Consider the following 576,716-nt stretch of genomic DNA (forward strand, 5'->3'; position numbering starts at 1 on the left):
TTCTGTGAAACAACATTTAGATTTATTTTCTAGAACAACCTAAGAAACAGGAACAAAAAATCATATGACACTGGCACCTGCTGGGCTGTTCATAAAGATATCTAATTTGAATTTGACTTTGTTCACTTTCTTCCTTGTTCCTTTTGACACACTTCCAGTTTGAAAATCTATCACAGTCTCTGTAACGTTCTTAGAGCATGCCAAAGATCTAAACCTCTTTAAGAAAAGCAGTTCTTTCTCATCCATTTTATTCCGAAAATATCGGTCACTGCCAGGTTTCAGCATCCATTTTTGAATGTTGCAGTCTTACATGGCTCGGAAAGAGCTTTAATTTTGCAAGATCTAATGAGCATTAAAAGCAGCTTGCTCAATGTACTCTTATAAAACTGTCAGTTTGAGCCTTCAAGCTATAAGAACATTCTTTAACATTTATAATGCCTTTTGTCATTCATCTATTTTAGATATATGAACACATAATGCGAAAAGCATTATCAGGGACGCATCTCACCCCAACCATGGACTTTTTACTCTCCTCCCATCCGGTAGGCGCTACAGAAGCCTCCGCTCCTGCACCTGCAGGCATAGGAAGAGCTTCTTCCCTGAGGCTGTGACACTGCTGAACCTCTCATCACAGCGCTAAGCAGTATTGCATCCGTATTGTACTGTCTCAGTACTTCTATATTTGTGTGCTGTAGCACTTTTTTTATTCGCAGTTATTTTGTAAATAACACTATTCTTTGCATTTCTGGTCAGATGCGAAATGCATTTCATTGGCTTTGTATCTGAACTCGGCACAATGACAATAAAGTTGAATCTAATCTAATAATTGGTGGCTATTAACAACAGCAATGCTGCAGATGCTGGAAATTCAAGCAACACACATCAAAGTTGCTGGTGAACGCAGCAAGCCAGGCAGCATCTCTAGGAAGAGGTACAGTCGATGTTTCAGGCCGAGACCCTTCGTCAGGACTAACTGAAGGAAGAGTTAGTAAGAGATTTGAAAGTGGGAGGGGGAGGGGAGATCCAAAATAATAGGAGAAGACAGGAGGGGGAGGGATGGAGCCAAGAGCTGGACAGGTGATTGGCAAAGGGGATATGAGAGGATCATGGGACAGGAGGTCTGAGGAGAAAGACGGTGGGGGGGGGATCCTAGAGGATGGGCAAGGGGTATAGTGAGGGGGACAGAGGGAGAAAAAGGAGAGTGAGAGAAAGAATATGTGTATAAAAATAAGTAACAGATGGGGTACGAGGGGGAGGTGGGGTATTAGCGGAAACTAGAGAAGTCGATGTTCATGCCATCAGGTTGGAGGCTACCCAGACGGAATATAAGGTGTTGTTCCTCCAACCTGAGTGTGGCTTCACTTTACAGTAGAGGAGGCCGTGGATAGACATGTCAGAATGGGTACAGTAGAGGAGGCCATGGATCCTCTCGCTCCCTACGCGACTCCCTTGTCTATTCATCCCCCCCATTCGTCCCCACTGATCTCCCTCCTGGCACTTATCCGTGTAAGCGGAACAAGTGCTACACATGCCCTTACACTTCCTCCCTTACCACCATTCAGGGCCCCAGACAGTCCTTCCAGGTGAGGCGACACTTCACCTGTGAGTCGGCTGGGGTGATATATTGCGTCCGGTGCTCCTGATGTGGCCTTCTATATATTGGCGAGATCCGATGCAGACTGGGAGACCGCTTTGCTGAACATCTACGCTCTGTCCGCCAGAGAAAGCAGGATCTCCCAGTGGCCACACATTTTAATTCCACATCCCATTCCCATTCTGACATGTCTATCCACGGCCTCCTCTACTGTAAAGATGAGGCCACACTCAGGTTGGAGGAACAACACCTTATATTCCATCTGGGTAGCCTCCAACCTGATGTCATGAACATCAACTTCTCTAACTTCCGCTAATGCCCCACCTCCCCCTCGTACCCCATCTGTTATTTATTTTTATACACACATTCTTTCTCTCACTCTCCTTTTTCTCCCTCTGTCCCTCTGACTATACCCCTTGTCCATCCTCTGGGTTCCCCCCCCCTTGTCTTTCTTCCTCGGCCTCCTGTCCCATGATCCTCTCGTATCCCTTTTGCCAATCACCTGTTCAGCTCTTGGCTCCATCCCTCCCCCTCCTGTCTTCTCCTATCATTTTGGATCTCCCTCTCCCTCTCCCACTTTCAAATCTCTTACTAACTCTTCCTTCAGTTAGTCCTGACGAAGGGTCTCGGCCCGAAACGTCGACTGTACCTCTTCCTAGAGATGCTGCCTGGCCTGCTGCGTTCACCAGCAACTTTGATGTGTGTTAATTGGTGGCTATTATTGCCAGGACTACACCTCTCCCCATCTTCTAAAGGCTGCAATGATTCTATTGTTTTTAGTTTTTTTCAGTGCACCCCTCTGATGATTTTTAGCCATTTCAAAAGTTCATTTATCATCAAAGTATGTATCCATACTTTTGTGAAATATTGAAACAGAATGCCCTTTCTGTGGGAAAACTGATTGTAAATCAGACACTAACAGATTAACTTCATGACAAAATATTGGAATATGAGCACTTCATCTCATCAATCAATAACTTTGATTCTAAATGAGCCTAAATGGATTTTTGAAAGTGAAGGGTTCAATTAGACTTGAAACTTCTCTGTGTTTGGCTGGATGCTAATCAGCATAACTAACTAAACTTAAAATGGATATAATCAAATTTCAATTAATGCAGATTTTGGGAGACCTGCAAAAAAGACTTAGACAATACTTGTTTATGCCTACATCCTGAGGATAATCTCTAAGCCACTTTTGATTTATTGACTGTGAGCCTCCACTGAAACAAATGATGATGAAAACTTGGAAAATGTGGACTTTCTCATAAAAGCAGATAGGCACTGCTCAGTAACGATATTATTCTGGGCCTCTTCATGGCAGGGGATTATTAATTGTACAGAGGAAATTATTTAAGAATGTTCTTTGAAAAAGTTATCATCTCTGTTCATCCAAAGAAATCCAAAGAAGGCCACGATAATCCAAAATGGAAAAAAAGGGCATATGGAATGACCATTATAATCTCATGCCAATGTATCTGCAACAACAGGAACTCCACTGGAATTGTAGAAAGCGTGTACCATCTCCCAAACTCCTGCGTAACCTACCCCAGTATCCCTTGCCCACATTCTCTCCTCCAGTGGTCATGGTCTTTTGGTTCCACATTGGCCTCATCAGCCACCTCAGATCCTTAAAATCTGCCTGCAGGATTTTGAACCGAAATTGTTGGTACTGTTGGATCTGGAGGTGTTTGATCCAGAGGTTCTTTGGAAGTTAAGAATAAGGCATTTGGTGGTTATGGCCATTTTATTAAGTGTTATCAGAGCAAAAAGTGAACAAAGAACGAAGAAGCCGTAGTTGTGTTAAGCTAAACACTGATCCATTGATAAGAAACAACCTATGAGACAGGTCCAGTGGTGTGACACAAGCTGTAGAGAAACATCTAGAAAAATAAAGAATGAGCTTTACTACAATCATAGAAAATTCACTGAACAATTACACATAGATGATTATATAAAAATGTAAGAATGCATAAAGTAAGCTATAGTACAAGAAAAATAAGAACAACCAACATGAATAGTAAAATCTGAATGTTCACTTGTTTACTGATCTCTTCAAACTTTGCACCCTATATTATCTTTAGCAACACGGGCAAAATGCTGGAGGAACTCAGCAGGTCAGACTGGATCTATGGAAGAGTAACCAGTCGACGTTTTAGGCTGAGATCTGTGTCTCTGCCTGAAACATCGACTGTTTACTGTTTTCTATAGATGCTGCCTTACTGCTGAGTTCCTCCAGAACTTTGTGTGAGTTGATTTGGACTTCCAGCATCTGCATGTTTTCTCTTGTTTGGAATATATTAAATGGGATTATTTCTGCACCCCTTTAAAACATTTTCTTTACTTTTCTCTTTTCCCTTTGAACCATGTAGCTGGTGTGTCTCTTCTTCCTTTTGCATTGGACTTTGAATGCACCCTTTCCCGCTTGTGAGATCGAATGCCAGGCTTCCTAGGAGCCCGGGGGGAAGAATCTTTTTTTTTGAATAACGCCTTGACATGCAAAGTCCTTGAATCCATTCCTTCTTGCAATTCTACTCCTGTGACTGAATTCAGAAAGTGGTATCTATCCATTATGGGAATTTGGCACCAAGGCATGCAAAATGATGTGTTTACCCAATGAGCCACCTTAGAGTAAACAGGGCCTCAGTGTTGGGCTAGGAAAGGACACTGACATTCCTCACTTACCCTTCCAGTGGATTTGGAAGAATAGGGAGACAACATTGTGGCATCTTTTCTGTGCATTTCAGTGTGTACACTAAAACCATAATCTGACTACCTCAGGATTTTGGTGGTGAAGCACTAGCAGATTTTCTGTTATTGCACAACCATTTTAATTCACATTTTTAAGATGTTATACAGTAGTATATATTTCCCCATGAGCAATGTGAGTTTAAATGGAGAGGAAAGAAGTTACTGGAGACAGTTAGCTAGCCAAACAGTTTCTGTGGAAGGAAGAACAATTGACACTTTGAGTCCAGGGAACTTGGGAAATGGGTCCAGATGTGTTTGAAGTGTATGTGTATAAATAGGGCCCCAGAGAGCCAGATGATGAACCACTGGGGATTTTAAGCAATGCATAATAAATTATTGGAGTTTTATTGTAGTTCAAGCCAAGGAAGCATTTGGCAGGAGAGAGATCACTGCTGCCTGGTAAACCATGAACCTTGTTCCAGGTTTGGGGTCTTCATTTTTGAACTTTATTTCCCTCCATCATCTAAAGGCAAGGTTGTTGTTTGGCAATTTTGTTTGTAACACTTTCCAAAATTCACTTCTAACATTTGAGAAATGGAATATATACATGGCCTGATTTTCAGACCAAGATGTCAAAAAGTTGAACTTCTTAATACCAAGCTTTCATACTCCTATTCCTGAATGAGTAAACTGCAAAGACCCAGAAGGCTGCAAAGTCAACAGACGGAAGATGAAGAGTTGCCCCCAAGCCTCATTATTGTGAGCAGGAAAGCATAGACCAATAGGCGAGAATGAGGAAATCTGCAGATGCTAGAATTTCAAGAAACACACATAAAAGTTGCTGGTGAACGCAGCAGGCCCGAAACGTCCACTGTACCTCTTCCTAGAGATACTGCCTGGCCTGCTGCGTTCACCAGCAACTTTTACCAATAGGTGAGGGTTGGAGTGGGAGTGTGATGGAGAATTACAGTGTAAAGCAACAGGAAGCCCAGGGTGGCCTATGTGGACCCAGTCTGGGTACTTTGCTGAGTAGTCACTCAAATTCCCAAGGTTTTACCAAACCAGAGAGAACCCTTGCAGTTTAACAAACTTCTTTTGTCTTCTTCCAGTTCTCACTTAGTCTTCTATCTGAACCTTAAACCGGCTACTCTTTCCAAAGAGGCAGCTGAGTTGCCAACATTTTGCGCTTTTGTTTCAGTCGCTGAGCGTGTCCAAGACACGGACTTAAATTATTCTAAAAATGGTTAGCAATTCGTTGCAATAAGTGTAAGAAAGAGGCGCTGAGGCAAGAGACCAAAGATCCTACAGAAGGGTGAGCCGACACTGATGGCAGCGACAGGAGTGCTCCTTCTGGCCGCGCCTGAGCTACAGGGCCGAGTCCGTCTCCATGGCAACCCAAGCTCAGCGGCAGGCCGGATAATACCAAAGCAAGCTTTCTTGGGGGTGGGCTCTACTCCCTTAGACGAGCATTCTGCAGAATTTATATACCCTGCACCGCAGAATTCAACAAGTGGTACTCACACTGACAAGAGGCTTCTGTACCGCGGTCGCTGCTGTGAAGCCAGGCTGCGGCGATGGAATTGCAGCTTCGCTCTTAGCTGGGCCTGGCGTGGTCGGCTGGCGGCGGCCGGTAAAATGGCGACGGCGCCTCAGTCCTGGCGGTGCTCGGGGAGCTTAGCCTGCCTGGGCATTCCTCCTCACCCCCAGCGTTACCAGGCGCTGCTCGGTGAGTCGGAGCCGTTTCAGCTCGTGTTGAAGTCGTTGGAGGGGTTGCCATTCAGACCGGTAAGCTTACGATATATAGACGGGAACAGTGAAATACTCACTCATAGTGCATGTACTAGCACACAAACGATAGGCTGAATAGTCCTCTGTGCGAGATGCAAACTCATCACTGGACTCGTGAATGCAGCAGCACGGATTTTTACAGACACAGACGAGTGACAGGAGGTGATTTAGGATGCTAGCCAGCACAATCCTGAACTGAAAAGTGTTGTTCTAGAGTTGAGTTGGCCATCGTTTTTTTTTAAAATCTCTGGGCTTTTGAGTTTTTTCGTAATCGATGTAACAGATTTAAAAAAAATTCCTGCTTTACAATTCGTCTTTTGCCAATTATATTTAAACAGGAGTTTTTGCGTAATTTGAAATTTTGGATATTGGATTTTGGTCTTCAGAAAATATATATTTCAGAAACAGGTTTATCATCAGTCGTGTCGTGAAATGTGTTAACTTAGCAGCAGTTGAATGCAATACGTAATAAAGAAGAGGAAGAAAAAATAATATAATAAGTAAATCAATTACAGTATATGCATATTTAATATATTAAAACAGAATTTTTTTAAAAGTGAGGTAGTGTTCACGGGTTCAATGCCCACTTAGGAATCGGATGGCAGAGGGGAAGAAGTTGTTCCTGAATTGCTGAATGTATGCCTCGGGCTTCTGTATCCCCTACCTGATGGTAACAGTGAGAAAAGGGCATGCCCTGGGTGCTGGGGGTCCTTAATAATGGACACTGCCTTTCTGAAACACCGCTCCTGGAAGGTGTCATGGGTACTTTGTAGGCTAGTATCCAAGATGGAGCTGACTAAATTTACAACCCTCTGCTAATTCTTTCGGTCCTGTGCAGTAGCCCCCCCCTCTATACCAGACAGTGATGCAGCCTGTCAGAATGCTCTCCATGGTATATCTATAGAAGTTTTTGAGTGTATTTGTTGGTATATCAAATCTCTTCAAACTCCTATTGAAGTATAGACGCTGCCTTGCTTTCTTTATAACTGCTTCGATATGTTGGGGCCAGGTTAGATCCTCAGAGAGATTTTGACACCCAGGAACTTGAAACTACTCACTTTCTCTACTTCTGATCCCTCTATGAGGATTGGTATTTGTTCCTTCGTCATACCCTTCCTGAAGTCCACAATCAGCTCTTTCGTCTTACTGATGTTGAGTGCCAGGTTGTTGCTGTGACACCACTGCACTAGTTGGCATATTTCGCTCCTGCATGCCCTCTTGTTTGCATCTGAGATTCTACCAACAATGGTTGTATCATCAGCAAATTTGTAGATGGTATTCGAGCTATGCCTAGCCACATGGTCATGGGTATAGAGAGAGTAGAGCAGTGGGCTAAGCACACATCCCAGAGGTGCACCAGTGTTGATCATCAGTGAGGAAGAAATGTTATCACCAATCCACACAGATTGTGATCTTCTGTTTAGGAAGTTGAATACAGGTTTCCCCCGCCATCCGAAGGCAGAGCGTTCCTATGAAATGGTTCGTAAGCTGGAATGTCGTAAAGTAAAGAAGCAATTACCATTACTGTAATTTATATGGGAAAAATTTGTGATTGTTTGCAGACCCAAAAATAACCTACCAAGTCATGCCAAATAACACATAAGACCTAAAATTAGTCATAGTCATACTTTATTGATCCCGGGGGAAATTGGTTTTCGTTACAGTTGCACTATAAATAATAACTGGTAATAAAACCATAAATAGTTAAATAGTAATATGTAAATTATGCCAGGAAATAAGTCCAGGACCAGCCTATTGGCTCAGGGTGTCTGACCCTCCAAGGGAGGAGTTATAAAGTTTGATGGCCACAGGCAGGAATAACTTCCTATGACGCTCTGTGTTGCATCTCGGTGGAATGAGTCTTTGGCTGAATGTACTCCTGTGCCCAACCAGTACATTATGTAGTGGGTGGGAGACATTGTCCAAGATTGCATGCAACTTGGACAGCATCCTCTTTTCAGACACCACCGTGAGAGAGTCCCGTTCCATCCCCACAACATCACTGGCCTTACGAATGAGTTTGTTGATCCTGTTGGTGTCTGCTACCCTCAGCCTGCTGCCCCAGCACACAACAGCAAACATGATAGCACTGGCCACCACAGACTCGTAGAACATCCTCAGCATCGTCCAGCAGGTGATAAAGGACCTCAGTCTCCTCAGGAAATAGAGACGGCTGTGGCCCTTCTTGTACACAGCCTCCGTGTTCTTTGAGCAGTCCAGTTTATTGTCAGTTCGTATCCCCAGGTATTTGTAATCCTCCACCATGTCCACACTGACCCCCTGGATGGAAACAGGGGTCACCGGTGCCTTAGCCCTCCTCAGGTCTACCACCAGCTCCTTAGTCTTTTTCACATTAAGCTGCAGATAATTCTGTTCACACCATGTGACAAAGTTTCCTACCGTAGCCCTGTACTCAGCCTCATCTCCCTTGCTGATGCATCCAACTATGGCAGAGTCATCAGAAAACTTCTGAAGATGACAAGACTCTGTGAAGTCTTGAGCTGTAAATGGTGAAGAGAAAGGGAGACATGACAGTCCCCTGTGGAGCCCCAGTGCTGCTGATTACTCTGTCGGACACACAGTGTTGCAAGCACACATACTGTGGTCTGCCAGTCAGGTAATCAAGAATCCATGACACCAGGGAAGCATCCACCTGCATCGCTGTCATCTTCTCCCCCAGCAGAGCAGGGCGGATGGTGTTGAACGCACTGGAGAAGTCCAAAAAAACATGACCCTCACAGTGCTCGCTGGCTTGTCCAGGTGGGCGTAGACATGGTTCAGCAGGTAGACAATGGCATCCTCAACTCCTATTCGGGGCTGGTAGACGAACTGGAGGGGATCTAAGTGTGGCCTGACCATAGGCCGGAGCAGTTCCAGAACGAGTCTCTCCAGGGTCTTCATGATGTGGGAGGTCCATGCCACTGAGTCATTGAGGCCGCTGGGGCGCGGCGTCTTCCACAGCACAGGAACCCCCCGGAGCCTCAGGCTCAGGTTGAAGACATGGCGAAGTACTCCACGTAGCTGAGGGGCACAGGCTTTGAGCACCCTGGTACTGACACCATCCGGTCCTGCAGCCTTGCTTGGGTTGAGACGTTTCAGCTTCCTTTGCACCTGTTCAGCTGTGAAGCCCACCGTGGTGGTTTCATGTGGGGAAGGAGTATAGTCATGAGAGCAGGGTGGGGGACTGTGAGGAGGGGTAGGAGGGGAGAGTGGAATATATGTTGGTTGGGGGCTGACAACAGATGACTGTTGTGGAGGATGGGCAGGGGCCACAATGTCAGATCTGTTAAAGAAGATGTTAAGTTAGCAGTAACATATAGTAAAAGCAGGAATGATATGATGAGTACACAGCCTATATAAAGTAGAAATACTTTTCCACAATCATTGCCGCACTGTTCTCTGTAGTGAAAATCTCATGCAAGTGCTCTCGGCAGAAACACGGAGCAAGCGCTCTCCAGTAACCTTTAAGCTATGAAGCTGCCAAATCATACCAAATAACACGTAAAAATACACAGCCTATATAAAGTAGAAATAATGTATGTACAGTGTAGTATCACTTACAGGAATCAGGAAGACATCGAGCACACTGATGGTGTGTTAGGCTGAGTCATTGGAGGTTGGGGTGGTGCAGGGGCCTCCACCCTCTGGGCAGTGACCCGATACCCCTCTGCGAAGCTTGCAGGGGTACAGCGGTAGCCGGAATGCACTCAGCACATCTTTAAGAAAAAAGCCGAAACAAACAAGCTAATTAATTAGGTGCTGCCCGGCACATAAATGTTGGCCCAGATCAGAGGTGGCCCAGATCTGGGCCAACATTAACGTGCTGGGCAGCACCTAATTAATTAGCTTGTTTATTCCAGCTTTTTTCTTAAAGGTGTGCTGTGTGCCTCCCGGCTACCACTGCATTCTTCGCGGATTGGTATCTGTCCGCGGCCTTGGGGTTGTGGTGGTGTTTCCATCAGCGCAGGCAGGTCATCTTCTCCTTTGACTGCCTGCCTCGATGTCGAAGGTTGAGGTTCATCGTCTGCTGTGGCTGATGTGGAAGGCTTGCTTGACTGCTTAGCCTCGTGCATTTTAAAATCATACAGTTCTTTGTAAGCACTCAAACCATCCTGCAAATATGCCCTAAACCGAAGTACCCTTTCAAAATTAAAGTCCTACTTTATCATTGCAGCGAAAATCTCACTCAGTTGCTTCACGTTCATTTCCTGGACGACTTCACTTTCGGTCCGTTCGCTACTGCATTCTGTTTTTATTGTTATCCTTTCCTCTTCCAATTGCATCAGCTCTTCATCTATCGGTTCTTGGTCATGGGATGCCAAAACCTCTTCAACATCATTTTCGTCAACTTCCACAAGCCAAACTCACTTTGTCCTTACTTCGGTCACCACGATCAAAACGCTTAATTGTCTAGTTTTCTGCTAAGTGTAACACCCTTATGACCTCTTTCAGGCTTTTCCGATACCTTAGTACTCATCTTGCTAACGGCTGCTCACAGGCACGTCTTTAAGCAATGCCGGCGAGAATGCCGTTCCAAATCCAGGGGAGAGTGGCTGCTTGGGGTGCACGTTGCTTTTTTTTTCGCGCGCTGCTTTTTTTCGTGTGCTGCCTTTTATCGTAACAGTGAAAACACCTTCCATTAGTGAAAACAGGGAACTAATGTAGGTCTTTCGTAATAGTGAGGTTTCATAAAGCAAACGTTTGAAAAGCGGGGGACACCTGTATCTAATTGCAGAGGGACGTACAGAGACCCAGGTTTTATAACTTCTCAATCAGGATTGTGGGAATGATGGTATTGAATACTGAGCTATTGTCAATGAACAGCATCCTGACATAGGTGTTTGTATTGTCCAGGTGGTCTAAGGCTTTGTGAAGAGCCATTGAGATTGCATCTACCGTTGACCTATTATGGTGATAGGCAAATTGCAACGGGTCCAGGTCCTTGCTGGGGCAGGATTCAATCTAATCATGACCAACATCTCAAAGCATTTCATCACTGTAGATGTGAGTGCTACCTGACAATAGTCATTAAGGCAGATCACATTATTCTTCTTAGGTACTGGTATAATTGTTGCCTTTTTTGAAGCAAGTGGGAACTTCCACCCATAGCGGTGAGAGGTTGAAAATGTCCTTGAATACTCCCACCAGTTGGTTGGCACAGGTTTTCAGAGCCTTACCAGGTACTCCATCAGGACCTTCCACCTTGTGAGGGTTCACCCTCTTCAAAGACAGCCTAACATTGGCCCCTGAGGCAGAGATCACAGGGTCATCAGGTGCAGCAGGAATCTTTATAGCTGTAGTTATATTCTCCCTTTCAAAGTGTGCATAGAAGGCATTGAGTTCATCTGGTAGTGAAGCATCGCTGCAATTCATGCTGTTGGGTTTCGCTTTGTAGGAAGTAAATTTGCAATCTGTTCAAAATTTATGGACAATTGTTTGAATGTAAGTTATTAGAATCGTTATACCTGTTAGTCATTTCCTCCCCCCCCCCCAAGTGCTTTTCATTCCAATGACCCCCTTATACCAAGTGAAGCATTTTATTCTTTGGTTGGGCATTGATCCAAAGCCTTAGGTACCTTGCTAAAGGGGACGTTATTTCCATATCTGTTGAAATAGTAAATATGTGTAGCCCATAAATGTCAGTTGATGGATAATAGTTAGGAATATTGAGGAGTTTCATTTCTCTCCTCTCTCTACCTTAGTAACTTAAGAATACACAGGCAAATGGTCAAGTCAGTAGAAATCTATGACTTTGTAAATTCATTTGAAACATTTGTGTATGGGATGGATTTGCCAGTAATAGGAAGTTACTGAAGTTTTTAGTCACTGTTGAATGCTTGGATTTGCTGCTGACTTTGTGGAATGTGGTGACTTGTAACAGGCAAGTTCAAGTTCAAATTAAAGTTTATTGTCACAGGCATACATACCAAGGGTATAAATGGCATAAAAATTAGTTTTTTTCTGCAGCAGCACAGTACATTACAAATATGACAAACATAAAGTAAATAAACTTGTGAATCCATTATTTATTTAGGAACAGTTTCTTCCCAGCTGCCCTCCGAATCTTAATGGACATTGAACCCATGGATACTATCTCACCAATACATTTTTTTTGCACTTAATTTAACTATTTAAAAGTATGTATACTGTAAATCAGTTTTTATTATTATGTATAGCATTGTACTACTGCCGTAAAAAATAACAAGTTTCATGACATATGCTGGTGATATTTAACCTGATTCTGAGTACATAACCTGCATAGAATAAACCCAAATAGAGTAATGTCAGAGCAAGTTGAGAGAAATGTGATCTGAGGTATAACTAGGGTTTTTCAGGTTTGTTCAAGAACCTGATGGCAGGTGGAAGGAAGCCGAATTAAACCTTGGTATGTGACTTAAAGCTCCTGTGTCTCTTGCCTGAAGGGACCATGCCCTGGATAGTTGGCATCATTGATGATGGATGTGCCATCCTGAGCTTCTTGAGTAAGGGCTCCAAAACTTTTTTATGCCATGGACCACTGCTCTTGAGGGTTCTCAGTGCTGGGGAAATCTACACCTATGATGGAACTGCTGAGCCCACTACTCTCTGTAGCTTCTTGCGTTCCTCTGCACTCTAGTTCTCATTCTAGGCTGTAATGCAAACAGAATACTTCCCGAGATATCTCTGAAGAAGTTTGCCAGAGTCCTCAATAATATTAATTATTTCCTTGAACTTCAAAGAAAGTAAAGATTTTGGCATATGAGAGATTCTGTGAAAGCTAGCACAGTCAAAATGCTGGTGGAGTTCAGTCAGACAGGATGGAAATAAACAGTTGATGCTTAGTGCCGAGACCCTTCATTGGGGCTAAAATTATGATGAAGGATCTTGGCCAGACATGCTGGTTCGTCATGGTTTCTTCTCTGAGCAGGACCAAAGATCTATCCTCCAAAATGAAGGCAGCAACTTGACCCTTCATTTGTGTTACAGAAATTTGTCTTTACGGAACTGACAAATAACTAGCAAAAATTTGAGATGCAGAATAGAATTTGCTATTACTGAATTTATGCAGGGGAAAAAACACAAAATACAAAAGAAATAAAATTTTGTTGATTTTAGTTTTTAGTCACTCATTACTGTGGAGCAGTAAGAAATGAATACAGTATCATTGCATTGAGCTGTCACCAACAGCCAAGTTCTGCCTTTGCCATATCCTCTCTAGACTGAGGACATCTGATCAGAATGCAGTGCGATATTCCTCATTTGTGAAGCACTTTCTCTGAAGTGCAGCATTGTTGGGAGATGCAATAGCCGCGGTCAGGTCCTTAAAGTAATCTCTTTACTTTTGCTCCACTTCGACTAAGTTACCGTGCTTTAATCCATTGCCCCCTCAAATTCCTCCTACACCAGCGGTCCCCAACCACCGGGCCGCAAAGCATGTGCTACCGGGCCGCGAGGAAAGGATATGAGTCAGTTGCACCTTTCCTCATTCCCTGTCACGCACTGTTGAACTTGAACATAGGGTTGCCAACTGTCCCGTATTTGCCAGGACATATTAGTTTGTCCCATATGAGACTGCCCTTGTCCCGTATTCCCCCCGCTAAGGTAGAGCGGTCCTATGAAACCTTTTGTGCCATAATGCTGTAAAGCGAGGAAGTAATGACCATTAATTTGTATGGGGAAAATTTTTGAGCGTTCCCAGACCCAAAAAATAACCTACCAAGTCATACCAAATAACACATAAAACCTAAAATAACACTGACATATAGTAAAAGCAGGAATGATATGATAAACACATAGCCTATATAAAGTAGAAATAATGTATGTACAGTGTAGTCGGGAAGATTAAGCCAAAACCGATTTGGGGAAAAAAAAATCAGCACGTACATGCATGCACACGTCACATATGTGCACGTCACGCATGCGCACACAGGTGCCCGTGCAAGGCTTCATGGTAGTCTTTCTCGGGGTAAACACAAGTATTTGACTGCTACTTTTGTCCCTTATTTGGGAGTGAGAAAGTTGGCAACCCTAACTGTAAAAGACATGTTGAGGTGAGTTTAACCCTACTTGAACACCACCCCCACTACCCCCCTGGTCGGCCGGTCCGCAAGAATATTGTCAATATTAAACTGGTCTGCGGTGCAAAAAAGGTTCTACACTATATTTCTCATATGAACCCAATTCTCACATTGCATCCCCTTCCCTGATATCGCCACTTCCTCAACCCTTTCCTAATGTAATTGCCAACCCAACTGTCATATCCAAAGCTTATTGCCCCATAGTATCAAGCAACTAAAGTTAAAAATTGACAAACAACACAGTGATGAAGGGTCACCGACTGAAATGTTGACTGTTTATTCACTTCCATAGATTCTGCCTGACCTGCTGAGTTCCTCCAGCATTTCGTGCGTTTTGCCTTGGATTTCCTGCATTTGCAGATTTTCTCATGTTTGTTAAAAATTGACAAAATTTGTTGTTGCTTTCATATGACCTTGTCTATTCCCTGATTCTAATGTTGTATTTAAGCTGTATTTAATTTTTCTGATGACATCACTTTTGTGGGCCAAATCAAAAATGATGATGAATCAGCTTATAGGAGCGAGATTGAAAATCTGGTTGAGTGGTGCCACAACAACAACCTCTTTCTCAACGTCAGCAAAACCTAAGAGCTTTATATTGACTTTAGGAGGAACAAGCCAGGTGTCCTTGAGCCTATCCTCATTAGGGAAACAGAGGTGGAGAGGTGAATAGCTTTAAATTCCTTGGTGTTAACATATCAGAAGATATGACCTGTGACCAGCACATAAATGTCATCACAAAGAAGGAACAGCAGCACCTTTACTTTCTTCCAAGTTTGAGTAGATTTGGCATGTCACCAAAAACTTTGACAAATTGTACAGTGTACGGTGGAGAATGCCCTGACTGGTTGCACCACAGCCTGGCGTGGAATCACCAATGCCCAGGAATGGAAAAGGCTACAGAAAGTGGAGGATAAGTAGTCCATCACAGGCAACGCCCAACCCACCTTTGAGCACATATACATGCCACTAGAAAGCAGTGTCCAACACAAAAGACCTCTAGCATCTAGGCCATGCCCTCCTCTCACAACTATCATTGGGGAGGATGTACAGAAGCCTTGGGTCCCACAGCACCATGTTTAGGAACAGTCATTATCCTACAGCTGTCATGCTCACACCTGGAGTATTGTGTGCAGTCTTGGTCTTCAAATTTGAGGAAGGACATTCTTGCTATTGACGGAGTGCAGCGTAGGTTCACAAAGTTAATTCCTGGGATGGCGAGACTGTCATATGTTGAAAGATTGGAGCGACTGGGATTGTATACACTGGAATTTAGCAGGGTGAGGGGGATCTGATTGAAACATATAAAGGATTGGACACATTGGAGGCAGGAAGCATGTTCCCGCTGATGGGTGAGTCCAGAACCAGAGGCCACAGTTTAAGAATAAGGGGTAGGCCATTTAGAACAGGGTTGAGGAAAAACTTTTTCACCCAGAGAGTGGTGGATATGTGGAATGCTCTGCCCCAGAAGGCAGTGGAGGCCAGGTCTCTGGATGCTTTCAAGAAAGAGATGGATAGAGCTCTTAAAGATAGCAGAATCAAAGGTTATGGGGATAGGGCAGGAACTGTATACTGATTGTGGATGATCTGCCATGATCACAGTGAATGGCGGTGCTAGCTTGAAGGGCTGAATGGTCTACTCCTGCACCTATTGTCTATTCTCCATTGCTCCTGAATTGGCATGATAACTTCATTCACCACTACTCTGAACTAATTCTTCTACCTACTCACTTTAGAGGACTCTTCACAATTCATTTTCTCAGTATATTTTTTTTTCCTCACTTAGCCTTCTTTAGCACATTGGTGTTTGTCATTCTTGGTTTATCTATAGGTATAGTTTTTCATGAAATTATATTATATTTCTTGTATAAAAATGAATCTGAAAGTAGTATATGAACTTTGGTAAATTTACTTTGTACTGCTATAATTGAACTAGACCAAGATCATCACTGAAAACAATGACTTGTATGAATATTCATGGTGGCGCTAAACTATATATGGTTTTTACTATTATTATCACTGAATACCCAGTGTTCACTCGCAATGACAGAAGAAAAAATATAAGCAAAGTGAAAGCAGTGGCCCAAGCATTTACTATCTAAATACTGATGGGTACATCAGGTGGTGAGGATTTCGAAACATCATCAAATGTTGCATGTTCTCTTAACTGTCTAGCTGGCATCACTGTTTGTGGATAGTAAAAAAAAATCATTTGCTGCTTCATTTGGCAGTTAAGATGATCATTATATATCTTTTTATTATGGGTGGGGTCTAAAGAATCAAAGGGTTCCCCTGTACCAACAAAATATTTGCATGTGCCATCTATTCATAATTGTTATTCATCTTTTGGCTGATAGGACCAAGTGAAATATTTCGAAGTTTTCTAATGACACAAAGTATGTGAAGGGGAATGTGAGTAATAATGAGGCTCAGAGGTATTTAATCAAATTAGAGCGGCAACAACATGGTAGATTGAGTACAAAGTAGTGAAAAGGTAAGGTTATCGCTGCAGTAGAGTGATAGGTAAAAAGACAAATACAGAATACTTGAGAGATTAGGAAATGACGAATACACCTAATTATCCTTGTAGTCAAGTCAAAGAAGCTAACACGAAGGTGCAGCGGGTTGTTTGGAAGACCCATGCTAATATGTCAGCCTTTTTAAACAGAGGATTGAAGTACAAATGTAAAGCAGCCTTGCTGTCATTTATACAAGAGATTCTGCAGATGCTGGAAATCCAGAGCAACATACGCAAAATGCTGGAAGAACTCAGCAGGTCAGACTGCATCGATGGAAATGAATAAACAGTTGATGTATCAGTCCGAGGCCTTTCCTCAGGACAGGAAAGGAAGGGGGAAGACGTCTGAATAAAAAGGTGAGGGAGGGGAAGGAGGACCAGCTAAAAGATGATAGGTGGGTGGAAAAAAGTAAAGTGCTGGAGAAAAAGGAATCTTGAGAGGTGAGGAGACTGGACTACAGGGGAAAAGGAAGGAGGGGCTGATAGGCAGGTGAGGAGAAGAGATAAGAGGCCAGAGTGGGGAACTGAATTAAGAGGGAGGGGGGAAAATTACCAAAAGCTAGAGAAATCGATATTCATGCTATCAGGTTGGAGGCTACTTAGATGGAATATGAGATGTTGCTCTTCCACCTTGTAAGTGGCCTCATCGTAACAAAAGAGGAGGCAATGGACCGACATGGCCCATTGGGAATGGGATTGGAGTTGGAATTAAAATGGTTGGGCAGTGGAAAATTCTGCTTTTGGTAGGTGGAACAGAAGTACTTGAAAAAGCAATCCCCGAATTTGCATTGGGTCTCACTAATGTAGAGGAGCCATATCGGGGCACTGGGCACAATAGACGACTCCCAACAGATTCACAGGTGAAATGTTGCCTCACCTGGAATGATTATTTCGGGCCCTGAATGGAGGTAAGGCAGGAGGTAAATGGGCAAGTGGAACATTTCTGTCACTTGAGGGATATGTGTCAGGAAGGAGATTAGTGGGGAGGGCCGAATGGACAGAAGAATCACGACGGAAGTGATCCTTGCAGAAAGTGGAGAATGGGGTGGAGGGTGGGGTGGAAGCAACACACACAAAATACTGGAGGAACTCAGCATGCCAGGCAGCATCTATAGAAAGAAAGTATGGTTGACTTTTCAGGCTGAAACCCTTCAGCAGGAATGGAAGGGGGGATGTAAAGATGTAATGAAATGTTTTCATTTTACAGCCTGGATGAGACCACACTTTGTTGAGGTGGTGCTGTCAATCTTTTTCTATCAGGAAAATTGGGAATATTCAAAGATTGGGAATGTTAGTTTATCATCATTCTTGGGCTGTGTTCTTTAAAAAAAAATCTGTAGCTGTTTTACTCAGTGGTCTGTCCTGTACTTTGAGCACATATTTTTGAATTTACTGCCCTTGTAGTGAGTTGTAGTGAGAATTTAAAAACATGCACCACACTTAACAAGTTTAAAAAATTATTTAAAAATTTAATGAACAAATATAAAATACATGATTTAAAATGAATGGGAGTAATGTAAATAAATGATACTTGGAATTGCATTTTGTGTTAAAAGATTATGAAATTTTTTGTTTTGATGTGATGATTGATGCCAAATATGTTGTTGTATAAGTAAGAGGGCTTCAGCCTACAGCCTTTCGGTCTGTTTTAAAGAGTATCTATGTTTTTTTTGTTGTAATTTTGTCTTATGAAATCATCGTTGAAAATGATGCTTTTTGTTATGTTTGTACTGACCGAAATAAATTTCATTCATTCATTCACTTGGCAATTAGAAACCTACCTAGAGGGTTTACTGAAAATAAAACCTCCTTAGGTTGTTGTTTACCAATTTTTCCCCAAAGTCTTCTGCAAGTATGTCACATTTATCTGAATAATTAAAAAAATTACCCCTTGTTAACAGAGAATTGGAGAAGCATCCTGTTATTAGTTCATTTTGTCTGTGGACAGTTGGTCCATGGAACCTAGCAACAGAAACACTACTAGCCCAGTGGTTTATTGACAAAACAGGCTGTACTGTTCTCTCAAGACTATTAAAAAAGGTACTGTATTTTGTTACACTTTTCGAAGTTACAGTTTCAAACAGTGATAACACAGTGGGCAGGTAGTTAACTTTTATGTGCGTGAGGTCATTTTAAAAAAAACTACAGCCACACTTCAAATGAGCTATGGAGCAAATTTATTGATTCCTTTAGAATCAGGGGTTCCCAAGGTCGTGTCCACAGATCCCTTGCTTAATGGTATTGGTCCGTGGCATAAAAAAGGTTGGGAACCCCTGCTTTAGATACTTGCCAAATTCTTAGAAGTTAGTAGTTTGGATAGGCTATTTCAGCCAGTTACAGTCTCCAGCATTTCTATATGGTCACTCCTTCTGGAGGAATGGGCCGCATTGCCAAGTTTCATCTTTACTAAATGTTGTGAAATGCCTTTTTACTGGGCGTCTCTAGAAGTGGCTCATTAGCCCCTTGCTAACAGCTACTGGCCTCCTTGCTGAGAAAACCTACCTTTCTCTGGCTTCGTACCTCTAGGGTGTATATGACTTTGGTTCCACCAAATCTGTGAAATTGGGGTGTCTTGCCCACTCAAACTCTGGTTTGTGTTAATGCTGTGTGATTTACTGCCCCTGCAGTAGCCTGCGGCATGAAATAACAGATCACACACTGCGTACAATTGTAAAGACGTTTATTTATGAACATTAAATTAACTAAAGAGTTAGTAAAGAAAAAAAACAAAAAGGCCCCATTATAATTAAACAGTCAAATGTGCACAGTTTGGAGCTCACATCTTCCAAAAGCCATATTCATCGATCCTCAGTAAACCTCCACACTTTGGCTCCATCGAATCACGTTTTCCCACCAGATTGAATCCTACAACTGGTTCTCTTCAGTGTCTTCTCTCTTCATCACCTGCCAAACAAAGACAAAGCCCCGTGCAGGAGTCAGTCACAAAAGCTGCTACCTCAGAGTTCTCCAGAACCTTCTCCCCATTCCACTCTCCTGATAGGACAACCCATAATGCTAAGCATCCATTATCTTTAACAGTAACCTAAGCACTGCTTCTACAGAAAGATCATTACATGCATGAAATACCATACAACCTTATCAAGGTGTTACACTCTACCTCCACCAAAGTAGTCATGTCCTCATGACTTTGAAATATTTATCATCCCCTCATTAATAACGCAGTTTTCAAAGGAATATTATGATGTCAGGACCTCTAATCCATTTGTAAATGATAGTGACGTATCTCACTAGGGGGATAGGTGCAACACTCTGTTCCCCCGGTGCGACATAGGCCAGCCTATCTGAGGGTTTCCTGATTCTTCTACTTCTTCAGTTTCAGACACTCCTTGGGATCTTTCCTGTCAACATGGAGAGGCCTCCCCCTGTCTATTACTTGTGCCTTCCGGCAGCCCAGGTCTGCCTGTCAGTCAGCTGAGCCCAGCTCCATCCCCAGTTACTTTAGAGCCCAGTCTCCCTTCATTGTCTAGCTGCAAGCTTGCCTGTCCACTGTTAGCCCCCCCCCCCCCCGTTTCAACCACATCAGCGTGGGGAGTTTTGGGAATCTCTTCGTCAATTATTGGGGAGTTTGCATAGGGTAGCATATATCACACGCCCATTTCCTCATCCTCTGAGTCCGAACAACATTAGGTGGTTAAATCCCTTCCAGGCCTCTCCATTGCTTGACCTTCTGTTCTCCCATGTCGCTGCAGAGTCCTCCCTCTTACCAGGATCCATGTCAGGCTCTGGGTCAACACATATTTCTTGACCCAGAGCTAGAAGGTGGTTCCAATAGAAAATTCAGACAGGTCCATTTCCATCCTCTAGTTCCATATGAAAACCGGTACGTTTAGCATCTGACTCTCCACTATGCAAGGTATAGCTACCCAGCAGTCAGCCAACTTGTGCTTCCCTGGTAGCCCCAAATTCTCTGAGAACTCTGTCTCCAGGCATCAGTTGGGAGAACCTAATCTTTTGATCGTAACTCTCCTTATTTTCTTGAACCTGCTTGGTAGCAGAGACCTCTGCAAATTCATAAGCCTTTTGCAATTCCCTCTGTAAGGGGTTGTTTCTTTTATGTTACTGCGTAGGTTAATCAAAGTGGCTTCTTTGTTATGTTAACTGCTGAGAAAGTTCTCTCGCTAGCAGCTTGTTTGGGTTATAGAGAGAGTTGAATTCATTTGCTAACCAATTGGGATAGATGTTATTCTTTCTTTTGTGTCTGTAAGCTATTGTGATGCGCGGGTTTTTGGGGAGAAGGCGTGATGGGGAGAGAGAGAGTGGATGCGATGCTGTGAGCTGGCCGACAGGATGGACCCTGAGCCGGAGTCTGAGGTCCAGGGTCTTTGGCGAGGAGAGGAGAGGAAGACATACTTGTGTGGAGCGTCTGGTTGACCACTGTGGTTGGTCCCAGGCGGCGGGTCAAGGTAGTCAGAGAGGATTGAATGGTGGAAAGAGGACCATTACTAGACTTCCAACTGTTGTGCACGAAGAGGTTGAACTTTGATAAGTTTGGCGGCTTTTACTTTCCTTTTATATTTTATCTCTATTAATTACATAGTTCCAGTAACATCTATAAATTTATAATCATTTAATCGTATATGGTGTATTGTCTGTTATTTGGCGGGGTGGGGTACATCACACAGCATCCACACAAACTTGATTACAGGTGTCCCCCGCTTTTCGAATGTTTGCTTTACGAAACCTCACTGTTACGTTAGTTCCCTGTATTACACTACTACATTAGTTCCCTGTTTTCGCTAACAGAAGGTGTTTTCACTGTTACGAAAAAAGGCAGCGCGCGATAAAAAGCAGCGTGCAGCCAGAGCAGCCACTCCTCCCCTGGATTCGGAATGGCATTCTGGCCAGCATTGCTTAAACACATGCCTGTGAACATCCGTTTGCAAGATGAGTTCTAAGGTATCGGAAAAGCCTAAAAGAGCTCATAAGGGTGTTACACTAAGCGTAAACCTAGACATAACTAAGCGTTTCGATCGTGGTGATTGAAGCAAGGACAAAGTGAGTTTGGCTTGTGGAAGCTGACGAGGATGATGTTGAAGAGGTTTTGGCATCCCATGACCAAGAACTGATAGATGAAGCGCTGATGCAATTGGAGGAGGAAAGGATAACAATCGAAACCGAATGCAGTAGCGAACGGACCGAAAGTGAAGTCGTCCAGGAACTGAGCGTGAAGCAACTGCGTGAGATTTTCGCTGTGATGATTGCAGAAAAGTACGACTTTAATTTTGAAAGGGTACGTCGGTTTAGGGCATATTTGCAGGATGGTTTGAGTGCTTACAAAGAACTGTATGATAGAAAAATGCATGAGTCTAGGCAGTCAAGCAAGCCTTCCACATCAGCCATAGCAGACGACGAACCTCGACCTTCGACATCGAGGCAGGCAGACATAGAAGATGACCTGCCTGCCCTGATGGAAACAGACGATGATGGGATGACACCCCAGTGTCCCACCACCCCAACCTCCGATGACTCAGTCTAACACACCATCGTCAGTGTGCTTGGCGCTGTCTTCCCAATTCTGGTAAGTGATACTACACTGTACATACATTATTTCTACTTTATATAGGCTGTGTATTTTTTATGCGTTATTTGGTATGATTTGGCAGCTTCATAGCTTAAAGGTTACTGGAGAGAGTGTTTTTGCCGAGAGCGCTTGTGTGAGGTTTTCTGCTGAGAGCGCTTGCGTGAGATTTTTGCTACGGAGAACAGTTCAGGCAATGAGTGTAGAGAAGTATTTCTACTTTATATAGGCTGCGTATTTATCATATCATTCCTGCTTTTACTATACATTACTGTTATTTTAGGTTTTATGTGCTATTTGGCATTATTTGGTAGGTTATTTTTGGGTCTGTGAATGCTCACAAATTTTTCCCATATAAATGGTAATTGCTACTTCGCTTTACGACCTTCTGGCTTACGAACCGTTTCATAGAAACGCTCTACCTTCGGATGGCGGGGGAAACCTGTACCCAGTTCGGCGGGGTCGAAGGCTGTTTCCCCTAGAGGACAGCGAGTTGAGCAAGCTGAGGCTTACCGGGGGGCTACATTAGGGGGCTTAGTCCAGGATTGGCTTCAGTGGTGTGCTGCGTGAGTCCCTGTTTAAATCAGTAATATGTGTCTCTGTTGGATTGCTGGTTATTACTGCATGCGTGTTGGGTGGAGTCTTTGTTCGAGTTCAGACTAGCGCTGACGAGTTGGTGGTGGGACCAGGGGCTGTCCATACTGTTAGGAGAGAGAGGAAAGAGTGGTCTGATTCGGAGATAGTGTCTGTGAATAAATGTTCTAGCTCTGGTATGCTTCGCCTGGCTTTTGGGATGTTGTCCACCCCTAAAGGGGCGGAGTCGTACGAGACATGGGCAGAGCGGATCTCTCAGTTGTTATAAGAGTGGCAGTGCTCGGTTGAGGGAGAGTGACAGGGATTAGTTGAAAGTTTGAGTAGGCGGGCTGTTGACCATATTAGAACTGTCAGGTTCAATTACACCGTAGTGACATCTGCCAGTTATCTGAAAACGGGCGAAAGGCTTTCAGTGTATCTTCTCTGGCTAGGAGGGCAGCTAATTTGCTTGCAGTGCCACGGGGATCATTTCAGGGCATCAGCCCCTCCCTCAGTTGTTCAGCTGATCAGAGAGGTGTCGGGAAACTTAGTGGAGGCCCAGTGGGGGAACGGCTTGATGTCTCTGGGGGAGCACGCTCCCAGCAATGTACCAAGGAACCTCCGAAAGGAAAAGACCCTATTCCTTAAGGCTTAGAGGGACCACGCCCCCGTGTGTTGTTATGGATAGATGGAAGCTATGCTAAAGCCATCCTCGACACCGGGGCGCAGGTCGAGTTGTTGTACAGTTCGTTTTACAACCGGTGTCTGAAGCATTTAGCCTTGACAACATTAAGGCACTGGAGTTCATGGGGACATTGTCTGTGCACCCAGCGTTTTGATCTGCTTGTGAGGACGTGTGTAGCAGCCTTGGGCCGGTACCATATTTAAACAAGAGCAGGTTGTGATTTGGCCTGGGGGAAGTATCTGAGGGTGAGACTCTCTTAGTAGATGCTCCGAAATACTACGAAGGAAGGGAGTTGACCGCTGAAGACACCTCGGTGAGAAAGGGGTCGCGGCGACTGGACCCTGTAGCCGTGGAAGACGTAGGCAGCGTGTGTGTGGATTATGGGACTCTGAACAGGCGCACTGTCATTGACCAGAATTCGACCTGAGGGCCGGAGACGCTATGGTCCGTTTGTATGGTGTGATGTGGTTTAATGTGCTGGATCTGAGGAGTAGATGTTGCCAGATCCTGATGAGTGAGGCTGACAGGGAGAAGACAGCCGTTATAGGTCCCTGGGATTCTTTCGATCCGAGCAGATGCCCCAGGGCATCTCCGGAGCCCCTGCAACCTTCCGGCGGGGCATGATAGACCACGGGGGATGTGGAGGTGTTTGGAGTTTTGGCGTACGTGGATGTTCGCCTAGGGTTTGGATTCGCCGTGGGGGACGATGATGTGAGGTGAGTGCCAGAGCGCGGAACAACCATTAAAGACTTGGAGTTCACGCTCCTCAAAGTGGAGACGGAGAAACGGAATTCCGAGCCAAAACTGCGGCGGAAACTCAAGACAAGGATCAAGAACAGATTGGAAGAAGCTGGTGGTGTAATTGCATCCCAGATGGAGATGGACATGAAGCATGGGTCAGAACTGCTGAGACTGGGGCGAGAGCTGGAGGAGTCAGAGAAGAAGCTGACATCTCGACTGCAGGAGGCTGAGGAGGCTGCAGAGGCAGCCCTGGCTAAGTGCTTCAGTTTGGAGAAAATCAAACAGCAGCTACCAACCGAGGGAATGAGGAAGAATACGGATTCAAAGGATGATGTGCTGGATGTGTGGTATATGCTGCCTTTCGCTAACTTCCCCTTGATTGAGGAAGAGACTTTTGGCCCTTCCCCCACTGAGTCGGGTGTAGTGGGGAGGGCTAGCTGTGGGCAGCCTGGGTTACAGCAGGACCCGGAAGGAAAAGAAGCAGGGTCCCGGACACGGGACAGGGGGCTCCGAGTTGTAGTGGAGACATGAGTGAGAGATTGAGAGAGGAGTTGGCAAGCAGACCCGAGTTATCCCCGGTAGTGTCCGAGCCTTAAGAGTTTAGGTGAGGGGTACGGAGGTCTCGGAGGATTAGGAAACTCCCAGATAGGTTGGCCTATGTAGCGCTTGTGGAGTTGGGCGTAAGGTCCACTGTTTGGCGAGCAATGTCACTGTTTGTACCTGGATTGGGTTTTTGTGTCTGCAGGAATGGTTGGCGAGTTATTTAGAAGTCATGAGGACATGACTTTATTTGGTGGGGGTAGAGTGTAACGGGTTTCTTCTTTTATGTTACTGCATAGGCTAATCAAAATGGCTTCTTTGTTATGTTAACTGCTGAGAAAGTTCTCTCGCTAGCAGCTTGTTTGGGTTATAGAGAGAGTTGTATTCAGTTGCTAACCAATTGGGATAGATGTTATTCTTTCTTGTGTGTCTATAAGCTATTGTGATGCGTGGGATTTTGGGGAGAAGGAGCGATGGGGAGAGAGAGAGTGGACGTGATGCTGTGAGCTGGCCGACGGGACGGACCCCCAGCCGGAGTCCGAGGTTCAGGGCCTTCGGCAAGGAGAGGAGACTTGTGTGGAGCGTCTGGTCAACCACCTTGTTTGGCCGCGGGTTGAAGTAGTCAGAGGGGATCGGGTGGTGGAAAGAGGACCGTTACTAGAGTTCCAACTGTTGTGCATGAAGAGGTTGAACTTTGATAAGTTTGGCGCCTTTTACTTTCCTTATATATTTTATCTCTATTAATGACATAGTTCCAATAACATCTATAAATTGTAATCATTTCATTGTATATGGTGTATTGTCTGTTATTTGGCGGGGTGGGGTGCATCACATAGCATCCACACAAACTTGATTACCCAGTTTCGCGGGGCCGAAGACTGCTTCCCCTAGATGACAGCGAGTTGAGCGGGCCTGAGGCTTACCAGGGAGCTACACCTCCTTGTCAGACACATACTTAAGATGGGTCTTCTGTGGCAAATCTTCCCCACCAGTCCCAAAACAGAGGTCAACAGGCAACCTTGCTTCACGCCAACCTTGCTTCACGCCCAAACACCTAATAATATGGCAAGTATCCAGTAACTTCATTCTGTGTACAGTTGTAGCAGTGGACCTGGTTTCCACTATGCTGACCCCATTTAGAGCAATCAAGTTGCCGTAAGCTTGTAGAATGCACAACCAGAATCTTCCAAATGATCCACTGCTTGATCCTGCCCTTGCCTTGCCTCTGACTTCCCCATGACGGAAGACTGGCACATTGCTTTAACTCTAGGTGCAGGAACGCTCTCCCACTCTCCATCCATCTCCAGCCCTTCATGTGCATGTCGGGCCAATGCATCCACATCAATGTTTCGGCTCCCTAGTCGGTACTTCAGGTTGAAGTCATAGGCAGACAACGCCAGCAACTAACGATGGCCTGAGGCACCCAGTTTCACTGAGGTCAGAATATAAGTCAATAGATTGTTGTCCGTCCTCACCTTGAACTTGGCACCGTTTACATAATCACTTGACTTATCCACCATAGTCCATTTCAATGCCAGAAACCCCCATTTGTGCGCGGGATACGCTTGGAGGATGACAGACTCTGGCTGACAAAAGCAACAAATTTCAACCCTCTGCCCTGATCCTGATATAGAATGCCCCCTCAGCACTCTTAGTTGGGGTCTGTATGCAATACATACGGCAATTGGGGCTTTGCAAAAGCTAACACTGGTTCTTTCGTCAGCAGCTCCTTCAGCAACTGAAAGCTCTCTTCACGTCTTGCATCCCATCTTGCTCCAAAAGGCTCCGAAGGGCTAAGATCATTTTTTACCAGCTTCTCATTTTGTCCTCCTCCCATTCTTCCCCAAGAGAGAGTAACCGCACAAAAGCTGATTCACAGGATGACTCCCTTTAGAGTGGTCCTTCATGAACCTCTGGTGGTACCCACAGAATCCAAGGAACGAGTGTAGGGCACTTACATTCTTGGGCCTTGGCTATGTGGTCACTGCCTCTATCTTTGATAGATTCGTAGCTACTCTAAACTGTGAGACTATGTGCCCAACTTACTTGACTGATGTCTTGCAGAACTGGCACTTGTCCAGTGATAATTTTAACTCTTCAGCTTTCAGGCGGCCTAACATCTTCACTGGTCTTGCTTCATGCTCTTCCAGGGTGGACCCAGACTCAGATCATCCAGCTACACTAGCACCTCAAGCAAGTTCATATCCCCAGCAGTTTTCTTCATGACACACTGGAAAGTAGCCCGTCTTGTAAAGAAGAAGGCAATGGCAAACCATTTCTGTCAAAAAATTTGCCAGGAACGATTATGGTCAAAAGAACTTGATTACCCATGTTATACAATATGGCACATAATGATGAAGTCAATAATTAGCTCCTTGATTTTGCTGACATCGAGTAAGAGGTTGTTGTTACTCAGATTTTCAATCTACCTCCTATATGCTGATTTGTTACCACCTTTGATTTGGCCTGTGACAGTGGTGTCATCAACAAACTTGAACGTGGCATTGGAGGTCTGCTTAGCCACACAGTCGTAGGTGTAAAGCGAGTAGAGCAGGGGTCTAAGCACACAGCCTTATGGTGCACCTATGCTGATGGAGATTGTGGAGGAGATGTTGCCAATCTGAACTGACAGGAGTCTGCAAGTGAGGAAGTCGAGAATCCAATTGCGTGAGGAGGTATTAAAACCAAAGTCTTGAAACTTATTGATTAGTGGTCAATACTGTCTTGCCTTTTGTGCAACCAATTACTGGTTTTATGGCATAACAACAAAATCCAGGTATGTGATTTTATCTTAGATTATTAGATTATGAGAACACTCAGTCCTCTTTTATTGTCATTTAGAAATGCATACATGCATTAACAAATGATACGTTTCTCCGGAGTGATATCACAGAAAACAGGACAAACCAAAGACTAACACTGGCAGAACCACATAATTATAATATATAGTTACAGCAGTGCAAAGCAATACCGCAATTTGATGAAGAACAAACCATGGGCACGGTAAGTAAAGTCTCAAAAGTCCCTGAGTCCCGATAGCAGGCGGCAAAAGGGAGAAACTCCCTGCCATAAACTTCCAGGCACTGTCAACTTGCCGATGCCTTGGAAGCAGCCGACCACAGCAGACACTGAGTCCATCCGTCCGAAAACTTCGAGCCTGCGACCAGCCCCTCCGATACAGCCTCCCGAGTGCCATCCTCTGCCGAGCGCCTTCAACCTCGCCCCGGCTGCTGAAACAAGCAAAGCCAAGGATTTTGGGGCCTTCTGCTCCAGAGATTCCGGTTACCACACAGTAGCAGCGGCAGCGAAGCAGGCATTTCAGAAGTTTTCCAGATGTTCCTCCGTACTCTCACGTCTGTCTCCATCAAATCAGGATTGTGCACGGTCCCCTACTTGACAGATAACAGATATTCATCACCAGAAAGGCCGCGCACGCTGCCGTCGCACTGCCATCTTCTTCTGCATGATCAATTATAGTAAGTGACATTGTAGATTTGCTGTTTACTTTATAGGCAAAGATTGAGGTTTCAGATTGAGCCTGAAACAAACCGTAAAGCTTGATGTAGGCACTTCTGGGGGGTGGTTGTTGATACCTGTTTGAGGCCATTTCTCAAAACAGCTGTGAAATAAGACCATTTGGCAGGTTCATGTGGGATCTAACCTTAATTGAAGTGTTGGAGGGTTTTACCAAAACAATAATTTAAATGAATTACTTGCCTGAACATGCTCTTTCTGGCTTTAGATTAATTAAGAAGATCATTGCTGATTCATTCCTTATTCTTTCTAATGACTATTTATTTCCAATTGTCTTAAATTCTTCCACTTTTTGAATGTGGCTCTGTTGTAGAGAATTATTGCATCAGGCATCCAAAACAAACTGATTTTATTGTGGAAGATTGTTACTATTTAAATAAGTTGCACTATATACTACTAAAACTCTCATGCTCTGTCTGTCTGTTTGTCTGTTTGTGACCTCCAATTAGCGCAAACGGTGCATTAAAGTGGCACTGTTTTTGGCTAAATCAACTTAAAATGTGCTAACTTACAGAATGCAGGCAAAGTTCAGGGTTATGTATTTGTAAAAAGTTGCTCATTTGCAAAAAATCAACAGGCTGGCTTTCACCCGAGACCCGATCGGCCATCATGGAAATCGGGACGCGACAGCCCAACGCATGCCTGAGCAAAAGGGCAGGGCAGCTCTATTTCGAGGAGTCACTTCCTGCTCATCACCATCAGCATGTGCAGGATTGGGACAGATCTAACTGCCACCCATCAATAAGAGATAATTAAATCTTATTGTAATGATGTACTTCGAGACACCCATAAAACCCTTTGCTGCAGTCAAAGGACAGCGGTGACTATATCACATCCATTTAGGAGAGTGCTAGCCACATCATCAAGAATAATCAGCATCCTTTGGTGTTAGTGCTTCGTATCTTCTATGCAGCATTAGGGTAAAAAAAATGGTCAGCCTAATTATGCCGCGTGGAAGGGAAGGGGGACATTATGGTCAAGAGATGACGCCAAATGTCGTCGGGAAGCGGCAAGGAGAGGGAGAGAACAAGAATCAGATGAGGCCAGGGCTGCACGACTCCAAGATCAAAGAGTCAGGACAAAAAAAAGATGAGAGAAGAGACAGAGGAGGAGAGGCATGCACGTCTCCAGGATCAGAGACAAGCAACAAACAGCAGAAGAGCTGAGGAGACAGGGGATGAAAGGGCTGCACATCTCCAGAATGACAAAAACAGGCACAGAAGGATGTGAGAGGAAGACTCAAAGGAGCTGCGAAATTCACGTCTCCAGGATCAGAGACAAAGAACAAACAGTAGAAGAGATGAAGAGACGGGGGATGAAAGGACTGCATGTCTCCAGAATGACAGCGAGAGGCACGAGGGTGGCAGATAAACCAGAAATGATGCCATCAAAAGTGTCCTTCGTTAAATGAGGAGGAGCTATATTTGCTTTGCTACGTGTCGTTCTTCTTTGATAAACTGAGGTTTTCAACTACAGTTTCTAAAGCAAAGTGATACCAATAGCATTCAGGAAAATTTAATGTTCATTCTGGTCACATCAGACTGCACTACCCTTCTCTCAAAGGGTGCCCAAATGGGTCACCCCGTTGTCTAGTAACAGTTATAAGTCTTTGCGTTGGGCTGGAAACAGTGTTTTAAAATCAAAATCTATGGGAATTTTCTTACATTTTTATGGGCAGTAAATGCTTTGTTCTGTCAGATAAAGTTTAACCCATTTGATATGGTCTGAGATGTGGATTGAGTTGTAAACTTGTTTCACTGTTGGGGAGCTGGGTTAGATTTTGCACTCTTGTAAGTGGAGGAAACCCACACCATCACAGGGAGAATGTGAAAACTCCAGAGACGGCATTGAAGGTCAAGATTGAGCCCTGGTTGTGGAGCTGAGAAGCAGCAGTTTACTTGCTGCACCACTTCTGCCCTCCTTCTAAAGCAATTTGTGAAGGCTGTTTTAAAAGAAATGCTGTCTATTTTTCACATAATAACAAATGATTTTTGAGGAGCCTTTGGACTGTATTGATTCTTGGTAATAGTGATAAAGAATTTTATTCACACAATTCCCACAAAAAAAAGTGTTTGCATTTGAAAATTGGCTTAATCGCGAGTATAACAATTTTGTCCATATTTCTTGGTGTCTCTGCATTTGTCAGATAACTCAGCTGCTGACTTTTTGGTAGGATTTTTGTTTGTCTTTGTACTTTTTTTTGGCTTAGAGCTCCCCTAAATAATGTCAGTGGTAAATTAATACTCAAGATCTGTGTGAAATGTGTTTTCAACCTTGTTGATCTGAAAGGAATGAGGGTTTTGTTTCTCACAAAACGGTCCCACTTTTCCTGAAATCATGCTATAAAAGTCAGCATCTAAAATTGCAGCACTCTTCGTCCTTGGTAAGGTCTGTATCTCTTTGTGACCTGAAATACATATCATGTGAGTCTTTCAGCTTTGCCCATAGATGTCAATGTTGGTGTATAAATTTCTCCAGATCTCCTGGCTTGTTACTTGTTACAAAGGAGGTTACCTGAGTTCCATACTCAGGAAGTGAAGTCTGTCCACTTTTCCTTCACCTCCATGTGTACAAAGCAGAACAGGCACATGCATTTGCCTGTGAAATGCCCTGGTTTCCTTGGCTGTGTAAGTCTAGGGAAGACACTCTCAAGTCCTGCCAAACTCATGAGATTGAGATGGCTTGTCCCACCCCGAACTCTGGTTTGTGTGGATGCTGTGTAATTTGCTACCCTGTTACAAATTAGTGCCACAAAATAACAGACAGTACAAGGCATACGATTAAAGGAGTTATCTTTATGAATCTTAAGTTAACTGAAGGTTAAGTAAAGAATAACAAAAAGAAAAAGGCCCATTCTAATAAAACAGTCAAATGAGCACAAGTTGGAGCTCATCTTGTACTTCTCTGTCACTCATGCACAGGGCCCTCAGTCTTCTATTGACTCTTTTTCACCAATCTGATCAGTCTTCCAGCAGTCTTTAGGAAAGACTCTTCCAGCTCCCTCACAGCATTGCAGCACTCATTCAGTCAGGAGTATCAAGTAGCTGACATACTTCATTTCAGTATGTCTCTTTAACATTTGGCTGCAGAAATCACTGTAGCAAGGTTAAATTTCAGCAACTTTGGGAACTTGCAACAGGAAAGTAATAAATGCCATGTGGAAATAGACAATAAAAGTTTCAAACTGGCATTACACAGAAAAACCTGTCACTGCTGTTTTGTGAATATCACATCATTCTTTATGCAACTTGTAAGGTGCTTTAGAGTCACCCAATATGCTGTAATAATGCTAAGGGGTGGTAGATGAATGTAAGAAAAGCAGCACAGCGCATATCTGAATCAGCTGTTGGACAATGAACAATGGCAGCTTTCAGTCTCCTCCTGCGATGTTGTGTTTTGATTAAAAGGTTATAGTATACTGTATTTGTATTTTACTTTGTTTTTATACCTTTAGATCAGTGTCCCCCAACCCTTTTTAGCCCAAAGCCCCCCTAAAGCACTTTCATACTTGCCAATGCCCCTTTTAGGCACAATATGCTTTCCAGCACTCCAATAGTGTAAAAACATGTCTACCATATGCTAACGTAAGAAAAATGATTCTGCTTTAAATTTTTATTTGTCTTTAAACCTAGCTCAAACAGTACATGTGTGCTGTCCAGCAGCTTCAATATCAATGTGATTCTTGAACTTGATGGTGTTTAGGAAGAGTTAAAATATCTGGTTCAAGTTGTGACAGCAAAAGTCTTAAGTCCCCATGTGTAACAATGTCGAAGCAGTTTTTGTTTTTCTTTGTGGGTATATGGTTCACTGCATTGAAGCTTCTTTCAACAAGGTAAGAGGATGGAAATGCAGTGAAGAGCTATTTGGCTCTTCTGCAAAGACCAGGAATCTTCATATGACAGTGTAACCATGTACCACAAAAGCCGGCATTTTTGAAAAGCATTTTTGATTTTTCATTGTTCTGAATTTTGATAATTTCTTCTTGCAAGCTCTCTTCCTGTTCTTCCACTTTGCAAAAGAAATGAGTTAATTACTCAGTCTGGAATTTCCAGACAGTTCAAATCCTTGAATCAATTCTGTGAATCCTTCTTTAGTGACTGCAAGTGTAAGCAGTACTCTTGCAAATCACCACCTGTGAAAGAGAGTGCCATACTTTCCATGCAGGGAAACTGTGAGTCCATTCTTCTCCCAATGTTTGCTTAAATATTTCCAATTTTCTGATAAAAGTGGGCACTGCATTTTTTGCTTGGACTAAATTGAAATTCTCACCTTGCAGTTTCAGATTTAGAATGTTAATTTTGTCATACAGTTCGGCTAGGTATGCCACATCTCAATGTAGAAGTTCAATCATGTTTCCCAAGCTCTTGTCGGCTTCGAGCAAAAATTCAACCACAGTGTCAAAAAGATCAAAAAACATTGTAAGCAGCAACTTTTTGACTGCTAAAGCACTTCAGTATGAAGAAGCAAGTGTTTACGTTCTTCATCGTTATCTTGGCATAATCGGTGAAATATTCTGCTGTTTAATGGATGAGCTTTAGTTTTGTTGATAGCAGATATTACAAAAGACGTGCTTGAAGAAAGTCGCTGGCTGAGGTTTTTGGTTTTGGGATGTTGAAGATGAATTACACAATGGATTACAAACAGACTTGGAATTTCTCTTTTCATAAATGCCACTAAACCAGTATGATGGCCTGTCGTATATGGTGTTCCATCTGTTTTACAAGAAATCATGCTCCTAATCGGAATACTTTTATCCTCAGTATACATTTTGAGCTCATTGTAGATTGCTTCTCTGTTGAGATTTGTTTTTAGCTTTTTACAAAAGAGAATCTCTTCATAAACTCTTCCATTTTTGATAAACCATACATATGCCATTAGCAATGCTTCATTGTTTCATTGTTTTGCATAGTTGACTCATCTAGTTGTATCCCAAGTTCTGTTTTTTGTTGCTGTGTGCACAGTTGATGTTCAGTGTTTTCACTTATTTTGTCAGTATGATGAGCTACAGAGTTGTTACTCAGAGGAGTTGATTTTAAAATGCTAGTATCCATTTTGAGAACAGTGGTGAGCACTTCTCATACAGCAGGCATTATTAATTTTTCAACAATTGTCTGAGAGTTTGCACATTTTGCTATCATTTTGGAATTGTTAAAAGAAGCCATGAGACCACTATCAAGGTCATTTTTGGCTTTCTTGGCAAATGACTTGAGTGTGCAATGCTTTTCAAATGCTTCTTTCATCTTCTGGAACTGAGTAATACCACAAGTAGCCTTTTCAGGGAGTCTTTTATGGAAGTGTTCCTGCACTCTTGATAGTTTCATGGTTTCATTAGACAGTAGAATATTACAAATAAGACACATGGGGCGTCGCTGATCTGACAGGAACAGAATTAAACCAGGTATGTAACATTGTATTTATTGATGCACTTTCTGTAGTTTCTGTTTCTTAGCAGGATTAGGCTTCAAGTCTTCATCACCTTAAGACTCATAAAGATCGTGCCATACATGTTTATCCATCATTAGCAGGGCTAAATTAAAATGAAAAAATTAACACAAACTGGGAATGCCTATTGGATGTTGACAACAGCATTAAGTTAACATGGATGGATTGATGGTGGTGGCGTGCAAAGGAACGATGAGATGAAGATGTAGACGATCACAATGGTGAAAATTACGTTGACAAGGATTCAGATTGGAATCCGAATGTTAGTCGGGATAGAGCTGGTGTTTGGCAAACTACCTTTATACTTTTCTAGTTAGTGTGATTGATCAATCATGTAAAGTCTCATAATCCCCAAAGGTGGTTCTTGACTGCAGATATGAAGCTGAGGTTGCCTTGAACACCTCAGTTGGAATCTTCAGGGTCGACAGGTTTACTGATCGGCTGGAACCAAATGGTCAAATAGAGCCAATGTGGTTTTGTTGCGTTACCTGTTTTCCATAGATCTGTAGAGAAAGCTGAGAGGGTGTACTTGACTTAATAACTGTTAAATTGAAGAACTCGTTCTATGCCGCAAGTCAAGGGGAACTGTTGGGTATCCTAATTGCTAATTTATGCATGCCCAATATGTCTTTTTGGTTGGTAAATTCGGATGAGATTGTCGAGTTTCAGATGTGTTGTGATGACGTGTGCACACTGCTTGCAGAGCTGTGGTTCTTGTGTTCCAGTGCCTCATCCTTTTTATTTTGGGAAATGGCGGCTGTACTAACAGTTAGTCAGGTCTCGTGCCTCAAGTTAAGGTGCTGCTTACCACTGCTCCCCCCAGAATCTTGAATGCCCTCCACCTCCCTATGACTTCTGTTTTCCCTAATGCCCTCTTAGGACATGTAACCACTAAGTTGGAATCACTGCCGTAGATAAACTTAAAAAAATCAACGTTATCGACTTGTCCTGGTGTTTGATTTCATCAGTGATACTTTAAAAGATTTAATGCTGTGCCTTTTTTTCAATTTCTGCAACCAGCCTGCTGAATATTCACAATTACTTTCAATTTTCAGTCTGTTGTGATAGTTCTTTGCTTGTTTCATAATCAGCATACCGTAAGGTGGCATATATTCACTTTGGTGCTGACAATACACGATCAAGTTCTTCATTTTTCATTTTATGTAGTGTGAGAGATCACTTCTCAGAACTGTCTGTGGTGCACAGAGACCTGCGCATTACCTGGGAACCTTACCATCAGCTTGTGAAATTTTCCATTTAAGGCATCATGTCAGTGCTCAAAAAACCCAACTTATTTTGGTGTTTTTCAGATTTTGGAATTTCAGATAAGTGTTACTCAACCTGTACTGCAGTCTGGGAATAGCAGATTGCACAGACATCCCAGATGTATATATTATTTATATGTAAAGTACACAAATTATTTTTTGATCATCTATTTGTGAATCAATGTATGTGCTGTATGTTAAAATGCTGGTACAATTCCATGCTGCGTTTTCCATATCAATGTTTTATTTTAAGGCTGAATTCAGGGTGGGCAAGTGATGTTCTTTTCCTATGGTATATTAGCCAAAGGTGCTTATTAGTATGTTGACCTGCTGCACCTGGCAGGTAGCATGTACATGCATAATGAACTAATTACACCTATTGAACTGATGCGCACAATTTGTCCATTCATTTATTTCATTGGTGGGCAGGGATGTGATCAATACAGTGTGTACTGAGAGATTATTTCTTCTCACAGGAGTTTATAATTTGGGGTTTTTGTCTTGAGGCAAGTGGTCAAGCATCTAGGAATAAGATGAGATCTTTTTTGTGGAAGATTGTAAATCTTTGGTATCTCCATGATCAAGCATATTCAGTGTTAAGGGAAATAGATTTTGGACACTAAGGAAATCAGGGATATTGGGGTAAGCAGAAAATAAATGAGGAATAGAATTGGCTAAAATGGTGTAACGTGTGTGTGTGTGTGTGTGTGTGTGTGTGTGTGTGTGTGTGTGTTCATGCAGATTGTTTCCTACACCATTTGACCTCTAGGGAGTGTCTGACCAGCAATGCTTATATAATTAAATGGTGTACCAATGAGCAATAGGTGTTTATGCATTTGATTTCTAGATAGGTCAAATGAAACTTTAACAAAATCACTTACTAAATCTGAAGTCTATGACGGGGAAAAGTAGCTAATCAGACAGGAGTTGCAGAACCTACTGCCCACCACTCTTTATGGAATTTGTGCATGTGAGTCACAGCCTGTGTTTTGAAATTTTGTCTTTTTGTTGGATGTTGTACTATTTTCAATGATTATACTTCACTCCAAAATAGCAAATGTTAAGACCTTTCCAAAGGATGCCTTCTCAATGAATTTCAAGTTTACAACAACTTACATAAATATTTTCAAAGAAAATTCCTGAAAAAAGGTGGAGAAAATAGAACATGATCTTGTTCTGTAGATGTTCAGCATCAATAGTCAGTTTCAAATAGTCTCAATGTAGTTAAAAATGCTTTTCTTGATTTATGGTCTGAAGAGTCTTTTCTGCATGTATTTCCAATGAAGAATTGTTGTTTTCAGATTCAGTGCTATGTTGGAGTTAAAATATTCCACCTCTACACAGCAGTGTAGGAGTAATTATTTAAAAAGCTCAATGGAATGTTTTTGTTGTTGCACTTGGTTGCTATGGTTCAGGCAACTGTTTTCACCTGTGGCTCCACATGCCATAATATTTCCTCAGAATGAATAATTTGTTAGGCATGCTCAAGGTCAGTGCAAATCTACCAACCCTTTTTGGTAACAGAACAATAGATGAAAAATGCAAGAACTTCCCTGTGTCTAGGGGTTATATCCAGATGTGTATCATCATCTACAAAATAGTTTCCAATTATCAATACCACATCAAAGTGTGCAAGTAGTCGGCTGAAAGGAATGAGAGTTTCCTGTAGCACTTGTAACTTTCATTTTCATTCAGCATTTTTAAATGCTTCAATCTAATGTTGTAATTATCTTGACTATGCCAAAAATTAGCAGAGTGAGTTACTTATTTTGCTTTCCTTGCTCAGAGATGAACAAACTTCTACTGCTTTCAGCTAATTCAAAATGGTCAACTGTGAAAGATCTGGCCCAGAATTTATTCTCCAGTTAGTTGTTTGCTTCTTTCATATTTCCCTTCCGGAGTACTTTTTAATATGTTCTAACCCATATGTTAAGGAATGCAACCGAAGGCAGTGATACTCTGTTGATGGAAATTAAAGGAGGATGTTTGATTACTACAATACATTAATTTAAACAAACCAGATACATTTGTGTTAGAAATTTTTAATCTGCTTTACTAACAAGTGGAGTGGTTTAATTCTTTCATATGAAATGAATTATTGACAATCAGTTTACAGGTAAGAAATCACACTTTGATGTGAAATGTTTTTCCCAATTGATTTGCTGGGATCTCTGCAGATCTCTATTTGCCTTGTTCAAAAAACAAAATCTGTATAATCCTGTTGCTTAAACCCAAATAATTATTGCATGTGGTTCCGGGTGAGAACCACAATGCCTTTACCCTTGTACTCTCAAATTTTGTATCTGATAGACATTTGTTGATGTCTTGAGCTTGTTCTTTGCTGCCACTTTAATTCTCTATGTCACAACTACACTGACTTGTCTGGCTGTGGCTTGCTTATGTACAATGATGCCCAATGTAAACTTGAGGGACAGCAACTCATCTCTTTTCTGGATACGTTAGTCTTACAGAATCAACATTTAAATTCTGAAATATCAGGGAACTGACATTTCTTTTTGTTCTGTATCAAAACTGGCCACTTCTGCTGTAGATCATTCATCTGTGATAGTGGCTCAGTTTTTCTCAATCCAGTATACCCTGGCCTTTTGCGGATTTCCTTCACTCATGTATTTTGAAACAATGAATGCTCTTTTATCCATATTCTCATTCTCTGCAATCATTAACTTATTGTGCAGGTAACTTATGGAATTTGTCCCCACAGACCACTGTCCTGACCTTATCAGAAATATTCCCTTTTTCCTATGCATCCCTTCCCCACATCCACCTTTTCTGCAGAGGTGATATGCTTTTTCCTTCCTCCATTCTGATGAATGGTTTTTCAACCTGAAATGTCAACTCTGATCCTCTTTACACAAATGCTGCCTGACCTGCTGAATATTTCAAGCATTTTCTGCTTTTATTTCAGATATCCAGCATCTTGATTTTTTTTTAAATCACTTTCATTCTTCTGCTACTTTTTAACCAACTTATTGCATCTTTCCAGGTGCCAAAGAATCTCTAAGGCAAGAAGTATTTTTCCTGATGGATTTGTGAAATTAAGGAGAATAAGTTAGCAATAAGGGATTTAGGCTGGTTATTGCTGAAAGGGAGGTTAGATTATTTATATATGTAACTTCACTTGAACTCAACAAGTCGTCATTGAGTCAGAAACTACAATATTACTTTAAAAGGAGCCTAATAACTGTTTGAACATGAGAAATGACATTAAAGTTAGTAGTTCTTGTTTCTCTGACCCAATGTGCCTTATGTAATGAAGAAAGATAAATATAGCACTAAATGCTCCAGAAAATTATTTTTCACAATCAGAATCAAGTTTATTTTCACTGGCATGTGTCATGAAATTTGTTAACTTAGCAGTAGCAGTTCAATGCAATACATAATTTAGAAGAAACAATAATAATAAGTAAATCAATTACAGTATACGTATATTGAATAGATTAAAAATTGCAAAAACCAGAAATATATATACTTTTTTTTAAAAAAAGTGAGGTAGTGTTCAGAGGTTCAATGTCCACTTAGGAATCGGATGGCAGAGGGGAAGAAGTTGTTCCTGAATCGCTGAGTGTGTGCCTTCAGGCTTCTGTACCTCCTACCTGATGATAACAGTGAGAAAAGGGCATGCCCTGGATGTCTTTAATAATGGACGCTACCTTTTTGAGGCACCGCTCCTTGAAGATGTTCTGGGTGCTTTGTAGGCTAGTACCCAAGATAGAGCTGACTAAATTTACAACCCTCTGCAGCTTCTTTTGGTCCTGTACAGGATCTTCCCACCATACCAGACAGTGATGCAGCCTGTCAGAATGCTCTTCACGGTACATCTATAGAAGTTTTTGAGTGTATTTGTTGGCATACCAAATTTCTTCAAACTCCGAATGAAGTGTAGTCAGTATGTTGCCTCCTTTATAGCTGCATTGATATGTTGGGACTAGGTTAGATTCTCAGAGACCTTGACACCCAGGAACTTGAAGCTGCTCACTCTCTCCACTTCTCATCTCTCTATAAGGATTGGTTTGTGTTCCTTCGTCTTACCCTTCCTGAAGTTCACAATCAGCTCTTTCGTCTTACTGACGTTGAGTGTCAGGTTGTTGCTGTGACACCACTCCACTAGTTGGCATATCTTGCTCTTGTACTAGCTAAAAGGACATGTTTTTGTATTAACTTAAACTTGTTTTGCTGAAATCTAGACTGATCCCAAATGTCTTTATTCTTCATGTGCAGAGTTTATTGGAGGGAGTGGCAGATGTCCAGTGTCAGCTGCGATTGAGCCTCTTTGATATTACGTACTCCCATTTCTTTGGCAGAACCTGGAAGAGTTCTCCACATCCCATAAAGCATACCCACGGTCAGCAATCCAAAGTGTCATTCAATCAGGTAAGATTACCTACAATAAATGTATCTTTCAGGGCTTTATTCTCTTTGTAATATGGATGGTTTGTCATTGTTCTGAATTATTGAAAAACAGATATACTGAAGACAGATCCCAGCCAACTCAAGATGTAAACTCAGCCTAGCTGAATCGCATGTTGGAGGTCATTTCCAAAAGAAGTGTTTGTTTTTTGTGCATCATGTTAAGGACATTAGTGTGATATAAAACTCTTCTATTTTAGCTCACTAATTTAGTTCAACTTTCAATCTTGGGACGTGTCTGAATTTTCCCTCCTGAAGTCAACATTGGTGAAGTGTTGACTGTGTATACTGGCCTAATTTGCTTTTGTGGCAAATACCCAAAGAGCAATGAGCAGATTTTATTACAGAATAGGCATATATTTGGGTGGATTTTGCTTCTGCACTGAACTTATTTTCATTTTGTAAGGCATGCACAAAACTGTCAGGACTCCTTTGGGGGTGTTGTTGAACAAAAGGATTGTTTAAAGTTGACAGAGAGCTAGCTCTTTTGTTGCAAGTTGGAGATATCTAATTGGTGTAGTTTATTGGTGTAATTTATTGTCTATAAGATGAATATATTGTTCAGTTGTCTTTAATGCCATCTGTTAATATTCCAAAAATTCCTCCCATGTAAATCCAGCATTAAGTACACCCGAATGACACAAAATTACTTGTACCCCGAACCATATTCTTGAGGATATTGATTCCACTTGTGACTTCCATCTTGGAATGATTGTCTTTGGGGAGGTTACAGTTAATTTATAATTTTGACAGTTCTTTGGTCCGATTGCCCCTGAGATATGGTGGCAAAGGCACAATTATTAAGTTCCTTATTTCTTCCTGGGAATTTTTTATGAACATCAAAAACACCAACCTCCTTTCAGTGACCTTATCCCTGATACAACATGTATTTATTTGTCTTGTAATCTGACTTCATGAAGAGGATACTTTTGGGTTCTTCTTTTCAAGGGCAATCGAATTAAATACTCCATTGTCGGCAAACATCCAGTCATGCTGAGGTGGATTTGGGGTAAATTGGATTTACATCACCTGTGCCCCTTGACTATCTACCAGCAGTTGTCAAAGGTTGGGGGTTAATTCCTTGACAATTTTTGACATCCTGTTAATTTGAAAAGAATTGGAAATATGGTCCCAGAATTGCAATGTTTATCACTTGTGGTCTGAATGGTCTGTTTCTTGCCCAATTAATCAACTGTTAGCAAGTTAGTAATAAGGAATTTGCACTGTTTATTTCTGAAAGGGAGACTGGAGTTCAAATTGTTGTAATTACTTATGTTGATTATGGAATGCTAAATTACTTGAGTCGAATGCTAAATTCTTGAAGCATTGTGTGACAAGAATACACATAGATTAAGATGTTAGCTGCCCTGTACTGGCACCAGTGGGATCAGCAGTTGGTCTGCCATCTGTCTTCAGGAGAGAGAGAGATAAGGAAAACAATGGAGCAGCATTTGGAGATGTTAATGAAGGAAGGAGAGCTGTCAAGATCGGCTCCCCCTTTGAACCCTGAACTGTTTGAAGTGATGGACAGGCGATACCCCAGCAGGGGGATAAAAAGGGACAGATTCGCTAAGGCAGGACACACACGACACCCGAGGTAACGAGACCCTGGAAGCGGTGCGTCTGTCACAAGTCGGTGGGAAGTTTTGGAAGGCCGGTTGCGGGACCAGGCCATAGACGCACAGGGTGGAAAGGCACGATTGGCGGGAACCTGGTGTGTGTCCACCCTTGCCTGGGTGCCGGGTTCACCGCAGAGAAACGATCGTATCTGGAAACGGAGGGGGTCACGGTCGGTGACCTCAGATGACATCACAAAGGACTCGCCCGAAAGCTGACTGCGAAGGTCTGTGTGGAAGCCGTTTTTGAATATTCATTCGTTTTGCTCTCTCTCTCCTTCCCCCCACTGTCCATCGACACGGCAGCGATTACTGCGAACTGAACTGAACTAAATTGAACTGAACTTTGCGTCACTTTGAAACTGGTCATTTACCCCTAGACAACGATAGAGCTTGATTGATCCTGTTATTTTAATTCTGTGTACATGTATGTTTATCATTGCTGAACTGTTGCATTCATTATCCTTTTGATTAGAGTACTGTGTTGCTTGTTTCTTTAATAAAACTTTCTTAGTTCTAGTAATCCAGACTCCAACTGAGTGATCCATTTCTGCTGGTTTGGGCAACCCAGTTACGGGGTACGTAACATAAGTGGGGTTCTCGTCTGTGATTTTGAACGCTAAATTTGGGACCGAGTAAATTGATTGGGTCAAGATTCCCGAAAGAAAGAAAAGACAAACAACAGAAATGGAGGCCGAGGAATTTATAAAGGCGCCGACCTTGGAGGCATTAGAGGATGCCAGGAAATTGGAATTGGTAGCTGTGGCCAAACGGTTGAATCTTGCCTGTGCCGAACCAAGGTGGAGGGTTCCGGGCGACCCAGGAGGTGAGGCTGGTTCCCCCATTTGACGATACCGACGTGGATCGGTACTTTCTCCATTTCGAAAAAGTTGCTACAAGTCAGGACTGGCCGAGGGATAAGTGGGCTGTTTTGCTTCAGAGTGTACTGAAAGGGAAAGCCCAACAAGCTTACTCAGCTTTGTCCGCGGAAGATGCCCAGAGGTATGAGGTGGTGAAAGAGGCCATCCTCAGGATTTATGAGTTGGTCCCGGAGGCATACCGGCAGAGGTTGCGGAATGCGAGGAAGCAGTGGGACCGCACGTATTTAGAGTTTGCCTGTGAGATGCAGAAATATTGTGAGCGTTGGTGCGCCTCGAAGAGGGTAGAGGGGGATTATGACAGACTGCTACAGCTGATCCTGATTGAGCAGTTTAAAGGTTGTGTCCCTGAGGGTATGAGACCCTACCTAGATGAGAAAGAGGCAGCCACGTTAGCCGCAACTGCTAAGTTAGCGGATGAGTATGCGTTGACGCATAGAATGAAGTTTGCCCCGAATAAAGGCTACCAGAAGGGTAGTCAGGACGGTGGGGAGAGTCCGCCAGAAAAGTCAGAAAGTAAGCCAGGGACTAGTGAGAAGGATAAGGTAGACCGGGAGCAGTCTGGTAGGAAGTCTCCTGGGGTCGTCTGTTATAATTGCGGGAAAGTCGGACACTTTGCGTCCAGGTGCTTTGCCCCAAAGGAGGAGACGGGAAAAGGAAAAACGGCGATTTTGACTGGCTGTATCGAGCTGGTAAACGAACTGCTAGGGAAGGACAGGTCTGCCAAAGTTCAGGAAGGGCGCGAGAGGTTTATCTCGGCCGGATTGGTGTCAGTGAAGGAGGGGTTAAAACCAGTTCCAGTGCGGATCTGGAGAGACACGGGGGCGTGTCAGTCACTGATACTGAAGAGTGTATTAGAGTTTAGCTCAGAGACCCAGACTGGGGAGGTCAAGGTCAAAGGTATTGGGGAAGGGACAGAGGCCGTCCCTTTGCACCAGATACGCTTACAAAACAACCTGGTCTCTGGACTAGTCACGATCGGGGTGAGGTCCGAATTACCGATGAAAGGCGTGGAAGTCTTGCTCGGTAATGAGCTCGCCAGGGGAATCGTGTTCCCAGCCATGAGATTGACAGGTCAGCCTGCCAGCATTGAGGCCCCGCCCATGGACTCACAGGTTCATCACGGGACTGCAGTAGTAAATTTAGCTGAGACGTTTCTGCCAGCCTTGTACAAGAAGGGGGTAGAAAGTGAAAAGAAGGAGTGTAGTGAAACAAGAGGTAGTGAGGGAGCTGAGACAGACTTAGCATTAGCCAGGAAAGAATTTGTGCAGGCGCAGGAGCGAGATGAGGGGCTGATGGTTTTGGCGGAGACAGCTCTCTCTGACACAGAACTAACAAGGGAACTAGTAGGCTATTGTGGGAGGAGGAAGTGCTAAGGAAGAAAGGGAGACCAAGTACCGTACCCGCAGATGAGGAATGGGGGGTGGTGCAAAAGAGTTATGGGGATGAGATTTTTAACCTGGCCCACAAGGTACCCCCCGGTGGACATTTTGCGGTGCTGGAGGAAACAGTTGGTGGAATCATGAAAGAGGTTTACCGGCTGCCCAGGAGGAAGGATGTTATTGATCAAGGCCGACGCGAACTGAGACGGTCACAGGCTTTTGATATGCTAACAAACCTAGTCGGTGTTAGCGCGGAAATCAATGAAGCTAGGGTCCCCCTGATAAGAGAAAAAAACTATTTTGAAGAGATGAGTATGGTATCGACCAGATGGGAGAAGGCTATTGTTTTGGCCAGCTCTGCCGATAAGGTCTCTCCCTTAATCCCCGAACAAAGCGACTCTTTAGGAGAAGTAATTAAACGACTCGCACACGTGTGCTTAATTGTCCCGAGGCGATGCAAAGAACTGGGACGTTGGGTGGTGTCTGTTACACTAGGCCAGCCTAGTGAGCAACACTCCTATAGAGTGAGTAATTCAGTGACTAAAGGGCTGACGAATACAGAGGTGTGTATTGGCGATGTAATACGTCTGTCTGAAGCCAGCTTGATAGCGAACCTCGAAAAAAATGAGTTCGGCCACACGAAGGTCACTTACCTGAGAACTGTGGTGACGCAGGGGCAGCTGGCAGCGATGCAAGCTAAAGTGCGGGCTATCTCTGACATCCCAACCCCGACAGACAAGAGGGCCCTCAGAAGGCCCTTGGAGATGGTGGGGTACTGTAGGAAGTTTTGCAATAACTCTGCGGTTACTACCTCTCCTCCTCCTACTAAGCCCTTGCGAGAGAAAACTAAGTCGGAATGGGACGACCCTTGTTATTGTGGTCCGGGATGAAACCCAATGAGAGGTTACATTGATCGCAATTATCAGTGTTTTTGGCCACTATGAAGTTTGCTAAGTTGGAGCCTGGTCTAAGGAATTATTAATAACACATATAAAAGGAACAGAAAATGTGATGGCTGACTGTCTGTCAGGTGTTGACAACTTCAAATTCGCTGTATTAGCCAAATAGCTAATAAAGATGTGTATTTGTGTGTATCAAATAATGTATTCATGTTTGTAATTTTTACCCCGGTAAAAATCCTTAAAGGGGGGAAGTGTGACAAGAATACACATAGATTAAGATGTTAGCTGCCCTGTGCTGGCACCAGTGGGATCAGCAGTTGGTCTGCTACCTGTCTTCAGGAGAGAGAGAGAGAGATACGGAAAACAATGGAGCAGCATTTGGAGATGTTAATGAAGGAAGGAGAGCTGTCAAGATCGGCTCCCCCTTTGAACCCTGAACTGTTTGAAGTGATGGACAGGCGATACCCCAGCAGGGGGATAAAAAGGGACAGGTTCGCTAAGGCAGGACACACAACAACACCCGAGGTAATGAGACCCTGGAAGCGGTGCGTCTCTCACAAGTCGGTGGGAAGTTTTGGAAGGCCGGTTGCGGGACCAGGCCATAGACGCGCAGGGTGGAAAGGCACGATCGGCGGGAACCTGGTGTGTGTCCACCCTTGCCTGGGTGCCGGGTTCACCGCAGAGAAACGATCGTATCTGGAAACGGAGGGGTCACGGTCGGTGACCTCAGATGACATCACAAAGGACTCACCCGAAAGCTGACTGCGAAGGTCTGTGTGGAAGCCGTTTTTGAATATTCATTCGTTTTGCTCTCTCTCTCCTTCCCCCCACTGTCCATCGCCACGGCAGCGATTACTGCGAACTGAACTGAACTAAATTGAACTGAACTTTGCGTCACTTTGAAAATGGTCATTTACCCCTAGACAACGATAGAGCTTGATTGATCCTGTTATCTGAATTCTGTGTACATGTATGTTTATCATTGCTGAACTGTTGCATTCATTATCCTTTCGATTAGAGTACTGTGTTGCTTGTTTCTTTAATAAAACTTTCTTAGTTCTAGTAATCCAGACTCCAACTGAGTGATCCATTTCTGCTGGTTTGGGCAACCCAGTTACGGGGTACGTAACAATTGTCACTTGTCATCCTAAATAATATATTCAGCTTCCTTGGCAATTACTATGAAACTTCATTAGAATGTCAACATTATAACCTTTTTTTATCATAGTAAGAGGACAACCTTAAGCTTGATAAATGGTATGAGTGCTTTTGATTATTTCTGAAGACTGTTGAGCTTGAATGCACGCAAGGTCATTACCCGTGTGTCATACATGTCAGTGTGGGAAGGAGATCAACTCCTCGAGCTTGCAAATGATGGTGGGCTGAAAAGTATGTTTGACATAACATCTCTGCCGGCACTCTGGATCAAAGTCAAGGTTAAATATGCTGAGATAGCCACGAAAGCACTGAAAATGTTGTTTTCATTTCCAACGTTTTTCTGTGAAGCAGAGTTTTCTGCAATGAATGCAACGAAAACTAAATTGCGCAATAGACTGGACATAAGGAACCCATTCAAGTATCGCTGTCTCCCATCACCCCCCCGATAGGACCGTCTTGTTGCAGGGAAACAAGCCCAGGGCTCCCACTGATTCAGCGATATTGCTGCGTTGCAATGATTTTATATGTTCATACGAGGAAAATATGTGCTGTGTGTTTAATATCCAAACGTTACTTAAAACTTTATGATGCTATTGACTTACTTACATAACCATATAACAATTACAGCATGGAAACAGGCGATTTCTGCCCTTCTGGTTCGTGCGGAACACTACATTCACCTAGTCCCACCGACCTGCACACAGCCCACAACCCTCCATTCCTTTCCTGTCCATATACCTATCCAATTTTTCTTTAATTGATAATATCGAACGTGCCTCTACCACTTCTACTGGAAGTTCGTTCAACACTTACTTCAAGCTCCCCTGATAATTGACTTATCACTATATTCATGTGAGGAAAATATGCGGTGTGTTTAATATTAAATTCGTTAGATAAACTCTTTTAGAAACGAAATTGAGTGTATTAACCACTTATCACCTATATTCCGGTCGTGATTAATACCTCCTCCCCCCCCCCCCCCCCACCCCGATCAGAATCACCAAAAGCGTTTTGCAGGGGAAAAAAATCGGCAGGTACACGCATGTGCATGTCATGCATGCGCACTGATGCCCGCGGAAGGCTTCATGGTCATTGTAGTCTTTCTCGGGGTAAACAGAACGTATTTGACTGCTACTCTTGTCCGTTGGGAACCCTATCGTCCCCACTGCCCCCCCTCCCCCCCAGCCTGGTCGGCCGGTCTGCAAGAATATTGTCAATATTAAACCGGTCCGCAGTGTAAAAAAGGATGGGGACCCCTGACATACAGTATGTATAAGAACTTGTATAGCATTTGAAAAGATTATTCAATGCATTACACTGAATTTTTTTTTATTTTTGTATTTCTGGTGTTCCAATATGCCTGCAATTCCCTAACCTTCTGCAGAAAACCATATGTTTCTTATGTCTTTTCCAAAAAAAAGAGACCTTTGAAATTGGGATAAGCTTCAGGACTGCTTTATCATTTGATTTGTGTTTCAGTGACAGGAGCAACATGCAGTTTTCAAAATGAGATTCTGCCAGAATCTTCCTTCTATTGAATTCAGCTGATTATACAGTAAACAGTTGAACACTTCTAGATTTATTAGTTGTAGTTGTGAATAAATTGGATGTATTGAGTAACACATTTATGATGATGCCTAGATGTTTTAAACTTGCCATTTCCAAGTTACATCTGTTAGCAGCATTTCTCCTTCTGTATTAGATTTTAATGTATCTATTCAAACCTGTTCTCATTAAGTAATTGGATTTCTGATGTGATCCCGTAACTCAAATGTATCTTCATCTTGGATATCATTTGCCTATTAAAAGTTTTGAATCAAAACCACTTGCCAGACCTAAAACATTAACTATATTTCTCTCTCTCTTGATATTTCTGAAAACTTCCTTTGGCTATTTAAAGTATTATAAAAAAAGGATGTACTTCAGAAATGTGTATTAAGTATCATGCAGATCCCGAACATGCTTCTTTTGATAAATTGGTATATTGGCCCTGGAAGTTCAATTTGTAGATGCTAGTCATTTTGTTCCTAATGGCTACAATAATGTACAGTACACAGAAATCAAAACCTTTTCTTTTGTTGTAGGACAATACTTAAAAGCAAATTTCTATGTTACAATTAAAGGTCATTTAAAAAATTTGTTACTCTCCTGACTTTGAGGACCTCCACTGGTTGGACTCACCAGCTGTCTTTGTGATACACGAGCCAGGGCAGTAAGACATGGAGAGCAAACTATTGCTCATGTAGCAGGCTCCCCCTCTCTACATAGCTGATGATCCAAAGGAACGGCAGAGACCGATAAAGTTTGGTACCAGCAGGGTTGCAGGTGTTGCCATTCAGAGATAACTCAATGTAGGATTGTTTTAGGGACTCCAGTTCTGGACTTTTCCTTGTGGTTTTCTCCCAAAGCCTTCCCCATGAATAGGTATAGCTGCAAGACAGCAGAGTTTTAAACTGAGTTTTCCTTCTCCGAGATGAATTGCCAACCACATCTGCAGGAAGTGACTGGTTTTTAGGTGTCAGTAACCACCTTCGCCCTTTCTCCTGTCAGTAGAAATGGTTCTGCCAAACTTAGTAGCTGAGTCCGATGTAACAGCCAGGTGCTGGGCTTGGTTGTCAGAGGCTATTTGAGATGCATGCCATTGGGAGCATTTAATAGGAAGCGGGAGCTTGTCCCACTACCACTCCTGGATTTAACAACCTTAAGGTTCTCATGATCTGCGGCATCAGGGAGGAGGAGAGTTGCCTGGACACCGTGTTTTAGGAGGCAGTCACATACATTAGATTAACTACTTGACCTGGTCTGTGGTTAGGGACAAGTGGGTGTGACTGTGAATGAGGTAGATAGGGGGATCCAAGAGTTGGTGCTGGAGGAACTTTAGTCCTTGAACGTGCAGCTGGTCTGAGATTATTGCTCATTGAGGATGAGAATGGTGACTGTAGGAAGGATGAACAACCAAGCTGTGGCATCATGATTTAGGGAGCTATTCAAGTAGGGGGTGGGGGGGAGAGAGAGAAGAGAAATGTAGTTTTAATTGGGGATAGTATAGCCAGATGAATTGACACAACCCTCTGTCACAAGGGTCAAGTGTCCCAAAGGCTGTGTTGTCTGCCAGATTTCTGGGCTTGGGACATTGCATTTGACCTACAGAAGAGGGGTAAGATCAATAATTTGTGGTATGATGGTTTTATATTCTGTGTTTTTCACTTTTTTTGTGCTATTTATTCAATTTTTTTGTGCGTTGGGGGTTTGATGTTTTTCTTTGTGTGAATTCTGTGGTTTTCTTCCTTTGTTTTGTGGCTGTCTGTGGGAAGATGAACCTCAGGGTTGTATACTACATTTATTATCAAAGTATGAATCTTGAATGTTTGAAAAGACTGAGTAGCAAATTATGTATTTAAATGAAATAGTAAACAGATTTAGAACACTATCAATGCTACTACAGAACTGTAAAACTGTGTATTGGTTCCTAATAGTTATTGACAGGAATTCATCCAGTGTACGCTGCAGTGTATGGGGTTTCCAGGGAGGAGTAGCACTTCTGGTGAAAGGGCTTGTTGTATACGTTCTGGGGCAGCTCACTTCCCTTTGGCCCTCACCAAGTAGCTGTTTACATGTGACAGCAGCCACACCCTGGTACACCACTTCAACAGGTAGGGTAATCCAGGTGAGGGTAGCTGGCTGGCCTCATACCCTGGTGAAATAGGGACATGCCTGTACTAACGTGTGAAGTTGGCTCTGGTGGACTGGTGAGTTGAGATTAGTGAGATCCAATGGCCAAGAAGGTGGTTCTGCAACAATTCGTGAAAAGCAAAGGGCATGATAAGGCACAGAAGTCATGGTTATCCACTGCTACTAAGGATGACCCCAGTTTGTGATGATTACGTGTGTCACTGAACCTGGACTTCTGAGATTGAGAAAGTGGAACTGTCCCAGTGTAATGGTTTTTCCACTTTAACAACTCTCCGCAAGTTTCACTGTAGCGGTTGGATACGACAGACAACCAACAGGATGCCACGGTCTTTTGATTGACTGTAAACAAACAAAATCAGAGCAGACACCTAGTACCAATAATGGATTGCTTTCATACATTCTTTCGACAATTGCATCCTCCAAATTTCATTTTCACTGTAACGTTCAAGATGAGTGTCGATATCTTCAAATTCTTCGTAGCTCCTAACTTGTTGAAGTAGTTATCACTTCATTTTTCACTGCTGGCCATTTCTGGCATCTCTAAGCCTGAATGCTTGAAACCACAATGAGCAAAACAATTCTGCATTGTCTTTCAGCTTATTTCTTGCTAACTATCAGTGGTGGGGGGGGGGGGGGGAAGAAATCACCGCTCTTTGAACACAAGCACACACAACTGATGCTATCTGAAAACTGCTCTAAGCATAGTGTAGTGTTTAGTTGCCACACAAGTTCCACATGCTAGTCTCCTATCCCAATTAAATGGCATAGTATCCCAAATCCCAAAAAACAAAGGAAATCCTGACTATTTTCACCATTAGTATTTGTTCCTTAACAGGTGTCCCAAATAAGTGGCTGTCCTGATTAACTGATGGATCAATTAACCAGAATCCACTGTATTTCAACTCCCGTACTCTAGCTGCATTCTGTCTTGAGGTGCCTGTTAATGTGCTTTTACTGGCAACACAGATAAATATAAAAATGGCCTGATGGAAAAGTGTACACACAAGACACTTCAGATGCTGGAAATCTGAAGCAACATACTAAGGAGTTGGAGGAACTGAGCAGATCAGATAGCATCTACTGAGTGAAATAGACAGTGTTACGTACCCCGTAACTGGGTTGCCAAACCAGCAGAAATGGATCACTCAGTTGGAGTTTGGATTACTAGAACTAAGAAAGTTTTATTAAAGAAACAAGCAACACAGTACTCTAATCAAAAGGATAATGAATGCAACAGTTCAGCAATGATAAACATACATGTACACAGAATTCAGATAACAGGATTAATCAAGCTCTATCGTTGTCTAGGGGTAAATGACCAGTTTCAAAGTGACGCAAAGTTCAGTTCAATTTAGTTCAGTTCAGTTCGCAGTAATCACTGCCATGGCGATGGACAGTGGGGGGAAGGAGAGAGAGAGCAAAACGAATGAATATTCAAGGCTTCCACACAGACCTTCGCAGTCAGCTTTCGGGCGAGTCCTTTGTGATGTCATCTGAGGTCACCGACCGTGACCCCTCCGTTTCCAGATAAGATCGTTTCCCTGTGGTGAACCTGGCACCCAGGCACGGGTGGACACACACCAGGTTCCCGCCGATCATGCCTTTCAACCCTGTGTGTCTATGGCCCGGTACTTTCCACTGACTTGTGAGAGACGCACCGCTTCCAGGGTCTTGTTACCTCGGGTGTCGTGTGTGTGTCTTGCCTTAGCGAACCTGTCACTTTTTATCCCCCTGCTGGGGTATTGCCTGTCCATCACTTCAAACAATTCAGGGTTCAAAGGAGGAGCCGATCTTGACAGCTCTCCTTCCTTCATTAACATCTCCAAATGCTGCTCCATTGTTTTCCTTATCTCTCTCTCTCCTGAAGCCAGGTGGCAGACCAACTGCTGATTCCACTGGTGCCAGCCCAGGCCAGCTACATCTTAATCTATGTGTATCTTGTCACAACAGTTAACGCTTTGGGTTGATACCGTTCCCAAAACATAGATTGTCCATTTCCCTCCATTGCATTCCTCTGTTGCATTCCTCCAGCTCCTTTGTGCCTGGTCTAATTGTGTTCTTGTTTGAAGATTATCTGCAGAGGGCAGTGTTGCACTGGGGAAGACAAATGAATGTTCATCTTGTAAATATCTTTTTTTCTCTCTCAACAGTGGTGATTATTTGAGCAAATCACTCATTACCTTAACATCCTTACCTTATACCACAGCTGTTTCCTGCTGATTCCATGGTGTATTTACTTTAGTTCTCATGGTGCTTAATTTTCTTCTTTTAAAACTCCTTTTCACTAATCCTAATCTGAATGATAGGCAAGTACTCAAAAATCATGATTGTTTGTATGTTTGTGTATGTGCTTGCATGAGAAGGAATCCTAAGCTTTCGATATGAAGATTATCATTGTTTTGAATCATGCAATTAAAGGAGAGGATTGATATGTAAATTATATGAAGTGTTCAGTGAATTGCTAGGCCCTTGCAGATTATATTCCAACAAATAGGACGAAGATCAATTTGAGATGCTTTTGGGGGCTTGTATAAGAAGGCATTCAAAAATACATTTTGACCTTTTTTTGAGTTTGTATGCTGGTGAAACAAAATGGTAATTGCTTTCAATTCTGAGAAACTGAAACATCTTGCATTGCTGACTGTCTTCTACTTTAAATTACATTTCCTTTAGATTATATTTGTGTTTAGTGTACGGTCAGAAATCTGCTTGTATTACCTTTCCTCTGTGTTTTGGTTATTGTCGCTGGGAATCATTTCAGTGATCTCTATTCCTTAAAAGACATATAGGCAACAGATTTTTCTCTAACCCTGCAGAACTGATGTTGATTCATTAATGCCCAGCAGGAGATGTGAATCTTTGGAGCGAGAGGGAAATAATCAAGTTTGGATTAAAATCAGTTGTGTTCTGTTATTTTTGGAGGCCGATTCTGATGTTTTAAGTGTATTAATTTCACAAGCATCTGTATCATTTGGGAAATTTCATAAAGCTTTCAGCAGTATTGTGGCATGCGTATAAAAATAGTGGTCCAGAAACAGTATTGCTCCCGAAAGTGTGTTCTGGGTGGGTGTAATAGTGGTGTCATGATGATTGTTCATGGGCCCACTTACTGAAGAACTTCGGCACTTAAGGCTCGAGGTTTCTGGGCCATGTGAGTCCGGTTCAAGATGTTGCAACTGTGGACAAGTGACAACTTTCTGGTGGTTCCCAAAGCAAGAAATAAAACTAAATATTTTTGATAAGTTTTTCTGTTTTTAAAAAAAAATTTGGTAAATGGTCACTACAAACATTGAAGAGGTGAGCAAAGGGGATGCCGACTCAAAGGCCGAGGTGTGCAAATGTGATGCAGAGTCGGAGGAGGTTGAGGTAGGTTCGAGACGGAGTCAGAGTGAGCAAAGTGGGGGAAAGATAAGTCAGAGTGGAGGAGTTTCAGAGACTGTCCACCTAAACCAAGAGTGAGGTCTGATTGATCTAAGTGCTGGGCTGAAACATGGTGGCAGAGTCCAGGCCCAGTGCATATCAATGCGATGGGGCCTGGGTCCTAGTGTGAGGAGCGGTCGAATGTTTGGACAATTTAAATGCCCAGCCAATTACATTGAAAGGGCAGTGCGTCAGGACCAGGGGGAGGCTTGGGCTGGATCTGCCTGCTGCTCTGCATCATTGGCTCTGCACTTTGCTGAGGCTGTGGGCCTGCTCTATTTGCTCCAGGCTTTGTGTCTGTGGGCTCAATGAAGTTTTGATCCAATGCCTGATGAGCTGAGGCTGTGGGCCTGCTCCATCTGCTCCAGGCTTCATGTCTATGGACTCGCTTTTGTTCTGAATTCTGTTTGCTTGCTCTTATTGTTAGCAATTTGTTTTTTTTTCTCTCTGTCAGTGCATTGGGTGTTTGTTGGTCTTTGAGTTCTTTTGGTTTCTTTTGTGGCTGCCTGTAAGAAGATATATCTCAAGGTTGTAATAATATATATATACTTTGATAATAATGAACTTTTGAGAGGTCTGTAGGCTGGTCTAGGACACTGGTGAGATCTGGAGCAGTGATTATTTGTGTCCAGCAGTAGTGACTGGGTAAGGGACCAGTCATGGGTATGGTTTGTAAAGATTCGGTGGAGATTGGAGTGTCATTGGATTTAGTAGAGGGTTGGGATGGAATGGGAAATCAAACTAAGTGGTTGCCAGGCTTATTAGGTGGGCAGTTTGGGATTGGGACTTTAGCTGATTGGTGAGTGGGAGCATGATGGGATGGTTGATCAGGGTTTGAGGCTGATTGGTGGTTTGGAGATCCCAAAATATAAATATGACGTATCTTATTGGAGGATTGCAGTGACCTGATTGTCCCAAGAGAACCCTGTAAGGGTTATATATATTTATTTATTTAATTTAATTAGAGATAAATTATGGAACAGGCTTTTCCGGCCCACCATGTCACGCTGCCCAGCAACCTACCCATTTAACCCTAGCCTTATCACAAGACAATTTATAATGACAATTTAATTTACAGACTGGTACACTTTGGACTATGGGAGGAAACCAGAGCACCTGGAGGAAACCCACGTGGTCACGGAGAGAATGTACAAACTCCTTGCAGGCATGGTGTGAATTGAATCTAAGCCGCTGGTGCTGTAATTGCATAACACTAACTGTTAAGCTACCATGCTGCCTCAACTTTAACCTTGACGCTCCAAGAGAATAATTTTTGGGAGAATAATGTGGTTTGATACAAAATGCCTTGCTTGAAATCTGGTGTGATGTAAAATAATTGGGAAACTATTGATTTTTATGTTTCATTTCATAATATATAATAAGAGTTGAAGCCAGCCTAGATCAACTATGATCATATTGATTAATAGGCAGGCTTGTGGGCCTCGTGGCATATTCGTATTCATTGTGTTCTTGCATTTTCAATCAGTAGCCCTGAACTCGGCTGCATCGTGAGTTCAGAATTGTAGGGCTGCTTTTTACTATCCAGGATAGTGAATACAGGATGAGCAGGAAGTTTTATTCCCAACTATAATTATAATCCTTGTTCAATTGGAATCTCTTTCCTCACTTGCCGACCCCAGTCAGTTTGGATTGGCAACAACTTTTCCTCCACAAGCACCATCGGCACAGATGTACCACAAAGCTGTGTTTAGACCCCTGTTCTGCTTGCTAAGCACAGCTCTAATGCCATATTTAAGTGTGCTGATGACACCACTGTTGTAGACTGAATCAAGGGTAGTGACAAATCAGCATGTAGAAGGGAGATTGAAAGTCTGGCTGAACAGTACCATAGCAACAACCTCACATTCAATGTCAGCAAAACCAAGGCGCTGATTATTGATTTTAGGAGGAGGAAATTGGAGGTCCGTGAGGCAGTCCAAATTGGGATCAGAGTTGGAGAGGGTCAGCATCTTTAAATTCCTCGGTGTTATCATTTCAGAGGATCTGTCCTGGTCCAGCACGTGTGTGCCTTTATGAAGAAAGCACGGCAGTACCTCTACTTCCTGAGCAGTTTGCAAAGGATTAGCATGACATCTAAGATTTTGATTAAACTGCTATAGATGTGTAGTGGAGAGTATATTGACTGATTGCATTGTGACCTGATCTGGAAATGCCTTCAAAGGAAAAGCCTAGGAAAAGGTAGTGGATATGAACGAGTCCATCACAAGCAAAGCACTCCCCATCATTGAGCACATCTGCATCAAGTGCTGTCATAGGAAAACAATATCTATCATCAAAGACCCTCACCATCTAGGCCATGCCTTCTCATTGCTACCATCAGGAAGGAAGTACAGGAGCCTCAGGACTCTCACCACCAAGTTCAGAAACAGTCATTACCCCTCAACCATCTGGCTCTTTAACAAGAGGGGATAACTTCATTCAACTGTACTCGCCCTTTGATTAAACTGTTTTCAAAACCCATATTCATTCTAACATGTCAGTTCAGTTCATGGCCTCCTCAACTGCCACGATGAGGCCACACTTGGGTTGGAGGGCCAACACTTTATATTTTGTCTGGGTAGCCTCCATCCTGATGGCATGAACATCAGTTTCTCAAATTACCGCCCACCCACCTTCACCATTCCCCATTCCCATTTCCCATTTTCTCTCTCCTTATCTCTTTACCTGCCTATCACTTCCCTCTGGTGCTCCTTCCCCTTTCTTTCATGGCCTTTTCTCCTCTCCTATCAGATACTCCTTTTACCAGTTCTTTGTCTTTCACCAATTGACTTCCCAGCTCTTTACATCACCGCTCTCCCTCTCCTGGTTTCACTCCTTGTCTTGTACTTCTTCCTCCCTCCCTCTTCCCCCCCCCCCCATCACCTTGCTCTGATTTCTCATCTTTTTTTCTCCCCCAGTCATGTTAAAGGGTTTTGGCCTGAAATGTCAACTGTTTACTCTTACTCTTTCCCATAGATGCTGCCTGGCTTGCTGAGTTCCTCCAGCAATTTGTATGTATTGCCCAAGGCCTATGGACTCACCTTCAAGAACTCTTCATCTATGTACTCGATAATTATTGTCTATTTATTATTATTTTCTTGTATTTGCACAGTTTGTTGTCTTTTGCACATTGGTTTTTTGTACTGTTGAGTGTGGTCTTTTATTTCTTGGGCTAATTGTGAATGCCTGCAAGAAAATGAATCATGGGGGTGTATAAGGTGACATATATGTACTTCAAAGGGAAAGTATGTGGTCCTGTAATAAGAGTTTAGGGAGCTAGGTATTTGCTTGAAGCAGCGGTCCCCAACCACCGGGCTACAAAGCATGTGCTACCGGGCCGTGAGGAAACGATATGATTTGGCGATAGGAGTCAGCTGCACCTTTCCTCATTCCCTGTCACGCGCACTGTTGAGCTTGGATGCACGTGAAGTCATTACGCACGCGTCATCCGTGTCAGCGCAGGAAGGAGATCAACTCCTCGAGCTTGCTAATGACGGCGGGCTGAAAAGTATATTTGACATAACATCTCTGCCGGCATTCCAGATCAAAGTCAAGGCTAAATATCCTGAGATAGCCACGAAAGCACTGAAAATGTTGCTTCCATTTCCAACATATCTCTGCAATGAATGCAACGAAAACTAAATTGTGGAATAGACTGGACATAAGGAACCTCCTTCGAGTATCGCTGTCTCCCATCACCTCTCGATAGGACCGTCTTGTTGCAGGAAAACAAGCCCAGGGCTCCCACTGATTCAGCGATATTGGTGTGTTGTAAGGATTTTATATGTTCATATGGTGAAAATATGTGCTGTGTGTTTAATATCCAAACGTTACTTAAAATGTTATGATGCTATTGACTTACTTATATAACCATATAACAATTACAGCACGGAAATAGGCGATCTCTGCCCTTCTAGTCTGTGCCGAACGCTACTCTCACCTAGTCCCACCGACCTGCACTCAGCCCATAACCCTCCATTCCTTTCCTGTCTATATATCTGTCCAATTTTTCTTTAAATGATAATCCCGAACCGGCCTCTACCACTTCTACTGGAAGTTTGTTCAACACTTACTTCAAGCTCCCCTGATAATTGACTTATTGCTGTATTCATGCGAGGAAAATATGCGCTGTGTTAAATATTAAATTCGTTAGATAAACCCTTTTAGAAACGAAATTGAGTGTATTAGCCACTTATCACCTATATTGTGTTCGTGATTAACACCTCCCCCGAACAGAATCGCCAAAAACGATTTGTAGTAAAAATTCGGCACGTACACGCATGCGCAAATCACGCATGTGTACTGGTGCCCGCGCAAGGCTTCATGGTCATTGTAGTCTTTCTCTGGGTAAACCCAACATATTTGACTGCTACTCTTGTTCGTTGGCAACCCTACCACCTCCGCCCCCCCCCCCCCACCCCCGGTCGGCCAGTCCGCAAGAATATTGTCAATATGAAACCGGCCTGCAGTGCGAAAAAGGTTGGGGACCCCTGGCTTAAAGAGCAGGACCTCTGTGATGCTTCAGGTATTATGAACTGTTGAGAACTGAAGGGTAGGTCAAATGAATGCTGGGTTGAAAGGGTGGAGCAGGGGAATGGCTTTTAGGTTTTCTGATCCTTGGTACCATTCTGGGGAAAGTGGAATTCTGTGCGTGGGATGGATTACACCATAGATCACGCGTTGCTTTGAGGCACTTGTCATCAGTTTATTGTTCTGATCCACTTGTAAATTATAGTTGTTCACCATTTAAATATTCTGTTTAAGCACACCGCTGGGCTTGGTATTAACATATGTCTGACACTTTATCACAAATTCCAACTTATTAACTGCAGCAATCCACGTCTAGCACTTGTGTAGGACAAATTTTAATTATGCTATAACAGTAATTATGTAATTCAAATAAAATATTTTGCATATCAATAAGAAGACTATGAAAGTTAATGTTTTATTGAGTGCTTTGCAGGTAACATAGTCTGAGTGCCTAAAGTAGTGATTTGTTTTAAATTATTTCAAAGCTTCTCATCTCGCTCTGTATTGCTGCAAAATGTAGATAAGCTGTTTGGTGTACTAGATTTTTCATGCATTAAGTATTTGTGAAATGGGGTTATATGCTGTGCCTTGGAAATGCAATTAACATTGATACTTTTCTGAATGTGCAGTGGTATCATGTTGACTTCAAAGTTTAGTTAGAAAGTGAAAGTGCTTCTCATCTTCCTATCTTGCAGGTGTGGTAAGGGCTACTTTGTAAGTCCTTGGACAGTTATACTGTAGGAAATAAGCTGCTATATTTTTACTAGCAATACTATTTCTATTGAGACAACACTGACAAATTAAATTTACAAAAAATGTTATTGTACTGAAGAAGTGGAAATGAGATATTGCCAGGACTCGAAAATGTCAGCTGCAGGGATAGTATGCTGTGCTCTTGGGAAGAAATTTTAATGAGGGGAGATGATGAATTTAGTTAAGGAAATGGGAAGAAACTTTTTTAAGACTGAAGCTGCTTGAAATCAACAATAACAAAAAATACTGAAAATGTTCAGCAGGTCAAGTAGTATCTGTGGCACGAGAAACGGGGTTGAAGAACCTCTTAGAATTGGGAAAGAGGGAACTTGTTTTCTTCAGTTGATGGATCACAAACCTGTGGTCATACACTTAAGTCAGTTGGTGAAAGATTTTAGAAGGGAGATGAGCTGTACAGAGGCTTGACTCTTAAATCACCTCAGAAGGGACACTGATCATTCTTCTGGATCTCCAGAGATTATAGGCTGGATCAGTTGTTATTTTATTCACTGATTTTAGAAAGTGACAAATTTATTTAACTGGGGCGTCTAAATGCACTGACTTCTATCTTTCCTTGTTAGTGACATAACTTAAAGCCAAGATTTTTTTTTTCCTCTGGTACATTGCCAAAAGCAAGTCTGATAAACCAAACAACATTTTGACAGAGAAAAAGAGATGCACTATCAGCCAATGGTGTTTGGTAATAATGTGACAAAGGGATTGTGAGGGGATCCAGGAGTGCCCCTATTAACTGTTTGAAGAGAGACAGAGAGAGACATTCATCATTGGTTTGTTTGGAAAGGAGAGAGACGGACGAAGATCAATGGTTGGACTGTCACTTTAAGGCATTGGAAGTAACTTTGGATTTTTACTGAGTTTGGAGTTGGAGACAGCACTGAGCAGTTCGAAAGTTGCTATGGTGACCGAAGGCAGCGTTATTTAATGGACACTCGATGTTATGATTTTCAGCAGGTTGTTGATATTTCTTCAAAGACTTGTTGCCTGCTTGTGTATTTCTTCACAGACAAAGGAAGGAGGGACTCTTTGAATGACAGGTGATGCTCAGCCTGGTGAAATAAATGGGAGGTCAGATGATACAGACCTCAAACACATGATCTGGACACTAAATGAGCATTATTGTGCCTGCAGAGAAAGTGGGTTTTGGAGGATCGATCCAAATTGCTAATCCACCGTGTGAAGAAGGGGTTGACTGGTGGGGAGTTGTCTATGTGTCCACCCTTGCCGGGGTGATAGCTCCACCACAGGAAAACCAGTCCCCCGGTTAAAGTCACAGTCGGTGACTTGTAAAGGATTTCGGAGGACGACGAGGAGATCGATGGCATCAACTCACCTGGTTTTCATACGTATCTATTCCACACTTACTTTTATATATAATCATTGCTAACCTGTTTGATTTATGTACATTTATATTACTGTGCTGCGTAGTTACTAATAAATATTAGTAGTTTATAGCAATACTGGACTCCAAAGTGGTTTCTATTTCTGCTGGTTTCTTTATCCCCGTCACGGGGTACGTGACAGGACTAATGAGCAACAATAAATTTCCCAACAATGGCAAGTATTTTCCTCAGGAGGAGATTGAAGTATTCTGTGGCTTCTTTCTGTAATTCAGGACTCAGCCTGGAATCTCTGCAGTAGCTACCTGCATTGCCCTTGATCCAGCTTCTCCACAAGTGGCTATGAGCAGGGTTCTCATAAGAATACTTATGGCATATATTCTTTAGGTATACAGTCCGTGTATCCCAGATGGTGTAGCCTGTGAGGATCTACTGTGGTGTACATGGCAATTGGCAGGTTTCCTGAAAGCTCTTGTTGGTGATCCATTGATCTCGTGAAAGATTTTTCTGAGATATCAAAGGTAGAGATATTTCTTGATTGGAATATGTGGCCCAGCTTTCACAGCTATAAAGAAGAGTACTAATAGCATAAGCCTGGTTAATGAGTAGCTTTTTTAAAAATGCAAACAGGAATTCTGCAGATGCTGGAAATTCAAGCAACACACAGCAAAGTTGCTGGTGAACGCAGCAGGCCAGGCAGCATCTCTAGGAAGAGGTACAGTCGATGTTTCAGGCCGAGACCCTTCGTCAGGAGCATTTCTTCAACATTTCCTGACGAAGGGTCTCGGCCTGAAACGTCGACTGTACCTCTTCTTAGAGATGCTGCCTGGCCTGCTGCGTTCACCAGCAACTTTGATGTGTGTTGATGAGTACCTTTTGTGTTCTGGGTTAGTGGGTTGTTTGAGAGTTATTGCAACCATTCAGCAAGAAGAACATTTAACAAACAAAATAACTGGATATATGGTAAATGTAGTAGTGTACAAAAGGATACATTAAATTTCCATTCCAAAAAAAAAAATCTGTTCTCTGTACCTTTGGTTATCATCAGCAAAAGGAGCATGTAGGTAGATATGGATCTAAATGCTGAAACTTTAATTATTCTTTTCAGTCCAACACTTGAAGCCTGCAGGTAGCAAGAAGAGATCTGTTGTCAAATTGTAACAAATTATCAAGACTGTCTTTTCATAAAAAAGGCTTGTTATTCTTGGGAATTTCAATGTCTGCAAGTGCTGGGAGTGTTGTGACCATAAATTTGAGAGCATGGGTAGTCTCAACAAAAATGACCAGTATATTCTTCAGTTTATGCCTCTTAAAAAATTGACAATCTCCAGTATTTGTAAGCTGGCTGTAAGCAAATTAGCTGCAAGACTTGAGGTTACAGTCAAATCAACCATGGTCTTATTGAATGTTGGATAAGGTACAAGGAATCAGCTGACTTATTCCTTATCTTATCTTTGTATGCTCCATCATAAAGATGACCATACTCATGTCAGTCAAATTTCATTTACATTCCAGAAGAGATCAGTGCTGTCTGAAGGCAAATATCAAACAGCTTCACTAATATAAAAGTTTCATGAATGTATTTCTGAAAATGATTAATTTGATTCTAACACCTTTGTGGGGAAAATTGCAGGAACACATTTCAAACAGTTTATTGACTCATTTTCTGTCTTACCAACATTTCACAGCATCCCCCTTAAAAGAACATCCTCTGCTTAAGGCAGATCTTTATTCTATTCTCCGCAGTAATCATCTGGAGGTTTGTCTTAATGAGACTGAAAGTTTCTTCTAAAATTTGAAACTCTGGGCCTTTATGAATGAGATGTTGTGCTAAGATTTCTTAGCTTGACAAGTTGGAAGTTGTAAACTGCATGGAAGTAGTGATAGGATGACACTGTACAATAGATGATTTACTCTGAACCAAGGGATGGAATTGTCTGAAGACATAATGTACCAAGGACCAAATTCCTGAGATGAAATGGTTAACTGAAGAAAAGTTGCACAGGTTGGGCTATGCTCATTGATGTGCAAGGAGTTGTGCATACAAGCGTGGACTTCAAGAAGTTGATAGCAGTAATTTTGACAACTATGTTGGAAACACTAATTTAACCTGGAGGATCTCCTGCCTCTTAAAAATGGCAGCTTTCAATAGCAGCTGCTGCCTCAAATCATTGGGATGATCTTGCAACAACAACCTTGCACTCAACATCAGTAAGTTCAAGGAATTGATTGTCGACTTCAGGAAGGGAAATGAACTTAACCGGTTCTTTAACAGATTTGACAGTGTGGGCCCTGCCCATCCCACACATGAGCCATCTGTTGTCAGCCCCCAACCAACACATATTCCACTCTCCCCTCCTACCCTCCTACCCCTCCTCACAGTCCCCCACCCTGCTCTCATGACTATACCCCTTCCCCACACAAAACCACCACGGTGGGCTTCACAGCTCTACAGGTGAGGAGACAGCTGAAACGTCTCAACCCAAGCAAGGCTGCAGGACCGGATGGTGTCAGTACCAGGGTGCTCAAAACCTGTGCCCCTCAGCTATCCCCTCCAGTTTGCCTACCAGCCCCGACTAGGAGTTGAGGATGCCATCGTCTTCCTGCTGAACCGTGTCAACGCCCACCTGGACAAGCCAGCGAGCACTGTGAGGGTCATGTTTTTTGACTTCTCCAGTGCGTTCAGCACCATCCGCCCTGCTCTGCTGGGGAAGAAGCTGACAGCGATGCAGGTGGATGCTTCCCTGGTATCATGGATTCTTGATTACCTGACTGGCAGACCACAGTACGTGTGCTTGCAACACTGTGTGTCGGACAGAGTGATCAGCAGCACTGGGGCTCCACAGGGGACTGTCTTGTCTCCCTTTCTCTTCACCATTTACATCTCAGACTTCAACAACTGCACAGAGTCTTGTCATCTTCAGAAGTTTTCTGTTGACTCTGCCATAGTTGGATGCATCAGGAAGGGAGATGAGGCTGAGTACAGGGCTATGGTAGGAAACTTTGTCACAATGTGTGAGGAGAATTATCTGCAGCTTAATGTGAAAAAGACTAAGGAGCTGGTGGTAGACCTGAGGAGAGCTAAGGTACCAGTGACCCCTGTTTCCATCCAGGGGGTCAGTGTGGACATGGTGGAGGATTACAGCTACCTGGGGATATGAATTGACAATAAACTGGACTGGTCAAAGAACACCGAGGCTGTCTACAAGAAGGGTTAGAGCCGTCTCTATTTCCTGAGGAGACTGAGGTCCTTTAACATCTGCTGGACGATGCTGAGGATGTTCTATGAGTCTGTGGTGGCCAGTGCTATCATGTTTGCTGTTGTGTGCTGGGGTAGCAGGCTGAGGGTGGCAGACACCAACAGAATCAACAAGCTCATTCGTAAGCCCAGTGATGTTGTGGGGATGGAACTGGACTCTCTCACGGTAGTGTCTGAAAAGAGGATGCTGTCTAAGTTGCATGCCATCTTGGTCAATGTCTCCCATCCACTACATAATGTACAGGGTGGGCACAGGAGTACATTCAGCCAGAGACTCATTTCACCGAGATGCAGCACTGAGCATCATAGGAAGTCATTCCTGCCTGTGGCTATCAAACTTTACAACTCCTCCCTTGGAGGGTCAGACATCCTGAGCCAATAGGCTGGTCCTGGATTTATTTCATAATTTACTGGCATAATTTACATATTACTATTTAACTATTTATGGTTCTATTACTATCTATTATTTATGGAGCAACTGTAATGAAAACCAATTTCCCCCGGTATCAATAAAGTATGACTATGACTAAATCGGGGTAACACACCAGACTCATCAAGGGATCAGCTGTGGAAAGGGTGAGCAGTTTACAGTCCCTGGGTGTTCCACTCTCTGAAGATCTATCCTGGGCCCAACATATTGTTGCAATTACAAAGAAAGCATGACAGCAGCTATATTTCATTAGGATTTTGAGGAGACTTGGTATGTTATCAAAGACTAGCAAATTTCTACAGATGTAGTATTCTAACTGGTTGCATCACTGTCTGGTATGCGGTTGGGGGGGGGGGAAGAAACAAAGGATTGGAAAAAGCTGCAGAAAGTTGCAGATTCAGGCAGCACCCTCATGGGCACTAGCCACCTCAGCATTAAGGATCTCTTCAAAAGGTGCTGCTTCAAAAAAATCAGCATCCATTACTAAGGATTCCCATCATCCAAGACGTACCCTTTTCTTATTGCTACCAGCACGGAGGATGTACAGCAGCCTGAAGACACTGGCTCAACATTTCGGAACAACTTCTTCCACCTCCACCATCAGATTGTCGAATAGGCAATGAACTAAACCATGAACACTACATTTTTTTTATATGCCCTCTTTTTTTCACTACCTAATTTAATTTTTAAAATATTTCTTAATGTGATTTCTGATTTTTTTATTGTTGTGTGTTACAATGTACTGCTGCTACAAAACAAATTTCATGACAATGCTGCAAACACGAGGAAATCTGCAGATGCTGGAATTTCAAGCAACACACATAAAAGTTGCTGGTGAACACAGCAGGCCAGGCAGCGTCCCTAGGAAGAGGTACAGTCGACGTTTCGGGCCGAGACCCTTCGTCATGACAATGCCAGTGATTTTAAGCCTGATTCTGATAATGTAGAAGTATGGACTCTGGAATGGGCACTACTTTATGAAACATGATCCCATATCATGACATTGTGAAAGACATCTGGTGAAGTATTGGAGTGTTCAGGCGAAATAAAGAAGCTGAAACCTTACCTAGAACATGTTATTTTAGATCAGTGGTCCCCAACCACCGGGCCGCAAAGCAATGCTACTGTGCTGCCAGGAAACGATATGATTTGGCGATATGAAACGATGTAGCTGCACCTTTCCTCATTCCCTGTCATGCTCACTGTTGAACTTTAACGCCCGCGAGTTCACCAGTGACCCAAGACGTGCAAAGGAATGGGTCCGTGACCCATTTGTGAATGTTTCCGGTGATCTCCCATGTTAGCGCGGGAAAAAGATCAACTCCTCGAACTTGCAAATGATGGTGGGCTGAAAAGTATGTTTGACATAACATCTCTGCCGGCATTCTGGATCAAAGTCAAGGCTGAATATCCTGAGATAGCCAGGAAAGCACAAAAACGTTGCTTCCATTTCCAACATCATATCGCTGCGAAGTGGAGTTTTCTGCAATGAGTGCAACGAAAACTAAATTGCGGAATAGACTGGACATAAGGAACTCCCTTCGAGTATCGCTGTCTCCCGTCACCCCTCGATAGGACCGTCTTGTTGCAGGAAAACAAGCCCAAGGCTCCCACTGATTCAGTGATATTGGTGTGTTGCAATGATTTTATATGTTCATACGAGGAAAATAGGCGCTGTGTGTTTAATATCCAAACGTTACTTAAAATATTATGCTGTTGACTTATAATTGACTTATAATTCAGTGGTCCCCACCCTCCGGGTGTCATGGTTTCTCGTTTCTCACAAACGACAAGGAGACGCAGAAAACACGTCAAGACGTTTTAAACTTTAATTTGCAAATCAAAGCTGAGACTATTGGAAAATGTAAACGCAGACATTGTATTTTCTATGTATTACAGTATTTACAATATTTACTCAACAGTATTTCAGTATTCACTCAAATGCACACATTATATTTTCTATATTTACTATGTAACCACTGCTAGCTGAATTGAGGGTATTCACTATGTAGCCATGACTTTTGACCTAATCACTATTAATTCATGAAGAGAACTAGAATGAAACCAAGTAGGAAGATAAAAGGTGGCGAGTAAGGTAATGAAATACGTGGCAGTATGTCAAAACAAGACCAATTAAGAAATAACTGTGGTTAGGGATGAGGGGACACCTGGTCTAAAAAGTAAACTAGGACATAATTAAATCGGGGAGTAAAACAATAGTGGAAGGTCGAGAGCGGATGTATTGATGATATGTGATCACAGGCCGTCTGGATATGATAGTGTAGCTAAGATAGGAGATTGCTATAAAAAATGCTGTGTACAAGCCTCGATGGGCAGTCAGCTACTAGCTTTCTGATTGTCTCAGCTTTGATTTGCAAATTAAAGTTTAAAACGTCTTGAAGGATTTTCTGCGTCTCATTGTTGTTTGTAAGAAACGAGAAACCACGACAAAATTGGCGTCACGAACAGAATCGGATAGAGTCCCGCGAGGAAGGGAACGGCAGATTGGGACGCTTCCCGGTCCGGGGACCCTCACGGGGCTAACAGATTAAGGGTGCACCCAAAGAAAAAAGTGAGCGCTTTTTGCGATAATTCGGACTAAGAATTCTGTTGGTTTTGGGGGGTCTCGAGGACTCAGAAGTGTGAAGCAACTGCCGAAAGGTCTCTCCGATCCAAAGAATCTGGCGGAATCGGGGATAAAAGGAGGCTCAGAGGATTAATCAAGAGCACGGCAGTGGGGGGAAGTACAAGTAAGAAAATTCCACGTGGTGTTGGTAAGTCCCTGTGGATACCGCTTCGCACGAAACGAAGGTCTGATCAGGCAGGGAAGGAGAATTAAAAATCCTCGTGAATACCGCCTTAAGAAGTGTAAGGGTCTGCATAGGCGAGGCGCAAATTAAAAATCCTCGTGAATACCGCCTTAAGAAGTGTAAGGGTCTGCATAGGCGAGGTGCAAATTAAAAATCCTCGTGAATACCGCCTTAAGAAGTGTAAGGGTCTGCACAGGCGAGGTGTAAAAGGTTCTGTGGATACCGCCCTAAGTAGGGGTCTGCACGGGCAGAACGTAGTAAGAGACAAAGATAGTTTGACAGCGAATTCAGACGCTGGTGAGATAAACCATAAGGCTAGGCATAGAAATAGAGTTAGAAAAATAGTACTATTAAATAGACAAGTAGTGAGATTCTAAAAATACCATAATAGAAAAAGGAAAAAGAGAGCAACATGACAGAGAAAGGAACAGCAGTAGAAATATTGAGCAGAAAATTCCCGGTGTGTCAAGGTAAGATCGTGGAAATTTCAGAAAAATGGGAAAAAAGAACAAGAGAAGGAACGTTTGATGTAAGCTTATGTGAGGAAATGGAAGCGCTAATTAAAAATCACAAACCCAAAGATAAATCTAAGAAAAGAGAAGGAAAAAGGGAACAAGAAATGGAAGTGTTAAAACTCTTTAGGATGGAGGGAGAAAGATTAAGAAAGACGAGAGGAATATTAATAGTAAGTAGAAAAGACACTGAGAAACGAAACAAGCAGGCTGATAAGGAAAAGGAAAAGCATAACAGGGAGCCGGCTTCAGCTCTATACCCAGACCTGAAAGACGTAGAAAAACCTCCTCCCTATTACGAGAGAAAAACCCTTAAGCAGTGTCCGATGATAACAGGAAGAGTGGATCTAAATGGAGAAATTAAAGTCTGGGATACCGAGGAGGAAAGAAAGAATCACGAAAAGGAGCAGGAGGAACTACGGAAGGGAAATAGAAGAAGAGATCAAAAGGTTACAGGAATTAAAAGCGAAAAGGGATGAAGAGAAATCTTTGTTACATGGACACGGAGCTGAGCAGGCTAGAGCAGAAGGTAACTTGTCGGGTGGGCAAGAGTTAAGTAGCGAAAGAGAGGGTGCCGGAGAACGTAGGCAGAGGATAGGAGACAGGAGCCTTGAAGGGGAAAAAGAGAGAGTGAAAAGGCAGATATTAGAAACAGAGGGAGAGATTAGGAAATTACAGCGGAGACTGAATTTCCAACGAGAGTTTGAGGATTTCTCATGGGCCAAAGCAAATGCAAGCTCAAGGCAGAAAGAAAGAACTCCACGAGGAGGCCAAGGGAGAAAGGAAACCCCGGAAAGAATCATGTTAAAAAGGTGCTCAGAAACAGATGGGGAGTCAGGCGAGGAGGAGGGTCAGGAGATGTGGGAAAGGAAAGGGAGAATGATGCTGTTGTTAGTAAAAGGATTGGGACAAGTACAGTATATTCCTTGGGGATCCCAGGACCTGGAAGGGCTGAAAGACACCCTGCCCAGCCTACATGAGGGTGCAGGGAAGTGGATTAGGGCCTTTGAGGAAGAAACCACGGGACGAATGTTGGCTATGGGAGATTTGAAGGCGCTGCTGATAAGGCTGATGGGAACCTCCGGACTGCGAGAGCTGATGGAAGCGGCTGGCATACAGAATGCGGACAGCACACTAATTGACGGGGCCAGATTTGACACAGTGAGGCAGAGGGTATGGGGGGGGGGCCCTCAGGGAGCTCTATCCACCCAAAATGGACCCCAAAGCCATGAAAGGGGATCCACTGGGAGACACTGAAAATCCAGTAGCCTACATAGAAAATCAGTTAAAAAAGTGGAGACTGGAAATTGAACAAGAGGTGGAAGGCAACCCGTTTATGACCTGGATGTTCCGAAGTGCTGTCTTGGATGCGATCCCTTCCCAAGTTAAGTCTAAACTTGAGGAAGTGGCCGGACTGATGTCAATGACCCCACAGGAATTCAGGGACCACGTAGCCCATACGGTCGAAAAATATCGAAAAGACAAACGAAAGTTGACTGAGCAGCAAGAAGCAAAGAAAGCTGATACAAATGCAGCTTGAAGAACTTAAAAAGAAGGAAAAAGAAAAAGGCAAGAAGATGCAGCCAGCAGTGACCGATTTAAGCACAGCCTTTGAAATGAATGAAATGCCATTATATGGAGGGGCCGGTCGTGCCGTAAGACAGAGTCCGGAAAACCCCATGCCAATAGTAAACGTCTTTGGGGGAGCTTTTCCCGCAAATGCCTGATCAGGGACAGAATAAATTTAAACAGCAGCCCAGACAGGACTGGAAATCCCAAGGAAGGGGGCAGAGAGATAACAGGCTAGATAGGTTACCATCTATTCTGTGGTCACAACATGACACGGATGTAGGGGAAATAAGAACAGCTAGTCCGGTAGAAATAAAGCTGAAAAAGGGAGCAGTTCCACCCAGGAGACCACAATATCCCCTGAAACCAGAGGCAGAAGAGGGAATAGCGCCAACGATACAGGGGCTACTGAGGCAGGAGTACTAAGGACAGACAGCCCATGTAATACCCCACTGTTACCTGTCCTCAAACCGATAAATCTAAATGGAGACTGGTGCATGACTTGCGAGCGGTGAATGAGGTAATGGAGGACTGGCCAGCGGTAGTTCCCAACCCACACACGCTCTTGACTAGTGTTCCAGCAGAGGCAGACTATCTTTCGGTGATTGATTTGTGTTCGGCTTTTTTTCAGCGTTCCCCTGGCAGATCAGTGTCAGTATCTATTTGCATTTACATACAGAAACAACCAGTATACCTACACTAGAATGCCGCAAGGATTTAAACATTCACCACACGTATTTAATCAAGTGTTAAAGGCGGACCTAGAGGGCATATCGTTGGAAAGTACATTGATACAGTATGTGGATGATTTGTTGATTTGCTCCGAAAGTGAGGGACAGTGTGAATAGGATACCATAACTCTTTTAGAGAGACTGGCGCATGGAGGGCATAAGGTATCTAGAAAGAAGCTGCAATTTTGCAAGCAACAGGTAGAATACCTGGGTAGAGTGATATCCAAGGGAGTGAAGGCGATAGCGCCGGATCAAATTGAGGCTATAACTAAAGCTTCCAAGCCCCAGACAGTGAGACAGATGATGACGTTTCTGGGACTGACAGGATATAGTTCAGATTGGATTGGGGAATATGCTGAAATTGTAACGCCACTAAGGAAAATAATGAAGGAAGCAGGACATACAAGCTTGAGGAGTAATCTACAGTGTGGAAACAGAGAGGTTTTAAAAAGAGCAATGGAGATCCCCTACAGCACTGTCAGCAGATTTTAGATCTAATAAAAGCACTGATGAAATCTAAAGCACTGGCTATAGTAAAATGCCAGGCACATAAAAAAGGAAAGAATACAGTAACAAAGGGAAATCAAGCTGCAGATGAAGCAGCCAGGAAAGCATCTGTGTGTACATCCGTTGTCAGCGCACCCCAGGTAAGTCTAGAGCCGGAACCTATGGTAGAGGACCTAATTGAAATACAGGGAAAGGCAACTTTGGCAGAACAAACACTGTGGAGACGAAGGGGGGGCCAAGCAGAACTCAGAAGGCCTATGGACCACGGAAGATGGCCTACTGGTAGCTCCCACCCCGTTACTGACTATCCTGATCTCAGAAGCACATGGGATGGATCATTGTGCAAGAGGGGAAGTAATAAGAAAAATAAAAAAGGATGGATTTTGGTCGCCTTATTTACAGGCTTCAGTAGACCATGTGTTGTCACAGTGTGAGGTATGTGTGCAGAATAATAATCGGAAAGGAATTACAACCCCAATAGGTCATATACCCGTACCTGAAGGGCCACTTAAACACCTAGTGATTGACTATGTAGACATGATAAAAACAGTAAGAGGGAAAAGATACATGTTGATGGTAATCGACAGATTCAGCAGATGGGTAGAGGCAGTACCCTCGAAAGATCAAGGGGCAGGAACAGTGGTGAAATTCCTGACAAACGAAGTGATCCCAAGGTTTGGGATACTGACAGAAATTAGCTCAGACAATGGTTCAGCTTTCATTCAAAAAGTGGTCAAGTTAGTTCTGCGAGCACTGAGAATAAAGCAGAGATTTGGATGTGTGTATCACCCTCAGTCGCAGGGTATGGTGGAAAGAATTAACGGGACCTTAAAAACCAAACTAAACAAAATCTGTGCAGATACTAAACTCAACTGGGTCGATGCAGTACCATTAGCATTAATGAGTTACCGCGTGCAGACTAATCGGATGACGTGTCTAACACCGCATGAAATGCTAACCGGAAGGCCCAGGCCAGTGCCCCAGTGGAGAGGACCATATAAAGGGCCTAGTTTGGAACAATTGGAATTGGAATTAAAACAATGCATGCGGCAATTAACTATGATGCATAAGTCTATTTATGTACAGGAAAAACAGAAAGAGCCAGAGATTGATCAAGGGGAAGGACCAATCAAGCCAGGCGATCAGGTCTACGTGCGAGTGTTTTGAAGAAAGTGGAACGAACCCAGAAGGGGAGGGCCCTTTATAGTAACCAAAGCATCACCCACCCCAGTTCAAGTGGAAGGACGCTCCACCTGGTATCATCTCAATCACTGCACTAGAGCAATCCCGCAGGTACAGTCAGGTGGGCCGCCCGAGGTAAGTGGTGAAGAGGAACAAACAGTAGGGGACAGGCAAGAGCAACAAGAAGCTGACACTGAACCGCAGGAACTTGACCAAGTAATAAGGGAAATTTTTGGTCCTGAGGACAGGCCCGAAGATCCTAAGGATGGGGTTATGGATGGTAGTACTCTTTCAGATAATGGGGATGACTTGGGGGTGACCAATCCCGCCCCGGGAGGATACACTCAGATACTCTTGTGCAGATTTGGAGACCATTAATTTGGCAGATGTGGCATGGGACTGTTAGGATCCCACCAAATCTGAGAGAAAAGAGTAAGAGGAGCACAATGGTTACCTCCGTACCATGGTACCAGAACATGTGGTACCTATGGGCAAATTATACAGCAGGGATGATGAAGAGACAGAATTGTTATCTATGCTCAAGGGCAAGTCCAGTGCAATATGTAGTCCCCATGCCATACAACTCTTCCACCTGCGTGCAATGGCGAAAGGAGCGGAGGGGGCAGTGTGCGCAGCAGTGTCCAAGTATAGTCAAGACCTGCCGTATGGGAACTTGTAGCGGGATAGATCCTTGTTATCAGAAATGTATTGATAACACACTAATGTGCCCTTATTGGTGTATGTTATACCAGGCTTCCTCGCAGTATGATCAAAACAAGCTTGCCTCTAACTGTAATTACAGTAGACCGTGGGCTATGAATAAAAGAAGCCAGACACCCACATTTGAAAAGCTCAAAGTGCAGGAGCATTTGAGTTATGAATGTTTCACACGGACGGGTGATCTCTTGGTTGGACATTTCAGTGGTAACTGTGCTAAGACTTGGGATGTAACCCCAGGCCAGAGATACAAGACAGGTACCCCTCCACCCGATGGTGCACTGGATGCCCAGACCATCCCGTTAGCAGACACCTGGTGGCTCTGTGGGAAGGAGGGAGGTCTGAGATCCACGCTCCCCCTCGGTTGGACGAGTACATGTACACGAGTTATGCTGATTCATGAAGTTGTAGTATCCCCTGAAGTACAATTTGACGCTCTGAAGCAGCAGATACTGCGACGAAGGAAGAGAAAATATGAACCTGATCCAACAATCCAAATCGACAGTATAGGACAGCCGAGAGGTATACCTAATGAATTTAAGGCAAGAAATGAGATTGCTGCGGTCTGGGAGGCACTTATACCTATAATAGGGGTTAGTAAAAATGTTGAATGGATAAATTATATATATTATAATCAACAGAGATTCATTAACTACACTGATGATGCACTAGAGGCCTTGGGGCAGCAGCTAGATGCGACCAGTAGAGTGGCGTGGCAGAATAGACAGGTACTAGACTGGCTATTGGCAGAGAAAGGAGGAGTTTGTGTAATGTTTGGGGAGCAGTGCTGTACTTTTATACCGAATAACACTAGTCCGGAGGGATTGTTTACCAGAGCAATGAATAAACTGAAAAATCTAAGAAAGGAAGTTAAACAAAATGCAGGGTTTGGACACCAGTTCTTTGATTGGTTAAATAGTAAACTAGGAGGATGGGGAGCATGGCTGACCAAGATTGCAGTAACCATTGGTATTGTATTGCTAAGCTGTGCGGTCATTCTGTACTGTTTTCTTCCATGCCTCAAGTCGCTTGTAGTGCGTGCTGCAATGAAACGGTTTCCGATGCTCCTGGAAATTGTTGGGTCGAGCCCTACGGAGAAGGAGACACCGATGATGTATTCGTACAGTCTACGAGACATGCAAGATGAACAGGAGAGAGATGAGATATGTGGGGATTAGGCTGTGAAGGCTCCTGAGTCTTTTTAACTGTCTCAGTTACGAAGGGATGGGTTTTTGGCTCAGCGGCCTAGGGAGTTAGAGAAAGAACACTTTGAGTCTTAAGCGCAGGAAACTATAGTTTAACCCAAATTTGGGAGTAAATGCGTGGCTTTATTTGAGCTTTTGTGTATAGACTCTCAGTCCTCTCTCTCTCTGTATGAGACCCTGTGGGTCTCAAAGGGTAGATTATATTGGAAAATGTAAACGCATTCATTGTATTTTCTATGTATTACAGTATTTACAATATTTACTCAACAGTATTTCAGTATTCACTCAAATGCACACATTATATTTTCTATATTTACTATGTAACCACTGCTAGCTGAATTGAGGGTATTCACTATGTAGCCATGACTTTTGACCTAATCACTATTAATTCATGAAGAGAACTAGAATGAAACCAAGTAGGAAGATAAGGGTGGCGAGTAAGGTAATGAAATATGTGGCAGTATGTCAAAACAAGACCAATTAAGAAATAACTGTGGTTAGGGATGAGGGGACACCTGGTCTAAAAAGTAAACTAGGACATAATTAAATCAGGGAGTAAAACAATAGTGGAAGGTCGAGAGCGGATGTATTGATGATATGTGATCACAGGCCGTCTGGATATGATAATGTAGCTAAGATAGGAGATTGCTATAAAAAATGGTGTGTACAAGCCTCGATGGGCAGTCAGCTACTAGCTTTCTGATTGTCTCAGCTTTGATTTGCAAATTAAAGTTTAAAACGTCTTGAAGGATTTTCTGCGTCTCCTTGTTGTTTGTAAGAAACGAGAAACCACGACAAGACAATCAGAAAGCTAGTAGCTGACTGCCCATCGAGGCTTGTATACAGCATTTTTTATAGTAATTTCCTGTCTCAGCTACATTATTATATCCAGTCGGCCTGTGATTACATATCATCAATATATCCGCTCTCGACTTTCCACTATTGTTTTACTCCCCAACTTAATTATGTCCTAGTTTACATTTTAGACCATATGTCCTCTCATCCCTAACCACAGTTATTTCTTAATTAGTCTTGCGTTGACATACTGCCACATATTTCTTCACCTTACTCGCCACCGTTATCTTTCTACTTGGTTTCATTCTGGTTCTCTTCATGAATTAATAGTGAGCAGGTCAAAAGTCATGGCTACATAGTGAATACCTTCTATTCAGCTAGCAGTGGTTACATAGTAAATATAGAAAATACAATGTGTACATTTGAGTAAATACTGTTGAGTAAATATTGTAATACATAGAAAATAGAATGCATTTTCCAATACGGGCAACAAAGAATGCAGCGGTAGCCAAAACACACCCATTCAGAAAAAAGCTGAAAGAAACAAGCTAACTCATTAGGTGCCGCCCCGCACGTAATCAATTAGCTTGTTTATTTCGGCTTTTTTCTGAAAGATGTGCTGGGTGCGTTCTGGCCACCGCTGTACCGCTGCATTATTCGCGGCAATGTATCGGCCTGTGGCCCAGAGGTTTGGGACGACTCTAATAATTGACTTATCACTATATGCATGCGAGGAAAATATGCACTGTGCTTAATATTAAATTCGTTTGATATACCCCTTTAGAAACAAAATTGAGTGTATTAGCCACTTATAAATGACTTATAGTTGACTTATGACCTATATTCTGGTTGTGATTAACACCTCCTTCCCCTCCCCACCGAGGTCGGCCGGCCCGGTCTGCGGTGCAAAAAAGGTTGGGGACCCTGTTCTAGATGTCTGGTACATCAACTTGCCTTCCAACTTTGGGTAACAACTGTTCCTTAAGTGAAAAAAAGCATTATTCTTCCTTTTTAAGGCCTTCTATTATCTATTCACACATCTCTGTTATGTGTGCATGTTTTAATTTGTAGCAGCATTGTCAAAATGCAGTGCAGATTGATTTAAATCAGTTTACTGTGACTAGTAACTTCTATGTATTAGTGTTTCCACATGGATGGAAACCAGTTTTGTTGTGCATGCAGTGGAAGTGCAGCTGCTTTTCACAATTTATCTAATATAGCTGCACACTTGGATTTATAGACCATTAATTTTAATCTGTATTAACTGACAGTGTTAAAAATAATGAAATAGCCAAAATAGGCCATTAAATACAGCCATCTTCTTAAAAAGTTCATTTATACTTCATCTGGAGAATTTCTGGCAGCATTGTTGAAATATAATTGACTTGTTCTTATCCCCATTTGGGTACTCTGTGCATAAAATTTCAACTTCAAAAAAAAGGGGGTATTTGTCCTAGTCAGCTGACGTGCGTTCTGCTGGTTTGCTGTGATGAGAATCGTCTGCAGATTGAGGTCAATCTGTCTTTTTAGCTGAAGGAAATTGCTGATGACCAGATGGGAGTGCACATTGTGGCTGGATGCTTTGCTTCAGGGGAACTGAAAAGTAAATGACATGCAACTTCTTGCCATGCTGTTACTACTCTGATGCTTTAGTTAACCTTCTGACTGCTAAATTATTCATGAGCACTCTACTGCAAGTTATTCCAATATACTCTTCCTGATGCTTCTTAATATTATAGTAAATTAATTAGTGCAATGTCTGGTATATGTAACTGCTTTGCAGTTGAAGCGACAGATTAGCAGCTGAGAGATTTGTCTGCATTTCATTGGAATGCTGAGTATTAGTCCAAAGCAAAAACCTGAATTATCTTCATAGTTCCTGGATGAGTACGCCTATAAGTTTTCAACTTGCCGTGTAAAGCTTTTAATTTGCTGTATTGGCTTCTGTTTTTTTGCCTGTTAAATTTTACTGAGTTGAAGCACTGGTCCACTTTGCATTTAAAAAGAGGGTAAACTCCAATTTACATGTGCTTATAAGACTGCAGGTCAGGTGCTCACATAATCCAAAATTGGAGCAGCATTTTAAAGATTTCTGTGCACGAGGAATAAGTGAATTTTCTCTTAAAGAGTTTAGGTTAAATATTAATTTGTGTTCTCTGCAGTTATCAGGATAAATTTTAACTTGCATATCCTCAGCTCTTTATGTAACTTTGAAACATCCTAACATTATTGAATTTTAAAAATAGAAAAGGAATATGCCACTTGCCGCCTTGTGATTTCTCCGTTTACTGAGATCTTTTATCTCGGTGTGACTTTTTTATTTCATTTCTCATTGTGTTCAGTCATACATCAACTAATCAAAATGGTATAACATGTTGGAAACATAAGACACTACAAATGTTGGAATCTGGAGTGGAAAAACAAACTGCTGGAGGAACTTGGCAGGTCAGGTAGCATCTGTGAAGGAAAATGAATTGTTGACATTTTGGATTAAAACTCTGCATCAGGATTGGGTGTAAAAGGAGGATGCCCAATTTATGGAGGAGAGGGGAAACAGTGAGTCATGTGCCAGTAGGTGATCGGTGGATGTAGATGGCCTCAGAAATTATGGACAGGTGTAGCCAGTTGGGGAGAGGGGAGGGTTGGTGTTTGGAGTCAGGTGATGAGTGGAAACAGATGAAAGAAAAAATGTTGGTTGGGTTGCACTTGGGATACAGTGTACAGTTCTGGTCATCATACCACAGGAAGGGTATGAGTAAGCTAGAAAGGTTGCAAACAAGTTTTACAAGGACGTGACCTCTACTGGAGTGCTCTAGTCATTGAAGAGATTGAATAGGCTAAGTTTGTTTTGCCTGTAGAAAAGGAAGCCAGGATGTAACATGACAGAAGTATATAAAATAGAGGTGTCTGAATGGTAGATAACCGGTGTCTGTTTTCGATGCTAGGGATGATCAAAATTAGTAAATTAAGCTGAGGGATGAAGTTTAAAGAAGACTTGAAAGGTAAAATTTTCACACAGTAGTTGGTATCTGGATGAGCTGCCAGAAGTGGTGGTGGAGGCAGGAAAAGTAACACCATTTAACAGGCATGTTGACAGGTACTTCACTGAACAAGACAGAGGAATATAAATACAGGCAACAGGGATTAGTATAGATAGGCAAATTGTTTGGCATTGACACAGTATGCTGAAGGACCTGTTTCTATGCTGTACAATTGCATGACTCTAGACAACTCTTAAAGCAGTTTGTCACCCAGGCAACTTTGCTCTGCACCCCATCACAAACATTTCCTTTACACGACCAACCCTTCTTTTCTCTGGAACTTTTGTCACAAGTTTTGTGAATTCTGATCCTCTTTCCACAGATACTGCCTGATCTGGTGAATGTTTTCAGAATTTTCTGTTTTTACTTCAAGCTTCCAGTATATGCAGTTTTTAAAGAAAATTCAAATGATTGGTTATATTGACATCAATGGAAAGTTAAATTCTGGGAGTGCAAGGTCGGCAGCGATAGCGCCAGTAGGATTTCCATGACTTTTCCTTTTAACCATTGCTTTTATTGAAGTTATATGAGAGCCTTATAAACAGGTTGTAAAGAAGTTTTTGTAGGAGTTATTCAGGGAAGCGCCTGATCAATGGCACAACATCACGTGACTTAAAAATAAATATAATTTATCTAATAACACATTCTTCTGCTATCTCCAATTACGATCTTTTTTGAGGGACTGTTTGGGTCCATCATTGGCCCTACCAAGGTGCTCAGACGTGGAGATTCTAATTCAAAAGGAAAATACAACTAAATTTATTTCTAATATGTATTCTTTATTCCAGGTCCAATGCCCAAAGCTTGGTACATAAAGATCGAGGGAGAGATGGGAGTCGGATTTGGGCATTGTAATTGATCATCAATGTTGGTCACATCTATGTTTGGATAGTGTTACCACTCTTATCAACTATAGATACAGAATGATACATTTTAATTTTTTAAATCATTTGTACCTCACACCTGAAAAAATACATACAGTAAAAATAAACAAGAAATTTCTGATATGTGTTTCAGGTGTGGCGGAGATGTTGGTACCTTTTTGTTTTCCACCTGGCTATGCATGAAACTGAGATCTTTTTGGATGATCTGGGGGAGGTACTGGGAAAGATTCTGGGGATGGATTTCCCTCTAGACCCAGAATTGTTTCTTCCGGGGAACTTAGCAGTTTTGAAAGTTAACCTCCCCAGGAATAAATCCAAGTTTATTAAAATTGCGTTGTCAGTGGCCAGGAAATGCATAGCGGTAACATGGAAATCTGATTCTCTTGTACATATTGATTGTTGGAATAAAGAAATGCAAAGTTGTATACCTCTTGAGAAGATTACTTACACCCTTGGGAATGGATACACTATGTTCATTGAGATTTGGCAACCATATTTGGATTACTTAAATGCCCAGATTGTTTATTTATTTTAATTTTTAAAAATTAATATACCCCTTATTATAAGCTAGTTTCTTTAATTTGCATTTTAAACTGACTCTGAGAGCTGGATGCCTACTCTTTTTTTTCCCTCTTTTTTTCCCCTCTTTTTTTTCTTCTCTCTTTCCTCTGTCTTTTATGTTTTTTTTCTCCTCCCTCCTTTTTTCTAAATGCGGGGAGATGGTGTTGGGATAGGTGTTTTTTTTTCTCTTGGACTTATTAATGTATTTGAATTAATTTTTTTCAATATGTGTTAATTGTATTAATTGAGTCCTTATATTTCATCTTTAAAAAATAAAATTTTTTAATATATATAAAAAAATTTGGTTAGAGGTTCCAAAATGTGGTGAGAATGCACTGCCGTTGTGGACTATGATGTACTATCAGTGACACTTAATTTTCTTTCAAAGTATGATTCGAAGAAAAAAGAGTAACTCACGTATGAGTACTGGCTAGTTTAGCAAACTTCCACCAGCTACCTATGATTGATGCTATGCAACATCCGAAGTAAATAAATTTGGGTTTAATTTCAGTTGTAAACCATTGTGTGACATAGCCTTGAATTGAATAGAAATTGGATGCATGGTTCATGTGATATACTGAACTGATGCAGTGACGTTTTTTTTAAGGTTTAAGTTGGTTCATTACTGAGGGTGGTTCTGGGCAATTTCACCTCGGGAATCTTGGCCTGATCAAGTTCTGATGCTTATTGGTATATGCAGAGAACGGTCCATTCCTCAGCATTGCCAACATTGATTGAGAATTTTTAAAACGAATCCAAATGATAAAATAGTGGAAAATGAATAATGATATGCACATCTGTACAAATTGCTCAAATGTTTTTTAAAAATAGTTGGAAAGATTTTTTGCCATAAGCCATTGCAGGCAGCAGAAGAGATAGTGGAAAAGGATTGAAAAGAGAAATGTGATATTTAATACTTTTCATCACTCTGTGTCATTTTTCAGGCTGTTTATTTCCACACATCCCTAAACTGCACCCACATTGTGATAATTGTGGAGGTGGTGGCTATTGCAAAGAAGCGTGAAGGAAGTGAACAGATTCTCTCATGTGGATTTGGAATTCTTCACATACCAAACAGACAGAAACTTGCATCAGATGCAGATAGAAATCAAAAAGCTAAAAGGTCAGTATTTAAGGTTATCATGGGGTTTTACACTAAAGTAGTAAGGTTCAAGGAATACTCTGTATATGAATGAAACGTGAGCATCTTGATAATTACAAATATTTTGTATAATAAAAGGTAAGAGGCACTTTGCAATGATAAATACTCTAAATGGTGGAAATATGTACAGACTTGGGTGTATCAGTTCCTATATACCTGCTGTGTTTTGTAACTAAAACAGCAAGACCAGCATTGATGGTAAAGATCCTTGAATGAGATGATCTTCTTTCAAAAGTTCTTGCATCACTGGGTCACTTATTTGAATGTTTCTTTCATTTTGCTTTATACAATCAGCTTTGGCTGATGGTCTGTACCATGCTTTGCCCAGGAAGCACACCAATAATTTAATGTTCATGTATTTATTTTCTTTTTAAGATTGTACTTTTGAGGTGTCTTTTTTGTTTTGTTGTTGTTGCTTGTTTTTCTCTGATCATTCATCAATTATCATTTTGCCAGAATTGACCCTCTAGCATCTTCACTCCTTCCACGAGAAAAGTCATCAATTAAATTATCAGGACTCCATTGTAAAACTGATATGACTTAATTAATTTCCATTGTCTACTCTCTTGTAGTTTGGACCAGGCAAGTGGACCTTTGCTGCCTTCATCCTAGTGAATATATAAATTTGTGGAAGCTGAGCCTTCCGCTGTAATCTCATCACATTTTTGTCAACCAGAAGGACGGACATTTTTGATCATTTTCTTTTTTTGTCACCTAATAAAATTTCCATAAATGACAATATATTACTATACTTTTTAACATGCGTGAATAATATTTAACTCTTGAATATCTTTAATTATTTTGTGTCAATTGCCTTCTGTGGCAGGGAATTCCACAGGTTCAGAACACTTTGGTAAAAACATTTCTCCTAATTTCAGTCTTTCATGGCTTATCCTGTTTTGAACTTCCCAGGAGAATCCTTTTATCCTCAGATAGAGACCTGAACTACAGATGTAGTCTTGTAAAGTCCCTGAACAATTCCTACTCCTGAGTAATTGAATTCCAGAGGAAGTGTTAGAGGTGAGTCCAATTACAAGTGTAATCCTCTCACTGTGGCTCGTTACAAACTTGGCTTGTTAGCTACAGGACTCTGCATCGCATGGGTAATGGTGAGAAGACCACCTTCAATAACCAGTATACGTCCAAGGTTGGAATGATGATTCGGATTCAACCAAACAGGAAAGTTGGAATTTTCCAATAATGGATCGGAAATAATGGTGAATGCTTTATAAATGCTGCCCCATGGAAAGTTATCGTTCCCCAGGAAATAACAGATCCTACACTGGCATAAAATCAAAGTGGAAGTATATTTACAGATATTTCAACTTTAACAAACAGTTAATTGCGGGGGGGGGGGGGGAGAGCGGGAAGGGCCCATTACAGTTAAACCAGTCTAAATGTGCACATAAATGTTGGAGCTTTGATTACTTGTGTGCTGAAGCCACGTTCTGCATGAAAGACGCCAGTTCATTTGAAATGGTCTAAGTTGGGGATACTGGCACTTCATCCTTGGAACCATTTGTCTGCACAAAGCACTTCTCACAATGGGGTCTCCTTCAGGTGGGATTCTGCAAGCATCTTTTTTTGTGCTCTGCTCCGCAGCACCCTTGTGAATTGACTTATTGTGGATGATAAACTACTTCATTCCAATGAACCAGAAAACAAGATGGCGAGCACCCGTGATGAAGAACCAGCGCAGGAACAAAATGTGTAATGACGCAGAGGATTTAATATGGTTGGATGTACAAGTTCATTTTTATTCGAAGAATCCAAATTTGATTTTCTGCAAGAATTGATTATTTTTGCAAAGACTTTGTTAAGTTGCTGGGTGAGATTTGCTTTGTATAAAAGTTGTGATGTTGGAGAATTGTTGTGAAATGAGTTAAACTGTGTATATATAATTTTTGAATTTAAACTTGTAGATATACTGCCTGGAACTGAAACTGAAGTTAACTATAATACTTTTTTTCTGAGAATAGGAATTGTATTTGGTTTTCTAACTAACTAGGGATAAGTAAAAAGGGAAGTTTAGTCTGTAAATTTTAAATAGGGAGTAACATTAGATCTAAGTAGTTAGACAAATCTGAATAACAAAGGTTATTCTAATGACTGTCTCTGATTCTAACTAAACAGGAATTTGGCTTTTGTTGATATCTGAGATTTGGAACCTAAACAGAATGTTGGAATTTTGAATTGTTCTTATGTAGATATTTTGTACATATTGTTCTTATAAACAAACTTTATCTCCTGAAGTGTGTGTTTACTATTCACTGTCTCCTTCTGTTACCTAGAACCTTCTGATGGCCTATTAGCACCTAGTGTAATTTGATTTTTCTCAAAAGGGTGCGACGACTAGTCACACATGATTAGACTGGTACTACACAGGTGTTACACAAGTGCAGTTTTCATTGTTAAAGAAAGGGTGTCCACTAGCTGGGCTGTAGGTAAAACTATAACATAGGGCTCTGAGGCCCCACTCCTACTATCTTTCTGCTCAGTGTACAGTCTCTGGAAAATAAAATTGAAGACCTTTGAGCAAGATTGCAGTACCAGAAAGGAGTGCTGTATACTTTGCTTTACAGAGACATGACTCACCCCCAGCACCCTGGACACGGCATTCCAGCCTGAGGGCTTCTCCTTCCACTGCATGGGCTGGACAGAGGCATCAGAAAAGACAGAAGCAACTGTATCTGTTTAATGATTAAGTCATTGTGGTGCACAGGTGAAGAGGTTCTATCTCAGTCCTTCTCCCCAACCTGGAACATCTGGGGGTCAAATAGTTTGTTCTATCTGCTGATTGAGTTTTCTGCTGTCATCCTGACTGCAGTGTATATTTCACCCCAGGGTAAAATCAAGCTGGCACTGGAGGAGCAGGCGAGTCAGTCACACCGATACCTCCGTGTCCATTTGTGGGGTACCTAAACCAGACTAACTTGAAGAGGTCTGTGACAAACTACTGCCATGTCGCAGTCTGCTAAAGGCTAGATCTATGCGTTCTTTACTGGTGATCCAGAACTCTACAAGAGGTTCGGGTACTATCTATAGAAGGCTGTCATAAGACTGAATATGTAATTCCAAGTGAAGTTAGAGACACAATCGGATATAAACCAGCTGTGGCAGATTTTGCAGCCCATTACTACTTACAAGACGAAACCTAACATCATAAATTGCTGTGATGCTTCACTTCTCAGTGAGCTGAGCACCTTTATGCATGCTTTGAAAGGGAGAATAAAAGTATACTTGTGCAAATCCCTGCAGCATCTGATGAACCTGTGATACCTGTCTCAGAAGCAGAATATCTTTCAAGAGGCAAATGCTTGTAAGTCATCAGTTCCTGAAGATGTAGCTGGCAGGGCATTGGAAAAATCGCCAACTAACCAGCTGGAGTGTTCAAGGACCAATGTTCAATCTCTCACTGCTTCAGATGGAGATTCACATCTGCTTCAAAGTAGCATCCATAATACTGCTGTATAAGCAGAGCTGGGAGAGCTGCCTCAATGACTATTACTGGTAGCACTTGTATCTACTGATGAAGTGCTGGAACTGGTTGGTCATGGCTCAAATTAACTGTTGCCTGAGCAAGGACTTGGACCTGCTGCAATTTGCCTACTGCCACAGCAGATCTACAGAGGATGTAATCTCACTGACTCTCCACTTGGGTTAAGATGACCTGAACAATACCAATACCTATGCCAGGCTGCTGTTTATCAATTACAGCTTGGTGTTAACACCATCATCTCTTCCAGCCTTAACAACAAGCTTCAAAACCTGAGCTTCTGTCTCCCTCTGCAACTGGTTCCTTGACTTCCTCATCAAGAGACTACAGTCAGTGGAAATTGATGATAATGTTACCTTCTCTGACATTCAACACAGGCATACCTCAAGAATGCTTGCTTGGCTCAATGTTCTATTCTCTGCACACATGATTGTATGGCTAGGCATAGCTGAAACATCATCTATTAATTTGCCAATGAACCCACTGTTGCTGGTAGAATCTCAGATGGTGAGATGTGTGTAGGAATGAGATAGATTGGCTGGTTGAGTGGTGTCACAACAACAACTTTGTACTCAATGCCAGTCGGGTCAAGAAAGTGGTATTCATCATTAAGGAGCCACACCACACAGGATATGGTCATCTCGTTACTGCAATCAGGGAGAAGGTACAGGAGCCTGAAGGCATACACTCAACATTTCAGGAACAGCTTCTTTTTGTTCACCGTAAGATTTCTGAATGATTTCATAATTGATACCACACCAGTTTGCTTTCTTTGCACTATTTATGTTCTTTTAATATTTCTTATTGTAGTTTGCAACTTTTTTTATGTATTGCACTGTACCACTGTCACCAAGCAGCAAGTTTCATGACATATGTCAGTGATAGTAAATCTGCTTCTGATCTTTAGTAATTTCAAGTAATTTTGTTAACCAGGTTTAATTTTCAGCATTGATGATGCCAGCCCATGATAATACAAATGTCTGCTCTGTTAACTATGCTCGTAATTGCCTTTTTTTTAAAGCTTATCCAGCTACATACAGAAAATGGCTTGTAGTGACTTCTCTTTACATACATAGAAATTTTCCTTTGGTGCCCTCCCAAGGAGCTGATCTTGGTTCTTACGTAGTGAATGTAGTCTTTCTGTATTTTCAAATGGCACTTTAGAAGATACCACATAAAAGCTTCTTACATTAAATAAGGGCTCATGGCTTAGCATGTATTGGTGGGGGGAGGGGCGGGAGGAACTGTCAGTGTGGTTCTTGTTGGAGCCTTGCAAGAGGGCTAAGAGTAGAGAGGGATATAGCCAGTATAAAGGAGAGAGGGGGAGGGGTGAGACAGGAGCAGGTGGTGAATACCTTTCTATCACTACTGTTCCTTGATGAAAGTTGCTCTGGCCCCTCGGGATCCATGTGCTTGGTGTCTAATGGGCAATTTCAATCTGACTGAAGCTTGGAAGTTGATTGGAACTGGCAACAAGTTATAAGTGGACAATTAAAAGTCATTGGATGAAAGGTATCTCTGAACTGCATCTATGCAGACAGTGGGAGAAGATGATACATCTTCAATATGTACAGAACTTACCTGAAACCAAAAGAAGCTGCAGAAGATCGTGAACACGGTGCAGCACATCACACAAACCAGTCTTCCAACCGTGGACTCACTTTACACCGCACCCTGTTGGAGCAGTGCTGCCAGGATAATCAAGGACACAACCCACCCAGCCAACACACTTTTTGTCCCTCTTCCCTCCGGGAGAAGGCTCAGGAGCTTCAAGGCTCGTACGGCCAGATTTGGGAACAGCTTCTTTCCAACTGTGATGAAACTGCTGAACGGATCCTGACCCGGATCTGGGCCATACCTTCCAATTATCCGGACCTGTCTCTCGGTTTTTTTGCACTACCTTACTTTCCATTTTTCTATTTTCTACTTATGATATATAATTTAAATTTTTAATATTTACTAATTTTTTTACTATTTTTAATATTTAATATTTGTAATCCAGGGAGTGGGAAGCGCAGAATCAAGTATCTGTGATGATTGTATGTTCTAGTACCAATTGTTTGGCGACAATAAAGTATAAAGTATCTTCAGTATACAACTCTGATCATCACGTCAGGAGCAGGGCAAGGAACACAGAGACTGAGCTCCCTGTTCACTAACATGAATCTAATATACTGTTGATAAACTGTGCCACCCCAGTGAAATTGTTGACAGCAACATTAGCATGAGAAAGAAGTTTTGAGGATATGGTTACATGCATAAGTTATGAAAAGAACAAGGCTATTTGGATCTTTGTGCCTCCTTCACCATTTATAATATCACAGCTGATTTGATTATGACCTCAACTTGACGTCCCTGTCTGTTTGCAACATTCCTTTAATCTTTATTTGTATGCCGCCCTGTGAGAAATACTTAAATATGTACATACCAACATATCAAGCATTACTTATGGTGTGTTGTTGCAAGGATCAGACTTGGGCCCTCAGCTATTTATAATTTGCCTTAATGAACTTTTTGGAACAACAGAGTACAACAGTTCCAGATTTGCTGATAGACAATTCAAGGCTAGGTGGGAAAGTGAATTGTAAGGAGGATGAAGAATATCTGTAAAGGGTATAAAGAAGTTGTAAATGGTAGGAAAGAAGGTGGTAGATGGAGTATAATGTAAGGTTTTGTACTGGCAGCACAGTGTTCCAGAGCACTGTGCCAAAGTCTTAATGCACTTGTTAAAAAAAAAATCAGTAAAGCAAAGATGCTTTTAGAAAATGAAATGAAAAGCTTCTAAATACTAAAAAAAATTTACTATAAAGAGCAGGGAATAGTTTAAAAAAAACCCCACTAAATCCAATCAGTGTTTGGTGTTACCACCCTTTTGCCTTCAAAACCACGTCAATTCTCTTGGGTACACTGTTGTGCAGTTTTTTAAGAAAACTGGCTGGTAGGTTGTTTCCAGAATCTTGGAGAACTTGCCACAGTTATTTTGTAAGATTTTGGTTTCCTTGCTTGCTTCTGTCTCTCCAGGTAACCCCAGGTAGTCTAGATGTTGCGATCAGGGCTCTGTGGAGGCCGTACCATCTGTTGCACAACTCCTGGTGGTTCTTTTCACTGAAGATGGTTCTTTATGTCATGTTCTTGCTGCAGAATCAAGTTAGGACTGATCAGACACCTCTCTGATGGGATTGCACATTGGTTGAATATCTGCTGGTACTTCTCAGCATTGAGGATTCCATTAATTCTGACAAGATCACTAACTCCATTTGCAGAAGTGCAGCCCCACACCTGCAGGGAACCTTCACCATGCTTCACTGTTAGCTGCAGGCACTCATCCATGTAGTGCTCTCCAGCTCCTTTACAGACAAGCTGCCTTGCTTGAGCCAACAATTTCAAATTTTGACTCGTCAGTCCAGAGCACTGGGCTATGTACTTACAAATTAAGTTTTATTTGAAAAGTGGTCTATTACATGATATGTTACTTTCTTCAATGAAAATAATGATTAGAAATCTAAAAATTGCTCATTTCTATTGCAGAAGACAAAAATCATTAAAAATTTATGTAAAAAAAATCTAGGATGATTAGGACTTTTGTACAGTACTATAGATAGAGGGGGGAGATATTACTCATCAGAACAAAAAGTCACAGCTTTGCTTAGAGAGGCTTAGATGGCCCTTCTACTAGGCAATGTGTGGAAATGAAGAATAAGAAAGGAATAAGAAAAGTTAATTTGTTATAGACATCGTTATAGTCTTTGGGATTTAGAGGAGCATATTTGTAGAGAGATGGCAGATATTTGCATAAAGATAAGATTGTGATGATAGGTGAATTTTAACTTTCTGCATATTGACTGGGGCTCCCATACTCCCAAAGGACTTGTTGGAATAGAACTTTAAATTGAATTGTCAAATGCGTTCAACAGAGTTTCCTTAATATTTAGAGGTCCCAGCTGGATCTCCACCTGGGGACTGAGTCAGAGCAGGTAACAGAAGTATGTGTAGGGGAACACTTTGGATCTAGTGATCATAATTCCATTGGTTTCAACATAATTATGGAGAAGGACAGGGTTGGTCCTTGCTTCTGAATTGCAGAAAAGCCAATTTTGATGGCATCAGAAGAGATGTGGTAGGTATAGATTGGGGTAGGTTATTTTCAAAGAGATGCTTGGTAAGTGGGAGGCCTTCAGAAGTGAAATTTTGAGGATACAGAATTCGTAAGTTTCTGTTTGAATAAAAAGCAAGGCTACAGGCTTAAGAAACCTTGATATTTATGGGATATCAAGGCCTCGGTTAAGAAGGAGGTGCATAACAAGTGTAGCCAGCTTGAGACAAATATGGTATGGAACAATAAGGAGTGTACGAAATGCAAGAGAAGACTGAAGAGGGAACTCAGAAAGGCTGAAAGGGAACATGAGGTTGCTCTGGCTGGCAAGGTGAAAGAGAATCCTAAGGGCTTTTATATACACAGGTATGTTAAATGCATATAGATAGCAAGGGACAAAATTGATCCTGTTGAAGATCAGTGCGGTTATCTATCCATGGCTTTGAAAGAGATGGGGCAGATCTTAAATGTACGTTTTGCATCTTCAAACACGGTCTAATTAACTGAGGCAAAAGAATAGGTAGGTCATGTATCATATCCAAATATGAGCATATGCCAGAAAATGCAGGATCTCCCAGTGATAACCCATTTTAATTCCACTTCCCATTCCCATTCCGATATGTCTATCCATGGCCTCCACTGTCGTGATGAGGTCACACTCAGGATGGAGGAACAACGCTTCGTATTATGTCTGGGAAGCCTCCAACCTGATGGCATGAACGTTGGTTTCTTGAACTTCCAGTAATGTCCTCCCCTTCACCATTCCCCATCCCTTTTTCCCTCTCTCACCTTATCTCCTTGCTCACCCATGCCTCCCCTTTTTTTCAAGGCTTTCTTTCCTCTTCTATCAGACTTCTCCCTTCTCCAACCCTGTATCTCTTTCACCAATCAACTTCCCAGCTCTTTACTTTGTCCCTCCCCTTTCAGATTTCACCTTGTGTTTCTCTCTCCCTCCCCCCCCCCACACCCTTTAACTCTGCTCCTCAGCTTTTTTTCTTCAGTCCTGCTGAAGGGTCTCGGCCTGAAGTGTCGACTATACTCTTTTTTATAGATGCTGCCTGCCTGCTGAGTTCATTCAGCATTTTGTGTGTTGGTTGGTTTGATGGGAAAGGATATGCTATTTTAGTGGCACACTAATCTAATCTAACAGCACATCAGCCAAATAGCACCATCCCTACTGTAAAGTATGGTGGAGGTAGCATCATGCTATAGTGTTTGTTTTCAGCAGCAGGGACAGGAAATCTGGTCAAGATTGATGAGGAGATGAATGCTGCTAAATGCAGAGAGATCCTAGATTAAAAACTTGCCAGGCCTTGCCAGAAAACTTAAACTGAGGGGGAAGTTTGTTTCTCAGCAGGACAACAACCCAAAGCACACTGCCAGAGCAAGCATTGAGTGGCTTCAAATAAAGAAAATTGATGTCCTTGAGTGGCCCAGTCAGTGTCCTGACCTTAAACTGATTGAACGTCTCTGGCAAGACCTCAAGATTGCTGTCCACTGCCGCTGTCTGACTAACGTTAAATAGCTTGAGTAAGGAGGAATGGGCAAATCTTGCTCCATCAAGTTGTGCAAAGTTGATTGAGATTTATTCAAAAATTGGCTGTAATAGCTGTGAGAGGTGCTATGTACTGAGCAAAGGGTGATGAATACTTTTGAACTACTGACATTTCAGAGTTGGGATTTTTAGTTGTTCATGCTTTGCAATTTTTCCTGTTTTGGGGCTCTGCTCTGGGGGGGGGGAGGAGCATTGATTCACAAATAAAAATTCTCAGTTAAATCGATTAAAATGCCTGGTTGTAAGACTCATTTATGTAAACAAAGGGTTGGGCGCTGGATACTTTTTCAAGGCACTGTATAAGTATTTGGATAGACAGGGCCTGATTAGAGATAGTCAACATGAATTTGTGCCTGGTAAGTTGTGTCTAACCTATCTTGTTGAGTTTTTTTTTTAATAGTTATAAGGAAGGCTAATGTCTTCAAAGACTTTAAAAAGGTCTTTGACAGTATCCTGCATGGGAGGCTGGTCAAGAAGGTTCAGTTGCTTGGCATTCAGGAAGAAGTAAATTGGATTCAGCATTAGCCAGAGAGTGGTCATAGATGGTTGTTTCTGACTGGAAACTCGTGACTAATAGTGTGCTACAGAAATCGATGCTGGGTCCATTGTTGTTTATCATCTGTATTAAGGATTTAGATGATAATGTGGTACACTGTATCAGCAAATTTGCGGATGACATTAAGATTGGTGGCAGAGTGGACAGTGAGGGAGGCTATCAAAGCTTGCAGCGTGATCTGGATCAGCTGGTAAAATGGACTGAAAAATAACAGATGGACAAGTGTGAGGAGTTGCTGCTTGGGTGAACAAATTGGGGTTAGGGCATGCATGGTGAAAGATATGGTACTGAGGTGTGCAGTGGAACACAAGGACCTGGGAATGCATATACATAATTCCTTGAAAGTGTCGTCACAGGTAGATTAGCTCGTAAAGAGAGGTTTTGGCAATTTGGTTTTTATTAAATCAAAGTATTGAGTACAAGAGTTGGGGTATTGAAGTTGTGTAAGATGTTGGTGAGGCCGAATTTGGAGTGTAGTATGCAGCTGTGGTTACCTGCTTACAGGAAATTGTATCAAGTTTGAAAGAGTGCACAGAAAATTTGAGGATGTTGCTGGGACTTGAGGACCTAAAGGAAAGATTGAGTAAGTTTGGACGTTATTCCCTGGAGCATAGGAGAACGAGAGGAATTTGATAGAGGTACGCAAAATAATGGGTGGTAGAGATAAGGTAAACCATGCAGGCCTTTTCCCCCTGAGATTGGATGAAATTGGAATTAGAGATCATAGTTTAAGGTGAGAAGTGAAATACTTAAAGGGAACCGCAGAGGGAACTACTGCACTCAGAACGTGTATGAGTGTGGAACAGTCTGTCAGCAGAAGCGGTGGATGCAGATTCAATTGCAACAGTTAAGGTATATACAGGAGAGGAGAATGGAGGTCTATGGTCCAGGACCGGGTAGGTAGGACAAAACAGAAAAACATGTCAGCATGGACTAGATTGGCCAAAAGGTCTGTTTCTGTGCTGTATGACTCTGACTTACAAAACTTGTTGTGTTACTTCTGATTGTGGACTCTTCTGGCTACCGTGTTTGTGCAGCAGTTTGGCAGATTAGATTGTCAATGCTTTGTAGAACTTGCCTGATCTTTTTCATTCCGTTTACTTAAGTGTTACTGGGCATGGATTCTGCTCAGCTGGATTATAGCACAGGATAGTGAAGAGAGACACTTCTACCCATGTGTTTAAAATTATGTTACTGGGAGTCTTGATGGAATGCAAAACTAGTTGGTAATATGAAAAAGAATCTAGTGCTATCCCGGTGTATATGATGAATACCTGCACCGACTGGGTGCAGGTATTGATTATAACCGATGTTTCGATGACAGACTGCACCATCTTCATCAGAGATGTTGCCTGCACATGGCAATATCGTCTGGTGGTATTTATACCACTATTCTGTTACTCCTGATTGGTTAGTCCTCATACAATCAAGTTTCCGCTCTCTAACCTTGTTTACAATCAAATTCCAGTTCTTTCTTAGAGTGATACCTTTTGTCTTTGTTTAAAATCTTTTCCTCTAGTTTTATTTCGATGGCTTCCTGTACTAGGTGGTCCCAAAAGCCATTGGCACAGCACAGGAGTTTTGTGCCGTCAAGGTCAACCCTAAGGCCATTGTGAATACAATGTTCTGTTACTGCCTATTTATTTATTTACAAACGTATCAAAAAATTATTTATTTATCCTTCTCCCGCTGTGAGAATTAACACCTGAGTAAATATAGAGTTAAGAGTAAATAGTTTAGGAGGGACAATTAAAATGGAGTCTCTCTTCTGTTTTTTCAACTTGACAAAGTGGATTATAGCTTGTGATGCCCTCCAATCAGGCTCCAGCAGAATACTCAATAATAATTGCTCATTGTTGTGGTATCCACAATTTTAAATCTTTGTCAGTTGCCCACCATACTATCCTGGCAAGTTAGTTCTGTGGGAAGTCTGCAGAAACATTAAGATTGGTGTAAAGAACTTTACTAAGAGATGATTAACTACATTAGTAGTGTATATTTAAATGCATATAGTTGTTGTGGTTGCTCATGTTAATGTTAAGCACAATGAAATGCTTGGCCGGTCTGCTTATCATGTGGAGAAGTGTGAGGAGTTCAGCAGTAACTACACATGACACCCACGATGTTGGAGGAATCCTGCAGGTCAAGCAGCATCTATGGAGAAGACTAAAGAGCTGACATTTCAGGCCAGGACCCACAATAAATCCAAATGGAAGATGAGCTACTGCTCGTTGAGCTTGTACTCAGTGCCCACTTTATTAGATAAACTGTACACCACCTAATACAAATATCTAATCGGCCAATCATGTGGCAGCTATTGAATGCACAAAAGCATGCAAACATGGTCAAGAGGTTCAGTTGTTGTTCAGACCAAACATCAGAATGGGGAAGAAATGTGATCCAAGGGATTTTTGACTGGAATGATTGTTGATGCCAGATGGGGTTGTTTGAGGATCCTCAAAACTGCTGATCTCCTGGGATTTTCACACACAACAGTCTCTAGAGTGTACAGAGAATGGTGTGACAAACAAAAAAAAAAATTCAGTTAACGACAGATCTGTGAGTGAAAACACCTTATTAGTGAAAGAAGTCAGAGGAGAATGACAAGACTGGCTGAAGGTGACAGTGACTGAAATACCATACTTTACAACAGTGGTGTGTAAAAGAGCATCTGCGTGCACAACATGTCGAACCTTGAAGTGGATGGGCAACACAAGCAGAAGGCCATGAATATACACTCAGTGGCCACTTTATTAGCTATAGGAGATGGCTGATAAGTGGCCACTGGGTATATTTTGGGCATCATGGGACAATGTGGGAAGTTAGAGGCCAGAGTGGAAATGGGATAGAGAATTAAAATGATGAGTTACTGGAAGCCTTATGGACTGAATAGAGATTTACTATCAAGCCATTAAATCTGCATTTGGTTACTCCAATGCAGAGGAGACCATAGTGTGATCTTTCAATAAAATATGTTAAATTTGGGGGAAAAAAAAGTGCAAGTGAATTGCTTTTCCTATAGAAGGTCTGTTCGGGTCCCTGGATGTTGGTTAAAATGGAAGTTGTTGGATCTACTGTGGTTATATAGGAAGGTATTATGAAAAAAGAAACGGAGCAGTGGATCAGGGAGTTGTGGAGGGAAAGGTCCTTTTTATTATGCTGAAAGGGGCAGAATCAAAGATGTGTCTGGTGGTGGAATCCCACTGGAAGTGGCAGAATTAATAGATCCATTAATGTTGAAGCTGGAATTATGAAATTGAGGACAAGGGAGATCCTAACTTTGCTGTGGCTAGGACATTGGTGTTGGGATGAGAACAGAAGTGCGGAAAACAAAAGATATGATGTACAAATTTAACTTAGAAAGTTAATTTGTATTTTGGTTTTCGTTTGTCCTTTTGGTCAAAGTGTAATTGTCAATAACTGGAAATGTAAAAGTTGAAGCTGTTGGGAAATGAGGAATATGAGATAATTTCTGTCGCAGTTAGAGCTAGCCTCTAATGGCCTGTACAAAAAAAGGGTTTTTCCATGCCATTCTCCCATACTTTCTTTCTAGTAATTCCCTTCTGTCTCTTCCTCATTTTCCCACCTCCTTTATAAGCTGTTTTTGCAAAGTCCATGACTGCCGCCTTGCAGCATTGAAACTGGCTTTGTGACCATGCAACTGTAAAAACCACAAGTTCACATCATTTATCTCTATTTGTAGCATTAATTCGTTGTTATGAATGCCTTGGCGTTCAGCTGAACAACAATAATTTATTGTTTCCCCATTTTTCAAGTCATGGAGTGTATTCACATTCAGATAACCATGTACACCAACCACGATTATTTTACCGACAAAATTAATTCATAACCTTGTGTATAATTCCTCCAGTCAAGGACTAGAATCCCTACAATAATTGTACAACTCAATTATGTGATGCAGTTATTTGCATGTGATGGCTGGACAATCCTGGCAAAGCTGCATGCTCATTTTGCTTACAGCTCTCTTTCAAAGGCAGTAGGATGAAATCTGTTCTCTTGCCTGAGAACATCTGTAAGTGTTGTTTTGCAATATGAATGTTTTCTCCTCCTGTCCCATTAAATTACACCGTGGACTGCAGTGGCATTATGAACATAAAAATTAAGGGCAGATGTAGAGCATTTAGCTTTTTAAGCATGTGCCTCCATTCAATAGGATCATGGCTGATTTGAACCTATCCTCAACTCAATTCCTACCTATTTCCATTAATCTTTCAATCTTTGGTTTTATTATAGGTAGACTGAAGAGCACAAAGAAAATACAAATTATGCTTTTGTAGAGTAAAATACAGTTTAAAAGTATATTTTTTATTTAAACTTTCAATTATTTGAATAGATGAGCTTGATTCATGTAAAGATTAGATATTATTGTTAAATTACTTAATACAATTAATTAGTCTGATGTATTTAAGATGTCTTCAAGGTGCCTAAGTTAGCAGTCCTTGGAATTAAAGAACTTATCTCATGAGTAACACAGGAAAAACTTGTGAAATTTATGTGAAATATTTCTCTTCATTGATTAAACATTGTCGTTTTAAAATATTGCTGTGCAGTCTGTATTTGGGAACTGATAAATCCATTGCATTTCAATGCTCACAGTGGTTAACGATGATTTGTTGGTGTTGGAAAAATTGATTTTTCATTTGATTTAGTGGTAAAGTAATTATGGTGAGCTGACATTGAATTTCAATTAGTGTTTTAAATATAAAAATGCTCATATATGATAGTAACAACAACATTATACTTTTGAAATGAACAAAATTAGGCATTTTTGCTAAACTTGTTTGTAATATTTAAAAATAAGTCTAAAGTTTAATACATGGTATATTTCAGTGAACATCTGTGTACTTACGATATTTTTAGTATTAAAATGTGAAATGTGTAGACCTACTGTTACAATATTGGGATTATATAATTATTTACAAACATGCATTGGTCTTTTTCAGTGGTCTTCTGAGTATAAATTCATAACTATGTCCTTCAGCCTGCCTAGTTGTGGTAGGCACCAGTTGTATTTCCCATCTCCCAGCATGTGAAATGGATTAGAAATTGACAGATTATAGAAGATAACCGTGTTGGAAAATTGAAGACCCCACCAGTTTCTATCATGTGTTAATCCATTGTGCCTTTAAGACAAATGATAAGGTTGGGTAATTAAGATTTTGTTGGTTTGTTTTCATTCTTGGATTCCTAAAGGGAAATCTGGCATTTATCACCTCTTTATTTTTGCCTTTATTATTGTATTCCTGATGGCTTACTGTCTCCATGAAGTTACAGGCCTATTTAAAAACCACCTTCAGTGTCAGATATTGGAATTTGCCATGGATGCTTGTTGTCCTGGAGCAATTTTTCAATGCCAACTGGAACTAAGAATTATTTCAATGTACTTTTGTCAGTACATTTAATAAATTTATACCTTCTCAGAGCTATTCAACTTCCTAAAATAAAGTTAATAGCTACTTATTTTTTCTGTCTGAAAACTTTAGGTTGAACCTCTACCATGGCACTCCAAGAGCATTGTTGCATCCAGCATTAGAAGACCCCATTGAGAGTAAGTCAAAGTTCTTTTTCCTGTGCAAGGTCCCTGTTTCATCTATTAATGCATTGAGTATAAATTACTATCATCATATATAAGCATTTAATTTATTTGAAAGCTCTGACAAATAAGGAGAAAATGTGGTTGATATTCTGCCCCACCATTCTCTGATTCACCGAGCTGCCATGTTGGTTGAAAACTCTGCCTTTAGTTTTGGTTCCATTGCCTCTAGTCACTGTATACCTCTGGAAGAAGTGGAAAGGCTGTTATGTGGCTTCCATAGCTCAAGCATCTGGAAAGGCGCAGTCAGCTTACCTGTTGAAGCTTGGCCCTTGAAGGGATAATTCATACTGAAAAACATATATTTATTTGAACATGAAAATAGCATGTACTCCCCAGTTTAACCTGTGTTAAGTGCATTATTAATAATGGAACTATAATATTTTTCACGAATGTGAAGATGCAGTTCCATCAGCAATACTTTAATGATGAATAAATGAGTTTCATTGACCTTTCAATTTTTTTTCTTAGCAGTTCTTCATATAAATGTTGTATAATGTCTTACAAAGTATCCTGACCCTAATCAATTATTTGCATTCCACCAACCCACTGGAAAACATTATTTTTTGGAATTGAGGCCAGGAAGAGACAACTGAGAAATAAAAAGGTGGGCCTTTATAGGAGGCACTTCTTTCTCTTACAGAGACAAAGAAATCAGAGGATGAATATTTGAAGTAGTTGACTGATGAGAAATAGAATGTGAATATTTCCACTCAGAGTCTGCTGAGATTTGGAATTCACTAGTTGAAAGGATGGGCGAGGCAGCAACCACCCACATTTAAAGAAACACGCACGCATGTGCGCGCACTTTGAATCAGTTTTGGAAGAGTTTGTGTCCAGAATGATGAGAAAGGACCAATTCAATTTCTGTGGATGTGATGAAATTCTATTGAGATTGTAGCTGAAATTTCATTGGCACAGGCTAACCATCCAAAACTTGACAGTTTTCTAAACTTGTCTAGATAAGGAAGACCGATTTTCCTGGCTCAGATCAATCTGAGGATTATTTCATTGACCCTGAGCTGTGTCAGGGCCTCGAAAGGTGCAATGGAGTTGCTCCACCCACACAATTCTACTGAACTCCTTTGACGTCTCAAAAACTGAAGAGTGTTTGGATTATTTTTGAATAACTCATTATTTTCAGAGCAAAAATAAAGAATTCAAGAATAATTAAAAGAAATTAACAGTAAAGTTTGTTTTTAAAGTTTTAACTGATGAAAAACATTAAACTTCTAATTTGAGGAACATATCTCCCCCTTTTTTTTGTTTCAACATATTGATGTCAGTTTTGTCAAGAATAATCTTTCTATTGCTGGATTTGCCTTTATTTCAGCAGTTGAGCTGATATTTAATGGTACACGTTGGAGATCTTCCAGGTTCTAGTGATACATTACTATGATTGCAGTATTAGTAGGTCTAAAATATTGACAGCACTATTTGAATGAGCTACATGGGCTGACAGGGAAAATGTATCATCTATCTTAAAACACCCTGGAACACTTCAGTTCCTCTTAGTTCCGCAGCAATTACCAAATTTTAAAATATATAAAAATAATATTCATTGGTGACCATGGGTTCATAAAATCACAAATTTATTGTTTGATTGAAAAAAAATCAGTGGAGAAAGATTGCTTCCACTCTACAAAACAAACTGATTTTGGAAAATGTATCTGAATAGATAATATGCAAATAATTTTCAAGTGATGTCTCAGGAATGCTTCAGATTCACATAGCAGCAGCAGCAGCATCTTGAATGTGCATGGAGATTGGGTGCAGGGAATGTCACAGTTATATCTGACAGCATTGTGCTCTTTTCACTACATTGGTTTTCAACTACAGTAACTGGCCCTGAACCTGTGACTCCTTTCCTGGGTTAATCCCCTGAGTTAACCATCTCCCTACTGTATTTCCAGTGCTGCTGTAGGCAGCAGCATGTTCTGCTTTGCTGCTTATTTCTGTGACCTGCCAGTAATTTCATGGAATCAGTTGAAGCACCTTGAAATTTTGCAAGCTTCCCCTGAAACTAGCACAAGTATAGTGTAGATATCCAAATGAATGGGAGATGTTGGCTCATGGGAAAGAATTATATTACCTTTTTTTTTAAACACTTTGCACAGTGACAACAGATGAGTCTGGACTTCACTAGCTGTTAGTCCTATGAGTACAGCAGACTAGCTGTACTGAGGCAGCCTTATGTACCATTCTGCCATGTTGAAGTGCTGGGAATTTGGGAAGTATAAGCGTGGTTTAGTACAGATGACTCATGATTTCAGGATAATGGAAAATCTGCCTCAATGTGCTTTATTGGTCTAAATTCAGGATTGGACTAGATTAGATTTAAATTAGTTATTGCCACATATACCAGGGTTCAATGAAATTCCTTGTTCACATGAAGCTCAGTGTAAACAGTATACATAGTAGTAATGAATACTATGACTAGCAGAATGGTGCAAAGATTTTATTTATTATCAACTAATGTATATGTTGCCATAAACTACCTAGAGATTCATTTATTGCAGGCATCTACAGGAAAATAAAATGATACAATAGAATTTATGAAAAACTATACATAGACTGACAAACAACCAATGTGTAAAGCAACACTCAGAACACACTGGAGGAACTCAGCAGGTCGGGCAGCATCCGTGGAAACGATCAGTCAACGTTTCAGGCTGGAACCCTTTGTCAGGACTGAAGAGGGAAGGGGCAGAGGCCCTATAAAGAAGGTGGGGGGAGGGTTGGAAGGAGAAGGCTGGTAGGTTCCAGGTGAAAAACCTCCGCTACTTTCTGGACAAGGCCTCAAAGCCCTCCATTACTTTCTGGACAATAGACCTCACCAGTTCCCCACCACCACTACCCTCCTCCGGTTGGCGGAACTGGTACTCACATTTAATAACTTCTCTTTTGGCTCTTCCCACTTTCTTCAGACCAAGGGTGTAGCTGTGGGCACTCGCATGGGCCCCAGCTATGCCTGCCTCTTCGTTGGTTATGTGGAACAGTCTGTGCTCCAAACCTGTTCTGGTACTGCTCCCCAACTTTTCCTTTGCTACATTGACGACTACATTGGTGCTGATTCCTGCACCCATGCTGAGCTCGTCAATTTCATCGACTGTACTTCAAACTTCCACCCAGCCCTCAGATTCACTTAGTATATCTTGGACACTTCTCTCCCCTTTCTCGATGTCTCAGTCTCCATCTCTGGAGACAGACTGTCCACTGACATCTTCTACAAGCCCACTGACTCTCATAACTACCCCGACTATACCTCTTCCCACCCTGCCACATGCAAAACTGCCATTCCCTATTCCCAGTTCCTCCGTCTCCGCCGCATCTGCTCCCAGGATGAGGCTTTCCATTCCAGGACATCTCAAATGTCCTCTTTCTTTAAGGATCGTGGTTTCCCTTCTGCAGTCATCAATAATGCCCTCACCTGCATCTCCTCCATTTCCCGCACTTCGGCCCTCACCCCATCCTTCTGCCACCACAACAGGGATAAAGTTCACCTTGTCCTCACCTACTATCCCACCAGCTTCCGGATCCAGCACGTTATCCTCCGCAACTTCCGCCACCTTCAACAGGACCCCACCACTAAGCACATCTTTCCGTCTCCACCCCTCTCCACTTTCCTCAGGGATCGTTCCCTCCACGACTCCCTGGTCCACACGTCTCTCCCCACGGATCTCCCACCCGAAAGTTATCCCTGTAAGCGTAAGTGCTACACCTGTCCCTACACCTCCTCTCTTGCCACCATTCCGGGCCCCAAATAGTCCTTCCAGGTGAGGCAGCACTTCACTTGTGAGTCTGTTGGGGTCATCTATTGCATTCGGTGCTCCCGGTGCGGACTCCTCTACATCGGTGAAACCCGACGCAGATTGGGGGACCGCTTCGTCGAGCACCTCTGCTCCGTCTGCCGCAACAGACAGGATCTCCCGGTTGCCACCCACTTCAACTCTGCTTCACATTCCCATTCGGATATGCCCATACATGGCCTCCTCTACTGCCATGATGAGGCTAAACTCAGATTGGAGGAGCAACACCTCATAAACCGCCTAGGTAGTCTCCAGCCCCTTGATAAGAACATTGAATTCTCCAACTTCTGGTAATTCCCTCTCCCTCCCTTTCCCTATCCCAATTTCACTCTGCCCCCTCCCCCAGCTGCCTATCACCTCCCTCATGGTTCCTCCTCCTTCTACTACCCATTGCTTTCCCCTATTCCTTCTTCACCTTTCCTGCCTATCACATCCTTGCTTCCCCTCCCCCACCCCTTTATCTTTCCCCTTACTGGTTTTTCACCTGGAACCTACCAGCCTTCTCCTTCCCACCCTCCCCCCACCTTCTTTATAGGGCCTCTGCCCCTTCCATCTTCAGTCCTGACGAAGGGTTCCATCCTGAAACACTGACTGATCGTTTCCACAGATGCTGACCGACCTTTTGAGTTCCTCCACCGTGTTGTGAGTGTTGCTTTGACCCCAGCATCTGCAGAGTATTTTGTGTAACCGATGTGTAAAAGAAGACAAATAAAAAGAATAGAACTGAGAACTTGTATTGTGGAGTCCTTGAAAGTGAGTCTGTAGGTTGTAGAATCAGTTGAGAGTTGAGGCAAGCAAAGTTATTCATGCCGGTTCAGGAGCCTATAGGTTGTAGGGTAGTACTGCCAAGGGTCCTGGACCCTGGTAGTACAGGTTCAGGAGCCTATAGGTTGTAGGGTAGTACTACCAGGGTTCTGGACCCTGGTAGTACTGGACCTCCGGCTTCTGAACCTTTTGCTGTGATGGATATTCACTTTCTAGGGCCCTAGAATCTTATTGCTGACCTCTGCTTTCTAGCAGAACAACAACGCCTTTCCTAAGCGTCAGAGTTGAAGTTAAACTTCTAACTCATATCCCTTGCTCAGCTTCTTATTGTAAACAAGTTAAAAATTTAAGTCTTGTAGGCCAGCGGTCCCCAACCACTGGGCCGTGGACCGGTACCGGGCTGCAAAGCACTCGCTACCGGGCCGTGAGGAAACGATAAGATTTGGCGATATGCGTCAGCTGCACTTTTCCTCATTCCCTGTCATGTCCATTGTTGAGCCATTACGCACGTGAGGTCATTACGCACGCATCATCCATGTTAGCGCAGGAAGGAGATCAACTCCTCGAGCTTGCAAATGACGGCTGGCTGAAAAGTATGTTTGACGTAACATCTCTGCCGGCATTCCAGATCAAAATCAAGTCTAAATATCCTGATAGCCACGACAGCACTGAAAATGTTGCTTCCAACATATTTCTGCGAAGCGGAGTTTTCTGCAATGAATGCAAGGAAAACTAAATTGTGGAATAGACTGGACATAAGGAACTCCCTTCGAGTATCACTGTGTCCCATCACCCCTCGACGGGACTGTCTTGTTGCAGGAAAACAAGCCCAGGGCTTCCACTGATTCAGCGATATTGATGTGTTGCAATGATTTTATATGTTCATATGGGGAAAACATGTGCCGTGTGTTTAATATCCAAACGTTACTTAAAATGTTATGATGCTATTCACTTACTTATATAACCATATAACAATTACAGCAGGGAAACAGGCCATCTCTGCCCTTCTAGTCCATGCTGAACGCTACTCTCACCTAGTCCCACCGATCTGCACTCAGCCCATAACCCTCCATTCCTTTCCTGTCCATATACCTATCCAATTTTTCTTTAAATGATAATATCAAACCTGCCTCTACCACTTCTACTGGAAGTTCGTTCAACAGTTACTTCAAGCTCCCCTGATAATTGACTTATCACTATATTCATGCGAGGAAAATATGCGCTGTGTGTTTAATATTAAATTCGTTAGATAAATCCTTTTAGAAACGAAATTGAGTGTATTAGCTAATTATTACCTATATTCCGGTCATGATTAACACCCCCCACCCCCCCAAACAGAATTGCCAAAACGATTTGCAGGAAAAATAATTGGGAGGCGCACGCATGCGCACTGGTGCTTGCGCAAGGCTTCATAGTTATTGTAGTCTTTCTTTGGGTAAACACAACGTATTTGACTGCTACTCTCGTCCGTTGGCAACCCTACCGCCGCCCCCCCCCAGGTCGGCCGGTCTGCAAGAATATTGTCAATATGAAACCGGTCCGCAGTGCAAAAAAAGTTGGGGACCCCTGTTGTAGGCCCGTGTTTAATCAGTGTAAAACAATGGTTTATGTTAATTGGCCTACATCTGACCAGAGAACTCTGGCTAGGGTATTTGCACCATTGTGATTGAGTTCAAGAAAGTTTGCAGACCAGACTGATTCTGTAATTTAGCACATTAAAAATGGTCACAGTTATAGCTGGTCAATCAATAGTTGGGATATTTGTGCACTCAAAGAGTCAGCCCTCACAGCATTATTTTTGGGTGCTGGAGATCTCTGTCCCTAGAAGATTTTAGACCATCTGTGTGAATTACCTTGCCCGAGCAAAGGTATCTGAAAAACATCACGTGCCAGATAATGTCAACCAGTAGCAAAACATTGTAAATTTTAGAAAGCTTTGGGGATTGTTAGAGATGACAAGGAGATTAACAGAAAGATGGGGTGATAGAAAGAAGCACTAGAATTCATTTCTCAACCTTTGCTTTCTGTGACAGATGTCTTGTTCGTTTGCAATTTTAGTATGTCCTTTTATTTTATTTTATTTATTTAGAGATATAGCATGGAACAGGCCTTCGTGGCTCAACGAGCCACATTGGCCTGCAACCCACTTATTAACCCTAGCCTCATCACAGAACAATTTACAATAACCAATTAATCAACTAACCGGTACGTCTTTGGACTGTGAGAGAAAACTGGAACACCTGGAGGAAACCCATGCACTCACAGGAAGGACATACAAACTTCTTACAGACAGCTTCAGAATTAAACTTTGAACTCCGATGCCCTGAGGTGTAAGAGCGTCATACTAACCATCATGCTACCTTGGCACTTTGTAGTGTTTGGAATTCTTTTGTAGTGTATAAATCTTTTGTATTTTGGAAACCTTTTTTTGTACATATACTGTAATTGATTATATTTATTTATCATTATTTTTATTTTTTTCTCCTGTATTATGGTTTGCATTGTACAGCTGTTGCTAAGTTAACAAATTTCATGACACATACCGGTGATAATAAACCTGATTATGATTCTTTTATAATTCAAAATTTCTGAGTGTTAAATGTGTGTGAAGAACTATTTGTCCAAGTTAAAACATGTATCATTTAAAAATAAATTGTGCTGCTTTTAAACTACTTTGTTAGCAGTAAGTATCTCCTCTTTGGAAGGTAGAGTGACCTCACCATTCAAATAGTGGGTATTGGTGGCTAGACTTCGCCACAGAGACCAGACAGGGAAGTAAACTTGTCTTTGAAGAGTAGGTTGATACAGTATAACTGCCTTTTATGGTGAAGTTACCCACAGATACCTATTATCAGATTGGGCTTAGAAATCTCCATTCAAACTTGGGGCTTTGTGGAAAGTGAACCCAGTACAATCACACTGCCCGATCATAGTAATGAGAAGAAAGCAGTCAATGGATGGCAGGCATCTTTAATGATGGAGGCTGCTTTCCTATAGCAGTGCTTCTTGTAAATGTGCTCAATGGTGAGGCGTACTTTGCATGTGAGGAACTGGGTTGGATTCACCACTTTTTGTAGACTTTGTTGTTCTTGGACATTAATGTCTCCATACTAGGCTGTGATGCAACCAATTAGGATACTCTCCACTGTGTATCTACAGAAGTTCATACAAGTTTTAGATGACACGCTGAATCTGCACAGACTTCTGAAAAAGTAGAGGTGTTGTTTTGCCTTCTTTGTGATGGCATTGATGAGCTGGTCCTCTAATATGGTATTGTCAAGGAATTTAAAGTTACTGACCTTCTCCACCTCTGATCCCCAGTGAGGGCTGTCCTGTGGACCTCGGCTGCTTCTTCCTGTAGTTGATAATTGGCTGTCTGGTTTGCTGATGTTGAATGAAAGATTGTTATTGAGCCACCATTCAACAAGATTTTTAATCTTTCTCCTGTGTGCCTATTCGTCACTACTTTTGATTCAATCAACAACTATGATGTGATCAGCAAATTTAAGTATGGCATTGGAGCTGTACTTAGTTATACATATGAGGTGAGTAGAGCAAGGGGCTAAGCATACAGCCTTGTGCACTTGTGTTGATAGTGATTGTGGAGGAGATGTGGCCAATCTGTACTGACTTGGATCTTCAAGCGAGGAAATTGAGGATCCAGTTGCATGTGGAGGTATTGAGGCCCAGGTCTTGCAGATTCAAATGAAATGAAATCAAGTTTAATTATCATTTAACCATATGTAATCCCCTCACTGAGCTTGTACGCAAACTTTGCTTGATAGCTACCTCCGCTAATGGCCATGTGACTCAGCGGAGAGGAGGCCACCTTTCACAAACAATATACGTCTACGATTGGTATGATTTGGGGTTCAACCAAACAGAAAAATTGAGATGTTCTGATTAACGGAACCTCAATTGAGTGAATGCTGTGTAAATACACAATTATCGGTCAGCAAGAAATAACAGATCATAACCTGCATAAAATTATAAAGAAAGTATATTTACTAATTTCAGTTTTTTCAAATAGTTAACGAGAAAGAAAAGAAAGAAAAATAAATAAAAGAATCCATTTATAGTTAAACCTGTCTAAAATGTGCACATAACCATTGAACCTTGTGTCTTCCAAAAGCTGGGTATAACTGTTACTCATGGTGCTGAATTCTCATCAACAATCACCGGTAGAGCTTCCCATCTTGGACTCCTTCATCTCGTGAAGCACTCCTTGAGATTATATCTTCCTGTGAGATCGAATCCTATGGCTGTCTCTCCTGATCTTCTCTTCTGTGCATCTCCTGCCAAAAAACCACAAAGGCCAAAAGCCCAGCACTCTGGAACCTTCTCCCAATCCCACCATCCTAATTGGCTGACACAACATTCCAAGGTTGAACATCATGGGCCCCTTTAGCCGGAACCAAAACATTCTACCAGTAGGACACACTGTTTTAATAGAAAGGTACTAAATGAAGTTGCCAACAGAATAGCAGGTGAAATCTGAACCAGTGCATTACATGTACATGGATGTGGCTGAATGAAACAGCGTTCCTCTGGGCCAGGGTGCAAAGCATACACAGCACATTCAAAATAGTGAGCAAATAAAATCGTAGTCATGCAAAAACACCCATGCATAGCCCGAGACCCTGAACGATGTGCCCTGCAAATTGATGGTATAGTTCCTGGCAATCCAACCTGTCATTCCACCGATTGAACACTGGAGGGCATCACCGATGGGAGAGGCCAGCTCCCAGCTAAACATGGACGCCAAGCTACAATCCCTCCAGTATCTCCTTAACTGGACTGCAGCAGCAGGCAAGCCCGCGGCTTGAGGCCTAGTCCTCGCTACAATTGAGGCTAAGCAACTCTCTCGCCGCCAAACAAGGGAAACAGGCCTGTGGCATTTTGTATTATCAATGTCCAACAGGATCTTGTGATCGCAAGGGAAATGTCCAAGACAGTTACATGGCATGCTGCCTTTGTGGACCAATTATGATGCCTTCAAGTAGCAGGCAGCAACACGGTCTGCACCTAGGTCAGCTCCTCTGAACTCAGTTCAGCTCCTCCCACCCATCTGCTGGCTCCTGCTCCTCTTCCAACCCGTCAGCCAGCTACTCTGATCAATGAGCAACTCACTGATGTGGTAGGTCTGCTATACCTGAGGCTCTAGTATTCTAGTATAGTCTTAGGATCATAAAAAAAAATACATTTAACAAAGTTGGACCCCGAGAGGCTGCTGCATCCAAATGTACTGCCATCTTACTGGAAGTTAATTAGTTTCAAGGGGATGCCAGTGTTGAATGCAGAGCTGTAGTCGATGAAGTGCACCCTGATGTCTGCATGCTCATTGTCCAGGTGTTCCAGAGTTGAGTGAAGGGTCAATGAAATTACATCTGCTGATGACCTGTTGTGATGGTAGGCAAATTGGAGTGGATCCAGGTCATTCCTCAGGTAGGAGTTGATATGCTTCCTGACCAACCTCTCAAAGCACTTCATCATAGAAGATGTAAGTGCTACTGGATGGTAGTCATTGAAGCAGGTTACCCCATTCTTTTTTGGGGTGATTGAAGTCACGTTCCCCATTGCTTCAGTCTGGCCTGAAGTCTACCCAATGATCTTGCTTCTGTGTCTGAAAATAATGGGGAAGAAACCCAGTATTATCATTGTGGACATACTATGTTAGCTCTGCAATGTGTGGTGACACTTGTGGGCTGCCAAATGACATATTTAACTGTATGCCTTGGTCCATGTGTGATAAATTAATGAATATGAATCTGAAACTGTTCTTCATTCTGGAGGTCTGGGTCTTGAAGTTTCTGTATCTTCTTGCAGAAGACAGAAGTGAGAAAAATGAATGTCCAGAGTGGCACTCTTCCTAAAGCAACAAACTGTGAATGAAATTGGTTTAGATGGAAGGAAGTCATGAGCTTGCAATGGATTGGGCTGTGTTTACCACTCTCTACAAGTTCGGTTGTTTCATCAGGCTGAGGTTCAACCTATCAGATTGTTTTCTGTATTGCCTTTAATGAATCTGCTGAATCTTCTTAGAGGCTTAAGAAAATTAGTGTTTTTTTGATCATTGCATCAGTGTGAAGAGAGCAGATAAGGTGGCTGGTGATAGGATGCCAGGGAAATTTAAGCTGTTTTGTCTCCGCTTTTCGTCTCTTTTTGTCTTGTTGATGTTAAGGGCTAGGTTGTTCTGACACGATGACAGAATGTTATCGATCACTAACCTTTACTCTTGTCTCATTGCTATTTACCTCGCTGATACAGTTATATCATTGCTGAACTTAAAGATCACGTTAGTGATGTACCCGGCCATATAAGTGGATGTAACCAGAATTGTGACACTGATGTGCATTGCATTGAGGACAGTTGGTCTTGGCTGTTGGTGTTAGGAAGCCTGATTATTGCAATGATAACCTAATGGAGATTTAGTCAATTTCACCTTGATTTTAGTCTTTAAAGTTTAAAAAAAAAAGGTGCACATTTAGTCATATGCTGACAAGTGGAATGTTTTCAACTGTGAACAAAGTATATCATTATCAAGCATTGAACACTTTTGTAGATTGAATTGTCTGAGTTGGGAATGGAATTAGTTTATTGTTGTCTCATGTACCTAGACAGTGAAAAATGTGTCTTGTATACTGCTCATACAGAGCAAATCATTACACAGTGCGTTATGTTAGAACAATGTAAAATGATAACAAAGTACAGAATGCAGCTGCAGAGAAAGTGCAGTGCAGGTGGACAATAAAGTGCAAGATCATACCAAGATATGTTGCAGGTCAAGAGTCCATCTTATCATACCAGGGAACCGCTTAATAATGTTAGAACAGCAGTGTAGAAGTTGTCATTGAGCTTGGTGGTACATGGGTTAGTTCCTCAGTCACTGGCCAACCAAGATGTGCAATATCATTATCATGCTGTGTGAATATTCAAGCACTATTACATGTTAACTGAGTATTTGAAGACTGTCAGTTTAGGATCTATTTATACTTGCGTAAATTTGTGTGCTTAAGCTGAACTTTCTACATGTTAAGTAAACTCATGTATTCATAATTTTTGTTTTTCCATTAGCTTTTATTACTTTGTTAAATTATTCCATCCTGCATGTAGCAGTGACTGAACAAAAATATTTGAACTTGCAATGCAATGAGATCTTGAATGTTCTAAGTCATTAGAGTAACAGTCTGCACAGTGCGGGAAAACATGAATAGAGAAGAAGTTAGATTTAACCCAAATGTAGGTTTGACTTGATGTAGACTGTGCTTGCATTGTTGGCAGAAGATGACTGCAGCATCCAATGGCTCTTAAACATCGGCTGGAGATGCAGTATTATGTGAGGAGATAATATCGGATCAGCTTGCCATGTTTCAAAGCTTGTCTGTGATTTTTGGGTGGGGGGTGCATTGTAGCTGTTATCTATTCAACAATGATATTACTCGAACACTCATAACATACTTCCCTCTGCCTTGCAGAGAATGTTGAATCACCAGCAGCAGGAAGCAAATAGGGTATAGACATAGTTGCATCACCTTACTGCATTAAAGGATAAAGTAGTCACCTTTAATAATGTGGCCTTTTTGTAGGCCATGATCAAGATTGGATCAGAAATCATTAAGATGGGTAATACCCATTCTTCCTCTTCACATCCCATGACACCTCATCCACTCTCTCTTTGAAGTTACCAACTGCAGATGTTGGAAGCATGACTCAGTTATGCAAAGATAACAACAGACCACAGCTCATTTTTTTCTACTCCATTGAATAGTACAAAGCCGTATGAGAAGAGTGGGCAATGGAATTTTGTTGCTTCAGTACGTACAAGATCCTCAGTGTTAGATTGTGGAAGGATCTCAAGAGTTAACTTTTCAGGTGGATGATTTTTGCATTGGAAACCTTTTGGGACATCATCCATGCTTCAGAGCCCTCTTGGCTTTCTACCCTGGATGCAGTGTTCCTGACACTAATACACTCCATTATTCTACTCCCTAATAAGAAGTTTGCTCTGGGGCTTCCTACTCTTCACTATCTGCATCAGGCTCCTAAGATAACAACAGAGGACTATGAACATTCAGTATTCTATTGAGCTTTAACCAAATCTTCATCTGAAGTTAGTATTTTTGCTAGTTTAAAAGCAAATTACTAATTTTAAATGGCTTTAAAGATAATAATTGCCTCTAACAGATAGGTGTGCAGTCAGAGGTAAGAAACGGGTAATGTTTTCCACCTGCCAGGATCATTAAACTGAACATTCAGCGAGGGTATTATGCACATTGTTAATTGACATGTACAGGGGGTACCCAACCTACTATTACTCTGCTTCCAGTCTTTTGCCTTCATACTTGCTGGTCCTTGAGAGGCCATCACTGAAATTACCTCTGCAAAGTGCATTGAAAACATAACAAGCTTATTGACTTCAATGTTGTAGTTCATGTGCATCTTCAGACATGACCATTTCCTTGTTTTATTAAAAAAAAGGGTTCTGGAGCCTTATGTTCAAATTGGATGAGGAAGTGCAATTTGTTTAAAATTAAAACCTGACTGTGAGGACATCATACAAAATTTTATAAATGGTGTATTTATTTAGAGCCAGCTGAATAAGACTTGACCTTCAGGAACCTGACAATACTAGGACAATATAGCAACACCTGACAGATACTCCAGTGCACCTTTTGGAGAAGTTACCAAACAATATCATCTACTTATATTTTACTTAGAATTGCCTTAATTGGTGCACAACAGAAAGCACTTAGCCAAAATTCCTACATGTTAAGTCATTGCATTAATACCTCAGTCAAGTGATTTCAAATTCAACGGACTCAGACTAGTTGTACTGCTTTTCCTATCAGGAAAAAAAAATGTGAAACACTTTCAGAGAGAGAAGGTTTTTTGCCAGTGTCTGCTATTATTTTCTCTGCATTTATTGTCTTCTCTTCATGCAGTAAAATCTCTGAGATTCTGCACGTGTGCCAGTCTCTATATAATGAAACTACATTGGTTTATTTTTGCTGTATGTACTGAGGTAAAGTGAGAAACTCTCACTTATACTATTCATATTGATAAATTCATTGCAGTGGTACTTTTAGGTAAAACAATAATAGAATGCAAAATAAATTATAACAGCTACAGTACACAGAGTGCAGAGCAAGTAGACGGATTAAAAGTCAATCTTATGCTAAGGTACCATTGAATAGTCTTTAAACAGTGTGATAGTTTGTCGTTGAGCTTGATGGTACGTGCTTTCAAACTTTTCTATCTCCTTCCTGATGATTGGGGGAGAAGAGAGAATAATCGGGACAGGTGGGGTCTTTGATTGTGCTGGTTGCTTTACTGAAGCAGTGAGAAGTGTAGAGTCCATATTAGGGGTGGAGGGGTTTCATTATGGTATGGTGAGCTATGTCCACAACTTTGCAGTTTCTTGCAGTTATGTGCAGAGCAGTTGCTGTACTAAGGTGTGATTCATCTGGAAAGGGTGCTTTCTATTATTGATTAATAAATGGCAGGATTAAAGAGGACTTGCAAAATTTCTTTGGCCTTCTGAGGAAGCAGAGATGCTGATGAGCTTTCTTGGCCATGGCATCAACTTGGTTGGACTAGGGCAGGCTATTGATGATGTTTACTCTAAGGAATTTGAAGCTCTCAATCCTCTTGACCTCAGCACAGTGGAAATAGACAGGAGCATGTGCACCAACCTTCTTCCCGAAGCCAACAGCCAGCTTTTTTGTTTTGCTCACATTGAGAGAACGGTTGTTGTCATGACACCATGTCTTGAAGCATCTCAGTTCTTTTCCTGTACTCAGCCTTTTCACTATTTGTGTAAGGGGTTTCCTCTGTTATGTTAAAAATAAAATGGCTTCTATGTGATGTTAACTGCCGAGACAGTGGTTCTCTCTCTAGCAGCTTGTTTGGGTTATAATTACTGATAATGAGAATTGTTTTCATTTGCTAACCAATTGCGATAGATGTTATTCTTTCTTGTGTGTCTGTAAGCTATTGTTTTTGCGGGCTTTGGGCAGAAGGCGTGATGGGCACAGAGAGAGGAGACGCGATGCTGTAAACTGGGTGACGGAACGGACCCCGAGCGGGAGTCCGAGGTCCAGGGTCTTCGGTGAGGAGGGGAGACGAGGACAGACTTGTGTGAAGCATCTGGTCAACTACCGTGGTTGGTCCCAGGCGGTGGATCAACAAGGTCAGAGGGGATCGAATGGTGGAAAGAAGACTCCATTAATTGCGCTCCAACGGTTGTGCACAAAGTGGTTGAACTTTGATAAGTTTGGCGCCTTTTATTTTCCTTTTATATTGTATCTCTATTACATAGTTCCAGTAAGATCTATAAAGTGTAATCATTTAATCGCATATGGTGTATTGTCTGTGATTTGGCGGGGTGGGGTACATCACACTGCATTAGCACAAACTTGATTACCCAGTTTGGCGGGGCCGAAGGCTGCTCCCCCTAGACGAAAGTGAACTGAGCAAGCCTGAGGCTTACTGCGGGCTACATTTGTGAAATGGTCCAATATGTTGCTATCATCGACAAATCTGGCCGTGCAGTCATGAGTGTATATGGAGTGCAGTAGGGGGCTGAGGACACAGCCTCGTTGAGCACCAGTGTTGCTATCTGTCCTGACTGATTGGAGTCTATTGGTAGGGAAGTCATGGATCCAGTTGCAAAGGGAGATGTTAAGCCCCAGTTTGGAGATGTTTGCTTAGAGTTATTGTTATCATGGGTGACTCTAACTTCCCTAATATTGGTTGGCACCTGATTAGTTCCAAGGGTTTAGATGGGGCAGAGTTTGTTAAGTGTGTTCAGGATGGATTCCTGTCACAGTATGTGGACAGGCCGACTAGGGGGAATGCCATACTAGATCTAGTACTAGGTAAGGTCAGGTCACAGATCTCTCAGTGGGTGAGCATCTGGGGGACAGTGACCACCGCTCCCTGGCCTTTAGCACTATCATAGAAAAGGATAGAATCAGAGAGAACAGGAACATTTTTAATTGGGGAAGGGTAAATTATGAGGCTATAAGGCTAGAACTTGCGGGTGTGAATTGGGATGATGTTTCTGCAGGGAAATGTACTATGGACATGTGGTCGATGTTTAGAGATCTCTTGCAGGATGTTAGGGATAAATTTGTCCCGGTGAGGAAGATAAAGAATAGTAGGGTGAAGGAACCATGGGTGACAAGTGAGGTGGAAAATCTAGTCAGGTGGAAGAAGGCAGCGTACATGAGGTTTAGGAAGCAAGGATCAGGTGGGTCTATTGAGGAATATAGGGAAGCAAGAAAGGAGCTTAAGAAGGGGCTGAGAAGAGCAAGAAGGGGGCATGAGAAGGCCTTGGCGAGTAGGGTAAAGGAAAACCCCAAGGCATTCTTCAATTATGTGAAGAAAAAAAGGATAACAGGAGTGAAGGTAGGACCGATTAGAGATAAAGGTGGACATATGTTCCTGGAGGCTGTGGAAGTAAGCGAGGTCCTCAATGAATACTTCCCTTTGGTATTCACCAATGAGAGGGAACTTGATGACGATGAGGACAATATGAGTGAGGTTAATGTTCTGGAGCATGTTGATATTAAGGGAGAGGAGGTGTTGGAGATGTTAAAATATGTTAGGACGGATAAGTCCCCGGGGCCTGACGGAATATTCCCCAGGCTGCTCCACGAGGCGAGGGAAGAGATTGCTGAGCCTCTGGCTCGGATCTTTATGTCCTCGTTGTCCACGGGAATGATACCGGAGGATTGGAGGGAGGCGAATGTTGTCTCCTTGTTCAATAAAGGTAGTAGGGATAGTCCGGGTAATTATAGACCAGTGAGCCTTACATCTGTGGTGGGAAAGCTATTGGAAAAGATTCTTAGAGATAGGATCTCTAGGCATTTAGAGAATCATGATCTGATCAGGGACAGTCAGCATGGCTTTGTGAAGGGCAGATCGTGTCTAACAAGCCTGATAGAGTTCTTTGAGGAGGTGACCAGGCATATAGATGAGGATAGTGCAGTGGATGTGATCTATGTGGATTTTGGTAAGGCATTTGACAGGGTTCTACATGGTAGGCTTATTCAGAAAGTCAGAAGGCATGGGATCCAGGGAAGTTTGGCCAGGTGGATTCAGAATTGGCTTGCCTGCAGAAGTCAGAGGGCCGTGGTGGAGGGACCACCAAAAGTTGCTGGTGAACGCAGCAGGCCAGGCAGCATCTCTAGGAAGAGGTACAGTCAAAGTTTCGGGCCGAGACCCTTCGTCAGGACTAACTGAAGGAAGAGCTAGTAAGAGATTTGAAAGTGGGAGGGAGAGGGAGAGATTCAAAATGATAGGAGAAGACAGGAGGGGGAGGGATGGAGCCAAGAGCTGGACCGCTGATTGGCAAAAGGGATATGAGAGGATCATGGGACAGGAGGCCCAGGAAGAAGGGCCTGCTAATGCCCTACCTCCCCCTTGTACCCCATCTGGACGAAGGGTCTCAGCCTGAAAAGTCGACTGTACCTCTTCTTAGAGATGCTGCCTGGCCTGCTGCATTCACCAGCAACTTTGATGTGTGTTGCTTGAATTTCCAGCATCTGCAGAATTCCTCGTGTTTGCGAACTTATAACTCTGTTTATTTGGGCACAGATGTGTCTCAACATGATGAATATTTCTAGCATTTTGTTCTTATTTCTAATTTCCTGTATTTGCTATTTATTGCTTTTCTGTTTGAGACCCTTTATCTGAACACAGCAGTCCAGATGAAGGGTCTTGACCTGAAATGTCAACGGTCCATTTCTTTCTGTACATGCTGCCTGACCAGCTGAATTACTCCAGCATTTTGTGAACTGGTGACGTTGAGTCTTGATCTAAAATGTTGACTGTTCAAACATGATAGCTGGTTTCTGCATTCACCAAATGCCATGTTATAGTGAAGTTGGAGGCACAATTTAATTGAGTGCGCATCAGAGATGACCGAAACTTTGATTTGCTATCTTCTTTGACTTCAGCTCCCTTTGGGCCTAGTTTGACACTGCAGTTGCAAAATTAATACATTAATACATTAATGTATTTATTTTATTATGCAATGTAGTTCAATATACAGTTCAATATGTAGTTCAATATTGTCAATATACAGGGTCTGTATCGTAAACTATTTGCTTGGAACACTTTTGTACACCAAACTATAAATTTAATTTCTATATTTAGAGTTTATATGTTGCCAAATGCAGAGAGTTGAGAAAAGAATTAGGACATGAAGTTTCCTCGCCATTGACATCTTAAAAGGCAGTGCCTCAAGGAGGTGGGATCTTGGGGTCCGAGTCCATAGGACGCTCAAAGCAGCTGCGCAAGTTGACTCTGTGGTTAAGAAGGCATACGGTGTATTGGCCTTCATCAATTGTAGAATTGAGTTTAGGAGCCGAGAGGTAATGTTGAAGCTATATAGGACCCTGGTCAGACCCCACTTGGATTACTGTGCTCAGTTCTGGTTGCCTCACTACAGGAAAGATGTGGAAGCCATAGAAAGGGTGCAGAGGAGATTTACAAGGATGTTGCCTGGATTGGGGAGCATGCCTTATGAAAACAGGTTGAGTGAACTCTGCCTTTTCTCCTTGGAGCGGAGGAGGATGAGAGCTGACCTGGTAGAGGTGTATAAGATGATGAGAGGCATTGATCGTGTGGATAGTCAGAGGCTTTTTCCCAGGGCTGAAATGGTTGCCACAAGAGGACACAGGTTTAAGGTGCTGGGGAGTAGGTACAGAGGAGATGTCGGGTAAGTTTTTTACGTAGTGGTGAGTGTGTGGAATGGGCTGCCGGCAACGGTGGTGGAGGCGGATACGATATGGTCTTTTGGATAGGTACATGGAGCTTAGAAAAATAGAGGACTATGGGTAAGCCTAGTAATATCTAAAGTAGGGAGATGTTCGGCACGACTTTGTAGGCCGATGGGCCTGTATTGTGCTGTAGGTTTTCTATGTTTCTGTTTCTATCATTAAGGACTGTCAGAACCTGTGACATGCCCTCATCTCATTGCTACCATCAGGGAGAAGTGCAAGAGCCTGAAGGCCTATATTCAATGTTTTAGGACAGCTTCACCTCTGCCATCAGATTTCTGACTGTTCCATGAACATGACCTTGCTTGTCTCTGTAATCTTGTAATTTTTTTGTCTTGCACTGTACTGTCACAAAACAATATATTATACAAAATTTGTCAGTGATAATAAACCTGATTCTCATTCAGATTCATTCCATCATGTTTGAGTGAATGGTTTACAAAGAAGTAAAATTCTTAAAACTATGTGAAAAATGTAATCAATTGAGAATAGGAAATACTAACCATTAATTATATTGTGTGTTAATTCATTAGCCTTTTCAATAGTGACTTATTACATAATAGTTGTATTGAATCAGTCTGCATGTGATGAATACCTCCATTTAAAAACAATTGCTTAAATGTCAGCAGTAATAGGAACTTGTCCGGAATGTGTTAGATACATCTATGAGACCATTGTAAATTATAATTAAGGTGCATAAGAACTGTACATACCAGATTCAAAGTTCAAAGTAAAGTTAATATCAAGGTATGTATATATCACCACGTACAGCCCAGAGATTAATTTTTTTGCATGCTCAATAAATCCATAATAGAATAATAATTATAATTGAGTCAATGAAAGACTGAAAGCCCAAGTTGAGGCAATCTGTGCAAAGAAAGAAGTTATATTTATTGCGTATTCATTTATTATTATGATTATCACATAAAGAGTCCTTGAAAGTGAGTCCCTTGGTTGTGGGAACATTTCAATCATTAAAGTGTTGATTGAAGTTGTCCCCTCTTGGTTCAAAAGTCTGAAGGTTGAGGAGTAATAACTGTTTCCGAACCTGGTGGTGTGAGACCTGATGCTCCTGTACCACCTTCCTGATGGCAGCAGTGAGAAGAGAGCATGTTCTGGGTGGTGTGGGACACTGGTGATGGATGCTGCTTTCCTCCGATAATGCTTCATGTAGATGTGCTCAATGGTGTGGTGGGCTTTACCTGTGATGGACTGAGCCATATCCATTACTTCTGAGAATAGTGATTAGTGTAAATACTGAGAGACTGTTTTCTCAAGCTGCAAAATCTCAAAGTTGAGGTTGTAGTCTCGACACAGGGTATGGGCACTTTGGACTGAAGAGAGGGGAAAATTCTTGTATGCTTTTGGTTGTAGATGCTTCGCCAATGAGTATTACAAAGTGTGATAGGAGTGAGGGTTGGTTGGGGTGTATTATCTTGAGGCACAGGATCAGCCATGATCATTGAATTAGTTCAATACTCTATTAAAATTTTTAATGTACCTAAAGTTTTATTTCCACTTTTAGAGCTTTTATCATTGTAAGATAAAAGGTAAAATTTGCAGTGGAATATTTGCACTATTTTGTGGGGTTTCTGTTGGCATTGCTTTGATGGTCTCATCAATTTGTTCCATTTCACTCTAGAAAATTAGGTGTAATTTATTCCAGAAGTCTCTGTATGAAGTATAATGCCATTTAGGTCATTAAGTTCATTCAGCTTAAATCCATCTAATAATTTGGTACAGGTAAAGATGATAGAAATGTGGAAGATCTCCTTCTGCCCTTGCACACGAAAACATCATTTACTATCAGAATGTAGGAAGATAACGACTCAGTTTCCCATTTTTTGACAATAAAATGGGTGCTGCACATCATCCAAATATTCAATTTAATGTTAAATCTTACCAATGGAGGAAATTCCTTTTCCTTGTGTTTCCTTTTCCTTGCCAAGATATGAAACTGTGCTTTTCCAGTGGGTGGCAGTATTATCACTGAATCTCAGCACAGCTAAATTATGACTGAAACTTTCTCAGACTGAATATTCCTCCTTGACTACTTTATACTTTTGATTTTTATTTCTCTCTTTTGAATTTCAGCACATCTTTGTGTAGCGATTGTTCCAGTTTAAAGTTATGAATCTACTTGCAACTTTTAATTTGCAAAGGAGATTAAAGTTGCTCTCTTTCTTGCCTATGAAGCATAAGCAATGAAGTCTTAGATTTCAGTTATTTGTTTGTACCTTTCCTAATGAACCACTCTCTAATTTGAACTCTTGTAATCAAAAGGAAGTTTGAATACAGTATTACTTGGTGAAATTGCACATTTGAAATATGAAAACACTGAACATTCTTCCACATATGCACTAGGTGGCTACTTTAATATGTACCCCTGCTTGTTAATGCAAATATCTAATCAGCCTATCATGTGACAGAAACTCAATGCAGAAAAGCACGCAGACATTGGTAAGAGGATCAGTTGTTGTTCAGACCAAAAATTAGAATGGAGCAGAAATGTGATCTAAGTGACTTTGACAGTGGAATAATTTTTGGCAGCAAATGGGGTGGTATACAGCAAATGAAACAGTGTTCCTTTGGGATCAAGGTGAAAAACACAGTACCAACAGACATGCACGGTACAAGGCACATATCACATATATCAGATAGCTGTAAACATCTGGTTACACAAAATATATATATATGTCTCAAGTCCCTGAGAGATGTGTCCTGTGAATTGATGCTGTATGGGTGTTGTCCGTTCTTAGCAAAGCGCTGATGAATGTATGCATCAATGCATGCAATCCAGCTTGTCTTCCACTGAGTGACCACTTGAGGGCAGCACTGACAGTAGGTGCCAAGGGCCAGCCCCCAATCCAGCATGGATGTTGTGCCACACCACCTTTGGCATGGCCCCCCCTTGGACCGCTGCATCAACCGAGGCCACGCAACTCCCTCTGCCTTTGGTCTTTCCAAGAAATAAGTGAACCGGACTTGTAGTATTTTACATTACCAATGTCCAACAGGGTCTTGCAATTGCAAGAAGGAAGTCCAAGCCAATCACTCACAGTGAGGCTGCACACTCACTGCCTTTGCGCACTGACTCCAATGCCTTTGTGGCAGACGACAACAAGTCCAGCTCCTCTGCCAACAAGCAACTCGCTGATGGGGTAGACCTACAGTACTTGAAGGTCTTAATGTCCGGTGTTGTCTTGCGATTATAAAAAAGGTATTTAAAAAAGACAAAAACGTCTTTGCTTGACCCTGGAGAGGGAGCTGCATCTAAGTTCACTGCCATCTTACTGGAATTCTGCAGGTGAAAATGTTTATTAATGAGAGGTGAGAGGAGAATGGTCAGACTGGTTCAAGCTGACAGGAAGGCAACAGTAACTGAAATGACCACATGTTACGGTATGTTCGTGGTCTTCTGCTGCTGTAGCTTGTTCAGTATCAATGCATACTGAATGTATGTATTGAATTAGTAAACAATGTACAAGATTGCTCAGATGGTGGGTTATGTGGATTTGGAACGAAATGTTAATATAATAACCTATTGCAATAAATTTGAAAGAATCAAAATACCTTCATTTTTGGATTATGAAATATACCCAGAGCTGCAGAGGTGGACAATTGAAGTATGTTTTAAGTGAAAAGTTTGTTGCTTGCATTTGAGTTTTTGTGAATGTTAGTTTTATTTCATCTCTATATATTTTAATTGATGATCTTAGATATACAAAGCCTTCTTTCCTATATTGCCAATGTTTTACACTTTTTTTTCCCTCGTGTCTTCCATAGGATTGTTAATTCCACACCTGTTGACTTGAATATTGAATAATTTTAAGCAGCTAACAATGAATGTTTCATAACTGACACTGAACAAGTGCTTCCCAATGTAGCTGTGACTGGAGATAAAAAAAAATTAAGAACCTTGCAGATGTTGGCCTCTGGCTGGATCAGAGACAGAGACCACGTACAGTGACTACTTGTTTATTAACTGCACATATTAAATTACTTTGATTATACATTAAAGAGAAAGATACAAAATGTATTATTACATAACCTACTACTTTTAAGTCCATAAGCCACTTAACCCATTGAGTCTGCTCTTCCGAATCCACCTGCCTTCTCCCCATAGCCTTTGATGCCCTGACTCATCAAGAACCTATCAATTTCCACTTTAAATATACCCAATGTCCTGGCCTCCACAGCCATCTGTGGCAGTAAGTTCCACAGATTCACCATCCTTTGGCTAAAGAAATTCTTCCTCATCTTTAGCCGAAATGAATGTCCCTCTATTCTCATGCTGTGCCCTCTGATCCTAGATTCAGTCACTGTAGAAAACATACTCTCTATTCTTCTAAACCCATTCTTTTAAACTCCAGTGAGCATAGACCCAGAGCCATCAAATGCTCTTCATATTAACCCTTTTATTCCCAGAATCATTCTTGTGAACCTCCTCTGGACACACTCCAATGTCAACACATCTTTTAGAAAAGGAGCCCAACAATGCCCACAATACTCCAAGTGCAGTCTGACCAATGCCATATAAAGCCTTGGCATTATATCCTCGTTCTCATATTCTAGTCCTCTTGAAATGAATGCTAACATTGCATTCGCCTTTCTTACCACCAACTCTATCTGCAAGTTAACCTTTAGGGAATCCTGCACAAGGACTTACAAGTCCCTTTGTGTCCTTTGTGTCTCAGTTTTTTGTATTTTCTCTCCATTTAAAAAATAGTCAACACTTGCATTTTTTCTACCAAAGTGCATGACACATACTTCCCGACACTATTTTCTATCTGCCATTTCTTTGTCCATTTTCCTAATCTATCTATGTCTTTCTGTAGCCTCTCTACTTCCTCAAATCTACCTGCCCCTCCACCTATCTTCATATCATTTGCAAACTTTGCAACAAAGCTCTCAATTTCATCATCCAAATCATTGACATGTAATGTAAAAAGGATTGGTCCCAACATAGACCCCTTGGAACACCACAAGTCACTAGCAACCAACCAGAAAACACTCCGTTTATTTTCACTTTTTAACTCCTGCCAGTCAGTCGATCTTCTGTCCATGCTATTATCTTTCCTGTAATACCATGAGCTCTTAACTCGTTAAGCAGCTTCAGGTGTGGCACCTTTTCAAAGGCATTCTGAAAATGCAAGTAAACAATGTCCACTGACTGTCCTTTGTCTATTGTGCCTGTTATTTCCTCAGAGAATTCCAACAGATTTATCAGGCATGATATCCCCTTATGGAAATCATAGTGATGTTGGCCTATTTTATCCAAGTACTCTGAACGATACCATGATTGGAGTTACATTTGCAATTTTCCAGTCCTCTGGAACCATTCCAGAATCTAGTGAACCTTAAAAGATCATTTCCAAGGTCATCGAACTGCATGTCCAGTTTGATGCCAAACTGGGAGAAAAGTATTCACAAGGATCCATGAATATCAAATGGCTGTAAAACAACATGACCAACTCTCCCCAGTCTCTACCCATCAAATCAAGAGGGACACAAATTCGACTGGGCATCAGTGAAAGTCATGGCGCAAGCAAACTCCTGGCATGCAGAGGAATTCCAAGAAGAATGATTTTCCCTGAATAATTCTGTAAACAATCATGTAGACCTTAATCCTATTTATGAGCCAATGTGGGCAAAATTCCAGACCACAATGCACAAAATTTGCCACACAACCAATCAGCAATGAGATTTCCTCTCCACATCACAACCGAGTTTCTGAAATGGCAACCAATCAGCTGATTTATAAGTATATAAAGACCAAGCATTTGAAGGGCACACCACTACATTAGTGTATTGATGTCTCCTCGTATGGTGACGAAAAGTTTACAAGTGTATTGCCAAGATTGGAGAACAACTCAACCCAACCATCAACCACCTAAGCTACACATTTTCTGAATCATTTCCAACCCCAGTACCTGTCTCCTGCAACTTAAGGGTGACTGTCTCCTTGTAGCTTCTGTATGAATCAAAGTTCATCGAGCTGCAGTTCCAGTTTCTTAACATGGTCTCCAAGGAGCTGCAGCTTGATGTACTTCATGCAGATGCAGTTGGCAGGGAGACTGGAAGTCTCCCAGTGTTCCCACATCTCACACAAAGAACATACCCCTAACTCTGGGTCCATTCTCAGTGCACTAGCTACTGTATGTACTAGTAGACTAATAAAGAGGAAAAAATTCTTACTAGAAACTGACTTAGAACCTCCATTTGTATTTGCCCAAGCCTGTTCTTGCTGATACGTTGAGCCAAAGCCCAACCTCTCACACTGGTTCACTTCTACAATGACTCTGTTTATACCTCCCTTTATTTATTGGTTTAAATAAAACTCACTCCTGAGGAGACTTACAGTTTTCAAATGGCTCTCCCTCTGCAAGATGTTGCTCTCTCACTTGCTACTTCAAACAAGTGAAGTTATGTATATTAGGGGTTTGCAACATGATGGAACATACCACTAGTTTGGTGTAGGACTATTGGCATTTACCTCTTTTGAATACAGAAATTTCCAACTTGCCAGCCAGCTCCTGCTGACATTTTATGGCTGTGCATCAGAATTGCTACATTTAACAGCACTTGCACTTGGCAATGACCTTGCTGAACTTTCCCGAACTCATTCACTGAATTGATGAGGAAATCTATAGTGAAATAGTTTTCGTTTAAGTTATTGCATCTGACTTAAGAGCATTTTAAAATAATTAAAATATTAAGTGAATTAATCATTGTTAAATTTGAAAACTGTTCAACTTTTAACAAGTTTTGAATGGCATATTAGTCTAGCTGGTCATTGTCATCATGATTTCTTAAATGTTTCTTAAAAACATTGTTATCTTGTAATGTTAAAAATTTTAGTTTGAGATTATCAATATGAACAAGCTGAACATTTCGTAGCAACTTATATGATCATTGGAACTGTCTTGTTTGGATCCTGTCTTATCATTTACTGGACCTGCATTAGTAGAGGTAAACAACACACACAAAAAATGCTGGTGAACGCAGCAGGCCAGGCAGCATCTATAGGAAGAGGTACAGGCGACGTTTCGGGCCGAGACCCTTCGTCAGGACTAACTGAAAGAAGACATAGTAAGAGATTTGAAAGTGGGAGGGGGAGGGGGAGATCCAAAATGATAGGAGAAGATAGGAGGGGGAGGGATGGAGCAAAGAGCTGGACAGGTGATTGGCAAAAGGGATACAAGGCTGGAGAAGGGAGAGGATCATGGGACGGGAAGCCTAGGGAGAAAGAAAGGGGAAGGGGAGCCCAGAGGATGGAGAGCAGACAAGGAGTTATAGTGAGAGGGACAGAGGGAGAAAATAAATCAATAAATAAATAAGGGATGGGGTAAAAAGGGGAGGAGCAGCATTAACGGAAGTTAGAGAAGTCAATGTTCATGCCATCAGGTTGGGGGCTACCCAGACAGAATATAGGGTGTTGTTCCTCCTACCTGAGTGTGGCTTCATCTTGACAGTAGTGGTAATATTTGTTGGAGAATATGATTTTAATTATTTGCTTACTTTGTAGTTAGCTAAAAATGGTTATGACAATATGTGATCTCAGACTTTTCATGAATTTGTTCAACATGTCAAGATGTCATGTGAATGTGTGATTTGGGAGCAGGAGTAGGTCATTCATTGATCTCACCTGAACTGATCCTAATCTCAACTCTGCATTCCCATCAAATTGTGATAACCACTTATCCTTTATTTATCAAGAACCAATGTATTTTTGCCATAAATATGTTGTAAGGCATGCTTCCACTACTTAACGAGGAGCTCCAAATATTTGTAACACTGAGAGGGGAAAAGTAAGTTGCTTCATATCTATCTTAAATGAGTGAGCCCTTATTTTTAAATAATGGCCCCAGTTCTCAATTCAGCCACAGGAGGAAACATTCAGTGAGAGGAGAAGTGTCTGGTAGTGTGCACTTATTGCATTCTTAAACTAGTCTCTTTTCAGAGAGTGAAGTTGAATGATCCAATCAACTTTCCTAGATCTTTTCTTCCAGACTCCTGTTGGGAGCTGGTTCCTCCATCACTAAGTACATTCTGATTATTATTAACAATTTGTTAAATACCTCATCTTCAAATATGCAGACATGCCATTGTTAGGATGTGGGAGTAGGAAGTATAGGCAAATTATTCTTCCCATTTGTAACTGTGGAGTCTTGGCCGAATGTAGTTTCTAAACTTTTGCTGCTCACTATATTTACTGTAAAATTACTAAATTGAATAAAAATGGAATTTTATGATCTTAATGGATTATTCAGACCCACATTGACCAAGGGATTTACCCAAAATACCATTGAGAAAGTTTGCTTATTGATAACTTTTGCAACTTGATAAGATTTACTTGAACATAAATAGAATTATAAATGAAGGAGATATGCCATGACACTGACCTGCTATGAGAAAAGATTTCTGATGGAACATGCAGACCTCCATTTGGCTGCCTGTTGATTGTGAAGAACAGAAAATACGCATTTTTCATGATTATTTTAAAGTGATGTTGCTTTGCAGAAGCAGAAAGATCTACTGAAATGTATCCAATTTTTAACACATGTTTCTGTTAGTTGAGGTATTGAAATGGAAATGTCTTCAAATCCATGTTATTCATTTAAGTCCTGAAGAAGGGTCTCAGCCCGAAACATAGAAAACCTACAGCACAATACAGGCCTTTCGGCCCACAAAATTGTGCCGAACATGTCTTTACATTAGAAATTACCTAGGGTTACCCATAGCCCTTTATTTTTCTGAGCTCCATGTACCTGTCCAGGAGACTCTTAAAAGACTCTATCGTATCCGCCTCCACCACCATCGCTGGCAGCCCATTCCATGCACTCACCACCCTTTGTGTAAAAAAAACTTACCCCGACATCTCCTCTATACCTACTTCTAAGCACGTTAAAACTGTGCCCTCTCGTGCTAGCCATTTCAGCCCTGAGAAAAAGCCTCTGATTATCCACACTATCAATACCTCTCATCATCTTATGCAAACACGAGGAATTCTGCAGATGCTGGAAATTCAAGCAACACACATCAAAGTTGCTGGTGAATGCAGCAGGCCAGGCAGCATCTCTAGGAAGAGGTACAGTCAAAGTTTCGGGCCGAGTCCCTTCGTCAGGACTAACTGAAGGAAGAGCTAGTAAGAGATTTGAGAGGGGGAGGGGGAAATCCAAAATGATAGGAGAAGACAGGATGGGGAGGGATGGAGCCAAGAGCTGGACAGCTGATTGGCAAAAGGGATATGAGAGGATCATGGGACAGGAGGCCCAGGGAGAAGGAAAAGGGAGAGGTGGTAAAATCCAGAGGATGGGCAAGGGGTATAGTCAGAGGGACAGAGGGAGAAAAAGGAGAGGGAGAGAAAGAATGTGTGTATATAAATAAATAATGGATAGGGTACGAGGGGGAGGTGGGGCATTAGCGGAAGTTAGAGAAGTCATTGTTCATGCAATCAGGTTGGAGGCTACCCAAATGGAATATAAGGTGTTATTCCTCCAACCTGAGTGTGGCTTCATTTTTACAGTAGAGGAGGCTGTGGATAGACATATCAGAATGAGAATGGGATGTGGTAAAATGTGTGGCCACTGGGAGATCCTGCTTTCTCTGGCGGACAGAGCGTAGATTTTCAGTAAAACGATCTCCCAGTCTGCTTCGGGTCTCGCCAATATATAGAAGGCCACATCGAGAGCACCGGACGCAGTATATCACCCCAGCCGACTCACAGGTGAAGTGTCGCCTCACCTGGAAGGACTGTCTGGAGCCCTGAATGGTGGTAAGGGAGGAAGTGTAAGGGCATGTGTAGCACTTGTTCCATTTACAAGGATAAGTGCCAGGAGGGAGATCAGTGAGGAGGGATGGGGGGGACGAATGGACAAGGAAGTCGCGTAGGGAGCGATCCCTGCGGAAAGCGATGGGGGGGGGGGAGGGAAAGATGTGCTTAGTGGTGGGATCCCATTGAAGGTGGCGGAAGTTACGGAGAATAATATGTTGGACCCAGAGGCTGGTGGGGTGGTGGGTGAGGACAAGGGGATCCCTATTCCTAGTGGGGTGGCGGGAGGATGGTGTGAGAGCAGATGTGCGTGAAATGGGGGAGGTGCATTTGAGAGCAGAGTTGATGGTGGAGGAAGGGAAGCCCCTTTCTTTAAAAAAGGACATCTCCCTTGTCCTGGAATGAAAAGCCTCATCCTGAGAGCAGATGTGGCGGAGACGGAGGAATTGCAAGAAGGGGATGGCATTTTTGCAAGAGACAGGGTGAGAAGAGGAATAGTCCAGATAGCTGTGAGAGTCAGTAGGCTTAGAGTAGACATCAGTAGATGAGCTGTCTGCAGAGATAGAGACACATCCTCTTTCTTAATATCTACATGCTCAAGCTTTTCAGTCTGCTGTAAGTCATCCCTACAATCACCAAGATCCTTTTCCGTAGTGAATACTGAAGCAAAGTACTCATTAAGTACCTCTTCTATGTCCTCCGGTTCCATACACACTTTTCCACTGTCGCACTTGATTGGTCCTATTCTCTTACGTCTTATCCTCTTGCTCTTCACATACTTGTAGAATGCCTTGGGGTTTTCCTTAATCCTGTCCGCCAAGGCCTTCTCATTGGCTCCTTCTGGCTCTCCTAATTTCTTTCTTAAGTTCCTTTCTGTTTCCCTTATTATCTTCCAGATCTCTATCATTACCTAGTTTTTTGAACCTTTCGTAAGCTCTTCTTTTCTTCTTGACTAGATTTACAACAGCCTTTGTACACCACAGTTCCTACCATTCTTTCCGTCTCATTGGAACGAACCTATGCAGAACTCCACGCAAATATCCCTGAACATTTGCCACATTTCTTCCTTACATTTCCCTAAGAACATCTGTTCCCAATTTATGCTTCCAAGTTCCTGCCTGATAGCCTCATATTTCCCCTTACTCCAATTAAACGCTTTCCTAACTTGTCTGTTCCTACCCCTCTCCAATGCTATGGTAAAGGCGATAGAATTGTCATCACTATCTCCAAAATGCTCTCCCACTGAGAGATCTGACCTGCTGAGTCCCTCTAGCATTTTGTGTGTGTTGCTTCTTCGTTTACTTTCAGTGTTGATAGCAATGACAATTCAGATGCTTACCTTAAAGCGAATACCAAATCAATGTGTCCTACAGCTCATGGTTAACAAGTGAAGTCAAAGCCAACATCAAATCCAAAGAGAGAGCCTATAATGGAGCAAAAATTAGTGGGAGGTTAGAGGACCAAGAAGCTTTCAATTACTAACGGAATATCATTAAGAATATCATTAAGAAAGTAAAGCTGGAATATGAAAGTAAGCTAGCCAATAATATTAAAAGGATACCAAAAGTTTCTAAAGGTACATAAAGTCTAAAAGAGAGGCGAGAGTGGATATTGGACCACTGGAAAATGATGCTGGAGAGGTAGTAATGGAGGACCAGCAAATGGCGATGAACTGAATAAGTATTTTTGCATCGGTCTTCATTGTGGAAGACACTAGCATATGGTGGAAGTTCCGGCTGTCAGGGGTCATGAAGTGTGTGAAGGCACTAGGGAGAAGGTTCTTGGGAAGCTGAAATCCAAGCAACACACTCAAAATGCTGGAGGAACTCAGCCGGTCAGGCAGCGTCTCGGGAAAAGAGTGATGTCGACATGTCAGGGTGTGACCCATCTTCAGGACTATAGTATTTAATCTTTTAAATATCTTTGTGATATTATTTTTATGGCTGTACAGCCCTAACATAAATGGACTAAAGCTTAAAGAATTGAATTGGTTTGAACCTGCTTTTCATGTACAAACATTGATTTAACCAAAATACATCTCCCCAGTAATCACATTTAGGTAATTACTGTCTTACAGGAAACTTAAGTCCAAAGTATATTTAGTATCAAAGTATGTATACATTATATAACTTTGAGATTCTTCTCCTTGCAGGCAGCCACAAAACAAGAAACCAAAAAGAACCCATTTAAAAAAAGCAACACCCATTGCGTAGAGAGAGATAAAGCGCAACTCATGCAAACAATTAAAGCAAGCAAGTGTATTCAGAACGAAAGTGAGTCCAGAGCATGCCCACAGCCTCAGCCTCAGTCTCAGTTCATCACATAGCAGAGCAAAACATCACAGAGCCCGCAACTGCAAAGCCTGGAGCGGCCGACAGCCTCAGCCTTAGTGCAGTGAAGAGCACAGCAAACGTCGCAGAGCACTTCCATAAGTTATTATATTGTAGTGTTATTGCCAATATCAGTGGGCTCAATGCCAATTTAACAACAGAAATTGGACTCCAAGCTGTGACTACAACTTGGTCGAACAGTGTGGGTCATATTGCTTTGTTGTCAAGCAAAATGCTGCACTAGCAAGAAATTGGAACTTTTTCTGTTATTAATTACTTAAAGGACAGAACTGACATTGGGAGGTCTCACTGAACAGCTTCTCAAATTTAAGTTTAATTGTCGTTCAACCATACATTGAGAAAGTTTGCTTATTGATAACTTTTGCAACTTGATAAGATTTACTTGAACATAAATAGAATTATACATGGTCATGGGAGAATGTACAAAGTCCTTTCAGGCAGCAGCGGAAATTGAACCTGGATCGCTGGTACTGTGAAGCCTGCAAGTGATGGTTTTCTCATCCCCCCCCCCCCCGCAGTACTTTTATCCTTTTTCGTTGTGGGTGTGGTGAAATAGCTTGAATGAGTTGCTATGTAAATTCTGTAGCTACCGTATGCTGTTGCTGGAGGGAATGAGCGCTTGAGGTAGTTGATAGAATGCCAGTCAAATTGGCAACTTTGTCCTGGATGGCATTGTGCTTGTTGGAATCCTTTGGAGCTGCACCCATTCAGACAAATGGGAAAGTATTTTATCATGTTCCAGGCTTGTGTTTTGCAGATTTTGAAGAGGTTTTGACGTGTGAGTAAGTGAGTTACAGATTGGAGGATACCCAGTAAGTGATTTGCTGTTGGATTTATGTGGCTGGTCCAGTTGAATCTCATAGTCATAGTCATAGTCATACTTTATTGATCCCGGGGGAAATTGGTTTTCATTACAGTTGCACCATAATTAATAAATAGTAATAGAACCATAAATAGTTAAATAGTAATATGTAAATTATGCCAGTAAATTATGAAAAGTCCAGGACCAGCCTATTGGCTCAGGGTGTCTGACCTTCCGAGGGAGGAGTTGTAAAGTTTGATGGCCACAGGCAGGAATGACTTCTTATGACGCTCTGTGCTGCATCTCGGTGGAATGAGTCTCTGGCTGAATGTACTCCTGTGCCCACGCAGTACATTATGTAGTGGATGGGAGACATTGACCAAGATGGCATGCAACTTAGACAGCATCCTCTTTTCAGACACTACCCTGAGAGAGTCCAGTTCCATCCCCACAACATCACTGGCCTTACGAATGAGTTTGTTGATTCTGTTGGTGTCTGCTACCCTCAGCCTGCTGCCCCAGCACACAACAGCAAACATGATAGCACTGGCCACCACAGACTCGTAGAACATCCTCAGCATCGTCCGGCAGATGTTAAAGGACCTCAGTCTCCTCAGGAAATAGAGACGGCTCTGACTCTTCTTGTAGACAGCCTCGGTGTTCTTTGACCAGTCCAGTTTATTGTTAATTCATATCCCCAGGTATTTGTAATCCTCCACCATGTCCATACTGACCCCCCTGGATGGAAATGGGGTCACCTCAAGTCATCAGAATCTGTGGTTAGTGGTAGCCTATTAGATGTTGATATGGGGGATTTGGTGCTGGTAATGTCGTTAAGTATCAAAAGTAGTTCTCCCTTGTTAGAGATCTTCCTTGTTGAAGATGATTGTCACCTTTTGCTTTTGTGTCATGAATACAACTTAACTCTTATCAGCTCTCACTTGAATGCTGCCTAGGTCTTGGTGCATGTATGCATGCCAAGGGATGCTTGACCTGCTGAGAAGTTTTGAATGAAATTAAATGTTGTGAAATCATCCCTGCTTTAAACATCAAAGAAAGAAGGTGAAATAGGTGCATCATGCTGGGCTTAGGATGCTGCCCTGAGCAACTCCAGCAGTGATGTGCTAGGGCTGTGACAAATACTTTTGACAGTCACAGCCATCTTCTTCTGTCTGAGCTATGAGTCTGACTGCAGAACTGTTTTTTCTTTGATGCTCACAGACCAATTTTACCAGGACACCTTGATGCTACACATGTATATTTGCTGCTTTGATGTCGAGGGCAGTCACTCTCATCTCAGCTGGGGACTTCAGCTCTTTGCTCCAGTGTTCAGGCTAAGGCTTTGATGAAGTCTAGAGCTGACAAAATGTAGGTGGAAAAGGCAGATCACAGATGTGAAATCTTGCTTTTTTAAGGGTCCATTAAGTTGTAAGGTTTGCAATGGAAGAGTGATGGGGAGGTGAACTCCAGAAGTGATGCCTTTAGAAACTAATGCAAGCACTTGAAAATGTTTAATTACCTCACACATCAGTACATTGCACTCTGCCTCAGAAATTCATTCCGCTGATGTGACCTGATCATGCAGTGTATTTAGCAATATCAACTGGGGATGAGTTTCTAGGCAGCTAGATCAGTGTAATCCAGTTCAACACGAGAGGCTCATGATACTTAATCTATCTCTGTTGTGAGGGGCATACATGTGGGAAAAGTGCATGTGAATCTTACAATATGCACAAAGCTCTTTAATCTAGCAAACATAATTAATCTATTAGGCATAATTTGTGAGTAATGTTAGCTGGTGGTAAGAGGCTTAAAACAAACACTATGAAGCTAAATTTTTGTAGGCCACCATACTTTTTATAGTAGGTCTTATCTCATTGATGTATCTTTTATTTTTTTAGGAAATAAGTTTATGACATTGATTGAGGGCAGCACCATCACTTACTCATTATCAGTTCATCCTCCCCTGGTGGAAGTTTGTCACCTCATCCCTGAAAACCTGTTGATCTCAGGGTCAGAAACAATTCCCGGTGTGGCTGCACCTTCTGGACAGACAAGTAGGTAACACAGTAATTGAATTCACTGTTCAGGGACAATAACTAGAATCTGATGATGTCTGTAAAGTTATGTTGGGTTTTATTTTAATTAAGTATCTCAATTTTTTTTGCCAAGGACAATGCTTTTGTTTGAGGTTTCTTAATATACTTCAGTGATACAAACTCTCCCTTTCCCGTTTCCATGGTATCATCATCTATCAACCTTTGACCCTTCACCGCTTCCACTTGCCCCTGTTTCTTTGGCGCTAGGTTCTTGTTTCTTGTGGACTTCTTCAGAGACATCCTCACGCTGTTTCTTATGAAAATCACAAAAATGCTGAATGGCTCCAATATTCTCTTTTTTTTATCATAGATAGACATGTAGAGTTGTTATTTTCTAAATTTGTGAATTAATAGTACCCTTATCTCTGTGTCAGAATATTGAGGGGTTAAACTGCAAATGAGGAGCATGCAATCTAGGTAGATATTGCAGTGGGGAAACTATCTTGTAAATGGAAATTTTAATTTTCAGATTAAAATTTTTAAGTGAAACCCATCTATCCATTCAAATGAATGTACAAAATCCTGTCGCATTATTCAAAGAAGAGTTGGAAGTTCTTCTTTCTTGGCAACATATATCCCACAGTCAACTCTGCTAGAAGTAGATATGGTTGCAGTTATTAGGATATTGTGTGCTTACAGTCTGTGCTCTTCAGAATTATTCATTGAGTGTGAAATGCTTTGTAATGTCCCAAGGGTTTGAAATTGGTAGATAAATGCCAATTCTGTCTTTATTCTTCAAAGATTAGACTAGAATTGAGATTCTATTGAAACATAATGCCGATTGAAATCGCAATCTAATATTTGTTTCATTTTGATTTGAGAAGTTAGCTTTTCAGACTAATTAGTGATTAAAGATTATATTTTTGTCTGATTTATTAATAATGATAAGAACAAAGGGATTTAGGGATATATTTTACTTTTCCAACATCTTCTTCAGATTAGAGAAGTGCAGCTTTCCTCAGTAAGTTATGGGGAAACATGTAGGAACCAAATTACTTTTTTTTGAGGAGAATACATTAGAGGAGACTTCTAGTCTTATCAGATGGGATGTCTTTAAGGTGTATATTAGAGGACAAATTATTTCTTTTACTACAAGTATCAAGAAAATAAGCTAATAAAGAGAGAAGTGATTTAGCTAATCAGCTGAAACAGTTAGACCAAGAGTATGCCTTGGCTCCAGAACCTGCCTTATATAAATGATGTGTTGAAACTAAAACTAAATATGATCTCCTTTTAACTTACCCAATTGAAACCTAACTCCTAAAAGACAAAAGTCAATTTTATATTCATGGAGATAAAACAGGTAAATTATTGGCTGATCAAATTAAAACCTTTGTAGCTAAACAGCAGATTAAAGAAATATGCAAAGCTAATGGAGATAGGACAACTGATTATTTAGAAATAAACAATACTTTTAGAGAATTTTACTCTAAAACTAGAGAGTTTCAGCATGATTTTTGTGCAGTTTTCTGCATGTTTCATGTTGCTTTACATAATCTCCCAGCTGTGTGCTCAGAGCAGTCCACCACATGGATTGCCTTGCCCTTAGAGACATTTTTTGATCTCTTGAGGTCCTTAGTGGATTTGACTAATTATTTTGGCATGCATAGAAGCAGGAATGATGAGGCTGGAGCTCCTAGCATCAAACCATCAAGATTGGTGAGTGTATCTCTTTTAAGCCAGTAAGGTCTGAGTTCGTGAGCTCCTTTTGGAACAGCTGGCCATCCATGCTCACCTTGCTGCAGATTTGGTCCTTTTTCAACTCAGTGCAAATATCATCCAGTTTACTCTGTGATGCAGAAAAGCTTTCATATATCTAAGCTAAGTTGGTATCTTCTGTGAGGGCGGAGTGAACTTTTGTCCACTCACTTTTGCTTGGCATCCTCGACAGAGTGACTGGCGTTGTGAGAGTTTTGCTGGGGACATGTTCAATGTCATAACAGTATTGCATAAGCCTCATTTTGAACCTTTGCAGATATGGAGGTAAGTCATCCAAGTGTTTCAAGGTGAGGAGGCTGACAAGTGTCTTGTGGTCTGTTTCAAGTAGGAATATAGTTCCTTTCTAATAGCAGCTGAAATGTACCCAAGCCCACGTGAGAGCCAGAATCTGCTTTTCGATTTGGGTGAAACACTGTTCAGTAGCAGTCAGTACTCTTGATGAATATATCAGTTGTTTCCGTACAATATGCAGTTTTACATGAGCACCCCCCTAAGGCCAAAGGAAGAGGCATCTGCAGAGACTTTAGTTTGGATCAAAGAATGCCAGTGTTGGCAGGGAGATAAGCTATGCTTTAAATGATAAGAATTACTTCTCTCCTGTGGTGTGTCCCAGATTTTTCTAACATTTCTCTGAGAGACAAGGTCATGTAGTGGCTTTGTTTTCTCCATCAAATCTGAAATGAATTTTCCCAGCTGGTTTACCATGCTAAGGAAACTGCGGAACTCTGACACATTCGTAGGTTGTTCCATGTTCTGAACTCTTGCACTCCCTCTGAGGGCAGTTGGTGGCTCAAGAGCTTCACCTCCAACTTTGCAAATTTGGATTAGTTTTTGTTCATGCTGACTCCAGCCTGTTTCAGTTTATCCAAGGCAGCTTCCACTTTTTTGTCATGTTTCTCACTCTGAAGATGACGATATCATCCATGTGACAAACTATTCCTTCCTGTGCCTCAAATGGTTCATCCTCATCTGAAAGAAATCGGATGATGAGATGCCAAAAGGGAGTCTCTTGAAGGCATAGCATTCAAATAGTGTGATAAAGGTTGTGAGCTTCTGTGCCTCTGGAGCTAAACAGATCTGCCAGAACCCTGAGTTTGCATCCAGTTTGGTGAAGAACTTTGTTCCACCCAGCATAGCAGATGTGTGCTCACCAGAAGGCAGAATAAACTTCTCCAACCTGCTGCATTATTCAGTTTTATTAGATCAACACAGATCCTCACTGTGCTGTCTGGTTTGGGAACAGGAACAATGCATGCACACCAGTCAGTAGGTTCATGCACTCTAGTTATGATGTCAAGTGCCTCCATTCTCTCAAGTTCAGCATTGACTTTGTTCATCAATGAGACTGGTATATGCCTCACTGCGGTCAGAGAGTAGGGCATCACCCCTGGCCTCAGTTGGATAAGGTACAATTCTTTAAGAACTCCCAGGTCTGTGAACAATTCCAGTTACTTCTCCTGCCACTGAACATTGTTTAGTGAATCCAAACTTGCAAGAGGTTCAGGTTCTTGATCACATGTCGTCCCAGTAGTGGTGAGAAGAGTTTCTGAACAACATAGACATTCCCTTCTAACTATTTCTTATTTTTATGGATGGAAGTAGTAAACATTCCTTTCATACTGAGCTTATATTTCCCTGGCCCCATGAGCACTTTGTTTGTTGGGTTTAGTGTAATACTTGGTTTCTTCACCAGTTATGTGAATAGACATTCAGGGATGGCTGTGACACCTGTCACGGTGTCCATTTTGAACGTCACTGCCTCATTTTGCAACTGAGTGGCAGTACACCAGTCTTGTCTATTTCTCCAAAGAAAGCTCTCTCTTTGTCTGAATCATGGTCTTCTTTGACTTCCTGAAGAACTGTTTTTGAGTGACACTGGCTTTTTTAATGGCCAACTCAATTGTATTGGTGGCATTTCACTTATTTTGCTGGTCAGAGCCCTTAGACGTGGAATGGAGACTTGTAGCATCTCCTGCAGTTGGACATTTTACTTGCTCTTTGTTTTGCTTGTCTGTTTTGTTTGAGCTCTATTGTCATCTCTTCTGTAGCCCTTCTGACTGCACCCTTCTTTTTGTAAAGCTTCTAGCTTCTCTCCTTGAGAGTTTGACTGACTTCTCTGCCTTGTCTGTGTCTCTGTACACTTCCCCAGGCTAGTGGCCCACAGATTATAACAATGTATCCACCTCTGTATGCAGCTTGAAGGTGTTGCCTAGCAACCCTGGGGAGGTCTCAGCTCAACCTCAGTGCATACAGTCCAGGCTGATTAGTCCCTAGACACTTCCCATAGATATTTTATGTGAAGAAGAACAGACTTACTGCAATTTTTTTTCTTGTTGGGGTTTTCCTTTGGTCTGTAGCCTGAATTATATAACCATATAACCGTATAACAAATACAGCACGGAAACAGGCCATCTCGGCCCTCCTAGTCTGTGCCGATCTCCTACTCTCACCTAGTCCCACCGACCTGCACTTGATCCATAACCCTCTATACCTTTCCTGTCCATATATCTATCCAATTTAACTTTAAATGACAACATCGAACCTGCCTCAACCACTTCTGCTGGAAGCTCGTTCCACACAGCCACTACTCTCTGAGTAAAGAGGTTCCCCCTCATATTACCCCTACACTTTTGCCCTTTAACTCTCAACTCATGTCCTCTTGTTTGAATCGCCCCCACTCTCAATGGAAAAAGCCTATCCAGGTCAACTATATCAATCTCCCTCATAATTTTGAACACTTCTATCAAGCCCCCTCTCAATCTTCTACGTTGCAAAGAATAGAGACCTAACTTGTTCAACCTTTCGAATTCATCGATGATCAAGCACTTCCGACACCATGTTTTGTCGATATGAGGGGGAGTGCAGAGGGAGACACTCGGGTGGTGGCATGCAGGCTATTCAACTGAACTTTATTGATAATGCTGCTCAGTACAGTATGTGAACTCCTTCCATGTGGGAGTGGCAAACTGACTGACATAGGAATACCCCTATTAACTACCACAACACCTCCCTCCCCTTTTAGTTTGCTATGTCATTCAATTGGATCATTTGATAAGTTGATGTTGACATGAACTCCTTTTTCTTGCTTAATTCCCAGAAACCTTTAAGCCAGAAATAAGTGCATTTCAGGCTTGAAGGTACTCAGTGCCTCTGTCCACAGAGGCACCTGGAGTAGAAAATTCCAAAGATTCATGTCCATCTAAGTGGACAAGTTCTTTCACATCTGCTTTAAATGACAGATCCTTAATGTGAATCTATGCTCACTAGTTTTAGTTTCTTCCATGTGAGAGAAAAATATCTTCTCAGCATCCGTTCAATCGAACTTACCTCAGAGTTTATGTTGCAAAAAGATCACATCTTATTCATTTAACAAACACAAGAAAATAGGAGTAGAGTACACCTGTTGGCCCTGAAAGCCAGACTCACTATTAAAATGATTATGGCTGATCTGTCCAAGACCTTAACTCCTCTGAGTTCCTCCAGAATTTTGTGTGTGTAACTCCTCTTCTGTGTCAGTTCCTCATAGCCTTCTATAGTTCTGGTATTCAAATGTCTACTACCTTTTTAAATCTCCTCAATTAACCTCTATAGTCCTCTGGGATAAGTAATTCCAGAGGTTTATGTCCATCTATGATTTTATGAAGTCCTTCCGTTTTAGATTACTCCTAAACCTTATCTTTTAACCATGTACACCCATTTGAGATTCTCCCACTAGTGGAAATATCTCAACATCTCCCCTGTCATGTTCCCTTATGATCTTCCCTTAAGATCACCTTTGTGTAGAGTACCCATTTTAGAAATCTTGTGCTGGCAATATGGAGTGCCCACCACAGATGACAGATCTTAATTGATTACAGCCTTGATGTTGAGCTAACATAAGACACTGGTAGTCACTCATTCTACAATGACAGTGTGATGGTACCTGTTGCAGATGGTCCAAGTCTTTGAAGTTCAAGCAGAGGATCTCCACTGCTTAGTGGAGAATTTCTTGAGGTGTTAGTCTTCTACTTTTTTTTTTAACCTCAGATGACTCAAGATTGCATTAGTGGAGATAATAGTGACTTTTATCATTGCTGAAAGGTGATTCCTAAGATGCCTAAGTGATCCAGGTTATCCAGTGTTCTATTTTGGACCTTTAAAACTTTGGGTGTTATGATGCAGAGGTGGCGGATTGGCAGAAGTCCTTTGTCTTATTGAGATTTTGTTGTATGCATCAGAGAATAAGTCAACAGTAATTTTGAACTTATCCTTCGAGCATGCACATGGACAAGCATTATTTTCAAAAGGTAAGACCATATAGGAGAAGAATGAAACTATTTAACCCATCGAGTCTGCTTCATCATTCAAACATGGCTGATTTTTTTCAACCCCATTTTTCTGCCTTCTCCTTATAATCCCTATATCCATCAAATATTCTATTGATCTCTGCCTTAAATACACCCAATGACAACTTTCACAGCTCTCTGTGGCAACAAGTTCCACACATTCACTACCCTCTGGCTGAAAAAATCCTTATTTTTTCAGTTTTAATGGGCACATCCCTTTATTTTGCACTGTGCCCTTGAATCCTTTACTTTCCTACTAATAGAAGGATCCTCTGTATGTCTACTTTAAACGGGGCTTTCAGTATCCGGTGGGTTTCAATAAAATTCTTCCTCATCCTTCTGAATTCCATCAAGCCCAGAGGCATCAAATACTCTTCTTAGGTTGTTAAGCTTGCCATTTCTAAGATCACTCTTGTGAACCTCCTCTGGAGTCTTTCCAGGGCCAGCACATCTTTTCTTAGATACAGACTTCTGGAAGGTACAGTTGACTACTCCTCACTGCACATAAATGGCTCTGTGGAGAGAGTGAGGAGCACCAAGTTTCTGGGTGTGCACTTAATGGACGATTTCACCTGGTCCCTCAACACCACCTCTTTAGTCAAGAAAGCACAGCAGCGTCTCCTCTCCTCTTTTGGAGATTGAGGCAAGCAAGGCTCCCCGCCTCTCCCCCATTCTAATGATTTTTTTACAGCAGCACCATTGAATTGCAAGGAATCTGACTGCAAGACCCTATGAAGGATTGTGCGGACTGCTGAGAGGATTATCAGGGTCTCCTTTCCACGCATTCGAGATACTTATCAGGAGCGCTACATATGCAGGGACCCTGGCATTGACAATGATCCCTCCCATTCATCCCACAATCCATCTGATCCCCACTAACAGGCAGGAGGTACCGATACATTAGACCAAGGACTGCTAGGATGTGAACCAGCTTCTTCACCCAGGGTGTGAGACTACTGAACTCTGTAGCACCACCCAAGTGTCCTCACTTATGAAGCACCAGTAGCACTACATTTACTTTTTGACTTGTGTCGTAAATGTACCTTATGGTAGATGTCAATCTTCTAGGATATATATTTCATTATTTATTAACTTATGCACAAATGAGAGATGTGTTTGAGTGATGAACTTGCATTGGTTGTGATAATATTCCAAGATGTGCTCTGGAATTCATTAGTTCACAGTGTGAACGTTGACGGGAAGACCATCATTTATCGCCCATCCCTAATTGAATGGCCTGTGAGGCTATTTCACAAAGCAGCTAAGAGCCATGCATATTAGTGGATCTGGAGTAGTATGCAATCAAGACCCAAAAGGCTGCAAACTTCGTTCCCTGAGGGGCACTCATGAATCTTGAAAGGTTTGTACAATAATCTGGTAGTTTCGTACTTACCAGTACTTAAGCTAGGCTTCAACTTTTTAGACTACCCAGCTGTATTAAAATCTTATTTATGGATCAGTGATCCAGCATTTGGATACATTAGTGGGAACAGAGCAGGCTTTGCTGTATTTATACACTCATCGTGCTTATTTAACTTGGTATTAGATTCATTGCACCAAAACCAACAGGTAGGCTTTGAAGAATCTAACTCATGTTATTTCTGCAAATGATCAAATATAAAATTATTATATTTTCTGGTCAGTCAAGTGGGACTCAAGCCTGATAAATTTTGTGTTAAGTCACTTCAATTATTATGAACTGAAGAGTGCTTCATTTACACCATGACCAAATGCTGTATGTTTACAACCAGCAATTAAGACGTATGGGAAGTTTAAACAGAATCTCTGACAATTCTCTTGTTTGTGTATTTACTAAATTGTTTGTGTTTCTTTATAAATAAGGTGCTTTTATTTTTGAATTAAACATGTTTTCTTAAACTGTTTCTGAGTCTTTCAGAAGATTGATATGATTAACCTATATGGAGTAGAGTGTGGGATGAGGATGCACTGATTGATAGGTGGGAACAGGAATCTTGTTTTTAGTTAGTAGCACAGTTTACATTTCTATTTAAAATAATTGTTCAAGATAAATTTTACCAGTGGTACTTGAAAACTTCTGTACTTTTTAGTTGTTTCTATTCTCTATTTTATGAAAACTGAAGAACGTTGAGCTCATTAATGATATCTGTTCAAAGTTCAAAGGAAGTTTATTATCAAAGTACATCTATGTCACTATATTCTACCTTAACATTAACTTACTTGTGAGAAGTCACAGTAAATACAAAGAAACAGCATGGAATCAAAGAAACAGCATGGAATCAATGAACAAGATGGACTGACAACCAATGTGCAAAAGACAGTAAACTACAAATCAAACAAAATAATGATAATAATTAAACAATAAATATTGGGAAATATGAGTATAATTCAAGTGAGAATTCATTTTCTAATCCATAATCTTTCCTATTTGCTGATCAGTACCTGTAGTCCTAAAATATTATTATTGCAAAAATAAGTTTAAAGGTTGTATACAGTTATTTTTCTTATTCTGCTATATAATATTCAGGATGAGTGATGAGAAAACAGGCTATTTCTGGCAAAATATTTTTCATTTTGCCATTTAAAAAATGAAATGGTGGACATTATTTAATGTTATCATTTACTTTTTAAAAAGCATTTGCTAACTATAAGAGACTTCTGCAGAACATTTATTTCGGTCATGTCAACACTGTTGTCATTTAGTTGCACTTACTAACTGAGAAATACATTAGTTGATTGATCTGTCTTGCATAAATTAAACTTGCAAATAGTTAAATACATAGTCAAATTAAAAAATTAGAAAACTTGGATGGCAGTACAGGAACAACATTTTTTGAATGCATGTGACACAAAATGGCTACCCTGATTACATAGGGGCATTTAGTTAGAATCTTGGAGTCTTACGGTACAGAAACAGGCTGACCAAGATGCCCATTTAAGCTAATTCAATTTTCCTGCATTTTTTTCCACGTTCCTCTAAACTTTTCTCAGCTATGTAAGTGTCCAAATTAAATATTGTAATTCTACTCGCATTTAACACTTCATCCACCAACTCATTCCGTATACTGTATGCACAATCTCCTTCATGAAGAGGTTGCCCCCAGGAAGTTGCCCCTCAGGTCCCCTTTAAATCTTTCCCCTCTCATCCTGAACTGATTTTCTCCAGTTTTTGACACAAAATATCAGAAGTATCAAAGTGGGAGGGAAATAAGTGATCAAGTGAATGACTATCATATTATTTTCTTTGAGTCTTGCTGTGTCCCAGAAAACTAGTCATTACAAGGCTGTGTTCAAAAATCAAAGTTCGAAGTAAAATTTATTACCAGATTACATACATGTCATCACATACAACTCAGATTATTTTTCCAGTGGGCATACTAAGCAAATCTATAGAATAGTAACTGTAAACAAGATCAATGAACAACAAACTGTGCAAATGCAAATATAAATAAATAGCAGTAAATAACAAGCATGAAATAACAAGACGAAGAGTCCTTAAAGTGAGACCATCCATTGTGAGAATACCAGAAGTAGAATGAGTGTAGTTATCCCCTTTTTTCATACCGGATAGCTGAGGGGTAGTAATTGTTCTTGAACCTCGTAATGTAAGTCCCAAGGCACTTGTACCTTCTACCTGATGGTGGCCGTGAGAAAACAGCATGGTTTGAATGGTGAGGATCTTTGATGATACAAGCTGCTTTTCTACGGCAAAGTTTCATGTTGGTGTGCTCAGTGGTTGGGTGTTTTACCGAATCCACTACTTTTTATAGGATTTTCCACTCAAAGGCATTGATGTTCCCATACCAGGCCGCAATGCAGCCGGTCAGCACACATCTATAGCAGTTTACCAAGGTTTTTAATGACATGCTGAATCTCTGCAGTCTCCTGAGGAAGCAGAGGCATAACTTAAAAAATAGCTTTCTTGTTTTAATTATGACAAATCTTTTATATTTGATTCAAGGTGATGCTTTGAAGAAACCTCATTTACTGAAGACTGTAACGTGTTTCTTGGATAAATTGTCACTTCAGCTATACCCAACAGTGGAAAAATTTGAAGAGGAGCTGGTGGAATTGCTTAATGCAGACAGGCTGTTTAAGGTATGGCAGAGCAATGGATAATGCTGATATTGCATGCCTTTTCCAACTTTATTCACAATATTTTCCCTTCACTTGTGATTGCCATTGATATGAGTTGTTATAATCAAGTGGTGTGAGGGTCATCAGTGCTTTTTCAATTTTTATCCTTGATGCTACCCTGACAGTAGGAAACAGCGACCACCAATCAAAGTGTGTACTTCTGTTTGGTTTAAGGGGAGCTGAATTAGCAAAGTATTGGTATGCAGAGTTACTGCAATGTGCACTAACCATGATTAATCTTAAAATCCTTTGAACTATTTTTGAAGTTATGCTGATGATTGGAACAGGAGATTTATTGGTGTAGGTTGTCCACTGTCCAAAATTACTTGGTAATTTACCTGGACCACACTATTCCCTCCATTTAGGAGGACCTATGGATCTAGGACCCTGTCTTCCAACACATTGGTGTGGCTCAGCACAGCAGCACTCATTACCTGTTCAAGAGAAATCTAAAACAAAATTAACATTACATAAGAATTAACTTAAAAAAAAACCAAAAAACGACAGTTCAGAATATTAAATGAACTTTATTAAATCCAAGTAAAATGCTTAACCAATTCTTCTCCCACAGCTGATTTTTCCCATTCATCCAGTGAAACAGCTGTGTATTGGAAGCAGGGGTTTAACCACCAAAATGTAATTCCTGAGGCACAAGAAACTGGAATCTTGTGCAAAACCAAGCTTTGGAGGAGGTCAGGCAGCATCTGTGGAGGCCAAGTGATGGTCAATATTTTAGATTGGGACTTGTATTGGGGCTGAGATTGTAAAGGAGAGATGTCCAGAGTATAGTGGTGAGGAGGAGGGGTGAGGTGGGAGGTGGAAAATAGATCATAGAGTTATCATAGAGCACTACAGTACAGAACAGATTTAGGCCATTTGGCCCATCTAGTCCATGCTGAACTATTAATCTGCCTTGTCCCTTTGACCAGCACCTGCATCATAGCCTCCGTACTTCTCTCATCCATGTACCTATTCAGATTTCTCTTAAATGCTGAATTTGAACCCTCATCCACCATTCCTGTGGCATTGTTCCACTTCTCACCACCTTCTGAGTGAAGAGGTTCCCCCTCATGTTCTCTTTAAACATAATCTTCTTTCACTCTTAACCCATGACCTCTAGTTTTAGTCTTGCACAGTAGCGTAGTGCATAATGCTTTACAGTACAGGCAACCTGGGTTCAATTCTCACCTGTAAGGACTTTGTATGTTCTTCACCATGTCTGAGTGGGTTTCTTCCTCGTGTTTCCTCCCACAGTCCAAAGATGTACCAGTTGGTAGGTTAAATGGCCAGTGTAAATTGTTCTGTTATTAGGCTAGGACTAAATCGGGGAATTACTGGGCAGCAGTGTGGCTTGAAGGGCTGGAAGGGCCTACTCAACACCCTTAGTCCTGACGAAGGGTCTCGGCTTGAAACGTCGACTGTACTTTTTCCTATGGATGCTGTCTGGCCTGCTGCGTTTCACCAGCATTTTGTATGTGTTGCATGGAGCTAAATAGATGGCGGAGATCTTAATGGAATTTTACTAGATCACTAGATGCAAAGTTTTCCCCTACACAAACTTCTGTCACGTGTCCTGTTTTATTCCCTGAGGAGATCTGGTATCACACTCTCCCTAGATGAGATCTCTATGTATTGATTAAGGAAACTTACTTGAACACTTTTGACAAACCCTATCCCATACAGCCCTTTTACTGTATGGGGGTCCCAGTCAATATGTGCAACTGTCTGCATCTCTCTACAAGTTTGCTCCTGATAAGTAGATACAGATGTCATGAGGTCGATGGTTCAACGGGGTAAGTTGAGCCAGGTGAGGAGGGGAGGTGGAGAAAGTGTCTGTTGTCCCTCAGAGGCATGCAAAGTGTAGCTTGTGTTTTCCCTTAAGATTGGGACGGATACAGAAAAATTGATAGGTAGGCAAGAATATGGATTACACACAAAATGCTGGAGGAACTCAGCAGATCAGGTAGTATCACCTTCAGGACTAATGAAGGGTCTTGGCCCAAAACATTGACTATTTATTCCTCTATAAATGCTGCCTGACCTGTTGAATTCCTCCATCATTTTGTGTATGTTACTTTGGATTTCCAGAATCTCTTATGTTTACAAATCAGGATCAATATGGTACAATCAGTGTATCTAACGGGTGACAAGTAATCATAGCATAAACGGTAATTATGGCACAGTTAGTATAATTAGGAAAATCCTGGTATTTTGTGAGAATGGGGACAGCCATGGGAGAATTACTCAGGCATGGAAGGATGCAATGGGAGAATTGTTCAGGCATGGAAGAATGCAATGGGAGAACTGTTCAGGCATGGAAGAATGCAATGGGAGAACTGTTCAGGCATGGAAGAATGCATTGTAGAGTGTTCCCTTGCCAAATTCAGATATTCCATGGATGATAACTAATGAAGGATTAAAATTAAGTCTGAACTTTAAACTATTGTTACCAGGTAGATACCTGCATATAGGAGAGTTAATCCAGAGCAGGGATGGGAGTGCTTTTGTGGCAATGGAGGTGTAAAGGGGATAAAATGCCAATTTCCAACTAATCCTTTAATATAAATCAGGATGGATCGGATATTTGCTGAGAAAAATATCCTTGCGCAAACATGCTCTATAATAGTATCAGTGGAATGGAATCAGTTTCATAGGTGATAGAGCATAACAGGTTGATGTGACTATGTAGTATGCTTAACATTACTAATGAGTGAGGAACATATAGAAAGTGGGTTCAGATGGTAGGTGGAAAAACTACAATTTAAAAACAAGCAGTTGTTTTAGACATAGCTTGTGCTCTAGCAACAATTCTAAGAAATTGTTGAACATAGATTCTCTTGGCTATGCAATTGGAGTACACTCCTCTACAGAAAAGAAATGTCTACTGATTTATGATAGCCATATTACAGGTATGTTATCTACTAGTTATTTTTTTTGTTATTTTTAGTTTTTTTTTCTAGTAAGTACATTTTTGGAGAATTTTGAGTCTTGCAGTACTTAAAGGATTCCAGGTAGAGGTTTTAGAATTGCTAATATCTCACACATATTTCAACAAATACTTATTATTGGAAATCTTTCCAAGATTTCCTTCCAATTTAATCTGCTAGACTGGTTTGCTCCTGAAAGATTTTTGCTTTGTTCTTTTTTGTTTGAGAATGAGTACTTCTGCAGTGAATGCTAGGCAAAATTCACAACACGATTGTTAAACTTATTTTGAAGTTAAGATCTGTAAAAGAAATACGCTATGACTGCAGCAGTCAAAGGTATATTGCTTAGTTATCTTTAAAGTATTGCTAACATCTTCAATGGAAAAACCTGAGAAGCAAAAAAATGTTAAGATTTGGTATTTCAGTGACAATACATCTTTTTTTGTATTCTGCCATTTATAAATTTAAATTTGTTGTATTGATAGCTCGATAGAATACTATTTTCTGATGAACGTCCAAATTCCTTTCAAACTACATGCAGGCTCTATTTGTCGTTCATGATATGCAAAGATTCAGTGACAGGAGTGGATCTCATACTACTTTCAGCGACAAACAAGTTTCTTCAAAGTATTTTCTTAGCAGTCTTGAGATGTAACAAGGTTCTTTATAATATTAATAATGTATATAGTAATAACATGAAATATTCATTTCAAGACAAGTAGGTTTGCAAGAACATGCTGTTAATGAAAAGGCAAGTTCAGAAAATTACTTGTAATGTCGCAGTTTGTTGTGATCTGTGCTTAATTTAATAATGGGCTTGTGTGAATAATTTTATTTAGGAAGTGCTGGTATGTTGATTAATAAGGATCTTTAAAAGTCGGAAAGGGGCTGCACAGTAGGGTAGTTGTTACCACCATGGTAGTTGTCATCAATGTAACAGTGACCTGGGTTCAATTCCTGCTGCTGCCTTTAAGGAGTTTGTACGTTCTCCCTGTGACCATGTGGGTTTCTTCCGGGTGCTGCAGTTTCCTCCCGTGGTCCAAAGATGTACCAGTTGGTAGGTTAATTGGGCATTGTAAGTTGATTCATGATTAGGCTAAGGTTAAATCAGGGGATTAATGGCAACGTGGCTCATAGTGCTGGAAGAACTATTCTGTGCTGTATCTCAATAAATAAATAAATTTTGGATAATTTAGAGAATCTACTTTGTATTACTTAACTATTTACAATAAAACTCGTATATAGCAATCATTGTTTTGTCAAAATAAGAAACTATTTTCTTTGGATAAAGAATAATGAACTTTTATGAATTGTGGCTGATCTAAAATCATTCCAGATTTTGATGAATTCATACATAATGAGGAAAAGTGTGTCTGGTTTTTAACATCCTTATTACAAGAAATTACCACTTAGAGGTCATTTCGGATACCAGTTATTTTTCCAGCATACCCTATTCAATGAACTATGCAGTTGGTTTACAATTTATTAAATAGGACTGTACCCATCTAGATCTTTCCAATGTGCAAGACTGTAAAGTGAATGTGTTATGAGTTCTTCTTAAATGGTTTCACTTTGGAGTTCTGATCACATTCACAAAAGAGATCCAATAATTTCGTGCAAGAGTTACGTACTACCAATTTGGCTGATATTATATCTGCTCTCTAGTTAGAACAACTGAACCCAGTTGTATCTTTTCTAATTGTTATTTAGTTATCATGGATATTGCTATTGTTAATTTTTTTTTACTTAAAGGTTAACTAGTGTTGATTATTGAAAGATAACACAGAACTTCTTCAATACTATAAACATGCAGACATAAAAAATTGCCTATAAAAAGCATTCCCCCCCCCTTGGAAGTGTTCAGGTTTTATTGTTTTACAACATTGAATCACAGTGGATTTAATTTGGCATTTTTGTCACTGATGTACAGAAATGAATCTTTTATGTCAAAGTGAAAACAGATGTCTACAAATTGGTCTAAATTTATTACAATTATTAAACACAAAATAATTGATTGCATAATTACTCACTCCCTTTAAATCAACATTTAATAGATGCGCCTTTGGCAGCAATTACAATCTTGAGTCCATCCTGACCTCTCTATCAGCTTTGCACATCTGGGCACTGCAATTTTTCGCCATTCTTCTTTACAAAACTGCTCAAGCTCTGTCAGATTGCACGGGAATTGTAAGTGAACAGCCCTTTTCAAGTCCAGCCACAAGTTCTCAATTAGATTGAGGTCTGGACTCTGACTTGGCCACTTCAGGACATTAACTTTGTTGTTTTTAAGCCATTCCTATGTAGCTTTGGCTTTATGCCTGGGGTCATTGTTTTGCTGGAAAACAAATCTTCTGTCAAGTCGCAGTTCTCTTGCAGACTGCAGCAGGTTTTCCCTGTACTTTGCTGCATTCATTTTACCCTCTACCTTTACGAGCCTTTCAGGGCCTGTTATAGTGAATCATCCCCACAGCATGATGCAGTCACTACCATGCTTCACGATAGTGACAGTGTGTTTTTGATGATGTGTGGTGGTTGGCTTATGCCAAACATAGTGTTTAGTCTGATGGCCAAAAAGCTCAATTTTGGTTACATCAGACCATAGAACCTTCCAGCTGACTTTGGAGTCTCCTACGTGCCTTTTGGCAAACTCTAGTTGAGATTTCATGTGAGTTTTTTTCCAACAGTGGCTTTCTCTTTGCCACTGTCCCATAAAGCTGCGACTGGTGAAGCACTCAGACAACAATTGTTGTATGCACAGTCTCTCCCATCTCAGCCACTGAAGCTTGTAACTCCTCCAGAGTTGTCATAGGCCCCTTGGTGGCCTCCCTCACTAGTCCCCTTCTTGCACAGTCACTCAGTTTTTGAAGATCACCTGCTCGAGGCAGATTCACAGTTGTGGCATATTCTTTCCATTTCTTGATGATTGGCTTAACTGTACTCCAAGAGATATTCATTGACTTGGAAATTTTCTTGTATTCATCTCCTGACTTATGCTTTTCAATATCCTTTTTGTGGAGTTGCTTGGAGCGTTCCTTTGTCTTTATGGTGTAGTTTTTGTGAGGATACTGACTCACCAGCAGTTGGACCTTGCAAGACAGGTATATCTTTACTACAATCAGTTGAAACACCTTGACTGTGCACAGGTAATCTCCATTTAACTAATTGTGTGACTTCTCATACCAGTTGGCTACACCAGTGATGATTTGGTATGTCATCTTAAAGGGGGAGGGGGTTGAATACTTAGGCAATCAATTATTTTGTGTTTTATATTTGTAATTCACTTAGATCACTCTGTAGAGATCTGTTTTCACTTTGATACGGAATAGTTTCTTTCTGTTATCAGTGTCAAAAAAAGCCGAATTAAATCCACTGTCATTTAATGTTGTAAAACAATGAAACATGAAAAATTCCAAGGGGGTGAATACCTTTTATAGGCACTGTTTCTGTACCCTTCTTTGTGAATAGAATTTGATTTGACTCATCTTACTCTTCTCCAGCAAACGCCATTGATGAGGCTAGATAGTGCAACTGCTGCACATGTACCCTTTTCGCTGTGCTTCATGTTAATTCTATTCCAACACTCTTTCTTTCCTTTTTCTTATGTGCTTGCCTGGCTTTACATTAACCTACTACCTTATTTTATTTTTAAGACTTTAATTCAATTGAGGACAATATGTCTTCAACTGCTTTTTTTTTGAATATTATTGCCATTTTTCTTACATCCACATCTGGCCCAGTTGACCTGGATTCCATCCTGACCTCGAGTGCTGTCTGTTTAGAGTTTGTACATCCTCTCCTTGACTCCGTGAGTTTCCCCTTAGTGCTCTGGTTTCTGCCCATATCCTTAAAGTAGGTTAATTGGTTACTGTAAACTACCCCAATGTAGGTGGGTGGTGGAAGAATAACGGAAAAAAGCAGGAGAATGGGAGTGGTGGAGTTGTTCTGAGAGCCAACATAGACTTGAGTCAAGTGGCTTCCCTTTCTGTCAAAAAAATATGCAAAATAGTGTGGAACTATAAGAATACACTGTATACTGAGCAGGATTCCATACATGTTCAATATAACTTTTCTGCTTTACAATACACTATGTTACATGCTTTTTGGAAATACACTATGTTGGTTTGATTTTTTTTAAATAATCTTATTAACAAGCTTTGCACCTTTTAGTGATTAGTGTATTTGTACTCGTTGATCCCTATACTTTTCTAATTATTCAGGCTCTGAACTCTCTGTTGCCCCTTGACTCTTCCCATCAAAATCAGCACTTCTCACTTATCTATATTGAAGCAGATAAGCCAATTACACATCCACTGTGTACGTAATTAATGTCTTCATTTATTTTATGAATTCTTTCCTTGGTGCAAACAACACCTCTCAGTTTAAAGCTGTCTGCAAATTTTGAAATTATAAATTCAATTCTCAAGGCTAAACATGAAAATAAATTGTGAACAACAGGAGTTCTAGCATCCATCTCTTTGGCACATTTCTTCCCAGTTCTTTGCCAGTCTGAGCAGCTGCCTTAACATCTCATTTCTTTTTTGTTTATTAACCATCTTGCTGTCCATTCTGCCACCTTGTGCTCTGAACTCAAGACATGTAGCTTTTAAAGTTTGTTAGTAAATCCAAATGTAATTTATTTACTGCATTACGTATTCTCCCTTTGTTAATTCTTCAAAATATGAAATTTCATCATGTTATACTTGATAAAATTTAATATTTTGAAGAAAATTTAAATTTTATCAAGTAGGACCTTTTTTTAAAGACACATTTCATTAAGGATATTACTATATTTCCTACCACTGGCATTAAATTAATAGATTTACCTTCTGTATAAAAAGTAGGGGTAACATTTGTTGTTCATCAGTGCTTTGGTTCTTTTACTCTTTTTAATGAATTGTTAGGTATGTGCAACAATAACTGTGTTTTTCCTTTGTGTTTTTAATTGAACTCATGCAATCCAGGAGGTCTGATTGGCTTGTTTAGTACATCTGTGGTATCATGTTCAACCTTGGTCTCCAAAGTATATGTCATCTCTAAAAATTGAAGGCATTATGTGAATGATGAGCAATAACATTATTATTTGTATGGGGTTTCACCAAAATGACAGTAATGATTTAGGTGGCTTGTGTGCGCTCTTGTTGTAATGTCTATTTGAGACTGAAAGCTGATTTGTGAGCGTTTTGCTGGTGAATGAGTTATTTCAGCATGGCTACAGATTAAAAGTGGTTGTAATTGATTATTTTCACATTGACTAAATACTATTTATACAGTGATTTTGTGACAGTGCGAGTTGGGAATAAGCGTGCAAGAAGTAGTGAAATTTCTAAGATCAAGCTCTGTCTCAAAGCACCTTCTTAAGTGTGAAGACCAGTTCTTTTGATGGTCACTGCTGACTGCACAGTGTGAGAATGTACTTTGTTGGTTAAGAATGGGAGCTCCATCCTGTATTAATGCAGTCAATGAGTGTTTGCACTTCTTGGAAGCCTACAATTGCAGCAAACCATGTCTTTTGTATGATCTTCCAGAGAAGAAAATGTCACTGATCACCTTCAGGTATTGGCGCATAGCAAACAGCTCTGAGATGTGTCATATTTCTGCAAGTCTATCCTGGAATGGCTCTGAAACTGCGAAGTAAAGAATGATTGTGACCTTGACTTTGATTGTGAGAACAGTTCAGGCACATGTGTGACCTTGTTAAGACATTTTATGGGGTTACTGATCTCGGTGATGCCCAAGATGACAGGTACTGTGATGGTAAAGTGTTTGGACTAAACAATCCAGAAATTTAGGTTCAACTTCCAGCATTTTAGCTGTGGAATGTAAATTCATTTAATCGTTCATGATTTTTGAAAAAAGAACCCTTATCTTGAGTAATGATGACCACAAAACACTAGATAGTCACAAAATTCTAGGCTCTTAAATGCTCTCAAGTAATCTAATGCCCTAGAAGGCATTCATTGTGCAGCAGTTTAGCTCTGCGTACAGGTTCATTATGAACAGAGCTTTAAATAGCGTGATTTCAGAATAACCTGTGTTTGTAAACCTGGTTGTTCTGTGAGTTGATTACAACTATCGTTGTTATGATAGATATCATGAAAATCTCAACTGATAATAAATTTTGGACACACAATAACATTTGGGGAAGTTTCATGCTATTTGGAAGAGTTCTAAGAATAAAAATATGCTTGCAGGCAAAAAGATCTTGCCCAAAGGTGAGAGGGCAATGTTAATGACAGATGTAAGAATTCAGCAATTTGTGCAAAATTTTCTCCAGAGGTTAATATACTTTTCAACAACACAAAGCCATTTTTCTTTGCAATTGTGTTAACTATTTTCTAGCCTGTTGTCTTTTAATTGTATAATATATGTGCAGCTATAGAAGACAATTGAAGTTACAGTACAGTCTGATACTAGTGTTCAAAATATTGCTTTGAAAGGAACATTCATTTGATTGTAAACACTGGAAACTAATGTATGAATAAATTATATCCCTGCATATTAATTTTTCATTAATCAAATTTCTTTTGTTTATTTGTTGTGCCAATTACAGATCACTGAAATATAAAATCTGTTTACTTAAGGGAATAATAGATGTCATTTATTTAATGATTTACTTAAGGGAATAATAGATGTCATTTATTTAATGAATTTTACTTACCTGAAATATTATCATTGTTTCTAGTGAATTGTCAGTGCTACTGGCAGTTTTACTGAATTTTCTGTTTTTACTTCAGATTTACAACATCCATCATATTATACATTGATTTGCTTTCTTGACAATGCCTTTGAGAATAACATATGGAAGTCTATTTTGTGTCTGTTTCAGAGTGATCAAGTTGCTGATGGAAGCACCATTGTTATTCAAGAACGAAGGCTGCATGTTGGTGTTCACAATGGCTTGTGTTATGTGCAGAAACCACAGGTGGTGGTTTTGATTCCAGGGATAATGCAAGGAAAATCTGGGAATATTTCCAAAAGGTAAATTGTAAATGAGGTTAAATATTTACATATAAATGTGTACTGAATATGCAGGCTGGTTTAACCTGTGGTAATCTAAAACGTCCACTATCATAAAATAATAAAAGACCAGATTTAATTTAAGTCATTAAATTTTATCAAATTCCTGTATCTTTACATTTCGAAAGACATTACATTTGGTTATGTGTGACTTAGTATGTGTTCCATTGGGCTGGATTGGGGTCTTATAGAGCACTGCCAGCTAACTGCAGTGAGTTTGGTGGTATGTTCCAGGTAGCTTCACTTACAGATACCAGTTCAGAAGTAAGGAGCAGGGGGCTGTTGGGTGACCTGTTGCTTAGCCCCTGGACTCACGGTTCCTGAGCTGACTGGTTGGATGCAAGCTATCTGGCCGTTTAGCTTTGAAGGACTGTAACATAGTCAGGGCCCTTTGTTCAACCTTGCCTGCACCAAACATGATGCCAAATTAAATGAACGCCATTTGCTTACAAGTGGTCAGTATGCTTCTATTCCTTGCCTGTTTATGTGTCTGCCTAAATTTTCCTATATTGCCTGCTTTTATCCCACCTCCCATGGTAGACATTCCAGGCACCTGCTCTCTTTCTGTATCAAAAATACCTTGCACTCTCAGACCTTCTTTAAACTTTCCCCCTCAGACCTGAAACCTATGCTGTATGGTATATGACAATTCCAACCTGGAGAAAAAAAAATGGTTATCTTTGCCTCTGTCAGGTTGCTCCTCTGCCTCCAGTGCTCTAGAAAAAACAATTCATTTTTTTCAGCCTCTATACATTCTAATTGAGGCAGCATCCTGGTGGATGTCTTCTGTATCCTCACCGAGATGTCTACATTCTCTCTGTGTATGGTATGTTGACCAGAGCTGCACATAATACTCCAGTGTGACCAAACCAGATTTTACAACACTGCATTATGACTTGCCAAATTTTATACTCAAGATGAATGCAAGTATGTCATATGCTGCCTTTACCCCTCTCTATACTTGTGTTGCCACTTTCAGGGAGCTATGAACATGCATCCCAAAATCCCTTTGTACATCAGTGCTCTAATAGTCCTGCGACCTAGACAGAGGCTTAGAGCAATGCAGCACAGATAAAAGAATCTGTAGATAGTCTGCAGCATATCGTGGAAACCAGCATCCCCTCCATGGACTTCTCTACATTTTTCACTGTCTAAGCATAATGAAGCAGTCAGCATAAACAAAGACTCTACCCACACTGGTAGTTCTCTATTCTACCCCTTCCTGTAAGGGAGAAGATACAAAAGTGTAAATGCATACCACTAGGCTCATGGACAGCTTCTATCCTACTGTTGTAAAACTATTGAATGGTTCCCTAGTACAGTGGTACCCAACCACCGGGCCGCAGACCGGTGCCGGGCCACAAAGCATGTGCTACTGGGCCACAAGGAAACAATATGATTTGGCGATATGAGTCAGCTGCACCTTTCCTCATTCCCTGTCACGCCCACTGTTGAGCTTGAACGCATGTGCGGTCATTACCCGTGCGTCATCCACATCAGCGCGGGAAGAAGATGAACTCCTCGAGCTTGCAACTGACGGCGGGCTGAAAAGTATGTTTGAAATAACATCTCTGTCGGCATTGTGGATCAAAGTCAAGGCTAAATATCCTGAGATAGCCATGAAAGCACTGAAAACGTTGCTTCCATTTCCAACATACCTCTGCAATGAATGCAATGAAAGCTAAAATGCGGAATAGAATGGACATAAAGAACCCCCTTCGAGTATCGCTGTGTCCCATCACCCCTCGATAGGACCGTCTTGTTGCAGGGAAACAAGCTCAGGGCTCCCACTGATTCAGCGATATTGGTGTGTTGCAATGATTTTATATGTTCATATGGGGAAAATATGTGCTGTGTGTTTAATATCCAAACGTTACTTAAAATGTTAGGATGCTATTGACTTATAAGTGACTGATATAACCATATAACAATTACAGCATGGAAACAGGCCACCTCTGCCCTGCTAGTCCGTGCCGCACGCTACTCTCACCTAGTCCCACCAACATGCACTCGGCCCATACCCCTCCATTCCTTACCTGTCCATATACCTATCCAATTTAACTTTAAATGATAATATCGAACCTGCCTCTACCACTTCTACTGGAAGTTCGTTCAATACTTACTTCAAGCTCCCCTGATAATTGACTTATCACTATATTCATGTGAGGAAAATATGTGCTGTGTGTTTAATATTAAATTCGTTAGATAAACCCTTTTAGAAACAAAATTGAGTGTATTAACCACTTATCACCTATATTCTGGTCGTGATTAAACCACCCCCCCCCCACCCCCCGAACAGAATCGCCAAAAACGATTTGTACAAAAAAATCAGGACGTACACGCATGAGCAAGTCACGCAGGTGCACTGGTGCCCGTGCAAGGCTTCACGGTCATTGTAGCCTTTCATGAGGTAAACACAACGTACTTGACTGCTACTCTTGTCCATTGGCAACCCTACCCCGCCCCCCGGGTCGGCCGGTCGGCAAGAATATTGTCAATAATAAACCGGTCCGCAGTGCAAAAAAGGTTGGGGACCCCTGCCCTAGTACAAAAAGATTGACCATTGACCTTACAATCTACCTGGTTATGATCTTGCACCTTACTGTCAATCTGCAGTGCACTTTGTCTGTAACTGCTGTAACACTTTATTCTACATAGCATTGTTTTATCTTGTACTACCTCAGTGCACTGTTGTAACATATTGATCTGCTTGAGCAGCATGCAAGACAAGTTTCTCGCTGTACCTCAGTACATGTGACAATAATAAACCAATTTACAACTTTACTACTATCAACAACTCCTCCTAATTTCATATATCTGCAAGCCTTGCTGATCAAGCCATGTGAATTCACATTCAAGTCATTTATATAAATAATGAACAACAGGTGTCTTAACACAGCCCCTTTGGCACACCACTAGTCACTGGCTACCATTCTGAGAAACAAACTTCAAACACCACCTATGCTTCCTACCTCTGAGCCAATTTTATATCTACTTAGCTAGCTTGTCTGGATTCCATGAGACCTTGTGTTCCAGACAAGGCTACCATGCGGGTCATAGGCCTTGTGAAAGTTCAAATAGACAGTATCTACTGCCCTATCCTCATCTATATTTTTGGTTATTTATTTTTAAAATTCTAGGAGGCTTTCAAGGCATGACTTTCCATGTACTAAGCCATACTGACTCCTCCCAATGAGACTCTGTTCAAATGCTGGTAGATCCTGTCCCTCAGAATTCCTTCCAGTAACCTTCCCTCTACAGATCTCAGGCTGACCAGCCTGGTAGTTCCCTGGCTTGTCCTTGCCTCCCTTCTGAAATTACAAAGCAACATTAGTCACCTTTGAGTCCTAAGGAACTACACCAATGGCTAATGACAGAACAAATAGCTCCACAAGATCCTCTGTAATTTCTTCTCTAGCCTTCCACAAACTCCAAGGATGCACTTAGTCAGGCCCTGAGGATTTATCCACATTAAAGCTTTGTAAGGTTGCAAATACATCCTCCCAGGTAATCTGAATGTCCTCCAAAACATCCTAAGTTATTTCCCTTATGCTTTTCTCGTCAGTAAACACTGATTTATAAAGAGACTTACTCTCTTCTTAGCTGCCCTTTTAATATAGCTATAGAGCCCTCCTTGCAATTTTCCCTAACCTTACCTGGGTAATCTTACTTTGCTATACCCTTTCTTTGCCCTCCTGATTTTTTTCTTAGGCATATTCTTAATTTTAAAAAAATCATCAAGGGATTCACTTGTCCCTGACCTCCTAAACCCAGTGTATGCTTCCTTCTTTTTCTTGACTAGAGCCTCAGTATCTCTCTTTCTTTTTCAATCTTTTTATTAGTTTCACAAAATATAAACATGACATAGTAGTAATACAAAGTTATTGGGAATACATTGTTATAATTAACATGAGTAGTTATAAAACTAAACAAAAAATTGACAAAACTCCCAATCATAAAGGATATCAATGAATAATACAGAACAAAGCGAAATAACTAGACAAAAATCATGAAAAAGGAAAAACAAAACCCTCCCCCCCCAAAAAAAAACTAATCTAAACAGAATTAATTAACTAAACTAAAAAAAGACTTGGGCTGTATTAACATCACAAAAAATGGGAGAAATGAAAAACCATAGTGTCAGCGACTCTGTTCCTCTTAACCAATATTACAGAGAAGTAAAATAAGTTTGGAAATGGTCAAATTACATCATATGAAAATGCTGAATAAATGGCCTCCAAGTCTTTTTGAATTTAATGGAAGGATCATAAACCACACTTCTAATTTTTTTCAAATTTAAACACAACAGAGTTTGTGAGAACCAGTGAAATTTAGTAGGGGGGTTAATCTTTTTCCAATTCAGCAAAATGGATCTTCTAGCCATTAAAGTAAGAAATGCAATGATCCGATGAGCTGAAGAGGTTAAATGATTTAATTCTATCATTGGTAGCCCCAAAATAGCAGTAATTGGGTGAGGTTGTAAGTCTATATTCAAAACCGTTGAAATAATATCAAAAATGTCTTCTCAATATTTTTTTAACAAAGGACATGACTAAAACATGTGAGCTAAAGAAGCTATCTCGGAATGACATCTATCACAAATAGGGTTTATATAAGAGTAATAACGAGATAAATTATCTTTGGACATATGAGCCCTGTGCACTACTTTAAACTGTACCAACGCATGCTTAGCACATATAGAGGATGAGTTAACTAATTGAAGAATTTTTTCCCAATTTTCAATCGGTATAATAATCTTAAGTTCTCTTTCCCAATCAGTTTTAATTTTATTAGATACATCAGGGCATAAATGCATAATTATATTATAAATAATTGCTACAACACCTTTCTGAGAAAGGTTTAAATCTAAAACTTTTTCCAAAATATCCATTGGATAAGAGTGTGGAAAATTAGCAGAAACAGTAATTAAAAAGTTTCTAATCTGTAGATATCTAAAAAAGTGAGATCTAGGTAAATTATATTTATTAGATAGTTGATCAAAGGACATAAAACAATTATCCAAAAATAAATCACAAAAACGTACTATACCTTTGATTTTCCAATCTAAATAAGCTTGATCCATAGTGCAAGGTTGAAAAAAGAAATTAGATATAATAGGACTTGCTAAAATAAATTGATTCAACCCAAAAAATTTTTGAAATTGAAACCATAAATGTAAAGTATGTTTAACTATTGGATTACTCATTTGTTTATACAATTCAGATAAAGTGAAAGGAAGCGGAGTCCCTAAAACCGAACCCAAAGAAAACCCTTGTGATGAATTACATTCAAGATTTACCCAATGTGGACTTGAAATTGCATCCAAGTCTCATAACCAAAATTTTAAGTATCGAATATTAATTGCCCAATAATAAAATCTAAAATTCGGGAGGGCTAACCCCCCCACTCTTTTTTTAGATTTTTGTAAATACCTTTTACCTAGCCTAGGATTTTTTTTTGTTCTGCCATATATATGAAGAAATTTTTGAGTCAACATTATCAAAAAAAGATCTTGGGATAAAATTGGAACTGATTGAAATACAAATAGAAATTTAGGCAAAATAATCATCTTAATAGCATTAATCTGACCGATCAAAGACAAAGATATTGGTGGCCATTTAGTAAACAAAAGTTGAATCTGATCAATTAGCTAAAATTAGCTTTAAATAAATCTTTATACTTTTTCGTAATTGTAATCCCTAAGTATATAAAAGAGTCAGTAACCAATTTAGATGGTAAACTTCCGTAAATAGGAACCTGCTTATTTAAAGGAAGTAATTCACTCTTATTAAGGTTTAATTTGTAACCAGTAAAATTACTAAATTGAGCCAACAAAGCTAGAATAACAGGAATTGACTTCTCCGGATTAGAGATATATAGTAACAAATCATCTGCATATAGTGATAATTTATATATTTAATTTCCACGAATAACACCAAAAATGTTGGGCGAGTCACGGATAGCCATTGCTAAAGGTTCAAGAACAATATTAAATAATAAAGGACTAAGAGGGCATCCTTGCCTAGTATCATGAGATAGACGAAAAGAGGGAGATCTTTGATTATTAGTACAAACCGAAGCTACAGGGGTATGATATAACAATTTAATCTAAGATATAAATGTTGAACTAAAATTAAATTTCTTGAACACACTAAACAAATAAGGCTATTCAAATTTGTCAAAGGCTTTCTCAGCATCTAATGAGATAGTACATTCTGGAGTGTTTAATGAGGGGGTATAAACAATATTCATTAGCCTCCTAATATTAAAAGATGAATAACGGTTTTTAATAAATTCTGTTTGGTCCATAGATATAATTTGAGGTAATACCTTCTCTAATCTAGTTGCTAAAATTTTTGAAAAAATTTTTGAATCTACATTCAAAAGAGATATCGGTCTATATGATGCACAATCAGTAGGATCTTTATTCTTTTTAAGAATTAAGGAAATAGAGGCTTCATAAAATGATTGTGGTAGTTTACCTAAACTGATTGCTTCTTTAAATATTCTAGACAACCAAGGAGGGAGAATAGAGGAAAAATATTTAAAAAATTCAACTGTAAAACCATCCGGACCAGGTGCTTTACCAGAATTCATTGATGAGATTGCAGCTGTTATTTCTTCCTGTGTAATAGGAGTTTCTAATGATAAATAGTCCTCGGATGATAATTTTGGAAAATTCAATTTACTTAAAAAATCATGCATGATTTTAAAATTATAAGGAAAATCAGAATGATATAAACAAGTATAAAATTCTTGAAAGGTTTTATTTATCTCGTCATGATCAACTGTCAAAATATCATTGTGTTTACGAATCTTAGTAATTTGATGTTTAACTGAGGCAAATTTCAATTGATTAGCTAATAATTTACCCGATTTATCAATATGAATATAAAAATCACTTTTAGTTCTCACTAATTGATTTTCAATCATGGACGTTGATAGTAAGCTATGTACCATTTGAAGTTCAAATCTCTGTTTATACAGCTCCTTACTAGGAGCAATGGTGTATTTTTTATCAATTTCTTTAATTTTATTAACCAACAAGAGTATTTCATTCTTAGTATGTTTTTTCAAACCAACTGAATTGGAAATAATCTGACCACGGATATAAGCTTTAAAAGCATCCCATATTGTTCCATTGGAAACTTCTTCCGTAGTATCAGTTGGAAAAAAGAAATCAATCTATCCCTACATAAAATTAACAAAATCCAAGTCTTGAAGCAAAATAGAGTTAAATTGCCATTGTCTATTAGTAGAAGAAGTATCCATTAACTTAATAGAAAGATTCATTGGAGCATGATCTGAAATGGCGATAATGTCATAATTACAATCAATTACAGATGGGATTAATTGAGAGTCAATAAAAAATAGTAAATTTGATAATAAGAATGATGAACGTGTGAAAAGAATGAGAATTCTTTGTCCTTTGGGTGTAGAAATCTTCAAATTTCCTGAAATCCCAGAGTCAATCATGAAAGAGTTAATAAGTGTAGCCGACTTACTCGGTAAAGCCGGACTACCTATGGCTCTGTCCAACATGGGATTTAAACATAAATTAAAGTCACCGCCCATTATCAGCATATACTCGTTTAAGTTAGGAAAGGAAGTGAATATGTGCTTAAAAAAATTCAGGATAATCCACATTCGGAGCATAAACATTAACCATAGCAACCTTTTTGTTAAAAAGTAACCCGGTAATTAACAAGAATCTACCATTAGGATCTGAGATGATGTCTTGATGAATAAATGTAATTGAGGGATCTATAAAAATTGAAACGCCTTTGACTTTGGCTTGGGAGTTTGAGTGATATTGTTATTCTTTCCAAAACTTAAAGAAGTGTTGATTATCCTCTTTCCTAACATGAGTTTCTTGTGCAAAAATAATATAGGCATTCAATCTTTGGAATACTTTGAAAATCTTTTTCCATTTTACTGGATGGTTTAAACCATTTGTATTCCAAGAGACAAAATTAATAGTGTGAGCCATAATTTAACATTAACCCTTTGGTGTGTAAAGGGTTAACCAATGTAAACTCATGAGATCGGAAGAGGAATACAAGATCAGAGAGGAACCAGAAATCCCGACAGTGCAGACATCTTTGTAGTACCAAATCAGCCCAATAGAAAAAAATAATAAGAAAAAAAGAAACACCCCCACCCTCCTTCCCTAAAACCCCTGAACTAAGTCAAGAAAGGCTGAAGAAAGAACTATCTAACACTAAATCTAACCCCATTTCTGCAGGAGGCAACTCCAAAGATATATGTTATAAAGATGACCCCCCCGATATAGAAAAATTAAAACTATACTACAATAATCTACATAGTGTAACTTCTAAAATACCTAAAAAAGAAAATAGTTAGTACCAATGCATATGATTAGTTAATTATAAATAAAAGTAAATAAAATAACGCTGTCAAAAAAAAGTGGATTGTGGGAAGAAGAAATATAAGAACATGGCGTGCCCAAAAAGAACAAGGGAAATTCTGCAAAAAGGAAAACAAACCATCATCTTAATTATACCAAAGCAAAAATAAAGAACATATAATTAAAATTGATCGTCGAATCAAATTGTTAGTGACAATATCAGAAATCAAATAGTTAAAAAAGGAAATTAACTAAAAGAATAAGTACAGTTATTCGCGAGAAAAGGCTTTTTTAAATAAGTTATAAAGTAAAACCAACGGTACTAAACACAAAAGAAAAATCTTGAGCTTATAAAAAAACCTTCTTCTAACGGTTAGAGAAAGTTTATTGTTTTTTATAAAGCACCAGAAAATAAAAACTGATACTGGAAGCAGAGAACATTAATTAAAGGGCGGTGTCCACATCAGATGGGTAGTTGTCATCCAAAAAGCTTCGAGCATCGGTTGTGGAATGGAAGACACGACGGGATCCATCAGAAAGAGAAATTCTTAGGCGTGCAGGGTATAATAGTGCCGGTTTAAGATTTTTTTGATAACATTCCGACATCAGAGATTTAAAAGCGGATCGCTCTTTCATCATTCCGGGACTGTAATCTTGAACTATTCTGAAGGAGCTTTGATGATACTTGACCATCCCTTGCCGACGAGCAGCCTGGAGAAGCTGTTCTTTAACATTAACGTAGCGGAAACGAAGAATAATTGGTCTCGGTTTTGATTCAGCCGATGCCGACTTGGGTCGCGGTATACGATGGGCACGGTCGAGCAATGGAGGTTCGTTAGGAAAGACTGAATTAAACATATCCTTTAAAAGTTGAGCAAAGAATATTAAAGGATCTCCATCCTCAACATCCTTGGGTAGATCAATTATACGTAAGTTCTGTCTTCTCGATTGATTTTCAAGATCGATAACTTTGGATTTAAAATGTTGCAGTTGTTTAATGGTTGAAGCTAAATTCCGTTCCAAGTTCTCGACTTTTGAATCCGTCTTCTGAGATTTAGTATCCAGTTCAAAGATTTTACTTCGATGTTTTTGAACTTCACAATCCAGAGATTTCAAAGTTTCCGTGATTGATTTTAAGTCTTCATTAAGACTTTGACGTTGTTGTTCAAATTTATCAGATAAACTTTGCAGTGTCTCTCGACAGCTAAGGTTTCCTGAACTAGCCAGGTTTACCCTTCACCCTTATAGGAACATGCTGTTCTTGGACTATATAAATCACACTCTTAAAAACCTTCTACTTATCATGACGAAGGGTCTCGGCCCAAAACGTCAACTGTGCTTCTTCCTATAGATGCTGCCTGGCCTGCTGCGTTCCACCAGCATTTTGTGTGTGCTACTTATCATTTGTTCCTTTCTTTTCAAACAGGCTCACCCAATTGACCTCTGCTGATCTCGTCTGATTCCCCTCCCCCCAAAATTAGCTCTGCTCTAGTTTAGAATCCTAATCTGACCTATCCTTTATGTAACGCCTGTGTAGTGCTTGTCTTATACTGTGTGACTGGCTGCTCAACTCTCGATGAGAAAATCAAATTACGTAGTATTATGCTAGGTGCTAGTAGGCCATCAAAAGCTCGAGGTACCGGAAGGAGACAGTGGATAGAAAACACATACTTCTAGAGAAAGTTTGTTTATAAAAATAGCAATATATACATGAGCAAGAACAATTCAGAATTCCAGCATTCTGTCTTAGGCTCCAAATCTCATATATCAAATGAAAACCAAGTTCTTTTTTTAGTTAGACTCAGTGAGGTTTGTTAGAATAACCTTTATTACTCTAATTTCTTTAACTAATTAAATGTAGTGTTATTCCCTCTTTAAGGGTTTACAGACTAATAATTGCCTTTCTTTTTATCCCAAATAATTAGGAAACTAATTGAATTCCTATCTTTTAGTTTTATGGTTAATCTCAGTTTCAGTTCCAGGTCAGTATGTCTACAAATTCAAATTCAGCACCAAACAAAAATTCTCTTTTCTCTCTCTCTCTCTCTCTCTCTCTCTCTCTCCCCCCCCCCCCCAACTCTCTCTCTCTCTCTCTCTCTCTCTCTCTCTCACACACACACACACACACACACACACACACACACACACACACACACACACACACACACACACACACACACACACACACACCCCATACCCCTTTCATGACAAATCCTCCAATGTCACAACTTTTAAACAGAGTCATTCTCATTCAGTAACTTATCAAAGTCTTTTCAAAAATGATCATTCTTTCAAAAAATCAAATTCATATCCTTTAAATGAAAAATAAACTTATACATCCAACCGTATTAAGTCCTCTAAGTCTTGAGACATTTCAGTCCCCCACAGGTGCTTCGATCTTGGATGGCTAACCACCATATTTCTTGGTTTGTTGGATGAAATAGTGGGTCATCCACGGAGAGTTGATTCACAAAACTTAAAAAAAAATCTGACCTGTATACCACAGAATTACAATTGGTAAGCTTATATATACATTGGATTTCAAAATAACATAGAACATAGAACAGTACAGCACAGTACAGGCCCTTCAGCCCACAATGTTGTGCCGACCCTCAAACCCTGCCTCCCATATAACCCCCCACCTTAGATTCCTCCATATACCTGTCTAGTAGTCTCTTAAACTTCACTAGTGTATCTGCCTCCACCACTGACTCAGGCAGTGCATTCCACGCACCAACCACTCTCTGAGTAAAAAACCTTCCTCTAATATCCCCCTTGAACTTCCCACCCCTTACCTTAAAGCCATGTCCTCTTGTATTGAGCAGTGGTGCCCTGGGGAAGAGGCGCTGGCTATCCACTCTATCTATTCCATTTATTATCTTGTACACCTCTATCATGTCTCCTCTCATCCTCCTTCTCTCCAAAGAGTAAAGCCCTAGCTCCCTTAATCTCTGATCATAATGCATACTTTCTAAACCAGGCAGCATCCTGGTAAATCTCCTCTGTACCCTTTCCAATGCTTCCACATCCTTCCTATAGTGAGGTGACCAGAACTGGACACAGTACTCCAAGTGTGGCCTAACCAGAGTTTTATAGAGCTGCGTCATTACATTGCGACTCTTAAACTCTATCCCTCGACTTATGAAAGCTAACACCCCATAAGCTTTCTTAACTACCCGATCCACCTGTGAGGCAACTTTCAGGGATCTGTGGACATGTACCCCGAGATCCCTCTGCTCCTCCGCACTACCAAGTATCCTGCCATTTACTTTGTACTCTGCCTTGGAGTTTGTCCTTCCAAAGTGTACCACCTCACACTTCTCCGGGTTGAAATCCATCTGCCACTTCTCAGCCCACTTCTGCATCCTATCAATGTCTCTCTGCAATCTTTGACAATCCTCTACACTATCTACAACAGCACCAACCTTTGTGTCGTCTGCAAACTTGCCAACCCACCCTTCTACCCCCACATCCAGGTCGTTAATAAAAATCACGAAAAGTAGAGGTCCCAGAACAGATCCTTGTGGGACACCACTAGTCACAATCCTTCAATCTGAATGTACTCCCTCCACCACCACCCTCTGCCTTCTGCAGGCAAGCCAATTCTGAATCCACCTGGCCAAACTTCCATGGATCCCATGCCTTCTGACTTTCTGAATAAGCCTTCCGTGTGGAACCTTTTCAAATGCCTTACTAAAATCCATACAGATCACATCCACTGTACTAGCCTCATCTATATGCCTGGTCACCTCCTCAAAGAACTCTATCAGGCTTGTTAGACATGATCTGCCCTTCACAAAGCCATGCTGACTGTCCCTGATCAGACCATGATTCTCTAAATGCCTATAGATCCTATCTCTAAGAATCTTTTCCAACAGCTTTCCCACCACAGACGTAAGGCTCACTGGTCTATAATTACCCGGACTATCCCTACTACCTTTTCTGAACAAGGGAACAACATTCGCCTCCCTCCAATCCTCCGGTACCATTCCTGTGGACAACGAGGACATAAAGATCCTAGCCAGAGGCTCAGCAATCTCTTCTCTCGCCTTGTGGAGCAGCCTGGGGAATATTCCGTCAGGCCCCGGGGACTTACCTGTCCTAATGTATTTTAAGAACTCCAACACCTCCTCCCCCTTAATATCAGCATGCTCCAGAACATCAACCTCACTCATATTGTCCTCACCATCATCAAGTTCCCTCTCATTGGTGAATACTGAAGAGAAGTATTCATTGAGGACCTCACTCACTTCCATAGCCTCCAGGCACATCTTCCCACCTTTATCTCTAATCGGTCCTACCTTCACTCCTGTCATCCTTTTTTTCTTCACATAATTGAAGAATGCCTTGGGGTTTTCCTTTACCCTACTCGCCAAGGCCTTCTCATGCCCCCTTCTTGCTCTTCTCAGCCCCTTCTTAAGCTCCTTTCTTGCTTCCCTATATTCCTCAATAGACCCATCTGATCCTTGCTTCCTAAACCTCATGTATGCTGCCTTCTTCCTCCTGACTAGATTTTCCACCTCACTTGTCATCCATGGTTCCTTCACCCTACCATTCTTTATCTTCCTCACCAGGACAAATTTATCCCTTACATCCCGCAAGAGATCTCTAAACATCGACCACATGTCCATGGTACATTTCCCTGCAAAAACATCATCCCAATTCACACCCGCAAGTTCTAGCCTTATAGCCTCATAATTTGCCTTTCTCCAATTAAAAATTTTCCTGTCCTCTTTGATTCTATCCTTTTCCATGATAATTATAAAGGCCAGGGAGCGGTGGTCACTGTCCCCCAGATGCTCACCCACTGAGAGATCTGTGACCTGACCCGGTTCATTACCTAGTACTAGATCTAGTATGGCATTCCCCCTGGTCGGCCTGTCCACATACTGTGACAGGAATCCATCCTGGACACACTTAACAAATTCTGCCCCATCTAAACCCTTGGAACTAATCAGGTGCCAATCAATATTAGGGAAGTTTAAGTCACCCATGATAACAACCCTGTTATTTTTGCACCTTTCTAAAATCTGCCTCCCAATCTGCTCCTCTGTATCTCTGTTGCTACCAGGGGGCCTATAGAATACTCCCAGTAGAGTAACTGCTCCCTTCCTGTTCCTGACTTCCACCCATATTGACTCAAAAGAGGATCCTGCTACATTACCCACCCTTTCTGTAGCTGTAATAGTATCCCTGACCAGTAATGCCACCCCTCCTCCCCTTTTTCCTCCCTCTCTATCCCTTTTAAAGCACTGAAATCCAGGAATATTGAGAATCCATTCCTGCCCTGGTGCCAGCCAAGTCTCTGTAATGGCCACTACATCATAATTCTATGTATGTATCCAAGCTCTCAGTTCATCACCTTTGTTCCTGATGCTTCTTGCATTGAGGTACACACATTTCAGCCCTTCTACCTTACTGTCTTTACACTGTTTATTCTGCTTCTCTTTCCTCAAAGCCTCTCTGTATGTTAGATCTGGCTTTACTCCATGCACTTCTTTCACTGCTCTATTGCTCTGGGTCCCATCCCCCTTGCAAATTAGTTTAAACCCTCCCGAACCATGCTAGCAAGCCTACCTGCAAGGATATTGCTCCCTCTCGAGTTCAGGTGCAACCCATCCAATCTGTACAGATCCCACCTTCCCCAGAAGAGATCCCAATGATCTAAAAATCTAAAACCCTGCTCCCTGCACCAACTCCTCAGCCTCAATATCATAATGTCACTTCCAAACATTTCTCAGTTACAAAACTGCAGATCATATTTCACACACAAGCTATACATTGGAACAGTAAAAGTATTTAACTCAACAAGTCCCTTGGTAAGATTTAATAGAACTAATTCCCGTTTACATGGTTGAGATCTTGGACTTGTGTCTCTTGCCGATATTTGCTATAGCTGTAGCTTCAATAAAGCTTTTATCAATATCATCCTTCCTCCAGGGGTTTCACCCTGAGGATTTTAAGTAAGTAGGGTAGAGGTACTCATGACTAATTCTATTTTTAACAGTTTATATATTTAATTTTTGATAATTTACTGTATTCTCTTGCTTGTCTGCACCTGCATCAGCCACACCTTGTTCTCGCATCGCCTTTTTTCCCAAGTTCTCTTTTTCAGTAAAACTTGTTTTCATCCCTGTACAGGTGGAGCTTTCTAATGTTGCATCTTTGTGCAGCCCCCCTGGCCACCCTCAGGGTCGCTCGGCTCGCTATCGTCTAGGGAAACAGCCTCGGCCCCACCAAACTGGGTAATTCGTTTGTGTGGATGCTGTGTGAGGTACCCCACCCCGCCCAAGTAACAGACATTACACCAGATGCAATTAAATGATTTACAGTTTATAGATATTACTGGAACTATATAATTAAAAGAGAATAAAATATAAAAGGAAAATAAAAGGTGCCACACTTATCAAAGTTCAGTCTCCGTGCACAAAAACCGTTGGAGCTCAAAGACCTTCTTCTTCACCCTGCGACCCCCTCGGACCACCTCGACCGGCCGCCTGGGACCAACAGCGGTGGTCGACCAGACGCTCCAAACGAGTCCGTCTCCGTCTCCTTGCCGAACGTCCCGCTCGGGGTCCGACCCCGTTAGCGGGCTCACAGCACCTGGTCCATCCTCTGTCTCGCTCTCCCGCCTTCTGCCCCAAAACCCCGCGCATACAGTATCTTCAAATACACCAAAACCATAACAACTATCCCAATTGGTTAATAGCACCCTCTTATCACCCTCTAAACCACAATAAGCTGCTAGCGCAAACTTTCTCAGCGTTAAAGCACAACAAAGCCGCATTCCCCAGATTAACATAACAAAAACACCATTTTAATTAGCCTCCGCAGTAACATAAAAATCGAAACCCCCTTACATTTGCTTTTAATTAACCTGGGTTACATTTATCATTACTATCTTAAGACTGATATAATTATGGTCACTAGAGCTAAAGGGCTTCCTGGCTGTCAGTTCAATTACTTGCTCTGCCTCATTCCCTAAGAGGATATTCAGTATTGTATCCTCCAGAGAAAGGCCCTCTGTATAACTTTCCTGGAAACATTTATCAATTTCTACCCTGCCTAGGCCCTTAATACTAGGAAAATAAAAATTTCCCTCTAAGACAACCCTATTATTCTTACAGTTATGAGCATTTCTCTACACACCTGTTCCTCAATTTGCTGTTAATATTGTGTGTGGCTGTGTGTTGGGGTGGGGGTTCTCTAATATGGCTCCACTAGAGTGACCCTCCCTTTCAAAGTTCTATTTATCATGTGGCTTCATTGGATGATCCCTTAGGATGTCATCTTTAAATATTGTGGTTATGTACTCTGTTATTAAAATGGCAACACCCACTCCTCAGTTACCTGTACTATCTCTGTCACACCTGTAGCATCTGTATCCAGGAATATTGAGTTGCTGGTCTTGCATTTCTCTCAACCCAAGCCTCAGAGCCAAATCACACTCTGAGGTTTGTCTGCCTTACCTGTTGAATCTTGTGAATGGAAAGTAGTGCAATTTAACTTGGTATCTTTCCCCAGCTATCCTGATTACTGAATGTGCCCTTGATGGCTGCTGCTTCATTTCATGAATTATTCCTGCTCAGGCAATCTAGTCTGGAGAAGTGTATACTTTTATCTTGCTCTTGACCTCCCAAAGGGAGCACCTCATACTTGTCCACATTAAGCTCCCTCTGCCATTTCCTTACCCAGACCTACAACTGACCTGCAACCTTTTTATGAATCAAATAATCTATATTTTTATCCATATCATAATCATATATCACAAACATCAGAGTCCAAGCATTGATTCTTGGAGACACCAGAAGTCACAGATCTCCATTCAGGAAAAACACCCCTCTACCCCTGCCCTCTGTGTTCTGTGATGAAATGAATTTTGTATCCAATGTACCAACTCAGCATGGATCTCCTGTGACTTAACCTCTTGGACCAGTCTCTCATACAGACCTTGTCAATTCCTAACTAAAGTTCATATAGAACTATTGGGCTTATGTTTTGTCACTTACTCAAAAATTTAATTCAAATTTGTCATACAGACCACCTTCTACACAAAATCATGTCGACTACCTCTAATAATGTTTTCTGAAAACTAGTCTCTAAGAGTCTTCTCCAATAATTTTCCAACCACTGATAGAAGGCTTACTGCCTAATCATTTAGCACCTTGCTTATGGCTGAAGAGGATGTGAAGATTTTTGTCAAGGTCCCAGCAAATTCATCCTTTGCTTCCCTCAGTATCCTGGGTTAGATCCTATCAGGCCCTGGCTGCAACCTTACTGGTTTTCAGCTCATTTTCTGTAATACTGATATGCCCTGGAATATCAGTATAACCCTTCCCAATCTCACCATTATCCAAGTTCTTCTTCTTGGTAAATACTGATGTAAGTAATTATTAAGAACCTCATCCACTTCCCAGAGTGCCATACATGAACTCCCTCCTTTGTCATTGAATGCAGTTACCCTTTCTCAAGCTACCCTTTTGTTGCTAATATACATATAAAGTGCCTTGGGATTCTCCTGTATTCCATTTGGCAGGGATATTTCTTACCTCTTTTTGGCCCTCCTAATTTCTTGCTTTTTCCTGATTCCTTTATATCCCCAAGGGCTCTATCTGATTTCAGTTTTTTAAAACTTGCATATACTTCCTTTTTCTCTTTGACTAAACATCTCTTATCATCCGAGATTCCCAAAACTTGCCAGCCTTATTTTTCATCCTCACAAGAACGTACTGCTCCTGAATACTAATCTTTTAGGATTACTGATCTTCATTTAAAAAGCAGAACCCTTGCAATTCTAATTACCACTCAGCCAGGCTACTTGTAATCATAAACAAAGAGATAAATGCTGTCATTGGGGTATTAAATTGTACTTAACAATAGCCACTAAATTAATGTTAAGTTTGAGATTTTGCCTGAAACAATGGGGTCTAGACCTTATCATAGCTGTAATCCAAAGGACTGAATTTGTCTACTGAAATGAGTGCAACTACCCTTGGCCTTGGTAGTTATTGGCTGAGCGAGACATCGAAGAGTCTAAATAAAGCTGCAATCAATACGCATCAAAATAAAAACAGCCTAGTGGTTGGACGTACACAAAAGAAGATGGTTGAGATTGTTGGAGTGCATTCATCCCTGTCCTAGGACATCAGTGTTGAGCTTCTTAGAGCAGTGTCCTAGGTCCAACCAAATTTAGTTGCTCCATCAATGACCTCACTTCTGTGATAAGATCAGAAACAGAGATGTCTGCTGATGATTGCATGATGTTCAATTCCATTTGCAACTCCATAGCAAATGAACAGCCCTCCCCCACTTGCAGAAAGAACTAGACAACATCCAGAAAAAGGCTGGTCATTGGCAACATGGAGACACAAGAAACTGCAGATATAGGAAATCTGGAGTCACATACAGTGGAGCTGCAGGAACTCAGCAGGTGAGGCAGGATCTGTGGAGGAAAATGGACGATCGATGTTTCAGGCCAGTCCTGATGAAGGGCTTGATTCGAAACATCGACTATTCTGACCCAAAGTTTCTCCAGCTTCTTTGTGTATTGCTTCTGAGTAATTGTAAATAACATTTATACCACAAAAGTACCAGGCAATGCCTAACTCCAACAAGAGATAATTTAATCAGCTACCCTTGATTTTCAAAATTTGCTAGGTCCCTCAGACTTAGTACCCTGATGGTCACCAATGACCAGAAACTGAGCCAGCCGAATAATTATTTTTGACTCTTAAGACCAGGCAGAGCCTAGGTATTCTTCTGTGAGTGACTCAACTCCTGACAACCAAGGTCTTTCCACCATGCACAATACACAAGTGACGGAATATCCTCGAGTGGTTTGAATGAATACTGTGCAAACAAAACTCAAGAAATTTGACAAACAGCCGATGTGATTATCATATTAACCAACATAAATATTCATTCACTCTACTACTGGGGCACAGTGGCTGCAATGTTAACCCTCAGCAAAGTCCATTGGAGTTATTGGTTGTAACTACTCATTTAATCAATGATCTCTCCCGAAGGCAGCGGGTGAACGGATGCTCCACCTCCACCTGCTGGTCATTCATTGTCACTGCATTTAAATTATAGAATTCTGATGGATCAAGGTGGCTGAATATCAGCTTCTTAAGGGCAATTAAAGAAGTGTAATCAACACTAGCATTGTCACTGATGGCCAGATATACCTGTAAAAAATTAATTTAAAAAGTTAAATGCATGTTTTTGTTTACTTTTCTCCACTTCTGTGCATATTTGTTTTTCAACTAATTAAAAGCAGTTTAATGTGGTTAAACAAATTGTCATGTCACATTTACTTTTAATAATCATTTGACTTTAATTTACCTGTTTCCAAATGTCTAACATGTTAGTGGCCACCATAGTGATCCTGGGGCGTGCACTGTTTCTCCTGCCTGTGGTTGAGTTGCTGCTGTACATTCTCTGGTGCCTCACAGAATGATCACAGCTACAATGTTGGCAACATATAGGGAGCTAAGCAGCTGCAGAGATTTAGATTGGCTGCAAAGCCAGCATGGGTGCTGTCAGTGGCATGAAGCCAGATCAGCACAATCATTATTTAATTTAGTCACTTCACTCTGGCAGGCTTCAGACAGATTGTCTGGAATATGTATGGGAATATGTGTAGTGCTATGAAGCTAAAAATCCATTCATTGATTACGCATTGAGCTGGTTTAGTTTTGCTTTTGATAGCACAAAATAGCATACAGGCATTTTCAGCTGTTACCATGAGTTTGATGGAGGATATTTCACAAATGACAATAGGTTTTGATTAGTGTACTATGATAGATTCATAATTCAAATGCCAATGAAATTTATGATATGCTCCTATGATATTTTTTGAAGGGAATGAAAATGCTGGTGGATTTTCATATTAGCGACTGGATAATTGGTGGTACAAAAGATCGTTAGAACTAGAAGCATGAGAAGACCATTTGGCTCCTTGTACCTATACACCTTCAAAAGATCATGGCTGATTTTGTTTTATGGCACCACTTTCCTCAACAATCATACCCCTTGATTCCCTTAATATTTAGAAATATATCAATCTCTTTGAATATAATTATTAACTGAGCTGAGTAACTGAGTAACTCTGTAGTCCGCTTGGTAGAGAATTCCAATGACTTAACCTCTTGGTGAAGAAATTTCTCTTCCCTCGACTCTGTCCTGAATGTTAATGTTTTTCTTTTAGATGGTGGGCCTGGTTCTTGATACTCAGGCTAGGAAATACATAACCTTACAACTACCCTGTCAATTTTCTTCAAAGTTTAGTTTGTTTCAATGAGATCACCTCTCATTCTTCTGATATCAAGAGGGTATAGTCAAGTCAAATCAAGTTTATTGTCTTTTAATTATGTACACGTATGAAACCTCCACTGGTTTCCTCAGCTGCATAAGTCTAGGGAAGACACCTTCTGGTCCCGTCAAACCAGTTGGAGTGAGACCATTCTCCCATCCAAAGCCCCGGTTTGTGTGGATGCTGTGCAATTTGCTACCCTGTTACAAATTAGTGCAACAAAGTAAGAGATAGTACTCTGCATGTGATTAAAGGAATTATATTTATGAATATTATTTAACTAAAGAATTAGTAAAGAAAAACAAAAAATGGCCCATTTTAATTAAACAGTCAAATGTGCACAAGTTGGCGCTCAATGCTTCACCGTTATTCACTGATCCTCAGTCGATCTTGGCATCTGGCTGTATCGAATCATGGTCCTGCACCGGGTTGAATCCGACTGATTCTTTCCAGCATCTTCTCTCTTCTTCTCCCGGTGAACAAACACCAGCCCAAGACCAACCTTGGTGTCCCTCACCAAAAACCTCCCCCAGTTCCACCATCCTAATTGGATGACACACATTCCTCATCCTCCCTTATCTTCAACAATAACCCACACAGACTGAAAGCTGAACAGACTGCTGATACAGAACTGCTAAATGAAGTACCTACAACATAGTAGTAAAAATGTGAACTGGGGCATTATGCTCTCCCCCCATCAAAATGCAACATAGGCCAGCCTATCTGGGGGTTTCTTGATTCTTTGAGACCTCCTTATCCCATCATCTACTTCTTCACTTTCAGACACTCCTTAGGATTCTTCTTGTCTCCCCCGTCCATTACTTGTGGCTTCAGGCAACTCAGATCCCTCTGTCACTTGGCTGAGCTCAGCTTCATTGCCAGTTACTTTAGAGACCAGTCTCCCTTCATTGTCCAGCTGCAAGCCTGCCTGTCCATCGCTAGTACCCCCCATTTCACCTGCCTCAATGTGAGAAGGGTTGGGAATCTCTTCATCAATTATTGGGGAGTTTGTGAAGGGCAGCATACCACACCCCTGTTTCCTCATCCTCGAGTCCGTATCTCATTTAGGGGCAGGGTCCGGTCTAATCCTTCCCGCTGCTGGTCCTTCGGTTTCCCCACGTCACCTCTTACTAGATGTACGTTCAGGTCAGCCTCTGGGTCAACGCACACCTCTTGTTCCAGAGGTAGAAGGTGATTCCAATGGGGAATCTTATTTCCTTGATTCTGCTTGGTAGCCGAGGCCTCAGCTAGTTCATAAGCCTTTTCCAGCTCCCTTCTCATATCAGACACATACTTCAGATAAGTCTTCTGTTGTAGATCTTCCTCGCCAGTTCCAAAACAGAAGTCAATGGGCAACCTCGCCTCGCGCCCAAGCATCAGATAATATGGCGAGCACCCGGTAGTTCCATTCTGTGTACAGCTGTAGCAGTGGACCAGATGTCCAATATGTTGACTCTACTTGTTCTTTTTACTGATCTCCAAGGTTGCAAGCATGTCGAGCAAGCTCCGATTGAATCTCTCAGGCTGGGGATCATCCTGTGGGTGATAAGGTGTAGTCCTCGACTTCTTGTCTCCAAGCCTGCTCAGGAACTCGTGTATGAGCCTGTTCTTGAAATTCCGTCCCTGATCACTATGTATCCACCTGGGGAGACTATAATAAACAAAATATGTTTGTACTTCTCCCATAACACTTTGGCCATGGTGGATGCCCTCTGATCCTGGGTAGGGAAGGCTTGTGTATATCTGGTGTAGTGATCATGATAACCAAGACATTCGCCATGTTGCTGGCTCTATTGACAGGGAATCCAGACACACCAGATCAAGTGGCCCTGCACTCTGCAAGTGGGATAACGGAGCAGCCATCGTAGGCAGTGTCTTCCTCCATATACATCGAATGCATGACATGCAGTACTCTTTGACCTCCGGCTTCATTCATGGCCGGTAGAACTGATCTCTGAGCAATCCATAGGTCTTGTCAACCCCCAAATGGCCGGAATCATCATGAAGTGACTTCAACACAATCGTTTGATACTTCTCAGGCAGAACCAGCTGGGAATGCCGAGGCCAGTCTGGAGGTGACGTGGCCCAGTTTAGGATCTGGTTCCTCAACTCCAATCTGGCTCATTCTCTCAGTAATTGAGATTCTGCAGATTGTTTCACCTTGTCTGCTTGTGCCATGTCCTCTTTCGCAACTGCTAACCAAACAGTACCGATGCCTGGGTCATCTTGCTGAGCGGCTGCCTCTTCCCCAGGACTCAATTCTGGCAACTGCTTTGTCTTCAGAGCAGTCAGCTTGCTGTAAACTGGTGGATGGCACCGTCAGAAGCTCCCAAATGATCTACTGCTCGATTCTGTCCTTGCTTTTCCTCTGCCTAAAAAAACTGCAGCTTAAACAACAAGTAACTATCATATAGATTAGTGGTTGCCAACCCGTCGATCGCAATCGACCGGTCGATCTTTGAGACTTTCCCATTAGATCCCGAAAAAAATCAAAAATAAATACACAAATACTGTTGCAATGTGAGCATTATAAAAATAAGTAATACTAGTTGGGATAATAGTAATATAGCAATACTTTCGCTACTGAAAGCTGTTTGTAAAGAGAGGTTGTTTCCGGGTTGCGGGGTTTTAGTTCCGTTCTTTCTGCCCAGTGCACATGTGTGTAGCTCCCCCGCCATGCACCACATTTTCAGGTGAATGCAGCAGGCCAGGCAGCATCTATAGGAAGAGGTACAGTTGACGTTTTGGGCCGAGACCCTTTGTCAGGACTCCAGTGCAAACATCAATATACGGCACTCACTTGTGATATCCTGATAGCATGGCAGAGGCTCCACGAAAGAAGGTGAAAACGTACAAATTCCATCCAGAATGGGAAGAGGAATTTCTATTTACCTTGGTGAAAGACAAGTGTGTATGTATCTTGTGCCACCAAACACATGCACTGACTAAAAGAGGGAATCTGGAGCAGCACCACAACACCAACCACCAGAAATTTAAAGACGCCTACCCCCCCAAAGAGCGCAATCTGTGCCAGGAAAGTTGAGGGGCTGAAATCTGGGTTGAAAGCCCAGCGATCGTTTTTCGCAAAACATGCTGTTTAAGATAAGGCTGCTATCGAAGCATCATTTTGTGTAAGTCACCTTTTAGCTAAACACAAGAAGCCTTTTACAGGTGGTGATTTATTCAAAGAAGCAATGGCCATTACCACAGAGACTGTTTTTAATGACTTTAAAAAGAAAAACAGCATCACAACCACAGTACATAATATACCTCTTGGCCCTGCAACAGTGACAAGGAGGGTAGAGTCACTGTCGGAGGACATGGATCGACTTGTCACTGTGAATATTTTTCACTACAGTTCAATGAATCCCTGGATGTAATGCAAACAGCTCAGCTTGTTGTATTTGTCAGAATGACTTTCCAGGATCTTACAACAAAGGAGGACTTCCTCACTCTTTTGCAATTAAAGGAGAGAATGAGAGGTGAGGATATTTACAATGAGTTTAAAAAATATGTCCGTGAAAATGACATCCCCATTCATAAACTCGTGGCAATTACAACTGATGGGGCCCCAGCAATGCGTGGTGTGCACATTGGTTTTATAGCACTAAAAGTCAGTGCCTACTTCGGGTCAACTCATCTATGTGAAATTGCATATTCACAGATGAAAATTATTAAATCTAAGTACAGGAGTTGCCTTACTGACAGACACCTCACAGACTGTCTCAGACTGGCTGTCTAGTTATGAGCCAAATTTCAGGGAACTTGCAGAAAATATTCAGCCCCAGTCATCACACTGAGTGCAACAGTCAATTTTTATTTATTTATTTTTCACGTTGAAATAAAATTAAATAATGAAACTTAGAATTAAAGGTGGGAAGTATTGCAATATTCTTAAAGAAAGACAGCTATGGCCTGTTTGATATGCTAGTTACAGTGTTTTCTAGTTTGAATTAATTTGAAAGTTTGACAAATGTATTTTGTGCAACCCAAATAAAAGGCCTCAAATTAGAAGTACTAACTGAGCTGTTTTTTCTCTAAACAATTTAGTAGGTAGATCTTGCCTTTCACTAAGGTCGAGGTAGGGGATCTTAGGCTTAAAAAGGTTGGTGACTACCAATATAGATAGTGATCTGTACTAAGACCACAGATCTCTAGTGCACCGAGGGATGTCAATGGTCAATACTGTTTGTAAAACGAACGGTACAGCAAGGTAACTTGAGAGCCTGTGTCAAGTATGGCTCTAGCATAAATACCCTCAATCTGTAGCAATACACTGGAGTTTGGCCCCAGTAAGTCTTCAGGAATAGGATTTTTTGCTTTCGGGTGTTCCTTGATATTTTGCTGGGAACATGTTCCCCCTGAGATGCCAGGCCATTCCCCTAAGGGGTCTCTTCTAAGTTTCCCGACGTCCCCCTCCACTTAGGTACCTGGAGGCTCACTCTCTGAGGGTTTTCCTGTCCTGGCCTGAATTGTCCCTCTTCACCACAGTTGTAACAGACAATACTGTCCGCTCCCTTTCTCACGGGACCCCATTCACTAGCAGCCCTCTGCTTAGTCCGTCCCCTCAAGGGGGTCCACCTCCCTATCGGCTTTGTTGTGTGGGGTGGCCGCACCTGCCGTTAACAACCGGGACATCTCAGTTCTGAACTCTGCCACAAGCTCCTTTAACACTCCCTGGGGTGGGCTATCAGTAGTTACTTCAGCCAAGGGGGCTAATACCAAGGACTGCAACCTGCTGACGGAGGTTTCCTGTGCCTCCGTCGCATTCTCCTCCTCTCTTCCTTCTCTGGTCAGCTGGACAGATGAGGGAGAGGGGCGTGTCTTATGAGACATTCAGAGACCCCAAGTGATCATGTCCTGTGACTGGGCAGCTTTCGCCACTTGGTCCATTCTTAACTGATTCACCTTTGAATGGCTCCTCTACAACGCAAGCCACTAAGCTGCCTCTCTAACCGAAAGGTGTAGGTGGAAAGTTTCTCCTCCTTCTCCTGAAACATGTTCCAAAATCCTGTCATAAGCTCCATTGGGCTTCCTGTCATGCCAGAAACATTTTCAAGCATTTGCATGTAGCCTGCAGAAGTATCAAAGCGGTTCTTTGCCTTTAAGGATCTCACTATGTCAGCAGCCGGCCCCCTCAGACTCTTTACCAATCGCTGTCTTTTTATGTCATCAGAGCACTGCCACTCATCCAGCACCTGAGGGGTCTACTCTTCCCAAGTATCATACTCCTCTTCCCCATCGGAGGTGGGCTTCACTCCCGGGAATATTCTCAACCTACGATAACTAGGACCCTCCGCCTGTGCACTGGGCCATTTATTCACCAGGGAGGTAAGGGTCGATACCAACTCAGAATGCTTTCCCTTCTTTGGAGTACTCATTAGACCTTCCAAATCAGACCACTCCTTCCCCTCGCTCTGCAGAAATGAGAGGAACTTGTCTTTAAAGTCTCTGTCCCCATCCATAGTAAGCTCAGCTTCCGATTTGGCACCCTCGTCCAGAATCGGGTTTATTATCACCGGCATATGCAGTGAAATTTGTTAATTTAGCAGCAGCAGTTCAATGCAATACAAGAATAAATAATAATAATAATAATAAATAAATAAATCAATTACAGTATTCGTATATTGAATAGATTAAGAATCGTACAAAAACAGAAATAATATATATTAAAAAGATGAGGTAGTGTTCAAGGGTTCAATATCCATTTAGGAATTGGATGGCAGAGGGGAAGAAGCTGTTCCTGAATCGCTGAGTGTGTGTCTTCAGGCTTCTGTACATCCTACCTGATGGTAACAGTGAGAAAAGGGCATGCCCTGGGTGCTGGAGGTCCTTAATAATGGATGCTGCCTTTCTGAGACACCACTTTTTGAAGATGTCCTGGTACTTTGTAGGCTAGTACCCAAGATGAAGCCGACGAAATTTACAGCTTCTTTCGGTCCTGTGCAGTAGCACCCCCCCCCCCCCCATACCAGACAGTGTTGCAGCCTGTCAGAATGCTCTTCATGGTACAGCTATAGAAGTTTTTGAGTGTATTTGTTGACATGCCAAATCTCTTCAAACTCCTAATAAAGCCTTCTTTATAACTGCATCGATATGTTGGGACTCAAATCTTAAAAGATTCAGCAAGTTAGGCAGCTTCTTTGGAGAGAGAACGAGTTACTGTTTCAGGGTTATTACCTTTCTGATAAATGGTCATTGGCCTGAGCTATTAACCTATTGCCTGGATCAGAATCAGGTTTATAATCTCTGACGTATGTCGTGAATTTTATTGTTTTGCAGTAACAGCTTAGTGCTTATACATAAAAAAGTACGATAGGTTACAATAAGAAATATAAAAATCAACAGTGGAAAAAGAGAGCAAAATATTGAAGTAGTGTGCATGGACCATTTGGAAATCTGATGACAGACGGAAGAAGTTATTCCTAAAAAGTTGAGTGTGGGTCTTCAGGCTTCTGTAATTCTCCCTGATGGTGGTAATATGAAGAGGGCATTTGCTGGATGGCGAGGGTCCTTAATGATGGATATTACCTTTGTGAAGAATCGCCATTTGAAGATATCCTTGGTGGTGGCGTAACTGGTGCCCACGATGGAGCTGGTTGAATCGACAGTCCTTTGCAGCTTCTTTTAACCTGTTCATTGGAGTCAAGGCAACAATTGTACCAGTGCCTAAGAAGAATATTGTGGGCTGCCATAATGACTATTGCCCGGTAGCACTCACATCGACAATGATGAAATGCTTTGAGAGGTTGCTCATGACTAGACTGAACTCCTGCTTCAGCAAGGACCTGGACCTATTGCAATTTGTCTATTGCCACAGTAGGTCAACGGCAGACACAATCTTAACGGCTTTCCACATGGCTTTAGACCACCTGGACAACACAAATACCTACATCACGATGCTGTTCATCAACTAAGGCTCAGCATTTATTGCCATCATTCCCACAATCCTGATTGAGAAGTTACAGAACCTGGGTCTCTGTACCTCCCTCTGCAATAGGATCCTCGACTACCTGAGCGGAAGACCACAATCTATGCGGATTAGTGATAACATATCCTTCTCGCTGACGATCAACACTGGCACGCCTCAGGGGTTTGTGGTTAGCCCACTGCTCGACTCTCTATATACACATGACTGTGTGACTAGGCATAGTTCAAATATCATCTATAAACTTGCTGACGACAGAATCTCAGGTGGTGATGACAGGGTGTACAGGAGTGAGATATGCCAACTAGTGGAGTGGTGCCGCAGCAACAACCTTGCACTCACCGTCAGTAAGACGAAAGCTGATTGTGGAGTTCAGGAAGGGTAAGACGAAGGGACACATACCAATCCTCATAGAGAAATCAGGAGTGGAGAGAGCGAGCAGCTTCAAGTTCTTGGATGTCAAGATCTCTGAGGATCTAACCTGATCCCAACATATCAATGTAGTTATAAAGAAGGCAAGACAGCAGCTATACTTTATTAGAAGTTTGAAGAGATTTGGTATGTCAGCAAATACACTCAAAAACTTCTATAGGTGTACCGTAGAGAGCATTCTGACAGGCTGCATCACCGTCTGGTACGGAGGGGCTACTGCACAGGACCGAAAGAAGCTGCAGAATGTTGTATATCTAGTCAACTCCATCTTAGGTACTAGCCTACAAAGTGCCCAGGACATCTTTAGGGAGCAGTGTCTCAGAAAGGTGGCGTCCATTATTAAGGACATCCAGCACCCAGGGCATGCCCTTTTAGAAACATAGGAACATAGAAGCCATACAGGCCCTTCAGCCCACAAAGCTGTACCGAACATGTCCTTACCTGAGAAATTACCTAGGGTTACCCACAGCCCTCTGTTTTTCTGTGCTCCATATACCTGTCCAGGAGACTCTTAAAAGACCCCATCGTATCTGCCTCCACCACCGTCACCAGCAGCCCACTCCACGCACTCACCACACTCCGCGTAAAAAAAAAACTTACCCCTGATATCTCCTCTGTAGCTGCTTCCAAGCACCTTAAAACTGTGCCCTCTCATGCTAGCCATTTCATCCCTAGGAAAAAGCCTCTGACTATCCACATGATCAATGCCTCTCATCATCTTATACACCTCTATCAGGTCACCTCTCATCCTCCGTCACTCCAAGGAAAAAAGGCTGAATTCACTCAACCTATTCTCATAAGGCATGCTCCCCAATCCAGGCAACATCCTTGTAAATCTCCTCTGCACCTTTTCTATGGTTTCCACATCCTTCTTATAGGGAGGTGACCAGAACTGAGCACAGTACTCCAATGGGGTCTGACCAGGGTCTTGTATAGGTGCAACATTACCTCTTAGCTCCTAAACTCAATCCCACGATTGATGAAGACCAATGCACCATATGCTTTCTTAACCACAGAGTCAACCTGTGCAGCAGCTTTGAGTGTCCTATGGACTCAGACCCTAAGATCCCTCTGATCCTCCACACTGCCAAGAGTCTTACCATTAATACTATATTCTGTCATCATATTTGACTTACCAAAATGAACCACCTCACACTTACCTGGGTTGAACTCCATCTGCCACTTCTCAGCCCATTTTTGCATCCTATCAATGTCCCACTGTAACTTCTGACAGCCCTCCACACTACCCACAACATCTCCAACCTTTGTGTCATCTGCAAATTTTCTAACCCATCCCTCCACTTACTGATCCACGTCATTTATAAAAATCAAGTGTAGGGGTCCCAGAACAGATCCCTGGGGCACACCACTGGAGACTGACCTCCATATAGAATATGACTTGTCGACAACCACTCTTTGCCTTCTGTGGGCAAGCCAGTTCTGGATCTATAAAGCAATGTCCCCTTGGATCCCATGCATCCATACTTTCTCAATAAGCTTTGCATGGGGTACCTTGTCAAATGCCTTGCTGAAATTCATATACACTACTTCTACTGCTCTACCATCATCAATGTGTTTAGTTACATACTCAAAAAATTCAATAAGGCTCGTAAGGCATAACCTACCTTTGACAGAGCCATGCTGAGTATTCCTAATCATATTATGCCTCTCCAAATGTTCATAAATCCTGCCTCAGGATCTTCTCCATCAACTTACCAAACACGGAAGTAAGACTCACTGATCTATAATTTCCTGGACTATCTCTACTTCCTTTCTTGAATAATGGAACAACATCCGCAACCCTCCAATCCTCCGGAACCTCTCCCGTCCTCAATGATGATGTAAAGATCATCGCCAGAGGCTCAGCAATCTCCTCCCTCGCCTTCCACAGTAGCCTGGGGTACATCTCGTCCGGTCTCGATGACTTATCCAATTTGATACTTTCCAAAATCTCTGGCACATCCTCTTTCTTTATATCTACATGCTCAAGCTTTTCAGTCTGCTGTAAACCATCCCTACAATTGCCAGAATCCTTTTCCGTAGTGAATACTGAAGCAAAGTACTCATTAAGTACCTCTGGTTCCATACACACTTTTCCACTGTCACACTTGATTGGTCCTATTCTCTTACGTCTTATCCTCTTGCTCTTCATATACTTGTAGAATGCCTTGGGGTTTTCCTTAATCCTGTCCGCCAAGGCCTTCTCATGGCCCCTTCTGGCTCTCGTAATATCTTTCTTGAGTTCCGTCCTGCTAGCCTTATAATCTTCTAGCTCTCTATCATTACCTAGCTTTTTGAACCTTTCGTAAGCTTTTCTTTTCTTCTTGACTGGATTTACAACAACCTTCATACACCATGGTTCTTGTACCCTACCATCCTTTCCCTGTCTAATTGGAACACACCTGTACAGAACTCCACGCAAATATCCCCTGAACATTTGCCACATTTCTTCCGTACATTTCTCTGAGAACATCTGTTTCCAATTTATGTTTCCAAGTTCCTGCCTGATAGTCTCATATTTCCCCTTACTCCAATTAAACGCTTTCCTAACTTGTCTGTTTCTATCCCTCTCCAATGCTATGGTAAAGGAGATAGAGTTGTGATTACTATCTCCAAAATGCTCTCCCACTGAGAGATCTGACACCTGACTAGGTTCATTTCCCAATACCAGATCAAGTACAGCCTCTCCTCTTGTAGGCTTATCTAAATATTGTCAAGAAACCTTCCTGAACACTCCTAACCAACTCCATCCCATCTAAACCCCTCGCTCTAGGGACATGCCAATCGATATTTGGGAAATGAAAATCTCCCATCACGACAACCCTGTTATTACTACACCTTTCCAGAATCTGTCTCCCTATCTACTCCTTGATGTCCCTGTTAGTATTGGGTGGTCTATAAAAAACACCCAGTAGAGTTATTGACCCCTTCCTGTTCCTAACTTCCACCTACAGAGACTCTGTAGACAGTCCCCTATGTCTTCCTCCTTTTCTACGGCCATGACACTATCTCTGATCAACAGTGCCATGCCCCCACCTCTTTTGCCTCCCTCCCTGTCCTTTCTGAAACTTCTAAAGCCTGGCACTCGACAGTCTATTCCTGGACTGTCTACAGAGTCTCTGTAGGTGGAAGTTAGGAACAGGAAGGGGTCAATAACTCTACTGGGTGTTTTTTATAGACCACCCATTACAGAGACATCCAAGTCTCTGTAATGGCCACAATATCATAGCTCCAAGTGCTGATCCACGTCCTAAGCTCATCCGCTTTGTTGATAATACTTGCATTAAAATAGACCCATCTCAAACCATCAGTGTGAGCATGTCCCTTCTCGATCACCTGTCTATCCTTCCTCTTGCACTGTCTCCAAACTTTGTCTTATTTGTGAGCCAAATGCCTCTTCCTCTGTCTCTTCAGTTTGGTTCCCACCCCCCCAGCAATTCTAGTTTAAACTCTCCCCAATAGCCTTAGCGAACCTCCCCACCAGGATATTGGTACCCCTTGGGGTCAAGTACATCCCGTCCTTTTTGTACAGGTCTCTCCTGCCCCAGAAGAGGTCCCAATGATTAAGAAATCTGAATCCCTGCCCCCTGCTCCAATTCTTCAGCCATGCATTTATTCTCCACCTCACTCTATTCCTATACTCACTGTCGCGTGGCACAGACAGTAATCTTGAGGTGACTACCTTTGTGGTCCTGCTTCTCAACTTCCTTCGTAACTCCCCGAAGTCTGCTTTCAGGACCTTTTCCCTTTTCCTGTCTATGTCGTTGGTACCAATATGTGCCACGACATCTGGCTGTTCTCCTTCCCACTTGATGATATCTTGGACGTGATCAGAAACATCCTGCACCCTGTCACCTGGGAGGCAAACTACCATCCGTGCTTCTTTCCTGTGTCCACAGAATCACCCGTCGGACCCCCTAACTATAGAGTCCCCTATTACTGCTGCCATCCTCTTCCTTTCCCTACTCCTTCCTTTCCCTACTCTTCTGAGCCACAGGGCCAGACTCTGAGCCAGAGGCGCAGCCACTGTTGCTTCCCCCAGGTAGGCCGTCCCCCCCCAACCGTACTCAAGCAGGAGTACTTATTGTCAACGGGTACAGACACAGGGGTGCTCTGTAGCCTCTGACTCCTGCCCTTTCCTTTCCTGACTGTCACCCACTTATCTGTCTCCCCAGGCCCCGGTGTGGCTACCCGCCTATAGCTCCTCTCCATCACCTCCTCATTGTCCCTGACCAGACGAAGGTCATCAAGCTGCATCTCCATTGTTTTTCTCACTGTTACCATCAGGTAGGAGGTACAGAAGCCTGAAGGCACACACTCAGCGATTCAGGAACAGCTTCTTCCCCTCTACCATCCGATTCCTAATGGATATTGAATATTTGGACACTACCTCACTTTTTTAAAATATACTTTATTTCTGTTTTTGCATGTCTTTTAAAATCTATTCAATATATATAATTGATTTACTTGTTTGTTATAATTTTTTATTTTATTTATTATTTTTTTTCTCTGCTGGATTATGTATTGCATTGAACTGCTGCTGCTAAGTTAACAAATTTCTTGTCACATGCTCATGATAATAAACCTAATTCTGCTTCTGGTACATCTAGTATGTGCTGTGTAAAATAATATCTCTAAAAATGTTCTGGAATTGTTAAAGATGCTGCATAAAAACACGTTTTTGGTGTTAACAATAGGATCCATTCAGTCTGCTATTGTCTTCTCCCTAGATATTTGAATATTGTGTGTACTGCACCAAGCAATCTTCAGTTTAGATCTACTCCTTGAAATTAATGCAGGGTTGGCATGTTGGGCTGCACACGAATCCTATCTGGCTGACTGGAAGTTGCAAAGCACATGAATATCACAGAATGCTGTGTAGCTAGTTGGCTGTGATTGTATAGCACTTAACTATATATTTTATATCTAGGAATTTGGGGATTTCTTTATACAACTTACAATCCCTCTAAGTTTAAATTAGGCTAAATATCCAAAGAAACTAAATACATTTTAGCAACACTGACAACATGCTGGAGGAACTCAGCAGGTCGGGCAGCATCCGTGGAAACGATCAGTCAACGTTTCGGGCCCGAACTCTTCATCAGGATTGAAGAGGGAAGGGGCAGAGGTCCTATAAAGAAGGTGGGGGGAAGGTGGGAAGGAGAAGGCTGGAAGATTCCAGGTGAAAAACCAGTAAGGGGAAAGATAAAGGGGTGGGGGTGGGGATAGGCAGGAAAGGCGAAGAAGGAATAGGGGAAAGCACAATGGGTAGTAGAAGGAGGCGAAACCTTGAGGGAGGTAGTAGGCAGCTGGAGGAGGGGGCAGAGTGAAATTGGGATAGGGGGAGGGAATTACCGGAAGTTGGAGAATTCAATGTTCATACCAAGGGGCTGGAGACTACAGATGGCCCCTGTTTTCCGAACGTTCGCTTTACGACACCTCGCTGTTACGAAAGACCTGCATTAGTTACTTGTTTTTGCTAACAGAAGGTGTTTTCACTGTTACGAAAAAAGGCAGGCGTGCCCCGAGCAGTCAAGGAAGTTTGAAGTAAAGTCCATGAAATTGACGAGCTCAGCATGGGTGCAGGAATCAGCACCAATGTAGTCGTCAATGTAGCAAAGGAAAAGTTGGGGAGCAGTACCAGAACAGGTTTGGAGCACAGACTGTTCCACGTAACCAACGAAGAGGCAGGCATAGCTGGGGCCCATGCGAGTGCCCATAGCTACACCCTTGGTCTGAAGAAAGTGGGAAGAGCCAAAAGGGAAGTTATTTGGTGTAAGTACCAGTTCCACCAACTGCAGGAGGGTAGAGGTGGTGGGGAACTGGTGAGGTCTATTGTCCAGAAAGTAGTGGAGGACTTTGACGCTTTCTTGATGGGGAATGGAGGTGTATAAAGATTGGACATCCATAGTGAAAATGAAGTGGTCGGGACCAGGGAACTGGAAGTTATTGAAGAGGTGGAGGGCATGGGATGTATCCTGGATGTAGGTGGGGAGGGACTGAACTATGGATGACAAAATGGAGTCCAGGTAGGCAGATACAAGTTCGGTGGGGCCGGAGCAGGCAGAAACTATGGGTCTACCGGGACAGTCAAGCTTGTGGATCTTGGGAAGGAGGTAAAACCGAGCAGTACGGGGTGTGGGAATTATGAGTTTAGTGGCTAAGGATGGAAGGTCTCTGGAGTTGATAAGGGCGGTGATGGTACGGGAGACAATGGTTTGATGTTTATTGGTGGGGTCCTTTCCTGCCTATCTCCTCCCTGCTTCCCCTCCCCCACCCCTTTATTTTTCCCCTTACTGGTTTTTCCCCTGGAACCTTCCAGCCTTCTCGTTCCCACCCTTCCCCTACCTTTTTTATAGGGCCACTGCCCCTTCCCTCTCCAGTCCTGACGAAGGGTTCCGGCCCGAAACGTTGACTGATCGTTTCCACGGATGCTGTCTGACCTGCTGAGTTCCTCCAGCGTGTTGTGAGTCTTGCTTTGACCCCAGCATCTGCAGAGTATTTTGTGTTTAAAATACATTTGCGATTTCTTTCTCAAATTGAAGCTGTGCTGTGTAATATGTGATTACTTCTTCATCACTGTGTTATATTAATTATGTTATAAAATACTCTAAGATAATTTTCTTTTGTGTTTACCCATTTCAATACCTTTCTTAAATAGCTTTTCCAATCGGAGACTATAGGGAAATGGCCCACCTTAAGATGTCCGCAACGAAACCAAGGGAGAGCATCCAAGGTTGATAGGTAGTCAGGTAGTCACTCTCTGGTAGATATCGTGGTTCTGCCATTGTTGCATAAAATCCAAAAGATACGCAATACAGGTTATGCAATCAGCCTGTTACTTTGGAACCACCTACCACTCTACAAGAAATAAGCATTGTTTATACCAATTAATTGATGTTGGCTTTAGCAAAGTAGCTTGCCTTCTTTTCAAATATTTGATTGGTATCTGTCATTCACAACTATATTTATGTGTAAGAGTTGTTATGGGTAGAGGAGTTAGCAGAACCATTTGTGATTAGGTCTTGGTTATAGCTTGGTGTGGATTGAAGGCTGAGTGTCTTTCAGTGGATTGATCTCATGACAAAAATAGCCCTTTTCTTTTTTGTCTGCCTGCAGTTTGCTGAAGAAATCTCTGATTCTCAGAAGCCGTATCCAGCTGGCAGAAATGGTTAGGCATCAATTCTTTGGTATAGTTTTCCACTTGGAGTATGTATTCTGTACCTCCACAGGACAAAAAGGAACGGTAAGTCAATGGAACCTAGCTTCTACTTTGACTTCAGCTATGATTCCAACAACTGTTTATTCAAACTATAATGTAACTGCTATTTGCCTAAGATTTCCCTGTTGCTCAGTTATTAAGGAAGTACTACTTCTGTGGGAGAGTTACAGCTGAAATGTTAATTGTTTCCTGAAAGCTATCAATCTGCTATGGTTTTAATTTGATGTCTGTTTGCTGAACTAATGGTTTGCACTTCTTTTGCTCAATTGAAATTTGTTTAGTGATGCATGATGAAATCGAGAAAATGTTATAGTTTACTTAAATTGTAACCCCAAATGATGCACACATGATGTTATTATATAAACAGTGTTGCTTGACTTTCAGGTGTCTGGTATCAGTTGCTTTTGGTTGAATCATTCAGGGTCTTGTAGTTCAGAGAGTACAATCATGCACCTGAACGCAAGTATTTCAATACTTAGGGTGACATGGTAGTGTGCAGTTAGTGCAATATTTTATTATACCAGTGATTGGGAAAAATGATTGTTGAGGTAGTGAAGGAAACAAAATAATACTTATCAGCCAATCACTGAGCCAATCTATACTATGCCGGAGGGAACCTCAAGTGTATGGCAGCCCTTTCTAGTCTCTGTCGCGCTCTCTCTCTCTCTCTCGCTCTGTGTCTTATATCACTTAGCAACAGTTGTGACCCAGCTTAAAAGATGATTCCAACTTACACAAAGAAATTTACCTTTTCATACCTTTCAAAACTCCGTGCCCTAGTACTTACTCATGCTGAGGTCCCAGTTGGTACCTGCAGCTGCACATCTTAGCATTTCCAGACAAGCATGTTTTTTAAAAATTTTTACCCACTCTCAAGGCTGTGAACTGGTACTCCTTTCTTAAAATATTCACCATGGACTGGTTTCCTTTTACTTTCACAAAACATTCCCACATTCCTCATTTTGTCTTACGACCTCCACTTCTTATTATACTTAAGTGCATATACCAAGGAGGAATCAAATATGACTTCTGACAAATTTAACTCTTTCCTTTCATGTCCCTTGTCTATGAATGCATGAACGCATAATGTAGGAAGAAACTTCCGACACCTCCCTCCCCTTTCTAGATCTTTCTGTCTCTGTCTCTGGAGACAGCTTATCCACTGATGTCATACTATAAGCCTACTGACTCTCACAGCTATCTGGACTATTCCTCTTCTCACCCTGTCTCTTGCAACAACACCATCCCCTTCTCGCAATTCCTCCGTCTCCGCCGCATCTGCTCTCAGGATGAGGCTTTTCATTCTAGGACGAGGGAGATGTCTTCATTTTTTAAAGAAAGGGGCTTCCCTTCCTCCACTATCAACTCTGCTCTTAAACGCATCTCCCCCATTTCACGTACATCTGCTCTCACTCCATCCTCCTGCCACCCCACTAGGAATAGGGTTCCCCTGGTCCTCACCTACCACCCCATCAGCCTCCGGGTCCAACATATTGTTCTCCGTAACTTCCGCCACCTCCAACGGGATCCCACCACTAAGCACATCTTTCCCTCCCCCCCTCTCTCTGCATTCCGCAGGGATCGCTCCCTACACAACTCCCTTGTCCATTCGTCCCCCCCATCCCTCCCCACTGATCTCCCTCCTGGCACTTATCCGTGTAAGTGGAACAAGTGCTACACATGCCCTTACACTTCCTCCCTTATACCATTCAGGGCCCCAAACAGTCCTTCCAGGTGAGGCAACACTTCACCTGTGAGTTGACTGTGGTGATATACTGCGTCCGGTGCTCCCGATGTGGCCTTTTATATATTGGCGAGACCCGACGCAGACTGGGAGACCGCTTTGCTGAACATCTACGCACTGTCCGCCAGAGAAAGCAGGATCTCCCAGTGGCCACACATTTTAATTCCACATCCCATTCCCATTCTGACATGTCTATCCATGGCCTCCTCTACTGTAAAGATGAAGCCACACTCAGGTTGGAGAAACAACACCTTATATTCCGTCTGGGTAGCCTCCAACCTGATGGCATGAACATCGACTTCTCTAACTTCTGCTAGGCCCCACCTCCCCCCTCGTACCCCATCTGTTACTTATTTTTATGCACACATTCTTTCTCTCACTCTCCTTTTTCTCCCTCTGTCCCTCTGAATATACCTCTTGCCCATCCTCTGGGCCCCCCCCCCGCCCCCCCGTCTTTCTTCCCGGACCTCCTGTCCCATGATCCTCTCGTATCCCCTTTTGCCAATCACCTGTCCAGCTCTTGGCTCCATCCCTCCCCCTCCTGTCTTCTATCATTTTGGATCTCCCCCTCCCCCTCCAACTTTCAAATCCCTTACTCACTCTTCCTTCAGTTAGTCCTGACGAAGGGTCTCGGCCTGAAACGTCGACGGCACCTCTTCCTATAGATGCTGCCTGGCCTGCTGCGTTCACCAGCAACTTTGATGTGTGTTGCTTGAATTTCCAGCATCTGCAGAATTCCTGTTTTTTGCATGTAGGAAGGAACACTCATTTTGAGTTTCAGAGACTAAAAATTTCAGATGGTGTCTGAGGAGCCTTCAGTGTGTTCTAACAAAGCATGATGTCAGCAGTGTCTCTTTAAATTACAAAACTGAAAAGCAGATTCATTATCACTAACATATGTCATGATTTTTTTTGTTTTATAGCAGCAGACAGTGCAACACGTAAAAATTATTATAAGTTACAAAATAAATAGAAATAGATTTGTAATGCCCATCAGTTTCCCTACAAAAATGTGAAATTAGCCTTAAAAATTGATGAAGTGCTTTGCATTCAGTGTCCTACTTTATACAGGACTTGTGAGTTCCTGAAGTACATATGTAGTGTTGCTCATGTGAGCTGACTGTTTGCTGTTTGCTAATGGGGTCTCAGCCATTGCTTATTCCTCCTGGAAAGCAACAACACCTTTTCTTGCTGGTATGGAAGAATATCAGTGGAGAGTAATAAAGGGCCCAGATTCAGTCAATGGGGCATTAACCTTTGCAGATTGTGAGGGTCAAACATAACAATGGGTCACATAACTCTGTTAGAGCTTGTGACAATGCTTCTAAGATTCTCTGGGAGAAAAGAAAAAAAACTCTTATTTGATGGACATATTTGTCTTCTTGGCTTGAGATCCCTGACCAACTACATTTGGCCATTCAGGGTCATCCAAAGTAATGGAAGACGTGCCTGGTGGAAATATAACCTTACACAAATTCTATAAATTTCCCCCAATTTTCAGGACAGGATAGCTGGTTACAAGAATGCAAAAGTAATTAGGAACAATGGAATAAGGGTAGCTGTTAGTTAATTTAAAAAGGTTATTATCCAGAAAAAAAGTTTGCATGTAATCAACCAAATATATTGTGTCTAAGAATGCAATTTTTGATTTACAGCGGGAGGCTACTTATGTGATTACTTTGGAAACTGCCAAGGCAAATCTCTTTGACTGATGCTTATAAAATACTTTATCGGACAATGTAATATGCAGTGATACAAGGCCATAGAAACTTGCTGTTAGGTGTGGGTAAAAGAGAAATAGTGAGGTAGCATTCATCGGTTGATGAATTGTTCAGAAATCTGATGGTGGAGGGGAAGAAGCTGTTCCTAGAATGGTGTATGTGAGTCTTCAGGCTCCTGTACGTCCTTGATGGTAATAATGAGAAGAGGGCAGTTCCTGGATTGTGAGGACCCTTAATGATGGATGCAGCCTTCCTGACGCGCTGCCCTTGAAGATGTCCTCAATGGTGGGGAAGGTTGTGCTTGTGGTGAAGTCTATAGCCCCTGCAGCCTCTTGTAATCCTACGCATTAGAGCCTCTATACCAGGCAGCGATGCAACCAGTCAGAATACCCTCCAGAATATGTCTGTGGAAATTTACAAGCATATTTGGTGACATACGAAATTTTAAAAAATTCCGAATGAAGTATAGACTGGCATGTGTTCTTCGTAATTGCATTAATTTATTGGCCCAAGACAGATCCTCTGAAATGTTGATGCCCAGGAACTTGAAGCTTCTTACCCTTTCCACTGCTGACCCCTCAGTGAGGGTTATTGTGTTCTCCTGACTTCTTCCTGCAGCCCACAGTCAATTTCTTGGTCTTGCTGACATTGAGTGTGAGGTTGTTGTTGCGACTCAGTCAACCAACCTCCTCACTCTTCTCTTTTGTATGCCTTTTTGTCACCATCTGAGATTCTGTCAACAACAGTTGCAAATTTATAGATAGTGTTTAAGCTGTGCAGAGAGTCATGAGAGAGTAAAGCAGTGGGCTAAGCGTGCATCATTGCTGCCTGACCTGTTGAGTTCCTCTGGCATTTTGTATGTGTTGTTCTTTGAGGTGTGCCTGTGTTGATCGTCAGTGAAGAGAAGCTGTTATTATTGATCCACACTGACTATGCTCTCCTGATAAGGAAATTGAGGATCTAGTTGCAGAGCGAGGTACAGAGGACCACGTTTAGAAGTTTGGTTTTCAGTACTAAGGGGATGATAGTATTGAATGCTATCATCATTCTGACATATATTTTGCTCTTGTCTAGCTGCTGCGAAGCTGAGTGGAGAGCCAGTGAAATTGCATCAGCTGTAGACATGTTGTGGTGATAAAAATTGTATCAGGTCCAGGTCTCTGCTCATGTAGGAGTTAATTCTAGCATTGACTAACCAATCAAAGTGGTTTGTCACAGTAGATGTACCGCTGGGTGACAGTTGTTGAGGCAGCTCACCCTGCATTTCTTGAGCACCAGTGAAAATTTTAAAATGTCCTTGAATACTCTAGCCAGTTGCTTGGCACATATTTTCAGTATCCTGCCCCACTTGAAGGATGTTCTGACATTGGCCTCTAAGACAGAGATCACATGTTTGGTGGATGCTGTGGAGATCTGCACAAGCATAGTGTTATTCTCCTTTTCAAAGAACCAGAATCAGAATCCTTTATTATTGCCAAGTATGTGGACACATACAGGGAATTTGATGCCGGTTTCCCTGAGCTCTTGCTGTACAGAATCAAAAAGCAAACAAAACAATAGTGCAAATAATCGTGAACTATATACAGTGAGGTATACCAGTGTATGTACAGGTGGACTTGGTTTATAATAGACTAAAATTCAAGTGTTCATAAGACTGATAGCATACGGAAAGAAACTGTTCTTGTACCTATCTGTCCTGGCATACAGTGATCTAAGGCGCCTACCAGAAGGAAGGAGTTGGAACAGGTGATGTCCAGGGTGTGACGGGTCTACAACGATGCTGTTTGCTCGCTTCCTGATTCTAGATGCGTATAAGTCCTGGATCGAGGGCAGCTTCACACCAATAATCCTTTCCGCAGCCCTGACGATTCTTTGGAATTTATTCTTGTCTTGTTTGGTAGCTGATCCAAACCAGACGGTGATGGACGAATAGAGAACAGACTGGATTATTCCTGAATAGAATTGAAGCATGCATAAAAGGCATTAAGCTTATTAGGGGGTGAAACTGTGAGTGAACATCAAAGTGAGTGAGTAGAATAGCATAGAACAATACAGTAAAGATACAGCCTCTTTGCCCACCGATTCCATGCTGACCATATTGCCCATTCATCTAGTCCCAATTTCCTGTGTTCAGCCCATATTCCTCTAAGCTCCACCCCTCCGTGTACCTATCCTAGTGCTTCTTAAATGTACCTGTCACAATCACTGTTACTGGTAACTCGTTCCATATATTCACCACCCTCTGTGAAAATGTTGCCCCTGAAGTTCCTTTTAAATCTTTCTCCTCTCATCTTAAATATTGTTTTAGATTCCCCTGCCACCTTATCTGTGCCTTTCTTTATTTTGTAAACCTCTATAAGGTCAACTCTCATTCTCCTGTGCTTAAGGAATGAAGACCTAGCTTGGTCAACTTCTCTCTATAACTCAGGCCTTCCAGCCCTGGCAATATCCTTGTAAATCTTTTCACAACTCTTTCCAGTTTAACCATATCTTTCCTTATAACATAGTGACCAAAATCATATGCAGTACCAGAACTCCAAGTATGGCCTCATCATTGACTTACATAACTGCAACATAATGTCTTAACACCCAACTCAATGCCCTGACCGGAGGACAGCATGCTGAATGCCTTTTTCAATGGCTTGTATATATGTGATGCCACTTGCAACAAAATTGTATTCCTATGTCCTTCTGTTTCACTGCACTCCTGAGTATCCTATCATTAATAGTACAAGTCCAATGCTGATTTGACTTTTGAAAACGTATCACCTCCCACTTATGTAGCATCCAAAAATAAAATTATGCCAGTAAAGAGAGAAATAGATATTGGCTATATTGATGATGTCAATAGCTATAGGAATGGCACCAGGGACATTTTTGAACATCACATAAAAATGCCAGGATTCATTTCATGATTGCTATTGTTTCTAATGTAAGTGACCACTAGCCATTTATATTATGTGCTAAGTTGTTCTTGCATGTTATTACTGCATTAAAAAATAGGTGCACATGGTTCTACTTTGTAGGTATATGTTTCTTTCACCAGAAGCTCTGATGAAAGGAAACAGCTATGAATAAAATGTTTCATTCACTTTGAATTTTTATGTGTTCTTAGTGATAGACTTGCTCTGTTCATGATGAGAGACCCTCATTTAAAGAATCTTTTTGAACACAATACAGAGTGCTTGGAAGACTTGATGTGAAAATAGATGTGAAGTCTGGGGTCAGATTTATTTCTGAAGTAGTACACATTCAAATGGAAAATCTTTATCTACTATATTCCATTTTACTAAAAGTTGCTGGAGTGATCTATTGTGATTGCAATTTGTCTGTAACTTAATTTAAAGAAATAAATTTGATTACTGGTTTCTTGGAGAGTTAGAAGTTAATGCAGAGAGTTTCTTTGAGGTTGACCTCTGACTGTATTTGTGGAATAAATTTAATCCATTGACTGCAATTAAATGGACGATGGGCTAAGGTTGTAGTTACAAAATAATAGAATTTAGATTAGTTTTCAGTTTTTGTTCTTTTCAAATCACAGTACCACACACTTTCCCTTCATTAGTTAGTGCCACCCTATGGCTGACTTTTGGGAGGTGCATCAATCACAATAGATAGCAGTCTTTATGAAGTACCTCCTCTCCGCAGGATGCCTTTGTTTTACAGCTGATAGATAGATACTTTATTAATCCCAAAGGAAATTACAGTGTCATAATAGCATTACAAGTGCATAGATATAAATATTAGAAGAGAAGCAGAAAGAATAAAATTAAGTTATCACAAACAGTCTAACAGAAGGGGGGTCATCACTTCCCTAGCTATAGGTTGACTCATTATAGAGTCTAATGGCCGAGGGTAAGCATGACCTCATATAGTGCTCTTTGGAGCAGTGTTGTTGTCTTAGTCTATTACTAAAAGTGCTCCTCTGTTCAGCCAAGGTGGCAGGCAAAGGGTGAGAAACATTGTCTAGGATTTCCAGAATTTTCTGTAGGGTCCATTGTGCTACCACAGCATCCAGTGTGCCCAGTTTGACCCCTATAACAGAACCAGCCTTTCTAATCAGTTTATTAACCCTTTTGGCATCACCTGTGTTGATGTCATAGCCCAGGCACATCACCGCATAGAAGATTGTACTGGTGACAACAGACTGGTAGAACGTGTGAAAGAGAGGCCTGCATACTCCAAAGGACCTCAGTCTCCTCAGGAAGTAGAAGCGAATCTGACCCTTCTTGTAAACAGCCTCTGTGTTGGTGCTCCACTCAAGTCTGTCATCCAGGTGCACCCCCAGGTATTTGGAGGTCCTCACCATATCCATGTTCTCACCATCAATAGTAACAGGGAGTAGTGCAGGCTTAGTTTTCTTAAAGTCATCATCATCTCCTTTGTCTTACTGATGTTGAGCTGCAGATAACTTAGCTTGTACCATTTGACAAGGTTGTCCACCAGGGCCCTGTTTTCATCCTCCTGTCTTCCCTTTATATACCTAACTATTGCTGAGTCATCAGAGAATTTCTGTGGATGATGTGTCTCAGTGTTGTACCCAAAGTCCGAGGTATACAGGGTAAACAGGAAGGGAGCAAATACAAACAACAGGAATTCTGCAGATGCTGGAAATTCAAGCAACACACATAAAAGTTGCTGGTGAACGCAGCAGGCTAGGCAGCATCTCTAGGAAGAGGTGCAGTCGACGTTTCAGGCCGAGACCCTTCGTCAGGACTGCACCTCTTCCTAGAGATGCTGCCTGGTCTGCTGCGTTCACCAGCAACTTTTATGTGTGTTGAGGGAGCAAATACAGTCCCCTGTGGGGTTCCAGTGCTGCTTATAACTCTGAAATTGCACAAACTGTGGTTTGCCAGTCAGATAGTCCATTATTCTTGATACAATGGAAGTGCCAGTTTGCATTGAACAGAGCTTTCCCCCAGCAATGAGGGCTGTACGGTATTGAAGGCACTTGAGAAATAAAAAAAACATGATCTTTACAGCGCTGCCCTGCTTATTCAAATGGGAGTAGGCTCTGTTTAGTAGATAGATGACAGCATCATTAACTCCAATGTGATCCTGGTAAGCAACCTGCAGGGAATCAAGGGCTAATCTGACCAGGGGTTGGAGGTGAGCCAGGTCCAGCCTCTCCTGGGTCTTCATGATATGTGAGGCCAAGGCCACTGGACGTTAGTCATTCAAGACTTTTGGTTGGCCCTTCTTGGGTACTGAGACCACACATGATATTTTCCACACATTCGGGACCCTTTCCAGACTGACACTCGGATTGAAAATGCACTGGAGAACTCCACACAACTGCTCAGCACACTCCTTCAGGACATTGGTGTTCACACCATCTGGTCCCAATGCTTTGCTGTGTCTGTGTTTCCCCAGAGCCCTTCTCACCTATCCAGAAGTGAAAGTGAGTCCATGATGACTGTGGAGTTGATGGAAGGTGGGAGCTGGGGGAGGTGAAGATTGGGATGATAGCATTTGGTATGTGGAGGCGTGGAAGGAAGGGATGTAGACAGTGGTAGGCTATGATCATCCATGTATTGAATTGGAAGGGGGAGGAGGGGAGCTGTTGGTGCTGAGGAAGCACTGGATGCCTCTGCACTTGGACTGGTATGCTGTGGGGGGCGGGGTGAACTGGAGGGCAATTGTAAAATCTATTGAAGAATTTGCTAATTAGTCTGCAAATTTTACATTTGTGGTTGTATTAGCATATGAATTCAAGAAACTGTGTGCTCATCTTTGTGTTCTTATAGCAGCCATTCCTTATTACCATTGGCACTAGTTAGAAGCCCCCTGGAAAAGGGGAATTAAAATAATCTGATTTAGCCCTGGATTGAGGCAAAGCAGATTCCATACATATCAATAATCACATTGTTGGGCAATAAAATGACATACTGCACAGAAGCAGGTTCAGGCCATAGATTACTTCAGTGTTCAAAAAGTTTAGGATTGACCTTGCACTTCAAATCCTCTTTCTTGCTTGATCTAGATTTCTTCTGATTTCTGCGGTCTACAAAACCTCCATCTTAAGTGTTCAGTGATTGGGCGTCAGATTTTTCATCTATGCATAAAGAAATGTTATGTCATTTTGATACTAAAGGATCAACTACTTACCCTTCCAGAATCTTATCTAGTTCTAGACTTAACAATTTGAGGAATAAATATTATACAGAATGGTCCAGAATGCGGTTAAACTTGGAGCATAACTGTGGTTTTGCCACTGATGTTTATATTTTGTAAATTAATGCAGAACAAAATCATTATCAATTCTAAACTCCACTATTTTGGTATTTGAGAGTACCCCATTTTATAGTTAACAGTATAACAGAATTAAAGAGTGGAAGAACTATTTATTCAGCTTCATTGTTTAACATTAGACTACATTGGTTTTATTGAAGACCTTTTGTGGGGATTAGTTACAGATTTTTAGAGTGCGAAGGAGGTGTGATGCATACTTCAGAAATTTCCTTATAATGACATTAGATGGCACTGTTTCATGGTTTATTGAGTGACAAAATGTGAAGCGGGGAAGTTTTAGTGTGGTCAGTGTTTCTGGTGCAAGTATTTGGACTAATTTATGATTTGCAAAGGAATTCATGCTGGGTCCTAATTTCTAGATTACTGCATGTGCCTATTTATACTCGCCCTCATTCAGTTTGGTTGTGAAACCAGCTTCAACACATTTTGAAAGGGTGATTCTATTTTAGTGCACAGAAACTAAGGGGCTAGCTTATTAAGAATATTTATAAAATATTGTAAGCTATATAGATGATAGGTTAGCATTTCAATGCCACTATAAACGATACCTGTATGGCTTTATAGACATTTATAGATTCAAGTTCGCGTTAAAAAAATGAATTTTTACGCCTGATAGACTTATTTAATGCTAAATTTAGCAAATGTATAAAAGGTTAAATACATTTGCTCCTTCACCAAATTTGAAATTGCTTAATGCATATTTTGAAAAAATGAATTTCAATCCTTAGGTAAACAGAGGTATATTTTCTATTTTTGAATACAGAATAAAGACTACTGTTTTTCCCATCTATACTTTAACAGTTCATCAACACTACAAGTGCCAAAAATAGAAAAGGTTTCTAGGCCCATGAAGCAAATTCCTTTGAAAGTCTATGAATAATTGGTTCAAAACCAAAACCTGTCAGTACTAGGAAGTCTTATAACTCAGACCACTTAGAATTAAACAGTTGCATTCCATCGATGAATCCTCAATGTCAAAATGTATGAACTATTGATTTCTCAAGAATCACCTTGTATCGCTATTCCATTGTGAAATAGAAATGTATCTATATGAAAAAAGGTTAAACAACATTTGTTTCTGTTATTAGGATCAGTTTTGTATTTCAAAAATATGGAATGAAAATGAAATTCTTCCAATTTGCAGGCCTGATGTTTTTTCTCATTTATTTCTAATTCCTTTTGAAATTGAATAAACATTATTTGCACATGACATAATTTCATAGGCTTACGCCATATCTCCACTTTTCTCAGTTTTCTCTTCACAGGTTAGAGAAAATTTCCTGTAATTGCTATCTTCTGAATGTTGAGGTATTATGATCCTGGGACAGTTTCAATATCAGCTGGCCAATAATATTTCAAAGAGCCCATGTCCCCCAACACCCACCCTCCTTGCAGCATCTTCTCATAAAATGCAACAGAATCAGTATCTTCCCTTTTACCATCTCATGATGAATGAAGGAAACCCTTTGCTGATGTTAGGTTTGAATTCTAATTTACTGTATTTAATTAAATGGAGTTTGCAAAGGTACATCTGGACAGCAAAACATACATCAGGATGCACTTTATCGACTACAGCTCAACAGTCAGTGCCATCATTCCCGAAAACTAATCAATAAGCATCAGGACCTTGGCCTCAATGCCTGCTTGTGCAATTCGATCCTCGATTTCCTTACTTGCAGACCCCAGTCACTTCAGATTGGCAACAACATCTCCTCTGCGATCTCCATCAGCACAGGTGCACCATAAAGCTGTGTGCTTAGCCCCCTGCTCTATTTGCTTTACACTTGTGACTATGTCTCTAAGCATAGCGCCAATGCCATATTTAAGTTTGCTGACGTCACCACAGTTGTAGGCTGAATTAAAGGTGGTGATGAATCAGCATTTAGGAGGGGAGTTGAAAATCTAGCTGAGTGGTGTCTCAACTTCTTACTCAAAGTCAGCAAGGCCAATGATCTGATTATTGACTTCAGGAGGAAGAAACCAGAGGTCCATGAGCCATTCCTCATTGGAGGATCAGAGGTGAGAAGGTCAGCAGCTTTAAATTTCTCGGTGTTATTATTTCAGATGACCTGGCCTGGGCCCAGAATGTAAGTGCAATTTTGAAATAAGCAAGGGAATGTCTCTGCTTTATTTGAAGTTAGCAAAGAATTGGCTTGACATCTAAAGCTTTGACAAATTTCTATAGATGTGTAATGGAGAGTATATTGACTAGCTGCATCCCAGCCTGCTATGGAAACACCAATGCATTAAACAGAAAATCCTCCAAAAGGTAGTGGATATGGCCCAGTCCAGCACGGGTAAAGCCCTCCCCACCATTGAGCACATCTACATGAAGCAAGGAATCAGCCTCCATCATGAAGGACCCCCACCACCCAGGACATGCTCTCTTTGCACTGCTGCCGTAAGGAAGAAGGTACAAGAGCCTTAGGACTCGCAACATCTGGTTCAGGAGCAGTTATTACCCCTCAATCATCAGGTACTTGAACCAAAGGGGATAACTTCATTCAACTCCATTTGCCCCATCATTGATATGTTCCAGCAACCTATGGACTTACTTTCAATGACTCTTCATCTCATGTTCTTGATATTTATTGCTTATTTATTTATTATTACTATTATTTCATTTGTTTTGTGTTTGCATAGTTTTTTGTTTTTTGCACAATGGGTTAACACCCAAGTTGATGCGGTGTTTCATTGATTCTGATATGGTTATTATTCTTTTATCGATTTACTAATGGGCACACAAGAAAATGAATCTCAGGGTTGTATATGGGGACACATCTGCACTTTGATAATAAATTTACTTTGGACTTTGAAGCATCTGTTGTTTCATTTACTCAGTACAGGAGATATTAGCCTGAGAGAGGAGAATGATGTTAATTTGCTGATCCTTTCAATAAATTTGTAGAGGAGGCATTGATGATATTTTTTCGTTGCCTTGAGATACTTGCAATAGATAGTGTAGACCTCAGAAGCATATAGAACAGCAGGGATTACTGCTGCTGAGCAGTCTGTGTGTTTAGTGCCATGTCTGAGTCCTTGACCTTCAAATACCCTATTTCTTAATAAAACAAAGCACTACTGTGACATTGAAAACAGTGATGAATTTCATCATTGATACTCCGTCTTTGCTGAGAGAGAGCTCAAGGTATATGATATTGTCTACATTTACCTGGGTCTTAGGTCTGTATCTTTATTTCCTGAGGGCACTGGGTTGCAAGAGTGAGAGGTTGGTAGAGAATCTTGGCTTTGTGGGTGTTGGTTGTGAGATCTATCCTTTCATATGCCTTGGTGAACGTGTTGACAGTGGCTTGAAGCCCACTCCCTGAACAAGTTTTATCTGACTATCATAGCTGACCACTGAGATTTGTGTGATGTTGGTTGTGGAGTACAGTTACCAAAGGTTGAATAGTTCTTCGTTAGTTCTGAAGTTTCACTCCATTTCCCTAATATTGACCATCATGGAGCAAGTATAAGGTGGAGTTGAATTTCTGTGGGCAGTTGAGTTATGGAGTCAAAGATTTTGGTAAGATTGAAATAAAACACTTATAGTGACTCGTCTTGCCTTTTGCATTTATCTTGGAGTTGTCAAGTGGAAAGATCATGTGAATGGGTGGAATCATATTTATATTTGGGAGGTGCTCTGTGGTGGCAGGAAGTAGGCAATTGAGAAAGACCTAGCTGACGACTTTTCCTGTAGTGGGTAAGAGGAGAAAACTACCTGTTGCTACCGCATTTGAATGTATCTGTTCTCATGAAGACAGTCATGATTACAGCATGTGAGGTTCCTGGAGTACCCTGCTCTTCATTGACAGGTGTGATGAGGCAGGGGTTTGTGACTAGCTCTTGCCTGCCAAGTTTAAGGATTTTGGGGGGATTACTATCTGCTCCTGAGGCCCAGGTATTTTTAAGTTAGGATATTGCTTTGTGATTATATTGTGGGCATGCTATGTTGGTGCTGCTATGTTGGTGCTGCAATGTGTGCGACAATTTTGGACTGCTCTGGCACACCCTTAAGTTGTGTTGATTGATATGCAAATAATGCATTTTGCTGTATATTTTGATGTACATATGATAAATAAAATGAATCTGAATCTGATTTGGCAGTCAGGCATGGCAGCTGAACTGGCCCAAATAGATTGCTCTGGCATAGAGTCAAGGACATTCATGACACTCACATCCAGAGCAATTACGGATGAGGAGGATTTCAAAATGATTCTTCCAGTAGGTGCTGGCTGTCTCTGATAAATTCATCCCAGTTTCTGGCTCTCAATGTAGGTGGGCTTCTAGCCTTTGGTTTGCTGATGGCTTTTACAGCACTGTGACATGATTGCAACTGCATTGTTGAGATTCCATCTACTTATAGATCTTCTGCTGCCTTCTCACTGAGATAAAGTGGAGTTTCAATCCAAGGAATATCTCCTTGATCCTGGTTATTCCCATGTAATCGGCCGTGGTTCTTACGAGATGAGCCAAGAATCTCTTCAGGAAGTAGAAGTTGGCATGCGTGAAATCTTTTAACGAGGACTTGGCCATTGAACACCAGCTATCATGACTGCTTCACAGAATAAGGTTGTGATCCTATGGCAAGAGGGCTGAGGATGATTGGTGATAAAGCTGTGCTGCATGGTATTAGTGTTCACATATTGTAGGTTATGTATGCGTGCTGCCTGGCACGTGTACGTGTGACATAGGAGACTTTGCCTATTATGTCCCTCTTTGGTTTCTTACCTTCTTCTTGTCCATTCTCCCAGCTATGCATCAGTTACCTGCTCAAGCCAGGTCACACATCTGGCACAGTCCTTGGTCCTGGCTGTATGCTCATTCATGTTCTTGACCCGTGACTCCAATACCATCTTCAACCGTGTCCTCACGCACTTGGAGCCAGGAATGGGTGTGTTTAAGTAGACAGCTGAAGCTGGGGACTGCTGTGGTGAGGTGAGAGGTGGAGATATGTTGTCCATGACCCTGAGGATAAGACACCATCACTTTCCTTGTGGAGCAAATGACCACAGAGGAACATGATAAAAAATGGATAGCTGTGATGTGGCAGGAGGATTGGATTCTTAATATTCCCATATAAAAGGTGTTCAGAAAGGTAGAATGAATAAAGATATATTTAAAGAAAATTAAACAAATTTTGATTAAATTACTTGAAAAAGAATTTCCAGACGCTATACTAAATCTATTTGGTTGCTAGAAGAAAGAATATTAGCATTTATGATAGTTTATGCTATAGTTCCAGGGGATGCGTGGTGATATTTAGATCAGTCATGCTAAATAGAATTAAAATATTCAATTGCAGGATGACTAATTTCAGTGAATTAAGGAAAGACTTTACATGGCTTAATTGCTGTTGAGAGTCTAACGAACAGAAGCATGAGGGAGACAATGGTGTTTTTAAGTTTAAAATGGTTGAATTAAAGTCTTGATGCAATTCTGTGAAGAGAAACCTAGTTCAGGTTGGCACAAATCAAGGAATGCATGTTAGATCTGAAGAGGTGCAGTGAAGAAAAAAATGAAAAGGATGTGAGTAGATTGGTAGCTAGCAGAAAAGGGAATTGGAAGAGTTTTTATTGACATTTACAGTAAGGGAAGTCACTTGAATGACCAAATATATTTTTATTGGTAGAGAAAAGGCATGGCTGAGGATATAAAGAGAGCAGTTCAACAGATAATAGTAGAGCCTTTCAAAAGGTGTTTGATAAAGTAACATTTAAAATTTATCAGTAAAACTGAAACTTAGCATAAAGAGTGAACTAACAAGGGCAAGATATTTCTATTAGATATTTATTTGTTCTAATGTGAATGCCTGCAAGAAAATGAATCTCATATGGTGACATATCAATACTTCGATAATAAATAGATACACTTTTACTTGAAAGCATTTAAGGCAATTGGCTGTATTTTGGACTAGAAGTTGTTATAAATGGCAATGCTGACTGACTTGCTGAGTATTCACAGAATTTCTAGTACATCCTTTTCAGAAATACAATTTTTAATGTACATGGGCATAATTTCCACCCTGGGAAAGTTTAATGATATTTTTATTAGAAGAAAATGTGAAGACTCTTATTTTTAGAAAAGGGTATAGTTCATTGCACTTAACTTTTCAATAGAAATGCTAATCTGTGAATGTGTTTTCCTGTAGCACTGTCACTTGTACAGTTACTTTAAAATCATTATACTTCTGTGCTTAAGAAACTTAAATTAACCTATATGAACTCATTTTAAAATATTAAGTATTGCAAAGAATTGCTGTTCAATTTAACTTTTGCTGAAAATAAATGTTGATAATATTATGATGTGATTTGGTTTGGAGGAATTGCGGAGCCTTGAAGCAAAAGGAACTAAATTAGCATTCACAAATACAGCTATTAACACTTCATACTTCAGTGATTTTTTAAATGCATTTCTTTAATGTAAAATAAAAGTGGGGAATGCTGAGAATACTGTGCAAGTCAATTAGTGTCTGTCGAATAGCAATAGTTAAATGTTTAAAACTGTGATGAAAACTCATCCTGTTCATTCTGCTATTGCACATTATTTTCTCTCATCAACTTTCCTTTCCTTTCCAAGGCCTTTGAATATGTTCAAGATTTAATTACACTTATTATCAAAGAATATGTAAATTATACAACCTTGAGATTTGTCTGCTTACAGGCAGCCACAATGCAAGAAACCTGAAAGAACCCAATTAAAAAAATAAAGACCAACACCCAATGCGCAGAGAAAGAGAAAAAAAACATGAATCTTTCTAACAGTCACAGGAAGCACTGCATCCTGAACCAAGTTGAGTCCTTAGATCCGGATCCCTGGAGCAGCTTGGAGTAGGCCCAAAGCCTCGGTCTCCATTCATCATATCAGCTGGGCAAATTGCCATGAAGCTTGCAGACACTGAGTACTGTAGCTGCGGTAGTATCGCAGCCTCAACATCGAGGAGAGAGGAGTGAACATTGCAGGAAAGCGAGTGAAATGTGCCCAACTCTTACCTCCGGTCTTGATAACCTGCCTTTCCAGTCTAGCTGGGCCAGTGTTTAAATTGTCAGTGAAACGCTATGTGTCTAGACCGCAAAGCCCAGCTTGAAGCCAGTCTCGACCTCTCCAAATCGGCTTGGCACTTAGAGCAATCCAACTTCCCATCCGGGTTAGATGGATGGGCATCGAAACTCCTCTGCCAACTGCTCCTCTCTGAATTGCTCACTTCAACTCCATCTGTGTTGATTTTGCAACACACCAGCATAGCTCATCCCTCAAATTCGCTTTGCCTTCGCTCGCCTCTTTGTTGTTTGTGGTAACAGTTTACTACAATTTACCTCAGAAAAGGTGTTAATAGTGTTTTTAGTTGAATTTCTTGCTGTTTGAACTACCAGTAAGTTGTCACTCACCTTCAGTAGCACCATCTTAAACATATTCATAAACAATATGTTGTTGTTTGTTCCTTTCGGTTCCTTGCAAGCACATTGGGTGGCAGCCTTGTCATTTCTTTAGCATTTTTGTCTGTTTTTTTTTAATGAGGCTGAGTTTAGCTCAATGTTCAACCCAGCATGGATGTTGCCTGTGAAGAGCATTTGGATTTGTTTTGGAGTAATAAGAAAAGAAATTGCTTACCTTTGCCAGACCTCATTGAGTGCAATCATATTCCCACCAACAGGGATGAAATCCCAACTCCTAAAGCTGCATACAATCATTCCCATCTTAAGGCCATTGCTGACAGGATACCTCCACTTAACTCTTCTGCTGAGATTCTTCTGTTGCTTGGCAGAGACACCATCCATGCACATAAGGTAAGTGAACAGCACAATGGTTGGCACAATGCACCTTATATCCAATGGCTAGACCTGGGTTAACTCATAGTGGATACAGCGTGCCTTGATGGTGCTTATCAGCTCATTTAAGAGTAATATCCTGGTGAACAGGCGCCCATCATTATGGACCCTGTGAGAATAGAATCTATATGAATGAGAACGTTGTGGGTAATCAAACTAGGCGCCCTAATGTATTTACCTCAGCTCAACCAGATTTAAGCAAGCTAGTCTTCTGTCACTTGGAAGATTAATGTAAGCTGGCACCTTTCATCGACAACGAGATCTTCCTTCAAATCATAACAAAGAACTTAGCAAAGACGACTATGAAGCAAGAGAGCAAGCCCTTAGTCAACACAGGTCCCTCAATCGCATATTGAGAAGGAGACCAGAAATGAAAGATCATTACTTGGAGTTCATGAGTTTAAGGAATAATCATGCTGAGCTATCTCCTCCACTAGATCCCAACAAAGAAAATTAGAATTTGCTCAGCTTTGGTGTTTTCCATTCCCAAAGACTTGCACAAATACTACTGGACTTTGATTTAGTGCACAGTTCAAAGGTATATCACTGAACAATGTGATCTTGCAGGATCTAGACCTCAATAACAGTCTGCTTGGGGTCATCATGCACTTCACAATGATGGCAAACATTGAACAAATATCCCACAGCTTCTTAGTGAGATTACTTCAGATTCTTGTGGTTTTGTGACTACTAAATGGACAATGAGATTCTGGAGAACTGTATGAGAGTTCATGTATTTGGTAACTGCCCCTCGACAGCTGTGGCAATCTATGGCTTGGACAGCTGTCGAGGGAGAGAAGGAATTCAGTACTTGAAGCATGGAGGTACATAGAAAGGGATTTCTATGTTGATGGTGGTCTTAAATCATTTTGAGTTGACTTTATTACTTACATCCTTCATATACATGAGGCTGCATAGAATCGCATCCAACAGTGTTGAGATTATGCAACGTTTCTCATTTGAAGATTTGACCAAAGGTCTGTGGAATCTTGATCTTGTTCAGGACCTCATTCCTATGCAGCACAGTCTGGGTCTTGCTAGGACCTCATTACTGATATCCTTACTTTCCAGATTGCTGATACCAAAAGACCCTTTACATGTTATGGTGTGCTGTTGACTATCAACAGCCTATTGGACCCTCATGGATTTGCTGCTCCAGTTGGTATCCAGGGTCACCACGTTCAAAGAGTTGACTTCAGATACTTGTAGATGGCGTGTTCTACTCTCTAAAGAGTAACGTGAGCAATGACAGCAGTGGCGTTCTTCCCTTCAGGATCTTAGAGACTTGAAAATTCTAAGAACCTACGCAACGTTTCTCCTATCTACAACCCAGAAGAAAAAGGTCTGCATCTTTTGTGATGCGTCAACTAAAGCTATTGTTGCTGAAGATCACAGACGCTGCTGGGTATAGTAACATTGGATTTATCCTGGGCAAGGCAAAGCTTGCTCCCAAGATCACACCATACCGAAGCTTGAACTTGATGCTGCTGTTTTAGCAGTAAAGTTGATAATCGAAGAGCTGGACACAGAGCTAGATGATATCAAGTTCTTTACCGATAGCAAGGTTGTGCTTGGTTTTACATTTAATGAAACAAGGAGATTCTGTGTTTATGCACATAATATGATCCAGCATATCAGGTGATCAACCCAGAAGAGCAAATGGAACTATATTCCTACTGATCTCAACCTAGCTGATCATGCAACATGGAGTCCAAGCTAATCAGCTCATTCTCTCCTCATGGTTTCTTGCTGATCTTCAACAGGAACATAAGTCAGCAAAAAAACTTTTGTCTTAGCCAACTCTGAGGCAGATGCAGAAATACATCCTCAGGTGTTGACCAACATCACTCATTTATCACCACCCCAACTAGGCAGTGCACACTTTGAGTATTTTTCAAGCTGGAAGTTGCTTATCAGAGCAATTGCCCGACTCCCACATAGTGTTCATTCTTTTACAGGAGTAGCTAAAGACACTCGTAAATTTCCCAAGAGAAAGCAGCAGAACTTCTAATTGAGTACTGAAAACCAGCAATGAGCTGAAGAGAACATCAGAGACATTATTTATCCATAGACTTGGCCAGTTTGGCTGGTTTGGGTAGTAAATTGAGAACCTTTTAATGATCTTTACCAAGGAAGAAGAACCTAATGAGCTCCCAACAATGTAGCTGAGATAAGCTAAACTAAAAGATTTCATCTTCATAAATAATCTGCCCATGTGGAGTTTACACGTTCTCCCCAAGGCCGTATGGTTTTCCTCTGGGTACTTCAGTTTCCTCTTCCATCCTATTAATTAGCTACTGTAATTTGCCCTAATGTACACATTTTGGTTTTCTATGCTTTTACTGGAGAAGTTAAGAGCATTAAACTAGGGTCATTTTGCATTTCTGTGTGGTGGCAGACGAATTCCACAAAGAATGAAAATGGTGGATGGTAAAATGCTAAAGCTTGACTTCCAGAGCAGATAACTGGTGGACTGGCTGTTGAACCCTTTTAGTCCCTCTGTGACTAGGTATCTGGCTCGTAGAGACCAAGCCAAATCTCACTGACCTGAGGTTCCTGAATGAGAACACTGTGGCAACTAGTTTGTCATATGTGTGTCCTGGAATGGAGGGAAGTTCAGTCAGTCCAGGCATGTGCAGATGAGATTGTCACCAGTAGCAACCCTTGACTGAAGTCTTTGCTGTTGTAGACCTTTACTATCAATACTTGGACTATGTGAACGACGTGTTGGCTCAGTGGTGAGGACAGCTTCTCCTGGTAGGGCTGAAGCACTGTATTTTATAGCCAAAATGCATCTGGATGTATTCTTTTGTATTGGCTGTTGTGACTGCAAAGCGTGGCAGACTCCGGTTATAGACTCACAACTGTCAAAGTCAGCTGCTTCATAAGCATTTGCCTCTCCTGAGGTAGCCTCAGCTTCACGCTCTTCCCTGAGCGTATTTAATGTAACCTCTATACATGCTTTCTACATCTCTATTTATGCTTTATCCATTTGCATCTGAATTTCACACTTGGCATACACTGCTTTCAACCTTGCTGTTTCAGCTTTGGTATAAGTGGAGAGCTGGTAGATGAGCCACATTCTGACCTGACCTCCAGGTCTTGGAGATCGATATTGTTTGGGTCGAAAGCTTATTTATCCTTCATGGCATTCAGATATGTCTCTGGTCCTGGGTGATGCCTTTGAAGATGAATTATCTTTTTACTCTACCATCCTTAATGTGTGTGGACACAGCTATGCAGCGAGCTAAACAACTTCTCAAAAGTCATTCAAGACAGAAGCTTTCTTTATACTTTATACTTTATTGTTGCCAAACAATTGGTACTAGAACGTACAATCATCACAGCGATATTTGATTCTGCGCTTCCCACTCCCTGGATTACAAATATTAAATATTAAAAATAGTTAAAATTAGTAAATATTAAAAATTTAAATTATAAATCATAAATACAAAGTAGAAAAATGGAAAGTAAGGTAGTGCAAAAAAACCGAGAGGCAGGTCTGGATATTTGGAGGTTACGGCCCAGATCCGGGTCAGGATCCGTTCAGCAGTCTTATCACAGTTGGAAAGAAGCTGTTCCCAAATCTGGCCATACGAGTCTTCAAGCTCCTGAGCCTTCTCCCGGAGGGAAGAGGGATGAAAAGTGTTTTGACTGGGTGGGTCATCTCCTTGATTATCCTGGCAGCACTGCTCCGATAGTGTGCGGTGTAAAGTGAGTCCAAGATGGAAGATTGGTTTGTGTGATGTGCTGTGCCGTGTTCACGATCTTATGCAGCTTCTTTTGGTCTTGGACAGGACAGCTTCCATACCAGGTTGCGATGCACTCTAGAAAAATGCTTTCTACGGTGCATCTATAAAAATTAGTGAGGGTTTTAGGGGACAGGTCAAATTTCTTTAGTTTTCTCAGGAAGTAAAGGCGCTGGTGGGCCTTCTTGGCAGTGAACTCTGCTTGGTTGGTTCTTCAGGGTTTTTAGTGAGATCTCTTTTCTGTGAAGCTGTAGAGAGTTAAGTAAAATATGTATTAAATTCAACACAGAATCATTGACATCTGAATGTAGTAATACTGTTCATAATTCCTTATCTATACAGTGTAAACAAGAGTAAACATGTGGCGCAAAAATAAAGTTCAACGTAATACTTTAAAATATGTTTACCAATAATACCAAGAACTTAAGACTTACAGATATACTGTTTCAAGGGCAAATAAAATGTGGATGGAGCTGAATGTCTTTCCAATGTGTGCTTCTCAGAGTAAAAAGTAACCTGCTCAGGAAGTGATATAAAACAGCTGAAGTGTAGGAAGTGATGCTTATACAAAATGAACTGAGTGTCTAGAGCCAGAACAACCACAGCAAACAATACAATCCCATCCTCAGCTTCATCTGCAGGCATTCGCACACGCTTTCTCTAGCATTTGTTCTGACATGCAGACATTCCTACATTGATCCAACTACTAAATTAAATCCGCACAATAGGAGTATGATCTGGGTCACAAAGCTATCTCATGACAGCACATTGTGTCCTCATCTCACGCTCTCCACATGGTCAGCATTTCTTGTAGGTTAATTGCCATAGAGTGATCTGCTGGATTGTGATACTCCGGTGATTTATGCATACATTCATACTGCACTTCAACTGATAACAAACAACAATATCTTAGACCGCTATCACTATCAAGCAACAAGCATGTAGTTTCATAATACTTGACAATAAGATATGATTCCATAAATTGTTACCTTTTAAATGCATCACTCCTGATTCATTAGTTATGTCCCTTGTTCAAGAAACTAATGTTGGGGACAATGAGTTTGCTTCGGTAAGACAGATTTAAAAAGAATGAAACCTTGTCATTGAAAACATACTTGAGAAAATTATCTTCTGAAGTAATGTAGATGTTTCTAGCTCAGTATTGTCTCATTCTACAAATTCTTTTTTTCGAGAATGAAATAATCATCAAAGCACTGATATGGTTGCATTTTAATGGCATCTTTGCCTAATGCCCCAATACTGTGATGAAGTTTCAAGAACATTACTTCAAGTCTTTTATTACAGCGCTGGAAATGCATAAGCTCAGCACAGCATGGTTTTCACTTTGAATTAATAAATCTGATGGAGATATCTTGAATGAATCTGTTCTGCAGAGATCTCTTTTAAGACAGGAGGACTATTTTGATTATATTAATGCAAATTTGATGAGACTGGAGTGGAAGCTAGATCATGACATGATCATTATGCCCTTTATTGGCATCAGTTGGATCAATGACATAAAACGGATCTCATGATTCAGCCAAAGTCTGTGAGGATGTTGTTGACTGAGCAAATACCCTAATAGTATTAAATGGGATCATCTTATCCTTTAAGTGTAAGTAATAAGGTAGATGTGAATTTAATGAGTTAAAGCTATGGGTGGGGGGAGGTCATTGTGATTGGATGCCAAAGTCCAGTAGGTTAACCCAGTTTATTTGATATTGATGAGCCACCTGCCTTGGACATTTGGAAAACACATTAACAGAATAAATCTTCACAGAATAAATCTTCATTCATGTTGGTATCACAGAGCGTGCACAATAAATTGTGCCTTCAGATAAACTCATTGTTTTTCTTGTCTGTAACCAAAGAGATTCAGAAATTGCAAATGAGAAGACCACCAGCTGATCATGGAGTCAAATGACATTGGTAAATAGACAATGAAAGTAAATAAGTAATATATTGTGGTGTCAGCTGAACCACCAGAGGAAAAAAACACAGATTTATGATAGTACAACCGTAAAGAGTTTATATGTCCTCCCTGTGGGTTTCCTCTGGTTGCTCCAGTTTCTTTCCACAGTCCAAAAATTTACCAGTTAGTAGGTTAATTGTAAATTGTTCCGTGATTAAGCTAGGACAGTGCTTCCCAACGCCCCCCCAAAGCACTTTTATACTTGCCAACCCCCCTTGTAGGCACAGTATGCTTTCCAGCACCCCCATAGTGTAAGAACATGTCTACCATATGCTAACATAAGAAAAAAATGATACTGCTTTAATTATTTATTTGTCTTTAAATTCAATTTACACAGTACCTGTGTGCTGTACAGCAGCTTCAATATCAATGTGATCCTTCAGCTTGATGGTGTTTAACAAGAGTTGAAATATCTAGTTCAAATTGTGACAGCAAAAGTCTTAAGTCCTCATGCATAACAATATCCAAGCAGTTTCTGTTTTTTTGTGAGTATGTGGTTTACTGCACTGAAGCCTCTTTCGACAAGGTAGGAGGATGGAAATGCAATGAGGAGCTGTTTGGCATTTCTCCAAAGACCAGGAAACTTCATATGACAGTGTAGCCACATACCAGAAAAGTCAACATCTTCACCATTCTGAATTTTGATAATCTCTTCTTGCAAGCTTTCTTCCTGTTCTTCCACCTTGCAAAGAAATGGGTTAATTACCCAGTCTGGAATATCCAGATTGTTCAAATCCTTGAACCGTTTCTGAAAATCCTTCTTCAGTGACTGCAGGTGTAAGCAGTACTCTCGAAAATCATTGTCTGTGAATGAGAGTGCCATACTTTCCATGCAGGGAAACTGTGAACATTCTACTCCCAATGTTTTGTTTATATATTTCCAATTTTCTGATAAAAGTGGACACTGCACTTTTTGCCTGAATTAGATTGAAATTCTCACCCTACAGTTTCATATTTAGAATGTTCATTTTGTCAAGATTTGCTAGGTATACCGCATCTCTATGTAGAAGTTCAGTCTTATTTCCCAAGCTCTTGACGACTCCGAGCAGAAGTTCACCACAATATCAAAAGGATCAATGAAACGTTTTAAGCAGCAGCTTTTTGACAGTGTGAAGAAGCAAGCGTTCAAACTCTTCATTGTTATCTTGGCATAACTGGTGAAATATTCTGCTATTTAATGGATGAGCTTTAATTTTGTTCATACCAAATATTGCAAGAGTCATGCTTGAAAAAAGCCACTGGCTAAGTTTTTTGGCTGTGAGGTGTTGATCATGAATTAAACAATGGATTGCAAACAGACTTGGAATTTCTTTTTTCATAAATACCACTAAACCAACATGGCGACCTGTGTTGCAGCTGTTGCACAAGAAATCATGTTCCTTATTGGAATACTTTTATCCTCAATATACATTTTGAGCTCATTGTAGATTGATTCTCCATTGATATTTGATTTTAATTTTTTACAAAAGAGAATCTCTTCATTAAATTTTTCATTTTTGATAAACCATACATATGCCACTAGCAATGCCTCGTTGTCTTGCAGAGGTTACTCATCTAGATGTATCCCAAATTCTGTTTTTGTAACTCTGTGCATAGTCGATACTCAATGTCTTCACTCAATACGACGAGCTACAGAGTTATTACTCAGAGAAATTGATTTTAAAATACTGGTATCCATTTTGAGAACAGTGATGAGCACTTCAGATACAGCAGGCATTATTAATCTTTTACCAATTGTATGAGACCTTCCACACTTTGCTATCATTTTGAAAATGTTATAAGAAGCAATGAGACCACTATTAAGGTTACTCTTAGTTTTTTTAGTAAAATATTTGAGAGTGCAATACTTTTCAAATGCTTCTTTCATTTTCTGAAACTGAGTAGCCTTTTCAGGGTGTCTTTTATGGAAATATTCCTGCAATCTTGATGGTCATGGCTTCATTAGACAGTGCAGTATTACAAATATGACACATGGGATGTCGTTGGTCTGACAGGAAAGAAATGAAACCATATTCCAGGTAATGACTAAACTCTTCTTGGGCTTCAAGCTGGGTACAGGTATCGATTATAATCAATGTTTTGATGACAAACTCTGCCATCTTCTTCAGGGATGATGCCTGGACATGTCTAGTATGATGGTGTTTATACCCCTGTATCCCATTACTTATGATTGGTTAGTGCTCATCCATTCAAGTTTCTGCTCTCCCACCTTGTCTACAATCAAATTCCAGTTCTTACTAAGAGTGAGATCTTTATCTTTGGTAAAATTCGTATGTGCCGGGAAAGCACTAGATCCTCGTTCACCTACTCCAGGTATGTAGCATTGTATTGATGCACTTTCTGTAGTTTCTTTTTCTTAGCAAGATTAGAGTTTGAAGGGTTCATTGCCTTCGGACTCACAGAGATTGCGCCGTCCGTATTTATCCATTATTAACAAGGCAAAATTAAAATAAAAAATTAACATAAACTGGGAATGCCTATAAGATGTTGATGATGGCAGTGAGTTGACACGGTCGGTCAGGTCTCATGTTTCAAGTTTGGGTGTTGCTTACCTTGCTCCCCCCCCCCCCACCCCCCAACTGAGAATCTTTAATGTTTCCCCTGTCAACTTCTATTTCCCCTAATGCCCCTTGGGACACATTACGAACCACTGGGCTAGGGTTTAATCTGAGGATGGCTGACAGCACTGCTCAAAGAGCTGTAAAGGCCTGGTCTGCACAGTAACTTTAAATAAAATAAACTAAAAACAAAACTTCAAGAGAAATAAATTCAAGAGGTGTCCAAATGTTTTTCCTGTCAAGTACAATGTCAAAAATAGATGCCATACAGTATATATAAAGTCAAGAAACCATAGTACAAGAGTTAGGTAGGAAGTATCCTGCACTGCATGGGGTTAGTTTCACCAAATTAACGATTGCTAAAGAGGCAGGCATGTTTCCATGGATATCGCTCATTTGAAGATCTGTCCCAGTGATAATATTTAGCTTATTCAAGCAGTTGTTGCCAGTTGATAAACAGTATCAGCATTTACAACAATGCTTTTTTAATTGTACAGGAAAATTTTTTTTAAAACTGTTTTTCAAGAAAATAGAGCTCTGTCAACAACTCCTAACTTCATAACTACTCTGAAGTTAGTGCATCACAGTTACTATCTCAGTGGAAACCTTCCTTTGGCCTTACAATGTACAGCATCAGCAGTTTTCAATTGTGGATGAGCTCTTAGATTTGGACTGGTTTCAAATCTTGACAATCATGATTTAAAGCCAATGTAAAGTCATCACTTTTGATGTTGAAAATCAATTCTTCTTTGCTGTTATCCCTATGCTGAATTCTTGTCTGAAAACATTTAGAAAATCAGCTAGGATTGCAATTTTGACTAAAAGGAAAAAAGAATGAGTAAAGGATAAACAGATTACCAGCTATAGGGCCCAGATATAAATTGAAAAAGATGGTAGGTCATTATGAACACATTGCTGAATTATCAAAAACAGACATGTATAAATTAGCACCATAATTTTATCCTATATTTAATGAATCATTACTCAGTACATTTTCTTGCAAGTATTATGAATATTGTATTGATTATACTATTTTTGGGAAGCCATGTTCTATTATAAATATTTTTGCTCAAATCTGCTGTGCCACGATTTAATGTAAAATGTTTTAATGATGTTGAATACAGCTGGTGATCAAGTTTTTGATGTTAGCATCACCTATACGTTGGAGGAAATTGCAAATGAGCAGACCACTGGATGATCATGGAATCCAGTGACATGGAAAATAAACCTGGGAAAGTAATCTATGTTGTACTCCAAGTAATCTATGGAGCCAGCTGAATCACCTGAGGAAAAGAATTTACCCATGAACAAATGGATAGAAAATGATGTTGACAACAGGTTATTGATCAGATTTTTCCACTGGGAAGTGTACGTGTTACACTTGAATTTAAAAAAAGGGCATGGTTCTCACAACTGCCAAGCAATCCACCTACAGCTTTTCCAAATTATGGTAAACCTGTTAAAATGATACTGAGTCAGAAAATGGAAAGAAAATATCAAGTACTGATTAAATATTGAAAGAAGACTTTCTTAAAAAAAAAGAAAATTCACATTTATAATGTTATTTTTTATACTTAATTTCATCCTTGGGAGATTAATATTATAAACGTGCACAGTCACCCACAGCTAATTTATGAAGTGTAGCTGCTATTCTTTTATAGTTAAATTCAACAGGTAATTTGCTTAGACGTGAAGTAGAACTGGCAAATCAAATGATTGAGAGATTGATCTGGTCTAGTTTGTTGGGAGTTGGTATTATGTAGCAGGGAAGGTTTGTGAAGGATCATCTTCCTAATGATTAGCTTAAGACCCTATCTCTAATGCTTCAATGGAGGAATCAGTTCAATCACTGAATCACTTGCACATGTATCTTCTGCTTGTTATAATCAGATTCCTGAGATTGTAGTAATGCATTCTGGAGGAGAGTTGGTGCACAGTTTCCCGATTATTCTTTGCATTCACTTTAGTGAAGAGCTTGTTGGAGATTAGGTGAAGTATCACATCCTAGGGGCCTTGTTTGATCCATCTTCATTGGGACATGTCTGCACTGAATCTATAGGAGAGGATTACTGCTTGCATGTCATTGTAGAGCAGTCTTTGCAAAGTTCACATAAGACTACCTTAGCAAGGCAGTGTCAGATTTGATTAATTTGTAATCTCTTCTATGTTCTTTGCCATGCATGAGTATGAATTACATTCCGTGGTGTTAGAGTCATAGAGCATTACAGCACAGAAATAGGCCCTTCAGCCCATTCTACCTGTGCTGGACATGAAATATCTATCTATGCCAATCCCACTTTCCAAACTCCTCTTGTTGCCTTCTAGGCCATGATGTTTCACGTACCACCATTCCTTTAATGTCAACTCTTAACTGGCTATGCTGACAGTCTATCATTCCATGAATTAGTCATGCGCTGGTATTCACATGATTGCTCGTGTTTGATGATACTCATTTAGGTGAATGACTGATAGTTGATTGATATCATGGAGCCATGGTCCTGACTGAATCACTGGATCCAAGAGATGAGGGCAAAAAAAACTGGGAATGGAATGTTAAAAAGGGCAGAGGTCATAGATCTAGACATCAGATTCAGCAATACTTAATAAAGTAATGCAATTATTTATGGGTACCAATTTCAGATCTAAATAAAAGCTGCACTGGTCTTCCAAAGAAAAATGTACTGGAATCACTCTGTTAATTTTGTCCTTGATTGACAGTACTTAGCAGGTTTATCAGTACTTAGCAGGTTTATCAGTATCTTCACAGGAGGTCAATGTAGTGAACCTTTTGCTGTAATCCCTTCATGGAAGCCTGAAGACAATCTTTGAATAACACTTACCCTCAGCTGCAGTTTAGTAGCAAACCTAAACTGGTTCTTCATTTCTTAAAAACTAGATCTTGAAACCCCCACTTTTGATCAGTTAAAATAACATTAATTTCTGTAGAAGCAGTCGGAGAAGTTCTGTCTGCTAGGATTAGAGACTAATTTGCTTCAACATTTTCAAGTTCAGGTTGCTGAAGTTGTTTGTAGGTGTAAGGCATCGAATAAGAAGAAGTGAACAGGTAGTTTGCATTTTGAGGAAGAAAGCATTGTATATATTGATTCAGTATGGTCCATTGAGTCAGTTTTTATCATTAAGTAGCCATTTATGCTGGTCTCTTTTTATTCTCCTCACATACCTATCAAATCTCCCCAGAGTGTATCCCTCATGTGAACATCAGGAAAAATTATAGTACTTCTCTTTTTCATTGTATAGCTTACCTGGAATCTCAACTACCATGTTAAGAGTCTATTAGGAAAAGATTGTTTAAAAAGTACTCAGTTTACTTTCTTAACCAGCCATTCTGGCCAAGTCTCTGGATAAATAATGTCTGTGATGTTCTCTTCAGTTCATTACTGACTTTCTTTGCTCAATTAGAAGTTCTGCTGCTTCCTCTTGGGAAATTAAACTTAATCTCTTTTATTGTAAGTCATGAAATTGTCTTTACAATACAATGGTCTGACCTCCTTAGTGTTTATTTTTGAATTAAATGTGTTCTTGAGCCAGGTCTGGATGCAGATAGCCTTTAGTCAAGTCAAGTCATGTCACTTTTTGTTGTCATTTCGACCATAACTGCTGGTACAGTACACAGTAAAAACGAGACGACGTTTTTCAGGACTATGGTGGTACATGAAACAATACAGAAACTACACTGAACTATGTAAAACAACACAAAAACTACACTAGACTACAGGACTATCCAGGACTGCATAAAGTGCACAAAACAGTGCAGGCATTACAATAAATAATAAACAAGACAAATAGGCACAGTAGAGGGCAGTAGGTTGGTGTCAGTCCAGGCTCTGGGTATTGAGGAGTCTGATGGCTTGGGGGGAAGAAACTGTTACATAGTCTGGTCTTGAGAGATCAAATGCTTCGGTGCCTTTTGCCAGATGGCAGGAGGGAGAAGAGTTTGTATGAGGGGTGCGTGGGGTCCTTCACAATGCTGTTTGCTTTGCGGATGCAGCGTGTGGTGTAAATGACTGTAATGGCAGGAAGAGGGATCCTGATGATCTTCTTAGCTGACCTCAGTATCTGCTGCAGGGTCTTGCGATCCGAGGTGGTGGAATTTCCGAACCAGGTAGTGATGCAGCTGCTCAGGATGCTCTCAATACAACCTTTGTAGAATGTGGTGAGGATGGGGGGTGGGAGATGGACTTTTCTCAGCCTTCGCAGAAAATAGAGATGCTGCTGGGCTTTCTTTGCTATGGAGCTGGTGTTGAGGGACCAGGTGAGATTCTCCGCCAGGTGAACACCAAGAAATTTGGTGCTCTTAATGATCTCTAAGGAGGAGTCATCGATGTTCAGCAGAGAGTGGTCACTCTGTGTCCTCCTGAAGTCAACAACCATCTCTTTTGTTTTGTCCACATTCAGAGACAAGTTATTGGCTCTGCACCAGTCCGTTAGCTGCTGCACTTCCTCTCTGTATGCTGACTCATCGTTCTTGCTGATGAGACCCACCACGGTCGTGTCATCGGCGAACTCGATGGTGTGGTTCGAGCTGTGTGTTGCAGCACAGTCGTGGGTCAGCAGAGTGAACAGCAGTGGACTGAGCACACAGCCCTGGGGGTGCCCCGTGCTCAGTGTGATTGTGTTGGAGATGCTGCTTCGGATCTGGACTGACTGAGGTCTCCCAGTCAGGAAGTCTAGGATCCAGTTGCAGAGGGAGGTGTTCAGGCCCAGCAGGCTCAGCTTTCCAATCAGTTTCTGAGGAATGATTGTGTTGAATGCTGAACTGAGTTCTATGAACAGCATTTGAACATAATGTGTCTTTTTTGTCCAGGTGGGTTAGGGCCAGGTGGAGGGTGATGGCAATGGCGTTGTCTGTTGAACGGTTGGAACGGTACGCGAACTGCAGGGGGTCCAGTGAGGGGGGCAGCAGGGTCTTGATGTGCCTCATGACGAGTCTCTCGAAACACTTCATGATGATGGATGTGAGTGCAATGGGACGGTAATCATTGAGGCAGGACACTGAAGACTTCTTCGGCACGGGGATGATGGTGGTGGCCTTGAAGCACGTAGGAACGATGGCGCTGCTCAGGGAGGTGTTGAAGATGTCAGTGAGAATATCTGCTAGCTGGTCTGCGCATCCTCTAAGCACTCTGCCAGGAATATTGTCTGGTCCAGCAGCCTCCCATGGGTTGACCCTGCACAGGGTTCTCCTCACATCAGCCATGGTAAGACACAGCACCTGGTCATTTGGAGGAGGGGTGATCTTCCTCGCCGCCACGTCATTTTCCGCCTCAAAACAAGCGTAGAAATTGTTCAGCGCATCTGGGAGGGAGGCATCACCCGCACAGTCAGGTGATGTTGTCCTGTAGTTGGTGATGTCCTGAATGCCCTTCCACATGCGCCGCGTGTTGCTGCTGTCCTGGAAGTGGCTGTGGATTCACTGGGCATGTGCACGCTTTGCCTCTCTGATGGCCCGGGACAGTCTGGCCCTCGCTGTTGTTAGGGCTGCCTTGTCGCCTGCTCTGAAGGCGGAGTCACGGGTCCTCAGCAGCGCATGCACCTCCGCGGTCATCCATGGCTTCTGGTTAGCGCGTGTAGTGATGGTCTTGGCCACAGTGACGTCATCAATGCACTTGCTGATGTAGCTAGTCACTGATGCCAAGTACTCCTCTAAGTTGGTAGAGTCGCCATCGATTGCAGCCTCCCTAACATGTGCCAGTCAGTGTGCTCAAAGCAGTGTTGAAGAGCAGAGATGGCTCCTGCTGGCCAGGTTTTCAACATTAATGTTATTGAAACATTAAAATCTGTCACTTTTGATTGAATCTTTCCTTTACTTGGTAAAACAAACTTCAGTGCAAAACTTTTAATTCTTCCTTTCTTTCATCATATTTTCTCTTTCATTGTCCAATATAACAAATAGCTCAAATTGGTCACTTGGATGGCAACCAGTGTATGATATATGATTCTTATCCAAAGCTTTGTCTAAAATGCCTTCCATAATTGCTGCCATTATAAGTTAATTTTGATGTTCCTCCCCATTCCACTTTGCTATTTTATTAATTCTCATAGTGAATGCTAAGTAACAACAAGATCATTTCATATTCTAATTATTTTAACTTGACATTTGAATCAGAATCTGTATTACTTCATTGCCATACCAGAATTGATAGTAATTTGGTGCTAAGCATAAAACACAGGACAATACCATAATAGACAGCACAACAATAACCAACAATTTACAAGTTAATAGTGCAAATGGCCATAAGCAATCAACATTTAGCAGATCGGAAACACGCACAAGTGTCAGTAATCAACTTAAATAAATGTGAAGATATGAACGGACTCAATAATTATAAACAGAACGAGGAGATCAAGAAAGACCATTTAACGATGTTGTGCAGTGATAGTTAGGGTACTACAGCTGAGTGCGTTTTGTTGAGAAGCTGGATAGCTGCGGGAAAGAAGCTTTGTAGTCCTGGTGGTGATGTACTTCTCATGTCTTCCTGATGGCAATTTCAGAATGAGAATCAGATTTAATATCACTATGAAAATGTCGTATGTTGCATATGTCATGAAATTTCTTAACTTTGTGGCAGCAGTACAATGATAATATAGAAGAAAAACTGTGAATTACAGTAAGTATATATATATATATATATGTATGTATATCAAATAGTGGTGCAAAAACAGAGATAAAAAAGTAGTTAGGTACTGTTCATGGTTTCAATGTCCATTCAGAAATCAGATAGCAGAGGGGAAGAAGCTGTTCTTGAATTGCTGAGTATGTGCTTTCAGGCTTCTGTACCTCCTTCCTGAGGACATTTCATGAGAAGAGGGCATGTCCTGGGTGGTAAGGGTCCTTAATGATGAGTGCTGTCTGTTGAAGCATCATTCCTTGAATATGTCTTGGATATTAATGCACTCATGATGGAGCTGACTAATTTTATGACTTTCTGCAGCTTACTTCAATCCTGTGCAGTAGCAACCCCCCACCTCCCATACCAGATGGTGATGCGGCCAGTCAGAATGCTCTCCACGGTACGTCTGTAGAAATGTTCAAGTGATTTAGGTGACATACCAAATCTCCTCAAGTTCCTAATGAAGTATAGCCACTGTTTTACCTTCTTTATAGCTGCATCGATATGTTGGGACCAAGTTAGGTCCTCAGAGATATTAATACCCATGAAGTTGCTAACTTTCTCCATTCCTAATCTATTTATGAGGATTGGTATGTGTTCTCTCATCTTACCCTTTCTGAAGTCCATAATCAGCTCTTTGATTTTACTGATATTGAGTGCAAGGTGGTTGCTGCGACATCACTCAACTGGCTTCCGTATACCCTGTCATCGCCATCAGAAATTCTGCCAACAACCATTCAAAGTATATTTATTATCAAAGTATGTATAAATTATACAGCCTGGCTATTTGTCTGCTTATAGGCAGCCACAAAGCAAGAAACCCAAAAGAACCCAATTAAAAAAAATAAAGACCAACACTGAATGTGCAGAGAAAGAGACAAAACACAGATCATTCAAACAAATGAGCGAGCAACAGCATTCCGAACCAAACTTTCTAACCCATCCATCTACGTTTTCATCCAGATCATTTATATGCATCACAAACAGCAGTGGTCCCATTGCAGATCCCTGCTGAACACCAGTAATGACAGACCTCCAGCTAGAATAAGTCCATTTGATCACTACCCTTTGTCTTCGATGGGCAAGCCAGTTCTGAGTCCAAATGCCAATTCACAATGGATTCCATACATTCTAATCTTCTGGATGAGCCTCCCATGAGGGACCTTAGCAAACAGCTTACTAAAATCCATGTAAACAACATCCTTAGCTCTACCTTCATCAATAACTCTCGTCACCTCATCAAAAAACTCAATCAAATTAATAAGACATGACTTGCCCCATGAAAAGCCATGCTGGCTCTCCCTAATTTTAGGCCATGATTTTTCAAATGCTCATAAATCTTATCCCTAAGTGTAGTAGTTATTTGAAAGCAAATCCAAACCGCTCAGGTGCTAAGCACAGGGTTACGCGCTCCAAAATAACAAAGTTCCAAACAGTATGTTCAATCCTTTATTAAGAAACCAGCAAAGATGAACAATCTTTTAATGATAAAAAACGAATGAAACGAAAACTAGCAATATAATGAAATAAGCAGTCTTAGCGGTAGCATTAGTGAACTTAGTGTAATGATAGCTGTCAACAAAAAAAAAAATCATCATCAGTCTGCTCTCTGGCTCTAACCAGACCAAATTGAACTGACAAAGCATGAATACATAACTATACTCATTTGCTTCTGCCATGCCCCAAACTCAACTTTCATGACAGATTACGCATAATAACCACACAACACAAAATACAATATAGACAAACACAAAATAGATACATGTCTCCTACACTAAGAATTCTCCCTAGCACTTTCCCTACTACTAATGTGAGATTCACCAGTCTATAATTTCTAGGAACATCCCTGGTTTCCTTCCTGAACAATGGAACAACATTAGCTACTCGCCAGTTCTCCAGGACCTCACCTGTGGCTAGAGAGTACACAAAAGTATTGGTAAAGGCTCCAGCAATCTCTTCACTTGCCTCTCTCAATAACCTGGGGTATATCCCATCAGGCCCTGGGGACTTATCCACATTAATGTTCTTTAAGAGACCTAACATTACCTCCTTCTTTGTCTTGAAATGCCTAGCATATCAATATGCTCAGCATGAGCTTCCTATTCTCTATATTCATCTCCTTGGTAAATATTGATGTAAATAATTTATTAAGGACCTCACCCACATCCTCTGCATCCATGCAAGTGTCTCTCCCCCCCCCCCCCTTATCCTTGAATGGTTCTACCCTCTCCTCTTGCTGTTGATGTATGTATAGAATGCCTTGGGATTCTCCTTAATCCTACTTGCCAGGGACTTTCATGGCCCCTCTTGGCTTTCCTAATTCCTTTCTTGAGTTCTTTTCTGGCTTCTTTATAATCCTCAAGGGCTCTATTTGATTCTAGTTGCCTAAGCTTTACATATTTTTACTTTTTCTTCTTGACTAAGTTCATCACCTCTCTCAATGTCCAAAGTTCTCTGACCTTGTCATCCTTGTCCTTCCTTCTGACTGGAACATACCTGTCCTATACTCAATGAATTTGGTCTTTAAACACATTCCACATATTAGATATGGATTCCCAAAAGCAGCTGTTCCCAATGAACTCTCCCAGTTCCTGCCTAATGCTCTTGTACTTTGCCCTGCTCCAATTTAATACTCTCCTGTGAGATCCATACTTAACCTTATCTATAGCTATCTTGAAACTTAAGGAGTTGTGGTCATTGTTGCCTAACTGTTCACCCACTGAAAGGTAGGTTACTTGGCCAGGCTCGATACCCAACACCAGGCAATGTTCTTTCTAATTTGTAATGACCAGTGTACGCAAAAATTTTGTGCTGTGCAATTTTTTGCCTTAGTGGCAACAATATGTGCACACTGAATTTTATATATAGAGGTATTCATTTAAACAGCCAGTAAACACTGTCAATAAGAACTTTGATCTCCTTTGGGTTTGATAATTTTCACTTTCGTTCATCTGCACGCTCACCAAACATATGTAGCAGGCCTGTAGCGGGTAATGAAGGATTTTCTCACTGGAGTTTTTGCACACCTTCCATATGTGATTTGCTTGCTAAATGATGCTTTAAAAAGTCAAGTTTCCAAATATCACTGCACTTCTTCCCTCTTGCAAATTCTCCAGCAACTTTTGCATCATGACAATACATGAAGTTAACACCAGCTTCTGTACTGTACATAAATAGGAGGGAGGAGAAGATGGTGGCGTCATGCAGTGTGCGCAGCCATTCCGAATGAATATCGTATGTGTAACTAGGGGCCGTGCACAATCTGGATTTGATGGAGACAGCTGTGAGAAGCGCAAAGGAACATCTGGAGTATCTTCTGAAATGCCTGCTTCGCTGCCGCTGCTACTGTGCGATCGAGAATCTCCGGAGACGAAGGCCCCAAATCCTCGGCTTTGCGTATCGCCTGTTGCCGGGGCTGGGGTCGAAGTGCTTGGCAGAGATGGTGCTCGGTGCTCGGAGGCTTGGAGTTTTTCAGACGGACTCGGAGTTGGACTGTGGTCGGATACTTCCGGGATGCTGCACCGGCAAGTTGGCGCTGGAGGTTTACCGTCTGCATGGGATGATGGAACTTTCGAGAGACTTTGAGCCTCTTACTGTGCCATAGTCTGTTCTTATCAAATTACGGTATTGCTTTGCACTGTTGTAACTATATGTTATAATTATGTGGTTTTTGTTAGTTTTTAAGTTGGTTTTTTATGTGTTTTTCATGATATCTTTCTGGAAAAACATTTTATCATTTCTTAATGCATGCATTACAAAATGACAATAAAAGGGAACTGCGTGTCCTCATAATCATAATCATAATATTTCTTGTACCTGCATGTTCCTGACCTCATGAGCTTTTGGTGCAGCAGTTTCTACTGTTCCAAATAACCTAGCAGTTCTTTTGTGCATCACATCCTTGTTTCTTTGGAATTTGACATAGTGAATCAATAATTTTTTCAATAAAAAAAATATAAATAGGCCAGTTCTATAATCTGAAGACAAATCATCGCAAACTCCACATTGTCAACACTGCATCAGAAACCAGAAAAAAAGTTATTGCATACAACCGTGAAATATATTTGACGTGCCAACAGGGTAGGGGGTGACAACCTTTTGTGCGCAGTTTAAATTCCTTTGTGCGCTAGTAGCAAAAGATCTGTGCAAGTACACACCTTCGAGGGAACATTGACATCAGATCTAGTACAGCCTGTTGTTGGACTATCTACATCATTGATTTAAGAAACCCTCCTAGGTGCATATAACAAACTCTGCCCCATCTAAACCTGTTGTACTCAGAAGGTCCCAGTTTATATGAGGGAAGTTGAAGTCCCCCATGACAACAATCCTATTGATGTTATACCTTTCCTTAATCTGCCTGCATATCTGCTCCTCAGTGTCCCAGTGGCTATTGGGGAGTCTGTAATATAATCCATCAGAGTGCTTGCATCCTTTCTATTTTTGAGTTCTGCCCATACAGAGTCAGCGTACGAGTCCTCCTCTATGTCCCTTTTGCATGCAGCTGTGAAATAGTCCCTGACTGGAAGTGAAACACCCCCACCTCTTTTACCTCCCTCTCTATCTTTTCTAAAGCATCGAAACCGCAGGCTATTAAGCACCAATTCCTGTCCCTCTCTCAAGCAAGTATCTGTAATGGCCACAGCATCGTAGTTCTATGTACTGATCTGTATTCTAAGATCACCTTTACCCATAATATTCCTAGCATTATAATGCACACACTTCAAACTCTACACCCTATTGCATCTATTACTTTGCCCCGCTTGCTTTTATTGACCCTGACATCTACCTTTCTGTCCATTTCTCCACTTTCTAACCTGGTGCTCTAGTTCCTATTCCCCTGCCGAACTAGTTTAAACCCTACCGAGCAAGCCTCCTGGCCAGGAAATTGGCTGCCCTCCAGTTTAGGTGCAAGCTGTCCCTCTGTACAGGTCACCCCGCTCCAGAAATGGTTCCGATTATCCAAGAACCTGAAACCCTTCCTCCCTACACTAGTTCCTCAGCCACTCATTCACTGTACTATCATCATATTCCTGCCTTGACTAGCATGTGATACTGGGAGTAATACAGAGATTACTACCTTAGAAGTCCAGCTCTTCACTCTCTTTTCTAGCTCCCTATACTCACTGCGCAGGACATCTCCCCCCTTTCTATCTTTGTCTTTGGTAGCAGTGTGCCCCATGCCCCCTGGCTGCTCACCCTCCCTCTGAGACACACTGGACCTTAGCACCTGGGAGGCAACACTTAACGCTTGTGTCTCTTTCACAGCCACAGAATCTCCTAACTGTCCCCTTAACTATCTAGTCTCCTATTACTATTGCTCTGGCTGTCTTCTCTGCTGAGCTCAGAGCCAGCCACAGTGCCACTGACCTAGCTGCTGCTGCTGCTATGCCTTATTAGGTCATTCCTCTCCCATCCCCCCACTAGTATCCAAAGGGGTATACTTGTTGCTCAGGGGAATGGCCACAGGGGAATCCTACACTGATTGTTTACTCTCCTTCTCCTGGTGGTCACCTATCCACTATCTATTTAAGAAGCAGACACACAGAGAACCCTTGATTTTAATTAGTCCCAGTAATTTGCAACATGTTACGATTTTTCCTTCAGGCACCTGTGTGCATCTACAGGCCAAGAAATTCAAAGAATGTTGAATGAAATTGAAGGGAATTAATGCATATTTCCAGAATTTGGAAGGTTCTTGTACCCACAGGATTAAAGCAAAGGCTGGAGCTGCATACCACTTGTGGACTCTGTGGCTTTACACAAGCTTTTGAAGGAGATTCATAACAACCAGTTTTTGAAAAAAAAATTAATGCCCAGACAAATAAGATCATAAGACATAGGAGCAGAATTAGGCCATTCAGCCCATCAAACTTCCACACACATTCCCCTTAGAATTTTGTGCTTAAAATGTAAATTATGTTTTTTTAACATATAATTTAAAGGAAATATTTAATTCCTCTCATATCTTATTCTTGTATGTGGAGCATTACAGTTGAGAAAGCAAATTTTTTCTCATAATCTGTTTATGGAATTTTCTTACTTTGTATAGGTATAGAAGTAGTCAGTTTGAATACTTAGACTGCGACTCACATTGTGAACTAACTGCTTCAATGAGACTGACTGAAACCCTGGTAGGATTTTTGCTGCACTTCAAGCTTCAGAAAACTCATTTGATTGAATGTTGGACTCTATAATTTCTAAATTTTTGCTAGAAAGGTGCATCCTAATTCTGAAAATTGTAATTCTTTATAAGCTGAAAGAAGACATGCCAATATCTATAATAAAAGGCTGACCTTTGACCTTTGGTTTGTAATTCCTACCAGGACTGTATGCAGAACAATAAACATTCAGAAAAAACAAAAGCAAAGAAGCTCTGAAGACTATGGTGACTGGTATCTAAGAGAGATGACAGACATTTTTTTGAAATAACGAATATCCAGGCAAATATTCAAAAATACTTTCACCTGCTTTGTGTAATGATCCCCCTTACAGTTATTTCTGTTTTTTCTTTCTCAGCTCTTATGTAACAGAACTTAATAGCTTTTCATTTTATTATATTCCATCTGGCTTTTGTGTTGCTCAGAAGTTTGCAAACTACAATTTCTTAACTTTTATAGAGCATTTCCATGTTTTTAATCAGTTCATATCCCACCACACAAGGATGAAATTTAAATTCAGTTAATATTTTGGAATTAATAAAACTACCATGTTGTTGCCGAAACCAGATTGGTTAACTATTACACGAGAAAATCTGCAGATGCTGGAAATTCAAGCAACACACACAAAATGCTGGTGGAACACAGCAGGCCAGGCAGCATCTATCGGAAGAAGTACAGTCGACGTTTCGGGTCGGATTTTCCGTTAGTCATGACGAAGGGTCTCGACCCGAAATGTCAGCTGTACTTCTTCCGATAGATGCTGCCTGGCCTGCTGTGTTCCACCAGCATTTCGTGTATGTTGGTTAACTATTATTTTTCCAGAAAGGAAATTTACCTTGATTACCTGGTTAGCTCAATATTTTGCCATTAAAGAACCTCTGAAATGGCCACGCAAGTCATTTTGTTCAGAGAGAGTTTGGTATTGTCAAGAATGCTAGCCTTAATCCAACCCATGAATTGAAAACAAAATCAGCGTAAAACATAATCACATATATCACAAAGAGATTTTAAAACTTTGGACTGTGGAAGGAGGTTGAACAATTTTCTACATAATTTCATATTTAATTAGGATGACTTTTAGGTCTGTGCTGGCTCTCAGAGAAATACAATTTTATCTCCTTATTTCCTGTACTCTAATCTCTCACATGCCTGCAAGCTACCTCCTGATTCTGCTTTTATACTCAGCTCAAATCTGTACTTTTACAGTAGCCAATTCACCCTCATCTTTGGAAACCAGAAACATATCTATATACTACTAAAACTCTCAGGCTCTGTCTGTCTTTTTGTCTGGTTGTGACCTCCAATTAGCGCAAACAGTGCATTACAGCTGCACTTTTTTTGCCTAAACTGAATTAAAATGCGCTAACTTACAGAATGCAGGCAAAGTCCAGGGTTATATATTCGTATAAAATTGCTCATTTGCCAAAAATCAACAGGCTTGCTTTGACCCGAGACCCGATAGGCCATCATAGAAATCGGGACGCGACAGCCCGATGCATGTGCACGGCCAGCCTCAGCAGGGACACCTACTGGAGCAAAAGGGCAGGGCAGCTCGATTTTGCGGGTTCACATTCTGCTAATCACCATCAACATGTGCAGGATTGGGACAGATCAAACTGCCACCCATCAATAAGAGGTAATTAAGTCTTATTGTAATGACGACACCAATAAAACCCTTTGCTGCAGTCAAAGGACAGCAGTGATTATGTCACATCCACTTAGGAGAGCGCCAACCACAACATCAAGAATAATCAGCATCCTTTGGTGTTAGTGCTTCGTATCTTCTATCCAGCATTAGGGTAAAAAAAATAGCCAGCCTAATTATGCCGCGTGGAAAGGGAAGGGGGACATTATGGTCAAGAGATGACGCCAAACGTCGTCGGGAAGCGGCAAGGAGAGGGAGAGAACAAAAATCGGATGAGGCCAGGGCCGCACGACTCCAGGATCAAAGAGTCAGGACAAAAAAAGATGAGAGAAGAAGAGACAGAGGAGGAGAGGCATGCGTGTCTCCAAGATCAGAGACAAACAACAAACAGCAGAAGAGATAAAGAGACGGGGGATGAAAGGGCTGCACATCTCCAGAATGACAACGAGAGGCACAAGGGTGGCAGAGCAACACTCACAACACGCTGAAGGAACTCAGCAGGTCGGGCAGCATCTGTGGAAATGATCAATGTTTCGGCCTGGAACCCTTCGTCAGGACTGAAGAGGGAGGATGCAGAGGCCCTATAAAGGAGGTGGGGGGAGGGTGGGAAGGAGAAGGCTGGTAGGTGCCAGGTGAAAAACCAGTAAGGGGAAAGATAAAGGGGTGGGGGAGGGGATAGGCAGGAAAGGTGAAGAAGGAATGGGGAAAGCACAATGGGTAGTAGAAGGAGGCAGAACCAAGAGGGAGGTGATAGGCAGCTGGGGGAGGGGGCAGAGTGAAACAGGGATGGTGGAAGGGAGGGGGAGGGAATTACCGGAAGTTGGAGAATTCAGGGAATTCATGCCTAGGGGCTGGAGACTACCCAGACGGTATATGAGGTGTTGCTCCTCTAGCCTGAGTTTAGCCTCATCCTGGCAGTAGAGGGGCCATGTATGGACATATCTGAATGGGAGTGTGAAGCAGAGTTGAAGTGGGTGGCAACCGGGAGATCTTGTCTGTTGTGGCGGACGGAGCAGAGGTGCTCGACGAAGCGGTCCCCCAATCTGCGTCGGGTTTCACCGATGTAGAGGAGGCCGCACCGGGAGCACGGGATGCAATAGATGACCCCAACAGACTCACAAGTGAAGTATTGTCTCACCTGGAAGGACTGTTTGGGGCCCTGAATGGTGGCAAGAGAGGAGGTGTAGGGACAGGTGTAGCACTTACGCTTACAGGGATAAGTGCCGGGTGGGAGATCCGTGGGGAGGGACCGATCCCTGTGGAAGGCGGAGAGGGGTGGAGAGGGAAAGATGTGCTTAGTGGTGGGGTCCTGTTGAAGGTGGCGGAAGTTGTGGAGGTAAATGTGCTGGATCCGGAGGCTGGTGGGCTGGTAGGTGAGGACAAGGGGAACTCTGTCCCTGTTGTGGTGATAGGAGGATGGGGTGAGGGCCAAAGTGCGGGAAATGGAGGAGATGCGGGTGAGGGCATCATTGATGATGGCAGAAAGGAAACCATGATCCTTAAATAAAGAGGGCATTTGAGATGTCCTGGATGGTAGATAAGCCAGAAATGATGCCATCAAAAGTGTCCTTCGTTAAACAAGGAGGAGCTATATTTGCTTTGCTATGCATCGTTCTTCTTTAATAAACTGAGGTTTACTACTTCAGTTTCCAAAGCAAAGCGATACCAATAGCATTCAGGAAAATTTATTGTTCATTCTGGTCACATCAGGATGCATTACCCTTCTCTCAAAGGGTGCCCCAACGGTCACCCCGTTGTCTAGTTGTATCTATCTACGTTTACTGTAATATAAAGGACTAAAGGTTAACACATGAATAGAACATTTGTTAATCAAGAAAAACGTGAAAAGGTTTGCAGACATTTAGGATAAAAATGAATTTTGAAGATGTTTTTGCTGTCATTTGAGTATTTAAATTCCTGTCTACAAAACAAAGGCTTACTAGAGCAAGAATGATGAAGTTGTTTCTTGATCATGGTGAACCTACAGCTTTCGATTTTCCTTCAGTTCTGTAAAAGGTGAAGTTAGTTATAATTTCTAATAATCCAGATAAAATAAATTAGTTTGTGAAAACAGTAAATGGAAATATCTCAAGACCAATTTTGTCATATTGACTTGTCACCTGTGTGAACACGAGTTATTTCCAACTTGTGAAATGAGGACCAGGAAATGAATTCTTCAAAGGAAGGTAATTTACAATAGAACCTGATGCAATTCATCAAGCCATGATGTATATTGTTACTTTTTCCCTTTGAGTGGCACTATTAATACATTCTTTATTAATTCTCTTCAATATTTGGTGCATTGCTCTGGCATTAACTCAAGTTTGAGTGGAATGTTGTGTAAAATCTTTGCTACTTTCAATTATGATGAGGTTAAAGGTGAACAATAAAACTGTTAATCTGGCACACTCAGGACTTTAGTGATGTCAGACTGACAGGTTTTCTGGACTATGGACATCACTCCCATTGATTTCCCAATTTACTTTTAAATCATTTTTTTCTTAAGGTGATACACGGTGGTATAATAAATTTTCCTGTGAGCCCTGTTAGTGTGAAGGAAATGCAGTAAACGGTGCACCAGTAAGTGTAATGAGACCATGGAAAATATTTCCTGGTTAATCAGCTGCTGAACTACTGGGATTTCCAAATAATCAGATAGTTCATTATCAGTGTTTAATCTATATTAACCCAGATGGTAGATTATTAATTCATACCCAGGGTTAGATGCTTCAATAAGAAAATAAGTACAGTTCTATCAGCTTAAATTGAAAATTTTAATAATTATTTGTGTGAATTTTTTTAACTATTTGAATTTTTAATAGAGTGGTGACATTTAATTAGTTATCCAGCATAGAAAAGCTGATAATGGTTAGTGCAAAAATTAAAAATGTTTAATGAGCATAGTTAGAAGTTTATTCTATTGGGTTTGTGCTAAGGGAAATGCTTTTGTATGTGAAATTTTATTTCCATGTGGAACTATAAAGTACCGTATGCCACCAAGTTTGAAAATGGTAAGACATTTAAAAGCAACTTCCCACAACGTAATTGTGTTGCATGGTTTTCTCCTAGTCTGGTTGTGATTTTAATTGTTGCACCAGAATTCACCGTATGCACATAGGTGTCTCCCATTTCTCAAAAAAATTTATTGTTTACTGAATGGAGGAAAGGAATCTAATGGTACATGTAACATTAAAGTAAAAGATACTTTGCCCTAAGCAAAATTTAAGCCTAAATGACAATTATATTCCCTTTCTTCATAGAAATATGGGACAATATTTTAAGAATCTTCTTTTCAAAGACCATTGAGTGAAATGAGCTGAGAGAATAATTCTTTGTGAAATGAACCACAGAAGTACAGACAAGAGATGATATTCCAGTCACCTATACCATATTTATCTATGGGAACTGATGCAGATATTGCTCAAAAGTGAATAAAGAGTCTGTAATGCACCAAATGCTGATTAGATCAGTTATCTAAATTCACAATGGAAATTACAAAGGCGGAATGCAGTAGATTTGATTGTAGTATATTACATTACACAGAATCATTCCATTACATCTAATCATTAAATATTCATTGATATCATTAGATACACATTGGAAAGAAAGTGTACCATTCTTCACAGATTCAACACAGGGAGTGCAAATGCATGTTAATATCCTCTTTATGAATTATATCCTAAAGTGATTTTTTTGGTGTGTGCTGCTGATTTACATCACTTTAAAGGGATCACATCTATTGTCAGTGTAATTATTTGATTCACTGTTATTGAAAACAACCAAACTATAACCCCAGCCTTGGCACGAGGATAATGCTGGTAATGTAACCAAATACACTGGAAAGCTCAGTATGTTGGGCATTATCTGGGATATGAGAACAGAAGCAATGTTTCCAGTTAAAAACTCATTGTCAGTACTGGGAAGAAAAGAAAGGAATTAGTACTAAGTTGCAAAGAAGATGGTGGTGGTGGTGGTGGAGTGGTGAATGTTGATAAGGTAATAGTACTATCTGTGAGAGACTGGGGCCAGTGTACCTTGGGCATACATTGTAGGCTGTAATGGCCCTCCAAGTGAATTAATTAATGGGGAAAATTAGAAGCTTATAATGTAGGCATTGAAGTGTAATGTATTGCAGGACTGTGGAACATACTTAGTAGGCCCAGTTTGCTTAGGAGAGGGAGAGAAAACCTGGCCCAATATCACAGATAGTTGATATACAGGAAAAATGTTCAGTTCTAATTCAAAGAGAGAAAGTTAATTACCTGGGGAATTCATTATTGTTTGGGGAAGGTGCACTAAGCCCAGGCAAATCAAACCAGGCAGTGTGGAGGATGAAAGGAAAAAGCAATTGGAAGCTCAGGGTTGTTTCTGTGAATTGAACAGAAATACTCTGTAGATGGACATTCAATCCGCATTTCATTTCTGCGGTGTAAAGAAGACCACTTACTGAACACTAAATGCAGCACTCAGGACTGGATGCATGTCGATTTGTGCATCAACTGGAAAGATTATTTAGATTATGTATGCTGAGAATTGGAAGAAGTGTAAGGGAATCTACTATGGTTATATGGGAAAGTGCCTTTGGATGGGGTATAGTTAGTGGAGAGTGAAGAATGGACTAGAGAGTTATAAGGGGAACAATCCCTTTGAAGTCCTGAGAGGGGGAGGGAAGGTGAAGATGTATTTAGTGGTTGGAACTTACTGAAGCTGACAGGAATTGCAAAAAAAAAGTCTGTTGAATATGAAGGTTTGAGATGAAGGGTGAGGACTCGGGGTACCCTCTCCTGGCCCTGCCTAGGAGGAGAGGGGTTGAGAGAAAAGATGCATGGGAAAGATGAGAAACAATTAAGGATTCTGTTCAATCTGGAATTGCGAAAGACATGATTCAGGAAGAAAGAAGACACTTCAGAGGTATCTGTTTTGGAAGTCTCATTGATGGAGTGAATATGAAAAAGATGCAGAACTGGGAGAATGGAACAGAGTCCTTATAGGAGAGAGGGCAGAAGGAAAATATAGTCAGGATAGCTATGATAGTCTGTAGGCTTGTAATGGATGTTTGCGGTGAACCATTCCCTGGAATATAGATGGAAAGGTCCAGAAGGTGAAGAAAATAAGAAATGGACCATGTGAAAACGACATTGGGGTGAAACTGTTAGCAAAAATAATGAAATTTTTAAAATCTGTACAAGTGCCAGAAGGAAACAGTTGTTATCAATGGACTGAAAGAAAAGTTAAAGGAGGGGAGCCTGAGCAGGAACATAACAAAGACTGTTTCACAAAAATCTCACAAAAAGCAAAGCATAGCTTGGGCCAATGCATGTTCCCATAACTACACCTTTGATCTGTGTAAAGTGAGTGGAGTTGAATGGGAAGTTGCTCAAAGTAAAGTCAAGTTCAGCCAGAGGAGTGAGCGTGTTGGTATAGAAAAACAGTTGTGTCTTTGTTCAAGGAAGATGCAAAGGATCTTCAAGCTATACCTATGGGATATGTAGAAATACAGAGATTGTGCATCCTTGATAAAGATAATAAAAACTGAATTTTAAAGCAAGATTTATTATATTCTTATTCTTCATTAACTGCTTATCGCCCCAGCTTTTCTTTCAATTTCCAAATGTTGCATTTAATTCCTGTGACTTCCAAGGCTGTTATTAATGCATGTCCAGTTGATAGGTATGATCATATAAAAGACCATAAAACATCTCACTTTTATGTAAAAAGGAAAAGACTGGTAAAGACAAATGTAGGTCCCCTACAGACAGAAACAGGTGAATTGATTATGGGGAGCAAGGACATGGCAGACCAATTGAATAATTACTTTGGTTCTGTCTTCACTAAGGGGGACATAAATCACCTTCCAGAAATAGTAGGGGACAGAGGGTCCAGTGAGATGGAGGAACTGAGCGAAATACATGTTAGTAGGGAAGTGGTGTTGGGTAAATGGAAGGGATTAAAGGCAGATAAATCCCCAGGGCCAGATGGTCTGCAGTGCTTAAGGAAGTAGCCCAAGAAATAGTGGATGCATTAGTGATAATTTTTCAAAACTCGTTAGATTCTGGACTAGTTCCTGAGGATTGGAGGGTGGCTAATGTAACCCCACTTTTTAAAAAAGGAGGAAGAGAGAAACCGGGGAATTATAGACCGGTTAGCCTAACGTCGGTGGTGGAGAAACTGCTGGAGTCAGTGTGACGAGAATACACATAGATGTTAGCTGTCCTGTGAGATCAGCAGTTGGTCTGCCACCTGTCCTCAGGGGAAGGAGAGATAAGGAACAATGAAGCAGCATCTGGAGATGTGTAATGAAGGGACGGGAGAGAGAGCTGTCTAGAGCGTCTTCCCCTTTGAACCCTGAACTGTTTGAAGTGATGGACAGGCAATACCCCAGCACGGGGATAAAAAGGGACAGGTTCGCTAAGGCAGGACACACGACACCCGAGGTAACGAGACCCTGGAAGCGGTGCGCCTCTCACGAGTCGGTGGGAAGTACCGGACCTTAAACGGACAGGGTGGAAAGGTACGATCAGCGGGAACCCGGTGTGTGTCCACCCTCGCTTGGGTGCCGGGTTCACTGCAGAGGGTCGACCGCATCTGGAGGAGGGGTCACAGTCGGTGACCTCAGGTGACATCACAAAGGACCCGCCCGAAAGCTGCTTGTGAGCAATATCGCCGGTCTGTGAGTGGAAGCTGTTTCTGAATGATCAGTCGTTCTCGTTCTCTCTCTCCCTCCCCCCCAACGTTGTCCATCGCCATGGCAACGATTACTGCGACCTGAACTAAATCGAACTGGACTTTTGTGTCACTTTGAAATTGGTCATTTACCCCTAGACAACGATAGAGCTTGATTGATGCTGTTATCTTAATTCTGTGCACGTGTGTTTATCATTGCTGAACAGTTGCATTTATTATCCTTTCGATTACTGTGTTGCTTGTTTCTTTAATAAAACCTTCTTAGTTCTAGTAATCCAGACTCCAACTGAGTGATCCATTTCTGCTGGTTTGGCAACTCAGTTACGGGGTACGTAACATCAGTTATCAAAGATGTGATAACAGCACATTTGGAAAGCGGTGAAAATCATCGGACAAAGTCAGCATGGATTTGTGAAAGGAAAATCATGTCTGACGAATCTCATAGAATTTTTTGAGGATGTAACTGGTAGAGTGGATTGGGGAGAACCAGTGGATGTGGTATATTTGGATTTTCAAAAGACTTTTGACAAGGTCCCACACAGGAGATTAGTGTGCAAACTTAAAGCACACGGTATTGGGGGTAAGGTATTGATGTGGATAGAGAATTGGTTAGCAGACAGGAAGCAAAGAATGGGAATAAACGGGACCTTTTCAGAATGGCAGGCAGTGACTAGTGGGGTACCGCAAGGCTCAGTGCTGGGACCCCAGTTGTTTACAATATATACTAATGACTTGGATGAGGGAATTAAATGCAGCATCTCCAAGTTTGCGGATGACACAAAGCTGGGCGGCAGTGTTAGCTGTGAGGAGGATGCTAAGAGGATGCAGGGTGACTTGGATAGGTTGGGTGAGTGGGCAAATTCATGGCAGATGCAATTTAATGTGGATAAATGTGAAGTTATCCACTTTGGTGGCAAAAATAGGAAAACAGATTATTATCTGAATGGTGGCCGATTAGGAAAAGGGGAGGTGCAACGAGACCTGGGTGTCATTATACACCAGTCATTGAAAGTGGGCATGCAGGTACAGCAGGCGGTGAAAAAGGCGAATGGTATGCTGGCATTTATAGCGAGAGGATTCGAGTACAGGAGCAGGGAGGTACTACTGCAGTTGTACAAGACCTTGGTGAGACCACACCTGGAGTATTGTGTGCAGTTTTGGTCCCCTAATCTGAGGAAAGACATCCTTGCCATAGAGGGAGTACAAAGAAGGTTCACCAGATTGATTCCTGGGATGGCAGGACTTTCATATGAAGCAAGACTGGATGAACTGGGCTTGTACTCGTTGGAATTTAGAAGATTGAGGGGGGATCTGATTGAAACGTATAAAATCCTAAAGGGATTGGACAGACTAGATGCAGGAAGATTGTTCCCGATGTTGGGGAAGTCCAGAACGAGGGGTCACAGTTTGAGGATAAAGGGGAAGCCTTTTAGGACTGAGATTAGGAAAAACTTCTTCACACAGAGAGTGGTGAATCTGTGGAATTCTCTGCCACAGGAAACAGTTGAGGTCAGTTCAGTGGCTATATTTAAGAGGGAGTTAGATATGGCCCTTGTGGCTACGGGGATCAGGAGGTGTGGAAGGAAGGCTGGTGCAGGGTTCTGAGTTGGATGATCAGCCATGATCATAATAAATGGAGGTGCAGGCTCGAAGGGCTGAATGGCCTACTCCTGTACCTATTTTCTATGTTTCTATGTTTCTATGTGTGTGAAGTTTGTTAAAATTAATTATATAGCTACTGGTCTGTTCAAAAATAAGCTATTGTTTCTAAAATGCAATGATCAAACAGCTGTGAATTAAGGAAGTAGTTCCTCACATGATTGGAGTTAGTTTTTGTATTCCTCTCTATGTTTACACACAAGGCATAGACCACATGATTTTTGCTAATTGGTGCAGTATTCTGGACAGGTGGATTACAACTTAATTGATAAAGACAGCACCAATCTGGGAATGCATCCATTCTGTTTTTGTAAATCTCCCATGAGTTATCTTTATTGGTTTTTAGAAATTCTCAAGAGAAGTACAAAAAGTACACATGTAGATTCCATACTTACCTACAAAACTAAAAATTGCTTGATAAAGGTTTTGAGTTTTTAGGCATTCCTTTAAGTGCGGGAATACAGGTGGACTAGATTGAATGGTGCTAAGAGGACAAAACCAGACTGCTGGGTCTGGCTAACTGAAGACCAGCTTGCTATTAATGGAGGGGTACACAACAATTTGCAGTCGGAGGAATAAAATGCCGAGGAAAATGGGCAATGGAGGAAAATTTACTGTACAAAAAAGGGAAAAAGGCCATGTAGTGGTTTAAACATGATAATAACTTATAAATTAAGTCTGGCGGAGCGAGTGAATGGCAAGGAGGAAAGGTAAAAGTCATAGTGTGACACTGGTCTTAGATAATTGCTGTTCATAGAGATCAACAATGAACATTTGACCGGGGGACGTCGGAACAGTTGACTTTGACCGTGATGGGCGCATGAAAAGATTATTGTACCAGTCTGACTGAAGGAATAAGGATGAATGTTCTTTGGAATAGGTATAGACGGGAGGAATGATATTTAACATAGGGGCCTTAAACAATCTAGCTCAGCTTAGTGAGGAAGATAGAATCAATAAGATAGACATCCTGTTCACATTTCTCATGGCATAAAAGGAGATCATTCCGCCCAATGAGTCTTGCAGACTCTCAGAGAAGTCTCAGCAGTCCCATTCTCCCACTTGGATCCTGCTAACTACTCTTTCTCTCATGCTTGTAAAACCTTGTTGATTTTCTGCAATCCACTTACAGGAGGGGCAACTTATGTTCGCCAATTAGCCCCAAAGCCCAGCACCCTTTTGAAACGTGGGAGGAAATAAGAGTACATAGGAGAAACCACATGGGGATAAAAAATTGCAAACTTCACAGATATCACCAAGGTCAGGACTGAACAGACTGAACAGATGTGTAATTAGTTTCAGTAATCTTCAAACACAAGGTATGGTATCTAACTGTCAGAGTGGCACGGTAGCATAACACTTTGTAGTGCCAGCAACCAGGATTCAAATCTCATTGCTATCTGTAAGGCTTTTGTACATTTTTCCTATGACTGCATGGGTTTTTTCTGGGTGCTCCAGTTTCCTTTCACATTTCAAAGATGTATGGGATAGTAGGTTAATTGATCATGGGGTGCAATTAGGAGTTGGAAAAGCCTTTTCCTGTTCTGTATCTCTAAACAAGTAGCTGGGGCAGTAATCTTAAATCACTGCACAGCATGCCACCTTCTGGAAGTAATCAAAAGTCTGTCATGGGGCTGAAAATAATGGATTTGGCCCAATGTTGAATTAATTAAAATTATAACTTGGTCCATGAAAGATGTTGGATAAGGATGTTGTCAAAGTGAGGCAACAGAAAAAGAAAGACAGTATAGAGGGAAAGTGGGCTCCCATCAAATCCCATCGAATTACTTTGGTTCTGTCTTCGCTAAGGAGGACATAAATAATCTTCCAGAAATAGTAGGGGACAGAGGGTCCAGTGAGATGGAGGAACTGAGCGAAATACATGTTAGTAGGGAGGTGGTGTTAGGTAAATTGAAGGAATTGAAGGCAGATAAATCCCCAGGGCCAGATGGTCTGCATCCCAGGGTGCTTAAGGAAGTAGCCCAAGAAATAGTGGATGCATTAGTGATAATTTTTCAAAACTCGTTAGATTCTGGACTAGTTCCTGAGGATTGGAGGGTGGCTAATGTAACCCCACTTTTTAAAAAAGGAGGAAGAGAGAAACCGGGGAATTATAGACCGGTTAGCCTAACGTCGGTGGTGGAGAAACTGCTGGAGTCAGTGTGACAAGAATACACATAGATGTTAGCTGTCCTGTGAGATCAGCAGTTGGTCTGCCACCTGTCCTCAGGGGAAGGAGAGATAAGGAACAATGAAGCAGCATCTGGAGATGTGTAATGAAGGGACGGGAGAGAGAGCTGTCTAGAGCGTCTTCCCCTTTGAACCCTGAACTGTTTGAAGTGATGGACAGGCAATACCCCAGCACGGGGATAAAAAGGGACAGGTTCGCTAAGGCAGGACACACGACACCCGAGGTAACGAGACCCTGGAAGCGGTGCGCCTCTCACGAGTCGGTGGGGAAGCCTTTTAGGACCGAGATTAGGAAAAACTTCTTCACACAGAGAGTGGTGAATCTGTGGAATTCTCTGCCACAGGAAACAGTTGAGGCCAGTTCATTGGCTATATTTAAGAGGGAGATAGATATGACCCTTGTGGCTATGGGGGTCAGGGGGTATGGAGGGAAGGCTGGGGTGGGGTTCTGAGTTGGATGATCAGCCATGATCATAATAAATGGCGGTGCAGGCTCGAAGGGCCGAATGGCCTACTCCTGCACCTATTTTCTATGTTTCTATGTTTCTATGTTTACATTGTACTTGGCAAGTGGGGTGCCTTCAAAATTGAAATTTTGAAACTACAAAGCTTGTATGTACCTGTCAGAATAAAAGGCAAGGATAATAGGTTTCAGGAACCTGGGTTTTTGAGAGATATTGAGGCCCTGGGTAAGAAAAATAAGGAGGTGCGTAGCAGATATAGGCATGTAGGAACAAATGAGATACTTGAGGAGTGTAAGAAATGCAAGAGAACAATTAAAAAAAGAAATCAGGAGTGCTAAAAGAAGAGGTTAAATATGTTAAGAGGAAAAAGATTGCAAGGGACAAAATTTGTCCTCTGGAAGATCAGTATGGTAATCTATGCAAGGAGCCAAAAGTGATTGGGGAGATCTTAAATGGAATTTTTGCATCTGTATTTACTTGGGAGATGCACACAGAATCTATAGAAGTGAGGCAATGCAGCAGCGAGGTCATGGACCCCATACAGATTACAGAGGAGGAGGTGTTTGCTTTCCTGAGGTAAATCAGGGTAGACAAGTTTCAAGGGTCTGACAAGGTGTTTCCTCAGACTTTGTAGAAGGCAAGAGGAGAAATTTCAGGGGCCTTAGTAGAGATATTTAAATCATCCTTAGCGGCAAGTGAGGTGCTGGATGACTGGAGGATAGCTATTGTTGTTCCGCTGTTTAAGAAAGGCTTTAATAATAAACGATGAAATTATAGGCCAGTGAGCCTGCCATCAGTAATAGGAAAGTTATTGGAAGGTATTCTAAGGAATTGGATATATGCATAAGTACTTGGGAAGACAGGGACAGATCAGGAATAGCGTGGCTTTGTGTGTCTAGATATTTAGAATATAGAGTACCACAGCAGAGTACAGACCCTTCTGTGACACTTGAATCCTACTCACCAAGGTTTTCTCATGCCCCCTCCTAGCTGTCCTAAATCCATTCTTAAGCTCTTTCCTGGCTATCTTCTAATTCTGTAGAGCACTATCTGATTCTTGCTTCCTAAACCTTAAGTGAGCTTCTTTCTTCCTTGTGACTAGATGTTCCACCTCTCTTTATCACCCATGGCTCCTTCAACCTACCTTTCTTTCCCTGCCTGAATTGGACAAACCTATCCAGACCCCATGCAAGCACTCCCTAAACAACCTCCTCATTTCCGTTGTCTATTTCTCTGCATGCATCTGATCCCAATTTATACTCCCAAATTCCTGGTGAATAGAATCATAATTCCCCCTCCCCCAATTAACTACCTTCCTATACCATCTCCTCCTATCCCTCTCCAAGGCTATGATAAGTGTTTGGGAGTTGTGGTTACATATTTCCCAAATGTTGTGATAGATTCTGCCTCACCTACCCTTGCAGGCAAGTAGAGGTTGGAGATAGGATAAATGTTTATGAGAGCAAAGGAGTTGAGTAAGTCTTTTTTTGAGAAGAGGCTGTTAAGATAGTTTGAAGTGGCAATTGCTGATGAGAGGGAACCTTTGTCAGATTAATGCCTGCTCCATCAATTGTACTTTTCACAACTGCTATCTGAGTTGCTGAATTGTTTTGGTTCTGTTTCAAAATTTTGATATTTTTCTCTTTAATTAGCTAAATGTTTTGTTCCTTGTGACTTCTGATTACTGTCTCTATAAATGCTCAAATCCACTATTCTCACTCTGTATTTTAATACTTAATTAGTTTTCTTTGAATATTTATAATAGTGTTCATCATTTTTGTTTATAATGTTTACATTATAAAGAATTTTTGCACAAGGCTGGAGAATATTTACCTGTAATTCCTTCAGAGATATTAGTAAACCTAATGTGGTAAGCACCATACAATACAAATTATGCCTTCTGCATTCTTGGTGTGAAATAATTGAAAGCTAAATTTTGTCAGAGTCCTGCAAATATAAGATGATCGACACTTGAGCTGTCTGTGAAGATAGAAATCTAATCGAGCCGATATAATCCTTACAAACAAACTCAAGCAGTTTAGAAGCATGATCCAAGCCCTGGAAATGCATTATATCTTAAAATTCAATGTTTATTTCAGATACTGCAAGTTATTATTCAATTTTTACATTTATAGAACATAGAACATAGAATAGTACAGCACAGTACAGGCCCTTCGGCCCACAATGTTATGCCGACCCTCAAACCCTGCCTCCCATATAAGCCCCCACCTTAAATTCCTCCATATACCTGTCTAGTAGTCCCTTAAACTTCACTAGTGTATCTCCCTCCACCACTGACTCAGGCAGTGCATTCCACGCACCAACCACTCTCTGAGTAAAAAGCCTTCCTCTAATATCCCCCTTGAACTTCACACCCTTTACCTTAAAGCCATGTCCTCTTGTATTGAGCAGTGGTGCCCTGGGGAAGAGGCGCTGGCTATCCACTCTATCTATTCCTCTTATTATCTTGTACACCTCTATCATGTCTCCTCTCATTCTCCTTCTCTCCAAAGAGTAAAGCCCTAGCTCCCTTAATCTCTGATCATAATGCATACTTTCTAAACCAGGCAGCATCCTGGTAACTCTCCTCTGTACCCTTTCCAATGCTTCCACATCCTTCCTATAGTCAGGTGACCAGAACTGGACATATTGCTCCAAGTGTGGCCTAACCAGAGTTTTATAGAGCTGCATCATTACATCGCGACTCTTAAACTCTACCCCTCAACTTACGGAAGCTAACACCCCATAAGCTTTCTTAACTACCCTATCCACCTGTGAGGCAACTTTCGGGGATCTATGGACATGTACCCCGAGATCCCTCTGCTCCTCCACACTACCAAGTATCCTGCCATTTACTTTGTACTCTGCCTTGGAATTTGTCCTTCCAAAGTGTACCACCTCACACTTCTCCGGGTTGAACTCCATCTGCCACTTCTCAGCCCACTCCTGCATCCTATCAATGTCTCTCTGCAATCTTTGACAATCCTCTACACTGTCTACAACAGCACCAACCTTTGTGTCGTCTGCAAACTTGCCAACCCAACCTTCTACCCCACATCCAGGTCATTAATAAAAATCACGAAAAGTAGAGGTCCCAGAACAGATCCTTGTGGGACACCACTAGTCACAATCCTCCAATCTGAATGTACTCCCTCCACCACCACCCTCTGCTTTCTGCAGGCAAGCCAATTCTGAATCCACCTGGCCAAACTTCCCTGGATCCCATGCCTTCTAATTTTCTGAATAAGCCTACTATGTGGAACCTTGTCAAATGCCTTACTAAAATCCATATAGATCATATCCACTGCACTACCCTCATCTATATGCCTGGTCACCACCTCAAAGAACTCTATCAGGCTTGTTAGACACGATCTGCCCTTCACAAAGCCATGCTGACTGTCCCTGATCAGACCATGATTCTCTAAATGCCTATAGATCCTATCTCTAAGAATCTTTTCCAACAGCTTTCCCACCACAGACGTAAGGCTCACTGGTCTATAATTACCCGGACTATCTCTACTACCTTTTTTCAACAAAGGGACAACATTCGCCTCCCTCCAATCCTCCGGTACCATTCCCGTGGATAACAAGGACATAAAGATCCTAGCCAGAGGCTCAGCAATCTCTTCTCTCGCCTCGTGGAGCAGCCTGGGGAATATTCCGTCAGGCCCCGGGGACTTACATGTCCTAATGTATTTTAACAACTCCAACACCTCCTCTCCCTTAATATCAATATGCTCCAGAACATCAACCTCACTCATATTGTCCTCACCATCATCAAGTTTCCTCTCATTGGTGAAATACTGAAGAGAAGTATTCATTGAGGACCTCGCTCACTTCCACAGCCTCCAGGCACATCTTCCCACCTTTATCTCTAATCAGTCCTACCTTCACTCCTGTCATCCTTTTTTTCTTCACATAATTGAAGAATGCCTTGGGGTTTTCCTTTACCCTACTCACCAAGGCCTTCTCATGCCCCCTTCTTGCTCTTCTCAGCCCCTTCTTAAGCTCTTTTCTTGCTTCCCTATATTCCTCAATTGACCCATCTGATCCTTGCTTCCTAAACCTCATGTATGCTGCCCTCTTCCACCTGACTAGATTTTCCACCTCACTTGTCACCCATGGTTCCTTCACCCTACTATTCTTTATCTTCCTCACCGGGACAAATTTATCCCTAACATCCTGCAGGAGATCTCTAAACATCGACCACCTGTCCATAGTACATTTCCCTGCAAAAACATCATCCCAATTCACACCCGCAAGTTCTAGCCTTATAGCCTCATAGCCTCATAATTTGCCTTTCCCCAATTAAAAATTTTCCTGTCCTCTCTGATTCTATCCTTTTCCATGATAATGCTAAAGGCCAGGGAGCGGTGGTCACTGTCCCCCAGATGTTCACCCACTGACAGATCTGTGACCTGACCCGGTTCATTACCTAGTACTAGATCTAGTATGGCATTCCCCCTGGTCGGCCTGTCCACATACTGTGACAGGAATCCGTCCTGGACACACTTAACAAACTCTGCCCCATCTGAACCCTTGGAACTAATCAGGTGCCAATCAATATTAGGGAAGTTAAAGTCACCCATGATAACAACCTGTTATTTTTGCACCTTTCCAAAATCTGCCTCCCAATCTGCTCCTCTGTATCTCTGCTGCTACCAGGGGGCCTATAGAATACCCCCAATAGAGTAACTGCTCCCTTCCTGTTCCTGACTTCCATCCATATTGACTCTAAAGAGGATCCTGCTTTGTATTTTATTCTTTGTCGTGGTTCAATAGTGGACAGCTGGATGGTGTCCAAAGTTTATGGGCTTGATTCATTATTGGCAAACAATAACAATGTAATTGCTGTTATTCACTTGCATTGCAGTTCTCAGTTGGATGACATTGTTACTCTTTGCACTGCCAGCTTGTGTGGACAAAATATACCTTTGTCCCAGTGACAAGGAGATCTCTGCAGTAGTGCATAAAGAGAGCATCATTAAAAGTGTAAAAACATGAGGTACCCCTCAACCACTTTTACATCTACTAAGAGAAAGAAGTTAGTACTTAAGTAATCCTTCTCAAGCCAGAATCTCTAAATTTATGGATGACATAAAACTTTGAATTATTGTAAGCTGTGAAAAGGACAGTGATAGATTGCAGAGGTTATAAATCAACGGAGATAATAGACAGACATGTTGGAGTTCAATATATAGAAATGTGAGGTGATGGAATTTGACTGCAATGATGAGGAGAGGTAAGATAGAATAAAGGATGATAAATTTAAAAAAGAAACTGCAGATATTGGAAATCTGAACATAACAGCATAAGAAATAGGAGCAGGAGTAGGCCATCTGGCCCGTCAAACCTGCTCCACCACAGACATCCCACCCTGCAAAAACTCATTTCAGGGAGGTAGCACCATCAATTTGCGGAAGACTTCCGGGAGAGGTGGCATGTTTGCAATAGAGTATCTCCTTAGCAGCCAGCCAGCTAGTTTAAATAACGTTAGCTATGCTAGTGAATGAATGACACCTGTTAAACTCACCCCAACATGTCTTTTACATTTTAACCCACCATGGGCAATAGAAAAGTCACTGTTGCAAACAGTGCAGCGAGTAACACTGTCATTATTTTTGACCCCTATTAGGCAGGGGTACACTTTAGGGTAGTCTGGGGTGACGTACGTTTTATAATTTCTTTTTTTGGAATACTCTGCCACTCTGACTTTTTTTGGAACTCTCTCGCTCTTGCTCTCGCTCTCTCTGTATCGCGCATGCGTGCTCTCTTGCTCGTGGTCGCTCTCACTCGCGCTCGCTTTCTCGCTCTTGCGCTCGCGCTCAAAAAAAATCAATTTCCGGGACATTGTATATAATATGTGGGCATCAGGGAGCCACTATTAATTTGTAGGAGACTCCTGGACCTTTCGGGCGAGGTGGGATGTCTGCTAAGGAGCTGCAGCTCGACGCACCTGGTGCAGATGTGGCCGTCCGGGAGACTGGGAGTATTCCGGACTTCCCACATCTGACACTCAGCGCAGAACGCTGCTAATGTGCTAATCCCTGCGAAACATTCCTGTTTAAAACTCTTCTCCCTGACCTGTGCAAAGAACTCTCTCTCTTTGAATCGATTGGTCTACCGCTAATATCAAAAATGCTGGAAACATTCATGAGTTTGGGTAGTATTTGAGGAAGGAGAAATGGTGAACATCTCAAGTCTGGGATTCCTCTACAGAGCTGGGAAAAGCTAGATGGTTTTCAGTAGCAGAGAAGGTAGGGGAAGGATGGGAAGAACAAAGGGAATATCTATGATAGGGAAAGATCAAATGGGTATTGGGGCTGTTGCAAGTACATCGTTATTCTATAGCTGTGTAATGCACTGTTTTTGGTGAGGCTGTGGAAGATGCCCAGCAGGTCAGATGACATAAATAAAATAGAAACATGAGCCAAAATTAGACAGCCAGAGTTCATACAGTCATAAAGAAAGGGAGTTTCCTAAAATTGGAGAACTTGTTATTGGAAAGTGAAGGGAGAAGTTGGAGGTGGACTGTGTGAAAATGAGCAGGGTGGAAATTGGTTGCAAAAATGATGAAATTTTGAGTTTTGTATATGTGCAGAAAGTGAATCAATACAATTGTCAAGGTACCAGAAAAAGAGCTGACGGTTGAAGTCTTAAGAAGGACTGAAACAGAATATTCCACACATTCAATCATAATATGGGCTAATTTTTTTTGACTTTGGGGGTGCCTTGGGAATGGCAAGTTCGTGCAGCACAGGTCGATGGATACGATTAAATATTCCCGTTTCAGCGTGATACAGCTGAGAATCACAACTGCTTCCAAGGTCTGTACAGTCAGTAAAGATGTCTTAATGTGATTGAATAAACTATTGCTGCTTAAAACCGATGGAAGCAATGCCAAATGTGGCCATATTTCTCGTCGGATTTCCAAAGGAATCGTGGCTGCAGGTCAGGGATTAGACTCCCAGTACTGACCACCTTACTGGCAAATGTACAGTCTCTAGTAAACAAAATCGAAGATCTCAGAGCTAGGGTGCTGTATCAGAGGGACATTAGGATCTTGTGCATCCTTTGTTTCATGGAATCCTGGTTAACACCTTCCATACCGGACGCAGTGATTCAGATTGACAACTTCAGTATACACTACCAGGATAGGACTGTCAAGTCTCTCAAAAGCAAAGGTGGAGGTGTATGCCTTATGATCAACTCCTTTTGGTGTACAAATGTATCAGTGTTATCCCAATTCTGCTAACTAGACCTGGAATATCTTGCAATTAAGTGCTGTCCATTTAACTTGCCATGAGATTTCTGCGATCATTTTGGTAGTGGTATACATTCCACCTCAGGCCAATATCAAAAAGATTCTAGATGATCTGAGCAATGTGATCAACATGCATGAAACAGCACACCCTGACTCCTTTACCAACAGTTCGTGCAATTTTAATCAGGCCACCCCGAAAAAATCACTAAATAATTACCATCAACAAATCACTTGTAGTACCAGAGGAAACAACACACCAGACCACTGCTACACCACCATCAAGAGTCCCTACTGTGCTATTTCCCACCCTCACTTCAGGAAGTCTGATCACCTGGCTGTACTTTTACACCCTGAGTATAAGCAGGGACTGAAGTCTGCAGCACCAGTAATGAGGGCCAAGAAGGTATGGACAAGGGAAGCACAAGAGTGCTTACAGGACTGCTTTGGACTGTATCCAGGGATTCATCTTTGAATCTGGATGAATATGCTGCAGTTGTTACCAACTTCATTAAAACCTGTGTGGATGAATCTGTGCCTATGAAAACTTGTGGTATGTTCCTAAACCAAAAGTTGTGGATGAACCAGGAGGTACGTTTTCTGCTGATGGCTAGATCTGTGACATTTAAGTCTGGCAACCCAGGACTGTACCAGAAAACCAGCTATGACTTGCAGAGGGCTATTTCAAGAGTGAAGAGACAATTCCGAGCAAGGTTGAAGGTGACATCGGATGCACAGCAATTCTGGTAGGGTTTGCAAGACATTACTTGATACAAAGCGAAACCCAATAGCATGAATGGCAGTGATGTTTCACTACCAAATGAACTCAATGCCATCTATGCCCGCTTTGAAAGGGAGAATATAACTACTGCTGTGAAAATCCCTGCTGTACCTGGTGTCTCAGAGGTTGATGTTAGGCTGTCTTTAAGGAGGGTGAATCCTCACAAGGTGGCAGGCCCCAATAGAGTACCTGGTAAGGCTCTGAAAATTTGTACCAACCAACTGGCAGGAGTATTCAAGGACATTTTCAACCTCTCACTGCAATAGTCGGAAGTTCCCACCTGCTTCAGAAAGGCAATTATACCAGTGCCTAAGAAGAGTAGGGTGAGCTGCCTTAATAGCTATCACCCAGTAGTACTCACATCTATGGTGATGAAATGCTTTGAGAGGTTGCTTATGGTTAGAATGAACTCCTGCCTCAAAAAGGACCTGGACCCACTGCAATTTGCCTATCGCCACGATAGGTCAATGGCAGATGAAGTCTCAATGGCTCTTCACATGGCCTTAGATCACCTGGACAATACAAACACCTATGTCAGGATGCTGTTCATTGAATATAGCTCATCATTTAACAGCATCGTTCTCACAGTCTTGCTTAATAAGTTACAGAGCCTGGGTCTCTGGACCTCTCACTGCAACTAGGGCCTGGAATTTCTAACCGGAAGACCAGAATCCGTGCGGATTGGTGATAATATTTCCTCCTCGCTGACGATCAATACTGGCACACCTCAGAGATGAGTGCTTAGCCCACTGCTCTACTCCCTCTATACCCATAACTGTGTGGCTAAGTACAGCTCAAATACCTTCAATAAATTTGCTGATGGTACAACCATTGTTGGTAGAATCTCAGATGGAGATAAAATTGTGTTCAGGAGCGAGATACACCACCTAGTTGAGTGGTGTCACAGCAATGAACACACTCATATCAGGAAGACAAAAGAGCTGATGTGGACTTCAGGAGGGGTAAGATGAGAGATACGAACCAATCCTCATAGATAATCAGAAGTGGAGAGAGTGAGGAATTTCAAATTCCTGGGTGTCAAGATCTCTGAGGATCTAACCTGGTCCCAACATATTGTTGAAGTTATAAAGAAGGCAGGACAGTGGCTATATTTCAATAGGAGCTTGAAGAGATTCAATTTGTCACCTAAAACACTCAAAAACTTCTATAGCTGTACTGTGGAGAGTATACTGATAGGCTGCATCACTGTCTGGTATGGGCAGCTACTACACAGGACTGAAAGAAGCTACAGAAAGTTGTGAAATTAGTCAACTCCATCATGGCTAAGATACCTTCAAGGAGCGATGCCTCAGAAAGGTGATGTCCATTATTAAGGAACCCCCATCACCCAGGGCATGCCCTCTTCTCATTGTTACCATCAGGAAGGTGGTACAGAAGCCTGAAGGTGCACACTCAGTGATTCAGGAACAGCTTCTTCCCCTCTGCCATCCGATTTCTGAATGAACATTTAACCCATGAACACTACCTCTCTTTTTTTCCCTTTTTAATATATATTGTTTCTGTTTTTGCACTATTTTTAATCTATTTGATGTACATACTGTATATATATTTACTGTAATTGATTTACTTGGTTTTTTTTTCTTTCTGTATTGTCATGTATTGCATTGTACTGCTGCTGCTAATTTAACAATTGTCAAGGCACATGCTGGTGATAATAAACCTAATTCTGATTCTAATGCTGATTACTGTAACTACACCTCTAATCTAAAGAAAGTGAAAGGTGTGAAAGGAGAAGCCAGTTAATGTAAGGATAATTTAGCCAGTTGAGTGCTTGTGTTGGTGGAGGGGAGCAGATTGCGCCTCTTTTCAAGGAAGAACTGGAAGCTTTCTGACCCAGCTGATGTGGAATGGAGGAAGCATTGTACTTCCACAGTGAAGATCAACTGCTTGGACCAAGGAATTGGAAGCTATGGTGTAGGGCTTCAGAGTGCCTGGGATATAAGTGGTAGGGGTTGGATCAGAGGAACAGCATTGAAGAAATGAATCTGCCCAGACAGTTCCACTTGTCGATCTTGGGCAGAAGCTAGAAGTGGGCTGGGGTGCTACAAGTTTAGAATATCTGTGACTGTTAATTAATGTATTGCTTCACACCATTGCTGAATGTTTGAGTGGCATTTCCATTTTTGGTAAGATTCAACTTATTTTGATGTTTGAGACCACCTAACACTATTACTAAAATATTAGATTAAGCAGATGTAAAATGGGCAGAGCTTGAGAGAACTGAAGTTACAAATCAAAACGTACCTGGAAAAGATGGAAATGGTGGTGGGGAGGAAGGTTCAAGAAAGACTAGAGAATGTCAGCATGAATAGACAATTATAAGACCACAAGACCGTGAAACAGAGATTTGAGCATAATTTGGCCATTCAGCCCATCTATGAATGGCCGCCATTCCATCATGGCTGATTTTTATTTTATCTCTCTTAACCCCATTCTCCTGCCTACTCCTGTAACCTTTGACACATTTACTAACCAAGACGAAAGACACACACTTAAGCAAGTTTTATTGAGAGGGATGGCTAAAATGGCTGCCAATGTCATTAGAAAAGGTAACGTGATACTGATGCATGAAGGCAGGGTTAATAGTTTGGTGTTAGGATTACAGTTTTGTCGAGGAAGAAGTTCTGTAGTTCATTCCAGCCTAGTGCTGGATTTTAATTGATTAATAGGGGGATAAAATGAAGTGTCAGGAAATAATAGAGAGAATCAAACTAATCTAGCAAAGTTCAGTATTGAAATAGATAAAATTCAGATATGTAGCACTTGTTAACCTTAGTAGGACATAACCAAAGCAACCATGTGATTATATTGAAATTAAAAATGTAATTATTTTCAATTTTCTATAGCACTTTTAATTAAATTTGTGACAGATAATTAATTTTAGTAGATATATCACATGAAATTAAGAAAATACTATTTATGTTTACCCTACAGTTTGTTGCAGGATATATAACAACAGTTTGTTCTCAAATCTTAATATTTCCATGAGGTAATCTAAGTAGAGACATTCATAATCTGAGCAATAAACATATAATCAACTTTTGATTAGATTTTTAAAAATAATTTCAACAGGGTATCTTTTGTTTACAAAGAGCACATGGATGATATACATATTCATTATGTAGGGTGGTATAAGAAATCTAACTGAAATAAGAGAACTGTTCAGTATTTACTTCTCAGCAAACTAAAAATGATGGTAAAAATATAATTTTATCTTTATAATTGAATTGACTTTATTACTTACATCCTTCATATACATGAGGAGTAAAAATCTTTATTTATGTCTCTAAATATGCAATTTATAGTAATTTATAATAAATAATATGTACAGCAGGACAGTCAATATGACATAGAAATACAATTATATCAGCATAAATTAATCATTTGTATCAAAAAAGAAATAAATAGATGTAATTTAATAGCCATTGTAGAGATGTGATTTGCAAAATAATCAAAATTGAGAACGAAATGCTATGTTCCTTCAAATATTCTGATTATCATTGATGAAAGAAGTATTACATCAAAGGGAATGGCTTATAATGTTGCCAAAAAAAGCAAGATACCTGAGGAATGGGAGTGTGGGTATGTATGAAAAATGTTTGGTAAAAGTGTCAGACTGAGATAGGAGAAATCAGGAAATTGCAGAAAAGATTTAAGAGAAGTATGTTGTGTCTATCTTCAAATTTAAAATAGGACTGAAAGTCAATAACTCTGTCAATCTATATCCTAAGGTTTTAGAAGAAATGGCAAAGATAGCAGATGCACTGACATCTTACAAAATTTCACAGATTCTAAAACAGTTCCCCACAGATTAGAAGATAGAAAACATTACCCACTATGGAGCTGAGGGAGGGGAGAGAAAACAGGGATCTACAGACCGGATGGCCTAATCTCTGGAATAGGGAAAATGTATTACACCAGAGGGATTGTGGAAAAGTATCAAGAATGCTGTACATGAAGAGTGTGAAAAGATTCAGCATAAGGTGAAAATGCAGAAGAGACCAAAATGGATGAGTGAAGAAACTCTGAGAATTGCACAGGAAAGAAGAGAAGCCAAAACATAAGGGAAAAAGTGTAGCAGTTGCAGTTCTCCATCGAGCTTTCCAATGTTCTGATAGGTGAGACAAAGAAAACTACTACAGTAACATGTGTGAAAATAAGAAAGGAAGGACAAGATTAGTCTTCTTACAGTGCCTATAAAAAATATTCACTCCCCTTGGAAATTTTCATGTTTTATCATTTTATACCATTGAAACCCAGTGGATTTAATTTGGCTCTTTTGGATACTGGTCAACAGAAACAGACATTTTTATATCAAAATGAAAACAGAAACTACAAAGTGATCTAAATTAATTACAAAGATAAAATACAAAATAATTGATTGCACAAGTATCCACCCCCTTCAAGTCAGTATTTAGTAGAGATGCACTTTGAGAGCAATTACAGCCTTGAGTCTGTATGGCTAAGTCTCTATCAGCTTTGCCCATCCGGACACTGCAATTTTTCCCCATTCTTCTTTGCAAAACTGCTCAAGCTCTGTCAGATTGCATGGGGATGGTGAGTGAATATCCCTTTTCAAGTCTAGCCACAAATTCTCAATTAGATTGAGTTCTGGACACTGATTTGGCCACTCGAGGACATTAATTTTGTTGTTTTTAAGCCATTCCTGTATTGCTTTGGCTTTACGCTTGATGTTATTGTCTTGCTGGAAAACAAATCTTCTCCTAAGTCACAGTTCTCTTGCAGATTGCATCAGGTTTTCCTCCAGGATTTTCCTGTATTTTGCTGCATTCATTTTACCCTCTACCTTCACAAGCCTTACAGGGCTTGCTGCAGTGAAGCATGATGCAGCTACCACCCAGTTTCATGATAGTGATGGTGTGTTTTTGATGATGTGCACTGTTTGGCTTACACTAAACATAGCATTTAGTCAGATGGACAAAAAGCTCAGCTATAGTTTTATCAGTTCATGGAACCTTCTTTAAGCCGGCTTCAGAGTCTCCCACATGTCTTCTGGCAAATGCTAGCCGAGATTTCATGTGAATTTTTTTTAGCATGGCTTTCTGTTTGCCACTCTCCCATGAAGTTGCGACTGGTAAAGCACCCGGGCAACAGTTGTTGTAGGCACAGTCTCTCCTGTCTCAGCCACTGAAGCTTGTAACTCCTCCAGAGTTGTCATAGGTGGTCTCCGTCACTAGTCCCCTTCTTGCATGGTCACTCAGTTTTTGAGGACAGCCTGCTCTCAGTAGATTTATGGCTGTGCCACATTCTTTCAGTTTCTTGATGATTGACTAACTGTACTCCGAGGGATACTCAGTGACTTGGAAATTTTCTTTTATCTATCCCCTGACTTGTGCTTTTCAATAACCTTTTTGCAGAGTTGCTTGGAGTGTTCCTTTGGTGTAGTTTTTGCCAGGATGCTGACTCACTAGCAGTAGGACCTTCCCGATACAGGTGTATTTTTACTACAATCAATTGAAACACCTTGACTGCACACAGGTGATCTCCATTTAACTAATTATGTGACTTCTAAAACCAATTGGTTGCACTAGTGATGATTTGGTGTGTCATATTAAGGGGGTGAGGTGAATACTTATACAATCAACTATTTTGTGTTTTATATTTGTAATTGATTTAGATTACTTTGTAAAGATCTGATTTCACTTTGACATGAAAGAGACTTTTTCTGTTGATCAGTGTCAAAAAAGCCAAACTAAATTCACTGTGATTCAATGTTGTAAACCAATAAAATATGCGAACTTCCAAGTGGCGTGAATACTTTTTATAGGCACTCTAAAGCTACGAGAACTGAAGAGGAAATTCCAGCCTTGCATGGGAATGCTGAAAGATGCACAAGATGCCATGTTCAGTGAATCTAAGAAGGTCAAACAACAATGGAAGGAATACTGTGAGTCATTATACCAGAAAAAACAACTGGATGAAGATCCTATATCTGCAACAATCAATTTCCAACAAGTTCATATGAAGAAATACTGGATCGACTAGACTTATACTCGCTGGAATTTAGAAGATTGAGGTGAGATCTTATTGAAACGTATAAAATTCTGAAGGGATTGGACAGGCTAGATGCAGGAAGATTGTTCCCGATGTTGGGGAAGTCCAGAACGAGGGGTTACAGTTTAAGGATGAAGGGGAAGCCTTTTAGGACCAAGATGAGGAAAAAATTCTTCACACAGAGAGTGGTGAATCTGTGGAATTCTCTGCCACAGGAAACAGTTGAGGCCAGTTCATTGGCTATATTTAAGAGGGAGTTAGACATGGCCCTTGTGGTTAAAGGGATCGGGGGTATGGAGAGAATGCAGGTACAAGGTTCTGAGTTGGATGATCGGCCATGATCATACTGAATGGCGGTGCAGGCTTGAAGGGCCGAATGGTCTACTCCACCTATTTTCTATGTTTTTTCTATGTTTCTATGTTCTTGTATTGGGACCAGTACATTTTGGCCCAATTAAGCAGCTGTCCCAATTAGCCGAAATTTCATGGAAATAGTTAAAATGGTATAAAAAAAACTACTGAGAAACAAATTATGTATTTAAATGAAATACAGAATAAATTAGGATGTTACCAAAACTACTACAGTACTATAAAATTGTATAAGTTCTTAATAGTTATCAACAGAGGAATTCGTTCATTTTTCACTGAAGTGTTCTTTTGATTGACTGTAAATGATCAAAATCAGCACAGACATTTAGTGCAGATAGTGAACTGCCTTCAAACAGTGCTTTCGACAATTGCATCCTTCAAATCTTCATTTTAATTGTCACATTCCAGATGATTGTCAATACCTTCAAATTCTTCATAGTTCCTAACTTGTTGAAGTAATGATACCTTTTCACTACTGGCCGTTTTTGGCGTTTCCAAGCCTGAATGCTTGAAATAGCAGTGGGCAAAACAGTTCTGAATTGTTGTACTGTTTATTACTTGCCAACTATCAGTGACAAAAATTACTGCTTTTTGAATACAAACTTGCAAATGACGCTAAGCAACACACACAAAATGCTGGAGGAACTCAGCAGTGGAAAAAAGTACAGTTGATGTTTTAGGGCCAAGAGCGTTCGGCAGGACAGGAGAAAGAAAAAGATGGAGTAGATTGAAAAGGTGGGAGGAGGGGTGGGAGAAACACAAGGTGATTGGTGAAACCAGGAGGGGGAGGAATGAAGTAAAGAGCTGGGAAGTTGATTGGTGAAAGGGATACAGAACTGGAAGAGAGGGAGAGTTCTGATAGGAGAGGACAAAAGGCCATGGAAAAAAGAAAAGGGGAAGAGGAGCACCAGAAGGAGGCGATGGGCAGACAAGGAGATAATGTGCGAGAAGGAAAAGGGAATGGGGAATGGTGGGGGGGGGGGGGTATTACCAGAAGTTCGAGAAATCGATGTTCGTGCCATCAGGTTGAGGGCTACCCAGACAGAATATAAGCCGTTGCTCCTCCAACCTGAGGATCACGATGGTAGAGGAGGCCATGTATTGACATATCGGAATGGGAATGGGGAGTGGAATTAAAATGGGTGGCCACTGGGAGTTCCTGCTTTTTCTGGTGGATGGAGTGCAGGTACTCAGCGAAGTGGTCTCCCAATCCATGTTGGGTCTCACTGATAAACAGGAGGCCACACTGGGAGCACTGGAAACAGTATATGACCTGAAGAGACTCAAAGGTGAAGTGTCACCTCAGCTGGAAGGACTGTTTGAGGCCATGAATGGTAGTGAGGGAAGAGGTATAGGGGCAGGTGTAGCACTTGTTCCGCTTGCAAGAATAAGTGCCAGAAGGGAGATCAGTGCGGAAGGATGAATGGACAAGAGAGTTGCGTAGGGAGCGATCCCTGCGAAAAGCAGAAAGTGGGAGGGGCAGGGAAAGATGTGCTCAGATCTCCCAGTGACCACCCATTTTAATTCCACTTCTCATTCCCATTCCGATATGACAATCCATGGCCTCCTCTACTACTGTGCTGAGGCCACACTCAGATTGGAGGAACAACACATTATGTTCCATCTGGGTAGCCTCCAACCTGATGGCATGAACATTGATTTTCTCTCCCCTCCCCTTCACCATTCCCCATTCCTTTTTCCCTCTCTCACCTTATGTCCTTGCCTGCCCATCGCCTCCCTCTGGTGCTCCTTCCCCCTTTTCTTTCTTCTGTGGCCTTCTGTCCTCTCCTATCCAGACCACCTTTTCCAGCCCTGTATCTCTTACACCAATCAACTTTCCAGCTTGTTACTTCATCCCTCCCCCTCCCAGTTTCAAGTATCACCTTGTGTTTCTCTCTCCCCTCCTCTCACCTTTTACATCTACTCATCTTTTTTTCTCCAGTCCTGCCGAAGTGTTTTGGCTTGAAACGTTGACTGTACTTTTTCCCATCTATGATCTGTTTGCTTTCTATGAGATTTGATGTTCTCCTTGATGCTGATTGACTTCAGCTTTACCAGGATTCCTGAAAGCCACAAGTGGTCATAAGGGCAGTCACAAACACCTTATCTCTTGTTTTCAGTTCCTTGGTATTTGGATCAGGTCTGGGTTAAAATCTGGAGTTGAGCTACCTGGCAAAGCAAGTTATTGGTCTGTAATTGCCACTTTCCACCACTTACATTGCATCCTCCAACACTTTGCTAATAATTGAGGATATGTTAGGCTTTTAGTAGCCAGATTGGGTTATTCCTGCTTTTAGTAAACAAGATATGCCCAGCCAATTTTGAACGCTGTTGGTTAGATTATCAGTGTTGCCGGAGTATTGAAATATCCTGGCCATAAGTACAGCCAGTTGAGAAGCACAGGCTGTCAATACTACAGCCAGGATGTTGTTAGTACCCATGATGTCACTACCATCCCACTTGCCTTTTATTCCTCTGTATCTTTTCTGGAAATGTATAATAGAATACTGAGCACTGTAGTCCTCAGCAGTTTTCCAACAAGGTTTTCTTTGTTGCCATTTTGTTCTATCCCCACTTGCTAGAACCAGCTGCACCAACTTTGTTAATCAGACTTTGGGCATATATGTGCTTATATTCTAAGTTTGTTCTCTAGAACCCACAGGCTCATTCCTCAATGAACCTTATTCCTCTTTATGAAAATTATTATTGTTATAAACTTTCTGTTGTTCAGAATCAAAGTGAGGGAAATTTGAATGTGGTGTTTAGAATGTTAATAAGATTTGCTAAATTGGATGAAAAGAAACTATTTCCATTTATTAGGGAATCAAGAACAAAGAACAAAAAATTAAAATTGTAGCCAGTGTGGATTATCATGAAATACTTTTTCAAAGAATGTTGGGGGATATTTAGAACATTGTCTTACGAAAGGTAATGGATAAAAAGTGAACAAGAGGAATTTCCAGCACCTGCAGAATTCCTGTTGTTCACTTTTTCGTCCTGACGAAGGGTCTCGGCCTGAAACGTCGACTGCACCTCTTCCTAGAGATGCTGCCTGGCCTGCGGCATTCACCAGCAACTTTTATGTGTGTGGGATAAAAAGTGACCTTGCTTTGCCTTGCGTCCTAAACTCCTGGTGGAGTCGTCGGGGTGCTGTCATGACAAACTTTGCCCCAGTCTGTTCCATCTGTCGTGGTTGTGTGCCAGAGTTGCGTCACCGCAAATGTTTTCCCTGTCCATTCTTTAATGTTGTCTGTCCATCTTTTCCTCTATCTACCTCTCTGTCTTTTCCCCTCTACAGTTCCTTGTAGAACGGTCTTTGCAAGGCCACTGGATGTTGTTATGTGGCTGTACCGTCTCAGCTTTCTTTTCTTCACCGTTGTGAGAAGGTCTTCATGGGGGCCAATGTGGTGCTGGATGGTCTTGCGGACCTGCTCGTTTGTGATGTGGTCCAAATATGGGATGCCCAAGATGTTGCGATAGCATCTCATTTCCAAAGCCTGTATCTTCCTCTGTAGCTCTGCTGTGAAGGTCCATGTCTTACATGCTACAGGAAGATGGAGAATACCAGTGCACACAGGAGTCTGATCTTGTACGTCATGGTGATGTTGCTGTCCCTCCGTATTGTCTTGAGTTTGGATAGTGCAGTCATTGTCTGTGCGGTTCTTGCCAGGACTTTTGGTCTTGATCCTTCATCACTGATGATTGCCTCCAGGTATTTGAACTGCTGCACTGTCTCAAGTTTCTGACCATGGACTGAGATGTCTGTTGTGATGGCACCATTGGCCCTTGCCATGAGCTTGGTTTTCTCGGCACTTATTTCCATTCCAAACTTTGTGGAGGCTCTTTCAAAATGGCTAGCCAGTTTGTCCTCTTTTCCTACAAGTCCATCAATGTTGTCAGCAAATCTTAGGTTTGTGATGCTCCTCCGTCTGATGCTGACTGTGCCCACATGATCTTCAAGGGCAACACTCTGATTCATTCCAGGAAGAGGTTGAAGAGAGTGGGGGAGAGGAGGCAGCCCTGACGGACTCCTACAGAGGTATGGAACCACTCCCTAATGATGCCCTGATCGAGTACTGCACTGGTTGCCTTGGTGTAGAGCTGATGGATTGTATGAATCAGCTTCTGCCCCATGTTGAATTTCTTCATGGTGGCCCATAAGGCAAACACCTTCTTGAAGTCTATGAAGACGTGATAGAACTGTCTCCAGTGCTGAAGGTGTTTCTAACAAAGGGTGAGGAGGTTGAAAATCTGCTCAGTGGTGCTTCTGCCCTTGGGGAAGCCTGCTTGTTCCTCGGCAATGATATCTTCTGCCTGAGGTCTCAGTCTGTTCAAGATGATTCTGGGCATTACCTTGCTTACATGGCTGATCAAACTGAAGGTATGGTAATTCTGGCAAAGTTGGAGATCGCCTTTCTTGGGAGGCACAACGATCAGCGACTGAGTCCAAGGTGTCGGCCATTCACCTGTCTGCCAGATCTTATTGCAGATGGTGGTAAGTATGTCTATTGTGGCCTCTCCTCCATGCTTCAGCAGTTCAGCAAGGATGTTGTCAACTCCTGCTGACTTCCCACACTTCAGTGATCGTATTATGGCTTCAACTTCTTCACGCATGATTGTATAGTCTTCCTCACTGGAAGATTCCTGCACATTCAGCACTCATGGATCCCCTTTGCTCTGGTAGTTGTACAGTTCTGAACAGTACTCTGTCCACCTTTCCATTATTTCCTTTCCTTCTTGTGAGACTTTTGCCATTTTTGTCTTGGATGGTGTTCATTTTGGCTTGTTTTTCTTTGGTAAGGTCTTTCACCAGTTGGAATGCCTTCTTTGTTGTTGTTGGAGAGGCTGTCTTCAATGTCTGCACATTGTTTGGCTATCCATCTTTGCTTTGCTTCCTTCATTTCCCTCCTAATCTCCTTGTTAATTTTCCTGTATTCTGTTCTTCCCTTTGCTGTGTTTTTATCTTTCTTTAATTTCCTTCTTGTGTCACACATATCCAGTATCTTGTTAGTGACCCATGGTTTAGTCTTACGGCAGTTTTTCCCCAGAATCTTGCTTGCTGTTTCCGTCATCACTGTGTTAAAGTTATTTGTGGTGGTCTCCAGGTCTTCATCAAGGAGGAGTATTGGTGCAAACTTCCCCCCAGTTGCTGCCTGAAATTCTTCAGAGATAGCAGGGCCTTTTAGTTTTTCCAAGGTCAAATCCCAGCCGGCTGTTGTTTGGCTTGTTGATTCTCCTTAAGCGCACTCTGATGTTCATCATGACAAGGTTGTGGTCACTAACCATGTCTGCTCCTGGGGATGTTCTGGTCTTCGGTCTGTTCACACCATATTTGTGCCGTCTTTGCACCAGGATGTAGTCGATCTGGTGATGTTGACCACTGGGGCATGCCAAGTCCATCTTCGGGATGCTTTGTGCTCTCCAAGTGTGTTCGACAGTACCACGTTGTTATAACTGGCAAATTCCAGCAGGTGTAGTCCCCTCTTATTGAAAGTGTTATTGCATGAGGGGCCGATGAAATCCCCCCACTCATCTTGTGCGTCTCTGCCCACCTTGGCATTCCAGTCACCCTGAATGATCACAATCTCTTTTGTGTCCACCTTGTCGATGACATCTTGTAGTTTCTTATAGAATTCTTCAATGTGTTCATCGTCGTAGTCTATTGTTGGGGCGTAGACTTGTGCCACTGTGATGTTGAACGGCTTTACTTGCAGGCGGATGGTCATGAGCCTGCCTGACACTGGTTGGCATCCTAGGACAGCACTCTTGATGAATTTGTTGACTAGGAACCCGACGCCATTTTCCTGTCTGTTCTGTTCTCCTCTATAATAGAGTACGTGTCCTTCCTTGGTATGCACTTCTCCAGCGTTCTTCCATCTGGCTTCACAGAGCCCGAGGAAGGTGCCAGTTGTATCCTTGCATCTCATGCGTGAGTTCCTTGAGCTTCCCTGCTTGGTTCAGCATTCTTACATTCCATGTGATGATTGTGATGTCCTCTCTGCCACGGATCTTCTATGTCGAATCACTAGTAGCACATTTATCGCGTCTGCCCTGGTGTGAGACGGATAGCGCAGTCATTGGTAACCCGGGCTGTGACCGATCCGGTATGAAGTTGCTTTTTGGTGCGCTCACCATGCGGTGTGTCTTGGGCATCTGAAACCTGGTGGAGCCCATCCCTCTCCAGGTTTGACCACCGCCGATTTCCTCCAACTAGGTGGTTGTGAACACGTGGCGTTATAGTTCATCTGAAAACCTTTTTGCCCCGGCTGGTGACTTCATCATGGAAGTCTTTTGCCCAGTGGTGCCGTGTTAACGCCACCCCCTCACTTGGTTTAGCTTGCCCACTGAAGCGTTTTATTGAGGTATGGCGCTTGGAGCCAATACGTGAGAGATTTAGGAGATGGATGAAGACCAGTGATGCCAGTTCACCTTGTCTGGTAGGGAGCAGCATGCCAGACAACAAAGGTACTACCTCTATCCAGAGCCCCCTGTACCCTGCTGCTTTTGAAACTGAGAGTGTTAAATATTTATTGAAGGATGAAGCAGCAAAATACAGGTAAATGGAGTTCAGTTGCAGTTCAGTCATCACATAAGTGAATAGTCAAGCAAATAATTTGTTTCCTTTCCTGCTCTTCCAGTGCTGTAGTGGGATTGAATTCCTGCCTCTATTTTGCTACTAGTTAGCCAGTTTTTGTCACCCAAACTATACGTTGCACATTGGAGGTGTGTTGTAGCATTTTTACATACTAGGTAATTGCAGCGTTGAAACAAGCTATTCAGCTCGGCCGCGCTGTGCTTATGTTTTCCTTGTGCCTCATCCACCTTTCTGCATCTGACTATTGACATAGTGTTCTATCTCTTCTCCCTCAATTGCTTTGTTTAACTTCACTTGAACTAGTTTGTGTTGTAGCAAATGGAACATTAAATCTACTCTCAGGGTTAAGAAGTTTCGCCTGAACTCTTGACTTTATCAGTTGTGCAACTAGGGGTACTTTTAAGAATAGAGTGTTCCACAAGGCATAACTTTATTATCTCGTTGTACCAAGTGTCACTGCTAATTTTCTGTCTTCATTAAAAGATATTCTATTGGTAGCTCCAACAGTGTTAATTGTCAACAAAACAGAGAGAGTACAGAGAAGGTTTACTAGAATGTTACCTGGGTTTCAACACCCGAAGTTACAGAGAAAGATTGAACAAGTTGGGTCTTTATTCTTTGGAGCATTGAGGGCGGACTTGATAGAGGTATTTAAAATTATAAGGGGGATAGATAGAGTTGATATGGATAGGCTTTTTCCATTGAGATTAGGGGAGATTCAAACAAGAGGACATGAGTTGAGGGCTGGGGGCAAAAGTTTAAGGGTAACACGAGGGGGAACTTCTTTACTCAGAGAGTGGGAGCTGTGTGGAACGAACTTCCAGTAGAAGTGGTAGAGGCAGGCTCGGTATTGTCATTTAAAGTAAAATTGGATAGCTATATGAACAGGAAAGGAATGGAGGGTTATGGGCTGAGTGCAGGTTGGTGGGACTAAGTGAGAGTAAGCATTTGGCACGGACTAGAAGGGTCGAGATGGCCTGTTTCCATGCTGTAATTGTTATATGGTTATTATATGGTTATTTGCCTTTGCAAACTGCAAAAGCAAAGAGCATATAGATGTCATACTTATGGTTCTGGTCTTGCATGCATGCAAGAACACCATATTTGTTAAATCCTTTATATAATCTTTGAAAACTCCTGTATGTCATCCTATGGCCGCCTCTTTTTGAGAGAACAAAGCCCAGTTTGTTCTGTCTTTTCTATTAATTTTCTAATCTGGTTCAGTTGTCCTCTTTGTACCTTCACTGATATCATAGAATCATAGAAACCTACGGCACAGAAATAAGCCCTTAGAGTGTACCTCGTCCATGCCTGTCCACGTCAATCCTATTTATCCATATTAGGCCTGTCTCCTTCTATTCCTTTCCTACCCAAGTACTTTTAAAATATTGTATTAGTATCTGCCTCCTCTACCCCCTCTAGCAGCTTGTTCCAAGTATTCACCACCCTCTGCAAAAGTCTCTTTTAAATTTCTCTCCCTCAGCTAATATTTATGCCCTCTAATTATAGACTTCCCTGCCCTTTGAAGGAGATTCTGATCATCAATCTTATCTGTGCCCCACATAATTTTGTAGACCTCTGAACGGTCCCCTTTGTTACAGTGAGAATAAACCCAGTCTATCCAATCTTACCTTATAACTTTATTCCATTGTAGTGTTCTGGTAGATCTCCTCTGTGCTTTCTCTGTTGCTACCATATTCTTCCTGTTGAATGGTGGACAGATTCTGTACATAGTGCTTCTATGGTCTAACAATAAATGTTTCTAACTCTTTGTATTAAAAGTATTTACTGATTTTTATTTCTTTATTATGAAGACCAGAGCTGCATATAGTGCTCCGAATATGTTCTACCTGAGCTTCTGTATAAATTTAGCACTTCAGTGCTGTGCTTCTAGATTTTAACATCTTTAGTGGTCTTAATAGACTGTCTTGATACCCCAGTGGCCCACTTAATCATATCGCCAACTCCTTCTGCTTTACTGCTCAATTTATTTTGTGTATAGTATTTGGCCTCCTTATTTTTCCTAGAAAAATATACTATCTTACACTAAATTTATGGAGTTTATTAACCAGTTGCCTGTCTATCTTTCAAATTTATTAATATTTTCCTGCCTTTTGTTTTATTATCTGTCTGTGTTTGGTACCCTCTTTCTCAGTTTGTAATCATGCCAATTTGAGTTTGATTTTTCAAACCCTCCTTCCAATTCTCCACATTCTGATATTCCTGTAGAGGAAATTCTCGTATGATTGTTGCTTGCTAGGGGTGATGCTAGCTTTTTATATATCAACATAAGCAGAACATACACATTATCTTTATTCTACTTGAAATCTGGGATTATACTCTAGTTTGCTTCACTGACGTACTAATTGCATTTGTATTTTCAAGTAAAAAAATACAAATTTTGTATAATATATTTATAACAAAACCAGTTCAAAGTTTTTTTTTTCTCACCACTCTCATGAATCCACAATATGAAGTAAGTGCAGGTGTTTTCTTTACACTACCTACAGGGAATTAGTGTTTCTCTGTATGTGATTGATTCTGGTAATCATTTTCCATTATGCATGTTCACTGAGCTGAGATTTGGATTAGATGGAATAAGACAAATGGGCACTCAGCTGCTAAATTATGCATTGGATTTATTTTAATGAAGCAGTTTTCCTGGGATGATGATTAAAGCCAATTGATTTTTGCAACGCAGTCAGTGGAACTGCCTTGAATTTACTAAGAGAGATGGAGCACTTAGTGAAGCTAGTCCAATTGCTTGCGATATGTTTGCTATTAAGTTAAGAGTGGTTTGCAAATATTTTGAATTTATTGATTCAGTGTTATCTTATTTTAAGCAAGTTACTTTAGGTTGGAATTTGTGCAGTCACTCCAAATGTTTGTCACCAATAAAACAATAAATAAAATAGAAAATTATTTGAAGCTATGAGGAATTAAAGAATAAGTTGCCATTTCGTTTAAGTCTTGGGAAAGCTTCACTTTCTTTACAATTCATGAAGCATTGTTTATGATGGCTTGGACCATGCAAGTTTTATGGCGATCTTCTGTCTTCTTATTGTTAGGCAGTTCTTCAAGATTGAGGATTATTTACTCCTGAGAGGGTTACCTACAGTCTGGATTTTTGGGTTCTGTGGTGGAATATAGGATCGATGTATGAACAATGGATTCTTTTACAATTGTGGCTGATTTAGTGTGTGAGGTGGTTCATTGCTTCTATCAATTAGCAGGACCTCCGTATTCTCCCAGTGCATGGCTTTGAGGTACTGAGCAACAAAGGTATCTTGCCAACCAGAAAATGACATATTTATGTCTACTCTATTTCATGTTAACCAGCCAATCTTTTGTCCACAACAGTAACTATCACCCACATGCTGAGTTTTTATCTTCCACAATAACCTCATGTTATCAAATGCCTGCAGGAAATTTAAATATATCTATTAATTCCATTTGTTCACAACATATTACTTCAAAGTATACTAATAAATCAAGCATGATTTTGCTTTTATAAAAACATGTTTATTTTGTCTGATTACTTTGAAATTTTCGAAGTGTCTTGGCATAATGCCTTTAATAATAGCTCAGTAACATTTTCCTTTCAACAGAAGTTAAGCTTACTGGCCTAATCCACTCACTCACACACACAGAGAGGCCTCCAACCTTGTAATGGACTGTCCTTGGCCCTGGACTCTCAGATTCGCAGATATTGGGACTCCAGCTTCAGACTTTGCTAATATCTGGGTATCTCAGGACACTGATCACAGGCTTGAGCTTCAAGCCTTGACTTCTGGATTTGCATGACCTCTGACCCCAGTGATCTGGGGGGAATCACCAGCCTCATGACTCCTGCCCATACAGACCTCTGACCTGGGATTTGCCAACTTTGGGATCACTGCTCTCCTTAGCGCTTGCTGACCTGACCTCTGGAATTGCTGACCTTCAACTGTGAAGTGCTCCAACCAGGACTCTGAACACTGGCTCCTGCCCAGACTCTACATTTACTGCCCCTAACCTCTAACTCCTCTTCATCCTTGTCGCTAACCCTTAATCTGTCTTCTAATACCCTGCACTGCCCCAAAGCCTTCTCTATGAACCTGAAAACACAACTAAGCCTGAGTCATGACTTCAACGGATGTCGCAGCTCAGTGTCATCATGATTCATATGTTATAATATTTAAAAGATTGTCATTACAAATATAAACCCTAGACCATGAATGAAAACCTCCATAAAGAAACAGTCCAAGCACAAATGAAGTAATATTTTGCCACCATTCAGAATGTTGACAGATGACCTGGCAAGTTACAATTACTTAATTGCTGTGCCCAATAATTACCATCTTCGTCAATATGAGGAAAGATAAATGGGATTCTTCTTGTGATTGGCAGGATGTAATGAATAGTGTGTCATTAGGATCATTGCTGGAGCCTCAAACTTTCACAATTTATATAAATGTGTAGGATGGAGGATAGGAGGTACGATTATTAAATTTCCTCACAACACAAAAGTGGGTAGGAGAATAAATTTTGAAGCGGATAAAAGGAAGCTACAAAGTATAAAGCAAGTTATACGAGTGGGTAAATGGAGTGTAATGTGAACATTGTCCATCTTGGCAGGAAAAGTAAAAGAAAGCTTTTATACAATTAGTGAAATATTGTCGACATCTGAGATGCAGAGGGATCTGAGTGCCATAGTGCCTGATTTTCAAAGGGTTGATATGCAGGCCCAGCCAGTAATTAGAAAAGCTCACAGAATGTTTTTGTTTATAGGAAGGGGAATTGAAAGTAGAGAGCTAATGCTTCAAGTAATAAAGGGCGATAATGGGAAAAGAAGGATATAAATGAATTTGAAGCAATTCGGAGAGGTTTACTATACCACTATTTCAAAAGGGTGGGTTGTCTTCTGAGGAAAACGTGGACTGGCTAGGTTCATATAATTTTCATGTTTCAAAATATGCTTTATTTTTAAAATATCTCCAAAATATGTTAACACAAAACATTGAAATCAAATGTCTTCATGACAAGTTATGTTATTCCGTTACTTAACAAAAAAAAAACACATCATCAGTTACTCACCATTTAGAAACTTTAAGTAAATAGTTCATGGGGTTTTAGCACAAGTTTGTTTGTTTGCAATGGCATAACTGTGGACAATCTGTATCTGCTGGAATTTAGTAGAGGGAGAGTTCAAGGTTTGAATTAAATTTATTATCAAAGTACATATATGTCACCATATACAATCCTGAGATTCATTTTCTTGGGGGCATTCACAGTATATACAAGAAACACAATAGAATCAATGAAAGACCACACCCAATGGAACAAACAACCAATCATTGTACACATGACAACAAACTGAAAATACAAAAAGCTGTACTTAGCCTCATAGTCATGTATAAAGCGAGTAGAGCAGGGGGTTAAGCCTTGCGGTGCATCTGTGCTGATGGAGAATGTGGAGGAACCAATGTTGCCAATCCAACCTGACTTGGGTCTACAAGTGAGGAAATTGAGGATCCAGTTGCACCAAGAGGTATTGAGGCCTAGGTCTTGAAGCTTACTAATTAGTTTTGAGGGGATGATAGTATTGCATCCAGAACTGTAGTCAATGAAGAGCATCCTGATGTATGCATTTTCGCTGTCTAGATGTTCCAAAGTTGAGTTAAGAGCCAATGAAATGGGATCTGCTGTTGTCCTGTTGTGACAGTAGGCAACTTGGAGCAGATTCAAGTCACTGCTCAGGCAGGAATTGAGAAGCGGCTTACTCACAGAGATGTACTGTAAGTGCTACTGGATAATAGTCATTAAGGCAGGTTATCATGTTCTTCTTAGGCACCGGTACAATTGAAGCCTTCTTGAAGCAGTTATGTCCTCAGCCTGTCAAAGCAAGAGGTTAAAGATATCTGTGAATACCCTGTGACAACTGTAGTGTATTCATTCAAATCCCCTGGTTAGCCTTTCAATATGGCCTACCCATCGACTCAGAGCAATCCTGTAGCCACGCCTCTGCTTCCCGTGAACACTTCTTTGTTGTCCTTACTTCTGGACCATTGATCTTTTGCTTCTGTCTCTTTGAAGGTAGGAGGAGAACAGTTTTGATTGAAATATATAAGCTCCGAAGGGTTCTCGAAAGGGTGAATGTGAAGAAAATATTTCTTCATGTGGAAAATTAGGCATCAGTTTAAAAATAAGAGTCGTCCACTTAACACAGACATGAGGTGAACTTACAGCTCAGGTCATAAGTGGCTTCCCAAAGTAAGTGGAAGAAGAATTTTTAAACATTTTTATGTCAGTGATAGACAGATTCTTTATAAGCTGGGGTTGAAAGTTAACTGTGCTTGAACAAGAATATGGGATTGAGGTTACACTGAGCTCGTCATGATCTTATTAAATAACAGGGCAGTCTTGTGGAGCTAACTAGCCTACATCTACTCCTAAATCATACACCTGTTTCATTGGTAAAGTTGTTGAAGATGGTTGGGGCTGGGACACTGCTATGTGGAACTCCTGCAGTAACATTCTGGACACAGAATAATTTCCTTCCAAGAAGCACAATTATTTTTCTTTCGTGAGGACTTCTGGTAAGATGGCGATGTGCTCAGATGCAGCAGCTTCTGTGGGACAACCAAAGGTGTTATTGTCTTTTTAAATGTGTTTTTTTACAACCTCAAGACCCTGCTGGACATAAAGAACTTAAAGTACTGCAGGTGTAACCCCATCAGTGAGTTGCTCATTGGCAGAGAAACTGAAGGAACTGAACTTTGTGTGGTTCGTGACACTGCGTGTCAGAGAGATGTTCTAGTGTGTGCATGAAGAAAGTATGCAGTCTAATTGTGAGTGATCATTTTAGTTGTTATTCTTGTGATCGCAAGGCTCTGTTGCACATTGTTAATGTGGAATGCTGCAAGTCCGATTCACAGGTTTATCGGTGAACAGTGGGGTCCACAGTAAGAAAGCTGCATACAGGCGACCAGGAGAGAGGCGCCGGAACTGGTGCACTCCGCTGGAGTGCCAGAGGCGGTGTGGTGCGGTGTATATGCTGGAATTGGTGCTGTCCTCCAATATTCACTCAGTGGAAGATGTGATGTATTGTATTCAACTGCAGACTACTGCAACATTCATGGACCTAGGGATTTGGATTATATTTTTTTGTGTGATATAATATTTTCCTGCTGTCTTATAATGTATATGTTGTGTGTGTCTTGTGCTGTGTATGACTGTTGGTACTGTGTTTTGTATCTTGACCCTGGAGTAACACTGTTTTGTTTGGCTGTATTCATGAGTATTCATGTATGGTTGAATGAAAGTTCAACTTGAACTTGAACCTGAACTTGAGCTATAGTGCCAACTCTGTTGAGTTTTCCCTTTGATTTACCTTGACTTAATTTTTACTGTACTTTCATAATGTCACACTTTGATATCAAGAACAATAACCTTTGGAATTATGTTTTTTGGATCATGTTTCTGATGTGGTCAGGAGCCTATTGTCAAGGCTGTGATGTGGTCAGGAGCAAAATTGTACTGGTAAGACCCAGACTGGGCTTAGGTTTGTAAATTATTAGTGATTAATTGCTGATGGATGACAGGATTGACATTGCCTGCTACCACTTGTAATGGCAGATGTAATGTAAACTGCACAAATATAAGGTAATGCTTTGTGTGACTACATGTAAGGCTAAGGTAAATATAATGAATAATGCCTTGGGGATCTTGGTGTACAAGTGCAAGGATCACAGAAGAAGATAGCACAGATAGGCAGAAGGCATATGGAGTATGTGCCTTCATTAGCAAGGGTAAGAACATAAGAACAGAGTAGTTATGGAACAAGTTAATACACATAGGTTAGTCTATTACAGGTGTTCCATGGACAGTTCTACTTTTTGCAGGATGGGAATGATGTGATGGTTCTGGAGACAGCACAGAGGAAGTTTACCAGGAAATATTGGATAGGTTGGGTTTGTTTCCCTGGAGTGAAGGAAGCTGAGCTGGTGCGTGATCGGATATACAAAATCATACATAGACTGTATAATTAAAAATAATAATTCCTAATTCCCATAATTAGTAACTTTTCCCCATTGCTGGGGTGCAGAAGACCAGAGGGCATCAGTTTAAGGTAAAGGGTAAAAGGTTTAGAGGGACTCTGAGGAAGATGGCAATTTGAATCTGGAATGCTTCACCTCAGTGGGTGCTGGAGATGGAGGCTCACCTGAATTGCCAAGAAACGAAAGGCTACTTTCTAGAGGATCATATTAGTGCAGGTGGATATTCTGTGGTTGGCATTGACAGGTGTAGGCTTTTTCATGTGCTGTATGACTCCGTGACTCTAATTTTTTTCTGGTTTGCAGCCATAACATTACTTGAATAGGGTTGCCTGCCAAGCTGTAGGAATGTTGCTGTTGTTACTTGGACATTAGTAAATCACATGATTTTTCACAATAACTTTATAATTTTAATGTCACAGTTCACAAGAATTGCTCAGTTATTTTTTTCCACATTCTAGATTTAGTTAATTATTTAAATTTATATTCCCCAACTGACACTGTAGGATTCAGATTCATATACAGTAGACTCTGGTTAATTGGGACACATTGGGATCACTACAGTTTGGCCCAATTAAGGGCTGCCCCAATTTGCAGAAGTTTCATGGAAATTCTTGAAACTACCATTTAACTGAGAAATAATTATGTATTTAAATAAAATACAGAACAAATTAGAACACTACCAATACTACTATAGTACAAATGTTAGCCATATGAATACACATGACTGACGCTAGTTAGAAACAGTACGGCAATAGTCTCCTGTCCCAATTAAGCGGAATATTGTCCCAAATAGAGAAAGGGAATCCCGACTTTCTCAATTACTTTTTGTTCTTTGAGTTGTGCTAAGTGCTGTCCCAACAAACCAATGGCCGATTAACCAAAATCCACAGTATTGGGATCAATGCTCCAAAACTCTGGATGCTAATTCAATAGATGAAACACTATTCTATCCTAACATAATAAATAGAATAAACTTAAAAAGAACTGCATTCCTAGTTATTAATAATTCAAGATCAGTTCCTGCCTCCATTTTAAGTAAGTAAACGGAACTTGAATTTAGTTACTGTTAAAAATTTTTTTGCAAAGAATGTTTAATATATTGTATGCTAATTAATTATAAACCACTTTTCTAATTATAGGTTTATTTTGTGTCAGAAAACTGGTAAAAAGCAAATTTTGGTTACTTTAAGGCCTGATAATGCAGCTAATAAATAAGGGTGTTGGTCCCATACTCTTCTCTTTATACAGTACATGCTTCCATTAGGAGACATTAGAGAGCATAAACTTCATTTCCACAGTTAATGCAGATGACACACAATTGTATGTATATCTCCATTGAGCCTGATGATGACTTTGTGTATGGCTGTAATAAACAAATGGATGCGCAACAATTTTGTAAAACTAAATGAAAATAAAACTGGAATACTTTTGGTTGATCCCAAAGCCAAAAGAGATAAATTTCTGTATAAACTTGAGAACTTGGCTCCCCTTGTGACATCAGAAGTAACTAGCTTGGGTGTTACCTTTGATTCAGATTTAACTTTGAAATCCCACATAAAGAAAGGGACCAGAGCAGCATCTTTACACTTGAGAAACATTGCAAAGAAATGGTTGTTCCTGTCATGTAATGATGCTGAAAAATACCTACAGCGTAACAGTAAAGGTGTGAACCAGGGCATTACAACGAATTCACGTCTTTATATTAAATAGATTAGATAACTGCAATGCACTTTGTACGGACCTTCCAAAGCAATCTATTGACAATATTCAACTCATCCGGAATGCTGCTGCTAGACTTTTAACCAAACCCAGGATGAGGGAACATAACACTCCAGTACTTGCTACTCTGCATTGGCTTCTTGTATCTTTTAGAATTGATTTTAAGGTCCTTGTTTTAAAGCTCTTAATGGTTTGGTACATCAATCCAGCTTAAGCTCTCAGATCTTCTTCCTCCAGTACTTTAAATTTAAACAATCTCCCTCAAAAGATAATTGGCAGGTCAGCTTTTTAGAACTATGCTCCTAAACTGTGGAATTCGATACCTAAAATTATAATGGGTGTAGACTCAGTTGACACTTTTAAATGCCAGCTCAAGATCTATTTATTTAACTTTGCTTTTAATTAACATTTTTTTGTCTTTTATTTACATATTTATTTTTATTTTTATTTTTCATTTTATTTTCAAATTTGTACTTTTATCCCATTGTAAAGTACTTTGAATTAGATCATATATATGAAAAGTGCTCTATTAAGTTATCTTTATTAAGAAGATATAGAAATTGACAATCCTCTTACTGTTTATATTTTATTCAAACAATCTTTGCCTTATATAATAAATTTCCCAAATCAATTCCAGTGTCTTTGTTTTTGGCATAATTTGTATATTCATATCATAAATTTTCTTCTGCTATGTAGTAAACTAATCCATTGAGACTCATTTCACTGAACAATTACATCATTACTAAATTTATTGCTCAAATGATTGATTTGTCGCTGATTTGTAATGTTGGAAAACTAATTTGAAAACACAAAAATGCATCCAATTGGAAAATAATTGAATATTTTAATTGAAAAATTATACACTAGAAACTGTATGCATAAAATCTCTTGGGTTAATTCATTTGGATTTATAAACTGATTTTCAGTTTTCTGATCTTTATTTTATGCAGCATATCTCAAAGCCTTGCACCAGCTTATGTTATGGTTGCTGCTCGGCTTTCATTTGGAAATGTACAAATCCTGCAGAATTGTCATCATGTTCATATTGTTTGTGTATTCTTAATTTATTAATCGTTCTTTTCCAGCACTAAATAGAATCAACTTTCATCAGTCTATTGATCTTGATCAAGGAGCAGATTTAACAAATTGCTAATTACATAAGCTCACAGTTTGTGGTCATCAAATGTTCTGCATGTTTGAAAACCTCAATATTTGAAATTATACTTTATTTTAGTCCTTCAATAGCATTTTTGAAGTGAATAAAGACAGCAAAATCAACAGTTTTATCCAAGAAGTTTATAATCAATTGCTTCTGAGTCGTTGAAACTTCAGCACTAACTCAAAATAGATGAAAGTGAATTGGCAGTCCATTTAACATCTCATTTGATTTTTTAATCTATAGAAGTCAAATGACTGTAAAATTATGTCCCAAAGTGCATTCATCCATTTTGTGTTAATGCTATACACTAATTCTACACCAGTTTGAACTGTTTATTCCCTTACAAGGATAATTTGGTTATATTCCAGATAAATGATAGGGTTAGTCCTACTCATATTGAAATTAGGCTATATGATTTTATCCCATTTTACATTACTTTATTTGACACTCTCAGGTCTCTAGCTTGTTCTCTGTTCTCACTGAGTGAGAGAAAAGCAACTAACTTTTGCCAGAGACTCGTAGACTAGCTAATAAAAAGCGCCAAAGGAGAAAATTATGAGAGTTTTTGAATTCTTCTTTGTGGGGTAGTGAGCCCTTGGTGAGGTTACTAACTTCGGAGAACAGTAACTAATGTTTTAAATGATAAAGGAGCCCTTCACTACCCATAGAGAAAGAACTCAGAAGCTCTCATAATTTTCTCCCATAGTCTTTTTATTACCTATTCTGAGTTTTTTGTTTTTCTGTCTCTTAAGAGAACAGAAAAGAAGTGGTAGTCTGGCAGAGCAGTCTAAGGCCCTAGATTAAAGCTCTAGTCCCCACTGATGTTGTCAGTGTTCTCCACTGTCATCATGTGTATTCCTATTCTGTCACGGCTTTGTGAGGCGCAGGTCATGTCTCACGAGCCTGATTGACTTATTCAAGGAAGTGACAGAACAAATTAATGAAATCAGAGAGGTTTATGTAGTGTGTATGGATTTTAATAAGGCCTTCGACAAGGTTCCCTGTGATAGATTCATTCAGACAATTAGGAAACGTGTGGTCTAGAGAAACCAGGCTGCGTGAATTTGGAATGAGCTAGATCACAGGAGGAGGAGGGTGGTGGTAGATGAAGAGTGTTCTGCCTGGTGGTCCAGAACTAGTGGTGTTCCACAGGGATCTGTTTTGGGACCCCTGCTCTTGTGAATTTTATGAATGACTTGCGTGAGGACGTGGAATGGTGAGTTAGTAAGTTTGCAGATGACTCGAAGGTTGGTGGTGTTTGGATAGTGTAGAAATTTGTCATAGGTTACAACGGGACTTTGATAGGATGCAGAGCTGGGCTGAGAAGTGGCAGATGTAATTCAATCTGGAGAAGATTTAAGTTAATACAGGTGTATGGTGAGTTAGCCTTCAATTCTGGTTAGTCCAACTAAGAATAATACGTTCAAGTATGGTTGCCTCATATAAAAAATGTGGAAACTTCAGAGAGGATGCAGAGGAGATTTATTTACTTGCCTGGATTAGAGAGCATGTCTTATGAAGATACACTGAGCTAGCTAGGGCTTTTGTCTTCGGAGCGAAGAAGGATGAGAGGTGACTTAATGGAGTTGTATAAGATGATATGAGGTATAAATAGGGTTGTCAGCCAGCACCTTTTTACCAGAGTGGCAATGGATAATACAAAAGGACATTATCTAAGGTAATTGGAGGAAAGTATAAAGGGATGTCAGAAGTAAGTTTTTACACAAAGTTGGTGAGTATGTGGAATTCCCTGCCAGGGTTGGTGGTAGAGACAGATAACATTAGGGACATTTAAGTGACTCTTAGTTAAGCACATTGATGAAGGAAAAATGGAGGGCTATATGGAAGAGAAGAGTTAAACTGAGCTTAGAGTAGGTTAAAAGGTTGGCACAATGTTGTGAATTGAAGGTCCTGTACTGTGCTGTACTGCTCTATGTTCTATATTGTAAGGAGGCGATCTAAAAATGTCAAAAAAAAACTTATAGATAATTTAATTTGGGCAAGCTATGTAAACACATAGAACATAGAATGAGGGAGAAAGGGGAAAACCACATATAGTAATTATAGTTAGATGACGTGGAGGAAGAAGGAAGCTTGTACTGAGCATACAAATCAGATTGAAGCAGTTCAATCAAATTATCTCTTTCTGTGTTGCACGATCCCTGTAATTTTATGTAATTTAGCAACTTTTACAAAAGCAATTTAATCAGTAACTACTTTATTATTTTGGAACTAAAAATTCCATGGAGTATTTTATACGACAGAACACTTCTATAGCAACCGTTCTGCCTATTGAAATTATACGTGTGTAATTTTAATGATGTGTGCATAAATCACTTCAGCTCTGCGTTATATTCCAAGATCACGAAGGGGAAAACTTAGATTATGAATCAAACCACAGAATATATCAGCTAATTTTACACTTCTTTAAAATTTTGATTAAATTAATAATTTTGAAATGAACAATGTTATTGATGTTGAAAAGAGAAGTTATGCATTGCTTTTGGGCTAATGAAAATACAGGGATTTCATAAAAATCCAGGAAATACTTTTCAAAAATGGTGGTGCTTTTAAAGTCTGATATTAATAATATTCCTGTATTTTGCTTTACAATATATTTGCCACATTGAAGTTATTCATAATTCGAAGTTGTTGTTGGTGTATATTAATTAATGATGAGTTCTGTATAATGTTTTGCTAAAGTTGCAAATATTTTTGTTTACAGATGTCTTCTAGCATCTCCATGGATAAAACAGCATATATGCAAACACTGAGATGGGCTGTTTGGAATCCATTCATGGGACCCAGCACCTCTGATACAACAATACCACTTCAGGGTGGACCTTCACCTAACCCAAGCAATTTGCTGGTTTACAAAACTCCCTCCACAGAGATGAGTTCAGATGAGGTAGGTGCTGTCTGGTCTGTACTATAAAGTTACCTATCCTGATTGTCCTTTGTAATCATCAACCTGCTGTGTGCTTGAGAGCTCGCACTTACATCAATTCTTGAGTTATCTTCGGAATTCTGAACTACAGATCACAGATCTGTACCGTCATAGCTGTTTTCTTATGACCTCAGCGATGCTGTTTGGAGATCTACTAATTTAAAATAGGTAGTGAAAGTATGATGTGCAGTTTTTAAATAAATTTTAATTTTCTGAACAATAATGTTCCCTTGTCCTATATTTAAGCAGTCAACACTAAAGGATAGAACAACTTGTATTCTTGCATCACATTTCATGGCCTCAGGATATTCTGAAATGTTTTATGACATGTGAAGTACATTTAAAGTGGAGTCACTGTTGTAAGAAGAAATTCAACAAATCATCTGCCTACTGCAGGGGCTTAAGTTAGTTCAATAGTTCAGTTGTTCCATTTAATATCAGAGAATGTATATGATATACAACCTAAAATTCTTACTCTATGCAGACATCCTTGAAACAGAATAAAATCCCCCAAAGAATGACAGCAGGACCTAAGAACTCCAAAGCCTCTCGCCCTCCACGTACAAGCAGCAGCAAGCAGCATCAACCCTCACCCCCTTCCCCTCCCTCAAATTATTCTAGCGTAAAGCATCAGCATTCCCACCACCAACTATGCAAGAGTCTATGAAATACTAACTTCATTCTAGTATTTCGATATTCCACAGGCTCTCTCTCTGTCTCTCACTAACAAGGGAGAGACAGATATTCCTTCCACAGCGACAGGGAGACAACAGTCACTGTTTCGATGTTCCAGTCAGTCTGAAGCATCCTTTTTTATTTCGAGTTCCCCAACTCGAGAATTGCCAAATCAATTGCCATGTGCTGAGCCTACCAACAGCCATTCTCACTGTCTTTGATGTTGCAGTCCCCACTACGCTTCAGTACGTGACACCGACGAGAATTTGTCTGCACAGGGCACGCAGGCCCTGAAGTCGCCCGACTTCAGGCCAAACCTGGACACATCGAAGCACGGCCAGTCAGCGAGCTCTAAGAATGGGAACACGTGCCATGCAGAACTGCAGTTTTTGAGTGCCACTGCAGGTCAAAGATTCCGAAAGAATCCCAGCCACCCTGAAAAGGAAAGCAGGGACATTAGAATAGGAAATATTCAATTGTTTCACCAATGAGCTGGGAGAAGTTGCTGTCTGGTGCCATCTTTAGCTCCGACCACTCCTATAGTGATAATAAGAATATCTATTTTAGTAATATTGATTGAGAGATACGGATTAGCAAGATCCTTGGGAGAACTCCCCTTTTCTCTTTTTTTAGTATTCATTTTATTATCCACATTTGTCACTGCCTTCACTAATAGAGGAAGAAAACTAGAAAATATGATACTAGATCTAGTTGGGAACACATTTGAAATTTGTCTAAACAACTTTCAGAGGCAGTAATAATAAGATAATAATAAGATGACCAGTTTAGATTAGATAGGCAGTAATAACCCTGCTGAAGGGTCTCGGCCCGAAACATCGACTGTACTCTTTTCCATTGATGCTGCCTGGCCTGCTGAGTTCCTCCTACGTTTTGTGTGTATTGCTTGGATTTCCAGCATCTGCAGATTTTCTCTTCTTAATAATAATAGGATAAGCAGTTCAGTAATTGCGATTGAGCAATGAGTAATAATCATAGAATCATACAGCACAGAAACAGGCCTTTCAGCCTTTGTCCATTCAAACAAGGGTGTCTTCTCCTGAGTGTTTCCATTTATTTGCATTTAGTCCATAGCCCTCTAAATCTTTCTGATTCATGTACTCTGTTCAAATATCTTTTAAACATTGTAGTTGTATCCCCCTCTACCACTTCCTATGGCAGTTTATTCCAAATGCCCACCACTCTCTGTATAAAAAAAACTTGATCATCAGGTCTCCTTATGTCCGCAAGATCCTTAACAGTATGCCCTTTTTCTCCTTTTTAGAATTTATGCTATTCTTTGGCGTAAGTGCCTGGCTTTAGCAATAGAAGCCTGATCTTGATGTCAACCCAACTCAACACACAAATGTTTTCAAGAAAGTTCAGGCCATCAGAACTTTGGATATTGCTATTTGCTAGACTGGGAGACCTGACACCTTGATGAGCAGTCTCACTACTTTTAAATTATTGAATGTTGTTGGACCAGGAATCAGATCTGGAACAAGTAGAATTAAAATAGGGGTGAGACTAACAGATTCAGTTGTGAAGGTTGAATGCAGAATTTACGTTAGTGTATACTGTCCCAACCAGATGACTAGCACATAATCTCCAGAAAGTTCACCCACATTGTACAACTGTGACACTCCTTCTTGGTTGCTACTTCTACAAATTATTACGTCTGTTTCCAGTTTAGTGTCAAAGGCTGTTCCATTCCCTTGGAATCCGCTGTTTATTTATGTTTTTTAAACTTTATTTAAGGGGGTGGAAATAGGAGATCTCAGTTGTCAATAATGTGGATTACCTGATAATGAGCCTTAAGTCTCAAAAAATGTTCAGATCTGATTCCTGATCTATTACCATTAAGTCACTTTTGAAAGGAAAGCCAATGTTGGTACTGGAGAAGGTGACTGTGTCCTAGGTAATAAAAGGAAAATGCTTTAACTTTGCCAAATCTTGAAAGCATTTTATGTGAGATACAGATCAGGCTCTGCTGTTGCTGCTCTTCATACTGATCAGTGTAATGTTGCCTAGATGTCCATGTGCAGAAAACTCCGAAGAGAGGATATTAGATAGCTGCTGTTACTTAAGCAAATTATATTGTAACAGTTCAGTTACCTGGTATGCTAATAAGACAGACATGGGGAGTCACGAATTATTAATAAATGGGGGTCAGATACTTGTATGAAGTTTCTTTTCTTGGAGTATAAAATTGCGATCATGACTCGTTGGTCAACCCAAACAGCACAGGTACTTTAAAATACAGAAGCTAAGTGTATGGATGAAAAGGAAGAAGCTAGGAAGATGTGATGGACAGAGATGAAGCAGCCTGGAAAGAGCTTTGTATGGTACATAAACACCTGTGTGAACTCATTGGGCTCTACCATCTGTTTCTGTGCTGTCAATTCTGTCTCGTTGTCCAGCATATGTTGCAATTTTTGGCAACTGTGGGAAGAAAACCTGGAAGAAAAGTGTTATAAGAGCCTTGGGTTGGAACAGATTTAGATGTGCACCTATTGCTGTAACAAATAGCTACTTTTTCTACTGAGTGTGAAACTAGATTAATATCTGGGAATACTGTTCCACTTGAAGAAGTTGTTTGAACAAAATGGAAACTTTAGCTTTTACCAAGAAAGGTTTAAGAAGTCAGTGGTGCACTTCGCACACTCAGCAACAAAACTAATGTCATGAGCCACTTTTAACTTGGCAAGAATGTTCATTTTCTAAAGAATTTACAACAGATTGTATTATTGTTAAATCTGTGCTACATAATGATATCCTGCTGTCCTTATTTATCTAGAATGTGTAAATTTCTTATATCCTTAAATTTCTATCAAAGGCATTAAGATAATGATATGGCAATTTTCTCATGCAGTGTAATACTTTTGTGTACTGTTCACTGGAATTTAATCTGAAACCCAATTGCTAAATGTCACCAGACTCTTAATGATAGGCTTGTGTGATTTGCCAGGTTTGTGCCTTGCATCTTTTGTTATACTTGCGTAAAGTTAATTTAAGGCAAGGAAATTGCATGGATCACTCATACAGAAACGATTCTTGCCTTCAGTTGAGGTTCAGTTCTTAAACTATTATCTTGTCTGAGAAATTAACTTTCCTTGGCTTGAAATCTTAATGTGGATTCTCACTTGCCTGCTGTATTCTGATCTCCCACTTGCTGGTATTGCTTGGCCAACCCATTGCTTACCTGTGTTTCACCCACCATACAATAAAAATCACACCCTTGACAGTAACCTCTCACCCACCGCATTACCAATATGATTCATTATTCTATTTATTGTGAATGTTGTAAATTGATTCACTCAGAAATCTCACTCTGCTTGGTATGGTTATAACTTGGCTGTAGGCTCAATAGAAATGTTTTAATGGAAAAGTCAGTTTATCAGCATTCTGAAAAGTTGGTAATTGGGTTTTTCGCTCATGATGATACTTATAGATCTTGTTGGCTGCACACCTGAGAGACTTAGAACAGAACACAGATGATCAAGTTGTAATAGCATACTGTGGTGTTTGTGTGAAAAGCATCTTCTGTGCTTTCTTTCAGCTCACATCCTGATTTAAAAATCCATCACAGAGACCTTTAGTTTTCCTCAGCATGCTGGGGTTGAATGTTAAGACAATATTTTGTTGATTTACCATGAGTTAAATTATCTATTATTATCAATAAAGTTTATTTTTGAAATAAAATTACTTACTTTAGGAGTTCCAAGCAAGCCTTTAAAACCTTCATACACCACTAAGTCCATCACTTCTTAACACACACAAAATGTTGGAGGAACTCAGCAGGTCAGACAGCATCTATGGAAAGGAATTTTGGGTCGAGACGATTTAGTGTGTGTTGCCTTCATCTAACATCTGCAGGTTTCCTCGTGTTTATGGGTCCATCACTCCTTTCCTGCCACACTTTATGATGAAACTGATCCTGATAATGATAAAATATTGCTGCCACTGGAGGCATGTAACTTGGTGTTGGACCGACTACACAGTCTCAGATAAAAATATATTTTAGGGTGCTAAAAGAAATTATAGAGTCTTGTTTCTAATCATACTACTATAATGTATAACCAAAAGATTTGTCCCACCTGGTGGCTTGGCTTTACCCCATATCAGCAAAACAAATTCTCAGATCATTATCTCAGTATACTTCATGAGTTCTTCCCATGAGCAAATTAACTGACTGTAAAATATTCTTGAGTCATTTTGGGCAACACATAGATGGATGTTAAAAGAAAATGATTATTTTCCAATTCTGTTGGGTGATATGGAAATGAGTGGAGTGAACTTGTAGCATCAGCTGGCATTGTAGAATGATAGGAAATGACTTTATTCGGATAGGTCAATTTTATTGTGACAGGATGAAAATCTGGACAACAGTATCTAAGCAGATTAAGTTCAACAGCAATTGCAAAGTTCAGCTCTAGCCACTATAACATAGCTCACTTGTTTGGCATTTAATGCCTCCCCTCTATCCATACCCCTACCCCTTAAACGTTTCCCATTTTCATCACTGGTGCACCATGATATGCATGCAGCAACTTCCTTAGACTTCTTTCAGCAGTATCCCTCAAACCTATGACCTGTGCCATACAGAAGTGTTAAGCACAAATAAACGACACTACCTCCAAGTTGCACATCATTCTAACTTATACACATCTCTATTCTTCCATTGTATCTGTGCAAAATCCTGAAGCTCACCAGCTAACACACTGTGGGACTGTCTTTAGAGGAACCAATATAACTCATAACACTATCTTCAGATCAATTAAAAAAAGGCAATCAATTTTATAAATGCGGGGCTTGTGTAAATGTAAAGTAAATCTCAGAAAATTAATTCTTCATTTTTAGGTGAAACAGGTGGAATCAGGTACTATCACCTTTCACTTTTCATGCCGTGGTGATAGGCGTGCGAGCCTTGGTTCTGAACAACCAGCAAGTATGCCTGAGAAAAAATCCCAGATGTCTTCAGCATCCTGTAAGTTACTTGCTAAATGCTTTAGAAGGAATTTTCTTAGGAGCATTTTGAAAAATTAGTTGTGTGTGTGCATGCTTGTAGCACAAGTTATGCAACATATGCAATAATTTTTTCTAACCTTATATTTCAAAATATTGTACTGTTTCAAATCTTAATCGGGAACAGGAAAAAAAATGCCTGTATCTTTTCATCATAAAATTTATTCTTCCATAATGTACCTTCCTGTGCTTCATATCAAATATTTTTGATGATAATCTTGTTATATATCTTGGCTTGTTTTCATGCACCAGATATTTTGTACTAATACAAATTGATATGAAATGCAGCAATAAAGAATGTCAGGGTGGCAGTTGATGAAAAGTTCAGCACCGGCATTTTGTACAAATAAAGTGGAATTAAGATTTTAATTTCTTAGGCCAAGTAATTTTCTGCTGGAAAATCATCCCTGAGGAGTACATCAAATTTCAAGAAGACATTAAGAAACTTGCAGAAAGTGAGTGTGCAGTAGATTTCCAGTCATCCTCTATCCAATTATTCAGAATTCCTGAGGGTGCAATGTCTGGCTGACTAGGTGATGATTCTTGCACTCCCTTCCCACTTACTGGAGACTTGTTTCCTGTGCTCCCTCTAAAGCAGGGTCCCCAACCTGGGGTTCAGGAGCCCCTCGGTTAAAGGTAGCAGTCCATGGCATAAGAGAAGTTGGGAACCCCTGCTCTAAAGTTATCCGGTTCACTGAAAAATGTATTGGAGTGCTATGTAATCTGCCTATCCGACACCATCAGCGTCCTGGGCTTACAGTGCTGAAATAGCTAACACGAGAGGGCACAGTTTTAAGGTGCTTGGAAGTAGGTACAGAGGAGATATCAGGGGTAAGTTATTTACGCAGAGAGCAGTGAGTGAGTGGAATAGGCTGCCAGCGACGGTGGTGGAGGTGGATACGATAGGGTCTTTTAAGAGATTCTCGGATAGGTACATGGAGCTTAGAAAAATAGAGGGCTATGGGTAACCCTAGGTAATTTCTAAAGTAAGTATGCGTTCGGCACAGCATTGTGGGCTGAAGGGCCTGTATTGTGTTGTAGGTTTTCTATGTTTTCTATGTCCTATACTGGATTATTGAAGAACTGGCAAATGGGTATCCACATGGATAATCATATGATGTAAGATATTAATAAGAAAATTAGGGAGGCATCAGTGACTTGCAAAATGACTTTGGCACCTGTAAATACAAAATTATAGATAACTCAGATTATAGCATAGGTATTAAGACATGAACTAAAACAAACCAAGGATTAACATGAGTTTTGGAGAGGGAACATTGAGAACTAGGTAAGTTATACAAAAATTTATGATTGCATTGTGTAGAATTTTGGTTGCCATACTATACCTGGGAGATAGAAGCAGTGCAAAAAAAACTCTAAGGATGTTATCAAATCTGCGAGGTTATACCTATCAGCAGAAGGCAATAAACGAAAATGCGGGTGCCTTCAAATTGTGATTGATTTTGCTGAGAACTGTTTTGAACCACACACTGTGCACAAAAATCAATCCATCCCCTGTGCTGGTTTAGAAGGTGAATATATTCCATTTTATGTTTTTTGGCTCATTTCCACTTATGGAATTAATGTGCTTTTCTGTCTGGTGAAGACAGGTTCATTGTGATCTACAGTGCAAATTGTGATAACTAGAATTCTTCCACTAATATTAAATTTAGGCACATTGTGGAAGTATTTGGGAAAGGGTTAAATACCTCCAGAATATGGGAATGAAAAAGCCTCGTCAATACTTGGAGTATTGTCAACAGTTTTGGACCCCATATCTCCGAAAGGACATGTTGTCATTGGAGAGAGTTCAGAGGAGGTTCACGAGGATGATTCTGGGAATGAAGAAGTTAGCATATGAGAAGTGTTTGGCAGCTTTGGGCCTGTACTCACTGGAATTTAGCAGAATGTGGCGGGGGGGGGGAATTTTATTGAAACCTACTGATTGTTGGAAGGACGATAGGGTGGATGTGGAGAGGATGTTTCCTATGGTGGGGGTATACAGAACTAGAGGGCACAGCCTCAGAATTGAGGAGCGACCTTTTAGGATGGAGGTAAGGAGGAATTTTTTTAGCCAGAGAGTAGTGAATCTGTGGAATTCTCTGCCACAGACTGCTGTGGAGGCCATGTCTTTGTGTATATTTAAGACGGAAGTTGATCATTTCTGGACCAGTCAGAGCATCAGTGGATGTAGCGAGAAGGTAGGTGTATGAGGCTGAGTGGGATCCGGAATCAGCCATGATGCAATGGCGGAGAAGTTTTGATGGACTGAATGGTCTAATTCTGCTCCTATATCTTCTGGTCTAATGCACAGGGAAACCAATGTGTTGATTAGGTTTCAATCAATGACACTGTTATGCATGATTCACCAATGGTATGAAACATCCTATATGACTGAACATGTTTCTTTTATATTTAGTGAGAAAAACCTCAGAATCTTCTGGACCTCAACAAGGGTCAGGGGTGAGTGATCTTAATGGTTATTTGAAGCCTTGTATTTCCTCCATCTCCAAGTAATATTTAAGTCACAAAAATACAGAATCTCAGATTTTTAAACTCTCCGTGACCAGCAGCGTTCTCAGGCAAAGCAACGGACACACGCCAGTGACATTGGTAGCCACTCCACTCAGTAGATGGTCTTTGGTCGACTCCACTTGTTGAGGGTTAGTGCCAGAATCACAGAAGAGAGCAAGAAAGTGGAGGATGGACAATCACTCCTTTGTATTCTTTATTCTACTGCCTCTTTGCATCAGACATTGGGACATCTTGCAGCCCTGTTCCACTCATGTATAATATCTGGATTTTAATCCTACCCTTGAATAATATTCCTGTTAGTTTCACAGCAGTCTGTATCCTGATTTAGGATGATTCATTAAATTGTGAAGTTGTTGACTCCAGAATAGTACAGTAGGAAGTACTTATGTTTCCTCACCACCTGAGTAATGGTTGGAAGGACTAATATGCTTGTTAACATATTTGTATTTTCATGTGTTTAAGAGAAACCTGACCTACCTGAAGGAATATAATGGGTGTTGTGCTGTACAACAAAAGTTATCAATATAAAGAGCATCGAGGTCAGAAGTAAACATGGATGACGGAATTGATGGCTTTGTGGCCACGTTTGTGGACGATACGGAGGGACAGGTGGTGTTGAGGAAGCAGAGAGACCACAGAAGGACTGATTCCCACACTCTGAATCCCACGCTAGAGATTCTGCAAAACAGCCGCCGGCTACCGAAAACATAGATTAGGAGAATGGGCAAAGAAATAACAGATGGAATGCAGTGTCAGAAAGTGTATGGTCATGTACTTTGGTAGAAGAAATAAAGGCGTAGACTATTTTCTAAATGGAGAGAAAATTTAAAAACACTTGAGGTGCAAGGGGATATAAGAGTCCACATGCAGGATTCCCTAAAAGTTAACTTGCAGGTTGAGTCAGCGGTGAGGAAAGCAAATACGATGTTAGCGTTCATTTTGAGCGGATTAGAATATATCATTTATTGATATTGCTCTTCATCCTTTAATGCTCTTAAATGAGTAAGCATAATCTCAGACTTCAACTTTCCATCCTCTTGTGAACTAGTTTTTTGTTTGTTCCACAAACATATAAACTATACTCATGGCATCTAATAGTACAGAAGTCACACCTGGCTCTGTTTTCAGTTGATGTACACATATATGGACTTCCAACAAGGACTTTGAATCCCACATTAGAGATTCTGCAAAACGGTTGGCATACATTTGTTATATACAAGAGGTCAGTCCTCGTGCCTCATGAGAACAGTTATGTTAATTTGAAAGGTCCAAAATTAAGAACAATGAAGACAAGGTGCCAGAATTAGTTCATCCTTGCACAGTGATCTTAATGTTCCAATTGAGTGACTTCACATCTTTGCCTTGTGTGCTTGAAGGTCAATTCCATGCACAAAAAATAGCCTGTGTGAAGGAGCATTCATTAATATTGGTTGTAAAGGGTTAAGCTATCCCTGTCTTCTAATTCTGTGTGTAAGGTCCTATTTATTGTTTTTTAAATCGTGGACTCTGATCCATTTGCAGGTTTGACTATGAATCCTAATAAAGAGTGCAAAAATAAATTTTAAAAGATTCCTAATAAAATTTTGGGCCTAATGTGATGGGTCTAAGATTACAGTTATACTATGTTTTGCTGAGAATCCACTTAATAGAAAATGTTATAGAACTGGGCTTCAGAAAGGATATTTTGCCCTTGGGAGGTTACGGTGCTGAACTTATCAGCATGGGTGAACTGAAATTGATAGATTTTTAATAAACAAATTCCTAGTAGTTAGGGAACTAAGGTACTTCAGAAAATTAAAATATTGGCCTCATGTGAACTGATTGAATAACCTTTTCCTGTTCACACCTTCCTTCCTTTATCCTTTTTAATTATTGCTTTTCGTGTGTAACTGTATCAGAAGCTTTTTGATAGATCATTGTGGTTGTATTGTAAGTTTTGTAAAATAGAGATTAGTAAAGCAGAATGTTCTTCTGAACTCATTCTGACTGTTGATGACTCAATTTATGTTCAACTCTAATTGACTGGATTATTTACATGGAACAGAAATGAGACTACTCATTGGCAAGTTGCCTACAATTGGGCAGGGGGGTTAATCCCCTTTTTCAGTGATTGGGCTTTTTCCAATGATCCATTCATGGACAATTGATTCTTTCATAATGATAGCTAGTGATTGTAGATTTCTTCCAAGTTTCCTCTTATCATTTTGAGATAATGTCATCTGTCCTCAAGAATTAAATTATTTTCACCTGTTTAAAATTTTTCCCTCATTTATGATGAAATCATTATCATTGCTTCTGATTTCTTTATCTGGTGATTCAAATATTCCCTCATCAATTGTCAGGGGAAATGTTAATTCTGCATTCTGCACTTCTGCACTTGCAAGTCTGCTTGTATCTTTTACTGATTTTCTCCCCTCCCTTGACTGGCAGCTACAGGATGGAAGGAGAGACTTCTGATGATGATTTAGATCCTGCTTGAATATTATTTTGATCAGTTGTGACATTACGTATGATGGCCCTGGGAAGGCCTAAGAAATGAAAAGCTGCAGAGTGACAACAGAATAAAAAGATTCTAGATTTGATTACTAGTCTGTGCTGAATGAGCTGAATTTGGCTAGGAAACAATTGGAGTGCAACAGTTTGTTACTCATTGCTGCTCATTGTTTGGAAGAACAGAAACAAGCTAATCTACAAGGCAAATGGAGAGTGTTTTCTTGAATCTGGAGCTAAGTTACTTCAGCCTTGGTTATTGAGACATAGTATAATTGCAAATGCACAGCTTTAACGACAGCTTCATACCATCGTCAATATGTTCATTGAAGTGTTCAGGAGAATAAGCCTTTCAAAGATGATGAAAGGCAGCTTTGAAGTCAGCACAGCCATTAACTGTCTACGGAAATAAGTATTTGAAAATTATGACCTCAGTTCCAGTACAAAGCTTACGGTCTCTCGAGCAATGCTTGTTTCCAGTATCTTTCTGAGGATCAGACAATCTACATCAGGAAGTTCAAAGCATTGGATGTATCATTGACACTGGATGAACAAAATCTTTTACATTCACTGGCAGGATAAGCAAGACAACATCAATGTCTTTTCTCCACCAGCATTACCAGCATTAAAAATTTGACATACTCAGCTGAGCCTGATAGGCAGAGCATGATACTTGCATGCTCAGCGCTGGACTTCCAAAACAACAAATCTGCTCTGAGCTCCATCTTGGCAAGATGTTATCAGGAAGATTGAGCAAACCATTGAAAGATATTCTCAGTCTCCTTAACAAAGGTGTAACATTCCCACCAAAACATGGAAATTCCTGACTCTGGAGAGTCAAGACAAATTTATTGCCATGTGTACAAGTACAGTAGAGTACAGTACAATGAAAAATTTGCTTGCAACAGTATAGCATACACATAGTACAGACAGCACACATAATATAAATAAAACATTTGTACCATACATTGAAAAAACGTGCAAAAGCAAGACCTCAGTGCAATAAAAACAAAGAACCAATCAAAGTCAAGAGCATGGTAGTGCAAGAGGTGATCCATAGTGTCTCATTGCTGAGGTGGGGTGACAGTTGTGCACTCAAAATAGGTAAGGAGCATTTGAGATTCTGAAGAGAAACCTCTGTTTCTTTGTTGGAAGCACAGAGAAACTAAGTGAAAATGGCAGAAGGAGCATACTCTTCTTCTTCATTTCTGGTAGGATCTACGGATCCCACAATGGGTTTTTTAGTTAGCACATAGCCCACAAAAGGTTAAATGTCCTGATATAACTAAAAGTCTTATATAGGAATAGCAAGGTTTCAGAATCACAGCTAAGTTGCAATTTGTTTTGTTATTCTGTAGTTATCTCTTTCCCAGGTTTCTTCTTGGTATCCAAGTACTAACACTTCGAGAAGGGGAACAATGCAGCAGCTGTTTAGCTCTCAGAATTTATCTTTCTCTGTTGCTTCACTCCAGGTAGGAGCTTTAATAGGTCACAAAAAAAAACTTCCCCATTTCCATCTCTATTTTCTGGTTGAGCTGTTGGTTACTTTAAGTCATAATGTAAAATTTACAATAGCTTTGATTCAGTATGATAATTTTAGCCACTTTAGGCATATTATCCTGTGAGAGCATATTTAGAGCTCCAAAAGTTCCAAGTAAACTCACTGAAACAGTAATAGCTACATAAATAATATGCATATCATTACTTGGCTGAACAAGGGAAAATCATCATAATTAGTGGTTGTTGCTTTGTAAATAAAGCAGGAAAGAGTTTAATCTATTGACCTGATTATATCAGCAATCACAGTTAAGTCTAAAAAAAGGAGATAAAAATTTACTTGCACAAATAAAAAAAGCAATGCAGTTAAAAAGCAGGTTACTGTAGAGCAGAACAGTTTGCACTCAATTGTGGATGCTTAGTACCTTTTGGTAAGTTCATCACCTCATCTTTTGCTGTGATTTTCATTTTCCTTAACACAAGGGTAAAACTCCCCTAAGTGACATCAACAGCATTGCAACACATAATATTTAGCTGTAGTTAGAGTTTCAGTCTTCCTGGTCTGAAAAATTAAAGTTCACACTTTGGTTGGGTTGTACTAACTTTTACTAAATTTGTTTCCCTAACATTTTATTATATATGCCTGTCAAAATGCCTCCTAACATTGCTATTACATATGCTTTCTCCACTTCCTTGGCAGTGTTTTCCAGGCATCGGGCACTCTGCATAAAAAAAAAGCTTGTCTTTTAAACCTTTTTGAACTTTCCTCCTTCTACCTTAAAGCTAAGCCCTCTGATATGTGACATTTCCACCCTGGAAGAAAGACTCTATCTACTCTACCTATGTGTCTCATAATTTTATATACTACTGTCAGGTTGCCCCTTGGTCTCTGATGCTCCAGAGAAAACAACGCAAATTTATACAACCTCCCCTTTATCTTTTTCTCTCTAATCCAAGCAGCATCCTGGTAAACCTCTTCAGCATCCTCTTCAAAACCTCCACAACCTTCTTACAACATAACTTCTCTACTTTTACAGTCAGTGCCCTGATCAATGAAGACAAGCTTGCCTATCTGTCAAAGAATCAGAAACTCCGAGTATATTGGTTGTCCTCACTGAGAATTGTGAGATCCCAGAACTCTAATACATGTTGACCACCAATTTTCCAGCACCCTCGGTTCCTGAACCTTGCTGGATTAATGTTTTTACCAGATTAAAAGAGGTCATGCAATAATAATAGCAAAAATGCACTGTAGAAGCTTAAAGCTTTATTAATTAAACAAAAAATAATGTAAATTTATTAATTGCTGTGCTTACAAAGAATGTTGCTTTTTGGTTACCTTTTTAAACATTTCATCCAGGTGAAGTTGTTTCATAAGTTTTGATCTCCCTGTGTAATTTTTCTTGCATCAAATAAAAATTGATTAGCTCTTGTTCCGTCACGAAGGTACGTTTCTCTAACCATTTGATTAAATCACCCTACAACTCAATTAACTTGTCAATAGTAAATCTTTAAATTTCATCCATTTCATCATCATTGCTACCATCTTCTTCACTTGCAGTGTTATCATCAGCATTCAGAACACTGTCTATAATTTCTGAATCCATAAGGTGATGCACAACCGGTGTTTCGTTGTTGACAATCATCCACTCATGTAGATTTTCTTCATTAAGACTACTTGCTATATCTTTGAAAGGAGGTCCTGTAACACTTTTTGCACACACGAGCAAATCATAAACAACTATTTTCTCCTTTGGTACACAAAATCCTGTAAAATCATCGTCAAGCTTTTCTTCAGGTGCACTAACAACATCAAGGCAGGCCACAACTTATGCCAGCTATTCTTTAGTGTTGAGGGTTTTACCTTCTCCTACCCTTGAGCAGTGAACCAAAGAATGTCCTTCATGTTAAATTCATTAACAAATGTCTGTACAGAATTAACAGACGTTTCATGAAAAGTGAGCGATACTTGGCCTTGTAATTGGATCTGAATTAAAAGGAGTACTGAACCATCAGTTTCTGGAAAATTGGTGGTCAGCCTGTACAGTCTTACATGTGCTTTGAATGCTTTTCCCACAGAGATCAGGGTCAATGTCATTTTTAGCAATGTAGCTTCAAGATCTTTCCCGCCTGCTTATCTCATGGTTCACTGCTCAAGGATGCATTAGAGAATTCACCCAAAATTTCACACTCAAGGAGAGGAGACTTCATCAACTTGTCCTTCGGCCCTCAGGAGCAATCAGAGTGGGCAGACATCTGCCTTCACTGCAGGTATTCAGAGACAGTACTCATGTTCCTACAGAAACTTCCCTGCCAGCTTGTCTGAAAAGGGTTAAGAGTTATGGCTGTATCCTCAGAGAGTTTGCATAACCCCCTTGCCTCATGGGACATGGTTCTTCACCCCTGACTCCTTAGCAGGATTTTCCCATCACTCATCTTTATAGCATCCATCCATTCATTGGCATAGAATTATTGAGGAAACAGGCCATTCAGCCCATTGAGTCTGCACTAACAGCCCCCCATTCATACTAATCCTAGATTAATCCATTTTCTTCATTCTCCTTACATTCCTGAAACCTCTACCTATATACTACCTAGAAGCAAGCAATTTGTAGTGGTCAGTTAACCTGCCAACTGCATGCCTTTGAGATGTGGGAGGAAACCAGAGCACCTGGAAGAAGCTCAATTCACACATGGAACACTTAAACGTGATATAGACAGAGTGCGTGATACTGACAGAGCCCAGGTTTATGATTGAGTCTGGTCTCTGGTGCTGTGGGGCAGCTACTCCACCTCTCATCTGAAGAAGTGTTGCTTATTTACTGGTACCTCACTTCACCTTTTTGTATATCCCCAGGACCAAAAGTGCCATATGAATCAGGTGCAGAATGGGTCTTTACTTACTATGGCCTCAATGGCCAAAGGCCAAGAACACATGAGAGTTGCACTCTACAAAGTAGCACTAAGCAGGGTGTAGGTCTGCCCCTTTATAAAGTACATGAAGAGATCCCTGTGTTACATTGCAATGACCATGATAGTGACTGTACATCAAAGGGGAAAGCTGTACTGAAACAATCAGATTGACTGCAATGTCACATTGGGAAACAGAGCATACTGCTCCATGAACTTTGCTCTTTATGCAACTTCCACATACAGGGAGAACATTTATTCTGATACCACAAGTAAACACAAAGCAATTTTTAGGCTTACATATTCAGACCATACATCTATAGAACCAATCACATGACTAAAATACTCTTGTATAGGGTAAGTGGATCCTAAACTGATTTGACCAAGCTTAGATTATATTTAAATATTCGTTAAGCTACAAAATTTATCATTTAGAAGTGAATTATATTTTTTATAATACACTTAAAATGTAATTTCCCAATGTTTGCATTAGCAAAAGGTTGTGTTCAAATGAACCAACTAGTCCAGCAGAATTTGAAGGTTGCTTGGTAGATTTTATTGAGTTAGCTAAATTCAAGACAAGATTGCCAAAGCAGTTCAAAAATTAGTTCAACCACCTTGGCTTAAGAGGAGTAAAATTCATTCATGATTCTTGCCTCTGCTGCCTGTTGTCTAAGCCTAGCAAGAAATCTATGTTTCAACTGTGGTGAAGTGAATTGCTTTTGTTAATATACACATATGTATGCATTACTTGGCAGGACTCAGACTTGAAGCACCACCTGGGTAATTGATACTGCAGGCTGGAATTTTAGACTGGTAACCATTTTGTAAATTAAACCATTAAGAAGCATTGTTCCATAGATTTTGGTTCTGTTTTGTCTAATAAAATGACTGTTGATCATTCCCTACCAGAACAATGTGGACAAGGACCGTAGCTAATATGACTGCAGTGCCCCTAAAGATGAATAGCTTACGGACACTTGCTCTGGGCTCCCTTGAATAAGGTGCTGAAGAGCACTTAGGCTGTCTAGATAAGTAATACGACCTGCATCAATTTTTCTCAGTCCTAAAATGTATTTATTCTGGCACTGTAAAGTTATCATAGAATCCTGACTACTTTGTAAAAAGAACATCCTGTTAAAACCTGAGATTAGGCCTGGTATGACTCCACTTTGGCTCCAAATGTTTTATTGGCTTTGACACTTAGGTTTAATTCCAGCTAAATCTGGTTTAAACCTGCAAAGAATCCTTTGAAACCCCTTGCAAGTTTAGAACTTATTCAGAATGGAAGTCAAAGTTTTGAGCATACATATGCTCAGTCAAGAGATTTGTGTTTCAACTGTGGTGAAGTGAATTGTCTTTGTTAATATACACATGTTTGTGCATTACTCAGCAGGACTCAGACATGAAGTACTACCTGGGTAATTGATACTGCAGGTTGGAGTTTTAGACTGGTAACCATTTTGTAAATTGAACCACTAAGAAGCATTGTTCCATTAGATTTTGGTTCTGTTCTGTATAATAGAATAGCCATTAATCATTCTCTACCAGAACAATAAGTGTAGTAGAGTGGTGTTTTGATATACTGTATGTATTCCAAATGAAACATTATACGTTTTTAAACAAATGATTTTACACAAGAATGACTTTGCTAGAGAAAATAAAATGTTCAACTATGTTTCCAATAAATTAGAAAGCGATAATTGCTTTATAGATCATTCAAAATATTCGGATCTCATAAGCCTCTATGGGTATCATAGTTGAGTTGAAGACTATCTGTGATTAATTAGCCTGAAGCAGTATGCATTTTTCACTGTTAATCACCACTACACAATAGAACTGTTCAGTTGGAAATCTGTTTGTAAACAGGAAATCGAAACTGTAATAACTGACTGTTTCATTTCTACAATGCAATCTCTCTCACTGCAAAAATAAAGGTCACAAAGTCATACAGCAATCCACGTCCATGCCACCCATCGAGTGCCTATTTATACTGTTCTCATTTATCATCACTTCATTGCTAGCCTCATATGACTTGGTGTATTAACTTGCTTATCTAGTTTCTACTTACGTGTTCCGAGACTCTCGACCTCCACCACACATTCAGTTAGTGTATTCCTGATGATAACCATCCTCTGGGTGAAAAAAGTTCTTCCTCAGGTCCCCTCTGAACTGCATATCCTTTGTCCTAAGCACATACCCTATAGTTTTAGAGAGCTCAGTTATCTCTCAGCCTCCTGCACCCCAGAGAAAACAACTCAGCATTTAACGGTCTCTCTTCTTATCTGAAACACTTCATCCTAGTTAACATTCAGACAAATTTTCTCTGCACCCACTTGAGTGCACTCTCATCCTTCCTAAAACATGGCAACCAAAACTGTATACAATATTCTAGCTGCTGCCTAACCATGGCTTTATAAAGCCTTACCATATTAGATATATCAAACTATGTTGTTTGAAAATATCCTGAACGCATGTTTTTCATGGATGATTGGTTACAAGATCAGAACAAACATGCCGTGAAATTAGTTGTTAATAAATTTAGAGGGGTACCTCACAAAGAAAAACCACAGGCACTATTTGACCTACTGAGTATTTCCAGTATTTTTTTAAACTAGAAATTCACACAAACTACAAATACATCAGCATTCAAGAGGTTTTTGGGCTGTTGACAAGGAGAGGTCACATACTATTCTTTCAAAGTGGCACTATTTTAAAGATTAGTGTAATACTGCATTCTGCTCCTGTGCTGAACTTCCCTGAGAATGTTATAGATGTAACATTCAGGTTTTTATGAATAATAGAACCTCTTGTGAAGTATAATCACTGGAACAATGGAATGGTAGTTCTCAAATACAGCCCGAGACTGAATGGAACACTGATGGAAATTAGGCATCTGACCTTCAAGTGTATTTTGTATGTATGCATTTGTTTATTTTCTGCCATCCTGTGTAATAGATGTTTTGTTTGTTCTTCTAATCCAAAGTTGTAACTTATTTCTGTAAATATCCATCAATATTAAAAATTAAAATGCTCATTTATTATCAAAGTACATATGCAGTATACAACTCTGAGATTCTTCTTCTCCAGATAGCTATGAAACAAAGAAAAATCATGGAAGTCGATTCAGAGAGGAAAAGCAAACTCACCCCTCCAAACACAGAGAAAAAGAACAGCAACACTATAATCAACCCTCCCCAAACTCCCCTCCTCGCATACAGAATGCAACAAGAACATTGGCCCCAAAACCCCCTCTCCTGCATGAAACGCAACAAGAACACAGGACCTTAAATCTCCTTCTCCCCACACAAAAAACTAACAAAAACACTTAAAACATTAACCTCCCCCAGAGCCCTCCTCGCTCTGCACAAAACTCAACAAGAACAGCGATCCCAAACCCCCCTCCTGCCACACAATGTAGAGCTACCAGGACTTAATGTTTCAATCTCTATGGTAAGTCGGCACTCTTGATGTTGGCAGTGGGCTTGGAGTGGTGACAAGGATGGAGGGTAAGTATGTCATTGGGGTCATCAGGTGAGCACCCTCCTTCTTTGACGTTTTGTTGATAAGCCCACGACGTCTCCAGAGGGCTCAACGGTGCTACCTGGTGTCCCAGATACACCCACCTCAGTTCAAAAGATAAACAACGAGAAAGAATGGGTGAACACATAGAATAGAAAGACCATAAGACTGAAAAAGTCCATAGTCCATAGTCCAAATCCATAAATGCAGAACCTTGGTAATATCCTCCAACATCATCGAAAGAGAGAGACACTGCTCGAATGCAGAAGCCTACCCTCTAGACACAGCAATAGGCTACACAGGCTCCTTTTCCGGCAGCAGAGAGATCCCATCAGCGAATAAAAGGCAGATAGTTGGTGCTTTCATTCACCTCAATGTTTCAATCTTCCTTATTGTTTTAATCAGAGAATGATGGAAGCATTAATTGGCGAAATGGAGTCAAACCTTGGTCTTGTAGTTTCTTCATCTCGAAGTTCATACTCACTGCTTCCCAGAATCTTCTCAGAAACAGCAAAGTGCTAGATCACTCAATCAATCTCCAAATTGTAAATTGCGGGCTCTTGTTTATTCTTCTGATCCAAGGCTGTAACTTAGTTTTGTAAATATCCATCAATGTTATTGGTGAGTACAGTGGAATTAGTACAATAATGTAATTTTGTTGAAGTGCCATGCTGTTAAGTGAATATTTGAAGTAGAAGGATAGGTTTCAGTAAGGCTATGGAGCATAAACTCCTCTCTTGGGTAATAATAATAATAAAAACAATGAACAAACACTTTGTAGAAGTTTGTGTAATTTGCACCTGAATGTGTTGAGTGTTGCGATTCCATTGGTGGGCTGAGTTTTTACTAAATTAGTTAGAACATTAGAGAGTTTTTGACACAAACAGGCCATTCAGCCCAACAAAGCTTGCCAAATTCCTGTTTACATAGTGTGTTGAAATAACTATCACGTTTATATTTGTAAGTTTCTATGGTACTACTCTCAACTACACAACTCACTGTGTAAAGAAATGCTTCCTGATGTTAGACTGAAATCTCCCTTTAACCAGTCTCCACCAATGACCCTGTGTCCTTGATGAGGGATAAATTTCGAAGTAGCAGCTGGTATCCATCTTACTTATACCCTTAATGATTTTGAACACTTCTATCATGTCTCCTCTCATTCTACATATACTCAAACTAAAAAGATTTAATTATTTCAATCTTTCTTCATTGCTCATACCCAGCAGACCTGGAATGAGTCTAGTCACTCCTCTATAACTCTCTCCAGTGCCTTTACATTTCTCACACAAAACAGAGACTAAAATTGTACATAGCACTCAAAGTGTGGTCTCACAAGTGCATTATACAGCTTTATGAGAACGTCTCGACATGAACTCCACTGAACGCATTATACAGCCCAACATTCTATTGGCCTTCCTAATTGCTTCTGTGCATTGTCTGGATATTGAGAGAGATGAGTCTACCACAGTGGTCCCCAACCTCCGGGCCGCGGACCGATACATTGCTGTGAAGAATACAGTGGTGCAGCGGTAGCCGGAACGCACCCAGCACATCTTTAAGAAAAAAGCTGACTAAAAAAACCGGCTACCGCCACGCCGCTGCATTCTTCGCGGCAATGTATCAGTCCAGGGCCCGGAGGTTGGGGACCACTGGTCTACCAGGATGCCCAAATCCCTCTCATACAGTGCACTTTCTAACTCAACCCCCCATTGCATATTTATAACTAGTATTTCCACTTCCTATATGTAATACTTCATATATTTACTTACATTAAATTTCACCTGCCATCTGAAATTTAGCTGCCCACATTTGGGTTTTGTTTCGATCTAACTATTGATTCTACTGCCTGAGTGTTATCAGCTGGTTCCCCTGATCTTGTGTCATCGGCAAGCTTTACTAGTTTACTTGTTATATGCTTATCCAAATCATGAATGTAAGTTAAAAACAGCAGCAGCCCCAAAACTAATCCCTGCGGAACTCCACTCTAGCTGTGAAAATGATCCTCTCATCTTAATTCATTGTTATCACTTTTTGAGCCAACTCTGCACCCATTTGCCCTGATTCACTACCTCCTACAATTTGATTATTAACCTCTCTGTGGGGTACCTTGTCAAAAGCCTCTGAAAATCCAAATAAATAATATCAACCACTCTATTGTTAACATAAATTTTAGTTGTCTCTTCATAGAGCTGCTGTGTGTTAGTAAAACATGATTTCCCCTTTCTATACCCATGTTGTCTTTCTGCTAATATACCTGTTCTTACCAGCTGCTTTTCCAGCTCATTCTTTATTATTGTTTCCATTATCTTACCTACAATACACATTACGCTTATGGACTATAGTTACCGGGGTCAGTGTGGTCACCCTAGCTGTCGGGTCATCAGTGAGGGTTGGATAAATAACTGTCTGCTTCAGCTTATCAGACAGAAAAATCGATATTGATGAGTGCTGAGTCTGACAAAGGTTAGAATAATGACAAAAGCAAATAAAAATGCATATTAAATAGAGATTAATTAAGATTGGATTAGTTAAGAAAGATAAACCAAGTAACTAGAAATACTCTTTTAAATACTCTGACGATATTTAAAATTTTTAGGATTGGTACTTCACACTTTAGATGGTGGGATGGAGATAAGTCTCTCCCATAGGAGGTATAAGTTGCTCCTTCCCTCTGCTAGCCTGCAGGTCATCATTGGGCAAGGTGTAGCACCTACTTAGCCCCCCATTCAGGGTCACATGAAGCGATGGGAGCAGGTTGTATGAGTAGCTGGTGCATATCACAAGTCCTGGTTATGCGACCAGCTGTGACCAACTCAAAATAAACAAGAAAGTATAAAGTAAGAAAGCACGATATCTCTGCAGTCACTGATGCAGAGATTGCCAGACAGACGGTCTGTGAAACATATTGATAATGGCTGGGGTTACCCGTATGTAAAGACACTGACCTGAAGAAGGCAATGGCAAACCACTTCTGTTGAAAAATTTGCCAAGAACAATCATGGTGTTTAGACCATGATCACCCACATCATATGATTATGATGATGATGATGACTCCACAAGTGTTAATAATATTTAATCCTTAGGAGGTTTCTGTAGCAAATATGATTAACGATTATGTCAGAAGCATACTTAGGCCGGAATGATAGGATATAACTAACGCACTGTAAGGTTTCACTGCTAATATAATGGCCTCCCTGTAATGCACAATTTCAGTCCTTATCTTCAACATTAGAACCGAAATATAAACTCATTCTGAACGTTTGAATGGGAAACAATAAACACGGAGAAGTCTGCAAATGCTGGAAATCGAAAGCAACACACGCAAAATGTTGGAGGAACTCAGCAGGTCAGACAGCATTAATGGGAAGCCATCTGGTAGTCTATTTGTGCAGTTTACAAAGGAGGACTGAGCCATTTTCAGATTTACCCATTGGAAGTTGCTTTTCATATTGCACTTAATTTTTGTGAATGCTAATAGCCCTATTGTTGCTTTTGCAACAAAATAACAAAAGCTAATTAAAGAAATGGAATGAACATTGGCAACACGAGGAAATCTGCAGATGCTGGAAATTCAAGCAACACACACAAAAAAATGCTGGTGGAATACAGCAGGCCTGCTGCGTTCCATGAACATTGGCGATCTGACTAATGGATTAAGTTTGTTAATGACTTTTATTTTATGCTTATGAATATTAATGGTTTTCAATGCTTTTTGCTGTTACCCATGCTATATTTAAGCCAATTTTATGTTTACCTTCACCCCGGGTACAGGTGGAATACTGTTGTAAATTAAGTGTGTATTTTGTGTATGTACATAGAGGCCATTGGTCCCACACACTGTCTTGTAACTTCAGTATATGTAAAGGTCATTTTAGAATAGTTTATGCTGAGATATCTCCTTTTTTAGGAGGCAACCTGCTCTGCATCACTACCTCCAATTTGCCCCGTGACAAACTTCGTCCATGGCCTACTGTGCTGCGTATATCTAAATGCATGTCTTTTTCCAATGTAGATTGGTGTAGAGCAGAGGATAAAGCATGTTCTGGATCTAGTCAATGTCATAAATCAAATTGTATAATGTTGTTTTTGTGTTTTCCTTGGAACTTACTAAAGTAGTCTAGCCAACAAAATACTGCAAAATCTAGGTCATCGTTTATATAGCAGTCTTTTGAAAGTTACATGCAATATATAATTGAATTTGATTTTCATATACTTCTAGGAAGCTCTCCAACGAGGCAGCATCATTTATATGGACTCAAATGCAGGTCCAAGTTCCCCTTTGGTTGAACAATTGCGAGAATTGTCTATTACATCAACCCAGCCACCAATCATGGCCATGGGAACAGAGATTGGAGGGTAAGGATTTAGTTCATTTTGCAACTGATCTGATTAGTTTGAGATTATAACTCCCGAAACAACAAACCTGAAATTATAAACTGGAGGGTTGGCTATTGATACAATGCTTTGGCAATGAAGATGTGTAACTATTTTTTTGTTTCAGGCTCTCAATCAAAGAATTTGTTCAAGATCAGTTCCTGTTGTTAATAAGGAGCTTGAGCTGATATTTTTAAGGGAATTGAGGGATACAAAAGAACTCAAATCACAAACAAGAGAAAATCTGCAGATGCTGGAAATCTGAGCAACACACACAAAATGCTGGAGGAACTCAACAGACCAGGCAGCATCTATGGAAAAAAGTATAGAAAAATGTTTTGGGCTGAAACCCTTCGACTGTACTTTTTCCTATAGGTGCTGCCTGGCCTGCTGAGTTCCTCCTGCATTTTGTGTGTGTTGATACAAAGGAACTAATAGATTTGATTGTTTCATTTTTATGGAGTTAGGCTAGCTGTCAATTATCATCCATTACAAATGTACTGACACACGATTGTCTCGACTACTTTGTTACATCCTGTCACCTGTAAGGACTTTATTACATTTTCTCATTGCCTCCGTTTCCATTGTATTGGCTATAGCCATGTGACTTACCTTACAGGGGCACCTCAAACATTTCCTTAATTTCTGAACTGCAGCTTCCCACTTGCCACTGCTATTGAAGCCTAAAACTACATCTCATTTATTTCCAGTCTTCTGCTCTCACCTCTTCTTCTCTGGGATTGAACAAGGATAGAGATCCCCTGGTTCTCATCTTCCACCCACCTGCCTCCTTATTCAACAGATTATTCTCCACAATTTTAGACCATAGACCATAAAACATAGGAGCAGAATTAGGCCATTTGGCTCATCGAGTCTGCTCCGCCATTCAATTATGGCTGATCCTTTTTTCTCCTCCTCAACCCCAGTTCCCAGCCTTCTCCCCGTAATCTTTGATGCCATGTCCGATCAGGAACCTATCAATCTGTGCCTTAAATACACCCAACGGTCTGGCCTCCACAGCTGCACATGGCAACAAATTCCACAAATTCTCCAACCTTTGAGGAGGAGAAAATTTCTCCACATCTCTGTTTAGAAAGGGCGCTTCCTAATCCTGAGGCTGTGCCTTCTTGTCCTAGACTTCCCCACCATGGGAAAGATCCTTTCCACATCTATTCTGTCCAGGCCTTTCAACATTCAAAAGGTTTCAGTGAGATCCCCCCTCATCCTTCTGAATTCCAGTGAGTACAGACCCCGAGTCATCAAGTGTTCCTCATCTGATAACCCTTTCATTCCTGGAATCATCCTTGTGAACCTCCTCTGGACCTCACAATTTTCACTTCCTTCAAAGAGATTTCACCAGCAGATGTATTTTCCCCTCTCCTCCCCTATCAGATTTTCATAGAGACCCTTTCTTTCATTACTCCATGGTCCAATCTTCTGTTCTGAGAGACATTACTTGTCTCCCACCCTCCCTACAGCTTTGCAAGTTTCCTTCATCTCTCTTTCTGTTTTCACAACCCACCCACCCCCACACACATTTATGGTTCTTAGCTCTGTGACTTCAGGCAATGCAGTACTTGTCTTTTCACTTCTTCCCTGTCCACCATCCAGGGACTCAGTCTCATCAACTGAAACAGCGATTCATTTGCACTACTTCCACTCTAGTGCATTGCATTTCATTGTCCCCTCTCCAATGTAGGTTGGGTACTTGCTTTGGAAAACACTTGTACTCAGTCAGCAGGAGCGATGCTGAGTGTCCCATCCTACTGTCACCTGTTGGCCTGTGGTCTCCTGTGCTGTCACAGTGGGTACAAGGCCCAAAGAAGCTTGAGGAGTCTGAAAGCCTTGGCATGTTGCAGGCTTTCAGACTCAATACTGAATCCTACAACATGATTTTTCCATCTGTATCAGTCATCCATCTGTGATATTAGTTCAGCTTCTTGCTTTCGTCTATCTGAGGACATGTCCTGTTCTACATTTCAGGCTTTCTAACTGCTCACATTCACTCTTGTTTGCAGCTTTTCCTCATGGTCACCCCAGTTTCACCCTGTGAGAGACATTACTTGTCTCCCGCCCTCCCTACAGCTTTGCAAGTTTCCTTCATCACTCTTTCTGTTTTGACAAAGGTTCTCTGATCCTTTCCTTCCACAGATGTGGCTGGGTACTTCTGGCATTTTCTGTTTTTGTTTTAGCTAATCAATATCTTTAATTGTTGTGCTGTGCACTTTCTGTACAAACAATACATTGGGGAAGTCTTTTGTGTTTGTAGTAGCTACATCAATTATTTAAAAACCTCGTTCCAGAATTTTATAGATCTCGTATTTTTTGAGTCTGACATAGGAATACTGCAATATCAGTATCTCTTAAAAAGTTCTTTTCATTATAATTACAATGCGAAAAATCTCAGTGCTTAGCATGAAGAATCAAGTGCTTAGGTATATCAGACAGTGCACATACCGGTTGAATATGGATCCAAGAGGAGGGTGACCTTCGGTATTGTCTATGTGGAATCTGTATGCATCTCCTTCCTGTGGCAGTGTGGATTTTTCCTAGGGGTTCCAATTTCCTCCCATACACCAAAGATATACAGATTGTAAACAAAACCTAGTGTGCAAGAGGTAGAATCTGAAGCAGGGTTGTTATCATTGATTAACTGGACTCTGAAAACTTGCACTTGTGTCTCAGTCACACTTTACTTACTTGTGCACAGGGAGAACATGATGGCCCCCGTCACCAAACTGTTCTAATGTTTGAATAAAGTAGTGACATGTTCAAACAAAAATTGACTAGTTGGATACTATTTGGTGATCTTGTGGATGTTCAAGTTCCTTATTTGCATAATTAATCAACAATTACAGCATGATAATACAGGTGTTAATTGCCAACAGAATCTACTTGTTAAAGGCCAATAAAACTTCAGAATTAAAGTAACTGACCAGTAGTGAATGTGCTCCTTACCAAGATGGCACTGGCAAGACACGGTGACATTTAGCAGGCAGCAAACAAAGCTACTAACTGTTATATTAAATATACTTTTACTGGACCACGATCACTGCAACTTGCAGCCTGTAATTCCCCTTTGGGAGTTGTGCTTTCGAACGTCTGTACGACCTGGCGTTTTGCGGTATCCTGAAGGATTTGGTGAGCTGGTCTCTCGAGAGTGCAGGTATGGCTGCGGCAGCCACTGCTGGAGTGGCTTCCTGGCCGGATTGAAACTGTAGGCTGGATTGGTGTGATGGGGCCCAGGCCCAAGAATGGAAAATAAACAGATTTTTAGCTAATTTAAGCACTGAGACGGATGAAAAAGGATTAAGGCTAACTCTATGATTATGCAACTCACTAACTGTGAAATAAATATGAAATAACATGTTGTATCAGAAACACAAGGAATTCTGCAGATGCTGGAAATTCAAGCAACACACATTAAAGTTGCTGGAGAACGCAGCAGGCCAGGCAGCATCTCTAGGAAGAGGTACAGTCGATGTTTCGGACGGAGACCCTTCGTCAGGACTAACTGAAGGAAGAGCTAGTAGCTCTTCCTAGAGATGCTGCCTGGCCTGCTGCGTTCTCCAGCAACTTTGATATTGTATCAGAAATTAGTTTTCCAGTCTGAATTTTAGTTTGTAGCCTTTTAAATGTTAGTATGTTCACTTTTAAATCAAAAGTTTAGGTTTCTGTACTATATGCAAGATGGTAGTGGTTGTTATCTCATGAAAGGCAAGTACTGCTTTGCCATTACTAGGTTTATGCTGTGCACTTTGTGAAAGTAAAACTAATTTTTGCTGCACCACATGTTTATTGTAATTTTATTTAGGCTTTGTGTTCATGTATGGAAGGGATAAAAATCCATATTGAACCATGAAGTAGATAGTTAATAAAAAAGATAATGTTCCTGACTCACATGCGGAATAAACCAGAATTGCAGAAGACACAGATAAACAGTGGAATGATAGTAATAGCCTGCAGAGTGGCATTGGCAAATAAAACTCAGTGTATTAGCAATGTACTTTGGCCGACAGAAAAACAGAAAATAATATAAAAAGACTGTTCTGAAGGGTGTGCAAGCACAGAAGTTCCAGAATATAGCCTTGGAATTCTGGGCGTAAACCCTTGAAAGTGGTATGAATTTGCTGATTCATAAAGCATTTAGGATACTGGGATTCTCAGGTAGAAGCATAAAGTACAAGACCAGCAAATTTATGCTGCTTTATGCACTCATGCTGAGCTTGTCATTTGCATCAAATTTACACCTTGTCCTTAAATTAACATGATCTATTTCTGACACCTCCCTCCATTTTCTCAATCTCTGCCTCCATTTCTGGAGACACCTTTGACTCTGTTTCATCTGATCCCAGGACGCAGCTTTCCTTTCCAGGACAACAGAGATGTCTTTGTTCTTCAAAGAACAATGTTTCCCTTCTACTGTTGAATCTGCCCTCATCCAGTTCTCCTAACATTCACGCTCACCTCATCTTCCTGCTTCCTTAACAGTGATAGATTTCCTCTTGTCCTTATCTATCAGCCCATCAGCCTTCACATCCAGCACATCATCCTCTATAATTTCCGCCATCTCTAAAGGGATCCTACCACTAATCATATCTTTACCTTCCTTTGCACCCCCAATCCCCCCCCCCACCAGCTTTCTGCAAGAATCGCTCCCTCCGTGGGTCCCTCCCAGCACTTATCCCTGCAAGCAGCCTAAGTGCTACACCTGCCCATTCACCTCCTCCCTCACTTCCATTCAGGGCCTCAAACGGTCCTTCCAGGTGAGACAACACTTTACCTGTGAATCTGCTGGGGTCGTCTATTGCGTCCGGTGATCATGATGCAGCCTTCTCTACATCGGTAAGACCCATCATAAATTGGGAGACTGCTTCGTTGAGTGCCTCTGCTCCATCCGCAAAAAGTGGAACTTCCTGGTGGCCAAACATTTTAATTCCATTTTCCATTCCCGTTCTGACGTGTCGGTTGTCGTGTACTGTTCAGCTAGGTCTTCCAGTATAAAGAAACAAACTACAACAAATTCAGAGTGGATCACATGATTAATGCATTTATTATTTTACTTGCAATGGGAGATATACTTCCTGCCAAGATTTGTCTCGAAATATAGTTCTGATCTTCTGTTTCAACCAAAGTACTTTTATACTTTTTTACAAAGAACAGTGATTAGGTTGTTCCATTCCATAACTTTCCATTCCTCTGTTATCTTCATTCTTATCTCGTTCTCACATTTGATCTTTGGAAGCTCCATCCTGTTGATTCCTGTTATCAAAACAATTCCTCTGGCCATAAGACAAATTGCCTGTCATCAAAGAAAATAACTTGTTCCTATATAATACAAACACACTTGTAAGTTTTCTTACCCAAACCAGAAAAGTGCTTTAGGATTTCATAGACCCCATTTTGTTACATTTTACAAAAGTTACCAATTCATAAATATTTCAGGGTTACAGATAGATTTCCACATTCCCTCCTTTTTGTCATTTCATGACAATACCATAATCATCAAAACACAATTGTATGAGTACAGTAATGAAAAATAATTTTGAATATTCAAGTAATGATACAGTCTCAGACCTTTATTTAAACAAGATCCCCTTTTCCTAGTCTGGATTAACAGGTATTCATTTTCAGTATACTCTCCTTCTTAGTCCTATACTTCACATAAATCACAAAAGAATAATGGCTATTATTATTACACCAATGGATATATCATCATGTAAGATATATTGCCCACCATCCTCTAACTGGAGTGTTATAATTGTGAAACTGGTCTCCCACTTTCTTAACCTTTTCGATGGCCTCTCGGATAGGATCTGCAAAGTGAGTTATGTCTTCCAATTCATCTGGCATGTAAATACAACATTCTTGTTTCTTGTCCAATCAGGGCACACATGCCTCCTCACTTGAACAAAACAAAGTCCAAAGCGGAGAGGGGTGGAGAAGGAAAGACGTGCTTAGTGGTGGGGTCCTGTTGAAGGTGGCGGAAGTTGCGGAGGATAACGTGCTGCATCTGGAGGCTGGTGGGGTAGTAGGTGAGGACAAGGGAAACCCTCTCCACCCCTCTTCGCTTTGCGCAGGGATTATTCCCTCCGCAACTCCCTGGCCCACATGTCCCTCCCTACGGATCTCCCACCCGGCACGTATCCCTGTAAGCGTAGGTGCTATACCTGTCCCTACACCTCCTCTTTTGCCACCATTCAGAGCCCCAAACAGTTCTTCCAGGTGAGGCAACACTTCACTTGTGAGTCTGTTGCGGTCATCTATTGCATCTGGTGCTCCCCGTGCGGCCTCCTCTACATCGGTGAAACCCGACGCAGATTGGGGGACCGCTCCGTCGAGCACCTCCGCTCCATCCGCCATAACAGACAGGATCTCCCGGTTGCCACCCACTTTGACTCTGCTTCACATTCCCATTCGGATTTGTCCATACATGGCCTCCTCTACTGCCATGATGAGGCTAAACTCAAGTTGGAGGAGCAACACCTCATATGCTGTCTAGGTAGTCTTCAGCCCCTTGGTATGAACATTGAATTCTCCAACTTCCGGTAATTCCCTCCCCCTCCCTTTCCCTATCCCAGTTTCACTCTGCCCCCTCCCCCAGCTGCTTACTACCTCCTTCATGGTTCTGCCTCCTTCTACTACCCATTGTGCTTTCCGCTATTCCTTCTTCACCTTTCCTGCCTTTCCCCGCCTTGCTTCTCTTCCACTACCCCTTTATCTTTCCCCTTACTGGTTTTTCACCTGGAACCTACCAGCCTTCTCCTTCCCACACTCCCCCCACCTTCCTTATAGGGCCTCTGCCCCTTCCCTCTTCAGTCCTGACGAAGGGTTCCGACCTGAAACGTTGACTGATTGTTTCCACGGATGCTGCCCGACCTGCTGAGTTCCTCCAACGTGTTGTGAGTGTTGCTGTATAGCACTTGTTGTTTCCAAATTTATATCCCCATCTTCCCCCAGGGACATTTTGGCTGTGCCATAAATTGGAGGAAGAGGTTTATGTTTCTGAGTCCCAGCATTGTTGCACTGACATATCCAGGGCAGAGAGCTTGGACTAGTTAATGTCACAGTTCACCTCTGTTCTGTTAAAGGGCACAGGTAACAAAAGCACACCCGCTTTCATGTGCCTGGACATCCATACAAATCCAGCAGCTTAGGACATTGGTCCTGATGGCATATTTGCAAGTCAACTGTAAGAGATTGTTTGTGGCAATTGCATCTGTCAGAGAAAAGACAAGGGCTAATCCAACTGCTGTCATTTGGACTCTCCGTGATTTTATATATTTTTTCCACATCATTAGGTACCTTTTTACAGTGAGAAGCATGAATCCATGACGGATTTTCTCTTACCTTAATGGCTGTATTAGTAACCAGCATACCTGAAATGATCTTTCAAATCGAGGTTCCAAACAATTCTTTATTTTAAATGTCAACACCATCACGTAATTTCTGGGTCGATGTCATGGCACTTAGTGTCTGCTAACAGTTGCTGAGCTTCCTTTATTTGTTGATGATATCTGCTAATGCTTTTTTTTAGCACAAAACAATAGTTTAGAAAACTCTCATACAGGTTCTGTACATCCATCTGCTTAACTCCCAAAGGCGTATCTGATGGCGTGCACAAGGGCTGTCTCATTATGATTTCATTAGGGAAAGATGAATGATTCTATTAGGGTTGGCTTGAATAGTCACCAGAAGCAAAGGCAGCACCTGTTCCCACTTTAGTCCAGTTTCCTCACACATTTTGCTAAGTTTATACGTTTATATTTAATTGTTCTGTTAATCCTTTCCAGTCAACCCGCTGACTGAGGATGGTAGCTGCAATGGAAATGTTGGTCCACCTGTAAGGTTTTGCCTACTTCTTTAATTACTTTACTTGTGAAACGGATACTGTTGTCACTAGATAGTTTCCAGGAAATCCCAAATCGCAGGATTATTTCCTTTAACAAATGTTTCACTGCTGTAACTGCATCATTCTTTCTACAAAGAAATACTTAAAACCATCTTGAGAACATAACAATAATCACCAAAGCAAACTTATACCCTTTACATTAAGACAATTCAATAAAGTCTATCCATAAGTGTACAAAAAAGCCAACTGACGGCAGGGTATGAACCCCTGTTACTTATACCAGTTCCCCTGATTTTGTAAGGTACATTTCACATCCCATACATTGTCCGCAGATACTCCAGGAGCATACCAAGTTTGATTTATTTAATCAATCATTCCCCTCTTGCTCCCATGTGTGAACTTGTGAACACATGGGGCAATCCACAGTACCAATTTACCTGGGGCCACAATGCGTTTATCAGGGTGAAGCCATATACTATTGTGATGCTTACAACCCAGCTTTTCCCATATTATTACATTAAGGCTGAACTGTCAAGAAAGAAAATTAATTTGGCATTAACAATATGAGTATCTGTAAGGTCTACAGCAGGTTTTATTACTTTTTGTGTAACAGTTTCATAGCAGTATGGATTGCTGTCTGCCTCTTTGTGGGGGGTTTGGAGGAGAGTGGCCATAAGAGTTGCACAACAAGTAATTCTAACTTCTGGGCTCAATTTCGTACTTAGTTTGCCTAGTAGGGGTAAGGAGCTATTGGGTCTGAGCACTGAAAAAAACAATTGGCCTTTGTCTTTCCCTATAAGAGGAGGGCACTACCGTGGCTGACTAATGAAGGTAGAGCCAAAGTAAAAGCAAAAGAGAGGGCATACAAGGAAGCCAAAGTTAGTGGGAAGATAGAGGATTGGGAAGCTTTTAAAAACTTTCAGAAGGAAATTAAGAAGGTCATTAGGAAGGAAAAGATGAATTATGAAAGGAAGCTGTTGACTAATATCAAAGAAGATACTAAAAGCTTTTTTAATTATGTAATGGGTAAAAGAGAGTTGAAGGTAGATATAGAACCAATAGAAAATGACGCTGGAAATACTGTAATGAGAGACACAGAGATGGCAGAGGAACTGAATGTTTATTTTGCATCAGTCTTCACAGTGGAAGACATCTGCAGTATACTGGACATTCAAGAGTGTCAGGGAAGTGAAAATTACAACTGAGAAAGTGCTCAGGAAGCTTAATGGTCTGAGGGTGGATAAATCTCCTGGACCTGATGGAATGCACCCTTGGGTTCTGAAGGAAGTAGCTGGAGAGATTGTGGAGGCATAACAATGATCTTTCAAGAACTGATAGATTCTGGCATTGTATTGGATGACTGGAAAATTGCAAATGTTACTCTGCTATTTAAGAAGGATGGGAGGCAACAGAAAGGAAATTATAGACCTGTTAGCCTGACATCAGTGGTTGGGAAGTTGTTGGAATCAATTGTTAGGGATGAGATTTCGGAGATAGGTGCAGGAGCGGGTAGTATTCAGGAAACAGAGAGCCTGCAGAGAGACGGAGATAGTCTAGGGGAATGGGCAAAGAAGTGGAAAATGAAATACAATGTTGGAAAGTGTATGACCATGCACTTTGGTGGAAGAAATAAACGGGCAGACTATTATTTAGATGGGGAGAGAATTCAAAATGCAGAGATGTAAAGGGACTTGGGCGTCCTTGTGCAGGATACCCTAAAGGCTAACCTCCAGGTTAAGTCGGTGGTGAAGAAGGCGAATGCAATGTTGGCATTCATTTCTAGAGGTATAGAATATAAGAGCAGGGATGTGATGTTGAGGCTCTGTAAGGCACTCGTGAGACCACACTTGGAGTATTGTGTGCAGTTTTGGGCTCCTTATTTTAGAAAGGATATACTGACATTGGAAAAGGTTCAGAGAAATTTCACGAGATTGATTCCAGGGATGAAAGGGTTACCATATGAGGAACGTCTGGCAGCTCTTGAGCTGTATTCCCTGGAGTTCAGGAGAATGAAGGTGGATGTTACAGAAACATTCCGAATGTTAAAAGGCCTGAACAGATTAGATATGGCAAAGTTATTTCCCATGCTAGGGGATTCTAGGACAAGAGTGCAGGACTTCGGGATTGAAGCATGTCCATTTAGAACTGAGATGCGGAGAAATGACTTTAGTTAGAGGGTGGTAAATTTGTGGAATTTGTTGCCACGACCGGCTGTGGAGGCCAAGTCATTGGGTGTATTTAAGACAGAGATAGATAGGTTCGTGGTTAGCTAGAAAACAAAGGGTATGGAGAGAAGGCAGGGGAGTGGGGATGACTGAAAGAATTGGATCATCCCATGATTGAATGGCGGAGCAGATTTGATGGGCTGAATAACCTACTTCTGCTCCTATATCTTATGGTCTTATGGTAATACTGAGTCAAACGATCTGAAGAAACCACTCATGGTGAACAGAAGGTGCTTCTTATGGTCTGGGAGGCCCAAAGCTGAGGCAAATGTCAATGCTTCTTCTATATGTTCAAACGCTTCTTCAGTTTTTGGAGTATTACGGATCTGATTGACTGGGAAGAGGTATTTTCTGGGGAGGCCTAACAATACTGGCATAATCTAAAATCCAGTGCTGCATTTCTTGAGGTTGTGTGACTTCAACTATTGCTTCAGTCTGAACCTTAATCAATGACTTTGTATCCTGGGATAAGGTATGTCCCTGATGAGTAACTTCTGGTCGTACAAACTGTAGTTTCTGCTTTTATAATTTATGTACTTTCTTCACTATTTTATGTAAAATGTAGAGGGAGTCCTGCTCACAGACTTTCTTGCTTGGGGAGATTGACAGGAGATCATACACATACTGTAATAAAGTAGAGCCCCTTGGGGAAACTCTTTTCCTTCTTCCATTTGCAATTTACATGACAAAGCACTGATTGCATCAAAACTATTTCCCAAGGAATCTCAAACTCAAAATAAATATGTCAAAAGTCTCGGAAAACGTATTTTATATTCTATAAAAGAAAGCAGTCTTATTAGTAAAGCAACTTTTAGAATTGCTCTCAAAATATTTGAATATTTCCAAATTTGTTAATTTCATATTTCCAGTTTAATTATCTTCCAATGAACAATTTTCCCCAAATTCCCATTTCCCTCAGAAATGTGAGCATCTCATATCCAGAATACAGATGCACAAATTTCTACCTCAACTCAGATTACATATGGTGAGTATGGAATCTAAGTTCTTCTCAAATCAATTCCATGAAAAAAAGAAGCACAACCCCAAAAAGAAACGGACAAGACAAAACAAAAAACATTCTTGTACTGTTCTTCCTTGAAGTAACTTCAAAATTTAAAATACCCATCATGAAAGGCTTTCACACATTTTTTCAAAGGACCAAAGAAGAGGGAAAAATCTGCTTGGTGGCGTGGCACACATTAACACATTGATGCAACCTCTTAAAGGCACAGTCGCTTAAAACAGCATTTTCTCTCTCTTTCTCTTTCTCTCTTTCTTTCTCTCTCTCTCTCACACACACACACACACACGCACACGCACACACAAATTTCCTGTCACTCAAATAAACTCAGTTGCGACCACACTTTACATGCAAAACCATTCACACTTTAAGTCATTTCAGAAAATCTCTTGTCCTTATGGTTAAATCGTTACCACAATAGGAAATTGTTGTTACTCTAAGGCTCCAAAACAAAGAAATGCTGGAAGTTATTCATCATGCACAAGTAAACAACATTCAACAAGTTCAAAGCACAAAATCGCATATTAACCAAAATTCCAACATACTCTGACCCTTCTGCAACTTCAATTTCTGATTTTGTTAGGGTTTAAATTACATTAACTGTTTGCTCTACAGTTTTGAGCATAATGACCCACATTACCACAGCTGAAACAGCAGATCTGAGCCCAAAACAGCTTCCCTGATTAGGTGAAGGTACACTCCAGCGCTGTGTTACTTCCCTTCTATAATCTCTCTGCTGGCTTCTCCCCGGCCTACATTTCCCCACGTGATATCCCATATATTTTCCCAAAGGGAAAACACTTTGGCTGCCTCCAGAGTATTCATGAAGTTAAAATCTAACTCCTCCTCTCATGCTCTAATAATTTTCCTTTAAGTATCCATGTTTAAGTATGTGTAGGATCACTGGGATCAAACAGTCCCAACATCTTTCTAAGTTTGCCGGTACTATGGGATACTAATGTTCTTAACCATCTATTTGTGGGTTCTGGCTCTAAATGATCTTGATCTAATATTGATCCTTGTACCCCTTGTAACACCATCCACAAGTGGGATGCAAATGCAGCAGGATGTTCTCCTTTCCTCTGGTAATTTTACATAAATCATCTATTTGGGTTCCTGTTGTTATTACCCATAACATTCAGTATAATATTCTTTAAATCTTCATTTATTAACCTAGTATGTCGCTGTGCTTCTGGCAAAGCAGAGTGTATGTTCAGCTGCAAACCCTTGCTTATCATCAAGACTATGTTTTGCTGGTAACTGATTACTTGGAACAACTCTTTAGAATCATCCTCAGGCACAGATGTCCCGGTATCCTTAACAATATCCCTCAGCTGATGTACCTTGAACGGGGGAGTCTATGCTATATTTTGGTTTTGATTTCCTGCCCCGGCTCCTTCCTCTTTGATAGTAACGTGGGGGGAGGGGGGTATCCTCATTATAACCATATCTGGTCACCTTATCTGCTAAGTCATTTCAATCCATATTTCCATATTCTTCCTTTACCGTTCTTTCAGCTCCAAAGCACATCTCTGCTCAGCAAATTGGCTCTGCAGCTTTTGTATCTGCTTTAAACACCTTGTATTATTTCCAGTGTTGCTTTTTGTTCATGTGCTGATTTCTCTTTCTGGATTAGTGAAAGACGCATCATGCTCCAGCTTTTACTTTATCATTATTTTATTCTATTTACATTTACCAATATTCTAACAACTTAACAGTTTTCACTACAGCATCCTGTAGGGTTTAATAAATTTCAGCATTTAGTTCCAGTGCCTGGTATCTTTGACAACTCTTCGTTATCCAATAGTTTACTAATTTCCTTTTTCATACTACCTCAGAAAAATTTTACACATCCTTGACGCTAGGTTGACCTGTGTAAGTGTCCTCGACACAAAAAAAACTATCCGATATGTTTGTGCACATTTCTTTCATGCGTCCCAGATGCTCGGTCAACCTCTTTCCTTACTGGAAGTTTCTGTCGTCATGCCAAATGCATCAGAATCATGACAAGAGAAACTGATCCAAGGGTAAAAAGCTTACTTTTTCTTCGTTGGTCGCAACTCTCGAGGAGTTTCTCCAGGTGGTTCTGTCCGTGGAATATCCCGTGGCTGTTGCACCTAGACAAACAATCTTGGTTGGCCCTCCAAATTCTGTCGTATACCATTCAGCTAGATCTTCCAGTATAAAGAAACAAGCTACAACAAATTCAGAGTGGATCATATGATTAATGCATTTATTATTTTACTTGCAAGCGGAGATGTACTTCCAGCCGAGTTTCGTCTCGAAGTATAGCTCTGATCTTATGTTTCAACCAAAGTACTTTTATACCTTTTCTTTACAAAGAACAATTATTAGGTTGCTCCATTCCATAACATTTCATTCTTCTGTTATCTTCATCCTTATCTTGTTCTCACATTAGATCTTTTGAAGCTCCAACCTGTTTTTCCCTGTTATCAAAACATCCCCTTTGGCCATAAAACAAATTGCTTGGCATTAAAGAAAATAGTTTGTTCCATATAACAGAAACACACCTGTAAGTTTCTTACCCAAACCAGCAAAGCACCTTAAGATTTCACAGACCCCATTTTGTTACATTACATTTTACAAAAGTTTCAAATTCATAAATAATTCAAGGTTGCAGATATATTTCCATACAGTCCGTGGCCTCTTCTTGTGCCAAGATGAGGCCACTCTCGGGGTGGAGGAGCAACACCTTATATTCCGTCTCGGTTGTCTCCAACCTGATGGAGTGAATGTCGATTTCTCCTTCTGGTAAATAGGATTTCCCTTCTCACCGCCCCCCCTCCCCGCCCTCTGTTCCCTACTCTGACCTTTTACCTCTTTTCATTTGCCTATCACTTTCCCCTGGTTCCCCTTCTCCATACTTTTCTACTATTGTTCACTTTCCCCTCCTATCAGACTCTTTCCTTTCCCGCCCTTTATGTTCTCCATCCACCTGGCTTCACCTATCATCTTCCAGCTAGCCTCCTTCCCCTCCCCACCTCCCCTTCTGACATCTTTACCCTCTTCAGTCCTGAAGAGGGATCTCGGGCCAAAACTTCAACTGTGTATTTATTTCCATAGATGCTGCCTGGCGTATTGAGTTCCTCCAGCTTTGGCTTTCCAGCAGACTTCATTGTGTTTAAAATTTCTGTTGAACCTCTTTTGGTCTGCTGGAGTATCATGTCCAAATTGGGTTGTCACACTTCGGAAGTAGGATAAGATTGTAGAGAAGCAGCTGAATAGATTTACTGAAATGCTTCCAGGGGTAAGAAATTTCAACTATAAGGCTACAGTGGAGAAGTTGGGAAGCTTTAGGGACCACTTCTTTTTATGCTACCTATCGATGATTTAGATGATGGAATAGGTGGCATTGTTGTTAAGTTTGCAGATGATGGAGGTGCATCATGGAGGTAGTGTTGAGGAAACAGGAAGGCTGTAGCAGGACTTAGATAGGTTAGGAGAATGGGAAATATTGGAAGATGCATGGTCATGTACTTTGGCAGAACAAATAACTGTGCAGACTATTTTCTAAACAGGGAGAAAATCCAAAAATCGGAGATGCAAAAAGACTTGGGAGTCCTTGTGCAGAACATCCTAAAGGTTAACTTGCAGGCTGAATTGGTGATGAGGAAGGCAAATGTAATGTTGACATTCATTTCAAAAGATCTAGAATTTAAGAGTAGGGATGTGATGCTGAGGCTTTATATGGCACCGGTGAGGCCTCACCTTGAGTATTGTGAACAGTTTTGGTCTCCTTATCTAATAAAAGAAGTGCTGACATTGGAGCGAGTTTAGATGGGATTCACAAGGATGATTCCAGGAATGAAAGGCCTGTACTCGCAGGAATTTAGAAGGATGAAGGGGTTCTTATTGAAACATTTTGAATGTTGAAAGGCCTAGACAGAGTAAATATGGAAAGGATGTTTCCCATGGTGAGGGAGTCTAGGACAAGAGAGCACAGTTTCAGGATAGATGGGTGTCCATTTAAAACAGAGATGCAGAGAGATTTCTTTAGCCAGAAGGTGGTGAATTTGTGGAATTTGTTATCACAGGCAGCTGTGGAGGCTAGGTTGTTGGGTGTATTTAAGACACAGCTTGATAAGTTCTTGTTTTGCCACAGCATCAAAGGTTATGGGGAATGGGACTGAGGAGCCATGATTGATTGGCAGAGCAGACTTGATGGGCCAAATGGCCTAGTTCTGCTCCTATGTCTTATGGTCTTGCTGGTTTTTTATTTGTCATTGTTTAGATATAGTGTTTTGTAAATTATATTGTGATTTTTTTCCCTTGTAAAACCTGTGAGAAAATGAATTTCAAGGTAGTATATGGTAATATACATACTTTGATAATAAATTTACTTTGAACTTTTGAACTTTGAAACATGTTAAACACTGGATGACCTCTATAAAAATTATGAAAGCTAAGTTGCAGGTTAAACTAACTATGAAGAAGGTTTTTATTAGGAAAAAAAATACTTAAATTTAAGATCAGATGTGCCTTGTTCCAAATACATAGGTTCCTAGAGAGCCTACATGTAGAGCAGCACAAACAGAACTGGTCTCTCTGTATTGTTGGTTATACATATGATAGAGTACTGCAGAAAAACATTAGCAGGTTGATGCCTGGGATGATAAATTTGTCGTGTGACCTTAGTCAAACTGGTCCTATATTGCCTTAAGTTTCAGCATTAATTTATTTGAATAAAATGAATGGGGATTTACGGTGGATATAGCCTGGATTGAGTGCTTAGAACCAGGGATATTTAGAAACTGGGGTCACAGTCTTAAAATAAAGTGTGAATCATTCAGAACAAAGATAAAGGAAATTTCATCAATACAGGGGTAGTAATTCTTTGGCATTCAATATTCCAAAAGGTTTCATTTGCTGAATATTTTCAGAATGGTAGAATTTAGACTAGAAATGGAATCAGAAAATATGGGATTAGTGAAATAAAATAGAAAGATAAAGGATCAACTTTGATCATTAGGGATTCCTCCTACTTTTATTTTTCATATTATGTTTGCAGTATGTGGGAAGTCAGGGCGAGCACAATTGTCCCTGATGACTACACCTGTAAAAGGTCCATCCAGCTGCAGCTCCTGACAAACCGACTTAGGGAACTGGAGCTGGAGCTGGACGAACTTTGGATCATTCGTGAGGCAGAGGCAGAAATAAGCAGGAGTTACAGGGAGATAGTCACCCCTAAAAGTCAGGAGGCAGATAGCTGGGTGACTGTCAGGAGAGGGAAGGGGAATAGACAGAATGAGCAGAGGACCCCTATATAATAACCATATAACAGTTACAGCATGGAAACAGGCCATCTTGGCCCTTCTAGTCTGTGCCGACCTCTTTCTCTCACCTAGTCCCACCGACCTGCACACAGCCCATAACCCTCCGTTCCTTTCCTGTCCATATGGCTGTCCAATTTAACTTTAAATGACAACATCGAACCTGCCTCAACCACTTCTGCTGGAAGCTCGTTCCACACACCTACCACTCTCTGAGTAAAGAAGTTCCCCCTCATGTTACCCCTAAACTTTTGCCCTTTAACTCTCAATTCATGTCCTCTTGTTTGAATCTCCCCCACTCTCAATGGAAAAAGCCTATCCACATTAACTCTATCTATCCCTCTCATAATTTTAAATACCTTTATCAAGTCCCCCCTCAACCTTCTACGCTCCAAAGAATAAAGACCCAACTTGTTCAACCTTTCTCTGTAATTTAGGAGATGAAACCCAGGTAACATTCTAGTAAATCTTCTATGTACTCGCTCTAATTTGTTGACATCTTTCCTATAATTCGGTGACCAAAACTATACACAATACTCCAAATTTGGCCTCACCAATGCCTTGTACAATTTCAACATTACATCCCAACTCCTGTACTCAATGCTGTGATTTATAAAGGCCAGCATACCAAAAGCTTTTTTCAGCACCCTATCCACATGAGATTCCACCTTCAGGGAACTAGGCACCATTATTCCTAGATCCCTCTGTTCTACTGCATTCTTCAATGCCCTACCATTTACCATGTATGTCCTATTTTGATTACTCCTACCAAAATGTAGCACCTCACATTTATCAGCATTAAACTCCATCTGCCATCTTTCAGCCCACTCTTCTAACTGGCTTAAATCTCTCTGCGAGCTTTGAAAACCTACTTCATTATCCACAACTCCACCTATCTTAGTATCATCTGCATACTTACTCATCCAATTTACCACCCCATCATCCAGATCATTAATGTATATGACAAATAACATTGGACCCAGTACAGATCCCTGAGGCACACCACTAGTCACCGGCCTCCAATCTGACAAACAGTGATCCACCACCACTCTCTGGCGTCTCCCATCCAGCCACTGCTGAATCCATTTTACTACTTCAATATTAATACCTAACGATTGAACCTTCCAAACTAACCTTCCATGTGGGACCTTGTCAAAGGCCTTACTGAAGTCCATATAGACAACATCCACCGCTTTACCCTCGTCAACATTCCTAGTAACGTCTTCAAAAAATTCAATACGATTTGTCAAACATGACCTTCCACGTACAAATCCATGTTGACTGTTCCTAATCAGACCCTGTCTATCCAGATGATTATATATACCATCTCTAAGAATACTCTCCATCAATTTACCCACCACTGACGTCAAACTCACTGGCCGATAATTGCTAGGTATACTCTTAGAACCCTTTTTAAACAATGGAACAACATGAGCAATACGCCAATCCTCTGGCACCATCCCCGTTTCTAATGACATTTGAAATATTTCTGACAGAGCCCCTGCTATTTCCACACTAACTTCCCTCAAGGTTCTAGGGAATATCCTGTCAGAACCCAGAGACTTATCCACTTTTATATTCCTTAGAAGCTCCAGTACTTTCTCTTCTTTAATCATCATAGTTTCCATAACTTCCCTACCTGTTTCCCTTATCTTACACAATTCAATATCCTTCTCCTTAGTGAATACCGAAGAAATGAAATTGTTCAGAATCTCCCCCATCTCTTTTGGCTCCACACATAGCTGTCCACTCTGATTCTCTAAGGGACCAATTTTATCCCTCACTATCCTTTTGCTATTAATATAACGGTAGAAACCCTATGGATTTATTTTCACCTTACTAGCCAAAGCAGCCTCATATCTTCTTTTAGCTTTTCTACTTTCTTTCTTAAGATTCTTTTTACATTCTTTATATTCCTCGAACACCTCATTTACTCTATGCTGCCTATATTTATTGTAGATATCTCTCTTTTTCCGAACCAAATTTCCAATATCCTGTGGCCGTTCCCATCAATAATAAGTATACCGTTTTGTATACTGTTGGTGGGGACCACCTATCAGGGACAAGTTGCAGAGGTTGCATCTCTGGCACCGAGACGGGACCCTCAGCTCAGAAGGCAAGGAGGGAAAAGAGGAGAGCAGTAGTGATAGGGGATTCGATAGTTAGGGGGACAGATAAGAGGTTCTGTGGAAGAGATCGAGAATCCTGGATGGTCTGTTGCTCTCTTGTGCAAGGTCCACGATATCTCGGATCGAGTTCTTGGTATTCTCAGGAGGGAGGGTGAGCAGCCAGATGTCGTGGTCCATGTAGGGACCAATGACATGGATAGGAAGAAGGAGGAGGTCCTGCCAAGAGAATTTAGGGAGTTAGGTGCAAAGTGAAGGACAGGACCTCCAGGGTTGCAATCTCAGGATTGCTACCCATGCCATGTGCTTGTGAGGCTAGAAATAGGAAGATAATGCAGCTAAATATGTGGCTAAGGATTTGGTGCAGGAGGGAGGGCTTCATGTTTCTGGACCATTGGGTCTTGTTCCAGGGAAGGCGGGACCTGTTCCGACGGGACAGGTTGGACCTGAACTGCAGGGGGACTAACATCCTTGCAGGAAGGTTTGCTTGTGTTGCGGCGGGGGGGGGTTTAAACTAGACTTGCAGGGGGAGGGGAACCAGAGTGTTAGAGCAGATAGTGAGGTGGAGGAGGATAAAGGTCATGGGAGAACTGCAAGTATAATGCATGGATTAAAGCCAGATCTAACATATAAACAGGCTTTGAGGAAAGAGAAACAGAATTAAGGGTGTAAAGGTAGTAAGGTAGAAGGACTAAAGTGCGTGTACTTCAATGCAAGAAGCATCAGGAACAAAGCTGATGAACTGAGAGCTTGGATATGTACATGGAATTATGATGTAGTGGCCATTACAGAGACTTGGCTGGCACCAGGGCAGGAATGGATTCTCAATATTCCTGGATTTCAGTGCTTTAAAAGGGATAGAGGAGGGGGGGGAAGGGGAGGAGGAGTGGCATTACTGGTCAGGGATACTATTACAGCTACAGAAAGGGTGGGTAATGTAGCAGGAACCTCTTTTGAGTCAGTATGGGTAGAAGTCAGGAACAGGAAGGGAGCAGTTGCTCTATTGAGAGTATTTTATAGGCCCCCTGGTAGCAGCAGAGATACCGAGGAGCAGATTGGGAGGCAGATTTTGGAAAGGTGCAAAAATAACAGGATTGTTATCACAGGTGACTTTAACTTCCCTAATATTGATTGGCATGTGATTCATTCCAATGGTTTAGACAGGGCAGAATTTGTTAAGTGTGTCCAGGACAGATTCCTGTCACAGTATGTTGACAGGCTGACTAGGAGGACTGCCATACTACATTTAGTATTGGGTAACGAACCGGGTCAGGTCACAGATCTCTCAGTGGGTGAGCATCTGGGGGACAGTGACCACCGCTCCCTGGCCTTTAGCATTATCGTGGAAAAGGGTAGAATCAGAGAGGACAGGAAAATTTTTAATTGGGGGAGGGTAAATTATGAGGCTATAAGGCTAGAACTTGCGGGTGTGAATTGGGATGGAGTTTTTGCAGGGAAATGTACTATGGACATGTGGTCAATGTTTAGGGATCTCTTGCAGGATGTTAGGGATAAATTTGTCCCGGTGAGGAAGATAAAGAATGGTAGGGTGAAGGAACCTTGGGTGACAAGTGAGGTGGAAAATCTAGTCAGGTGGAAGAAGGCAGCATACATGAGGTTTAGGAAGCAAGGATCAGATGGGTCTATTGAGGAATATAGGGTAGCAAGAAAGGAGATTAAGAAGGGGCTGAGGAGAGCAAGAAGGGGGCATGAGAAGGCCTTGGCGAGTAGGATAAAGGAAAACCTTAAGGTATTCTTCAATTATGTGAAGAGCAAAATGATGACAGGAGTGAAGATAGGACCGATTAGAGATAAAGGTGGGAAGATGTGCCTGGAGGCGGTGGAAGTGAGTGAGGTCCTCAATGAATACTTCTCTTCAGTATTCACCAATGAAAGGGAACTTGATGACAGTGGAGACAATATTAGTGACGTTGATATTAAGGGAGAGGAGGTGTTTGAGTTGTTAAAATACCCTAGAACGGATAAGTCCCTGGGGTCTGACGGAATATTCCCCAGGCTGTTCCACAAGGCGAGGGAAGAGATTGCTGAACCTCTGGCTAGGATCTTTATGTCCTTGTTATCCACGGGAATGGTACCGGAGGATTGGAGGGAGGCGAATGTTGTCTCCTTGTTGAAAAAAGGTAGTAGGGATAGTCCGGGTAATTATAGACCAGTGAGCCCTACGTCTGTGGTGGAAAAGCTGTTGGAAAAGATTCTTAGAGATAGGATCTATGGGCATTTAGAGAAATATGGTCTGATCAGGGACAGTCAGCATGGCTTTGTGAAGGGCAGATCATGTCTAACAAGCCTGATAGAGTTTTTTGAGGAGGTGACCAGGCATATAGATGAGGGTAGTGCAGTGGATGTGATCTACATGGATTTTAGTCAGGCATTGGACAGGGTTCCACACAATAGGCTTATTCAGAAATTCGGAAGGCATGGGATCCAGGGAGGTTTGGCTAGGTGGATTCAGAATTGGCTTGCCTGCAGAAAGCAGAGGGTCGTGGTGAAGGGAGTACATTCGGATTGGAGGGTTGTGACTAGTGGTGTCCCACAAGGATCGGTTCTGGGACCTCTACTTTTGATGATTTTTATCAACGACCTGGATGTTGGGGTAGAAGGGTGGGTTGGCAAGTTTGCAGACGACACAAGGGTTGGTGGTGTTGGGGGGGGGGGCGTCACGTGATGATTTAGGATTGAGACGTGTAAATCCAGCTCTCCCGTAAGAAATTAGCAAAGTACCGTTTAAACAAAGTAAAGTTAATAAATACTTTCTGAAAACTACTTATAAACTTCGTAAGACTACTCTACGATATGCCTTGTAAACTGCAACAGAAGAAGTCTATTTTTGTGAAGTCGCCGCGAGATGGGAAGAAAAAAGGGCCTACTACAGCGATGGAGCCTCGGATTCAGGTTGGATCTCCTTCAGAGGAGACGCATTCTATCTCTGGCGTAGAAGAACGGGGAACAATGGCGGCAGTAGCGGTCTCTCGGAAGAAGATGCCGGAATTGCGCATGTGCAAATCGACACAATTGAAACTACAAGAACCGACGGCCACTGCAACTGGAAGTGACTCAGAGTCAGAATTGGATATTACAGAGAATACAGATGAAGAAGAGGAGGAAGAACTGGAAGAGATTGGAAGTAAAGGAGACGATGGAGACATGAGAGAGGCTTTATTGCAGTTAACAGCTGAAATAAGAAAATTAAGAACAGCTTAGAGACGTGAGGATGTGCTATGATAAAGCTATGAAAAGACAGGATAAAATGGATAAGAAACTTCAGAAGATGGAAAGAACAATCGAGCATATTAACGATAGAGTGGAAAAAACAGAAAATAATGTACTTGTCTGGAACACGGAAAGAAATCGACTCTTGGAGAAAGTGGACGTGTTGGAAAGTGATAGTAGACGTAATAACATTAAAATTGTTGGTCTCAAAGAAGGTATAGAGGGAGATAATCCAATAGAATTTTTTCAAAGATGGATCCTGAAAACCTTGCAAATCAAAGAGGAAGACCGATCAATTGAAAGTGAGCGGGTACAGAGAGCTCTGAGACCAAAACCGCAAATGACCAATATCCACGATCAATTTTAATCAAATTCTTAAGATTTCAAGACAAAGAAAGGATTCCACAGGCGGCTGCCCAAGCTGCCAAGAAGAGAAAAGGGCCATTGATGATAGAAGGGAAGAAATTTTTTTTCTACCCTGACATAAGTTATGAACTTTTGAAAAGAAGGAAGAAGTTTAATCCAGTGAAAAAAGCCCTGTGGAATCACGGTTATCAATTTATATTGCGTTATCCTGCAACCTTGAAGATTTTCTTGCCTGGTGGAGAAAAAAAGATTTTTTGACGATTACCGGAAAGCGGAGGAATTTGTGCGAGATTCTTTGCATATTCACCAGATACAAGAACAAACTTAGGGGAGCGAGATGGATTGAAGATGAATACTGGATCAAGGATTAGGCCTGTTGAATTTTTAGGCGGACGAATATATAAATATATTATTAATTATATGAGGGAGGGGAAGAAAGGTTAAAATTTGAGGAATATTAGCTGGGAATAATAACATTAATTTTTTTTCTATATATGTATATAATTTTTTGCTACGGGGGAGCTGGAAGAAACACTGTCCAATCGCTACGTTATTCATCTGTGCAAGCGTGGCAATAGCCACGACCCACACAGTGGACGGGGGTAGTGTTGTGTATCTTTTCATTCACAACATTAGTGGGGGGGTATTTTGTTTTTTCTTTTTTTTGTGTCTTATCTATCTTTTTTTTCTTTTTGCCTGGATGATTGGGAGGGAAACACATAGCAACATGGTGAAGTTCATAGAGATTCCCCAGGGAACTATGAGAGTTGAGAAGCTGAATAATGTTTTAGATTTTAAGAGATAAATATGTAACATTTTTGAATATTTGGAGCCCTTATTTATAGCTCCGATGATGAAGATCTGGGTTCCTTGGGGGAAAGTAACAAATATATATTAAATTTATTTTTATCCCATGGAGCATGTGCAAACCTTCCAATATTAAGGCGGTTCCTTTTTTTTCTTTTCTTTTTAGGTAGGAGTATATATCCGGGGAGGGGAGGGGGGAGGGTAGATTTTTTTTTCTTATGTATCACTTGAAAACTCAATAACAATTATATTATAAAAAAAAAGGTTGGTGGTGTTGTGGATAGTGTAGAGAATTGTCGCAGATTGCAGAGAGACATTGATAAGACGCAGTAGTGGGCTGAGTAGTGGCAGGTGGAGTTCAACCCGGAGAAGTGTGAAGGACACTTTGGAAATTCAAGCTCCAAGGCAGAGTACAAAGTAAATGACAGGATACTTGGAAGTGTGGAGGAGCTGAGGGATCTGGGGGTACATGTCCACAGATCCCTGAAAGTTGCTTCACAGGTAGGTAGAGTAGTTAAGAAAACTTATGGAGTGTTAGATTTCATTAGTTGAGGGATAGAGTTTAAGAGTCGTGGGGTAATGATGCAGCTCTATAAAACTCTGGTTAGGCCACACTTGGAGTACTGTGTCCAGTTCTGGTCACCTCACTATAGGACGGATGTGGAAGCATTGAAAAAGGTACAGAGGAGATTTACCAGGATGTGTCGTGGTTTCTCGTTTCTTACAAACAACAAGGAGACGCAGAAAATCCTTCAAGACGTTTTAAACTTTAATTTGCAAATCAAAGCTGAGACAATCAGAAAGCTAGTAGCTGACTGCCCATCGAGGCTTGTACACAGCATTTTTTATAGCAATCTCCTATCTTAGCTACATGATCATATCCAGACGGCCTGTGATCACATATCATCAATACATCCGCTCTCAACCTTCCACTATTGTTTTACTCCCCAATTTAATTATGTCCTAGTTTACTTTTTAGACCAGGTGTCCCCTCATCCCTAACCACAGTTATTTCTTAATTGGTCTTGTTTTGACATACTGCCACATATTTCATTACCTTACTCGCCACCGTTATCTTCCTACTTGGTTTCATTCTAGTTCTCTTCATGAATTAATAGTGATTAGGTCAAAAGTCATGGCTACATAGTGAATACCCTCTATTCAGCTAGCAGTGGTTACATAGTAAATATAGAAAATATAATGTGTGCATTTGAGTGAATACTGAAATACTGTTGAGTAAATATTGTAAATACTGTAATACATAGAAAATACAATGTATGCGTTTACATTTTCCAATATAATCTACCCTTTGAGACCCACAGGGTCTCATACAGAGAGAGAGAGGACTGAGAGTCTATGCACAAAAGCTCAAATAAAGCCCCGCATTTACTCCCAAATTTGGGTTAAACTATAGTTTCCTGCGCTTAAGACTCAAAGTGTTCTCTCCCTAACTCCCTAGGCCGCTGAGCCAAAAACCCATCCCTTCGTAACTGAGACAGGAAAAAAGACTCAGGAGCCTTCACAGCCTAATCCCCACATATTTCATCTCTCTCCTGTTCATCTTGCATGTCTCGTAGACTGTACGAATACATCATCGGTGTCTCCTTCTCCGTAGGGCTCGACCCAACAATTTCCAGGAGCATCGGAAACCGTTTCATTGCAGCACGCACTACAAGCGACTTGAGGCATGGAAGAAAACAGCACAGAATGACCGCACAGATTAGCAATACAATACCAATGGTTACTGCAATCTTGGTCAGCCATGCTCCCCATCCTCCTAGTTTACTATTTAACCAGTCAAAGAACTGATGTCCAAACCCTGCATTTTGTTTAACTTCCTTTCTTAGATTTTTCAGTTTATTCATTGCTCTGGTAAACGATCCCCCTGGACTAGTATTATTTGGTATAAAAGTACAGCACTGCTCCCCAAACATTACACAAACTCCTCCTTTCTCTGCCAATAGCCAGTCTAGTACCTGTCTATTCTGCCACGCCACTCTACTGGTTGCATCTAGCTGCTGCCCCAAGGCCTCTAGTGCATCATCAGTGTAGTTAATGAATCTCTGTTGATTATAATATATATAATTTATCCATTCAACATTTTTACTAACCCCTATTATAGGTGTAAGTGCCTCCCAGACCGCAGCAATCTCATTTCTTGCCTTAAATTCATTAGGTATACCTCTCGGCTGTCCTATACTGTCGATTTGGATTGTTGGATCAGGTTCATATTTTCTCTTCCTTCGTCGCAGTATCTGCTGCTTCAGAGCGTCAAATTGTACTTCAGGGGATACTACAACTTCATGAATCAGCATAACTCGTGTACATGTACTCGTCCAACCGAGGGGGAGCGTGGATCTCAGACCTCCCTCCTTCCCACAGAGCCACCAGGTGTCTGCTAACGGGATGGTCTGGGCATCCAGTGCACCATCAGGTGGAGGGGTACCTGTCTTGTATCTCTGGCCTGGGGTTACATCCCAAGTCTTAGCACAGTTACCACTGAAATGTCCAACCAAGAGATCACCCGTCCGTGTGAAACATTCATAACTCAAATGCTCCTGCACTTTGAGCTTTTCAAATGTGGGTGTCTGGCTTCTTTTATTCATAGCCCACGGTCTATCATACTGCGAGGAAGCCTGGTATAACATACACCAATAAGGGCACATTGGTGTGTTATCAATACATTTCCGATAACAAGGATCTATCCCGCTACAAATTCCCATACTGCAGGTCTTGACTATACTTGGACACTGCTGCGCACACTGCCCCCTCCACTCCTTTCGCCATTGCGCGCAGGTGGAAGAGTTGTATGGCATGGGGACTACATATTGCACTGGACTTGCCCTTGAGCATAGATAACAATTTTGTCTCTTCATCATCCCTGCTGTATAATTTGCCCATTGATACCACATGTTCTGGTACCATGGTACGGAGGTAACCATTGTGCTCCTCTTACTCCTTTCTCTCAGATTTGGTGGGATCCTAACAGTCCCATGCCACATCTGCCAAATTAATAGTCTCCAAATCTGCACAAGAGTATCTGAGTGTATCCTCCCGGGGGGCGGGACTGGTCGCCCCCAAGTCGTCCCCATTATCTGAAAGAGTACTACCATCCATAACCCCATCCTTAGGATCTTCGGGCCTGTCCTCAGGACCAAAAATTTCCCTTATTAGTTGGTCAAGTTCCTGCGGTTCAGTGTCAGCTTCTTGTTGCTCTTGCCTGTCCCCTACTGTTTGTTCCTCTTCACCACTTACCTCGGGCGGCCCACCTGACTGTACCTGCGGGATTGCTCTAGTGCAGTGATTGAGATGATACCAGGTGGAGCGTCCTTCCACTTGAACTGCGGTGGGTGATGCTTTGGTTACTATAAAGGGCCCTTCCCTTCTGGGTTCGTTCCACTTTCTTTGAAATGCTCGCACGTAGACCTGATCGCCTGGCATGATTGGTCCTTCCCCTTGATCAATCTCTGGCTCTTTCTGTTTTTCCTGTACATAAATAGACTTATGCATCATAGTTAATTGCCACATGCATTGTTTTAATTTCAATTCCAATTGTTCCAAACTAGGCCCTTTATATGGTCCTCTCCACCGGGGCACTGGCATGGGCCTTCCGGTTAGCATTTCATGCGGTGTTAGACACGTCATCCGATTAGTCTGCATACGGTAACTCATTAATGCTAATGGTAGTGCATCGACCCAATTAAGTTTAGTATCTGCACAGATTTTGTTTAGTTTGGTTTTTAAGGTCCCGTTAATTCTTTCCACCATACCCTGCGACTGAGGGTGATACACACATCCAAATCTCTGCTTTATTCTCAGTGCTCGCAGAACTAACTTGACCACTTTTTGAATGAAAGCTGAACCATTGTCTGAGCTAATTTCTGTCGGTATCCCAAACCTTGGGATCACTTTGTTTGTCAGGAATTTCACCACTGTTCCTGCCCCTTGATCTTTCGAGGGTACTGCCTCTACCCATCTGCTGAATCTGTCGATTACCATCAACATGTATCTTTTCCCTCTTACTGTTTCTATCATGTCTACATAGTCAATCACTAGGTGTTTAAATGGCCCTTCAGGTACGGGTATATGACCTATTGGGGTTGTAATTCCTTTCCGATTATTATTCTGCATACATACCTCGCACTGTGACAATACATGGTCTACTGAAGCCTGTAAATAAGGCGACCAAAATCCATCCTTTTTTATTTTTCTTATTACTTCCCCCCTTGCACAATGATCCATCCCATGTGCTTCTGAGATCAGGATAGTCAGTAACGGGGTGGGAGCTACCAGTAGGCCATCTTCCGTGGTCCATAGGCCTTCTGAGTTCTGCTTGGCCCCCCCTTCGTCTCCACAGTGTTTGTTCTGCCAAAGTTGCCTTTCCCTGTATTTCAATTAGGTCCTCTACCATAGGTTCCGGCTCTAGACTTACCTGGGGTGCGCTGACAACGGATGTACACCCTGATGCTTTCCTGGCTGCTTCAGCTGCAGCTTGATTTCCCTTTGTTACTGTATTGTTTTCTTTTTTATGTGCCTGGCATTTTACTATAGCCAGTGCTTTAGGTTTCATCAGCGCTTTTATTAGATCTAAAATCTGCTGACAGTGCTGTATGGGATCTCCATTGCTCTTTTTAAAACCTCTCTGTTTCCACACTGTAGATTACTCCCCAAGCTTGTATGCCCTGCTTCCTTCATTATTTTCCTTAATGGCGTTACAATTTCGGCATATTCCCCAATCCAATCTGAACTATATCCTGTCAGTCCCAGAAACGTCATCATCTGTCTCACTGTCTGGGGCTTGGGAGCTTTAGTTATAGCCTCAATTTGATCTGGCGCTATCGCCTTCACTCCCTTGGATATCACTCTACCTAGGTATTCTACCTGTTGCTTGCAAAATTGCAGCTTCTTTCTAGATACCTTATGCCCTCCATGCGCCAGTCTCTCTAAAAGAGTTATGGTATCCTATTCACACTGTCCCTCACTTTCGGAGCAAATCAACAAATCATCCACATACTGTATCAATGTACTTTCCAGCGATATGCCCTCTAGGTCCGCCTTTAACACTTGATTAAATACGTGTGGTGAACGTTTAAATCCTTAAGACATTCTAGTGTAGGTATACTGGTTGTTTCTGTATGTAAATGCAAATAGATACTGACACTGATCTGCCAGGGGAACGCTGAAAAAAGCCGAATACAAATCAATCACCGAAAGATAGTCTGCCTCTGGTGGAACACTAGTCAAGAGCGTGCGTGGGTTGGGAACTACCGCTGGCCAGTCCTCCATTACCTCATTCACCGCTCGCAAGTCATGCACCAGTCTCCATTTAGATTTATCCGCTTTAAGGACAGGTAACAGTGGGGTATTACATGGGCTGTCTGTCCTTAGTACTCCTGCCTCCAGTAGCCCCTGTATCGTTGGCGCTATTCCCTCTTCTGCCTCTGGTTTCAGGGGATATTGTGGTCTCCTGGGTGGAACTGCTCCCTTTTTCAGCTTTATTTCTACCGGACTAGCTGTTCTTATTTTCCCTACATCCGTGTCATGTTGTGACCACAGAATAGATGGTAACCTATCTAGCCTGTTATCTCTCTGCCCCCTTCCTTGGGATTTCCAGTCCTGTCTGGGCTGCTGTTTAAATTTATTCTGTCCCTGATAGGGCATTTGCGGGAAAAGCTCCCCCAAAGACGTTTACTATTGGCATGGGGTTTTCCGGACTCTGTCTTACGGCACGACCGGCCCCTCCATATAATGGCATTTCATTCATTTCAAAGGCTGTGCTTAAATCGGTCACTGCTGGCTGCATCTTCTTGCCTTTTTCTTTTTCCTTCTTTTTAAGTTCTTCAAGCTGCATTTGTATCAGCTTTCTTTGCTTCTTGCTGCTCAGTCAACTTTCGTTTGTCTTTTCGATATTTTTTGACCGTATGGTCTACGTGGTCCCTGAATTCCTGTGGGGTCATTGACATCAGTCCGGCCACTTCCTCAAGTTTAGACTTAACTTGGGAAGGCATCGCATCCAAAACAGCATTTCGGAACATCCAGGTCATAAACGGGTTGCCTTCCACCTCTTGTTCAATTTCTAGTCTCCACCTTTTCAACTGATTTTCTATGTAGGCTACTGGATTTTCAGTGTCTCCCAGTGGATCCCCTTTCATGGCTTTGGGGTCCATTTTGGGTGGATAGAGCTCCCTGAGGGCCTCCCATACCCTCTGCCTCACTGTGTCAAATCTGGCCCCGTCAATCAGTGTGCTGTCCGCATTCTGTATGCCAGCCGCTTCCATCAACTCTTGCAGTTTGGAGGTTCCCATCAGCCTTATCAGCAGCGCCTTTAAATCTCCCATAGCCAACATTCGTCCCGTGGTTTCTTCCTCAAAGGCCCTAATCCACTTCCCTGCAGCCTCATGTAGGCTGGGCAGGGTGTCTTTCAGCCCTTCCAGGTCCTGGGATCCCCAAGGAATATACTGTACTTGTCCCAATCCTTTTACTAACAACGGCATCATTCTCCCTTTCCTTTCCCACATCTCCTGACTCTCCTCCTCGCCTGACTCCCCATCTGTTTCTGAGCACGTTTTCACTGGCTGCCACATGATTCTTTCCAGGGTTTCCTTTCTCCTTTGGCCTCCTCGTGGAGTTCTTTCTTTCTACCTTGAGCTAGCATTTGCTTTGGCCCATGCGAAATCCTCAAACTCTCGTTGGAAATTCAGTCTGCGCTGTAACTCCCTAATCTCTCCCTCTGTTTCTAATATCTGCCTTTTCACTCTCTCTTTCCCCTTCAAGGCTCCTGTCTCCTATCCTCTGCCTACATTCTCCGGCACCCTCTCTTTCGCTACTCAACTCTTGCCCACCCGACAAGTTACCTTCTGCTCTAGCCTGCTCAGCTCCATGTCCATGTAACAAAGATTTCTCTTCATCCCTTTTCGCTTTTAATTCCTGTAACCTTTTGATCTCTTCTTCTATTTCCCTTCCGTAGTTCCTCCTGCTCCTTTTCGTGATTCTTTCTTTCCTCCTCGGTATCCCAGACTTTAATTTCTCCATTTAGATCCACTCTTCCTGTTATCATCGGACACTGCTTAAGGGTTTTTTTCTCATATTAGGGAGGAGGTTTTTCTACATCTTTCAGGTCTGGGTATAGAGCCGAAGCCGGCTCCCTGTTATGCTTTTCCTTTTCTTTATCAGCCTGCTTGTTTCGCTTCTCAGTGTCTTTTCTACTTACTATTAATATACCTCCCGTCTTTCTTAATCTTTCTCTCTCCATCCTAAAGAGTTTTAACACTTCCATTTCTTGTTCCCTTTTTCCTTCTCTTTTCTTAGATTTATCTTTGGGTTTGTGATTTTTAATTAGTGCTTCCATTTCCTCACATAAGCTTACATCAAACGTTCCTTCTCTTGGCCATTTCGTGACCAGTTCTTTAGTTCTTTTTTCCCATTTTTCTGAAATTTCCACGATCTTACCTTGACACACCGGGAATTTTCTGCTCAATATTTCTACTGCTGTTCCTTTCTCTGTCATGTTGCTCTCTTTTTCCTTTTTCTATTATGGTATTTTTAGAATCTCACTACTTGCCTATTTAATAGTACTATTTTTCTAACTCTATTTCTATGCCTAGCCTTATGATTTATCTCACCAGCGTCTGAATTCTCTATCAAACTATCTTTGTCTCTTACTACGTTCTGCCCGTGCAGACCCCTACTTAGGGCGGTATCCACAGAACCTTTTACACCTCGCCTATCTGTCTGTCTGTATCTTGTTTTTACGGCGGTTGGCATCCAGCTTAATTGTGCATTACCGTCACCCTCTGCTCCAGAATGTGCACTAGACATACATTCTAAATCCCTTCACTCAATCGCGCGCGTGCGCGCGCGCACACACACACACGCACACACACACACACAAACCTATACTTCACCCTCCCATCTTTGACCATCCTAGTATCCTATTCCTGTTTATTCGTCATATTCTATAAAAATCCCCTGTACCCCTTAAAAACGCTAAAAATACCCGGACTTGTGCTCTCTCACCCATGCCCAGCAACCCTTTTAATGTGAATTCCTGCATCCCCAACTCCCTTAATTTATTTCTCATCATCTCTCTCTGTATCCCATACTTCCTGCAACACAAAACTACATGTTCTACTGACTCCTCTTCCTGACATTCCTCACACAATCCTGTCTGGTGTTTCCCTATCATTTTCAATGTTTTGTTTAATGCACAATGCCCCAGCCTTAACCTAGTCCACATAATTTCCTCTCTTCTGTTTCCATTACCTACCCTAGTAACTGCAACACTCTTTTGTATTTGATATAAATGCCTCCCTTTCCCCTCTTTGTCCCAACTTTCTTGCCACATTCGGTTGACTTTTTCCCAGATTACACACTTAACCTCTGCTTTACTGATACTAATGTGCATTTCCACATTTTCTTTCTTTAACGCCCTCTTTGCCAACTCATCCACCCTCTCATTCCCCTTCACCCCTACATGTGCTGGAACCCATAGAAATTTTACCTGACCTCCCTGATTTGCAATTCTTGTAACTAACTGAAGGACTTCATAAAGTACATCTTGCCGACTGTTTGTGTGAAAAGACCTTAAACTTGCTAGAACTGAGGATGAATCTAAACATATCAATGCTTTGGCTTGTCTGGCTTTCTGCACCCATTGCAACGCAACCAACACTGCCAGCATCTCCACTGTAAACACCCCTAACTTAATAGATGTCCTTCTGCTGATTCCAATTTCTTTTGCTGGTATTACCACCCCAAACCCTGTCACTCCTGTTTCAGGTTCCTTCGCACCATCCGTATAGATGTGAGTATAATCACTATACTTTTCCAACACATGACAGTTAAATGCACTTACCAAGTCTGTTTTATATCTTTCTTTCCTTTTTACCTCTAACAAATGCCAGTCTATGTCAGGCCATACAAGCTTCCATGGAGCTACAACTGGATAAACTACTGAAGGACTTATCCTCAGATCAAATACTCCACATTCTTTCGCGATATCATTCCCTACCCGACTAAGGGTATCCCTCTGAAACCTCCCATTTTCCCAGCATTCCTGCAACACTCCTTTAGTAGGGTGAGAATCATTGTGCCCCTGCAAGTTAGCCCAGTAGTTTGCCATCAGTTGCATCCTTCTTAGTTCCAAAAGCATTATTCCCATTTCTACCTGTAGGGCTGACACTGGTGACGTTTTAAAAGCCCCACTGCACACTCTCAAGGCCTGAGCCTGAATCACATCCAGTTTCCTTATAAGAGACCTAGCTGCTGATCCATATACTATATTTCCATAATCCAATACAGATCTTACTAAAGCCACATACATTCTCTTCAAAGCTGAACAACTTGCTCCCCATTCCCTACCAGTCAAACATCTCATCACATTTATTACTTTTTTACATTTCTCCTCAACTTTCCTGATATGGTCTGCCCATGTTAATCGTGAATCAAATATAACTCCCAGAAATTTAAATGATGCAACCCTTTCTAATTCAACCCCATACATCCTTAACTTCTTCCCTACCTCAACCGTTTTCCTGGTAAAAAATACAGTTTGAGTTTTGTCTACTGAAAATCTACATCCCCAATCATAACCCCACTCCACCACTTCATCAATTGCTTCTTGTAGTTTCCTGATTATATGGTCCATGTTCCTGCCTCTTTTGCACAAGGCCCCATCATCCGCAAACAGCGACCTACCTATATCCACTGGTACCTTTGTGAAGACATCATTGATCATAATGATGAAAAGTAACGGGCTAATCACACTACCTTGAGGTGTGCCATTTTCCACTATGTACTTATTTGATAATTCTGATCCAATCAGAACTTGAATTTTTCTACCAAACAAAAAATCTTTAATCCAATTAAAAACTCTCCCACCAACCCCCATCTTGTGCAGTTTAATTAATAATCCTTCCACATCATATCATAGGCTTTTTCAATGTCAAAGAACACTGCCACTACTGACTCTCTATTTGCCTGGGCCTTCCTTATTTCAGTCTCTAACATAATCACTGAGTCCATGGAATTCCTTCCCTTTCTAAAACCACTCTGATAACTTGCCAGCATTCCCCTTTTCTCAAGCTCATATGATAACCTTTCTGTTATCATCCTTTCCATTATCTTACATATACTTGATGTTAATGCAATTGGTCTGTAGCTAGTGGGTTTTGACAGATCCTTACCAGGCTTCCTTATTGGAATTACTACTGCTTCTTTCCATGCACTTGGTAATCTTCCCTCCTCCCACACTCTGTTATAAAAATGCAGCAACTTCAAGAGCGCTCTTTCTCCTAGATTTTTTAGCATCACAGAGCATATCAGATCTTTCCCTGGGGAGGTTGGTCTCGATCTCTTTATTGCTCTCACCATTTCTGCTAATGTAAATGGATCATCAATTATATCATCTGTTCCTTCCCTCCTGCTTAACACACCTGGGTGTTGGCTCATTATTCTTTCCCTTCTTCTTCTCCCTTCTCCAGACAAATTTTCTGAACTGTGTATCAGTACAAATGACTTGGCCATGACCTCAGCCTTATCCCTACTGGAGACTGCAGTTTCCTCCTCAGATATCATTACTGGATATTCCCATTCCCTTCTATCTCCTCCCATCCTCTTAATCATTCCCCATATCTCTCCCACAGGTGTTCTTCCTACCTTGTCGCAAAAACTCCTCTAACTTGCCCTTTTAGCTTGACGTATAGTTCTTCTCACCACTGCCTGTGCTTTCTTATATTGAACCAAATGCTGCATATTATGGGTTCTTTTAACCAGCCTGAATGCTCTATTTCTGTTTTTTACAGCCTGACAACATTCCTCTGTCCACCATGGTACCAGTTTTCTATTCATCCTATTTTTACTCCTAGGTATAGATCCTTCTGCTGCCATGATAATTGCTGAAGTCACCTGACTGTTTAATTCATCTACATTTCCAGAAATATCAATCTTTGTCAACCCTTCTTCACTCAACTTCTGGAACTTACCCCAATCAGCTTTTTCAAACACCCACTTTGGGGTTCCGCCACCTGGTCTTACTTCAACTCTTTCACCCACTGAACACAAAACTGGGTAGTGATCACTGCCTACTGTTGAAGCAGTCCAAACTCCCGAGTTACTAATGCCAGCCAAGGTATTAGACACTAACGTAATATCTAACACTGACTCAGTTCCTGTTGTTATATCTATCCTTGTGCTGCTACCATCATTCATACACACCAAATCCCTTTCTTCCATCAAATCTTCAATTACCTTTCCATTTGGATCTGTAATCTGATCCCCCCATATTGTGCTATGAGCACTGAAATCTGCACACCACACTACTTTATGTCTGTTTTGTCCTTGTATCTTTAATAGGCTGTCCAAATCCAACCTTTTACATGGATTGTAGTAGTTAATTATAACCACTCCCTCCCCTCTCTCCCACACTTCCACCACTATGTATTCCTGATCATCTCCTTTTTCCGGTACCCTATATGGTATACCCTGCTTGATTAACATAGCACAACCCCCTCTTCCCCCTAGATTTCTATCTTTCCTTATCATTGTATACCCATATACCACAAAGCCTAAAGTTGGTTTTAACCAAGTTTCCTGAGAACACACTACATCCGGTTTTACAACCATTTCTTTAATAAAGTGTTTGAATTCCTGGCTATTGGCCAGTAAGCTCCTTGCATTCCATTGTAAAAGAATCACCATAATTAGTATTAACCAACACATGACACTTCCTGGCTTGACTGATTACTGAGGTTCTCCCTCACTTCCTCCCATGTCAGTCCTACTAACCCTAAATGGTTTACTGCTGCTTTTACCACCAGCTGAATTTTGTCACTTTTTGACTTTACCTCAGCCGTACTATTAATCACTCCTGCAATGAATGTTACTAGAGCCTTTTTGTCTACATAAATCCTGTCATTTGTTCTTTGTTGCATCTCTCGTATCCATATTGCTCCCTGTTCATTAGGAGCATTATTCTGTTCTCTTGACATTCTTACAGCTTCTGCATAAGTGATCTTTCTTTTCACTCTTATTTCTTGAATTTTAGTCTCCTGTCTGACAACCTCACACCCACTGTATGCAACATTATGAGCTCCTCCACAATTGCAGCATTTTGGTTGAACTCCTGTTCCGCACTTTCCATGTTCATGATCACCCCCACATCTAGCACATCTCCTCTGCCTTTTACAGTTTTTAGCCACGTGTCCAAACCTTTGACAATTATAGCACCTCAGTGGCTTTGGCACATACACCCTTACTGGGTAACTCATGAAACCCAGGAACACCTTCCTTGGCACTCTTTCTTCTTCAAATTCAATCAATACTGATTCACTTTCCTTTTTCACTCCCTCCTTTGTTGTTTTCAGTCTTTGAACATTCATTACTTTCCCTCCTTTGATATCCCTCTTTATCTCCTCCAAATTTATACTCATTGGTATCCCCGTGATCACTCCTTTACAACCACTGTTTTGTGCTCCCACCCTCCCAGTGTATTCCACCTTGCATTTTCCTATCTCTTTTAGCTTGAGTGCTTTCTCAAGTTGTTCCTCATTCACACATCTTACCAATAAGTTGTCATCATTAAGGACTTTTGCAAATACTATTTCTCCTACCTTATTTGTCAGAGTTGTTGTTAGCACAAACGGGTTAATTTTCTTCATATGTCCCTGAGCCTTCTCATTAAACCTAATTATGACAACACCTCCTCTCTGAGCTTGTTCATCTTCCTCACTTTCAGAGCTTTCTCCACTATCATTTTTTATTCTTTTATTCCCTTTGTCTTGGTTTTTATTCATCCGACCCCTCACTACCTCCTCATTCCCTTTATTTCTCCCTTCACAATAATCCACCTCTCCCCAGCTGCCTACCTCTGGTCCCAAGTCTCTATCCCTCTCCTTCTCCACTTTCTTTCCCTCAACCCCGCCTCTTATCTTGTCCGCCATTACCAGACCCACATGACCCCCTCCCAGCAATTTCCGTTCCTTCCCCACTCTCTTTCCCTCAACAGGTTCCAAACCACATTCACGCATCAAGCAAAACACAGCCAGCTTCCAGTCGAGCCAACTCAGCCGGCCTTCTCCTCCCCCTTCGATCCTGGACTTTTCCGAAGGTCTACACCTTGCCTATGCAGACCCTTACACTTCTTAAGGCGGTATTCACGAGGATTTTTAATTTGCACCTTGCCTATGCAGACCCTTACACTTCTTAAGGCGGTATTCACGAGGATTTTTAATTCTCCTTCCCTGCCTGTTCAGACCTTCGTTTCATGCGAAGCGGTATCCACAGGGACTTACCAACACCACGTGGAATTTTCTTACTTAACTTGTACTTACCCCCACTGCCATGCTCTTGATTAATCCTCTGAGCCTCCTTTTATCCCCGATTCTGCCAGATTCTTTGGATCGGAGAGACCTTTCGGCAGTTGCTTCACACTTCTGAGTCCCCGAGACCCCCCAAAACCAACAGAATTCTTAGTCCGAATTATCACAAAAAGCGCTCACTTTTTTCTTTGGGTGCACCCTTAATTCTGTTAGCCCCGTGAGGGTCCCCGAGGGACCGGGAAGCGTCCCAATCTGCCGTTCCCTTCCTCGCGGGTCTCTATCCGAATCCTGTTTGTGACGCCAATTTTGTCGTGGTTTCTCGTTTCTTACAAACAACAAGGAGACGCAGAAAATCCTTCAAGACGTTTTAAACTTTAATTTGCAAATCAAAGCTGAGACAATCAGAAAGTTTGTAGCTGACTGCCCATCGAGGCTTGTACACAGCATTTTTTATAGCAATCTCCTATCTTAGCTACATGATCATATCCAGACGGCCTGTGATCACATATCATCAATGCATCCGCTCTCGACCTTCCACTATTGTTTTACTCCCCAATTTAATTATGTCCTAGTTTACTTTTTAGACCAGGTGTCCCCTCATCCCTAACCACAGTTATTTCTTAATTGGTCTTGTTTTGACATACTGCCACATATTTCATTACCTTACTCGCCACCGTTATCTTCCTACTTGGTTTCATTCTAGTTCTCTTCATGAATTAATAGTGATTAGGTCAAAAGTCATGGCTACATAGTGAATACCCTCTATTCAGCTAGCAGTGGTTACATAGTAAATATAGAAAATATAATGTGTGCATTTGAGTGAATACTGAAATACTGTTGAGTAAATATTGTAAATACTGTAATACATAGAAAATACAATGTATGCGTTTACATTTTCCAATAGATGCTGCCTGGTTTAGACAGTATGTATTATGATCAGAGATTAAGGGAGCTAGGGCTTTACTCTCTGGAGAGAAGGAGGATGAGAGGAGACATGATAGAGGTGTACAAGATAATAAGAGGAATAGATAGAGTGGATAGCCAGCGCCTGTTTCCCAGGGCACCACTGCTCAATACAAGAGGACGTGGTTTTAAGGTAAGGGGTGGGAAGTTCAAGGGGGATATTAGAGGAAGGTTTTTTACTCAGAGAGTGGTTGGTGCATGGAGTGCACTGCCTGAGTCAGTGGTGGAGGCAGATACACTAGTGAAATTTAAGAGACTACTAGACAGGTATATGGAGGAATTTAAGTGGGGGTTCTATGGGAGGCAGGGGTTAAGGGTCAGCACAACATTGTGGGCCGAAGGGCCTGTACTGTGGTGTACTGTTCTATGTTCTACGTTCTACGTGCAATCACAATCTGGCATTCAGTCCAACACCAAATATTTTCAGTGTTATTATGATGTACTGTGTACATACATCTATTGATGCTTCTGGACACATCTTCAGTGATGTTCCTGGAATCATCGGGTGTTTCGGGTCTTTCAACATCATGCAACCTCCTCCAGGTGACCCCAGCCGGGGCTGATCAGACCCCAGCTTGTGTCCAGATGGCTAGCTACTTATGACACCATGGCTCCCCTCTTTTGAGCCACAGCCATCTGGAGGCCCTCTCTGCCGCATTGGTGGTACTGCGGATGGCTCTCCTCTTCCTCTCTCCCTCGATGCCCAAAATGCTGAAGGCTCTAACTAAAGAACGGGCTATGAATCCCCTACAACCAACCTCCACTGGGAGACACTTTGCTCTCCATACAACACCTTCAAGTGTAAAATTTACAATCAATAGATACATCTAGGGCTACTTGGAATCAACCCCATTAAGTTAATTTTCTTTCTGTAGCACAGTTAGGTTATTGTAACTTATAAAGCATTGATCCTTTGCTACCTATGAAAATATCCATTATTCTTTTCACTATGAATTGTTGTTCAACTTAATTTATGTGTTTTTCCACACATTGTTTCACTTATAAAATGTTCATTTTGTTATTACATTTGGATATTGTAGATAAAAGGATCAAATTAGTCTTCCCTCAATAATGACAAATCTGATTGCTCTAAAATAGCAATTATGAACACCGTTATGTTCACAAATCTGACTGCCAATGTTATATATAGCCAGATTCAACCAACTGCAGTGAAATAAATATTAACTTAATATAATTTGACAGTAATATGATAATTGTTTGCCGGAATATCACAGGAAGTGAGCTCTTCCTTGAATTAGAATCTTTGCATTCATTTGTGTAAACAGACTTGATCTCAGTTTAAACTCTCCTGTGAAAGTTTGTACTTGTACTGCTATAATACTCCACATGGAGTGCCCTTTTAGAATATACACTCTTATCTTCTCTTTAGTGAATGAAAAATTAGAAGAGCAAAAATAATTATATAGTGGGAAGAGAAAATGATGAAAGTGTTCCTCACACCCTGGGTATTTAATGCAGGAGGCATCTGGATTAATACAGTTATTTTCAGAAAACCGATGTGTAAAATTTACTTAGCACTCAACACATGCTGCATATAGCCAACTGGACTGCCACAAGGTATTGTGAAATTTGCCAAAAAGTACATTAGAAATACCTTTGAATAATGTAATCAGGACCTTTATGGTTCACAACAGCTCCAGGAAAATTGAATGCAGTTGAAATAAATGTTACACCCTCAAAAGATATATCTCATTATAACTATTTTAGTGGAGAGCTACTCACCACTAGAAATTGTGAAAGTGAATTCTTTCAGTAGGTCAATCACAAGTTTGTACATACATTCATTCGCTCACTCACGTGTTATGATTATGGCAGATAGTCCTAAAAAGAATAACATGAAACATTGCTTTTTGTCACCCGGGATAACTTAGCTGATTAATAGTGAATTATGTCAGTGTTAGAAATTGGAGTGTGGAAAGGGTAATTTTGTCTGTGTTGGAGACTGATTTGGAAGATTTCTGTGAAAAATGTATTTCTACCAAAAAGTTCCCTACATCCCATGTGGTCAATGGCTCCTACTCTCAATCTGTTGGGAAGATGATCCTCCTCACGCACTGGCTATTTAATGCAGGTGACATCTGGATTAATAGTTATTTTCAGAAAACCGATGGCACCTTCACTGTTCTAGCACTTGGAGCTGTAGTTAGAAATCACATTGGAGTGAGCAACTGGGGCGTAAAGGATATCCATGAACTCTAGGCAACATCCATCCAAGGTGTGTACGTGCACACATCTTTTGCTACTAATGCACAAAGGAACTTAAATTGCACACAAAATGTTGTCACCCTGTTCCTCGTTGCCATATTAAGTATATTTCACAATTGTACACCATCAAATTTCCTTTTCTGGTTTCTGAGGTGGATGGTGTTGACGTTGTGGAGTTTGTGATGATTTGTCTGTGGATTTTAGAACTGGCTTACTTACAGTGTTTTTATTGAAGAAATTCATTATGCCAAATTCCAAAGAAACAAAGGATGTGAAGCGCAAAAGAACTGCCAGTTCATTTCAAGTGGAGTAGCTTAATGAAATCTGAAAGCACATGAGGTCAGGAACATGCAGCTACGAGAAATATTAATGTACAATGCAGAAACTGTTGTTACCTGCGTGTATTGTTGCAATGCAAAAGTTGCTGGAGAATTTGTAAGTGGGAAGAAGTTGGGTGGTATTTGGAAAGTTGACTTTTTAAAGTGTCATTTACCAAGCAAATCACATATGGACCGTGTGCAAAAGCTCCAGCGAGAAAATCCTTCATCACCCACTACAAGCCTGCTGCGTATGTTTTGTAAGAATGCAGATGAATGAGAATGAAAATGATCAAACCCAGATGAGATCAAAGTTCTTATTGATAGTATTTTGCTAGCTGTTAAAATGAATATGTCTATGTATAAGATTCTGTGCACACATGTTGTTGTCACTGGGCAAAAAAATTGCCCGGGACAAGATTTTTGCGCACACTGGTCATTACAAATTAGAACATTGGGGAACATTGACCCCAAGATCCATGTCTCTGGGCAATGTTGGTTGTAGAAAATATCCAGTGGTGTGGACTTCTTGAGGGTGAATGCATTATATATGCTTTCTGGAAACATGGCATTCACCATCAAAAAATCAAGATTATCCACAAGTACCTGGATTTGAGGAAGGGGAAAGCTTTCTTGTTGATGAAAATATCTTGGTTATTATTGGGAGTGCATTAGGTGGCACCCTATGTAAATTCCTGTGTCTGATGCTACATTGTCATCACTGAAATCAAAGTATGTAAACTAATCTCTCTGTAAGTATACTTGGATAACCTCTTGAGGGTATAATAGTCACTGCTGTGCTGTGAGCTGTTCCTGTAACATTTAGAAAGATCCTGTAGTAAATAATTGGAAGTTGAAGTAGCCATACTGAACCTAACAGTATTGGAGTATCCCAACAGCTAAATGATGGAAAGAACGCTTATTATAAGTTTTCACACAGTATATAAACATGATTGAGCAGTTTGTTTCGAAGCTTTATAGTCTGGTCTGACGTCAGTAGTGTCTCTCCAAATACAAATGCAATAAAGAGATGCGGTGTATTCCAGGTAGCACTAAGAACAGTTCAGCAAGGTTGTAGCTCCAATTTATGTTGAAAAGGGAGGAAATGCATAAAGTGCATCCAATGGAGGAAAACCAAGAAGGTGAGTTATGAATAGAAGTGCCTAGTCTAGTTAATTGCAAAGTGTCATTTCATCCCAGTGTGATCACTGATGTGATCAGTGCAGGTTATATTGTTTTTGTGTACAATTTAAACACTAAAAATTTAAGTTCTAGTAGATCCAATTTTTAGACTGTCTTATTATTTACCTGCAAGGGGTCTTTTTAATTTGTTTTGAAGTTTTGGATATTATTGACGTAATTCTAATGTTTATTGGTCAGTACAAATGGTTGTCAAGATTTTTCTGGAATGTTGAACAACCTGTTTTGGAGATGAGTTTTTAATGTTAATAGTATTTTGCCCCTAAAACAATGTATTTCTATGTCAGCTTTCTAAAATGTTTTAACATGAGATAGATCATTAGCCATTTAATATAGATTTCGAAAAGGATGACAATGCATATTAAAAATCTGACAGTTCCATGAGTTGGTGATATTATACTGATAAACTTTAATGGATTTGATACGTATGTTTTAGAACGCTTTTAACAATTACCACATAGATAATGGTGAGAGAAATTGGAAGAGTATGGTACTAAGGAAAGAGAAATATATACAGTGGTGCTAGAAAGTTTGTGAACTATGCGTAATTTTCTCTATTTCTGCATAAATATGCACTAAAGTGTTATCAGATCTTCACGTAAGTCCTAAAACTAGATAAAGTGAACCTAATTAAATAAATAAGACAAAACATTATACTTGTTCATTTATTTATTGAGCAAAATGATCAAATATTACATGTATTTGTTGGAAAAAGTATCTGAACCTTTGCTTTCAGTAACTGTTGCGACTCCCTTGTACAGCAATAACTTCAACCGAGCGTTTCTGGTACTTGATCAGTCCTGCACATCGGCTTGGAGGAATTTTAGGCCATTCCTCCTTACAAAACCACTTCAACTCTGGGATGTTGGTTGGCTTCCTTGCAGGAACAACTGGCTTCAGGTCCTTTCACAACATTTCTATAGGAGTAAGGTCAGGACTTTGACTCGGCTATTCCAGAACACAAATATTCTTCTTAAACTCTTCTGTTGTTGATTGACTCTTGTCTTTCAGGTCATTGTCTTGTTATGTTACCCAACTGCTATTAAGCTTCATGTGATGAACTACTATCCTGACATTCTCCTGTAAAAGGTCTTGATATAATTTTGAATTCATTCTTCCCTTAAGGATTGCAAGCTGTCTAGGCCCTGAGGCAGCAAAACAGTCCCAAACCACGATGCTACTTCCACCATGCTACACACGGAGTTTTAGTGTTGGTATGCAGTGCCTCTTCTTCTCCAAACACAGCAATATGCTTTACTGCCAAGAAATTAAACTTTTGTCTCATCTATGAACATTTGGAGAGGCATAATATGATTGTGAATAGTCAGCATGGCTTTGTGAAAGGCAGGTTGTGTCTTACATAGAAACATAGAAAATAGGTGCAGGAGTAAGCCAATCGGCCCATCGAGCCTGCACTGCCATTCAGTATGATCATGGCTGATCATCCAACTCAGAACCCTGTACCTGCCTTCCCTCCATACCCCCGATCCCTTTAGCCACAAGGGCCATATCTAACTCTCTCTTAAATATAGCCAATGAACTGGCCTCAACTGTTTTCTGTGGCAGAGAATTCCACAGATTCACCACTCTGTGTGAAGAAATTTTTCCTAATCTCAGTCCTAAAAGGCTTCCCCTTTATCCTCAAACTGTGACCCCTCGTTCTGGACTTCCCCAACATCGGGAACAATCTTCCTGCGTCTAGCCTGTCCAATCCCTTTAGGATTTTATATGCTTCAATAAGATCCCCCCTCAATCTTCTAAATTCCACAAGTATTAGCCTAGCCGATCCAGTCTTTCATCATATGAAAGTCCTGCTGTCCCAGGAATCAATCTGGTGAACCTTCTTTGTACTCCCTCTATGGCAAGAATGTCTTTCCTCAGATTAGGGGACCAAAACTGCACACAATACTCCAGGTGTGGTCTCACCAAGGCCTTGTACAACTGCAGTAGTACCTCCCTGCTCCTGTACTGGAATCCTCTTGCTATGAATGCCAGCATACTATTCCCCTTTTTCACCACCTGCTGTACCTGCATGCCCACTTTCAATGACTGGTGTATAATGACACCCAGGTCTCGTTGCACCTCCCCTTTTCCTAATCAGCCACCACAGATTATTATCTGTTTTCCTGTTTTTGCCACCAAAGTGGATAACCTCACATTTATCCACATTAAATTGCATCTGCCATGAATTTGCCCACTCACCTAACCTATCCAAGTCACCCTGCATCCTCTTAGCATCCTCCTCACAGCTAACACTGCCGCCCAGCTTTGTGTCATCCGCAAACTTTGAGATGCTGCATTTAATTCCCTCGTCTAAGTCATTAACATATATTGTAAACGACTGGGGTCCCAGCACTAAGCCTTGAGGTACCCCACTAGTCACTGCCTGCCATTCTGAAAAGGTCCCGTTTATTCCCACTCTTTGCTTCCTGTCTGCCAACTAATTCTCTATCCACATCAATACCATAACCCCAACACCGTGTGCTTTAAGTTTGCACACTAATCTCCTGTGTGGGACCTTGTCAAAAGCCTTTTAAAAATCCAAATATACCACATCCACTGGTTCTCCCCTATCCACTCTACGAGTTACACCCTCAAAAAATTCTATGAGATTCGTCAGACATGATTTTCCCTTCACAAATCCATGCTGACTTTGTCTGATGATTTCACCACTTTCCAAATGTGCTGTTATCACATCTTTGATAACTGACTCTAGTATTTTCCCCACCACCAATGTTAGGCTGACCGGTCTATAATTCCCCGGTTTCTCTCTCCCTCCTTTTTTAAAAAGTGGGGTTACATTAGCCACCCTCCAATCCTCAGGAACTAGTCCAGAATCTAAAGGGTTTTGAAAAATTATCACTAATGCATCCACTATTTCTTGGGCTACTTCCTTAAGCACTCTGGGATGCAGATCATCTGGCCCTGGAGATTTATCTGCCTTTAATCCCTTCAATTTACCTAACACCACTTCCCTACTAACATGTATTTCCCTCAGTTCCTCCATCTCACTAGACCCTCTGTCCCCTACTATTTCCGGAAGATTATTTATGTCCTCCTTAGTGAAGACAGAACCAAAGTAGTTACTCAATTGGTCTACTATGTCCTTGTTCCCCATAATCAATTCACCTGTTTCTGTCTGTAAGGGACCTACATTTGTCCTAACCAGTCTTTTTCTTTTCACATATCTATAAAAGCTTTTACAGTCAGTTTTTATGTTCCCTGCCAGTTTTCTCTCATAATCTCTTTTTCCTTTCCTAATTAAGCCCTTTGTCCTCCTCTGCTGGACTCTGAATTTCTCCCAGTCCTCAGGTGACGAAGGGTCTCGGCCCGAAACGTTGACTGTATCTCTTCCTGGAGATGCTGCCTGGCCTGCTGCGTTCACCAGCAACCTTGATGTGTGTTGCTTGAATTTCCAGCATCTGCAGAATTCCTCGTGTTTGCGTTTACAAGGATGTTGCCTGCATTGGGGAGCATGTCTTATGAGAATAGGTTAAGTGAACTTTGCCTTTTTTCCTTGGAGCAACGGAGGATGAGAGGTGACCTGATAGAGGTGTATAAGATGATGAGAAGCATTGATCGTGTGGATTGTTAGAGGCTTTTTCCCAGGGCTGAAATGACTAGCATGAGAGGGCACAGTTTTAAGGTGCTTGGAAGTAGGTGCAGAGGAGATGTCGGGGTAAGTTTTTTACGCAGAGAGTGGTGAGTGTGTGGAATGGTATGCCAGCAATGGTGGTGGTGGTGGACATTCTCCAGTAAGTGTAGAACAGATTTAACATCATTTCCTTGCTGCCAGTCAACACTGGTGTACCTCAAGGATGTGTACTTTGCCGACTGCTCTATTCTCTACATCCTGGACAGGTATATGGAGCTCAGAAAAATAGAGGGCTATGGGTAACCCTAAGTAATTTCTCAGGCAAGGACATGTTTGGCACAGCTATGTCGGCCGAAGGGCCTGTATTGTGCTGTAGGATTTCTGGGTTTTTATCCACAAAACATTGTTCCAGAAGCATTGTAGAACATCTAGGTGGTCTTTTGCAAAATTGAGATGTGCAGTAATGTTTGTTTTTGAGAACAATGGTTTCCTCCCTGGTGTCCTTCCTTGAACACCATTCTTATTCAGTGTTTTTCTTATAATGAACACATGAAAAGAAACTTTAGCCAGTTCTAGAGATTTCTGCAGGTCTTTTGCTGTTACCCGTGGGTTGTTTTTCACCTCCTTCAGTATTGTGCTCTTGGCGTGATCTTTGCAGGTTGTGCATTCCTAGGGAGAGTAGCAACAGTACTGAGCTTCCTTCGTTTGTAGACAGTTTCTCTGAACATGGACTGATGACCACTCAGGTCTTTAGAAATGCTTTTGTAGTTTTTTCCAGCTTTATGCATCTCTACAGTTTTTCTCTGTAAGTTGTTGTGAGACATGGTGCACATAAACAGATCATTCTTGAGAAGAGCAGGCTCTGTCAGTAACCTGACTTTGTGTGTCTCTTTTATAGGGCAGAGCACCTCTACAACCCACACCTCCAATCTCATCTCATTGATTGGAACACCTGACTCCAAATAGCTTTTGTAGAAGGCTTTATTCCAGAGGTTCACATACTTTTTCCAACAAATACATGTAATATTCAATCATTCGTCTCAATAAATAAATAAACAAGTATAATTTTTTGTGTCATTTGTTTAATTGGGTTCTCCTTATGTAGTTATGTGGATCAACCTTCATCTGGCATCTCATCCACAGCCGTTCCAACATGGGTGGCACTGAACTGGCATCGCCTGATGGAGTTTCTTGAAGCATCCACGCCTCTACAATACTTCCTCCAGGTTTCCAGGGCCTGTGATTTAATTTAATTTTTAAATAGTGTTAATCAGTTCAGTTGTGACTGAATGAAGAATAAAGTTACAAGTGAACTGGTAAACACAGGTTAAAAATGAAACAAAAACACACCTCCTGGCAATCTAAAATCAGAACAGATAATGGTGGATGTCCTCAGCAGGTCTGGCTACATCTGTAGAAAGAAAAACAGCTAATAGTTCAGTTCAAAGATCTTTTACTACAACTGAGATGGAGGTAGAAGAAATCTGTTAACTTGCAGGAAGGCTGGGGGAGTGGCGCTATGTCCAAAGCCGTAATACTCAGTGAGCCATAGATGTAAGGTGTAAATCAGGTTATGCAGTCAATGAATCAGAAGTACCACCCTCTCTGAATCTTAACTTATTTAGACTTTCCAAATTCTGATGAAAGGTCTTTATCCAAAATATTATAAGATACTTCAAGACCCCATATCAGGAAAAATATAAAGATACAAACATGACGTGTTGGAGAAGGTGCGGCTCCAAGGAGGCAAATCATTTTCATATTTTCTGGGATTGCCCTAAATTAAGTATATATTGGGAAGGTATTCACAGAACATTAGTTAAGGTACTTAGGTCCCAGATAACTCTGAACTTTGAGACGCTCTATTTGGGGCATGTATTGTTTCTTGAACAGAAGGAAGATATAAAGTTGCTGCAGGCCCTCTTAGCGGCAAGTAAGAAATCAATCACTAGAAAGTGGCTAAATCCAATACCGCCTACATTAGAAGATTGGCACGAAATTATCTTGGAAATATTTAAAATGGAGAAGTTGACTTACTCCCTGAGAATTCAAAAAGAAAAATTTTATCAACTCTGGAATAAATGGATTGAATATATAACCCCAATGCAAGCAGACTTTAGATGACTCTCCTAATGATTTATACTGCTCTTCTCATCAACACAGTAATATTGCTAACATAAGCACCCCTAGTCTAAATGTTTACCGTTTTTTGTTTTCTTTTGGAAAATAGAGAATTAATACAAGTAAAGGAAAAGATTTGGGAAAGGGATAAAAAATGATAAAATTAAGTAAATAAGTACATAGAGATTGGATAATTATGTCTGGGGGCAGGAGCAAGCATGAACAAATTAGGATATAAACACCTACAATGGTTGTTACATAGGCTTACATACAACATTTTGGACCAGTAGAAATGGTCCAGAAGAGATATATGGAAACTATTATTACTATTTTTCTTAACAACTAATACCATTACTTATCCTAATAGATTAGAATTACCACTGTACATAATTATCTATTTAAGTGTCTAATTTCCTTTTATATCATCTCAATGTGTACTTAAGAATGTATAAATAATTATAGTTTTATACATATAAAAAAATGGAAAAGGTTATACGTGTGAAAAAAGTACCTGATACTTGTGAATTTCTTATCCAAATAAAAATAAAATTAAAAAAAAAGAAAGGTCTTTATCCTGAAAGGCTAGTTCCATTTCTTCCCACAGATGCAGCCTGACCTGCTGATTGTTCCAGCATTTTTTTTCTTTTTATGATAAGCACTGGTTATCTGGTGGATAATTTTTTGTTGTTAATTTTTTTTGTAAGTGTTTTCAAAAAGACTAAAGCTTCAGAGTAAATGGTAAATTTGATTAACAGTTTCAAGTGAAGCAATGGTGAAGATAAAATAATTGTCGGGCATTTATGGATGCAGAGTTTCAGCAATCTTTCCTAAGTCTGTCTTTTTATATGGCACTCATAAGATGCATGCTGGAAGCTGCAAGTAGTAATTAAATTATTGTTCACAATGAGCTGTCTGATAGCAGTCAAAAATGTCTGAACCACGTAAGTGGGTGGATTAATTAATAGTAGTGTGTAACTCGTATCAGATTGGATCAAGAATTGTAAAGCTTTCAGAGTGCTGTTGTGTATATATAGCATAGGGATTTGATTCTGATGGTGAATTTATTGCTTCCAAATTATTAGTGTACACAGAGTTGGAGAATGTCAGTGACAATAATGATAAAGTCTGATATTCAAGACTTTCAGATGTTTGTTTAGAGCAAAATATCCAATGCATTAGAATGTGTCATAAGAGTGTTTAATTATAAGTTATACCTAGTGATTGTAATCTAATTTAAAACATTTACAAGGAGGAGTCTGATCATGTAGTTCTTCAAAATATTCTTTTTGGGCCAAATATCCATTGGTAACACTTTCAGGACTTCAGTACCTTTGCCCACCTCAAAAATGCTTCTCTGACCTGATCCCGGATTGAGTTATTTAAAAATTGAAGGCATGTGTCCCTGCCAATTCAGCTGGGGAGGACAAAGGAAGTGGGTTCAGCCTGCACAGCTAAAGAATTAGCTGTGCCAGCAGATGTTAAAAAAATGTATGTCTATTACAGTCTAGTGCAATCACTTGATGAATTATTTACACAGAGTAGCTGTTGTGTCATAGAAATCTTAGGCAATGAGCATTTCTAAGAAAATGTCTATCTACCCTTAATGTTCATTAGCATTATCGTTATTGACTCACTATCAAAGTCCTGGGAATAACCGTTAACAAGAAATTCACTGAACTTGTCATAGACGTACTGTAAAATACTGTGACAATAAGCAGATCAGAAGCTGGCCTTTTGAGACAATTGATGCAGTTCCTGATATTTCAGTCTTTTCATCATCTACAAGGCAATTTCTCAACTAGGCTCTCCTAAAGACATGATCTCAGTCCCCAAAAAGGGCAAAGAATTTAGGCACAATGGGAACACCTGGAAACTACATTGAAATTGATCCTATATTGTATTTTACCTGATATACAATCTGACAAATGATTCCCCAGCATAGTAGTAGGAATCCCAGCATGACTATGCTTCACTTGGGAGCCCAAATACAATACATTCACTCAGTAGTCATGTGGAATTTTAAAGGCTGGTGGCTACAGCTGGAACCAGAGGTTCCAGTCAGCAAGATTCATTCACCCTACCGTATTTCAGTAGGAAACTAGTAACATTGGTAGGAGAAAATGGGAGAGCATATATAAGTTACACACGAGCAAGTTTGTAAAGGAGAATTATTTCTGCTTTTCTGATGTAATATATTCCAAAATGTAAAAAAAATTAATACTCTTTAGTAAAATAAAGCTTAATATATAAAATAGCAGGCTTTTCAATTGTTGCATGGGCTGGGTTTTGTGGACTTTTAACTTCTACTATTCTTACACAATACAAATAGGCTTCAATTAATAAAAATGCAGATGTCACTTGTGCTTTTCCAGATAAAGTGCTGTTATTATTGTTTGACTTAAAAAAAAGATCATGAGCAAGTTTTCTCCTACAAATCAATACAATATCTGAATTGTGTCTGATTTTTTTAATTGATCTTGCCTATTCTCACAAATGCCTATCCATTATTTGTGTTCATAGTTCCTTTAAAGGGTTGCTCTTTCATGATGACTTTGTACCCAAATAAACTCCTCACTAAAAATTAGCCTTGTATTACATGCTAATGACTGAATGAAATACTGAAACATTGTATCAGTGAGATATGATTCACAGTGAATGTATGACTATAATCTTATTTACTGCCAGATCAGCCATAGTAATAACAGTACTCCAAATCAGTTTCATGCGTATTTTTTCTAGAACTTATTTAGGTGAAGATACTTAAAAGGAGACCTTGTAACACACACAAAATGCTGGTGGAACACAGCAGGCCAGGCAGCATCTATAGGAAGAGGTACAGTCGACATTTCGGGCTGAGACCCTTCATCAGGACTAACTGAAAGAAGAGATAGTAAGAGATTTGAAAACGGAAGGGGGAGGAGGAGATCGGAAATGATAGGAGAAGACAGGAGGGGGGGGGATGAAGCTAAGAACTGGAAAGTTGATTGGCAAAAGGGATACAGAGCTGGAGAAGGGAGAGGATCATGGGATGGGAGGAATGGGGAGAAAGAAAGGGGGAGGGGAGCACCAGAGGAAGATGAAGAGCAGGCAAGGAGTTACTGTGAAAGTGACAGAGAGAGAAAAAAAGAAAAGGGGGAAAAAAAAGCAAATAAATTAATAAATAAATAAGGGGTGGGGTAAGAAGGGGAGGAGGGGCATTAACGGAAGTTGGAGAAATCAATGTTCATGCCATCAGGTTGGAAGCTACCCAGACGGAATACAAGGTGTTGTTCCTCCAGCCTGAGTGTGGCTTCATCTTGACAGCATTTTGTGTGTGTTGCTTGAATTTCCAGCATCTGCAGATTTCCTCATGTAAAAGGAGACCTTTACCTTTCTTGGTGTAATGAATTTAAATTCAAGTTCCATGCAAATAGGCACTGCCTACTTTAATACATAATGATTTGCTGCATTTGATTCATAGGACAACTGTGACTTCAAGGGCAGCTTTGGCACAGATGCATGCATTTGGCTTCCCTGAGATCCGAGCTGACAATAATGAGCTGGCAGTAGTGATTGATTCAGATAACCTTCCAGGCATTAATCTGCAGATGGAAGAAGCAGACCATCTTCAGTGCAACGAAATAATTCTGCAATTCCTGGCTTTCAGCAGGTAACATTTGGAGTGATGGGGAAACCAGACTAATCAATAACTATTACCTTAGGTAGAGACATTCACTGACTTTCATAACATAATTGTAATGTACTAGTATTCCATATAATTCAATGCTTTTGTAATATCCTATCAGACAAATGTCGCATCTCTAGCCTTTGGACTAAATGGTAAGAATTGTTCAAAGTGGTGGACTTAATGACTCAAGGGACATTTTCAAATGACTCAGCAGTAGCTAGAGAACTTAATTAATTACCTATCATTATAAACAAAAAGCTAAATCTTTTTAGGCAACCACAAAAATATCCAATTCATGAGTACCGTTCAGCAAAAGAAGTATCCTACCCTTATATGAAACTAGAAGTCCTCATCAACTTTGTCAAGGTGCATTGTTTTTATCTTCATCAATCATTCTTCTTTAGATTTCAGGTTTCACCAACAGATCTGACTACATTTCACATACTGTTTATATATTTTTTCTGTATCTTTCTAGTTGTTCTCATTATCACAAATGACCTGACTTGGTCCAATCAAGCAGAGTCCACTGCCAAGAAGGCCCGCCAGCGCCTTTATTTCCTGAGAAAACTAAAGAAATTTGGCTTGTCCCCTAAAACCCTCACTAATTTTTATAGATGCACTGTAGAAAGCATTCTTCTAGGCTGCATCACAATCTGGTATGGAAGTTGTCCTGTCCAAGACCGAAAGAAGCTGCAGAAGATCGTGAACACAGCGCAGCACATCACACAAACCAATCTTCCGTCCTTGGGCTCACTTTACACCGCACGCTGTCGGAGCCGTGCTGCCAGGATAATCAAGGACACGACACCCAGCCAACACACTTTTCGTCCCTCTTCCCTCCGGGAGAAGGCTCAGGAGCTTGAAGACTCGTACGGCCAGATTTGGGAACAGCTTCTTTCCATCTGTGATAAGACTGCTGAACGGATCCTGACCCGGATCTGGGACGTACCCTCCAAATATCCGGACCTGCCTCTCGGTTTTTTTTTTGCACTACCTTACTTTCCATTTTTCTATTTTCTACTTATGATTTATAATTTAAATTTTTAATATTTACTATTGGTTGTAATCCAGGGAACGGGAATCGCAGAATCAAATATTGCTGTGATGACTGTACCTTCTAGTATCAATTGTTTGGCGACAATAAAGTATCAAGTATAAAGTATCAGGATCATCTGGGAAAACTTACCCTTGCCTGTCATCTCTGATCCATTGCTGCCTGCCCCTCTCTTACTTGTAACAATTCTGTTCTTTTTTTCTCTCAGTCTGACATGCTTTTTGTTTTCAAAATTTCCTCTGTTTTTTATAAGATTTCCAGCATTTGCTGATTATTGATTTTCAAAAACAATTAATCTAATCATAGATTGTACGACAGCAATCTTACTGGCTCATCACTCAGCCTGGACCACTTGGACAACAGCAACACCTACATCAGCCTGAGTTTATTGATTTTAGTCATAGTCATAGTCATACTTTATTGATCCCGGGGGAAATTGGTTTTCGTTGCAGTTGCACCATAAATAATTAAATAGTAATAAAACCATATATAATTAAATAGTAATATGTAAATTATGCCAGGAAATAAGTCCAGGACTAGCCTATTGGCTCAGGGTGTCTGACCCTCCAAGGGAGGAGTTATAAAGTTTGATGGCCACAGGCAGGAATGACTTCCTATGACGCTCTGTGTTGCATCTCGGTAAAATGAGTCTCTGGCTGAATGTACTCCTGTGCCCAACCAGTACATTATGTAGTGGATGGGAGAAATTGTCCAAGATGACATGCAACTTGGACAGCATCCTCTTTTCAGACACCACCATCAGAGAGTCCAGTTCCATCCCCACAACATCACTGGCCTTACGAATGAGTTTGTTGATTCTGTTGGTGTCTGCTACCCTCAGCCTGCTGCCCCAGCACACGACAGCAAACATGATAGCACTGGCCACCACAGACTCGTAGAACATCCTCAGCATCATCCGACAGATGTTAAAGGACCTCAGTCTCCTCAGGAAATAGAGACGGCTCTGACCCTTCTTGTAGACAGCCTCAGTGTTCTTTGACCAGTCCAGTTTATTGTCAGTTCATATCCCCAGGTATTTGTAATCCTCCATCATGTCCACACTGACCCCCTGGATGGAAACAGGGGTCACCGGTGCCTTAGCTCTCCTCGGGTCTACCACCAGCTCCTTAGTCTTTTTCACATTAAGCTGCAGATAATCCTGCTCACCCCATGTGACAAAGTTTCCTAGCTCAGCATTCAAACCGTACCCCCCATAGTGCTAATCAACAAACTTCAAAACAACTGGGCTTCAATATATCCCTCTGCAACTTCATCATTGACTTCTTCTCCAAGAGACCACAGTCAGCGTGGATCAGAAGTAACATCCCCACCTTTGGGCACCATGATAGCATAGTCGTTAGCGTGGCGTTATTACAGCTCGGGGTGTCGAAGTTTGGTGTTCAATCCTGGCATCCTCTTTAAGGAGTTTGTGCATCCTCCCTGTGGAATGCATGGGTTTCCTCTGGGTGCTCTGGTTTCCTCCACAGTCCAAAAGTGTACCAGTTTGTAGGCTAACTGGTTATTGAAAGTTATCCTGTGATTAGGCTAGGGTTAAATCGAGAGTTGTTGGCAGTACATCACATAGGGCCAGAAGGACCTATTCTGTGTTGTGTCTCTAAATAAAAATTTAAAAAAATTAAAAACCTTGCTACCACTCAACACAGGTGCACCTCAAGGATATGTACTAGCCTACTGCTATACTCTCTCTACACTCATGACTATGTAGGTAGGCACAGCTCAGGGGAGGAGGGAGGGAACGTCGACTCAGACCATGAGGCCTGCATCGGGTATTTTCATGCCTCGTAAGGCGCAGATTGGAAGTCTGTGTGGAGTGCCACTCCTCACACAGACACTAGAGCAATGTGTGGTAAAGTGCCTTGCTCAAGGACACAAACACGCTGCCACAGCTGAGGCTCAAACTAGTGACCTTCAGATCACTAGATGAACGCCTTAACCACTTGGCCACGTGCCCATCACAGCTCAAATGCCATCTATAAATTTGCCAATGACACAACTGTTATTGGTAGAATCTCAGATGATATCAAAGAAAAATACAGGAGTGAGATACATTGGCAGATTGAGTGCTGTCACTTGCAAGATCAAGGAATTGATTGTGGGGTTCAGGAAGGGCAAGTTAGGGGAACACACACCAGACCCTCATTGAGGAGTTAGCAGTAGAAAGGATGAGCAGCTTCAAGTTCCAGGGTGCCAATATCAGAGGATCCATGAACCCAACATATTGATGCAGTCATGAAGAAGGCATGCCAGCAGCTGTACTTCATTAGGAGTTTGTGGAAAAGACGGGATGGTTCGAATGGCCTAATTCTGCTTTTGTGTCTTACGGTCTTATGAAGATTTGGTGTGTCACCAAAGACTCTAGTAAATTTCAACAAATATACCATGGTATGGAAGCTCCAATGCGGGTAATCGAAAAAAAGCTGCAGAGAGTGTAGACTCAGCCAAGTCCATCATGGGCAGTAGCCTCTTCGCTGTTGAGGACATCTTCAAAAGGTAGTGCCTCAAGAAGACAGCATCTGTCATTAAGGACCCTCATCATCCAGAACGTGCACTCTTCACAGGAGCCTAAAGACATATACTCAACATTTTATGAGCAGCTTTTTCACTCCTGCCATCAGATTTCTGAACAGTCCATGAACCCATGTACACTACCTCACTATTTTTCTCACCCACAATACTTTTTTATCTCTTGTTGTAATGTAGTAATTTTTTTTGTCATGCACTGTACTGCTGCTGCAAAACAACAAATATCATGACATTTGACATCAGTAGTAAATCTGATTCTGATTTTACAGTTCGTGAATGTTTGCTATGCATAAATTGGCTACTGGATTTCCAAAATTACAGTGATTGCAGTTCAAAAGTAGATAATTTGCTATAGCTGTCTAGGAAGGCTTAAAGCCACAGAGATATTATGTTAATGCAGCTTCACTTTAGCTTGAATCTTCAGTACAGTTTTTTATTTCAATTTCTAGAGACAAGTCTGTCATTCAAAGTTAAAGTAGGAGTTTTTAAATAAATTTGATACATGGTTCTGATTTTATTGATATTGCACAAGCACATTAAAGCTCAGATGGGCTCTTTGAGCATTCATGAAGGACCACAGCAAAATATAAGGATACCAACATGTTAAGGCTTCACCTTGTATCTTTCAGATTCAGGCCCCATTATATGAAGTGGGAACAGGACTAGGTTATTCAAGTCCTTGTACTTGCTCTGTCATTAAGAGTAATCATAGCTGATCCAACTTCCTTCGCACCCACGTTCCAACCTTTTCCCTGTAACCCCTCAATCCCTTACTGATTAGAAATCTATCCATATCATCCTTAAATATATACAAAGTCTCTTCCCTGTACTCTTCACAGCAGTGAGTTCCAAAGATTTACAACCCTCTGAGAGAAAAAAATAATTCCTCATTTCCCTCTTAAATGAATGTACCCTTCTTAAATGAACGCCTTTCCTGGTTCCGGACACTCACATGAGAGGAAACACCTATTTAGCTCCTGAAGAATCATAGCCATTGTAATTACATTGTCTATTGTTCTCCTAACTTTCAATGACTGGACTAACATTTCCTCATAGGACATCCCGTCCTTCCCCAAGTTCACCCTAGTGAAATTTCACTAAACAAATGAAATAGTATGTTTCTTAAATGAGGGATCAACATTTTTGGCAGTAATAAAGATCTGGTCTCACAAGTATCTTTTGCAGCTGCACTAAGACTTCCTTACTTTTATACAATGTGTTGAAATAAGAGCTGACATTCTATTAGCCTTCCCTACTACCTGCTGCACCTGTATACCAGGTATCTGTCTTTCATGCATGAGCACTTGCTAATCTCTCTGTGCTGTAGTTTTCTACAGTTTAAATATGGTTTTCTTTGTTCAACTAATATTGTGTCCTGCCTTCCTAAATGAATAACTTCACATTTTCTCCGTTTAATAACTTTTTGTCTACTCACTTAACTTATCAATGTCTATCTGTAAACAGGATCCTTTTTGTAACTCAGCTTCCCACATATTTTTGTGTGGCCCATAGATCTGGCATACATGTTTTAATATCCTCCAACTCACTGATAATAATGTAAAAAGTAGCAGTCCCTGCACCGATCCCTGTGTAACCTCATTGGTTACAGTTTGTCAACCTGTTAATGACCTGTTTGTTTCCTGCCTCTTTGGCAATTGCCTCTCGATGTCAAATACATCCACACCATAGGCTCTTACCTTGGTATTGAAGACAATATAATCCTCAGGGACTAGCATTTCCTTCTGAATCGAAGGAAAATATCTCCAGTTTGCAGATAATTGTGAGATCTAATTTGTGTCAAGAGTTTCTGTTGCATTGATAAAAATAGTTTTCCCTACTAAATATTGTTTGCTCATTATTCATTGATACTTAACATTACTAACCCCAACTACATTAACATTTAAATCTCTATCACTTAAAACAGCCATAAAACATATTGAAAGTCATTCTCTTCAGTTATTGGCTTCAAATTATTTATTTATTTTGTTATTGATTTGATACACAGTTTAAGATATTTTTGAAAAAAATGAAACGTAGTTACTTCAATGTTAAATTATAAATAATCTAATTATATATACAACTGACTTGATTCAGTGTTAGTATTTATACTTAATGCTGTCGGGGTTATAATGCACATACTTGGTCGAGAACTTCATTCAGGTAACTCCAAGTGAAATAGTGCTGAACAACTGAAAATTGCCCTAACTGTAAGTAGAGCAATTTGCAAACTTTTCTGGAAATCCAGCTGCTGACTTTTAAGTGAAATTTCATTCAATATAGCACTTTTTCCAGTATGAACAGTTAAGCAGTACACAATTTTTTCCTCTGGTTTGTTTTTTCTTAACTTTGTCGATCTGAAAAATGACAGTTCTTATTTACTCATGGAACAGCCAGCTTTTACTTAATGTTTACTATGTATGTGATAGTGTGCAGACCAAAAAAGTTCCAGTTAGCCTTCACTTTAAGTTTTGACTGACACAGAAGGGAAAAGAGACAGAGACTATCTGAGATAGTTCAGTTCTTGGATAGTTTGATGGGGGCAGCATGGTAGTGTAGCGGTTAACGCAATCAGTTTACAGTGCCAGCAATCGCTGTTCAGAGTTCGATTCCCAATGCTGTCTGCAAGGCCCCCCCGTGAATGTGTGGACTTTCTCTGTATACTCCTGTTTCCTCCCACTTGTACACTTGGGGTTAGTGAGTTGTTGGCATGCTGTGTTGGCACCGGAAATATGGTGCACTTTGGACTTGGTTGTTCATTGGTGTAAAACAATACATTTCACCGTATGTTTTGATATACATGTGAAAAATAAAGCTAATCTTCTCTTGTTCCTTTTTTCATCTGCCTCTAATTGTCCAAATTTAAGGTAATAGTTTAACAGATACATCTGATCTGTAACCTATCACAGACATTCCCTTTGTTCTTTCCACCTTTCCCTTCCTGCAACTTAAAATAAGATGTTTTCTCACTTCTCCAGTTCTGATCAGTAGTCATTGACTTGAAACGTTGAAGTATCTCTCTGCTGGATGCTGCATCACCAGCTGAGTCCTGTTTTCTCTTTTGGTTCCATATAGTATGAACACTGCATCCCCAGAAACCATGTTAGTTTAAGGGCCAGCACTCAAGCTACATTTTTGACTCCTTTAAATCTGTGACCTATTATCACAAATCCAATGTTATCTGTTGAGGTGCAAGGTGGTTAGGTTAAATTAGTTTATTGTCATAGGTACCAGGGTGCAATGAAATTCCTTGTTTACACAACGCTCATAGTGTAAATAGTATACAGGATAATAATAAGCACAACAATAAATACAAGAATGAGAACAAAACAGCAGAATGGTACATAGATTGCAGTGCTTAGAGCAAAAACATAATGAGTTGACAATAACAAAGAAAGGTAGAGTTCAGCTTCCATCATTCAGGATCATTTCAGGATACTACCATTGATCAGTGCCACATCTCATTTTGCTGATCACTGCTGCATTATTGTGTTCACCATATGCAAGGAAGAAACATTTCCTTTATTCAACTTTCAGTGGCAAATGATTCAAGCATGTCATTCGTACTTAAAACTCTCCCTCTAGCAGCAGCAGATGACAGTTCTGGATGGTTTTGTGGCCCTCCCACCCCCCAGTTCAGGGAACCGTGAGCACGGTTTTTATTTTCTTTGGTATCCTAATGTCACAGTAGTTGCATTCAGTTTGTGGATTAGCTTTGTGTGTCCATTTTGTGATTCAAAGAGTCTAAGATATATACTGCTTAACAAAGCACAGAAACTATTTCAGCGCTTACCCTTTGAGTAACAACCATAATTCTTGACCCTGAATTTCTCATAGCTACAATAATGTTGATAAAAATCTATTCAAGAATTTAAAAGGTAAAACCTATTGCTTGTTTTATTTCTCTCTTTCCTCATTTTCTGTTGTCACACAAATGATGGTTGTTAAAGATCTTTAAATAATTTTTTTGCCAGATTTCAGAATCAGTCTCTCCTCATGTCCATGTTCAAGCAGTTAATTCAAAGCTTGTATTTCAATTGCATATGATGAGTGTTCTTCAAACATAAACTGGAATCTCTAACAAACTCATAAATATTGAAGGAATGAAATGAACTGAAGAGCTCACTTGAAGCTTTTTGGTTGAGAGCTGTTCTGATGCATTTTCTTGTTAAATGCATATGTGTTCCCCAAATCTAAAGAACATATTCTATATATTAGTTAATTGTTAGAGAATAGATCTTGTCAAGAGAATTATGTGCACTAACTTTCAATGAAGTATTTGCAAGAAGTAGAGGAATTGAGATCTGTAAAAAGGTTCAAAAACCTTGAATGTGAAGGGTGACACACATCAAAGTTGCTGGTGAACGCAGCAGGCCAGGCGCATCTCTAGGAAGAGGTACAGTCAACGTTTCAGGCCGAGACCCTTCGTCAGGACTAACTAAGAGAAGAGCTAGTAAGAGATTTGAAAGTGGGAGGGGGAGGGGGAGATCCAAAATGATAGGAGAAGACAGGAGGGGGAGGGATGGAGCCAAGAGCTGGACAGTTGATTGGCGAAAAGGATATGAGAGGATCATGGGACAGGAGGCCCAGGGAGAAAGAAAAGGGGGAAGGTGGGAAAACCCAGAGGGTGGGTAAGTGGTATAGTGAGAAGGACAGAGGGAGAAAAAGGAGAGAGAGAAAAAGAATGTGTGTATATAAATAAATAACGGATGGGGTACGAGGGAGAGGTGGGGCATTAGCGGAAGTTTGAGAAGTCAATGTTCATACCATCAGGTTGGAGGCTACCCAGACGGAAGATAAGGTGGTGTTCCTCCAACCTGAGTGTGGCTTCATCTTTTCCGGAGAGGAGGCCGTGGATAGACATATCAGAATGGGAATAGGACGTGGAATTAAAATGTGTGGCCACTGGGAGATCCTGCTTTCTCTGGCGGACAGAGCGTAGGTGTTCAGCAAAGCGGTCTCCCAGTCTGCGTCAGGTCTCGCCAATATATAGAAGGCCACATCGGGAGCACCAGACGCAATATATCATCCCAGCCGACTCACAGGTGAAGTGTTGCCTCAGCTGGAAGGACTGTCTGGGGCCCTGAATGGTGGTAAGGGAGGAAGTGTAAGGGCATGTGTAGCACTTGTTCTGCTTACAAGGATAAGTACCAGGAGGGAGATCAGTGGGGAGGGATGGGGGGGACGAATGGACAAGGGGGTCGTGTAGGGAGCGGTCCCTGCGGAAAGCGGGGGGGAGGAGGGAAAGATGTGCTTAGTGGTGGGATCCCATTAGAGGTGGCAGAAGTTACGGAGAATAATATGTTGGACCCGGAGGCTGGTGGGGTGGTAGGTGAGGACAGGGGGAACCCTATTCCTGGTGGGGTGGCGGGAAGATGGAGTGAGAGCAGATGTGCGTGAAATGGGGGAGATGCGTTTGAGGGCAGAGTTGATAGTGGAGGAAGGGAAGCCCCTTTCTTTAAAAAAGGAGGACATCTCTGTCGTCCTGGAATGAAAAGCCTCATCCCGAGAGCAGATGCAGCGGAGACGGAGGAATTGTGAGAAGGGGATAACATTTTTGCAAGAGACAGGGTGAGAAGAGGAATAGTCCAGATAGCTGTGAGAGTCACTAGGCTTATAGTAGACATCAGTGGATAAGCTGTCTCCAGAGATAGAGACTGAAAGATCTAGAAAGGAGAGGGAGGTGTCGGAAATGGACCAGATAAACTTGAGGGCAAGGTGAAAGTTGGAGGCAAAGTTAATGAAGTCAACGAGCTCAGCATGCGTGCAGGAAGCAGCACCAATGCAATGGTCGGTGTAGTGAAGGAAAAGTGGGGGATAGATACCAGAATAGGTTTGGAGCGTAGATTGTTCCACAAAGCCAACAAAAAGGCAGGTATAGCTAGGACCCATACGGGTGCCCATAGCTACACCTTTAGTTTGGAGGAAGTGGGAGGAGCCAAAGTAGAAATTATTAAGAGTAAGGACTAATTCCGCTAGACGGAGCAGAGTGGTGGTAGAGAGGAACTGGTTAGGTCTGGAATACAAAAAGAAACGTAGAGCTTTCAGACCATCCTGGTGGGGGATGGAAGTATATAGGGACTGGACATCCATGGTGAAAATAAAGCGGTGGGGGCCAGGGAACTTAAAATCATCGAAAAGTTTAAGAGCGTGAGAAGTGTCACGAGCATAGGTAGGAAGGAATTGAACAAGGTGGGATAAAACCGTGTCGAGGTATGCAGAAATGAATTAGGTGGGGCAGGAGCAAGCTGAGACAATAGTTCTGCCAGGACAGGCAGGTTTGTGGATCTTGGGTAGGAGGTAGAAATGGGAAGTGCGGGGTGTGGGAACAATAAGGTTGATAGCAGTGGATGGGATATCCCCTGGGCGGATAAAGTCGGTGATGGTGTGGGAGACAATGGCCTGGTGCTCCTTAGTGGGGTCACGATCGAGGGGTAAATAAGAGGAAGAATCCGCGAGTTGTCGCTGTGCCTCGGCAAGGTAGGGGTAGTTGTCTCTTTTGGACCATAGAAAATGACAGGAAAAGGCAAACAGAACAGAGGACAAATAGCTTTCCCTGCTCAGATCCAATGATAATTATATATTTCTGTTGTCTTTGGCACTTTTCATGCAAAATAGTTGCTTTCAAGTTAATCAATTAATGTGCAGAATGAATGGAGGATAACGATTGTACAGGTGCAGGAGACTGCAACTGGAGGAATACTGTGACATAATAAGCTTTCTGAGATTTGATATTTTTCAGGGTACCTCCAGAAAGTAATCATCCAAGATCAGTCTACTTCACCTTTCAGTTTTATCGCTTTTCACCAGTAAGAACACAGCAGCTGCAGCTCATGAAGATGAAAGGAAAAGGAACATCAAACTCCATGCCATTCATCCTTGTACCCTTAAGTAAAAATGGGATTGGTAATATTGGTGAGTACTGCAAAATGTCTTCAGCATTGTCGTAAAAAAGCCATTCAGTAGATCCACATCAGCATTTATGCTCCTCATGACACAATCTTTTTGACTAGCATTAATAAAATATTGTTCCGTTTTTTTCCTCCCACATGTTCTCATTTAGCTTCTTTTTAAATGTATCAATAGTTTGCAACTTATCTGTGCTTTATAGGAGAAAGTTACATATTCTACACACCAGAATGGCAGGATCATATTGGAAGGAAGAAGTTTTGTGAACTATCTGCAGGACGTCACATAGTTTGCTGGTGCCATCTTCTTCTGATATCCAGAAGGAATCTAAGCCTTAGTAAAGTCCTCCCCGAACTAACACTGAACTGAAGCCAAATTGTTGAGCGGTTCTGTGTACTAGGAAGTGGGCAATTTCATGTCACAACGATTATGTGATCATTATGGACAGCTTTCTTAGAGTTCAGCGGTCACTTCATCACTGATAATAAAACCCTGCCCTATATATACTAACACAAAATGACATTTAGCTTGTCCACCTTTCTATTATTTTCATTGAACTGCCATTGCCAGTGATTAAGGACACCAAATATTTTCATGATATAATTGTTTAAAAATTTTGATTTTCTTCTTCAGTAGTTTTATTTTGTTCACCTGTTGGTAACTCCTACTGTTCTATCACCTTTTTGTTGTTCATTGTATCTTCCTCATTAACCGGGTTACATTTTCTGTCAGCTGATGAATCAGTGCTAAGATTAGTAAGAGAATAGGATGGAACTTCATTGACCATCATTATGAGCAGTTGAGTAGCGCCCCCAGTGACTGGCTTCTTAAGAATTTGACTGGTAGTTTGGTTCTACTGCAAGTATTATGTGAACAGTCACAAGGGATAAACCACTCTGTGACTCATTACTTCTTCAGTCACTTATTTCCCTTCCCAACTCATTTATCCTACACTAATTTGCAAGCACTTGAGTAATAAACCAGATGTTACAACTTTTGGGTTTCTGCTTTCTTAATTCAGATTCCATCCCTTGCTAAGCACAGAAAAAAAGGTTTCCTCTGTTGTTCATACCAAGTTGAATATCATTTACTAGCTTTAATCTCCTTCATTTTCTCTAATATCCACGGAAGCTGAATATGGCCGTGTTGAACTCTCAATCACAGGTACAATTCATCCTTATAGTTGTAGAATCCAGAACAAGTGCCATGTTACACTTGCTGCCCTCCTTCATTCATATACTCACAGTTATCAATCACATGATGCCCTTTCTCCATTTGCTGGGAGCGAGTATTACCAATGATAGGTTTACATGGTTCCTGAACAACGCACACAAAATGCTGGAGGAACTCAGCAGGTCATGCAGCATCTATGGAAATGAATAAACAGTCGAAGTTTCAGGCTGAGACTTTTGTTCAGGACTTGGATCCAAGGGGGAAGATGCCAGAAAAAAAGGTGGGAGGACTAGCTAGAAGGTGATGGGTGAAGCCAGGTGGGTGGGAAAGATAAAGGGCTGGAGAAGAAGGAATCTGATAGGAGAGTGGACCATAGAAGAAAGGAAAGAAGGAGGGACATCAGGGGGAGGTGATAGGCAGATGAGGAGAAGAAGTAATAGGCTAGAGTAGGTAATAGAAGACAAGGGAACAGTGAGGGAAAAAAGAAATCAAATGTCCATGCCATCAGGTTGGAGGCTAGCTAGATGGAATATGGGGTGTTGCTCCTCCACCCTGAAACTGGCCTCGTTGTGGCAAAAGAGGATGCCATGGGCAGACATGTCAGATAGGAAATGGGGATAGGAATTAAAATGGTTGGCCATCAGAAAATTCTGCTATTGGAGGATGGAACAGAGATGCTTGACAAAGCAATGCTCCAATTTATAATGGTGCTTGAAAGTTTGTGATCATTTTTCTCAATAAATCAATGAACAAATATAATGTTTTTGTGTTACTTATTAAATTGGGTTCTCTTTATCTAGTTTTAAGACTTGCATGAAGATCTGATCACATTTTAGGTTATATTTATGCAGGAATAGAAAAAAATTTACAAGGTTCACAAACTTTCTAGCACTAATGTATGTTGGGCATGGTTCCAGAAGTTTTCTTTTTATGTGTCTAGTTGTAAAAATCAATAAACCTGATACCTATGCATGAAGGATTATTAAAAAATGGAACTTACTTCCTTTGTCTCATCATCTGCCCTCTATATAATGGTTTGTAGAGTACCTTTTTACAAAATTGTATTTTTAAAAGTACTTGGTGTTGTTTTCCAGAACAGTGTACAATATAGATCAGAGGGGATACTAATGTTTATTTTGGATATGGAACTCTGATGCACCTATCCACACTGGGATTTTTTTTGACGAGCATTTAGATAAGTGGGGTGGGGGATGGGGTCTGTACAAATCATGACATTCATTGGGAACTTTGAAAGACCATTTGGGTATGGGCATGGGCTGATTAGATGGTCATCAAAGAGAAAAGTTTGTAGAGAATTTGTAGATTTTATAAGCTGGGAGACTTTTGAGGATCGAATGATTTTGTGACTGGATGGTCAGAACTTTGAGGAATCAAACCATAAGACCATAAGACATAGGAGCAGAATTAGGTCATTCAGCCCATCACATCTGTTTCACCATTCCATCAAGGCTGATTCCAGATACCACTCAACCCCTTACACCTGCCTTCCACAGATTAAAAAAAAAATTCCTCTTCACCTCTGTTCTAAAAGGTTGCTCCTCAATTTTGAGACTGTACCCTTTAGTTCTGGATACCTTCACCATAGGAAACATCCTCTCCACATCCATCCTATGTAGTCCTTTCCACATTCAGTAGGTTTCAATGAGATTCCCACGTATTATTCTAAATTTCAGTGAGTACAAGCCCAAAGCTCATATGTTAACCCCTTCATTTCCGGAATCATCCTTATTAACCTCCTCTGGACTCTCTCCAATGACAACACATACTTTCTGAGACATGGGGCCCAAAACTGTTGACAATACTCTAATTGCGACCTGACCAGCATCTTCTAAAGGCACAGCATTATCTCCTTGGACACCAGCTGGTGGCGTAGTAGCATCAGCACCGGACTTTGGAGCGAAGGCTCCAGCTGGCTCCCTTGCACGCTTTCCATCCATGCTGGGTTGAGTGTTGAGCTAGCAACTCAGCCTCGTAAAAATAAGGAAGCCTGCTAAAAAAAAAAGCCATCATGATGGCGTCCCGATGACTCTACTCGGAGTTAAGGGCTTTCTTCATTATCTCCTTGCTTTTATATTCTGTTTCCCTTGAAATAAATGCCAGCATTGCATTTGCCTTCTTTACCACAGACCCAACCTGTAAATTAACCTTCTGGGATTCTTGCACGAGGACTCCTAAGTCCCTTCTCCTCCCCATTTAGATAATAGTCTACACTATTGTTCCTTCTACCAAAATGCATTATCATTAATTTCCCAACATTGTATTGCATCTGCCACTTTTTCACCCATTCTTCCAATTTGTCTAAGCCTGCTGTAATCGCAGAGCTTCCTCAGCACCATCTACCCTTCCACCTATCTTTGTATCATCTGCAAACTTTGCCTCAAAGCCATCAATTCCATTTTCCAAATCGTTGACAAACAATGTGAAAAGTAGTAGTCCCAATAATGACCCCTGAGGAACACCACTAGTCATCGGCAGCCAACCAGAAAAGGTCCCTTTTACTCACTGCCTCCTGCCTGTCAGCTATTCCTCTATCCATGCCAGTATCCTTTCTCTAATGCCATAGGGTTTTATCTTGTTAAGCTGCCTCATGTGTGGCACCTTAACAAATGCCTTCTGAAAATCCAAGTAAATGACATCCACTGTCTCTCCTTTAACCAACCTGCCTGTTACTTTCTTGAAAAACCCTAAAAGATTTGTCAGGTAAGACTTCCCTTTACAGAAACCATGCTGACTTCGACTTATTTTATCATTCGTCTCCAAGTACCCTGAAACCTCATCCTTAATAATAGACTCCATCACTTCTTCAATCACTTGGGTGAGGCTAACTGGCCGATAATTTCCTTTCTTTGACCTTCCTCCCTTCTTAAAGATTGCAGTGACATTTGCAATCTTCCAGTCCTCCAGGACCATCCGAGATTCAAGTGATTCTTGAAAGATCATGACCAAAGCACCCATTATGTCTTCAGCAACCTCTCTCATGACTTGGGATGTAGTCCATATGATCCAGGTGACTTATCCACCATAAGACCTTTGAGTTTGCCTTGCACTTTTCCCTTTGTAAAAGCAATGGTGCTCTCTGACACTCACAGACCTCTGGCACACTGCTACTGTCTTCCATAATGAGGACAGATGCAAAGTACCCATTAAGCTCATTTGCCATTTCTTTGTCCCCCCCACCAATACCTCACCAGCATCATTTTCTAGTGGACCAATATCAACTTTCACTTCCCCTTTACTGTTTATATTAACTGAAAAACTGACATCAGCGCCGGACTCTGGAGCGAAGGCTCTCGAGTTCGAATCCAAGTCGGGCCACCCCCCGAGCACGCTTTCCATCCGTGCGGAGTTGAGCGTCGAGCTAGCCACTCGGCCTCGTGACAAAAAGGTTGAGTCAGGAATGTTCATATCGTGACCCGGTTAATCCGAAAGGAGACCAATCCTGACACCACGCGCCAGACAAGAATGGTTGACTGTCTGGTGCAACATGCTAAAAAAAACCTGAAAAACTTTTGGTACCCTGCTTTATATTAGTGGCCAGTTTGCTCTCATGCCTTTTGATCGATTTTAAGAGCTTTCCAATCATACAATTTCCCACTCACTTTTGCTATCTTATGTACACTTCCTTGGCTTTTATGCAGACCGTAACTTCCCTTGTCAGCTATGGTTGCCTACCCCTGCTATTTAAGAACTTCTTCTGTGGGACATATCCTGCACCTTGTGACTATTCCAAGAAACCTCAGCTATCTCTGCTGTGCCAGCATCCCTGCCAATATCCCCCTCCAATCCACCTAGGCAAGCTCCTCTCTCATGCCTCTGTAATTCCCTTTATTCCATTGCGATACTGATACATGTGACTGCATGTGATTTATGCTTTGCTTTTTCAGATTGTAGTATGACTTCACTAATATTATGATCATTGTCTCCTAAGGGTTTCTTTACATTAAGCTCCCTAATTAACACCCAATCTAAGATAGCCTTTCCCCGAGTAGGCTCAAGCACAAGCTGTTCTGAAAAGCCATCTCATAGGCATTCAACAAATTCCCTCTCTTGCGATCTGACACCAACCTAATTTTCACAATCCCCTTGTATAATGAAATTCCCCATTATAATTGTGTCATTACCCTTATTACATGTCTTTTCCAGCTCCTTTTGCAATCTCAACCCCACATCCTGGCTACTATTTAGAGACCTATATCTGATTCCCATTATGGTTGTTTTACCCTTGCAATTTCTTAACCCCACCCACAAAGATTCAACATTCTCTGACCCTGTGTCACTTCTTTCTAAAGATGGAATTCCATCTCTTACTAACAGAGCCACACCACCGCCTATGCCTTCCTGCCTGTCCTTTCCATACAAAGTATATCATTTGACGGTAAGCTCCCAACTATAGCCTTCCTTCAGCCATGACTCAATGATGCCCGATCTCTAATTGCGCCACAAGTTTGTCCGCCTTATTCCGAAAGCTACGCACATTTAAATACAGCTCCTTCATTCCTGTATCCTTCGCCCTTTTGAACTTTGCCTCTGTGCTACAATTTAACTTGTTGCTCTCTCTGCATTTGTATATAGTCATTGGCTTGTCCTTCCTTACTTTCACGTTACACCCATCATCTCCTCGTGAATCTGCTGGCTCATCTTCAGCTCTATCATATTGGCTCCCATCCCCCTGCTGTATAAGTTTAAACCACTCCCAACAACTCCAGTAAACCTGCCCAATCGGGCAAGGATATTGGTCTCCCTTGGATTCAATTGCAGCCCATCCCCTTTGTACCTGTCCCACCTGCCCCAGAAGAGGTTCCAGTTATCCAGAAATCTGAATCCCTGCTCCCTGCTCCGTGCTCCAATTCTTCTGCCACACATTTATCTGCCACCTCATTCTATGCCTATCCTCACTTCCGTGTGGCACAGGCAGCAATACTGAGATTACTACCACTGAGGTCCTACTTCTCAGCTGCTTTCCTAACTCCTTGTATTCTATTTTTCAGGACCTCCTCCCTTTTTCTACCTAGTTGTTGGTACTAATATGTATCATGACTTCTGGCTCATCACCCTCCCTTTTCAGAATATTGTGGATGTGTTCAGAAACATTACAGACCTGGCACCTGGGAGGCAAACTACCACCCGTGTTTCATTTTTGCATTCACAGAATTGTCTGTCTGTCCCCCTAACTACAGCATCCCCTATTACTGCTGCCATCCTCTTCAATTCCCTACCCTCCTGAGCCTCAGGGCCAGACTCAGTGCCAGAGGCACGGCCACTGTTGCTTCCCCTAGGTATGTCATCGCTCCCAACAATACTCAAAATGAAGTACTTATTGTTGAGGGAGACAGCCATTGGGGTGCTCTCTACATCTAACATTCTCCCTTCCCTCTCCTGACAGTCACCCATTTATCTGTCTCCTTCAGCCTTGGGGTGACTATCTCCCTGTGGCTCTTGTCTATCACTGCTTCACTTTCTCTATAAGCCAAATGTCATCGAGCTGCAGCTTCAGTCCCCTAATATGGTCTCTAAGGAGCTGCATCTCAATGCACCTGGCACAGATTGTGGCCATCGGGGAGGCTGGAAGTCTCCTGGAAATCCCACATCTGACACCCTGAACGGAACACCAGCTCTGTAGACATACCCCCTATTCTCTCAAGGGTTAAATAAGAAATAAGGAATGAACTTACTCACTTACCTTGCCTCCACCTGTTCTTGTCAAAGCCTTGTTGAGTCAAAGCTTCGCTACTCTGACTCAGACTACTCCGATGACGACCGCTCCCACGATGACCACTCCGCTGGGCGGTTCCTCTCTTTTATAGAGACTGGCTTTCTAAAGCTCTTTGCCAGACCTGCATGGGAACACGTTCTGTTGTCTGTGCAGTACTCCAATCAATGACTCCCGTTAAAAAATTTCCTGCTTTTTAAAGCTCTTCACTGGAATGTTTCTGTTGCGTTTGTGCGTTACTCCAGACAGTCGGGCAGTGTGGCCTTCACCTCAGGTGTCTGGAGGAAGTCTGTATTTCTGGAGTCACTTAAAATGTTAGATGTTGAAGTTTATTTAAAAAGTGCATATTGTGATTCAATTACCTGTCTTTATCTTTAATTTCACCTGAATTTAATAGGTATAATATCTGCTTGAATTTTTCTTCTTCCCGTTTCTGTGTACTGTAGATTCTCCAGGTTTGGAGATGAAATTTATGGTGGAGCCAAGTCTTCTGAGGGATGGTGAACATTTGTGGTTTATTCAGTATTTGGCAATGCAGACGTTGCAGATTGATGTCTGGGATGCAGAATCCTTACTTCTGATTGGCACTGCTTCTGTAGACCTGAAGGTAAGATGAACAAAGCAGGACCACTGGAGGATGCCAATGCTGCTGTACAAACATGTCCAATTGAGTATTGGACTATGTAAAAATATTCATCAAAAAACACAAAACTACATTTACTGTTCACACTAGAGCACTTCAGAAAGGCAAATATCCAAAGTTAATGGGACGTGCTGTAGTTCTGCTGAGAATTCTAAAATTATTTTACATTCATAGTAATAGATCTAGCTACTTTTGAACAGTTCATTCCATTTCAATGCGACAGCTTCTCTATCTAGTTTTGAATGTGATGGCTGTGTGAAAATTAAGAGTGTATATCAGAAAGAAGTGGACTGGAGTGAACTAAAGTTCAAACGCAGGAGGTCATGTAGAAAGTGAGAAAGGGAACAGGAGGAAGTACATGTAAGAATAGCCCTATTAGATACTAGGCTGGCAGGATATGGTAAAAATACATGGGAATTTTTTTTCCGTGGTTTTGTCAACTTTATTGAAAATTGAATAATTTGGAATTTGGTTCATTCTTAGCAGTGGTATTTTCTGAGCCTACCACAAGGTAAGGCTCGCTTTGGGAATTCGCCATATTGGACAATGAATCCATAAGCTTCAGATTTTACTGCTTCCAGAACAACCCATTAGCTCTTATTGTTTTACTGACCAGGTGGCTTGAATGTGATGGGTATACTTTAGTCCACAGAAACATGACCCCATTTAGAATATAGAATAGTACGGCACAGGAACAGGCCATTTGGCCATGATGTCCATGCCATGACACCAAATTGAACTAATCCCTTCTCACATGTCTATCTTGAATGTCATTACCCGTATTTGCTTTTAGCACCTCCCCTGGCAGTACATTCCAGGCACCTGCCACTTTGTATGTTAAAAAAATCTTTCCCTCTCACCTTAAAATTATGCTCTCTAGTAAACGATATTTCTGCTCTGGGGGAAAAAGGGAATTCTATGCGACCCTGCCCTATCTATACCTCCAATCAGGTCTTGTCTTAGTCACTGACACTCCAAGGAAAACAACCAATGTTTGTCCAACCTCTTGCTTTTCTTGCATTTAATTAAATCAAAGGCTTTTGAATTCCTGGCAGCTAAGTTTTTCACTGTACCTCGGTACATGTGATAATGATAAACCAACTTACCTTGGTAGGCAAAGACCTGTTCCTATACTTTACTGTTCTATGTTCCATGTAAGTTCTCTCATGACCCCAAATAGTCAACGTCACTACAAAGAATAATGATCAGGATATAATCACTTTCTGTAAGGGTTTGAGTTTATTGACCACAACACACTGTGAGGTGTCCTGAGGTGAGATTGGTGGCAAAGGAATGCAAGTCTTTCTTTCTTTTTCAAAACTTTGTAATATATTTAAGAAATTATTAAAACAGAGATTAAGAAGTAGCTATTAGAAATGTGAAATAAAACAGAAAATGCCGTGAACTCTCAACAGGTGAGGAAGCACCTCTAGAGAACAAAACAATGAATGTTAATATGCAAATTTTTAAAAGAAAATATCTGATGATGTCAGCTAAAACTTTGATATGACCATTCTGTCATTTTTATTCATTTTTGGGATAAATGCATTGGAATTCATGGAAGGAATTCATTTGTAGATCTGATAGAAGTTTATAAGATTATTAGAGGCATAGATAGACAGCCATTATCTTTATTTCCAGGGTCAAAATGAATAATTAGTTTGATACAACACTGTGAACCAAAGAGCTTGCTCCTGTGTTGTACTGTTTCAAGTTCTGTGTTCTTGAATTTAATATTAGTCTGAATATTGTGCTTAAAAATAATAGCAAGTTTATCAACAGTACAAAAAATTGAAGGGAAAATCAGTTAGCCACCTTCAAAACTGCACGTATAAAACTGAAATCCTGAAGTCAACACCGAGCTGCTCTGTGAATCTTGAGGCTTCTTTGCAGTGCATTGTCATTCAAGGGCTCAGTGTTGAAACCAAGGAAGTGTTTGAGTTTGCAGCACCTATTCATTAAATATCTACTGAACGTCAGAAAAATGGAGGACGGCCTTTCAATGGTCTGACTATGACGATTTGGGGCAGAGAGAAAATATAAATTTGGAGGGGGGTTCAGCTCTGATTTAGCAAAATTCAGTATAAGCATCAGTAAAATTACTTTTTGCTGTGTTTGTTCATTTTCGCCCTGATACCTCATCCTGCTCTGTCCACCTCAGCAAATCTACAGCAGAAATGCTTCTCTGTGTTTTTGCTACCTCATTCTACTGTCTGCAAATTAGAAGTCATCCAAAACTTGGCTGTCCATGTTCAGAATTGTATCATCCTGTTCACTTATCATGATGTTCTTGCACTGGTTCTGGTTAAGTAGCACTTTATTTGTAAAGATTTCATCCTTGTCATAGAGACAGATAGCTTGAAAATCAGCCCACTGAGCTTGTAGCAATCATCAATTACCTATTTATTCCAATCCATTTTGTTTTTCATCCCATCAGATTATACCACTCATTTTACATACTCAGGTTAATTGACTTAAAATGTACCGGCACACACTTCTGTTGGATGTAGGAGGAAACAAGTACTCCTGGGGTCACAGGGAGACATAACTGACAGCATTGTAGGCTTGGATTGATCCGAAGGACTGTGAGACAGGAGATCTATTAGCTGTAACACTGTGTCACTCTTCCTTTCAAAGTTCAATGTTATTTTAAATCAATCTCTTCTGTCAACTCCTCCAGTCCTATATCAGCAGTGAACTCATTCCCAGATTTAATTGCTGCACCATTAGTTTCAGCTGCTAAACTTCCAAACTCTGGAATAACAGCTGTAAATCTCTTTACCTCTACACTTCTTCATCCTGGTTAGGGCACACCCTAATATCTCTTTACATGGGTTGGCATTATTATTTTGTGTTCACATTAAGGTGCTGCAAAAATGAAATTGGTGTATGTTCTGGGTTAAAAGAAAAAAGGTGAGATTGAAGCTGGAGGGGAGGGACAATTCAGAAAGGCGCTTCAGACCGATAGGAAGAATTGTGAGTGAAAGCCTAATGAATGGGCACAGGGTTTTGCTAAACATTGATACAGATATATTGAAGCCAACAGTATTTTATTTTTAGCTTATTGAAACCTCCTAGTGGTTTGCATTGCTGTTCTAACTTTCACTTTCTGGTTCAGACTTGCACTGACTGGCCACTTCATTGGGTACTCTATACATCTGTTCATAAATGCAGATATCTAATGTACCACTAACTCAGTGCACAAAAGCAAGCAGACATGGTCAAGACTGAACATCAGAATTGGGAAAAAAGTGATCTAAGTGTCTCTGACTGAGGAATGATTGTTGATGCCAGACGGGGTGCTTTGAGTATCTCAGAAACTGCTGATCTCCTGGGATATTCATCCATAACAGTCTCTAGACCTTACAGAGAATGGTCCAAAAAACAAAAAAAGTAGCATCCAGTGAATGACATTTCTGTGGGCAGAAACACCTTGTTAATGAGAAAGATCAGAGGAGAACAGTCAGGCTGGTTCAAGCTGACAAGAAGGGCAACATTAACTCAAGTAACCATGTGTTAGAACAGTAATGGGCTGAAGCAGCAGAAGGTACATAATAAAGAGACTACTGAGTGTATCTAAGCATATTATGAATAATTCAGTCTAATTGGTTTAGTAAAGGCTATATCATCTGCTCTGTACATATGTTCCAGATTGAAATGTGCTTCTAATAACTGAGAGTTCTATTGGTAAGCCCCTGAGAAGTTTTGTGAGATGAGCAAGTGGTGCTGTTCATTAGTCACTGACTGCAAAGTACAAGTTGAAATGCTTGTAGGTTCATTTAAGCTCCCATTGCATATGTTTAGTGCATAAATTGAGGTTTTATATACTTGGATATATTAGGATAACGATGAATCTTATTGTTGCAGTATTTGCTACGTCATGGTCTCGCTGCAGTCCAGGTGTCTCATGAGCTGGACGTCATAAGTACAGACTATGCCCCAGATGTACCTATGTCCCTGTCTGATTTTACAAACCATGGTGCTGTTAAACCTTACGGAGTGACAACAGTAACAAAAGGAAAACTACATCTGCGCCTTGGAAATGTTGGTGAGTGAGCTCACAGCCTGACATTGTTGCCAATCTGGTTTTGTGATAGAGTTTAGAAACAAAAAGTAAACAAGTAACCCAAAACTAAAAATTATACGTTCGAAGATCACACAACTGTATCAGGTTAAATCCTATCACTTTTACTCCTCTCAAGGGAGGAAATAACAGGATTAGCACTTAAGGGCAACACACTAAGCCCTCTCCATGACTGTGTCACCACCCACAGCTCCAATCTGTTAATTAAATTTGCGGCCAATACTACATTGATTGGCCTTATCTCAAATAATAGCAAGGCAGCCTACAGAGAAGTCATCACCCTGACACAAAGGTGTCAAGAGAACAACCTCTCCATCAATTTCACAAAAACAAAGGAGCTGGTTGTGGACTACAGGAGGAATGGAGACAGGCTAACCCCTATTGACATCAATGGATCTGGGGTTGAGAAGGTGAACAGCTTTAAGTTCCTCGGCATACACATCACCAAGGATCTCACGTGGTCTGTACATACTGGCTGCGTGGTGAAAAAAACAGCGCTTCTTTCACCTCTCACGATTGAAGAAGTTTGGCATGAGTTTCCAAATCCTAAGGATTTTCTACAGAGGCACAATTGAGAGCATCCCGACTGGCTGCATCACTGCCTGGTATGGGAACTGTAATTCCCTCAATCGCAGGACTTTGCAGAGAGTGGTGCGGACAGCCCTGCACATTTGGAGGTGTGAACTTCCCACTATTCAGGACATTTACAGAGACAGGTGAGTAAAAAAGACCCGAAGGATCACTGGGGGTCTGAGTCACCCCAACCACAAACTGTTCCAGATGCTACCATCTAGGAATCGGTATCAGAACATTAAAGCCTGGACCAACAGGCTTCGGGACAGCTTCTTCCACCAGGCTATCAGACTGATTGACATATACTTATACTTTATACTTTATTGTCGCCAAACAATTGGTACTAGAACGTACAATCACCACAGTGATATTTGATTCTGCGCTTCACACTCCCTAGATTACAAATAATAAATACTTAAAATATTAAAAATAGTTAAAATTAGTAAATATTAAAATATTATATTATAAATCATAAATAGAAAATAGGAAAATGGAAAGTAAGGTAGTGCAAAAAAACCGAGAGGCAGGTCCGTATATTTGGAGGGTACAGCCCAGATCCGGGTCAGGCTGATTTGAGTGTACTCTATATTACATTGACTCTCTATTTATTATAAATTATTATAAATTACTATGATTGCAAATAGCACATTTAGATGGAGATGTAACGTAAAGATTTTTACTCCTCATGTATGTGAAGGATGTAAGAAATAAAGTCAATTCATTCAGTTCATTCATTCATTCATTCATATCTATTAATGTCTTCCTCACAATTTACATTCCCATCTACCTTCTTTCACATTAACCTACTTGGAAAAATTATATTATCTCCACATGGTCTTTAATAACAGGAAAATGTATGGAGGAAATTTTAAATGAATGTTTTGCATCTGCATTTACTTGGGAGGCTAACTCAGGGTCTATAGAACTGAAGCATAAGAGGAGTGAGGTCATGGTCTATATCCAGATTACAGAAGAGGAGGCATTTGCTATCTTCAGGCAAGTTAGTGTTGATAATTTCATAGAGCCTGTCAAGGTCTCCCATAGGACCTGGTGGGAGGCTTGTGTAAAAATTGCAGGAGCCCTGGTAATTAAAACTTCTTTAGCCACTGGTGAGATGCCAGAGGACTGAAAGACAGCAATTCTTGTTCTGTTGCTTAAGAAAGGCTCTAAGAATAAATTCGGAAATTACAGGCCGGTGAGCCTCTTGCCAGGCGCAGGTTAATTATTAGAAAGTTTCTAAGGGACAGGATATATATGCATTTGGATAGACAGAGCCTGATTGGGGATAGTCAATATGGCTTTGTGTGTTACAGGTCATATCTAATCAATCTTACAGAGTTTTTTGAGAAGTTTGTGGGAGGATTGATGAAGGAAAGGCAATGGATGTTGTCTACATGTACTTTTGGAAGGCCGTTGACAAAGTCCCACATGGGAGGCTAGTCTAGAAGGTGAAGTCGCTTGGCATTCACGATGAAGTAATAAATCGGATTCAGGATTGGCTTAGCGGGAGAAACCAGAGAGTGGTATTAAATGGTTCAAGTTCAAGTTTATTGTCATTCATCCATACACATGTATACCGCCAAATGAGGCAACTTTGGTCTGGACCAAGGTGCACAACACAGTATATATAACTCACACACATAAAATAATATTACCACAAATAAATTAATGAATAATGTGCATATGTAGTACAAGTTAAAAAGTAAACAGTATTACGTTATTGGTGGCAGAGTGTTCAGTAGTCTTATGGCCTGGGGGAAGAAGCTGTTTCCCTTTCTAACAGTTCTTGTCCTCATGCTACGGTGCTATCTGCCTAGTGGTAGTGGGTCAAAGAGGTTGTTGGACAGATGGGAGGAATCACTGATAATGCTAACAGCTCTGTGAACATGGTTTTCCTGAGAAATATCTCTAATGGGTAGAAGAGAAGCCTGATGATCCTCTCAGCAGTCCTCGCAATCCTTTGTAGGGACTTTTGGTCAGATGTCTGGTGGTTTCTGCACCAGATGGTGATGCAGGTGGTCAGGGCACTCTTCATGGTGCTCCAGTAAAAATTGGTTACAATGGTTGGGGGGGGGGGGGTGGAGAGTCTCACTTGCCTCAGTGTCCTCAGGAAGTGGAAATGTTGCTGTGCTTTCTTGACCAAAGAGTTGATGCTGAAGGGCCAGGTGAAATCAACCATTATGTGTACTCCCGGAAACTTGGTGCTCCTAATCTTTCCACAGAGGAGCCATGTGAAGAATGGTTAGCCTGCACCTTCCTAAGATCCACTATCATCTCTTTGGTCTTATCTATGTTGAGACAGAAGTTACAGAAGCTGTTGTGCTTGTAACATTCTACCAACTGTTTTACCTCCTCTCTGTATGCCATTTCGTCATTGTGTTAATGAGGATAATTACTGTTGTGTCATCACTGAACTTCATGACTTGGTTTGAACTGGATTTAGCAATGTCATCATGCCTCAGCAGTGGACTGATAACACACCACTGGGGAGTGCCGGTGCTCAGCACGATGGAGCTAGAGATATTTCTGCCAACACTGACTGACTACGATCTTTCTGTCAAGAAGTCCGGGATCCAGTTATAGAGAGATGTTGAGACCCAGTGAGGACAGCTTACCCACCAACTTCTGAAGTATGATAGTATGATGATCTCTGACTGGAGGCCTGTGCAGGGATTGATGCTGGGTCCATTGATGTTTGTCATCCGTATTAATTTTTTAGATGATGTGATTAACGGCAAATTTTCAGATGACACCAAGATTGGGGGCATAGTGGACAGTGACGAAGGCTATCAAAACTGGCACTGTGGTCTGGATAATCTTTAAAAATGGGGTGAAAAATGGCGGATGGAATTTAATATAGATAAGTGTGAGGTGTTGCACTTTGAGAGGACAAGCTAAGGTAGGACTCGCACAGTGAAAAGTAGGACATTGAGGAGTGCGGTACAATAGAGATCTGGAATTACAGATCTATTATTCCTTAAAAGTGGTGAACAGGTAGATAGCATTATAGAGAGAGCTTTTGGCTCATTGACCTTATAAATCAGAGCATTGAACACAGAAGTCAGGATGTTATGTTGCAGTTGTACAAGGTGTTGGTGAGGCAGAATTTAGAGTACTGAGTGCAGTTCTGGACACCCACCTAGAGGAAAGATATCCATAAGCTTGAAAGAGTGCAGAGAAAATTTATACGATTTTGCCAAGACTTGAGGACCTGAGTATAGGGCAAGGATAAGTGGGTTCAGACTTTATCCCCCAGTGCGTAGGAGATTAAGAGGATATCTTACAGAGGTATACAAAGTTATGACGGGTAAAGATAGAGTAAATACCTACAAGTTCTTTCCCCTAAGTGTGGCTGAGATTAGAACTAGAGGTCATAGATTTAAGGTGAAAGGTAAATTATTTAAGGGACCTTGAGGGGGATGCTGAGAGTGTGGAATGAGTTCCCAGCCGATGTGGTGGATGTGGGTTCAATTGCAGCATTTAAAAGAAGCTTGGACAGCTGCAATGATGAGAGGGGTATGGAGAGTTGTTGTCCAGGTGTGTATAGATGGGACTACTTACAAAATAAGTTGGCACAGACTAAATGGGCCAAAGAGCCTGCTTCTGTGCGGAAGTTCTCTATGACTTTAAATAGGCACTTTGGCCCTCTGAATTCACACTTATTAGTAACTACCCACTTATACTAATCCAATTTTATTCTTCCCACATTTTCTTCAGCTGTACATTTCCCCAGATTCTACCACCTACCAACACACTAGGGGGCAAGTATAAAGGCAGTTAACCTGCCAGCTTGTACTTCTTTTGGATGTGGGGGGAAACTGATGCAGTCATAGGAAAAATGTGAACTCCACACCAATAGTACTGGAGGTCAGGACTGAACCTGGGTCTCTGGTACTATGAGGCAGCAGCTTTACCATCTGCAGCACTGGGCCACCAATTGAAGACTCTGGACTGATCCCACTGTTATTAGGAAAATTCTTTTTTGAAGATATCTGACTTAATCTCTTTGTATGTCCATTTATGGTTTGCCAAATAGAGCATATCGGCTCACAAGGAACAGCTTGCTATTTTGTCTTCTCCATTTTCTTTCTGCCAAAAACTGTTAAGGAAATGTCACCTGGAGGCATCCTTATCTCTACTGCTATTGAGCAAGTGAAAGCAAAATTGTCATAGTGCTGTAATTTAATTTTTCTTTTCCACCTGAGGTGCTTGACATTCAAGGACTAGTTATTGTGAAGCATTGAAAGAAGTCTGGAGGTCGGGCACATTCTGAGCTATGAATAGTTCAAGATGAGGAATAACCTGAACTGAGGGAATCAAATTCAAATTTTCTCCAGTGATTAATGAGCTATTCTGTGTTGAACAATTGCGTTCTTACACAAGTGCCAATAAAAATAGTAGAAAACCCTTAGCCCCTTTACTGCCTACTAGGCGGGTCGCAAATGTCCTTTGATTGGGGCTGGGTGTCAGACAAACAGCCTGACTGACCTATATGTGATCCCAGTCCCAGCAAAGTGGTTGTTAGCTGCCTCCAACATTTTGGGCATTTTACATCAGAGATATCCACCTACTGTGAATGAATAAATAAAGAAAAACAGTGAGCTGAAGTATCCTTTAGTGAGCTTTGAGTCTATCCTAGTGTGACTGATGAAATTCAGTTCTCTCTACCAGCATGAAATATAATTTTTAAAGCATAGAACAGTACAGTGCAGGAGGAACAGGCTCTTCAGTCTGTTCCTGTACACTCTGTGCTGACCATTATGCCAAATTCAACTAATCCCTTGTAGCTGTGTCTGATCCATATTCTACAATTCCTGCTTATTCATATGCCTGTCTAAAAGCCTCTTAATCCACTATCATATCTGCTTACACTACAAACGGGTGTAGTGTCAGAAAAACTTCCCCTCTTACCTCAAAGCTATGCCCTCCAGTATTCAACATCTCCACTCTGGGGATAAAAGATCCTAGCTATTTACCCTATCTATACCCGTCATAATTTTATAAGCTTTTATAGGGTCTCCCCGTGGCCTCTGATGCTCCAGAGTAAGCAATCCAGGTCTGTCCAACCTCTCCTTCTAGCTAATACCATTTAATCCAGGCAGCATCCTCTTTAAGGTCTTCACATCCTTCCTGTAAAAGACAACTAGAAATGCACACAATATTGAAGTGTGGCTTAACCAAAGTTGTTATACAACTGCAAAATGACTTCCTGACTCATGCAGTATGCCCAATTGACAAAGGCAAGCACACCATATGCTATATTTACCATTCCATCTACCTGCGTTGCTACTTTCAATGAGGTATGGACTTGGACCACAGTAACCCTCTGTATATTAGCTGTTAAGGATCCTGCCATTAACTGTATACTTTTCACTTCCATTTGACCTCCCAAAGTGTAACATCTTGCATTTGCCTGTATTAAACTCTGTCTGCTATTTCCCCACGCATAACTGTAACTGGTTTGTACCTTATTGTATCCTTTAGTAACATTCATCACTGTCCACAACTCCACAATTTTTGTGCCTTCTGCAAACTCAATAACCCACCCATTTACATTTTTGTGCGAGTTATTTATATATATCACAAACAATGGAGGTCTCAGCAGTGATGTTTGTGGAACACCGTTCGTCACAGACCTCCATCTGGAATAACACCGTTTCACCATTATTCTCTTTCTTTTATGGGCAAACCAATTCTGAATCCAAACTGCAATTCACTGTGAATCTCACGCATCTTAATCTTCATGATAAACTTACCGTGAGGGACCTTGTCAAACACCTTTTGCATGTATGACAATCTTTAAACAGATGTAGTATGTCATCAAAATAGAATTTTCACAGGAGGTCATAACGTGTAAAAAAAGGAAAGGAAAATGAAATTGAGACACAAGAGACTACTACAATCTGGAGCAATAAATAAACTTCTTAAGAAACCCAGTAGGTTGGACAGCATCTATCAGCAAAGTGATGGTGGAAATTTTGCGTCGAAACCTTGCATCAGTAATGACATACCTGACTTGAAACAGTATACTGTATATATTCACATAATAAGCATATCCTATTTTGTGCTTTGTGTAATTTATACAGTAATTTATATTTGTTCCTAAAGTATTTTGTCAACTATAATTGAAGCAAGCATTCTGGTTATAGAGCTGGTACAATCGGATGTGAATAAGAACTTAATTCCCTTCCCTGTCGCTGCTAATGATCTTTACAGAGAAGGCATGGTGATGACTGTGCTTCACGCAGATGAACTGAGAGTCAACATCCCTTAATGTAGTGTCAGAATTACTGCTGGCAATTATCATTACTTATTAATAATAATTACCCAGGATGCTGTTGAGATGAATAAGTATCTGCTGGATATACTCTAGAATTGATACAATGCCAAAAGGAATTGGAGACTGAGGAAGAAGATAAAGGAAAGAGGCAAGTCTGAGATAGATGTATTAAATAACTTGAGGATATGAGTGAAAAATTAAATGTCAGCTGTAAATATTTATAGAAAAGTTTATTTAATTTTAATCTTAATTTGGAGATGCAGCACATGGATCCCATGCCACCCAATTACACCCATGTGACCAATTATCCTAATAACCCATAATTCTTTGGAATCTGGTGGGAAACCGGAGCACTCAAAGGAAACCCACATGGTTGGGGGAGAACGTACAAATGCCTTATAGACAGTGGTGGGAATTTGACCCTGGACACTGTCACTGTAAAGTGATGCACTAACCTCTACACTATCATACACCCCACTTGTTTTAAATTTTGGAGCTGTCAAAGCAGAAAATTTATTTTGTTGAAATGTTTATGAATTAGCTGCTGTATGATTTTGAGACTATAATATCTGAACACAAATTAATGTATTTACCTACAGATATACATAAACATCAGGTACTTTGCAATTGTGTAATTTGAATTCTAGTTAAATCTGCTTCAATGACTGTACCAAACAGAACTGCCCAACAACCAAATTAAATTCTCATGGATGACTGATCCTTCAATCAGAAAAATGTCATTATGGGAAGGAATTATGTTCTTGTGTTAGTAATTGGAAGACTGGCTGAACCATGCTTCAATCAGGAAAACAGAGCTTTATGCTCATTTGAATGTTATTGTTCTGCTGGTGGTACTTCAGGAGAGGTTTCATGAGAAAAATTTTCAGGGACTCTAGGAATATTGCTGTGAGAGGAATGTGGAATCAGAAATGATTCTTTGACTTCTGGAAACAGATGTAAATAATTATCAGTATTGAAATATAAAAACCTAGAAATTAGGAGGAGTTGGCCTTTGGACTCTATAATCATCAGACTCCTGAACCAATCATCTAGATTCACTGCTCTCCTCCTGCTTTCTCCCTATATCCCTTGATATTTTAAGCATTATAGGTATATCCAGCCCCTTGATTTAATTTAATTTAATGATTTGGCTTCAATTTTATTTCTGTTGAAGAGAATTCCACAATTTCATCAAACTCTGGGTGAAGATATTTCTCTAAGTATCCTTCAGCCATGATCACCTGAATATTTCCCTACTTCTCTATCCAATGCTATCACAACTTGACCCTCTTATTACGAACTCTTTGAAAGTGGTGTCACAGGTAGATAGGGTCATAAAGACAGCTTTTGGCACATTGATCTTCAATATTCAATGGTTCCATTTAATAAATCAGAGTTTTTAGTACAGGAGTTGGATAATGTGCTGAAGTTGTATATGCCATTGGTGAGGCTAAATTTGGAGTATTGTGTGTAGTTCTCATCATCTACGTACAGGAAATAATACCAATAAGATTGAATGAGTATAGAGAAAGATTGCAAGCATGTTGCCGGGACTTAAGGACCTTTAATCCAATGATCAAAATACTTTAGTATGCATTTGACTTTGCTGTTGATGTTTTCCGTATACTTTACTATTTCATGTCTACAGAACTACAGCATTTTCCCCATAATTTTGCCTTCTCCCCCTCCTCTTTAAATAGTGTGATAATATGCTGAAAGAGCTGATCCAAAATCAAAAGAGTGCATCCACTATTTTTAACATCACTTATTTGTACTCTGATATATTGACTGATGATCAGTATTCTAAAGCTGGACTGAATAAGTTTTGCCTCTTTAGAATTTATGCTAAATCAGGAACTTGTAGGTCAAGCCCAGATTGGGATATATCAACTCAAAATCTAAGCAGACAGATCAGAGCAACACCAAAGAAGTGCAGAATTTCCAGCGTTGTTTTCAGGTGAGATTTTGAATTTATAATAGAAAAATAGAACATAAAAACCTTACAACACAATACAGGCCCTTTGGCCCACAATGCTGTACTGAACATGTGCTTACTTTAGAAATTACCTAGAGTTACCTATAGCCCTCTACTTTTCTAAGCTCATGTACCTATCCAAGAGTCTCGTAAAATACCCTGTTGTATCCACTCGTAATCTCAAGAATATTTAAGGGATCCTGTGACACAGCTGGAGGAAGTGGAGGAGGTTTACGACTAGTGTCCCAGACATTAGTGATTCACTTGACTAAAATCATTTGGTCATGAACACATTCTGTGCATGTGTCCTTGCTGTGACTGCAGTCTAATCTATATTACATCAATCTCAGAATAATTTTGTTCCCTGTAGAGTACTTGAGGTTGTAAAAGATATATAAATCATTGAGCTGGAGCTAGTGTTATGTTCTATCTTGCATTTATACTATTGTTGATCTAGTGTGACAATGCTTGAGGGCTGCAATGTAAAACTGAATACCTGGAAATTTACCTATTTCCATAATTTTTGATGTGGAATTGTATTAGATGGCACTGATGATTATTCTTAGATCAATTAGTGACTGTTGGGAAATTGGCATGGACACATTTTCCGTTGGTGTGGTTGATATTTGCTTGGTGTTCGTGTGTAGCTCTTGATGCCATCTGGTGTATGTCAGCTTCTTCTGGATTTACTGACTGAAATTAGCTATTACAGATGCAACCCACAATCTGTGGTTATATCTCATAGTAAAATGTAGAGCAGACAGAAGTTATACATATTATATGTAAGTGGGCTGATTAGTAAGTTCACAGATGACCCAAGAACTGACGTGGTTGTGAATAGTGAGGAAGATTGTCAAAAGGATACATTTGGAGTTCAATCTGGATCAGTGTGAGGTGTTGCTTCTTGTGAAGGTAAAAGTAAGAGAAAAGTTTACAGTAAATGGCAGGATCCTTAAGTTCCTTAATATACAGGGGGATCTTGGAGTGCAAGTCCACATCTTTCTGTAAGTGAATAGGATGGGAAAGAAAGTGCATGGCAGGCCGAGTATGAAAATCAAGTTGCAGCTGCATAAAACTTTAGTTAGGCCATGTTTGAAGTATTGTGTGCATTACACAAAGATGTGGGGCTTTGGAGAGGGGGACAGAAGAGGTTCAGAAGGATGTTGCCTGGATTAGAGTGAATGATCTACAGCACTGTGCAAAAGTGTTATGCACATATATATAGCTAGGGTACCTAAGACTTTTGCACAGTACTTTATTTATCAAGATGGAGTGGGGAATGGCAAAGGTGGAGTGCCATACCAGGCACTGATGAAACCAGTCAAAAGTTTTCCACTGTACATCTGTTGAAATTTGCTAGAGTCTTTGGTGACATACCAAACCTGCTCAAACTCCTAATGAAGTATAGCTGCTGGTGTGCCTTCTTCGTGATTCTTCATGATTATTGGCCCAAGATAGATCCTCTGAGATGATGACACCCAGGACCTTGAAGCTGCTCACCCTTTCCTCTGCTGACTCCTCAATGATGACTTGTCTGTGTTCTTCTGACTTTCCCTTCATGAACTTCACAATCAATTCCTTGGTCTTACTGATGTTCAGGGCAATGTTGCTGCAACCCCACTCAGACAGCCAATCTGTCTCAATCCTGTACGCTTCCTCACTACCATCTGAGATTCTGCCAACAACAGTTATGTCATCGCCAAATTTATAGATGGCAATTTGAGCTGTGCCTAGCCACACAGTCATGAGTATAGAGAAAGTAGAGCATCTGTGTTAATTGTCAGCAAGGAGGAGATGTTATTACTGATCTGCACTGACTGGTGTCCCAGTGAGGGAATCAAGGATCCAATTGCAGTGGGTAGTACAGTGGCTCAGGTTTTGAAGCTTGTTGATTAGTACTGAGGGAATGATGGTGTTGATAAACAATAGATTGATATAGGTATTACTTTGTCTAGGTGGTCCAAGGCCAAGTGGAGAGGCAGTAAGATTGCATCCACTGTAGACGTGTTGTGGCAGTAGGCAAATCGTAGCAGCTCAAGGACCTCGTTCAGTCAGGCAGGACTTAATTCAATCCATGACCAACATATCAAAGCACCTCATGCCCGCTTCGCCGCCGCTGCTACTGTGTGGTAACCAGAATCGCCGGAGCTGAAGGCCACAAGATCCTCGGCTTTGCGTCTTTCAGCGGCCGGGGAGAGGTTGAAGGCGCACGGCAGAGGATGACGCTCGGGAGGCCGTAGCAGAGAGGCTGGTCGGAAGCTCGACGTTTTCGGATGGATGGACTCAGTGTCGGCTGTGGTTGGCTGCTTCCAAGGTATCGGCAAGTTGACGGTGCCTGGAGGTTTATGGCAGGGAGTTTCTCCCTTTTGCCACCTGCTATCGGGGACTTGGGAGTCAATGGACTCGGGACTTTGAGACTTTTTTTTTACTGTGCCCATGGTCTGTTCTTCATCAAATTATGGTATTGCTTTGCACTGCTGTAACTATATGTTATAATTATGTGCTTCTGTCAGTGTTAGTCTTTGGTCTGTCCTGTTTTCTGTGATATCACTCCAGAGAAACATTGTATCATTTCTTAATGCATGTATGCATTTCTAAATGACAATGAAAGAGGTCTGAGTGTTCTCATTATCTAATCCCAGTAAATGTGAGTGCTTTTAGGTGTCAGTTGTTGAGGCAGCTCACCCTGCTCTTTGTGTCCATTGGATGATTTTAAATCAGGTAGGACCCTCTAACTACAGCAGTGAGAGTTTGAAGTTTTCGACTGCAGTCCAGGGCATTATAGAGGTCCTGTTAGTTGTCGGATACAAATCTATTAATTCTTATTTTTATAATGGCTGCTTGATACTGAAAGGATTGCAATCAATTTATTTTCATTGATTAAATGTTTGACTGGTAATATTTTGATCGATGTGCACAATGCTTCATTAAGTTAAAGTTACAACTTAAGTGTTAGTGGAGGAGATTTCATTGAAAGGAATGCAGTTTTTAAATAAATAAGCATTTCAAAGAGCATCTGAAAAGACTACAGTGCTTCTTATATCAACACAGTGAAGTTATAACTTTGTCTTCATAGGTCACCAGAGTAAGCCGAGAGAGAAGAGTTCCTTGCCTTTCCTTCAGTCAAAGGTCATTTCTGCCCATAATGAGATCAGTGGGTTTTCTGGAGGGAGTTTGTCTACTGTGAATGTGAAAAGACTAACTGGTAAATCACTGATCAAGTATTGCTCAACATGTTTATATCATCCCTTTGTGTAAGCACAAGACACTTAATGATACATGTACAGTGTAAGTGCACTTTTACACAGGCACTTGTGTAGATATTCTGTATAGTATACAGAATACATTTTATTCATATATAGCACTAATAATGTATGTAATGAAATAATACTCAGTTCCTGTATTTTTTGAGTTCTCTATTAAATTCTGGAAATCTATCCATATATTCACTCTTCTGTTTGCTTGCTACAGAGATACATCTTCAAAAATCTGTTAAGGCTTCATGATGTTGAATTCATTCAAGTTATAATATTTATGAAACATTTCCAGTTGTTTACTTCAAAGGTACTTGGCACAACCAACACTTTTTATGCATCTGTTGTTGAGTCCTTTCAATTTTATGATTCAAATTTATTTTATTTGGCTCCTTGTACCCACACCACTGTGCCACTTAATAAAATCATGATTGCTTTATAGCCTGGCACAACTCTCCTGCAAGAACCATATCCCTTGATTCTTTAATATCCAAAAATCTTTCTGTCCCTGTCTTGAAAATATTCAGCACCTACGCCTCCATGGCCCACTTGGGTAAAGAGTTCCACATATTCACTCCCTTCCAAATGAAGAGATTTTTTTCCCATCTCTGTCCTGAATGGCTTACCATCTCTTTTTAGATCATCACTGTACATTTTGAGTAAATTGTATATCCTGTACTGGATAGTTATTTTTATCCAAATATGTAGGCGTATAATTATTCACCAAGGGCACAGCTTTATTTCAAATACAGAGGAAATTCTATGTCCTACATCTGTAGCAGAATACTACCACCATCACTGTTGTCTTTCAGAAACAACACACGAAGCTTCAATTATAATGAGTTGCTTTGAAGTGCTATGAATGTGGAGTTACATTAACTTCGTAAACAAATGTGGCAGCCATCTTTCACACAGAAAGGTTGCATGACAAAGCAGAAAGATGAATGATCAACTCATCTGACTGGACCCTGCTTCTTCAAAAGCTGCTGTCGAATTTCTCATGTCTCCCTGACACATAATCAAAACTTTAATCACTGTGTGTCTTCAGCATATTGGTATCAAGAAACATTTACATTCACTACCTTTATATTCATCTTTCACAAAATCACATGCACTTTTTAGTTTAAATAGCATGCCTCTTTCCTCCTAAACACATACTCTCTTTTCACACCATACTTACGCAATATGATGTAGGCTGTAAATATGTAGGATCTGAATGTTTAGATTTTCAAGAGGAAGATTTATAATATAATCTGACAGTGCCAATCCTACAATGGAAACTTTGCCTTTGTGAATAGTATACAGATAAAAGAGATATAATGCTCTATGAGGTTTCATTATCTCTTCAGCTAATCTATCCAACATGTAGGTATTTCCCAGATAAACTGCTGGACTTCCCCACACCTGAGTGTAACAACTACTTTTACGTTGGATTTTCTTAGACCTTTCCATACCATTGCTGGAACTTAAAAAGGATCATCATTAAGTTCATGTGTGTTTGCAGTCAATGCTCACAGAAGAAAATTTAACAAAATATGTAGTCTTTTAGAAACTATAACAATTTTCCCTAATAAGGATCATTTCCCTCTTTTTCATAGTATCAGAAGCTTTGACCATTGAAACACTGAGCTATCTAATTAGTTCCACTGAAAGGTACATAGTAAAAGGAATGAAAAGCAAAAGACTACATTTGCTGAAAGTCTGAATAGTACTGGAAATACTTAGTTCCTCCAACAACACCTGTGGAAAGAGAAATAGAATTAACATTTTTGATCAAAACCTCTGTCAGAACTGTGAAAGAGATCAAACAAGCTTATTTAAGTTAAAGAGAGAGTGGTAAAGGATGGGTAGTGTAAAGGGAATATCTATGATAGGGCAAGGCCAGTGGCTGTGTGGATTACCTGTGGATAAAATTATCTGGTTAATGAGTTAATGATGGAAGTTAGAGCAAGAGAACAGGAGAGAATATTAGTAAAAGAATTTAAAACTCCATCAGGGTTATTACAGATTTACAGATGCTGCCTGGGTTTCCAGCATTTTCAGTTTATATTTAGCATAAAGAGAGTAGCACTTTTGCTCTTGTGAGATCAAGGTTAATATGTAACCTAACCACATTTACCTTGTATTGTAATGTACCACTTAATATTTTTAGTTATTGCAAAGCCATTCATTTCAGAATTATAACTAACAATTAAAATAGCATCAATAGTAATTTGTGAAAGATAATTTCTATTACTCTTTTTCTGAAAACCTAGTTCTAATTTTTAGACTGCATGATCCTATCCCAGATTCTCCGACCAATATATTTTTTATCTGCCTTAATATCTGAAAACATCACGCAAAGTAGCTCTTAATCTTCTAATTGACAGGGAATAGAGCCCAATCATCATCCTGTTAAATCTACCTATGTACTCCAGTACATCTTTTGGTCCTTCCTCATAGTCTTAAAGTCATTTTTTTCCAAATCCATTTTTCAAGTTGCTGTTCAATTTGCTTAAGTCATCCTTTCAGTTACCAAAACATGACAGACCACTGTGTTATAAGGAAGTCACCTTCATGCCTCTCTTCAGTCTGTTATTATGTACATTTTTTCAGCTAACAATACACACAGAGCACAGCGTTTGGTGGACCAGGATAGTGAGCTGGCCTCAGTCCTTTTTTCAAGAGCAAGAGTTGATAGTTATGGGCAGAAGCAATTGGACAGTGAGGCAGAGGTTATTCGCAGAAGGAAGCTGAACCGGATGATGTCTGTTCGACAGCTTGAGTCTGGCACGCATCTTCATTCAAAGAGCCATATTTTGGTAAGATACATAGAGTTAAGAATTCCCATCAAAATAATTTTTGATATTCAAAACAATATCTTGAAATTATGTAAAAACAAATAAAAGATAAAATGAATCAGGATTAAATGCTTATTGAATGTACAAACATTGTAGAAAAATATTCCATAATCCAGCATTAATGATGGGAGGCAGTATCCTGGGATATTTGAGGCTGGATATTTAGATATTCACATCCATTCTCAGAAGGTACTCCTGGATTTTGTAGTAATAATCATGGCAATACCAGTGGTATTCACTATGTGAACTTGATGGTAATTTCTAGATTTCTGTGCTTGTTTCGATTGAATCTAAAATACTGAAGTTGTCTCCAATTCAATGCACCTTCTGAGGCCATGCTAATGATAAGAACATAAGAAATAGGAGCAGTAGGCCATCTAACCCATCGAGCCTGCTTCTGCCAATAAGACCATGGCTGATCTGACCATGGACTCATCTCCACCTACCTGCCTTTTCCCCATAACATTTAATTCCCCTGCTATGCAAAAAATATATCCAACCTTGTCTTAAATATATTTACTGAGGTGGCCTCCATTGCTTCATTGGGCAGAGAATTCCACAGATTCATCACTCTGGAAAAAGCAGTTCCTCCTCATCTCCATCCTAAATCTACTCCCCCGAATCTTGAGGCTATGTCCCTAGTTCTAGTCTCACCTACCAGTGGAAACAACTTTCCTGCCTGTATCTTATCTTTCCCTTACATAATTTTATATGTTTCTATAAGATTTCCTCTCATTCTTCTGAATTCCAATGAGTACAGTCCCAGGCGACTCAATCTCTCCTCATAGTATAACCCCCTCATCTCTGGAATCAACCTGGTGGACCTCCTCTGCACTGCCTCCAAAGCCAGTATATCCTTCCTCAAGTTGGGATGACCAGAAATGCACGCAGTACTCCAGGTGCAGCCTCACCAATACCCTGTACAGTTGCAGCATAGCCTTCCTCCTCTTAAATTCAATCCTTCTAGCAATAAAGGCCAACGTTCCATTTGCCTCCTTGAGAGCCTGCTGCACTTGCAAACCAACCTTTTGTGATTCATTCACAAGCATCCCAAGTCCCTCTGCACAGCAGCATGCTGCAATTTTTTTTACCATTTAGATAATAATCTGCTCTTTTATTTTTCCTTCTGAAGTGGATGACCTCGCATTTACCAACATTGTACTCCATCTGCCAGACCCTTACCCACTCACTTAACCTATCTATATCTGTCTGCAGATTCTCCGTATCTTCCGCATAATTTGCTTTTCCACTCAATTTAGTATCATCAGCAAACTTAGATACACTACACTTGGTCCCCTTTCGTTGACAGTTGCAGGCCCAACACCAACCCCTGTGGCACACCACTCACTACTGATTGCCATCCAGAGTAACACCCATATACAGTATCCCAACTCTCTGCTTTCTATCTCTATCCGTGTCACTAACATGTCACATGTTAACCAATCCTCTATCCATGCTAGTCCATCACCCCCAACTCTATGCATCCTTATGATGTCAGTGATATTCAAATCAGGACGGAGATAATCATGACACTTCATACTTGGGTTAATTGCTGTAAATCTCATTACAATTTAAGCGCAGCTGAAGATTTAGAGGCAAGTCTGAGGAGGTGCAATTTATAAAAAAGATGTAAGACAATAAATATCTGGCAGTAATAACACTTAGGGGATTGACTTAAATAGCATGTTAATGTAAAAAATATATTTTATGATCTATTTAACAGACTTCTGATTTTAGAAATTTAAAAAATTGTTTTAAATTAATTGTTAATTTAAAGGATTGTATTAACAAAAACTTTGGATGTTAATTTCAAGATATATCTTAAATCTCTTAAAGATATTTTTGAAATCTACCCAATGACTTACTAATTTAGATATTACGTTTTAAATCTATGTTAAGACATTTTTTTAATTACCCTTATGAATTTAACTTCTTATCTATATATCAGTGGTGCTACACAAGGCTTTAGTTACAAACAAGAAGCTTACTGGGCGACAAAATGAGGAACTTGTACAGTACGTGGTGGTGGGAGAGGTGGAGTGTGCCATTTCACCTGCAGTGACTTAGAATTCACCCTAAATTCCCCAGAGTCCTGCTAACTTTTATGCATTGCTGGAGACTCTGAATTAAATTCAGAAAGCTCCAGGGGTTCCAAACAATCTGTAGTCAGTTATTCTGATCAATAATTTGTGTTCTGTTTCAGGCAAAGCGAGAAGAACGGATTCAGCATGAACGAGATCTACTGCTCATAGAAGCGTATCGTGAGCAAACTAAAGCAGAGGCAATCAGCAAGATGTTATCTCAGGCCATTACCACACAGTTCACATTGTACTCCACACTTGGGAATGCAGAGTTTTTTGAATTTACTCTGAAAAATCCTTACAATGTTCAACACACTGTAACAATTGAATGTGAACATCCAGAACTCAGGTATGCTGCTCTTCAGACAACACCATGAAGCCTGGGTTCCAATATCTACCTACTGTAAAAATAATGGTTTAATTAGAACCTAGCTTTTTACTGTTGGCCCCTAGCAAGCTTGCTTTGTGAAAGCTATTTACTGTAATTTTCTGAAATGAGGATTAAAGTTGGATGTAGAATTGGGGAGATTTAACTTTTTTGTTCAAAAGGTCATATCTAGTGATTATTCATCTGTGAAAAATGTGCCTAAGTATATCATTTGGATAGTGTCCCTCAACTAAAAGAAGAATATTTTCTGCTCAGGTTATTGCAGATTGCTGGGTTAGAATTTCATTGTTCTTTTCAGCCTTTGATCCTTTCCATCCTTTTTTTAAGTCTTCAGCAAATGGGTACTCACAAATGTCTCACACAGTAGACGGGGAAAATATCTACTTCAGGCTTCATCAGATGTCTGTCTTTTCTTGGGTATGAGATTGGAATTTGAATTGGTTTATTATTGTCACAAATACCAAGTTACAGTGAAAAGCTCGATCTATTTATACACTTAACCCTGGAACATCTGGACAGCAAAAATACATACATCAGGTTGTTCTTTATCGACTACAATTCAGCAATCAATGCTATCGTTCCCTTAAACCTAATCAATAAGCTCCAAGACCTTGGCCTCAATCTTCCTTTTTCCATTGGAGCTTCGATTTCCTCACTTGCTGACCCCATTCAGTTCAGATTGGCAACTATATCTTCTCCATAATCTCCATTAGCACAGGTGCACCTCAAGGCTGTGTGCTTAGCCCCCTGCTCTGCTCTCTTTATACTTAGGACTGTGAGGCTAAGCATGCTCCAGTGTCAAATTTAAGCTTGCTGATAACACCCCTGCTTTTGGCTGAATCAAACATGATTACAAATCAGCATATAGGAGAGAGAGATTGAAAACGTGGCTGAGTTATGCCACAACAATCTCTCACTCACAGTCAGTAAGATCAAGTAGCTGATTATTGACCAGGAAGAGGAAACTGGAGGTCCATGAGCCAGTTCTCATCAGGGTATCAAAGGTGGGGAGCATCAACAACTTTAAATTCCTCTGTGTTACCATTTCAGAGAATCTGTCCAGGACCCACCACATTAGTGCAATTACGAAGTAGCACTTCTACTTCATTAGACATTTGCGAAGATTCAGTATGTCATCCAATACTTTGACACACTTCTATAGGTATGGGGTGGAGAGTATATTGACTGGTTGCATTACAGGCTGATATGGAAACACCAATGTCCTTGAACGGAAAATTCCACAAAAAGTAATGGATATGGCACAGTCTATCATTGTATAGGTAAAGCCCTCCCCACCATTGAGCACAGCTACATGGGGCAATGTCACAGGATAGCAGCATCCATCATCAGGGACCCCCAACCCTCAGGTAATGCTCTTCTCTCACCGCTGCCATCAGGAAGGTACAGGAGCCCCAGGGCACACAACACCAGGTTCAAGAACAGTTATTACCCCTCAAACATCAGGCTTTTGAACCAGTGGGGATAACTTAATTTCACTATACTTGCCCCATCACTGTTCCCACAGCCAATGGATTCACTTTCATCTGATGTTCTCGATATTTGTAGCTTATTTATTATTATTTGTGTTTTCTCTTTTGTATTTGCACAGTTTTGTTGTCTTTTGTACATTGGTCATTTGTCCACCCTGTTGGCTGTGATCTTTCATTGATTCTATTTTGGTTCTTGGATTTACTGAGTGATTGAGCGAGGTCTCCGTCAGTCAAGGTCAACCATGGCGTAAAATCCCAGCTGTCTAGGTATACCAGCCCGGGCAGTACGATATGGAGAACAAGCTGTTGTCCATGTAGCAAGCTCCATCTCTCCATATATCCTGTGAATCCAAAGGAGCGGCAAAGACCGATACAGTTTGGTACCAGCAGCGTTGCAGGAGTTGCCAGTCAGTGTTGAAAATGTAGGACTGCCTTAGGGACTCCAGCTCTGCATTTTTCCCTCGGAGTTTACTCCTGAAGCCTTCCCCATGTTTTGGTATAGCTTCAAGGTAGTGGAGGTTTGAGATCAGTGTTTTCCTTCTCCTAGATGAGCTCCCAACCACAGCTGACAAGCCCCCATCTGCCCAAAGTGAGGCGCCAGTAACCTGCCTTTGCCCTGAGTATGCTTGCAAGAAAGCGAATTCTAGGGTTCTGTATGGTGACAGATATATACTTGGATAATAAATAGACTTTTTTTGAAATCAATCCACAGTGCATTGCAGTACAAGGTAAATAATAACCATGCAGAATAAGTTATAACAGCTATAGGAAAAGTGCAGTGCAGCTAAGATAATAAGATGCAAGATGATTATGTGGTGGATTATGAAGTAATGAGTCCATCTTATCGTATGAGGAAATCGTTTAATAGTCGTATTACAGCAAGGTAGAAGCTGTCTGTGAGCTTGGTGGTATGTGCTTTTAGTCTTTTGTATCTTCTGCTTGATGGAAGAGGGAATAAGAGAGAATGTCTAAGGTGGGAGGGGTCTTTGATTGTGTTGACTGCTTTATGGAATATTGTAAAAATATAAGAGTTATCCACTTTGAGAATTAAAAAGGAATACTGCAGTATTTTTAATGGTGAGAGTAGGGAAGGTGTTGGAGTTCAAAGAGAGTTGGATGTCGTTGAATACAAATCACTGAAGTTAATGCACAGACACAGAAAGGGGATTTCATTGCAGCAAGTGAAATGAAGAGAGGGAAGGTTCAGAGATGATGTGGTTACATTGAACAGAATCAGGAGACACAATCTTAAAAAAGGTGTACAGAATAGAACTAAGTAGAAATTGTACACGGAAGGTAGTGAATCTTTGGAGTTCTAACCCCAGGAGGGCTGTGGAGGTTCAGGAAGGCTGTGGAGGTTCAGTTAGTAAGAATATTCATTTCAGAGCTTAATACAGATTTTTATATGAAGGGAAGGTATGGGATTAGTGGAAGAAAGAAGCACTGAGGTAAAGGACCAGCCAAGATATCACTTGAGTGCGGAATGGCTAATATTGGTTCTTTTTATTAAATTGTTCTATTCTTGCATTGTTTCAAGTGTCATTGTGAACAGCAGAGAATGGAAGTACTTCAAGAACCTCAGCAAAGTATTGACTCCATTGGAAGAGGACATGTTCCATGTTGACGGAGGCGTGCAGTACCCAAAAATCTACCTGCGACCCAAAGAGACTGTGTATATCCCATTTAAATTTCAGACCTTCAGTGCTGACCATTCTGTTCCCCCACAGGTACAACTTAACCTTTTTTTGACATCTGGCATTTTTTTTTTGAATTTTGATTCCTTTATTTTGGCTTAATTCTATTTTTATTAAGTTCAAAGTTAATATCAAGTAAGGACACAGCCTACTATTGATTCACTCTGTCTAGTTCAACTACTTGTCTGTGTTGAAATTGCAGAAATCAATGGTTGCATTAGAAATACTATAATAAATTGAAAATAGATTTTGAGGCTCTCAGAGTCCACCATGGATGTTGCGTCCTAGCTGTCTACGTGATATGCAAGCCAGGGCAGTGTGATATGAGAGTAAGCTGTTATCCATGCAGCAGGTTCCCCCTCTCCATGCAGCTGATGAATCCAAAGACTGATGCAATTTGGTATCAGTGACGTCAGAGGAGTTGCCAGTCAGCGTTGAACTCAATGTAGGACTGCTCTAAGGACTCCAGCTCCAGATTTTTCCCGGTGTTTACTCCCGAAGCCTTTCCCATGAGTGGCTATAGCCACCAGGCAGCAGAGGTTTGAGCTCAGAGTTCTCTTTCTCATAGATCAGCTGCCCACCATGGCTGACGAGCCCCATTTGCCTGAAGTGAGTGGTTTTAAGGTGCCAGTAAATGCTTCCACCGGGCTTAGTAGTGAAAGACAGGAGTTGGACTTGGCTGTCAGAGGCTATTTGAGACACACGCCATTGGGAGCATTTCAGTAGCGGGAACTTACCCCAATACTTCCCCTGCTATGATCACTTTAAGGAACCAAGGACCTTAAGAATTTAAATGTATAAGATCCCCATCAGAGTACACTGGACAGCAATTTCTTTGGAAAGCACGGCTTCCTCAGAATATTTCTTTTTGATTATGATAGACCGCTTGAAGCTGAACACAAATATAATTTTAGACTACTTGTATCATGTAGGAATTTGGAGAAACAAAAAATTAACTTTTACTGAATATAATGCGTTTAATTGCATAATGGTGCTGAAGCTTTGCAGTAGCTCAACTAAGCTAAAAATGTTTTGTAAATGATTTTCGTTTCTACTTAGCGCCTGAGGCTTCTAACTTAAATGTCCAACAATAATCAGTCAGCATTGATGGATTCCAGTTGCCATGATACCATTTCTCCATGTCCTCAATGTCTTGGTGAAACCTTTCACCATGCTCGTCACTGACAGTGCCAAGATTTGCGGGGAAGAAGACTAAATTGGAATGCAGAAAATGAATCTTTAGTAACATGTTGCATTTCATGGTTTTGTGTGTTTGAAGCATTTTGTCAACCAGTTGCATGTATTTGGTGCTCTATAGTTGCCAAGAAAAGATTCAATGACACCCTTGGCTGCCTTCCATGAGATTTTCTCCAGTCCCACTAAAAGCTCTACGAATTGCCTGTCGTTGATGACCTATTTGTGACTTGTGGAACAATGAAAATGCCTTCCTTAATCTTGGCATCAGTTGTTCTGATTCGAATGATGAATTGAAATAGCAAATATAGGTGATTTCAAAAGAATGGTGCATGATAGGGAAATTGCATAGTGATTTTCATGATCAACAGCCAAAAATCCTAAGATATACCCGAAAGTATTCAGGAAGCAAAATCTTTTTTGTCCAGTGGTATCAAAACATCTTGAAACAGTTAACTCAATAAATAATTTCAAAGTTTAGTAATTAATGAAATGTTGGAAATTAAATTACCAAAGTATCAGAGTATGGATGAGTGTAGTTTTATTGTTTCCAATCATGCTTATTTTACTGAAATCTCTGCTGGGTAGTATGTATTTGTATCAGGATGTTGGGTAATATCAGAATCTAACTTAGTTCTGCTGTACTCGTAAACAACAGGAATTCTGCAGATGCTGGAAATTCAAGCAACACACATCAAAGTTGCTGGTGAACGCAGCAGGCCAGGCAGCATCTCTAGGAAGAGGTGCAGTCGACGTTTCAGGCCGAGACCCCCTTGTCTTTCTTCCCGGACCTCCTGTCCCGTGATCCTCTCGTATCCCTTTTGCCAATCACCTGTCCAGCTCTTGGCTCCATCCCTCCCCCTCCTGTCTTCTCCCATCATTTCGGATCTCCCCCTCCCCCTCCCCCTCCCCCTCCCCCTTTCAAATCTCTTACTCACTCTTCCTTCAGTTAGTCCTGACGAAGGGTCTCAGCCTGAAACGTCGACTGTACCTCTTCCTACAGATGCTGCCTGGCCTGCTGCGTTCACCAGCAACTTTGATGTCTGCTGTACTCGTGACTGAATTTCAAGGCACAGTGCGCTGAATGCTAAAAGGTGGGGTGGGTGGTGGAAGGAGGGATGGAAAAGTGTGAGAAGATCAGTAGTACTGTTTTTCTATTTAATGAGCTACCTTATTGACTGGAGTTTGCAGTTAGTGTCCAGCTGCCACCAAATCCAGATGTTGTAGGGTTTATCTTACTAGTCCATAGGCCTTGAATGGAAAAGGAAAAGCCCTATCCCCAAACCTCCTCAACAAAAAAAAAATCTTTATCTTTTCCGCTTGACAAGGTAATCTAGTTTTCTGCATCTGTTTTGAAATTTAGAAGTATTATAAACTAATAAACATGAAATAAAGAAGTAAAATCCTCTAAACATTTTGAAAAATCAACTGAGGGTAATTTGAAACAAGTTTAATAAGAAATACAAATAATTTTAAAAGATTTTTTGCCTTCAATCTGTCTTGCTCCAGTGAGGAAGTGCAGTCTCCATTGAAGCAATGGTCTGCAGATCCTGGACAAGTTCTAACATGATTTTTTTTGGATCCCAGGAGACTGAGGAAAGATTAAATTGAGAGGGCCTATTTTCTGCAGGAAAGAAGTCAAGGACTAAAGAGCCATGGATTTATATTTATTAATTAATTAATTAGAGGAATTTTGAGCAAAAAACATTTGACTCAAGTGGTCAGGGCTTGGAATTTACTATCTGTAAATATGGTGAAGGAATGGTGAAACAATTCATAATTGTTTAATGATTACCCGGGCAAACACTAAAAGGAAGGGCAAAGGATAGCAATGTAGCGCAGGTGGTAAAGCCACTTTCTCAGAACTTCAGCAACCCAACTTCAATCTTGATCTCTGGTGCTGTCTCTATAGAGTTTGTATGTGCCCCCTACAACTGTTTGGTTTCTTCCTTAAACCTGAAGGTTGCAGGGTAAATTGTCCCATATATCTAGGTGTGTGGTAGAATCTGCGGTGAGTTGATGGGAATGTAAGGAGACTAAAATGGGTTAGGGTAAGATTGGTGTAAACATGAGAGCTTGATGGTTGACATTATTTTGTTGGTAATGACTGTTCATACTTGGTTTAGCCTGAACTGTATTAAATGTGATGAGCAACACAAACTCATTGATTAATGATAGTCTACAATACAGGTCTGAATTTGACTGATACTCTTCAGCTTTTCAGGGTGTCTGGTGAGAGCCACTTGATTCTTATTGATTTTCTATGATTTGAGATTGCTGAGGAACAATAGTAAATTATGCATGAGGTATACGGTGCTTATATGATTGAACAAAGTGAGGCTCAGTTTCTTCCCAGTGCCTGCTAACTATGAAATGTTCATTGCTTCAACCCAGTGATGCAGAAAAATAAGTGCTGGGAGCAGCTAATTAACATGCACTGAACTGAACAGGCTTCTGATGTGTGTAATTTGATATGGATCCAGAGACACGATAGAAAGCACACAAAGTTCCCTAGAATCAACGTGGATGGAAGCTTCCCTGATGGTGCAATTTGGAGAGCAGGCTGTGCATCACACAGAATTATATATTTCATCACCAATTTTTCAGGGGATGTAGTATTTAAATGTTAATATGTGGTTTACTCAGACGAGCTTTCTGCTTTCAAGAGTTTCTTCAGCGAAAAATGCTGATTTCTTGCAATTCTGATTTTCTTTTATTTCTAAATTTTTTTTGTGTGGAAGAAGTTTCATGTAGAACATTTGTGGGCTTCAAAGACTTTATGGAGCATAGATCAGTACAGCACAAAAACAGGCCCTTTGGTCCACAATCAGATCGTACTATGTAACAGAGCAGGCTCAAAGGATGACATGGCCCATTCCTGCTCATAATTTGTCTGTTGGTACATAAACAGCAAACAAGGTTGGAATTTTCAGCTAAGCTGTAAGTCTCAGTGCGTGACCAGTATGGATGGGACTCGTAGAATCCTATATCACATAGCAGTAGGATGCAGGTTCAAACCAGTGTTTCTGCAGTGTGTTATATCTCACCCATTGGACTGAGCTACAGACTAAGCAGAGGCCCCACCAGAAAAAAAATCAGGCTTGTACTGCATTGCTTGCTGACAGCACATCAGTAAATTGTTCTTTTACTGCTGCTCTTTACTTACACTTTCCTTGTTGTTGAAGCTAACAGAAGTGGAAATTGTTGTCCATAGATATTGAGTCACTGTAGTTCTGCTATTTACTTCTGCCTGACTGCCTGATTATGCAGTAATAGCAAAGGACTTAGGTGCAGAATTAGATCATTTGGCTCTTTGAATCTACTCTGCAAAATGACACGTTGCTGAAAGCCAAGTCTTTTCCAGCAGAGACTTGGCTTTCAACAATATCTCTACTATTGTGACAGAAATTACTAAGTTGATAGAGGCAAGTGAGAAAATCAATAGATAAAAACTATTTTTCTCATGGCTAACCACTGTAAACGTGTTATTTTTTTCTCAGGGTCCAGATAATGGGAGTTTTTCTAGAAAGAACCTGATTAATCAGGATAAGTCCAACACAACCAAGATAATCCAAGTATGTATCATCTCTTCAAAAGTTTGTTTCTAAATGTACACTGTTGTTCCAACTCATAAACTCCAGCTGTATACTTGTGTGTCTGTTATGCGTTTTTCATCTGGTCGTGTGAAGAGTAGCAGTTCCTGAATTCAGTTAATTTGATCTTGCTTTCAGTTTGAAATCAGAGTACATATCTGTCACCATATACAGTACTGTACAAAAGTCTTAAGCACATATATATAGCTACAATGCCTAAGACTTTTTCACAGTACTGTATTTGTCAACGTGGAGCGGAGAGCAAGTTTGTAGATCTGGCGAGAGCAAAGGATGTTGGGAATAGCAAGGGTGGAACACCACGGGAGGGCTGTGGAGACGAAGGAGTGCCATGGCCGGGGTAGTGCAGGTGCAGGTACACTCAGCCCTGAGACATCAAGCAAGGTAATTTGACTCAAAAGAATTGGTTTATTGATCATTAAAATATGTCTCTCTGATACTTTCCACTTCCTCTTCTCTCAATTCCCCTTTTCCCAATCATGATTCCCCTCTCCCTGTCCCCTTCCTACTCGCAGTCCACATTAGAGAACCATATCAGAATCAGTATATCATCACTCACATACAGGATGTCATGAAATTTGTTTTATTTTGCGGCAGCAGTACAGTGCAATACATAAAATTACCACAGTACTGTGCAAAAATCTCATGCACCCTTGCTATATATATGTGCTTAAGACTTTTGCATAGCACTGTATGTACAATCCTAGGATTAGCTTTCTTGCAGGCATATACAGGAAATCCAAGAAACAGAATCTGTGAAAGACCACACCCAACAGGGTGGACAAACAGCCAATGTGTAAAAGACAGCAAGCTGTGCAAATGAAAAATTAAAACAAAAATAAATAAGCAATAAATATTGAGAATATGAAATGAACAGTCCTTGAAAGTGAGTGGGAAGAGTTTGGGAAGAGTTCAATGATGGGGTGAGTAAAGTTGAGTGAAGTTATCCCCACTGGTTCAACAGCCTGATGGTTTAGGGATAATAACTGTTCCTGAACCTGGTGGTGTGGGTTCTGAGGTTCCTGTACCTTGATGACGTAAGAAAGTCCTTAATGATGGATGATGCTTCCCTGCGACAACGCTCCGTGTAGATACACTCCATGGTGGGGAGAGTGTTTTTATTCGTGACGTACTGGACCACATCCACTACTTTTTGTGGAATTTTCAGGACTAAAACAAAGTCAAACCCACAAAGTTGTTTAGTCAGTTTTTTTTGCAGACTAAGAGTTCAGTTCATATCTAAAAAAACTCTTTTATATTTACTGTGGGTTTTCTAGTTAATTGCCCTATTATCTGAAAGTTGAGAATAATTATCCAACATTAATAAAATCCACCACACCATTAGATATTAAAGTCATTGCTACAAAAGCAAAATATTGAATTGAATTGACTTTATTTCTTACATCTTCACATGTATGAGGTGTAAAAATTTTACGATATGTCTCTGTCTGAATGTGCAATGTGCAATCATAGTAATTTATAATAAATAGAACAGTCAATGTAATATACAGTTCACTCAAATCAGTGTGAATTAATCAGTCTTATGGTCTGATGGAAGAAGCTGTCCCGGAGCTTGTTAGTCCTGGCTTTTATGCTGCAGTACTGTTTCCCGGATGGTAGCAGCTGGAATAGATTGTGGTTGGGGTGACTTGGGTCCCCAGTGATCCTACAGGCCCCTTTTTTACACACCTGTCCTTGTAAATGTCCTGAATTGTGGGAAGTTCACCACTACAGATGTGCTGGTTTGTCCACACCACTCTCTGCAGAGTCCTGCGATTAAGGGAGGCACAGTTCCCATACCAGGCAGTGATGCAGCCAGTCAGGATGCTCTCGATTGTGCCCCTGTAGAAGGTTTTTAGGATTTGGAGGCCCATACCAAACTTCCTCAACTGTCTGAGGTGAAAGAGGTGCTGTTGTGCTTTTTTCACCACACAGCTGGTGTTAACAGGCCATATGAGGTCCTCGGTGATGTGGATGCCGTGGAATTTAAAGCTGTTTACCCTGTCAACTCCAGATCCATTGACGTCAATAGAGGATAGCCTGTCTCCATTCTTCCTGCAATCTACAACCAGCTTCATTGTTTTTGCCATATTGAGAGAGAGGTTGTTTTCTTGACACCATTGTGTCAAAGAGGTGACTTCTTCCCTGTAGGCCACCTTGTTATTGTTTGAGATAAGGCCAATCAATGTAGTGTCGTTGGCAAATTTAATTAGCAGATTAGAGCTGTGGGTGGCGATACAGTCATTGGTATACAAGGAATGAAGGTGGGGACTCAGTATGCAGCCTTGAGGGGATCCTGTATTGAGAGTCAGAGGGGTGGAGGTGAGGGAGCCCACTCTTACAACCTGCTGGCTATCTGACAGGAAGTCCAGGATCCAGCAGCATAAGGCAGGGTCAAGGCTGAGATCTCTGAGCTTCTTGTCAAGCCTGGGTGGAACTATGGTGTTGAATGCTGAACTGTAGTCCAAGAACAGCGTTCTCACATAAGCATCCTTCTTCTCCAGATGTGTAAGGACGGTATGCAGAACAGTGGCTATCGTGTCATCTGTCGATTGGTTGTATCGGTTGGTAAATTGTAGGGGGGTCTAGTATGGGTGGTAGCAAGCTGCAGATGTAATCATTGACCAGACTCTCAAAGCATTTACTTATTATTGAGGTGAGTGCGACAGGACGCCAGTTGTTCAGGCATGTTACCTTGGTCATTTTTGATACAGGGAAGATGGTGGATAATTTGAAGCAGGAGGGCACTCTACACTGGGAGAGGGAGAGATTGAAAATGTCTGTAAACACACCCTAGTTGTGCTGCGCACATCCCGAGTACTCACCCTGGGATGCCATCCGGTCCCGCAGCCTTGCGACTGTCTACTCGTTGGAAGCATCTGCGTACCTCAGCCTCAGAGATGACCAGGTTGCAAGTTGTAGCGGTGGCTTTCCTTGGAGACTCAGAGTTAGCAGCATCGAATCGAACTGAGCATAAAAACGATTGAGTTTATCTGGGAGAGAGGCCGCGATGTTGGTGGCACTACAATGTTTGGCTTTGAAGTCTGCGATGGTATACAGCCCTCACCACAAGTCACGTGTGCTACTCGTTGTGAATCTTGACTCAGTCTTGTCCCTATGCTGTTGTCTTGCAGCCTTGATATCTTTGCGCAGATCATAGCTACTTTTCTTGAGCTCTAGTTGATTGTCAGCGATGTAAGCTCGACGTCACGCTGTAAGTGCTGCTCGCACAGAACTACTAATTCAGGGTTTCTGGTTTGGGAAGACCCAGACCAACTTCTGGGGGACAACATCATTGATACACTTTATGGAAGACATTCCAGTCAATGTCATTGAAGCAGTCCTGCAGTATGGAGGCCAATTGGTTGGACCAACAGTGGACGGTTTTAACTATGGCTGCCTCTTGTTTCAGATTCTCCCCGTACGTCAGCAAAAGCAGGATTGAAGAGTGATCAGATTTTCCAAAAGCTGGGCGAAGGAGAGCTTTATAAGCATTACAGAAATAAGTCGTGAATTCTGGAAATAATCAGCATGTTTGGCAGCATCTGTGGAAAGTGAAAAGAGTTAATATTTCATTCATTAAAATTCAAAATATTTTGACATCTAGAGCAAAAAGGAAGGCCAAAAATGTTTGAGAGAGTAAAGGACACAGAGAATAATCCTGTAAGTTAGAAGTTTTGGTTGTTGTGTACCATCTACAGGATGAAGTGATGGTTGTTGTACCATCTACAGGGTGGAGCATTGCAGTTTGTGTGACTTCTTCAACAGTAGTTCCAAAATCTTCAATTGTTCTTGCTTGGAAGAATGGTCACAGGTATAAAAGATGTCACCAACGAAAGATTACCCTCCAAATTATACATCATGTTGAATTGAAAGTAAATTATTTAATCTTCAAGAGAAGTTCAAAAATCCTGGGGTAACCAACTTAACAGGACTTTACCGATATTTTAATAGAGTCATCACCACATCTTTAAGTTTAGTTAGAGATGGGCACCTGATGCTTGTCCAACCAGTAATGCATATGTTCTGGGGTGGAATGTAAATCACTTAGTCTGGAGGAAGTGTATTGTGGAGTGTTTAAGATTTTTCTGAAATTGTGTATCTGGTAGTCTTTGAAGTATTTAATCAAAAGATGCCATTCCTCCATCTTGTTTTAAGTCTTTGTGGAATAGTTCATGAAGCATTGATCTGAGTAGGGTGGAGATTTAAAGTGTCAGAACCAGTTCTTTTGTACATTTGTGGAATCAACTGAGCAGATTACAATGCAATCACTTGATGTTTATTGGATCTCCCAGTGCAGAAGAAACCATATCTTTAATAGTAATAATGGTAAGCTAAGTTGAAAAAGAGACAAATGAATCATATGTTCTCCTGGAGAGAATGTTTGGGATCCTGGATGGTAGACTGCGAGGAGGCCAAAGGACAGACAGTGCATCTCCTCTGCTCATATAGTAAGCTATCTTAGGAAGAAATATAATAGATCAAAGATCCTGTCAACTATGAAGTATTATAAATATTATACTTGGTTTAATTATTATAACCACTCATTTATAGCTTCCTTATAAATTGTAAATGTAATTGCAATATTATTTATTTAGTTAACTAAATTAATTGTCAATAATTAAATCAGATAAATCACATAGGACACCAAGTATCACCTCCTAACACATTGAAATCAAACTTATAGTTTGAGGATGGTACTGTTTCCATACGAGCAACTACTCCATTCAGTTTGTACATGGCAGTATCTGTCAACAATGAAATGAATGTCTGATAAATTTGTTTAGTTATGTTGAAAGAGAGGGGAATATTATCCACTGCCCTTTGTGATGTGATGCTATAGAATATTAATTACCTTTGTGTGTAGTAGAAATCTAGTAGGCTTTCTGAATCATTGGCAGTAGTGGTCTCACTTGAATAAACTGCAATGAATGATAAATAGCTAGAATTTGTACATTTTGCTTCTGTAAACAGTATAAGAAAGAATTTACCAAGGAAGCCCACTGGTAGATTTGGCTCTGATCAACAAAACTTCAAATTGTAATTTTGTATTGTCTGAGATTCATTGTATTTTCTTAAATTTTAAAATAATTACAATAAAGTTTTCCTTAATTTTATTTCAGGTTTATTTTAAGATAGAAAACCAGAAGCCAATTGCCATCCTATATGTAAATGTTGAAGCTCAGCCATATGTAATTGATCAGACGTTCCGCTTTTACCATCCTGAACTTACATTTCTGAAGAAATCTATCCGCCTTCCTCCACTGCATATACTGAAAGGTATTGTTATTATATTCTATTGAATACATTTTCCATTGAATGTATTAAAAATGTTTCTTCCTTAATATTGAAGTAAAATCCCCACAAGTGTAATGGTGTTTACAAAGTGACATAGAATAAGTTTAGTTTCATGTGGTCACATATACATTCTTGCCTTTTCCATAGTTTTTTTTATTTTGCCTATGTCCCCACAAAGCCTGCATGGAATAGGTTGGTAGAACCAGAAAATTGGGCTATCATAGTTAATGCTGAGCAGCTGGCTGTGTAACGTATTTCCCATTTTTCAGCGTTATTTCATTGTTTCCAGTGATTTCACTGTGAAAGAAGGAGAGCTTTAACTATATGGTCCATATGCTGTATAAGGAAAACAAACACAATTCCTTAATTACACAAATGGTTATTAAGAGTCAATGTTACGATTTAACACAGGGCACTGGATTGGCACTTCATCATTTGAATTACAATGGAATTTGCAGAACAGAAGTAGGTCATTCAGACCAGCTATTATTCTATGATAGTAAGTGTGCTCCACATGAGCGTTTAATAGGCATCTAACTCAATCACTTATTTTTTCCTTCATGTACTTAACTAGTGCTGCATTTATAACATGCATCTGTGCTCTTTGCTTTATATAATCCATTTTTAAAATTCCAAACCACATATTGAATAAAAGTGTTGTTAATTTTTTTTTGGCTAGATTTAGCCAAAAAACTTCGTTTATTGTTTCCTCCTGCTAGAAGAAATATTTTCTCTTTATTACCCATCAAATCTCTTCATAACTTTAAGTCATTTATTATGTCATTCTTCAACCTTCATTTTTCTAAAATTCTGAGTTCAGGTCTGTTCATTTATTTTTTGATGGTAATAACCTTTCAGTTCTGTGTTCACTCAGGTGAATCATATTTGTGATTTATCCATATTTTTGCCCTTTTGTAATGTGGAGACCAGAAGTGGTCTAACCCCAGCTCTAGATAAATGTAAACTAACTTGGACAAAAAATTGCCGAAGCTGGAAACCTGAAACTAAAACAAAATTTCTGAAACACTTATCAGGTCAAGCAGCACACTAGTGGTGAGAGAAATGGTGCCAACATTTTGCGTTAGCAATATAAGAGTATATGAAAATGGAGCAGAAGGAGAGTATTTGACTCCTTGAGTCTTTTTTTTCTCCAACAGTTTCATAGCAAATGTTCTACTTCAAACACTCCACCCCCATCTCCTTTGATTCCTCTAATATCCAGTTATCTATCAGCATCTTTTTGAGTAGAGTCAATGGTTGAATCTCCATACAGCCCCAATGTGAAGAACTCAAGAGTTCTCCACACTCTAGGCAGAAATTTATTCTCATTTGAATCCAAAATGACCGTCTCACATTTCTAGACTCCTTAGCCTGCGAAATACTCTTCCCTGCATCTCCACTAGTATTCTATACACTTCAATGAGGTCACCAGTCCTTCTGAACTCAGAAGGTGGGGCTTTCTCAGTGTGATCTCATATGTCAGACTTGCCATCCCAGAAACCAGTCACTGAATCTTCATTGTATTCCCCTCTGTTGCAATTATATCCTTCTTTTGGCCTGGATACCAAAATTTTACACCATACTCCAGCAGGCATCTCACCAGGCCATTATTATATATAATTATAATAAGGCATCCTCACTCTTGTACTCAAATCTTTTTCAACAAATTCAAAAATACTACACCTGTTTGCTTTTCAAATGCTGTTGCAACTCCATGTTTGCTTATAGTGAGTAACGTACAAGTACACAGGGGTTTCTTTGATCAGTGACATTTCCCAACCTCTCATACTAAAAGAAAAACTTAATCTTTTTTCATTATAAAGTAGAACAGCTCACATATTTGGTTCTCTAGTTTTCTTTCATGAAGACATACAATTTTTTTCCTTCATTTCCTTTCTAGTTCCTTGCTTCCCATTGTATGTCCTTCAGTCTCTGTTGATAAAGAACCCACATTTGCTCTTGTTGGTTCTTTATCTTCTTACAGCTTTCAGTCTCCCAAATCTACGTGACTTGTTTTTGTGGTTTCCGATTTCTAATAATACTTCCAAAATTGGAATCAAATTTACTATCACTGATATATGATATCAAATTGTTTTTTCTCAGCAGCTGTGTAGTGCAAAGACATGAAAATCTATAAATTACAAAAAATGAAATAGTGCAAAACAAAAAGGTACAATGAGGTTGTGTTCCTAAGGGTAATTGACCTTTCAGAAATCTGATGGCAGAGGGGAAGATGGTGCTGCCAAGTTGTTGAGTATGGATGTTCAGGACACATGGTCATAAGTGTAAATAGAGTAGAGCAGCAGTTGAGTATGTATCCTTGAGGTGGGCCTGTGTTAATAATCAATGAGGAGGAGATGTAATTACACATCTGCATTGACTGTGATCTCCCAATAAGGAAGTTGAGGATCCCATTGCAGAGGGAGGTACACAGAGTCCCAAGTTTTGAAGCTTGGTTATTAGTACTGAAGGAACATTGGTCTTGATTGCTGAGCTGTAGTTGATAAACAGCAGCTTGACATTTTTCTTGCAGTTGTTTAGAGACTCCAAATCAGCATGGAGAGCCAGTGAAATTGCATCCACTATAGACGTATTGCGGCGGGTAGGTGAATTGCAGCAGGTCCAAATCCTTGTTCAGAGAGAAGTTAATTCTAGCCTTAACCAACCTCTTGAAGAACTTCATTACAGTAGATACAAGTGTTACTTGATGATAGTCATTGAGGCAGCTCACTCTGCTCTCCTTGGGTACTGGAATGATTTTGAAGCAAGTGGGAACCTCAGACCACAGCAGTGAAAGGTTGAAGATGTTCATGTATACTCCAGCCTTTACTGGAATTTTTCAACTACAGCATAAGGGTTGATAGCTGCCTGTTTTCTTTCTTCCTACTTCCTTAAATGCAAAAAAACAAACCTGAATTGATGCAACTTTGGAGAACAATAATTAGAGCACTATTTTATGTCCAAAAGACCATAAGACATAGGAGCAGAATCAGGCCATTCAGCCCACTGAGTGTGCTCTGCCATTCCTTCATGGCTGATCCTGGATCCCACTCAACCTGCCTTCTCATCATATCCTTTGATACCCTGACTGATCAGGAAACTATCAACTTCCACCTTAAATATACCCACGGACTTGATTTCCACCACAGTCTGTGGCAGAGCATTCCACAGATTTATAACTCTCTGGCTAAAAAAATTCCTCCATTCTAAAAGGAATGCTTTTATCCCTCCATTCTAAAAGAAATGCTTTTATCCTTCAATCCCTCAGTTTTGAAGCCATGCCCTCTAGTTCCGGATACGTCCACCATAGGAAACATCCTGTCCACATCCTATCCAGTCCTTGCAAAATCTAGTAGGTTTCAACAAGATCCCTCGCTGCTGGCAGGGAAAGGCCTGCCACTGTGCCCAGAGAATGTAACCTGGGTTTTCCGTGTTTTGAATGTGGTCTTGGACTACAGAGTTTTTTCAGTGGTATAGTTTTATGTATTCTGTGTTTTCTACCCAATCATTCTCATTTTTCTTGTGTGCCCATGGACGGGTGATTTGGGGGTCAATGTGCCTTTTCTATTTTTATTCGCTTTTTTTGTGCAGGGAGGAGGGTTTTTCGGGTTGATGATTGTGCTGCTATTCTTTTCTTTCTTGGTTTGGTGGCTATCTGGAGAAGAAGAATTTCAGAGTTGTATACTTTGTTAATAAATTAACCTTTGAACCTTTGATATATGCCAGTGACATTAAATCTGATTCTGATTATTATCAAAGTAAATATTTGAGATGTGATATCACAGTGGCAGTTGTTGCACAATTGTGTAATTGCAGTAAGATGTCTCTACTTAAACATTATATTCTCTTACTGCAAAGGCTAACATATCCCATGCCTTCTCAACCACATGCTGCATAGTATGCTTGAGTTCAGTGACCGATATACAAGGGCATTAATGTACATTGCAGCTTCCTCTTTTCAAATCTCTCATTGTTCATCATTAGTATTCAGATAGTGATCTGCCTTCCTGTTATTGCCACCAAAATGGAAATTGTATGTTCTCCCTGTGACACTGTGGTTTTTCTCTGGGTGTTCCAGTTTTCTCCCACATTCCAAGAACAAATGATTAAGTTTAGTGAGTTGTAGTCATGCTACGTTGTCAACACAATTCTCACTGAGTTGACTTGATTCAAACTGCACATTTCACTGTATGCTTTGATGTACATATGAGAAGTAAAGTTAATCATCTAATCTAATCTTTCTCTTTCTACCTTCTTTCTCAAACAGCAGAGTTATGTTAGTTACTCTGACTGCCAATATGCCATCTATTTCTTAGACATTTCCTTAAGTCCCTAGAATGTAAACTACTGAGCCCTGGGGGTATATTAGCTTCATTGCGATCAATTTCCCTGACACCATTTCCCTTCTCATTATTGATGTTACATAGAAACATAGAAACATAGAAAATAGGTGCAGGAGTAGGCCATTCGGCCCTTCGAGCCTGCACCGCCATTTATTATGATCATGGCTGATCATCCAACTCAGAACCCCGCCCCAGCCTTCCCTCCATACCCCCTGATCCCCGTAGCCACAAGGGCCATATCTAACTCCCTCTTAAATATAGCCAATGAACTGGCCTCAACTGTTTCCTGTGGCAGAGAATTCCACAGATTCACCACTCTCTGTGTGAAGAAGTTTTTCCTAATCTCGGTCCGAAAAGGCTTCCCCTTTATCCTCAAACTGTGAACCCTCGTTCTGGACTTCCCCAACATCGGGAACAATCTTCCTGTATCTAGCCTGTCCAATCCCTTTAGGATTTTATACGTTTCAATCAGATCCCCCCTCAATCTTCTAAATTCCAACGAGTACAAGCCTAGTTCATCCAGTCTTTCTTCATATGAAAGTCCTGCCATCCCAGGAATCAATCTGGTGAACCTTCTTTGTACTCCCTCTATGGCAAGGATGTCTTTCCTCAGATTAGGGGACCAAAACTGCACACAATACTCCAGGTGTGGTCTCACCAAGGCCTTGTACAACTGCAGTAGTACCTCCCTGCTCCTGTACTCGAATCCTCTCGCTATAAATGCCAGCATACCATTCGCCTTTTTCACCGCCTGCTGTACCTGCATGCCCACTTTCAATGACTGGTGTATAATGACACCCAGGTCTCGTTGCACCTCCCCTTTTCCTAATCGGCCACCATTCAGATAATAATCTGTTTTCCTATTTTTGCCACCAAAGTGGATAACTTCACATTTATCCACATTAAATTGCATCTGCCATGAATTTGCCCACTCACCCAACCTATCCAAGTCACTCTGCATCCTCTTAGCATCCTCCTGACAGCTAACACTGCCACCCAGCTTTGTGTCATCCGCAAACTTTGAGATGCTGCATTTAATTCCCTCATCCAAGTCATTAATATATATTGTAAACAACTGGGGTCCCAGCACTGAGCCTTGCGGTACCCCACTAGTCACCGCCTGCCATTCTGAAAAGGTCCCGTTTATTCCCACTCTTTGCTTCCTGTCTGCTAACCAATTCTCCATCCACATCAATACCTTACCCCCAGTACCGTGTGCTTTAAGTTTGCACACTAATCTCCTGTGTGGGACCTTGTCAAAAGCCTTTTGAAAATCCAAATATACCACATCCACTGGTTCTCCCCTATCCACTCTACTAGTTACATCCTCAAAAAATTCTATGAGATTCGTCAGACATGATTTTCCTTTCACAAATCCATGCTGACTTTGTCCGATGATTTCACCGCTTTCCAAATGTGCTGTTTACACATCTTTGATAACTGACTCCAGCAGTTTCCCCACCACCGACGTTAGGCTAACCGGTCTATAATTCCCTGGTTTCTCTCTCCCTCCTTTTTTAAAAAGTGGGGTTACATTAGCCACCCTCCAATCCTCAGGAACTAGTCCAGAATCTAATGAGTTTTGAAAAATTATCACTAATGCATCCATTATTTCTTGGGCTACTTCCTTAAGCACTCTAGGATGCAGACCATCTGGCCCTGGGGATTTATCTGCCTTCAATCCCTTCAATTTACCTAACACCACTTCCCTACTAACAAGTATTTCGCTCAGTTCCTCCATCTCACTGGACCCTCTGTCCCCTACTATTTCTGGAAGATTATTTATGTCCTCCTTAGTGAAGACAGAACCAAAGTAATTATTCAATTGGTCTGCCATGTCCTTGCTCCCCATAATCAATTCACTTGTTTCTGTCTGTAGGGGACCTACATTTGTCTTTACCAGTCTTTTCCTTTTTACATATCTATAAAAGCTTTTCCAGTCAGTTTTTATGTTCCCTGCCAGTTTTCTCTCATAATCTTTTTTCCCCTTCCTAATTAAGCCCTTTGTCCTCCTCTGCTGAACTCTGAATTTCTCCCAGTCCTCAGGTGAGCCACTTTCTCTGGCTAATTTGTATGCTTCTTCTTTGGAATTGATACTATCCCTAATTTCTCTTGTCAGCCACGGGTGCACTACCTTCCTTGATTTATTCTTTTGCCAAACTGGGATGAACAATTGTTGTAGTTCATCCATGTAACCTTTAAATGCTTTCCATTGCATATCCACCGTCAATCCTTTAAGTGTCATTTGCCAGTCTATCTTAGCTAATTCATGTCTCATACCTTCAAAGTTACCCCTCTTTAAGTTCAGAACCTTTGTTTCTGAATTAACTATGTCACTCTCCATCTTAATGAAGAATTCCACCATATTATGGCCACTCTTACCCAAGGGGCCTCCCACGACAAGATTGCTAATTAACCCTTCCTCATTGCTCAAAACCCAGTCCAGAATAGCCTGCTCTCTAGTTGGTTCCTCGACATGTTGGTTCAAAAAACCATCCCGCATACGTTCCAAGAAATCCTCTTCCTCAGCACCTTTACCAATTTGGTTCACCCAATCTACATGTAGATTGAAGTCACCCATTATAACTGCTGTTCCTTTATTGCACACATTTCTAATTTCCTGTTTAATACCATCTCTGACCTCACTACTACCGTTAGGTGGCCTGTACACAACTCCCACCAGCGTCTTCTGCCCCTTAGTGTTATGCAGCTCTACCCATATCGATTCCACATCTTCCCGGCTTATGTCCTTCCTTTCTATTGCGTTAATCTCTTCTTTAACCAGCAACGCCACCCCACCTCCCCTTCCTTCATGTCTATCCCTCCTGAATATTGAATATTCCTGAACGTTGAGCTCCCATCCTTGGTCACCCTGGAGCCATGTCTCTGTGATCCCAACTATATCATAATCATTAATAACAATCTGCACTTTCAATTCATCCACCTTATTACGAATGTTCCTTGCATTGACACACAAAGCCTTCAGGCGCTCTTTTACAACTCTCTTAGCCCTTATACAATTATGTTGAAAAGTGGCCCTTTTTAATGCTCGCCCTGGATTTGTCGGCCTTCCACTTTTACTCTTCTCCTTAGTATTTTTTGCTTCTACCCTCACTTTACACCCCTCTGTCTCTCTGCACTGGTTCCCATCCCCCTGTTGTGAACTAACCTCCTCACGCCTAGCCTCTTTAATTTGATTCCCACCCCCCAACCATTCTAGTTTAAAGTCACCTCAGTAGCCCTCGCTAATCTCCCTGCCAGGATATTGGTCCCCCTAGGATTCAAGTGTAACCCATCCTTTTTGTACAGGTCATGCCTGCGCCAAAAGAGGTCCCAATGATCCAAAAACTTGAATCCCTGCCCCCTGCTCCAATCCCTCAGCCACGCATTTATCCTCCACCTCATCGCATTCCTACTCTCACTGTCGCGTGGCACAGGCAGTAATCCTGAGATTACTACCTTTGCGGTCCTTTTTCTCAACTCCCTTCCTAGCTCCCTATATTCTCCTTTCAGGACCTCATCCCTTTTCCTACCTATGTCATTGGTACCTATATGTACCACGACCTCTGGCTCCTCACCCTCCCACTTCTGGATATCTTGGACACGATCAGAAATATCCCGGACCCTGGCACCAGGGAGGCAAACTACCATCCAGGTCTCTGGACTGCATCCACAGAATCGCCTATCTGACCCCCTTACTATTGAGTCCCCTATCACAACTGCCCTCCTCTTCCTTGCCCTACCCTTCTGAGCTACAGGGTCAGACTCTGTGCCGGAGGCACGGCCACTGTCGCTTCCCCCGGGTAAGCTGTCCCCCCCAACAGTACTCAAACAGGAGTACCTGTTGTTAAGGGGCACAGCCACCGGGGTACTCCCTATTACCTGACTCTTCCCCTTCCCCCTCCTAACCGTGACCCACTTGTCTGCCTCCCGTGGCCCCGGCGTGACCACCTGCCTGCAACTTCCTCTCTATCAACTCCTCACTCTCCCTGACCAGACGAAGGTCATCGAGCTGCAGCTCCAGTTCCGTAACGCGGTCCCTTAGGAGCTGCATCTCGATGCACTTGGCGCAGATGTAGACGTCCGGGAGGCTTGGAGACTCCAGGGCCTCCCACATCCAACACCGAGAACAGCAAACTGCCCTCACACTCATACTGCCCCTCTCCTCAAATAACAACAGAAAATGAATGCCAAACCTTCCTCGCCTCGCCCGTTTCCGCCTAAGCCCGTTGAGCCGAAGCCCTTAAGTCTTCACTCTGCTCCCAGCTCACTCCGCCGCCCGCAAACTACGCTATTCTTCACTTCCTTCCTCACTCAAGGTCCCCTGACATTTCTGGAAGATTATTTCTGTTCTCCTTTGTAAAACAGAATCAAGGTATTTGTTCAGTTTTCTGCCATTTCATTACTTCTGGTTACAAATATCCTTGCTGAGTTTCAGACTATTGTCAGTTTTGAACCTTGTTACTATCTTATTGTTGTTCCTGCCAAGAATGAACAGTTGTTGTAGTTCATCCACACATTTATGCCATTGTCAATCTGTTGTCAACCCTGAAGTAGTGTTGCTCAATCTATCTCAGATTTGTGTCCAAGTTGCTCTTACCATAAAAAAGATTTAAATAGATAATTTATTAATTCTATTTGTATGTTGTGTTTACACTGTAAAGATTGAAACGTCAACTTTCAAATCCATGTCAGCTGCAGTGATTTAAACATCAACTGAACACAGTAATTGAACATAAAGCTTTTGATATTTATGATTCAGCTTCATACTTAAAAGATTTGAGAAATACTGTATGATGGTGTTAAGACAATTTGGTGGTTGACTCCAGAGGGTAAGAGATGTTTGCTGCTTTATTGATCAATGGCTCAGTTTTACAATGGGCAATGACATTTCCAGCTAAAAGAATGTCAAAACTAACAGCAACAAATGTCATCACTATTCACCTTCGCTGTCCAAATTGGTCTCTCAAAAATTTCATGTTCTGTGGCCATTTATTCATTATATGTACAATGTCTATAAAAAGTATTCACCCCACTTGGAAGTTTCCGAGTTTTATTATTTTACAACTTTGAATCACAGTGGATTTAATTTGGCTTTTTTGACACTGTTCAACAGAAAAAAACAATTTCGTGTCAAAGTGAAAACAGATCTTTACAAAGTGATCTAAATTAATTACAAATATTAAATACAAAATAATTGATTACATATGTATTTCCTCCCCTTTAATATGACACACCAAATCATCACTGGTGGAGCCAATTGGTTTTAGAAATCACATAATTAGTTAAATGGAGATCCATTTTTGGATACCTGTGTGCAGACAAGGTGTTTCAAATGATTGTAGTAAAAATACACCTGTGTCTGGAAGGTCCAACTGTTGGTGAGTCATTATCCTGGCAAAAACTACACCACGAAGACAAAAGATCACTTCAAGCAACTTTGTGAAAAGGTTATTGAAAAAGACAAGTCAGGAGATGGACACAAGAAAATGTCCAGGTCAGTGAATATCCCTTGGAATACAGTTAAGTCAATCATCAAGAAATGGAAAGAATATGGCATATCTGTAAATCTGCCTAGAGCAGGCCGTCCTCAAAAGCTGACTGACCATGCAAGAAGTGGACTAGTAAGGGAGACTACCAAGAGACCAATGACAACTCTGGGGGAGATACAAGCTTCAGTGGCTGAGATGGGAGAGACTATGTATACAACAACTGTTGCCTGGGTGCTTCACCAGCCGCAGTTTTATGGGACAGTGGCAAAAAGAAAACCACTGTTGAAAAAAACTCTCATAAAATCTTGGCTAGTGTTTACCAGAAGGCATGTGGAAGACTCGGAAGTCGGCCGGAAGAAAGTTCTATGGTCTGATGAAACTAAAATTGAGCTTTTTGGCCTTCTGACTAAATGCTATATTTGGCATAAGCCAAACACTGCACATCATCAAAAACACACTATCCCTGTCGTCAAGCATGGTGGAGGCTGCTTTGTGCCGTGGGGATGCTTCACTGCAGCAGGCTCTGGAAGGCTTGTGAGGGTAGAGGGTAAAATGCAGTAAAATACAGGGAAATCCTGGAAGAAAACCTGATGCAGTCTGCAAAAGAACTGTGATTTGGGAAAAGATTTGTTTTCCAGCAAGACAATGACCCCAATCATAAAGTCAAAGCTACACAGCAATGGCTTAAAAGCAACAAAATTATGTCCTGGAGTGGCCAAGTCAGAGTCCAGACCTCAATCCAATTGAAAATTTGTGGCTGGACTTGAAAGGGGCTGTTCACTCATGATCCCCATGCAATCTAACAGAGCCTGAGCAGTTTTTCAAAAGAAGAATGAGGGGAATTTGCAGTGTTCAGATGTGCAAAGCTGATAGAGACCCTTCCATACAGCCTCAAGGCTGTAATTGCTGCCAAAGATGCATCTACTAAATACTACCTTGAAGTACTTATGCAATCAATTGTTTTGTGTTTTATGTTTGTAATTAATTTAGATCATTTTGTAGAGATCTGTTTTTACTTTGACACGAAAGTCTTCTTCTGTTGATCAGTATCAAAAAGCCAAATTAAATCCACTTTGATTCAATGTTGTAAAACAATGAAGCATAAAAACTTCCGGGGGGGGGGTGAATACTTTTTATAGGCGTTGTAAATAGCATCTTTTATTAATGGAATAACAAGGTTTGTATTTTATTTGTGGTTCCGCAGTGTAATTCATGAGCGTCATTTGATATTTTCTAGGTATGAAAGTGCACACATCACCTGTGGAGTTTCAAATCCATGTCCGCTGCAGCGATTTAAATGTCATTTGCGAATCAAAGAAAATGGTATGTTCTTGTCTTACTCATGTTAGCAGTTCTAATATTTGAATGCTTTTGGCATCGTAGGGCATTTATGCAGACAAGTGCCTGAAAATAGCAGAGGAGATGGTATGTTTGTGACCAGGGGATTTGCTGTGTACAAAAAATGGATGGGGGAAGAGATGATAAGGGAAGAATAATGGTACATGCTTAAAGATGAAAGAAACCAGAGAGGGTGAGAAATTGCAATGGGGAATGAGGGAAGAAAGGTTGATATTGTGTGAATAACGTATCTAACCACTGGTATGCGTATCATATCAGCCCTTGAGAAAAAGGTCATATAAAAATGATGTGCTTGTCATAAAGATTTTTTTAAATTACTTGCAAGATCTATTGCTAGAATCGCCGTTTCCTATTTAATAAATAATTGACATTCGTGATTGGTAAATGACTTTCAACATTGGAGGATGGCAGTGAATCATGTGCAGTTAAAACAAAATGCAAATGATGTATTTGCAAAGTGGTCATGTAATCTCTCAGCCTGTTTATGTAAACTTGCAGTTATTGTGTTATTAGTAAATGATCTTCAGTATTGAGAACTGCGGGGTTTACGTTTTCCTTGGAAAATACTTGTCTTAGAAGTGGATGAATAGGAGGTTTGGGAGACTATGGATACTCTTTTGCATAGGTAATCCTTAAGAATTGAAGATAACTGCTTCACTCTTGTTTACCTAGTTGTGTGGTGGCTAATATAGAAACAACACACTCCACAAGGATTAGGAATTGACTGACAGGTTGGGTAGTTTGCAAGGTGATGGGCTTCTTCTCTTACTTAAGCAAGTATTCAGCGTGTTCCTGATGGCTGGATTCTGGATTTTTGATCCAATATTGATTACTTCGCTTGAAGTAGTTGTAGGTCAGGATTCCCAGGTATAATTTGGGACACTGAATTTCTTCAGTTGGGTATTGAACATGTCATTGGATCTTTTGCTTTGACAGTGTGGTAATCTCTTCATGTGACAGAACGCTGAATTGCATTAGTACAGAAGTCAAACTTTAACAATGCAAGCGATGTGTCTTTCCCAGTGTAGCCAAATGAGTGTAATTAGAACTTCAAACTGGGGAGTTTTAGGTGACCTAGGTCCTACAGTATAATTGTTGAAGGTTGAATAATTTCTTATTAATTCTGAAGATTATCTCCATTCCTTGGGAAAATTTTGTTGGAGGTGAAGTGCGACATTGGGTGAAAAAGATTAAGGAATGAGCTGGGGCAACATTGCAGCTTTGTTTGATTCTAGCCTTCATTAAGATTGGCTTTGTGAAGATCTACTGTAAAGGACATCTACAGCCCAATTACCTGAGGGCCCAACCCACTGAGAGCAAAGAGCAGAGTAAACTCATCAGGCACAGAGAGAAGTCTTTTTATTAAATTTTCAAAATTATAAACACAGTAACAATGTTGATACAAAGAGATTGGAATAATCTTAATAAACATATACAAAAAAGATTTAAAATAACATAGGTATAATAGACTTCCAAACTAATAATGAAATTAGTTATAAAGAGAAAAAAGAAATAAAAAGAAAAAATATATATATAAACCAAGAAAAAAACCCCAAAAGAAAAAAAAACTGAATACTAAACCCCCAAAAAAACCAGAACAAAACAGGGCTAGACCAATATCTTGAATCAGACACGTTCAGTAATGTCGTCAACTCCGCTCCTCTATTCATATAATTTGAGTTAGTAAAACAGATTCGGGAAGGTCAAATTACATCATATGAAAATGTTGCATAAAAGGTTTCCAAGTTTCTTCAAATTTAACCGAAGGATGGAAAATATCATTTCTAATTTTTTCTAAATTTAAGCTTAATATAGTTTGAGAAAACCATTGGAATGTAGTAGGAGGGTTGGTTTCCTTCTAGTTCAATAAAATAGATCTTCTGGCCATTAAAGTAACAAATGCTATCATTCGACAGGCTGAAGAAGACAAAGATCTATGTTCTACCATTGGCAATCCAAAAATTGCCGTAATAGGATGGGGTTGTAAATCAAAACATAGAACTGGTGAAATAATATCAAAAATATCTTTCCAATATTTTTCCAAAAGAGGACATGACCAAAACATATGAGTTAAAGAAGCCACCTCAGAGTGACATCTATCACAAATAGGGTTTATATGGGAATAAAAACGGGCTAATTTATCTTTGGTCATATGGGCTCTATGCACTACTTTAAATTGCATTAATGTATGTTTAGCACATATAGAAGAAGTACTAACTAATTGAAAATTTTATCCCATTTCTCTATAGGTAGTCAAAGTTGAAGTTTCCTTTCCCATTCATTTTTAATTTTATCAGATATACCTGGCTGTAATTTCATAATTATATCATAGATAATTGCTATTAATCCCTTCTGAAAAGGATTTAAACCTAAAATTTTATCAATAATATCAGTAGGATATGAAGTCAGAAAGGTAGGCAACGTAGAGTTTAAAAAATTTCTTATTTGTAAGTATCTAAAAAAATGGGATCTAAGCAAATCAAATTTCTTAGATAACTGCTCAAAAGACATAAAACGGTAAGTCACGAAAACATATTATACCTTTTGTTTTCCATATCAGAAAGGCTTGGTCCATAACCAAGGGTTGAAAAAGGAAATTAGATATAATAGGACTTGATAACGTAAATTCATTCAAGCCAAAAAATTTACGAAATTGAAACCATATTCGCAATGTGTGTTTAACTATAGGGTTAAACATTTGTTTATTCAATTTAGATAGTACAAAAGGAAGTGAAGATCCTAAAATGGAAGCTAAAGAAAACCCTTGTACAGAATGGCCTTCAAGGTTTACCCAATGTGGGCTTGGAGTTATATTCCAATCTTGTGTCCAAAATATTAAATATCGAATATTAATTGCCCAATAATAAAATGTTAGGTTAGGCAATGCCAAACCACCATCTTTCTTGGATTTCTGTAAGTATTTTTTACTTAATCTGGGATTTTTGTTTTGCCATATATGAGAGGAAATTTTAGAATCAATAGTATCAAAAAAGGATTTAGGAATAAAAATTGGTATTGTTTGAAAGGCACAGAGAGAAGTCAATGTCTTCAGGAAGGAATGCCCCAATACCATAACTGTATCCTTGAACTGATTGCCCTGGGTTTTGGCCTGCAGCAATATATTAAGCCCTGCCATGTTGCAACTCCTTATTGACAAGAGGTTGAAAAGGCCATGAATCAAACATTTCAAGGCATCAATAGAAGGCTTTATACCTGCTGATATTCTGAAATTCAATAGTGAAGAGCTGTTGTGCTGACTGCAGTTTCATCATCTGTACTTTGAAGATGAGGTTATAGGAGAGGACCTCAAGTATGTAGTAATTGTTACCATCTTCAAAAACAGTTATCAGGTCTGACAATGGCATCTAGAGAGGGGTCTCCAAGGTGTCTGCCATAGGGAAGGTCATAACCAGTCTTCTTTACAATTAGCCTTTCTCAGTGACCAAAGATTGGCTCTCAAATTGAGGTATGACTTGTGTACATGTGGAAGCATAATGGACATAGTTTTCATCATTTGATAATTCTAAGAAGACTGCAGAGGTCAGCACCAGTTACTATAATTTATATTTCAATCCCATTAAAGTCTTTGACTTTGTCATTAATGAGGAACTATGGATTATCTGCAAATTCTGCGGACAACATTTACTCCATGATGGCATGCAAGCCGTGATTCAGATAACACAAATACTTAAGTTCCAAGTTCAACCGTACACATGTATTCTACCAAATGAAACAATATTCCCCTGGCCCAAGGTGCACTACACCAGGGGCCCCCAACCTTTTTTGTACCACGGACCAGTTTATTGACAATATTCTTGCGGACCGGCCGACCCGGGGGTGAGGGGGTGTAGGGTAGCCAACGGACAAGAGTCGCAGTGAAATACGGGACACTTGTGTTTACACCGAGGAAGACTACCATGACCATGAAGCCTTGTGCAGGCACCTGTGTGCGCATGCGTGACGTGTACGTGCCGATTTTTTTCACTACAAATCGTTTTTGGTGATTCTGTTCAGTGAAACTGCACTGTACATACATTATTTCTGCTATATATAGGCTGTGTTTTTATCATATCATTCCTGCTTTTACTATATCTTAGTGTTGTTTTAGGTTTTATGTGTTATTTGGTATGATTTGGTCGGTTATTTTTTGGGTCTGGGAACGCTCAAAAATTTTTCCCATATAAATTAATGGTAATTATTCTTCACTTTACTCCATTTCGGCCCAAAAGGTTTCATGGGAACGCTCTTCCTTAGCGGGGGAAATACGGGACAAGGGCTGTACGGTATGGGAGACACCAATTTAGCCCAATATACGGATGTCCTGGCAAATATGGGACAGTTGGCAACCCTGGGGGGCGGGGTGGTGTTAATCACGACTGGAATATAGGTGATACATCAACTGTAAGTCACTTATAAGTGGCTAATACACTCAATTTAGTTTCTAAGAGGGTTTATCTAACGAATTTAATATTAAACACACAGTGCATATTTTCCTCGCATGAATAATATGATAAGTCAACTATAAGTCACTTATAAGTCAATAGCATCATAACATTTTAAGTAACGTTTGGATATTAAACACACAGCACATATTTTCCCCGTATGAACATATAAAATCATTGCAACACACCAATATCGCTGAATCAGTTGGAGCCCTGGGCTTGTTTCCCTGCAACAAGACGGTCCCATCGAGGGGTGATGGGAGACAGCGACACTCGAAGGGGGTTCCTTGTGTCCAGTCTATTCTGCAATTTAGTTTTTGTTGCATTCATTGCAGAAAACTCCGCTTCGCAGCAATATGACGTTGGAAATGGAAGCAACATTTTCAGTGCTTCCACGGCTATCTCAAGATATTCAGCCTTGACTTTGATCCAGAATACCGACAGAGATGTTATGTCAAACATACTTTTCAGCCCGCCGTCATTTGCAAGCTCGAGGAGTTGATCTTTTTCCCACGCTGACATGGATGACCTCGTGTGCATTCAAATTCAACAGTGGGCGTGACAGGGAATGAGGAAAGGTGCACCTGACCCATATCGCCAAGTCATATCGTTTTCTTGTGGCCCGGTAACGCATGTTTTGCGGTCTGGTACCGGTCTAAGGCCCGGTGGTTGGGGACTGCTGCACTACACAGTACATCTGCAGTATTGTGCAAAAGTCTTAGAAACATTTTTAAAAAAACTCTGTGAAGATGCTTTCAAAAATAATGAAATGAAAATCTTCTAAATATCAAAAGATTTTCTAGAAAGAGCAGTAAACAGTAAGAAAGCTAAATCAAATCAATATTTGCTGTGACCACCCTTTGCTTTTAAAACTGCATCAATTCTCTTCAGTACACTGTCATACCGTTTTATAAGTAAATTGGCTGATAGGTTGTTCCAAGCATCTTGAAGAACTTACCACAGTTCTGCAGATTTTGTGTCTCTCGCTTGTTTCTGCTTCTCTCTGTAATCCCAGATCGCCTTGATAATGTTGTGATCAGGGCTCTGTGGAGGCAATACCATCTGAAACCATAAGCCTTTTGCACAGTATTATAACTCACACACATAACACATAATGTAATATTACCACAAATAAATTAGCAGGTAATAAGGTGCATAGATGATACTAGTTAAAAAGTATAAAGTACAGGCACTTCATACATGATGAGACCTAGGTGGTGGCAGGGAGTTACATCTTACATCTTCGGGTAAGAAGCTGTTTCCCATCCTAACAGTTCTTGTCTTAATCCTATGGTACCTCTGGCTTGATGGTAGGGGGGGTCAAAGAGCTTGTTAGACGGATGGGAGGGATCACTGACAAAGCTAAGGGCCCTTGATATGCAGCGCTCTTGATAAGTATTTCTAACCTGAGAAAGAGAGACTCTGATGATTCTTTCAGCAGTACTCACAATTCTTTGTAGGGACTTGCAGTCAGGTGCCTTACAATTTCCCTTCCAGACAGTGATGCAGCTGGCTAGGACACTCTTGGTAGCGCACCTGTAAAAATTGTAAAAATTTAACATTCAGCAACAGTACTGAAAGAAAATATAGTGCATATAGGGTTAATTTTTAGAGAGAGAGAGCTGAAAAGCAAGGACCTTGTCAGACTTATATAGTATTTTGGTATAACTACATTGTGTGCTATGTATAACTTTGCACTTCAGCATGAGAAATAAAAAGAACTACAGCTGACACGTTTTCCAACGACTTTGTTTGAATGATGTTGAGAAAATACTTAAATCTTTAGTCATCTGTCCAACATATCCTTCATATGTTGGCAAAGTTAATAGTTTATTCATGTCTTCGCAAGGTTCCAGTTCACTTTTAAAATGGCAGTTTATATAACCCTCTTGCTGTTATTGGCAGGTGTGTATAACTTTCCTGTATTTCTCTTTCCCAAATTTTTAAAAGTTTTCCCTGTTTTTTTTTCTCTTCTTGGCCTTCAGAGATACAGCAAGCTTTGTCTGACTTGCAATGTTCCCAAAGCTAACACAGCAGTTAGACTTGAACAGTTTTAAGCAATCCTGATACCGTTCAGATTTGTCAAGCTTCCCTGTACATCTTCTGAATGTTTTGTTCTCTTAAGTTTTATAAATAAAATCAGAAAATAAATTTTTTTCCTTAGAAATCATACTTAATTTCATTTGGTTGTCCCAAAGTCCTTTACCAGCCATTATGTCATGTTTGCAGTGTTACACACTACTAGCTGTAACAACAAACAATATGATAATTATCTGATAACCTGATTTAGATATCGGTTCAATGACAAGAACTAATCTGAGCTCCATAACAAGCTCCATGTGTTTTTGAGTATGGTTTTAGGTTCAGTTGTATTTGTGCCTGCATGCGGTCATGGCTTCAGTATTCTGCTTCACCCAACTGGCTCCAGTCCTGTGTAAATCTGGGTTTTGTGCTTTGGACCAAGGCTTGCATTGCTTCTGAGCATTAGAATGGTGTTATTTTGTACAGCTTTGACAACTATCTGAGGGGATATGGTGCACCCGGCTTTCCTTCAAAAATATCTGCTACAGGAACAGCACAAGCATTTTTCTAAACTCAGCCACAACTTAAATGGCCCCAAATTCTAGGCCATTATCTTCAGATTATCAGATGAGATGATCGAAGTGCCAGTACGCAACTATCAGAGGTGCTTTCATATCTTCAGTTTTTCCCTCTGAAAAATAATACAACTTCCACATTCTTCAGAGAACACTGGATCCTTCTGTGACAAGAGAATTAAGAAAGAGTGGCCATCAGTGATAAATGAATGATGAAAGCAACGAACACTTCCAGCTGAATCCTAAAGCTATAACTCAAAGGAGATTCTGTTGAGGAAAGTAGAGTAATATATTAGTCCTTTCATGGGACTGGATTCAGTTAATAAAAAATATGAAGGAGACCTAGAAATTATCCAGCTGAATGGATTAGCCATAATAGCATGAATATTTATTTCTGCATCTGGCATACTACTCAGATTGTTAATGTTAACTATTGAACCATGGCCAGCCCTGCTTTGCCTTACACAGTGCAAAGGAGGTCACTTTCTGGCTTCTAAAATAGACTGATGGAAGCACAGTTGTTGTCTAGATGGGCACGTGAAATGACTAGGCATAGAAGGTTATGGATCAAATGCTAGAGGATGGGATTAATATAGATGGATACCCATTGGTTGGTGTGAATGTGATGGTGTGAATGGTCAGTTTAGAGTGTAAAAATCCATGAATTGAATCCCAGAATGGTTACATCATTGATAGAGTCATAGAAAAGTATAACAAAGAAACAGGCCCTTTGGCCCATCTAATCCATGCCGAAGCACTTAAACTGCCTACTCCCATCAACCTGCACCCGCACTGTAGCCATCCATACCTCTATTATCCATGTACCTATCCAAACTTCTCTTAAACATTGAAATCAAACTTGAATGCATCACTTCCATTGGCAGCTCATTCAACACGCTCATGACCCTGTAAGTAAAGAAGTTTCCCCTGATGTTCCCTTTAAACTTTTCACCTTTTATCCTTAACCTATGACCTCTCATTGTCCCACCTAACCTCAGTGGAAAAAAGCCTGCTTGTGCTAACTCTATCCATACCACTCATAATTTTGTATATCTCTATCAAATCTCTCCTCAATATTCTATGTTTTAAGGAACAAAATCCCAATCTTTTCAATCTTTCCTTTTAACTCAGGTCCTCCAGTCTTGGCAATATCCTTGTAAATTTTCTTTGTACTCTTTTAAACTTACTGACATCTTTCCTGTAGGTAGGTGACCAAAACTGCACACAGTACTCCAAATTAGGTCTCACCATTGAACATCTTATACAACTTCAACATAACGTCACATTTCCTTTGATACTTTGATTTATGAAGGCTAATGTGCCAAAAGCTTTCTTTACAACACCATCTAACCGTGCCACCACTTTCAATGAAATATGCCAGATTCTGCTGTTCTACCACACTCCTCAGTGCCGTACTGTTCACTGTGTAAGACCTGGTTGGTCCTACTGAAGTGCAACACCTCACACTTGTCTACATTAGATTCTGTCTTGATATTTTTCAGCCCATTTTTCCAGCTGGTCCCGATCCTGCTGCAAGCTTTGATAATCTTGCTCGCTGACTATTACACCCCCAATCTTGGTGTCATCTGGAAATTTGCTGATCCAATTAACCACATTATCCTCCAGATCATTGATACAGATGACAAACAACAATGAACCTAGCACCAATTCCTGTTGCAGTCCACTAGTCATACGCCTCCAGTCAGAGAAATAACCATCTGCTACCACTCTCTGGCTTCTTCCACAAAGCCAGTATCTAATCCAATTTACTGCCTCATCTTGTATGCCAAGTGACTGAATCTTACTGACCAACCTCCCATGTGGAACCTTGTCAGATGCCTTTTTAAGTCCATGTAGACAACATCTACTGCCTTTGTCTTCATCAACTTTCCTGGTAACTTCCTCGAAAAAATCTATAAAATTGGTTAGACATGACCTACCACACACAGAACCATGCTGACTATATCTAATCAGTCCCTGTCTATCGAAATACTCATATCCAGTAACTTAGAATACCTACCAATAACTTTCCCACTACTGATGTCAGGCTCACCAGCCTGTAATTTCCCAATTTATTTTTAGATGTATGTCTTTTGGCTCATCAAGTCTGTATTGGCTCTCTTTAATCATGCTAATTTAACTTACTCATCCCTCTCCATGGACCTTCAAAACCTATGATTTCAGAAATGTATCTATCTCCCTTTGGGCTGCACAGTAGAATTTGCTGCCACAATGACTCAAGCAGTCCTTCCTCCTTATTCTAAAAATGTTTCTTTACTTTCATTTTGTGTCCCTTAGCTCTTGTCTCCTCAAACAATAAGAAATATTTATCTCTATCTATGCTTTCTATTCTCAGACTTCTGTGCAACCACCTCTATTACAAGAACTATCTCCGCTTCCCCAATCTTTCCAGAAAACAAAACCACTCATCTCAGGAGTCGTTTTGTTAAATCTCTTATGCACTGCCTTTAAAGCTTCCATGTTTTTCTATACAGCAGTGTGATGACCATGATTGGGCACTGTACTCCAGTTGTTGAACCAGTGTGTATTACAGCATCATGATGATTTCTTTGCCCTTGTTCTCTCTATTTTTAAGACCTCTACCTTTCCATCCAGTCCTATTGATTGTCATCAGTCCTCCTTAATTATTTTTCTTCTTAGGTAATCCCTTGGAGAGTTAAGTATTGATTGAAAAAAGTTGTTTTTTATCACCTACCCTGTCATCATTAGGAGCAAGAGGATTATAACTTTTTGGTTTGCATTAATGTTGGTATCTTTATTCATTTTGTGCTAACTATATGAACATTGTCATATATCAAGGACACCAAGAAGAAAAAGAGTATCTTTACCGGGATATAATATTACATGCAGCATATCTTAGCCCAAAATCACTAGATGGATGATAGCTTAAGTAGAAACACTGATGCTGAGCTGTTGGACTAAATGGGCTACTTATTTGCTATAATGTACCTCATAATTCTATGGATGAATTGAAGGAAGTAGAGATACTAGGAGTCTGTTTGATTTATTCTGTGCTCAGGAAGTCAGAACAAGAAGTTGCTGTTACCTAATATGTAGGCTCTAGATGGAAGGTACTCAATAAAATGTTGTTTTTAATATATCTATGAATAATTTCAGTGTTAGTTACTTGAGTCTTTCTTTGGGATCAGTTCGCAGATGACAGAATGTAACTCAGAACCTGGCAATCGTACACACTTTACTTGTTAAATGACTGCCCTTGTACTCCTCCTCCTTTGAAATCAGTGAAATTGGCATCTGAGCTCATGGCACATCCTATCTACCTGGGAGTAAAATTAGCAGCTGAATAAATTTACAGAAATCATTCCCAATATAACTTCCTGAGACAAAGCTGTGTCAATTAGTCATAAGTTATCCCAACTTTTATTTTGCAGGCTCCCAATGAGCCCCAAGATATTTTCTTGAAAGTGGAATGTGGACCTAGCCCAGAGATCAAGAAGTTCTATGTCATGATTTACATGTGAGTAACCACCACTGAAAAGAGTGAAATTGGGCACCACCTTATCATAGTGCTATGAGGCCAGAACCACTGATAGCAACAGTGTCAGATTTCTGATCTCTGTATTTGATTTGATAATTGATCCGTGATTTAGCATTGGGGAGGAGTTACAGGAATCTGAAGAGTCACATTCAGTCTTTCAGGGCAATGCCCACAAAATGCTGGAGGATCTCACCAGGTCAAGCAGCAGCAATGTGAGGCAATAAACTGTCAACGTTTTGGGCCAAGGCCCTGTAACAGGACTGGAAAGGAAGAGTCAGAAGCCAGGATAACAAGGTTGGGTAAGGGGAAGAAGTAAGGAGGGAAGGGAAAAAGTTACCATAAGTTAGAGAAATTGATGTTCATGCCATCAGGTTGGAGACTACCCAAGATTTCCGATGCTGACCTCAGCCTCTTTTATAATGAGCCTCCAAACCTTATCCTTTATACAAGTGGATTACCCTTTATCCAAAAACCAAAATCCGAAAACCTCTAATATCAGAATTTTTTTGGGGGCGGACATAACATCACAAGTGGACAATTCTACAAGGTGCTGCGAAGGTTCCTGGGCGATGCATAGGTCCCCGTGCACCACGGAAAGTTCTGAGAATTGACCTCACATATTTTATGAACAGAAGTTAATGAAAAATAGAAAAATACTGAGTAAATCAAAAAATGAAGATCGTGATCGTGTACTGAAAGAGTGTTGATTTGTTGGTGTTGGAGTGAACATACGAGGGGTGATTGATAAGTTCGTGGCCTAAGGTAGAAGGAGTCAATTTTAGAAAACCTAGCACATTTATTTTTCCTACATTTACACACTTAGTCCAGCGGTCGTGGAGCATACGGATCCCTTCTTTGTAGAAGTCAGCGTCTTGGCCCTCCAGAAATGGTCCATAGCAGGGGTGAGTGATAAGCTTGTGGCCTAAAGTAGAAGGAGATGAGTTATTAACTTCAAACTTTCTGCATTTTCACTCAAAGTGTTGAGCTGCATGTGCATGTGACGAGAGCTGTATAACTCATCTCCTTCTACCTTAGGCCATGAACTTATCAATCACCCCTGCTGTGGACCACCTGGAGGTCCAAGACGCTCTCGTTACATGCATGTGCAGTTCAACTCTTTGAGTGATAATGCAGAAAGTTTGAAGTTAATAACTCATCGCCTTCTACCTTAGGCCATGAACTTATCAATCACCCCCCGCTGTGAACCACTTCTACAAAGAAGGGACCCATATGCTCCACCGACCGCTGGACTAAGTGTGTACATGTAGTGGGGGGGGGAAACTATGTTGAAAAATAAATGTGCTAGGTTTTCTAAAATTGACTCTTCCTACCTTAGGCCACAAACTTGTCAATCACCCTTTGTATGCCGCTTAACGGAATGCTGATCAGGAAACAACCTAAGGTGTATCAGGACGAACTGAAAATTGATGGTGACTGTAAATATTCAGCAGGCTGGTTGCAGAAATTTAAGAAAAGACACGGCATTAAATTTTTAAAGATTTGTGGTGGTGACACAACTGCTGATCATGACACAGCAGAGAAATTCATTGATGAGTTTGCCAAAATCTAGCACACTGAACGGCATCAGTACACATGTGTGATGAACAAGTGTAAGACAAGCACTGCTTACTGGCAGCGCACAAATTCACTACTGGAAATTACAGTGATCCCAAGCTATCACATTATATATTCCAAAATCTGAAAAAATCCGAAATCGTAACACTTCTGTAACAAATCCATAACATTTCAGATAAGAGATAACCAACCTGTGATGGACTCTAACATCATACCAACCACTGAAGCGAGGCAAACTGGCCTATAAGTTCCTGCCTTTTGCCTGTCTTCCATGTTTAAGAGTGGAACAACATTTGCAATTTTCCAGTCCTTTGGAACCACTCCAAAAAATAGTTAGTCTTGAAAGATCACGACTAGTACCTCTACATTTTTTCAGAACTCTGGGGTGTAAGTCATCTGGTCCAAATGACTTATACCTTCAAACTTTTCAGGTTCCCAAGAATCCTCCCCTTAGTAATAACGATTATACTCACTTCTGCCCCCTTACACTCTTGAATTTCTGGTGTACTTCTTGTGTCTTCCACAATGAAGATAGATGCAAAATACTTATATTCAGTTCATCTACCATTTCTTTGGTCCCCATTATTATCTCACCAGTTTTATTTTTCATCTGCCGTCTGCACTTTTCTCTATTTTTCCCTTTCTAGATCTGAAAAAAATTGGTATTCTCCTTTATATTATTGTCTACCTTACCTTCATATTTCATCTTTTCTCTCCTTATTGCTTTTTTAGTTGCCTTTTTTTTTATAAAAGGTTGCCAATCTACCAGCTTCCCACTAATTTTTGCAATATTGTGTGCCCTCGCTTTTCCTTTTATGCCATCTCTGATTTCCTTTGCCAGCCATATTCTCCCTTTAGACAGTTTAGAAACCTCATCCTCCCTTTAGAAAGTTTCTTCTTTGGGATAAACTGTTCTGGCATCTTCTGAATTACTCCCCGAATCTCCAGTCATTGCTACTCTGCCATGATCCCTTCTAATCATCTTTGGCCAATTCCTCTCTTATGCCTCTGTAATGCCTTTACTCAGCTGTAACACTGATACATTGGATTTTAATTCAGACTTCAGGGTGGACTCTATCATATTATGATCAATGCCTCCTAAATGTTCCTTTACCTTAAGCTCCCTAATTAAATATGGCTCATTAAATAACACCAAATCCAGAACTGTCTTTCCCCTAGTGGGCTCAACCACAAGCTGCACTAAAAAGCCATCTGGTAGGTATTCTACAAATTTGTTCCCTTAGGATCCAGCACCAACCTGTTTTTCCCTTGTACCTGTATATTGAAATCCCCTGTAACCATTGTAACATTGTTCCTTTTACATGCCTTTTCTATCCACTGTTGTGATTTGTACCCACTCTGCCTTTCTTTGAAGACTACATCTGCAAGAAGTGCATCCAACTGTAGCCTCTAACAATCGACATTAAGGAGCTGGAGCTGGAACTGGATGAACTCCAAATCATTCAGGAGGCTGAGGGAGTGATAGATCGGACATACAGTATAGAGAGGTAGTTACACCCAAGGTGCAGGCACAGGAAACTGGATGACAATCAGAAAAGGGAAAGGGATTAGGGAGCAGAGCACCCTGTGGCCACCCCCCTCAACAACACTTTGAATACTGTTGGTGGGGAAGGGGGGGAATGACCTAACAGGGGAAAGTCACGGTAGTTGGATCTCTGGCACTCAGTTTGCCTCTGTGACTCAGAGGGGAGGGGAGAGAAGAGGCATGCTGTGGTAATAGGGGTTCATTAGTTAAGGGAATGAACAGGAAGTTTTGTGGGTGAGAACAAGATTCCTGGATGATATGTTGCCTCCTGGGTGCCAGGGTCCGGGATTTCTTGGATCGAGTCTTCAGCATTTGTAGGTGGGAGGGTGAACATCCAAAAGTTGTGGTCCATGTAGGTACCAATGACATGGGTAGGATGAGTGATGGGGTTCTGCATAGGGAGTTCAGAGTGTTAGGTGCTAAGTTAAAGGGTAGGGCCTCCAGAGTTGTGATTTCAGGATTGCTACCTGTGCCACGTGCTAGTGAGGCTAGAACTAGGAAGATTATACAGTTTAATACATGGCAAAGGAGCTGGTGTAGGAGGGAGGGCATAAGAATTTTGGATCATTGAGCTTTCTAGGGAAAGTAGGACCTGTACAAAAGGGACAGTTTGCACCCGAACTGGAGAGGAACTAATGTCTTAGTGGAAACGTTTGTTAATGCTGCGTGGTGGGATTTAAACTCATTGTAGAAAACTCCTTCTGGTGCTACTTGGACACGTCTTCAGTGATCAACCCAGGGTCGTAGGGTGTTTCGGGTCTTTAATCATCAGACACCGTTGCCCGGTCGACCCAGCCAGGGGTGGTCAGCCCCCGACATGTGTCCAAGTGGCGCACTAATCCACGGATCCCCCCTCCAGATCCACAGCCACCGCGAGGCCTTTTCAGCAGCCTCCAGAATGTTCTTGGTGGCTCTTCTGCACTGCAGTCCTTCAACTCCAAGGAGTTTTAGTGTCTGCTGTAATGAATGGCCAGCAGAGCCCGGTACCCAACTTCGACTGGCTCACAGCGAGCTCTCCAGCCATTGCTCCAGCATTCTGCAATAAGATCTGTGTATTTAGCCCTCTTGCGCTCGTTGGCCTCTTCAATCCAGTCTTCCCAGGGTCAGTAAGTTCCAGCAGGACCACTTGCTTTGTAGACTCCAATATTAACACCACGTCCGGGCAGAGCGGAGTGGCTGTGATGTTCTCTGGGAACTTGAGCTGCCTCCCTAGGTTGACTTGGAGCTGCCAGTCTGGTGCAGTGGCAAGAAGTCCTCCCGATGAGCTAGGCCGATGTTGAGCCTTCTCTCCCACTCTTATAAAGGTGATGGACTGTTTGGGAGCGTGTTGATTTTTGCTGTCTTGAATCACTGTGCTGATAGACGTTAGGACTTGGTCATGGCGTCAGCGGTATCGCCCTTCCCCCAATGCCTTCAGGCAGCAACTTAGGATATGCTCCAAGGTGCCCCTCCTCTGGTACAGTTGGCATGCCGGAGTGTTTGCCATGCCCCACCTGTGCAGGTTGGCCAGTCGTGGGAGAACGTCATAGACTGATTGGGTGAGAAACTTGATGCGCAATGGTTCGGCTCTCCAGAGCTCTGTCCAGGTGAACTTGCGAGGTTCTGCATGCTCCCATCTAGTCCAGGTGCCTTGTTTGTACATGCCGACCATCTTGCTGTATCATTCTTCCTCCACTTCTGCTCGTGTCTCGTCCTGAGCCAGTTGACACTTCTCCTTTCCACGGGTTTTGTCATAGCGTGGTTTGGGAAAACAGCCCAGTCCTGCCTGCCCCACCACCACAGTGCCCACCAAAATATTGTGCCTCAGCGTGCCTCCGCTCTGTCGACAGCTTCCTGTGCTTGCCACTTCCTTCCAGTCTTTACGTGGATTCCTGTCGAAGCGACTTTAACATCAGAGGAGTCTCAGTACATTATAACCTCCCTGGCTTAAGTGACTTTGAATTCCTCTGATAGGCTGCTGATGGGGAGCTGCAGCTTGGTGGAATGCCCATACAGGGCAATGCTGCTTGAGGTCTGGGGAACCCCCAACCACCTCCGGAGAGATTGACTGATGGTCTTGTCCAGAGTCTCCACTGTTGACATTGGCACCTCGTAGACTAGAAGGGGCCAGAGTAGCCTTGGCAGGACTCCGTGTTGGTACATCCAGGCTTTGAATCTTCCTGGAAGCCCTGATTTGTCAAATGCGGTGATCCAGGTTATCAAGTCGCTCCTGGTTTGTTGAAGTGCGGCTGTGTCCTCACTGTCGAAGATCTTGCCCAGGCTCTTGACTGGTTTTTCTGTCACCGTTGGAATCTGGATCCCTCCCAGGATAAAGCGGAACCGGTCGGCCACTCTTCCTTTCTTCAGGACCAGAGATCTGGACTTTGCTGGTTTAAAGCTCATCCTTGCCCATGAGATGAGCCGTTCCAGCCCTTGAAGGAGCCATCTGCACCCAGGGACAGATGTTGCCACCATCGTCAGGTCGTCCATGAATGCTCTTATGGGGGGCTGCCGAGTACCAGATCTAGACATGGGGCCTCTACATTCCACTTCCGCTGACTTGACAATCATGTTCATGGCCACTGAGAACAGTGACACCGAGATTGTGCAGTCAGTGATTACGCCCTTCTCCAGCCGATGCCAGGCGGATGTTAGTGACCCCGAGGAGACTCTCGACCTGAAGTTGCTGTAATAGTCCAGAATGAGGTTTCGGATCATCTCTGGAGCATGGTGTCTTGTCAGTGCTGTTTCAACGAGCTTGTGTGGGACGGATCCATAGGCGTTGGTTAGGTCTAGCCAGAGTGCTGCAAGGTCTCCTCTGTTCTCCCTTGCCTCCCAGATCAGCTGGGTCACCACTCCTGTGTGCTCTAGTCATCCACCTACTCTTGGGACTCCCCCCTCATGTACTGAGGTGTCTATGTATCCATTCTTCAAGAGGAACTCAGTTAAAGGTTGGGCCACAATCTTGAAGAAGATCTTCCCTTCAATGTTGAGCAATGAGATGATATGAAACTGCTCGATATTGCTTGAATCCTCTTCTTTTGGTATCCAGACACCTTCCGCGTGCCTCCACTGAGCAGCGAGCTTTCCCCTCTGCCAGATCACCTTTAAGATTTTCCAAAGTTGCACAAGGAGTCTTGGACTCCGCTGGGGTTGGGGCAGAACTTGCTCTTGCTGCTTTGACTGCTTCTTTGACCTCCTTCAGGGTGGGCTCAGAGATGTTGAATTGGGTCACCGGTTCTGGAGGCGTTACCAGTGTCTCACATGGGCCGAGGTCCTGCTCGCTCGAGGTGTCACTGAAAATGATACTGAGATGGTGGTTTATCTCTCCTACAGAACAAGTGAGGTGGCCACTGCTTCTGTCCTAGTATCCTCTTGGTGAAGCGGAAGGGATTGATAATGAAAGCACTGCACTTTCGGGCCCTCTCCTTGCCCTTCCTTCGGTGCCACTCAGCCATAAGTGCCATAAGTGTGATGAGCCTCCTCTTTATGATATCTGTGAGGTCTGACAGGGCAGTTTTCTCCTCCTCCTTGGCCAGCTTAAATTGGCACTTCGGAGATTTGAGTTCTTGTCACAGCTGGCTGATCTTCTGTTCCCGCCGATTTGGTCTCGCTGGATTATTTGTTCCATGCTTTCCTTGACGCTAAACCATTCTGAGCCTATGCTCATTATGAGGGTGCACATAGTCCGGAGCTTCTGGTCAGCATTGCCCTTTGATATCGCCTCCAGAATCTTGTCTACATCCTCATCCAACTGGAGCCACTCCTTGTTAGCGGCAGGCCCCTTCACCTGACGCTGTTCCGACTTTATGCTTATTGGGGGAACTTGTGTTGCTTGGAGGTTCTGGGCACTGTGGGGAGACTCCAGGACGGGTTTCTCCTCCACCCGACCAGGTTCTGTAGTCAGTCCCACAGAACTTGTAGTACTAGCTCCTGCTCCTGTGTGTCGCTTCACTTGTTCCCTCCTCAAGAAGGCCATCTTTGTCTGGTGGATCTTCAGACCTCTCAGGTTTTTGCACACCTTGCCGCAGATACAGACTATGCTCATAGTCAATTGTCCGTTTGCTTGAGTCATTGCCAATAGTTCCGTCCAATTGGGATGCTCATCCTCCCCCCCCTCTCGGGCACCCCTGGGAGTATGTTTCAGAAGGGTTCTTCGTAGCTTGTTTGGGTGCTCCCTCACAGGAGCTGCAGTTCGGGGTGCTAGCCCTTGCTGCCCCGTTTGCCGTCTTTCCATGCTGTCTGCTGTCTCTCCAGCCGTCACCATTCTATTCATGGTCGTCATCCAGACTTTCCTGGAGGTTACTGGCTGAGCCAGATGTGGTAGTTGTAGAATACACCTTCTGCTGCTACTTGGACACGTCTTCAGTGATGAACCCGGGGTCATAGGGTGTTTCGGGTCTTTAATCATTCGACACCCTCACCCGGTTGACCCAGCCGGGGGTGGTCAGCCCCCGACCTGTGTCCAAGTGGCGCACTAATCCACGGATCCCCCTTCCAGATCCACAGCCACCGCGAGGCCTTTTCAGCAGCTCCAGAATGTTCTTGGTAGCTCTTCTGTACTGCAGTCCTTCAACTCCAAGGAGTTTTAGTGTCTGCTGTAATGAATGGCCAGCAGAGCCCAGTACCCAACTTCGACTGGCTCACAGCGAGCTCTCTAGCCATTGCTCCAGCATTCTGCAATAAGATCTGTGTATCTAGCTCTCTTGCGCTCATTGGCCTCTTCAATCCAGTCTTCCCAGGGTCAGTAAGTTCCAGCAGGACCACTTGCTTTGTAGACTCTGATATTAACACCATGTCCAAGTGGAGCAAGTGGCTGTGATGTTCTCTGGGAACTTGAGCTTCCTCCCTAGGTCGACTTGGAGCTGCCAATCTCATGCAGTGCCAAGAAGCCCTCTCGATGAGCTAGGCCAATGTTGAGCCTTCTCCCCCACTCTTATAAAGGTGATGGACTGTTTGGGAGCGTGTTGATTTTTGCAATCTTGAATCGCTGTGCTGATTGCGTCCACCATAGACCTTAGCTGGTCATGGCACCAGCGGTATCGCCCTTCCCCTAATGCCTTCAGGCAGCAACTTAGGATATGCTCCAAGGTGCCCCTCTTCTGGCACAGTTGGCATGCCGGAGTGTTTGCCATGCCCCACCTGTGCAGGTTGGCCAGTCGTGGGAGAACGTCATAGACTGATTGGATGAGAAACTTGATGCGCAATGGTTCGGCTCTCCAGAGCTCTGTCCAGGTGAACTTGTGAGGTTCTGCATGCTCCCATCTAGTCCAGGCACCTTATTTGTACATGCCGACCATCTTGCTGTATCGTTCTTCCTCCACTTCTGCTCCTGTCTTGTCCTGAACCAGTTGACGCTTCTCCTTTCCACGGGTTTTGTCGGGAAATGGGAACCAGAGTGCCAGAACAGTTAGTGAAGAGGTTGTGGAGGAAGATGTTGGTAAGATCTTAGCCAAAATTAGGAATCAAAAGGTTGAGTATGGTATGATTAGTATCCTGAGCTGCTTATATTTAAATTCAAGAAGTATCGTAGGAAAGGCAGATAATAGTGCTGAAGATGAGGTAGCTGGTTTATAAACAGAGGCAATGTGTAGTGAGGGGAGGCTGTTGATGGGGCAAAATTGCAGTTAACAGGATGAGTTGCTAAGTAAAAGGAGCACAAACAGGGTGTTATATTTGAATGCACACCGTATATGGAATAATGTAGATGAACTTGCAGTACAGTTGCAGATTGGCAGGTATGATGTTATAGGCATCACTGAATCATGGCTGAAAGAAGACTATAGCTGTGAGCTTGATATCCAAGGATACACATCGTATCAAAAGGACAGGCAGGAAGGCAGAGGGGGCAGCGTTGCTCTGTTGGTAAAAAATGAAATCAAATCATTAGAAAGAGTTTACATATGGTCGGAAGGTGTTGAATCTTGTGGATAGAGCTAAGGAACTGCAAGGGTAAAAAGACCTTGATGGGAGTTGTATACAGACCCCCAAACAGTACTAGCGGGATAGGAAATGCATGCCAAAAGGGCAATGTTATAATAGTCATTGGGGATTTCAATATGCAGGTAGATTGCAAATTCAGGTTGGTGCTGGATTCCAGGAGGAGGAATTTATAGAGTGGCTACAAAATGGCTTTTGGAGCAGCTGGTGGTTGAATCCACTAGGAGATCAGCTATTCTGGAATGGGTGTTGTGCAATGAACCGAAGTTGATTAGACAGCTTAAGATAAAACAACCCTAAGGGGCAAGTGATCATAATATGGTGGAATTCACCCTGAAATTTGAGAAGGAGAAGCTAAAGACAGATGTATCAGTACTACTATGGAGTAAAGGGAATTACAAAGGCACGAGAGAGGAGTTGGCCAGAATTGATTTGAAAGGAACACTGGTAGGGATAACAGCAGAGCAACAATGTCTGGAATTTCTGGAAGCAATTCGGAAGGCACAGGATGTATACATCCCAAAAAGGAAGAAGTATTCTAATGGAAAGGTAACACAACCATGGCTAGTAAGAGAAGACAAAGCCAACATAAAAGCCATATAATAGAGCAAATATTAGTGAGAAATTAGAGAATTGGGAAGTATTTAGAAACCAACTAGAAAGCAATTAAAACAGTCATTAGGAAGGTAAAGATGGAATTTGAAAGCAAGCTAGCCAATACTATTAAAGAGGATATCAAAAGTTTTCTCAGGTACATAAAGTGTAAAAGAGAGTTGAGAGTGGATACTAGAGAGGTAATAATGGGGGACGATGAAATGGTGAATGAACTGAATGAGTATTTTGCATCAGTCTTCACTGTATTTTAACTTAATCCTCAGCTATTCCCTCAACAGAAACTCCTGCTTTTCCTATCTCATCAGTACTTACTTGGACCATGACAACTGGATCTTTCACCTCCAATTTTCCCCACAGATCTGATGAGATGTCTCAATCCAGGCAGACTGGCTTCAGGCAGACAACACAGCATCTATGGGAGCCAAGTCTTTTTGTATATTTAAGGCAGAGGTTGATAGATTATTGACTGGTCAGGACACGAAGGGATATGGGGAGAAGGCAGGAAATTGGGGCTAAGAGGGAAATTGGATTAGCCATGATGAAGTGGCAGAGCAGACTCGATAGCCAAATGGCCTAATTCTCCTCCTATAGCTTATGGTCTTATGGTCTCTCGGACTCGCGATCTTTGCAACAGAGAATTGTGTACATTCCCCTGAATATACTATCCCCAATTACAACTACATTTCTCTTCTCTTCTACCTCCTAAATGGCTGTCTGAATGACAGTGTCATACTTCCTACAGCCCCCACTCTTATAGGGAACATCACTCTCAGACCTGTTGAGCAAACTCAAGGGCTGAAGCTTCTCTAGCCCTGCCTCATTCACAGTCACACACTCTTGTTCCTGGCCACAGACCAAACTTAAAACAGTTAATTTAATTGGTCTTACTGAAACGCAGTATCAAAATAATACTCCCCGCTCTTGATGTGTTTGATATTCAGGTTCCCGGTCATTAATTTTGAGCCTGAGTTCCTCAAGCAACTGACACTTGCTGCAGATCTGGTCTTTGGGAACCATAATGGGGTCCACTAACTCCTTATCTTTCAGCTGCAACATATCACCTGGTCCTCCATCCTCCCTACTTCGTAATCGGTTGTATTTTGGGTTTTTTTTGGATATTTGGTATCTTTTTAACTACTGTGTTTAAAAAAAACCTTACCTGACACTAATAAAAATAGCTTTCCTGTTCTTATTTTCCACCCTGCTGAAGCCTCTCCAGCCAAAGCCTCAGACCTCAGACTCCTACACTGGCCCACTCATGCAATAGTTGATCCAAAACATCTTCCAGCTTTTCTTGCCAAAGCCTCCGTTTCCCAATCTGATCCTGACCACTCCTACAATAGCCTCTGAGTAGATATTATCTTGCTGTGACTTAACATTAGGGTTTTCTGCATGTTGTACTGAAACTAATGAAATAATGGAAGAGGGAAATATTTGTAAGCAGTTCAAGAACCTCCTAATAAATTTTGCAGGGATCCGTGGCTGGCCGTGCCAATCCAGATATGGCAGTTCTATGTCCAGTCACTCCACCGGATAGATGTCAACTGTGTGGTCGGCCAGCGGACCCAGTTATCACTGGTGTTGCGAGGGACACAATCTACGCGAAATGTAGCTGCCTACGTTTCAAATACTGAAGAGCTTGAGGTAACTGGAAATGTTTTATCAGATTAGTCAGATCAAGAAGCTGCAAATTGAATTCAATTCAAGAGGGAAAACACAACAAGAAAATATGCAGTTACTTGCTGGAGAATGAAATGTTGATGGATGTTAGATTGCTTGTCTGCAAATCCCTGAAGGTAGCAGGCCAGGTAATTGAGGTGGTTCAGATGGAATCTAGTATACATGCCTTCATTGGCTGAGTCACAGAACAGAAGAGCAGAGAAGTCATGTTGAAGCATTTGAGACATTAGTTAGTCTACAGCTAGAATATGATGCACAGTTCTGGCCACCACAGCATAAGCAAAAAGGATTTATTCAAGGATGGCAAGGGGGATCTGGCTGAGAGGAGGAGTTGAAGTCAGGGTAGATAAATCATGACCATGTTGACTACAGAACAGTTTTGAGGGAGGTGACCTACTCCTGCACCAATTTTCCTGTGTTATTAGAATCAGGTTTGTTATCATCAATATATGCTGTGAAATGTGTTGTTTTGCCATTAGAGTTCCCAGCAGTCCATGAACTCAATGGGCTCAATATTCTTCTTCTGCACTTTCTATCAGAGTTCAAATTATTTTTTTTTTAATCAAAGTACATATATGTCTCCATATAGAGCCCTGAGATTAATTTTCTTGCAGGCATTCACAGTAAATACAAAGAAACAATAGAATTAATGACTGCATACCAGATGGGCAAACAGCCAGTGTGCAAAAGGCAACAAAGTGCAAATGCAAAATGAGAAAAAAACAAAATAATAATAATAAATCTATAGATATTGAGAACATGAGATGAAAAGGTCTAAAGAATTATAGTTGTTAAGGGGAGTCTACCAAGGCCTTAGTTCTTTTACTTGGAACAAAGGACTTTGAGAGGATTTTACTGAAATGTGTAAAATAGAAGTGCCCCAGACTAAGTAAACAGTAAATACTCATTGCTTTAGCAGTAAATTTGGTAAATACCAGGATAGATTTAACTTATTTGGTAGATGGATTAGAGTGGAGCCGAAAAGTAATGTTATACTAAGAGTGGTAAGTTGCTGCCTGAAGGTGTGGTAAACGCAAATTCTCTCTCATCGTTTAAAGTATATTTTGCACTTGTAGACCAAGATCATGGAAAAAGGATTAATCAGAGGTCTATTTTTGATAAGCATGGTCATAATGGACTGAATTGCTTCTTTCCATGCTATAAATTTCAATGATTTTGTTGTATAAATGGTAATTATCTTCAGAACTTTAGGAAGTGGAGGTGTGAACACAGAATCTCATTTGCCACGGAACTGGACTGATGAATTTATGTTCAGCTTCAGCAATTAGCTAAGGAACTTGTGGCAGTTTTCACTCTGTTGCTATAATTAATAAAGACATCCGTTAACTAGGAGTCCTGGAAACAGGGAATCAGTGAGCTGAGAATCAGGGCACAAACTAGAATTGGATGAGCTGGGAGTTGGTGTACTGAGCATTGATGGCGAGTGAGAATTGAGGTAACTGAGAACTGAATGAGCTTAGCTATGTGAGCATTGGTCGAGTGAATCAGGAGAGAGGTGACAGAGAGAACTGATGGTTTTGAAACTATATCTCCCCAAGTGTAAACTTCCTTAGGATTGTTCAACATAGTAATTATCTGTCCTGAAGAAGGGTCTTGGCCCAAAACATCAACGGTTTATTCATTTCCATAGATGCAGCCTGACCTAGCATTTGTGTGTGGTGCTCTAGATTTCCAGCATCTGCAGGATGTCTTGTGTTTATAGTAAATATGTTTCAAAGTTGGCATTTAGATACTAAACACTGTTTTATATTTTTTTATCACCTAGGTTATGCCAGCAGATGTCTTCCTACTTCCACCACACGTGGTAAAGGATCTGCACGTTACCATCCGGCCTCAGATGGAAGGAAATAGGTGCATCTATCTGAATGTAGTGGACGTAGATTTCCGTCAACTGGTGGCGTCTTGGCTTATATTTTTAATATGTAAACAACCTGCCATCTGTAAGGTAACAAGAATTAATGGATCTGAACTACTATAAGGAAGAAATATATTAAGTAAGGGTATTGGGTCTTTTCCATATTCTACCTTCTTACCATGTGACTGAGAACAATTCATCTTGCTCACCATTTCCTGCTTTGTATTTCCTGCTCACTGGCACATTTTCTCACCCTCTTCTTTGATGTTCCCTTCTTCTCCCTCAGCTGCAGTCCTCCGTGCTAGATCTTTCTTGGCCCTGCTCTTCCCTCAGTTCTGACGCTTGGTCCTGAGACTTCCCTGAACACCAGCTACTCCTTCGCCTTTTCTTCTACCTTGGCGCCAACACTTCTTAAAGCTCCAACAGATCCCTAGGTCCCAGCAACTTCCTTGTTCCAAGGCAATTTTCACTTTCCCTTATACCATAATGATCAATAGTTACCCATTATTTTTCATACATTCTCTTTATTTTATGATGCTTTGTCATTCCTATGTTCTTCTGCTTGAGTATTTCATCTTACTTTCATCATTTCCCTTATATTTGGTTTAGTGACTGACTGATCTCTGTGTACAGACTGAATTTTGGGCAAGAAGTTCTTCAATGGGTGAATACACGTGTTGAAGCAACTCTCTGCAGGGGTATATAAATGAAAACTCAAGCATTAATCTTGAAGAAATAGATCTTACACATGCAATCATACATGAATGTCTTTCCACCAATCTGCTGCCAACAACCTTCCCTCTGTTTTGGAAGGCTGAGATCATGGAAGAAACAAAGTGTAGGGCAACATATTGGAGGAGGAGCTGGTGAGGAAAGCAGGGAGTGGTATGGAGTAGATTGTGGGATGCAAACAGGGACAGAAGAGGAAAATGTGGATAAGGTGAAGGAGAATATCTTGACAAGGGCAGTGAGAAAGGTGCAAGGAAGAACATTGGGCTAGTATGGGGGAGGGGCACCTGAGAAGATCATTTGGTCTGTGGTGAGTGTCAAGCAGCTGAAGTGATGAATGGGAAAACGATGATGTAACTGAGGAAGAATGTCAAGGAGAGGTTTAGGGGTGGTGCATGGTGCTAGTTGAGAATAGGCATGGACATAATGGACATAGTGGGCAGCAAAGGAGACATTGGAATGGGTGATCAAACGTGATGAGATACTTGGAGAGAGGTCAATTTTAAGCAGGGATTTAATGGGAATAAAACAGGACAAGAATTCAAGGCAGGGAATTCCAGAGACTGTAGTCTTTGTCACTCAAGACACAACTAGTGACAGGACAAAGGAATTGGTCTTTGTCAAAATCTGGTTGGATGGGGTGTCACCTATTGGGCAACAGAATTGATCTTTTTTCATGTTTGTTCTGCCAAATTAAGGGCATTAAGTCAATTATCTGTGAAGGAATTCAATGTTAAATCAACCTCTTAAGATAACCCTGCACCCCCCCAAAAAACTGCTGTGAAAATGTAAAGGGTCACCTACTATATCTGGTGCTCCATGTGCAGCTTCCTCTTCATTAAGAGGTCAAATGTAGAAGGGGGGCGGGGTTCTGCTTTTTCAAGCACCTTCGCACTAATTGCAACAGGCAAGATTTCCCAGTGGCAAACCATTTTAATTCCACTCCCTATTCCCATTCTGACATGTCAGCCCATGGCCGCCTCTACTGCCGCAATGAAGTTACTCTGAGGTTGGAGGAGCAACACCTCATATTCCATCTGGGTATTCACCAACCTGATGGCCTGAAAATCAGTTTCTCTAGTTCTGGTGATTTCTCCCCCTTCCCCATTCTCTCTTAGTCCATTCCACATTCTTGCTCCCTTCCTGCCCCTTCTTTTGTTCTCACCTGCCTATCACCCCTCTCTGGTGCCCATCCTCTTTCCCTTTCTCCCATGGTACATTCTGCTCTCCAGTTGGATTCCTTCATCTTCAGCCCTTTACCTTTTCCACATTTCACCTCTCAGCTTCTCACTTCATTCCCCCTTCCCCCACCTACTTTACCCCTCACCTGTTTTCACCTATCACTTGCCAGCTTGAACTGCTTCCCCTCCCTTCACCTTCTAACTCTGGCTTTTTCCTCCTCCCTTTCTAGTCCAGGTGAATGGTCTTGGCCTGAAACATTGACTGTTTATTCTTCTCCATCGCTGCTGCCTGACCCACTGGATTCCTCCAGCATTTTGTGTTGACTGTTGACTGAGTTTTAGTTTTGGATTCTAGCATCTCCAATTGTATTTATCTTCCATATCATATTAGGCCCAAGGGATAGTGTTGGTGGAGATGGTAAGAAATAATGAGCCTGACTTTGGCTGATGGGTGAAAAATGAAGTCCATTGTCCTGATGAAGTGGAAGTGTTGATAAGAATAGAGAAAAATAAACAGGGTAGACACTGATATTCTCAGCTTCCCTCTGTAGTTTCATTTTTGCTCTTATATTTGTTCAAGGCTTTTGAGATCTCGATACCCTTGGAAGAAGGGAAAGGTAGCAACAAGCGCGTCAGTTATACCAATCCATACCCAACTAAGCGAGTGTATTTCCTGCGAACCAATCGTCCTGATTTACTTCAGTTCAAAGAAGATTCTTTTGAGGTAAGAGCTTTAAGTCATTCAGCTTATATTTCATTCTTACAAAGTTATGCAGAAGTATTTAAAACATAGAAAACGAGTCAAAGAAATATTTCTTGTCTGTAATTTTAAAGCTGCATTGGCTATTGTACTCCATTTGTGACCCTCGCAGTGAGTAGGTGATGCCAGTCTGGGAGTAATGTTTTCTGGTCATAAACAATACACTATGTCATAAAGTAGCAACAATAACTAGCCATAACATAAATGAACCTTCAGTTCTACAGTCTGGAACAAAAGAAACCTAATCACAGAAAATAGAATATCAACAAGTATTTGGATATAGAGCATGATCAATATGGTGACCAAAAACTGCAATTAAAAGTGACCAAAAACTGAAGTGAAAACACAAATAGCTAGAAATGCTCAGAAGGTGAGGCCGTTTTTGTGAAAAGAGAAACAAGTTAGTTGTCAGTTGCAAAGAGAGTGTAGAGGGATGGATAGGATGGGGCAAAGCCAGGGTTGCCATGATGATGAGCCGTTAACAAAGCCATCCGGCCCATCATGTCCGCAATGGTTTACTATCCACTGATCACTGTGGGGACCCTGGTCTCACCCTATCAGAAATATTCCCATTCATTTAGTCCAACCCCACCCACTCTGCAATTTAAACCAACCTTTTTTTCTAATTTTCCCAGTTCTGATATAGGGTCTTTGACTTAAAATGTTAATGCTGTTGTTGTTTTATTGACAATGATAATGGAGCCGTTGCAGATTGTGGCAACAGTTTTTAATTGTTAAACAACAACGGGCCTAGCATGATGTGTGGAAAATTCCAGGTGTTGAGAACTTTGGAAATCACATGCAAAGTTACATTTAATGTAACTTACTCACATTCCTATTCCAAACATTGTTTTCTGAAATAGGAGTAAGTCAGTGGTGCTTGGTTCCACCTTCTACAGAGACCATGTGCTCTACAGAATGGTCACTCCCTTACTGAAATATGGGTCTTTAGTTTATAAACACAAGAGGTTATGCAGATGCTGGAAATCCAGAGTAACTCACACAAAATGCTGGAGGAACTCAACAGGTCACGCAATATCTATGGAGAAAAATGGAGAATAGTCCTTAAGAAGGGTTTCGGCCCAAAATATTGACTCTCTAATCCTCTCCATAGATGCTGTCTGACCTGCTGAGTTTCTGTAGCTTATATTTGAATTCTTTCATCTTCAAGAACCGGCCATCATTTCTAGTTTGAAGCAACATAATGGATAACAACCTTCATGGTATGTGTTTCGTGGGCACGATGTGTATCAAATCATTTCCAATAAAATGACTGATGGTCTGCCTTAACCTTCAACAGTCACCTTAACTACCATCTAATCTCATTACCCCACCCCACCCCACCCCAGACTTTAATATACATCACAAACAGCAAGGATCCCAGCACGAATACAATCAGTCACAAGCTCCCAACTGAAAAAACAACCCTGTATCATCAGCTCTGCCTGACATGAAACCATGTTAATTTCAATTTGCCAAATTGCCCTGGATCCTGTAAGCTCTTACCTTTTTAAGTAGTTTCCCACATGGGATCTGGTCAAAGACCTTACTGAAGTCTTTATAGGCTACATCAACCACAAAATCCTGCTTAACGTTTTCTTTATTGTTATAACTTACGTAAGTGAAACAAAGGTGAGTACTGATGAAATCTGAGACGTGTTTTGGCTGCAAAAACCTGTTCTCTGATTTTTTGTTATGTTTTTGCTGATGTGTTCCTGAGTTCACAGACTACTAATTTGTTTCAGGTTGAAGGTGGTGAAACCTACCACATTGGCCTACGGTTTGCACCAGGCTACAATTCTGGTGAGGAGGAAATCCTGATTTTCATTAATGACCAAGCTGAAAAAAATGAAGAAACCTATTGTGTGAAAGTAACATACCAATAAAATCTACTTGAATGCCTGATGCAACAGATGTGTTACATCACTCCACTTTAGAAGAGATACAACCTTCTTCCTCAGCGTCTCAAGAACCATCACTGCTGAAGCTCATGACCACCTGCTAGACTGTCAGTGGAATCTCTGGGACAAGATGTATCTACTGCAGAAGAATAACGTTTCAGCTCCATTTTAAACTCCTGTATAAGTGCCCGCTGCACATCTGCTTCAGACTGCATAAAATGATTGCTATATCATGGAATTGAATCACTCATCTTACACCGTAGTTTCCAATTCTAGCTCAATACTGTTTTGTTGTTTTGTCCAAGTTCAAGTTTATGTTTCATTGTCATTCAACCACACACACACACACACACACACACACACACACACACACACACACACACACACACACACACACACACACACACACACACACACACACACACACACACACACACACACACACACACCATAGATTGACGGTGCATGGGATGTTGCCCTGGAGCTACTTTTTTGCAAGAACAAGCACGCAGCCATTCTTTATCACGTACCCGGGCAGCTGCAGATGAATTCAATATAGCTCGTTTTCCACCAGGTGAATACTGGAGGGCAACACCAACAGGATGGCTCAGCCACCAAACCAGCACAGACTCCAGTGCACCCAGAAGGGCCTCTGCTCTCTCCCACACCACCTCTGACATCTGCAGCAGGTGACACCATGGCATGAGGGCTTTGTCTACACTTAACCGAGGCAACACAACTCCCCAGCCTCGGTTTCGCCAATGAACCAGTGAACAGGAATTCACAGGAATTCTACATTACTAATGTCCAACAGGGTTTTCCAATCACAATAAAAATATTCAAGTCAATTATTTGCACCGCTAGTTGTACCACACACCGCCTCTGCACAACAACATTACACAACAAGACCAGGCGAATATAAGGTACACAAGTTCAGCTCCATCGCTATTCAGCAACCTCTTAGTGTGGTAGACCTGCAGTATCTTTATATTCAACAGTGTTTTGCAATTGTATAAGAGATGTAAAGGACAAACAATTATACCTTGTTGCCAAAATGTAACTCTTGTCCCGAATGTGGTTCCGGGTATGGAAAGTACATGCGTTTCATTTATGCTTCACTCATAAATATAAATCCTTGCTTTTGTTTCCATAACATTACCCACCATTGACAAACCGGATTCCCAATATCGCTGAAAGCCATACCTTTATTTTCATTTAACTCAAACTCCTGTTACAGCAGACTCCTCATCAATCTCAAACTCCATCCTGGACAATTTCCAATTCATCCTGGTAGCAACTGCCCACTTCTTTTGTTATGTCCTTCTCACTCAGCAGTGGTCTTCTTCAACACCTATTGGCTACTAGTTCAATTCAAACCAGAATTAAAACTTGACATCCTTTACTATGGTCTTACATCACTTAACCTCTTATAATTCCTACTACCTCAGTGATGCACCATTAACATTCATGTATGTCTTTGTGTGATATTATTTCTAGTTAGAATTTATTCAGTATAAGTGCTTTCAGCTTGTTTCTTCTGAAGCTCTCAATTGCTATACCTGTTCTTTGTCTGGTTTTGTTGCTCGCTTTGTTGTCGTCCTTTGTGAATCAACTGCGAGTATTCAACTGCATTAAATATGCTGTACTAGCAGTCCACTGGCAAAAGGAACATGAACAACACTTTACCTCTTGTTCTTCAAGTGGAGGAAGCACCTTGCAGAGAATGTTCCTCCTCCTTACAGAGTGCTCCTCAACTCACCCCCTTCAACTCTTACACAAAGTCTCCTTATGGTCTTAGCACCCTTCTGCCCAGTGTGCTGTTGCTGCTGGTCTCATCTAAACTCAGATGCTTCTACCAGCCCTTACTCCTCCCCCACAACACGGTGACTTGCTGCTTGACCTATTCCACTCACCCACAAAGTTCTCCATTCAGCCCCTGACCACTGAACAGTTGCTCCTACAAATCCTCTAACTCCCCACTGTGTGTTCCTGATGCTACGTACCGCACATGTAATATTCTGAGAATGCTTGGTCTGCTTCATTTGCCCAGAGGAAACCTGCAGACGTCTTCCTGGTGAGTGCATTTACCGGGGCTGCAATAGAGCTGAAAGTTTGGATGAAGCAGCGACAAAAATTCGCAAATCCCTTGAACTTATTTGATCATAGATGGCTCTGTGACCACCTGATCTTTACTTGGGTCCATTTGAACACTGATGTATGTCGGCCAAAATTGCACCTGGTCTTTATGGAACTTGCACTTCTCTGGCTTAGTGTAAAGGTTACTCTCAAGCTATCTGAGAACCCTCTGGACGTGCTGGCCATGTTCCTGGTGAGAGCAGGAATAGATCAGAATGTCATCCAAATACATGAAAGTGAACTGATTCAACATGTCCCTAAGCACGTCGTTGATGAGGGCCTGAAAAAGAGTAGGGGTGTTGACTAGGCTAAAGGGCATGATGTACTTATAGTTGCCAGTGGAGATGTCTTCCACTTGTCTCCTTCTCTGATACCAACAAGGTTATAAGCAATTTGCAGATCTATCTTCGAAAATATGATAGTTTCCTGGAGATGTTTGAATGCAGAGGCAAGCAGGAAAGAGGGTAGCATTGTTTAGAGGCTTATAATCAATGCAAGAACAGAGCTTACCAGCCTTCTTGCTCACAAAAAAAGAAGCCCACCCCTGCTGGCAAGGTTGATGGATGGATAAACCCCAAGGCCAATGCCTCCTTGATGTATCTCTTCCATGGCTGTTGTTTCTGGATGAGAGAAAAGAGCTGGCCCCAGGTAAGAGATCAATGGCACAGTCATATGACTGGTGTGGAGGCAGAGAAGTAAACTTCTTTTTACTGAAGACCTCAAGAAGATTAGCATATTCAGCCAGAATGCCAGACAGGTCCACACCAGTAGTTGACAGTTGACGCAGGAGGGGATTCGCAGTCTGGTGCTTGAGCTGGGCCCAGACAGGTAGCCAGGTTTACTGGTCCCCACTCTTGGAGTGCTTTTAGGGACCACTCAATCCATGGGTTTGTCAGGATAACCAGGGGAGACTAAGCTCTAGCGGCAGTTCAGGTGAATCAAAAAAATAGAAGCAGAGTTGTTCCCTATGGTTGCCTTCAAGGTCAAGTTGGAGGGATTTGGTGGAAAGGTGGATCTAGCTAGTGCCCAGAGGTCAACCATACAGGGCTTTGACGTCGATACTTTCTCTCAATCTGAGTCAAAACTCCCCACTTTTGAGCCAACGAGATGTCCAAGAGATAACCGGCTGCCCAGGAGTTGATAAACGACTGAAGTTCATGAGTCTGAGAACCACACAGTAAGAAAGCTGGGAGCATCACACAGTTAGGGGAAGCCGATTGCACAGAGAACTAACTCATCAGAACTCCCCTCCCTGCTGCTGGGTGTCCTCTTTTACCAGACGTTTGGGACATGATGCACAGAAATGTCTTGGATCACCACCATATAGGCAGGAACTTGTTCTGCTCTGATCTTGTTCCTCTTGAGATAGGTGTGTGCACCCCACTTGCATTGGCTGCTCCGTGAGCTAAGTACTGGGTGATGACAGATGGTGATTACAAAGAGTAGGAAACGTGAGACATTCTTTCCTTTTGGCACTCAGTTGCCAGGTCATCTCAAATGGCCAGATTAATCAGTCGTCCAGCTTGTCCTGTTCTACATGGACAGCAACCGTGTGCTGGACCCCTGCGTTCAGTCCACACTGGAAGGCAGTGATGAGGGATCTCTTGTGCCATTCTCATGCAAGCATGCAGAATTATATTGCATAGTCCCTCACTGTCCTCCTACATTGGTGCAACCTCCTGACCCCATAATAAAGGCCAAATACACTCCTTAAATTGGCAGTAAAATGTTGAAATGATGGGGCTGGTGGGTACCTTTGCTCCTTTTGAGCATTGAACAGGCTGAGTGGAGGTCCATCCAGGAGATTTACCATGTATGCCAGTTTGTGTGCAGCATCACCAAACTCATTAGGCCGGGCTTAGAAAGTCAGCTCACGGTGGGTAATGACACTCCTGCAGCTATCAGGGTCACCAGAGTACCTGCCCCGTGTAGGAATACTTGGTTCTGGTACAGACACGGGAGTTTGGTTTTGGACCAGACGTGGAAGTCAGGGCAATAGTGGCCGAGATTTGCTTTCAAAACATTTGGATATGGCCAAGTGTGGAGAGGGAGAGAGACACTGAAGCGGGTCACCAATTCACTGACTTTAATGAGAATTGTTGCAGAACTTATGGAAAAAGAAGAACAAACCCTAGGCCAACAGGACCATTAACTAAAACTCAAATTGGAAGTTAATGTCAGCATTGTGGCTGGAAACAATAACCTATTATAAATAAATACCACTCCTTGGCAGCGTTAGTACAAATAGTAGTCTATTTTCCCAGACAAAGATGAGGGGAAGCAGAGAGCGTAAACATTGATGTGCTTTTAGGCAAGTCTGGACAAGACTAGAATGAAAGGAAGGGAGCTAAATACCACAATAATGGAACACTTAAGTAACTGGAAGGTGCAAACTCATGAGTGTGATTGTTGAGCCTGTGGTGTAGCCGGTGTGCGGGCGCACAGTACTGTAGGCCCTGCAGCAGAGTCTGGTTGTGACATTTTTCGGGTGTGGGTTGAGAGGTATTGCTATTACATTGAGTTAGCACATGTTCAATGAGCTGAAAATTCTTCTTCCATGCTTTAACCTTCCTGTGATTCTGTAACAGGCATGTGCATGCTGAAATGTAATGTCTGCACTGACTGCATTCACGTTGACAGGCATTTCAAATCTTAGAAATAGTGACCATTTTCCTACTACCAGGCAATGCCCATACTGGCAGGTAGCAAGTAGTCTCTGTATTAACAGATTAGAATCCCCATTGGCAATCATTCTCCACAATGACAGTAGCTTTATTTGGCAGGCATTCTCTAAATTCACATGTAGTGTCTATAATAACAGGCAGTGCTTACACTTCAGGTAAACTTTTATTAATAAGCAGTGCCCATGGTGACAGCTAAATGCCCACATTTCAGGTAGCCTCTTTATTTATAGGCAGTGCCCACACTGATAGATTGTATCCACTGTAACAAGTAGTGTCTGTATCGGCGTACTGTCAGATACTGTTCATATTGATAAATGTTATACATACTGAAAGCTGGTGTCCATATTGACAAGATGCCTCCAAAGTAACAGCACTAACAGGCATCATTTGAACTGGTGTACAATTCATCATATGTTGAATCCAAAGTACGTTTATGAAAAAGTATATATTTTTGTGTGGAGGAAAATATTCAAGTCTGAAACATTTATTTTTAACATTCTGCTTGTGATTGTTTTCTGAAAGTTATAATTATTTCACTTCTAAGGTGCTACTGGTATGAGAGTGATATATGAACTCCTGTGGTATCTTGTAGCCTGTGAAACTGCACAAATGGTTTTCCCCTTTTTGTCGTGAAAAATCTACAAAATATATTTTTAAAGAGAGAATGTGCAAGTTTACTAAAAACATCTGGGTTGTATACTGCTTTTTACAGTGTCATTTGTATTAATTTATTCCTTTTATATTTGCATATTTTGTTATTAATTAACTATATAAAATTGTTTTACAATTTAAAGAATAAAATCAATTTGGTTTATTAGTTTGTGTCATTTTCCAAGAGGGAAGGAGATGAAATAATTTATGTGAACATATAAGTGATATTAATGCTTGAATTTCACTAAGTTTTAATCCTGAACAATGAAATCCCAAGAGCAATGTGTTTGGGTTACTGTTTGTGGACTGTATCATTGTTCAGAAAACCTTGAAACTTGTTGATGAAGCTACTATTATAGGCAAGTGGTAAGAGTGGGCTCCCTCACCTCTGCCCCTCTAACCCTCAGACCCTCAATACAGGTGCCCCTCAGGGCTGTGTCCTAAGCCCCCTCCTTTACTCTCTGTATACCCATGACTGTATGGCCACCCACAGCTCCAATCTGCTGATGACACTACACTGATTGGCTTAATCTCAAATAATAATGAGGCAGTGTACAGAGAAGAAGTCATCATCCTGACACAGTGGTGTCAAGAAAACAATCTCTCCCTCAAAATTGCAAAAACAAAGGAGCTGGTTGTGGACAACAGGAGGAATGGAGACAGGCTAGCCGGAATTGACATCAATGGATCTGGGGTTGAGGGGGTGAACAGCTTTAAGTTCCTCGGCATACACATCACCGAGGATCTCATGTGGTCTGTACATAGCGGCTGTGTGGTGAAAAAGGCGCCTTTGTGCCTTTTCACCTTAGACAGTGAAGAAGTTTGGTATGGGCCCCCAAACCCTTTCTACAGGGGCACAATTGAGAGAATCCTGACTGGCTGCATCACTGTCTGGTACGGGAACTGTACTTCTGTCAATTGCAGGACAGCTCAGTGCATCTGTAGATGTGAACTTCCCACTATTCAGGATGTTTACAAAGACAGGTGTGTCAGAAGGATCACTGGGGACCTGAGTCACCCCAACCACAAACTGTTCCAGCTGCACCATCCAGGAAACCACCGCAGCATAAAAGCCAGGACCAACAGGTTCCGGGACAGTTTCTTCCACCAGGCCATCAGACTGATTAATTCACGCTGACACAACTGTATTTCTATGTTATATTGACTATCCTGTTGTACATACTATTTACTATAAATTGCATATTGCACATTTAGCCGGAGACGTAACGTAAAGATTTTAACTCATGTATATGAAAGATGTAAGTAATAAAGTCAGTTCAATTCAATTCAAATGGGACATCATACTGTTCTGGTGCTGGAAAGTTGGAATTGAGTCAAATCAAGTTTATTATTTAACTATATATATGAATACTGCCAAACAAGACAACATTTCTTCAGACCAGCGTGTAAAGCACAGAAGTACACATAACACACGTATAACACACAATAACCTAGGAAAGAAGGAATTAAATCTACAAATGAATTACGCTTAGATAAACAAAGTAAAGTGCACATTTTAAATCTTGAAGGGCACAGTACAAATTATCCAATGACACTTCGAATGCAATGCGAAAGGGAGTTCAAAAGCTTAATGGCCTGAGGGAAGAAGTTGTCTCCCATCCCGACCATTCTTGTCTTTATGTATTGGCATCTCCTGCCCTGATGGTAAGATGTCAAAGATGATGCTGGATGGATGGGTGGGATCCTTGATTATACTAAGGTCTGTTGCTCTGCTGCTCCCATAGCCGATGGAATTGTCACTTGTCAGGATACTCTCAATGGTGCTCCTGTAAAATGCAGTTAAGATGGGGGAGGGGGTGTGGTTGTTGGTAGAGCTTTGCTCGCCTCAATCTCCTCAGGAGGTGGAGGTGCTGCTGTGCCTTCTTGTTCATGGAGGTGATATTGAGGGACCAGCTGAGGTCATCCATGATGTGAACTCCCAGGACCTTGGTGCATTTAACTCTCTCTATGGAGGGGCCATGTTTGCGCAGAGGGAGGTAGTTCCTCTGCACCTTCATAAGGTCCACAATCATTTTCTCGGTCTTCTCCACATTTCGGCTTAGTTTCTCACACCAGTCCACCAGCCACTCCATTTCCTCTCTGTACTCCGACTCATCGTGTTGATAAGGCCATCCACTGTAGTGTCATCTGCAAACTCGATGATACTGTTTGAGCTGAATCCTGTGACACAGTCATGTGTCAGCAGTGGGCTGAGCGCACAGCCTTGGGGAGCGCCAGTGCTCAGCATAATGGGACGAGAGGTATTGCTCCCCTCATGGACTGAGTGTTGCCTTTCTGTTAAGAAATCCAAGATTCAGCTGCAGAGAGAGGCATTGAGACGCAGTGAGGTCAGTTTCCACTCCAGTTTCTGGGGTATGATGGTGTTAAATGCTGAACTGATGTCTATAAACAGCAATTGGCATATGAGACCCCATTTTCCAAGTGGGACAGAACAGAGCGGTGGGCAGAGGTTATGACGTCGTCAATGGATCAATTTGAGCAACAAGTGAATTGGAAATGATCTGATGTAGCTAGGAGAAAGGGTTTAATGTGCTCCATGACAAGCCGCTGAAAGCACTTAATAATGTTTGATGTTAATGTCACTGGAAGGTAGTCATTTAGACAGGTTGCTGTCCCGACGACTCCACCAGAAGTTAAGCGTGCAAGGCATGACTGTCACCTTCTTTGGCACTTGAATGATGGTTGCTGCCTTGAAAATGGAGCGGACAATGGACTGTTCCAGGAAGATGTTGTATATATATGTCTGCACCACAGTCAGCTCGGCTACACAGCCTATCAGAGCCCAACCTGGTATGTTATCAGGCTCCACAGCTTTGCATGGGCTAACCCTGGCCAGGGTCTTCCTCACTTCAGCTTCAGCCAGGCGGAGTGTCTGTTCACCTGGGGCGGGGGGGGGAGGGGTGCCTTGTTCGCAAGCACTTTGTTCTATGCATCAAACCAGGCGTAAAAGACATTCAGCCTGTCAGGGAGCAAGGCGTCCTTGTTGCTGATGCACAGGGTAGCCTTATAGTTTGTAATCCTCTGAATGCCCTTTGCTGCACCCTCTTGTTGAGTTCCTGACGTGTGTTCTTAAACCAATTTGCATAGCTGTTCCCATAATTTCTTGTACAGGAATGATTGTGGCTTGAGGTACTGCACTTATGTCGTGATGGAATTTGACAATTGATAGCTGTTGTCTCTCTTTATTTTCACAAAGCTATTTCAAATTTAAATTGTAACACATTCTATTTGCGCAATTCTCTTTACTTTGAATAATTTTACGAAATAGATGAGTGTATCAAGTCAAGTCAAGTCAAGTCGACTTGCTTTTATTGTCATTTCAACCATAACTGCTGGTACAGTACACAGTAAAAACGAAACAAGAATCCTCCAGGACCATGGTGCTACATGAAACAATACAAAACTACACTAGACTACGTGAAACAACACAAAACTACATTAGGCTTCAGATCCACATGGGACTACATAAAGTGCACAAAACCGTGCAAGGCGGTACAATAATTAATAAACAAGACGATAGGCACAGTAAAGGACAATTACAAAATAATAATAAATTATATAACTGTAAATATAAACAATGTTTTAGCAGGAATTAAGAAAGAAGTGAACAAAAATTGCAAAGGGAGTGGAGTGGTGTTCAGTTGAATGTGTGTATGTGTGTGTTGGTGTCAGACTAGACTCTGGGAATTGAGGAGTCTAATGGCTTGGGGGGAAGAAACTGTTACACGGTCTGGTCATGACAGCCTGAATGCTTCGGTACCTTTTGCCAGATGGCAGGAGGGAGAAGAGTTTGTATGAGGGGTGCGTGGGGTCCTTCACAATACTGTTAGCTTTTTGTTATTTGTTTCCAATTTCAGAAGAGTTCTTATAGATTTTCACTGTACATATGGTTATTTTGTTGTGTTCAGTGATTCATTTAATTTCTGGCATTCACACAAACCTTTAGGGAAAGGTATGCTTAGTCCATACCCACTTTTAGTTTGTGACCAGATCCAAAGCAATGTGTTTGCCTTTGAACAACACAAAACTCAGTACATCAGGCAGCATCTTTGGAGGGAAGTGAACAGTTGACATTATGTGTCAAAACCCTTCATCTGGAGTTTGAAATGGCCCGGTAAGACACTCAGCTGTCAAGAAGGTGGCGAATCATTACCTTCTGAAGGCCAAGTAAGGATATGCAAATAATACTAGCCTTACCACCATTGCTCATATCCTGTGAAGGTGTTTCAAATGGCAAGCACATCATTTTTTTATCTTTCACGTTTCACTCCCACTAGTTATCGTTCATTAAAATGTATTCATTAATCCTATTCTGAGACAATAAGATAAATCTTTGAAGAGGAAGTCACCACCAGCAATTCATTCACCTTGGTTTGATTTATTGCATCATTTGCTGCCATTCTTCATAGTCTTCTTTCTAGACAGAACTATCAGCTCTGAGTCCATGTGTGGCTTCTGATCATCACGGCTTGTATTAAAACTCTGATTACTGTAATTAAACGCAACATAAGTAAAACTTATACTTGAATAATGCCTTAACTGAAAAGCAAAATGTTTATTAAATAAAGCTGCTGGAGTTCTATTAATTACCTTTATTCACTTCAGTCTTATGCTTGGTGCAAAATTTCTAGGACCATTCCAGAACCTGAAATTACTGAGCTGAAAATACAATAGGATCTGAATCCAGAACAGTTTTAAACTGGAGAGCATGGATTCATGTGTAAAACATTACAGTTTAAAAGGCTTTGGGAAAAAGATTGAATGGATTGTTCTTTTTGATAGCTTGCCCAGGCAATATAGGCTTAATAGTCTTCTTTAGTGCCTTCATCATCTTGTCTTTCATAGATGCCAACCCTATCTAATATATCGTTGGTGAAAAGCCATTATTATGACAGCACATATCACATTACTTCCTAAGTGCATCAGTGTACAAATTCAAAATAAAACTCAACACAAGTTTGAGGAACAACATCTCACCTTCCAACCAAATATATGCAGCTTTCCAGCCTCAATATCAACTTTTTCAATTTTATGTACCTTGCTTTCTCTGTATCCGAACTGGCCACTTCTGCTATAAGTCATCCATCTGTGATATTGACTCAGTACTTCTCTCCCCTTTGTAAAGCTTGAAGCACTGGTCATGCCCCACAGTCTTACTTTCAGAAGCACATAGCACAAAAAAGCCTACTTAACAGATTTGTCCTGGCCTTGCCCTATCATCAACATTGTCCTATCCATCCCTACTGCTTCTTTGCCTGCAATTTAAAATTATAATTTAATTTTTTTTTTTGCTGTTCTGTTGAAGGGTGTCCATCCTGAAACATAACTCTTTTTCTCCTTCTGCAGATTTCCACAGTGTTACCCGAATTTTCGAGCTTGGTTTCAGGTTTTCAAGGTCCTCATTATTTTGACCTTCATTCATTTCCCATAAGAGTATGTTTGACAAAATCGGAGTGTATAAAACCTTGTATACTGAGCTGTCTTAGTTATTTTGTTTGGCTTTCTGTAGTGTTGGTTTTCCAGCAGCTGTCAGGAGTTGGGTAAGTATGAGAAAATAATATAAAGTGGGTTACATTTCTACGAGCAGCATGTGGCTCAATTTACCCCTTAAAAAATGGGAACTAAACTTAGGTACTCACATATAGTGGGAACCATTCATTGATTTCCCAGTGTTGGAACAACTAAGATTTCCTGGAGAAGTAATCTATTCTTCTGCACTGACCTATCCCAAATGAAATGTTCAAGGTGAAGACTACACTTGTTATTGGCAGGAGATTAAAGTAGACTGTGACTGGACTACAAAGTGATCAGAAAATTGTTATACATAAATAACATATTTAAAATAAATACAAAATCTCTGAAACTAGTAAATGATCACTGTTTGAATCCATCCTTATTTTAAAATCTTTTGGAAAGGTAGAAGAATGTCTTCCATAGAGTCAGCTGAGGGGATGTTATATAAACACAAGGAAGAAAGGCATAGGGATCATATGAGGAATAAATACGGGATGAGATGTAAATAGGACATGGCTGAGCTGAGTGGCCCACTTCTGTGCCCTATGCTTAACTTTATAATGCTGGAAAGAAACTAGGTGATGAAAGAAGAATTTTCATCCTTGAGACTGAAAATAATTCACAAGAAGTAAGGCTGACACCATTACTCACAGGTGATGTAAAGCAGAAAGACGATGCAGAGGAAGATTGACCGTTTTGATTGGAAGGGAAAATTAATCTTTGACACTGCACAGTTAAATAAATCAGAAAGGATTATGGATTGAACATTGACTTCCGTGGACTATATAGATGAATATTGATTTAGGTGGAGTGCCCAGGAAATGAAATGTCAGAGACCAAATTTTAATTTGTACTTAATATTTATCTGTCTGAAATACTTTTCAAAGAAAATATACTTTTAACTCCTAGATTGTCACTTTCTGGGTTTGATACCAAATCTAGTTTTCAAAATTGTCTGGATCATGCTGAAATCAAAATTTCTATTAATGTGTTGGTGATATTAACATTTAGATGAAAAAGCAACAGTCAAAGTGATTTTGTTTATAAGACCATAACACATAAAACATAGGAGCAGAGTTTGATTATTCAGCCCATCAAGTCTGCCTGCCATTTGATCATGGCTGATTTATTTTCCTCTCCATCCTATTCTCCTGCCTTCACCTTGAAAACTTTGACACCCTTCCTAATCAAGGACCTATTAACCTTCTTGTTAGATATTCGTTTGGCCCATGATATTCTTTGCATCCTCCTGAAAAACCACATCTCTGCTGCTTCAATTCATTTCCTCATGTTACTAGATATTGTCCAACATTCTGATCCATATAACGTAATATCTAGTAACATGAGGAAATGAATTGAAGCAGCAGCAGAGATGTGGTTTTTGAGGAAGATGCAAACAATATCATGGATGAAACGAATATCTAACGAGGATGTTATGAACAGAGCAAGCACAAAAAGAGAAATAATGTATGAGATCATGAAAAGGCAACGTAACTTCATTGGACATGTGATTAGGAAAGAAGAGTTAGAATGCACTGTAATTATGGGGAAGATTGAAGCGAAGAAACCAAAAGGAAGCCAAAGACAAATGATGATGGAGACAGCAGCCACAGAACTGGAAATAAATACCAATGAATTGATCCGCTTGACCCGAAACAGGAGTGTGTGGCTCATGACAGTCAAAGCTCAAACTTGGCACGGCACCTGATGATGATGATTAACCTCAACTGTTAACATACTCAATGACTTGGCCTCCACAGTAGTCTGTGGCAATGAATTCTGCAGATGCACTATCTTTCAACTAAAGAAATTCCTTCTCATCTCTTTCAATGCTGGAGGAATTATGCAGGTCAGGAGGATCCAAAAATATCATCATCATCATCAGGGGTTGTGCCCAGTTTGAGCTTTGACTGTCATGGCCCACACACTCCTGTTTCGGGTCAAATGTACAATTCATTGGTATTCATTTCTAATTCTCTGGCTGCTGTCTCCATTATCATTTGTCTTTGTCTTCCTCTTGCTTTCTTCCATTTAATCTTTCCCATAATTAACGTGCATTCTAACTCCTCTTTCCTAATCACATGTCCAATGAAGTTACGTTACCTTTTCATGATCTCATACATTATTTCTCTTTTTGTGTTTGCTCTGTTCATGACATCCTCGTTAGATATTCATTTCGTCCATGATATTCTTTGCATCCTCCTCAAAAACCACATCTCTGCTGCTACAATTCATTTCCTCATGTTACTAGGTATTGTCCAACATTCTGAGCTGTATAATGTAACTGGATAAACGTAACATTTCAGTACTCTGAGGCTGGTTGTCATGCCTAGTTTCGTATTGGTCAGTACACTCTTCATTCTTGTAAAGGTGTCTTTTGCCATCCCTATTCTTCTTTTGATGTCCATGTCGCACCTGCCATCTGATGTCACCTAGCTTCCTAAGTAGCAAAAGTTCTTCACTTGTTTTATGTCTTCCCCATTTATTCTCAGCCTGCAGATAAGATTCTCCTTCTTTTTGGATATCACCATACATTCTGTCTTTTTGCAATTGATAGATAGACCCATTTTTGCACTTTCTTCAACAATTATATCAATTAAGTTTTGTAGTTCTTCCTCCGTACTTGCAATTAACAGAGTGTTATCTGCATATCTGAAATTATTGATGTTTTCACTGCCAACTTTGATTCCCAAGATGTCTCTTATTTTTTGTAATATTGTTCCACTGTACCCATTAAATAAATCAGGGGAGAAAACACACTCTTGTCTAACGCCTCTCTTGATTTTCGTAAACTGACTCACTTCTCCATCTATTCTTACAGCAGCAGTTTGTTCCCAGTACAGATTTCTGATTAGGCGGAGATCTTTTGAATCTAGATCTAGAGTTTTCTGTAATATTTCAAATAACTTATTGTGCTTCACTTTATTAAATGCTTTTGTGTAGTTGATAAAACAAACAAATCATTTTGCACTTGAATAGCTCACTCTGATAGTATCCTTAACATCAATATTGTATTTCATGTACCTTTGTCTTTCACAAAACCACATTGTTCTTTCAGCTTGTATCTTACTTTTAGCTCTTGTCATCAAAATAAATGCCCCTTTCTGTATGTGGGAATAAAGGGAGTGAAATTCAGCAACAATGATTCTGCATTCGGTGGGGATGGAGGGTATGGGTACATACTAAACCTGTTGCATATACCTTATTTCACAATGGAGATTGAAGGAGATTGGAAGGAACATGGAATTTCATATCTACTCCTCCTCGAATGACTGAAGAACTACAGAAAGAGAGCAAAACTTTCCACCTGGCATACAAAAAGAATATTCTTTTGAAGGGCAATACAGGTGTAAAAGTTGTTTCCATAACTCAGCTTGGTTATGATTGATTGATTCGAGTGCACCACTTGCATTACACGGACCGCTTTGATTATGGTGTGATCAGAAATGGGAAAAGCTGTTTAAATCTGTTTTGAAGGCAGCTACAGCCTGTTCATCCTATAACATACTATAATGTGAAATTTCTTCAGAATGTAACTCTGGCGTTATGGCAGAATTTACATATACAGGATAATATTATCATTAAGCTAATGTCCAGATAAGAATAAGACTTCTTAATGGTTACAAATAACAAACCACTTTCAACTCTCTTCAAGCCAATTAAAGATGAATAAAATTTACAACCTGTTACATGGACAACAAAGATTTTGCTTCCTGAATACCTTTGGGTGTATCTTATGGATTTTGGGCTGTTGATCATGAAAATCACCATGAACTTTCCCTATCATGTACCATTTTTTGAAATAGTCTATATTTGCTATTTCAATTATAATTCAATTCAATTAAAATGTTGTCCAAAATGTAAGCTGAGAAGTTCTCTATCTTGTCCAGGCATGCTTAGGTAGGGATGCTGCATAGCAAGACAAGTTTTAGAAAGGCTATACATTTCCATGAAGAACTTCAATATTTGAGACATGTTTCCCAGAATAACTGATGCCAAGATTAAGGAAGGCATTTCTGTTGGTCCACAAATCAAACAGGCCATTAATGACAGGCAAGTTGAAGAATTTCAAGTGGGACCAGGGAAAAGCAGATGGAAGCTATTCAAGGATGTTGTTGAAAATTTTCTTGGCACCTACAGAGCACCAAATGAGCTGGTTGAGAACATGCTTCAGGCATACAAAATCATGAAGTGCAACATGTCACTTAAGATTCATTTTCCGCATTCCCATTTAGACATCTTCCCTGCAAATCTTGATGCTGTCAAGAATGCAGAAATGATATCAAAGCAACTGGAATTATCAATGCTGGCTGATTATTGTTGTCACTTAAGGAAGGAGCCTCAGACGCTCAGTATTAATGAAAATCATCAACAAAACATCTTTAGCTTAGTTGAACGGTAAAATATCAGCACAGTTATGCAATTGAATGCATTATATCTCAATAGAAGTTAATTTCTTGTTTATCAAAATTCCTACATGATACAAGAAGTCTGAAATTATATTCAACACCCACAACACGCTGGAGGAACTCAGCAGGTCGGGCAGCATCAGTGGAAAAGATCGGTCGACGTTTCGGGCCGGAACCCTTCGTCAGGACCCGTGACCTGACGAAGGGTTCTGGCCCGAAACGTCGACCGATCTTTTCCACTGATGGTGCCCGACCTGCTGAGTTCCTCCAGTGTGTTGTGAGTGTTGCTTTGACCCCAGCATCTGCAGATTATTTTGTGTTTCTGAAATTATATTTGTGTTTAGCTTCAAGCAGTCTATTATAAACAAAGAAAAAAATTGAGGAAGCAACACTTTTGAAAACACACATAATAAATACCTTGTAATTTATTGTTCTCCCTCATTCACTAATGAATTCATCTGCTATGCCATAATATGAAACATAAACGAATTTCCCACCACATTGGATCGAACGGTTGATGAATGTCTGAGGGACTAACAGAGATCTTTATGGGTTAAAAGTTAAAGCTTCACCTCAGTGGTTTGACCCAAGAAAAAGAAAGGTGGGTGGAAGCAACCAGCCATCTTCCCCCTCAAGTGATCACCACAATTAAGTACTTGCTTGCGGATCTTGGAGAAGGCCAGATCAGATTTGATGAGGCTGATTGCTGAAAAGTTGCTCAGGTGGCATTTTCTAGGCTCATGCATTAAAGTACTGGAGAAGAGCTGTAGAACCATACACCCGCGTGCAATAAAAGGACGGGAAGTGCTGGGAGAAGTAATGTTCTATAAATATAATATGAAGGCACATCTGTTGCTTGTTCTCTGCTTTCCATGCAAAGTTTGTCCCATAATATTCTTTTTAACATTGATCTCACATTTTGATGCATGATTACGGGTGATAAATTCCAAACATAAAAAACAGAGTTTTCAAAATGTAATGAAGTAATTTTCTAAATAACCTCACTGAATTGGCTAAATATTTTCCAACCAGCTGTTTTATACCCTTGTTTAAATTTAAAGTGGATTCATTTTGTATTAATGAGCAGTAGTCTACTTCAGAATCAGAATTAGGTATATTATCAACGGCATATGTTGTGAAATTTATTAACTTAGCAGCAGCAATACAATGCAATACAAGATTATATAGGAAAAAATATAAATCAATTATAGTAAGTATTTATGTGCTTAAATAGTTAAGTTAAAAATAGTGCAAAAACAGAAATAATAGAGTGGAGCGGTGTTCATGGATTCAATGTCCATTTAGGAATTGGATGGCAGAGGGGAAGAAACTGTTCCTGAATCGCTGAGTGTGCGCCTTCAGGCTTCTGTACCTCCTTCCTGATGGTAACAACGAGAAGAGGGCATGTCCTGAGTGATGGGGGTCCTTAATGGTGGACGCTGCCTTTCTGAGACATCACTCCTTGAAGATGCCTTGGTTACTATGGTGGCTAGTACCCAAGATGGAGCTGACTAATTTTACAACTTTCTGTAGCTTCTTTTGATCCTGTGTAGTAGCACCCCCCCCCCCCATTCCAGACGCTGGTGCAGCCTGTCAGAATGCTTTCTGCAGTACATCTGTAGAAGTTTTTGAGTGCCTTAGGTGACAAACCAAACCTCCTAAAATTCCTAATTAAATATAGCCACTGTCTTGCTTTCTTTATAACTGCATCGATATGTTGGGACCAGGTTAGATTCTCAGGGATCTTGACAGCCAGGGGCTTGAAACTGCTCACTCTCTCCACTTCTCTTCCCTCTATGAGGATTGGTTTGTGTTCCCTCGTTCTACCCTTTCTGAAGTCCACAATCAGCTCTTTGGTCTTATTGATGTTGAGTGTAAGGCTGTTGCTACTACACCACCCAACCAGTTGTTATATTTCGCTCCTGTACACCTTCTTGTCTCCATCTGAGATTCTGGCAACAATGGTTGTATCATCAGCAACTTCATAGATGGTATTTGAGCTATGCATAGCCACACAGTCATGGGTATAGAGAGAGTAGAGCAGTAGGCTAAGCACACATCCCTGAGGTGTGCCAGTGTTCATTGTCAGTGAGGAGGAGATATTAATGCCAAACCACACAGATTGTGGTCGAGGATCCAATTGCAGAAGGAGGAACAAAGGCCCAGGTTCCGTAGCCAGCCAATCATTACTGTAGAAATGATGGTGCTATAGTCAACGAACAATATTCTGACATAGGTGTTTGTATTATCCAGCTGATCTAAGGCCGTGTGAAGAGTCACTGAGATTGCATGTGCCATTGACCTATTGTGGCGATAGGCAAGTTGCAGTGCGTCCGGGTCCTTGCTGAGGCAGGAGCTCATTCTGGTCATAACCAACCTCTCAAAGCATTTCATCACCGTAGATGTAAGTACAACTGGATAATAGTCATTGAGGCAGCTCACACTACTCTTCTTGGGCACTGGTATAATTGTTGCCCTTTTGAAGCAGATGGGAACTTCTGATCTGACCATAGCAATGAGAGGTTGAAAATCTCCTTGAATACACCTGCCAGTTGGTTGGCACAAGTTCTCAGAGTCTTACCATCACGGCCTGCCGCCTTGTGAGCGTTCACCCTCCTGAAAGACAGCCTGACATTGGCCTCCAAGACAGAGATCACAAGGTCACTGGGTGCAGCAGGGATCTTCACAACTGTAATTATATTCTCTCTTTCAAAGAGCATTAAAAGGCATTGGGCTCATCTGGTAGTGAAGCATTGCTGCCATTCATGTTGTTAGGTTTTGGTTTCTAGGAGGTAATGTCCTGCAAACTCTGCTGGAGATGACGTGCATCTGATGTCGCCTCCAACCTCGCTTGGAATTGTTTCTTCACTCTTGAAATAGCCCTCAGCAAGTCATACCTGGTTTTCTTGAACAGACCTGTGTCGCCAGATTTAAATGCCACAGATCTAGCCCTCAGCAGACGATAAACCTCCTGGTTCATCTACGGCTTTTGGTTTGGGAATGTACAGTAAGCTTTCGTAGGCACACATTCATCCACACAAGTTTTAATGAAGTTGGTAACAAATGCAGCAAACTCACCAAGAATCGAAAATGAATCCCTGAATACAGTCCATTCCACCGATTCAAAGCAGTCCTGTAAGCACTCCTGTGCTTTCCTTATCCATATCTCCTTGGTCCTCACTACTGGTGCTGCAGACCTCAGTCTCTGCCTATACTCTAGGAGTAGAAGTACAACCAGGTGATCAGACTCTCTGAAGTGTGAGTGTAGAATAGCACAGTAAGCACTCATGACTTTAGTGTAACAGTGGTCCAGTGCATTGTTTCCTCTAGTACTACAAGTGATTTGTTGATGATAATTATTTAATGACTTTTTCAAGTTGGCCTGGTTAAAATCCCCCAAGATGATTGTGAAAGCATCAGGGCATGCTGTTTTGTACATGTTGATCCCATTGCTCAGGTCATCTAGAGCCTGTTTGACATTAGCCTGAGGTGGAATGTATACCACTACCAAAAAGATTGCTGAAATCTCCTGTGGCAGGTAAAATGGACTTGCTATTTTAAATAATTTATCATATTATCTGACAATTCTTTACTTCTAGCTGGTCTTGAATTCATGTTTTGGTACTTAGATTGCTAAGTTCACATTGCTGGATATGATACATTTTAGATAAAAAATAACTGAATTTTCAGGAGCTACGATATCAATGAAAGGTTTATTAACATTTGGTAATTTATTGCTGTACTTTGCTACTTCAGCACAGATATAATCAGCTTCAATCAAGCTAATAGAAAATTGTGATAGTTAATTTCAAGGCAACCATTCTTATATTTTGCTTGTGTGACAAAAAAATAGATTGCAAAATATGTTAAGCAATTTTATGTTTGAAGCACATTATCTTGTTTAAAAGAGCAGATTATCTCCCATATTTCCAACATTTCTGACTTCAGTCGTTCTTTCTGCTCATGAAGTTAAGAGCAGACATAATTTTTAATGATAGAACACTATGGAATGAGATAGAAAATGTCAAATTTTCTAATCATAACATTATGATCAGGATGCCTTTCTCCATGAATAAAAACTTGTCTCCCTGAAGGTTAGCACAGTGGAGAAGCAAGGTGATAGTTCTGTTTCATATTGCAAGTGGTAATCTGAAGACATCCAGTTACAAATTTGTGCCTTTCAATTGTTTTTCTGTTTCCAACTAGTTACACACAGTCTATGACCAATATAGAACTGGGACCTGAGTCAGAGGACGATGAGCAGTAGGTTGCAAAGAATCATGGGCAACTTACTCCATGCCACATATGTTCCTATAAAAATAATACTTAAATCTGGTTATTACAAAACTAATGGAACGATTATCAAAGCGATCCACAGCCATTTCACTGTCTTGACTGGCAGTTGCCACTGCTTCCTCGTTGCCTGCCTTTCATCCTATCCCGACTGCTGCTTTTCTCCTGCTGAACTCATTCATTTTGAAGATTCCACCAAGTGTGGCCCTCATGCTTTCTCACTGGAACATCTGGTATCGTTTCGTGCTCCTTTCTACCAGCAGTGTGGGTGTTGTTCCTTTGGAAACCAAGGTCACTTCAGCACCAGCTGTTTGGTCAGTAGGTGGATTGGCAATTAAACTTTGAGCTTTTAGAATTACCAACTGCAACCGAGCGTTTATCAATGGCGTCCACATCAACAATATGAGAGAGTAGTGGAGACAGGTTCTCTCATGACACTTAAGAAGAGCACTTGAAATAGAAAGCTCTGATGTATGGGCATGAGTACAGCAAAGGATGTGTTTCTCTACCATATACCTCAATCATCCTATCCTTTCCAGCTTTGTCTTGTAATCACCGTATTTTCTCTTTTGCCTATTATTAAAACAGTGAGTGAGATATAATATTCATTTTGTAATAATATAAAAATTATTCTTATAGTAATACAGATTCTTCACAAAACAAAAGCAAAGACAAATAATTGGAAGAAATATTGGACCGATATATCCAACAGGTCGGCTGGAAATCAATGTAAATTCTTATTTTCTCTTCAGTTGAGGTCAGAGTTCCTGGGACTCAGCAAACCACAGATCTTCGGACCACTCCCACTGACATTGCTTTCTCACCGTGACTTTTAGAAAGGGTAGGCGGGTGCGTGGTTAAGAAATTTCACGGCCTATTTTTCTGGCACGTGCCCTCCAGTGCTCCAGGCTCTGAAATGTTCAGCAATAAGAGTCATTGGTTGAGTGAGACCCTACACGGGCACATTCTGAAACTCAGGGTGGGATGAGACTACACAACTGTTTGACAATGCATTGGCAAATTTCTGTCACATTTATCGCTTCCGCTTTTTTTTTCACTTTTATCCCTTTAATTGAGTTATCATGTCATTGGCATAAGATCTCTCTCTGTTTTCGTAGTCATTGGTTTAACCAAACGTTTTAAAAGCTGCTGCTGCAGTTAGTTGGAAACCCACTAATCTCCAATAGTGGATATGTATAGGGTCTCGGCCTGAAATGTCAACTGTACCTCTTCCTAGAGATGCTGCCTGGCCTGCTGCGTTCACCAGCAACTTTGATGTATGTTGCTTGAATCTCCAATAATATTTTGCAGGCGTAAACAATAATACAAAAACCATGCCCTGGATATTCATCAAGAAATTCTGCAGATGCTGGAAATCCAAAGCAAAACACACAACATGCTGGAGGAACTCAGCAGGTCAGGCAGCGTTACTGTCTTGTCAGGGAATGTAGCATGGACTCTGTATCAGAAGTCGACTGCAGTGAATTTTAAATTCTAATCATCCTGTATTGAGAGACTTCTGTAAAGATTCCATTTCATTTTGTACATGATTAACTTGTGCTCTCCCATTAGAGTTGTACTGAATTGTGAAATGGTTTATTTAATTTGTCCCTTATAACTGGAACCTTCAACTGTAAACACAAATTTCAGCTTTACTGAGGGGGAAAAAAGTCCCAAATCCTTAGATATCTATTTATAATTGTTACCCTTTTTTTCTGATAATGTTGAAGCATTCACAGTAGGTTTATAACCTTCCCACTAACAGGGTGGTCAAAACTCTGGATGGAGTTTCATAGTCAGTGCTTCAATTGCCTGACTCCATTTTGTATCAAGTGCAACTATTATAATAGCAGATAGCTTAGAACAACACTTTTGCTTCATTTGTTCTTAAAATCTCATTTTCCACCCCTATCCTTGCTTCCAGAATTTGAACAGTACATTCCTTTGCCTTCAATCTTTCAAAGCTTGTGGATTCTTTACTTTGTTGGTACATGTAATTGATGATGCTGTCCACTCCAGTTCCCAGGTTCAGAATATTTATATATCTACAATAAATCAAAGCCAAGTCATTCCAAACTCCTCTGCCCATGTCAGTGCAGCCTGAGCAATTTACCACAGTCAGTCCACACTCACGAAGTTCTTGGCAATGACCTCAGAGGATTCTGTGTGTTTGCTGGAGAATGATGAGCTCTACAGATCGTAAATAACAAGGCAGATGTAATGTCTCCTCTCTGGAGACTGAGCACAGGATTTAACTCGAGGCATCTGTTTAGTAGTGAATGTGCTTTCATACTCAGCAGCATTTGCCACACAAGGGCTGATAGCATGACCTTCCACATTTGCCAGAGGGACTGGTATGGTACACAATGCACTGGAGGGAAAGAATGCCTGGTTCCATTTAGAGATTGGCAGATTCGCCAGGGTTTTGCCGACAAACAGTTGTGGGCATTATCCTCATGAAGAAAATGGTGTGGTGGACATTGTGACTTATGAGGATGGAGGATGGATGTCTCACATTGATCAAAGAGATGGCTTTTAGACAAAAGGGAGATATTTAGCTGGTGAATTCCAGAGTTAGACAGAGCCACAAATGCAGACGTGAAGATAATAGAGAATTTTTGAGAGACAAAGGTTAAAGGGAAAGGTTGCAGGGATGAGGAATGTTTGAACAAGACCATTACTTGAAGTAGTGGGATTTGTACATGAACATGACAATTTTAAAATAATGGATGTTGATGAATTGGTGATGGGCTCCATGAATACAAAAGAATTATAGAGACCATTAGTCTAAATGTCATTTTATTCGATTACTTGGTCTATTCTGTTCATTAAAAAGATATTTAGACTAATTCTGTTTCCCAGCTGTTTATCCACAGCCTTCTAGGTTACAGCACATTAAGTGCTCATTCGGGTCGTTTTAAAATGTGATAAAGTAGGAAAGCTATCCACTGATATACAAGTGGACTTTGCAATGAACATGTACAGGTCAAGCATCCTTGAGCTCAAAGCACTGTTGCAGAGAATGCCCAGCTACCCAACAATGGTATGTTCAATCAGCTTAGAACTCACATGTACAGCATTACCAAATTAATTATTCACCCTTCCTTCTACTGTTTTTACATAGTAATTTTCTGAGTTGTAATTTATATTAACAATCACATCACCATAATTGTTGCAGCTTTGTAAAACATGGCATTATAGATAGTCAAGTTGAACTGAATATTCAGCAAGTCTAAATGATGTGCACACTATTTGCATCAGATGATTAAACAGATGTAATTTTGAAAACCTACACTCAGTGGCCACTTTATTAGGAAAGGAATGAGATCGACCAGCTGCTTGAGTGGTGTCACAACAACAACATTGCATTCAGTATTAGCAAGACCGAGGAACTGACTGTGGGCTTCAAGAAAGGGAAGTCAAGGGAACACACATCAGTCCTCATTGAGGGATCAGCTGGGGAAAGAGTGAGCAGTTTTAATTTCCTGGGTGTCAACATTTCTGAAGATCTATCCTGGGCCTAACATATTGATGTAATTAGAAAGAAGGCACGACAGTGGCTATATTTCATTCGTAATTTGAGGAGATTGGGGATGTATGTTATGAAAGACTCTCACAAATTTCTACAGATATATCGCAGAGAACATTCTGAATGCATCACTGACTGGTGTGAAGGGGCAACTGCACAGGATCGGTAAAAAAATGCAGAAAATTGCAAACTCAGCCAGTTCCATCATGGGCACCAGCCTCTCAGGCACTAAGGACTTCTTCAAAAGGCATGTCCAATATTAGAGGCCCCCATCACCCAGGGCATGCCCTCTTCACATTGCTACCTTCAGGAAAGAGGTACAGGAGTGTGAAGACAGACACACAGCGTTTTAGGAACAGCTTCTTCCCCACCACCCCCTCCCAGCCATCAGATTTCTGAATGGACAATGAACTCACATGTTCTACCTCATTATTTTCCCCTCTCTTTTAGCACTACTTATTCAATTTAATTTTTATATATAATTCTTAATGCAATTTAGACCATAATACCATAAGATATAGAGCAGAATTAGGCCATTTGGGCCATTGAGTCTAACCCACCATTTCATCATGGCTGATCCATTTTCCCTCAGTCCCAAGGTCCTGAAGGAGTGTGCTGAGCAGCTGTGTGGAGTTCTCCAGCACATTTTCAATCTGAGTCTCAGTCTGGAAAGGGCCCCGACTGTGTGGAAAACATCATATATGGTCTCAATAACCAAGAAGGGCCGACTGAAAGTCTTAAATGATGATCATGCAGTGGCCCTGACCTCACACATCATGCAGACCCTACAGAGGTTGATCCTGGCTCACTTTGGACCCCTAGTCAGATCAGGACTCAATCCCCTGCAGTTTGCCTACCATTGTTGTCGATGATGCTGAACAAGGCCTATTCCCATTTGGATTAGCAGGGCAACACTGTGAGGATCAGGTTTTTTGATTTCTCAACTGCCTTCAATATTATTCAGCCCTCACTGCTGGGGGAAAATCTCTGTTCAGTGCTGACTGGCACTTCCGTTGTATCTTGGATAATGGACTACCTGACTGGCAGACCACAGCTTGTGCGGCTTCAGAGCTATGTGTCAGACATGGCTAGAAGCAGCACTGGGGCCCCACGCGGGACAGTACTGGCTCCCTTCCTGTTTGCCCTGTATACCTCGGACTTTAGATACAACACGGAGTCATGTCATCTGCATTTGCTGGGTCTATAAAGGGAGGATAGGAGGATGAATACAGTGCCCTGGTGGAGGATTTTGTCAAATAGTGAAAGCTGAGTCATCTGCTGCTCAACATCAGTAAGACGAAGGAGATGGTGATGGACTTTAGGAAGACTAAGCCTACAGTGCTCCCTGTTACCATTGATGGTGAGGACGTGGATGTGGTGAGGACCTACAAGCACCTGGGGGTGCACCTGGAAGGCAGGGAGCTGTGTACAAGAAGGGCCAGAGTTCCAATGTTTTTATTATATTTTGCAATACACTGCTGCTGCAGAACAACAAATTTCATGCCATATGGCAGTGATTGTACATATCTAAATAAGTAAATATACTCATAAACTGAAAATATAGTGACAGTGTGGAATTCGGGCACTAGTACTTTAAAACTAACCAGGCAGCGTACTGGTTAGTGTAGGTTTCCTTTTATGCTTTCGCACCCGTGAAATAAAACAAACCACACAACAGAATTAGCTACTTTGCTGCTTTTCAGTCCAACAGCACAGCACGTTAACCCACGTGATTCCCAAATGCTAAACTCCCAAGAGACGTAAGGTTTTGAAGGTAATTGTGGATGAAGCGGGGGAGATGAGGTCGTTCCTCTCGATAAGCAAGGGGAGAAAAAAAATCAAATGGATTATAACTTTAGGCAACTGATTCAAAATAATTTGACTTACTTTCAAGGAGAGTGATGTACAGTGCAGAGCAATCTTTGTAAATAATGTACAATAATCACAAAATGGTGAAATAATCAGTAATAACACGAACACAATTGAAAGTTCGGCCCAGGTATAATGATGGATTGCAGAATTTGTTTTCCCAGTCAACAATTGTTGATCAATATGACAGCTGATGATATTTTGCCTTGATTCTGATTTTCTAGTAATCAGCATCTGCCTGACAACTAATATGACCCCTATGATTCTTCTTCAGTGAACAAGATAAAGAGCAACTAGAGATGCAAGAATCTGAAAGAATTTTATGCTCAAATGGAATGATGTTACAATGCATGTTTACTTTGTTCTGTTAAGCTTATTCAGTTTGTTCACCTTTTTATTTCTAATGATCAAATAACACAATTCAAAAATGTGTACTCTTGCTGATATCATTTAGATTAATTAACACTCGCAGAAACAGTATTTATCCATAAAAATATATGACTATAATACACCTATTGATTGGTATAAGGTTCTGCCTCATAGATTTTAACAAAGCTCTCATTTACAGAACTAGTAGTGCGAGGTTTAGGAAGATTGAAGTCCTAAGGTCAATTGGAAGTCTGGAAGTTGAAGCCCATTGGCCAAAACCTTGGGTCTATGAGTCTGAAGTCCACTACAGATGTCGGAGGTGTGTTGTCCTCCAGTTTGCTGGAGACCTGGAGGCCTACTCTGGGGTTGGGGACTGTCTGTGTTGGAGGAACATGGCTTGTTTCGCTGTTGTTTTGTTACTTATGGCATTCTGTCTTGTTCTGCCAAGCATCGTGGGTATGCCGGAACGTGTGGCAACATTTCCGGGCCAATCCTAGCTCATCTTGAGGATGTACTAGTTCTTAACACGAACGATAATTTTAGATGTATGCATGATAAGAACTGAACCTGAATCGAATGGGAAATGACTTAATGACATGGCACAATAGAGCACCAAGTCTTTTCCTGTTGGTGACTTAGTGAATAAGCTTGGTGTGTGGCAAGTGGTTGGTGATCCAACAGGGATAATGGTGCCCCAGAACTGAAGCATTACCAAATCCTACAGCACAGAAGGAGGCCATTTTACCTACTATTTTCCCAAAAGATCTTAAAACGCTAACTAATTAGTTCTAAATCCTTCATCCTTTCCCTATAGCCCAGAAGTTTTCCTTCTAATTTTAAGAAGGAAAGTTATCTGGGCAAGGCTGTACGTTCAGAAATTGCAGGGATCATTTTGAAGGTGCCTGTTGGGTATTTAATATTTCAATAATATTGTATATATATTGTTTGATTAAGTATTCTTTGTTTGTGTACATAATTCGTTACGGGTTATAGTTAAGAAGTACGAAAATATCATATGTCATCATTTCACCGCATCATATGTGTGCGCTTCACTAAAGTAAAATGAAGTAGACATGCTTATCCCTGGGCTCCCGTATTTTCTTTTGATTAATTAACATAACAGTGGTGATGAGGAAGTTTAAAATGGACGTGAGACCATTACCCACCTTAAGTATTGAAGTGCAGCATATTTTTTTGCTTCGGAGGGGAGAGAGTGAGAGACTTTTGATTTTTTGAAAATACAGCATGTGTTCCTTTGGAAGTGGACAGAAAGTTAAAAAAAGGCAGAAAACAGACAATAGTCATGTTTATAAACAGAGGGTGATAATAATAATGGTTTTTTTTACAAAAGCAGAAAAGACTGGCTACATTGGAAAAATAAATGTGTTTGATTGCACAGTTGATAACTGGCTGATGTATACTGAACAAAATGGTAATATTTAGAGGCAAATGAAATAGCCAATGAGAAATGAGTGCCAGTTTTGCTGAGTGGAATATGTGGAAGAGCGTACAGTTTGCTTTGATGTTTGATTGCTCCAACCAAACCAGCTGAAATGAACTTTACTGATATTGTGAAAGTAATGTGGAAACATTTAGAACTGAAAACATTGTTGTTTGCAGAATCCTTTAGTTATCATAAGCAGAATCAAAAGAAAGGGGTGTTAATTTCAGCTTAGGTGGCAGAACTGAAGAAATTGTCTAAGCATTGTCAGTTCAATTGATGGGTTTAATGATGCACTGAGAGATCATTTAGTTTGAGTAATCTTACAAGAAGGTATGCAAAATGGCTCTTAACTGAAGCACAGCTCACCTTTAAAATAGCATTTAAAAAATCTGATAATGATGGGAGTGTCGCAGGACTGATTAGTCTTGAGATTTATGATGTAAAAACTAACAAGAGGAAAGCAATACGGCTTACACCAGAGGTGAACAGCAAATTGATTAAAATAGAAGTGAACAGTGGCTCAGCTGTTTCAGTCATTCCACAAAATGAGTTTGAAAGATATTTCAAAGATACTGAACTGAAGTCTGTAGATATCGAACTAAGAACTTATACAGGAGCAAAGAAAACTCCTGTGGGAATGACACTCGTTATAGTGAAATACAACAACCAATGAGCCACATTGAAATTGTATGTGGTTAATACAGGAGGGGCAGCATTGAAGAGATGTGATTGGCAAAGCCAACTATAACTTGATTGGAGATTGATCCACTATTTGCATGCTACATGACCTGCAATATAGCCAACTGAAAGTGCATTAAGAAAGGTACTGGATGATGCCACAGCAGTGTCCAAGGATAGCACTGGAAAACTCAAACATATCAGAAAAGAAGCATAGAAGGACGAAGATACACACTCAGTGTTTCAGGAGCAGCTTCTTCATCTTGGACATTGATCCCGTGAATACCAGCTCACTACTTTATTATTTCTGTTATTTCTGTACTACTTATCTTAACTTAACTATTTAATATTATATATATATGAATTAATGCAACTCAGACTTTTTTCTCTGTAATTATTTATCATGTATTTTATTGTACTGCTGCCATAAAGTTAACAAATTTCATGACATGTGCAGGTGATATTAGATCTGATTCTGACTCTGATTCTGACCAAGGGTAAAATCGTGTTGTGATGAGAATACACATAAATTAAGATGGTTGCTGGCCTGGGTTAGCACCAGTGGCATCAGCAGTTGGTCTGCCACCTGTCCTCAGGGGAGGGAGAGATAAGGAACACAATGAAGCAGCATTTGGAGGTGTTAATGAAGGAGCTATCAGTCTGGGTATTGTCAAGATCGGCTCCCCCTTTGAACCCTGAACTGTTTGAAGTGATGAACAGGCGATTTGGAGATGTGTAATGAAGGGACGGGAGAGAGAGCTGTCTAGAGCGGCTGCCCCTTTGAACCCTGAACTGTTTGAAGTGATGGACAGGCGATACCCCAGCAGGGGGATAAAAAGGGACAGGTTCGCTAAGGCAGGACACACACGACGCCCGAGGTAACGAGACCCTGGAGGCGGTGCGCCTCTCACGAGTCGGTGGGAAGTACCGGGCCATAAACGCATAGGGTGGAAAGGTACGATCAGCGGGAACCCGGTGTGTGTCCACCCTCGCTTGGGTGCCGGGTTCACAGCAGAGGATCGACCGCATCTGGAGGAGGGGTCACAGTCGGTGACCCCAGGTGACATCACAAAGGACTCGCCCGAAAGCTGCTTGTGAGCAATATCGCTGGTCTGTGAGTGGAAGCCGTTTCTGAATGATCAGTCGTTCTCGTTCTCTCTCTCCCTCCCCCCACGTTGTCCATCGCCATGGCAACGATTACTGCGAACTGAACTAAATTGAACTGGACTTTGTGTCACTTTGAAATTGGTCATTTACCCCTAGACAACAATAGAGCTTGATTGATCCTGTTATCTTAATTCTGTGCACATGTGTGTTTATCATTGCTGAACTGTTGCATTTATTATCCTTTCGATTACTGTGTTGCTTGTTTCTTTAATAAAACTTTCTTAGTTCTAGTAATCCAGACTCCAGCTGAGTGATCCATTTCTGCTGGTTTGGCAACCCAGTTACAGGGTACGTAACAGTGTTAAATGAAAATGCCGCACCCAAGTTTTACAAAGACTGTCTGCTTTTCTATGCTATCTGAGATAAAGTATCTAGTGAGCTGGATCAGATGGAGGCAGAAAGAACTCTGTCCAAGGCTGAGTGGAGCCCATTGGCAACCCTAGTTCTCCCAGTAGCCAAGAAGAATGGGACTGACAAGATCTGTGGTGATTTTATGGTCACTATCAACACAGTACTGAAAGTAGATCAGTACCCTCTGCCTAGGATAGAGGAGATCTTTGCAAACCTTTCTGGAGGGAAACACTTCAGCAAAGTGGACCTATCTGAGGCCTACGTACAGATGCATATGTAAGAAGAATCCAAAGTGTTCCTCGCCATAAGCACTCACAAAGGGCTTTATCACTATAGTGGGCTTGTTTTTGGAGTAGCATCTGCACCTGCACTCTGACAGAAAGTTATAGACCAGGTGTTGCAAGGTTGCCCAGGCACTCAGTGTTACCTGGATGACATCATCGTTACTGGTGAGGATGAAAAGGAACATCCCTAAAATCTGAAGACAGTGTTAAAAAGATTAGAAGATTATGGTTTCAGAGCACAATGCAATCAGTGTGAATTTTTTAAACAAAGTACCACTTTGGTCACTCCATTGATGCGTAAGAATTACACAAACGTGCTGAGAAAATTCAAGCAGAGGATTCATGTAGGTTTTGCTGGACCATTCATGGGCATAAACTTGTTGGTAGTGGTGAATGCAGCTACAAATTGGCCAGAAGTGTTGCCAGTAGCTTCCACTTCAGCCTCACCCACTGCTGATCTGTTGAGAAGCCTCTTCTCAAGGACTGGTGCTCCGCAAGTCTTAGTCAGTGACAAATAACCACAGTTTGTTGTGGAACAGTTTCAGTCATTCCTGAAAATGAATAGAGTAAGACATATTGCATCTGCACTGTACCACCCAGCTACAAATGGCTTGGTGGAAAGGTTTGTCCAGAGTCTAAAGAATGTGCTACAAGCAATGTCAGCAGAACACACTACACTGACACTGAATCAGAAGCTCGATAGTTTAATATTTCCATTTAATATCAGAGAATGTATACAATATAAAGCCTGAAATTCTTGCTCTTCAGCAAGAAAACAGAAGAGTACTCCAAAGAACAAGTGACAGTAAAATGTTAGAACCCCATAATTCCCCATCACCCATCAAGCAAGCAAAAGCAAAACCCCCAAAAGAGACGGTGATCTGCAGTACAAAAAAAACTACTCATTCACCTGACAATTCGATATGCCACAGTCTCTCTCTCTCTCACACTCTCTCTCTCCCTATCCTTCCCTCTATATCTTTCTTTCTCTATCTCACTCTATCTATATCTCTCTCTCTCTATCTCTATCTCTATCTCTCTCTGTCTCTCTCTCTCTCTAGCTATCTCTCTCACTCTCTCTCTCTATCTCACTCCCTCTATCTCACTCTCACTCTCTATGTCTCTCTCTCTCTCTTTCTCTCTAATAAAGACGCAGACAGGCGTCACACAGCGAGAGGGGAGGGGACCAACAAAAATGAAACAACCCTCTGATTACAATGTTAAAGTCTGTCATGTCACCTTTTTATCGAGTTCACTGACTTGAGAATCGGCAGCAGACTATCTCCCATCAACAAGAGAAAGAGAGAATGATTTGCCGAGTACAGAGACCTTTGATAGCCAATCCGCTATTCCCGATACAGTATTCCGTTTTCTCCTACGACATTTCAGTCAGTGACACCAGCTCATCCACAAGGCTGCAAAGTTTCAGAACCCTGAAGATGTGCTCACCTTCTACAAATAGACTGTGCATTTGTTATTGTTGTTCCTTTTCACATTGAGTGGCATTATTTGACTGTTCTTTTATGAGGCCGAGTTGCTAGTTCAACACTCATCCCAGCACAGATGGAATGCATGCAAGAGCTGGATTCGAACTTGGGACCATTTGCCTTGAAGTCCGATGCTGATGCCATTACACCACCGGCCAGCAGAGACCACATCCTTGGAATATTGAAAAACGGACTGTCAGTGAGCCCTGGGAGCGGGAACTATCACCGTAAAGAACTGCAGTTTGAGTGCCACTCCACCTTGAGAAGGAAAAAAAAGAGACATTAAAGGTAGAAATTGTTTCTGCCGATGAGCTTGAAGAAGCTGCTCTCTAGCGTCATCGTAGCTCAACAATTTCCTCCTTGCATATCACAATACAGCACACTCCACAATCAATCTCCTGCACTCACACCTGGATTTCCTCAAACCCGTTCTCAGAAGGAGTATACAGGATAGACATCTGAGACAAATTGAGGGCGCCTCAAACAAGGAGGTTCGATTTTTTCACTCCTGAACAAGCAGTCCTGACAAGTAAGAAATCCTCTGCAGCAATTAAATGTTTAGACCTAAATGGGACAATTTAAATATAGTTGTATTATAGTGTGTGTGTGTGTGTGTGTGTGTGTGTGTGTGTGTGTGTGTGTGCGCGCGCGTGTGTCTGTCCAGCCAGAGATATCATCTAGCATTTTGTTTTGTGCTCAGTTCTCAATCCAGTGTCTCGATCCTAGCCTCAGATACTCCAGCATCTGGGTCCAAACCATCCTTGTCAAGGACTCTCACCCCAATATTGTTTGATTAAGCATTCTTTGTTTGTTTACTTAATTAATTACGGGTTATACGTAAGAAGTACATGAATGGAATACCTCCTCACGTCACCATGTCATATGTGCAAGCCTCCCTTAAGTAAAACAAAGTAGACACGTTTATCACAAAATACTCTGCAGATGCTGGGGTCAAAGGAGCACTCACAACACGCTGGAGGAACTCAGCAGGTTGGGCAGCATCCGTGGAAATGATCAGTCAACACTTCGGGCCGGGCACGTTTATCCCTGGGCACCCATGTTTTACTTTAAATTTAACTTCTGGAGTTACAAAAATAATAGTGCTCATCTAAGTAACACCAGCTTGTTGTGTATTTGACAATGTTGAAAATCAAACCTCCTTCCCAAATCTCCTTTTCCTATGGCTTTTGAAGAGAATCATCAAGTCACATAGAAATTGTCACTAGTTTGAAGATCTAGAATTCATCAGCTTGAAGCCAGACAGGTTTCCCCGAGGGTCCGAGCTACTTTTAGAAAACAATCTGCCTGTCCTTGACCTGCTCAATCAACCTCACTGTTACAAAGCAGGAGAGGTGCTGTTCTTCAAGCGTCCTTGAGCCACCCACCTTTCAGAACAAGTGCAGTTGGCACGTGGACTGCTTTTCTATTAATGATCTTACCCATGGCTCATAACCTGAAACTAATAATTAAGATTCCGAGGCAGGATTTGGAGAAGAAAATGGGCCAAAAAAAAATAGAATTCTCAACAGTAGTTGATTTGCTCTCATACAGCAATCATAGCAAGCAATGACTTGAGCAGTTCCATTATGGACAGAGTGTTATCTGTGTTGTCTTCGATAGGAAAAATAGAATACAGCTTTGGGCCTCTTCAAATTTTAAAAAATGCTGAATAATAACTTGTTGAAAATCTTAAACATGCATTTGTCAGTCTTGGCAGGATGCTAAATCACACACTCCTGGAGCTAATTTTTTTAAAAAGAGAAATAGATAACCACATTTTAATTTACAGGTAACTTAACTTTTCATGAACAGGAATATGCCTTTCACTCCTTTTGTCTGCTCCGCAGTATAAATAGATCTGGGTTGGTCTCCAAAGCAACTTTGTTTAACTATTTTTGTCCATATCGCTGATATTCATCCTATCAGCACTTCTTTTGGTCATAAAAACTTCAATGGATCCTGCACTTCTAGCTCTTTCAGAAAATAATTCTGTCAGCTCAGTGAATCATTCCTTCATTTTACTGAGGAAAGCCTTGATCTCACCCTGATCCCTCGCGAGAGAACAGATGCTGGAATCTGGAGAAAAAGGAGCTGCTGGGGAAACTCAGCAAGGCAAACTGAATCTGTACAGGCAATTGGACAGTCGCCGTTTTGGCCAGAAATCTCCACCTGCATCTGTCTCTCAGTCAAGGCTGTGAATTTGTGCCCTTTCTGAGATTGAAATGGCTCATTACTAAGGGGTTTTAGAGCGAGGGGGAACAGGAACATTGCTACTACAAGAGGACCATTCAGCTAATTCCAATGTTTAATAAGATTATGTTTGACCTACAATCCCAACTTCATCCATGTGTCTTCACTCCATATGCTGCAATACCTTTAGCAAGGAAAACTCTAGATTACAATATACATTAATTAAGCTAACATCTGCTGCTGTTTCTATGGGAGAGGCTGCCTCTACACTGAGCAGTTTCCTATCACCTGGAATGGCTTAGCTTGGATTTTACAGTCGATTTTCTCTCACTAAAAGAAAACATTCAAATTCCTTTCAAAATCCTGGAAATCTCAGTAGTTACATTTTAGCTTCTAAATTCCTGGAACTGCAAGCCTGGTTTGTGTGCTCTCTCTGCAGTGCCGCAGTGACAGTCTAGTGAAGATCTTCAGCATCACCCACGTGCACTACCTATGTCCTGCACAGACCTTCCCAGGTGAATTAACCAGGGCTTTGCGAACCTCCTCCCCCGATAAAGCAACAGTCGGCCTCTCAAGTTGAAATTTCTTATTAATGTTTTAAAAATTATGATGTTAGAGATACTCAGCAGGGCAGACAACATCGGTGGAGAGAGAAACAGTATGATGAGTCTGAACGTCTGAAATAAATATTGAGTTCTATCCTTTTTGAGTCCCTATGATTTCACATTGAACTTCTCCTAACTTTTGTCACCATGTAATCTGTGCAATGTCTCTCTATTTTTCTGCTGCTATCTAGCCTGGGGTTGAGAAGGTGAACAGCTTAGAGTTCCTCGGCTTAAACATCCCTGAGGATCTCACGTAGTCTGTACATAGCGGCTGTGTGATGAAAAAGACACAACAGCGCCTCTCTCACCTCAGACGGTTGAAGAAGTTTGCTATGGGCCCCCAGATCCTATGAACTTTCTACAGGGGCACAATTGAGAGCATCCTGACTGGTTGCATCACTGCCTGGTATGGGAACTGTACCTCCCTTAATCGCAGGACTCTGCAGAGAGTGGTACGGACAGCCCAGTGCATCTGTAGATGTGAACTTCCCACTATTCAGGACATTTACAAAGATAGGTGTGTAAAAAGTGCCCAAAAGATCATAGGGGACCTGAGACACCCCAACCACAAACTGTTCCAGCTGCTACTATCTGGGAAATGATACCGCAGCATAAAATCCAGGACCAACAGGCTCTGGGACAGCTTCTTCCATCAGGCCATCAGACTGATTAATTGATGCTGATACAGTTGTATTTCTATGTTATACTGACTGTCCTCTTGTACATACTATTTATTATAAATTGCACATTGCACATTTGACGAAGACATAATGTAAAGATTTTTGCTCCTCAAGTACATGAAGGATGTGAGTAATAAAGTCAATTCAAATCCTTATACTTTCAGTGAACTTGATGTATAGTTTTCTACTGTACCATCTCATGATAAATAATTGGTACATTGGTTTATACTGGCACTTGTACAAAAGTGCAGTGAAAACTTTGTTTTTCATGCCATCCAGACAGATCATTTAATCACATCAGTATATCAAAGTGGTAGAAGGAAAAGTAATGACAGTGTACAAAATAAGTAAACAGGGAAAAAACAGTACGCAGGTCGCCAAGGCAGCGTATTGGTTTGCATGACGCTATTACAGGTTGGGTCATCAGAGTTCAGAGTTCAATTCCTGCGCCATCTGTAAGGAGCTTGTACGTTCTCCCCGTGACTGTGTTGGTTTCCTCTGGGCTCCTCCCATTCTCCAAGGATGTACCAGTTAGTAGGATAACTGGTCATTGTAAACGTTCCTGTGATTTATGTTGCTGGGCAGCTCGGCAGGTAGGCCTGAAAGAGCCTGTTCGGTGCTGAATCTCTAAATAACTAACTGACCAACTAACTAACTAAAGTGTTACAGTTACAGAGAAAGTGCAGTGTGAGCAGTCAATAAAGCACAAGACTGTGAGGACAAAACTCTATCTTATCATAGTAGGAGATGGTCCAACAGAAGTTGTCCTTGAGCCTGGCAGTAGACACTTTCAAGCCTTTGTATCTGACCTGATGGGAAGAGGGAGAAGAGAGAATGTTTGGGGTTGGTGGCATCTACACTGATGCAACGAACAGTAAAGATGTAAATATAATGAATAGTTGAGTTCCTTACCCAAATTCTTATGGGCCAACACTAGTCCCTTCCCCCTTTTTCAGTCCGTTATACTGATTTCCAATCTTGCAATGCTGAACTGACTTTCAATACACACCATTGAATTTGTTTTCACTTTCATGAGTTTCAGTTTCAGGCAGCAGTCTTAGCATAAGGCAATTAAAGTAGGAGGTGGTTCAAGCAAAGTCTGAAAAATGTTAGCAAGCTAGCCTATTGTCAATACTATTGTAGAGTTCAATTATTTGTTTCTGTACTGTGAAAATCTGTATTAAATTTTAATGCAGCAGTCCATTGGGTTTGAGATTAGCTGAAATTTTAACTACTCAAACACAATAAACTTCAGTAAAACTGAATTGTTAGTGGCAAATGGATACAAAATTTAACAGTGCTGAAAATAATTACATTACTACAGAGAGAGAAAACTAATTATGTTAAATTAGGATAAAGCAGATGAAACCTTTAGAAACACAAACCAGAAACTAGAAACTCAGAAGTAATTGGACACAATTGACTGGTATGTTTTTAAATAAATAAAGAAAATAAATTCCTTCAATTTATGACATAAAATAAAAGGAATGAGAAATAAGGGTGGAAAATGATCTAATAGTATGTATTTTCTATGTGCAAATCATGCATTTAGGCAGTGTTACCTGGCATCTGTTATCATCTCCCTTTGGCTGATTGGACTGAGCACACATGTCCACCGTTCATCTTGGAATGGCCAGTCATGCAGCTAGAACCTCAAATCAGAATCAGAATTAGGTTAAATATCATCGGCATAAGTTGTGAAATTTGTTGACTTTGCAGTAGCAGTACAATGCAATACATACATATATATATACAGTGGCATGCAAAGGTTTGGGCACCCCGGTCAAAATTTCTGTTACTGTGAATAGCTAAGCGAGTGAAAGATTACCTGATTTCCAAAAGGCATAAAATTAAATGACACATTTCCTTAATATTTTAAGCAAGATTACTCTTTTATTTCCATCTTTTACAGTTTCAAAATAACAAAAAAAGAAAAGGGCCCGAGGCAAAAGTTTGGGCACCCTGCATGGTCAGTACTTAGTAATACCCCCTTTGGCAGGTACCACAGCTTGTAAACGCTTTCTGAAGCCAGCTAAGAGCCTTTCAATTCTTGTCTGGAGGATTTTCACCCATTCTTCCTTGCAAAACGTTTCTAGTTCTGTGAGATTCTTGGGCTGTCTTGCATGCACCACTCTTTTGAGGTCTATCCACAGATTTTCGATGATGTTTAGGTCGGAGGACTGTGAGGGCCATGGCAAAACCTTCAGCTCGCGCCTCTTGAGGTAGTCCATTGTGGATTTTGAGGTGTGTTTGGGATCATTATCCTGTTGTAGAAGCCATCCTCTTTTCATCTTCAGCTTTTTTACAGACGGTGTGATGTTTGCTTCCAGAATTTGCTGATATTTAACTGAACTCATTCTTCCCTCTACCAGTGAAATGTTCCCCTTGCCACTGGCTGCAACACAAGCCCAAAGCATGATGGATCCACCCCTGTGCTTAACATTTGGAGAGGTGTTCTTTTCATGAAATTCTGTACCTTTTTTCTCCAAACATACCTTTGCTCATTGGGGCCAAAAAGTTCCATTTTAACTTCATCAGTCCACAGGACTTGTTTCCAAAATGCATCAGGCTTGTTTAGATGTTCCTTTGCAAACTTCTGAGGCTGAATTTTGTGGTGAGGATGCAGGAAAAGTTTTCTTCTGATGACTCTTCCATGAAGGTCATATTTGTGCAGGTGTTGCTGCACAGTAGAACAGTGCACCACCACTCCAGAGCCTGCTAGATCTTCCTGAATGTCTTTTGCAGTCAAACAGGGGTTTTGATTTGCCTTTCTAGCAATCCTACGAGCAGTTCTCTTGGAAAGTTTTCTTGATCTTCCAGACCTCAACATGACCTCCACCGTTCCTGTTAACTGCCATTTCTTAATAACATTACGAACTGAGGAAATGGCTACCTGAAAACACTTTGCTAGCTTCTTATAGCATTCTCCTGCTTTGTGGGCATCATTTATTTTAATTTTCAGAGTACTAGGCAGCTGCTTAGAGGAGCCCATGGCTGCTGATTGTTGGGACAAGGTTTGAAGAGTCAGCATATTTATAAAGCTTTGAAATTAGAATCACCTGACCTTTCCTAACGATGATTGTGAACAAGCCGTAGCCCCAACAAGCTATTTAAGGTCTGAGACCTTGGTAAAAATTATCTGAGAGCTCAAATCTCTTGGGGTGCCCAAACTTTTGCATGTTTTCCTTTCCTTTTTTTACTCTAAAATTGTACCAAACAAAAATAATACACTAATCTTGCCTAAAATGTTGAAAATGTTGTTTCATCTTTAACTTTATGACTTTTGGAGATCAGTTCATCTTCTACTCACTTGACTATCCTTGAGTGTGTGCCTTCAGGCTTCTGTACCTCCTTCCTGATGGTAGCAATGAGAAGAGGGCATGTCCTGGGTGATGGGGGTTCTTAATGATGGATGTCTCCTTTTTGAGCCATCGCTCCTTGAAGATGTCCTGGATACAATGGAGGCTAGTGCTCAGGATGACCATGCTAACTAGCTAACTGATTTTATAATTCCCTGCAGCTTATTTCGATCCCGTGCAATTGCTGCCCCCTCCCTCCCGCACCATACCAGACGGTGATGCAGCCGAATGTTGCATAAGCACATTGCTGCACTGCTGGGTCCTTGTTGACCATCCCTCACAGATGCTGCCTGACCTTTTTTGTTCCTCCAGCAGTTAGCTTTTCACTCCAGGATACAGCACCTGCGGTTTCTTATGTCTCAGTCTGAAAAGAGTACTCTCAGGGTGGCTCTCAGTGCCTTGTGCGAACAACTCCAAAAATAGAAACAGAACAAAGAAATTCATGACTGGTAAGATGGTGGCGGAGAGAGAGTGTTACATTTCTGAGACCTCGGGGACCGTTCTTGCACAGCTTGAACCAGTACAAGTAAGCTGGGTCAGACCTGAATCATGCAATGGAGTTTATTGGAGCACTGGGAAAGGTTTAAGCTAGAATAGAAAAAGAATGGGAACCTGAGGAGGGAAAGAAACAAAGCTGTAAATAAAAGTTAAAAATATAACAAGCAAAATAAATCAGCGGCAGAAACAAAGGCAAGCAACAAACAGTGTTGAAAGGCCAAATTTAAGAGCACTAGAGCTGAATGCAAGCTGCATATTAATCTCGATGGGTGAATTAACAACGCAAATAATTGTAACTAGACTTAATCTAATTCATTTTATGGAAACATGGCTACAGGGTGACCAAAGCTGGGAAATAAATATACTCAATTATTTGACACTCAGGAGGTTTTGTTACATCAGTACAGGAGTCAGGAAGGTTCTGGCTCAGCAGATCATGTTGCAGAGCTAGAATTGGTTTGGTTGACACTGCGAAACAGCAGGAGACAAAAGCCATTAATGGGAGCAACAAATGATCTGCTGGAGGAATACAGTGGGTCAAAAAGCAGGAGATTGCCTGTTTTTGCAGATTCCAGCTTCTGCACGCTCATGCATTCATTGATGGGAGTTGCAGTGTGGGGGCATGGTTGCAGATGCATGTAGCAAGGATAACAGAGTAATCGCAGAGGACTTTAATCTACATATCATGTGAACCCTAACAATGTGAAGGATGAACTCAATGCAAGTTTCTGGGTCAGCGCATTGAGGAACTATCTAGGGAACAGACTACAGTAATTTAAATCTGGTATAGTGCAATGAGATGGGATAAGTTAATAATCTTGTTGTAAAGTGGCCCCAAGGAAAATGTAACCACAATATGATGGAATCTTATGCTGAGATGGACAATTCTGTGGTTCAGTCTGAAACCAAGAGTTATCAATCCACCTGTGACTGTGTGAGAGTCAGGTGGGCTGAACGTAGATTGGGGAAACATATTGAAAGGTTAGGTAACCTCCTGCAAACAGAAACAGGAGCAAGACCAAAGTCTCACCTGTGCTTTCCTATTTGAGTCCACCTCTTACTTCAGGAACAGCGGGTGTTCAGGGCTGAATTTCCAGAGTTAGCGACCCTTTCTGGCAGTGCTTTCACCTCGGTGAGGAGCCCTTAGAGAACACACATAATGCAACCTGCAAACTTCCAGAACCTGGGAGTGTTTGCAAGGAAGGCTGACGGGAGTAGGGGCTGTCAGAGGCTAGAATGTGGTCTTCCTGGCCACAAAGGAACACGCACAGTGGCACAGCTTATATGATGCTTTCAGTGTGTATGCGTGATGCAGTACTGTATGTAACATGAATCAGAATCAAGTTTAATATTGCTGGCCTATGTTGTGAAATTTGATTCCTTTGCTGTTGCAGTACAATGCAGTACGTAATAATAGACAAGAAAACTGTGAGTTGCAGTAAATATATAGATACTAAATAGTTAAAATAAGTAGGTAGTGCAAAGAAGAGGTAGTGAGGTGGTGTTCATGGGTTCAATGCCCATTCAGAAATCGGATGGCAGAGGAGAAGAAGCTGTGCACTATACTGGAATTATGGACGTAAGCTCCTAGGTGCACACAGCAACTATGTGCAAACAAGAAATTTTCCTCACAACAGGAAGTTGCCATGGAATCAGGCCATTCAGCCCATCAGATATTGTCCACACCAATCCAATTTCCCAGCATTCAGCCTGCAGCCTTTTCTCCCCTATAGTTTCATGTGCACATGTATATATTTCTTTAATGTTATGTAACGCCCTGTAAGGTTTCACTGCTAATGTAATGGCCTCTCTGTAATCTGCTAATGTAATGGTTTCTCAGTAGCTGGAGTGTTTGGGTTATGACCAGCGATAACGGGGGCTTCGGAATGTGCGCCGTCCAATGAGAGGTGTGTTGTTTCTCCTTGTGTGTCAGAGGGAAAGTATTTGCAGTCTTTTGTCGGGGAGAGATGAAGAGAGAAGATGCAAGTGGAGAGAACGGGTAGACCGCAGGATGGAGTAGACTTGGAGCGAGGGTCCAGGAGTTGACAACACCCAGAGGAGGTCAATGGGAACGAATGGATGGAAATGTGAGCTCCAACATGCACATTAGACTGTTCCCTTAAAATGGGCTATTTTTCTTTTTGTTTTCTTTACTAACCCTATAGTCAGATTAAGAACTATAAAGCTCAATTGTTTAATTGCATATGGTGTACTGTCTGATATTTTGCGGTATGGATTTGTTACCAGGCAACACATCACGCAACATCCACACAAATAAGATTTCTCAGTTTGGCAGGGCCAGAGGCTGTCTTCCCCTAGACAAACACGTGCTGGCCAAACCTCAGGGTTACAACTGTGGGGGGCTTGTCTGGGATTGATTTTGTTGGATGCTGTGTGATTGCCCTGAGCATTGAACCAGTGGGTTGTGTGTTTCAGTCTGTGCTAGTAGAAGAGGAAGATGAGTATGAGACTTGGGTGGAGCAGACCTCCCAGTTGTTCGATGAGTGGCAGTGCGCTGATGATGTGAAGCGACAGAGATTAATTGAGAATTTGAGGGGGTTGGCCTCTGACGTGGTGAGAGCTGTGAAAACACGGCAACCCTTAGTCAACACTGCCGATTACGTGGGAGCACTGGAAAATGCACTTGGCATGACAGGGAGCCCATTGGAGCTCATGCTGGGGTTTCAGAACATGCGTCAGGAGAAGGGGGAGAAGCATCTGCCTACATCTTTCGGCTAGAGAGGCAGCTAAATTGCTTGTGATGCAGAGGGGTCATTCAGGCGGCTGAGGTGGATCAGTTAAGAATGGACCAGATAGCAAAGGGCGCCCATCTCAGGACCTGTTTGCTTGGGATCTCCACGGTCTCGTAAGATGCACCCCCCTCCCTCTTTTGTTGAGCTGAGGTACGGGAGGAGGAGAATGCGACGGAGGCGCAGGAGGGCTCTGTCAGCAGGGTACAGTCCTCGGTTGTAGCCCCGGATGGTGAAGTGACCACAGCTAGTCCAACCCAACGGATGATAAAGGAGGTTGTGGCAGAGCTGAGAATCGAGATGTCCCGGGTGTTAACAGCGGCTGTGGACCGACCCCCTGTATGATAGGACTGAAAGAGAGGTGGACCCCTAAGGGGACGGACTACACAGAGAGCTGCTGGTGCCAGGTTCTATGAGAAGAGGGGCGGCCAGTATCTTCTGCTATAACTGTGGTGAAGAGAGACACTTCAGGCGGGAGTGTGAGTGGCGGGAAGCCCCTCAGAGAGTGAGCCCCTGGGTACCTAAGCAGAGAGAGACATCAGTAAACTTAGCGGAGACCCAGTGAGGGAATGACCAGCAATATACAAAGAGAACCCCCGAAAGCGAAAGACCCTATTCCTGAAGGCTTACTGGGACCATGCTCCAGTGTGTCACTACGGATCGAGGGTATTTATGCTAAAGCTATACTCGACACTGGGTCGCAGGACACATTGTTGTACCATTCATTTTACAACCGGTATCTGAAGCATTTACTATTGACAACATTCGGTGCTCTGGAGATCTGGAGACTCAGTGTTGGTGATGATCCATACGATGGTTATTTGTCGGTGAAGTTGGAGTTCTCGGAGGCCGATGTGGGAGTGTCTGAGGTCCTTGATACATTAGTGCTGGTTTGTCTGGACCCTGTTGAGATGGGTGGCGTTTCAATTCTGGTGGGGACCAACACCCTTCTTGTGAGGAGGCTCCCGGGGGCCTGCAAGGAGAAGGCTGGGGAGAGTTTTCTGGGAACATTGTCTGTGCACCCTGAGTTTCGAGCTGTGTTTGAGGAAGTGTGGGGTTGCATTGGGCCGGATACCGAATGTAGACGTGGGACGGTATGGTTCACCCAGTTGAAGGAAATCGTGTTGTGGCCTGGGAATGTAGTGAGAGCGATGGGGACTCCCATATTTCTTGGAGTGCCTGGGAGCGAGGCCATCTTAGTGGATGGCCTGGAAGACCATGAGGGGAGTCAGGATTTTCGGCTGGGGTACTGGTGAGGCCCGAACTGCAGAAGCCCTTAGTTGCTCAGGCAAGCAGGATGGCAGTGATTGTCAGGAACACTATGAAGAGGGAGGTCACCTTCAAGCAGGGGATGCCCCTGGAGCATTTGTTCCTAGTGCAGTAATGTCTAGTGTCCCTGTGAGACACGTCGGGGAGAAACTATTGGAAAAGGGGGAAAAGTTGACCACTGAGTCATTCAGCTTTAAGGACTCCCTGGTTCCTGCGGGTTGGAAGAGAAGGCCGGTAGAGAAGATGTTGGAGTTGGAACGTGTCTTTTCCACTGATGAGTTTGATGTGGGTTGTTCCAAGAGCTTGCGTCACACTATCCAGGTGACCGAGGACACCCCGTTTAGAGAGAGATTGCGGAGACTGACCCTTGCAGAGGTGGTAGACATTCAGAAGCATTTGTGTAAGTTGAAGGAAGCTGGGATCATCACTGAGTCCCAAAGCCCCTCTGTGTCCCTAATAGTAGTGGCCCGAAAGAAGAATGGGAAGGTACAGGTGTGTGTGGACTATAGGGCTCTGAACAGGTGCACCATCCCTGACCAGTACACTGTCCTGAGGATTGAAGATGTGCTGGCTTGTCTGAGTGGTGCAAAGTGGTTCAGTGTGCTGGACTTGAGGAGTGGATATTACCAGATCCCCATGAGTGAGGCTGACAAAGAGAAGATAGCCTTTATATGTCCCCTGGGATTCTTCCAGTTCGAAAGGGCATATCGGTAGCCCCTGCAACCTTCCTAGCGGGTCATGAAGAAGACAGTGGGGGTTATGAACTTGCTTGAGGTATTGGTGTATCTGGATGACCTCATGGTATTTGGATCTACCTTGGAAGAACATGAAGCGAGGCTACTGAAGGTGCTGGGCCGCCTGAAAGCTGAAGGGTTAAAACTTTCCCTGGACAAGTGCCAGTTCTGCCAAATGTCTGTTAGCTACAGTGGGCACATAGTCGTACGGAATGGAGTAGCTACAGATCAGGCTAAGATAGAGGCGGTGACCACCTGGCCAATACCTCAGACTGTGAGCACGCTGCGCTTGTTCCTCAGGTCCTATGGTTCCTATCGGAGGTTCATGAAGGGCGACGTGAAAGTGAGTCAGCTGTTGAATCAGCTTCTGTGTGGTTACCCTCCCTTGGGGAAGAAAGGGAGGGGGAGAAGAGGACAGGTATCTTAGCCCATTGGAGCCCATTGGACTGAGGTGGGACGCAAAATGTGAGGAGGCTTTTCAGTTGCTGAAGGAGCTGCTGACCCAGGCACCGGTGCTGGCTTTTGCAGACCTCCGATTGCCATATGTACTGCACACGGATGCCAGCCGAGAGGACTTGGGGGTGTCCTGTATCAGGATCAGGACACTGGATTGAGACCCGTTGTATTTGTCAGCTGAAGTCTGTTGCCCTCTGAGAAAAACTATCCAACGTAAAAATTGGAATTTCTGGAGTTGAAATGGGCGGTGGTGGATAAGCTGAATGACTACCTCTATGGGGCCAAGTTTGAGGTGACACGTGTTTTAAGGGAAAATATTTCTCTGTATCCACCCAATCAATGCCACTCCTAATTTTTTTTATCGTTATCTGCTCCTGCCTCAGCCTCTTCAGCTCCAGGCAAAACAAATTCAACCTGACCAGTCTCTCCACAGAACAAACCACACCAGAGGTATGTAAAAAGAGCTACGTTTTCATCAGGGCAGTGATCGAGATGTTGAAGGCAGAGTTTCGCAGCAGTTTTTCTGATTTGAGGAGTAGCCAATCAGCAAGAGGCAGTGTGTGAAAAGAACTACCTTTCAATGAGGTCCGTGTTCAAGATTTAAAAAGCAGAGCTTCGAGCCATTTTTCTCTGAGTTGGACAATCCACAGCAGGGATGCATAAAAAGAGCTACTTTTTACTTAGGGAGGTGATTAAGATTTTGAAGGCAGAGTTTTGTGGCAGTTCCTCTGAGTTGAGGAGCGACCAATCAGCAAGAGGGATTCTTTAGAAAGGGCCAGTAGGAATAGTTCAAGTGGAAGCGGAGCAAGAATTCTTTGAGTGGCCATTCTTGTGAGTGCCAGTGTTCAGAGTGGCTTTCGCTCATCAGGCTTGGGTGATGTAGATTGTCTTCTAAATTGCTCTCTCTGATCTTATTTGTTCATTTCTCATCTATTAATATATAGTATAGTGAGAAATACTGCAGGGGCAGTGTTTTGTACGCTGTGCAAACTCTTAGAGACCTCCAGTCTCCCAGATAAACACATCTGCACCAGGTGCACCGAACTGTTGCTCTGGAGAGAACATATTGAACTGGAGCTGCAGCTTGATGACCTTCGACTCATACGGGAGAATGAGAAGGTGATAGCCAGGAGCTACAGGGAGGTAGTTTTTAGAAGACGGATAACTGGGTGACCGTCAGGAGAAGGAGGGGAAATCACAGCCAGGGCAGAGTACACTGTGGCCATTCCCCTCAATAATTAGCATATAGCTTCAGATACTCTTGAGGGGGATGACCTACCAAGTGGCCACAGTGACCGGGCCCCTGGAACTGAGTTTGGTGCTGTGGCTCAGAAGAACAGAAAGGTGAAGAGGATGCAGTATTGATAGGTGATTCCTTATTCAGAGGAACAGAGATGAGGTTCTGTGGGCGCGATAGAGACACTTGGATGGTATGTTGCCTCCCTGATGCCGGGATTAGGGATGTCTCGGATCGTGTCCATGGTATTCTCAGGGGCGAAGGTGAGCAGGCAGAAATCTTGGTACATATTGGCACTAATGACATAGGTAGACAAGGTGAGGAGGTCCTGAGGAGAGATTTTAGGGAGCTAGGGAGAAATTTGAGAAACAGGACTTCCCGAGTTGTAATCTCTGGTTCTGAAAGAGGAGGCTGAAGACTGTGGAGGCATTAGTAATGATCTTTCAAGAACCACTAGATTATGGAATGGTTCTGGAAGACTGGAAAATTGCAAACATCATTCCACTCTTCAAGAAGGGAGAGAGGCAGAAGTAATGGAAGTTATGGGATGTGGTTTCAGGGTACTTGGAGGCACATGATAAAATAGGTTGCAGTCAGCATAGTTTCCTCAAGGGAAAATCTTGTCTGACAAATCTGTTGGAATTCTTTTTAGAAATAACAAGCAGAATAGACAGCGGAGAATCATTTGATGTTGTGTTCTGGGGTTTTCAGAGGGTCTTTGACAAAGTGCCACACATGAGGCTGTTTAGCAAACTACGAGCCCATGGTATTACAGGAATGATTCTAGCATGGATAAAGCAGTGGCTGATTGGCAGGATAGACAAAAGAGAATTGGTTGATGTGTATTTGGATTTTCAGAAGACCTTTGATAAGGTGCCACACATGAGGCTGCTTAACGAGCTACAAGCCCATGGCATGACAAAAAATATTCTATTATGGATAAAGCAATGGCTTATTGGCAGGGGGTAAAGAGTGGGAATAAAGGGAACCTTTTCTGCTTGGCTACCAGTGACTAGTGGTGTTCCACAGGAGTCTGTGTTGAACCGATTCTTTTTATGTTATATGCCAATGATTTAGATAATGGAATTGATGGCTTTGTTGCAAAGTTTGCAGGTGATACAAAGATAGGTGGAGGGGCAGGTAGTTTTGAGGAAATTGGGGAGCTACAGAAGGACTTAGGCAGAGTAGGAGAATGGGTAAAGAAATGGAGATGGAATACTAGGTCGGGTAGAAAAAAATGAAAGGGTGACTATTTTCAAAATGGAGAGAAAAGTTAAAAAACTGAGTTGTGAAGAGTCCCTGTGCAGGATTCCCTAAAGGTTAATTTGCAGATTGATTCTGTGGTGAGGAAGAAAATGCAATGTTAAGCAGTCATTTCAAGAGGTCTGGAATATAAAAACAAGGATGTAATGTTGAGACTTTATAAAGCACTGGTGAGGCCTCACTTGGAGTATTGTGAGCAGGTTTGGGCCTCTCATCTTAGAAAGAATGTGCTGAAACTGAAGAGAGTTAAAAGAAGGTTCATGAAAATTATTCTAGAATTTATCGGCTTGTCATATAAAGAACGTTTGATGGCTTTGGGCCTGTATTCACTAGAATTCAGAAGAATAATGGGTGACCTCATTGAAATCTATCGAACATTGAAAAGCTTGACAGAGTGGATGTGGAGAGGATGTTTCCTATGGTGGGAGTGTCTAAGACCAGAGGACGAGGCCTCAAAATAGAGGGATGTCCATTTAAAATGGAGATGGTGATGAATTTCTTTAGCCAGAGAGTGGTAAATCTATGGAATTCGTTGCACTGGTAGCTGCGGAGGCCAAGTCTTTATGTATATTTAGGGCAGAGGTTGTTGATAGATTCTTGATTGGTTAGGGCATAAAGATATATGGGGAGAAGGCAGGAGATTTTGGCTTAGAGAAAAAATGGATCAGCCACGATGAAAAGGTGAAGCAGACTCGATGGGCCAAATGGCCTAATTCTGTTCCTGTATCTTATGGTCTTATCAGTGACATGCTCCACACTGAGCAACAAATGAATGAATATCATAAAACTGCAAATGCTGGAATACCTAAAATAAAAAATAAAATAAAATAAAATCTCAGACAATGTCCTAGTGAATCCCCTTTGCATCCTCCACAGTGCAATCACATCCTTCCCACAGTGTGGCAATCAGAACTGCACTCAGTACTCCACCTGTGGTCTAACTAAAATCCTAAAAAATACTGTTCCTTCTGTTAACACCAATTTATCACTGCCTTGTATTTAAATTAATCTGGAAGTTCCTCCTGAGGTTTGAATGATTTATAATCAGTAACCAGCTCTTAAGATGCAGTTTCATCTCCCAGGCCTTTCTGCTGAGTTGTATCAATTTTAATTTGTGTATGATCCCATAGCTGTATGTCCCTTGATATACATACAAAAAGTATTAAAGGATGATTTTTTTATGACACAATCACCGAGACTTTTTTCTCTCCTGGTTGAAGGATAACCTGAATAAAATACGCTGGCATGTCTGCAGTGGGGCCCGCAGCCTCAGTCATCACATTGCCATAAACCTTCAGCTCGTGCTGATAAAGTGCTTTCCTGGAAAAGATGAGGCAGAGATGAGCAAGAATTTCTTTCGCCAGAGGGTGGAATTCATTTCCACTGACAGCTGTGGAGGCCAAGTCATTGGGTGTATTTAAAGTGAAGGGTAAATGTGTCCAAGGTTACAAGGGGAAGGCAGAGAATGGGGCTGAGATCAAAAATAAATCAGCTATGATCAAGTGGCAGAGCAGACTCGATGGGCCAAATGGCTAATTTCTGTTCCTATGTCTTCTAGATGTACCAGTAATCTCCCTTTTCTAAAATTTCTGTCCCTCAGCTATCAAAGGCAAGAATCCTGTAGGCCTCATTCACCTTCTTACCTACCCGAGCTGACTCCTGCTGCGACCTTTGGGTATGTTTGTTAAGATTCCTCTGTACCAGCCCTTTAAGCCCCCTCTGAGCTCCATCTAGGACATTGGGTATTTCATAGTCACCTCGCATTTCTCAGGATTAAATTCCATCTGCCATTGCTCTGCCCACCTTATAAACTCATCAATATTGTTCTGCAGTTGAAAATCACTCTCTTCACCATCAAAGCCACCACCAGTTTTAGTAAACTGCCAACTTACTGATCATGCCCCCTAAGTTTATTTTCAAATTGTTGATATGTAAGATCATATCTCGGTGTTATACTACTGTTCACAGGGTTCCAATCGCAAAAGCTGCTCCCACTATTCATCCTTTGCCTTCTAACATCAAGACAATTTCAGTTCTGAATTGCAAAAAAAATTTGCAAATAATCAATAGGTCAGCTGCTTGCTGCCTGAGCCTTTTATATGGGCTACAGAGTACAGATCAGTTTATTGACAAATTACCATGGTGCAATGAAATTCCTTGCTCAGAGAGCAAACAGTACACATAGTAATAACATAGACAACAATAAACAACGATGAGCACAAAACAACAGGACAGTGCAGAAAACCTTCAGAAAGGATAAGGTGAGGGAACACGAACCAATCCTCACAGAGGGATCAGAAGTAGAAAGAGTGAGAAATTTTAAGTTCCTGGGTGTTAATATCTTTGAGGATCTAAACTGGTCCCAACGTATTGATGCAGGTATAAAGGCAAGACAGTGGTCATATTTCATTAGGAATTTGATGAGAGTTGGTTTGTCACCCAAAACACGCAAAAACTTCTACAGAGGTACCATGGAGAGCATTCTGACAGATGCATCACCATCTGATATGGGGGGGATCAGGGCGCAGAGGTGCTACTTGCACAGGACCGTAAGAAGCTACAGATAGTTGTAAAATTGGTCAAATCCATCGCGGGTGCCAGCCTCCATTACTAAGGACCCCCACCATCTAGGACATGCCCTCTTCTCACTGTTACCATCAGAAAGGAAGTACAGAAGCTTGAAGGCACACACTTTGCAAGTCAGGAACAGCTTCTTCCCCTCTGCCATCTGATTTCTAGATGGACATTGAACCCATTAAAACAACCTCACTACTTTTTTTATTTCTTTTTTTTAACTTAACTATTTAATAGACATATATATATACTAATGTAACTCCTTTTTTATTCTCTATATTTATTTATCATGTACTACATTGTACTGCTGCCACTAAGTTAACAAATTTCACGACATAGGCCGGTGATATTAAACCTGATTCTGATTCTGAGAGTGCAGTGTCATCTGAAGTCGTGCAAAATCCTAAAGTGTATGAAAGATGCAAATATGTTTTCTAAAACTTTGAGATCATATCAAATGAATGTTCCACAAAGAATAATGTCACATTTACTTACACTATACTTCTAGTATGTGTGCATAATGCAATTCAGTAAGTAACATGAGGTGCACTATAACCATGAACTCTGACCAGAATTATGCACGAATTCCCAAAGTGTAGAAAATAACCGTGTTATCTGATCTTATTTTTCACTAAATCTAATGTGTCTATAATTATTGTACAACAATTACTTGTGTCTGTTGTCAAACTACATGATCTTGACTCTTTGTGATAAACTAACTTTGAAATCGCTGGACAAAAGAAGCTGGAATTGAGGAATACTTCAAAGAATAAACACAAGTTTGCAATTTAAAGGCTAATCACTGCTGCCAGCAAGTCATAGATGGCAGTGTTGCCTCAGTATAGGAGCTGAGAATTTGGCTGCCTTCTGCTTGATATTCCCAATGACATCGGAGTGTTTTATCAGCTGGCTCCAACATTCTGTCGGTATAGCTGTTTCTGAAGGCTTGTCATTTCCTGAAACATCTTCAGTTGTCTGTCTGAGTTAGTTGAGTGACTAGATAACATAAAGGGAAAACAGTCAAGACATGGCCATTCATGCTTAGAAACTGTGATCTGAAATCATTTTTTTTGTAGTAATCAACATCCTAGATCTCCTATATACTACACCACAGACTCAGAGAGCTTTATCATTGTCTCTAATAATAAAATGCATTTCACCATCTCAGGACATCCCTAAGTACTTTACATCCAATAAGATACTTCTGATGTTTAGTTACACCTGTAATATAGCAATTAGATCAGGAAGCAGCATGGAATGTTGGCAACACCTCCAGACAAAGGAAGACATGTTGATTCCAAAACCCCTTCCTTCTATTTCATGCAGTGTCCCATAATGCTTCAGCTCTTAAAGGGATCCTCTCCCTGTTGACAAAATACAACAGCCATGGATTTAATGGTAGGAGAGGGGAGGGAGTTGTCTCCTGGCTCTGAGGACCACAACCTGCAGGTGCTGCCAAACAAAATTCACGGCAGGGAGGAAGCACAAGGTGCTGAGGGCACTGGAGGGCCTTAAGGGTCATAACGGTTGAAGTAGCTGTTGCACACTTGGACACAAAAGAGACTTCCAGACGTGCATAAGCTTTGCCCCTTGTAACCATCAAGCAACCCACTAAAATATTACCGCTGCTAGTGCAACTGAACATTAATCAAATTGTGAATGAACAAAATAACAACCCAAAGCAATAAAAATAATATGAACATAATATTAGAAAATTAGGGGGGTATCCAGTGTCCATTAATATGCTCCACATTACCATGGGTCCCACATAGCCTTGGGATAGTGGCTAATTTCTTTACTTGACTCGTCGGACTACACACATAAAGTACCATGCAGTTGATATCGCAGCTTGGCACTACTAACCCTTTAGCCTCCTCCTCAACATCCTGTCTTTATCCATAGCATTCAGATTGCCAGTAAAAATCCAGCCATATACCCAGTCTGTCTCACTCTCTCACACACACACACACACACACACACAGTCTCTTTCTCTTCCCCCTTCTCTTTCTTCCTCCTCTCCCTCTCCCGCTCTCTATCCTCCTCACTCTCTCTCACACACACACACACACACACACACACACACACACACACACACACACACACACACACACACACACACACCGACACACACAAACCAAGATACCCACAAGTAGATCAACTAAGGCAAATCTCCAATTGGTTACTATTAAAACCTCTCCTTCCGTATTTGTGAGTGGCAAGCATTGTTGGCTGGGGCGGGATGTGATAGAACTCAAGCAAAGACAGTGAACCTAAGACAGATCACAGTGATTCCTGAAGAGGGTGGCCTGTCCACGTCCAGCGTGAATGCCAGAGTAATATTAATGAAAACATGCACAGAGCCAGGATAACTGAAGCGTTACTCTCGGTTGTTAAATGTATATAAATACATAGTATATTTGTGTCTGTATGTGTACGTGTGTGTGTGATTGTGCATGCGTATATTGTGTGCCCGTCTATCTACGTGGGTGTGCATGTAGATGTGATTATAAATGCATGTATGTGTGCACTGTTATGATCGTAGGCGTATGTGTGTTTGTTTGTTTGCGATGTGCAACCTGTAAGCACTTACAGGGTGATGTTGAGCACTTGAGTACTGCTCTGACAACTTCACCTCCCGACGACCTCAAACTCTGTTACTAGGGCTCTAAATCGTGCTTTTATCAGGGGACCTGGGGGTGTGACAGTACTCCAGCAACCTGCTCTCCAACAGCTTCAGCTGATGCCCCTGCCCAGGGATTATTAATGGGTCCAGGGAGTCGAAAAGTGCTATTCTCTCTCAGAGTGACATTCACGCTCCCCCCCCCTCCACCCCACTGAGAGAGTCCTCCCACAGGTGCCCAACGGCTAGTTGAAGCAGGTTGGTACAGCTCTGCAGAGATGATAGAGCTGTGGCTAAAGCCAGTCCAGGATCAGTTTCAGTCCCCTTCTGGGACAGGCATAACCTCCTCTACCATCAGGATGCACCTGCCTGGATGCTGTTTTAGTGGGAGACCTGCCAGAAAAGTGAGGCAGGAATGAGCTCAGTGAAATCATGTGCTCAGCTCAATTATTCAGCGGCTCAATGGTTTCACTCCTGACTCGACTTAGAAAAGACATTTAGCATATTGATTACTTGCTTCTAGGTTTCATGACTTGTGCAGAAGGGGACATTTGGGTGATCAGCAGATCCATGTGTGGATACAGTTTGAAGTGCTGGACAAACACATCAAGATGAGGGAGTTTGACCAAACAAGTTGTTTACTGCAGTACCTCTAGTCTGACCCAGGAAGCTGCAGCAGCAGTCAGACATTTGACTCTGCACTTAAAGAGGTTATAACCCTGAAGAACATTGACCCCTTTTACTAATATAACAGACACATTGACAAGCTCCCCTTTCCAATAAGGAAAAAGAATGGTTATACACAAATATGCAAACGCACACACACACACACACACACACACACACACACACACACACACACACACACACACACACACACACACACTCTTCTTCTTTGGTTGTCTATCAAAATCCAATGATGATGTCCACTCCTTTAACGGTGAGATCTTTGATGACTGTACAGTCCTATCCTGGACCCACAAGCTCTATTGCAGGTGGGACATGTATATGTGGTAGTGGTGGCAACCATGGCTGCATTTCTCCTGGCTCTCCTCTGCTGTCTTCTGGTTGTTCTTTCCATCTCCAGCCTATGAACCCCGTCCCTACACAGCTGTCGCCAAGTAGTACGGTCAGCAGCAACCTCCTCCAGGTCCTCGGGTCTGAACTTGCATTTCCTTAAAGCATTCTTCATCTGATCCTTACAGCGCTTCTTTGGCCCTCCAGCTGAGCGTCGACCATGATGTAGCTGGCCGTATAACACTCTGCGGGGTAGCCGACATGGGGGTATTATCATCACCTGCCCCAGCCACTGCAGCTGACGCTGGGTGATCATGGCCTCAACACTCCTGCAGTTGGTCTTTACAAGTATTTCAGTGTGATATATCTCATCAAGAGATATGGTATATCTCACCATGACCACAGTGGGCATCTTTCAGTTATCAAAGATGTGATAACAGCACATTTGGAAAGCGGTGAAATCATCAGACAAAGTCAGCATGGATTTGTGAAAGGAAAATCACGTTTGACAAATCTCATAGAATTTTTTGAGGATGTAACTAGTAGAGTGGATAGGGGAGAACCAGTGGATATGGTATATTTGGATTTTCAGAAGGCTTTTGACAAGGTCCCACACAGGAGATTAGTGTGCAAACTTAAAGCACATGGTATTGGGGGTAAGGTATTGATGTGGATAGAAAATTGGTTGGCAGACAGGAAGCAAAGAGTGGGAATAAACGGGACCTTTTCAGAATGGCAGGCGGTGACTAGTGGGGTACCGCAAGGCTCAGTGCTGGGACCCCAGTTGTTTACAATATATATTAATGACTTGGATGAGGGAATTAAATGCAGCATCTCCAAGTTTGCGGATGACACGAAGCTGGGCGGCAGTGTTAGCTGTGAGGAGGATGCTAAGAGGATGCAGGGTGACTTGGATAGGTTAGGTGCGTGGGCAAATTCATGGCAGATGCAATTTAATGTGGATAAATGTGAGGTTATCCACTTTGGTGGCAAAAACAGGAAAACAGATTATTATCTGAATGGTGGCCGATTAGGAAAAGGGGAAGTGCAACCTGGGTGTCATTATACACCAGTCATTGAAAGTGGGCATGCAGGTACAGCAGGCGGTGAAAAAGGCGAATGGTATGCTGGCATTCATAGCAAGAGGATTCGAGTACAGGAGCAGGGAGGTACTACTGCAGTTGTACAAGGCCTTGGTGAGACCACACTTGGAGTATTGTGTGCAGTTTTGGTCCCCTAATCTGAGGAAGGACATCCTTGCCATAGAGGGAGTCCAAAGAATGTTCACCAGATTGATTCCTGGGATGGCAGGACTTTCATATGATAGACTGGATTGACTAGGCTTATACTCTCTGGAACTTAGAAGATTGAGGGGGATCTTATTGAAACGTATAAGATCCTAAAGGGATTGGACAGGCTAGATGCAGGAAGATTGTTCCCGATGTTGGGGAAGTCCAGAACGAGGGTTCACAGTTTGAGGATAAAGGGGAAGCCTTTTAGGACCGAGATTAGGAAAAACTTCTTCACACAGAGAGTGGTGAATCTGTGGAATTCTCTGCCACAGGAAACAGTTGACGCCAGTTCATTGGCTATATTTAAGAGGGAGTTAGATATGGCCCTTGTGGCTAAAGGGATCAGGGGGTATGGAGGGAAGGCTGGTACAGGGTTCTGAGTTGGATGATTAGCTATGATCATACTGAATGGCGGTGCAGCCACGAAGGGCTGAATGGCCTACTCCTGCACCTATTTTCTATGTTTCTATGTGAGGCACCCGCTCACGCTAGGTAACACACACACACACACACACACATACACACACATTTTATAGATGCTTACTGCCTGACAAGCCTACCCCCACAACAGTTCTCACTCTCTGAGACTTTTGCAGGACGCTGGTGACTTCAATATCTCTCTGCCCTTCTCTCTGGATGCTGATAGACAATCCACTTCAGGATTAATCTGATCTCTCTCAGGCTCGCTGTTACTAGTTTGTCTGCAGCATCCTTGAGTTCTGCTGTGATATCCTGCCCCAATGCATCCTGCAACCCATGACTTGCTATGAATTCCTGCACCTTGGGAAATGTGGAAGTAATAAATACTCTAGAAGAATATTTCTGGATCTCTGTCAACCTTCACCGAGTAACTCCTCCCAGATCCCAAATGGATCGTTGTGCCTGACCAGGAGGTCCATGAAATTGTATCTTCTTCCCTACTTACACACTTCTTTCTGTTTTGGTTGGGAATGTCTTCCTTGCCTCCATTTCCTGTCCTCCACTTTCTTTGTAGGTTTAACTGCATCTGGTTTATTTCTTTTGCAACAGCAACATCTCAGCTAGGATGTGTCCACAGTCAGAGTGGAATATGATGAATGCACTGTTGGACTATTTCATTGCAAGCTCCCTCACTGCAGGAGCTGTCTCTCTGTTGGAGGAGATGTGAGACTATGGTTCATGCCAATAATGCTTAACATTTCCCCTATTATTTGGAACAGAAGTGACTAATTGCAGACCAAGTGTCAGGAAGACAGACTGCAGCTTGTTAATGGTCCTTTTGGTTGTTGTTTGGTTGAAGGATCTTCACATCAATTTTGCTGGGTGGAAAATATTCTTAGAGCTGAAAGGTTTTAGATCTCAATGCAGAAAACGCTTGTCTCATTTTGTAAAACAGGATTACATACAACTTCATACCTGGAACAGAAGTATTCACAGGTCTTCTGAATAGTACGTGAGTCAGACACAGCAGTAACATTAGGCCTTCTCTCTTGAAGGACAGTTATGAACCACTTCGATTTGCACAACAGATTCAAAGTCACTTTTGCCAATACCTGTTTTGTGTCTACTTTTCTGGTGGACTTAAGATCCCATTATTAATCAAGATCCTTAGGATTTCTCGCCCTGTGGCGTAGCTCTACACATTGTGATGGAGTTAAGATGGAAATACATCTCAGATGCTTCATGGAACTATTGGAAACAAAGGGCTTCCAAGAGGAATGGAAAGATGGAAAATGGAAGGAGAAGTGGGTGATGGCCATGCAGGGCTCCTCTGGCATTTAATACCATTATCGACTTCAATATAGACCATCCACTGTGTTATGGTGGGGAGTTAAATCTGTATTGTGATTTTCTGTAATTCATGTGCATATGCCTCAAGAAACACATTGAAAAGAAATAAATTTGTGTTTATTTTGTCACATAAATTCTGCAGGAGCTGATTTTACTTTGTATTGTAATGCGTCGGTAGTGGTTGTGAATTCTATCGTGTGAATTATATAACTTGAATGGCCATTACATGGGGGCATCTATATCCTGTTCGTGAGTAACAAACCATCTGCTGTGGGAGGAAAAGGACTGTCGGTTTTTGGGTTGATACCTTGCCTCAACACGGGTCAAGTGAAGTTTCCAAGGGGAAAAGGTGTGTTTGAGATTTGACAAGGGGGGCACCAATGGTGAGGGGTGGGTGGAATGAGGACTCCTTTCCAAAGATATAGGCATGGAGTTGGTGGCAATGAAAAAAGATCTCAATGCCAAGTAGGGCCCAGAACTCAATGGGGTATGTGTGCAGGAATATAGATGTGAGGCCTATTTTGAGGACTGACTAATCAGCATTAGGGAGGGAGAGGTGGGTGGGATGGTGGAGACCTGGCAAGGACTGGACCTCTGTCTCCAATGTGCCTTATTCCAGCCTTCTCCCCATAACCTCAATCCACCTAACTTTAAGAAATACAGTACAGCTGCCCCCTTCTTGAATACAGATAGAAGAATTAGCAAGAGCACTGACCGAAAGTACCTTCAAAGAAGATTTTACATTTTGAAGCCACTCTTTGTTCTGCAGCATTAGCTTAGGAACTGGTGATAAGTTAAAACAAAATTACCTTTACATATTTTAAGGAACCTCCCTAATAAGAAATGACTATGAATTAAACTTTTTTAAAAACAGAACAGATTTGTTGCAAGTCACAATAATCAAAAGATGAGTTCAAAGGGCAAAATTAAATGGATTAACTTGACTATGAATGGTTGGAGGGATTAATCAGTGGCTGTGAAATCCGGATCTGATTATTAGAGACTGTTCTTGCTGAGGTGGTAGCAATAACAGTGTGAAACCTTTCAAAATGAAGGGACAGTTTCTCACTCTGTCATGTGAACTGATTAATTCTGCATAATGAACATCTAATCTATTCTTTGTGCACACATTAAACTGTGAACCTGATAGTTAATTGGTTGGGGCGGGGGGAGGCAGGGAATGCTCTCAACTGGGAGCAAAGTAAGAAAGAAATAAAAGCAAGTTGTGCAACTCATTGGAGAGGGAAAGAGTTTCTACCCAATGAACTGAAGAATAACATTTTCCTATGTCTTTATAACATAGAATGAGCCCTTCATACTCTCAGAACTACCCCCATTCAACTACTAATCTATATATACACATCTTTTGGAGAGAACAAGTGCACATGGAAAAGACTCATATAGTCACAGGGAGATCATTCAAACTCCACACAGAAAGCACTGAAGATCAGGGCTGAACTCAGATGACAGGAGTTATGAGGTAGCAGCAGGAATAGCTGCACCACTGTGTTACCCCTCATTGGCCTCAGGACTTTTCAAAATCCTCTCTAGCTTTTCCATTGTCCCCTCAGAGTTACAATGTCCCATCCAGATGCATCCTGGTGAATCTGCTCTGCACCCTCTCTAGTCTATCAAGGCTCAAGTTCATAGACTCTCAGCTTGTCTCCCAAGTAAATAACATAGTATTTGCTAAGTTATTCCATATATTGATTTTGGCAAACTTCAGTGATTTTGGCTTTAGCTGCTCTGAACTGGGGGAGGGAAGGCATTCAACTCAGGCCCCCTGGTTTTACTCAATGTTCTCTACTGAAACAGTGCTGCAGTGTTAGAGCTCCATTTATTGTAGGAAGCGTTAATCAATAAATCGATCCCAGCTGCTATCTCAGTTTGGCTTAGAAGACCCCATTCATTATACTATTTTAAAGATGTCCTTGCCAGTATACATTTTAAGTTTGATTTCTAACTTCTCAGTTCAGATTGACCAGAAACATAAATACTGTTTCTCGGATGCTGCTTGATCTGCTAAAGGAATCAAGATTCATTCCAGCAGCATTTTCTGTTTTTAGTTTCAACTTCCACCATCTACAGGTTTGAGATTTAACATTAAGATCAAGAACAATTTTCACAGCTGCTAAAGCTCCAATCCCACTTTGTCTTCTGACAAAATCTGTCAGGAGTGTGTTTCATATTTCCTTATCCTGCAAAAAGAGGCCAATCAGTCTGTCAAATCTATGCCAGCTCACAGATCTGTGCCATTCTCCCAGTAATATTTCCCTCTAACCTATGCTCCTCTCATACCCATCAGTTCCCATTGGATTCCGCCTCTCACATACAGACAAAGGGCCAGTTACAGTGGCCAGTTAACCCACAAGTTCCATGCCTTTGGCACATGGAAAGACACAGAGCACCTGGAGAAATCCCACATAATTGCAGGCAGAATGTGTATACTTACAGAGACAGTACCAGGATTGAACTGAGGTCAGTAGAGCTGTGAGTCATCAGCTCTACTGGATTTCAGAGGCAGAACATCTGGGCGATGCAGTAGCTAATTAGACATGAGACTGAACGACAATGAGGTGGGACTTGCACATCTGACACTGTTAAGGGTGGGTTTCAGGACCATGAACAGTGATTCAAAGCAGTGTCCTGCACTGTCCTATCAATGCATATATATTTGAGCAGTCTATATATAGTCATCTAAACTCCAGGAATTTTGCTCCTATTCAATTGCAAAATGACTGATTGTAATGAGAATAATACACATTTAAATTATTCTCTCTATTAAATCTATAATGAATAAGCTGGCAGGTTTTGTATGGAACAGGAGAGAGAAAAATGATTAAAGTATAAGGTAAGGGAATTAGGTTCTAATTCCAAAACCATTGGACCATTAAATGCTAGCCACAAAGTGCAGTCCAGGGGAACTTTTCCAATATATATTTTGCCTAAACGTGTTTCAAGATCATTTTTCTCTCCTGGTAGCTTGGTTTCTTATTGGAATATTACTTTTTTTTAAAAAAAACCCTTCCTGTGTCTAATCTGTTTAAAATGAGTTCTTCAGTTCAAAGGCTTTCATCAAGAATTAATTTCAGCTGACAAACCAAAGTGTCTTTGATTTTAATGAAATTGAGCAAGATTGGGGCATAACAAATATCTTCAGCAGAGGTTTTAAAATCCTCTCACATGAAGTTGTTGCACTGATTTAATTCTCAATTTTCTCTCCTTACCCCAAGTTTTAATGGTTGTGGAAGAAAGAGTCTCACAAGAAATGAGCAAGATCTCACAGAAAACTATCTGTTACTATAAATGTTGTAACTTGATCTTGACCTGTCACTATTTATCTTGATCTGACTTTATACTGTCTAATAATGAAAACATTCTGAAATGAGAAGCCTGACTGAATTTTTCTCCTCTCAGTGCTGGATGACAAAAGCCCCTACTGCTAATCCAAGTGTGTTCAGTAAACTCTGCACAGATGAATGTGGATATGAAGGATCCTGTGGCACTTTTTAAACTCAGAAGTTTCCATTTAAAGCAACCAATGTGTTTAACAACTAATGATAGCCTATCAAGATTAAGAAGATAATAACAATTCAGGACTATCGATAGCTTAAATGCATGCAGGCTTTTCCCTCTCAGGCTAGCTGAGTCAAGAGCGAGAGGTCATAAGTTTAGGGTGGGTAAAAGATGAAATATTTAAGGGAATCTGAGGGGAACTCTTTCACTCAATGGATGATGGGATTGTAGAACAGCCTTCCAGTGGAAGTGGTAGATGTGAGTTTAATTGTAACACTTGAGGAAGTTTGGGGTAGGTATATGGAAGTGAGAGGTCTAGAGGGCTATGGTCCAGATGCAGGTAGATGGGACTAGGCAGAAAACCAGGCTGACACAGATTAGATGGGTGGAAAGGCTTGTTTCTGTGTTCTATGACTCAATCAGATTCTTTGTATATTATATGCCAATGATTTGGATGATGGAATTGATGGTTATGTTGCAAAATTTGCAGATGATATGAAGATAGGTGGAGGGACAGGTAGTTTTGAGGCTATAGAAGGACTTTTACGGATTAGGAGGATGGGCAAAGAAATGGCTGATGGAATACAATGTTGGGAAGTGTATGGTCATGCACTTTGGCAGATAAAGTGAAAGGACTGACTGGCTTCAAAATGGAGAGAAAATATAATAAACTGAGGTGCAAAGAGTCTTTGTGCAGGATTCCCTAAAGGTTAATTTCCAGGTTGAGTCTGTGATGAGGAAGGCCAATGTGATGTTAGCATTCATTTCACGAGGACTGGAATATACAAGCAAGGGTATAGTGTTGAGACTTTATAAAGCATTGGGGAGGCCGCACTTGGTATATTATGAGGAGTTTTGGGCCTCTAATCTCAGAAAGGATGTGCTGAAACTAGAGAAGGTTCAAAGAAGGTTTGTGAAAATGATCCCAGGATTGAACGGTTGTCATATGAGGAGTGTTTGATGGCTCAGGACCTGTATTCACTAGCATTCAGAAGATTGGGTGGGGGAGGGGGGGGTGACCTCATTGAGACCTATCAAAAATGGCGAAAGGCCTTAATAGAGTGGATGTGGAGTGGATATTTCCTATGGTGGGAGAGTCTAAGACCAGGGGACATGGCCTCAGAATAGAGGGGCGTCTTTTTAGAATGAAGACGAGGAGGAATTTCTTTAGCCAAGGAGTAGTGAATCTGTGGAATTTTTTGACACAGGTAGCTGTGGAGGCCAAATCTTCATGTATATTTAAGTCAGAGCATGAAGATATATGGAGAGAAGGCAGGAGATTGGGGCTGAGAAAAATAAAGGATCAGCCATGATGAAGACTGCTAGACTGGTATATGGAGGAATTTAAGGTGGGGGGTTATATGGGAGGCAGGGTTTAAGGGTCGGCACAACATTGTGGGTCGAAGGGCCTGTACTGTGCTGTACTATTCTATTCTATGTTCTATGAAAAGGTGGAGCAGACTCGACGGGCCAAATGGCCTCATTCAGCTCCTATATCTTATGGTCATATAATTACAATATTGTGTACCAGAATAAACTTAATGTATAATGCACTTTGTGCATGATCCCCTTAGTGTGTATGTCAATGCTTGGGTAGCAAGAACCCAGTCTAGAACATTTTAACTCTGCATTTATTTTAATATGAAATTACTCCAGTAATCAAACAATAGTGCTAATGAAAAAAATTCCTTTACAAACCGACAAGAATTCAAAATTCAAACAGAGAGTGCAGAAACACATACAAATAGTCTCTTAGACCAATGCAGATGATGTTTTGGAGGCTTTAAGTAGCCCAGGGGTTTACTTTGAACATTGCTACCCTTAATAATCAGTCTCCGAGCCAGCAGCTTGTTGATTTAAGTCTGTGTAGAGTGTTACTGCAGAGAGAATGATTCTTCAGGCATCATTTACGAGTCACTTAAACAAGTGCATAAACAGGCAGGAACATAGACTATGTGTAGGCGGTGGGATTAGTCTGGATTGGCGTTATGGTCAGCACAGACCTCATGGGTTGTGGAGCCTATTCCTGTGCTGTACTGTTCTATGTTCTATGTCCATGTTGTCAATGCACCAACAATAATTCAGTTTACCTGCATTAGATCCATAGCTTTCTATGCCTCCCGTTCTACCTAGTTAGGGTGGAGCAGCAGAGGTTGACCTTTGGATTGGAAGACACATGCTACAAGGAGAGGTTGGACTTAGGGTTGTTTACTCTGGAAACACCAAGGGGAGACATGATGGAATTTTATATTATGAGAGGCATAGATATGGTAGACATTCTCCCAAGGTCAGAATGTCTAATACTAGATGGCATTGAAGGTGAGAGTGGAATGTTGAAAGGCGATATATACTGTGTGGGGTGAGTTTTTACACAGAGAATGGTGGGTGACTGGAATATGCTGCCAGGGGTGATAGTGGGGGAAAATCAGACAGAGGTGCCTAAGAGGCTTTTTGATAGGCAAATGGATGTGCAGATGAGGAATAGATATGTATATGATGTAGGCAGAGGGATTAGTTTAGGCAGGCATTCAATTACTAGTTTAATCAGTCTGGCACAACACTATGGGCCTAAAGGCTTGTTCCTGTGCTGCGCTTTCTATAGTTTATGTTCATCTCAACTGACAACTGCTGGTAGTGTTGAAAGTGCAGGGCAAGCAAACCATGTTTTCCCTCTCAGGTAAGTGTGAGATATTGATTTCAAGAAGAGCACTGGGGAATTCTTCCTATTCTCCTGGTTTGTGTTGGCTCTGAAGTAACACCAGAAACAGATTACCATATCATCACAACCTGATTTTTAGTGGCTGCAGACCACTTCTTGAATTTCCAGCATGTCCAGTGCATCCATTGGCTGTTCGTTGCTATGAGATGCGTGGAGGCATATGATTTGTACAATGCATGTTGTGACCTCAGTAAATCCCATTGTGCTTTGCAGTTTGAAAGATGAGTCACAATCGTTGCAACACGGCAACTTACTAGCACACTGCATTCATTGGTTGTTCGTTGCTATGAGATGTGTGGTGGTCATGATTTATACGTTGTATTTTGTGACCTCAGCAAATCTTACACTGCTTTGCAAAAAAAGATGAATCACAATGGTCGCAACATAGTAACTAGCTAGCGCGACGCAGTGTACCACAAATAATGAGGTAGAGATCAGATAATCTGTTCTTGTAGTGATGTTGGTTGAGGAATAAAGATACCAACCTAGATAATGAAGTTAAGTCCTAGCGATGGGACTTTATTTTTCAACTTAGTGACATGATTATTGTCACTGAGCCAAGGCAGACACCAGCCTTGTCTTGAGTGATAAATGAATTATTGCTGCTTGAGTTATTGAGCCTAATAAGGAAGTTTTCTCTCAGTTTCGGGATTGATAGCCGTTCTTTTTCTGAATGCCTCAATTTGTGCTTCTTGGCACTGTTCATCCCTGAGCAGTATTTCAGAACAGATGGAAGATACACGCCTGTTCCCTCAGGTAGTAATTTAATGACTTCTCAAAGATGCTGCACTCTTTTACTAGACCTCTACTGATGGGCTTCTGGAAACATTTGTAAGGGAAGAACAGATGATAACCATTAGTGTGAAATGGCATAAAACAGCTTTCGTAATATCTGGGTTCATTGACAGCAGAGAGGAGCAATATTCTTCTGACAGCTACCAAAAAGAAAGGGTCTGCAGTCACTTTTATACAGCAGAATTCAAATTCAAGAGATAAGCCTGTTTTCTCATTCAGTGCTAACTGAGGTGAAGCAGATGCAACACTTCCTGCCTCAGCCACTCAATATCGGCAGCAGCTAATCCAAGGCCATTCCTTTGCCATTCCAGTTGCTCTTCTACCCCATGATGTCATTTTCAATAGTACTATTGTATTTTTGAACCAAGTTGTAAGGATTTTTTGTGGCACAGACAGGAGAATTAAGGGTCAGGTTAGGGTTTGGTTACAGTAATGTGGGGACTTCGGGCTCAGGTTGGGGCTTAAGGTCAGGGATATAGAAGAGTTAGATGTCAGGCCTCCACTCTGTGTTCTGCATTCAAAAGCCAGAGATGTGGACAGAGAACAAAGGATGTCCGGAGTTTACACCTCCACTCCACACGCGAAGGCCAGCAAACATGCACAGATGGCATTGGACATCCACGGAGCCAGGCTGTCCTGGGATCAGATGTGAGATGGAGGCACAAAAGCTGGTCAGTTGACACACCGGAGTTCAAGCCTGGAATTTGGGGTTCTGTCATTGGCTAGCTCAGGGATCAATGAACAAGTTCGGAGCCCTAAGGTCGATCGGAAATCGGAAAGTCGAAGCCTGAAGGCCAAAGCCTGAGGATGGGAGTTGGATGACTTTCCATGTGTGGAGGGTGAGAGGTGGGGGGGGGAAGGGGCTTGTTTTGATTTTGTTATCTTATTGCTTTTTGTGCCCTGTGTTGGTCTGCCGAACATTGTAGACACGCTATGTTGGCATCAGAATGTGTGGTGACACTTGCGGGCTGCCGCCAGCACATCCTTGATGTGTTGGTTGTTAACGCAATTGACATTCCATTGTATGTTTAGAATATAGATATGGAAGAATAAATCTGTAGCTGAATCTGAGCCATTGGCATTTAAAACTTGAGCTTTAAATCTGGTCAAATCCCTCTGTGTTGTGCATCAGGTATTTCATGTTACAGTTCACTAAGGTAAGTAATATGGGTAGAACTACCAATTGCAGGTCACTGATCTTTCTGCTGAAAGAAATAGGTCCTTCCATTCCATCTTATATGGACAGCCTCTAATTTCATACACCTCCATGAAGTCTCCTCTCAGCCTCTCAGTGCTGAAGGAAACAACCCCAGCTGTCCAATTTACCTCAAAACCAAACTAACAAATTGCTATCCCAGGATTTGAACTCACAGTGTTTAGGGACAGATGATGAAGTACTGTATACCTAACTAGGATCAGTGCATCCGAAAAAAAATGCTAAAGGAAACAGTCTCAGGGTAGAGCCTTAAGTAAAGGTGAGAATTTGGGAAGACAAGCTAATAGAAAAGGTCATAATTGTATGGGTTACAATGGAGGATTGGCAGTCTCACTGACAAAGGAAGAGGTCACTTTAATTTTTTTAATTCTTCATCCACTCTCACTCTGACCTATTTTTCTTGGACCACTTATGAACTCATCACCTTCAGACAGGGTGCAATTTTTGGTAATCAACCCTATTTAAGACTGTAAAACCATAAGATGTAAGAGCAAAATTAGGCCATTCGGCCCATCAAGTCTCTTCTGCCATTTGATCATGACTGATTTATTTTTTCTCTCAACCCCATTCACCTGCCTTTTCCCAGTAGGCTTTGACGCCCTTACTAATTGAGAACTTATCAACCTCTGTTTTAAATATATCCAATCATTTGGCCTTCACAGCCATCTGTGGCAATGAATTCTGCAGATTCACCACTCTATGGCTAAAGAAATTCCTCCTCATCTTTGTTCTAAAGGGACATCCTTCAATTCTGAGACTGTGTCCTCTGTTCATAAGCTCTTCTATCTACACCAGGGGTTCCCAACCATTTTTATGCCATGGACCCCTACCATTGATGGAGGGCTTTGTGGACTCCAGGTTGGGAAACCCCTGATTTAAGCCTTTCTGATATTCCCAACATTTATTTCCATTCATCCTTCTGGATATTTCAAGTTTCATTTGATTCTCCTACTTTCACTTCCACACTCACTTTTGGCTGGCTCCACTAATATTCATATCAATCGCAAGGCTCTGAGACTTCTACTCCCACCTTCCTTCTGGGCTCTAAGACTTCTACTCCTACCTTCCTCCTAGCCTTCTGGCTAGTTTTCTCAAAAATAAAATTGAAGACCTCAGTGCAAGACTGTAGTGCCAGAGGGACATGAGGGACTGCTGCGTACTTTGCTTCACAGAGACATGGCTCTCCTCCAACATTCTGGACACAGTCCTGTAGTCCTAGGGCTTCGCCTTCCACCGCAAGGACTGGACAGTGGTATCAGGTGAAGGCAGAGATGCTTACATTTGCTCATGACTAACTCATCGTGGCGCACAGACATAGCAGTTGTGTCTTCAGTCCTGCTTCCTTGACCTGGAATATCTAGCTGTCAAGTATTGTCCATTTTATCTGCTCAGAGATTTTATCTCCATCAAGCTGGTTGAAGTGTACATTCCACCCTGGCCAACATCAGGCAGGCATTGCAGGAGCACCATGACCATGATATAGCCCACCATGATACCTTCCTGATCATTGTGAGGGATTTCAAGCAGACCAGCTTGAGGAAGTGTCTGACCAACTACCACCAACATGTCACCTGTTGACCCAGAGGAGCCAACACATTTGATCACTGTTATACCACCATCAAGAACTCTTACTGTGTCATCCCACATCCATACTTTGCCAGATCCAATCATCTAACTTTACTCTACTCCTGGTGTATGTGCAGAGACTGAGGACCATAGCACCAATGGTGATGACCATGAAGATGTAGTCAAGAGAGGCAGAGTGTTTACAGGACTGGTTTGAATTGTTGGACTGGATTATATTCAGGGAGTTATATTTGAATTCGAATAATATGTCACATTTGTCACTAATTTTGTCAGGACCTGTGTGGATGAGTGTGTACCTTGAGAACATACTAGATATACTCAAACCAGAAGCCATGGATGGACTGTGAGATTCACGGTCTACTGAGGGCTAGGACTGTGGTGTTCAAGACTAATGATACAGAACTCTACAAGAAGTCCAGGTAAGACCTGTGGAAGACTACCTTAAGAGAAATAAGGCAATTCCAAATGAAGTAAGAGATAGAATCGTATGCATGTCAGCTGTGGTGGAGTTTGCAGGCCATCACTTCCTACAAGGGGAAAACAAGTATCATAAATGGCTGCAACACTTCACTCCTAGAGGTGCTCAACACTTTTATGCAAGTTCTGAAAGAAGAATAAAACTATGCCTGTGTGAATCCTTGCAGCATCCGGTGACCTTGTGATATCTGTACCAAAGGCTGACATCAGAACATTTTTCAAGAGGTAAATCCTCGTAAGGTGTCAGGGTCTGATGGTGCACCTGGTAGGGTACTGAAAACCTGTGCCAACAAACTGGCTGGCGTGTTCAAGGACATCTTCAATCTCTTCAGTGCTGCTGTCAGAAGTTTCCTCCTGCTTCAAAAGGGCATCAGTCATACTGGTGCCAAAGAAGAGCAGGGTGAGCTGTTTCAATGACTATTTCCCAGTTGCACTCGCCTCTATGTGATTAAGTGCTTTGAGAGGTTGATCATGGCCAGAATCAACTCCTGCTGAAGGAGGGACCTGGACCCACTGCAATTTGCTTAACACCATAATAAGTGTACAGTAGATAAAATTACAATGCTCTCCATTCAGTATTAGGCCATTTGGACAACAGCAAAAGCTGTGTTGGGCTGCTGTTTATCAACTACAGTTCAGCGTTCAACACTATCATCTACTCAGTATTAATCAATAACCTTCAAAACCTGGGCCTCTGCCACTTCCTCAATGGGAGACCAAAGTCAGTGCGACTCAGCAATATCATTCATTGACAATCATACCTGTGCACCTCAAGAATGCGCGCTTAGCTCACTACTCAATGCTCTCTACACTCATGACTGGGTGGCTAGACACAGCAGAAACACCACCTAAAAATTTGCTCATGACACAACTGTTGGCAACAGGATCTCAGATGGTGAGAAAGGGGGCATACAGGAGTGAGATAGATCAGCTGGTTGAGTGGTGTTGCAACAAGAACACTGCACTCAATAAGACCAAGGAATTGATTGTGGACTCTAGGAAGGGGAAGTTGAGAAAACACACACCAGTCTCTGTCGGACAGACAGCAGTGTAAAGAATTAGTAGTTCCAATTTGCTGGGTGTCAACATCTCTGAAGGTCTATCCTGTACCCAGCATATTGATTCAATAATAAAGAGGGCAAGCCAGTGGCTATGTTTCATTAGGAATGTGAGGAGATTTGACAGGTCACCAAAGATGCACCACGGCAAAGATTTCAACTGGTTGCATCACCATCTAGTGTAGAGGGTCCACTGCACAGGATTGGAAAGTGCTGCAGCGGGTTGTAAACTCATCCAGCTCCTTCGTGGATACAAGTCTCCCCTCCTCCGAGGGCACTTTCAATCGGTGATGCCTCAGAAAGCGCAGCATCCATCATTAAGAGCCCCACCTCACAGAACATGCCTTCTTCTCATTACCGCCATCAAGGAGGAGGTAAAGGACTTGAAATACACACTCAGTGTTTTAGGAACAGCTTCTTCCCATCTGCGATTGGATCTCTGAGTGGACAATGAATCCATTAACACTGCCACAATATCTTTGCTTTCATTTTGTACTTTTTTTTGGTACATATTTCTTGTATTGCACTGCCTGCTGCCGGAGAACAACTAATTATGCAACATACTGTACGCCAGTGATAATAAACCTGATTCTTTCCTGCTCTGCAGCCTTGCCTGCTTTTGCCATAGAGTTCCTCCTCCATTTCCTATCGTTTAAAACCTGCTTTACATCTATGATACTTCAGACTCTGATTCTCTCTCCACAGCTGTTGCCTGAGCTGCTGGGTAACTTCAGCATTTTCTGTTTGATTTGAGATTACAGCACACACAGTAATTGCTTTGGAAAGACTGTAATAACACAATGCTTGGAAAGATTAACAATAATAAGTAGAGGCAGAGCCAGTGTGGAAAGTCAAGTTCGGCATATCTGCTGGAGTTCTTTGATGATGTGACTAGTTGAACAGACTAGATGGAAGTACCAAATAATGTATATTTGGATTTTCCGTGGTTGTTTGATAAGGTCCTTCAGAGGAAGATGGTGAATCTTTGGAGTTCTTAACCCTAGAATGCTATGGAAGTCGTCATTGTGATCATTCAAAACCGATACTTTTCTGGACAATGGTGATGAGGTAGAAGACCAACCATAACCTTACTGAATTGCTGAGCAGGCCTAAAAGTTAGGATTGCTTGATCCTGATCTGATTTCATATGTTCTTATACTCTTATGAATTATTGGTAAATCGGTTTATTATTGTCATATGTACCGAGATACAGAGAAGAACTTTGTGCAAAACTTTGTTCGGCATGCCATCATCCACACAGATCATTTCATCAGGTCAATACTTTGAGGTACTACAAGGGAAAGAAACAAGAAGAGAATGTGGAATAAAGTGTAACAGTTACAGAGAAAGTGCAGTGCCGGCAGACGCTAATGTGAAGGGCATGATGAGCTAAACTGTGAGGTCAATAGTCCGTCTTATTCTACAAGAGGTCTGTTCAGCAGTCTTATTACAGTGGGATAGAAGCCGTCCTTGAGCCTGGTGCTATGTGCTTTCGGGCTTTTGTACCTTCTGCCTGATGGGAAGGGGCGGGGGGGGTGGAAACAGGGAGAATATCCAGGATGGGAGCTGGCTGCTTTACAAAGACAATGAGAAGTGTATTGCTGTTTTGAGTAGGACAAGGAGTTTGCTTGGAGTTATTCATAGGTGATCATGGATGATAACATTTGCAGAAGTAGCAGAATTTGTGTCCTGAGGAATTTCTGTTTGCTTATTTCAATGTATTTGTTTTTATTGTTGGAGTTTCTCAAGCTTAAGATTTCTTAAGTTGTTATAGCCGGGTGTGGTAAGCTCCCACTACCTAATAAATGCCCCCAATAGTGTGCACCCCAAATTGCCTCTGACATCCAAGTCCGGCTTCTGGCCTGCACGTGTGGCTTGGCTACGACGCCCAGTGGAACTGTTTCTACTGACAGGAGAAGGGGCAAAAGTGGGCTACTGGCACCTTAAAACCAGTTGCTTTGGGTAGATGGGGATTGTCAGCCATGGTTGGCAGCTCATCTGGGAGAAGGAAAGCTCTGATCTCAACCTCCACTGCCTTGAGGCTATATCAACTCATGGGAAAGGCTTTGGGAGTAAACGCCGAGGGAAAAATCTGGAGCTGAAGTCCCTGAGGCAGACCTACATTGAGTTCAATGCTGACTGGCAACTCCTGTGATGGTTCTGGTACCAAACTGTGCCACTGTCTGCCTTTCCTTTGGGTTCATCAGATGCATGGAGAGGAGGAGCTTGCTACATGGGCAACAGCTTGCTCTCCATATCATACTGCCCAGGCTTGCGTATCTAGACAGCTAGGATGCAATATCCATGTCAACTTGGACTGATGGAGCCACTCACTTCACCTCACCTCACCTCAAGCTTACTTCATGCATTCATTCCTTCCCACTCTCATTTTGGCCAAACTTGTTGAGCAGTGTGAAGCATAGCATATCAGATACTACATGATAGTATTTATGGCTTTGCAAATATACGGCAAATCCGACTGTATTTTCATAACTTACATACTCATCATCTCTGTTTCATTGACTGGAGGAGGACTAGGCTGGAAGCAATTCAGAGATGGGAATCAATTTTCCTGCTCGTAGGTCAGCTACTCAAGGAGGATTGGCTGCAAACAATATCCAAGGGAAATTCTCGCAAACGCTGAATGAGTTGTTCCTGTACAAGAATTGCTTATATCAGCGATCTGCGTTGAATGTGCTGACGTCCAATTTACATATAAATGTGCCCAACTGCAGTTTTAACAGGAAGAGGTCCATTTAGTGTGACATGAAGCATCCATCTCCAATCAAGGAAAATCCTAACAGTAGTACATTAAAGAGTGATTAAACTGAAGGTCACCTTTTGAAGATTAAGATATATATCTGAACTTTGCCATTAGTAAGAAATTCAATTTAGTTCTTTTGTTCAGCTCTGCCTCCCTAAGAATAAGGGAGGATGTGTTGTGATCTAATTTATTCCTTGGAGCTGCTTTCTCGTCCATAATCTATTCATGGTCATTTAGTAACCCAATTAGCCAATAGCAAGCTGGGACTTGTGGAAAGGCCTTGGTACTGTGGAATTCAATTCTGCATTGAATTTTGCATAGCAAAGAGTGAATCCCACTTCGTCCATGACAATTGTGTATTTTTTATCACTATGAATCTCTACAGGCAATCACTCATAGCTAAGGGTGGTTGCCTGCTGAGGGACGTTTTGTCATTACTCCAATGATGACTGCTACAATGTGGATATATCCTGTGGGGATGGGTAACATGTTCCCATTTTTTCAGTTGCTTTTGTCATCTTATGGTTTCACTATGCTGGGAAGTAGCCTCTCGTCCCATCCAGTGAGCCCCTGGTCTCTCAGGAATTAACGTTGAGCATCCTTGAAACATCTTCTCTCGCTGTCCTTCAGTATGTCTCGGATGGAGCATGAACCTTTGGGAGCCTCGACTTCGAGGTTCATCTAACATGGTCAGATGATGATGATGGAGGTGATTGTTTTGGGCGCAGGCAGTCATTGCAGGAATGCAGGCATCATTGGCAACGTTGGCATTTGTTGCCCTAATGGACCCTGAAAAGTTGCTGCTGAGCTGCCTTCCTGAACTGGGGACGGTAATCATGCAGTGGCCATTGGAGGAGGAGTTCAGTATTTATAACCAGCTACGATGAAAGAGCAGCCCACGATTCTAACTCCTCTGTGACCTTGAGGGAAATCTGCATTGGATGTGCTCCTATGCACTTGTTGCCCCTGAGCTTGACAGCAGAGATTGTGAGTTTGGTAAGTGCTGTTGGAGTTTCCTACGGAGGTTCATTTTGTAGACTTCTTGGGATTTGGGTGTCACTGACATGACCATCGTCTATTGCCAATCTCTAATTACCTTCAAAGCCATCTCCTAAACATCAGTCAGTGAGACCAGGTAAGAATGGCAGACTTATTCTCCTGAAAGGGATTCAGGGAAATCCAGTGGCTTTTGCGGTTTTCACTCTGAACATTGGTTCCAAATTCCAGACTAGTAATTAAACTTAAATTCCACAGTTCCAAGGTGGAACTTCATTGTAGTTCTTTGGATTGTACTCCAGCCCTGTGGATTATTAATTGGGTGATTTAACCACAGCACTCCCACCATAGGTCTGGCATATACACTACAGCTACTATGTGCTGGTAATGGAGAAAATGAATATTTAGGCTGGCAGATGGGATGCCAGTCTTGTCAGCTGTTTTGTCCTGGATGGTGTCCAGTATCTTGAAAATTGTTGGGTCTGTTATTGATGTGAGCAAAGGAAGAATATTTCATTACACTCATGACTTGTACCATGAAAGTAGTGGAAAGACTTCAGTAGTAAGCCACTTGTCACAGGATACTCAGTTTCTTACCTGCTCTCAGGGCACCAGTATTTATTGTGGCTGGCTTGATTATACACTCAGTTGCGGTTAAAAGCTTACAAAAAAGCCCCCGAGCATATGTCTGTCGTCTTCTGCTTCGGTAGGCCATCCACATCAAGGTTTGACATGTAACGCGTTCAGAGATGCTTTTCTGCACACACTGTTGTAATGCGTAGTTATTTGTGTGACTGTTGCCTTCCTGTCAGCTTGAACCAGTCTTGCCATTCTCCTCTGACCACTCTTATTTAAGAAGGCAGTTTTGCCCACAGAACTGCCGCTTACAGGATGTTTTTGTTTTGCTTTTTTTTTCACCCTACTCTCTGTAAACTCTAGATACTGTTGTGTGCAAAAATCCCAGGAGATCAGCGGTTTCTGAAATACTCAAACCGTCCAATCCGGCACCAACAATCATCCCATATTATAAATCATTTAGATCTCATTTCTTCTCCATTCTGATGTTTGTTCTGAACAACTGAATCTCTTCACAGCCAACATGCCATGCCAGGGATTGTCAGAATAATTTGACAAGTTTCTCAGTCCCTTTGATCGATGTAGAGGGTTTGGGGTGGTCTCTACTGGAATGGCTGCAAGAACCTCACCCTGGTGGTACCTGCTCCCGGACTGCCCTGTGATCGCTAGCCCAACCACTGAAAGGGCCCAATTTATTTGTGTCCACTCCCGTTCCAGGCTGGGATGACTGTCTTTGGATGCTGTATGTAAGTTCTTCTCTTTTTCGGTCTGCATGCCATCAGGATTGTGGAACTTGATTGCTCTGCCATAACCTGGATCTCTTCACGTCTATTTTCCCATTACGTTTCTATCCTGATGTAAACAAATAACTGTCTGCCTGCCAGAACCAGCCTTCATTACAGTTACCGTCATTCTTTAACACTGTATTCATGGCTCACTGACATGCTCTCTGTGACTCCTGCTTCCGCGTTCCCATTCTATTTCATCTTCCGGTCTGCTTCCATCAGGAGTGGTCAGATGTGAAGCAGCAGGCTGCTGTTCATCACGATGATTCTCTGTGACGATATTGTTACTGCGTGAACTTGACCCCTTGTTCTGTTGGTGAAGGTGACACGAAGGTGTACCATTCTGTTTAACCTGAGTCCAGTGTTTTCCACGGGCTGCCTTGTTGGGTCTGCACACAGACACAGGTCTCATTTGTCTTGGGTGGTACTATCCATCGGGGAGCGAACCCTACCTTTTCAGGCAGATCCCTCACTATGACTCGATCACTCGGCTGTGGGAGGACTATCCACTCTCCCTTGGGCTCTCTCTGGACAGCAATATGTTGCTGCTGCTCTGCTCGATCCCTCAATGTGTTTCCCTGGTTACCGTGGTCCTTCACATCTCCATATAATCTTACAAAATTGACTCCAGTATTTTCTTGCTGTACACTTTCCATCTCTGTTTTTTCATGCTCTTCTGTTGCTCTCTTTGCTCTGTGATCTGCACACTCATTCCCTATCTGCTCTTTATTCTCCCTTTTCTGGTAAGTCTTTACTTTAATTGTTGCTACCTCTGAAGGCAACTGTATTACCTTTAACACTTCTGTGCTGCATTTGGCCTCTCCCTTTGGGACTTCCTGACAAAATACATGTGCATTGTCCCTTCTTCTGCCCCTGATTGGGGCTGCTGTCTCTCTCTCTGGGCCATTGTTATCTACTCTGAGGATCATGTATGTACACTCTCCCTGTCTTGTCCATGTGATATCTCCCTTTCTTGCGTCTATGATAGCACCTGCCTTACTCAGTGTGGTTAACCCCAGGATGGCACCTTCATTGTTATAGGCACATCCAAAAATCCACAGGAAACTGCGCCTCTCCGGGCACTTGCTAGGTGCCCTGGTTGCTGGCACACGAAGCAAGTCCTCTGTGGCATTGCAGAAGCTACATTTGCTACAGCCACTTTATGGCTTCTCTTACCCCTCCTCTGGTCTATCTCCCCAGCCCATGGGTAAGTCAATCCCACTGCTACCCACAAAACTCAAACTTCCTGGCGGGATGAGCTCAGGACTTCCTTCAGCTTTTTCAGGAAGGCTGGATTATCCGGACCTGAGTATTCCTCATACACTCGATACTTAGGTTGCATAATCCATGGTGGGCTCATCAGCTCTCTGAACCACTGACATTATTATTCCCCAGTTGCTCTCATCTCCCCCAGTCACTATCTCATTTTTTCCTTAAAAAAAACAATCTCTCCTCATTATTGGCATGGATATTGTGTTCCAGCTGTCTACAGAAGCTAGTATACAAGCCAGGGCATGAAGAGCAAACTGTTGCCCATACAGGAGGCTCACCTTCTCCACACAGCTGAGAAACCCAAAGGAACATCGGAGACTGGTACACCTTGGCACTACTGGCATCACAGGAGTTGCCAGTCAGTGTTGTACTCAACACAGGGACTGCCTTAGAAACTTCAGCTCCGGATATTTCCTCAGGGTTTACTCCCGAATGGTATAGCCACAATCCCGCAGAGGTTTGGGATAAGAATTTTCCTTCTCCTAGGGGAGCTGCCAACTATGGCAGACGAGCCCCTTCTGCCAGAAGTGACTGGTTTTAAAGCGCCATTAACCCTCCTTAGCCCTTTCTCCTATCAGTAGGAATGGTTTCGCTGGGCTTAGTAGCTAAACCACATATGAAGGCCAGAAGCTGGACTTGTTTGCCAGAGGCAATTTGAGATGCACATCACTGGGAGCATTTAATAGGTAGTGGGAGCTTATCCCCACTAACCCCTCCCTCCCCCGAGCTACGACAATCTTAAGGAACCTATACCCGTGAGATGAATGGTAAAAATCTGCTATATTCACCACTCCAGAATACCCCCTAACTAAGTCCTTAAATTTGGTTTTCAAATATATAGGCCTGGAAAACTTTATTGGCCAGGAAGCACTATACTGGGGTCTTGGATGTTCCTATAGTGTAGTGGTCACCAACATTTTTAAGCCCAAGATCCCCTATCTCGACCTCAGTGAAAGGCAAGATCTACCTACTAAATCATTTAGAGAAAAAAACAGCTCAGATTGTACTTCCAATTTGAGGCCTTTTACTTGGGCGAATTGTATTTGAAATACACAAAATACTTTTGTCAAACTTTCAAATTAATTTAGACAAGGAAACACTGTAACTAGCATATCAAACAGGCCATAGCTGTCTTTCTTTAAGAATATTACAATACTTCACACCTTTAATTCTAAGTTTCATTATTTAATTTTATTTCAATACAAAAACTAAATGAATAAAGATTGACTGTTGCACTCAGTAGAAGTAATGAAAATTAAGCCAAATCTGATTCGTGGGGTTAAGAGAAAAATCGGTACATATGCGCATGCGCACACAGGTGCCCACGCAAGGCTTCATGGTCATGGTAGTCTTTCTCTGGGTAAACACAAATGTCCCGGGATTTGACTGCTACTCTTGTCCCTTATTTGGGAGTGAGAAAGTTGGCAACCCTAGTGAGGTGTCTGTCAGTAAGTCAGCTCCTGCACTTGGATTTAACAATTTTCATCTGTGAAAATGCAATTTCACATAGATAAGTTGACCTGAAGTAGGCACTGACTGTTAGTGCTATAAAACCAACGCGCACACCGTGCATTGCTCGGCCCCATCATTAGTAATTGCCACCAGTTTATGAATGGGGATATCATTTTCACCGACATTTTTTAAAAACTCATTGTAATTATCCTCACCTCTCGTTCTTTCCTTAAATTGCAAAAGAGTGAGGAGGTCCTCCTTTATTGTAAAATCCTGGAAAGCCATTCTGACAAATACAACGAGCTAAGCTGTTTGTATTACATCCAGGGATTCATCAAACTGTAGTGAAAAATATTCACGTCCTCTGACAATGACTCAACCCTCCTTGTCACTGTTGCAGGGCCAAGCAGTATATTACGTATTGCAGTTGTGATGCGTTTTTTGTTTTTAAAGTTATTAAAAACAGTCTCTGCAGTAATGACCGTTGCTTCCTTGAATAAATCGCCATCTGTAAAAGGCTTCTTGTGTTTAGCCAAAAGGTGACTTACACAAAATGATGCTTCAATAGCAGCCTTATTTTGAGCAGCATGTTTTGAGGAAAATGATTGCTGGACCTTCAACCCCGATTTCAGCTCAACTTTCCAGACACGGATTGTGCTCTTTGGGGGGTAGGTGTCTTTAAATTCCTGGTGGTTGGTGTTGCGGTGCCGCTCCAGATTCCCTCTTTTAGTCAGTGCTTTTGTTTGGTGGCACAACATACACACACACTTGTCTTTCACCAAGTGAAATAGAAATTCCTCTTCCCATTCTGGATGGAATTTGTATGTTTTCGCCTTCTTTCATGGAGCCTCCGCCATGCTATCAGGATATCACGAGCGATTGCCGATTGCGTCACCTCTGATCTGAGCCGACATTTACGTGTCAGGCTGCACCTAATTAATTTGCTTGTTTATTTCGGCTTTTTTTCTTAAAGATGTGCTGGGTGCATCCCGACTACTGCTGCACCCCTGCATGCTTCGCGGCCCGGAGGTTGGGGACACTGCCGTATATTGATGTTTGCGACAGTCTGTACTGTTACCTAATCTAATTGGTCACTTTGATGCAGCACAGGCTACGCTGAAAACGCGGTGCATGGCGGGGGAACTACACACATGCGCACTGGGCAGAAAGAACGGAACTAAAACCCCACAACCCGGAAACAATCTCTCTTTACAAACAGCTTTTTAACAAAAATATTGCTATATTACCATTATCCTAATTAGTATTACTACTTTTATAATGCTCACATTACAACTGTATTTGTGTATTTATTTTTGATTTTTCTTCGGGATCTACTGGGAAAGTCTCAAAGATCGACCGGTCGATTGCGATTGACGGGTTGGGGACCCCTACTATAGTGTCATATAGCAGAGACACAGGCCCTTCAGCCCACTAAATCCATACCGACCATTAGGTGCACAATTGAACCAATCTTACGCTAATCCTCCATGTTCCCATCAAACACCAGATTCGATCACGTATCGGGGTAATTTACAATAGAAAACTGAACTACTAACCCACATATCTTTGGATGCGGGAGGAAAGTGGAGCATGAAGGGGCAGCTCAGAAACTCAGGGGGTTGTGCAAACTCTGTAGGGCAAAGCCAGAGATTAGGAATAAATTCAGGTTGCTGGAGCTCTGAAACAATTCTAGTAGTAATATTCCTTTGCAGAGGAAATTAATTGTGCTACCAAAGAAGGGTTGGAGGGGTGTGCATTCAGACTAATTGGGGCTGACTCAAGGTTTTGAAGGGCCATTGGGTGAAGCGGTTGGGCAACAACAATACTGGAGTACGGGACATGGGGAAAGGGACATAGAAAGAGAGAGTGGTAATCATGATTGGGAGGAAAGGACATGGGGGTCTAATAAACATCTTCAGCAAATTGAGGAATGGCTTTGAGAGGGAACCACAAGTAAGATACTTAGAAGTCTAAACTTTCAGAAGATCAGCACAATGGAGTGTTCAGCGGTAACCTAAGCAACGCTGGTCCGCTTCAATCACTACTGAAGAGTTCCCCAGCTCCTCCAGGTAAAGCTGAGCTCCATCTGTGTGATTTGTGCAGTGCATCAATTTCAAATGTGCCAACCACTTTTGTGCAAGAGATGTCAAGGCAGCTGAGTTGGATGATCAGCCATGATTGTACTGAATGGCGGGGCAGGCTCGAAGGACCGAATGGCCTACTCCTGCACCCATTTTCTATGTTTCTATGTTTCTATCTTTTGCATGCCATTTAAAGTCATTGCTGGTGGCCTCCATGTGCATGAATATCATGGTGATAGATAATATGGATAACAAAAACATTCAATGTGAAGATAGTTCTAACCCATCAAGGGGGCCCTGTGCAGTACCCTTGCAAGGCAAGGTAGGTTTGATGGTAGATGGGGAAATAGGAATACTGAAGTTTGGAATTCTATTAGTGGCTCTCGTTCCAGAAGCTGGTGATTCTGAGGGAAGTTTTTACTACTCTAGTGAACTTACAGAACCACCAATGGACTATTTCTAGGTACAGACTGTAACACAGCCTTGAGGAGTGCAACTTTCACACATCTTCCAGCTCTCCAGATGGGAAATCTGTCAGTGTGGTCTGTGTTAGAGCCCCAGCTTGAAAATCCCCTCTGAATTAACTTCGGAAATCAGAAGCTAGCAGAAAGGAAAGGAAGCTTCTCATCTGATTTAATTTGGTTAATTTAAACACTTTACATCACTGTTGTTCCAGAGAGTGAGGGGAGGCACTCATTGAGGGAGTGGAGGGACTCAGTGAAGGAGGGTAGGTATCCATTGAGCAAAGGGACAGCCAATGACTGAGGGGAGGAAACCAGTAAGGGAGGGGATAGCCATTGAGGGAGCAACCAGATGATTAAGGTTACTTTCAAAAGAGTTTAAGCAGATTTTAAGCTGATCTGATTGACTTCTTTAAGATCATAATAAATAAAAAAGGGATTAGAATAAAGGTAAAAGGGAGACATAGAATACATAGAACATAGAACAGTACATCACAAGAACATGCCCTTCGGCCCAAAATGTTTTGCCAAACGAATTACATAGGTAAATAATCAAATGCCCAACTACTCTAATTCCTTCTACCTACGTTATGCTCGTATCCTTCCACTACCTGCACACTCATGTGCCTAAGAGCCTTTTGAAAGCCTCTATTATTTGTCTCCACCATCAGCTCTGGCAGCACATTCCAGGCACTGACCATTCTCTGTCGAAAACAAAATGTCTTGCACATGCTCTCTAATCCAGGCAGCATCCTGGTAAACCTCTCCAAAAGCTTTTTTATAATGGGGTGCCAGAACTGAATTCAATACTCAGATGTGGCTTAGCTAGAGTTCTATAAAGCTGTAAACTTAAATTTGTCAGACCAAAAACCACACCACACCCAAGTCTTTACTTTATCCTTTTTACCAGTTTATTTCTTTGAACTCAGCTGGCAAGAAAAAACTTGGAGCCTATCATCAGAGAGAGAGAGAGACTCTCTCTCTGTCATGGTCCAGTCCGTGAAGTCCGCATTCCGGTTCACGGTCTAGTCCGTGGACTTAGGGCTCCGGGTCTTCCAGCTGTCCTTCATTTTGGTTGAGTTAATCATAGGCACCTGATTCCCATCTTGCGGCTTTGAACATAAGTAGCCTTGGGGTTGAGTGTGAGCTGCTGGTTTGTTTTGTCAAGTTCCCCTGGGAGCAACTTGTCGGTGGAAGGCTAGAGCGGCTAGTTGCCATCTTTAGGTCGCGTTGGGGAATTATCCCCTCATGGAATCTTGCTGTCAGTAGTCGGAGCTGTCTTCGTGGTATGGATTCGGCTGTTTTCCGAACCAGCTGAGTGGCTGCCAGCCACTCTAAGCTAGGTAGGGATCTGGCTGTTTCCGTAGCCAGCTGAGGTTGCTGGCCGAACTGAGACTCAGAGCTATCCTGAAGCAGAGGTGGAACTGTCTGTCGTTCTTTGGTGCTTGTCTCTTCTTGTCCTCGCCTCCATGGGGTAAGTCAGGCCGTTTTGCCGTTGCCCTACAGGGTGATCTGTCTTCTCTTGTCCTTGCCTCTGTGGAGTAAGTCAGGCTGTTCTGCCATTGCCCTGTGGGGGGTCATGTCTTGTCCTCACCTCCGTGGGGTAAGTCATGCCGTTTTGCCATTGCCCTGCAGGGAGACATGTCTTGTCTTTGCCTCTGTTGGGTAAGTCTGGCCGTTCTGCCATTACCCAACAGATGGACCTGTCCCATCTTGGTGTGGAGAGGCTGAGTCCTGGCTTGTCTAAGTATAAGTCTTGGCTCTATGTCTATGTACTGTCCTGTCTCATGTTGGTGTCGTGTTAATGATGAGACCCGGCTTTTCGAAGGACAAGTCCCGGCTCTACATTGATGTGCAGTTCCCAGTCCATCTCCCAGTTCCAGCCTCCGAGTTATCAGTCTCCGCATTCCAAGATCCAAGACCCCAGCCTGCAGCCAGCCTGAAGACCCAAGACCCCAGCCGGCCTCCAAGCTCCAGCCTCAAGACCCAAGACCCCAACCGGCCTCCAAGCTCCAGCCTCAAGACCGAAGATCCCAAGCCAAGCTCCAAGAACCCCAGCCTCCCTGCCTGAAGACCAAGACCCCAGCCTCCATGCCTCAAGACCAAGACCCCAGCTTGCAGCTACAAGCCTCTAGAACCTAGCCACGTCCTGTCCCATAGTCATGTCATGTCCTTGCCGGATACTGGGGCCCGAGCCCAAGGCAAGACCCAGGTTCTGGGTCCTTGTCCAGTCTCTGGCTCGGAGCCCAAGCCCAGGCTCCTAGTGCATAGTTCCTTGTCCGGGTTCCCTATCTTGTCCATGCCCTAGCCCAAGTCTACGTTCCTGTCCCTGCTCCTTGCCTGTATCCTGTCACGTCCCTACTCCAGTCAAGTCCTGTTCCTCGTACTTCAGTGTCTGTGTCTCGCATTTGGGTCCGTTCCCAGCACCCCATTGTGACAGTCTCCCCCTCCCCCTCCCCCTTCCCCTCCCCCTCGGAAACATGACAATTTACAGAACTTGTGAAACAAAGAACAGTTAGTTTCATGGATATTCCCACCAAATCAGTTACAGCAAAACTTAATTACTTAGATATGAGAATACATTAAATCACGGGTTTTAATTACAGACAAATTCTTGCCCTATCAGTAAAACTTGAATAGACAAAGGTTGGAGCATAGATCAGTGATGTGATATCCTAAGGCACGATGTATGCAACCTATGTGAATACAGCCCATGGGTCGTTCTCAAAGGGACAGCTGTGAGGTGTTAATCTAAACAAACTGAAGGCAGTTTTTTCCAGTCAAGGACAGTCTCTGGAACTTTTCACAGAACAGAGCATACACAAGCTGGCACTTAATTTTAACCGGCTATTTATCAGAATCAGAGGATTATTTATGTCCCCAATTCCCTTAAAATTTCATCAAACTTTTCTAAACACTTCAAAGCATAACTTTTCAACTCTTGAACTCAGTTCCTCAACCAATAAAGACAAATATGCTATATACCTTCTTTACCAGTCTATCAACCTGTAACCACTTTCAGAGAGCTATGGACTTGGATGCCAGGATCCCTCTGTAAAGGTCTTGTCATTAACAGTGTTAATGTGTCTCTTTACACTTGATCTCCCCAAACGTAACACTTCACATTTGGCCAGAGTAAACTCCATCTGCCATTTCTCTGCCCGTATAGAACCATAGGAACTACAGCACGGAAACAGGCCCTTTGGCCCTTCTTGGCTGTGCCAAACCATTTTCTGCCTAGTCCCACTGACCTGCACACGGACCATATCCCTCCATACACCTCCCATCCATGTATCTATCCAATTTATTCCTAAATGTTAAAAAAAAACCCCGCATTTACCACCTCGTCTGGCAGCTCATTCCATACTCCCACCACTCTCTGTGTGAAGAAGACCCCCCTTATGTTCCCTTTAAACTTTTCCCCTCTCACCCTTAACCCATGCCATCTGGATTTTTTCTCCCCTTGCCTCAGTGGAAAAAGCCTGCTTGCATTCACTCTATCTATACCCATCATAATTTTATATACCTCTATCAAATCTCCCCTCATTCTTCTATGCTCCAGGGAATAAAGTCCTAACCTATTCAACCTTTCTCTGTAACTGAGTTTCTCAAGTCCCGGCAACATCCTTGTAAACCTTCTCTGCACTCTTTCAACCTTATTTATATCCTTCCTGTATTTTGGTGACCAAAACTGAACACAATACTCCAGATTCGGCCTCACCAATGCCTTATACAACCTCATCATAACATTCCAGCTCTTATACTCAATACTTTGATTAATAAAGGCCAATGTACCAAAAGCTCTCTTTACGACCCTATCTACCCGTGACGACACTTTTAGGGAATTTTGTATCTGTATTCCCAGATCCCTCTGTTCCACTGCACTCCTCAGTGCCTTACCATTAACCCTATATGTTCTACGTTGGTTTGTCCTTCCAACATGCAATACCTCACACTTGTCAGTATTAAACTCCATCTGCCATTTTTCAGCCCATTTTTCCAGCTGGTCCAAGTCCCTCTGCAGGCTCTGAAAACCTTCCTCACTGTCTACTACACCTCCAATCTTTGTATCATCAGCAAACTTGCTGATCCAATTTACCACATTATCATCCAGATCATTGATATAGATGACAAATAACAATGGACCCAGCACTGATCCCTGTGGCACACCACTAGTCACAGGCCTCCACTCAGAGAAGCAATTCTCTACCACCACTCTCTGGCTTCTTCCATTGAGCCAATGTCTAATCCAATTTACCACCTCTCCATGTATACCCAGCAAATGAATTTTCCTAACTAACCTCCCATGCGGGACCTTGTCAAAGGCCTTACTGAAGTCCGTGTAGACAATATCCACTGCCTTCCCTTCATCCACTTTCCTGGTAACCTCCTTGAAAAACTCCAACAGATTGGTCAAACATGACCTACCACGCACAAAGACATGTTGACTCTCCCTAATAAGCCCCTGTCTATCCAAATGCTTGTAGATTCTGTCTCTTAGTACTCCCTCCAATAACTTACCTACTACTGATGTTAAACTCACCAGCCTATAACTTCCCGGATTACTTTTCGATCCTTTTTTAAACAACGGAACAACATGAGCCACTCTCCAATCCTCCGGCACTTCACCCGTAGACAGCGACATTTTAAATATTTCAGCCAGGGCCCCCGCAATTTCAACACTAGTCTCCTTCAAGGTCCGAGGGAACACTCTGTCAGGTTGCGGGGATTTATCCACTTTAATTTTCCTCAAGACAGCAAGCACCTCCTCCTTTTCAATCTGTACAGTTTCCATGGTCTCACTACTTGATTCCCTCAATTCCATAGATTTCATGCCAGCTTCCTTAGTAAATACAGACGCAAAAAACCTATTTAAGATCTCCCCTATTTCCTTTGGTTCCGCACAAAACCGACCACTCTGATTTTCAAGAGGACCAATTTTATCCCTTACAATCCTTTTGCTCTTAATATACTTGTAAAAGCTCTTTGGATTATCCTTCACTTTGACTGCCAAGGCAACCTCATGTCTTCTTTTTGCCCTCCTGATTTCTTTCTTAAGTATTTTCTTGCACTTCTTATACTCCTCAAGCACCTGATTTACCCCCTGTTTCCTATACATGTCATACAACTCCCTCTTCTTCTTTATCAGAGTTGCAATATCCCTTGAGAACCAAGGTTCCTTATTCCTATTCACTTTGTCTTTAATCCTGACAGGAACATACAAACTCTGCACTCTCAAAATTTCCCCTTTGAAGGCTTCCCACCTACCAATCACATCTTTGCCAGAGAACAACCTGTCCCAATCCATGCTTTTTAGATCCTTTCTCATTTCTTCAAATTTGGCCTTCTTCCAGTTCAGAACCTCAACCCTAGGACCAGTTCTATCCTTGTCCATGATCAAATTGAAACTAATGGTGTTATGATCACTGGAACCAAAGTGCTCCCCAACACAGACTTCTGTCACTTGCCCTAATTCGTTTCCTAACAGGAGATCCAATATTGCATCCTCTCTAGTTGGTCCCTCTATATACTGATTTAGAAAACTTTCCTGAACACATTTTACAAACTCTAAACCATCTAGGCCCCTAACAGTATGGGAGTATCTGCAGCAGATCTATATCTCACTGAATCCTTTAACAGTTTCCTATATTATCTAGAATATCATCAATCTTTGTGAAGTCTTCAAACTTACTAACCCGCACATCTACATATTCATCCTGGTCACTCATATATATCACAAACTTTAGAGGTCCTTGTTTGGATCTTTGCAGAGTCATTGACCTCCATCCAGGGCAAGTCTCATTGACCACTAGTCTTTGTCTTCAATGGCAAGCCAATTCTACATCAGAACAGCCAATTCACCATGGATCCCTGGCTTGAAGCCCAAGAGGAGTTTATTCATCATTCTGCCGGGAAAGCACTAGGTTCTCGTTCACCTACTCCAGGCGTGCAACTTTGTATTGACACACTTTCTGTAGACACTGGTTCTTAACAAGATCAGGGTTTGAAGGCTTCATCACATTCAGTCTCATAGAGATTGTGCCGTTTTTATTTATTCATCATTAATGGGGCTAAATTAAAATAAAAAATTAACACAAACAGGGAATGCTTATCAGATGCTGACTACAGCAGTGAATTGACACCGTTGGTCAGGTCCCATGCATCAAGTTAGGGTGTTGCTTCCCCCCCACCCCCAAGAATCTTTAATGCCCCCTGATGACTTCTAATTCCTTTAATTCCCCCTCAGGACAAGTAACTGCCCCCATTATGAATCACTGGGCTAGGGTTTAATCCATATGGATTGCTGCCGGCATAGCTCAATGAGCCGTAAAGGCTGTGCTGTATCTCCAAGTAAAATTAAAACAAAATAAAATATTAAAGTGCTGGGTAAGTGTCCCATGAGGGACCTTGTCAACACTTTAGTAAAATCCATGTAGATAACATACAGAGCTCTACTCTCATCAATCACCTTTGTCACCTACTCAAAAGTTATCAAAGACATGGCTTGCCATGCACAGAGCATGCTGACAATCTCTAATTAAGGCATGGTTTTCCAAACGTACATAAGTTCTTTCCCTTCTCCAATAACTTTCCAACCACAAGTGTGAGACTCACTGGTCTGTAGTTTCCTTACATCCCTTCTTGCAAGCCTCAAGCAGATGATGAAGAATAAAGTCACATGTTTCATCGTCAGATATATCTTCCTCCAGGTATAATTCTTCTTATCCACTACTAACTGCATATTTGGGAAATTAGAAAACAATTTAAAAATAATATTCTAATCCTCATTGGAAGGAATGAACCTGCTTTTGTTAATATAGCCAAATTCTTCACATCATCTGAAATTGAATTACTTCCCATTCTGATAAGTTCAATAAACTCAACTGCTTTGTCATTCAGAAAGAACTTCTGCAGCCCTCTTTAGCCTATCAGGATTTCCTGGCAATATTTCGGAAGTAGTGGTTGCATTTTCTGACTTTGGTGGTTTTGCTGGAAAGATACTCATTTATATTTGCTGATCTGGCCAGGATTGACCTCTGTTGCTGCTTCTGACAATGCAGCACCAACATTATTGAACATTAGGAGCTAGTTTCGACAGGCTGAAACTGAAGAAGTCTCTCAGAGCCTGTGACCACATGCATGGATGCATCCAAAGCTTACATTTCAGGATTTCTTGGAAGTTTTGCTAAGTGTTAATGGAGGCTATGTTTGTATGAGAAGGAAGAGAAGCACATTTATAATGGACCTGCTGATGGCGTCGAATTGCCTACCACAACTTATATGATGGCATGTGGATTTTGTGCTCTATCTTGTTGGCTGCTACGTGAAAGCTAACAAAAGATGAGAGTTATCTTTGCTTGCTGTGACAGCTTCTCCAGTGGGCATGCCATCTTGTACATGCTGCTGCATCAGGCCACATGGGAGATATTAAGATTCTGAATGTAGAATCCCTTATGCTGATCTTGATCCTAGATGTTGCCTGATCGGCCGAGTTCCTCCAGCATTTTGTGTGCCTGAAGTTTCAGTGCATTATTTTCATTCTCATCTTCAAAGTGACTGTGATTTTAAGAACATATGGCTCCAAAATCAGGAGCAAGTCTTAAGCAAGTTTGAGAAGAAGAAGAGAAATGGATTTTGGTTTGAATGGCTGATGAATTGAAACCTGGCTTTTATTCCCTTCACAGTTTTTTAAACGTGAATATAAAGCCACTGAATGAGGAAAACTGCAGGGCCCAGACTAGGAAGAAAATGCCAATCAGTTTATGTTTGCAAACGTATCGACACCTGGCACATGCATGGACTCATTTGAATGACTCATTAGATATTTCATGATGCAGATTGTGAAAAGCACCTATCACTGATCTGCGCTGTCAACAACCACCCCCATCCCCCCCAATGCATGAGGCAGGTTCCTCTGATCTCCTGTGATCAGGGTGGTTTTACTTTGTGATTTCATCAGTTCATCAGATAGATTAGATTATGAGGACACTCAGTTCTCATTTATTGTCATTTAGAAATGCATGCATTAAAAAATGATACAACGTGCCTCCAGAATGATATCACAAGAAAACACAGGACAAACCAAGACTAAAACTGACAAAACCACATAATTATAACATATAGTTACAACAGTGCAAAGCAATACCATAACTTGATAAAGAGCAGACCATGGGCGCAGTAAAAAGAAGTCTCAAAGTCCCGACAGACTCATCATCTCATGCAGGCAGCAGAGGGAGAAACTCTCCCCGCCATGAACCTCCAAGCACTGCCAACTTGCTGATGCAGCACCACTGGAAGCACCTGACCGCAGCGGACTCTGAGTCTGTCTGAAAACTTTGAGCCTCCGACCAGCCCCTCTGACACAGCCTCTCCGAGCACCATCCTCTGCTGAGCGCTTCGACCCCGACCCAGTCGCTGAGCAACAAGCAAAGCCGAGGACTCGGGGCCTTCCCCTCCGGAGATTCTGGATCACACAGTAGCAGCAGCAGCGAAGCAGGCATTTCAGAAGTTTCACCAGATGTTCCTCTGTGCTCTCACGTCTGTCTCCATCAAATCAGGATTATGCACGGCACCCTACTTGACAAATAACAGACATCACCACTGGAGTGGCCACTGCGAGCTGCGTCGCGCTGCCATCTTCTCCTCCTTTGAGCTTATTGAAACTCAATGATTTCAAGGGTGCTGCATCTGTGTCCAAATAGACAGAGTGTAGAATGGGCTATGGCTTCTGATGGAGACACATCATTGTCATCTGTGCTCTTGGAGTCTCACATGTTCCACTCTGTGCATGGTCCTGTGAGGTTTTGCCCAAAGTAAGCCTCAACTCTTCTCAGGATCCTTCCTTGGAGATCTTCACTGACTTGTTAGCAGTTTTGGTTTAATTGTGTCACCAGAGTGTTGGGAGCTTCCCATCTCCCAATCTCTGATATTCAGAGACACTGAGAACATGTTGACTTTCAATGCCATCTCATCTGGGGTTAAGGATTGGGAAACTTCTGGATGGACTATTCTAGTTCTACTTCTCCTGGCATTGTGTTCTCTTTGCAAGAGCATGTGCTCTCTCATTAAAGTGCTCAACGATGTTTTTGCTGAGAGTGAGAGTAATGGATGTATGGTTAGGAGAAGTGAAGAGGTAATTGGTAATGTTAAATAGATTAGATTAGATTATGAAGACACGCAGTCCTCTCTTATTGTCATTTATTATTGCATGCATGAAGAAATGATACAATATTCCTCCGGTGTGATATCACAGAAACACAGGACAGACCAAGACTGAAAAACTAATAAAAACCACATAATTATAACATATAGTTACAACAGTGCAACAATACCATAACTTGATGAAGAACAGGCCATGGGCACAGTAAAAAAAGTTCGAAGTCTCTCGAAAGTCCCACATCTCACACAGACGGGAGAAGGAAGAAAACTCTCCCTGCCATGCCTGACCACAGTCCGACTCTGAGTCGTCCGAAAACTTCGAGCTCCGACCAGCCCTCCGACACCAAGTACCGAGCACCATCTCTGCCGAACGCTCCGACCTCAGCCTCGGTCGCCAGCAGCAGGCAAAGCCTGGGATTTTGGGGCCTTCCCTACGGGGATTCTCGATTGTACAGTAGCAGCGGCAGTGAACCGGGCATTTCAGAAATTTCTCCAAATGTTCCTCTGTGCCTTCTCATGTCTGTCTCCATCAGATCAGAATTGTACATGGCAACCTACTTACAAATACGATATCATTTCACTGGAGAGCTGCGCACGCTGCGTCGCGCCGCCATCTTCTCCTCCCGACTTCATCGGGAATTAATCGGTCATCTCTGTGACATTTCTTTCTTGGTATGAAATGGTGAGAGTTATTTTTCTGCCCTGTTCTCTGTAAGTTGCCCTTTAAGCCACACAACATCCTGACTTAGAAATATATTTTGTTCCTTCACTGTTACAGGTGCAAATCCCTGGAACTCCCTCCTGAATGGCAGTGTAAAGGCTGATTTATACTTGTGCGTCAAATGTACGCAGTAGGTACCGCGTACCCTACTCCGTAGGGTGAAGTGCACCTCCCCAAAACTGTAACTCACGCGTTGCGGTGATGCAGACCGCAACAAATGTGATTGGTCCGCTCGGCAGCATCGCAATTCCTCCTACGCATTTCCCATTGCTTTTCTCCGCCGTGTCTGTACACTGATGCAAAATAAATGGTTGGAGACGATGAACCAAATCGTCAAATCTACCTGCCAACATCCGAAAACATTTGAAATGTATTTCCTGGTCCATGTCTCTCATGAAGAAACTTGACACAGTGGCATAGAAACCCCACCGCCAACTAGCGTTTTGGTCGTGAATTGCAGAGCAATGCAGACACAAATACGCATGCTCGCTAAGGCGTAGGGCTTTGCAAAAGTATAAATCAGGCCTATGGCGTAGCCCGTACGTGCAAGTATAAATCAGCGTTAAGTATACCCACACCTCAGGGGTGCAGCAGTTCACAACCACCTTCTCAAGGGCTCAGCTGTGAAGCCTGATCCCTGAAATAAATAAGATAAAGCTCAGGAGAAATGACCCCCATGTTTCCTCAGAGCAGCGCATACACTGATGTAGCAGCGAAGCTCGAGAAGACTTCATTGTGACACTTTCACTTCTCTGTGTCACAATTCCACTCATTTTTCTGACAAATCTCTTTTAATTCTAGAGTTGATACATCAATTTGTGACTCTAAAGAAAATTTGAAACCGACATGAATTCAAAATGATTTTTCCACTCATATCTACTTTGAAAAGGGTTAACAGCAGCGGGCTTCATGGTGATTTATTAATGACTGTGAATTGATACGAACAAATAATTATGTAACAAAACTATTCCGTAGTTATCAAACAATGTCTGAGTGTAACAAGCAATATTGTGGGAGTTAGACCTCCATCTGCGTCCTAAACCAGACTATGAGTCAGTTTTGCTAGAAAAATGTTAATTTATTCATCAGTTGAAAGTGAGATTCTTGAAGATTGATTTGCATTGCAGGATATCTGAAGTATCTTAACAGTATTTACTTGTGTGTGGTTATTGGGAGTCATATCCTCTCCTTCTGTCTTGGCTGACACCAAAGATATCACAATTCTTTTGCAGGAATTAACCGAGGATATACATAAGGTTATTCACTTTGAAGTTAAAAAAGATAAATTGGATTATTTTCTAAATGTCCTTTAGGACACAGCAGGCTGGGAAGATTCAAAAAAAGCTGAGCTAGAGTGGAGTGGTCATTGTGAGAGTGGATGTTGTGAGGTTTAAGTAATGTATTTGAGGTAGAAGTGCTCGGTTTAAGTACTGAGGCTTCTTCTTGAGAGTATTTGGTGAGGATGATGTGAGTCATAAGGTAAGATAGAGTAAGATCTCCTACTTTCCTCTCTAGTCTTGGTGGTTTAGATATGGCAGTTAGGGCAGTCATATGTTCCTCCTTCATTATGTGGGAGATCAGAGAAACTTCTAGAGGCCCTGGTGAGTTCAAGTACATATGAGTATGGGTTAAAATATTGGCCTGGATAGGGGAGTGTCTAGCCAACAGAAAACTGAGTTGAGATAAGTGAGTGGTTCCTGGATAGGCAATCAGTAACCAATGAGTTGCCATAAAGATCATTGTTGAGGACTCGACTATTTGTAATCTCTTCTCATGACTTGGATGAAAGGATAGAATGTACTGTAGTCAGATTTACTGATAAATATAAAGGAAGGTGGGTTAACAAGTTTTGAGAAAGGCACAAAGACCTTAAATTCTGAATCTTATGATGACCTACCATGATCTTGGACAAAAAATCTCCTCCCTGAAAATGGCCAAGCAAGTAGAGAGGATGGTATAGAAGAGAAGGTGCTTGCTTTCATTGGTTGGGGTATTGAGTATCAGAGCCAAGAAGTCATAATGAAATTGTATAAACCTTCAGAATATTATGTACAGATCTAGTCACCCCATTACAAGAAGGACACAGAGGCTTCAGAAAAGGTGCAGAAGAAGTTTACCAGGATGCTCCAGATTAGAAGCTTTGAGCTTTGAGGTCAGACCAACTTAAGTTGTTTTATCTGGAGTGTTGGAGGCTGAGGGAGTCCTGATTGAAACATGAGAAGCATCTTCCCAGTGTAGAAATGCCAAGTGCTAAGGGCATGCAGTTTAAAGTTAGGCGTGAAAAATCTGAAGGAGATATGCAGAACAGATTTTATACGCAGAGTATGGTGGTGCCTGGAATGGGCTGTCAAGGGTTGTGGTAGAAGCAGATGTGACAGTATCATTTAAGAGACTGTTAAGTAGACATATCAATATACAGGGAATGGAGGGATATGGATCATGTAAAGACAAATCAGATTGGGGTGGCGTGGTAGCGTAGTGGTTAGCACAATGCATTACAGTAACAGCGACCTGGGTTCAATTCCCGCCACTGCCTGTAAGGAGTTTGTACATTCTCCCCACGATTGGGTGGGTTTCCTCCCACAGTCCAAAGATGGACTGATGGTACATTAATTGGCTATTGTAAATTGTCCCGTGATTAGGCTACGGTTAAATCAGCAGTTGCTGGGCGGTGTGGCTCGAGGGGTGGGAAAGTCCTACTCCACGCGGCATCTCAATAGATAAATAATCAGTGATGACAGTGAGAAGGGAGTCCAGCCGCAGCTTCTGACTGACCACCTCAGGTGGTTAGAACTGCAGATGCACTCACTCTGACGCACTGACCGCGTCATAGACAGGAGTTTCAGTGAGGAGATTATGCCCCCCCCCCCATTTGTGGGGTACCAAAAGGCTGGAGGGAGTCTAATATTGTGCCCTTCTTTATGAAGAGCTGAAAAACAAGCCAGGGATTACACAGGACATATATGGTTTTGGAGATAGTGTGGGTGCAAGACATTTAAGAGATGGGATGCTCTTAGTGTTTTGCAAAGATAGTAAGCCTAAGGGTTAAAAGCTATGGGAGAAATGAAACTAGCTCCAGGGAATTACATTTAATGACAATGGCTTTTGGGGAGTAATCACAGGAGTACCTCTGGATATATCCATGGACCAAGTTAAAACTTAGTTGGGGAAAAGTTGTACAATTGTAATGTTTAAAGGGGATTTGTGTTGGAATAAGAGCAGATAGCTTTTCAATGTTGATTAAATTTGATGGGAAAAAAGTTGCTGGATAGGGTTAATTTAGGCCATATGAATGATACGGTTTGACTCTATTTGCCACCCCAAGATGTTTTCAATGCCAGAAGTTTGGTCATGGAGCAGCTGTGTGTAGGGGTTAAAAAGTAGTGTTTCGATGTGCTGGAAAACATGATTATGGTAATTGCGGAGAAGCTGTTAGCAACTATGGAGGAGAACATATCCCTGCTTATGCAGGGTATCCTGTACAAGAGAAAGCTGTGGAAGTGAGGTATGTTCAGGTGGAAATGGATATATTATATGCAGAGGCTCTGCAGAAAGTACAGAAGATTGTGCCAATGGGACCTATTAATATTCAGAATACAAATAGATTAAAGTCAGTATGTAAAGTGTCTGATTGTATAACAAAGGATTTGTTGATTGTTGATATACTAAAGTTTGTTACTTTCATGACAGATGTGGCAAGTTGTTAAGCACAAACTAAAAGTAAGACAGAAAAAAATTAAAATTATGGTAAAAGCTACAGAAAAACATGTAAGGATAAAGACAGCTCTAGAAGTTATTAACGGTGCTTTACAAGGGTGGTAAATAATATTCAGACTTCAAAGAGAGGTTGTTAGTGGTTTTGTGGCCGGTGGTAGAAGACTTTCTGGAAGAAAAGTGTTCGGCGTGCTTGATTGATGCCCAGTAGGTGGCGGTAATGCACCTTGCGTTGGTCACCCAACCACCGTTAAACATTCCAAGAAGAAGGTTTGGCAGGCGTGTCAGAAAGGGGGTGTACAATTTATTTTTGTGTGTGTTTTTTGGTGGGGGATGACTCGTTTGGCTGCATCTCTTTGGTATGCTTTTCTGGTTTGTTGGAACTGTACTTGCATTTTAATTCCTTTGTCAGTTATAAATTTCTGTTAAGAGTTAAATATGCTTCACTCAAAAATAAATAGCTTAACTTTCTTTATGAGCTGGAAGTATTCCCTCCTTGGGAGTGGAGGTGGGGTTGGGACCTATTACTTGAAAACGTGATTATTAATGGACCCCATCAGGACAAGACGGAGGTAGTGAAGTAAACTAGTCCTTCAAGTATAGGTTGAGAAGCATATAATTTCCCCCCAAAAAAGCAGGAGGAGGAGTTGGCAGCGCGACGCAGCTCGCAGCGGCCACTCCAGTGGTGATGTCTGTTATTTGTCAAGTAGGGTGCCATGCACAATCCTGATTTGATGGAGACAGACGTGAGAGCACGGAGGAACATCTGGTGAAATTTCTGAAATGCCTGCTTTGCTGCTGCTGCTACTGTGCGGTCCAGAATCTCCGGAGGAGAAGGCCCCGAGTCCTCGGCTTTCCTTGTTGCTCAGCGGCAGGGGCGGGGTCGAAGCGCTCGGCAGAGGATGGTGCTCGGAGAGGCTGTGTTGGAGGGGCTGGTCGGAGGCTCGAAGTGGTCGGACTGACTCAGAGTCCGCTGTGGTCGGGTGCTTCCAATGGTGCTGCATCGGCAAGTTGGCGGCGCTTGGAGGTTCATGGCAGGGAGAGTTCCTCCCTTCCACCGCCTGCGTGAGATGATGAGTCTATCGGGACTTTGAGACTTTTTTTTACTGTGCCCATGGTCTGCTCTTTATCAAATTATAGTATTGCTTTGTACTGTTGTAACTATATGTTATAATTATTTGGTTTTGTCAGTTTTAGTCTTGGTTTGTCCTGTGTTTTCTTGTGATATCATTCTGGAGGAACGTTGTATCATTTTTTAATGCATGCATTTCTAAATGACAGTAAATGATGACTGAGTGTCCTCATAATCTAAAAATCTAAATCAGGGATTGAACCTGAGGTGGTGGAACTGCAAGACTGTATTTCTACCTGCAGTGGCACAATGTCATTAAAGGTGCACTCTTCCCAGGACACAAACTGAGCCAGGAGGGGTGGTGGGAGAAATAGAAGTTTCTAAATTTAAATTGCTGGAGGTATGTTAGATTATGAGAGAACACTCAGTCCTCTTTTATTGTCATTTAGAAATGCATACATGCATTAAGAAATGATACAATGTTTTTCCAGTGTGATATCACAGAAAACAAGACAGACCAAAGACTAACACTGACAGAACCACATAATTATAACATATAGTCACAGCAGTGCAAAGCAATACCATAATTTGATGAAGAACAGACCATGGGCACAGTAAAAAAAAGTCTCAAAGTCCTGAGTCGATGGACTCCCGAGTCCCTGATAGCAGGCGGCAAAAGGGAGAAACTCCCTGCCATAAACCTCCAGGCACCGTCAAATTGCCGATACCTTGGAAGCAGCTGACCACAGCTGACACTGAGTCCATCCGTCCGAAAACTTCGAGCTTCCGACCAGCCTCTCTGATACAGCCTCCCGAGCGCCTTCGACCTCGTCCAGCCGCCAAAACAAGCAAAGCCGAGGATTTTGGGGCCTTCTGCTCCGGAGATTCCGGTTACCACAAAGTAGCAGCGGCAGCGAAGCGGGCATTTCAGAAGTTTTCTGGATGTTCCTCCATGCTCTCACGTCCATCTCCATCAAATTAGAATTGTGCACGGTCCCCTACTTGACAGATAACAGATATCATCACCGAAGCTGCTGTCGGGCTGCCATCGCGCCGCCATCTTCTCCCCCCTCCCGGGAGGTTAGGGTTGAGTATTAGAGGATCTAGAACCAAGGGAGCTTAATGGAGTTAAGATGCAGGTCAGCCCATGAACAAGTGGCAGGCCAGGCTTGAAGGATTAAATGGCAGTCGCTATTTCCATACTATAAACTCACAATCCATCAGGGAGGGCTTGTCAAAAGATTGGCCAGTGTTTGAACAGTAGAGCTGAGAGTAAAAATGGTGGTTGTTCAGCCAAATGTGTAGTACTCTCTCCTACGAACCAGAATAATGTTGCTTTCAGTATTGTACCATTTCTCTTGAAGGAATATTTCAGTACTGTCCAGTGATTGATAAAACCAAAGTCCCATGTGACCTGTCTGGTGGATATTGAAGCCTCTGTTTCACAAGTTGGAAAGGGGGAAGGGGTGTCTGGCCACCATTTATCCCTTAATGAGCAGCATATAAACAAGTTGTCCGGCTTGGTACTACAGCACTGAGTGCTGTGCCAGATCGTGTGGATCACATCAACTGGAACACACCTTCATGTTGCTTTATTTTTATTGATTTATTGAGATGCAGTGCGCACACAGGCGCTTCCAGCCCTTCGAACCGTGCTGCCCAGCAACCCCCGATTTAATCCCGGCGTAATCACAGGACAATTTACAATGACCAATTAACCTACCAACTGGAATGTCTTTGGACTGTGGGAGGAAACCAGAGCACCCAGAGGAAACTCACACGGTCACGAGGAGAACATACAAACTCTTTGCAGGCAGCGGTGAGAATTACAGACTCTTGCTTTAGTAGTAAATGCACACTTTTTACCAGGTTTAATGTTAAGTTCATAAATCCGAAACAACTGTCAATTGTTCCATTAAAACATTTAAAATGATAATCACCGACATCTAAACTGTTCTCCTTTTCTCATGCAGTATAGATTTATTCCTTGGGTGCCTTAGAGGTCTTGCAGTAATGGTACAGGCACAGCCTTCCCATACATCAGTCATATTTATTTACTGTCAATGACATTATGTTGAAGAGACTATTTTTTAAAATTCCTTTGATAGTTTTCCCCTTAAGTAACTTTCACTTTCATAATATAGATGTCATTAGTTGCAGGAGACTAGCAGTGAAAGCACTAATGGTTGTTGACACTTCCTGGAAGCATATGCCAGGATGCTATTTTTCTGTCACTGTTACTTAGCCCCGTCCCATTAGTTTCCTGAACACACTGCTGCTTACATCCCCCATACAGCTGGAGTTAGTATTGTATATCTTAGTTCTGTGGACTAGAAAGGAGTGATAACCAACAGTAAGCTTTACCAGAATGCTTCTGCCCTACCTTTTCAAATCTGGAAGCTCAATCCACATTGAAGAGATAAAAATATCCTGAGTTAGACAGAAATGCCCTGAGAGAAATAGATTTGACAGTCCTCTCCTAGCTGATGGTTAAGGAGGAAACCTGGCCCAGATCTGGCGGCAGTGGTTTGTACTCTGAAACCATGTTGCCTGAGGTGACTCTGATTATCAGTAAAATCTCACGGATATTTCAAATCTAGAGCAAAAGTAAGAAATGCTGGGAAAGGCACTCAGTTGGACAGGCATCATCTTTAGAACGAGAGACAGTGCTAATATTTCAATTCAGAGGTCCCTTATTAGATAGACCAACATTCTTCCACCTAAAAGGTGAACTCTGCTTCCTCATTTGTCGCCTGATCTGCCAAATGTTTTCATATTTCAGTTGACGGTTATAACTAAGGTATATTAATGAACCCTGCAGAGTGAAACACTGGACTAAATGTCATGGAAATCTCCAAGTAAAAAACATTTATTTGAAGTTTGAGAGGGAGAAGATAGAGTCAGACATTTCAGTAATATGGTTTCAGTATTACAGTAAAGAGAATTACAGAGGCACGAGAGAGCAGCTGGCCAAAGTTGATTGGAAAGGGACACTAGCAGGGATGATGGCAGAACAGCAATGGTAGGAGTTTAAGGGGGAAATTCAGAAAGTGCAAGGTGGATATTCCCAAAGATAAAGAAGCATTTTAAAGGGAGGATGATGCAACTATGGCTAATAAGGGAAGTCAAAGACAGCATAAAATCAAAAGTGAAGGCAAATTGTATAGGAAAAATTAGCAAGAAGGTAAAGGATTGGGAAGCTTTTAAAAACCAACAGAGGGCAACTAATATTCATAAGGAGAGAGAAGCTGAACTATATAGACAAGGTAGCCAATAATATAAAAGAGGATACCAATAGATTTATTTTAGATATATAAAGAGTAAAAGAAAGGTGAGAGTTGATATCAGACTGCTGGAAAATGACATGGGAGAGGTAGTATTGGGGAACAAAGATTGGGAGATGAACTGAATAAGTATTCTGCATCAGTTTTCACTGTGGAAGACACTAGCAGTACACCAGAATTTTGAGAGTGTCAGGGACAGAAGAAAGTGAAGTTGCCATTACCAGGGAGAAGTTGCTTGGGAAGCTGAAAGGTTTGAAGGTAGATAAGTCACCTGGACCAGATGGACTACACCCCAGGGTTCTGAAAGAGGTCGCTAAGGAGATTGTGGAGGCATTAGTAATAATCTTTCAAGAACCAGTGGATTCTGGAATGGTTCTGGAGAACGGGAAAACTGCAAATGTCACTCCACTCTTTGAGAAGGGAGGGAGGTAGAAGAAAGAAAACTATAGGCCAGTTAGCATGACTTCAGTAGTTGGGAAGATATTGGAGTCCATTATTAAGGATGAAATTTCAGTGTACTTGGAGGTATATGATAAAATAGGTCAAACTCAGCATGATTTCCTTAAGGGGTTATCTTGCCTACAAATCTGTTGGAATTTCTTGAGAAATAGCAGGCAGGATAGATAAAGGAGAGTCAGTAGATGTTGCTTTCTTGGGTTTTCAAAGGTCTTTGACAAGGTGCAGCACATGAAGCTGCTTAATAAGATAAGAACCCATAGCATTACAGTAAATATTCTAGTGTGGATAGAAGATTGGCTGACTGGCAGAGGACAAAGGGAACATAGGAGGCCTGTTCTGTTTGACTGCCAGAGCCTAGTAGTGTTCCACAGGGGCTGACACTGGGACCACTCCTTTTCACATTACATGTGAATGATTTGGATGATGGGATTGAATTAGCCGAAAGGCCATTACATCAGCAAAACTACCTACAGCAGTCTAGCAACTTTGATCAAGTCTGGGTTGTGCAACTTCAACAAAGCATGGGTCAATTCAGATGATAAGATTACTTAACCTCTCACTAGTCTGCTTGTTGTGTCTGTGCACCTACATATCAATTAAAATAAAGCACACACATAGGAGATGAGATTTAACTGGTGTATTCACATTACAGAGAGAGAGTAGATTAATGCGCATGTGTAGATAACAGATCAATACACACAGGTAAGCTATCAGTCCATACGTAGTGCTAAGGGAAGTCATTGCTCTAAAAGGAATAGATCTCTACATTATACTTCCTCCCCCTTTAGACTGATGTAACATAAAACTGTATATGTAACAAAAGATACAACTTCCCTTTAATAGCCCATATTCAAATAAATATGCTTTCACCATAACAGTCCACAACTAACTTCACTATACTAGAGATTCAGTCTTTTGGGTGGCCCCCTGTTACTTTCAGGATATTGATTTTGGACCTGTTGTGAGGCATCGTATTTGGCACCTGGCTTGTCAAAAGTAACTTTCTCTGTTGCGGGTGTTGCGATGCTGTAAGTAATTCCGGTGGCTGTAATGTGTCCATCTTGTTGGATACAGTCGATTCAAGTGTATTCTTCAGCTGAGTACCCAGTATCTGGTCCACATGACATCTCCATGTCTGATCTCAACATCCACTGTGTACATTAGTGGTCCAGTTCTTGTAGCTATCCTACCGGGTGTCCACTTGTCTTCTCAGTAATCACATGCTAGGACTTTCTGTCCAACCTCGAAGCTCCTTGCTGCTTCACTTGGCAACTGGCTGAACTGTGTATTCTTCACTTCCCTCCATAAATCTGTTTTCAGGAGGTCTATGCAACATCTCAGATTTCTGCTCATGAACATCACTGCAGGTGTTTGATTTGTTGTTTCATGAATGAAGTTATGATACACAAAAAGGAAATTGTCCACCTTGTGCTGTAGAGAAATATCCTCCTTGTTGATAGCTTTAATAGACTTTATGAAGGCTTGGACAAACCTTTCAGCTAACCCATTTGTTGTCATGCAATGAGGAGCTAACTTGGAATGTTTGATGCCATTTTTCTTCATAAATACTCTGAACTCTTCTGACATGCATTGTGGTGATTGTCACTCATAATTTGTTCAGGTGAGCCATTTCTGGTGAAGATAGTCCTCAGGGTGTAAACAGTCTTTTCTGATGTGGTTGACTTCATTGGTATGACCTCTGGCTATTTCGAACGAGCAATCAGAAACATGGAATCCGTGAATTCCCCAGCAAAGTTAATATGCACACTTTGCCGTGGTGAAGATGGCCACTCCCACAGGTGTAACGGTGCCTGTGGGGGTGCATTTTGAACTTTGTGGCATCTTAAACAGCTTTTGGTCAAGTCTTCCATCTGTCTATTCCTGGCTACTACACGTAGATCTGTGCGAGACTCTTCATCTTGACTGTACCCAGGTGCCCTTCATGCAGATTAACTAAGACTTTGGTGCGTAGTTTAGAGGGAACTACAACAGGAGATTGACACATCAGCATTCTTTGATATACCGAAAGTTGGTCTCATCTCACTGAGAACTCTGGAAGCATAGGATTACCATGAGCTGGCCATCCTTGCATGGTGATGTCATAGACTTTTGACAATGTCGGGTCATTCCTTGTTTCTCCTTGTATTTCAGAATTTGTAATCGGCAACTGGTCCACCATTGCATTGTGAAACACTTCTGGAAGGTCACAGCATGAAGAATTTTCTTCTTCGTTTGCCAATAATGGGAGACGTGACAATCCATCAGCATTGCTGTGTTGTTTGGTACCCTTGAACTCTATGTCATAAGAGTGGGCTCCTAGGAAAAGTGCCCAACGTTGTAACTGGGAAGCAGTCATCACTGACATTTCCATCCTGGGATTGAAAAAGGTCACAGGGGGCTGGTGGTCAGTCACTCAAGTAAACTTTTGTCAGTAGAGGTAGTGGTGGAACTTCTTTACTCCCCAGACTAGACAAAGGGCCTCTTGGTCGATCTGTGCATAGTTGTGTTCTGTGCTTGTCAGTGATCTTGAAGCAAATCGGAAGTTCAGATCCATCTTTCATAGTGTGTGACAAAGCGGTTCCAATGTCAAAAGGGGATGCATTGCATGCCAGTCTGATGGGCAGAGATGAGTCATAATGGGTGAGCAGTTCACCTGATGTTATGAGTCTCATCGAATGCTTTTTCACATCTTTCTGACCATTTCCACTTTTCTCCTGTCTGCAATAGTGCACTTAATGGATGCTGCACTGTAACAATGTTTGGGAGAAATCGGTGTTGTAGTTTACAAGGCCCAAGTATGACCTGAGTTGCGACACATTTTCCAGTTTGGGTGCCTATAGCACTGCTTCAATCTTCTCTTGTGATTTACGTAAGCCATGCTTGTCAATGACATATCCACAATATGCAATTTCATTCTTGAAAAACTCACATTTCTCTCTCTTTGCACGCAGATCATACGCACTCAGCCTGGGAAACACTTTACTAAGGTTCTGGAGGTGCTCTTCGTTATTTTGTCAGTGACAATGATGTCATCAAGGTAACAATGATACCTTGGAGCACTTGGTCCATTGCTATTTGCCGAATTGCTGGGGCTGATGTGATGCCAAAGACGAGACAATTATACTGGAACAGTCCCTTTGATTGCGAGGAACTTCCTGTTTGACTCCTCAGTCTCCATTTGCAGATAGGCTTGTGACAAGTCAATCTTTGAAAACCTCTCCCCGTCTGCCAAAGATGCGAATATGTTTTCTCTTCATGGCAAGGAATACTGCAAGTTGATGCTCACTTTGAAATCCCCGCATATACAAACAACTCCAGCCTTCCCTGCTTTGATTATCGGGACAATGGGAATGGCCCAATCACTCCACTCAACCTTGAAGAGAATGCCAGATGCTTCCAAACTCTGCAGTTCAGCATCCTCTTTAGGACGTAGTGTGCAAGGCACACTTGGAATCTTGGTGTTGCTGCTTTACCCAGTTTAATTCTGGCCTTCATGCCTTTGAGTTTACCAATCCCCTTCTCAAACAATTTCTCATTAGCATTAAGCAGCTGTGCCAGTCTGGTTAGTGCCACCATTTGGGCTGCATTGTCTGTTGATGACACATTGAGAGCTTTGATTGTGTGCCAGTCTAGTTGGATTTTTCTCAACCGTTCACATCCAAAAAGCATTGGCCCTCCACTTTTCAATACAAAGAGCTCTAACTGCTGTGTTTGGCCTCCATACATCACATTCACTTTCAGTTTGCCTTTGGGAGATACATTTTGCCTGTGTAGGTCTGTAGCATCACCCAGGTCTTTTTTAATGGGAGCTTAGAAAATAGCCTGATGCTGTCAACATCCGAAATTGTATACAAGGCTGACCCTGTATCCAGCTCCATTTTCAGTTTTACACTAGACACATCTATTAGAACATAGAACATAGAATAGTACAACACAGTTCAGGCCCTTCGGCCCACATTGTTGTGCCGACCCTCAAACCCTGTTGTGATCCATGATAATATGATCTGTTTCAGTAATGCTATGCGTGACAGCTCACCTTTGTCACACTCAGTGTTGTCTGATTCTGTTCCACATTAGTCACTTTATGCATTTGTTTAGTTTTGTGTTTGAAACTTTTCACTCTGTTGTCTTTGTCTTTGGACGTGCTTTTCCTCTGACTTGCACACTCTGTGACCTTCTCTGTGACACTTTCTGCAAACTTTTTCTTTGAACCAGCAGTCATTTACATCATGGAGGATTTTCCACACTGATAACATTTTTGGCTTTTTGCACCATTCAGGGGCGTGTTGTGTGTTTCACCTTCTAAGCTCTTTTTCTGTAGTTCTGCTGCATCCTTTGTTGCAGTCTCTAATGATATTGTAATGATCGAAGCCCATTCTGAGGTTCGGTATCTTTCTAACTGTAGCCTCTTCTGAGTACTTTGAATCTGCATGCCACATACAAGGCTGTCCCTTAATGCATCAGCAAGTCCATCTCTAAAGTCACGGTATTTGGAAAGTTTGCGCGGTTTTGCGATGTATTCAGAAGTGCTTTCATCCTTTGACTGGTTCCTTAGCTAAATCTAAATTTTTTAGTTATTACCAGCTGATTAGGGCTCAAGCAATTTTGTAAAATTGTAACAATTTTGTCAAACGTTTTGCTTGCTGGCTTTACAAGAGTTACTAAGTTGTGTAAAACCCTATACATTTTAGCATTCATTAAGCTGAGAAGCATGGTGGCTTTCTTTTCCTCATCCACATCGTTTGCATTATAATACAGTTCAACTCTCTCAATATATGATTCCCAGTCCTCATCAGCACTATCAAATTCATCAACTTTCCCAACTAAGGCCATCGTCACGTTATTTTCACTTTGCTAATTGTGCATCTTTCACTGTGTACTGTGCACTGTTACCCGTATGTCCCTTAGTTTGTGTCCATGTCAGTTTTCTCTGTACTGATTAACTCTTTCCTCTGACTGTCACTCTCCGAAGTCTGTTGGTCCATAACTGTCGGTGCCATTGCTGATTTTCTGGTTGACTTTCAGGTTCGTTCTCAACACCAATTTGTTGTTCTGTACCAGTGCATATCAATTAAAAACATGCATGTGAGAGATGCGGCTTAACAGAGTGTATTCACATTGCAGCTACAGAGACAGCAGATCAATGCACATAGGAAAGTTATCAGTCTATACGTAGTGCAAAGGGGAGTCATTGCTCTGAAAGAAATTTCACTGCTGAAAGGCAGCAAGCACTCCGACAAACCCATGACTCTTAATGAAGAACAGTTGGAAGATTTTCAGACTTTAAAGGTGATATTAAGTACTCCATCTGCATTAGGAATTGAACCCAGATCTGATTCTGTAAACTGACGGCTCCACAACTATTGAGTGAGGAATTCCAATGGCTGGTTCAGCGGTTGTCATAAAAAAACAAAGTGATGGTCTCAGGAAACATGGCTCTGGGTACGTCTGCAGAACAGGCAGAATGGAAAGCTTTGATTGAAGCCTGTAAGCTAGCACAAGGAAGATCAGCTAATATCTCCACCGAACAATCGTGAAGCAACAAACCTTCACTCATTCTTGGACTCCTAACAGGACCTGGGGATCAGAAACAACACGAGATCCAACAATTATGCAGCTAAGTTTGCGGACGATACAAAGATAGGTGCAGGTGTAGGTAGTGTTGTGGCAGTAGAGTCTGCAGAAGGACTTAGACAGATTGGGAGAGTGAGCAAGGAAGTTGTAGATGGAGTATAGATTAGGGAGCTGTATGGTCACGGACTTCAATAAAAGGAATAACGGCGTAGATTATTTTCCAAACGGAGAAAATTCAGAAATCCGAGGTGCAAAAAGACTTGGGAGTCCTTGTACAGGATTCTCTAAAGGTTAACTTGCAGGTTGAGTTGCTTTCACCTGCTGTGTTAATATTAGTGTCCTTTTGAGAAAGCTAAACAACAAGTTTATTTTTCACATCTGCTGGCCTCTTTGGTGAGGTCTAATTTGGAGTATTGTGTGCAGTTTGGGTCATCTACCTGCAGGAAAGATGTTATTAAGGTTGAAAAAGTACAGGGAAGATCTACAAGTATGTTGCCAGGTCTGGATGACCTGATTTATAAGGAAAAAATGAATATTTTAGGACTTTATTCCTTAGAATGTAGAAGATTGAGAGGAGATTTGATAAGGTATAGACCTCTGATCTACACATTCATTTCTTTCACATCATTCTGCCAAGATCCTATCTGTTTGCCTCTGTCCTTGTTCTTGCTGTCTCCATAATTTGCTTTGTGTGCCTCGTAACCGAGTCCTGGACTACATCCATGTGATCAGTGAGTTTCTGCATAAGCTCCAACTGTTTCGGTCTCGATTCACAGAGCTCCGTCTGTTGGCTGCATATCACAGACACAACTCTTCTTGTTGGCTCGTGTTGAACTGGTGCTGTTGTTCTGACCTTTGCACCTGTGTGGTCACCCCATCTTCCTTTTTATTTTTCCTCTTCAATGTCAGAGAGGATCGTGGAGATATTTTTGATTTCCAGTCTTTAACTGGAAGTCAATGAGAGATAGATTTTGAAACAAAGCTGCACAACGTGGAAGAAAGACCGGTGACTTCTTCATCGTGATCACTCTGTTCAGCACTGGCATCCAGACTGTCATGCTGGTGTAGCTGGTACAGATGTCTATGGAAGATGGATTTCTTGGGCTTCTCTTGTAAAACCTCTCTGGATGCTGTTACGAGTTTCTCGAGTTACCTCAGGTAAGCATCCGGGCCCCTCAAATACATCTGCATACTCTTCCATGAGTGTTGCATGGTCATCTTTGATCTGTGTGGTGAGGCCATTAAGAAAACTCTTTCCACCAGGTTGAGCCTTTCACATGCAGTCAGACTTAATATTGACTGCACTTGCTTTTTAACAATCTGTAGCTGTGCCTTTAGATGCTGTCCTTTGTGTTTGAAGATCACTATACAGCCTCCTTTTACAGGAATGTTCTTTCCAGTTCAGCCAGTCACTTTTAACTTTACTGGGTAAATCTCGCTCTTTACTTTGAGAGTCTTGTAATCATCCATGAATAATAAATTAATTTGGGCTCCAGCGTCAAGCTTGAATGGAATTACTGTCTCATTCAGTCACTGGGATGATCCATTCTGTTTTACCAGCACCAGCAGTCTCCAGAGAGTCTGCAAAGGCTTCCTCCATTTCTTCACAACTGTATACCCCTTTCTCTTGGCAGCCACAGCTTTGCAAAGGTTCTTCTTCCCACAATTATTGCAGGACTGTCCATAAGCAGGACACCTCTTTGGGATGTGCTTACCTCCACATTTGTTGCATTCACTGTCTGAGTCCAGCTCTTTGCTAAGCTGTTGCTTTGGGAAGTGCCTTGTGATCTGCCCCACTGTTTTCACAGCATGCACTGTTGCCTCTGCTCTGTGCAGCTCCTTATCTTGTGCTCATGTGGTCTCCATTGCCTTGCACATATTCACCGTCTTTTCTAGTGTTAAATCTTTTTCAGAGCAAGCTTTCTCTGAACCCATTAACTGCGATTCCACATGCTATCTTGTCTCTGAGACTAATGAATCTCTCAAATCTCTAGGCTCACAGGACTTACTCAGTATGTGAAGCTCAGCTAAGTATTGGTCAAAGCTAACACCTTGTTTATATTCACAAGAGAAGAAATTATATCTCTCAAACATAACATTTTTACTTGGGACAAAATACTGCTCAAGTTTTGTCATCAGAGTGACTAATGTCCAGGCTGTCTCATCAATTCGAAAGCTGTTGTAGATATCCAAAGCATCTTCGCCAATTACATGTAGAAAGATAGATGTTTTAAATTTTTCATCTGCACCTCCGGCTCTACTCACTGCTACCTATATATTGAATCGTAGTTTGAAGTGTTTCAAATTATCAGCTAGATTCCTGGTAACTGAATAGCTGTGGTTTAGACTTAGGTTATTCATTGCAGAATTTTTGGCTCTCACCTGATATTCTCTTGGTGAATCTGGTGAACTTCTGCAGCTTCAAGACACAATGTGGCAGCTTCTCTCCATCGGAACCGATACCTCTTTCTTAGTCACTCATGGTATTCATTTACACTCTGTATTTAGATCTCACACCAACTTCTGACACCATGTAATGTTTGTTCTTTAAGTATGACAAACTTTGCATGGGTTTAAATGCTAACACATTTATTAACAGCAGACAGTCATGGCTTCTAGCTCCACACATTAGGGTTCACCAATGTCACTTCCAGTTCCGGGTGAACTGCCCACATTGCACACTGGGAAATGAAGTTCTTTATTATGTACACAATAATAACACAATAGGTTCTTGATTAGTTTGGGTATATAGGTTACTGGGAGAAAGCAGGAGAACGGGGTTGAGAGGGATGATAAATGGTGGAGCAGACTTGATTACCCGAATGGCCCAATGCTACTCCTCAGAATCAGAATCAGGTTTATTAGCACCGACATGTGATGTGAAATTTGTTAACTTAACAGCAGCAGTTCAATGCAATACATAATCTAGTAGAGAGAGGAAAAAATAACAATAAATAAAATAAAACATTATAATAAATAAACAAGCATATCAATTACATTTATTGAATAGATTTTAAAAAATGTGCAAAAACAGAAATACTGTATATTAAAAAAATAGTGAGGTAGTGTCCAAAGCTTCAATGTCCATTTAGGAAGTGGATGGCAAAGGGGAAGAAGCTGTTCCTGAATCATTGAATGTTTGCCTTCAGGTTTCTGTATTTCCTATCTGATGGTAACAGTGAGAAAAGGGCATGCCCTGGGTGCTGGAGGTCCTTAACAATGGATACTGCCTTTCTGAGACACCGCTCCCTAAAGATGTCCTGGGTACTTTGTAGGCTAGTGCCCAAGATGGAGCTGACTAGATTTACAACCTTTTGCAGCTTCTTTTGGTTCTGTGCAGTAGCCCCTTCATACCAGACAGTGATGCAGCCTGTCAGAATGCTCACCACGGTACAAATATAGAAGATTTTGAGTGTATTTGTTGACATGCCAAATCTCTTCAAATTCCTAATAAAGTATAGCTGCTGTCTTGCCTTCTTTTTGACTACATCGATAGGTTGGAACCAGGTGAGATCCTCAGAGATCTTGACACCCAGGAACTTGAAACTGCTCACTCTCTCCACTCCTGATCCCTCTATGAGGATTGGTACGTGTTCATTCATCTTACCCTTCCTGAAGACCACAGTCAGCTTTTTCGTCTTACTGACTTTGAGTGCCATGTTGTTGCTGCGGCACCATTCCACTAGTTGGCATATCTCACTCCTGTACGCCCTCTCGTCACCATCTGAGATTCTACCTACAATGGTTGTATCGTCAGCAAATTTGTAGATGGTATTTGAGCTATGCCTAGCCACACAGTCATGTGTATACAGAAAGTAGAACAGTGGGCTAAGTACACACCCCTGAGGTGCACCAGTGTTGATTGTCAGTGAGGAGAATATGTTATCACCAATCCACACAGATTGTGATCTTCCAGTTAGGAAGTCGAGGATCCAATTGCAGAGGGAGGTACAGAAGCCCAGATTCTGCAGCTTCTCAATCTGGATAGTGGGAATGATGGTATTAAATGCTGAGCTATAGTCGATGAACAGCATCCTGACATAGGTGTCTGTGTTGTCTAGGTGGTGTAAAGCCATGTGAAGAGCCACTGAGATTGCGTCTGCCGTTGAGATTGTAGCGATAGGCAAATTGCAATGGTCCAGGTCCTTGCTGAGGCAGGAGTTCAGTCTAGTCAGAACCAACCTCTCAAAGCATTTCATCACTGTCCTATGTTTTATGGTTGAAGCAGAGGAATCATCTACTGACTTTCCAGACTGTAAGAACTACCAAATAAAATGTGTCGCTGCTCTTACTTACTGGATGGCCAATTAACTGTCACACCCACACTTGAATGAAGAATGCAAACCAAAAATTACTGCACGCTAATTTAAATGTACTTTTCATCTTTGCAGAGCAATGTAAAATGAATTTCAGAGTTATGTAGCAATCTGTTGCCCCGCCCACATGTACCCACAATGCACCCATCCACACACAGACACTTTAACACACAGAATTTAAAAATGCCATTGCTGTCTATTATATTTAATAATGCCCATGACCAATGATCTTTGCTTCTTTGTAGCTACAGTGCACATTTCTCCTAGCGGCTGTGATCCAAGATGTGATTATTCTACAGCTGGAATGGACTATATTTCTCCCCTAATATCTCTGCCCCTTCTGCTCAACCCTTAAAGGCCATTAACCTATTTTACAGAGTCATACAATGTGAAAACAGACCTCTTGGGCCAACTCATCCATTCTGACCAAGATGCCTATCTGTAATAACAATTTTAACAAGGCTCTTTCTGCCAGTGTGGGCTGGGAATTAAACCAGGGACCATTGCCTAGAAATTCAGTTGGTTTATGCAAATTTTTATTAATATTATGAAACCAACATTATTTACTGCAGCTGAGCACAACGATAGCCATTTTCTTGACAGATTACATAATTTCAGAAACCTGGTCAATTTTTCTATCCCATCTCTCTTGCAACCTGGATATAATTTCTGTCTCTGTGGTGAACTGGGTACAGTTGTTAGGTAACATTGCATAGCAATGTGGACCCTGTGATTATGGGGTTGCCTGTCATTGGCCTCTCCCCAGTCACCCCAGAGAGCTAAATTAGGATGCCTGCGAGAAAATAAATTGGGGATCTCAGTCATACTCTCTCCTCAGTGGGCTGCCAGTCCAAATCTCCTTCCCTCCGTCATGCCTTTGCAGTGAATGCAAGCCGTCCAACATGCCTTCCTGGAACCCCTCCTCAAATTGTCATAGGAAATTATAGGAAAGACTGGCATTTATTGTTTCTCCTTAATGGCCTTGTTTAATACGTTGGTGGATCTTGCTACATTAATTCAAAGAACCTTCAGAACGATTAACCATTCAGGTTGTTGCAGATTTTCCTTCACTAAAGTTCAATAGTGAACTAATTGGGAACCTTATTCACATTATCTGATTTAAAAAAAATATTTTTATTCTTTAATATATGAACCAAACTCAGTATCATGCATTTCATGGCACTGAAGTTTCAGTCATACCATGGGTAATATCACACCTGAGATCGATGTGTGGTTCATTGTCTATGATACACAGTTGCTTTCCATTTCACTATGGCAGCAAAAGGGATTTCATATTTGGTGGAGTATTTTGAATTTTCCCATAAATGTGTCAGTCTGAGAGTGCCCACCTTCCCGACTACCTGAATCAACAACAGGCAAAAAATAAGCCAGGCTCCAAATCTAATTAGCTGTGACTCACACTTGCACGTAACCCATTCTCCTCCCATACTCATGCAAAATCGAAGTTGCACTGTAAGTTAAATCACACACACTGCCAATCTGAATCTCAAGATCAGGTTCTTTCATCAAATCCAGTAACTTCACCGTACAATTTTTCTATACCTGTTCCCAGTTATGTGGAGTTGAAAGCTATAATGGGACTGGTTAATAGGGATGATTATGATTATTATTAATTATTTATATGATTATGCATATAAATAAGAAAAATATTAACTAGGAGATAAAAAAATGATTTAAACCAAATCATCTGTAATTCTCAGCCTCAGATATTTGACAACTGAAGTGACACTGCAGCTGATACTAATGGGAGACTTACTGCCAAGTCTAATCTTCACAACTGGTTGAATACTAGTGAGCTCATCATAGACTGTCTGCAGTTTGAACTGTGTCTTAATCCAGTGACATTAGCCATCTGTTGTAATTTGAGTCCCATCACACAGAATGATTACTGCCATCAGCAGTGATAAGCCCATGGCATATTTTGGTTCGATCTATTCTTCACACTGTCCTGCCGTCTTCCTCTTTCGGTTCTCCTAGGATGTCTCCCATCCTTCACCTGGCCCAGGCATAGAAGTTGTGGTAAGGCAACAGTTAACATAATGACCAGGCAAGGACTGATTGCAGATAGAGTGCAGACAGCCCAGGCAAGAAAGGTCTTTGAAGAGCATCACTTCCCTTTGCATAGCAGGTTATGGAAATGAGATAAGAATATAAGGGAAAGTTGTGAAACACACACACGCCAACTAAGTAAACACGAGGAATTCTGCAGATGCTGGAAATTTAAGCAACACACATCAAAGTTGCTGGTGAGCGCAGCAAGCCAAGCAGCATCTCTAGGAAGAGGTATAGTCGACGTTTTGGGCCGAGGCCCTTCGTCAGGACTAACTGAAGGAAGAGCTAGTAAGAGATTTGAAAGTGGGAGGGGGAGGGGGAGATCAAAATGATAGGAGAAGACAGGAGGGGGAGGGATGGAGCCAAGAGCTGGACAGGTGATTGGCAAAAGGGATATGAGAGGATCATGGGACAGGAAGCCTAGGGAGAAGGAAAAGGGGGAGGGGGGAAAAACCCAGAGGATGGGCAAGGGGTATAGTGAGAGGGACAGAGGAAGAAAAAGGAGGGAGGGAGAAAGAATGTGTGTATATAAATAACTAACGGATGGGGTATGAGGGGGAGGTGGAGCATTAGCGGAAGTTAGAGAAGTCAATGTTCATGCCATCAGGTTGGAGGCTACCCAGATGGAATATAAGGTGTTGTTCCTCCAACCCGAAGCCACACTCTGGTTGGAGGAACAACACCTTATATTCTGTCTGGGTAGCCTCCAACCTGATGGGATGAACACCGACTTCTCTAACTTCCGCTAATGCCCCACCTCCCCCTCGTACCCCATCCATTATTTATTTATATACACACATTCTTTCTCTCTCTCTCTCTCCTTTTTCTCCCTCTGTCCCTCTGACTATACCCCTTGCCCATTCTCTGGCTTTTTTCCCCCCTCCCCCTTTTCTTTCTCCCTGGGTCTCCTGCCCTATGATCCTCTCATATCCACTTTGCCAATCACCTGTCCAGCTCTTGACTCCATCCCTCCCCCTCCTGTCTTCTCCTATCATTTTGGATCTCCCCCTCCCCTTCCCACTTTCAAATCTCTTACTAGCTCTTCCTTCAGTTAGTCCTGACGAAGGGTCTCGGCCCAAAACGTCGACTGTACCTCTTCCTAGAGATGCTGCCTGGCCTGCTGCGTTCACCAGCAACTTTGATGTGTCACGCCAACTAAGGGACAATTGATTTACTAACTTGATAGCTTGTAATTTCTATTGACTTTTAACACCTCTATTGTGAATGGTGATTGATCCTGCCAGTGTGGAATTGAACATACGAAGTTTACAATGGTCAATATCCAGAACAACTAGTCAATTCTGTATAAAAGTGACATTTCTCTGTTCAGAATTCAGAACAGTGTGGTGACAGAGGCTGTGTTGTTTTTCTTGTTCACAAGTAAAATAAAGTATGTTTGAGGAATAAGTGTGAATTTTCAGACTTCACTTAATTGGCGAAGACACAGGAAAGTTCCTCATCTCTTTCCCCAAACAAGTCCTCACCTCATATTCCTTCCCTCAGGACTTCCTTTCCATTTGACCCTCAAAAACAAGAGCAAAGAAGAAGCAGATGCTGCAAATGTTAAATTAAAACAGAAACTGCTGAGCTGCTCAGCAGTCCAGGTAGCAGCTGTGGAGACAGCAGCAGAATATATATTGCTGCTTAATGACCATTTATCACAACTGGAAAGTTTAACCTGTTTAACATTTAGCAAAGACAGGGATTACCAGCATAGCAGGGTGTCTAGAATTGGTAGGTTAGAGTTTATTTTCTTTTGTTTATTGACTTGGAAACAAAAATGATGAAAATGAAGTAGAAGTGAGAATGTACAAAACACTAGAGGAGCTAGAATATGGTACAAAACAAACAAAGTACTGGAAGAACTCAGTGGAGCAGTCAGCATCTGTGGAGGAAAATGGACAGTCAACTTTTCAGGTCAAGGTCAAAGAGGTGAAGGGAAAGGGTGGGGCAAGAGTTGGCAAGCGATAAGATTTGAGATAGTGACAGAGCCTGAGAGATGGTATCTGTAGATGAAGGAGGCTTGGAATTGACTTCCTGAGCCTGGAAATGGGAGGCCAGGAACAGACCCTATTAGGCTCCTGGGGAGGTAAGGGAAGGAGATGGTGGAGGTGATATCAACAGTGTAGGAATATTTGAAAATTAGTGCAGGATAAAGGAGCACATTTATAGAGGTGATTTGGGAAAGACAGACTTAACAATGACATAATCAGCTGTCAGGTTTGAAGGCTTCCTGCAGGAGTCATATTGTCCACATTATTGGTTCTGAAGCACAATCCAACTCATAATTTTGCACTCGTTTGTACTGTCATTCTGATTCTGACGATTGGGTTACGTGAACATAGTAAAGAATCCATGGGACATGAGTTTTTCATCACTTGTCAATTTTTGACAGTGACATTAGGTGATGAATGTTTAATATGCTGCTGCCATTTTAATATAACTCTGTTTTATTAAGTGGCATTACAGTCTGTAATAAAAGTACGGGACACTAGAAACACCCAGTGGAGCAGCTCCATGAAGAGAAACATTGAGTTGACAGGTAATAATTTTAAATTCCGAGAATGGTTGAGGGTAGAGCTGAAGGGAAATTTTAATATTGAGCACTTAAAACAGGGTCCCAACTTGTTTTATCCACTGCTGACGGGAGAAGGGAGAAGCATTTTATCTTTTGTAGTGTTTTTTATTTTTAACCCATATTGGCCAAGCTAAAAGAAGTGAGGAGAACTGGGGTGATGAGTTTATGCCTGAATGGGAGGAGGAGAAATAAGAGAAGTGGCTTGATGGGTTATCCATCACGTTAGGGGCTGTGAAGATGCAATCAGTTGATAATGTGTCTCAATATTCTCTGACCCCAAGATGACTCCTCACTATACTGTCTCAGCTCTACATCAACACCTCCTCCACCTCCCCACTCCCATGACTGCACAGCAAAGATCCTTCAGCCTGAAATATTGTGCTGACCTTTTAACCTACTCCAAGATCAATTTCACCCTCCCTCCCACAAAACCCTCCATTTTTCTTTCATCCATGTACCTGTGAATCTCTTAAATGTCCTTAATGTACCTGATTCAACCACATACCTATCACTCTCTGTGTAAAACACCTACCTTTGTCATCCCTCTCCATACTTCCTCAAATCATCTTAAAATTATGCCCTCTCATATTAACCATTTCTGCCCAGGTCACCCCTCGCCCATATTTGCCCACTCAAACTTTTTTTTCATAAGGCATGCTTTCTAATCCAGGCAGCATCCTGGTAAATCTCCCCTCAACTTTTCTAAATCTTTCACATCCTTCCTACAATGAGCTGACCAGAATGGAATGCAATATTCCAAGTGTGGTCTAACTAGAGTTTGAGAGAGCTGCAACATTACCTCATTGCTCTTGAAGTCAATCCCCATGAGTAATGAAACCAAATACACCATATGCCTTCTTAACTACCCAATCAAATTGCATGGCAACGTTGAGGGATTTATGAATATGGAGCCCAAGCTTGTCCTGTTCCCGTGCACTGCATATGTTGTGAAATGTGTTGTTTCGCAGCAGGAGTACAGTGCAGGACATAAAAAGATACTGTAGGTTACATAAATACTACAAAAGACAAATAACAAGATGCCACCCAAAGTTTGTACAAATACAGTCTGGATTGGGGCTGGATGATAAGTTTTAAGGAGGATAAGGAAACTGACATCTTTGATAGTGTCAGCTCTTGCACTGGCCACAATCTCAACCATGGCCTTGAAAATGAAGGCCAGGATCACTTCTCCCTGCTGTTCATAGAGCATAGAAAAATACAGTACAGGGACAGGCCCTTTGGTCCATAATGTCTGAGCCATTTAAGAACCAATTTAAACAAATCCCATCTGCTGGCATATGGTCTATATTGCTCCATTTCTTGCCTGTCCACTAAAAATTCTGCTTCCACCATCAGCTCTGGAACCTTGTTCCAGACACCCACTACTCTCTACGTGAGTTATCTACCTCACAAATATCCTTCAAAATCCACTTCCCCCCCCCCCATCTTAAAGCTGCATCCTTTAGTAGTTGACATATCTGCCCTGGGAAAAAGATTTGGACTATCTATGGTATGCTGTCTAAGTCTCACATAATCTTGTATACTGCAGACAGGTTGCCCCTCAGCCTCGAATGCGCCAGAGAAAACAAACAAAGTTTTTCCAAGATCTTCTTATAGCTAATACTCTCCAAAATGTCCTTGATTTCAAGTCAATCATCAGTGCAGGGTTTGGATATGTCTTAGACAAAGGAGCGGTTAGGAAAAACCATTATTGGCACTACCCACCCTGAAAACTGCCTTTTCCAGAAGTTCATTTCTGGAATGTGCTACAGAGCTAATGAAACAAGAACTTTATGCCATCTAAATCATTTCTTGCTCCAGACAGGTTAGCCCCTCCCCTCACCCACTCTATCTATTTCCCCTTCGGTGCACTGCACTGTAGACACTTTGAAGCACTTTTTATAATGCTATTTGTATTCTAAATACATGCTGGTATTTATGTATTTATGCACATTTTATTCCATATCCGTACTTTAACCTATTTTTATATAATTCTTTATTCTTCATAATTGTTGAGTGTTGATGTTTTTGTTGCATGTCACACCAACACACTACAGCAAATTCCTAATACATGTAACTATATATGACAAATAATACTTGATCCTTGCTCCAGGCAACATCTTCTGCATTCTCTCGAAAGCCTCCACATCCTTCCTGTAATCCTGTGACCAGAAATTCATACATTATTCCAAACGTATCCCAACCAAGTTGAGTCTAGCTGCATGACTTGCAAACTTTTATACTCAAACCAATGAAGGCGAGTATGCGGCATCAACAATCCTCAGCATACTGCTATTCACTGAGAATTTTCCTCTTGTACTTGACCTTCTAAATTGCAGCCTCGCATTTTCCCATATTAAACTCTGCAGTTATACTCCACCCATATTTCCAACTGATGTTTCTCCTGTTGTAAGTTTGATTACCTTCCTCACTAGTCAAAACTTCTGTGTCATCCACAAATTTATGAACCAGGTCACTTGCATTCTCATTCAAATCTCTTATGAGGCACACAAGTGATTCTGCAGATGCCAGAAATCCAGAGTAACACACAAAATGCAAGGCAGGCAACATCTATGGAAAGGAATAAGGTGTCGAAATTTGGGCAAAGACTGGAAAGGAAAAAGGAAGAAGACAGTAATCGTAGGTGGGGGAGGGGAAGGAGTACAAGCGAGCCAAGTGAGGGGAAAAAGTCAGTGGGTGTGGGAGTGGGGATGAAGTGGGAAGCTAGGAGGTGATAGGGGAAAAGGGTTGTAAAAGAAGGATTCTGATAGGAGAGGAGAGTGCACCATGGGAGCAAGGGAAGGAGGAGGGGTACCAGCGGCAGGTGACAGGTCCACGTTAGGAGAAGAGAAAAGGTAAGAAGGAAGCCAGAATGGGGAATGGAAAAAGAGGAAGTTAGAGAATTGATGCTCATGCTGTCAGGTTGGAGGCTACCCAGATGGATTATGAGGTGTTGCCCTCCAACCTGGGAGTGACCTCATTGTAGCAGTTGAGGAGGTTACGGACTGACACGTTGGAATGGGAGTGGCAATTGAAATTAAAATGGTTGGCCACAGGGAAGTCCTGTTTGTTGCGGACAGTACAGGCCATTCAGCTGACGGTAAGATGCCGACCTTTTATCCCACTCTAAAATCAGTTTAACCCTTCCCTCCCATGTAGCCTCTATTTTTTTTTTCATCCGTGTGCCTATCTAAGATTCTCTTAAAAGTCCCTAACATACCTCTTTACCAACATCCCTGGCAATGTGTTCCACACACACACCGCGTATATCATAAACAACAGATAACACAGGGATCTGGGCACTAGTGAGTTTAAACAGACTGCAGGATCCAGGAGCCCATTGTGTGAGAAGCAGTAAAAGAACTAGGGATCTGGCGTGCTAGAGGGAGGGCGGACTCTTTTCCTGTAGTGTTATAGGGAATGTGGGAACAGGGGCCTTGGTATGTAGGAGGGAGTGGGGGGTCTTGGACCCCAGTATGTTAGGAGGGAGTGAATCAGCATCTAATGAGCTAGATGGTGAACTGTCAGTGCTTCTGCTCACCTTCTCCTTTCCCACCGCTTCTACAGCTTCCTCTTTCTCGTAGTTTCCTCTGCAACGCGAGTCTTTCTTGTGTTTCAGGGAAGGAGAATCTGCCATCCTCACCTGGTCTAGTCTATCTGATATCAGTCCCACCAGAGTGGTTGTCCCTTAAATGCTTCATTAAATCAGTGGCAATAGAAGTGTACAATAATGCCTCTAATGTCACTGCTGTTTGATGACTACATCCCAGGAACAAATAAATAATGATGTAAAATAAGAATCCAACTAATTAATTACAAGTTGCATCACACAATCTATCATTATTTATTAATTGACACGTTTTGACTGAAGCCACACTGCTCTCAGAGGCTGCCTTTGTACATGGGAAACTGAAGTCCTCGGGCTGACATGTCAGCTGCTGTTGAATCAGAGAAATCCCCTACCAGAATTAATCACACAAACTGTACATCAAGCAGAGTGATTATCCGCCACGATGTGGTTTTGGATGTGATTGCGCGTAAAGTTCACAATGTGTGAACATTCAAAAGTGTGAGCTGAGAAAATGTGACTGGGTGCATGGCTTGTGGCATAGGGATTTGCAAGGAACTGTGTAAAACTGTGACTTCTGGCTCCCAGTTAGCTGGATCAAACACAAACACTCCAAAACAAAGCAATCAAGGGCGATTTTTAAGTGTGCTGCTGTTTGAAAAGTTTACAATGTCTGTGTCAGAGAGCATGCTTTTGTTTTCCGTCATTTTGCACTTGAAGTTATGGAGCCCTTACACCTAAAGACTTTACGCATTCAAGTACAATCATTGCAGACACCCCATCTTATCCACCAGATTTTGATTTATGAGCATCTATCTACTGTACATTGGCTAAACTGGATAAATCATTCAGTTTTATCATTTGAGTCAATTACAAAGGCAATGCTTATTACTGTTTATTGTGTTGGTTATTTTCAGCAGTTTTAAAAAAACAGTTGACAAATGATCAAGAAAACAAGAGGAGGAGTGGGCCACTTGGCTGTACAAGCATGCCTTGCCATTCAGTTTGATCATGGTGATGGACCAAATATGAGTAAATGAGTAAATGTGAGTAAAAGGAGGAGAAAATGGCAGCGCGACGCAGTGGGCACCACAACTTCGGTGGTGATGTCTGTCATTTGTCAGGTATGGGACCGTGCACAATCCTAATTTGATGGAGACAGACGTGAGAGTACGGAGGAACATCTGGAGAAACTTCTGAAGTGCCCGCTTTGCTGCCGCTGTTACTGTGTGGTCGGGAATCTCCGGAGGAGAAAGCCCTGAGTCCTCGGCTTTGCTTGTTTCGGCCACCGGGTGAGGTCGAAGGCGCTCGGCAGAGGATGGCGCTCGGAAAGGCTGTATCGGAAGGGCTGTTTGGAGGCTCGAAGTTTTCGGATGGACGGACTCAGTGTCGGCTGTGGTTGGGTGCTTCCAATCCATTGGCAGTTATCGGTGCCTGGAGGTTTATGGCAGGGAGTTTCTCCCTTTGCCGCCTGCTATCGGGGACTCGGGAGTCCATCAACTCGGGACTTTGAGACTTTTTTTTACTGTGCCCATGGTCTGTTCTTTATCAAATTATGGTATTGCTTTGCACTGCTGTAACTATATGTTATAATTATGTGGTTCTGTCAGTGTTGGTCTTTGGTTTGTCCTGTTTTTCTGCGATATCACTCTGGAGAAACATTGTATCATTTCTTAATGCATGCATGCATTTCTAAATGACAATAAACGAGGACTGAGTGTCCTCATAATCTAAAAATGGCAATGGCATGATAAGCTGAAGGATCTATTTCTGTGTTATGTGACTCTAGCTTCTCTGACCCAGGCTTCAGTTCCTCTTCTGTGTCTGTTGCACATTGCCCTCAATTTCCCAATCACTTAAAAGTTTGTCCACATTCTCTTTAGATAACTCCAGTAAAGCGGCATCTATGATCATCTGATTTGGGTTTGCCATGTTGTTGGTATAGTCTTTTCCTCATGAGATATATTTTTATCTGGAGATATAGCATGGGACAGGCCCTTCTGGCCCAAAAATCCTGAGCTGCCCAATTACATGTGACCAATTAATTTACTAACCCGTATGTCTTTGGACTGGGGGAAGAAACTGGAGCAGCTGGAGAAAGCCTACACTGGCATGATAGGGAAGTACAAACTCCTTATAGACAATGATGGAATTGAACCTGGGTCGCAGGCAGTGTAATAACCTTAGGTTAACTGCTGCACTGCTGTGCTGCCCCAAAAGACTGAGGCACTATGGCAGGTGAATGAAGTAGACAAGTAGAGCTGGAGAGGATTTCTCCTTGGTCCACTAGCTTGTTCATACTCTCGGCCTACGTTCATACAAGGCCTTTTGCAACCTCGAGATCTTCCGCAGAATTGTAAAATGCAGATATTTTCTAATATTAGAAACAAAACAACTGATTAATACACAGTAAGTTTCCATACCACCAATGTGATAATGACATGATAAGAGACGTTGAGTGATGTGGGTTGAGTGTATATTAGAGGCAAGGACACTGAAATGAACTCTACTCTTGTATAATATATTCAACTGAGCTTAGGGTCTCAATTTTACATCTCATCAAGAACTGGCTCAACCAACAAAGTAGCATTCCCTCAGAAACTCCAAATCTCTGTCACAAGACTAACCCCAGACTGTTTTGAATCCAAAATATGAACACTGAAGTGAACAAAAATGTCCAGCGGTTTAAGTGACTCTATGAATTTCAGGTAAGACTGGGCCTTCAAGAAGCTTTTCATCAATAGGTCTCTGGCTGTTAAAATGCAATTGCCTTAGCGATGAGACTCAGAATGCTATTTTTAACTGTAAGATCAAACATTTGTTGTTTCAAATTCCAGTTGGTTACTTATATCTTTGATTTAAACTATTCACTGCTTTACAAAATGAAGACTGCACCAAAACATTGTACCCTTCGTCCTGTATTATTGGAGAATCTAACACAATATTTTATATAATTTTCTTCATTTAGTTTTGTTTAATTCTGAGTGTTTTTTTCACTTTTTGTTTGGTTATCCTTTGCTCCTTGAATGTTCAGTTATTGCTAAGGTGCTCTCATTGTCCACTATTAATTCGTTCATTGCCACAACAGCAGATCTTTATATCTCCATCAATACTCCATGTTTTTACAAACAATAGTCTGTGCGACTACAGCTAGTTTGAAAAGATCCAAGATCCAATTTTGAACTCAGCTGGTCAGTGCACCCTTATTTCCTCTACCTTTGGTACTTCTTAAAACTTCAAGAGGTTACAGCTCCATGGGATTTGATCTGGTGCCTGGACTTCCTAATTTTTAAACACACCATTCTTTTAAGTTCACAACTTAGCTCTTACTTTGAGTTGGCGCATATTTTGGCAGCCCTCCCACAGTGCTGTTACATGCTATTTGATAAGTATCCTCAATAAGGTGAGTGTTGAAGAATGACTTTCACGACCGGACTTCGAGTGGAGATACCCTTATACAGCATGATATCATGGGCAGTCTGCAAAGATCTGTAAGGCTGTAAGTTACAGAGCAAATCTGGCATCTATCTATACTGTTGAACAGGCGATTTCTACGTGACTACTGGCATGCAAGTGAATCTGTTGCAGATGGGTGCTCCATCCAGTTTTATTTCTTCTCTGTGTAAGCACAGTGGAACTGGCACAATGGAGTGGCTGACTAAACCACTTCAGGGGGCAGTTAGAGTTATTCTAACTAAAGCCTATTTGCTCTGTAAATAAAATCTACAGCAGATTCATGAACAACATCAAAGAGACTCCAAATTCTTAACTGAATTTATGGCAAAGTCTCCCAAGCAAAACAGGATTATTTTTAAAGCAAATTGCACTGAGTGAGAATAATTAAATGCCATGTTATGTGTTCAAATCTATCACACTTAATTCTAGTCTCCAACATTTTTGATGGCATAAAATTACCCAATCATCTCAGTTCTGTGCGTGCAGAATCATGTGTATGCCAGAGCAGATGATGGTGACACTATTTTTTAAATATCTGGTGAACTTGTCCTCCCAACTCCAAAACTCCTCCCATATTACTAACTTCACAGGTTCAAAGGAGATTTGTCACTCTTGTCTAAATCTTTGACATCAACTTTGCCGGCAATAAAGTATGTGCAGCAGTTTTCTGCTTATTTCACCATTTTTATAATATCTCTATTCAGCTCCCTTAGAACTGCCAGTTCCGCTTCCTGTAGATCAAGGCTGCTGGTAGACACTCAACGAGATCTTTCCACAATTGAGGTCATTGGCTAATCTCACCAACAATCACGTTTGGAGACTAGATACACAGTAAGTGTAATTGTTTTGATATGCATTGTGCATTCTTTAATTATCCCTGCAATTTGCTTTAAAAATAATTCTGTTTTGCTTGGGAGACTTTGCTATACCATCAGTTATGAGTTTGGAAATTTTTTGATGTTGATTTACAGATATTTCCACCTAATTCAACTTCCTGAAGAAATTTACAAACTTTTGCAACGTTTACCAGATTCCCTAATTTTCCTTTAAGAATTCAGGAAATAGAAGTTAATTTATGGAACTCCAAACAAAATAGGTGCAGTACTGCTAAAATTCTCATTAACACTGTAGAGGACAATCTTACGCATAGTTCAAGATGACTTTACACCCACTGTAAAAGTTATCTTATTTGCAGCATGACTTTCAATCTTCCGAGCACGTTTTTCCCTGAAGTATTTCTGCATGAAATGTCAGCAACACCAGACCCATCTTCGAAGTTCATCTGTAGTGACATCTTTAATCATAGCTTTAAAAAAACCAGCCGTTCTTATTTACACAGAGAGCTAACAGGTTTTTATTATATATCTTCCCCATTTAAAAGGGCAACAATGAATTACGTTCTCTGTCTTCACTGAGATCTGACAATACCTACCAGCTTTGCAAATGTGCCTTGACTGCTTTGGCCTCGAAGGTCAGAGTCAGGGTCAAACTCAAACTCGGCTTCCTAGTCTTAGGATCATTCCAGGCTGCTAGCAATAACAACGATAATACCCCCCACCCCAAAAAAATGCTGAAGTACACAGTTGGTCAAACCACATCTATAGAGAAGCCATTTAGTGCTTTTGGTCACATGGTTTGAACACTGTCTAATGAACATATCTCTGATACTGGATGAGTCTGAATCGTGAAGGGTGAAATCAGATTTCGAATGAGCTAAGACACAAGAGATTCTGTGGATGCTGGAAATCTGGAGAAACACCCAGACAAAATGCTTGAGGAATTCAGCTGGTCAGGCAGCACCTTTGGAGTTCTGATGAAGGGTCTCGGCCTGAAACATCGAATGCTTATTTCCCTCCATAGTTGCTGCCTGACCTGCTGAGTTCCTCGAGCATTTTGTCTGTGCTGCTATCGGAATGAGCTGCTCATGATCTCTGCCTTAGCACATAACTCATGGCTGCGTTAACGAGGTCACTGAAACTCAAGGAGAGGAGACTTCATCTATTTTTACTCTAGCCTATGAGAAGTGTTTGCCTCCATTGCAGGCTTTCCCACAAGGATAGGTTTTCAGAGACTGTACTCAAGTGCTTAGGTGGACCTCTCTGTTCAGGATGCTCAACTTTTTGACCCTGGAGGGTCTCCGTGGTCTGTTTGTACAGAGAACATGCCTCCTGTGGAGTTTACACTTCAGTAATCTGTGCAGGTTGTGCAGACGCAAACTCACACCCACCCCTCCTCATTGCAGTATCCATTGGCGACGCACCCCTGCATCAGGAAAGTGTGGCTTGTGTCATGATTTGCTCCCTTCAGGGACTGGCTGCCTAGATCACACCTGCTGGTTTATACGATGCTAACAACAAGAACTTACATTGAGAAAACAGGTAACACTGGGCCATGATCGAATCCATCTCTTGCTGATCTCGCCGATTAAAGTGCCGAGGAAGATTGAAATCATCGAGGCGGGTGCAGAAGGCGAGTGAGTGTCCGCACTGTCTACGAGCCCCTCTCTCTGTTGCCGGGGAAGGTGTCTGCGTGTGGCGATCTCTTGCCTGCTGCTCCCGAGGGAAGGTCCTTGCATTCAAGTGATCCTGTTGGCGGATGGTGATGGAGCAAGGTTTAATCGACGTGGATTGTAGACTTGAATTCTGATTCAGTTTTCACGATGTGTTCTAGTTCTAGCTCTGGTTCTGGTCACTCATTTTTGTCACTATTTTTGGGCGATTTTTGAATCTGGGCGGTCTGCAGATAATGAACTGAAACATGCCTTTTAGTTTGGTGTTTTATATTCTGTGTTTTTGCTTGTTTTCTTTTTGTCGCCATTTGTGTGTGTGTTTTTTTGCAAGTTGTGGGGGGGGGGTTACTGATGTTGGATATTTCTCTCTGAACGTGTTGGTTCCATGGTTCTTCTTTATTTCGTGGCTGCCTGTGGTGAAGACGAATTTCAGAGTTGTATACTGCACACATACTTTGATAATAAATCTTTGAATCAGCCGTCTCAGTCTCTTCTACACAGGGAAGCTCCACAAAGCTGTCTGCGAACCTTGTATCTGAAGCTCCATGTGTCTTCCTGGAATAACGTAATGTGTCCTATATTGCTTTAATTTCTTGGTCCACCACTCAATTGACAGTAGAGATCTGGGATGTTCTCTCCAGGAAGCTGTGGAGTCTTAAGGCCAATTGAAACATGCAGAGCTGAGCTCCATAGGTCAGAGAGTTAAGGAAGAAATGTGAAGTTGGGAGACTGAGCCTGGAGAGACTGTTCCAGATCTCCACTGCCATTTGAGTAAAGAAGTGAATCTGGGAATTTCTCCAGCACCAGGAGTGAACCCATGCTGAAGAAATAACAGCAGCCATGATTTGGTTGAATAAAGAAAATCCTCAAAGTCAAATACACCCTTACTTGAGCCATAAGCAAACTTCAGAACAAAGATAAGGGTTTGAATAGTTTGAATTCTCTGCTGAAATGAAGTTTGGTTAAAACTGAAAAGCTGCTCATCTGTCAGTCTGATTTCCAGCAGGCAATGCTCCAATCAGTGTGCTCTCACTGACGAGACACGATAGGACAGACCAACCTGTGGTCTGTAAAAACAGCCTCTCTGCAAGTGTGAGCAACACATATTTTATGAGCATGTTATTTTTGTAAGGTGATACAAGCCTTGACATTAAGAGCTTTGAAAAAAACAGATTCTATTCTGCAGAACGACGTAATTGGAGGGAAAATGGGAAGATGCATGTATTTAATCATTTTGCCCTGTGCGTGTGAGAGGGACATCCCAGACAGGTGTTAGAGGCTCTAGTAGGTCTAAGGGTTTTTTCTTGTTCGTTGCCCTCATCTATTTCCTCTCATAAATAATACACTTGTTTGTTCTGATGATTGTACAGTACTGTGCAAGTGCCTTAGGCACATTTTTATAGCTAGGGTCCCTAAGAGTTCTGCACAGTATGGTATTTGTCAATGTGCAGTAGAGAGTGAGTTTGTAAATCTGGTGGGAGCAAAGCATATCGGGAAAGGTGAGGGTGGAGCACTGTGGGAGGGGTGTGGGACAGGCGGCAGAGAGAAGTGCCAAAGTGAGGAAAATGGTGCTAACACACCCAGCCCTGAGACACCAGACAAGGACAGTGATTCCAAACAATTAGTTTATTGATCATCCCAGAACGTCTTTCTGGTGTTTCCTGCTGCCTCCCCTCTGCGTTGCCCTTTTCCCAACCATGATTCCCCTCTCCCTGCCCCCTTCCCACTCTCAGTCCACAATAGAGACCCGTATCAGAATCAGGTTTATCAACATTGCAAATGTTATGAAATTTGGTTTTGGTGGCAGCAGTACAGTGAAATGCATAAAATTGCTACAGTAATGTACAAACGTTTTAGCACCCTAGCTATAAATATGTGCCAAAGGCTTTTGGACAGCACCGTATCTTGCGAGAATTGTACTTTAGGAAGATCCTTCAGTGAAGTGTGCAGATATTTTATCCATACAAATTGGCTGCACTAAACGCTAAAGAAAGGGGCAGAAGGAGCTTGTAGTGTAAGGCCAAGGCATTGCAGAATGGCTGACTCTAACTTGTAAGTTATTCCCCTCCAGTCAGGCATACCATCCTTTAGTCCCTCTCCCTCCAACATCTCTTCCTTGTCCCCTCCCTCCAACATCCCTTTACTCAGTCTCCTTCCTTTCTGTCAGCCCTTTCTTCAGACTCCCTTCCATGAAAATCCCTTCCCTCTGTCCCTCTCCCTCCCTCATCTCTTCACTTCATCCCTCTTCCTTCTGACAGCCTTTTCCTCAGTTCCCCTCCCATGAAAATCCCTTCCTTCCATCCTCCTCCCTTCAAAATCTCTTCCCTCAGCCCCCTCCCTCCAAAATCTCTTCCCTCAGTCTCACTCCCTCCAACAACCCCTCCCTCAGTCCTCCCCCCTCTATCATACTTTCTCTTAGCGTCCCTCTCTCTCATATCCATGATTGGGATTGGTGGAAGCCAGAATTACAAGATAAACTGTGATGTATATTCTTCCGGAGGTTAAATTTTAGGATTTTTTTTAGCCTAGAATCATTGCTGTAATTCACAGGGCTGATTTGAAGCCTCACGGTGGATACCTGTGAAATTATTTATACGCTTTGCTTCATGAGTTAATTACTACTTAAAGGTCGCGAAAGGTTAATAATTTTCTTTCTCCCTTTGCAGTCTCTCATTGGAAAATTACTCGGCTGCATAGTGGGTATCAAGGAACGACTAACATTTTTGTCACTTAATTTTTGAGCATTTTTAGTTGCAAGGAAAAGATGGATGGTAATGGGGCATAGCTTCCGAACATGGCAATAGCTGACTTTGTTATGGCAACGCAGCTTCCATTTTAATAGAGTTCAGGGAAAGGCCTTTCTTCAGAGGCCTTGTCATTCACCTGAGTGTTTTGTTTTGTGTTTTATTTTAAGGGTAGTTTCCTCCCCATAACTAAATAAGAAATGTCACCCAGATAGCTGGTATTATATTCATTACAAAATCACCTGTATTTGGGTTGATAGGACGTTATAGAACCAGGGGAAACTCTGCCAGCTCTTTGAATCAGCCACGCCTTCCGGTTCCTCCTCCTTAACACTGCCTGTGTTTGCCTTCTGTCCTTACACTTGAACTTATTTTGACCACAACTCCAGGTGGAGCATTCCAGATCATCTCCTCTTTTTAATTTTTGCATTTTCTTACAGCATAACAGGAGGCCGCTCTTCCCACTGAGTCTAAGCCAGCTTTCAGAGCATTCCCCGCCGTCCTAATACCGCACTTACTTCCCTGTAACTTTTTCTCTCTCATGGGTGTGAGGCAGGCTGTGGGATTCTTGCAGCTCCTCCTCGAGATGGAGCATTTTAATCATTTTCCTACAGTTTGTGCCTGCTGCAGAGAAGCATCAACCTGCTACGATACAGAAAGAGATCCCCTTTACCCATACAACAGAACCTGGCAGGATAGTTCTCTTCACTGACAGGATTGTGATGATTTTTCATGTATTAGGCTTGTATTTTACAATTTTTTATATTTGATTGGCTAAAAAGAATTATGTTAAAACAGCATTGATTCTTGGGGTAGGTGTCTTTGAATTATGAATTTTTTTTTACAGTGCATCATCTTTCATGCATTAAATACACGACAGTCCTCCCCATCTCATTCAGCCTTTAATCTGCAAATTTTGACTTAACTAATTATTTTGCGCTAAATGAGAAATGGGAGCATTTTATTCGTTAAACATGACTAATTAAATGGGTGAAACAAGCCGTTAGTGGGGATAAATTTGCAGGATGTACAGAACTATTCACACAGACCTGTAAGGCAGCGTTTTACTGGAGTGTTGTGGGTAAGCAGCGCTCCAGGGGATCCCGGTGGGGACACGTCCATTGACAGAGTGGCATGCTTGGGATAAAGTGATGGGGCAAGCAAAAGTTCCAGGGTGAGCATCTCAGAGGCCTCAGTCAAATTCACGAACTCAGGATGCTGCAGCAACAACCATCTTCCTTGTCCGAGATAAAGATAAAGATTAGCTTTATTTGTCATCTGTCCCTAATTCCTTCAGATTGTTATAGCTGGGGTGGAAATGGGGACAAGCTCCCACTACCTATTAATGGCGTGTACCTCATATAGCCTCTGGTACCCAAGTCCAGCTCCTGGCCTTCAGGTGTGGCTTAGTTACTAAGCCCAGTGAAACCATCTTTACTGGTAGGAGAAAGGGAAAAGGTGAGTTACTGCCATCTTGCAACCAATCATTTCAGGCAGACGGGGCTCGTCAGCCGCGGTTGGCAGCTCATCAAGGAGAAGGAAGACTCTGATCTCAAACCTCCACTGCCTTGCTGCTATGCCCACTCGTGGGGAAGGTCTTCAGGAGAAAATCTAGAGGAAAAAATCCAGAGCTGGAGTCCTTAAGGCAGTCCTACCTCGAGTTCGATGCTGACTGGCAACTCCTGTGTCACTGCAGGAGCCAAACTGTATCGGCCTGTGCCGTTCCCTTGGGTTCATCAGATGCATTGAAAGAGGGAGCTTGCTACATGGGCAACAGCTTCTTCTCCGTATCGTACTGCCCAGGCTTGTGTATCTAGACAGCTAGGACTCTACATCCATGGTCGACCCAGACTGACAGAGGCTTCAAATATTGAAACATAGAGTGAAATGCATCGTTTGCATCAAATCAAATCAGAGAGGATTGTAAGTGTTGCCACACTTCTTGCACCAACACAGCATGCCCACAACTCCCTCACCATAACCACACGCTTTTGGAATAGGAAAGGAAACTAAGGAACCTGGAGGAATTCCACTCGGTCATGGGGAGAACGTATAAATTCCTTACAGTCCAGTGGGAATCAAATCCCAATCCTACAGCTGGTGTCCTGTAAAGTGTTGCACTAACCACTACACTACTGACCTAATTTCCAAGATTTAACAACTGGCAAACCAATCAAATGAGGAGCGGAGGGATCAAAGTACTGGGAATCTATATCTTGTTCTTCATTTTGAGGCTGGAACGCTTAATCGTGGAAGTTAGGCCAGATCCCTGTCTGCATGGAGTTTGCACATTTTCCCATGTCTCTAGGTTTCCTCAGGGTGCTCTGTTTTCCTTCCACAAGCTGTAGACACGCAAGTTTGGTGGTGAGCCAGTCCTAGCCTATGGGTAAATGGTAGAATCTGACAGCAAATGATGGGCACATCGTGGGGGTGGGGGTGGGGTGGATATAATGGGTTAGGGTAAGATTAGTGTAAATGAGTGCTTGATGGTCAACTGGGCTCAGTATGTTTCTGTGTTGTCTTTCACCACGACAATAACACTTAAAGTCAGTTGATTTGATATTGTAATCCTATAGAGACCATGTTTTGTTTCTATTGATATCCCTATCCCAATAGGTTATCTTTATGTCCGAAAGGAACCTGCGTTGCTGATTGCTCCCAACCTCTCCCAAGCAAAACTACCCAGGTTTCCCTAGACTTAAACATGAATCATGTTATGCAATTGACCAGTGCAGCCATTCTATCACAATTATTAACTTCACTTCTATTTTTCCAATATTCAAGTAGATTAATCAATTGACAGATGATTGTTTGGATGGATGATTAAATCAGTAGATCGACGTAAGATCTTGTGTGGCATTGCTGATTAAAATGATTTTTTTAAATGTATTAATAAATGCTTTTGAAGGCAGATGCAGATATAAACGTTTTCACCTTCCATATTACAGCTATGTTTCCCTCTCTGTGGAATAATTTGCCCGAGGAGGCCTCTAAAATTATTTGCAAAGAGCTATTTGTATGAAGAAGATGAGGAGTGAACTGAGGTAAGCAATACAAAAACTTGAATGATACCCAAACAGACAAGAAGAATGTGTGCTCATTACTGAATGAACACATATACTGTCTTGGTAAAATTAATGACTGGTTTGCCAATTAAAAAATTAGATTGAAAAGTTGAGTTCATCCATTATTCGTTTATGACCTGTGATCAATGAAATTGTTCCACATATGCCCTCTGTAACAGTTCAATTAAAACTCAAAATTTAATACTTGAAAATTAGATCATCATTAGAGATATAAGCTTAGACAATTCTTCAGCGGTCAAAATTAAAGTTCAAAAGTTCGAAGTTCAAAGTATATTTATTATCAAAGTATATATACATTATACAACTTTGAGATTCGACTGCTTGAGGCAAGCACAAAACAAATAAACCCAAAAGAACCCATAAAAAAGGTCATCAAACACCCAAAGCACAGAGAGAAAAAAAATAGAAAATCATATAAACAATAAAAGTAAACAAATACCATTCAGAACAAAAGTGAGTCTATAGACACGAAGGCCAGAACAGGCCATACTGTCAGCCTCAGTTCAGTGCAGAGCTGAGTATTACCTCAAAGTTTAGTCCCTGGCAGTGATAAAAATTAGATTTTGTTTTTTGACAACTTCAATTTAGATTTGAAAAAAGTTGTGGTGGTAGGGGATTTTAATTTTCAATGCATTGATTGGGACTCCCATACTGTTAGGGGTCTAGATGGTTTAGAGTTTGTAAAATGTGTTCAGGAAAGTTTTCTAAATCAATATATAGAGGGACCAACTAAAGGGGATGCAATATTGGATCTCCTGTTAGGAAACAAGGTAAGACAAGTGACAGAAGTCTGTGTAGGGGAGCACTTTGGTTCCAGTGATCATAACACCATTAGTTTCAACTTGATCATGGACAAGGATAGATCTGGTCCTAGGGTTGAGGTTCTGAACTGGAAGAAGGCCAAATTTGAAGAAATGAGAAAGGATCTAAAAAGTATGGTTGTTCTCTGGCATGGATGTGATCGGTAGGTGGGAAGGCTTCAAAGCAGAAATTTTGAGAGTGCAGAATTTGTATGTTCCTGTCAGGATTAAAGGCAAGGTGAATAGGAATAAGGAACCTTGGTTCTCAAGGGATATTGCAACTCTGATAAAGAAGAAGAGGGAGTTGTATGACGTGTATAGGAATCAGGGAGTAAATAAGGTTCTTGAGGAGTATAAGAAGTGCAAGAAAATATTTAAGAAAGAAATCATGAGGGCTAAAACAAGACATGAGATTGCCTTGGCAGTCAAAGTGAAGGATAATCCAAAGAGCTTTTACAGGTATATTAAGAGCAAAAGGATTTTAAGGGATAAAATTGGTCCTCTTGAAGATCAGAGTGGCCGGCTATGTGTGGAACCAAAGGAAATGGGGGAGATCTTAAATAGGTTTTTTGCGTCTGTATTTACTAAGGAAACTGGCATGAAGTCTATGGAATTAAGGGAAACAAGTAGTGAGACCATGGAAACTGTACAGATCGAAAAGGAGGAGGTCCTTGCTGTCTTGAGGAAAATTAAAGTGGATAAATCCCTGGGACCTGACAGGGTGTTCCCTTGGACCTTGAAGGAGACTAGTGTTGAAATTGCAGGGGCCCTGGCTGAAATATTTAAAATGTCACTGTCTACAGGTGAGGTGCCGGAGGATTGGAGAGTGGCTTATGTTGTTCCGTTGTTTAAAAAAGGATCGAAAAGTAATCTGGGTAATTATAGGCCAGTAAGTTTAACGTCGGTAATAGGTAAGTTATTGGAGGGAGTACTAAGAGACAGAACCTATAAGCATTTGGATAGACTGGGACTTATTAGGGAGAGTCAACATGGCTTTGTGCGTGGTAGGTCATGTTTGACCAATCTATTGGAGTTTTTCGAGGAGGTTACCAGGAAAGTGGATGAAGGGAAGGCAGTGGATATTGTCTACATGGACTTCAGTAAGGCCTTTGACAAGGTCCCGCATGGGAGGTTAGTTAGGAAAATTCAGTCACTAGGTATACATGGAGAGGTGGTAAATTGGATTAGACATTGGCTCGATGGAAGAAGCCAGAGAGTGGTGGTAGAGAATTGCTTCTCTGAGTGGAGGCCTGTGACTAGTGGTGTGCCACAGGGATCAGTGCTGGGTCCATTGTTATTTGTCATCTATATCAATGATCTGGATGATAATGGGTAAATTGGATCAGCAAGTTTGCTGATGATACAAAGATTAGAGGTGTAGTAGACAGTGAGGAAGGTTTTCGGAGCCTGCAGAGGGACTTGGACCAGCTGGAAAAATGGGCTGAAAAATGGCAGATGGAGTTTAATACTGACAAGTGTGAGGTATTGCACGTTGGAAGGACAAACCAACGTAGAACATACAGGGTTAATGGTAAGGCACTGAGGAGTGCAGTGGAACAGAGGGATCTGGGAATACAGATACAAAATTCCCTAAAAGTGGCGTCACAGGTAGATAGGGTCGTAAAGAGAGCTTTTGGTACATTGGCCTTTATTAATCAAAGTATTGAGTATAAGAACTGGAATGTTATGATGAGGTTGTATAAGGCATTGGTGAGGCCAAATCTGGAGTATTGTGTTCAGTTTTGGTCACCAAATTACAGGAAGGATATAAATAAGGTTGAAAGAGTGCAGAGAAGGTTTACAAGGATGTCGCCGGGACTTGAGAAACTCAGTTACAGAGAAAGGTTGAATAGGTTAGGACTTTATTCCCTGGAGCGTAGAAGAATGAGGGGAGATTTGATAGAGGTATATAAAATTATGATGGGTATAGATAGAGTGAATGCAAGCAGGCTTTTTCCACTGAGGCAAGGGGAGAAAAAAACCAGAGGACATGGGTTAAGGGTGAGAGGGGAAAAGTTTAAAGGGAACATTAGTGGGGGCTTCTTCACACAGAGAGTGGTGGGAGAATGGAATGAGCTGCCAGACGAGGTGGTAAATACGGGTTCTTTTTTAACAGTTAAGAATAAATTGGACAGATACATGGATGGGAGGTGTATGGAGGGATATGGTCCGTGTGCAGGTCGGGTGGGACTAGGCAGAAAATGGTTCGGCACAGCCAAGAAGGGCCAAAAGGCCTGTTTCTGTGCTGTAGTTTCTATGGTTCTATGGTTTTGGGTCTTGGATGGTGTGACTACTGAGTAATTTTTTATTTAGTATTAAATTATTCAAATTGTGCCACCTCTGTTGCTCTGAGCATTCAACCTTGAATGAAAAGTTGACAGTTTGGATTATTTTAAACTATGCCTGACACAATATGAGAAGGTTTGTAATTATCTTATTGACTTTCCAGTCAGGAGAGCACTGAGTTGTATTTCATGTCTAAGCACCAGGCAACAAATACAATTCACTTTGTTTTTCCATAGAAAAAAGTGGTCAACTGTGATAATTTCTCCACTCTTAAGATATTCGTAATCATCTTATTGTAATTCAGTGCACTTCAAAAACTAAACATACTGATGGTTCTGTCCTCTCTGGGATGTGTTGGCACTTGGCAGATTAAGGAACAATTTACAGACTTGATATGTATGTGAATTTGAAGCAGGAGGGCAGTGAGCAGCTCTGTTTTATCTTCCCACAGGTTAATGTTACAGGTCAAGGAAGCACAATGGTGCAGCAGGTAGTGCTAACACTTCAGAGCCTCAGTGATTTGATTCCAATACTGACCTTTGAACTTGACTGAGATGAATCTCCATGTTCTCCCTATGACTGTGTGTGGTTTCTGGGAGTTTCATGAAGATCAAGGATATGCTGGTAGGTTAACTAGCAATTATAAGAGTTCCTCCTAGTGTAAGTTAGTGGCAGGGGAAGTGTGTTGTTGGAGGGTTAGATAGATAGATCCTTGACTGATCACAAAGGAAATTTCAATGTCACAGTAGCATTACAAATTAACAGATATACAATCTTAGAAGAAAAGTAAGAATAAATAAAAAGTAAGTTACATTAAACAGTCTAACAGGAGAGGGTCATTACTTCCCTGGCTATAGGTTGACTCATTATAGAGCCTAATGGCCGAGGGTAAGAATGACCTCATTTAGCGCTCTTTGGAGCAGCGCAGTTGTCTCAGTCTATTACTAAAAGTGCTCCTCTGTTCAGCCAAAGTGGCATGCAGAGAGTGAGAAACATTGTCCAGGATTGCCAGGATTTTCTGTTGGGTCCTTTGCTGTACTACAGCCTCCAGTGTGTATGGTTTGACTCTCATAACAGAATCTAATCAGTTTATTGAGCCTGTTGACATCACCCGTGTTGATGCCATTGCCCCAGCACACCACCAGAAGATTGTACTGGTGACAGACTGGTAGAACATGTAAAGGAGAGGCCTTCATACTCCAAAGGACCTCAGTCTCCTCAGGAAGTAGAGGCAACTCTGCCCTTCTGGTATACTGTCTCTGTGTTGGTGCTCCACTCAAGTCTGTCTGTTGTTACTGGTTATGTGAAAGTAAGTTGGTAACCAGGAAACATGGGGAAATATGATTGATGAGATTGCTCTGAATAGACTAAATGAGCTGAGCACAGCAATGTCTCGGGTAAATACCCAATGCATGTACGTAAATGCAAAGAAGTGCCGTAAACAAGAACACAAGAGGTTCTGCAGCTGCTTGAAATCCAGAGCGACACACACAAAATGCTGGAGGAACTGAACAGGCCAGCAGCATCTAAGGAGAGGAATTAACAGTTGACAATTCAGGTCAAGACCCTTCATCAGGATTGAACAACCAGCTGAAAGGTCTTGGCCAGAAACATCGAGTGTTAATTCCCTTCCTTGGATATTGTCTGACCAATTGAATTCCTCCAGCATTTTGTGCTGTAAGTAAAGCTGGTGAACAACTTACTGCATGGGATAACAATAATATGGGCTTGGCAATGAAATGGGGAGAAATTGGTTTTAATTATTCCATGATCAATACACTTAGGAAAGTAGGAATTAAAAAGAGGAGAGAGCGTGTATTGATTAAAGGGAGTATTGCAGTGTAAGAGTGAGAGAAGGTACCTTAGAAGGATCATGGACAGAATATATCTGCTGACTTTTGTGGATTATGGTACTGGGACTATTCCAGAGGCCAGCAATTGGTGAGAAGGATGTTGAGATGTATATTACCAGAAATATTGCAGAGCTCTGCAAAGCAGTGATGTGACATAGAGGACATTTAACGAACTAAACATAGAAATGTACAGCAATAACCGAAGGGACAGAGAGAGGAAAAGGGATCAGAAATGTGTTCAGGAGAACGTTTTAGTCAGTATATTTCTGGTGCAATGGCAATGAGATTTTGGGAAGGAAGCCGGGAAATGAATGCAATTCTCAACAGGGAGCACTTGTGAACAGCAACCAAAATATCTCATAAAAGACCACTTTATGGTAACACTTACCAATTAAAAAGGGGGTAATTTTAATGGAATGAGAGTATATCTGACCCAGTTTGATAGGAATTTAGATGCATAAGCAGAGTTGTAGTTTAGAGGAGCAAGTGTTCCTGATGAACTTTGAAAAATCTCTGGTTCAGACAAATCAGAAACATTGTTCTCAGCCATGTTTTAGGAGAGATATGAAGGCCTTTGACAAGAATGCAAAAGAGATTCGCCAAAATGATCTTGGCTTGAGAGACTCCAGTTACTCAGATAGGCTGAAGAAGCTGGGGTTGCTCTCCTTGAACCAAATGTGACACCAGGAGATACCCTTTATGCAGAGTGAACGGATCAGGTTTGGAACATGTTACCAATGCAGATAAAGGAGACATATTCAAAAGCCTCCTGAGTAAATATCTGAAAGAGAGGAATGTGCAGTACCATGGTTAAAGGGCAGGAAAATGAGATGGCTGGATTGCTCTTGCAATGGGTCAGTAACGACTCAATGGGCCGTATAACCTCCAATCCATGTCGTACCCATTCTGTGTTTCCACATCTTGCAAGTATACTTTTGAAGTGTGGTCCCTGAGCCATTCAAAAGGGAGAGGGCAGAACTTTCCAATCTTGCTGATAAAGTTGGAAATGATAGTAGATCCACCCTGTAGTCATACAACAACACACATGATCAGGCTGCTTCTTCTCTAACATATTTTGGACAGTAGAGAAACTGGATATACTGTAGCAGCTGGGAGCTTCAGGATGCTGGAAGAATCTTGGGAGACCAGTGTGGATGTAAGTGCTTTCCTTTTGAACTCTGGGTTCCTTACAATCACAGCAAGTTAAGGATAGTAAGAGGATAATTATTTCTTAGGACAGGGAGAGGCAAGAAGCAGCTGTTTTCAGGGTGTGTATCAGTCTCAAGCTCAGAGACCAGCAGGTGACAATGGTATCATTTAATGCATTCCACAACATGAGATCTTGGGATGAAGGACTATAACTAAATTCACAGAGTTATACACCATGGAAACAGGCTCTTTGGGCCAACTTATCCGTGCCAATCAAGGTGCCCACCTAAATGAGTCCCTTTTCCCCATGTCTGGCCCGTAACATTCTACACCTTTCCTATCCATATACTTAACACGAGTCAAGTCAAGTCAAGTCACTTTTTATTGCCATTTCTACCATAACTGCTGGTACAGTACACAGTAAAAATGAGACAACGTTTTTTAGGACCATGGTGCTACATGAACAATAGAAAAACTACACTGAACCACGTAAAACAACGCAAAACTACACTAGACTACAGACCTACCCAGGACTGCATAAAGTGCACAAAACAGTGCAGGCATTACAATAAATAATAAACAAGATATTAGGCACAGTAGAGGGCAGTAGGTTGGTATCAGTCCAGGCTCTGGGTATTGAAGAGTCTGATGACTTGGGGGAAGGAACTGTTACATAGTCTGGCCGTGAGAGCCTGAATACTTCGTTGCCTTTTGCCAGATGGCAGGAGGGGGAAGAGTTTGTAAGAGGGGTGCGTGGGGTCCTTCATAATGCTGTTTGCTTTACGGATGCAAAGATCTTTGAAATGTTGTCATTGCAACTGCCTCAACTACTTTCTGGGGCAGCTCATTTATTTATGCACCACCCACTGAATGAAGGAGTTGCCACTCAGGTATCTTTTAAACCTTTCTCCTCTCGCCTTAAGCCTAAGCCATTTATTTTTTTACTTCCCATTCCCTTCAGCATAAGACTGAGCATTCACCCTGTCTATGCCCCACATCAAGACCAAAATAAGGATCAGTTTTATTATTTACCTTTTCATGAAATGAAATGTATTTTACAGCAGCAGAATGGTGCAAGGAGCAAACATTCGGGAGCTAGATATTGATTAGGTCCTCAAGGGTGATCATCTCTGGATTACTCCCATTGGGGTGTACCAATGAGAGGCAAGATAAGGCAGGTTATTTCTTCAGTAAAGATGTATGGCGGGAGAGAAACTCTCAGAATCCAGGCCTGCTGGGACAACATTTAACATAAATAACAAGTGTGTTTTTTTGTAGGGGAATTAAGGGTCATGGGGAAAAGGCAAGTAGGTGGAGATGAGCCCATGGCCAGATCAGCCATGATTTATTGAGTGACAGAGCAGGCTCGACAGGCCAGGTGGCCAACTCCTGCTCCTATTTCTTATGTTCTTAAGTAAACATGGCTGTTAAATAATCACCTGGGAGGAGTTTGCAGAGAGAATTGAGGTAGAAAAAGTTATAGGTAACTAACAGATTCTGACCTATTCTCCTCAGATAATTTAACGGAAAACCAGTCAGGTGGCATATGATGGTACCTCTCTTCCCCCCAGATTTCTTCATGGTAAGGCAGCATTGCACTTCAGTTAGTACCAGTAGCCATGGTTTTACACAACCGATGCAGTTCAAATCCAACAACAGCAGCAGGGAAGTTAAATTCAGATAGTTTAGTTCTGGAATTAAAAATAAAATTGGTCTAAGTAGATAACCATAAAATTAGCATGTTAACAACCCATCAGGGAAGGAAATATACAGTTCTTACACAGTGACTCATGGAAGAACAATGTGGCTGATTCTTGACTCTGTGGGGCAAGAAGTGTTGATTGATCATTGTCAGCAATGACTACAGTCTAGGAACGAACAAATAGAAAGGACAAGCATCTGCAATTTGCCCCAAGAATCTCCCCTTGTGCTTCTGCTTTGAGTTACCAATTCCATAGGGATGCTACTCTCATATCTATTTAGCTCTTACTAAAGAGAGGGAGTTAACGAAGCAGGATTTAGCTGTGTATGTACATATTCATTACACACTGGGGAAAGAAAAAAAAATCTGTGCATCTTTTTGTCTTGGCTGAGGCATGGCAGCTTTTTGTATGTGCGTCCTCTTGTTGTGGTCTCTCTCTCTCAGCAGCTTTACTCTGTTGTCGTTCTCCCATTGTTCACAGCATATAGCTGATTCCTGGTCAACCTGGCTTGACTTACTTCCCAACAATAAAAGCTCCTTCAATTGTGTAACTCTCCAACATTTCTCTTTCACGCAATTCTGTAATCTTTCACTATTTTGCATCACTGAAATAAGCTAATTTTACATGAACTTCTGAGTAAGCTTCAGCATTTCAAACATAAAATGGTTGTTTATCCCAATTTTGTAAATTGTTCCATTCAATTCTGACCTCGATTTAGATTTGCCCTCTGCCTTGATGCCTACTCTTAAACATTTAGTAAATTCATACTTCACTGTCTATCCAATTACTTAGTTGTGCCAGTTTACAAGCTCTATGGTGTTCATAGTTCAAGCTGTTTCCCTTCAGTGTGTTGTCCTGAATTGTAGTATTTGCCAGAAAGGAATAAGCATTAGAAATTCTGCTTCATGTACAATGTTAATTATCATGTATCTTAACAGATCTGTGTGTGTGTTTTATGCAGAATTTTGAGTGGGGAAGATGCTGCCTCATTAATTGCTGAGTTTTTGAGAAGGTAGCTAAGAAGACTGATGATGATTGGTAATATATTTTCTATATGGTCTTTAGTAGGCATCTGATATGGTCCCATGTGCTAGGCTGGTGCAGAAGATGGATACAAGGTGAGTTAGCTAATTGAGTGAAAATTATTGGTGTTAGGAGGCGGCGGAGGGATATTTTTCTGATTGGAAGGTTGAAAGAAACAATGCTGGGACCCTTGATGTTTGTGATATATTTTAAAAACTTGGGTTGTGAATGTAGATAGCATGATTAGTTTGCAAACGACCTAAATATTAGTGGTGTTGTGGATAGTGAGGAAGGCTGGCTACAGATCAAATAGGAATTTGGGAAGAATGTGGGCAGGTGGAATTTGATCGTGTCAAGTCTTAGTTGATGCATTTTGAGAACTCAAAAATTTTTAGAACATATGTAGTAGCTGGGAGTGTGAAAGGAATGCTGATGAACAAAGGGAACTTGGGGTCAGGTCTGTAATTTCCTGAAAGTAGCAACTTTGATTTGGTGGTGAAGAAGGCATAGGGCATGGTCGTCTTTATTTGTCAGGAAATGGAATAAAAAAAGTTGAGATGTTGTGTTGGAAGCTTTCAAAACACAAGTTAAAGTGCACTTGCTGTATCGTATGCAGTTCCAGTTGCCACACTATAGGAAGGGTTTTGTTGCGCTGAGAAAAGTGCAAAGGTTATTTAGGTTCAAGTTCATGTTCAGTTGTCATTCAACCATACATGTATGCCTGTGGGTACAGTCAGATGAAACAGTGAACCTCAGGGGTCAAGGTGCAAAACACAGTACCAAGAGTCATACACAGCACAAGGCACACATAGCACATGTAAGATGGCAGTAAACATACAGTCACACACAAATAAAGATAGCCCAAGTCCCTGAGTGTCATGTCCTGTAGACTGATGGTGCATGAGATGTTGTCAGCAAGAACAAACCTGTAGCAGTCCGGTTGTCATGTGCTTAAAGAAAGGTGCAGCCATAGACGAATGCTGGTGATATTAAATCTGATTCTGATCTGGAGTGGAGGACTTTAGTTGTGAGAAGAGATTGGATAGGGCTGGATTTAATTACCGAGAAATGAAAGAGACTGATGGGTGATCTGGTAGGATCATACAGTGAAAATGATAAGAGACACAGATGGGGTAGATGGCCCGAAACATTGACTGTTCGTTCATTTCTGACCGGCTGAGTTTTTCTTTGGGTTTCAAGTTTCTGCAAAATTTCTTGTTTTTTAGATGGTCAGAATCTTTTCCCCATGGTAGAGGCACTGAGGGCAAGCAGGCAAAGGTTAAAGCTGAGAAGAAGGAGAGTCAAAGGTGGTTTGAAGGGAAGCTAGAAGGTCACTTGAAGAGGCTTTTTATAGTACACCAACACTCACTTTTAATGCAAATCAGAAAAAAGTTCTGAAAAGATTCACAATTTTACTTCTAAAGGCATATTTTGTAATTTTCAGAGCAATTCTCACAGGGTTCTGGGTAAATGAAGTGCAAGTAAGAATTGGAATTAAGTGTGTGTAATTAGATTAAGTTGTCATTGTAGCAAAGGGAAGCTGTAACCAGACAGGGAACAGGAACAGCATTATAATACCATTCTCAAGCTAAGTACATAAGAGTTGGGGTTAAAATATTGGCTTGGATAGAGGAGGTAGTCTAACCAAAAGAAAGCTGAGTTGGGCTAAGTGGGTGATACCTGGATATGCAATCAGTAGCTAATGAGTTGCCATAAAGATCGTTGTTGAGGCCTCAACTATTTATAGTCTATTCTCATGACTTGGATGAAAGGATAGAATGTACTCTAGTCATATTTGCTGATTAATACAGAGGAATGTGGGTTAACAGGTTTTGAGAAAGGCACAAAGACCTTAAATTCTGAATCTTATGATGATCTACCTACTATGATCTTGGACAAAGAATCTCCTCCCTGAAAATAGCCAAGTAAGTAGAGATGATGGTATAGAAGAGAAGGTGCTTACTTTCATTGGTTGGGATATTGAGTATTGGAGTCAAGAAGTCATATTGCAATTGCATAAACCTTCGGAATATTATGTACAGATCTAGTCACCCCATTACAAGAAGGACACAGAGGCTTCCGAAAGGGTGCAGAAGAAGTTTACCAGGATGTCCCAGATTAGAAGTTATGAGCTATAAGGAGAGGTCAGAACAACTTAAGTTGTTTTATCTGGAGTGTTGGAGGCTGAGACCTGATTGAAACATGAGAAGCATTTTTCCAGGGTAGAGATGCCAAGTGCTAGAGGACATGCATTTTAAAGTTATTTGTGGAAAATCTAAAGGAGATATGCAGAACAAGTTGTTTTACACAGAGAATGGTGGTGCCTGCAATAGGTTGCCAAGGGTAGTGGTAGAAGCAGATATAATAGTATCAATTAAGAGGCTGTTAGATAGACACATCAATCTACAGGGAATTGAGGAATATGGATCATATAAAGACAAAAGAGATTGGGGCAGCACAGTAGCATGGTGGTTAGCAAAACACATTACAGTACCAGCAACTCAGGTTCAATTCCCGCCATTGTCTGTAAGTTGTTTTTACATTCTCCCCGTGACCACAAGGGTTTTCTCCGTGTGCTCCAGTTTCCTCCTGCAGTCCAAAGACATACAGTTTTGGTAGCTTAACTGGTCAATGTAAATGTTCTCCTGATTAGGCTAGGGTTAAATTGGGGGTTGCTGGGCAGTGTGGCTTGAAGGGCCAGAAAGGCCGGTTCCGGGTTGTAGCTCAATAAATAAATCAATAAATGTAGTTTAATTCAGTACTATGCTTGACTCTGACTTTGTGGGCTGGAGGGCTTGTTGTTTTATGTTCATTTTTCTATTTCATGAATATAGAAAGATTAAGTGAATGAGTAAGAATTTGACATATGGAGTGTCCTGTGGCAACTGTATGGTTGAAAGGCAGAAATAAAAAAGGTTTCAATTATACAGAGAGAGAGAGAGAGAGAGGGAGGGAGGGAGGGAGAGAGAGAGAGAGAGAGAGAGAGAGAGAGAGAGAGAGAGAGAGAGAACAAAAAAATTGCAACTCAAAGGGACCTCAGAGCTCCCATACATGAAACACAAAAAGTTATCATGCAGATGTAGAAAGAAATTTGAAAGGCTAATTAAACATTGGCCTTAATCCAAGAAGTATAAACATAAAAATGGGGTAGGTGTGATGCAAGTTCACAAGCACTGATGTGACTGCATCTGGAGAGTACGTTCAAAGTTCTAAGTAAATTTATTATCAAAGTGCATATATGTCACCATATACAATTCCTACGGGCATATTCAGTAAATCTAGGAGCCATAACAGAATCAATGAAACTGTGCTCAACAGGGTGGCAAATAATCAGTGTGCAAAAGACAACAAACTGTGCAAATACAAAAGAAAAAATAAATAATAATAATAAATAAATAAAAAATAAATATTGAGAGCATGGGGTGAAGAGTCCTTGAAATTGAGTCCATAGGTTGTGGGAACAGTTCAGTGATAGGCAAGTGAAGTTATCCCCATGAGTTCAAGAGCCTGATAGCTGACGGGTAATAACTGTTTCCGAACCTACTGGCGAGGGTCCAGAGGCTCCTGTACCTTCTTCCTGATGGCAGCACGACAAGAGAGGATGACCTGGGTGGTGGGGATCCCTGATGATAGATGCTGCTTCCCTGTGACAGCACTCCATGTAGATGTGCTCAATGGTGGGAAGGGCTTTATCCATGATTGTCTGAGCTATATCCAATATTTTTGGTAGGATTTTCCATTCAAGGGCATTGGTGTTTCCATACCTGGTTGTGATGCAACCAGTCAGCATACTTTCCACCATACATCTATAGAAGTTTGTCAAAGTTTTACATGTACAGTTTTGGTCTCCATATTTAACAAAGGAAATGTTTTTCTTGGTTCACTTGAACGATTCCTGGGATGAAGGAATAGGAGGAAAGGTTGAGTATATCCTCATATAATGTAGAAGAATATAATGCAATCTTGTTGAAACATTTGATTGTTTGGAGAGTTGCCAAGTGGATGCTGAGAGTATGTTTCCACCAAAGTGGGTATCCAGAACGAGGATTTATACTTTCAGAATAAGGCTTTGACAGTTTAGAAAATCACAAAGATTACAGTGTTGGGAATCTGTGAAAATCTCTACCTCAAAAAGTTGTGGAAGTGGAGTCTCTAAGTAGATATGGGGTGGGGGGAATTGAAGGACACTTGAACTGCAGGGAGTCATGGTGTATGAAGAAAGAACAGAGAAGTAGTTGTTGAAGCCATGATCCTATGGGGTAGCCAGCAGGCTTGAGAGGCCAACTGGCTAACTCCTTCTCCTGTTTCTTATGTTCCAAAATGGTTAAATGAGATTTGTTAACTTACTTTGAGTTACACATATGCATTGGAAGATTCCTTCATATATTTAAAAATCAGTGTTTCCAGGAGCTGTAGTCTTATGGACTAGGGCCAGTAGACCGAACAACTTCTGTGATAGTTGATGTTTCAGGTTGATAACTGGACAACAAAGATTTCGCTGCTTGATTACTTTTGGGTTTACCTTATAGATTTTAGGCTGCTGATCATGAAAATTGCCATGAAATTTCCTTTTCATACACCATTCTTTTAAGAATAATCAGCTATATTTGTTATTTCAATTCGTAATAGAAGTCTTGTGAACAAAGTAGATGAGCTTAGAGCATGGATCAATACTTGGAATAATGATGTGGTGGTCATTACAGAGATTTGGATGGCTCAGGGACAGGAATGGTTACTTCAAGTGCCAGGTTTTAGATGTTTCGGAAAGGACAGGGAGTGAGGCAAAAGAGGTGGGGGCATGGCACTGTTGATCAGAGATAGTGTCACGGCTGCAAAAAAGGTGGACGTCATGGAGGGATTATCTTTGGAGTCTCTGTGGGTGGAGGTTAGGAACAGGAAGGGGTCAATAACTCTACTGGGTGTTTTTTACAGGCCGCCCAATAGTAACAGGGATATCGAGGAGCAGGTAGGGAAACAGATTCTGGAAAGGTGTAATAATAACAGAGTTGTCGTGGTGGGAGATTTTAATTTCCCAAATATCGATTGGCATCTCCCTAGAGCAGAGGGTATAGATGGGATGGAGTTTGTTAGGTGTGCTCAGGAAGGTTTCTTGACACAATATGTAGATAAGCCACAAGAGGAGAGACTGTACTTTTTTTAGATTATGAGGACACTCAGTCCTCATTTATTGTCATTTAGAAATGCATGTCACAGTGGGACATTGATAGGATGCAAAACTGGGCTGAGAAGTGGCAGATGGAGCTCAGCCCAGATAAGTGTGAAGTGGTTCATTTTGGTAGGTCAAATATGATGGCAGAATATAACATTAATAGTAAGACTGTTCGCAGTGTGGAGGATCAGAGGGATTTTGGGGTCCGGGTCCACAGGACGCTAAAGCTGCGCAGGTTGACTCTGTGGTTAAGAAAGCATATGGTGCATTGGCCTTCACCAACCGTGGGATTGAGTTTAGAAGCTGGGAGGTAATGTTACAGCTATACAGGACCCTGTTCAGACCCCACTTGGCGTACTGTGCTCAGTTCTGGTTGCCTCACTACAGGAAGGATGTGGAAACCATAGAAAGGGTGCAGAGGAGATTTATAAGGATGTTGCCTGGATTGGGGAGCATGCCTTATGAAAACAGGTTGAGTGAATTCGGTCTTTTCTCCTTGGAGCGATGGAGGATGTCAGGTGACCTGATAGACGTGTATAAGATGATGAGAGGCATCGATTGTGTGGATAGTCAGAGGCTTTATCCCAGGGCTGAAGTAGCTGTCAGAAGAGGGCACAGGTTTAAGGTGCTTGGGAGTAGGTACAGAGGTGATGTCAGGGGTAAGTTTTTTACGCAGAGAGTGGTGAGTGCATGGAATGGGCTGCCAGCAACGGTGGTGGAGGCAGATACGATAGGGTCTTTTAAGAGGCTTTTGCATAGATACATGGAGATTAGAAAAATAGAGTGCTGTGGGTAATTTCTAAGGTAGGGACGTGTTTGGCATATCTTTGTGGGCCAAAGGGCCTGTATTATGCTGTAGGTTTTCTATGTTTCTAAGTCAATTAAAATGTTGCCCATAATTTAAGTTGTATTGAAATAGAAAACAACACTGATACTGATACAGATTTTGAACTCCTTATGCTCAAGTGAGCCTCAACTGATAACTCAATCTGAATTTAATGACCCGCTCAGAGAGTTGGGTTTGTCAAAGGCAAAAGCAGAATTACTGGGTTCAAGACTGCAAAGATGGAATCTGCTTTCACCCCCAGGCACAAAAATTTCCATGAAGGATTTCAATATTCGAGACAGATATTTCCAGGATAACTGATGCCAAGATTAAGGAAGTCATTTTTGCTGGTTCACAAATCAAACAGGTTATCAATGACCTGCTCAAATATTCTCTAGTGGGACTTGAGAAAATCACATGGAAGCCATTCAAGGATGTTGTTGAAATTTTTCTGGGCACCTACAGAGTGGCAAACTACATGCAGATGGTTGACAACATCCTTCAAGCATACAAACTCATGAAGTGCAAAATGTCACTGAAGACTTATTTTCTGCATTCCCAATTAGACTTCTTCCTCACAAATCTTGGTGCTGTTGGAGATGAACATGGTGAAAGGTTTCACTAGGACATTGTGGTGATGGAGAAGTGGTATCAGGGCAACAGAAATCCATCAATGCTGGCTGATTATTGTGGGACACCTAAGCAAGAAGCCTCAGACACTAAGTGCAAATGAAAATCATCAACAAAACATTTTTAGCTTAGTTGAACTATTGCAAATCATCTGCACCATTATGCAATTAAATGCACTAGATTCAATAAAAGTGAATTTCTTGTTTTGCTAAATTCATCCAGGATCCAAATAGTCTGAAATTATATTTGTGTTTAGCTTCATCAGGTCTATCATAATCACAAAAATTCCTGAGGAAGTAGAACTTCCGAAAAAAATTGCTGTCCAGTGTAACCTTCACCTGAACTTAGCTGGGCTGTAAACTTATTGTCTTGTCTCATTACTAGTGCTCCTAGCATTACTGGGAGTCATTATATAATTGCCCCTTATGCAAGTCAATAGACAGAAGGAGATCATACACCACTTTTGCTTTAACAGATGGCTCGATAAGCGTTCTTCAGCACCATGAAGACGTGGATGAAAATCAAAAATAACTAAAAATCTGAGCAAACGTTCGAAGTACATTTATTATGTACTGTAAGTATCTATACTGTATACAACCTTGAGATTCGCAGCCAAAAACAAAGTAACACAATTTAACCCGTTTAAAAATCATACACTACAAAGACCGTCAAACACCCAAAGCGAAGAAAGCAGAAAATACTGGAAAGAGCCAAGAGGTCAGGCTGCAGCTGTGGAAGGTGAAAGTCAATGATTCAGACTGCAACCTCTCATCAGAACTTAAAGACGAAATTGTTCAGAGGAGCAATTAAATACTGATCTCTAGAAGGGTGGTGAAGAGAAAAGTGTGATAACGGGAGAGCCTTAGGCAGAGGTGCCTGAAAGTTGTGGGGCAAAGCGTGAAAGGTTGGAGTCAGGTTGAGGAGTGAGTCATTGCTATGGTTAAGACTTCCCAATCTTGACCAGACATTCCTCTACCTCGTCATGGTCCTGCACCTTATTGCTTGTGAGCGCTGTAACTGTAACACTATATTATGCATTCTGTTATTGTTTTCACCTGTACTACCTCAATATGCCAAAATAATCTGCATGGGTGGTGTGCAAAACAATGCTTTTCACTGTACCTCAGTGACAATGATAAACCAATTTATCAATTCCATAGGGAGTGAAGAGAATTTCAGATCTGTGGCACTAAGAACCAGTGTAGGCATGCAAAAATGCGGGATAAAGATGGGAAGCAGAGTTTTAGATAAGCTGAGGTATCCAGAGGATGAAGGTACCCAGTGTGTGCTATTTGATTAGACCTCAATGACTTCACCATTGCAATTGTACCATGTTCTCAGTGGTGAGTGAGTAAAGTTGGGACTCAAACTGAGCTCCTACAAATGAGCATTATATCTCACAATATCATTCTTGAGTCCTGAAGAAGGGTCTTGGCCCGAAACGTCAACAGTTTATTCATTTCCATAGATACTGCCTGATCTGCTGAGTTCCTCCCACATTATGTGTGTGTTGCTTTGGATTTCCAACAGCTTCAGAATCTCTTGTGTTCAGAATATCATTGTAAATCATCAGTTCAAACTTTTAGCAGACTATTCCACTAATCAATTCAAGCAGTTATGTTTGAAATTCTTTCACTTCAATTTGGTAGTTATTTAGTAGGATATTTTAATTAGGGTAAAACTGTTTGGTACGGTTTTAACAAAGACAAGCAGACATACCTCAGTATTGTCTTGTCAATAGTGACACCATTTTCAGTGGCCAGAATTACTGAGCTATTTCCTTCTTGTGGTAATCATCAGTCGCTGCTTTCTCCAGAGGTATCAAATTGCTGACTCCATTCGGCTTCAAGTGGGAATTAAAGTGGTAAGATCTGTAATATAAACTGAAAATGTAGGAAATATCTCGAGGGTCAGGTGGCATCAACAGTGGGAAAAAAACAGAGCTAATATTTAAGTTTAAATTGTTTTTGTTGTTTTTTTTTCCAGAACTTTTCATTTTTATTATTGCCAGTCCAGTGTTAAGCAATTATCTTAAGGTCATCTTTCTGAATTAGCAGTTTGCTTTCTGTATAAGGTAAGTCCATGTGAAGACTGGCGATGTGAGTGGGCAGTGTAGAGATAACTTTCCAACACGGTTCATGATTCACACCATTGAATCATAGAATCTGACAGCACAGGAGAATTTTGTCAAGTCAATTCTTTGAAAGATGTGGAATTATTGCCTCCCATAGTTCCTAGCATTTCCATTCAAGTATGGATCTAATTTCTTTTTCAATGTTAACATTTAATCTGCGATCATCACCTTTTTGCTGATCACATTTATCTACTTCCCTCTTCTTTTGAAACTTAACTTAAATCTGTCTCTTCTGATTACTGATATCCCTGACAGTGGAAACATATTAGTCTTGAAATTCCTTCCTAGACAATGTCACTAAATACACTGTATAGTAATGAGAATTTATTGCACATTGCTTCTGAAATTACTTCAACAGAACAAAATTCCATAAGTGGGATTGAATGCACACCCGCAGCATAATAGTATTTTAATGAAGGTTGGTCGTTTAAATAAGATTGTCTGCTGTGCGTCTCAAGTAATTTTAGTTATGAACAATCATAGGTGAATTA

At 41.3% G+C, this 576,716-nt stretch overlaps 1 protein-coding gene across 3 annotated transcripts; it reads left to right on the forward strand.

Annotated features, from left to right (window-relative positions):
* The first annotated feature begins 5,695 nt into the window (after window positions 1-5,695).
* Window positions 5,696-438,914, forward strand: nphp4 (nephronophthisis 4). Of its 3 annotated transcripts, XM_072244772.1 has the most exons (28): window positions 5,696-6,067; window positions 39,204-39,356; window positions 78,230-78,408; window positions 93,652-93,716; window positions 126,952-127,107; window positions 137,134-137,270; window positions 147,063-147,214; window positions 181,415-181,541; window positions 267,462-267,644; window positions 273,216-273,342; window positions 275,800-275,843; window positions 290,557-290,693; window positions 340,829-341,017; window positions 351,373-351,545; window positions 358,890-359,050; window positions 362,954-363,134; window positions 375,075-375,203; window positions 377,848-378,053; window positions 380,296-380,522; window positions 383,589-383,778; window positions 388,440-388,514; window positions 393,674-393,830; window positions 404,921-405,006; window positions 415,495-415,580; window positions 426,729-426,900; window positions 428,723-428,902; window positions 431,303-431,446; window positions 433,228-438,914. In XM_072244772.1, exons 1-28 carry the CDS (start codon window positions 5,918-5,920, stop codon window positions 433,366-433,368), a joined length of 4,107 nt encoding a protein of 1,368 aa, XP_072100873.1. In that variant the 5' UTR covers window positions 5,696-5,917; the 3' UTR covers window positions 433,369-438,914. The 3 variants fall into 3 exon arrangements, with proteins under 3 accessions (XP_072100873.1, XP_072100874.1, XP_072100875.1); XM_072244773.1 differs by lacking the exon at window positions 375,075-375,203; XM_072244774.1 differs by lacking the exon at window positions 126,952-127,107.
* The last annotated feature ends 137,802 nt before the right edge of the window (window positions 438,915-576,716 follow it).

This window comes from Mobula birostris, chromosome 27 (assembly GCF_030028105.1).
Source record: "Mobula birostris isolate sMobBir1 chromosome 27, sMobBir1.hap1, whole genome shotgun sequence".
Lineage (NCBI taxonomy): Eukaryota > Metazoa > Chordata > Chondrichthyes > Myliobatiformes > Myliobatidae > Mobula > Mobula birostris.

Coding starts and splice junctions, on each gene's coding strand:
- nphp4 (XM_072244772.1), top strand. CDS start 5,918: ATGGCGACGGCGCCTCAGTCCTGGCGGTGCTCGGGGAGCTTAGCCTGC. Junction 39,357..78,229: donor CCAAAGTGTCATTCAATCAG/GTAAGATTACCT, acceptor GTCATTTTTCAG/GCTGTTTATTTCCACACATC. Junction 359,051..362,953: donor CTGCTTCTGTAGACCTGAAG/GTAAGATGAACA, acceptor TTATTGTTGCAG/TATTTGCTACGTCATGGTCT.